Source organism: Neodiprion virginianus, chromosome 3 (assembly GCF_021901495.1).
Source record: "Neodiprion virginianus isolate iyNeoVirg1 chromosome 3, iyNeoVirg1.1, whole genome shotgun sequence".
NCBI lineage: Eukaryota > Metazoa > Arthropoda > Insecta > Hymenoptera > Diprionidae > Neodiprion > Neodiprion virginianus.
Genome location: NC_060879.1, coordinates 36100083 through 36541845, shown reverse-complemented (window position 1 = coordinate 36541845; position 441763 = coordinate 36100083). Strand labels below are relative to the sequence as shown.

At 41.0% G+C, this 441763-nt stretch overlaps 20 protein-coding genes across 54 annotated transcripts in view; 7 read left to right on the top strand and 13 right to left on the bottom strand.

Annotated features, from left to right (window-relative positions):
- Nucleotides 1-111041: 111041 nt before the first annotated feature.
- Nucleotides 111042-115777, bottom strand: LOC124300186 (engulfment and cell motility protein 1-like). The gene is made up of 3 exons (XM_046753955.1): nt 113497-115777; nt 112281-112566; nt 111042-111845 (listed from the first exon to the last, which is right to left on the bottom strand). Exons 1-3 carry the CDS (start codon nt 115240-115242, stop codon nt 111673-111675), a joined length of 2205 nt encoding a protein of 734 aa, XP_046609911.1. The 5' UTR covers nt 115243-115777; the 3' UTR covers nt 111042-111672.
- A 346-nt stretch (nt 115778-116123) lies between these two features.
- On the bottom strand, nt 116124-117591 carry LOC124300187 (protein dpy-30 homolog). The gene is made up of 3 exons (XM_046753956.1): nt 117502-117591; nt 117319-117392; nt 116124-116861 (listed from the first exon to the last, which is right to left on the bottom strand). The coding sequence occupies exons 1-3, from the start codon at nt 117515-117517 to the stop codon at nt 116619-116621; spliced, it is 333 nt and encodes a 110-aa protein (XP_046609912.1). The 5' UTR covers nt 117518-117591; the 3' UTR covers nt 116124-116618.
- Nucleotides 117592-130765: 13174 nt separating this feature from the next.
- On the bottom strand, nt 130766-200674 carry LOC124301015 (Down syndrome cell adhesion molecule-like protein Dscam2). Of its 16 annotated transcripts, XM_046755620.1 has the most exons (34): nt 200460-200674; nt 198673-198781; nt 178533-178714; nt 178251-178389; nt 172180-172344; nt 171921-172082; nt 170144-170293; nt 160495-160542; nt 160253-160379; nt 158343-158779; nt 157965-158221; nt 157429-157741; nt 147253-147543; nt 146442-146732; nt 145827-146114; nt 142992-143111; nt 142730-142903; nt 142340-142636; nt 141863-142224; nt 141310-141681; nt 140962-141148; nt 140549-140836; nt 140170-140439; nt 139847-140078; nt 139589-139765; nt 139271-139437; nt 138816-138998; nt 137765-137932; nt 137073-137210; nt 135719-135909; nt 135128-135479; nt 134420-134477; nt 133836-133841; nt 130766-133211 (listed from the first exon to the last, which is right to left on the bottom strand). In XM_046755620.1, the coding sequence occupies exons 2-34, from the start codon at nt 198746-198748 to the stop codon at nt 133127-133129; spliced, it is 6753 nt and encodes a 2250-aa protein (XP_046611576.1). In that variant the 5' UTR covers nt 198749-198781; nt 200460-200674; the 3' UTR covers nt 130766-133126. The 16 variants fall into 16 exon arrangements, with proteins under 16 accessions (XP_046611576.1, XP_046611577.1, XP_046611580.1 ...); XM_046755621.1 differs by lacking the exons at nt 138816-138998; nt 145827-146114; nt 146442-146732; ... (1 more) ...; nt 160253-160379; nt 160495-160542 and adding exons at nt 138541-138780; nt 154387-154677; nt 160581-160710 and having other exon boundaries at nt 200460-200605; XM_046755624.1 differs by lacking the exons at nt 138816-138998; nt 145827-146114; nt 146442-146732; ... (3 more) ...; nt 171921-172082; nt 172180-172344 and adding exons at nt 138541-138780; nt 154387-154677; nt 167989-168112; nt 175804-175965 and having other exon boundaries at nt 200460-200605.
- Nucleotides 200675-203627: 2953 nt separating this feature from the next.
- On the bottom strand, nt 203628-205867 carry LOC124301016 (uncharacterized). Of its 2 annotated transcripts, XM_046755639.1 has the most exons (3): nt 205569-205867; nt 204543-205187; nt 203628-204324 (listed from the first exon to the last, which is right to left on the bottom strand). In XM_046755639.1, exons 1-3 carry the CDS (start codon nt 205671-205673, stop codon nt 204322-204324), a joined length of 753 nt encoding a protein of 250 aa, XP_046611595.1. In that variant the 5' UTR covers nt 205674-205867; the 3' UTR covers nt 203628-204321. The 2 variants fall into 2 exon arrangements, with proteins under 2 accessions (XP_046611595.1, XP_046611594.1); XM_046755638.1 differs by having other exon boundaries at nt 203628-205187; nt 205569-205861.
- A 45-nt stretch (nt 205868-205912) lies between these two features.
- On the top strand, nt 205913-208687 carry LOC124301018 (5'-AMP-activated protein kinase subunit beta-1). Of its 6 annotated transcripts, none has more exons than XM_046755650.1 (5): nt 205913-206002; nt 206623-206833; nt 207220-207495; nt 207767-207997; nt 208096-208687. In XM_046755650.1, the coding sequence occupies exons 2-5, from the start codon at nt 206639-206641 to the stop codon at nt 208240-208242; spliced, it is 849 nt and encodes a 282-aa protein (XP_046611606.1). In that variant the 5' UTR covers nt 205913-206002; nt 206623-206638; the 3' UTR covers nt 208243-208687. The 6 variants fall into 6 exon arrangements, with proteins under 6 accessions (XP_046611606.1, XP_046611605.1, XP_046611603.1 ...); XM_046755649.1 differs by lacking the exon at nt 205913-206002 and adding an exon at nt 206009-206195; XM_046755647.1 differs by lacking the exon at nt 205913-206002 and adding an exon at nt 206009-206268.
- On the bottom strand, nt 208352-212217 carry LOC124301017 (pancreatic triacylglycerol lipase-like). 5 transcript variants are annotated; one of them, XM_046755645.1, is made up of 7 exons: nt 211356-211600; nt 211093-211269; nt 210280-210466; nt 210002-210150; nt 209578-209754; nt 209230-209505; nt 208352-209155 (listed from the first exon to the last, which is right to left on the bottom strand). In XM_046755645.1, the coding sequence occupies exons 3-7, from the start codon at nt 210384-210386 to the stop codon at nt 208917-208919; spliced, it is 948 nt and encodes a 315-aa protein (XP_046611601.1). In that variant the 5' UTR covers nt 210387-210466; nt 211093-211269; nt 211356-211600; the 3' UTR covers nt 208352-208916. The 5 variants fall into 5 exon arrangements, with proteins under 5 accessions (XP_046611601.1, XP_046611597.1, XP_046611599.1 ...); XM_046755641.1 differs by lacking the exons at nt 211093-211269; nt 211356-211600 and adding an exon at nt 212137-212217; XM_046755643.1 differs by having other exon boundaries at nt 211093-211600.
- A 382-nt stretch (nt 212218-212599) lies between these two features.
- On the bottom strand, nt 212600-213000 carry LOC124301022 (histone H4). The gene has a single exon (XM_046755654.1). The coding sequence runs from the start codon at nt 212962-212964 to the stop codon at nt 212653-212655; it is 312 nt and encodes a 103-aa protein (XP_046611610.1). The 5' UTR covers nt 212965-213000; the 3' UTR covers nt 212600-212652.
- A 166-nt stretch (nt 213001-213166) lies between these two features.
- On the top strand, nt 213167-213694 carry LOC124301019 (histone H3). Its single transcript, XM_046755652.1, has one exon. The coding sequence runs from the start codon at nt 213226-213228 to the stop codon at nt 213634-213636; it is 411 nt and encodes a 136-aa protein (XP_046611608.1). The 5' UTR covers nt 213167-213225; the 3' UTR covers nt 213637-213694.
- A 3024-nt stretch (nt 213695-216718) lies between these two features.
- Nucleotides 216719-217193, bottom strand: LOC124301020 (histone H2A). Its single transcript, XM_046755653.1, has one exon. It carries the CDS (start codon nt 217137-217139, stop codon nt 216765-216767), a length of 375 nt encoding a protein of 124 aa, XP_046611609.1. The 5' UTR covers nt 217140-217193; the 3' UTR covers nt 216719-216764.
- A 169-nt stretch (nt 217194-217362) lies between these two features.
- Nucleotides 217363-218216, top strand: LOC124300468 (histone H2B-like). Its single transcript, XM_046754615.1, has one exon. The coding sequence runs from the start codon at nt 217426-217428 to the stop codon at nt 217795-217797; it is 372 nt and encodes a 123-aa protein (XP_046610571.1). The 5' UTR covers nt 217363-217425; the 3' UTR covers nt 217798-218216.
- A 1343-nt stretch (nt 218217-219559) lies between these two features.
- Nucleotides 219560-221427, bottom strand: LOC124300467 (40S ribosomal protein S12). Its single transcript, XM_046754613.1, has 4 exons — nt 221268-221427; nt 220872-221006; nt 220245-220449; nt 219560-219659 (listed from the first exon to the last, which is right to left on the bottom strand). The coding sequence occupies exons 1-4, from the start codon at nt 221282-221284 to the stop codon at nt 219591-219593; spliced, it is 426 nt and encodes a 141-aa protein (XP_046610569.1). The 5' UTR covers nt 221285-221427; the 3' UTR covers nt 219560-219590.
- Nucleotides 221428-223429: 2002 nt separating this feature from the next.
- Nucleotides 223430-237727, bottom strand: LOC124300035 (uncharacterized). Its single transcript, XM_046753652.1, has 5 exons — nt 237496-237727; nt 235794-237341; nt 234284-234541; nt 224639-224897; nt 223430-223827 (listed from the first exon to the last, which is right to left on the bottom strand). Exons 2-5 carry the CDS (start codon nt 236935-236937, stop codon nt 223599-223601), a joined length of 1890 nt encoding a protein of 629 aa, XP_046609608.1. The 5' UTR covers nt 236938-237341; nt 237496-237727; the 3' UTR covers nt 223430-223598.
- A 2522-nt stretch (nt 237728-240249) lies between these two features.
- LOC124300038 (trafficking protein particle complex subunit 4) lies at nt 240250-242010 on the bottom strand. The gene is made up of 2 exons (XM_046753655.1): nt 241737-242010; nt 240250-241040 (listed from the first exon to the last, which is right to left on the bottom strand). Exons 1-2 carry the CDS (start codon nt 241909-241911, stop codon nt 240562-240564), a joined length of 654 nt encoding a protein of 217 aa, XP_046609611.1. The 5' UTR covers nt 241912-242010; the 3' UTR covers nt 240250-240561.
- Nucleotides 242011-242268: 258 nt separating this feature from the next.
- Nucleotides 242269-246224, top strand: LOC124300037 (etoposide-induced protein 2.4 homolog). Its single transcript, XM_046753654.1, has 6 exons — nt 242269-242412; nt 243250-243416; nt 243592-243847; nt 244049-244392; nt 244525-244599; nt 244782-246224. Exons 1-6 carry the CDS (start codon nt 242398-242400, stop codon nt 244867-244869), a joined length of 945 nt encoding a protein of 314 aa, XP_046609610.1. The 5' UTR covers nt 242269-242397; the 3' UTR covers nt 244870-246224.
- A 40-nt stretch (nt 246225-246264) lies between these two features.
- Nucleotides 246265-249562, bottom strand: LOC124300036 (transforming growth factor beta regulator 1). Its single transcript, XM_046753653.1, has 5 exons — nt 249081-249562; nt 248666-248891; nt 248309-248585; nt 247944-248163; nt 246265-247804 (listed from the first exon to the last, which is right to left on the bottom strand). The coding sequence occupies exons 1-5, from the start codon at nt 249198-249200 to the stop codon at nt 247631-247633; spliced, it is 1017 nt and encodes a 338-aa protein (XP_046609609.1). The 5' UTR covers nt 249201-249562; the 3' UTR covers nt 246265-247630.
- Nucleotides 249563-252585: 3023 nt separating this feature from the next.
- On the top strand, nt 252586-390288 carry LOC124301690 (nesprin-1). 6 transcript variants are annotated; one of them, XM_046757059.1, is made up of 56 exons: nt 252586-252813; nt 260329-260792; nt 261947-262175; nt 298088-298149; nt 299646-299741; nt 300082-300165; nt 300303-300395; nt 300781-300804; nt 300984-301162; nt 301246-301648; nt 301807-301953; nt 302068-302608; nt 303164-304847; nt 304971-305079; nt 305164-305178; nt 305299-306340; nt 306419-311956; nt 312049-312337; nt 312421-312940; nt 313007-313455; nt 313548-313743; nt 314187-314261; nt 315761-315913; nt 316003-318250; nt 318437-319748; nt 319835-320198; nt 320310-320918; nt 321021-321806; nt 321891-323051; nt 323520-323612; nt 323877-324662; nt 325190-325840; nt 325919-327163; nt 327282-327620; nt 328094-328399; nt 329592-329743; nt 337903-338713; nt 338809-338967; nt 339047-339409; nt 339511-339621; nt 342098-358519; nt 359093-359203; nt 359343-359648; nt 359754-359888; nt 361917-369200; nt 369280-369579; nt 369939-370895; nt 375710-376012; nt 382047-382304; nt 383335-386073; nt 386222-386406; nt 386724-386762; nt 386938-387444; nt 387551-387794; nt 388224-388279; nt 388615-390288. In XM_046757059.1, exons 2-56 carry the CDS (start codon nt 260385-260387, stop codon nt 388832-388834), a joined length of 53898 nt encoding a protein of 17965 aa, XP_046613015.1. In that variant the 5' UTR covers nt 252586-252813; nt 260329-260384; the 3' UTR covers nt 388835-390288. The 6 variants fall into 6 exon arrangements, with proteins under 6 accessions (XP_046613015.1, XP_046613019.1, XP_046613016.1 ...); XM_046757060.1 differs by lacking the exons at nt 252586-252813; nt 260329-260792; nt 261947-262175 and adding an exon at nt 279051-279750 and having other exon boundaries at nt 361917-363243; nt 363334-369200; XM_046757057.1 differs by lacking the exons at nt 252586-252813; nt 260329-260792; nt 261947-262175; nt 300781-300804 and adding an exon at nt 279051-279750.
- A 153-nt stretch (nt 390289-390441) lies between these two features.
- Nucleotides 390442-395537, bottom strand: LOC124301692 (protein HIRA homolog). 3 transcript variants are annotated; one of them, XM_046757064.1, is made up of 11 exons: nt 395208-395537; nt 395065-395127; nt 394554-394664; nt 393425-394023; nt 393056-393337; nt 392438-392817; nt 391763-392315; nt 391491-391680; nt 391051-391335; nt 390842-390936; nt 390442-390755 (listed from the first exon to the last, which is right to left on the bottom strand). In XM_046757064.1, exons 1-11 carry the CDS (start codon nt 395242-395244, stop codon nt 390639-390641), a joined length of 2712 nt encoding a protein of 903 aa, XP_046613020.1. In that variant the 5' UTR covers nt 395245-395537; the 3' UTR covers nt 390442-390638. The 3 variants fall into 3 exon arrangements, with proteins under 3 accessions (XP_046613020.1, XP_046613022.1, XP_046613021.1); XM_046757065.1 differs by having other exon boundaries at nt 390444-390755; nt 392438-392703; nt 395208-395535; XM_046757066.1 differs by lacking the exons at nt 395065-395127; nt 395208-395537 and having other exon boundaries at nt 390443-390755; nt 393425-393995; nt 394554-394641.
- A 12179-nt stretch (nt 395538-407716) lies between these two features.
- On the bottom strand, nt 407717-416861 carry LOC124300311 (fatty acid-binding protein, muscle). 2 transcript variants are annotated; one of them, XM_046754261.1, is made up of 3 exons: nt 416697-416861; nt 408592-408863; nt 407717-408131 (listed from the first exon to the last, which is right to left on the bottom strand). In XM_046754261.1, exons 1-3 carry the CDS (start codon nt 416767-416769, stop codon nt 408078-408080), a joined length of 399 nt encoding a protein of 132 aa, XP_046610217.1. In that variant the 5' UTR covers nt 416770-416861; the 3' UTR covers nt 407717-408077. The 2 variants fall into 2 exon arrangements, with proteins under 2 accessions (XP_046610217.1, XP_046610216.1); XM_046754260.1 differs by lacking the exon at nt 416697-416861 and adding an exon at nt 410345-410508.
- A 5637-nt stretch (nt 416862-422498) lies between these two features.
- LOC124300567 (uncharacterized) lies at nt 422499-424728 on the top strand. Its single transcript, XM_046754793.1, has 3 exons — nt 422499-422921; nt 423647-423806; nt 423904-424728. The coding sequence occupies exons 1-3, from the start codon at nt 422750-422752 to the stop codon at nt 424289-424291; spliced, it is 720 nt and encodes a 239-aa protein (XP_046610749.1). The 5' UTR covers nt 422499-422749; the 3' UTR covers nt 424292-424728.
- Nucleotides 424729-427871: 3143 nt separating this feature from the next.
- Nucleotides 427872-441763, top strand: part of LOC124300529 (neo-calmodulin-like) — an 81108-nt gene continuing 67216 nt past the window's right edge. The window contains exons 1-2 of one of the 2 annotated variants that reach the window (XM_046754739.1): nt 435593-435699; nt 436795-437203. In XM_046754739.1, coding sequence (XP_046610695.1) covers nt 437201-437203 — 3 coding nt within the window. In that variant the 5' untranslated portion in view covers nt 435593-435699; nt 436795-437200. Of the gene's footprint in view, nt 428282-435592; nt 435700-436794; nt 437204-441763 lie in introns of those variants that run through there. The other variant, XM_046754740.1, reaches the window with a different exon arrangement.

Below are 441763 nucleotides of genomic sequence, written 5' to 3'. Positions count from 1 at the left end.
ACAAACAACAAAATGGAAGTGACGTTGTATTATTCACCGTGTGAATCAATGGTTTACAACACACTAAGAAGATCAAAACCCTTTTCAACGGTTTTTTGCCAAGTTCTCGGAAAGAGACTTTTCAAGGGCAAATGTTGTTCAATAATAACCGTTTGAAGAGTTTTGTACAACCTTTATCGCAAGGTAGATAAAAAGGCCGATGTTATGCCCGGAGAGAGAGTTCCCGAAGCACGGACATTCGGAAAGAGAATAATTCGTAGCGGGAAGTTGGGAAGGTGTTGTCACGATGAGAATATTGGAAAATTGGAACCGCTGGAACTGATATTCCGCAAGGGGGTATATATTACATAGGTGAATTCGACCTCCAACCCCGAAGCAAGGTTCCAATATCCGGTTTGCGAGCACAACTCGCCAATATACTCCTCTCAGGGGTGCCTACCCCCGAATTTCCATATTTATTCTCTCCCTAGGCATAAAAAGGGTAGGTGTACGCCTCTCGCCTCTCGCTTCCCGCCACGTGAACCGCGCGGAGTTGCCCTTCGGGGATAAAAAGTTCTAGCTGCTTTGCTACCAGGTGCGCAGAGCCAAAGGCGAGAGGATTTTCCTCGAAGAAACCACAGCCACGAACCAATCGGCCAACCTTGTTAAATATTAACCTGAATTCCGTCGAGGTGATTTCTTCACCGCGGCCAAAATTCCACCGCCCTTGCAGTAAAGTTTCGCCCAGTCGGAAATTAGTCACGTTTCAGGAGGGTAACGATAAAACGAAACAATACGAACTTTGTATCTGCCAATACAACGTAAGTACAACGATATCTGAGGATTTAATTATGGGTATTGTTATTGGATACTTGGGTATTACGATTTGCCAGTCTGCGATGACGTAATCGATAGACTCGCTTCTGATCGGCAGATTTACCTTCAATACATACCGTTCAAATAGATGTTCAAAAACCTGCCCCATTAGCTTAATATCAACCTTTGTGAGATTATTTTGGGTAGCATGATATCATAATATTATTCACATTGTTACTGCTGTCATTGTTTTCCTAATACCTTCAATTCATTGGAAGCTTACAAAAGCAGAACTTGAGTAAATTGTAATTACGTAAATCACTTCGACAAAGTAGAACATTTACGCTCTCCACTCGGTGGAGAGATTTTCATTACTGTTTTCTACGAAGCGTGTATTCATGCGGACTGAAAATTAATCTACATCCAGCAACGCGTATGAAACTGTAATTCATTGACTTACCTGTGTTAATGAAGACAAATAATTACTAATAAAATAAAATTTCCTGAATATTCGAAGCTTTCCATCCCAAAGGAACCTCTGTTAACGATAATTAAATTCAGCGCTTGTATCTTGAATTTGGATTTAAAGCAATTGTTGTCTAAAGAATTATAACTACAATATGTTTTTCGGAAGAATTTATGTTATTCTTAATTTCTCGTCCATATATTCCTTTATTTTTAGTATCAGAGTTACCACTTTCTTCTTTTCTGTTTCGAAATATAGTCCCGTTCGAATATATTATTCGTTCAAATCCTTCCGCCGCTCAGAAAGCTCAGGAAAGACGAAATTCGAAATTATTTAATACTTCAGTTTCATCGCGTAAGGCGATAAAATTTTCATTTACTTATTTATTTTTTTTTTTTTTGCTAACCCCTAACCTTGAAACTATATCAAAAGTTTCCGTACACTTATTCCCGGAACAAACATCGGCGCGCGATTCGTCCATTACCGACGTTTCGAAACTCGAGCTTTCCGACCCTGAAACGTTGTCCGCGAGAACGCGGATCGAATTCACCCCTCCATTGCCGGCACCGTCTTTGTATCGGCACGTGAGGGTGGCTTTTGGATAGAAAACGCTACCTGCACAAGCGCAGCTTCAGGAGCAGCCACAGCTAATTCCGAATTTCGCAGATGCTATCAACGCGGTAACCGTTATAATCGTTTCGTACAATTGCGGAGGTAAGAGGAGGTGAAGGAGAGTCCTCGCGGGTGCAGGGAAAGGAACTTTCGAGTTCGTTGCCAAGTAATTTAATCCGTCGGAAACTCGCTGCGGTGCGGCATAATACAATGCAAATCACGGCCGCAGGCTGACGTCGTCGCCGCGTGCGGTCTGAGCGTGGAAACCCGCTGGATTTTCACCTCACGTTTCCAATTTGTGTCCACGGTCCCGCAGTCAGAGTGAGTGCGAAGGTGATCGGCGGCTCTCCCGGCCGAGACGCCGGCTGTCTCAGGCGCTATTCTCCGTTCCTTTCCCTGCTTCGGGTCGGCAGGGCGCCGGCGTCGCTCCCCTTCGACCCGGACGTCCCACCGAGTCCCGGACGTACCGAAAAGGAGGAACGATGCCAACAGGTATCCCGTTCGGGAAACCATCCTGCAGCGTGGATACCTTCGCTGTTGACCTTTGCGCGACCTTGCCAACTACGCTCGCTCCTTCGGCCCGATTTCCGAAGGTCAGAATTAAGAGCGGAGGTTCAAATTGCCTGCGATGGGTAGAAATTCGATATCGTTGCGTTGCGTTGCGTTGCGTTGCTCCAGAATTCGTACCAGATATTATAACCGTTGAGGAATTCGGACCGTTGCGAGTTTTGACCAGTGGTAATGATGGAATTCGGTTCCACGATATCGATTTGAGGTTTCGTTGGTGAGGCTTTCAATCGACACCTAATCACTCTGCAAGCTGAGTGACCACCTTATCAGGATCAACGTCCATGAAATCCGGTCGTTCGTAATGGTTTCGTTGTGAAATAGGGTGTATAAAATTGTTTCGAAGGCACTTTATTTTTCGACCCAATTAGGTTGACTTTAGACTACGTTAGTGAGTCGGCTCCAGATCGATGCGATTCATTATTCTCGTTCTCGAAAGCTCAACAATCACTTTCCTCCAGGCTCTTCGACTTGTCTTTCTTGCTACGTTTCTTTCTTCATTTCCATCTTATTAATTATTCAAAGACTACGCAAAGACTCCTCACGTGTTTTGGGACCGTTGCTGGTTCGACCGCGTTTCCTGAAAAGAGATGGCATTTTATACGGCCCACGATAGCAATTACACACGGTGCTTTGGCCCAAACTTCTAAACAAGCGGAACGTGACTTTTTTAGCACCTTCTTATTTTCTTACTTAACTGAATCAATAACAGGTCATAATCTAAATCGATACAATCGGAATTCACAGCAAATGTTAAATGTTAGGTAAAGTTATACCTGCCAAGTTCGTGGATCGACGGATTAAAATTTTTCATTCATGGCCGGCGTGGGAAGGAGGATTACTCTTCTTATTTCGTTATCAATCATCTTTAATTCTGGCGACTTTTCACTTCACTGCGTGTAAATTTTTGTTCCCTGGGTTGTTCGTACGTCCCATCTAACCGTGGGCCAAAGCACCGTACGTCATTTCTACAGTGTCCCTTCGAACCCATTTTTAAATAATAAAACGAAATATAAGCTGGCTCAATTGATCGCTCCGATAGCACCTCGATAATAGCACAGACACCTGCTTTAAGCGCTCATTGTCACACAATAAAGATGGCGGAGACAGAAAGGGAGTTAGCATTTTAACCAAATAATTGTGTTGTAGCTGTATTTTTACTTTCAGAACTCACTTTCACTCTCTCCGAAAACTTGCTGAGAAGATCCTGGCTGGACCGATAGTTCACTCATTAAAAAAAATATACAAAGTGTACAATACAAATAAATAGAAAAAATAAAAAATGTAACATATAATTCATACCTCGTCATCCACATTTTCAATCTATTTTCATATATCTAGTTTCACAATCGACATTTTTTATTAAAGAAAGTCTAGTCACCAACAAAAAAAATCAGCTTTTTGACAATCGCAAAGAAAAATAAAGCTGAGTAAAAAAAAAAGGGGGGGAGGGGGGAGAGCTGTTATTATTTTGAGAAATACTAATCACAAAAAAATTGTATTAAAATTGTAAAATTAACACTTATATATGTAATAAGGCGTACTTTAATCATGTGAACGTATCCTCATAAAAATAATTAATATTCACAATTTTATCTTCACAAATATGTACACCTCTGATTCGTTTATTTATTTGAACCGAAAAAAGAAAATACACACAGTTCATTGAAAAAGAAGGAATTTCACTCGAACTATCAATAAAACAAAATTTGATTAAGGTTACATGTATGGTTTTCTTTCTGGTTAGAACCCTATAAGTTTTCTTTTTTTACTTGTGTTAACCGAATATTTCTTCTAATAGATAACAACCGTTACACTACCTCTCCAATTTTTGTTAATTCTGCGATGTATTGTGGTGCATTAAAAAACGTGAAACAAGTATTTTTTCAAACCACTTTTTCGGGTATCCGGATTATCCAAGCGACCTGGATCCACCGGATCCAACGTTTCCAATTCGGATATCTGGACTATCAAGATAGTTTGAGTACTCGAGTACCCGGGTATCCGTACTATCCGAAATATCCAAACTATTCGAATAGTTAGAGCACTTGATTTATTTAGATTCCGTGTGAATTTCACTGCTAACTCACAATCTTATCAAATTTTGTTGCAAAAAAACATCATTGTTTTTCAAATTTCTCAAACTTATGGTGCGAACGCAATTTATTTTCGCATCCTGTACACATTGTTCTAGATGTACTAACTGTACGGATACTCACTCTATCCGGTTATCCAAATTACCCGGATACTCGAACTATCCGTATTTGAAGTTTCACAACTGACGGATCCGAGTAATTTGGATGTCCGAATATCTGAATAGCTCGAATCCGCGTGTAAGCATTAATACATTCTTAAATTTTTCCCCAGGAATCGTTTTTCTTTTTTTTCTTTTGGATTTATCGCAGATCCCAGTTTTTCGATAGTACCAATTGAGATTATTCACTATCAAAGTGCGAAAATATGCGCGGTGTTTCTAACTTCAGGGGTTACATCCCTTATTCTTGTAGGTTAAACGTTATGGTGGTCTTTACCCCAGAAATACTGGAACGTAGGTAAAAAAAAATATATGTGCCATGTACAACGGATCACGGAGTGAACAAAATCGACGAGGTCCACCTGCCTCGTCAGTGCTTGGGATGGGATTTTGAAAAGCGCGAATTAAACACAGCTGGAAAACGTCGCTCTGGCTAAAACCACGGCGAATCTCTGATCTGTTTGGCGACTCGTTCGGGCAGAGAGATCAGCTGATTGGTATTCCGGCTCTGGAGACCAGAACAAACAGGCGAGATTCGAAATACCGAATGTAAATCGGCGATCCCGATCCCTTTGTTATTGGAAGTGCATGGGTTTCGCGGGAGAAATAAGAGCGCGGGAAGTGGAAAGAATTATAAAGGGACAGACTTGACCATGCAATACCGGGGGCGAACGAACACCCCTTAGTACCATAACAATAACGACCCACAGTAGTAGAAACGAGCCGAAGTCTGCGGCAGGACGATGCCGCGAACGTCGATGGGGTTGAACGAGGGTGCAGGTTCTTTGGCCGGTTTAATCACCCACCTTTACCCCCTTTCAAACCTCCCTCCCATTGTTCCAGCTCGCTATCTGGCTTGCGAACAATGCGATGCGCGCCCAGATGGAAACCGAGCCCCCGAAACCCCGTCGGCTAACAATCCCCATGGCTCCATACCGCTCTGCTAGGTATGTGTCCTTCTGCCGTCTCTCTCCCCCTATATCCTCGCCTATCCGGTTAGCCTCCGTTCCGCTCGGCATGCGTGTATAACACAGGTGTGTTGGCTTCATGGAGAGCTGATCTGGCTGCCCGTGGATATGGAGACTCGATATCGCGACACGCGGCTGGGGTTTCGGATACCTAGAAGCCTTACCCCGGTCATGGTGTACAATGGTATCAACTCCGTCTCCTTCGAATTATTGGTGGATATAGGGAAATTTACGTCGACTTGAACGGAACCTCATCGTCGTCGTCGTCGTGCGTCACTAGCAATTTGCTTGTATGATGTCAACCGCACGACGATAGCTTGCCGTTAATTATTGCGGATGTTCATTTTATAGACTCTGTTGCAGAGGTGATGCATTTCCACGTCAAATTTTGCAATCGATAATATGGAAGAATTATGTTACCTGTACCAAAGATGATCAAACTTTCAGTTCGATACAATGATGTCTGTTGTATGTAACCTGAAATTTCGATCGATCAAGCTTTATCGAAAACTTTCACAGTACCTTGGTTCGTTAACTATTTAAAACTACAAAATGACGAAGTTCAGGATAAGCATCGCACCGATTGATATTCTTTAGTTACCAAGGCTCATTGTCAGAATGAGGTAAAATTGAGCTTTCATTAGAGCTTGATCGATGGAAGCTTCGAATATTATTTTTAGATTAGCGAATGACACGAATTCCAAACCAACAAACAAACCGTGTTCGACGAAGACTTGAACTTCGGAATTTATTTCGCTACCTTAAAGGGGTGTCACAGCTTGGACGGTCTAAAATTATACCAATTTTTAAGGATTTTTTTTCAAAGAAAATGTAAACACTTGGAGCAATTTTAGTTCGAGTGCTTTATTATTTATAGTTCCAAGAACATTTATAAATTCTATCATACAAATTAATTAGAAAATGACGGTATCGCGCATGTGAGTAGCGAACGACTCCGAACTCGAAGCCTTTTGCGGTGGCTCATCTCCTGAGGTCACTGTTCAACTTGTAATGGATAGAAAAGATTTTGATATTGAAGTTCAAAAATCCAGCCACAAACTTGAATCGATAAACAAGTTTTACAGGTTGTGTTAAAATTTCAATTCAGTCGAATAAAAATTGACCGAGGTATGATTTTAGACCGTCCAAGCCGTACTCCCCTCAATTGTTGCAGAATTTTGCGCGGAAAGTTTCGAAATGAAAATTCAGGCCTAGACGGAAAAGCTGAAATAATTGACAGAAGCTCTTTCGAGTCGAGGGGTGCACCATAATTATGCATGAGCCTACAATGGTGTATCCTGTATAAATTCAGAGCCAAGACACGCGGCGTAAGGGTTACGAGGATCGCGGACGCAATATCTGAGTCAAAAACCTCGCTGAGATGGCTTTTAAGCTCTCGACGCACGCGGCGGAAGGTACCTTCCCCCTTTATCTTCTCCTCGGTGTTCTTCCTGCTTTGATTCCCTCTCACTTTCTTTCTATCTTCATCTCTTCCTCTTACTAGGCCAGCCCTTCACTACGGAGGGGGGAGTTTTCGGGGACCACTTTCCAAGTTGGCTACGCTGAATAATTCGTTGCATTATCTGCGAGTACTATACCTATACCCGCAGAACTTGAACGTACTCTTAAGACTTACTTCATTCCAGCACGATTCTTTCTTCCATTCTACTATTTGTTTTATTCTTCTTCTTTCCGTTTCCGCTTCTCGCCACTTTGGAATCTCATGCAATCGAAACCCTCATCGACGCCTCCTCGTTTTCAATACCCTCGTCAAAGCCGTGCGTCAAAGATGCGCGATTCAATCGACTGACAGTGCTTTACACCGATATCATACATTCGCAACGATACTTTGATCCCTCGTTAAAAGATTATAATTCACGCTTACCTCGGATAAATCCATATTAATTTTCATCCGATAACTCGACGTTTTAGAGCTTTAGATACCTTTTACTATGCAGGTTATCCAAGAAATTGTCCAAGTAATGGTTCCCGAAGAGTTACTGTGGCAAGGGACATGAAATAACTTTCGCTTATGTAATACTGGCGATATTAGTATGAAGTCTGCGGGAAGTACCAGTATCAGTATTTTGTTTATCTAACAGGCTTCTGGATTTGAGTTTGCTTCTCTTTAACAATCCATTACGTCATCAATGATGGATAGACAACGAGTTTGTACATGGACGTACTTTCCCGGCATGTTCATTTATCGAACACCCGATCGACCAAAGCTGTAAAATTTTCTGCTAATTGTTAACAATCTAAACCGAATATCAAATAGCTTAAGATCTCGTGTTTCACGAGCTTATCACAAGAGTACGATCTGTTATTCGTACTTTGTAAGAACTATTTTTCGCTTCATAACGGGGCTGAGGCACAACCTCCTACAAAACTGAACGTACCTACAGGTGTATCCGAGATGAACTTCAAAGATTACAGGAAACAGTTCGTTTAATGCTTTTTAAACATTGTTATTACGACTCTAACATTCATAAACGGACAAAGGAAAACATTGAGCCACGCTCTGAAATGTATATTATAATATGAATTTCCAACGGTGCTAAAATTCTCGCAGTATTTTTTAACGAGATCTCGGTTGAATTAATTATTGAACAGAAAAAGAGCACGAATTTTTTTGAGCTTACTGGTTCTGCGTGTAAAAATATACGTGAGGTGAGCACACTGGATTATAATAAATTTAAGACCACATTGTACTAATTAGTATTTATAATCGACAGATATTTTACTACTTACACAACTGCGATGGGTTCTTAATGTTTCGATGTTTATTGAGTATTTGAATTCAATAGAAAATTTCATGGAAAATATGTAAAGTATATAATTCGTGATACCTTTGCTGTGGACAATTGATGTCGACCTGATACTAGTTTTGTTGTAACTATCTCTACATTTTTTCAAACAAGTGGCATGCTTGTTTTCGAACATAAAGAAGCAAGACGGGGGGTAATTTTGGCTCCTATTGGTTCGGCTTTTTCTGGGGGAGAGAAAATCCTGAAATCACAACGACAGCTGAAAAAAAAAGCTGCGGGCTTCGCGCTCAGGTCTAGCTGCATAAATGGCGTGACCACTTTCAAATCCAAGGAATCAATAAAGCTCATGCGCATCGATCGCGTGAAAGATCGTTTTAAAATAATTGTACGATCTCGGACAGTTAGGTGACCGTTTCCATTAGGTAATTAATGGGTCAACGTTGCGAGCACGAAGAGGGAGGATAAAAAAAATGGTTAAAGATCGATAAACGGGGCGCTCGGATGTTACCGTCGTAATAACGCCACGTGTTCGGCAACGTTTAAAGAGGCTTACAAATGAAACGCGTCACGCATTTGCATTACACCTAATCTCCATTTCCATTGAGGCTAGAATCCGAGCTTTAAAGGGGTGGACGGCGGTTCCGATTCTGATAATAATGGTCCTAAGATGGAGCCCGGAGACGGGCGCCTATCCTTACGGTCGCGGGTCTTGGCTGATTGTGCGAGCCATGGATGTATGTGTACCATGGGCGCAGGGTGGAACCTAGAACAACAAGCACGGTCACCCCGTACATCGAGCTTACCCAGCACCCCTAATTGAATTCTGGCTGTAATGGTCCGCAAGCCATCGCCTTCCGCTTTCAACCCCTTCACCCCTACCTTACCCTCCAGGGCAAATAAACATTCGTTTGTTTCTGATTAAAAGGTGGAATAATACCGCGCTACATCTGGTAGGTATAAGCAATTGCGCATTCAGGGCACGGTGCCTCTGTCTGATAGATATTTGTTGTTGTATTACAGTTATTATCGTCTTACTTTTAATGGCGGAAATCGCATTTTCTATGAAACGAGATGTCAGCTGTAAGACACGTGACGATGTTTCGTAAATGCGCTAAGCCCCAACCCCCTGGAACTATACTTCTCGAATGCAAAACCACACCCCATTAATTCGTCGATTGTTTTACGTAATGAACCCTCCCGAATACACGTGGCCTCGTGATACCGGCTCATTCAATTTGCAAGAACACGTCTACACGTAAAAGTTAAGTGACACAGACCTGAACATTCTGCTTCTTGGACCAAGTAATAGACTGCGGATACCGTTCACAAGCTTTCCCGATGGAAGCTGCTCCAAACTTTAAGAGAATAATCTAAAATTTTTTTTTCCACGATTCAAAATTTGACCACATAGGTACTCGATATATTTCCGTTGAATGAAACATTTTCACGACCGTAAGAAGAATATAATTTTTCGAAAGTATCCATGTTAGTTTTTTTTTTTTAACATGACGTTTCGAGTTAACACTGCAGATCAGACTATAATGCAACAGTTCCGATAACACATGACGTGTGCGCAACCTATCAAAGAAATATAGCAATGTCACGTTATCCTCATATTCTAGATGCTCCATTTTCCTATTAAACTGATCGGACCTCATTTATCAATGTCTCAATTGTGTAACTTGACACGCATGTGACTGTGCAATAGCAGAAATAGCTCATCGTGGATTCGGAATTCAAAATATCTGAATCTAATATCATCAGAAGATTAAATTCGAACCTACAATCTCGACGTTACATGGACGTCCTGAACTCGGAGCGGACAAATTCTCCGGGACACCCGGAGAAATATATACGGAGGGTGAAATTTTAACCCGTGACGTTCATCCCTCGGCCATAACACTTTAAGTTGGACTTTATCCTTCCTACGCCGGGGCATACGGTAGTTTTTCGACAGGTTTTCCACTTTTTCAAATCGACCCCTCCCTCCCTCCCGCCCCCTCAGCCCCGCTCGTCTATTTTTCATGGCCCCTGACGAATCCATCCACCCGGAGGCTGTACTTCGGCCGCCAACCGGCTTTTATCTTCGAATGTCTCGACCACCGCTGACCGCCGCCGGACGGCAGAGGAGGACGCATAGCCGTGTCCAGAGATTGATGAGCCCGGGTCTGGACCCGCATCGGGTCGCCTGATGAGACGATCTCTGCCTGCCGACCATAAAAGGATTCTCACTTTGGTCCTCGTTCGAGGACCGCTTTCCTCCCTTGCGTTCTTCGATCCTAGTCTTCAATCGTAACCGCTCGGAAGTTCACCGCGATTACCGTCGAATGTCTTTCACCACGCGATAGTCATTCTGCCAATTTTTAACCAAGGGGGAGAATAGCGACCGAACAAATGAACTGCCTAGAACCATAAAATATTCGATTTATCTCACTTGCGATGAAATATTTTATATTCATCGATTCGAAACAGTCAGATTTTGCTGGAATATCGTAATTTCTACATGTTCATTGTATAAAATAAATACAAATGCAAAAGTATGAAATTCGTTGTCTCCATTCGTAGCTTAATTCCGTACAATCATTTCCAATAACGAAAGTATACCCATGGCTTCTGGTGAAACGGGTAATAATACCTGGCTCCCAATACCTCAATAACAACAAATCATCTCCCTTCGTCTGAGCAATTCCGTTAGAATGTTCTTATATCAAACAAAAAGCTGCGCAACGTCTTCAGAACGAGAGCGAAGCCATCCTGACGATATTGACGTAAGAAAGTAAGTCGCGTTTCAATCGGAAACTGTTCGACCGAAGGGAGGCTCTGCACGCATTTCTTAATCATCAAAGTTTGCGCTCCAAGCAATCCGGCCACGCAGCTGTTCATCGGTTCACGAGCCCGTTATCGAATCCCATCCGCAGATTGTCGCTAAACTTCAATAACCCCGGGCTCCGGCCCAGGTTGCATTGACACGTGACTACGAACCCTCTCAAGATCGGGGGATCGAATCGAGGAGAATGACTTCTATTCTCTTTCGCGAGGGGATATAACGTGTCAGTGCCGAAATGAAACTTTTCATTACTCGGAAAACCTGACAGGTAAATATGGAACTTGTTTCCCGTATCGATAAATATATTTCGATGCTTGACGATCCGGGCGGTAAAAATAATTTTCCAAACCACGCTCAACGCCTGTTCGATTGTTTTTCCGGAGAATAAAAAAAAAAAAAAACAGTTATCTCCACATGCAGCTCGTTTAAAATTTTTACTATTTTCGACGGAATTTTCTGCCACAGAAACAACACCCGAAAGGTTTTGCAAAGTCTACACGAATTACTTCATTTTGGGGTGCAGTTGTACACAGGGATTTAGGCTACTTTGCAACAAGGCTTCATCTTACGAGGCATGGAAAGCGAAACAGAAGAGTAGCCGTTAATTTTTGTTATATAAATTGTTCAAATTTTGAGCCGAATATTTTCTCATACAAACTTAACGGATATTTCAGCTCGACCCTCATGCGTAGGAGTATAATTCCGTAATTCGAAAATCGTTTTCTTTTTCTGCCCCGTAAACTACTTTAGATTTTATTCAAACACCAGATTCGATCCTGTCATCAACGACGCAGACCACTATGAAGATATTGAAGAAGCTAAAATTTTGTGAGTCACGATTTGTTGCATCTCTTCACTAGAAGCACGGTAATGCAATTTATTTTCATCGAAAAAACGTTCCGCTATTCAAACACTTGTATACACTGTCCCTGCGTGATTTCTTCACCTTTTTACCTAATTCACATCCACAACCAACCGAATTAAAATTCTCCCGTCACCGGTTCTCCCAACCCTGATTCGTCCCTAATTTGAACAGTCAGCTTCAGCTTCATTCCGGAAGCTCTGCCCTGTCACTGTAGCTGATGTGTAGAATTTCGATGTAAATATATGTAATGTATAACAAAGAAGCTGCCTTCTTGCATGCGTGAACTTCACGCTTCCAACAATGAAGAGGGACGTGGAGAATCAGCGATGGTGTGCAGCTTGCAGCATCCCGCTACCTGAGCTTCTTCGACCACTGGCAGAACCATTTCCGGAAACGCCAACGACAGCGAGACTACAGCCTTTCAGTACTCTTCCATGCCAGGCCGAGTATCCGGGTCCACCGGGGAGAAACTTAATCAGCAAAGTGGGTAGGAATGTCGCTTCTTGTTTGTCCCTCTCGTTTTCTAACTCACCTTGCATCGCTCCTACAGGAGCCAGAGACGAACTCTGTCGCCCCGTGTCGCATGGGCAAATTGGACTTCCTTCGATGTACGGTAATTGATAAACTTCAATTTTAACGGAATCAGATACTGCGAGGCTTGAAGATATTTTGTCGCACAATCAGCCGTCTTCAACCTCATTTGGACCACCATTCTTGCGGACCTCTGGCAGCTTTAACTCACCTTCGATACGTGTATAATCGAAAATTGGATTTTCGTGTCTTCTGGGATCAGAAAAATCAAACCTGTGGTCTAAAAAATCTAAAGCACTGTGAATAATGCTCTTTTTGCACACTCTACTCCGTACTTAAAAGTTTTTTAAATCGCCGATGGTAAGGCTTAGACGTGGGTCGATTTGGAGTGAAATGCCTGTCCTGTACTCTGTTGTTAATACGTCTAATAGATATTTTTGTTTTCTTAAGCTGTAACATTCAACTGACAAGATAAGCTGATACTGTTTTGTACGTTGTCCAATTCTTTTTCCTGATCAAGTTCACCGAGATGAACAAAGGTGGAAAAGAAAATAAGTAAAAGCAACGTTGAATTCAGCGCTATACGTTTCTGTCAGCTCTGGAAGGGGAGAGGAAAAAAGTGCTATCACATTTTGCCTGAATGACCAATTGTTACGACGGTATTATCCGACGCAGTTTTATCCCGACAGTCCTGTGGAAAATACCTGGCTCTGCTTTCGTATACTTCGAGCTTTTATGTATACATGTCTGTGCATATACCCTGCGTATATACCGCATGACAACAGACGGCAACCTATATGTGCAACACTGTTCTATCCATGTTCAGAAAGCAGGGACCATTCAGAGTCTGTGCATGACCTACCTACGCATCTGTACCTAGAGGATGTCCTACTTTCCTAGAAATGCTCCGTCATATTCAACATCGACTTCATTGTTACATGCAGGCATCGCAGCGTTTGTTTTATACCTTCTTTTAGTTTTTCTCTTTCAGTTTTCCAACCCATTTATTCTCAACTCTGCACCCTTCTCTCGAATCATTTTTTAAAACAGTAATATCTATTTCGAAAGCGTTAGAAGTTCGAGGAATCCAAGCGACCAATTCCAATCACGATTTGAAGTGAAAAAAATTGGTGGCTGAAAGAACAAGAATTAAATTCCGACTGTTTGAACAGCCGGACTCTGTTTAAAATAATACAACCTGACCCACGATACGCAGGGAAAATTTGAATTACATGCTTGACAGCAAAAAGAAAACAAAAAATAAAAATAAATAAAAACCCCGTTGGTCCACCGAATAAAATTATTATTCAAATTTGAATATTGTTTGTGCTTCGGAGAGAAATTTTTTTACCCCCCATTCTACCTCACGTTCCGATATTTGGTTCCCGAAATTCTTGGTACAATATTGGAAGAAATTAAAACGCGAGACTGTAATTTTTTATTTCCCAATTTAGCTCCGGGAGGTGATTAACCGCGTTTCAACAAAACTTGAAATATATACCGGCCTGTGTTACAACCGCGAGAATCAATGAAGGGTGGTTATTTTCCCGCGACACCCTGTTTTTGTTCCGATATTATCACATCTCTCGGTTCGTGCGTAGGCGTAGGCTGAAATGCCTATCTATATCCAGTCGTGTGTTTTTCGGGGGTAGGGGAGAAACGCGCTTGGAGGTAGCAAAAAGTCCGGGTAAAACAACTTAGCCAAGGCCACCGCCGCAAATGAAACGCGTGGTGTAAAAATACTGATATAAAAGTGGTTCGAAGCACCGTCTACTCAACCACCGGGTTACGGTTCCCTTTCACCCTCCCTTCGCATCAGCCGAAATTGTGCACCTGACCCCACTGCGGTCTCACCGCGCCATTTTGTGACATGTCCTATACATATGCCTACGTCTGTTGTCATGTACATACGGAACTTGCAAATTACATTACATTTACATGGGATTCGGGCTCGACATCGTTTAAAGTTTTCCCTTTCGTTGAGAGGAGAATATCCAATTTTGGTTACGTGTACTAGATTACAGTTCTTCGCTGCTTTGATTTTTCACAGTTGTAAGAAGTCATGATTTTTAGTAGGAATTGAAAATTATAATATTGAACTCTTTGTACCACAGGATAATTAGTTGTTGATATTTATTGCGTAACCATACTTGCATATAGTCATTTGTATCATATTTTCAAGTATTTCTGATCGTATGTTGATTTTCGGATCATATTTTTTTATTTATAAACCTTGCAGAGGTGATGAAAATTGTCTCCGTGTATTTGGGTATAAATATTGAAGTTTGATTGAGTTTTCAAAAAAAAAAAAAAAAAGAAAGAAGAAAAACATTCTCGTTTAACAAATGCTTGAAATCGATGTTCGAAAAATGTAATAGTATCGAAACAACTGAATTTCTTTCGGATGAAAATAACGTCAAAAAAGAATGGTGGCGAATGACGTGATTGACGCGCGCAGGTGCGAAAAGAGGTTTTTATTATTTACTAAAATGTGATAAAAAGTAGGGAAAAACAGACATCGTGAACAAGGTAGGTATAAAGATAGCGTGCTGCCGACGATAACGACTCTAACGGTGATCCGGTCGCCACATGCAACGGAAAGCTGCATGGTGGATAAATGACAGATAGGCTGCACAGGAATTGCCTCGAAACCCTCGTAAAATCCAAACTTCTGACACACCGTGCACCGTTTAGCGGACAGCGTTTCTCAAATTAACGATACGTCTGCGTTTTACGAGCATGAAAAGCCAGGAGGCCAGGTTTAGAACGCCATTCACGAGTGCCTCGTAATAAAAAAAAGACCAAGATAAGCAAAAAGAAAAAAAAAAAAAAATCGAGATCAACGCGGAGGAGTTCAAAATGAAAAACGTTCGTTAACTTAAGTAGAAGGATAAAACGAACGGGCCGTTTGTTCCTTTTCTGCTATTACTAAATACTTTGATAATTGTCAAGATTATACGAGATAATTAAATTTTCGAAATTATGAACCGAGCTTAATCGTCACTATTGAAAATGAGCAATATTTGACGGGTTGCAGAAATTACCGATCTGGCCAAAACATGTCAATCGAGGGAATTTAATGGTACATAATATAGTAAGGAGGAAGTATCCGCCACAAAGGTAAAATGCGAATAATCGGAACGCGAAATTCTCGATGATTCAAAGACTTGTCTTAATTTGGGAAGCCAGGTTAACGGGAGTGGAGAATGACTGCTCGTGTTATAGGAGCGAATAGGCAGATGAGCCCCTGATAACAAGGAGCCGAGCACCCCATTCGCTCAAGTTACCAGGAATCACGTGAATTCGCTCATGCGATTCAATTTCTGTTCGCCACCGCATCGTTTCCCGGAGGTACCAAGAGTCAGAATCCATATCAAGAGATATATATACCTACATTATATGCGTATATATAATATCACGCTTGCCAAAGGATTCGCGTCTTCTTATAAATTGAAAAGGATGTATAAAAATTTCCTTTTCTAATATTCACGCGAAATAATCAGGGAATATTTTGTCTCAAAAATCGTGTCATTTGATGACTGTTTCTCCGGTGTAAGAAGAAGCCACGTTTAGAATTCACCATCGCCGATATGCACTCTTTTTATATGAAAAATTTTACCTTTTTTCACCATTGGCTGTCTAGTTACACTGCCATTTAGATCTCAAAAACAATTAATTCGATTACTTTCGGAGGTTTAAAACCTGCACATGTATTTGACCAGATTAGCTTTACTAGTTATTTTCAGCTACAAGTTTCTAAATATTAGCCGCAACATTTTCTTTTTCATCCAACCAAAATTTCGTCCACAATCTCATATATAACCTATAAATAACGTCTCACAATGCTGCCTGAATCCATCGTAAAAATTCTCAATACGAGTTCTCTTCTACAACAAATTGGAGTAAACGGATTTCCGAAAAAAAAAGACGGAGGGTCCGGATGTTGGAATAACCGCGGCGTTTCGGGTTCAAAAAAAAAAAAAAAACGTCACCACGGCGTCGATCACCCAGTGTGCATAGTCGGTTGAGATAAGGTGCAAGTGAGCTCCCCTCCCCCCCCCCCCCTCCGCCCTCCGCCACCACCGCCGCTCCCTCTGGTAAGGGTGGCTTTTATAGTCGGAGTAAGGAAGCGGGGAGGTGTCGCGATTCAACCGATGAATAACAGAGGTCGACGGGGTCTGCGGGGGAGAAAAGTGGATACGAAGATGGTGGAAAGAGGGGGGGAGGGGGAGGGGGAGGGGGAGGAACACGCGAAAAGAGGGACATAGAAGAGGAGAGAAAGAGAGAGAGAGGTCGCGTGCGGTGTGCATTGATCGCGAACCTCCAACGCCTGGGGCGACGCACCACGACTTGTTGAGCGCCATCTGTCGCGATGTCTCCACCTTCTCGACCCGTTTCCCGTTTCGTGTAAAAAGTCACCCCCTCGCCCTCGAAACGTACGAATAGAGGGCCAAGAATGGAACGCGGAGAGGAAGGGTGAGAACGGAAGGATGTGAGCGAGCAGATGAGATGCAGGGGTCAGTCGAAGGGCTGAAAGACTTCCACTTTTGGTCTATTTATACATGACTCGGACAGACTCGACGGCAGCAACTCTAGAGTGGAGATCAGGCTGCGCTAATTGACGCCAATCGTGAATTCGTGACGTTTATTATCTCTCAAGCATCGCACACAACCTACGCGAATTATAGGAAAGCTCTGTATACCGGGTGACTTTTCTTTACAGCGCATCCACCTTTAAACACTCACGATTTGTAGTTACCAATTTTTGCTACGGAGTTTCTTGAGCCGTCTGCAGCATGGTCTCAGATCATTTGATAAGACCGGAACTAATTATTTCCTATTACCGAGTGTTACCAACCTTGTTTAGTCGCATTATCAAAAACACCGAATGAGATCTTGACACGCCTGTTAAACTTTCGGAAACTCGATACGTCGTTACGCGTTCGTGTAAACATGCAGACTCGTGTGAATCAGTGGGTGAAAAAACAGCGTTTCTTAGATACGAGCTAAGAAAGAAAACATCAATAATGGAATTCTTTTCGATGTATATTACGGTCACCGATCAAACGTTTTTTCCAAGAACCTTTCACTTCAAATCGGAAATAGAAAAACAAATCGATAGCTGATCAGAAGATGCGCGAACTTTCGTGTTGAAGCAGTACATAACGAAAAAGCTCAATAATCAGTAGCTTCAAATGCGTACAGATTTCACAAGAGTAAGCGGCTGGAAGACAGAATTATTACGAAGAAAAGAATTGTCTCTAAGATGTCTTCTAACGTGAGAAAGTTTCGTTGTGACAGGTATCTAAATCGTCTCTGGAAGTACTTTTCGCACCGTGCGTCAGGATCGATAAGTGAAGGTCTGTTCGGTACTCGGGCGCAATAATCGAAGGCGAGCAGAAGTCGCGAGAATAATTGTTTGGTTCATAATTGTTGGGAAAATTGGCTCTGCCTGATGAATACAAAACTTTCTACAGCGTCTGCTTTCGGTATGGCAAACAGGTAAATGAGCAATTTAAATATCCGAGCTTTCATTAAAATTCGGAAAACGGGGAGTATTTAAACTTCAAGCTCCGAAACGCTGACTCTCTCGGCGTGGTTTTGAACGACCAGAAATACTAGTTCATCGGGTTAATGGAACTCGGTCGAATATAGAGGAATTCTTTTCACGCGTCCCAGTTCTTCACGATACGAGCCCACGTTTTAAAGCGACTGAATGGATGTACCGCGGTAAAGGGATCGGGATAGGAGACGAACCGTCTCTGTCTGTTTTCGTTTAATCAAAGACAAACAATGAAAGCTTGCCGTGCGAAGGGGACGACGACTCCCGGAAACTCGTCGACCGAATTCACATCCACGGATTCCGAATTCCAAGGGCTGTCCCGATTGCTGCGGGCGAAAGTCGAAATTGTCGAGGATCCAAGGGACGCGAAGCGACGTCAGCGAAGAAACTCATCTCTTCGCTTTCTCCGCTTTGCTCTACTCTTTATTTTGCCATTTTTTCCCCCGTCGATTTTCTACCCGTTATACTTTCTCGCGGCTGTGATATTATTCGCATAAGGAATGTGTCAATTTTTTCTCCTAGTTCTTTCCGCGCTCTCTTCAGGCTCTCTTCCTAGAAGAATGAATGTCGAATACTTTTTACACTCGAGTCACATAAAACGCGTCTCTCTTCACGTGTCGGCTCTTCCACAGCCACGCTCTGATAACTCGAGTCTTCTTGCGTACAGAACTCGGTTCCAGAACTTGCTCTGAGCGCATTGCCACACAACATTACCACGCATCTCGATACCTCTGTGAAGGGTGTAATATTTCATGTGGATACACCACGCAACGTGTGATCCAGAAAGGCGGATATTGCGTGGCAAGCTAGATGCTGGCTTAACTGAAATGTTCCACTATGCGTATCGGTGTATATACGCGATGTATTCTTACACTGTACGTGATGGGAACACCGAGAGAAATTTTTAGTTCCGGTTACCGCTCAGTCCTTAACTATATTCATTTTTTACCACAATCGAAAAATATAGTTTTAGGTACAAAATGAAAATTAGATTTGTAGCTGTTACCAGAAAGTCTAGTACCTATTACTATTCTTTCTCATTATGATCACTGTTGCTATATTTTCTTGTTACTGTTGCGAAAATTTAATAATGCTTATCGAACAATAAATTGACGTTAAAGCCTTATTTAACTAAAAAAGTAGAGTAAACCGAACAAACTGATTTTGCATTGCAATTACCAAAAAATGATCGACAATAGTGCAAAATGGTTACACGTACCCCGTTTTTCGTAATTCCAACGATATCCAAACAGTTTTTTTAACGATACCTGTTTTACTGAATTTTTCTAGTTACCGTAACAAAGGAAATTTTTCTCAGTGAAGGGCAAAGTTTTTTGCTTTTCTTCGTATTTTGATTCTTGCTAACCACTTCGTTGAACTACTTTGAAGAATGTGGACACGTTTTGTTCACAGAGTATTTTGTAAATTTAATAAAAGTTTTTGTTTTTTTTTTTGCCTTTGCACAAGGCATAAATTCTATTAATTATTATTCCGCCTGTGCCTATAAGTCACCGTGCGCTCATTATCAGTCTTCCGATAATTAAATCACGAACTAAACATCATCGAAAATTCTCTGCCGCAATCTACAGTCTATTCGCAGAATTTCACAAGTAAACTATATCGAGCACGATATAATTACTGTAAAATAACTATCGAAGTACCGAACCGACTGAACAACGGGCTTACACCGAGCATCGCGTAATGATCACCGAGTACAGATGAGCCAAGTCGGCAAAACTTTAGTCGGTATAATTTATTCCATTAGACACCCCACGTAATAACAACCCATGGGATGAGTATAGGTGTCTCAATTTTATCAGTGCAGGCGGGAGGAAAACCTGAGAAGGAAATTGAGCTCGATTATAACAGTGATCATATTGCGTATAATTTTTCGAGCGAATTAGTCGATGATTTTAACGATCGTGAACACAGCTGCAGTTCTGTAAAATTCTACGACTGCACGCGAAGTGAAGTTTCGCAAGAACGGAGAGAAGGAGAGAAACAGAGAGAGAGAGAGAGAGAGGAGCACAGAGTTAGGAGTCCCATGCCTAACCTGGAACTAAACTAACTTTATTAGACGGTTTGCCGGGCTGTCGCCTCCTGCAGCTTCGCCCCTTTTTTCCCCGCTCCCGCTCCCCAGCGTCCGAGTTGTCTTCCTGGGCGTGAAGCGATTAACTCACCCCATAGATATATACGGCTATCCGAGCTCGGGGGGTCGGATTACTTTACGAGCGCTGACCACCGCTGAGATTCGCGAACGCTATCATTTCGCCGGGGGTAGCCGCACGAAGCTACCGGCGAAACGGTCTCAGTTTCAGACCTCGGTGACTCTTTTCCTCCTAAATCAGTTCGCCTGCACGCGCGAGGAGAGGATCTCGGGTTTCATCCCGAATGGCGGGAGCAACGAGAAGAGAGGCGGGTGGAAAGTCCGGAGAACTTGAGGAGGCTCTCGTCCTCTGCCCAATTATGGTAACACGTAAACCCGACCCGGAAGATATGTATCTTGCGTAAGGTATCTTGCCCTCTTCCTCATTTTATCGTCAATTTCTTAGCGCGGACAGGAGAACTTGACGAGTCGAGTGGCGACGCGGTCGCAAAAGTGCTAAGAAAAGATTTCACCCTGGGATCTCTGGGGGACAAGTGTTTTCTCTGATCGGGTTATCTCGGATCCCAGAGGGAATTTGACTGACACGTGATGAATTTTTATTCTGCCGAATTACCTTCGTGATTCGATCATTTTTCAAATAAGTTATATCAATTCTTAATAATACGAATGAAAATATTACGTGTTGTTCAACGATTCCAAGTACATGCAGGCGATTCGCCGAAACCACAGGTGCAGCGAAAATGTGTTTGTATAAAATGACATGGGATTTAAAATACTACGAAAAATAGTGAATATTTCGAGGTGAAGAAATAAAAAACAAAATACCGTACGCAGTGAGTTGAGAAAGTGGCACTTTTTTAGCGATCCTCTGCGGTTGCTTTTTTTTCAAAATTCATCGACATACGAGAAGTTCAATTGACGTTATATCCAAATGTGATTTACTCGGAAACAAACCAAAGATAAATTTTTCTCTGACATTATCATACTTCTCAAGAATATAAAATAATTAGTACTACAAATACACAAGCTCGAATAATTGAAACAGCATGTACATGTTCTAAAATGAGTCATGAAATTTGAGTAATTACCAATAGTGATGATTAAAATATTACAATTTTATTCCAAATTCTTCTCAATAAATTTATTAATAAACAACCTCGAATAATATTTTCTGTTAAACACACCGCTATACTTCGTAAAAACGGTTTATTATAATTGTAAAGCGAGTCAGAAAAATCGAGCTCAACTGAATCGCTTCGTAAAAACTCCTTATATAAATAAAAAATTCTTAAGTCTGCAGAGTCGTTCTAGGTATAGACTTTCAGCTGATGATCCTTACGCATGTGTATCAGGTACATCGATCCGTATACGTATACGCACACCATAGAGGCTAACACGTGTTTATTACCGGGGAAACTTATGCGCGAGCAACAAAGGCGTCTACCCGAATTAATCAACCTTATTTATATTAATGAACGGTTGAGCTCATCCCAGAACGGAAATGTATGGGGCGCGTTGGGCCGGGCCATCCCACCCTTACCAGGCATGCCGCACGGAGTCCCGGAGTCCTGCAGGCGTCCCTTCGCTTTGCTTCCCCCCCTTCCCCCCCCCAGCCGAAGGCCCGCCTGTCTCGTGTGATTAAACTTAATGATGATTAATTGCCGCGTGTCCTGCGGCTGACCAAACACCACTCTGACATATTAGCTCATCTCCCGCCCCTCCTCAGCCCGTCTTCCTGTAGCTGTGTCACGTGACCGTGAGCTGGATTCAACTGAAAAAATTCACCCCGCACCTTCTCCTAATTCTGACCTTCGCCAGCGAGACTCGACGCCTTCGTATTCGTTCTTATCATCCCTGTCTTCCAGGAGTTTTTCTCCTCCGGGATATCTGCTCGCCTGGCGCACAGCGCGGGCTGCCGGTTAATTGAAGAAACCTGCGGTGAAAGCCAATCACCGGGTAGCCATTTTGCTGCCTTTTTATTCGGAGCTAGAGACCCGGTCATTTTTCTCTGAGGAAAAATATTATACCTGCGACTATTTACTTGAGAAAATGGACATACTGGGTAGATTAGAAATGGGTACAAAGTGCGATAGTCAACGTGTAATTATGAACAACCTTTTAATTCGTTTCGGAATTCCGTCAATTATTTTTCATAAAAATTCATTCTAATATGGTATTTCACTGTGTGTTTGAAGTGAATTTCTTCAATTTCTGTTTCAAGTTGAGTACGTTTGTAACAGGGAAGAAGGAACGTACATCTTTCTATTACAGCAGTAAACAAATTTGCAATCGCAGGACTCAGGGACACCAGTATAATCATTCCATAGATCATCACTCTAAATGGCTGAAAATTGTAAACGTATAACTGATCTATTGAGACAATACTTAGTCAATATCCAAAATGTCAATTGCATGTAGGATTGAAATTTCTCGATGATACCAGTATTTACTAATACCAGACTTTAGTCTATTGCTGGACATTTTGTAATTAGTATCTGAAAAATATTTTACTTGTCAATGAAACGGAGAGACAATGAATGCCACTAAAGTGTTGATGCATGTGTGTGCCGGCTGTGTACGTACATAATCGTATATAAAATCGAGAGCAATTTGTTGTGAAAATAATATTAGCATTGAAACAACTGTTGACCGCGTCGATGCGATGGGATTCGACTGTACATGTACAAACAAACAGTTCGGCTGTGTTTCATAGCAGAGCTCAATTTTCAAAGCTGCGATTTATCCGTTGAATATCACCTCGTGACCCGAAAACGAAATACGTATAATGACCCCCACGTATGCCGGTGTATTATATGTACTGTAGATAATTACAGTGACTGATACAGAATAGTAGAATGATAAAATGACCGTAGGCACTGCGAATGCTGCAGGCCGCCTGTGGCAGCCGTGACCAGAGGCTTCAATTTCAATGTTTAATTACTTGCCAGATCAAATACTTCATTTGATACGATTTATTAACCGAAAGAGGAAGAACGGGAATATTGCACGGGAATATTTTGGCACTCAAAAAAAAAAGCCGTCTGTACCAAAGAATGGACCCAGGAATTCTTGTGTATTTTGACGTGCTGAATCCGAATCCAGAGTCAGAAATGCTCCAACACACACCGTTTTTTCTTTCTTTTTAATATTAAAAAAAGGGGTCACTGATTACGAATTTGGAGGCAGATTTGAAAAATTCAAGATCGTGAACCCAATATGGTGAATAAAAATTACAAATTTGATCGAATACGGTCAACAAACTCTATGCAGGGGTTTTCGGGAATGCTGATTGGATTTGCCATACTCAATCTTAAAAATAGAATTCAGATTCGTGACCAACGACCCCAAAAAGCACAGAATACCAATTCGTTGTAAAAGACGACTCGGCACAAAAATTTCTGCAACAACGGGTTAGGGGTGTTATTTGGCAATTGAAAAACGGCGGTAATGGAGCGATTCTGGGCCCTGGATTCAGCGTCAGTGCATCAAAATACATATAGATTAGATCTTGCAGTCATTTTCAGTCGGTTTGCTAACGCTGATCCCCTTTGTAATGAATTTCCTGTTTTCAAGGGTGGTTTTTTAATGTATATATAAAAAAAATGGCGCGTGTTCGAGCATTTTTGATCCCGGATTCGGATTCAGCACGTCAAAATACATGAAAATTCATAGGTCTAGTCTTTCGTATAGACCACTTTTTTATTGATTCTCGTATTGCTAAGGGTTTGTATTGCTAAAGCTGTAAATTTTCCATGTTTGATACATTAAAATAGAATTTATTTACGCTCTAAGTTTTAATCGGTGAAACTTCACTGATTCCCCCTGAATGACTTTTCACTGATTTTTACTGCAAGTACTATCACTGACTATTTTCCAATTGTATTCTTGTAATTGATTCATATTTGGAGAGCATCCGTTTCGGTTGATTCTGCCAATATTACTGCTCATTCGATCAAAGTCACAAGTTACAATGATTCTGTTCCGAAATTATTTTTCTCAGCCGAGGACGCTGCTCTTGAAAAACATCTCGTTGCGAACTTTCAACGCATCGCGGCTGAAGAGCGATAAAACGTTGAAAAATGTTTGAAATTCTATATACCGTAGGTATATACAGGCTTAGCTTACTTTCAAACTTGAGACAAAGTTGTCTGCACGAGGGTCTCTAAACTTCCACCGTGATAAATGCTCGTCTATACGTAAAGATGTGTGTTACATGTACTAAGTTTGTATATAGAGGAAGGCGTATAAACTACACTGCAGCGCTAGACGACTGAAACTGTGAAGAAACTTGGGCTTAAGAGACTCGCCATACATCGGATTGATTTGACAGCGTATTGCAAAAACGCCCAGCGGATAATCTACAGCTGATCGAAATATTGAATCCCGTAGGGCCTTTCGAAAAATTCCTTAGCGGTAGAACGAACGGTATTTCAACCCACTCGATGCGGCTTCCATCGTGTCTGTATGGAAAAACTTTCTACCCAGAATCCCTTGCCGATACACAGAAAAATTATTACTCAATATTATCGTACCCACGTAAGAAAATCAAATCGATTCTCGAACGCTGCTCTTTGGCCTCCGTTGCCTCCAAGAACCCAGCGCCTTTTCCAACCTGTTTTCGGCAATATCCTTGAGGAATATATTTCAGCTCCTGGCAGAGGGAGGCTCTCCGTTAATTGACCTGCTCCCCTGAATACGAGTAGCAGAGTTTCGTTTCGATGTGACTTACGTTCGGCTGCAGTAATTACGAGGAGAGCTGACAAAATTCCGGTCACTAATCGACGGGTGTAACGAAAAAAATAACAAAGGAAAAGATAGTTATGGCTTTTTTGTAACTATGGTTTCAAGGACGCAGATTTCGCGATATGTACCGATTCAGAAACGAAGAACTTAATTACGAATTCGTTTCGCGTGAAATAATGATTACTCGTCTAAAAATACGTAATTAGTATCTTCGCGTGCAGGATAATGAGGCGGAGGAAGTTGTTTGATCCGTTATCATGTACGGGAATCGATTGGTAATTTGAACCCTCGAGTAAATCACGCGCGAAGAGGATGGACAAGCGTAAAAATAGGGATAGTCAGGTTAAACTCGTGAGAAAAGTGTCACGAGGACGGCGAGAAAAACGAAAGGCGCGGCAACGTGTCAGTTGCGATAGTTATTGTCATTTCGTCATTTTTCACACACAGCATGAAATCGAGGGGAGTGGAAAAGGATGTGAAAAATTGTCTGTAAAATAAACGCGAGTCCGTCGTTGTGTATAATATTTTCGAGGAATATACTACAAAAGTCGATCCATAATGCAAAAAACGGGAAGATGCGAAAATCGAAATAACGGTCAACCGCAGAGCTCACGGGTATAAAGCTGGCGAGAAAAGTGATAACCTGAATAACGAAGAAGAAGAAGAAGAAGAAGAAGTCGGCGTGAACGAGCGGCCATTTATCAGGATCCCCGCAAAATCCGGCGCGGATTCTTTGGGTCCGATCGAAATCGTCCATGAATACCGAAACGAGGGTCGTTACCGGACCTCGTCGCCTGGCGCGATTTTTCCCATTACAGAGTTTATCGCGCCGCAGGCAGCAGCGAGTTTAGGAAAAATGCGAAACGAGACTGCAGGAGGAAAAGTGAAAAATTCTGAGGTACTCCTGTTCAGGCATCAGCCTCGCTCGTTGGTTCGTTTGTAAAAACAGGAGCGCCATTTTTGAGGGTGAATCGGATATATCCGACACACGTCGCGATACGTGAGGCGTCCCCAAACGAGCGATTTACGCCGGACGGTACGAGGCGTCGTCGACTGATGACGACATCAGGACAAGCCGGTGCGTGAAAAATCACAGGCACAAAACGGAAACGAAAAAGGAGCTGCGCGAATCCCGCACCCTTGTTCAAGCTCCTGGACCCCGCGAGGAGCTTTCCAAGTGCACCAAACTGCCGTTCCATATTAATGCCCGAGTGGTACTCGCCGATAAAGCATACCTCCTCTTCCCCTCCCATCACCACCATGAAATATCGAAGGTGTCCAGTCGCAGGAAGCTAAGCTAAGTCTGTGCGACAAATTTTCGCTTCTAGTAACTCGCCGCTCCTCTCCGTCATTCTCTGCTTCGGTTTTGCTGTTTCAATTTGTCCGTCTTCGCCTCTGTTTTCAACCCCGTCGAAGAACGGTGCTTCTTTTTTCTCTCACCCCTAGTTTCCGCAACTTTCTCCCGCCGAACCTCTTTGTAGCGGAAAGTGCACCTCCTGGGAGATTTTCTGTGAACTAACGAATTCGCGGGGCGAAAGCCGCGTCGAGTACATCGTTTCGCGACACTCCGGATAATTGGATTAACGATTGCCCTCGAATTGTCCTTGTTTGCTTCGAGATGTTCGGAAAAAGACGGCGAGAAATGGAAGTTACGTGTAATATTGTAAGACGTCAGTTTCAAGTTCGGGAAACAAAAAATGATTTCAACAAACCGAGGAATAACTGATCTCTGTTTGAACGGTGGTATCAGAAGCTTTTGTTTTCAGCTGTCCGTTATCTAACGCTAGGACGTTTATAAAATGCAAAATTATTCCAATACCCCGATAAATAGCCGATATAAATGCGCTCGACGAACCAAAAGTGGCGCGACATGTTACCCAGTCACCTCTACATATATCCATGTATAACATGTACGAGTGAGACGGAGGCAGTTCGAGTTCTCGAAATGAAAACGTGCCTCGGAATCGAAAATTTCTCCGAAGAATTCACACCGAGCTAGAATTTATAGTCAAACGATCTGATCGATTGCGTTGAATCTCACCAACTACACCCATCATTCTGTACAAACGTTGGAGTGTTCGGTTAAGAAACTTCGTCAACTGTTACATCCGTGCCGCCTCACGTACTTATGCCCAAACTCTAAAGAACGAAAGAAGAAAGAGGAAAAGTAAAAAAAAAAAAAAAAAGATATGAAAATGGAAACGTTGCTTTAGCCCCATATGTAAAATGAATCGTCGGCCATAGAAGCATAAAATCGTGAGGGAGGAATATGATTATTTATACGGCTATTTATTACACAGAGTGAGAAAACCAATTTCAGCGTGACAAATGGTGCGCAGCGGCGGGGAAACTTTCGAATAAAAGTAACTCCCCGGAGGTTCAAAAATTTGCATGAACAGTTGTTATAGCTGACGCGGTCGTCCTCCCGCAGTGTACTTCTGGTGACAAAATTACTCCGCAGCATTGTCATTTCGTGGGGGTTGAAACCCCCGCCCGCCTCTCCGCGCACATTAATCAGCCCGCGAAACGCGAGCTCGAAAAACTATTTTCCACTCTCAATTCTCATCCCTCGTATTAACCGGAGCAGGTATTAACCGAGCATATTTACCATCGTGGAATCGTCAGACCAGGAGGACTCGCTGAATGCCGAATAACGTCAAGCATGTGAAGTGGAACCGCACGCGTCATGCAGTGGTTCGATAATCCTGCGCAAACATTGCCGTGTCGATGCTTGTGCAAACTTTGGCAATCATGTCGCGTCGCTTCGCGCTTCTTTGACGAAGTTTTTACTTCGGTTCGGAACTTACGTCAATTATCATAAGAAGCTGGAGTTATGAATTTGTTTGGAGTTATAAATGGATTTTTAATACTCTGTTCTTATACGACTCGATGGCGAATATTTAATTATTTCATCAACACTTCGCTCTTAATTTGCGAATTGTTTATTTTATTTATTTTTTTTTTGGAATTTGCGCCTCTGGGATTACCAGCGAACGAAGTATTATACTTTATACCCGTCGACAAATGGTAATGCAAATTAATTACGAATGCACATGGTGGTAAAGCTTACACAGTGCTCAGTTTATTTTTTAAATCGTTCCTTTGAGCTCGCTTTGGACATGGGACGAAATTCGTCAAATCATGAATTAATTAAAACGAACTCGTTAGCGCGGATCGAGTGCACGAGCTGTGCATATAATAAAATGAAATGGCGAATACCGTGTAAACTCATCCAATCAACGAATCGTGTCAACAAGCTTAAGGCTTTCCGCGAACTTCGGTAATTGTAAGTAATTGCGTGCATTCGCACATACGTAGACAGACGATGCACACTGTCCAGGGGCCATTAGCGGATTGATTGCAGAACGGTTCTTCGTCCCTGCGGGTTCGATCTCCGATCGGAAATGATCGATACTCGGTTCGGCGTACGGATTACAGAGAAATAGATTTCCCGATCTCGCAAACCTTTCGAACCTCACCGAACGGAGCTTCTCCCCTATAAAATACAAAGAAATTGCTCGAGCAACTCCATTCTATGACGATTGTTGCGTAGCAACCGACCACCGGAGCGAGAACTCCGTAACACTCGGGCCGATGTTTCGAAATTCACATGCGCGTCACTCGGTGGCAACTATTGTGCAGTTCCAGAGATCGCGGATGCCCGGAGCGCAGAACGCAGAACGCAGAACGCAGAACGCAGAATGCAGAATGCAGAATGTGGCGTCCATAGAATGCAGAATACATTCTCCCCCCCCCCGCCTCGCATGCCATCCTGCAGGCCGCCTCCACAGGCATGGCATTACCGCACTCCTGCATCCATCCACCTTCTGAATTAGTAATAGCCTGTTGACAACGACTATCGCATATCACTCCACGTCTCTATGAATGCTTTGGCAATGTTACGCACACGTGACTAGTAGGTACATGCGTGTATTATGTCTACATAACACAGATACGCGTATACCACTGTACGGATATATCTTTTCCCGGATAATTTGGCTAGAGTCATTTTACGACGCTGAGAAGTACTGTTTTTTTTTTTTTTTTTTCATATTCTAGCAAGGCCGACGGTTGTCTATACCGTTCAAATATTTCATCGGTTTTGGCAAAATTTTTTATTTAACCAGATTCATAAATCAAATTATTCTTCGATTTCAATAATTATTTTGTCGGTGTACAACTTTGTTGGGATTTGGAAGCAAACTCAGTCCACGTCACGGCCTTTGTTTCTGAATCTATGTATCAAAGACCAGCTGACCGCCCGACCGTAACAACGCTCTAACGATCACCAACATCGATCGCACCGACAACAATCGGTAATCCGGCTTTTGAACGACGAAACATGGCTCAGATCTCATTCTGTATTCGGTGGTCGCCGAGTGCGGTTGTACGATCTGGAGCTACACTCGAATTGCTATCGGTGTTTACCATTATATTCAATCCCGGTTATCTTTTTTTTTTTTTCTTTTTTGGTTACCCCTTTTTTCAAATACGAGGTTTTCGTTCCCTTTCGACCGTGAGTTCAACCCAGATAATTTATGTTATTTTCATTTGTTTACTTTATTTATTATTCTGTCCACTTTCATTCGGTTTGAGAGCCCAGTGTGCTCTCTTTTAGAGACCAGTTCTCTCTTTGGTAGTTGAGAGCTCAGTGCTTTCATTGAGAGATCTGTGCTCTCTGTCAGTGTCAAGAGATCGGTTCACTTGATCCGTGTTATTACGTACACTAAATCATATCTCGCTATTATTATAATGAGTAGTAGATTCACCCTTCGATACAATGTACCTCCGGTCTCAATCGTTGCCATACCAAAACCAGAATTAAAGTTTATTTTCTATTCCAAACAGACAAACTTATTCGTTCATTTTACAATTAGTCGTTACTATAGCTAGATTTTACAGATCTAAAAAATCCACTAATTATGTCTTGATATTTGGAAATCACGCGAATTTTCAATTTTTCACTATCCAAAGAAGAGTTGAATATGAATATTTGAAACTTTGTGAATAAATGAGAAAAATGTACAAAAATTTTGATGCTAAAGAAATCAAACTATTACAGAAAAAAATCAATCTCGAAAGTTGTATAAAATTTTATTCACGGCAAAACACTATCCGAGAGAACTTTAACGATCAAACGATGGAGCTGAAACCTAGATACGCATTTAATTATCTTCAGAATAATAAAAATTCAAGTAGTTGAACTACGGCGGGAGATCGGGAAGCTTGACGCGAACGGCAAATAATAGATGATCGAAGCTCGCGCAGTATAAAATAATTATACAGTGAAATGGAAAGGAGGGCGGAGATAGGAGGCGGGAGAAACGACGGAAAATTCAATTTCGTCACAGTATTAGCGCGGTGAGCAGACGCGGGTGAAAATAACTCGATTTCTATCAAATACGTACCGGATAGAAGGTGATTCGGAGACGGAGCACAAGGGCAGGAGGGAGGATGAAAATCTGGTAAAATAGTTTCAGAGATGCGAGACTCGCTGTTGAAATGAATCTTTTCGGAATTCGGGTTGTCGCGTTGACTTATACAGGCTGGCACTGAATTAATAAAGCTTGCGAAAGCTCCGGATGAAAAATAGCACCTCTAATTTATGAGATTTTAATGTGGTTTAACGAGGAAAAAATCTGTAAATGATTGTCCTCCTGTCGCTCGCCCTCGAATAGGGGGAAATTGACTTAGTAGGGTGTGTTTTTATTAGGGGCTGCTGCGCTCCACGGATAAAACCGAACGGTAAGATAAACGGGCAGGGGTTTGCCGGAACGAAATTCAACGAAACTGCGATCGATTCGATCAGATTTTTCTACTGCATGGACAATTGATCTTTATTTCTCGCAGTAAATCGAGATTATCATGCGAAATTATGATGAAACGATTTGCACTAGTGTGGAATAAAGTCCAATGGTAATTATACGCCCAGGACTAATGTGAACAGTCGTTGTGTATAAGTAAGGCGACAGAAAATTTCGGAAACTAAGAAGGTGATAGGTGCAGCAAATCCGAGTGAGTGCTTTGCACTCTGGTTGTTTTGAAAGCTGACTGAAACATAAATCCTGCCGCGTGACCCCAAAAGGCGCATGGAGTTCAGCGAGACTGGAGTGAATAACAATTTTAAGAAAATGAGATGGAGTGCACTTTTTACTTAGCAGACAGAAAATCCTCCGTACCTACCAGCATACGTGCGGATTCATAAAATTTTTCCTAAGATTACGTTACCAAATTTCAGCCCCTAATTCTGAAGCGGTCTTATATATTTTAATCAACTTCCATGATCTACGAGTTTCGCGGAATTTTTGAGAATCTTTAAATTCATACTGTTTTAACGGTCAAAAATATTCCAGGGTCGTGTTTGAAACGTGAACTTTCATATTTACAACCCTGCCAATCCTTGGCAACGTATCGATTTGATCAAGATATCAAATGATAGTTAACTTACACGGTAATTACAAACGTGTAACACCTTTCGTGTCTTGAGTAAAAATATAACCGATGTGCAGAGGCGGTAACTCTTGAAAAACAAGAAAAAAGAAATGCCCTGCAGCTAAGGGTTGAGCAAATTTTTTTCCTGCATGCGACACGTGACGTATGACTTGCTTAATTGCCAAACTCATTAACCCTCGACTTTCACTGTACGAATGGATGTCTCTGTAAAAAATTTTGATCATGGTGACGACGGTAAGGCCACGCTTGCTGGATTATCCAACCTCGTAATACTATTTGAAAAATGTTTGCAAAGATGCGATGTGTGTGTGTATATGAGACCCTCATCGCCCTCAAAAACGGAGAAGAAATCTTCGTCATCACGAAGTGAAAACGGTAAATCTGACAGGATTTGAGCTGATCGTCGGTACTAAGCAAAAGCAAATACGTGGTAGGTATTTTGAAAGTGTTACGCATATATATGTAAGTGCTATTCGTATCCGATTTTACTTCACCCTTCTTTGCACACATTATCTATTTCAGTGCAAACTCGTTACTTATTCAAGGCTCGAAACGTCGCGCAGAGATACAGAGAAAAATTGTATTTGCTCAACTTCATGCATCGCGGCGAATTGTTTCGCCCCATTTCAACCAAAGTAAACTTGACGGGCGTGACTTTCGATTCTTTGCATATCATCTCCGAGGTTTATCTTTCGTGGCAGATATTGGAATGATTTTTCCTTACACGGTACGTGTTTCGCTGCAGAAGCAAGCTCGGATGATACGCCACGTCCACGTTATTTTCGTTTAGAATTCATTAATAACCGAACTTAAATAGGGTGGAAAGCTTTTCTTGGAGAAAGAAATTCCGCGTGTCCGATAACATATCGTACGTTTCTTGATCTGGCGATCAGCTATCGCGGAGTGTATTATTAGCCCCAAGCTACGGTCTCAATAAATCCGCCTTCCACCCAACGAAACGCGGTGTGTCAAATACAGACAGCGATGGTGCGGAAGAAAAGATATGAATCGGTCGAGACTTTCGTTGGAGAATGGATTACACGTCCTACGTGAGATCGTTGAAGGCGATTGACTGTCGATGGTATGAATGCAGTCTAGTCGAAACAATAATTGCTCACGCAAAGTGGATCGCGGTAGAACAACACGATAACTGACCAATCGTAATCGTCGAGAAAATTGAGGATCATTTCGGCTGAGAAAAATTACTCCTAAGCAACTTCAATGGTTGCTATTTTGTGAGAGCCAAGCGGTGAGTATTGAGTGCCTAAAAAACGGTTATTAAAGACTTTTAACGGCAGCAGTGCGATTAATCAAAACTACCAACTCTCCAGTACGGTTATTTCTACACGGACATAAGTACTAGATTCACAAATTGACGCTATTCTTCTGCGGATCGTTACCCGAAACGGCCTGCACAGTTGTCATGAACACTGGTTACCGCACTGGTAACGAAGCTACCATTAGCAGCCATAACTGTTCCTAACAATTTTCTCGCTGGAGAACCATCACCGTAAAAGATAATTGCGCACCAACAATGCGTGTTTCACCGTTGCGAAAAGTCAGGGCGTCAAACAGTCGGGTTATTTGAAATTTGGAGAGGATTTTAGGACTTCCAGAGTCAAAACCGTGTTTTCTTATCGCTTTCACTCGATCTTTGTACTGGCCAAATTTAAACGATATACATTAATCAAATGTGAAAGAACCTTGGCAATGAACGTTGATTATTACAGAGTGCGTTGATTATACAAATTAATTTAATTGCGAGTTAAAGAATTGAACTCTAACGTAGGTATGATCTGGGGAATGATACTGATGATACCCAGTGTTCAATATCACCGAAAAATTCGTTACCGTTTTTCATCCATGTTGCTTTAGTGCGAGTAAATATTAGAAAATACTTTTCTAACGAAAAATTTTCACAGATACAAACAAAGTTCCCCTGAGATAACTGTAAATCCGTAAGCAACAACACTAGGGCATAATTTTTCCAAGTAGATCAGTCACCGTCGCGTCGGTTCCGATTATCGGTACGAAATGGTGTTCTCAAAGCAGAGGAGTGATCCCAACTGGAAGCATAGTGAGACGTACGAGTAACGCGGTACAACAACGAACTAACGACGAAGTAATCTAATAACCCTCGACCGACGAACAGCCGCGAACAACCTTTTCCTTCCGGCAATCTGGGCGCCGACGGTCGGCGGTCGGCGTGTCCGCGAGGTGATGCGAGGGTTGCTTCAACCCCGTCGACTCGCCGATTCCCGAGCCCCGAGAGCCCTGCTCCTATTTCCGCGAGGAAGCAAAGCCGAGGAGGCCGCCGCTAACAAGGCTCAGGATTGAATCAGAAGCGCTCCGTTCCTTTCCTTTCGCCTCCGGTGGTCCGGAGGTCCGTTCTTCGCGGCGTAGGTAGAACCTCGGCTCACAGACGAAGCACCGGCGCTGATTGAGGGAGCGCCCGTCGACTAATTATCAAGATCGCTACGTGACTCGGCGAATCGCGCGTGATTATGCTCAGCTATACCCACGCCAAATCTCGCCTCGTCCTCCACCCCTGTCCTCTTTCGCCCTTTTCTTCCCCCCTTCTCGCCCTCTCACTCTCTACTCCCTATTTCAACAATTGCTATTCCTGCGCGTGTGTGTCTCCGACGTCGAGGAGGGAGGGTGCTGGATTACACGGATACCGCGTTACAACCGAGTTAACTTTGATTAGAGTGACAGCTGCGGGTGAATCCGCTAACAAGCAGTTGGGGGATATTTTAGAACCCCGTCTGCGGCGCTACGAGGACCAATCAACTACTATTCTTCACAAATTGGAGGAACTCGAGGTTCCAGGTGCCACCATATCCACTCAAAACCCATGCGCATATTTTCGTCCAGACGTCTTCACCGGGAATTCGATATTTTTCTCACGTTGCCCTCCGTCTCTGTCTACCATTTTTTTAAGATCCCGCTTTTCTTAGACGGAAGCTTGTTCTAATCACCCAGAGAATTAGAACTCTTTACGTTTCAAACTCTAGAGAATCACCTGCGACCATTTCCGCAACGACGTTCGGATGATACCAAGTTTCTTGTCTCCAAACGAATAAACGGGTTTTCATTATCTTGATCTGATTACGTGCCGTTTTTCGTAGCTTATAACTGATGATATTTTGAGAAAATTCGGTCGATCTATTCTCTGTGTTATTTGCTTTGCTAAAAATTTATCGCTCTAGATCTTCGATAATTGGTTCGCTTTCTGATCCGTTGAGATCCAAGCATTATCTACGGAATGATGGCCAGATTCGAGATACGCGGTGAGATAGCAAGAAAATTTAGTGCGGAATTTCAGTAGCGGTTGTTTGAAATTTTGTTGAAGCGACGTCGAAATCGTGGGCAAGGCGGATGATAAATAAAAGAACCGAAGCTCTGCACTTGCGTCACGACGTGTCAATATTTCATTTTCAAAAACGGGGAACTCTGAGCGCAGAAGTCGCTTATTCTGGGGGTGGAAAAATACGATGATATTAGTTGAAGAAGTCGGGCAGCTGCAGGGGGAGGACGTATGTGCCAGACAAACGACTTGGCTCGAAGAGGTCCTTGGTCGAGGACGGCTGCCGCTTTCCCATCTCAATTCACCTCTTGACTCCTGCCACTTTCAGCCGAATATCATCCCCGCGATATCTTACAATTCTCTAATCGGCACGAAGAATAAGGCCCGTGATCCACCAGTCGCGTGGTTTGTCTAGAGTCGAGTCGTTACCATAATCACGTTTGTCCGGATGAGGCCAAAGATGGCTGCAACGGCGGGACCAGGCCGAGGGTTTGTATTATTAATAACCCACGAAATTCCCCTTCGCCCCAGGCGAGGCACTATTTTATTACCGAGGGGTGCAGACGCAGACGCGCCGGGGAACGGTAATTATTATAACAATTATTGTTCGCGGGGCGAGAGAGAAAGCGGAGGGCAGCCGGGAACAATGAACAACATCCGATGTGAGATTATGAGAGAGACTAGAAGGATTTCTTTCTTCGTTTTATCTTCGCTGGTCGGGGCACGTCTTCAGAAACGAAAAACGGAAACGGGTCAGGCGCTCGCAGGCCGGTCGAGTAAGGTTCGGGCTTCTACGTCCTCCCGACCTTATCGTGAACGACTCGAAGAAAGGGCGAACCAACCCCGCCACCTTCGACAATTCCATGAGCTTTTGACCTCTCGTTATCAGCCGAGGGCAGCATAGCGAAAATACAAGCAACCCCCGCGGTCGTCCTTTGATGCGTGTCAATCCTGGTGAAAAACAACCTCGATACGTGTCTTATGGATAAATCACACTGCGCCAGCAGAATGACAGGGTCGAACCTCACCGAGTTTTCTATAATTAATTCAATTGAAGAGTCCAGGGGAAGAAACCACTGCGGAAAACGAGCCAGCGGTACCATTGTTGAGGAATTAGAGAGTACTTTGAGAAAATACCAGTGTTGAATGGGGAAACCAGCATCAGTCGATGAAAGACCTGCCAGAAGAATTGCTTTTGTACGTACTCCCGCGAGAAAGCAAACACTAATTAGCAATTTTCTTAGAATCAGTCCGAGTAGACTAAAGTGGTTTTTCCCCTAGACTCTTCAATTGCGATTTTATTTACAGTGATGTAAGATCCTGCGGCTGCGGAATACAACACTTACCAAGAAATTGAGAAACAGCCGGTGGAAAGTGGAAACATTTTTCGTGATTCGTGATTCGATTTCGTGATTCGATTTAACGCGTTAATTTTACCTTGATCACAGGTATCAGTTATAATTGACTAGTGCCATAAACATGACAGGTATCGAACTACAGGTTTCTAGTTTAAGCCTTCTGTTCTTCGGTAATATTCAATTCATAACGCGAGAAGTCATACCCCTGATCGACAATCACTTGACTAATTGATTACGGGTATTCATTTTATCCAAAATCGATGACTCGTAATTCCACCCGGGAAGCATCGAAGAGCGTCGATCAAAGACGGAGTGAGGGGTGCAGGTCTGTGTAGTTTTATCGCTGAATTTCGTTAAATCTTATCACTAAATTTGATGTAGATTTAAAAGCTCCTCGCAGAGATTGTCCACGACCAGAGACCGGGTGAGTCTGCGCAAAAAATTGTACTTTATAGGATATCTTGTAAGAAATAGCTGCGTGTGTCTGACCTCGTTAAGCTTCGCACCGAGAATTTCCGACGCTGGTGTTGGAGCCTCGATAAATTCGTATCGATCGTAGATTAATAGATAACTGGTGTATGATGGATGAGAAGAGGCGACAGGATTGAAGATTCAATTATACGCCTTCCATTCTACATTTTGTTTGACGAAATTAAAGTAACCGATCGATCGGCGCGAAAAAATTAACGTATCTCAAGAAGTACGTTGAACCCGCGATTCCATGGAGCATGAAACGATTGCGTGCGGAAATTTTTGCTACCTATTTTCGCAAGACTAAGATGAGAGACAACGGAACACGTCGATACGAAATTGCGCCGCAGATGGTTGGAGCAGATAAGAGTCGGGTAATAATTAGACTTGTACCACGTATGCGTGTCGGTTGAAATGTGGATGCTACATATACCCGAAGCGTGTATTAAACTGGCAATTATCTTCAGTTTCTACTTTTCCTCGTGCATATTCAACGTACCAAATGACAGTATAGACCGGGCCAAACGCGTTGCGTGCATTAGAGTATTGTTGAGGGTTTGTTGTTCCCCTGCAAACCGTGACTGTTTGAAATGACTTTTCCTGAAATTCCAATCAGCGGTAAAATTTTAATATTTCACGTTCGCTGGGATCGGCCGTGTCCGCGCAGAAGGACGGTGAACGAGAATTTTGCACAGGCTTGTTAATTTGCGAAAATTCGATAACGAACCACCGCAGGAAAAATTCCGGGAATTTTCACACTTTTTTCACCGCCTAATTCCCCATGGTTTGACAAACCCGCGCCAAGTCTAGCTTGGCGCATAATTCCACATGAGATAATTACGAAAAGGCTGAAATACACGAGTCCATAACTTGATTGATGAATAATACAAGGCGATCCCTCGATTCCCCGGGATTCTGAACTGAGAATAAAACCGGGACCAAATCACACCCCGCTCCTAGATACACACCCGCGCATTGCCACTCGCAGAAACGCCTCCCTTATATAACGGGGGATCAACGCCGTTAGGTTACACTCCGAGAAGTACTTTGCCATGTACATGTCCACGCAATTCCATACAGCAACCCAAGCCACTGGGTGTCTCCTTTCGACGGCGGATATTTACGCCAGTTCTCTGCTTACCCATAAACGGTCATCAAACTGTACGAATAGACCACGGTCTTATAGACAGGTCTTGGCACTCCAAGCCCCTTCCTATATAACGCAGCGTGACCGTCTTGAAGCGTGTGTTTCTCAATTTGTGCACCAAAGACCGGAGCGCTGCAATCTCCGAGGCCGGTGTATGCGTACTAAGTAGGCCTCTCCCTCACTAGCGCTAGCGGCGAAAACTCACAACATCGGCTTCATTTTCGAGCACGGTTTTACAGCCGGAGTGCCCAGACCTGTCTGTAAGACCGTGGAATAGACCAACCATGCCGTGATGGAAACTCCGGTGAAACAGCCTTTTTCTCGTTTCTCTGTCGACTTCGGTATTTGAAGGGGATCAATTTTTCCGTCCGGAAAATCTCGCCGCAGGACACCCTGTGTATTACCATTACACGTGCGTGGCGGTTTCACACATACACACACGACATGATACCGGTATATCGGTGAAGGGGACGACGCGATTCTCACCGTCGCGCGTCGCCGTCCAGCCTGCCCCGAAATGTCGTCAATTCCGGACATCCAATTCGGTGCCTCAAAATAATTTGTGGGTAATGAGGGCACTACGTCGCCGTTGGAAACCTTCGCGGTCCAGCGATGCGTGGAATATACATCTGTCTGTATACGTACGTCGCGTATTACACTCATTCGATTCAGCCGTGTGGTGTGAGAATTGGAATGCGGAAACATGTCGATTCCACTCGGTATCAGTCATGTATACCGTCATTTACTCCACGAAGCGAACGAAGCTTCGATTATTGACGACACCATAATGTCTATGATCGGTAAGTCGCACATTAAACTGACCCGGTACTAAAAGATCGTGGATAATGTTAACTATTAGTTACAAAGACAAAACAAAAAAAAAAAAAAAATCGCAAGTTGCGCTTTCCGACGTGGAAAAAAATTTGAAAAAACGAGATAACTGTTTCCAATCTGAAATAATGTAAGTTACTGAACAATCTGAAATTTAGAATATTTCTTAACGGTATAAAACTTGACCAGTAGGAACATTTTACCGCATATAGTATGCAAAACACTTGAAATCACACAGGAGTGAATGAAGAAGCTTTTCGTTGGCAGAGAGTGTGGAAAAGTCTGATGAAACTTTGAAAACGAAAGTTTGTAAGAACCGAGATCTGAATAAGTACTGACCTTGTTTCTTTGGCCCTCTCTTCGACGTTACCTCACCGTGAACCTCCGCAGATTAGAGTTTGCCCTCCTGTTTTCTCCACTCAAATTCCACGCGTTAATTCAAAGCCTCGACAAAAACGACTCGACTGTAGATTTTGCACCCTTCGGTCAAGTGGATACAATCCCTGTGTGCTTCTCGCTTCTCTGCTTCCTCTTTCTCTTCTCTCGTTCCCTCTCATCTGGTACCTGCCCACATCCGAGCATACACGTGCATCGTGAGACCTCGCAAGTTCAAAAGAACTCCGAAAATCTTTCCAAGAATTACTCAGAAAGAGAGAGAGAGAGAGAGCTTCTCCATTTGCCGCTGTGTCAAGATCTGGATGGCACTCTTTCCCCTTCACTTATTCTTCTTTTTTTTCTGCGTGAAAAAATTTCTCATGGACGCGAGATTGTGAGTTTTCTACGCCGGTAATCCACCTTTGGAGTCAACCGTAATCGATATCGTATCCGATCTCATGCCTATGCAACATCACGGACCTCGAATCTAAAGTAAGTCCGTCCATTCGTCTATCCAGCATCTAGCTGGCAGTTGAACAGAGGCGAGAAGTGTAATTCACCCTTTTCAGAATTGATTGTAAGCCCGCAAGATCGAACCAAATCCGTAGGAGGAAAAAAAATCGCAAGAGTCACAACCCTTAATACAAAAATGATTGATTACAAATGACGATAAGATCGCGAGGCTGTTATTCACGTTGAATTCGTCGTACAGCTCTGAACGGAAATAAAATTGAACCAGTGATCGTTAGACATTTGAAAAATCAGAGTAAATCTAGTTAGGAACTAGAAGCCAATACACATTTAAGTGGACGTTTTTGAAATTGGTTCAGTGCACATTACACGTACTGAATCAGGCATTCGAACAGCGAGTGAAACGGTCATCCTTGATTCGGAGGGTGTGTCATTTGGCAGGGAATACCTCCTTATCAATTGTACATACATGTTATATTTTCTCTCCGTTTCATCGTACCGGGCAAAATTCCAACCCACTTGCATGTTCCCGCAGCAGTTGAGCACCTAGGCAGGCACATACGTTACAGAGAGAATAATCTCAGTGCAGGTTTGTGATTGTGGTGAATAGGGACAGAGAATACTAGGGCAACTTTCACCCTTGACACGAGAAGCGCAAGTTTGCGTACGACTTTCTGTATGCATACCGGTGAAAGTATAATCCGTCTCCCAAAGTTCCCTTCCATACTTTCAATAAATGTCTGAGCAGAATTTTCACGTGTAAATAGCGAAACAAAACGACGTGTAGGACTGGAAAATAGCTAGAAGCGGAACAAGGTGTACACCTAGAGAAGATCGCGCTTTTTCCGATGGTTTCATCGGACGATAGACGTGCGAGGAAATCCAGAAGGTGTAATAAAATTCTTCGCGTAGAATGAGGAGAGGTGTTTGAATGATGTCATCCGCGCAGGCAACGAACGAGGAAGCGAGGCGACTCGGGCTTAAGGAGGGTGAGACGGGATCGGGATGTGCTCTTTGAATAGAACAATACCCCCGAGCTACGGGGGCAATCTTATTACAAACTCGAGCTAGCTTAGTATCAATTCCGCATCAGTTCCCATTGTTCCCAAGCTATTGGATTGAGAAACTATTCCGGAAACTGATTTCGGAGCCAAAACTGTTGGATAAAGAACGCGGGGCGAATGAATCCTAAATTATCGACATAGAATTCAGTGCCCTCACTTTGTGCCGGGTTGAATTTCCACCGAATCGAGGAATGTTTTACGTATTCAATATCGTAGGGCGGTAGGTGCACGTGTGTGGGTCAAACTCGAACGAGCTGGCTCTTGGTTCTCAGACGGATACGCAATTTTATTAATTCTTTATTTTCTCGTTTTTACTCGAAATTTAGGCAGCGTGAAGAAATAAAAAAAATTTCCAGTCGACCCTACTTTCAAATGAACGTTACTCGAGATTTAGAACGAAATCCAGGGGCGAAATACGTGCGATAATGTCACTCCTGGCGCGCTCTGTGAACTGCCGAATAATGGGGAAATACTGGCTTAAGGGGGGGGTACACCATGCAAGCAAAAAAAAATACTGCAACTTTGCGATTTTTTTTTGAAAAAACGGATTTATTTATGAACATGCGGTCTTGAATACATTAATATATAAGTCTTTGAGAACTTTAAAAAATTTTTTTATTGTCGAAAAATTTCAAAATGGCGTCGTGACAGTTGGATCCCCAAAGCCGCTCGGAAAAATGGGGTGCGAGATTTGGTGGAGTCGTGGATAGTCCTAGAACACACAAATTACAAAAAATTAGTTGTATATTATGTTTTCTTGTCCACTACGTACCACTTTTTTGATATCTAGTCTGAAAAATTTTTTTTGACCGTTTGAAGTCGCAGAAACGTGGTCGAAAAATTGAAAAAAAAAAAATCGTCACTTAAACAATCATAAAAAATTTTTGAGACTAGATATCAAAAAAGTGGTACGTAGTGGACAAGAAAACATAATATACAACTAATTTTTTGTAATTTGTGTGTTCTAGGACTATCCACGACTCCACCAAATCTCGCACCCCATTTTTCCGAGCGGCTTTGGGGATCCAACTGTCACGACGCCATTTTGAAATTTTTCGACAATAAAAAAATTTTTTAAAGTTCTCAAAGACTTATATATTAATGTATTCAAGACCGCATGTTCATAAATAAATCCGTTTTTTCAAAAAAAAATCGCAAAGTTGCAGTATTTTTTTTTGCTTGCATGGTGTACCCCCCCCCTTAACTACACGAGAAACGGTTTCACTTTCCAGCTCAATATCGGGGTTACGAGTCGCACTGAAACCTCGCCGCACACCTTCTGCGCCGAGTCGTTTACCGAGGCACGTTCTCTTCTGACGTCTGCAGATTTCTGCAAAGAACCACTTCCACCGCATGCGAAGATACCAGGTGTAATCTGAGCCGGATCATAACTCGGCTATCATCGTCTCTTGGATGTTACGCAAGCATTGCAGAAGCAATGCATACGTTAAGGTGTAACATTTCGTATTCATCACAACCGTCCAAGGTATCTGCTCGCCTTGACATAGACTTCTCTTTGAATTCGTCATAACGTAACTGTTCTTGTGTACGTTAACGCCAGTGGAATAATTATTTCCATCAGATATTTGCCACCATCTCGATCGTCAGTGACGAAAGAAGCAGGATTCACGGGTTTCAAACTTGAATGACAGTTACACAGCTCCGTCTTTTAAAACATTCTTCATCGTGGAGGGAAATAAGAATTGAAGTTTCGTGCTGAATGGACCAGACCTAACCAGATGAATTTTTTTTTTTTTTTTTTAAACTCCATATCGTGAGACGAAAAGGACTGATGGAACATCAGGGTCCAACTACGAGGAAAATACATGCAGAAAAATGAATCGTATGTTATTTAAACAGGATCTTACATAACTATTAGACCAAAAGGTTAAACTCGGTGATCAGATTTTACGAGAATAGTTGCATATTTTACCATAATTAGTGCAAACTATACGGCAAAATACTACTGGTACCATATATGCTGTTCTTTTTTTGCGCAAAATTTTTTGCATACTCACTTTGCTGTTGGTATCGCTGAATCTCGATACGCTTTCTCTTGTATCGTGAAATATAGAAATCCTACAACAATAATTCTTTTCAAACCAGAATAGTCTACATTTATACCGGAAAACATCCTTGGGGGGTGAATTTAAATAAACAAGACCAGGAGTGAATGCGTGAAATAAAAAAACGACATGAAATCTCGGAGAATATCAAATTTTAAAAAGAGCCGGATTCTTTCATCGCATAATTTTTCATTACCGTCGACTTGCTATTCCGCGAGGCATCACCCGTGGTTTCCCCCTTCCCCCCCCCCCCCCCCTCTCTCTCTCTCTTTTCAACGCACGACACGCCGTGAAACCGCAGGGTGGATTTTTGTGTACATTAAATTTCGGTATACATGCACGTCCGCGTTGAATATGGGACAAACCCGGCGTCGGACGTCATATTTGATGGATGTCAGTCCTGCAGGACGGGCGGCGTCGTGCCCAGGGTGCGAGTTAGCGTATATTTTTAAGCCTTGAGAATAGTTGACGGGGTCGTTATGGCGGGGAATGGCAGGGCAAGGAGTAAAGTGAAAAGGTGTAAAAGTGCGAGGGGGGAATTCGGCGACGCGTCACTCAATCTTTTCTTTCCCTCCATATCTCGTTGTTCATTTCTTTCACCTCTCTGTTTCGTTTTTCCATCTTCTGCCTCACATTTTATTATTATATTCTTTTTTTCCCACACACTCTCTTTTTGACTCGGGAAAATTGAAATATTGAAATATAGTGCCGACGGATAAATCTTTCTATTCATTGCTGTCACGTTTTCTCTGTATACGCGATTCCACACCGCCTACAACAAAAGACCCGCGCTCGCCAAAATGCTAAAGGGTATTACGAGGGTTCAAGACGCCCGATGTTCTGACCCTTGCATTGCCCTTTTATATCTTTCAGCGGATCGCCAGTCGGCGTTGGTCTCTTATTTATTTACTGTTTTAATCAACCCAATCGGGATATTTGCTACGAATCGTATGTAATGGAAGGGAACACGGAAGAATGATTTTCACAAATCAACAACAACAGGTGCTTTGCGAGCGCCATTTCAATTTTCCAAAAGAACCGCGCAATTATTTATTGAATCACCCCTGACTGAAGGCATTTCCGTGAAAACACAATTCCGTGCACAATAATTGCAAACCGGATGATGGGATTGGGCATAATTAACCCAGGCAACGTGTGTGCGTGGGGTTTAATTTGCCGAGACTACGGAGCGAGCAGATTGTTTATAAGGGACTCATTAGCAGTGGGATATAGAATTTGGAGAAAATCTTTCATCCCAGCAAGCAGTATTTGCAATCTAAGTGGTAATATTTCGCCGCATAACTTATCACGTATAAACACGAATTTAATCAAGGAACGGATTAAAAGCTTCGCGAAGCCCCGTGGGAGGAGCTTAAAAATTTTCTGCTTATTTACTCATTACATATATATGTGAGTGTGTGCGTGTATGTATATTATATTTTTATTCCACGACTGCAGATCAGTGTCAGACAGAGGGCGCGTAATTTAAATACTCGAGCTTTGTTTTCTTTTAAAAACAGAAAGAGAGAGTTGATTTTTTTCCTTACATGCACGATGATCCGAACCCGAAAAACAATTGTGATAAAGCTGCCGGAAATGACGTCACGACGAACCTCCGCAGTGCCGGCTATATCGAATAGGCGACAAATCGTAATATACAGACTTTATGAAGGGTAGAACTGACTGCCGATCCCCTTGAAAACCCTCAGCTGGAGTCCAGAGGGCGTGTAGCTTCCGTCTTTATCAAATTTAACTGCTAAATGATCCTTCTCATTGGTAATTTCTCCCACCGAATTTATAGATAACGTCCAACTGGGCAGGCAATAAAATCGACCCTGCCGGGTTTGTTACGAGGTGAGGATCATTGATTCCATGCTGCTTCCCGGCAAAGGCCCCATTTTCCGGGATTCACCCCACACGCAGGACGGTGTAATCTTTACTTCCCGCTTCGGGAAAAGCGTGCTGACGAAAAAGCTAAAGATCAGCCATGTGGATGTTGCGTCTCTTCGACGGAATATTTTTATAATTTTTTCTTTCGAAATCGCGCCTGATCTCGCCTGCAAGCGCAGCTCCAGATAATTGCGTCGTTGGAGATGAAAAAAAAAAATAATAAAAAAACGGGGGAAAAATCGACTTTGAACTTCTTGTTGAAAGCGAACGTGTTCGTGCAGCCCGTTTCTTTGTGCGAACGGACGGAAGGAGCATTACAGGATGTTGTACGATACGTACGTACAGGAAATGGAAAAAAAATATGAAACAGCAAAACGCAGAAATGAAAAGAGCCGGGAGATTACTTTTTCCCGATTTTTCAACCTCCTCGTTTCCACACCCGGCATGCTAATAACAACGCCGTTCCTGGAATTACAATGTTTCCTCCGTTTCCCTCTTTTCTTCTTTCCGCAATATATGTCCACGCGTTTTAAAGCCCCGCTTCAAACCGCAGCCGCGACGTTCCTGCAACAATTATAATTCCTAGATAAAACTTACCGATTTACAGAGAAAAAGCGTAAATTTCATTCCCCGTCCCGAATCCGCACAGCATCGTACTTTTCGCCGGAGAATAAGAATTACGTTCGGATGCTACCCGGTCCGATTTTATCTCGACATTAATTGCCGCCACGAGCCCCGAGAGCTTTTTCGCACTCCGCCTTGCGCTGCAGTTTTTACTGCAACCGGTTGCCCGTGTGTTCGCGAATAAAATAAAACCACGGAAACGGCCAATTGCTACGTCTTTGCGGATCGAAGAAGCCTATGTGCGGAAGCGAAAGGGCCGTTACTCCAGGCAGTAACACCGGAAGCAATATTAATAAAGATCCTGCAGGCTTGCGCGCCCATGCAGCGATACGCCGACTTTATACTTTTATCCTTCCTCAATGCATTGGTATAAGGTATAATCTTACGGAGCTTTGAGAGGAGCGCGGTTTCTTTGCGGTGCGGGATTGGATTAGTTTAGATTGATATTTCTCATTGATTTTCTTTCATCTTTTTTCTTCCCCCCTTCTTATGTCTACCCGCCCACTCTTTGCCGACTAAGGTGCAATTTTAAATTCAAATTAAACCTCATAGTGCCCACGTCAAACTTTGTTAATAAATAATAAATAAAGATAACAGCTGCCGGGAGATTTTTTTTCTCGGAGTAAGGGGATGAATGAAACTCCGCTCGGCAGGCCTGACTCGGGAAGGCAAACTCAACTTTCTCTCTCAAAGTGAAAGAAAAAAAAGAAAAAGAAAAGAAGGAAAAATGGAAAGAAAATTTATAGCCGGACCCGTAGAGCCACCGAATCGGCGGCGCCTAATTTCTGAGCTTATATATACGCGTTTTTCTCCCAATGGAAGAAATTCAAAACTCGCGTATATTTGTATATTTTCACAGCAAGCGACCGGATATTAATTTAATTTTTCACAAGCGTCTCGCAGGAGTACACGTATATTGAAAAAAGTTATTGGACGGCCATAAATTGTTATTCTTTAACCGGAAATTGTCATCTGTGTGGGCGGTTATATTGTGTAGATACCTCAGGCGGGGTATAAATATCATCGAGATTACCGAACGCGTGGGACATACAACACGAAACGCGATATAAGCGAGAGTGAAAGGCGCGCGCGACCGACGATGAATGAAATAATTTCAATCAATCATTTCTTCAACAAAAGAAAAATTCCGGCACAATGCTAACCCGACCCGCGACAAAGTCCGACCGAAACGGTTACACCCTCACCTATAGATATGCGATATAACGTACATCGACTGCTTCGCATTTTCCAATCAAACGATGAAAGGACTCTGCATAAATTTATGCAAGTGATTTATTGTTGCGTAGATGCGTGCGTAAAACATTCGGGTAAGGTGCCGGTAAGTTTTTGAAATTCTAATCCGTCTTTTGCGCCGAGGGTAAATAGAGAAAAATAAATTCGCGATTCGCGAAACGTTGAGTCAGGTGTGCGAACCCAAATGCGTGTAAGTCGCGTAGACTTTTGAGATCAGATTCGGCAGGATAGATCTAGAAGGATTCGCCTGTGAGATGAAATTTGTTTCGTTGTTGTTTTCGTCGTATTTTCGCATTTTTGGCAAACTATGCAGGATGTATTCGATGGGCACGAGATGTTGCGGAAAAACATCACAAGCAGCACTGCGGATCGGCGGCTAGCTGCGAAGTCCTCGACGAAGTTCGGGCTCCTTAATTTCCGGTTTGTGTCGGAAAATTTGTGTACAAACGACTCTCAGCTTCGCGAGTCTATCCGATGGTGCCTCATCTAAATTGGAATCTCCAGCTCGCAATCTTGGCACGACTCTATTCTGCGGGCGACGACCGTCCGTCGCTTCATCCGTCCTTCAATCGTCCCTATAAACGAGGGCAAAAGCTGCTAGCGATCCAGAAAACCGTCAGGAACGCGAAACGGAGTCAAACAACATCGGACGAGATACGAATCGCGAGTTTGCGAATTCCGTCTTGAACAGCGGACGACGTTCTCAGTTATTTCGTTGATACTGACGACGTAACTGCCCGTTTGTCTGGCCCAAATTGGGACTCGACATCTCTCCCCCTGCGTGGGAACGATTAGGCACACAAGCCACAATCCGAGGACGACTTCCGGTCACCGGAAACTCTTCGAGAGACCCGCGATGCGGGAATCGCGTCGAGTCAGCGGCCCCGTTCTTGCACTGAGAAAAGAATTTATTTACCGTTAACAAACGTATATTTGGATTCGGTGAAATAAATGTTTCGTTATTATTATCACATTCCAACTGAGCCAAATATGATTTGTTAACCCTGGATCACGGTAACGTTATTTTTGTGAAAAAACGGTGAAAACACGGCACAAACATTTAAATTCCATCTCTCGGGCAGATCGTATCGTTAAGGATCCTATATGTTCTCATTTTCATTGTTTTTTAATAAAGAATCACGTGGTCAAAAATGCTTTTCGTATAAGTGCCAAAAAATTGAATTACGGTCGGCTTCTTTTGCGGTGGGAAATTTGAATTCGTGTAGGATATTTTTTCACTACTGTGTTACCGTTCTAGGGTTAACTATTAACAAAATTCTATCCGTCATTATTCGACTGAAGTAAAATTTGATCATCATGACGAAACATCTATTCCGCCGTATCCGAATGTACGTTTTTTAACAGTAAATAAACTCTTTTCCTAATGTGCCCCTCATTCAGCTGCGCCCCCACCGCGAAATTTTATGCAATATTTTTCCCACCCTTCTCACCCTTATTCGCATGCATAACGATGCACTCGTGGAACGAACGAAGGTAGGTACTCGATCGGTGGATCACGTGACGGGACAGTTTAGCCTCGGGGTGATTGCACCGACGTCTACCAATGACAGGTTCAACTGATCCGAGTGAAATCGAATCGCTCGATAGCAGAAGCAAGGAACTCCACACGCGCATGCAATCCAAACCCCGGTGGTATTCAAACGTCAGTGGCAAGATATTCGCTATACCTAGGCGAAGAGTAAGTGGAAATTTACAGCATCGAATTCACCAAGCAGGACAGAAATTCAAATACCTTGAAAGTCAAAAACAAGCCACGTATGATGCTGAAACATCGTGAAGTAAACGTTGTGAAAGTGAATCTTACGTTCGGTGAATTGAATTTATTGCGATTAGAAAACTCGCCGGTTCAAATAAGACGAAATTTCATTTTGTAAATACAATTTTCGAGAGTTCGCGATCATCGTTCTATGATTTTCTCTCCATTTTTATTCTTAAAATGAAGAACCTTACAACGGTTCTGTAACGAACTGATGGGTAAAAAACTTCTTTTTCAATAAATTCAAGAGAATTGATTTGCGAACAGATGGAACTAATTTGTAGAGAATTACTAATATATATTCGGCAGGCATTACGTGAAATGAATTCAACTCTTGGAGTCACTTTAGTCGTACAGCTTTCGGATTAAAATCGTGCGTTCCAGGTGGCGTATATTGAATAAATGTAGTACCCGCTGAAGAATGGAACTTGGATTTCCCGTGTCCGTTTGTCGACAGAGCCATGACGAGGACCCTTATAATCGTTTCAGGAGAGATACCGGATCACACGGCAATTCTCTCGAGTATTACGTACAGGTACAAGTTTTCCCGTGGGACTCTCCTCTACTCTCGAAAAGTCCCAAGTCTTGCGATGATGGATTTGGATCGCAGTTTATTGCGGGAATCTCTCAATTCGATGAAAAAGCAAAAATACGATATTCATTCGAGTTTCCCTGCTTCGGTTAATTTTTCGCATTTGCAGCGTATAACGTATATATACTCGTAAGTCTTGACAAATTTTTGCACAAATTGTGAGTTTTTAATAAAATCCCTTTGTTCACCGGTCGGTACAAAGTATAAGAGAGAAAACGGTTTTCCATGTACATAGCGAAATTGATTATATCAGCGAATGAAAAAGTATCCAGACAGTATTTCTACCTCTGGATAATATCGGGTGTCTGAAAAGTGTGGTGAAAAAAAAAGTAAGATGTATATTCCTCGTTGGAGAGAAGGCGCAGCTTGAATTAATCGGAAAAATGTTAATACCCACTGTGATTATTTTCCTCTCCGGTATTATAATGCGAGACGGGCAAGTCGAGTGTGCACGGGCAGATGGTGAGAATATAAGAAATAATCCTACAGGATAACCCCGAAGTCCATTATAATTTATGAGAAATTTACAAGCAAATCAATGTCTGGGTAAGAAAAACCCTTTCCCCTTCCTCGGGGCGAGCCGCCTCTCAGAAGCTACGGGGAGACCAATCTCGTCCACCACATAAAAGATTCAAAAAAGATTGAAAAAGATTTGCTCGCCTCGCCTCGCCTCGCTTTTCTCGGGCATAAAGCTTCGGGTCGAGATTCTCCTTTGCGAGTCGATAAAATAATATTAAAACCACGAGCATAGCGGCGGGAAAGTCTCGCTCTGGAACCCCCGAGAAGCAGGTCTAATTTTTCAACCCAAATACAAACAAAAAATGACTCGAGATCATGCAGGCTTCGGGGGTCGTAAAAGTCGCCCGGATGACGGAGAAGTCGCGTGGGTTTCGACGTCGGCCATCTACAACGTATACATCTACGTACAGGTATGAATGTGTGTACCTATATATACTATACACGTACATACACCATACCCACCACGGCTGGCAGTCGGGGAGCTTTCTTGGGGGAAAACGTTGGTACGCCAGCTGTGCTTGAGATATAAATATGGGGGACATTTTTATGCAAATTGTTCTTCTTCTATAATACCGTTTTACCGCGCGCAGTTCGCTCCGCTCCACCTTTGGGTCTTACGGCCCCGCATCCGCCCTCCACCCCCTCCTTTGGGCCCCGAGAAAATTTCTTGAAAATTCCTTGGATATGTCCACACGAATTGCGGGCTTGCTCCCGAGCTAGATTGTGTTTCTACATTCCACACTCTGTACCGGGACGTCATAACGCTTCGGGAACAGGTCGCTCCGTCCCGAAGGTACGCCGCATATTGTTCCCCGGAGCATTTCTGCCCCCGGGTTTTCCTGCACTCCCCTCGGGATACTCGTAAATATTTCACTTCGAGCTAGGGGACGATTCCGTATCGTCGCGAATTATTCTATACTGCGAATTCACTGCAAGTTTTCACCGAGGGTTCGTGCTTGCTTTCTTACTCTATTTACGCTTACCTTGCTACGCAAGAATTCATCGACGTGAGTTACGGAATTGCGGTACGTGGAGGCAATCACCGGAAAATTTACGAAGAACATCTGTTCTGTGAATATATTTTTGCATAAAAACATTTAAATTTATGATTTCTTCAATAATGTACGACCCGACGAAGCGTTGAAACAAAAACGTGACAGAACGAAGCTTCGACGAGTGCCACTGACGTTAATCTAGTTACAGTCGTGTGAAAAAAGCTCTGCGATACGGGTGAAAATTTTGAAACACCATTTTCAAAATTGGTACCCCTGATTAAATTAGCATAGAATAGTGATTCGTTATTTTTACCATGGGAATATAATTAACAAAGAGTGTCAGCAAGCAATACAGAAAGCAATGTTACCGAATGTGTGATTACATAAACAACGCATCACAGAAATCTGATCGTCCGAGTAGTTAGGTTTTGATTAACAAAAAACACGTATTTTTTCCTCGATTCTATTAGATCATCATCTATGAATGATAACGATTAAACGCAACAAGTGTCAGTTGCTGTTGTAGATGTTGTTTTTTTTTTTTTTTTACCTATTTACGAACTAAAGAAAAGAATAAAATTAGACAGTACAATTTGTCGTATCGAACTACGTTCATTTTTTGTGGTAAAATATAAGACTAGTATAATTAATTTCTCTAGAGATGTTGATAACAAAGTGATGACAGTTGAATATCAGTGTATTCACATTAATTTTCAAGATTTCGGAAACTTTTTTAATCAGGTTTAATTGGATTAGTTTCAATAGCGACCTCCAAAACCTCGTTAGAGCCACATTTCTGTCTCGACACATTTTCGACCCGACTGTTCGAGTATATTGAAATAACTTCACAACACGACTAACAACCAAAAGTGTAAATTGAAAACCCTTCGTACGAGATAAGTGAAAACACGTTCGCCTATACAGGCAGTAGGTACGCGAATTTCACCGACAGTGATCTACGGTAATTTTTTTCTCGTTCATCAGTAACATTCTCCTGGGCAGCAGCGTTTCGCTTTCAACGATATCCGAGGGTTGTTAAAGCAAGGAAAGGGTCGGGGTCAAGCCTAAAGTGAATTATTTGTCGGTATAATTAAAAGTTTCAGGCGTTTTGTCCTCATTTTTCCTCCGCTTACCTCCTTCGGTATCGGTATACCTACAGGGTATCCTCATACCTATCTATGGAGGTAGCGTTTAATCTCCTTATGCTACATAAATCCGCGGGTACCTTGACGACATCGTTAAAAAGTCGAGTTTATGTCAGAGAGTGCCGCGGTCTCAAACTGTGTGGATATAAGCTGCAACGTCACAACGCAACGTGCAGCGGGAGGAACCCGACGAAAGTCGTGGACGTACCGCAGGACTTGTGGAATGACGGGACGGACGGGAAGAGGAGAAGAGAGGGTTGCCCGGAAATACGTTGCGTTAAATTACGCCATTTTATTGCCTCGTAAAGTGCGGCCAGACGTTGAAACTTATATTTTCTCCAACGTCATTATTATACAATGCGTGTAAATCGTATTCGCGCCCTATACCTACACATGCTCACCTATCTATCTGTACACAAAATTCTCGGTTCGAACTTTATTTGTCTATTGGCCCCCCCTTTTTTCCCCGATCTTGCAAATATTTTATTTTATTTTTACAGTTGTTTCGTCTTAACATTGATTGACAAGTTTTATAACCACATGTTTTTTTTTTTGTTTTCTCTCTTCAATCTTGGAACTTGAATGTGAGTGAAACTCGGGTGTGGATTGACGAATATATGAATACAATGTATACGTTAGAGTGTTTCAGAAAAAAATTATTTGCGATTTTCCACTATGACACCGGCTGCAAAGTTTTGTTCAGGCTGAATAGGTTCTGTCAAAAGATTAATGTTCTGCGTTATGTGGAAGATCGCGCTCAATTAATTTTTTACTTTTATACATTCTTTCTAATTTATGGTGTATCGTGAACAAACATATTTTTATTGCTTACAATAAGAAGATGCGCACTTGTGATATCGAGTCTCCAGTTGATGCTTGAGCAGTGTGTCTGACGACTTTTTCATTACTAATTTAACCTCATCTTTGGATTGAACGTAAACATCAGGAGACAAATAATAATTAAAGTGCAACAGCGAGTTTCTTTGCAAATTTAAAAAAATGTGTAAAAACAATGAAAAATCAAATGAACGCAATTTTCCACGTAACGTAGATCGCTCATCTTTGCACAGAATCTTTTTTTCAACCTCGACAAACTTTTTAGGAGATGCTACGGTGGAAAATGGTAAATTATTTTTTTCTTAATCACTCTAATGTACGTATAGTATATCTATACAGAGGCGACGAAGTTCGAGAAGGTTCGGCAGATTTGTTATCTCGCCTGCACGGGCGATTTCCCGTCCCCTCTCTAATTCGGGAAGAAATCGAGATACCAGGACCATCGAGATAGCCTTCCTAGAGGTTAGGTACAGTGCGGGGCCGTAGCTTTTCGCGACAATCGAATTAATTCCCGTCGCTTAGGTTTTAGTTCGCCACGTCTAAATCGGCCGGTGCGGGTTGTCTGCCGGATCTACAAATTAGAGGAGGAACAGAAGAAGGAGTAGAATCGGAAGGGCGCGAAGAAACTCAGCGGCCAGTTTTTAGGGTCACGGTGGCGACAAACTTCCGGTCGCTTGGATCCGATTTCGCGCAAAATTCGTATTTATTTATTTATTTATTTTTCGTTTATTCATCTTCCGTTCCGGTCGGGATATTAAAAACAGGATCTTTCACAGCAGCGCTGCAGCGGATGAGTTTTGCACGCAGTAAGAAAATTTCCGACGTTGAGGTGAGTAATGAGTGTGTGCAAAAAAAATCGGAACGGAAAAGGGGGTTGAAATTTTGTAAAAAGCTTTATACATAGACGGCGAAAACGAATGTTGTTAACGACGAGGATAGCCGAGCAGATTTTCGGGCAATATAAGAATCCATCTATCTGCCTTGCAGCGTCTTAAGTGGAGCTGCCTCTTTGAGCTGAATAAATGCCAAGGAAATAAAAGCTCTCGGCTACACACAAATGCAATTACAAGGCGAACGCTCGTCCAAACAGCCGTCCGAACTGAAGACACATGGCGGCCGTCCCGTCACTTTGTACCCATTCCCGTTGCCCCCATTGCTTACGTCCCAATCTTATATTGTTGGTATTAGTACGTACCTACCTACAAAGCTTGCGATCGCTTCCCCCGCTCGCCTTCTATGGGCGGAATTAATCGCTGCAGGGGTCGGAACAAATGGATTGACGTGATTTAAAGGTGCTCCAGAATCGGGTTTACTTCCCATTATATTCTTCCGACGAACTCTGCCGATGATTTGATGGAACTTTGTCGAGAGTGCAAAGGTATGAGTAGTCGAGTTTGACGTGTGAGGAACTGTAATAATTATTAAGGTTCAGTCATATTGGATCTCGATTGATCTCGTTAGTCATCGGCAATTTATAATCATCGAGTTACTTGGCTGTAAGAAACGTTGTTATTTTGAAAAAAGTTACTCGTTTCATCGTGCCAGAAAGATTTTATGTGGTAAATTCTCAGCATTGAATGTTCGGTAATCATACATAGTATTAAAGTTCGAAACCAAAGTTCGGATGTTCCGAAAGTGACGTCCCCAAAATTTTTTTTCTCTTGACGTCATCGAACTATAGTAATCAGCTAGCCGAATTCCTCAGTCTGGAAACAACCGCGCAGTAGAGCGGACGGATGAGAGTCGCGCTCCGCAAATTTCGAGTACCGGGTTCTCTACCTCCTAGATCCTGCGCTACCGATCCGCTTCCTGGTGCAACTCGAGTTCCAGGACAAGCGCTCTGTAATTCTGGCTGTCCAGGTCCTTGATCTGGTGAGTTTTTACCTTCAGGATTAATTTTTCGTAGTTCTGGCTGTCCAGGTTCTTGACCTGGTGACTTTTGACCAAGCGCTGCGTAGTTTCTGCGCTCCAGGTCCGCTTCCTGATGTAACTCGACATCCGGAACAAGCGCTCCGTAATTCTGGCTGTCCAGGTCCTTGATCTGGTGAGTTTTTACCTTCAGGATTAATTTTTCGTAGTTCTGGCTGTCCAGGTTCTTGACCTGGTGACTTTTGACCAAGCGCTGCGTAGTTTCTGCGCTCCAGGTCCGCTTCCTGATGTAACTCGACATCCAGAACAAGCGCTCCGTAGTTCTGGCTGTCCAGGTGCTTGACCTGATGACTTTCGACCTTCAGGACTAATTTTCCGTATATTTGGCTGTCAAGGTCCTCCACCCGGTGGATCTCGACCTCCTGAACAAGCGCTCCGTAGTTTTGGCTGTCCAGGTCCTTGACCTGGTGACTTTTGACTTTCAGGACTAATTTTCAAGTTTACAAGTTTGATTATTGAAAACGTCATGTTTTATACAATCAAACCAATATGCATGTTTCAGACAACATTGTGAATCAGAAAAAAAATCGAACCACCAGGATCAACAAATTGCAATTGGTGAGTAGTTGGCATATTATAAATAGGAATACATGACAATAACGTCGTTTAATCAGAGTTAAAATTGCTGTGCGTCGTGTTGCAAATCTGTTAGTACCTTGTTGATTTTTCTGTGGTGTTTTTGATGAAATTTATAGTCATAAAATCACAATACGTGTAAACGTGATTTGTAGCATTGTATACAGAAAAAATATTACGAGCAGATTCGGTTTCCGTCACATGCACAAAGACAGTGTTCATTCTGTATACTGTGAAGGAAATACCAGAATTTCTTGGGGAGTCATCGTGCCCCAGTCTCCTCTACAACTACATCGTCTGGTAAAACACTGACAACGAGTAAGGAAGCAAAGCACACGAGCAGAAAAACCAGTTACCGTTAAACCAGGCATCCGACCTAGTAATTTTATAAAGAAGAAGTCTGAATATTATATACCTGCAAAGAAGAAGGTGGGGTGGTGAAAGAGGTGAAACGTGGATCGATAAATCAAACATGTATTCAAAAAATTCATTTAATTGCCAATCACGAAATTTTTCACGTGTCAGTCGCAAACGAATTGGTCGCATGCAGTGTATGAGAATGATGAAAAATTCAAAGCTCGTCACGGAGATCGGGAGTTCATAAAATGACAAAAAATCTGATTGCAACACGTGTTTCGGTATTTCGTTGATCAACGGCTATTCACCAAAATTTTTTTGTTCGAGCCGTCGCAGAGAGTCATGATATCCAACCGCACCGCCGCCGCGCGGTAAAAAACTTTTCCCTTCAAATTTAAAAACCGACATATTTTGACGAGACAAAAAATCGCGGTGTCAACGCCAGAACCGATTGTCAAAACACCCTAATTTCAAGACCATCCGCGTTTTCAGCAAATCAGGAATAAATTGACGTCATTCACACGACGAGTGACGATCAGCAAAAAGGATCACTTTACACTTTTTCCGCCGCCCACGCGGAGCGCTGCGGGATGCGATTGAAACCGCACCGCAGCTTTCCTCTACCCAACCCAAAATTGCGGAAGCAAGGAGGCGCAAACCGAGCTTGCGAAATGAATTTGGTGAAAATTTTCGCGCGCGAAATAGTCAGGGAATAATTTTGTGACACGAAACAGGCTCGACATCGTCACGTGGTGTGTGTCTCGCGTGAAAAACGGAGGCCCGAAGGGTGACAATATCTCATCAGGCAACCACCCACGCGATTCACGCTCGCTATTCTAAAAACGCTGTTAATTTTTTATTCGCATTTCGTCTGGCGCAGGTGAAATACGAAAAACGTGGAGAGGGGGAAAAATCCGAGAATGGCCATGGCCAAAGGGTGAAAATGCGTGCCGAGGCGCGAGCTGTATTCATATGTGTAACACAGATGTATCAGGTCCTCGGTGCGGGTTCAAAAATGGCGAGTGTTCGGGCGGCTCAAGCTCAAATTATGAAATATAACATTCGGAATTATTTCAGTCTAGGATGTGTTACGCTGCTCTTGCGCCCTTCGATCACACGCGTTAGAATTGCGATCAAAAAGTAGTTGAACAATCAAAAACACATTTTTGCAGACAATGAGAGCTGATTGATGGTATTTCGAATTTTAGAATCTTAAGAGACAAAAAAGTCGAAATATGGGAAGGAAACTATACAAAATTGTTACGATAAATACGAATATGTGGAGAAATATAAGAATTTTGACGATTCTACAATATTTTGGTTTAATTCACGGTCTTATTATTCTGTCTAATTTCGACAATTAACATATTAAGTTTCGAACATTAGCCGAGTCAACGCCCAGCTATATATGTGGACACAATCATTAATTCATTATTTGAACCGTTCAATAATAACGAATACTGAAATTGATTGATATCAGAATTTCCAATTAAATCGAACTCTAAAACTTTTATACAAATATATTATTAATAATTGAAAACCCCTATTTGAATCCAAATAAAAATTTCCAGGGAATTAAGTAAATGAGGTTACTTGTCTTAATGGAAAATTGAGTGATATATAATTGCGTAAGGAATGTCATTGGCGCTAGTTTCACGGTTGCACAAATGCAGTGATTATGGCATTGATTACACTTTCCGTGATTTCAGTGACGCGAAAAATTCTTTACAACACAGTGGTTGAATAAAACTTGCAAAGTGTTGCAGACGTAGCTGTGCGAAGAGCTTAAATATTTTCACGGAGGCGGGAACTTACCGAGAAAGCGGGAAACTTGCCGTCGAAAGGCTTTCAGCGCAATTCTTACCGTTTAATTGTCAGAAGCCATTAGAGGTTTGGGCCGCAGTTACGGTGTTATACCTTCGTCAACCAATGGCATTGTTTTCCGCCTGCCTTTCGAAGAAATGCCCGAAGAACGCGGAAGTCTAGCCGATTAATTTCATCGCTGTGTTGAATTTCCGAGGACGGCTCACACTCTTGAACGACACAATCGCGTCTAAACAACAATCAATATTAATAATTTTCGGTGCGATGGAATAACAGCAACAATGTAAAATATCGCCTCTGAAATTTAGCGTCAAAGCGCTACGTCATTACTTCGAAATACTTTCAGGAATACCGAATTGTTTGTTTTCAAACAGAAATGGGGAAATGAATGGATTTATTGAATCGTTTAGAGCCAGGCTGACCTGAAACTTCGCGTGACTGGAAGTAGAACGATTCTAAAATCGTCATGATTTCACTCGGCTTAATAGTTTCACATAATTCGTTCCATAAATCTGGCACCATCTAATTCTAGTAATTTTCAACCCCTGTGACTGCACAACCTTTGGGCAAAAATAACAGCTAGCGGTGGGTTGAGCGGGCTAAAAAAACTACTTTCGTTGCTCTTTACCTCGTTGTAAAATATTTGGAGTGTCCGTGCGGTAACGAAATCCGGGCCATTCGCAGGAGAAAAAATTTCGTCACACGTGTGAAAATTCCCTGAAGCTTTGCTGTAATCGGGGATTAATTCTACAGTCAATTAACTGTCGACAATTGTTTGCGAAAATTCGTACTTCTCGGTAAGATTTTGAAGCTACATAATTGACGCAAAGACTAGCTCATCCACAAAAAAACTAAACATGTTGGCATTTTCGCTGTGAGCTTAAGATTTCAATCAAATACCTAAGTATTAAGAAAAATTCATGACAATGAACTTTTATGGTAACATATACTTGGTGAACGAGAAAGTCCGCACCATCGCTAAAATGAAAGTAAACTTGAACATGATATCTGCTCCAAAAAGGTCGGTCTGGTTGAAAGTGTCCGTCCAGAATTGAGCGGAAGAAAATTATTAGTTTCGCCCCGTTTAGGCCAGAAAGGCTCTGCAATGGGTGCAACGTATCTCCGAACACGATCATTAAGGACGATCAATCGACGCGTCGACGAAGGTGAACATGCACCCCATGCAGACACGTCGAAAGAGTCAGGAACGAGTATCGTGACTGCGGGCAGTTTACTCGAGGCTTCGAAAACCCTTCTCGGATCGCTATCCCGAGCTCAGTTGTATATATTCGATGAAATGGCGTTTGAACCCAGTTGAAAACCGCGAGATCCATGCGGCGGAATAACTGCGATCCAATCACCCGTCAACGAGTCGAAATGGAATTTCGAAAGTCAACCCCGGCGATAGATGCAGCGTTTCTAAGGGTGAACAATAATAATTCACAGTAACGAAAACGGTTCTCTAGAACGCGGGGTGAAATGATTCAGGCGATAAGTTCAGCCGACGACTTCGAGTCGGGGCAGACAGAGGCGATAGCAGGAAAAGACCGTAAATTTTCAACTGCGAGACCGGACTTTTACAGGTATGCATTGTCGGCATAAATACATGTACATACGCGTGCAATTTCCTGCCGATAAATTTGCATAAGTAGTACAGTTTGAGTTTCCCAAGTTAGGAGGGGTGGGTCGGGCGAGAGGCGAAATAAATAGCGAGACTGCGCTATTGAATTTCGATATTTAAAGTGTCGTTTGCAAGCCGAATGGTTCGCACCGTGTACTTATCTCTCCAGGCATTCATTACCTCCGCATATTACTCTGCACCCTGCAGCCGCTGGTTAACCAGCTCATGTACTTCTACGTATATAATATGAAAAGTCGAGTGAATACCGTAAATCATGGTGAGCAAAGTGCGGTAGTAGCTGGAATTAAGAGAGAGAGAGAGAGAGAGAGAGAGAAAGGGGGGGAGGGGGGGGGGGGGGAATGGACTAATTTCGAACACCCCTTTTTATCCCGAAAGCTCATACCGGGAAACGCGACGCAGCCGCGAAAAAGTGATCTCGTTTATTTTCAGGTTAGTTTATATTCGAGGGTAACTCGACCCTGTCTGCAGCTTTTTCATCAACCATCTCTAATTCGCTTCCACAGTTTTTGTATTCTTTTGCCAAGAATTTAAACGCTTCGAGAGTCGTCCGTACAGCTCCGTTATTTATTATTTTTTATTTTTTTTATTTTTCTATTGTTTGGCAACAACGGCTTTCAGTAAGGTTTCGCATTTTTTTTTTTTCTCTCTTTTCGTTTTCTTCTTACTCGTTTTTCCAAATTCTTTAACCACTACGAACAAATGCCCCCATTCATACTCAGCATTTTGCCACACGATCGATTGCTAGCTAAAAGTACAAAAAACAAAGTATAACTTACACGAATTGCCTAATTTTTTTTTTTTAAAACGTTTGAAATTAAGGTGATGCTGGACCGATTGTTTTTCACTCTCGCTGTTGGGCCTGATTCGAAAGCGAAAGCGATTGACCAGGATACCGTAGATTTGAACGAATCGAGAACGACGCGAAATTCGGAAAGCAAACAGGGGACATCGGCTGTACGTGTTGTCTTTCCCAGGGGGAAAAAGTTCTGAAAAAAAAAAATGGTAAAATCCGTTTGAGACTCTACGGGAGCAGAAAGTGGAAGTAAAAATAAGAAAACTGGGAGTGGAAAACCGCCTTTTGAAGAAGAGGAAATATTTTTCAAAGCAGCGCTTGTACCATACGTATTACAATAATATTACATATACGTATACATTGTACAAAAGTTTATTTTCATAGATTATTTGTTCTTTCGAAAGGTGGAGAAACGAATAAAATGAATTTCCCCGTTACGGATTATCCGAGAAATTCACGCCCACGTATCCACCACTTGCATCTAATCGGTAAATATAACATCGATTCCTCGGAAATAAGTATATAAATACGTAATAAGCTCGGTAAACGGAAATAAAGCGATAATGTTTTAGGTATACGTTTCAAGTACTGTTTCGCGAGCTTTTTCCTCTTCCTTCTCCTCCTATTTTTTCAAACAATTTTTACTTCTGTTTGAACAAAAGGGGTGTATTACGGCGGTGATGTTAGCCGGATAAAACGTTTGTACCGAAGAAAAATGTTTGCCCGTAGGACCGAAGCAAATATCAGATGGGCACTACGCTGCACGGTTCGGCATGAATACATAGCCGTATATTCATATAATACACCGGCAAGGTACGTATGTGTAAATATTGAACAGCTTGTAAAACTATATATACGTAACCTCTTCCGCCCTCTTTTTACCACGGCCACTTATTATTTTACCATGCACATGACCGAGAGCTATAATCAACTTATCAAACTGTCACATCGCTGAATATATCCCCTACATACAAATACATGCACAATATATTACACATACACCTATATTGCCGTAGCTATAAGCTGTTGAATTCGAATATTTGAGTATGGCAAATTATTAATAAATATTGGTAAACAGTGCATTGAATTCATTATTCAAGGATCACATGTGGGGAAAAAGCCAACTTGCTTGTCTCGTACTTCCTAATATATACTTGTAGTTTTTAAACTAAGAATCGCTGAATTTTAATTGCGAAAAAAATGATTAACGTATCGAGAAGAACATCCAAATGTTCGTTTAAGGATTTCCGTTGTTTAAAGTCTCATTTTGGGTCCCACTAATCGAGTTGTGGGAACCGATGCTCGAACCAGTCGCAGACGAGATGAGTCGAGCTGCTATCCGATTTATACTACATTAAAATTTAGGATTACCTGCGCTACAAATCGAATATCCAGCGTACACACAAAGGATATTTGTGAAAATCAAACTTGACAAAAGACCTCGCGAATTGCCTTGCTATCGTCTCTTCATCGAAAGTGAATATAATCGTTGGACTGCGGTAAATCAGTTGTTATTGCCAATCAAAGAAATATCTTTTGGTAGTTGTTCGGTATTAGAAAAAGTTGTGCCCATCCGTTGTGTAGGAATAGATTGAAATTACAATTAGAAAATATTTCATTTTTTACTGTTACCAGAAAATTCTAGTAAAATAGTGCAAGTAACTGTTTAGTGCGATTGTAAAATCTTGCGAGTTTCAAATTTTTTCATCGAACCGTTTTCAAGATCATCGCGAGAGTTTGTCGAACAGACCAAAATTTTTCTACAAACCTATCTTTTGGATTCTAGAGGTTCGAGAATGTAAAAATTCGTTTAAATGAAAAACAGTGTTTTCCGACCGAAACCAATACTTTCCTTACATCACCAAAGGTGATGAAAAGCAATACAACATAATTATATACATTTTAATGCAGACCACGATGAAAAGGAATAAATTTTCAGTTACAAAACCGATTTTCATCCTGTACTCAGGTCTGTGCTTTTCGTAGCATTTTCACCTACGACGTAGCCTCGGCTCGGCTCGGAAGTTGAACGAAACTCACGTCATCGATAACGCGGCGTACCGTTCGCGGACTTTGAAAGCCACAGAAGGTGGTTCGAAGCCCTGGGACCCAGGGGCGTAATTGGCAGGTGGGCAGCCGAGCTTGGCGGCGGCATCTAACGCACCAGACCTGGAAGCTGGCCCGCTAACACCCACTTCCGGTGATTTAATAGCGCTTCCGCGGTGCTGGCGCGGCAGCACCAACGACCACTCAATATTTCACAAAACCCCAGCATGTACGCCCGGTGTAATTTCGTCCTATATGCCCGCCTGTAACACGTGACAAATTCACGATGGAATCCATACTCCTGCGCGAGGAGATCGAAGTCCAGCGGGCCCTTTACCGCGGCCAATGGGCCCCAATGCGAGCCATCCTACGGGACTCGGCGATCTTCTCCCGCGGTCCAGTGGCCGAGGGGAATGCTGGAAGGGCTCGTATTATACAGATTAGAATACCGGGGGTGCATGGCGACCGATATAACCGCGCACGCGTCTGCCGATATATATTATGCATGAGGGTATATTCGACGCTTCACGCCCCTCTGCGTTCACCTGTCTCCGTCCCGGCGACCCGCGTACGGCTCTGTAATTAAAGCTGAAGCTTTTGTTAACGCGACGCCCCGACCCTTGCATCACGGTCATTATACTGTAACTCTCGGCTGGGACATTTTTGCAATCCGAGCACACCGCCGAAGGCGCGGTGTTACGCGATGGGTGGAAATTTCGTGAGGAGAATACTTCGGCTCGAGTGCTCGTCGATTCGAGTAACGGATTGTAAAGCTTTCGCTAATTTTCCTCGAAATTTTTTTTATTTGTTTGTTTGTTTTCGGTTTTCTTGTTGTTTTATCTCTTTTCCGGGGAAAAAAGGAATTCGAAGTTAGAACGTCGAGTGCGGGGAACCGGGGATGATCGAAAGAGGAGTTGGAACGGCGGGGTTCGGCTTAATTGTAACACAATTTCACGCTCCTCGGAAGTAATTGCAAAAAGCTCGGACCGTGGCCTTGAGCCGAAGGGCCGGAAGCGCGCGCAAAAGAGCTCGTATTGCCGAGGAGGGTTCGTAGTATAAACTCGTGTGTAGAACCGGCTAATAACAGGGCGGGAAAGCGTATGGTTAAGGAAAATAACTGGCCGCGTCCTGCCAACAGCAATAATTCAGGGCTTCTGGTGCGGTATTTTTCAAAATACGTAACGAGGAAAGCGTAGCGACTCCCGCATGCGTCGAGCTGCTACGGTGAAATAACAAATTCGAGTCTCTTCGCTCGCCGGGCGAAAAACCCGCTGTCCAAGCTCATTTTCACATCGTAAAGGGTCAGCTTCAAGCTCGGACTTACACGCCTAATGCCCGCGTAAACGAGCTGTATGGAGGAGTATGTAGGCTCATACAGGGATGTACCTACGTACCTTGGCGTAAAATTTTGCCCTGGCTACAGCAATAAAATGATAAATAAAATGAGCAGAATTTATATACCAGTGCAGCCAGCTCGCTGCTGTATAGCGAGTTGTAAAAGCTGCGAAGTTTGCCTCCGAGTAATTTAAGAGCACGTTATAAACTCGAGCTGCGACTACGTAGATGAAGGTGATAGATGGGCAAAGGCAGAAGCTTTTTCTACCCTTATTTCAGGCTTCAACATTTTTATTACTCAAAATTCAAAAAGTTTCAACGAACGGTGATTTTGCTCCAGATAATATCGAGTTTTTCATTCGCCGGAGAATTACAATCGTGAAAAACATTTTCGAAGATATCCGAAGACGTTTTGGTGCGATGGATTTTATCCGGTTGATTAAGAATTCCTCGCCTCGAAATCGCGGACGATTTTTTTATATCATCGACGGACCGCGTCGCGTTATCTAACGAGAAAGAACAGAGAAACGAAATCTCGATACTCCGACGCTCGAAGCTACATTTCTCGATTATTTGGCCCACTGCAGGACTAAAACGAAAGCCATTATGATAATTTGGTTCGATACTTCAAAAGCTTCGGCTGAAACCCATGCATACCGGTTTGTATACATGGGCCAGTTTTGGATTCAACCTCTCTCAAAACTTTCACCCCTTGATGATTGGACCATCTCAAATCTCAACGGACCATCCCTTCGCCCTCTCTCCTCGTTTTTCTGTAATTTCCCATGCTTGTAACATCGTCCTTAAAAGATACCGATGGATTGGTTCACGTGTAATATATGTACGTATCAAACCTCATGCATAAACAATCCCGCAATTAACAAATTTAAGAGGCAATGACTTCATCCCTACTTCGACCTATACTTCAGTTTTCATCATCGTTCAAGCTTAACTTCCGAATTTTATGGATAAAGGATAATGTGCGACGACCCTTACGAGTAGAGACCAGATACAGTAAGCTGGAGACAAAATTTTCAGGTCAGCAACCGACAGAGTGCTCCATTTTTAGTGCAAAATAGTCAAGTGATTTTCATCGAGAATATTTTCACTTTCGTAAAACGCGACATAACTGATCACGCGGTAATTAAAATTATCTCATTATGCATATATGCACGGGTTTAATTATTTCGCACATTACTTCACGAAGTGAGTGTCACAATCCTGAAAAGGATAAACTTTTCTTAAAATAACATTCGTAACTTTTTATAGCTTTATCTCATAAAACCCTGAAACACTCTCACTCTCATTATTGTAAGTAAAATCTCTAAACAGTAAACTGAGTTTTCTCAGAAATGCAAGTCCATGTGCAAAATTAGCAAATGGCGAATGGTCCACTGATCGGACAGTATCCGTTCTTGTACTATGAAGAAACGCGCTGCTCCGTACTTCCAGATCTGACGTACCGAACTGCCTATATTATACACGTATATACGTAGGTGTACGGACATTATGGCGGGTGCGGAAGAGAAGAGACTCTGGTTATAGAGTTGTTTTACGGTTCCAGGGTCGGGTATAACCTCGCTTCATAACGTAACCAAATGAAGCGGGTCGGCGCCCTCAGGAGCCGACAGGATCGCCAGGTACGCCATAGCTGAGCTCTCATTACAAGGGGCAGGATAACTCCGTACGGGGATATCCGAGGAAATTGGGTTCCCAGATTGGTGAGGAGACCTGGGATAAACCGTGATCTTCTTATCAATGATTATTCATTAATGCGCGACAGTTTGTTACCATCGTCTCTGATCGGTATTGCGATTGCACGCTTTGAAGAACGAACAAAAAAAAAAAAAAAAAAAAACAAACAGCAATGAAAATTGTAATCGAACGTTCCAAGAGTTAAACACGAAAGTTTATCTTCTGTAGCAAATCCAATAAATAACAACTTCTCGTTGAAGGCCTGACGCGTGACGGTCTTGATTGATTGCGTTGTAACCACAATTCAGAAATCCGACTTTCCCGCGTGTTTGTACGTGCAGAAAGAGACGGGATGATAAGGTGAGAAGACAAAGTGTTGGGAGTACAAATGATGAGGAACGAAAAAGAATTAATACCCTAAGCAACAAGGAAATAAAAAAGTAAAAAGAAAAAGAGGGAAGAAAAGAACATTTAAAGAAGATTCCTGGAGGGCAGGTGGGTAGGTAGACGTACTACACGCAACGGTGCTGGTGCAATTAAATCCAACACAGGGTTGGTGTCCAGTTTTTTCATCTCCTCATTTACTAAAAGTACGTTTCTGTTGCTATTTTTTTTTTTTTTTCTTCTAATTTTCATTTCCCTTCTTTTTTATTTTTCTCTCCCCGTAATTCTCAGCACGGGGGTTCCAGCGTTATTATTTTTCTCTTTCTCCCTTTGAGAGTTTTTCTTTTTTTTTCTTTCTTTTCCCCTCGAAGCAATATACTGGGTGGTAAAAGTAACGTTCATTTTTTTTTTTTTTTTCCTTTATTTTTTCGTCATTTTTACGCTTTTCAACATCAAATTCGTAGTGCTCGAGTTTTGATAAATCTCTAAAGGAGAGCGAGCACATTTTCATCAGGCCGAAACTATGCTGGCGCCCGTGTAACGCTTCCTCCCCCTCTTTATCTCATCTCCGAGAGTCACAGCTATAAACCAGCTGTGACGAGTGACGCATACGCGAATTCGCGCCTTGATCAGCCTGTCACTGCGAGGCTTGCAAAGAGATGAAAAAGCAAAAAGATGAAAAAAAAAATAAAATAAAAAAAAAATAATGAAAGAGAAAGGAAATTCGCTTTTGATGTTATAACGTATACGATATACATGCGTATTAAATATACATATATATATATCATATATAATGTCATGCCGCGCAACGATGATACAGAGGTGCGAATGTGTGATGCATAATATTTTTTCCAAAAAATGAAGTAAAAATGTATGTATACGAGACGGATTCACGCCTCCCTCGAATCATCCCGTCCGACACGTGCCTTCAGTTTCTGAGTGAGGAGGGCCTCTGTCGGATAACCCTCATCGTGATATCCACCTCCTAAACACGACCCCATTATCCCAAAGCAATTAACCAAATTGAAGGAGTTGCCCGAGCGATCTTCTCCGGACGTCAAAAGTCAACAAGTTTGGTCAGCCGAGCTCACGATCAAGCGAACCGGTCTTGATACCCACTCTGTTCTCAAAATTCTACAAGATATCTGCCTGGACTATTTATTTTTCAAGAAACTATCTTTGTTTTTGTTTTTACTTTTTTCGGGTTCCGTACCTCAAAAGGTGAAAACGGAATCCTTAAGGATTACTTCGTCATCCGTCCGTCTGTCCAGACCATTTTTCTCAGGAACGGGTAGAGGTATCAGGTTGAAATTGATATCAAATACTAAGGTTTGCGGTCTCTTGGAGGTGTAAAAAATTCAAGCTTCTAAGTCGACGCAATCAAAATACACGACCATTTATATGACATATTTTGATACTCGCAAACTCACTCATGAAAACCTATAGTGTTTTCTCTCCGTTGACCTAGAATCATGAAATTTGGAGATAAGCCAGGTCTCGTGATACAAGTAAAGGAAAAAGTCTGAAAATAGTTATTTTTTTGTTATATCACACAAAAAAAAAATAGTTAAGTTTGTGGGGAACCCTCAGAGCGCGAGTCCTACTCGCACTTGTCCAGTTTTTTTTATGCATCATCCCAGTTCTTTAACCGATAGACAAAAGAGACTGGAGAGAATTAATCATTGAAAGCGGGTGAAAGAATACACTCAATAATAAATCAAAAATCTCTGACGTCACACCGTTGCCCGTTATCATATCTATTAATTACTCCGTGCAGTGCATCAAATAAGCCGCTTGACACGCTAACTTCCAGGTTGGCTGTACAGTATATCTATACGATTGCAGGTAGTTTGGTCGAGATATCGAGAGGCGCCGAGGTAATACAAGGTGTGATTAAAAATTCACCATCCTCTCAACCATTCGGGATGAATTTAATAACCACCATTTGCCCTGGCGCAACGGTGTAAAACCATTGTTAAACGTTGAACCCATGCGAACCCGAGCGATCCCGGTATCACGCCGCAAACGTGTTTGCGAGTTTGTATTACGGTAAATACAAAGGCGCCTGTAGGTGCCTGACATATATATGTATATATACATATAGGTATAAGGCATGGGTGTAGCTTATGCGCCAGTATATTTCGCAGTTTCTCCGCAGCGCAAACTAGAGTGGTCTTAATTAATAATTTTGCAGTCGTGTTCCTTGTTTGCTAGGTATTTCCTACGAGGTGGCGGAGGGGCGAGGAGGGGAGGGGATATAATATTCAGAAAGAGAACGGGTCGGTATTATACGGCTGTGCAGTGTGAGAAATGCGCGGGAAATACGGTGCAAACGTACACTTTGGAATTTTTAATTAAGGAAAGAAAAGAGTGTATCTCTCAACGCGCCAGCATCGTCCCACCTCCGCCTGCAGGTTATTGTTCCATAATTATAAGATACGAATCCCATCGCCTTAGCTTGGGGTCGCGCTGCAGGGTCTCGTGTACTTTTCATTAGGTTTCTTGATGGGTGAAAGCTAATCCCATACATTTCTTTTCACCTTTTATGCCCGGCTCAAAGACCCTAAAGACGATATTGAGAAGAAAATTTTCATCATTTTTTTTTATTCTTATTTTATGAGTAAAAATTATACGAGCTGTACGAGATGCGCTCGTACGCAAAGACGCGAAACTACAGCGGTGAGGAGAGAACAAATTTGCCGAAGTTCAAAAGGCGGAAATCGAGGTGGAAGGGATATGAATTTTAGAGAAATTTCACGGCGTCTCCGTGTGTTCGGATATGCGGACATGTTAACGATGAATATGAATGTAAATTTTAGAATTCAAGAATGAAAGGCGCGTTGCTTCGTCACGTACGAAACTGGACCTGCTACACGACTCGCTCTATGCGGCAACGAAAGACGCGAAGTTTCCATGAATAGCCGAGTAACTCGTACAGTCCGCACGTTACGCGTTTCACGTTCCAGTAAAGTTCCAACAAATCTCTGGAAAGTTTTGGTACGGCAAAAAACAAAAAACGTAAAATAAAGAGCGAAAAATTATACGCTTAAAAAATAAGACCGTGAGAACCCGTATATTACACGTAACATGATCTCGTCAGCGGGCGTCGAGTCGCCTAATTCGCGAAATTAAAACTACAATTTTGAAACTCTGGAACTCGTTACTCCTTTTGTAACCTGCGCTGTGAAAAGCTGCGTATAAGATTGGAGTGTAACAGGCTTGGAAAGTATTTTTTAATTGAAATACACGTGCGCATAAATTGCAGCTGCACACGGACACGCGAATTAGCACCGGCTTTTTTCCCTTTGCTAATAAAATATCGTCCTCGCGATTTTTGTAGTTTTCAACCTTTCTCACACGACTGTGTAAATAATCGTCAGCCTTCTCATCACCGTCTCTGACACGCGATAAAACCAGTGGAAATTCGTTGTTCAGAGAGTCTATGGTGCAGGCTATTACAAAATACGTTTGTGTGACAAACTCGGCACTCTACATATATTCTTGTGTAGCTGCTTGAGGGCAACAAAGATGCGGCACGCCTGCATTGGTAGCGGGACCGACGGTCCGGGCGGACGACAAAAACATACTGCAACAGGCAAAGCCGCCGGAATAGCGACCAAGTTTAGTTTAGTATTTATGCACCGAGGCCGCAACGTTGCTGTGCATGCGATAAATTCAACCAGCCTTTGTTGCGCCGTGTTGCCAGCGCATTTGAACCGGTAATCATAATGCATTCAGCCTTATCTGGCACAGTGGGTACGCAAAATCGTCAATTTCTCGTTCCGCGATCATTTTTCACACTTTCCTCCGTGAACGTTACCCGCTTCTCCTGCTTACGCAACTACCTTGTAAAGGGTTTTTGAAAATCGGCGCGAGATTCTTGAGACCAACACTTTCGCCTCGGATCAGCGCTTCGCAGGATCGTCTTACTAACTCTGAACTCCTGCAGCGCCTGATGTTGATTAAGCTCATGTCAAACTCTGTAATAAATCGAGCCGCTCTCTCTAAATAACACATTGCGTACACAGTTTTAAGCATATTATCACCGCAGTGCCGTTCTCCCAGTGGCAAAGATTTGCTTTCGAGTCCAAACTATTCCACATGCAGGTCCAACCAAGAGTATGAATTATACGTAACTGGAAGTCAAGTAAGCGGGCTGACTTGTCTGCTCATTTCTTGGTCTGTTCTCCTTCTTCCTTGGACGGCTCAGAATAGAAACTCAGCAATTAGTCCTGCATGGAGGAAAGAAATTTTTCCCAGGTGAAACAGTCTGTAGCATGAATCCAGTTGTAAACTATTGACTCGATTTATTAGACTACCGAGAAGTTTAATTAATCATCCTGAAAGGATTGAGTGAATCAATTCTCGAAACAAATATTTTGGTGGACGTTTCTGAGAATTGTGTCTCGACGCAACTGAGACCCATACGTCGTTTCTCGAATTACATTTTTGCCTCGAGCGAGAAGAGAAGCCTCGACTCTGACATGCTGCTGCATAATTTGAAACTTTCATCCACTGCGCAATATTCTGTTCGTATCAACGGTCAAATGCGATTTTTAGAGCCGGTAAACGTATTTTCGACATTTTTTTTAAACGCAGGGAAAAAATCAAATCCATAGATGATAAATATCAAATTACTTTCCTCGAGGAGAAATAGGGGGAAACGTGATAATGTCAGACCTGCGGACTGTTCGACGCTCGGTCGTCGTGACGAAGAGTGAAAAAAAGTAATGGTAGTAGATCCGTAGACATATCACTCAGGTATGAATGTATCGTGTTCCGAGGCATTAGAGGGTGAAAATACATTAAAACATTTTAGCAACTCCGCATCAATTTCCATCCGTTCATCGCGATAATGTTGGTCATTACAGCGTCACTGAGTGGCGGTGGTGATGGTGGTGGTGGCTAAAAGTTGAAAAGTCCTAATGGTGCAAAACAGTAACCATGGTAACCCGGGTCGTACAACATTAGACCTATCGTGTGCTAAATTAACGCTCAGTGGTATTCGCAATATTTATTACCGACCCATTAACGGAGACAGGGTATTTCAATCCAGACGACGTATCACGGTTATTAAACGTGTGGAACGAATGGCTTCACTCCGGCGGAAGATACCATCTACCATGTACGCCGTCTATTCAAAGTGTTGAAATTCTCGTCCTGAAAGTAGAAACGTTTTTAACTGATTTCACGTATACCTATATTCGTGCCAATTCGCTGATATACATCGTGTACGTCAAAGGGTACAACTGACATTCGCAAATTTCAACACAAATACGAAAGTGTATTGAAATAACACGGTCAAATGTTGAAATTCGATCTCTCGGGCGCACATTGGACAAATGAAAAAAAATCCTGAAGTGCAAACGTGATGAACATATCTTCTACAAATTGAGGTACAATATTTGATAATCGACTGAGCATAAATTAGTGCACCACTAAAATATCAGAGGAGCCCATGTAAACATGAATCTTCGAAGCTTCCATGATCATGGAATTAGATATTTACAAATTATGTAGAGTAATGTTCATTGATAGGTTACCAGTGGCTCGCTATTTTTTTTTTTTTTTATTTTTTTTTGGGGGGGATTCAGAAGTGAAACGAGCACCGTTACCAAGCAAATTTTATGTTCCAATGACTAGCGACGCAAGTGACAAATGAAACAAACGATACGTTGATCGATACGATAAGAAGTTTTAATTTCAAAAAATAACAAGCCATTGAAAGCCCATTAATTAACATTACTATACAATGTTTGAACGATGTAATTCCTACCAATTAGTTACCGACTAATTGGTTCTATTTCTTGAAACTAAAGATCGGTTGAGTAAATTTTAAAAATGACTCACCGCCTCGAAGAGTATATTCGCGTCAGGGAACTGCATAGATTTAATTATAATCAATAATCAGAGATCGTAACCGTTCTACTATTGCTAGGAAATCTGGGTGCGGGACTTTCACCCAGCAAACTTGAAACTATTTCAATATTTTTTCGCACGTATCACCGCAAGGAACACTACGAGTTTGTCCTCTAATGGCCTGAAGGTTTCCTTTCCTGTCAGTTGACCCAACGCTCTTTACTCCAAGTAAAGTAAATTTTGCAGCAGAAACAGGGTGGTTGTTCGTACTTCCAATAAAATTGCAGTCCTTACATTTCTACGTCACGTACCTACTCGTAAAACTCACTTTGGAGAAAGTTAAATCCTCGAATGAAGTATCTACTACATCGTGGTTTCCACCGAGGCTATAATATACACCCCTTCGCATTTGATTGCCGCTGCAGGATTTTAAAATAATGGCCGTAGTGGGAAAATCGAATTGAATCTCGTTCAAAATGTATCTTCTAAGAATCACGAAGCTTTTCGATGGTATCTAATTGACGGTGGCTTTTTGATGCACGTTTAAAAGCTACATCAAACATGAGGTACACGAATTTGAGATAGTCGTTAGAAATTGCGAAAATGGGACGTTTTTGGATTCGTAGAATTGATTGAACTCGTATCAGGAGTCGAATTTGAGCGCTGATACATGTATAATTATACAAATACAGTGGATAATAAGTATGCCGATTGGAATTGAAATTTCCACCACTCGTTTCTTTGTAAATTCTCATCTCGCGTGTAAACACAAGATGATGCTCTGTACAATAACAATTACCGAAAAACAAGCTTATACCTGCTCTCAGTGAGGTCCATACACTAAACATTAATAATTTTACTCTCTGTGGTAAATAAAAGAGGTAAAACCTTCGGACGGAAAATATAAGCGATAGAAGTTCTGCGGTACACCTATGCATAGATATAATGAGAACGCTGTTCATACTTGGAGTAAAATTCCAGCAAAACTGGATCTCGCGTCAGGAACGCAGTTTTAATTTAAAAGATAGGAGTCCACGTGTATTTGCTAAGGCGACAGACGCAACACCGCCGGCTGCACTTTCATCCCCCTCTCTCTCTCTCTCTCCCTTTCACCCCGCTTTTGCAAACTGCACTACAGAGACGAGCATAGCCCATATTCCCAAGGTATCGCATAAGCCATAAGGCAGAATTATAGCGTATCTTCTTCGTGCGCCTCTACTAACCAGTAAATATGAGTTTTCACTTAGAACGCAGAGAAAATGCCTTGTCGCTTTTCCACCCGCAGGAAGCACAGAGCCTGCGCTTTGGCTCACGATGCGGATGTCACGTGCCTCCTCCTCTCCTTTCCATTCCATTCACGTCCTTTCGCTCTTCTCTCGTCCCATCGAGGCCCCTGCGGCTCGGTTTTACTTTTTCCACAGTAATTACACGCGCATAATGCAATCCTTAAAAATGACGCGGACGCACATGTCAGAGTTAGCAAAGATTTGTTCTATGTATTATACACCTACGTGTAGCTCCGATAATAGATCACGTGATTCCGTCGACGTCATCGCGTTAGCATATAATGCGTCCTTTTTTTTTTTATTTTTTTTATTTTTTTGGTGCTTTGGTTTTTTGCCCTCTCTCTCTCTCTCTCTCTCTCTCTCTCTCTCTGTTTTTTAATACCTGGATCAAAGGCACAGTCACGCGATGAACTGCGATGCATGATATACCTATATATCCACTTAGCGTGATATATTACGTACCCAACGTCAACTTGATAACGGGGCTACACGCTGTGAAAAGGGACATCCTGCAGCGACGTTGTAGATTCCCCGTTGAACATTTTAATCCATTTTCACTCCCTCGTTTCGGTGTTATTTTTTCATTTCATTTTTTTTTTTTTTTTTTTTTTTTTTTTAGTTTTAGTTTCAGTTTTTGACTTGTTTTTATGTTGAACTACTTTTCTCTCGGATCCAGATTTTCCTTCGCCGATTTCTACGAGTAAACAATACAAGATAAGTTAAAATTGTCGAATACTTTCACGTTCGATGCCAATATCACGTGCGGACAGTTTTAGAGGTATAAGTATAATTTAAATTCAAAATTAATCTTTTGGGACATGAGCAGCAACAGTGTACAGTTGTCGACGAAGTATTACAATTGGTGTAATTACGCGTGGCGGGTTTACCAGAAACGGTATATGTAATGAATTTCAAACGAGCAATTCCGTTCGTTTCGAATTCAAATTTCGCACGAATTATGTTGAAACAAGCAGCTAGAATACATGCGAATAATAGGTATATAGAATGTATACAACAGTGCGCGTATGATAATGCGAAAGATTGAATGCAGATAATTATTAGATAATCTTTCGATCGCACGTTATTCGTATGACGACAGACATCGCAATACAACAAATATTCATACAAGTATGGAGTTTTTAACGTTCAACTCCGTGACACCGACGCGAATTCGACTCAACGAAACCCCGTCGAAACTCTGCGGTGTCGCGATAATTCATGAATTAAAGGGTCGGGCGTCATATCTCTTTCAGTACCCGAAGTTGCCACGTCGGAAATATTCCCGCCCGCAGTTCGGCTCCACTTACGTGCACGAGGAGCCGGCTTTCAGATGGCGGAAGTAATGTTTCCGCGAGACTTCCGGTCAGCGAGGGTCCCCGAGCAATTAGGCAGGAAGTGGCTGTCACCCTCTCGCGCTCTGAAACGAGCACGCAGGTCCCCGCGACCCGGCGAGACGCCAAACTGCCAGATCCAACGGAGAGAGCGCGAAGCCACGACGACGACGTCGTCGTCGCGACGCCACCGCGGAACGTCGATCCGGAAATTTTTACGAGACGATGACTCGGGAAATCATCGGAAATCCACCTGAGGAAACAGGGGAAAAAGTTGGAAAATCAAGTTTCTAAGAATGTAGTTTATTTTTCACAACATCGTTTTTCATCAGGCAGTTTAGGCACGCAAACTGATGACTATGTAGAAAGCAAATATCATCTTCGTCTTGAGTATCATAAATTCTCGAGGTGTTGAAAACTTCGTGCTTGATATAAAGATTTACTGTTTGACCATGAACAACCAAATTTTACATAACCAATTCATGAGCAGTACATTGTAGGTCAACACATATTTATAGGTTAATTTTTCAGCAAGATCAGTTGGTTTTGTAATGTTGAAGATTAGTCAAATTTAACGCGTAGAGAAAAATTTATTCTATGAACCAGACGTAGCGATAGAAGTGTTTGCTTGATTAAATGAACGTGTTTTCAGTAAATAATGCTAATCATCGTTCTGTCCTGAACTGGTTGCTTCGATAAAAAAAGAACGCTGTTCCACCCCTTGATTATTAGAATCCTCAAACTCTTTCTCCGCATTGTGCACTATACGTAAGAATGATCCAAAATCATCAATTTTCGATTAAATAGATCGTTTTTCCCGATAAATCGAGTATAATCGATTATTTATCAAACGCGATCAATCCACCGACTCGATTATTTTTCCTCGGAATCGGTTTTTGTTTTTTAACCCCATGAAGAATAAAATGGATGCAATACAATATAAATTTGTGTGATTATAGTATCAATTATTATCATTTTCTTACTTATTAAGTACGTACTTGGTGTAACAAGTGAAAGATATATGAATATTTTTACCTGAAATTGAAAAATATTTCGAATGAAACTGTAAACTATGAAACAACTTTTTCGCCGTTGAGACTACGTATTGAAATTAACGAAATGTTGGTTTCAGATGCACCGTTTCAAAAAAATACGAAATAAGCGACGAATCGATTAATTTTTATCTATTTAATCGAGTCAGGTTCGATCACTTTTTGGACTCGATTAATCGATGCATCGATTATTCTTAGCTCAGTCACCGACTCTGTAGTATCCGACAATTTCTATCATCCGAAACGTAAAACACGGCGAATCAGCTACGAGCATCTCTTACACCGACAACTGTACATATTCTAGCTCCGACGATGGTGCGCTGATGATAGCGGGAGGAGCGTCAGCCGGGCACCGCGAATATCACGAGGCAATAATACAACAATCAAACCCCGTTAATTATGACAATTCCGGAATATCCAGAGCCGGCGATGCATTTCTCATCCCAGTCGGCGCTCCCACGAGTACATATCGACACTTCTGCAGGCGCAGGGTCGGCATTGTCCGCGTACATACATAGCGTGACTCGTTATCAGTGGCAGTCGAGCTCAGGACCCATCCTGCGCCCGCAGGACGAGGAGGACGACCCCCGGGACCCCCGGAATGTACTCGCGGTTGATTCGAACGCTTCGCGAGCTGTTTAATTAACCGGGCGCATCTGCTCGTTGGCCTGAAGGTGCGACGCAAGCCGTGTGGAAACATGCAGCGTTATGAATAATTGGAAGGGGGTGAGAAATTAAAAAAAGGACGAATCGCGAGTGCATTTTTCTGCGTGTGGAAAATATCGACCGAGTTCTGTTGTTGTACGAATACACCTTACACGCTGCGCGAATAATACACCAAGAAAAGAGGGATGTCCGGGTAGGGAAGAGATGAAAAAAACTGCGCAAGGACGGTCGGTGCGATATTTATAAGCCTGAAGAAAAGGCTAAGAGAATTCCACCTGGGATCAACTGGGGTTGGGGGAGAAGAGCTCAGGTGGCTGACTTATATTATGTGTAAAAATACAGCCCTAAATTTTGACTTCTTTAAGACTCCGCCAGTCGGTTCGTCCCTCAGGAACTTGGATATGGATTTCCGTGGGCGTTGGGCGAAATTCTCCCTTAGGGCCCATTACCAATGATGGAAGCTGGTGCTGCTGGGTGAAGTCTCAAGTGTGCAGGTATGTGTGGTCGTAGAGTGTGAAGGGAGGGCGTATATTCTGATTCAAGGATTCCAAGCCACCAGAAATAGACCGGAGTAAAAAGAGTCTCTCGAGTAATCAGTACAAATCTTCGGGATTCACCGGTTGGATGAAGTGAAAAAAGTTGCCGAAGAGAGGATCGCAGACTGGCAACTTACTTTCCTGACCAGGTCTCAGTGATTCTTTGATACCTACGTTAGTGAAAGTTAAGCACGAAAATAACAAACAGTTCCACAAGTCAATAGCGATAAGAATCTATACCTACTCGTAAAGAGGCACTCAACGAACCAACGTAGTGATAAAGTCGAGCAATTAGAAGCCCGCCAATCGAAATGCGGAATCTTTGGTCCGGGGTATTTTACGAGAAAATTGGCGAAATAACAAAGACTTGATACGATATCAGCAGCAGTATACGCCAAGTTTCTCTCGAGAATCCCAGGCCGCAGTTTATCTCCCTGGATAAAAGTCGTGCTCTTGGCTTCTCCGATGCGATATAAACTATCGAATTTGAACGATCGATTAATGGGATGGGAAAGAATTGAAATGCACTTCTTTATTGCGATTCAGAATCCATCGGAGAGCCGTAATTGCACAGGTGCGAGTGGTTTTTAATGATACGTATTCACAATTCTTCGCCACTCGAATTATTCCGCACAGATTGAATCCGCGTGTAAATTCTGCAGGTTCGCTCTCTCATTATGCATGGATCTGCAGCGGCAGAGCGATCTTGTTAGGACCGTGAATGGATAAAACATACAGTCGATAAATCGATACAGGCGATTCTAAGTAGAAGGGGGTCGTGGGCGTTGCGTTAAACGAAAATTCATCAGAGTAATAGTTTACCAATTACGAACGCTTTCCGAAACCTTGATCCCAATATTTTCGACGTTAAAATTATCTGCGAATTTCTCGACGATTGACAGATTCCGAGTGCCGAACGTTTTTAGAAACTTCGTCGAAACATTTTCTCTATTTGAATTTTCAACGAATTATTTTCACGCCGAAAGCTCGGTCACGTTATTCGCGAATAAACTGAAACAAATCTTCGACGAAACTGTCACTGCAGGCAAAACGTTCACCCTTTCCGTAGGTGTTCCAGGTCCGTGCGACTTCACACGCCTCTGCTGTATTCGCATTATGTACATGTTTATAGGATCAGCAGAATTACGATTAGCCTGAGGCGTCGCGACGCTTATCTAGCTCCTGCCCGGGCGACGACGGGGGCTTAACGACGCCGAGGACACGCGACAACCCTCCTCGGGGACCTGCAGCGCAACAAATGTCTTCGTACACCCTTTGTGCAGAGAAATATTTACATCTGACCGGCTTATTTTCACCTCGCGACGAATTATTTTCCTGCCATTACAATTTTTTTCTTGTCTCGCGCGGGAATAAATGCGAGGCTTAAAACGAGACCTAGTTGTTGAGGGGTGTAAAACTTTATAAGAATCAGAAAACAGACGGGTAACAATATCGGATCATTAAAATTGCGAAAATCAATCTTAAAGATTTTTTCAATGTAGAGATTATTTCTGTATTTTGAATTTGCTACAATCCAACTTTCTAGATTTTTACATATTCTGTGAAACATATTTTCGCGTCATTGAAAATTCGATATTCCGATCCTGTATTTAAAATGCCACCCGAATTGAGATATTTGAATTCGTTGAACCCAAAACCCGCGTCTAATCCGCAACGTCGAAGCTTTCGGTAATTCGAAAAAACATATTTTCGCCGTGTGGGTTTTCGTTTTGATTCGTTCGTTCTCTTACCGGCAACTTATTACGCCCATTAACTCACGCAACTTTCGATAACTCCACTGCCGCTGCCAGCGACAAGGGTTACTATTTACGATCGGGGAAAAAACACTGGCCAATTCTAGCACAAGTTAACGGCCCGCGAGGACTCCGAGGGTTTGCAAGCGATCGAAGAACTTATTGTGAGGCGGTTGATTGAAAACTCCTGCGAGCTTTGTTTTCCAAGTGGAGGTGCGTCCTGTGTCTCGTCTTGTGTGGTACGAATTTCCTGATAGCGAATCGCAATGCCGGAGTCCAACATTTTTCACTTCATCCAGCTGCACCGTCTAATTTCTGCTCTTCTTCCTCCTTTGATTTTATATTTATTTATTCATTTATTTTTTTTTTCCTACTCGGATGTGTAAGTGCTCGTTACAGCGTTTGACTGACAGCAAACGATCGGGCGTCATGGCATCCAGCAGGTGATAAACTTGACGTTATTACTTAACGAGGATCGACGCTGTTAAACTGACAGTGAATACGCCCAGTACTGGATAGACGTCAAACTGACAGGCACGCGATGATCCGTTATGTCTCAATTGATTTCACCTAAGTGACGTTGATATTTAGACCACTGTTCGCTCTAGACACTGAATTTATCATCCATTTATAGTTTGGAGCTGTTTTATACGCAGTTTAATTGTCACGATGGAGTGCAATTTTACGAGCCGACGTTTTGGCGATCCAAATTTACAACGAAATCGAGGTAACAATTGTTTTTATGCGATCGTATAGTCAGCAAAAGTTGAATATCTTGTCATTCGTCACGGGTAAATTTAATGTTCGAATATTCGCAGTTGATTAGAGGTAAAAAATAATTTTATTTCGCACCGCAAGGTAAAAATTAATTTGCTCAAGTCCGTTTCGGAATCCGCGAAACGTGGGTATTGCAGAGTTTGGCTGGAGGAAATACGCGGGGGATGAAAAATATGCAATTTTTATGAAATATGGAAAGAAGAGCGAAAAAAGGCTGAGTTTCCCGGTGCCCTGGACTGGCTGCAGCTCTTTAAGCCCTGTGGTAAAGTTCGCTCCTTATTATCACCGCCGCCACTAGCAGCCGGAGGCTTCTTCGCGGGCAAACTTTTTAACTAGTTGCAAATTAAAATTTAACTTGAGCAACCCGTCCGAAGAGAAGCGAGTCCACCAGCTCTGTAAATTTCCACATCGTCACAGGGCTCCGGAGTAGATACACATTATACCGACGTAAATTCTGTAAGTAAGTACATAAAATTTCCAATGCAAGTTTCTCGATGTGGAGAAAGTTGGTTACAGGTTAAATATACATACACACATGCATACATTTCGTGTCTTCGTTACTCAACTCCCGAAGTATATTGCAGATGTGTGAAGACGAAGCGAATCGCTCGATGCAGATTTTTCAAACCGCATTCTACTGGTGAAATTTCTATCAAGCTACGACTATCTCCAAATAATACCCTAGCTTTTTTATCGATAAATTTTAATTACTGTTAATTGCCGTCAACTTTTCAGGCAATACGTACACAGTAATTTATCAATAATACCAATTAATGCACCAACATCGGCACGATATATTGACACGTGAATCCGTCGAGTTGTTCACAGCTCAGAGGTTTTAACGCTTATAATTATGTATAAATCAAACATGAGTCGAACATAATCCATATTGTAGAAAGCCCTGCGATCTCCATCCGGATCCGTCGGTTCGTCCAGGCCGAACAAATCGGAGGGTTTTATCCTCCTCGTTAAAACAATGTCGCTCCCTGTTGTCGAGGACGACGGTGGGTGTTGTTGGCTACACTCGCGCCCTTGCCGAGGAGGCGGGATTCACGGGGAAAAGAGAGCTTCGCGACAAGGAGAAAGCGGGGAAGCGGTTCCGAGCTCTTCGCTTGTTAGCATTTAATTGAGAACTTTGCGAAGAGACGTCGCTTCGTAACGACCAGCAGACGGCCTCGTTTAAATATTTTAATAATCTCTTGTATTTGGTCGCCGTTATTCGAAACCGACATTTCAATACCCGGCGTATACGATTTACCCACAAATAAGCCCTGAAATTATACCCTTTATCCATGGCTGCTAGGAGCGACAATAACGGGGCATATCTTCCAGAGGCGAAACGACAATCTTTTTCATCTGAATTACCTGCAGAAACATTGGAGAAGTTGAGATTCAAGAGTGTCAGGTAATGGCGATGATCAAGTGTCTGCCCCATGAATCGGGGCTCGAGCAGTTTCAAGATTTTTTGAATGTCTTGTCCAGATGAGCGCGGGGCTTTCGACCAATTGAAACTCCCGTTTTCTCCTTCAAATTGTAGCTTCAGTATTCAGCTAATTGAACAAAGATCGATATCTATACTTGTGCGTGCTCTCATTTAGAATGAGTAGCGTCTTGAAGACCTCTCACCTTTCACGAAGATCGGGGATTGGAAGGGCTTCTTATACCCTTGTAATAATTATCGTAAATCAAATAAGAATGTATCGAGCGTATAGTCTCGTCGAAAATGTGTCCAATCACAGGAATGCCAAAGCGATGGTTTGAAAGGTGCGATTAAAATCGATCGAGTTCGTTGCACTGAAACAATAACACAGGATCGCAGCGAAGAAACTGTACAGGATTTTTATACTCTTGCTTGCAGATTTTTGCTCACTGAAACCGGGAGAAGTACTCAAAAAGTTCCATCACGTCAGGGTTTTTTTTTACTCGTGTTTGTAGTTTCACTTATTGTTAGAGTGAAACTCCCGTTTAATTCGAAATCTGGTATCCAATTCTTGATTCTAAAAATTCTATAGAAAAGTGATTCCTTGCTTCCGTTTAATACGCATTACAGTGAAACTCTACAATCAATGCTAATAGCGAAACGGAAAATGGAATGCAGAAGCGTGGTCGGAGAAGTATCAAAAAGAAGAAGAAAAGGTTTCATAGCCGAAAAGAATGAACACGGAATGCTAAATACATTTCATAAAAAATTGTTTGTTTCATTTTATGAGAAATATTGTTTAAGTTCATTGCAATAAAATGGTGGTTCTTTCATTATTGATATGGTTTTTTTATGCAAACAACTTGTATTTTGCACAAATACTGTACGTGATGAAGGAAAAGTCATTTCTGGATTCAGCGCACTCGAAGACATAATATTTACCAAAAACATCCAGTACAGTTGAATAAAAATATTTCTCATGTGTAATAATCCCTGACATTTGGAAAAAAATTGAAACACCATGAATATAAAACTCCATCAAGCCCAATTATTAACTTCGCTTCGGATGGATGTCTTCAACTTTATACTTCATCAATACATATTTATCCTATGCATATTTGATGAGTGAAACAAGAATACTAAAACGGGCCTGTCAACAGTGAAATTGTTAAGCAGAGTGTGAGAGAGATTTTTTCGCTTCATAAAGTAAGGCGACCATCATAAAAATATAAACGGAATACAGAGTAAATTGAGTTGATGAATAATTCGCAATAATATTAATAAAAATTTTACGACGAATCTGCACGACGAGTTGTTTGTATAATAATTTGACAAAGGATAAACATTGAATCTGTCGAAACGAATATATCCTTACGTTTTCCCAACGGTTCTCAAAAGACTTTTGAAACTTGGCGCTCTTATACAAGCACCTGTACCTATATTACTTCTACCCACCTGCCCATATCATTAAACGAATACTTGACCGACCGGAATTTCTTTATATAAAGCATAATATCGGAGGCGACGAGACGAAAGCGACATGATAAAGGTGCGGGTGCTTCGAGGCACGAGTCAACGATATCAAAAGCTAACCGGCGAATAATACCGTTCGTTAAACATCAGAGACTCTCCGCGGCTTTGAGGCAAACGTCGAATGGAACCGTAAAGCAAAACCCTGACAAGAAACTTGACGCACTGTTGAGAATCTCTGATACCGTCTCAATTTCTTGCGGCTGGATTCAGGTGAATCGGAGAAGCCAACCAATTCGGCAATTGCGCGACGACCTAAAAAACCGCTTAGAGGAGACGGTCGAGGTACATTGCCAGGGTGAATCAGAAACAAATATCACTAGTCGAGGAGACCTCGGAATTAGAAATACGTCGAGGGTACGGGAGAGCACGCGATAAGAAAATACGACGATGCACGGTAGACTCCGGGGAACCCGAAGGACCACCGCTGTGATGCCAATTACCGTAACTCGAGAGAGGCTATTGTGCAACAGTATTTGTGGACTCCGTTGGTGTAGAGGCGTGGGTTGTACGTGGTTAATAACCCCTCAATTGAACCCCAGCCGCATTGCGCTGTGAAGTCTGGCGTTGAAAGATAGAAATTGAATCAGCCACACACCGAAAGACGCTTCGCAGCTCTCGAGGATACGGTCGAAGGAATTTTTATTCGTGTTGTAAAAGTGACTGTTTTACTTTGCTTGAAAATTGCAATATCTGTCCGACTCGCCGACCTCTCGAGTTAGTTGTTCCATGCGATCGTCTGGTTCGCGAAACACCGTTAGACGGCATAAACGCCGCGTTCTCCCCGCGTGTCGAAGGCAACTCGATCGCAAGTTCCATCAATTTATAATTAAACTAGATTGCTTCCTTAGCGAACCGCAGAAGTGGAGTCGGGTAGTCAACCGGCGGTAGCTTAGCGTGAAGCGCAGTCTCTATCCACCTTCACTGCCAATTTCTATTTGCTATTCCAGGCTCCTGTAAACATCTCCCTAACGTGCCTAGCTCCGCGAAACAGCTGCAATGCGACTGCGGTAAGCAGGGAACTGGGCTCCGAGTGGAACTGGGTGGGTGCAGGATAACTGGTCGCCACTTAAACTCCTCCTTGGATGCAGTTTGTTGGCCGGCTCTACTCGGTGCAGCGACAGTTGATCTTCTGGCTATTTACAGTTGAGTCAGCTTTTGGCCAACCCCTTGATAAACGCGCGAGAAACGTTGTCGCGAGGATCAACATGCGATGTACGGTTATAGGTATGTCTGCGACTTTCACACGATTCCATTCAGCATCGCTGATCAATCTCTATCCTCGTTTTATGGACTGTACGTACTTACAGCGAGTTATAAGCTTCTTCGTAAGCTGTCTGCCCGCAGATATCACTGTCTGAATCTCCACAAACGGACGGCTTTCCGCGCCGTGACTTATACCTCCAGATTTTTTTGCAACGATTGCATGTATCTGTGGATAATGGTTCTGGGATTTAATGCCCACGGTCAGATTTTCAATATCGCTTTTTAACTTCGAGTACGTAGACTCGTTTCAAATTCGAAAGCCATATTTGTAAGCTCATTGCGTTTCATCGGAACATTGAAACGAGGTGAAACTGAGGTACCAATTTCATAAAATGACGATGTTTCGAATACATTTTCAAGCGATTTAGCCGACATTGATTAATCTCGTATACTATAATATGATTGGAACAAACGGTTCGGAGCTCGAAGTTTGAACAGCGCATAACGAGAAGCAATTATCACAATAAATTTCAGCGGATTGTTATCGGTTACACGTAACGAACGGTTCCGTGTCGTTCCCTCGCCGGGTCGTACGAAATTTATGCACTCTGCCCTGACTGCAGGTACCGTACAGGTGAACAGGCGCACAAGGTCCCCGTGCAGGCCCGCAAAGACTAGATACGAGAAGCCAAAGGGCCAAAGGTCGCAGCTTCACCTCGTCCCTGATACGCGAGTGGAGGTCTGGCGGTACGGGAAGTGACACGGTTTCCCCATTATCGGGTGTTTACGAGGGAGGACCTTGGGGCGAAGGGCGCATCATCCTGCGCGAAACGCGAGCAAGCTCGGAAGGATCGAAGGACGAAGGACGGCGAAACCAGTGGTCGAAGAGGGGGGGTGGGGAGGAGGAGTCAAGGAGCGCCACCCTAGGCGCCGCATAATAACTAGCTACCCACGCATTTACATTTTAATACACTTTCGACGCGACCCCCTTGAGTGAGCGGATGGCCGCACCTCTTGTGTGTACGCAGCAGGGCCAAGGACCCCGGAGCATTGACGGTCAGCGTGCGGAGCGTCTGGAAGAGGGTGACCTGGCCGAGGTGCCCCGCAGATCCTTGCTCCTTGACAATTTTCCACGCCCTGGGACCACCCCAGGGAAATCCCGTTACCGGATCTTTAGGGGGACGGAATTAGGGGTCAATTCGACGCGAAACTGCACACGTAGTCTAACTGGGGGGGGATTGCGGACGGGCAATTGAAAAATTGCATGTGAAACGCTGCGCGCGGTTTTTCACATCGCCGAAAATATGTACCGCGCAACTGTAGCGAAAATTCCGAAAGCCACGCGGTGATTTTGTATTCCCACGATGCTCCCTCAGGGCGTCGACGTAGATCGGATAAAAAAGGCGGGCAGCACGCAACGTTTGTTTCGAAGAAGCGCCGAACACTTTTCGCGAACGCAAATATTCACTCCTACCTCGCTTTTAGCACTTATAAATACGGTCGTCACGACTATGCTAACCTCGCGAAAGTCTGACTAAAATTTTTTACATACGTAATTTCACTGTCTCCCTCTATCTCCTCCCGTTTCTTACATTCTGCATATCAAGTTCGCGGTCCTAAATGGTAAGCGATCATTACTGGCGGCCTCTGTGCAAAATCGTGACCGTTCGATGAAAAAATGTGCCACGGGTGTAATGAAATTTTCATGTAATTGAACCAAAGTTGGAAGGAACGCGATGTCAACGGTGACTTTGGTTCCAGCGTCGTACTGAGGCGGATTGAGATTCTCACTATTCTTCCTGACCACAAGATTATCGAATCGAGAAGCATATTTTTATAAAGAAAAAGTAGCGCTTATTCTGGCCGTTTTCAGGAAGAGAACATGAAAAATGAGGAAGTGTACAAATGGGGGGAAAAAGTAACGTCGGAATCTGAGACCTCTGCACTTGACATTAATCCGGTTTTTTACCATCCCTAATGAAGTTGGTGTGATATATCGCGTATAGAACGTTGAATAATCCTCAGATTACCGTCGGAGCTCAACCGAGCGATAACTGAGTTAATTTATTCTCACATTTACTTAAAACATGAGGAGGGCAACGGCGTTACTTCTGCGATACAGAAATTCTCGCCTGTGCCTGCAGAATAAACAGCGAGTCAATGACCGTCTAAATATCCGATGCGACATCATCGATATTGCATTTTGATGACGCGTCACGTTAGTTTATCAGCCGAGACACGCACTCTGCATCTATGACTGGATAGATTCTCGCATTACCTCGCTATTTACGCACAACGATGTACTAGCGTGAAGATATTTTCGCTCGGGTGTAAAGTTGTTCTCTCGTGAAGAAAATCGAATCAGAAACTAGTCAGAAAACATCTTGAATTTTCTGATCGAATTGTTTTCAATCGCAGACTAGATCAGATTACGAGTTTTAAGGGGACCGCTATGTCCCAATAGGATGCAAAGATCAACTTTTTTATCGATTACTATTAATTCTAGAGTCCCAAAAAAATATCACTGTTCATGTTCACTGTTTGAACATCGAACTTCACGTTTCAGGTAATTAATTCGTAGGCGATGCATAGATCAGAACGTATGCAGGTTCATGTTTCAGCAAAATCATTTGGTTGTCGTGAGATTGAAGCTGCACAATTACTCGAATTTGACGTCGCAAGAATTTCGTCGTCTCTTCAGACGAAATGCCATTTTTGTTTGAACACAGGGATTTTCTTGATTTTCATTTTCAACTGACGATGAGTCATGTGCAAAGTAGCGACGCGATTTTTTCAGTTCTCCATATTGCCATATTTCATCTTTTTTCACAGACTGCAGTGCCTTGTGAAGTGAAAATGGATTAACGGTGTACCTTCACCGTTGCGACAACCAACTGATTTTGCTGAAAAATGAAACTATGCGTTGACCTGCGTGCCGCGCATGAATTAACTCTGTGAAATATAGTTCTAATACATAAACAGCAAACATAAATCATGTATTTTTTGAAGCCGTCAGAGATTATGGTACTGGAAGACAAACCAGACAGCAGTATCCTGTCGTCATCAGTTTCCATGACATACCGGTTCCCGCAAGTGAGAAACGAATATCGTGTTTGAGTGTTACATCCTCGATCTCCTCTGCCCCTACCCACTAGTTTTATCTTTTTTATTACCTCTTAATTTAATACATTTATATTTTATATTTTTATCTTTTACTTTTATTTTTGCGTCTCCGTATGCATTGCATGCATACGACTCTCTTTATCACCTTTTTATAACTTCTGGAAATGAACACGTGCAACGGATAGATCCGTATGGGTCTATCTCAAGTGTCTGTCTGGGCAATATTGGCCCGAACATTAAAATAAGGATATCTTTATTATATACAAACATAAAACGGAAATTCCTACCCGCACGTGTGGTAAAGGCGGGATAGTTAATGATAAAGTCTCATGCTACACCGTACCCGATGGGCGGGGGTAGTCTTGACGAATAGAAAAACTCAAAATTTTATCAGGCCCTCCTGATTGGTCCAGCATCCCTTAAGGATACTGGTAACCAATCAGGAAGTAGTTCAGACAAGACCACCCGAATCTTTTAAAAGAGAGTAGTCAATGAGTAGTCAATGGGTAGTCAAAAAACAGTAGTCGATCAGTAGTCAGTCAGCTTTTAAGAAGAAGTCTTTCTCTCAGTTTTCATTACAAAATCCAATCACGTCAAGCGCTGAGCGAACTCCGCGTTATTTTACTCAAACACAAATTTCCTTTCTACCATAGTACATAACTAACCTCATTTTTTATCGAATAAACGTATAATTGTAATTAAACCCATATCGAGTGTAAACCAGTCATTTAATACCGTATACCTCCTCGCCGAGCACGCAGAGCCGCCCCACAGAGCCCGAAAATCAACTGCTAACAACAAAGGTAAGTGACCATTTTTACATCAAAGCCAGTTTAATTAAGGGGGGAACGGTGTCAACAAATTCAAATAATATATCCGGAAAATTTAGTCTCAACTAAGCGTTATACGCATCGAGTGGTTTGGTCTTCAGCCAACCCAGCTCATAACAGTGGTAACAGCGGTGCGGATCGAATTTAGCTAAAAATCGGAATTTTTTTTTATTATTACGATTTCAATTTTTCTTTTCATGAGTATTGAAACTCATTGGTGACAGCAAAGCCTATTTATTTTAAAATCATGCCGATAACGCGAAGTAAGGACAATGAAACCGGAAAGCCTACTCCACTTACGGAAACAGAATTATTAGCTTACACGGAACAAGTGAATAAAGAAAAACGGCTATTAGATTTAGAGCGTGAAAAAATTGCTAGTACATCACAACAGTTTAAGGCAACAGAAGCTGCATACAATGATCAAATTAACGCCTTGCAAAATAGGTTACGAAAAGCTGAAGAAGTGGTAGAATTACGGTCAGCAGATTTAGCTAAAAAACAAGAAGAACAAATTAAGAAACGAGAGAATGAGCTGCAAGAAAAATTAGAACGGGAATTTTTAGTCAAACAATTAGAAATACAAAAACATTTAGATAAGGAACGCGAAGAACGCGTTCAAGTACAGAGACAATTAGAGGAAGCGCGGTCAAATCAAAAATCATTAGATAAACAAACTGAATCAGAAATTAGGATAGAGACAGTGTCCGAAAAAACCGAACAGACGGTCATAAATACTAATAAAACATTATCTCAAACTCCCGAATCAAGAGAAGAAACAACAAATATGCAAATAGACGTAAACGATAGTTCGCATTGTAGCAATCCTATTCAAGATTTGGAAACAGTTGAAGATCCTCAGATATTATTAGAAAAATGCGAAAAAGAATTTTTAAGAGAACAGGCTGAAATTCAGAAACAAATCGAAGAACTTAAAGACAGAAAATTAAAACGGAAAACTATGAATCCTCAAATGTTGCTATTAGCTGAGCGGAAAAAGGAATACCAAAGGAAGAAAACAGAAATGCAAAAATTATTAGAAGATTTACAAAAGGAGGAAGAACGCGAAATTGCGAAATTAGAAGTAAAATCAATAAAACCCAAGGAAAGCGTTCCAAATTCAGATGTCAGTATAAAGGAAGAATTAGCAAATTTAAAGGAAATATTAAAAACAGTCAATACGGGTGCAATGGAACATCCGCAAAATTATATAGAACCTATTACGGCAGAACAATCAATTCCGATGAGTGCAATTTTGGCAGGAGTACCATCTTTTGACGGAGAAAATGTAGCTTTCCCACTGTTTGTCCGAGCATGTAGACGAGCAAAAGGTGTGATTGCACCCAGGTTAGAAAAACAGTTGGTTAGGAACATTAAAGCAAAGCTAAAAGATAAAGCGTACATTGTAGTAGAGGATCAAACCTTTGACACGCTCGAATCATTCCTAGACAAATTATCGTCAGTTTTCACACCTTCTCGATCAGTAAATTTCTACCGCGGAGAACTAGCTAGAATATTTAAGGGACCGAGTGAACATATCATTGAATACATTGGCCGAATTAAAGATCTCAAAACTTCAATTCTCGAATGTGAACGACGTGCAAACGGTAGCATAGATGAGGAAACAGAGAAATCCATAGAATCTGAAACATTAAAAGGCTTCATAGAGGGTCTGCCAACAGAATTTAGCACAGGGCTATATTTGAAGGGATACACTTCCCTTCCCGAAGCATTTGACGGAGCTATAGATTTGGGTAAACGATTCGATATGGAAAAAATAAGAGAAAGCGCGCTACAAACTAACTTTCTAGCATCACTGAAATGCCGTATATGTGGGCGAAATAATCATAACACAATAAATTGTCGTTTTAAACGGGAAAACCAACCCCTAAACGAAAGGGAGAATAACGGAAACAATGGCAACAACAGATTTGACAACAGGCGCGAAGTCCCGATACAAAATCAGCCTCGAAATACCCAGAGATTTGACAATGACAATAATAGATTTGAAAATAGGCGTGAAATTCCGATACAAAACCTACCTCAAAATAGCCAGAACAATGAACGGGAAAGCAACTCCACTAATGGGAGCTTACCATCTTGCAGGTACTGTAAAAAAACAGGTCATACAATAGAAGTATGTCGTAAACTGCAGTATCGCCGAAATGTTGAGGGAAATACCAGTAATCAAAACTCGGGAAACGGCCAGGGACCCTCGGTAACACAAAGCGGACCCCGGGGGGTCAACCAAACCCAAACAGCCATGATTACTCAGGAGGTACAAGAGTCCGCGTCGCAACAATAAAATTAAAAATCACTGATCAAGTACCTACAATAAAAATAAAATCTAAGGACTTGATAGACGAAATAAACGTAATGATAGATACGGGATCGGAGCCGAATCTTTTAAAAGTAGGAAATCTTTCATCATTGAATAATATTGATACGAATAATGTGTTGCAATTGAGAGGAATAACAAATAATTACGTTCACACCTTAGGATGTGTCAAAATTGAAATATCTGGAATGCCCGTTTACTTTCATGTCGTCAGTAATAATTTCCCAATTCCTCAAGCCGGCATACTGGGAACAAATTTCTTTCAATCCCAAAAAGCAACAATTAATTATGCTCAGGAATTAGTCGAAATAAACGACTTAGTATTTTATTTCATTACGCGAGAGGTAGTTACAATTCCCGCGCGTTCAAATGCTCCATTCTATATAAAAATAAAAAATAAGGACGTAAACGAAGGTTACGTACCAAGATTTACTGTAAAAGAGGGAGTATTCTTAGGAGAAGCGTTAGTTAGAAACGATAACGGAAAAGCGCATATTCGAATAATTAATTCTACGGATGAGGAGATAGAATTGCTTGTACCGACCATAAGTTTGCTACCTAGCGAGGGCGCGATACCGCTGCACGATTCAACCTTAGGGCTTGACTTGCAGGAAAATTGCGTGAGTGATTTAGCAAATCCTCTAGTGAGAAATGGAATTTCTGAATCAAACCTTTCCTTAGGGCAGGGAAATGACGATAGAATAGGTCAACAAGGTTTGTTTTCAAATCCAGAATTAATTTCAAAAAGAAATAACCGAAATAATAAGAGCATCCAAAATGATCATCGCATTCAAAATAATAAGAGCATCCAAAATGATCATTGCATTCAAAACTTTCAAAGAATTCGAAAAATTAATAAAATCGACGTAAAAACACGTTATAACGAAATATTAGAGTTATTAAGACTCGAACACTTGAACGATGAAGAAAAAGAAAGTATACATCGTTTAATATATGAAAACCAAGACAGGTTTCATATTCCCGGTGAGCTATTAGGAGCCACAAATGTTATAGAACACGAAATAAATACAATTGACGAACAACCAATAAATATTAAACAATATAGATTCCCGCCAATTCATAAAGATGAAATAAATAGGCAGGTAAAAGATTTATTAAATAATGACATTATTAAACCGTCATTATCTCCATATAATTCCCCATTATGGATTGTACCGAAGAAGGACGATTCCAAGGGTAATAAACGCTGGAGAATGGTTATAGATTACCGAAATTTAAATGAGAAGACAGTAGGAGACGCCTACCCGCTACCGAATATAACAGAAATTTTAGATCAATTGGGCAGTGCAAAATACTTTTCAATATTCGATTTGGCCTCGGGTTTTCACCAAATCAAAATGAAAGAAATCGATGCAACTAAAACAGCATTTTCAACGCCGTATGGTCATTTCGAGTTTCAAAGAATGCCGTTTGGTCTGAAGAACGCTCCAGCAACGTTTCAAAGGTTGATGGATCATGTTTTACGGGGTTTACAGGGTATAGAACTATTTGTTTACCTCGATGACATAGTAATATACTCAAGCTCTCTCAAGGAACAGTCGGAAAAGATTTGCCGATAGCTTATACATCTAGATTATTAAACCAAGCAGAAAGAAATTACTCAACGATTGAAAAAGAATTATTGGCAATAGTCTACGCGGTAAATTATTTCAGACCATATTTATATGGAAAGAAATTCAAATTGGTCACAGATCATAGACCTTTAATTTGGTTGCACTCAGTCAAAGATCCAATGTCGAGACTCGTACGGTGGAGATTAAAACTCGCGGAATATGAATATAGCTGGGAATACAAACCTGGAAAAATAAACGCGAATGCCGACGCATTATCTAGAAATCCAGTGCTAAGCGAGACACAAGTATTAGCAATCAAACAACAGCTCGTGGATAAGATGCAAAAGCCGAGGGAGAACACTAAACTAATTTCAGGGGATTTATTTACAGTAGATGAAAGTTACTCGTTAGTTCATTGCGTAGCAGAAGATCTTTGTATGAACGCAGGTATAGCTCGCGAATTCAAAACACGTTTCGGAAATATTGGTCGTTTGAAGTCTCAGAAAAAATCTGTTGGTGACGTAGCTTTTCTAAAAGATGGTAATAGATACATATTTTATTTAATAACGAAAAAGGAAAGTAACGAAAAACCAACATTAAAATCATTAGAACAAAGTCTGATATCACTAAGAAGTTTATGTGAAAATTTGAACTGTTATAAAATCGCTATGCCTAAGATAGGCAGTGGTTTAGATAAATTGCCATGGGAAAAGATAAAAGAAAAAATCGATATCCTTTTCGCAGAACCATTTGAAGTACTTATATATGCCAATAAGAAAACTGAAACATCCAAAATATATAGGCTACAGGGTCAAGGACCTTCAGGTAATAAATCATACCACGAGGGCAGTCCATCGCGAGAAGATAGTGTAACAGCTGGCCCAGGCGTAGAAAAGGATAGAAAATCAGAAGACCCAAGTATTCAGAATACAGAAAATGCAGGTCGTAAACTTCGAGACAGACAGACCATAAGAGCACCAGACAGATACACAGACAATTTTAAAACGCGCAAACTAAGAACTAAAACACATATCAATGCAGAAGATATTTTAAACGATTTTAATCTTTTTTACAATGAAAACCAAGAGCAATCTAAAAGTACAATAAATGATGAAATCCTAGAAACTATCAATACGAATAATAATATACAAGACGCAAAAGTTCACAAATCTATCGAAAACGAAAGGGCGGAAATCATGAATAGCCCTATTGAATATTCTGATGGTGAATCTGATAAGGATACAGGATCATCCGCAGACAGCGAAATAGAAATGGTAGAACTTGAATCAGATCAGGAAGAACCACAAAATAACCTAAAATTTATTGAGACTAGGGACAGACTTTCCATGCGTAGCGATAATTGTGTCATTTTTGTAACTACTCGAGGGATCCCGTTAGATGAGGGATCTAGAGATTTACAAAATACAAATAAATTACCAAAAATCACCGAAGCTATGTTGGGAAGGGCACGAGTAACTCCAATAGGAAGCAAAAAGTGTATTGCGCTACCAATCAAAGAATCAGTAAATACACCTTTAGACCGTGATATTTTTATAGAATCACTGAAATCTCTATTGGATGTCGTTCGAGAATTAAATTTGAATAGTTTATCAATTGCAAAAACTAGGAAAATAGATGAGATGGATTGGAAGGAAATTCAAATTTTGTTGGAATCCATCTTTAATGATAATGAATGTAAAATAACAATCTGCAAAAATTTAATTAGAGTCCCATCGCTTAATGAACGTACAGAGATAATTCGAGAATATCATGCACTGCCAATAGGAGGACATAAGGGAGTTACAAAGACATACAACAGAATCAGACAGAATTTCTTTTGGCCAAATATGAAATCACAAATCCAACAATATGTTACAGGATGTATGGAATGTCAACTCAAAAAACTAACTAGAGTAAAAACTAAGCAACCTATGGTATTAACCGATACACCAGGTTCAAGCTTTGACAAAATATCTATGGACATTGTAGGTCCTTTACCTATCACTCCTTCAAACAATGAATATATTTTAACAATTCAAGATCAATTAACGAAATATTCTGTAGCAGTACCCCTAAATTCAACAACCTCAATTGATGTGGCAGAAGCTCTAATCAATAACTTTATTTGTAAATTTGGAGCTCCTAAGCAAATTCTTACTGATCAAGGTGCTAATCTTACAAGTTCATTAATGAAAACAATAGCAAAGAAATTTAAAATCAAACAATGTAAAACAACCGCTTTTCATCCCCAATCAAATGGGTCTATAGAAAGATCACATCACGTCCTAGCCGAATATTTAAAGCAATATGTTACAAAAAATAATAATTGGGATAAATGGTTAGATCTTGCAATGTTCTCTTATAATACAAGTGTCCATGAGGGAACAAAACATACACCTTATGAACTAGTTTTCGGCAAATTAGCAAGATTACCATCTGAGCATGAAATAATAGAGGAATTGAATGATCGAACTTACGAAGAATACCTAATCGAACTTTTCACCAAGATTAAAAATATTCAAAATCAGGCTAAAGAAAATCTGATACATTCAAAAGAAAAATCCAAATATTATTATGATAAAAAATTAAATTCGTTAAACTTGGTGAAAGGAGACCTAGTTTTTCTTCTAAAAGAACCAAAAAAAGGGAAATTTTCTGATCAATATTCAGGACCGTATGAGATACAGGAATTATTAGAGAACCAAGATGTCAAAATTCAAGTTGGAAATAAGATTAAAATAGTTCATATGAATAAACTGAAAATGCTAAAAGGATAATTCATTATTATAACTAATTATAACTAAATAGAAATAGCCTAATGAAAGCGCAGGACTAGATATAAATAAATTCTATAACACACACATTTAAACGTAAATAAGTATAACTCGATTTCATTTCAAATAATGAAAAGACTATTAATATAAGCAAATATTCCCTCATTATTAAATGAACGGAACACTTTGTTCTAGCAAAGGGGAACAATGAGTAAAATCATTCTTATGATCATGTTATGGTTGCCCGCCGTAACTTGGGCACTGGTGGGATACGACTGTGGAGGAACATCAAGAAACACATCAATCATCGATACGGCCAGTATCGGAAAATGCGACATACCGGAGAGGGAACCCAGTTCTGAAAATATTCACGTCCAACTACTTCAATTAGCCGAATTTCATCACATAGACATCATTCAATGTAAAATTGAGATAGACAGAACGGTTTACCATTGTGGTATGCATTCACACAATTCTGTGGTGAGAAAGGGACGACGCGTTTACATACACGAAGTTAACAGAGAAGCATGTATGGGTCTTTATAATTTCGGAATCATAAGACTGGGAAATAACGTCGTCTTATCGGGACTTCTTCAAAATAGAACCAACATCCGAGACGCAATTTTCGCGGGAAAAATAACCGACACCGGAAGCTGTGTTGGCGCTAGTTACGACGATGGCTATGGTCAATGGGAAGATGTCATCGCTCAGGGGATAGCAAAAGTAACAGTCGAAAAATATTCAGCGACGGTCAAATTCGATGGAAATAAGCTCTTTTTGAAGGATGGGACCAGGTGTACGTTGTCTAATACTGATTGCTTTGGGAATGATGGATCGTATGCCTATTGGACAAACTCGCCGTCGAACGATTGTAAACTTGATCGTTATAATGCCTTGTATACCGGACCAGCGACGAAAATTAGGGAACCCCAAGAAGAAGGATTTACACCAGATGTTTACACTTACTCAAGTGAAAAGACGACTTTTGCCTTAATGAAGACCACCGAATTCAAAATCTGCGGTTATAAGATCTCACGAACAGAACATCCCAAATTATTCATTGTGGAAATTGACCCTGCAAACCCAATTAAAGCTGAAAGTAAAATTGACGCCGAGAATGTTGACATCCTTTCATACATGAACTCAAAAATCGTATATTTGGAAAAACACCTTAGTAAACAAATAACTCAAGTTTATAAGGATCTTATTAAACAAAAATGTACCCTGGAAGAACAAGTTTTACGCAACACCCTTACACTTGCAATTCACACACCAGATGAATTCGCATACAACGTCATGAAGGGACCAGGTTACATGGCTATACGAGCAGGAGAAGTTGTGCAACTAATCAAATGTGTACCTGTGACAGTAACCGTCAGGAAATCAGAGACATGTCATCAAGAAATTCCAATAACGTTTCAAAATCAGTCGCTCTTTTTAACGCCGAAATCACGTATTATAGTGAGAAAATCAAGTGAACGAGAATGCAGCGAATTGCAACCAAGTACATTCAATATCGATGGAACATGGATTACATTTTCACCGCTACCCAAGGTTATCATAGAAGCACCGAAGAAACTTACACCGATGACCAGATTATCTTGGCAGTATACCAAACCGCCACCTCTCTCTGTCAGTGGAATCTACACGGAAGAGGACTTAGAAAGCTACCGCGACAGAGTGATGTTCCCGATCGAGAAACCAGCCGTTCTAAACGCAGTTGCAAGGGGTGCAACTGGACATTCTGTATCTGATACGAAAATTTCTTTATCCGGCCTACTGGACGAAAATTCTTTGAACAAAATCGCAGAATCTACATCCCGAAAAATATGGAACGGGTTCATGATGTTGGGTACCGCTAGTTCTGGAGTAATAGGAGTTTATTTCATAATTCAATTAATAAAAACTATAATCAACGTCGGAATCCATGGATATACCCTGCACACCATTTATGGCTGGAGCATACTTTTGCTGGGGGCACTACTCAGCTCATTAACGACCCTGCTAACGCATTTGGGAAAACCCCAATCGCACAACAAGAACAACGAAGAAACTTCGACAAAGGAACAAGACATGGAAAACCCACCGGTCGTACCTCATTCGCAAGCAATAAAAGTTATTCCCACCAGTGTGCTTGAAGATCATCTACGTGAACGTCAAATGTTAAACACACGTTTAACATTTGAAACGGAGGGGGGAGGTGTTACATCCTCGATCTCCTCTGCCCCTACCCACTAGTTTTATCTTTTTTATTACCTCTTAATTTAATACATTTATATTTTATATTTTTATCTTTTACTTTTATTTTTGCGTCTCCGTATGCATTGCATGCATACGACTCTCTTTATCACCTTTTTATAACTTCTGGAAATGAACACGTGCAACGGATAGATCCGTATGGGTCTATCTCAAGTGTCTGTCTGGGCAATATTGGCCCGAACATTAAAATAAGGATATCTTTATTATATACAAACATAAAACGGAAATTCCTACCCGCACGTGTGGTAAAGGCGGGATAGTTAATGATAAAGTCTCATGCTACACCGTACCCGATGGGCGGGGGTAGTCTTGACGAATAGAAAAACTCAAAATTTTATCAGGCCCTCCTGATTGGTCCAGCATCCCTTAAGGATACTGGTAACCAATCAGGAAGTAGTTCAGACAAGACCACCCGAATCTTTTAAAAGAGAGTAGTCAATGAGTAGTCAATGGGTAGTCAAAAAACAGTAGTCGATCAGTAGTCAGTCAGCTTTTAAGAAGAAGTCTTTCTCTCAGTTTTCATTACAAAATCCAATCACGTCAAGCGCTGAGCGAACTCCGCGTTATTTTACTCAAACACAAACTTCCTTTCTACCATAGTACATAACTAACCTCATTTTTTATCGAATAAACGTATAATTGTAATTAAACCCATATCGAGTGTAAACCAGTCATTTAATACCGTATACCTCCTCGCCGAGCACGCAGAGCCGCCCCACAGAGCCCGAAAATCAACTGCTAACAACAAAGGTAAGTGACCATTTTTACATCAAAGCCAGTTTAATTAAGGGGGGAACGGTGTCAACAAATTCAAATAATATATCCGGAAAATTTAGTCTCAACTAAGCGTTATACGCATCGAGTGGTTTGGTCTTCAGCCAACCCAGCTCATAACATGAGTATCAAAAAGGGCAAAGGCGACACTATTTTTGCACGCGTCTCTCCGATACGTTTAAAGAAAATTGGCATGAGCGCGTGAGAATGTTGTTAAACGACGATACAATCGGAGGGTTACGATCCGCGGATTGATGAAGCTAAGAAATGAGCGGGAAGCCCTTGCAGGAACCCTCGAGTATCCCAGGGGAGTCCCTCGTCACTCGCAGCCGCAGCGACCCGACCAAAACAATCGTCCCGACCCGTCAGCCGTTCCCTGATATATCACGTCATTATAGTAAATCGTTGAGAAACAAATAGAGGCCTTCAGTTTTCCCCGCGCCGCGAACCACCCCGGTTCCTTTCACTCCGTCCTCCCGAGGGAGCGAAAGAGAGCCGGAGAAACGGTGAGCCGGGGTTGAAGAAGAGGGCGGCGAAAGCGGGGAAGAGAAGGAAGGACTCCATGCTCCTGGATCGGGGACCGGGGTAGATGTCCATTAAGATAGGGCGGCGTGTTTAACGGGGAATTCAAATGTCGGCAACACCGGTCCCCGTGGGCTGCACGCGGTATAAGGTACCTACGGGAGACGGGGAAGAGAGGACAAGCCGAAGAGAGGGAACGGGAACCGGGATGGCAAGGCGCAGGTAGGCGGGGTCGTGCGCGAAAAAATATTGCAATTGTTTCGCCTCGTGGTTTATGGGGGTTTGTCAGCAAATAAAATGCCTACGAGGACGGGGCCCCGCGACGCATCGTTCTGCTCTCGAAATCTCTCGAATCCCGGGTTGCCGGCCAAGCCTCGGCTTCGCTGGGCTCGAATCGTTGTCGTTGTCGCACCAGCCCGGCTATAACGTACCCTGTACACGAGGGGGTGAGCGAGGCAGGAAAAAATATGAAAATAATACTTGTCCCTCGGCCCTTTACCGAGCCCTTTGTATCACACGCAACCACGAACCCGAAACGTCGCGATCCGCTGACCGGTGAGCGATTCTCCATCCGGTCCAGACGTCCCTGATCGTTCATCGAAATCACGAGACAAATGCAAACTCTTTATTTCTTCCATCGAGACCTGACGTACGACGAATATATCGAAATGGGATTAGGGGTAAAGAATGGACCGACTTACATCGTGTTCTATGCGCTGGCTTTTGGTACCGATAACTCGATTCGTGACACGCGCAAACGGTCCGACGGTGTGGAACAGGTTGCACGGTTTCTGGAGCAAGGCATTAACTGTGTATGTATCGGGGCACGTGGAAAGTTGGCGTGTTGGTAGATTTAGCCGCCGGAGAAGATGCGGGGCGCAAGTTGGTTTATACAATGGTGATTTATTGGGTGGAGAATTCCAATTCGCTATTGATTTATGATGCGGTGAATCGCGTAAGTATCTTCAATTTCCCAACTGCTAAAGTTAAATGGAATTTTGTGTTATTGCGGAACTGTTTATGAGCTGGTTTCCGACTGACCTGACCACTCTCTCAATCTCTCTCTCTCTCTCTCTCTCTCTCTCTCTCTCTCTCTCTCTCTCTCTCTCTCTCTCACACACCTTACCGAGTACGAGACCAAAGCTCCGTGCAGGTGTCTTTAGCAGCTCTGTTTTCTACGTCGATGGTAATGGTAAAGGAAAACATTTATCAGACGATGTCAAGCTCTGCGTGCGGTTTGTAATCGATGGCCTTTAACTCCGAGCAAACTCGCGGGTGTCTAGAAACTTGAGATTTGTCGCTCGAAAGAATATCCGTTACGCGCCAACGACCAATCCGATCGTACCCCCCTGCAGCTGAGGAAAACACCAAACAAATATCGAGTATCGATGTTTATGTGTATAAGACGTATAAAAGTCGGGAGGAAATATCCTGGATACACGAAAAGTTGTACGGATGGTGAGGCGGACCGATCGTGAGCCGAGTAGGAGAGGAGAGGAGAGGAGACGAAAGGGATGAAGGATGAGGGATCAACGGCTTGGGAAAACGCCGTTGCTAATTTCCTCGAGAAACGTTAGCCTCGTCTAGTGCTAGCTCTGATACAAACCACTGCAAATATTTACCAAGTTGGGTAATGCACTGCGGGGACGACTAGCCTAGACTATATGTATACGGCGTTGAGTGGATCTACAGTGTGTACGATTCGCAAACTGCTGCAATGTACCGTCTAAAATCTACAATCTGTGCGGCACGGACAGAGCTGCGAGCTACTGTGCCAATGGAAAACAGTGCCGAGGATGTATCAATAGGCAAGTTGTGGATCCGCACTGTGATCTACGTTCACTCGGTGCAGGTAATTATCCGTTTCGTAAAGTGCCTCGGCGTCGCGTCACATGCTCCATCCCCATCGCAGGTATACCTATACTACCTGTCTGTCTGCGAAAGCCAAACCAGAATATCGGTAAGCTATTTCGAATTAAGTCAAGTCCCAAAATACGAGACTACAGTATTATAAATCGTGACAGAATCGGGGGAATAACAGTCTAGCCCTGCACGTACTCCTAACTGTCTTAAAAGGTAATCAGCGAAGATTGAGGGTATCGTAAGACGCTGTCTGGTTTCGCACCTTTTTATGGTGATTTATCGTTACTTACCGTTTTTCTTTCTCTCGTCTCGACTGGGCGTATAATCCATTAAGTTTGTTTCAAGAACCAAGCTGCAGGTCAGGATGAAACCTGAACTACTTGACTACGAAATTATACCACTCGGACTCCAATGATGAACACCTTCGAACGAAGATTATTATCCTTCGAAGCGTTTGAAGAAATAGAGGTGCCGAAGTAGCCTCGTTTGGCGGCGTGTACGGAGGGCAGGTTATACGTATGGCGATACCCATCGTGGCCCGGCGTTCGGCGTATTACCTTAACAAGGGAGTAGCGAGGGTGAGTTTTGAAAGATGGAAGCGACGTTGCCCGAGCCGATAAGGGGCCTCCTCCTTCGGGCACTAGAGTCGATTCTGATACCCAGGTTCCGGAATTTGAATTTCACCGTCCCGACGGTTCATATTTATGGATCAAAGAGCATAAATGCATAATTTATAGGAAGTGGCCATTCGGTTAAAACAACCTCCGCAACGCGAAGGAGGAAGTCTCGTCTAGATACGCAGAGACACTCACACACACACACGCACGCTGGAACATAAACTGTACGCGGTTCGAACGGGAACGCGGCCTGGCCTCAAAAATTCCTCGGGTAACGTCAATAAAAAAGATGTAGGATAAGCGAACTGGCTCTCCTAGATACCTACCCTATTATTTCGCGGCAGAGCCAAGGATAGCATACGGCTTCGCGAGATAACAGAATCAGATAGCGGTGTACGGTATGCCCATCCTTTACTGGGAATAATACCTTACGGGGGCATAACTCACCCGGCCAGACTAATATTTTCATGAGAGCTACACGAGCCGAGAGCTCGTAACCTCCTCCAAGAGTCCTTCTCCTTTTCCGCGAGTTCAGCTCCGCGGGACGGTCAGAAATATCGGTGGGTGGATATTAAATAATAATAGGCAGCCGGCGGTGGAGCTGCTTATTTATTTCCCACCATCAGCCCTCCAGGGCACACTTCCGGGACTTCCGGCCCGAGGAGGCGGCCTACGGCGGGTGGAATTTGAATATTTCCGGGCACCCGCCCCACCTCGCGAAACGAGAAGACCTCATTATCGAACAAGATTACAATTAGACTCGGGGCTAAGGGGGTTACAATTAGCCTGGAACTTTCGGCAATTGTAGTAATTAGGATCAAGCGCTTGCAGGGGTGCGCAGACAGCCCGTTTTACGCTTTCCTATTTCGTCGCGAATATAAGCTGCGATAAGGGGAAAGCGAGAAGAATTGGAAAACGTGCAATCGAGATTCTGCCTAATATATTCAATACACTTCTGGCATGGTTACAACGTCGCTCTTTCCATTACCATAGTCGTTCCAGTATCCCGATACGATATGGCAAACAGAGTTTGCTCGAACGTCGGTATGTATTTCATTTGCATGCTGATGCCGCATGCGCGGTACAAAGAATATGGAAACTTCTATTATTTGGCCGAAATTTTTTACACTCTGTTAAGGTGCGAAGATTTTTTTTATTTTTTATTTTATAGGGTTTCAACTAGTCGACCCGACCCAACGAACCTTGTACCGTGATGTCGGTGAAATATCTTACACGAGAGAAAATCACGCGCGAAATAGATATAGCTGATATATTTCAATGATAACGAGGGGACCGAAACGGCGCGTTGCGTTCAGCTGCGGTCGGGATGAATTGTCACTGCCGCTATTCTGTTCGAGTATTCCAAAGCCATAATTTACGGTAAATTGTCGTTGCGAAGACGGGACGAAACGAGGTGGAGAGCAGGAGAGACGGGAAGGACTCGGAAGCCTCGTTTAATACCCGCAAATTATAAATAATGCCGCGACTAGCAACCGCACGGCCACAAATCAACGTTTGCTTTAATTCCTCGGCTCCTACCTCCTACACCTTGGGATTAAGCGCGCCATCAAACTCCGTCCCCAGAGAAGCTGACACGGCCGTGTTTAAGGAATCCAACAAATATAAATTAACTTGGTGCGGTGCTTTTATTTGACCACGTATATAAATTCATCCTCGGGTAGATTTTTAATTTCGGAATTGCGCGTGGATCGAGGCAAGAAAGTTGACGGTAATAAAAGACAAAAGGTTCCTCGAAATCGGAAAAACATCATCTCCACGAATGAAACGACAGTCGTGATACTTCTATCAAAACTGAGCCCAAACTGATGATTCAGGGAGTCAATTTTCTCGTGTATGTTGTGTGTGTGTGTATACATATAATATACTCAACGGCGTAGAAACAGTTGGCAATGAAACAGTATACAAGCGTTGAACCTTACGGTGCCTCTAAGTCAAAGCGATTCTCTGCCTTGCTGCTCGTATATACAGATGAGAGATGCTGATTAAGATTACTCAGACGAGAAGCTGCTCCTCAGGCTATGAGCTTACTGCTTGCGAACAAAAACATTTGTAAGCACGTAGAAGATTTTGCAGAAAGCGTAGTTCAAAATACCTTGTGACTGAATGTGTGATTCGTCTGCTGTAATAATCGACTGCCGTCTAAAGACTTCTCGCACAATATGGCCTCTCAGGAATCACGAGACTCGAGGGCCAAAGCTGATTGGTCTGTCACAGGTAGGAAGATTTGAGAACCAACGTCCCGTGGGGCTAAAGACTCTTCAATTTGAACAGGCAATCAGAGTACACACTCCTTGTACGATCCAAGATGACGCAATCGCGGTTGGACTACATTCGTTCAGACAACTCTGAAATTGGGCTTGTAGCATAAAGATACTCGACTGGCAGTAGAGCTTTTCACTGAGTACTTGCCCGTGATTATATTTTGGGGAAAACAGAGAAGAGAAGATAAGAAAAATATGAAAGTAGTATTAAAAGCTGCTGGGTCTGTTTTTACTTGCCGAAATAGCGGGTAAGAGGCGACCGACGTCTGCGATTAGGTAGAAAACAAATCCGAGCTTTCGCGGAGAATTCCTTCGTTTTCCCGAAAATAAGGAAAAGTCAAACGGAAGAGAGGAGGACGGATGGATCTCATTCCTCCAGATAGCAGCCTGTCTGATTGCTCTATTGGAGAATAGTGGTGGATGGGAAGTCCGAAAATGACTCGCAATAGAGGCATTGGGATGTGCCCCGCGATGTCGGGGAGCGATAGGACATGTCGAGCCGCGACTCGCTAACTTCGCGAATGTAGAGAACAAGGCCATCAAACAGATTGAAATCAACGGACGAGGCGAGCAACTTCTTCCCCAGCGCGGACGAGCCAGATCTGAAATGAAAATCTGCGGCGTTCCCGGGTGCGGCTGTGAGGTCGGTGCGGGAGAATGGGGAAAAGATACCTATTAGGAGCCAGCGTTTTGATCTATCGCCGCCCAAGTCGTGGGCCTTTTTTTGCGGAACAGAGATTAATTTAAAGAGGGTCGCGGTTGTCACCGCGCCACGGTCTGGATACCACGGGCTTGCTTTTTGTCCGACGATTTTTGATAGCAAATTTTGCATCGCGTTACCCTAAACCCCCGTGAAATCGATTTCCTTTCCCGAGCTGTTACGTTTGTCGGAGTCGCTGAGTGGTTTCAACAGTTCCGTTAAATTCGTTGTACCTCGTACAGCGCAGAATTAAATTTCGCGAAAAGCATCTGGCAATCTTGTTTGTAAGGATAAAGGACGTGTGACGATACGTGCCGAAGCTCGTTCAAGGATTGCGAATTCAGAAACAGCTTCAAGTCGTACACGATGTCCTCTAAATCGCGCAGGGCTCTTTTCGCGGCTAATATCATAATCTCGCGAGTGTAAATCGTGAGGGAGTATTGAACTCGATTCTAACTTTGAAAACGTAGATATTCTCTGAGTATTTCTAAGCTATAAAACTGAGCTAGAAACACGTGAGCTAGTGAGTTAAGGAAGAGATACGTAGAGGATAGGGTTGAGAGAGACCGCGTTTGTTTCTGTCGACTTGTCGTCAAAGGTAGCTTTTGAACTTGGTCTAACGAATTCTCGGAGCCCTTGCGATACGGAGTTCTAATAGGAATTTCCGTTAATTAATGAGATACGTGCAGGGTAACGGCAAACATCGCTGTTAACTCACGAGATCACTTGGTAATTGATTAGATATAGGACAAACGTCGCTGCTTGTACAACTCGCAATACACGCATAATGAGACACCTATAAATAAACAGTGTGGAATTTCCCTAGCCGTAGACTGCCTGATACAATTTGTCTCTTCACCCGCCAACATTCCCAAATTTGACGCGATTTGAAGTTCCGATCGGCACGGGAAAATTTCATCGCTTCAACTCGTTAATAATTCAAGCCAACCCGACATTCGACAGTTCGCGGGACCATTATCAGAAAATTTTTTGACACTTAGATCGGAAGTGATGCATGCGTATTCTGGCTTTGAACGCTTATTTCTTTACTATCATAGATACCCCGAATTCTGGAACTGACCACTGTCAAAACGGTTGGTAAAAATGCTGGGAAAGCAATAACTAGAAAAGTGACGAAAGAGCGAAGAGGTGAGGAACAGGAACAGGCCGGGGTTGAGGTCGAGGATCGACTGGTCTGCACGCGTCCCCAGGTGAGGGTGCGTCCTTGCGAATGCATCGGGGCAACAGATGGCAAAAGAGGGAATCTGGACGGACATGGAATCGCCATTACCGCGATGCCTTCCGATCGCCCAGAGCCTGGTGTAAGCCGACTCCAGCTGAGCGTTCGGGGTTTTGGGGAACCCCCGGGGCCCGGGGCCCCGCGCAGATACGCCCCTGAGCCCTCGGTTTGACATGCTTTTAGCATTATCGGCTGTTTATAGTATTACGTGTATATGTTATGTTGGTGAGACGTGCGACCGGGCGAGGAGTAAAAGAGGGAGAGGCGATGCGATCGTTGCCTTGAATTTCCGGGAAACGTGTCGTAGATCGTATCGTATATAGGTATATGAGGTTTTTCCCAGGGAAATCCGCGAGACTCGATTACCACCCGGGATCGTGTGAATCCGAACGTGTCGCCAACTACAGGTAGCCAGTGATGGGGAAAAAAGAAAGATAAAAAAAAGAATAAGACACGAAGCATTGGAACAAAAATGTCAGCAAAATGAACATTTCATCCGGTGATAAAGCAATTGTTTCTCAACAATGAGTTAATTTCAATTTATTTCATTCGTACAAAATAAAAATAGATTTTCCACATACCCGTATCAGATATCTAGGTACTAAGCTCTACTTACTAAATCTCTTCACTAAGTTTGTACGCGAGTAAACGTGACGCTGGGGGTTGATAAACTTTTAAAAATTTTACGCTTTACACTTTGTCGAGGGGTTAAGGATACCTGAAAAATAATCTTGCACTATTTATCAACTACCTCTAACAATGGCTCCAAACGAACAACGGGATCACTGGCCATGAGCTTCTCTCTCTTTTTCTCCCTTACCCCGATCGCATATACATATATGTATAGAAGGACAACGCGTTACGCGGTCATACCCCGTTTTCCCTTTACTTCCCCGTTACGCTCTGTATACAGGGTAATTTGGGTACACCCGATGTATTTGGGATTCAATTATGAATGAAGCAACTCCGACTCGCTGACTTTATTTCCTTTATGTATTTTTCTTTCATTAGTCACTATGCAATGTTTGCTGAATAATTTTGATCCATTGTAACGCGTTGCGTAGATCGTGTGTTTAAAATATAGGATACAGTCAAATGTGAATCAACAGCTTTGTCACATTTAATTTCCATTTGTAACTAATAACTGTAATCACACTCCGGGGAGGTGGGTGGATACATGTGCACAGTTTATTTGTCGTTAAATTATAAGTAATATTTATTGTTGTTGTGTGACGTATAGGCTGATACGATACACGAGAATATGACGCTAATGTGTTTTTCCAATCATGACCAACAATTTTTGCGTTTACTTATTTACCTACTTTCATTATGTGTATTTTTTATCGTATTTATCTACACGCTTTCAATGCAGAGAAATAGCATGACAATTGTTATTTATGTACATTCGTTAAACATACAGTTTTCTTGACAGGCACGTGAATAAATTTATTCGCGGAGAATTTTCTCTGCGTACCATTGCCAACGAATGAATGTTGATCCAGGAAAAGATTTCGAGTAGGTACCTTATATACTTTAATTAACCACGCGACGTAATTTGAAGAAAATATTTTCGCGCAGTTAAGGAATTGCTAATTCTCATCATGATTACTGTAATATATGAATTTAATCTAAATTTATGTAAAATTGTACTATTTCTATACTATCGCATATGCCTCAGTGCGATACACGAACCTGTTGTAGAAAGAAGTATTGCCAACGATTTGATAAATATTTCAGTATCATGTTATTATTCGCGAGACTTGCAAGTGCGGCCCATTGGTATATTTCAGGTGCGACATTAAAATTTACGGATTTCCGGAATCGAGCAAAGTGAAGAAAGAAAAGAGAAAATTGATTTTCTACGCAGTGAGGTAACGCATAATCGACCAAATGTACAAAAATGGAGCATGACGCACTTCTTCGACATTTTGTTCCGTGTGATATAGATTACGGACGATACCTATGTACATATATTAGGGTGTTTCCGAAAAAAATAATTTGCGTTTTCCACTCTTGCACCCCTAAAAAGTTTGTTTACGTTGAAAGAAAGGTTCTGTCAAAAAATGAGCGTTCTGCGTTATGTGAAAGATTGTGCTCAGTTGATTTTTCACTTTTGTACATTTTTTTTCTCCTGCTTACATCAAACACAATATCAATTTACGTCACAAAGAAGATCCCCACTTGCAATATTAAGCATCCAGTTGATGTTTAAGAAGTGAATCTGCCGACTTTTTCATTATTAATACAATCTCATAAATTAGTTTTAATTTAATATGATCTTGCAATTTAAGAGAATAAGATTCCCGGTTGGTATATCGTTATATTATGGATCGTGATCTTGGGGTTGAATATAAATATCAGGAGAGAAATAATAATTGAAATGCTACAACGTATTTCTTTAAAAATCCAAAGTAATTTGTAACAAAAAATCAAATATCAAATGAGCGCGATCTTCCACATAACGTAGAACGCCCATCTTTTCGCAAAATCTTTCATTTAACCTAAACAAACTTTTTAGGGGTTGCAAATGCGGAAAATCGTAAATTATATTTTTTCGCAACACCCTAGTATATATATATATTATATATGCATTTTACCCACGGGACTGGAAATAGACATGATAATAAAATATGGCATATCTCGCGAGGCTAGTCCTGAGATTTAGCATAATTGAATGAAGGAGCGCGCATCTGCTGCAAGCGACTTCCCGGATCTCGCCCCTCATCCTCCGGTTTCGTCATCCCGCTTCCCTCCCTCCACTCTTCTTACACCTTACACCATTCCCACCCCTTTATGAGAATTCGCGGAAAAACGTAACGCCGCTAAGTGGAAACCGCCGAGGCATGTGAAAGTGCAGCGGGAAATTGGCACGGAATAAATTTATTTCCCATACGCGATTCGTTGGGTATTAAACGTGCCCGAGATCCGTAAAGCACGGAGGCGGAAGTCTGTAAATCTGATACGCGAAGGGCTTTATGGCCTCGTGGAATATAAAAATTTACGCATTGCCACGCAAAAACGGACCGCCATTTTGGTACTTCTTACACAGTGGTGAATTAGGCTTAACAGTTTTTTTTTCTTTCTATTTACGTTTGTCAAGAACGTAAACAATTACCTGATGTCTGGATTCTCTTTGACTTGATGTACGTACCTGTAGAGACGGTTTCATTTTCGTTTACTCAAAATTATCCAAGATTAAATATGACCAAGTAGATCCCTCCTCCCAATATGCGTATAATACGCACACCGATGTATTCACACGAACATCCGGCAGCGTGTAGACGGTGACGATGGTACACAAGCAGTTTAAGGTGGCGCCGAAAATTAATTTCACTGAAATGAAACGCCGAGAGCTTTTGCTCTAACTTAAACTTAAGATCGTCTCCGAGCCAAGTGGCGTCTAAAGCCTTGGTTTCGCGGAACCCGGAGAAACTACAGCAGCGTGTTTGCTTCGTGACATGGTACAATATATTGTATACATACTACATATACATGTTCATTTACACCTTTGGCGCTCACTGAAATATAATAATGCCTATACGTTTTGAGGTCCGCAAGCACGTAATTTCCCGCGTAAGAGTTTTAAGAAACTTTTCAAGCCATTAAAATTAGCGGTAATACCGATAAGACTGCGAGGTCGCGGTCTCAAGTTTGTTAAACACTTGAAAGAGGAGTGGAAGATAGCTGCGGAAAAAGAAGGAAATAAACGGCATTAAAGAGAGATGAAAAAAAAAAAGTAGATTTTAAAAAAAAGAATTAGTTCTCACGGCGCGGGTCGCTGTGCGTTAATAATACCCGCCTTATACCATATTCTACCCAGAATCTCGCCCTCGCCCGGCAACCCAGTCGAGATAAAGCTCCGTGTAGTAGGCTAGAACTTTGATACGATGATTAGATTAAATGGCGCGAGATAACTCCTCGTTAGACATTCATAGAAACTCTTGGCCCTCTAGCCACCGGGGCCAATTCGTTCTTGCGCAGATTAGTCTCCGCGGAAGTTTCGCTACCGTACACTTGGCACAATTGCAGGTCACGCCAAACTATCCGGCATCCCGTGAATACCTTCGATTAACTACTCGATCTTGGGGTGACGTCTTTCTTTCTTTGTCTTTTTTCGTTCGACGAATCAAACTGACTCAAATGGGACATTTTTTCACCCATTTATTAGGGAAATCGATGGAGCCGTTTTTCCGAAATTCAGGTTACAACATTTTTTACAAACACACGCGGACGCGTGTTGAAAAATTTTCGAAGCGGGTCGTGCAAGTAATGAAACGTGTTTCAAAGTGGAATATTTTATTTTTTTTTCTCAGGATGACATTTCTTGCGATGACAAATAGTAGGTACAACAAACGCTCCGTTTTACGATCGTGCCTATAAAAATAATGGGAATTCAGACTCTGCCGTGACCGTGATGAATAACGAGCGAGCAAAGGAAAGCTGCGGGGAGTTATAAAGGGGGAGAAAACGATGCTCCTGAAGGTAATCGGCTTACGATGAAAGTAAAGCGTAATCGAAAAGTACCCGAGGGCAGATAATATACGGGATTCGCACATACATAGATATACCTAAACGTGGGGCAACGCACGTCTCGGGGGCGTCGGTAGAAAAATGTTTAAAAAATTGGTCTCCCATACAAGCTCGCAAGGGTGTTTAACGTGCAGCTACGAAGTGCAAGTACCTGTAATAAAATTCATACAACACTTGTATGAGACATACCCGCGCGTGTGGGAGTGACTACGTCACCCGAGGGACGAGAAGAGGACAGAGGGATGAAGGGTGGAGGTCGCACCGCGTCCCGTTAATTGAACGGAGGGTGCGATCTCGTGAACGACCAAGGGATTCCGCTCTGAGCCCGGCGCGTATAGGCGAGGGGCTAAAATGAACGCTAGTAGTCCGCCGCAGAATTGTCCCAATCTCGCCGCGCCGACCTGAAATGTTGGGCTTGCGAGGCTGACGTGCTCCTCGAAGACCTCCGAGGTCCGAAAGGACGTCCCGCGCTCTGTCTCCTGGACCGTTATCCTCGACGCTTTGTCTCGCTTGGAAACTATGCCGCTACTACTGCGAAACTTGCCGCCTATCCACCCCCGCGACCTGAACCCACATTTTCCAGCCCTGGAAGCTGCCAGCAGCTGGATACGTAATGTCGGAAGATTAATTCCGCGATATGTAGCGCCAGTTGCGTAAAATAGGGCAAGTTTTTTTTCGTTCAGATGTCAAGAATTCAATGAATCTATTTGCTGAATTTGGAAAGCTCTAGCAAGCTTTTAAGCGTGGAAAATATGAATGTATACTCAGCGTTGAATGAGGAGTTTTGCCATACCATATTTACCCGATTGTGCCTATATATGACAAAAGGTTTTTTGAAATGAAAATTATCGAATCTCGCACCGTTTCGCAGGAAATTTTCTTATATGCAGCGTCAACAAAATGCAGTGACGCAGCTCGAGGTGGCAGCCTTGCTACGAGGCGGAAGTAGTTTTGGAGCTTTCGTAGCTAAGCAAACATTTTCCCCTTGATGACTCAAAGCATCGTGATAACGCGTTGTAATTAACATGTCAACTCAAGTTTACCCGTAGCATTTGGAAGTGTCGACTTCAAAGCAGAATCACGTAGTTTGTAGCATTTTGCTACAAATTTGAAAACGTGAAGCTAGTGTTGGCTGATTTTCGAAATTCGGTTTAGCGCCACTCTCTCGACTTTTGAATACGTGATATATATATTGAATTGGAAAAGCATCCGTTATACCTTTCAGAAACGGTTTCCCTAAAGTTTCCTCAAGCCACTCCATTTCTTGAACAACCAAAAAAAAAGTGCGTGGCGTGTCTTCATCGCTGAAAGTCAAATATCGACTTAGAACCAATAACCGCATGCTCCGAGGGAGAAGATTTTTTTCTCCCCAAGTCGCGTGACGTAATTACCTGTCTGAACTCTCGGTGTTCATTGTCAATCGCGCAGAAAGGCTGCAGAGGGTAGTGCTCGGATAGCAATTTACATCTTTGCAGACACCGTGCTATAGACGGGATCTGAAGTGGGGAAAATTGATGCGAAACTTTTTCAATTTTATTACGCACACTCTGCTTTCTCTTGCAAAAAGCAGAGGGGGCCGTTCGATGTCTTCTGTACAACCGAACCCGGCGCCCGTTTTAACGCTCGATTTCGCGAGTCGATTCTCAAATCGGCATCTGCGAAATATTTCACCGCAAATGTACCTGTTCCATTAGCAAAATGACCACGGACAATTTCACACCGCGAATTTCAGCCTTATACAATCTGATACCAATAATGAAAAAACACCCCACAGGTTCGATAATCATTCGGAATTACGTGTTTCCGGGAAAGCCTGAGCAGTAAACGTAAATACAGCAGTTAGGGGGTTCGGTTTTAACCAGGACTTGTTTCGCTGTACTTATAAAGGACAAAAATTGCCGGAGGGGTGAAAATCCTGAGCTCCTCTTTGACCTTTGACGCTCGAGCAAAATCACGCCTCTGGGTTGTTCAAACAATATGAAACAACGAATCCCGCGTACCACTTAAGCACCTGATCGATGCTCAAGCTCAGTTGTTAAACTCCATTACAGTATACAACCCAAAATTTAATCGGTATTATTATCATGATTGTTGTTACATATTGCAACTATAATATTTTAGGGGAATTTCGAAAGAATCTCATCTTGGAACGATTATCTTACCTTCGATAAATAACTTCGTAAACCAAAATGAAACCCCGAATATCAACAGACCAAATTGTATTATATAATGAGGTTTCTTCTTATTACTTTTTTGTGTTTTCGTATGTCTGCGTGGTGGTTGAGATATTAGACAATAACAAGCAATTGGAGACAAGAAGATCTTCGCAAGGATAAGTCCAGGTAAATTAGGGTTATTTCACGTAAGCAGCGGCCTTCCCAGACTTTGCAGGATCTCCGCCACGCGCGCAAAGTGCTTTTCGAGGAAAATCCGAAACCCGAACCTTGCCGAGGGCGAATCAGGGGGTGGAGAATAAAAGGTGAAGATAAGAACGGAAGGGAAGGTTTATTTCATAGATTCCAATTATTGTTGGAGAAACCGCTCAAATTGAAGGGCGCACTCTGTGCAGCAGGGTACGCAATAATCTTAAACGATCATGTTGAATAACGGCGAGGAGACGAGGAAAAGGAGGGACTGAGTTTCAGCCGCCTCCGTTTCAGACAATGACAATTGCTTTCGTTATTATCCGTCGTTTTGAATGGAAATTTTCGAGCGGGAGGGAAATGGAAAGCAAACCACTGCTACAGTGACGGAGCCTGGAAGCGATAAAAATAAACGCCATCGCAATGGGGAGAAAATATTGTATTATTTATGTGTGAAAGAAAGAAATTCTCTCATCCGACGGACAATGAAATTTCATATTCTACCAACCCCCGAAATAAATCGATCAAGTTTGCATGTCGCTGCATTTTTTTGTCCAGCCGTTCGTATTTAAACTCCTCGACTGACGCAGTGTGGCGCAGATTCCGTCCGTGTTGTACGCATATGAAACCAACCCACGCATTCTACATTCCTACGTCCGATCAAGATTAACGATCCGATCCCTGAAACATTCAGTTCGATTACGCTTAATTACTTGCAATTGAACTGTTCCTTCAATTAAAATCACTGCTATACGCCCAGCTAATCGAACCAATTTGCCATTCAACTCGGTGGCGCGAAAAACACTGCAGTGACTAGCAGGTGATTCGAATCTGTCGATGAACCGGACATTTTTTAATCATCCTCTGTCACGGTTTGTTCCGGTGAACCAGAGCAACCGAAATTTTCCACGAAAGAACGTGAAGCTTCCCGTTTCATACGAAAAAACGTAACGATTTCTCGGCAATTCATTATTCCGTCGATTGGAGTTACAAAGTAAAATTACCATTGTAATTTGTTTCATTGTTTTTACTTTTACTCGATACCTTGAACGGACATAAATTTTAAAACGTACAAAGCGTCAAGAAGAATCACTTTACCCCGTGACCTCTTCTGTAGGTACTCGACTGATAAATAGTCTCTTACCGTGTAACATGAAGATATATTTTAGGAACGTTTAAATTCAAAGCAAATCCCGCTAGAACGCGCGATGCAAGTTTCAAGAACACCAGTATTATTAGCCAATTTAGCATATTCCTGTTATAGTTACACTTTTATATTAAATACGGCCGTGTGCATGTGGTAGTATTGTATATATGTGCTATCCGAAAGTGCAGAGGGGAGAAGTTTCGCGAGCTCTGCATACATCTGAATACAAATTCGCACGCGTTATTCGACACCTGGCACCTCTACAATTTCACACCACGAGCCGCAGAACAAGAGTAAGGATTTGTTCTTTCTTTCCTTCTTATTCCACCTTCCGCCCTCTCTAACCCGTTGCAAATTTGAACCCAATTCGGAGTACCACGTCTCGACATGTGCTTTATTGGAAGCGATCCACGGCCCTGGATATGGCTATGTATACATGCACGGGGTTCTTCCTTTTACGGTTTCCACAGCTCTCGATCCTCAGTCGCGATCGGCTTCACACCAGGGATTCGTCGCAGAACTCGTAGTTCGCCGGAGGAGATGGCAGAGGCGGTGGATCCATGGGTACAGGCGTCGGGGCGTCGCCGAGATCCAGAAGTCTCAATCTCACCTCCATGTCAACGATCATGTCGACGTCTTCGTGAAACGCGGCGCTCAGCACGGGCCGTCCTGAAACAAGGGGAATCCGTCTCTGCGTCAGGAAAAAATCAAATATAAACCTGTGACGTGCCCCGGGAATTCCAGGCATCTTTTTTCTGCGGGGCGGAAAAAAAAACGCCTGATAAATCCGCCGCAGACTAATATTCCAAAACTGCATCGGCACGGTAAAAGAGATTGGTTTTTCTCCGAATGTCAAATTCTTTCAGACAGTAGATATCTGCCACCAGTTTATTCGAGTAGTAAAAGAAAATTTATTTTAGTACGACTAACACGTCTTGCTGGATTATTTTTTGGGTAAGTGAAAGATATAATATTTCGTCATCTCCGGCTCTCGCAGATTTTCGAAACTTGGTAAACTTGTGCGTCGGTAATTGTTGTAATTCTTGATTCTTGTAAAATTGACGAGGAGTTGAATAAACAGAGTTAGATAAAGTGAAAGATTACCCAGCAGCGCGGTGAGCCCGTCGGTCCACAAGTTATAGATTTCTTTGTTAGGAGCGATAAAGTCGAGGGAACCGCCCTCGTGCAGTAGCGAAAAAAATGTCTTATCGGTAGGATATTTCCGACCCTTGGCATGCGGGCATCTCTTGCCAGTCGCCAACCCCGTAGCAGAAGCCACGCTGATCCTCTTGTGCAAGTTTGAGTACGGTTGACTTTCCGAGTCCCAGTCTCCGTAAATGAGAACCCGTTCGTCATCCGACAGATGAACGAACCACCAATTCTTGGCCTTCTGCTCGGAAATATAAATTGAAATGAAATTAAATTTAGGTTTGAAACTACAAAATTAGGTAAAAATAAATAGTTTTCTGTCACTTTCGCGTTAGCAGAAGATACAGCGTCTCTGACATATAGGGTTTCTGGTCGAGACTTCACGAAGCGAGAATTCCCGGGAAATCTTTTTCGAGACGAGAAATAAGTGTCGCGAAATTCAAAAATTGCGCCTTAATTGTGCTTGTGCCCTGTCCTCCGCTTATTTACTTCATCCTACGTTTTTAAGACTAATAAGCTAGTCTGTTTTGGAGATTCTCATGGTTTCTTTTTGTACCTAATTAAAAGACTGTGTAGTCAAAAATTTTATCAGCAGATACTCAAAGTAGATTCTTCAGTTGATTGTGTTATTAAAAATTGAAATTTTTGTTCAATTAGAACACTGTGATTAAAAGTTATACATATTTATAGGAAGAAAGATACGGTACATAACTTTAATTTAAAAATTATTTTTATAAAGATACTTCAGGTATCTACTATTTGTTTAAGTGAAAGACTGCGAAGTTAATGTTTTTACTTACGTCAGGAAGGAAGCTAAGATACATATTCAAAGTACCTACTTTACTTAATAAAAAGATAAATTAAAAGTTTTATAGGAAGATACTCATCAAAGTTTAATTTAGTTAGTTTTGTTAATAAAATGTATAAGTAATTAAAATTCAAATGTAAACAAGACTATAAAACATAAATTTTGATGATTATTAATTAGCGTAATTTATTTCGCATTCAATTAACAATTTTGTGATTTTTTTAAAAGTTTTATAAATTTCTCGAAAATCCAAGAATCCACGGGAAGTCCTAGTCAAGAATTCTCGAGTCCCGAGAAAAAAAGTATGTCAAGAAGTCAGAAACCCTACTGACAAACAAGGGTATCCGAATCAGTGCTGCTCACCTGTGCCTTGAGGGTATCAAAGTGTTTTGAGAACTTGTGACCCGCTTTCAGCGCGTTCAATCTCTGAAGGGTGACGAGCCTCGCAGCTTTCGGCCTGATATCATTCCTCAGATCATCAATCGCTGGATGCCTTTGAAGAAGATTTTCAAACTTGGCCTGCCGCTCAGCGGCCCACAATTCTTGAACATGAGCAGCGGATGTTTCCTTGAGGTTTTCGGCCAATGCGGACAAAGTCGTCGGCCTGGCGTCCAGGGCGTCCTTCAGCTGGCGATGGAGAACTCGGAGTGCAATCAAGTGATCCTCGGGCTCTCGGGTCCTCAAATCCCTCATGGTCTTTCCCAGAGTCCATATAGCGTGGCAGAATAGTTCCTCGAAGAAGGCGTCCCTAGCGCTGAAGAAGAGAGGACAGTACCTGGTCGAAGTTCGTTCGTGACTCGTTCCCACCCGAAGGACGGTGCACAGAACATCTACGACGTTCTGAGCGACATGATTCAGGTCAGAGAGAAGCTCAGCCTCCTCCTTGGCGAGGACGAAACTGTCGTGATACTTCTGAGAGAAGTATTCGAGACAGTTTGGGGTCAGATGGCTGATCGTGTCGTTGCTCGAGTCGGACATGTAAGAGAAATATCTCTTGAGGGTTGGGGGTGGTTTCGGCGAAGGCAACGGCATGGAGGGCATGTAGGTCTGGGTCGCCTCGTCCAAAGTGATGGTGGAACCCTGCCTGCTGAGTTCCGGGGTGCTGGGCATTGATTCGACGGACTCAAGGATGGTCTCGGTGCTGACTCTCCGCCAGAAAGAGGGTATTTTCCCGTTCTCGTCGTCGTTTTCGACTAGCGTTTCCTGGCTCTGTCCAAGAATGGAATTCAGGAGCATCGTTTGAAGGACGTGGAGCTGGTGAGCCAACTCGTCGCCCGCATTCCGCTGCCCGGAACCAAGAACATGACGGAAGATGAGCTGCCTCCACTGCGAATCCGCCAAAGCTTTCAAGTCTTCTTCGCGTCGCGGGGACTCCGATGAGAGCAGAATCGCATTGACCAGGCCCAGAACGGCCAGTTGAACACCGGGCGACCTGCCCTTGACCAAGGTCAAAATCTCCGTAGTCGTCAACGCAGCTCGCAGCCTCTCCCCGTGCTCAGGCTCGCTTCTGGCGATGACCAGGCACGCGATCAGCAAAGCTTCTCTCAGGGCTTCGCTCTCCCCGGGACCGGCGATTTCGGCAACGACTCTGTCGATACCGACGTGACAAAGCTGGTCCAGGTATCCGTGCTGCATCGACAGTCTGAGACACGCCAATGCGGCGGTGATTTCACCGGCCGCTGCAACTTTCAGCTTCTCAACGATCAGCGACGGGCCTTCGACCTCGACGAAACACCTCGCGAATTCCGGGTCTTCGCAAGCATTGGCGAGCTTTTGCAGGGCGCTTTTACGCTTGGATCCCCGCTCGTCTGTGATCACTTCAAAGAGAAGGCGGACGGTCGTTGCGGCCGAGAATACCAATCGCAATTCTGTACCGTCTAGAACTTGGGATATTAATTCTGGTGTTACGTAACGGTTCGATATCGTCTGGTCTTCGGCCTTCGGCGACGGTCGTGCTATTTGCAACGCATACTTGTGGCACTCTCCTATCAGACCGTGATTCACGCAGAGATCGGCTATAATCTCATCCAGTGGGAGACTGCGGTCCATCTTCACCAGAGTTTGGTCGTTACCGATGGCCACCGCAACCGAGACTATTGAATCCGGCATTCTCACGATTATTCGAAGGCCTGGAATGTATTTCTCTAGGCCAGTGTTACGATAGAGAATTAACCGAATTGTTCAGTCCTCTACGCACCGTGTGACGCGTGAAGAAGCGAGAAAATTGGACGTTTAATAGAGATTACGCAACGGGACTACCGCTCGTTGTCAACTAGTTGATTATAGTAACACGTGCTAGTAATAACCACAGAAATAGTTATAGCAGTCACTAATCTAGTTCTGCAACCACCCGTTGCAGCTCTTCAATAATAATACAACGAATAGTCAGTCAAGCAGTCGAACAACGCCGGTTATTTTCGACCATGTTTGAATTATTTTACGTATGGTTCTAAATTTACACAGTTCGAATGCACAACTCATTGGTATGATAATTGAACACCACCGCGAGAAACCGAATTAACATCATGAATAATGAAGCGGGATTTTCGAACGAACCATTCACAGCCTCGGTCACAATCAGATTTATTTTCGTTATATTCACACGCAACGAATGGCCACACCTGAGCCCTCGTCGAAGGCCGATTACTGCCTGTTATCGTTACGCTGATAACTCAACACGGATGAGCAATGAGTCAAGCAATAATGCTGCGTAGTGGGGGACGCATAAGTGACAACAACCCACAGTATTTCGTTCCTGCAATGAGGCTTCCCCCTTTGCATCCCAACTCACTGTACAAACACACATACACAGGCTAAATATCCGGTGTAATATTATTATTATCATTACTATTACTGGTATTGATATTATTTTTCTTCACACTGTATAGGGATAAAATACAATATGGGCATAGCTACGTAATATGACGAAGATCAGATTGTGGTCCGCTTATCCCTGTTGGTAGTTCTACAAATATGAAATAGGAGTTGAAAACTGTCCATCAAGATTTTATTTTGTCATATTGAAGTAATACAGAATAAAATTTAAGATAAAACGCGTACTTCAGATATAGTATGAAACTCTTGGATTAGCATTATATTTTTCACCATCAGATGACACTTGTTCCAATTTTTGCGACAGGGACCCCCTATTTTGGATCCATATGATCAGCCGATATTTATAAAGAAATTATTATAATACGTAAAAATCATGTTTAAACAATATAAATTCTTTTCTCTAAATCTGCACACGGATTTCATTCTAATGGACACAATTATTATAAATATAAAAATGACGTGCTTAGTTTTGGTATTGACAAACTTCATTGAACATTGAAAAACTATTGAACATTTAATCCATATTAAAAAATCATCCCAGCATACAAGAATTCTGGTAATACACATATAAAACACCTCCAAATAAATGATAATTATTAAACAATACGTCCTTATTTGAATTGTTGATTTAGTTAATATAGAATCTATTGTTATTGACTAGTCGGTGGTGACCCACTGTTGTCATATTGGCTCTTATTTTTCAATAGATAAGCAGCTAAAAAATTAATAGGATCTGGCGGTCTTTCTTTGGCAAGACTTGATAATGCTTGGAGTAATATTGGCACAACGGTCTGATCCAAGTACTGTCTTGTCGGCAGCGACTGGACCTCTACTCTAGATTTCTTCTGCGGTGCAGCAGTCAAGTCTGCTTCCTTCTCCATCGATATTATTTTCTAAAACCATGGATACGTTAAATGAGGTGAGTGTTCGGGATGTTTGAGTAGGCAATTCACAAAATGTGTAACCATTTAAAAAGGCTTAGGCAAAATTGTCAACACTAATGAACTATGTGGAATTAAGGTAAACTCAAAGTCCAACTTATTTTCAGACTGACCATGATTTATTGAATTTTAATAATACACGGGTTGTTGTTTGTTATTGCAAAAGAATTAGTAGGGCAGAGACTGAGAAAAAGCTAATTTTGTCGAACCTAGACAGTTATATTGCCAAAGCATGCTCCACAATTATACTATTATTTTTTATTTAAGAGTTGACGTTGAATTTGAATATCGATTGATTTTCTGCTGCGTCTGGGCCGCAAGAAAGTAAATAAGATTTTTAAATCTAAAATCAATTCAACCACAGTCAATTACAAAGACCGGTAGTTTGTAAATTTAAGGTTATTCTTACGTTCGCTGCGTCTGACACTACATTAGTGCTGGGTTGAGCTGGCGCTGGCTCAGTCCGCTCTTCGGTTGTGGTTTCTACATTAAAAAAGAGTACAAATTTTTAGATTTGGAACTCTATAATACAGGCTACCAACAAGCATTGGTAATTAATAGTAAAAAACCGAAATATGTAGTACATACGTACCCCCGGTGGACGCCATGATATAAACAAATTGTTGTCAAATCCGTTATACGAAATGTAGCTGCGGATTCGGAACGGCTTGACTGTCGAGCCGTAGCAGTTGGTAATCTACCAAATCGATACCAGATGGCGCCACATCCTTGGAGAATCGACAGTGCTATCTTACAGAATTCACCGTAAATAAAAGATGTAGCTACAGTTACATAACATTAGGCGTATTCGAAAAATATTGCTATGCTTTCAAAATCATAATGTACAACTTAAGTTTGGAGAATTGTAGAACGAATGAACAAAGAGTCTACGCGACTTTTAATTATTTAGAAATGACAAAAGTTATGAGCTTCAGGGACATTTATTGTTGGACTTATTACTATGACAAGATGAGGTGAATAGAAAATTTCGTTTGTAATGATTTGTGGGCTCGACGCGAATCGCAGAGGGAAGTTCTGTTGACTGAGAAATATAAAGACAGTTGCCCTAATGGGCTTTGGTGTGACAACCGAAAATCATCGTGCGCTTGCGCTCCCTGAGATGTTCCAACGGTAGATTGAAAACATATTGCAGAACATCAAAGAGTTACCGATTTCTACATGATGCTGGCTGCATTCACCTTCCGAGTAACACAGTCTTCACAACGGTAAGCCCGAGCCAGTACTTAGCCTGTGTGTACTTACCGACTTGTCGGCGATACAAGAAATTAATAATGAGAATGAATTTCTTCCAAAATTCGTAGCAAAACAGTGATTTAATTAAAGTATAGGTACCCGAGAGAAGAATGTCTACATAAATAATAAATGATAATGGATCAGATGTGATAATGATGCGGAGACCAAGAATCCATCCGAAAAGACAAAGTGCGTATCTCTTGTCTGAAACGTAAAAACTAAAATCATTATACATCATATCATATCATCATACATCTTCATACATCATACATCATACATAGTAGTTCGAAACAAACGTTCGGATGTTTTGAAAGTGACGTCATCCAAAATTTTTTTTCTCTTGACGTCATCGATGTATAGTAATCAGCTAGCCGAATTCCTTAGTTTGGAAACAACCGTGCAGTAGAGCGGACGGATGAGAATCACGCTCCGCAGATTTCGAATACCGGGTTCTCTACCTCTTAGATCCTGCGCTCTGGGTCCGTTTCCTGGTGCAACTCGAGTTCCAGGACGAGCGCTCCGTAGTTCTGTCTGTCCAGGTCCTTCACCTGGTGACTTTAAACATTCAGGACTAATTTTCCGTAGTTCTGGTTAAGCTTGTCATGTTAACAAGAGATTATTTCAATTCATTTTTTGCGCAAGCACAAATTCAGTAGCTAATAAAATTCTATAATTTTTTATAATCTCATAATCTTCTCGGTAAAATGCGTCAATATAAAAATTGTATTAATCCTTACACAAGACTTTTGTTGTGTTCTAATACTGAAAATATTTATTAATATTCGAAGTATAACCCGCGGTCGGCTCCCGGACTAGTAAGACCGTGGTCAAAACTGTGTGGTTGAGTCAGTGGTACTGTTGCGTTTTATCCTAAGAATTGAAAAATCTAGGATTGTTAATGCGAAATTTGAACAAACGGAGATAATGAAGAAGCAAAAAGGAAATCGATTTAAACGTTAGCAGTTTTTTGAGGTGAGAAAATAATCCAATTTATTCTCATTATTCCACTCGTGCACTCGTGCATAATTATCATGCCTTTTCATACGTTTATTACCGCATGGACTACACTGAAAACATTGCGGTGTGTCCAGGGCCTTTCTTCTGAACAATAAACAAAAATAAAAAAGATATTAACACTTTATTCATTTCACTGCATTACATGTTGTAACGATATTCTGAATTCGAAGTGCCCGCGAAGTTTTGCTGGACACAGCCATCCCGATCCAGGCGTCAGGCGGGAGAAACGGTTGAACGTTTCGAAGACTCTGCAGAAAGACACCAACCCGTACGGCCCGACAATCATAATACTCCACAGAAGTCGAAAACCAAGTCAATTTTAAGATTTTCCAAAGTTCCACATATACCGTACCAGTTCACTGAATTTTCGATGTCGTTACGATCCCTGCTGTTCTCATCTCCCATCTCAACGTGAATAAACGACGCAACCTGAAGGTAAACACAAGATTTCTAAGCATCCATCAAACGAGAGTGGAGAAAAGTATAATACCCGGATTGGCAAGTGATTCATCTGGTGCAACGGTATTCGACGACGAAGACAAGGGACCAGTTAATTTTAACGTCTTGTGTATTGAAGGCGTATTTTTAAATTGTGTCAATGTTTGGATGTGTGAATGAATAACTTTTGATCTTTTTTTTTATGTGTACGCTTTTGTTTTTACCATTTATCAATCTGTTTATTCGAACTATTTTATGTATACTATTTTATCTTTACAACTTTGTCGACTATTTTACATATACTTTATTTATATTTCATTTATATGTTATTTATCTTTAATTTATTCAACAGAGAGTCAAACTCGTTTTTATTATCGTTCTCTTAATATTGTCTTGTAAGCCTGTCCATCGAATTCACGTCTTTTTTTTTTCTTTTATTTTCACAAAAAAAACGAGTAATTGCAATGTATGACGATTCTAGAATAATAAGAATGAATGAGATTTTTTTTCTTATATCTCTAACAGCTACTCATGGAACTTATAGAAAAGTTTTGTGGAATACGCTGCGAGCGAAGTATCAAAAGTACAGCCGAAAACGTAAGATTTTGTTCGTAATTGCTCTGCTGTTGGTCCTATATACGCTTTATGAAATGTCTTTTCGGCATTTTTGAGGGTTAGAATTATCTGATTTAAAAAGAGTCCTGCAAAACGATTTTACGACGAAAAGTTTCCAAACTTCGAGAGTCGCAAATTTTTGGCTGATTTTGGAATATGCTGACATCGATTTATTCACACCCAGTATCAACGTAAGTTTGCGACGAATCAAAACTTACGGCTAAAAAACATCAAATTTACACTGGATTTTCAACCAGGTGGGAAAGAAAAATCACAAACTCGTAGGGACAAAGTTTCAGTTCCAGTTTATTCAATGGAGTACAAGTGTTCAGGTGTCAGTGCATACTACTTTACCAAGTTTCCAAATACTATAAATCTATTATGTGACACCAGTACATTATACTAATGATTTTATATCAATAATTACTATAATAATATTCTCATTGATATAACTGTTATTTTATTTCTATATAGAATAGATACTGCGACATATATTGCATTGAGTAGAATATGAACAATGTTGGATAAAATAGTTATTAATGTTGTTTGTAAGCGCAGTTTGGGTTCCAGTCTGAGTACCTACAATGCTAAAAGCTACAATGCACCTCTGCAGGATTCGAGATGTGTAATCTTGTATTACTATTATACGTAACATTGAATAAATTAATTAACACCTACTGGAATTTCTCCGTAATTTTTTCGCATCTTCTCAGGTATTGGTCCCAGGACGCTCCAAATACCTTTTTGTAATACTAGAGTTCCAATAAGTCTGAAAAGGGGTCGTTCGAAGTGATTCTATGACAAAAATTTATCCGCTCAAAAAAAAGGAAGGTAGACCTCGTCAGTTTTTTTCTATCCGGTGTTTGTGAATTTTGGACAATGTTGAATTTAATCTCTTCATATAGTACATCGACGGAGTTTACTGAGAAAAGTCGATTCGACGCAGTTCCAATGCGCTGCGAGGAACGCACCAAGAGTAGCGGACAACAATTAGAAGATTCCGTTGGTAGTTCCCCTGCTGCTGATCCTACGCTCTTTTTTTAGCTATTTTTGCGTTCCTGTAGGTCCAATTAGTGTAACGGCCATACTAATCGAATCTGAAACTAATATCTTTCGGTCAAAAAATGAAGAAAAAAGTAAGGCTATTCCCTTTGCATTATTGGCGAAAGTTTTCGCGCTTTTAAAAAGTGCTGGAATAAATTCTTTCATGCACTATTCCGACGTAATTATGCTGGAGAAATCGATTGAGCGCAGTCCCAATACGCTGCGATCAACGCATCAAAAGTTACAGCCGAAAAACGAGAACCTGTGTCTTCGACTTTTTTCAGCAGGTGCATTTTCCTTCGTAATTTCTCTTCTGTCGATCCCAAGCTCTTTTCGCTGCCATTTCTGAGTTCCTGGTGGTCCAATTAGTCAGGAAGGGATCATTTAAATCGAATCTGAGACCAAAAATTTTTTGGTCGAAAAATGAAAAAAAAGTAAGGCTAACCCCTTTGCATTTTTGGCGAAAATTTTCGCGATTTTGAAAAGTGCTGGAACAAATTCTTTCCAGCTCTATTCGGACGTAATTTTGCGAGAGAAATCGATTGGGCGCAGTCCCAATACGCTGCGATCAACGCATCAAAAGTTACAGCCGAAAAACGAGAACCTGTGTCTTCGACTTTTTTCAGCAGGTGCATTTTCCTTCGTAATTTCTCTTCTGTCGATCCCACGCTCTTTTCACTGCGTTTTCTGAGTTCCTGGTGGTCCAATTAGTCAGGAAAGGATCATTGAAATCGAATCTGAGACCAAAAATTTTGTGGTCGAAAAATGAAAAAAAAGTAAGGCTAACCCCTCTGCATTTTTGTCGAAAATTTTCGCGATTTTGAAAAGAGCTGGAAGAAATTCTTTCTGGCACTATTCGGACGTAATTTTGCGAGAGAAATCGATTGGGCGCAGTCACAATACGCTGCGATCAACGCATCAAAAGTTACAGCCGAAAAACGAGAACCTGTGTTTTCGACTTTTTTCAGCAGGTGCATTTTCCTTCGTAATTTCTCTTCTGTCGATCCCACGCTCTTTTCGCTGCCATATCTGAGTTCCTGGTGGTCCAATTAGTCAGGAAAGGATCATTGAAATCGAATCTGAGACCAAAAATTTTTTGGTCGAAAAATGAAAAAAAAGTAAGGCTAACCCCTTTGCATTTTTGGCGAAAATTTTCGCGATTTTGAAAAGTGCTGGAACAATTTCTTTCTGGCACTATTCGGACGTAATTTTGCGAGAGAAATCGATTGGGCGCAGTCCCAATACGCTGCGATCAACGCATCAAAAGTAACAGCCGAAAAACGAGAACCTGTGTTTTCAACTTTTTTCAGCAGGTGCATTTTCCTTCGTAATTTCTCTTCTGTCGATCCCACGCTCTTTTCGCTGCCATATCTGAGTTCCTGGTGGTCCAATTAGTCAGGAAAGGATCATTGAAATCGAATCTGAGACCAAAAATTTTTTGGTCGAAAAATGAAAAAAAAGTAAGGCTAACCCCTTTGCATTTTTGGCGAAAATTTTCGCGATTTTGAAAAGTGCTGGAACAATTTCTTTCTGGCACTATTCGGACGTAATTTTGCGAGAGAAATCGATTGGGCGCAGTCTCAATACGCTGCGATCAACGCATCAAAAGTTACAGCCGAAAAACGAGAACCTGTGTTTTCGTCTTTTTTCAGCAGGTGCATTTTCCTTCGTAATTTCTCTTCTGTCGATCCGACGCTCTTTTCGCTGCGTTTTCTGAGTTCCTGGTGGTCCAATTAGTCAGGAAAGGATCATTGAAATCGAATCTGAGACCAAAAATTTTTTGGTCGAAAAATGAAAAAAAAGTAAGGCTAACCCCTTTGCATTTTTGGCGAAAATTTTCGCGATTTTGAAAAGTGCTGGAATAAATTCTTTCCGGCACTATTCGGACGTAATTTTGCGAGAGAAATCGATTGGGCGCAGTCACAATACGCTGCGATCAACGCATCAAAAGTTACAGCCGAAAAACGAGAACCTGTGTTTTCGACTTTTTTCAGCAGGTGCATTTTCCTTCGTAATTTCTCTTCTGTCGATCCCACGCTCTTTTCGCTGCCATATCTGAGTTCCTGGTGGTCCAATTAGTCAGGAAAGGATCATTTAAATCGAATCTGAGACCAAAAATTTTTTGGTCGAAAAATGAAAAAAAAGTAAGGCTAACCCCTTTGCATTTTTGGCGAAAATTTTCGCGATTTTGAAAAGTGCTGGAATAAATTCTTTCCGGCACTATTCGGACGTAATTTTGCGAGAGAAATCGATTGGGCGCAGTCCCAATACGCTGCGATCAACGCATCAAAAGTTACAGCCGAAAAACGAGAACCTGTGTTTTCGACTTTTTTCAGCAGGTGCATTTTCCTTCGTAATTTCTCTTCTGTCGATCCCACGCTCTTTTCGCTGCCATATCTGAGTTCCTGGTGGTCCAATTAGTCAGGAAAGGATCATTGAAATCGAATCTGAGACCAAAAATTTTTTGGTCGAAAAATGAAAAAAAAGTAAGGCTAACCCCTTTGCATTTTTGGCGAAAATTTTCGCGATTTTGAAAAGTGCTGGAACAATTTCTTTCTGGCACTATTCGGACGTAATTTTGCGAGAGAAATCGATTGGGCGCAGTCACAATACGCTGCGATCAACGCATCAAAAGTTACAGCCGAAAAACGAGAACCTGTGTTTTCGACTTTTTTCAGCAGGTGCATTTTCCTTCGTAATTTCTCTTTTGTCGATCCCACGCTCTTTTCGCTGCCATATCTGAGTTCCTGGTGGTCCAATTAGTCAGGAAAGGATCATTGAAATCGAATCTGAGACCAAAAATTTTTTGGTCGAAAAATGAAAAAAAAGTAAGGCTAACCCCTTTGCATTTTTGGCGAAAATTTTCGCGATTTTGAAAAGTGCTGGAACAATTTCTTTCTGGCACTATTCGGACGTAATTTTGCGAGAGAAATCGATTGGGCGCAGTCCCAATACGCTGCGATCAACGCATCAAAAGTTACAGCCGAAAAACGAGAACCTGTGTTTTCGACTTTTTTCAGCAGGTGCATTTTCCTTCGTAATTTCTCTTCTGTCGATCCCACGCTCTTTTCGCTGCCATATCTGAGTTCCTGGTGGTCCAATTAGTCAGGAAAGGATCATTTAAATCGAATCTGAGCCCAAAAATTTTTTGGTCGAAAAATGAAAAAAAAGTAAGGCTAACCCCTTTGCATTTTTGGCGAAAATTTTCGCGATTTTGAAAAGAGCTGGAATAAATTCTTTCTGGCACTATTCGGACGTAATTTTGCGAGAGAAATCGATTGGGCGCAGTCTCAATACGCTGCGATCAACGCATCAAAAGTTACAGCCGAAAAACGAGAACCTGTGTTTTCGTCTTTTTTCAGCAGGTGCATTTTCCTTCGTAATTTCTCTTCTGTCGATCCGACGCTCTTTTCGCTGCGTTTTCTGAGTTCCTGGTGGTCCAATTAGTCAGGAAAGGATCATTGAAATCGAATCTGAGACCAAAAATTTTTTGGTCGAAAAATGAAAAAAAAGTAAGGCTAACCCCTTTGCATTTTTGGCGAAAATTTTCGCGATTTTGAAAAGTGCTGGAATAAATTCTTTCTGGCACTATTCGGACGTAATTTTGCGAGAGAAATCGATTGGGCGCAGTCACAATACGCTGCGATCAACGCATCAAAAGTTACAGCCGAAAAACGAGAACCTGTGTTTTCGACTTTTTTCAGCAGGTGCATTTTCCTTCGTAATTTCTCTTCTGTCGATCCCACGCTCTTTTTGCTGCGTTTTCTGAGTTCCTGGTGGTTCAATTAGTCAGGAGAGGGTCATACAAATTGAGTCCGAGACGAAGAATTATCGGCTCCAAAAATGAAGAAAAAAACAACGCTAAATATTGCCACAGAATTTTGCAGCGAGTGAAAATCTAGCCTTGGGATGCTACCGTTATGTCTACAAGCTCGATGGTACCGAGCTGGATGGGAAACAAATTCTTCTGGCATGCTGCCTGTCCACCAGGTGAATTACCCACAAATCCTCGATATCTTTACAATCCTGTAGAAGCACTTGCTGCCTTTTAAACTTGTCTTGTGTACTATAAATTGTTTGAATTCATTTTGTGCGCAAGCACAAGTAGCTGTTAATGCACTAATAAAATGTCTATAATCTTTCATAATTTTCTCATAAAAAATAAAAATTCTGGTAATGATGTACCATGCACTTTTTGGAAGTGTAGCTCACTACGGTATAATAGCATGGGGTGGAGCATACGGAAATGTAATGGACTCTCTTGAGAGGGTCCAGCACAGACTATGGAAGATAATTGCGCGAAATAATGCTGATTTGATGGAACCTCTAAACATCCGCGAGACTTACACATTGGAGTCACTGCTATATCATTATGACGACTTGAAAACCAAATACACCCAATCGGGAAGCAATACTAGAAACAAAACCATTGCTATACCAAAGACCTCCAAAACCATAGGCTTTAAAAATCATGTGATTCAGGGAATAAAGAGCTATAACAGACTCACGGATGAGCTGAAAATATTAGAATGTAGTAAAAAAAATATAAAGAGGCAAATAAAGAGCTACCAAATAGCACAGAGAAACTACTCAAGCACCGAAAAACTACAACAAAAATGATCATTTTATTTGATATTCACATTACATTTTATTATATTATTATTGATAAACTTTTTTAGTTATATCTTAAATAACTATTTTGTTATTTTTTTCTCCATCTACTTTCGCCAGTCCTGCGCACAGACATGCCAAATGTCTCTGCAGGGTATATATTATTGTCCTTGGGACTATTAGTCTTAAGTCAAGTATGTATATGATGTAAATTGCTGGTTTAAATATACAAATATACAAATATACAAATATCTTCTTGCTAAAATATGTCGATAAAAAAATTATATTAATTCTTACACAATATTTTTGATGTGTTCTAATACTGAAAATATTTATTAGTATTCGAGGTATAAACCATGGTGTTTAGCGGTGATCATCAGAGGTGGTTGGTGAACGAGGAGGAGGACGAGAAAGACGAGGAGAATGAGGATTTGTGCACGGTGAGTAAAACATTTTTATAATATTTAATGGCAATTGTAATTATATTTTATCTTAAATTTTTTTAACTTGTCATGCTTACAATTAATTATTTCAATTCATTCATCGCGCAAGCCCAAGTTCGGTATCTATCAATGCGCTAATAAGATTCCTGTAATTTTTTATAATTTTCTTGAAGTCTTCTTGGTCAAACCTGTCAACAGAAAAGTTATATTAATCCTTACACAATATTTTTGATGTGTTCTAATTTTTACTGAAAATGTTTATCAGTATTCGGGGAATAACCCGAGGTGGTTAGAGGTGGTCGTTGGAGGTGATTAGTAGTGGTTGGAGGTAGCTGAAGGTGATTTGAGCTGGTTCGAGGTCGTTGGAGGTAGTTGGCGTGGTAAGAGGTAAACGGAGGTGGTCGAGAACGAGAAGGAGCACAATGGAGAAAGAGGAGAAGGATGAGGTGGACAATAAGGACGGGGGTCGTCGCAGGTGATTGAAGGTGGTAAGATAGTCTGGGGTGTTGAGGAGGCGGGGTAGTGGGGCCTACACTACCCTACCCTACCCCACATCCGTTCAAAGTGGAAACCGTGTTCTTTAAATGCTGCCATATGAAAGATCGGGAAAAGTACACATATTTCTTTGTGTTCAAATGAATCAAATACGATGATTGTTAAGCCAAACGTTGATTGTCGGTTATTTTTTTTAATGGGAGACAACTACCGAGGCTTCTTAAAATTTCGAGTGTATTTTAACTCACATTTGGACAGTAGAAAAAAAATTTACTTATCATCAATCGTCCCAAAATGGCGAAGTTATTAGTTAGCCATTGAAGCGCCTTGCCACTGGAATCTCGAATTGGCAGGAAAGATGGAGTGCGTGATTTTTTTCTGAAATGTAAAACCTAAAATTACTTTGAATTGACGTATATTTTTATCATCGGTGGATTGAAAAAATCAGAAAAAAACGATGAATCACATTCATTTTCGTTCAAAATTTTCTTGCTAAAAATCGTTACTTTTTACGTTTGAGCTCGACAATTGATATGATATCACGGTTTTTGGGTTATTTTGGTACATCGATAATAGAATGGTGCGCGAATTAAAAATTACTAGTTTTAAAACACTCGCTCGCTCAAGCTCGATCGGGGTCGGATGCCTAGTGTAACTGGCTTTTGTGCTTGTGCGCTCGCTTACTCGTTGTCGTGTTTTACCAGATGACATAGTTGTAGGGGAGACTGGAGCACGATGACTCCCCAAAATATTCTGGTATTTCCTTCACAGTATACAGAATGAACACTGTCTTTGAGCATGTGACGCAAACCGAATCTGCCCGTAAGATTTTTTCTATATAATGTTACAAATCACGTTTATGCATGCATGTAAGTATAACGTATTGTGATTGTGTGACAGTAAATTTCGTCAAAAAATACCACAGAACAATCAGCTAAGTGCTGACAGATTTGAAACACTACGCACGTCAATTAGAGCTCTAATCGAACAACGTTATTGTCATGTAGTCCTATGCATACAGTGCCAACCACTTATTAATTGCACTTTCTCGATCCTGGTCGGCCGGTTTTTTTTCCGATTCCAAATGTTATCTGAAGCATGCATATTGGTAGGATATTACAAAAAATGACGTTTTCAACAGTCAATCTTGTAAATTTGAAAATTAGGCCGGAAGATCGAAAGTCATCAGGTCAAGGACCTGGACAGACAGAACTACGGAACATTAGTCCTGAAGGTCAAAAGTCACCAGGTAGCGGACCTGGTGGGCCGGAACCACGGAGCGCTTGTCCTGGAAGTCGAGTTTCACCAGGTATCGTACGTGCTCCGCAGGAACCACGGAGCGCTTGTCCCGGAAGTCGAGTTCCTGCAGGTAGTGGACCTTCAGCGCAGAAACTACAGAGTGCTTTTTCCGGATGTCAAAATCCACCAGTTGGAGGACCTGGACAGCCAGAATTAAGGAAAATTACACCTGAAGGTCAAATGTCACCAGGTCAAGGACCTGGAGCGCAGGAACCACGGAGCGCTTGTCGTAGAAGTCGAGTTCCTGCAGGTAGTGGACCTAGAGCGCCGAAGCCACGGAGCGCTTGTCCTGGAAGTCAAGTTTCATCAGGTATCGGACCTTGAGCGGAGAAACTACGGAGCACTTGTCCTGGAAGTCGAGTTTCACCAGGTAGCGGACTTGGAGCATAGAAACTACGGAGCGCTTGTCCTGAAAGTCGAGTTTCACCAGGTAGCGGACCTGCAGCATAGAAACTACGGAGCGCTTGTCGTGGAACTCGAGTTGCACCAGGAAGCGGATCCGAAGTTCAGGAACTACGGAGCGCTTGTCCTGAAAGTCGAGTTTCACCAGGTAGCGGACTTGGAGCATAGAAACTACGGAGCGCTTGTCCTGAAAGTCGAGTTTCACCAGGTAGCGGACCTGCAGCATAGAAACTACGGAGCGCTTGTCGTGGAACTCGAGTTGCACCAGGAAGCGGATCCGAAGTTCAGGAACTACGGAGCGCTTGTCCTGAAAGTCGAGTTGCACCAGGAAGCGGACCCGGAGTGCAGGAACCACGGAGGTAGAGAACCCGGTACTCGAAATCTGCGGAGCGCGATTCTCATCCGTCCGCTCTACTGCGCGGTTGTTTCCAGACTGAGGAATTCGGCTAGCTGATTACTATAGATCGATGAGGTCAAGAGAAAAAAAATTCTGAGTGACGTCACTTTCTGAACATCCGAACATCCAAACTTTGGTTTCGAACTTTAATACTCTGTATGATGTATGATGTATAACGTATGATGTATGATGATATGATATGATGTATAATGATTTTAGTTTTTACATTTCAGACAAGAAGTACGCACTTTGTCTTTCCTACCGATTCCAAACTCAAGCGGCTAGGCTCTTCGATGGTCAGCCGTTGACTAAAGATATATTCTTCATTTCGGGTCAGCTAGTAACGCTGCCGTTCTGCGACAGTTGGATGACAAAAATCTTTGGCCCTACCTTTCAAATGTGTGTTAAAATACACTCGAAGTTATAAGAAGCTTCGTTCTATCTCTCGCTATCATAAAAAAAAAAAATTGCCGACAATCACCTTTTTAGGTCTTCAAATCAGGACACTGCGTTAAATACTGCCTCATATACGGAGCATCCATTTCATCTCGATGAAAATTAGCGCATCCGTGATGTATTACAGTTACTCTGAATATTTTTCCATACGAACATTGTTCGAAAAACAATTCTGCTTCTCTACCCAACGTAGATTCTTCACTTGCGACTAGGTAAAACAGCGTTTCGAATAGAATCCCATTTCGAAATGAATAATTCTTCTCTTTTCATATTATAACCGTATTATTGCAGATGATCTAGTTTGTCTCCGGGAAAATTATAAAATTTATAGTATGCATCACGTAATAATCCTAAATGGATCATATAGGTATATCAATATCGTACATAGGCGGCATATGGTAGATGGGAGATGGTAGGAGGTGTTTGGTGGTGGTTGATGGTGATCGGCGGTGGTCGAGGACGACGAGGAAGACGAGTATGACGAGGGGCGCGAGGAGAAGGAGGACGGGCACGAAGTGGTCGTGGAGGATTAACGTGGTCGGAGGTGGGAGGAGGTGGTTGACGGTGGTTGGAGGTGCTCGAAGGTAGTTGGGGTGTTTGGCGGTAGACGCGGTTACGCGTCCTCTCACGGGGATGATCGAGCTGATCGATATTTCTAAGTCGCAGTCGACTTACAGTCTTACGTACTCACTTTGTACTGACTTAATGTCAAGCTTCCATACCGACACTACTTTGGCTGCCGCCAATGTCGGTGCAAGCTCGTTAGGTAGAGTCGATAGAGCTGAACCCTCCCACGCTCCCAGGCCCACCTGGGCCCACTTGCCCGCCGAAAACTGGTCACAAAAATTCACCCAGGGGTATCCGTCTTTATATTCTTCAGTCAATGGAAGTTCTTATGCTCACAGACCTCAGGCATTCTTCATCAAAGTCAGCCAAATGAAACACTCTTTGTTTACCATTATTTTCGGGTGTCTCTTGATCCGCTAAGCGCCGGGACTAGAAACTCCAGTGCGTAATCATTTTCGGTCACACAATTACGTAGAAACAGGGCATAATTAAATTGATTCTAGTGTTTTTAAAAAACAAATGAAATCTCTAGTAAAAAAACTCGGAGGGATAACCCTTTCCGTTTTTCTGCGATTCTGGGAACGTAAAACGTTTTTTGTCAGGATCGATCTGTATGTATATGGGCCTTTCTGAAGTACTTAATTGTACCTCCGAAAATCAAAAGAGACATCTTAAACAACGTCAGACCAATGACTGAGGAAATACGAAGAAAAGACGTTGAAAATTTTCGATTTTCGGCTGTCAATAGTAATCAGTTGTTCATAGCGGCTTAAGATATAAAGAAATCAATGTGATAATATACAGATATGCTCAATCAGTTGTTTTCATGTATTATTTATTCAACGTAAAATTAGATACTACAACTTTGGTACAAAAACATAAAAGAGTGGCACTGGAGAGACGGTAATTGTTCTGATCGGAGTTTCGAATAACTAGAAATGTGAAAAACATCAGTACCTCAGTTTTGCTGTGTATTAAATCCTATAGGAAATTGTGTAATAATTATATGAGGATTGAAAAAGAGCATAGAATATATGTAACTGGCGATAACGAAAGTCTCCAATATGCAAGCACATACAAAACCTCTGCGCAAATCAAAGTCGTAGCTGTTAATAATCATTATATTACACAAAAAATTCAACATTCAAAATCGTACACCAGTTTTTACCTCTCGGAAAATGTGCACCGAAGCACTAAGCAGCTTAAACTAAGCTATATGAGTGACTGTATCTTAATATTATAATTTTAATCCATAGGCTTATAATATCGACAACTAAACAAAACTTATCCAGTAACACAGCTAGACGTTATGTAATATACGTATTTATATTTTTGTAACATTTCCATATCTAAAATGTTACTTCGTTACCATTGTATCATAGTATTGTGGTTATTCATATTTAGGATTAAACTTTTAAATGTGATAAGCGACAAGCTTTTGCATGTTAGTTAGTATATCATATTATAGTTTAAGTATTAACACTATTCGGTTGTGCAATATCCAACACATACACGATACACAAAAATTTGCGCAGCGATTAAATCACATCAATGAGTAAAGCATTGTTAGACTCAGCCAAATTGAGAATTTCTACTATTGGTGAGTGGGAAAACTTCTCATACAAAGTGGCGCGCTAGATTATAATGCTTTATTATGTAAAAGTCTTCCCCTCACCTTTTATGAAAACTCGCATTGGACAAGTCCTACACCAACGTAAACAAGACACCTACAATACCTAGGGATAGTAGTATGATAAAAACCAGTATTATATACTATGAGATTCGTACCATTCTTACTGATAATAGTACCACCTCGCGACCATCTGTCCTACTTAAAACCTATCTATTATAAGTTTAATCATTAATTAATCACGTACGCTTTTAATATCATCAATCATTGAAGTGAAATTAATTATAGCATTATGTTATAATAGTTATGGGTTGTAGATTAAATAGGATGGTTACCAATATAATAGTAGGTTCTTCAGCGATCAAATAGATTTCTTTTCAATTGTAATTAATCAGTTTGAAAATATATGCAATCATTAGGAAAATTAGGTAATGCAATGATAATAATTACAATAGTTGATGCGTACAGATACATCGCCCCTGCTTTGTCTGTCGTTAAAATTATCATCAATCATTGGAGACACAACCTTCGTTACGAAATTATAAATTGTTTGCCAACATGCGGCAGTGTGGCACAACCTTGACTCAAAACGAGAAACTAGATTTCCCTGTCAACTTTAAAACTTGCAGGCTTTCAAATATTGAAGAAATGACATGTTATTTCTTCGTCTTTTGCCGTTTGGTGATTATCGACTTCTGTCAGGATCCCCTTTACCATCAATGACATGTTAGATTCGATAGAGTAGTTGATTCATAAAATGTTCAAGACTTTACGAACTTTTGATCGAACATAAGTTTCATTCTTTGTTGCCAAATTATTTTCCTGTTAGATCATAATTTTCTGAACTTGCCTCTTAATTCTTGTCATCAAACTTTAACAAAATTTTGGTATTTCTACTCCGATGTACACAGATGTGACAACAGGTATGAAAATCTGGCAGTTTTTACGAAAGACCATTTTAAAAACATGGTATAATTCCAAATCAAAACTTTTGTCAATAAATAATACTCAAGTAATCAATAAAATTAAGATGCAAACAATTATCCCATGTTTCTTCAAGTTCAATGATTTACCTGAATGTCAGGAAAACTATGCATATCATTGATTACCTTCCTTTTATGCATTTTCCAGCAGATGGATAGTTTGCACCGCACATGATTTAACACGTCTTTTCTTCGCTACTCATAAAATAGTTCGAAAGTTTATAATCGAAAATTCAGCATTGCTATTAAATCGCTTAATACAATAATTTGGCGTAATTTTGATAATTATCATGTATGTAATATTCCACATTATAATATATTCGAAAGAGAATTTCCAAGATATTTGCCATCATTTTCTACATTAGATTATAGTAATTTAATCCTTATGTGATAATCAAATCTAGCTAACCGCAATGGCAATAATTTAAAGTCGTTGCAATTGGACTGACAACACTGGGGAAGTAGTATGTTTGGTATTTGCTTACATACTCATGAACATGCCGCATACATGGCATATAGGCTGTCAACTCTTCTATGGTCGTAGGTGTGGGTAGGAGATTTACAAGTTACACTGCCACAGTATCGTAGGGTGTGAGGAGTCCGCCGTGACTGCCGGGGGGGCCGCTGGTTTGCCTGCCGGTAGCTTCGTTTCTGAAAATCAAATATCGTCAAAAATGACAGTTAGGAAGTTTTTGGGGCGCAGTATTATATCTGCCATTTGCATGATTGCATCCATGTTATAAAAAACATTAAAATGCTATTTGAGAAGCAAATGCGGTAGCAGCTTTCGTGGGCATGTAGTTTTGAATTGCGAGAGTTAAACAATCTGTTTCAAAATAGTGGAAGATGGATTATGATTATTCTAATGACGTAAATACGGATGGATTCTGATTTTCTGGAGCGCTAAGAACAAAAGCACATGTATATGAAAAACGTCTCAAATTCTTTATGCATTATTCTTACTGTGAACAATGGTAAGTGTTATTGGAAAATGGGAAGACGCATAACGAAATTGGGATGACAATTTATTTTAAGCCTGAAAAATGTATTACTATGAGTTACTACAAGCATTAACAAACAATTACATGCAAAAAATAGGTGTTGAATAGCATGTTAATGAAGTGTACTAGCGTCATGTTTAGTTACACGCAGGAAGTATATTCTGACATCAATTTAGATGATTTTTGACTATATTTCAAGAACCTCTAACAATTTGTACACTGATTTTTACTATTGATTATCAGAATACACCCATCGAAGAGGTAAAACACTTACGGTTTCCTGCACAAAGAGTCATGAAACAAGAGAAGGTCAGGATATGTTAGACATGATAGAGCTCCTGGGGTCATCCATGACAGATCTATTTTATTCACTCACACGTAGCAAAATCATAACAAAATTTTGGATCTATTTTTCCCCGATTTCTAGACTATTTGACGGGGTAATTTCGCTGAGGTCAAGATTGAAAAAATAATATTTCACATCAACAATTATTGTGCATGACTTCACAAGACGTAAAATAAAACGTGTAACTAGAGAATTCAGTCAAGGACGTGATTTCATGCTACCATGACCATCGTTTGGAATACTTTTTAAAATTCTACCATAATTATCAAAGAACATAAAGGCACTTATATGCAAACTTCCGATGAAATTCAAGTTCATTAAGTGGTCAGTAATAATGTCGACAGTTAAAAATTTATTTAGTTTCGCACTGTAGATGAGACGAATTTTTTCTTAAATGTGTATTAAAGGGATAATTTGATGAACTGTTTTCAGATTAAAGGAATATCGCATTGTTCATTCGCTAGTTAGCTAAAAAAGATTCATTCGTATCTCCAATCATCCACGCTACTAACCTCTCTATGAGTTTTCGCATCTCCTCGGTGGTCATGCCATCCTTGCTGCGAGCATTCACTGAAATAGAGAAACACACAGACCAATTGACACAACGGTTACTACGACACATAACATGCTCGGGAACGGGAAACTGGGCTTTGCGTAACTCTGCTAAATCTGCGGAAGAGAAACGCCTCGGCCCCTCCTGTAACATGCAAACCGAACCAAGTACCCCTGTAAGATTCAGAGCTTACTTTATAATTGTTAATGACATTGACACAAAATTGTTGTAAAATGTTTGGTGTTTTCAAGATGTGCAATTAATATATAAATCGCATGTGTTGGAATTGTTAACAAGTATAACTTCCTTGTAAATAACAATAACTTTGCAGAGACTTTCTCATCACGTGACAAGTAGTTGCAGAAACAAGCTAAAGTCATTGAATTAAAATTTTTTAAAACAAAACGAAAATTATTTATGTACCTGTTAGACGAGTAATTACGTATAACTAGAAAGAAAGACCGATTTTGTTAATCACATAACATATTAGAATACAGACCAGGCCATGAATCTAGTAGTAGAAACAAAAAAGTATATGTCATTATCATATGTTTAAATATTTTGTTGCAGTGGGCAAAAACTGACTTCCTCTGAATCTTACGAGGTTCCGGTTGTTTGGGCCTAGTGGTCATGTCTCGTGATGTCCTTTCAATTTAGTAGTACTGACCACCGTAGTTGCGGTTGATTATTTGATCACGGTCGCATTCTGCTTCGCTAATCTCGTTGCTTTCTTTGCTGTCATTGAAACTCGAGTTGTTTGGATCATGATTTCTTGGTGGTGGTGGTGGGGGTTCGGGGGAACCAGACATTGGTAGGTTTCGGGCTGATCCAACACTGCGACGGCCAACAGAACCACGAGATCCGTAGTGATCGTAAGGAGCGCCGTATTGACCGTATTGTGAACCGTACTGATCTTCTTCAGGAGCGCAATTGGCTGGGTCATCATATTCAGGAGAAAACATGTTGTGGGGACCACCACCTTGAGATGGGACGCGCGAATAGCGGCCATTTTGACGAGGCTGTTGAAAGTGAAAAAAGTATTTTATTAAATAAAGTATAGCTTCAAGATATTGATTCATTAATATATATAGTTATTAATCAAAGACTCAAAGATGCCGAAAAAGAGTACAATTCGATTTAATTCCCACGTTATCATCCTGTACACAATTTCAACTGTAAAAAAATAATTGCATTATATTCAATTTCAGTTACATTTACTTTCTTAGTTAATCGTTTGAAATGGCTGTATAATATTTACCATAGATTGTGATCCAGATCTGCTGTGGGCAGATGCATTAGTAGGATGACTAGAAGGCGGTCCCATGGTTCCAGAGTGTCCATTGGCTGGATGAGGGAATGTTTGGAATTGCATGGCTTTGTTCGGATCCATTTCTTCACGGAAACCTAATAGGTGAAAGGTGGCATACGGGCAGATCTCATCCTCCATGCCTGGAAATATTTTTAGAGGGTAGATGCTGCATTTAATATAATTGAAGAGGCAGATTTGAGAGACTCGCTTTCTTTTTTAAGCACACGTTAAAATTTTTTAGATATTATACGTTTTTTGCATTCATTTTATGACAAATCCTGGATAGAAGACTCGTGATACGTTACTTACATTATCCAAGACAAGACCAAATATTTTAGAGAAAAGTTTGCGCATTCAACAATTATTATTAGAAAGTATTTGCGAACGCCACAAAAGGATAATTAAGATGTATTTCTGCATTGAGTCATTTATGATTGACTTTCCTTGGCACAAGACAAAACTTAGTTCAGTGGTATTATTTGTTAATTAGTCAACACTAATTTCCATTACGTGAAGCCAAGTCTTTTTTTCAACATTTTTCATAACGCCATTAAATGCATTCTAGTCCATGCTATGAAATGCATTAAATTAACTGAATTATCATAATCAAATGGAGCGATGGAAAATACGAACGGTTGGTTCTTTAAATAATTAATATAAGTAAGAAAATAATTAACGTAACAAAAACTACCCCTATCATGCAAACGTGCGACATTGAAACTTCGTGAAAAGTAACTAACACTGAACATGGAGAACTTACATTATGACGCTGTATTACCTCCAACGTTTGTTCATATTTGGTTCAAGTTGTTTTGCGGTGATTTTATCATGTTTTTATGAGAAGAGTAATTGATGTGTGAGTCAAAAACATAATAGTAAATTTTAAAATCGACTCTATAGTTAAATTTTATGAATGCAAGAAATATTGTGCAGGAGTGTATTATTTTTTGAGTTCCCAGTTACTATGATTCAATGATGAAATTATCTTAACGAATTGCAAATGGATGGAATCTACAATTTGATTAGAAGAAAAATTGTGTTACAATAAATAATGAATACGAAACTTGGCTGAATTGTTCGTTCCGAAGGCATGAATCAGCAATATACCAACTCATATGAGGTCATCACTATTAAATTGGGTTTACATTACGAATATAAAATCTTTTTCATACATGATCAAGACAAATGAAGAATTTTGAAATAAATGTGAAAATTACGAATCAGTACAAAACGTAATGTGCATTGTATTGTAAATGAATGAATGAATGATGACAGGCGAAGTGTATGTTTCATAATTACCAACCTCTATGCGAGAGCCCTTCAGCACTGCCCATATGGGGAGGTGGTGGGCATCTTCTATTTGGCGCACAATGAGTCAATTCTTCGTACATATTTCTTCTCGGATCCCAAGTCGAATGACTCCTTAAAGAGCCTGTCCCACCTGTCAAACAAATGCTACAAAGATGTTCTACCACTTTTGCCTACCAAGCACTTTGATAAAACTTATTTTCGATGTCTGTATGCTTTGCTCATACGTACAGAGCTTTCATCATTCATAAGTAATAATTATTTATCACATTAAGATATTTCCATTTCGAATCAGAATTTCACAACTATAAACGCATTATATACTCTGCGATACAAATTAATCGTAAGAGTGTATAATGCCAGAAAGAAAGGGTAAGGTAGTTTTCTGTCAACTTATTTTGATCATTTCCGAAAGTAGCTTTTTTTCAACATATTGATCATACTTGGTACACAGAGTGCTTGAAGCTTGAAATTAAATTAAATTAGAGTGTGCTTTGAAGTAGCGATAATAACTTTGGGATAAAGCAAATGATAAAAAGCATTAATCAATAATTATAGAAATATGACGATACATGCGCTGTTTAACAGGTGACACCCAATAGTCGTGTTTTAAAAACCGAATTGTCGTGCCAACGCAACAACACCTAGATGAAGTTATTAGTCAAAGTGTTGGCAGTTCTGGCTTACTTATCACTGTACCTCGCTTGATACGGTCACAAGTGTTATAATTCGAGCCAGGAACAGGTGGAAGTTTGCGGTTCGGTGGAGCAATGTAACCAAGTTCATCTCGAAGGTCTGGCCTGCGTTTATCCAAAGTAGCTCCAACAACTCCAGTTTGTTGATACACAACGTCATCTAAAAAATCATATCAATTTACGAAAATGAAAAATAATTCTAAAAATGATCTCTAGACACACGCAACACTTGAAAATTTTACTGTTTTTATGCTTTTCCTTATTTACTATTTCTAAGTCTTTCTTCGCTTGACAGAACTATTTTACAAATTTAAGAAAGCTGGAAGAATCAATGAATTCGAAGTATTGGCCGACTGTTTTGCAGTCCTGAAGATGTTATATGATACATGAAACATTAATAATTTGATGCAGTTTGTTCAGTTTACTTATAATCCAGATCAGCAGGAATAATTTTTCGTTTAATCTTTCATTATAAATTCAAAAATTATGATAAACGTGATTATTGCATGATTTGAGTGTGCAAGTATATGATAATGGCCCCCTTTTGAATGATATGTTTCACGTATGTAAAGCATAAAAAATATAGGTATTTGAAATTAGCAAAATAGCTGTCCCTCGCTATATATGAGATAAATAAGTCACAATATTGTTATAGCAGATTGCCATAAATTGATTAGATGTTGCAGGCATAAGCCACGAGGGACAGCAATCAAATTTCTAATTTTAAATGTATAGTGTGTGTGAATAATAATAAATAAAATTGTATACATTGTCCCTCGTAATATTTCTCGTCGGCTGATGAGATACCTCGGAGCCGTGTTTGTTCAGGCCCACGAGTTCTTCTGGACAGTGCAACACAAATGACAACTATTCCAACAATAATGACGACAACAGTTGCTGCGACAGGAACAACAACGTTGACATCCAGCCAGCTAGGCAGCCATGGGAAATACCTCCTAACATCCGTATTCTCTGTTCCAGTCTCTCGAACAGGTGGTGCAATTGTGCCTGTTTTAAGATAAGATAATAAATTCTTCACTAACCCTTGTCATTGCCATGCCCCTTGCCTTTAAGCACACAAATCACGATAACGGCAACAATTATGACCAGAATAGCAGCAACAACCGGTACAACGAGGTTTAAGTTTGCCATTAGTATTTTCATTGGATCCTCATCACTAACACCACCATTAACATCGGGAAGTTCGCGGGCCGGGGCAATGGTGCCTGGAACAAAAAATAATTTCTTTTTTTCTCGCTATTTCAAATTAAATCCAGCCACCAGAGCACCGACCCATAACAGAATCGACTGAGGGATATAAAACCAACAAAAATACAAAATGAAAGATACGTTATATTGTATCATATTCCCGTAAGAAAATGAACATGAACGTAATCAGAGAGAAAGTGATTTGTAGCTCATTGGTAAGGATCTGGGTCTTTCTTTGTCCATAGAATTATATGTATGCTTATAATCGTGAAGAAAGATATTGACGCACCACCAGTCACAGTGAGAGTAGCAAACTCGTATTCAGCAACAGCAAATCCAGCATCGTTGTGTGCAGTTACACGCAGATGATACCAGCTTGCAGGATCTAGGTCCAAGACAACGAAATTACCGCCTGGTTTCACGTTGTTAGAAACTTGATTCCATTCCTGCTGAAGCCTATAGGAAATGCAAAATATTTTATGTGTAAAACAATTGATTATAATCACTACAAAATACTTGGTTACATTCATAACGTGACAGGGTTCGAATATGGTATCTGTCTATCTATTCTTGAGAGACTACTAAGGGAATCGATTGATCATCTTACTTCTTCTTGTGTTCAACAACAAAGTACAACATAGGACACCCTCCATCGGACCAAGCACTCAAATGCAGCGTGATACTGTTCGTCGACACTTCAATAAATCTTGCAGCCTCAGGTATTATTGGCTTTGAACCCTTAGTTCGTGTGTTCAAAATATCTGACCGATCTCCAGTTCCAATACTGAAAATGAGAAACTTGTAAATATCGCAAATATACAATAACAGTATGAAAGATATTAGTATTTAAATGAGACGAACTAACCCGTTATAAGCTGTGACATAGATTTGATATCTCGAACCACACCATAGATTTTCTAGAGTATATTTTTGTGCAGTTGAGCTCACTTGGACCGTTTTCAACTCTCCGAATTCTGGTTTGTAGTGAATAGTGTATCCCTGAAGGGGAGCATTATCTGTGGGATGAGGTCTGAGCTTCATTGTCAATGAGTTTGTAGTGGTTGCTGTTAGCGTGACTTGTGGAGAATGAGGAGGAGCTGAAAAATACAAAAATTAATAGTATCATATATATCTTACTCTGGAGTGCAGTATTGGCCTATTAAATGTATTATTGTTAGCTTTTTATACCATGAACAACTAGCTGATGAGTTACAGTGTCATGACCGAATGAATTTTCAACGTAACAAGCGTATTCTCCAGCATCGGCTCTATCCACTTCTTTTATAAAAAGAAATCCTTCTGGTAATTGTCTCAATCTGTCGCTGGGCTCCAAGGTAGCTCCACGTACTTTCCATGTTACTTCAGGAGCAGGGACACCAACGGCGAGGCAGGGCAGTTTAACATCTTCCTTGTACGTTGCAGTAAACTTATCATCGAACGAAGCGATTTTTGCAGGTACTTGAACCGAATAAAAAAGGATGTTTATTCAACTTATTTCAGATTACGAATAATATTTCTGAATTTGCGAATGATAGATCATACTGATTTATTTTGAAACAAGACTCACCACGGGTGCTAGGAGACAGTGTAACAATCTTAGATGCTTGACCTTCGCCTATATTCGTACTTGCAGTAACCCAAAAATCGTATCTATATTGTTTGTCTAAACCAGTTGCTTCATGAGTTAATTGATTCGGCAAAACTTTCTGGGTGGTTGGTTCCTCACGATTTTCAGCTTTAGCATAGACAGTGTATTGAGAGATTACGCCATTTGGCTGGCTTGGTGGGCGCCATGAAATGAGAATTGACTCGGCAGACATTACCAGGGCTTTGATGGCAACTGGGGCTTCCGGAACTATTGACCAAAAAAAAATTAATATTTCGATTAAAATATAGTATTTTACATGTTATACTTTTGCTACGAATATTTCCATTGTTCGTTTCACAAAGATGGTTATTGAAGTTCAAAAATCTACTCACCGTCTTGTTCAGTTTGGCAGTGAATGGGTGCAGATTTAACACCATCTCCTCCAGACGTGAAAGCGAGAACATGCATGCTGTAGTTTGTATATTTCTTTAATCCGTGCAAGATAGTTTCACTAGACGATGTTATTTTAGTATCCTTGGAGTTTTCATCATACCAGGAGTCAGAGGGTCCATAGATTACCTATAGAAAGACAAAATGGTTTGAAATATCCATTTGAAGAATATTGACACACACCTTGGTTACCTCTGCAATACTAGATTAAAATTTAGTTCAATGCTCTATATTTTGTAATATACATTATAACATTTGCAAATATATTCATCATAATAATAATAGCATACCTTGTATCCAGTGATTACGCCATTAGCTGCACTCAGAGGAGGAGATACCCATGAAACTCTTACAGTTTGAGCAGTCAATGTGGTGCAAGTGGTGTCATGGGGTGGTTGCTCAGGGACTCCTTCAGCTGTGTGCTGTCTGCGTTCTTCACTCATAGGTCCAGCTCCAACTTTGTTGAATGCTTGTACAACCACGCTGTATTGAGTATACGTTTTTAAATTCATTATCTGTAAATGGTGCTCCTTGCCATCTTCCTTCGAAAATTCAACAGTTTCAAACATGAAGGGTTTGTCAGCTGACGAAAGCTTGTAGCCAACATAGTAGCCAAGAATTTCACCGTTCCAATCTTCACGTGGAGGTGGTTTCCATGTCACCTGGAAAAAAAATAAAAAATTGAAACATCTAGAGTTTCCTATTCTATTCAACATCCCTTAATACTGTATTGTGTACATTATTAGTATCTAGTGTATATATTTTACAATGATATCCACCGTGACAGTTTAAGGATAGACATTTAGACTAATACTGTTTGAAATAAGAGCGAAAAATATCTACCTTCAAGGTGTGTTGGTCAAGGGCATCAACTCTGACTGAGCTTGGTGGACCCGAGGGAGCTTCTTCGGCAGTAATAATAGTGACAGTATCAGAAGGATCTGAAGCACCGATTTCATTTTCAGCAACGATACGTAAATGGTAAGTTGTAGCAGGTCTCAAATTAAAGACACCAGCAACATTTTGTTGAGAGCCAGGTACCAAGACTTTATCGATATCATTCTCCCAGGATCCCTTGCTAATTTTGTATTCAATAAGATAACGTTTAATAGGACTATTGCCATCGTAAGGTGCTGCCCATGAGAGCTGAACTGAACGGCCAGACTTATCCAATACTTTCAATCCATATGGAACTTCGGGGACCTCTGAAAACGTGAAATACAACTTTCAAATACACCTACTTTAAAAAACAAACACTGTATTTGAAAATAGATGACTTATTCATTTTGAAGAATAATTAAAAATCATCATACTGCCCACCTTGTACAATCATGTTGATGCTAGTATCATCACTTCCAAAAGCATTTGTTGCAACGCATGTAAATAGTGCAGAATCAGTTCGTTCAGTCCTCTTAATACTCAAGTCAGACAAAACTCCATTGGCCAAAATTTCTTCACGAATTGTGTATCGAGCATCGCTTTTCGGGTCTAGTCTCTTGTTATTCATATTCCATAAAATTCCAATTGGTTTTTCACCTTGAGCTTCACATTGTAGTACAGCAGGTTCTCCTCGACGAGCTGTCTGATTGCGTAACTTAATCTCGAATTGGGGTGGGGCTGCAATTTGAAAATATCAATTGGATGACGTAAAACTGTCTTGCCTAGTCACTAAAGCAAATACTGTCGGAAAATATTAAGATGAATTCGTACCTTGGACTGAGATCAAAATGACGGCAGACAATCCAGCTCCAATACCATTAACGGCTTCGCATAAGTAATAACCTTCATTCGTTTTCTGAATATTATTTATTGACAAAGTGCCATCCTCAATGCTAATATCAGGATTGCTCAATTTCAAATCCTTATAATCACCAGGTGTTTCTCCTGTAATGTTTGTAATAAAAATGATTCTGCTAGGATGTAACGCTTTGAATGTTGTTGAAACAATGTAACAATTAAAACAATTTCATACCAGCTGCCCGCTTCCATGTCACTTGGGGCCTGGGAAAACCATCGGCTTTGCACTCAACTCTTGCATCTGAACCTTGAGCGAATGCTTTATCAGTTGGTTCAAGAATCCAACGAGGAGGCACTGAAGAATATATTCGGTTAATTGCAATGTTCTTTTAGCTACTATCAACTATAGAGCGAGTTACCTCGTGCCTTCACAAATAAATTACAAATGTATATAATATTATTGAATTTAAATGACTGCTAGTATCTCAAAGAAATGGATATCATATAGAAGATGACAAATTTCATTTGATATATTCATTGGTTTATAAAAGTGATGTTATATGTATAGGCATATTATATAGATGGATTGAACTGGATGTCTTTTACCTGCTTGACTTGTGTCTGATTAGTATGAATTGTTTAATTTTACGGTACAATAATAATAGCAAATGACTCGATGGACAAGGCACGAGATATAATTGAAACCATGCATTTAATAAAACTCGCTCTCTACACATTAACTATAAGCTACTGAATATAAATGATGTCTGCTCAGAAGGAGCCTAGTAAAAAAAGTTGAACCAAAGACAGTTGCATGCTAAACTGCGATGTCAGTAGTAGGAAACATGCATTATGATACAAAATGAAAAGGTGAGAGGCCTGGGTAGGTTGAGGAAATAGGATTCTTGACAGAACGATAAGAAGCGCAACCCGAAAGCCTATCCTGAAACAAACGGCAGCACAATCATGGATTACTAGGGTTTAGGATAGAATTCAGGAAGAGTGCTGCCTCCTCAGATACCGCTACGACGGATTTAACGATGCATCGAAGAATACGCCCTTACTCAACCATTCTTTTCAAATGACATACACACAGGCAAGTAACAAGCCATTGAGTCTGAAGCATAACAGAGCGCATGATGGCAATTAGTACATATACAATCATGAATGTGCGTTTAAAAATGCTTTGAAATTTGAGTAGTCTTTGAAATATTACTAAAAACCAATTCTGCATAGAAAGAACAATCAACAAGTTAATACGATAAGTACATATGTTTTTTTGAATTAACAACTAGTATAGATGAACGTATATGATCTTGACACCATGACATTACCATTATAAGGACAGTTAGTTTATTTTGATGTGATCATTATTCGCTTTTGGCTTACACACCCTCTATTAAGCAACAGAATGCCTGTTTATTAACGATTATTCCGACAACGATAACTCAACTGTTTCAAAACAAACATAAAAAGAATAACAGCAGAATCATCCTCAAGAGAAAGCAACGTCAACGTCAATTCATTCAAAAGCGACATCTTTAAAGAGCAGCTCATTTCAATTTGATCCTCATTCGTGGTATTTTTTTCCTTTCTCCTAACCATGGACTTGTAGTATGGCTTCATGAATAGCCTTTCCTGATGGATTATTTGCAATACATGCGTACGTTCCACCATGTTTTGAAGTTACAGTTTCAATTAATAAAACACTTGTTCTTGGTCCTAGTATTCCTGTTGTATATCCCATGAATTGAGATAATGGTTCTCCATTAAATGTCCATGTCATATTTATTGGTGTGTCTCCAACCATCACCATGCAAGCTACTTGAGCTGCTTGTCCAGTATAAATTGGTTGATCGCCAAAATCAAATGGGCTGATGCGAGGTAATACTGGAATATATCGTTGAATATTGACAAGTTGCACCATTTCATTGAAATTTCAGTTTTCTTTTAATCTGGTTAGCGTCTGCAAGTCACGGGCCATCAAATCCGCATTCTTGACACCAATAAGTTGTTGATTCTCGATTAAATATTCAACTTCGAAGAGCAATTATATCGTAATTCCTTTCACTAGTACACGATCTTAAAAAAGCAACACCTAGAAGATATTGGATCTATCGCAACATAATTTATGTAGGTATGTATAACAAAAACTTAATATTCGCCTGATTAAATATCTGGAGTAAAATATTGAGAACAGAAAATCCAACTAGACGACATTGGCCATATCATTTGAAATATTTCCATTTATTTTTCATAAGAGGACATTACTGGAAGGATTGGAGAAAGGGCATCCCAAGCTACAAATATTTACTTTATACGATATTAATTCAATGAACGATTATTCAATCTACACATTAATCCAAGCATCTATCAATGCTCCGAACCAAATCTGGGCAGTCAGCTTTGGTACATATTACTAAATACGCGAACAGATAGTTCAGAGTTGCTGTACTATGGATTGTAGACAAGAATTTTAACACTGATCAAAACTACACTATCAGAGGCCGTGTACCATTGACTTTGAGATGAGCGCTATGCTTTGCTTGACCAGCAGGATTGTCGGCAACACAAGCATACTCTCCAGAATGCTCTCCTCTTACGGCTGGGATAGTTAAAGCCGATACTCTGTCACCCATTGGAGTTATATGCACGCCATCCCCTATCTCTAAGTGGCGACCCTCAAAAAACCATCTCACAGAGATTGGTGAATCGCCCTTTACCACGGCACAATGAACTATTATAAGATCTCCGGTATTCATCTCATCAAATGAGAACGGTTGAACATGGGGAGCAACTGCAGAAAATACAAGATTTCACTAATTTAAGAAATTAAATATGAACTGCCGGTTTCAATTAATAAACCGTTTCCTAATGTACTGCGCCCAATGCTTCGAGTTACACTGTCCCCTCAGCAGCAATGCACATTGTGTAGTATTTTTGGAAAAGGATGACGACGGTTGGATTCGGGATTGATATGAACTAAAAGAAAAACAAATCAGCAATAAAAAATGCGATACTCTACAAAACAGAAAGAATATTCGAAGGCTTTGAAATAATTTTCTTAAACCATTGACAATGAGATCTGCTGATAATTCATGTCGTCCAGCAAAATTTTCTGCTATGCACGTGTATGACCCGGCGTGTGTTGCTTGGACAGATCCTATGCTTAATATAGCACCTCGTCCACCAAGATCCAAAATCGAAACTCCAGAATGCGGTGAAATAGAATGCCCATTTAACGTCCAACGAAGTTTCAAAGGCTGATCGCCTTCTATTACTGCACAAGGTACTGTCACTACTTGACCAGAGTTGAGCGGTTTGTCACCAAACGTAAACGGTAACAGTCTTGGGATTACTGTAAAACAAATATAATCTGCTAAAAAAATTATCGACCAGACCCACTCATTTGCAAAACCTAACGAGACGCCCAGCTACAAGTCAAATTTGATGGATGGAATTCCTAACTCTCCTAACAAATCCCAGGAACTCTAAAACGGAGAAGAATCGATTAATTACATGAACTTAATTAGTTGTAGGACAGCATTCATCCCCCTTTGTCTGAGGCAAGATTAGCCGTATGAAACAAAAACCCTCGGTATGAGTTTTTTTTTAGTTGAACTTATCGAATAATGTTAGTACTTTTTAGTCAAGTGTCAGTTCCACTTTTCTGTGCTTGCTCTACCGTTGACTTTCAATGTCGTTGTGTAGCTCACTGTGCCAGCTGGATTCGATACTGTACACGTATAATTCCCAGCATGCATTGCTTTAGCAGATTCAATCGTCAATAGGCTGGCACTTCCACTGCTAATCTTCATCGTTGATATTCCACTTGCTGAACTGGACAACTGCTCTCCATGAAAATTCCAAGAAATTGACAAGGGACGATCACCCTTAGCCACGTTGCAAATTAGTTGGACATTATCTCCAGCGTTTATATCCTCCGAAGCCGTGAAAGGTGCAATGTGAGGTGCAACTGGGAAGCAGGAATGTATAGGATGATCCAGAAAACATCGTAAATTTTTGAAACGATTGGAAAGAGCTATTGCAAATCTAATATCAGTTAACGAGAGTGTAAGATGATGCATTTGGATAAAATGTACAGCCATAGATACGTTTACATATGTATAATTTTAGTCCACGAAGCCTAAAGAACTGATAAATATAGAAGTTTGTATATCATGAAAGTAAATGAGAACAAAACTGATTATGTAATATAATAAATAATGATACAGGACAGGTATTGATGCTTGCGAAATTTGTTCAAGCAGAGTTTACATAGTCGGATCATCCTATGATTTTAAGGAGAACAGCAAGATACAGTACGATAATAAAAATACCATACAAGATGTCTTCTGAGCCTGTTGCAAATTTTATGCGAAGTTGTTAAACTACACCGAACAGAAATAAATTCGAAACTTATCAGAATGCGTGAAGATATCGTAAAGAGAGCAAAAATACTGTGGCGGTAGCTGTACACAAATTTGATTTTGTACCATTTACTGCCAAGTTAGCAAAACGTTGCGCAGATCCTGCTTTATTAGATGCGTGACAGGCATATTTGCCAGCATGTCGTCCACTGGCTGTTTCAACAGTAAGTATTCCAGTTCTACTGTTGAACATTGTTGCAGTTATCATGGAATCGGTTGGATCCAATGGTAAATCGTTCAAAGTCCAAATTATTTGTATAGGAAGATCGCCTTTAGCTACGCTGCATTGAATTATCACCATATCGCCAGCATTTACAAAATCTTCAGCAAACATGAGTGGCTGAATCTGTGGAGCAACTGCAGACAACGTATGCTACCATGTTAAAAGTCGCGCTGAATAATAGAGGGATTGTATGACATGGGGTTGGGAAAAATGTAAAGTTTTAAAATGACCCATAACAACAAATTTCGAACAATGAGCATTGTAGTCACAATATACTATGACAACTACATACACCTAAACCAACTGTCCTACTAATATTAACCAAGTACCATTGACATCTAATGTCGCCGAGTGTGATGTCGAGCCTGCTTTATTTGATGCAATACAAGTATACTCTCCCGCATGCCTTGCCGCAACTGACTCGATGGTCAGTTGCTTTAGTCGCTTTCCTGAACTAGATACTGCGATGTCTAACTGGTCAGGTCTTATTGGTTGGCCCTTGAATGCCCAAGAAATTTCTAACGGAAGGTCACCCTTGATGACGGCACATTGGACAGATGCCATATCACCGGCGTTTATGGATTCATCACCAAATGAAAATGGACCTATCTGTGGAGCAACTTAGGAAGATTTTTAATCATATGAAAATTTACTCAGTTGGATAATTTTCTGGTTGTTTTATAAGTGGAACGACACTCAAACTGGAAATTAACGAGTATTTGCATACCGGTTTACAAGCTCAATGTATATGGTATTGTGTAATGAAGACGTATCACTGTAGGAGGGATGAGCTGATTTTCACAAACAGCATTCGAGACAAGGAATATCGGGCAGTGAAAAAATGCATGAACAGTAAAAAAAATGTATTGCCGATAACTCTATAGCACTACTTTTCGATACACCAAGGCATTGAAAAAAAAATAGTAAACGATACCACTATACCATTGACTGCCAAAGTGGCCGAATGACTTGTAGATCCCACGATATTACTTGCAATACAAGTATATTCGCCAGCGTGATGCGCAGCAACGGAATCAATACTAAGTAGTGAAATTTTTTTGCTAGTTTTCATAATTGAAATGTCCGGATGATTTTGGTGATTTATGGGTTCTCCATTCAAAGTCCACTGCATTTCAATAGGATAATCGCCTTTGAGAATACTACACATTGCCGATACTTGTTCACCCCAATTTGCAGGCTCCTCTCCAATTGTAAATGAGGCTATCTGCGGAGCAACTAAAAAACCCAATTGCGAATGAAAAGCCGTAGATAATATTTCATACCAAAACAATCATCAACCTTCCACTTTCATACCATCATTTTCCTGCAAAGTCTCACAACGTATTTTGAAATCGAATTAATAATGTACCATCTCTGCATACCAAATGAGGAATGTTACGGATCAAAAAATAGAAATGGAACAGAGGTGGCAGAATTGATTAATCGAAATATTAAAAAAATTGTTATAAAAATAATAAAGGTGGATCATCTTCATAATATGGGCAGGGGTGGTCGAGTGTACAGGAGTGAGGATTATCTAGATGTGATGTGTCAATCAATACCATTCACAGCCAACGTCGACGAATGACTAATTGCTCCAGCTTTATTTGAAGCAATGCAAGTATATTCTCCAGCATGTCCAGCATTTACAGCGTCAATGGTCAGTAGACTAACTCGTTTGCTAGAGCTAGATATGACAATATCTGGTTTATTATTTCTAATACGCTCTCCATTGAATGCCCAACTTATTTCAATGGGATAATCTCCTTTAACAATCGTGCAAACAGCTGATACTGCTTCGCCCCAGTTAGCTGGTTCATCGCTGATTGTAAATGGTGCTATCTGTGGTGCAACTAAGATATTTTATTTTTTAGAGGATTTTATTTTTAAATCTATTCCCAACATACAAAATAATCATCTTGTGAATGAACTCAATTAGGGTTTGAAAACTTTGTCCAATGTATTCTGTTTATGCGCCTCGTCTATATAAACACTGACATCGAACAACGAACTGCACGTAGGGAGAATCAAGGAAAGAGGTAGGATTGAAGAAAATTTGAAGCTGAAATCCAACTATTGTGGCAATCAGAAAATGCTTCGTTTTCAGTGTAAATCTACCGTTGACTGCTAGAAGTGCAGAGTGGCTTGTAGCTCCTGCTTTATTTGAGGCAGTGCAAGTATATTCCCCAGCATGTCTTGCAGCTACAGCATCAATCGCCAACAAACTAACACGTTTGCTATTTGAAATGGTTATGTCCGATTGTTCAGCAGTTATAGGTTCTCCGTTTAGTGCCCATGAGATATCCATAGGAAAGTCTCCTTTCATAATAGAGCATGTAACTGACATCGCTTCTCCTGAGTTTGTTGGTTCGTCCCCAAAAGAAAATGGAAATATCTGGGGAGCAACTGAAGTGTCCAGTTTTTATGAGAGACGAATTTAAGCCAGATACCTCAGATACGTGAATACCATTGTTACGTTGACAAAGTGGTGAAATTAAACACGTCAACAACAACAAAAGTACTCATACAATGCTCACGATGAATTAATAACAATCGCTGTCAAATATGCAGCAATAATAATTTCTATCAAAATAAAAATGGGTCTTATAATCAATAAGGGAAGCGAAAAAGCTTTGATGTTACTGAATTGTGCATTAGTATGATATTGTGCTCACAAAGCAATAGAAAATTCAATGCGTTTTAGATTATGGATACCATTAACAGCCAGGGTAGTTGAATGACTGACGTTTCCAGCTCTGTTCATAGCAGTACAAGTATATTCTCCTGCATGTCTGGCTGCAACTGACTCTATGCTGACAGCGCTCATGTGTCTGTTGATTCTTGTTATTACAATATCATCATCGCCAAAATTAATAGGATTCCCATTAAATTGCCAAACAATTTCTACTGGAAAATCACCCTTCACTATGGAACAAGTAGCTGATACCATATCACCCCAATTTGCTGGACCATCACTGATTGAAAATGGGCCTATTTGCGGAGCAACTAAAATGAGATCAATATACCAATTTCAATTCAATGAAAACCCCTGAGTGTAAAGTACTAAATATATCGCCCTGAATTCATCTTGGAAATATTAATAAAGTTCAAACCCGCGACGAAGACTGGAACCTATCGAAAATAAAAACATTGATAAGAGAATATCAGAGAATAGTAAATCCAGCGTCAAGTAAATGTGGGATAGGAAAATGAATTTCAATACAACAATCAAATAAGAATGTGGTACAATCTACCATTGACGACTAATAATGCAGTGTAGCTTGTCCCCCCTGCAGCATTACTTGCGGTACAAGTATATTCTCCTGAATGACTTGCTGATACGGCTTCAATTGTGAGCACACTAACACGCTTGCTAGTGTTAATAATTGATATGTCCGGGTAATTGTAATTAATTGGTTCTCCCTTGAGATTCCATTCAATCGTAACAGGATGATCTCCCTTTATCACAGTGCAGGTTGCCGTTACAGTTTCACCCCAATTAGCTGGTTCTTCACTAATAACGAATGGTGCTATCTGTGGAGCGACTGACGAAGAGAAATATGTAATCAAGTCGATATAGAATCAATATATACGCATACTTGTAGATACTTTTTTATTCTTGTAGTTGATGAAGTGCCCTGTGCTATCTGTGAACTGACCTAAGCCCCCTGCTAACTCAGCTCAAATTGTAGGATTTCATACACTATAAGCAATCATGAGAAAGGGACTGTGAGCGTTGGTAGGATTTTCACTTTTTCGAGTAGAAGGAAATTAAAATGAATGTGCGTTCATTTCTTTCATGAAATACCGTTTACAGCAAGTGTAGCAGATTGACTTGTCGCTCCAGCTTTATTCGACGCAGTACACGTATATTCTCCGGCGTGTCGTGCGGCGATGGAATCTATACTCATAATACTATTCCTTTTTGTTGTAGCCAGAATATTGATATCTGGATGATTCTGTCCAATAGGTTCACCATTCAAAGCCCATGATATATCAATTGGTAAATCGCCTTTTAGGATAACGCAAACTACAGAGATGGATTCACCCCAGTTAACTGGTTCATCTGCTATTGTGATTGGTGCGATCTGTGGAGCAACTGAAATTTTTCTTGGATAGTAACATTATGTACTGATTAGAATCGAGTAATTCACTGAAGTTAGCACACAAGACATTAATATTCAATATCCTTCATCCAACAGATCTCAGAATTCCTATGTGTGTGGATAGGTTCATGTCACGGAATGTGTGGTAAAGAAGGATGGGATGATTTTCATAACAACTAGAATTATGTGAAATGGAATACCATTCACTGCTAATACAGATGTGTGACTTGTCGCCCCAGCTCTGTTAGAAGCAGTACAGGTATATTCACCGGCATGTCTGGCAGATACAGAGTCGATACTTAAGAGACTGTTTCTTTTATTCGTCGTTATAGATACGTCGCGATAATTTTCTCCAATAGGTTCTCCATTTATAGCCCAATAAATATCAACTGGTGAATCTCCTTTAACTATTGTACAAACTGCAGAAACAGAGTCGCCCCAATTTACAGCCTCTTCGGCAATTTCAAAGGGACCTATCTGTGGAGAAACTAACAACCGGGAAGAAATATCAATTGCCTATTCAAAACATGTGCATCTTGAACTCTGTCGATTGAGCTGCACTCTAGTATGCGCAGATGTGCTTAGGGATTAGTGTCGGGATGTAGGTTCGAATGGGTACAAGGTGGTAGTATATTTTTCATTCGGTTGACATTTGGGTCGGAAGTACCATTCACAGCTAGTGTTGCTGAATGACTTGCAGCTCCTGCTCTATTCCATGCTGTACAAGTATATTCTCCAGCATGTTTTGCTTTTACAGGGTCAATGCTAAGTAGACTGTTCTTCTTATTTGTTGTAATAGTAATGTCAGGATAGTTATTTCCAATTACATCACCATTGAGTGCCCATGAAATTTCAATTGGAGCATCCCCCTTTACAATAGAACAAACGACAGATATCGAATCACCCCAATTTGAAGGTTCGTCTGATATTTCGAATGGAACTATCTGAGGAGGAACTGAAATGTATAAAACTGAAGATCAGGTCAAGTAAATTACCACTTGAAATATGGTGGTTAATTTCGTTTGTAAATTGTCAAAGGGATCAATCACGTTAGCCGTTTTTAAAGTAAGGTGCGGCAGGATTTTGACATGGAAATGGTTTATGTAAGCACTTTACTTGAAGCCATATGAGTAAAATAATTTTTTTTTATCTCGTTAAGTATCAATCGTTCAAAAATGATCATTAAGACTGAACTTATAAGAAAAGGTTGCCGATATAGGTATATAGCTTCAAGTAAAAAGCATTATACACACTAATGTAAGCTAGTGCATGATATGTATTGTGCATAATCCTTTAGTGTACCATTAACGGTAAGAGTCGCTGAATGTGTAACAAATCCAGCAGCATTGCTTGCCGAACAGGTATATTCGCCTGCATGTCTTGCCGCCACTGAATCGATTGTTAATGTACTAGCCCTCTTACTACTTCTACTAACAATGATATCCAAGTAATCATTTCCAATAGACTGGCCATTTAAAGACCATGTAATATCTATTGGTAAATCCCCTTTTGTCACGGCACATTGAACAGTGGCCATATCTCCTGCGTTTGCAGCTTCGTTGTCAAATGAGAAATACCCTATCTGTGGTGCCACTAGAAGTTTGAAAAAAACCTTAAACAATAGGAGGAATGGAACTAACTATAGGAAATGGGTGGTGCGAGGAAATTTTTTAAGTCTAATAGATCACATCAAGCACTTGGTAGCCGCATAAATTTCAATTTTTCAGCAATATAATTTGGATCGATTTTTTCATTTGAGTATACTGATCAATAATAATGCACTTGAAATAGGATCATATTCTATGCTACATATATGAAACATGTAATATAGAAACGAAAAATATTGAAAACTGCAGTAAATTAACTACAATTACGGTAACCTCTATATGCATAATTAAAAGACATGTAAGCAAAATAAATATAATCTACAAACGTGTCATCCCATTTCAATGATGATAAAATTTGGTTTATAGAGCATCTCAATCAGGTGAATAAATTTGCAAGGCTATTACTGAAATCTATGCTGAAATGTGCTACTTTCATGTGCAAACAAGTTACAAAAGTGCTGGGATTTATATGCTACCATTAACGGACAAGACGGCTGTGTGACTGTCAGATCCAGCTGCATTCGCTGCAGTACACTTATATTCTCCAGCATGCCTTGCTGCTACGCTGTCAATGCTTAGAAAGCTGACCCTTTTATTGTTGACAATATTTACATCAGGTTGATGATAATTTAACGGTTTGTCATTGAAAGTCCATGTTAAATTTACTGGGAAATCGCCCTTCAAAATTGTGCAGGAAACAGAGAGCATTTCACCAGAGTTCAGAGGACCATCGCCAAAAGAAAATTGCATGATTTGCGGTGCGACTATAAAAATTAAATGGGAATTTAGCAGCTTTGGCTACGCTCTTCTTTCAAATTTTATACAGCAAAATGTACAGGTTTGTAAAATACAATTCCATGTATGTAAATTTTCCAACCTTTGTAGGAGAATGAAATACAGTAGAAGAAGTACAAAATTATAGAATCCTTACAAATGTTCAACAGTATGTTGTAGAATAATACATAGTGAAATATTTTCAATAAGCTAATAGTCATCTAATGCTTCAACTTGCAGAATATTTGAAGAATAAGATAATTAATTTTTGAGAATTGCACCAATTTTTTTGTTTTCCGCTAAGACCTTGCTTGAATACATTGCGGATGACAGCAATGAATTCATTCTACGCATCCGGAACTGAAGACCAGAATGAGTATTTTAGCATTCAGCTTATCGCATTTGGAAAGGGGTAAATACAGGAGATAAAGGTGTGAATGAATGGGTTCTACGAAAATACTATGAAGGATGACCAGCGAAAATCTAGTACCATTGACAAATAATGCCGCAGAGTGACTTGTAGCACCAGCCTTATTAGATGCTGAACAAGTGTATTCTCCAGCATGTCGAGCAGCTACTGCTTCTATGCTCAGAACACTATTTTTTTTATTTGTGCTTCCGATAGTTACATCTGTTTGATCGTTTTCAATTGGTTCTCCATTGAAAGCCCACGATATAACAATGGGAACATCTCCTTTGATGACCGAACAAGTAACTGACACTAGCTCACCCCAATTGGCTGGTTCTTCACCAAAAGTGAATGGAAGAATCTGTGGAGCGACTAAGAAACCCCAGTGAAGGAATTATAAGTATAGTAATCTAGAGAATGTAAGTAAAGTAATGAACATTCCGATTGCGTTAAATAAAGATAATGTTTGATAGTTTATAGGTGAACGAAATTGAAAATCTATTGGAGAAATGAAAGAGAAAACTAAGCATAATGAGCACGTAATCATTAACGTGAAATTCGTAGGATAGGAGAGGATAAGTAATTCTATGAACGTGACTCACAGCTACAAATTCGAATTCAAATCTAAGATTTAACACATTCAATGTGTTTTTATTGTTAATGTTGCATCCATATACCGTTCACAGCTAAATATGTAGAATGACTGACGGTTCCAGCGAGATTTGAAGCGGAGCATGTATATTCCCCAGAATGTTTTGCTGTAACTCCATCTATACTTATTGCGCTCATATGTTTGTTGATTCTAGTTATTGCTATTTCTGGATATTTGGAATTTATTATTTCACCATTGAATGCCCAGGTAATGTCCATTGGCATATCACCTTTTAGCACCGAACAGGCTGCAGAGACAGAGTCTCCCCAATTCGCAGTTTCAGCGTTGAAGGAAATTGGACCTAACTGTGGACCAACTAAATTCGATGCATGTGATTAACTCCACCGTAATCCTTCAATACCTTATGAATATCGCTGATCTTTTCCGACATTATTAACCGATTGGAAAGGAGTATGGACAGTTTTTACAAAAATAAAAACAAAGATACGAGTCTAAGAGAACTACATCATTGCCGTGAAAAATCTACACATTTTCACTATAAATGGAGTCAAATATTTATTTATATACCATTGACCGCAAGTCTTTCGGTATGACTAGCACCACCCGCTCTATTGGAGGCAGAACAAGTATATTCTCCAGCATGTCTTGCTGCGACAGCCTCAATATTTAATGTAGTAACTCTTTTATCAACTCTGTATGTAATTCCATCGGCAGCATCAATATGCGTAATAACGTGATCACCATGACTCCATTCAAATTTTAAAGGTAAATCTCCTTTGCGGACTGAACATTGCACGCTGATACTCTCTCCAGCACTAGCTGGCTCATCTCCGAATGAGAATGGCATTATCTGGGGAGCAACTAAAATGTTGTTCTTTATACATATACAAAATGAAAACTATTCTCAATTTCAAAGAACTATAATGACGCTAGAGTAAGCCAATTATTATTTCACAATTAGTCAGCAAGTAATATTATACTCCAATGCTTGCACTCGAAATCTCCCTGTTATCATTACTGTTCTGTGTTAAAGGAGCTATGCCAATCATACCTTTGTTAATTCATGAAACATGAAAGTCATGAAACTGAGTGGCCTAATAAGATGCAAATAAAAATAAGACGCACAATGTGCTCGTTGAGGGACACAAGAACCGATGATGTTGAAAAACACAAATTTCTCCCATGTGTTCTGATTTTGCTAGACTTTTTCTAGCTTCTAGGTACTATATGATCAATCTATTTTATAACAAGATAATAAATTCGTGAAGTTGTTATCACGGAATTAAATATATGGATGCTAATGTTGATTATCAAATTCTCTCTGATTTTCCTAGTTACTGTAATGATGTCAAGCAGTATCTAATTTAATCTGTAATATATGATAAAACTGATTCTAACAAACACCGTACGAGTATAGAAAAAATTTTTAACAACACAATTTTCATCTATTGACCATTTGGAAAGTTTGAGTCATTCAAGTGAGGGGCAGCTACTAAACCTATTGCTAAGAATTGAAATTGAACGTATGTGTGAGGAATGTGCAGGAATGTGCGCTTGTAGCAAAAATTGATCAAAATCAATACGGGCTATGCAAAACATATTATCAATTGCGAACCATTGACTATTAGGAATGTCGAATGAGATACTATTCCAGCTGCATTTTGTGCGGTACAAGTATATTCTCCTGCATGTCTCGCAGCAATAACAGGGATCATGAGCATGCTAACTCGATCTGCCACTTTCTTAGTGAGTACGCCTGAAGCACCACCCATTTCTTCTCCAGGATAATTCCAACGTACACTCAGAGGAAAATCCCCAGTAGGAACGATACATTGTAGATTTGCAAATTCATAAGCATTCATGGGGAGTTTTGTAAATGCAAATGGATCTATCGTGGGTGGCACTAGGAGCAGAAATAATTATCGCAGTAACTCAATGGTCAACGATGACGCTATACGAATTCCTACAGAAGTTTACCTCCTTCCTATATCAGAAAGTATTCTGCTAATGAGTTACTGCACCTATCATTGTCGTACTGTGATTTCTTATAAAAATCTATGACACGTGTAATTATGTATATATATGTATATATACGGATCAAGCAATGTATAAAACTCACTTTGTAAGACCTAAAAAATATCTGAAATACATAAACGCACAAAAAATATTTACGAGATCTTATTAAAGAATACTTTGAATATTTATTAACTTGCTTCGAAAATGGGCAAGACGTAGGCTTTAATTTAAACTTCGAATCCATCCTTCAATCATTACGAAAGTACTTCAATTCAAAACAATATGGTATATTTAACTCGAAGTAATGAAATTAATTGTATAATATTAGAGTTCATCAAAATTCAATCAAGATTTTCAACAATTTATTATTTTTGGTATCGAAATATCATATTTAAAAATGTGAAACCGGTAAACCTATTGTCCAAAACGGATTTCATCAAATACTCTTCAAATTTGTATGATTAGATTAAAGAGAATCTGAGATTGAAACTTACCCATAACTTGTACTTCTAGAGTTCCTCTTGCACTGTATCCCTGAGCATTTCTTGCCACGCAAGTATATGTCGCCTGGTCGCTCATTCGTTCGACATTTTCGATGATCAATGTACCATTGGCGAAGACCTTCTGCTTCCTATTTATTGGTAGAACTCTGCTATCTCGTTCCCAAACTATGGTTTCGATAGGGTAGCCAGCAACAGGACATGTCACACGCAGCGTCTCTCCGGCTACGATAGCTTTCTTATCCATGTGACGAATGAAGGGTAGACCATAGACATTCAAACGTGCAGAGTGTTCTGCTGAACCGACCTATAGGGAAAAAACATCAAGTTTAGATCAAGATTCAATAGTCTGATGTGTAAACATAATGTTCGTGGTTGTTGATGTGACCTTATAAGACATCCAATAGGAATAGTTGAAGGGCATGACTTATTATTAAGATTTACAATTTTTGAAAATAATTGCAACAAATGGTTACACACAAAAATATATATATATATATGTATTTGAAATTTCTGTACAACTGCAATACCTTAGAAGCAGCGATACACTTGTACATTCCTCCATCGTTCGTATGAATGCTCGAAATATTCAGCTGTGAGAAGACATCTCCATTAACAGTGACGTATTGTCCAACTTGGAGTCTGTCAGTGTTGGATAATCGTTTTCCGTCAAGTTCCCATGTAATTTCTGGTGTGGGATTACCACTAGCAACACATTTCAAAAAGACGCTGGGTCCAGGCTGTAGAGTTTCTTCAGGAAAGGTTTGTCGAATTTGTGGTGGTTCAACTGGACAAGAGAGTGAAGAGAGTTATCTTTACTGATGTAATAATGGTTAAATGATTTTTTTCATTTGATTTCACATTTATCAGTTAATTTCATAGGAAATATGATCAGACTTTATACTTACAGCGACCTCCAAGTTTCAATTCAGCAGTGGCCTGAGCACTTTCCTGGTCATTTCTAACAAAACATTGGTACATTCCTTTGTCCTCTTTCTTTACTGCGTCAATTGTGAGAATGGATTCTTCAAATTGAAGTGGTTTTCCATCTTTCAGCCAAGAGATAGTTTTGATTGGATTTCCCTCAAAGTTACATACAAATTTAGCTGGTCTTCCAAAATCAATAGTTTGCGTTCGAGGTTCAATTTCAGCTGCCAAAGGTGCAGTTACAGTAAGGACAGTTTCAACACTCTCTCCTCCAACAGAGTTGTTCACGACGCATAGATATTTTCCAGAGTCATCAACACGAGCTTCGCGAATTATCAAAGTACCGCTTACTTGGCGAACACGTTCGTTCAACTGAACTGGATGCCTGCGGCTGGTTCCATCAATAAATTTGTACCATCTGAAACAAAATTCAAATTTAGATATCGCAGTCTACCGATTTGGCAGTTGCCTGCCTTCAAATTTAAGATGACTAAAATACGCTGACTGAAGCGGGGATTCAAGGTTTACAACGGGTATTGGGCGTCTCGGCACTTTGAATCACTTTTTTCTGGTACTTGATCACTGTTTCCTTCAGTGTTTAACTCGATGAAATATGAGTGAAAATGATTTATCTTGATAATAGATTGAGCTCAAATTACTATCAGAACAACAAATTTACAATATCAAAAATTTTCAGCTTAAATCAATATGCTATCTCTAACGGTGACAGAATATAAATGATTAGGATGAATATTATTGTACTAAATATATCCTCATATGCAAAATATCCTTATAAATTAACTGCAAAGAAGCACGGTATTATAGGAAGGGGCAGGAGAACAGAGCAACTGATTTGGAAAATTGGTGATGTTCGGATGATTGGAAGTAAGTGGTGATGATAAATTTTGTGGTGAGCGGGGCGGCGGTGCACTAGACATACTAAATTTAATCCGATAACGAGGCAGGCGAGATGCTGGATACAATGTGTGAGATTGATGGTTGAAATACAAAGATATGGATTGGGCACTGAGGACTGACGACTGACGACGACGGGACTTACCAGCCAGTCTTTGGGACTGTGTAGGTAGGTAGCCCACCTGAAGCCGAACCCAGAGAAGGCCTGGGCGTCGCAGAGCAGACCCCTCATCAACCCCACTTCAGGCCTTATTCAAGCGATCACCGCTCACTTTGAGAACGACGTGTCCAGTCGGGTCTGAAACCAACACGCCTGATTGGCCCCGAGAGGATCTAAGGAAGTTTTCTTGTCAAGGAACTTCTTAGAGGAAAATTCTTTAATGCTTCTCGAGGAAAGTAAAAAACTAAATCTGGTGCCGCCGCCCACGCGGGGTAGAGGGTAAGGGTAAGTCTAAAGAGAAAATAGGAAAACCAGGAAAAAGGAGCTAGTGTACCTAGTTATAGGGGCAGGAAACCCCTGAGCCGCGCATGCCAGCGCCAGAGACTCGCCCTCTACCCCACGGTACTTAAGACCGTCTCCGGTCGCTTTTGGGGCGGTGCGACCTGATGGTTCTGAAAGGATAATTTATCTAAATTTATAGTGTGAGCTATGAACCAACCTTTTTTGTTACTGATCCATCAGTCCGTGATATACGACACCAGCCAAATGCCCAAAGTAATTTTAATTTTCAAAAAATATTACCTACCTTTAGCGTCGGATGATGAATGCAGAACGATTCATTGCATACAAAACAATAAACTTTAATTCATTCCTGATTCTATCAGTCTCTATTAACGCCCAAGTTAAGCAAGATCGAGTTTCCAGTTAGGAGAAAAGTATGGAAAGCAACATGCCCACCTTGGTTTGGACAAAATTACTGGTTTTCAAGATTTCCATGAGAGAATTTATGTGGAAAATTGAAAGAATAATTTATACCTCGTTACAGGAACAGGGAATCCTTGAAGAGCACAACCTAATGCCACAGTTTGTTTCATTGATGCGGAAAGTAATTCTCTTTCGAATTTCTTTCCTGGAGATTTCGGAACAACATTAGATGTTGGTTCTGAAAAGTGAATAAGATATTTTCAACGTCTACCTTGTTATGGGAACAGGGAACCCCTGAAGAGCACATCCTAATGCCCCTGTTTTATTTATGAAGACTGTAACTAATTTTCCACCTTCGTAACGTTCACCAGCTACGCGTGGAGCAACATTGCTCGTTGGTTCTGTAAAGGAGATGAAAAGAAAAATAAGAAGGCGGTACCTTGTTATAGGGACAGGAAACGCCTGTACAGCACAGCTCAAGGCAGCAACATTCCTTAATAAAACATTCGCTAGCTCTCCACCTTCGTATTTTTTACCAGCGATTTGAGGAGCAATGTTGCTTGTAGGCTCTGTAAGATAGTTTTTCAATCTTACAAGATGAAAGATAGGGATACTAGTTCAAGAATACCACTGAAGCACTGCCACCGAATCTTTTCTAAAATTATGCATGAGATTTTACACAAATCTTTTCACTACCTGAATATGGGAGCTGGGAATCCTTGTGCGGGACAGAGTAACCCAGTTGTTTGCTTTGCTTTTATCAATTTCCTCATACCGTTATAGTCTTTGTCGCGTACATTTGGAGGCACACTGGCCTCAGGCTCTGTAATTTTGCAATTACGAAAAATGCTTAAGCTCGATCCTAGACAAAGTGTCTAAATGCTGGAGACTGGGTATCTCGGTTACACAGTGGAGAAATTTGGGAAAAAGTAATTACCTTATTTTTGCTGGATATCGGTATCGCAAAACTAGCATATTTTTAATTATTCAGAGTGAACAGTCGATACTACTAATGGTTTTTGTTATAAGCTCTAGAACTTCATGCCTCACCTAAACAATGGTGGTGGACTAGACTGTGCCTCGCAAAGTAGTGAAACAGATTCGGTTTGACATTTAGTCATTCCATCAAACTTGGATCTACGTGGCAAACGTGGAGGGCTACTTCCCACCGGCTCTAGAAACAAGAATGCCAATATTTATGATAAAAGTGAATTTTCAATACCTGAACAAAGGTGGCGGACTAGACTGTGCGTCGCACAGCAATGTCAGGGATGTTGCTACATGCCCAAAAATAGCATCTAACCTTGATCGAGGTGGAAGACGAGGTGGGCTACTTCCGACAGGCTCTATAATGTGAGAAGTTATCAACATAAGACGTTGAACCAAAACTGCAGATGCAACAAAGAACAGACACTTTTCCTTGGAAACTGAAGGAGCCTATTCGAAAATAATTTCCACTACGTATTCAGAAAAATTAAAAAACCCATTTGCTGACACTGAAACGACAAATTTCTCGGACAGTATCGTATGAGGTCCACCAACAAACTTTCAATACCAATCAATGTATAAAAAACAAATTCGAGTCCTACCTAAAAATTGGAAGCGGATTTCCCTGAGCCTCGCATAGCATTGTGATGGCTTGCCCAATACCACTCATCTGCACGCTATACTTTGCCGTTGGTGGTACTCTAGGTGCTGCACCATTTACGGGTTCTACGAACAATTTTATGATTTGTTTACAGCTGTCGAACTGACCTAAACATGGGAGGAGGTAACGCCTGGGCATCGCAAAGTAAGCTAAGATCCGTACCACCCGCCACGTCAAAGGAATCAGACTTTGCCGACTTGGGAAATTTGGGAGACACTCGTCCTGCTGGGTCTGAGATGGTATTAGAAAAATGTTAAATTTACAACTTTTAATACATAATGTTACCTGAATACTGGGATCTTGGCAATAGTACAATAATTTGACCCTTAATCGTAGGAAATTTGGAATCAATTAATTTTATATTCAACTGAAAGAACGTTTCATTTACCTAGAAATTGGAACAGGTGATCCCTGTGCGGAGCATAACAGACTAATTGGTAACCCTGCTTCGCGCAAATATGTACTACTCTTTGCGTCACTTTCAAAAGATGGTGCCTTTGACCCCATAGGTTCTGAAGAGAATAGAAATTCAAATTTTCATACAATCCAGTGGAATATATTAAAAGCAAGCCAATGATTTAATCGAACTTGTATTTCAATTGCCATTCATTGTAGTATTACGTGAAATATACTATAAGATATAACAATACTTATCGCATTACCTGAGGAATTTGATTCTGAAAAGTGAAAAACTGCCCTCGATAAAACCCTAAAGGCTACAATTAACATGCGAGAATAATAAAATTCTAATAGTTACCTAAAGAGCGGTACTGGAAACCCTTGAGCAGAGCATAGCAAAGTAAGGATTCCCCCGACGGGGCGAAAAAACGAGTTGACTCGATTATCAGTTGAAAATTTAGGAGCTTTTACTCCCATCGGTTCTAGATAGCGATATTTGAAAATTAATTTACAATAACTCTTCAGTTAGAGAGAAGAGAGGAACGGTAAACTTGGACCGATACAGTTGGATGTAAATAATTTTTAATACCAAAAATATGAAAGCAAGTAAAAGTGAGGTAAAATAATTAAGACAATGCTGGTTCTACCTGAATGCTGGAACTGGATGTCCTTGAGCTTGGCAAGGAATTTCAGAAATTTTCGTTGCTTGAGTCTTTAACCAACGTTTGGCGTCACCAATAATAGCTGGTGCCTTACTACCAACTGGTTCTTGTTTGAAAGAAGAAAAGAAGAAGTGGAATCATTGGCAATGAAGTAAGAAAGAATTATTACCTAAATGTTGGGACAGGATGACTCTGCCCCTGGCAGAGAATTACAATATTTGTTGCAGCCCGCCTCTCCATCAGACTCCCTTTTTCTCCCAAAATCGACGGAGCTTTACTCCCTACTGGTTCTATTGATATAATTAACAGCTCGTCAAACAGAATATAAGAAATTACCTAAACATGGGGACAGGGTGCCCTTGAGCCGGACACAACATCACAATGCTAAACTTTACTCTCTTCTCCAACCATCCACCTTTCAAATCACCCGTCAATGCTGGTGCCTTGCTTCCAACAGGTTCTATTTTAAGGACAGTATGTTATATGAAATTCCAAATTACCTATACATTGGAACAGGGAACCCTTGGGCAGGACAAAGTACCGTCAGATCTTGACCGGTAAGTCTTTCGTACCAAGCTTTCTTTGCATCGTTAGAAAACTTTGGCGCTTTGGACCCGACTGGCTCTGGTTCGAGGTTTTCAATATAAATTTATAATTATTAATCATTGTAAATGCTGCACACACCTGAATGTTGGGACAGGCACACCTTGTGCCGGACAAAACAGAGCAAACTCTTGTTTGGACTTTTGTTCAAACCAAGATAGTTTGTTACTGCTCGAAAACTTTGGAGCCTTACTGCCAACTGGTTCTGTTTTAAAACAGTAATTTGGAATTAGCTGTCTATTCAGTTATTTCTACATGGAAACACATCTACCTATCCCGAAGATGCAGAAATAATTATTCATTATCCAGTCTGCACTAGTATTAGATACCAAGACAACAAGATGAAAGTATACTGAGAACGTAAAAAAGAAATAACTCTACTCAACGACAAAACACACAATACCTAGTAACTGGAACAGGATGACCCTGAGCGTTACAAGGAAGACTTATTCCTAAACCAGCCCTTCGAACCAACAAGGACAACTTGACATCCCCCGAAAACGCAGGTGCTTTGCTGCCGACTGGTTCTAAGTGAAGAAAGGTCTTATGTAATTCCCAAGATGTATAAGTTTACCTAGTTTTTGGGACAGGGCTTCCCTGTGCAGTACAAAACAACGCAACGCCTTGTCCGGTGTGTCTTCGAATTGTTCTACTCAAATCATCGGAGGATAATTTGGGAGATTTTGCACCGATGGGTTCTGAAAATATTTTAGACTGAAGTATTTATGTTACCTTGTCTTTGGGACAGGGTGCCCTTGAGCGTTGCACGTTAGTGCGATATTCGTATCTTTACGCCTCACAAATGCACTAAGCGAATCGTCTGTAGAGAAGGTTGGAGATTTTTGTCCAACAGGTTCTACAGAAAGTGAAAAAGAGAAACTTGACCAAACGTTGTAAGAAAAATTAAACCCTTTTTGTTTCACCTGTAGGATCGGCTAGGGTACCCCGACATTCTATATCAAAATAATCCCTGATAATCTAAATTTCAGTACAGTTTAGTACCTAATGATAAGATAAATTTACCTAGTAGATGGAGGAGGGTGACCTTGTGCATTACACATTATAGAGACGCTTAAGCCTTTGTAACGGTTAAAAGCCCTTGATGTATCATCAGATGAAAATTTTGGTGATTTTAAGCCGACTGGTTCTAAAAATATAATAAGATAAAACAACAAATCGAGTAAAAACCCGAAGGCTAGGACAGGAAACCCCAGTTTTTTGGGCAAAAAATCAATGCTTTAGGCTATGCTTTACTTCTACCGAAATGACAATTTTCGTAGAATTTGAGCAAAGTATTCCTAGTACAATAGTGAAAATTGTCCCAGTAGAGAATTTTACTTACCATTTGATTGTATGGAATGGATAGCGGCGAACTGTTAAGACTAATAATATTTTGATAATTAAAATACCGTCTCACCTCGAAATAGGAACGGGATATCCCTGAGCAGGGCACAACAAAGCTGCTGAATTTTTCAACATGACTTCAGCCCATTCAACTTTGTTAATGGTCGGGAATTTTGGTTTTGCGCTCGAAGTGGGTTCTAATGAAAATACAAATACTTAGTCGGTATAAGTATGCAATGACGGAGAAATCACTAACCGTGTGACAGGGACAGGGAAACCTTGAGCAGAACATATCAAAGATACTGCGTCAGAGTGCATTGTAGGCGTCACATTCGAAAATCAATCGACTGATTGCTAAGACTAGCTAATGGGTGTAACATTTAATCAACGAAAGGAGTCGTCTCACCTTGAAATAGGAACAGGGTATCCCTGAGCAGAGCACAACAAGGCTGCTGATTTATTTAATACGACTTCAGCCCACTCAACTTTGTCAATAGTTGGAAATTTCGGTTTTGCACTTGAGGTAGGTTCTAACAAAAGTATAAATTCTTAGTCGACGTAAGTGTGCAACAATGGAAAAATTACTAACCGTGTAATGGGGACAGGGAAACCTTGAGCAGGACATATCAAAGATACAGCGGTAGAGTGTATCGTAGGCTTCACAACTTTTATATCTGAATTTGTAAATTTTGGTTTCGTACTGGATACGGGTTCTGGGAAAGAGGATATGAAACATCAAGTTTTTAAATGAGTTCACGACATAATATTTGGCATAAAATTTTTGAAAAATCAACATAAAAATGGGAATTTATATTCACACTTTGAATCGTCAAGTATATATTTTTTTTTTCTTTTTAATGTACCTAAATGCTGGGACAGGAAATCCTTGAGCGGGGCAAAGTAACGTTGCTGGCTTCTCTTTACTAACAATCACTTCCAAAGTCTTTACAGCTACCCCAGCAAACTTCGGCTTAGAACTTGATACTGGCTCTATACGAGGAACGAAGAAATGTCTATAAATTTCTGTTGGCCAAAAAAATGTTGAATGCTGGAATCTAGGTAACCCTTTCGCCAAGCAAATAAATCAATCTTTGAATCGAAATATTTTCATTTTTCAATAAACAAAAGATCATATCCGGTACAGTGTTGAATTACCAAACACAAATATTATGTGTTACAAATATTACATGTTTATAATTGTACCTGAACATTGGTACAGGATATGCTTGAGCAGGACAAAGGAGCGTAATATGATTTCGTTCAGGGACACTTGGTTCCAATGCCTTGACAGCTACGGTTGTGAACTTCGGCTTGGAACTTGAAACTGGCTCTACCAAAAAATATCATAACATGAAGGGATGGCTGGAATATTTACCTCATTGCAGGGACAGGGAATCCTTGTACAGGACAGAGCAAGGTCACGGCTCCCTTAGACGATATACTAGGATTTATAGCCTTTACATCTAGCGCTGTTAATTTTGGTTTTGTACTCGACACTGGCTCTATATTAGATTGAAATAAATCCCTTAATACCGTCATAATGTTTAAACAAATTGATTTACAACCAACTGATTGAAACTCACTTAAAAACTGGGACAGGATGGGCCTGTGCCGGACAGACCAGCGGAACACCTTGGCCTTTCTGAATTTCAAACGTGCGACTCTTGTCGATGGTTGAAAATTTTGGTTTAGCAAAACCGACGGGTTCTAAAAATTAAACTGAATACTAACGTTTGCTGAATAGTTTCAGTGCTAGTCTGCTGGGACAGGAAACGTCTGAGGTGTAGCGAAGAAAAAGTTGCAAGAATTTTACTTTATCTAACTTATTTAGCAAAAAAGCAAATGAAATAGTGATCATACCTAAACATGGGAACTGGAAACGCTTGTGCTGGACACAACAAAGTAAAGTTTGATCCTTGTATAGCTCTCAAGCCGATGTCATTTACAGATGGAAACTGTGGCTTAGAACTTGTCACTGGCTCTATAAAGTTAGGGAACAAATCATATTCAATTCAGTTACCTTCCATCGTTAACTGTTGTAGTCACATAGACTATTGAAAGTCAAAAAGTATTTGACAACACTTAAGTGCTACAAAATTTCCGAGTACTATTAATTACCTACACCCTTGCCTATGCTACAATTCCGATTCTTGACACAGAATTTATTTTACTCTAAGCAATAAAAATCTGTAATTTTCCTACCTATATGATGGAACTGGGAACCCTTGGGCAGGACATAGAAGTGTTGTTTGTTTATTTAAACTGACAGTAAATCTCTGAAGATCACTTGTACCGGATAATTTTGGCCGAGAACTAGAGACTGGTTCTGAGAATAATAAGTAGATCGTTTTCTTTTAGTACGAATTTACCTGTACGATGGAACGGGGAACCCTTGGGCAGGACATAATAGAGTCATCGCGCCACCAAGCAAGACCTTGAAAGTCTGAGAATCAGCCAACGATGGAAATTTCGGGCGAGAGCTTGCGACTGGCTCTATATGCAAAAAGTACATCCGATAACAGCGACGTCAAGTCACTCAGGCAACATTGATGTATACCTACACTCAGCTGACAGGTGTCAACAATAAAATAAACATTCCAAATAAATGTAATCACCTGAACGATGGAACAGGGAATCCCTGAGCCGGACAAGTAATTGTCAACGAACCAATGATGGGTACAATGTATCCCCTCGTATGTTCCGTGGTTGAAAATTTTGGACGAGAGCTAGCGACTGGTTCTGAATATAGAAGAGGTACGTTGTTCGATATTTGACATACCAGTTATAATTTACCATAATTGACGAATAACAGTGAATGGCAATTGTGAGTTAATACAAGAAAGAGAAAAATCACCTGTAATTTGGAACGGGAAACCCCTGCGCAGGACATAACAAGGTCATTGGTCTCTTGAGGAAAACTGTATAAGTTCTTGAATTTTCCATCATTGGAAATTTCGGCCTGGCGCTCGACACTGGCTCTACATGAGGAAATAACGATGTTTTGAAAGGATCCTACCTATGCATAGGAACGGGAAACCCCTGCGCCGGACACAGCAGCGTTAAAGCACCTCCGATTATCGAGGTGAAACCACGGGAGTTGTCCATTGTCGGAAATTTGGGCCTGGCACTACCTACTGGCTCTGTGGTTTACGGAATTGAAATTGAACCTTTAGTTTCAAGCTTCGACTTACTTGTACATTGGAACAGGGAACCCTTGAGCGGGACACATTAACGTTACAGAACCACCGTTCATTGTTCTGAAGCTTCTAGAGTCGTCGACGGTCGGAAACTTTGGTCTAACACTGCCGACGGGTTCTGTATTATAAAATATACTATTTCTTATTCTCATTCTACCTGCGCACTGGAACAGGAAACCCCTGAGCAGGGCATAACAAAGTAATCGATCCTCCGATAATTGATTTAAATCCACGAACATCGTCCATTGTCGGAAACTTTGGTCTAGCACTTCCCACTGGTTCTATAAAAACGAAATATATTTTCCAAAGTGAATGCTACAGTACCCAAGTACGCGATTGTTCGAAAGTCGAAAAGAAGGTCCGTCTCTCATTGACGTATCAGCGAGAAGTTGTACCGAAGTACGTATTAAACACTCGTATACCGAGTGATCGAAAGGAATAAAGAAAAGATACCTAGCTGTTAGCAAACTGAGTAAACATGAAAAATATGCGTACACAAACTTTTACAGAAGCCAGGAAATTGGATCTCCTACCTATATGATGGAACCGGGAACCCCTGTGCAGGACAGAGGAGCGGTAGACTCCAGCCGAAATGGGTGGAAAGTCCGTTCAAGTTGTCCAAACTTGGAAATTTAGGTCTCGCACTTCCCATAGGTTCTGCGTATTGACAAAAGAAAAGAAAAGAAAAAAAAAATGTCTCGAGCTTGCTTAGGCCCCCTGCTAGGCCAACCTTAATACTACGTATTAACTTGCGGCTAAATCCTTGCTCTTTTACTAGCTTATTTAAGAAACTTACCTTTCATTTGTAAGAAGAACAATAGCGAAGTGACAATAATTTGGTGAATTTGAGAGCGGGAATTCATGGGATCGAGGGCGGACGGTGGCGCGTGCCCGCAGGGGTACCCTGTCCCAGCATTCAGGCGATCAACGAGCTTGGTCTTTGCTTTATTAATCTCGTTATTACATTATTTACCGAAGAATGTTCGACCTCGTTATGCGAGACCGATGAGGCGTGACGAGTGCTTGACGACTCACATTCATCTCGGATCACAGCTGTGTCGATTATCAGCGCAATTGCGGATGTTTAATTTTTCGCGATACTTTAGCGTAACTCGAGGTTTTTGCTTTAAAAAATTAAACCTTGTTTTACACGATTACTGATCGGGAAATAGGCATAAATTAACAATTTTATGCATGAGACCAAGCACGCTGGCATAAATAGACATAGCATGCCGTTACAAAATTTGCTGAACCAATTCTCTGCTACGCTGAATCCAAATATACAATTCAATAAATGTTATCCGGATTTCATAGGCTTATTCAATTTGTGCGTGTAGCTAACACGCGTAGTTTATTATATATGCCAATTGTATACAGATAATTAAATTGAAAATCAGAGAATTGATTGCATACAGTAAGAGAACTGAAATGTAGGTGTGCAAGTTCGATTCTATGACGAAATTACTGAATATTGAAATTCAGGTTCATAAAATGTTGCATGAAATTTGTTATGTAGGCAGATTTGATAAACAAATTAGAACCACTCTCTGATGCGATATGAATCGAGTTTCAATCTTACAAATTCGCTAGTTTTACCATAACAAGCAATAGTACAGAAAAAATTGTAAACTCATTTTAGTACTGCGATCATTTTATGGGGTACGTGTGAATATGCTATCAGTTTGCATTTCTTATGTTTTAATTTATTGTTTTACCAACGAAATTTAAGATCTGAGGAGGAAGTAACTTTTATTATTACCGTCTACAAGCCAGCCCAATATCTTGCACACTTACATTTTTTGTATAAAATCTTGACTCTCCTGGTTTACTATTTGAAATCCGTTATGATTGCAAGATAAGACATATAAGCTTGAAGTTTATTGCTTCCAACTATTAATCGATAAAGTAAAATTACACGAATTCTGAACGAAAAATATTTTACGAAAAAAGTCTGGCGTTTCACAAAAATATTTTTGTACCCACTGAATTAAAAATCATATTTCAAAATTATCGTGATATTTAATTTTCCGAAAATATTTGCCGAACTTGAAAATTCTGTAAAAATATTTCAATGCTTCGAGAACCGATGTACCAGGATTGTCATGAGATTTAGATTTGAATGTATGAAATGAAGAGGGGAAAAACTTACCAGTAATGACCAAACGTCCTTTGGTAGCCGAAAGTCTAGTTTCGCCGGTCAATCTATGCTTTGTTCTGCATTGGTAAGTTTTGTAACCATCTTCTGGCCCGACATCTTTGATATGTAATTCTCCCGAGGGTAACACCAGGTATTTTCCATCTGTTGTCAATAAGATATGGAGATTAATATAAACAAATCAAGTTTCTAGATTTATTTCTAGTTCTATTACGTATTCCTAATTCATCACAATCACCATTGCTACGATAAGAAAAAAACTACGCGATAAAGTTCTTTCACGAAATCATGTAACGTGGAACAATTACGAAGATGAATTATCTTGCCAATAATTAATTCACCTATTTCCTCACTATCGAGCTAATGAAATCGGTGATAAGTATAGAATGCAATACGTAATAGAACTCTAACCAGCATGCATAGCTAAAAACCCTACGTCCACTCAAATATCGGACCCTAACTTAAATTCAAAACCGCTCAGAGAAGAGCTGAACATTGTTTAAATATTCGATTGACAACTAAGGATTTTTTTTCCAAGTATTAGAGTAATTAGTTAAAATTGACAAGAATTAAGTAATTGATTTTCAGAAATTTCCAATTAGTCGATCGACCACGATACGAGGAAAGAAAAGAAGCTGATTAATACGATAATACGATTATTCTCAACAGGTGCATAAAGAACGAAAGTTTGATATACGTATGCATACAATCGTACGAAATTCGAATGTCGTCCACAATGGTGCACATCCGGTATCACCGCGCACAAAGACTTCGTGACCAATAATGCATCTAGCGTTATAATTCGCATATAATGCGGGACCGTTTCGCATTCGTAAAACCCGTCCGCGTTCTAAATACAAAAGAATTTTTTCTCCCCTCGTAACAGGCGACCCCAAGTGCTCTTTCAAGCCTTTGACATTTACTAGCTAACTAAGCTACTTCGCTCGCTACAACTACTGTTACAATTGCTACATGACAAGTACAGGAATAAGGGTCCAGGCTTTAGGATAGGTCTGAGGTACCGAGGAAAGGGTCTGGGGGCAGCGCGAGCAGCGGCGGTCAACGTCATATAAATCAATTCAAACAGAACACGTCTAACATTAATGTAAATCGATTTTTCTTTAAAATTTTTTATCTTTTTTACGGCTTTACATTCAAAGCTCATTGTCAGTATATAATATGTTGAATTTCTTTTCGTTAGCAAAGACAGCAGACAATGGGCTCGATTCTTATAGACTCAAGATCAATGTTTGTTTCATATTGCAATGGATCAATTTATTCCAGAACTTCAACAAGATTACCCCTTTCAAATGTCACTTGTTACAGTTGCAGAGGTATAACGTGGATACTATTATACATGTTACCAAAATTATGCGAAACCCAAGTATTATCACTTTTACTACGCAACGGAAGACACCAAATCCGCTATTCAACCGGCACGGATTTATATGTATACAGGCAGAAAATTACACGCAAATACGTACATTATTAAAGGTAATAGATAACTATGAGCGGATTTATCGTACATGGCGGACGTACTGACATTAACTAGCACGGATTCACTCGATTGTTAATTTAGATTCCAAGATTTATAGTAGACATAACGTTTACAAGAGAACAGTGCTGTTCTATAACTGTGTACAGTAGTAGTAATTCCCTTTTTCAATTTTTTAAGTGATTGGCGAACTTTTGAGCTTGACGATATGGAAAAAAAAAATTCGCTAAACCAATTAACAATATTGAGATGAGGAAAAATGATTTATGTATGTACCATAATCTGGCCTAGCGTATATGTTAGTAGATTCATCTTGTACCCAAGAGTCGACCTCGACGAATTCAGCAACAAAGCTTGGAATATGGCACTTGAGAATAGCCGCATTCCCCCGAAGGACATGTTCGTCCATCACATTCACTGCGTACCGCTGCCCGACCACTGCAACCAGACACGATTTCCGGTTCATAGATTAACTACGTGGAAACGATTTTTGAGAGGACTTGAAGAAAAAAACAAAAATTCTGCACTCTTGTACCGTCGGATTCTTTCTCGGCAACGTAACTTCCGCCATTCGAATCAATCCAACCAACAACGTCAACGTGATCGCCCACAAACGAGGGAATCTGACATTTGAATATAGCTGCGTTTCCACGGATAGCAAACACGTCGTAAACTTGTGCTTCGAAATACTGAGATACCACTGCAAACGACACAACATGTTTTTCCTGTCAAACAATTTAATCTTCGTCATTAGTGACTTTTTTCAATAATTGGACGATAAAATTCAGTTACACCACATGGCTATGACTGTTTTTACACTCGCTACAAATGCACACGTCCATCGCTGTGCTCTGACCCCAGATCCGTTCAATTGGGAGTTAGTATAAGAGATGTCTGGTAGTTGTGTAGAATACGGAACAGTACCGTGATACTGTTCAAACGACACATAAAAGTGAGAGAAAAAGATATCAGTGCTAAGCATCGTGAATGTACGGTCAGGTTTTTGTCACGTGGTGTACAACAGTTACGTTGGAATAGCTTTTTGATAATACAGTAGCGTGGAACACAGTGTAAGGTATCATGATTTCCCAGTTATACCCATTTTGTCGGTATTGTCTGGAGTGTAACTTGACCCATCGTCTGCCTTCCATTCGATAACGTCTACAAACTCGGCCACAAAGCTTGGCACAATGCACTTCAGAGTCGCCGTATTCCCTCGCAGGACAAACTCGTCCGTGATTCTTGTTTCATAAAATTGATGAACCACTGCAACGCGCAAACCCCAATATTTCAGGTTACTTTTAAAACGTGCATAAAATTGATTTTCACAAGGCAGCATCTGCGAGGTTGCGGGTAGAAAGAAATCGTTGTTGGGAATTTCTCTTGTGATGTTATTTATCAGGACGGCTGTTGGGGAATTTAGTCGGTTATCAAATCTACGAAATATCGTCTCTCAAAGTCCCATAGTGTACCATATTCCGTGCCAGTTGTATAGATGCTCCCATCGTCGGCCGTCCATTGATCCACAAAAAGAAACTCGGAAACAAAACTGGGAATTTTGCATTTCATAATAGCACTGTTCCCACGTATTACATACTCGTTTTCAGCCTCTGTGACGTAGTACTGCGACACAACTGCCCCCGCAAACATAACATTAGTTAACGAAATTCGTACAAAGATTTATTAGCAAGGAATTCACATGACGGACATTTACAGGATATCAGCAGTTGGATCAATAACGAATTTCTAAATTCTCTTTATACGTATACCCCGCTCTGGAACAGGACCAGGAAGATAAGTTTCTCCGTCCTCGCGAATCCAGGCCTCGACGGTAACAAATTCTGCTATATAACTTGGAATGCTACATTTCAAAATTGCACTGTTTCCTCGGATCACGTATTCCGTCATTATTTCAGGCTGATAGAGTTGAGTGACCACTAAAAAGCGATTTGGAACCAAAAAAAAGAAAGAAACAGAGAAAAGACCCATTATTCACAAAGTATTATTGCTCTCGAATTACGTTGAATACCACGTCGCACAACGGCGTATTAATAAAATATCCTCGGAAGATTAGCACGTCGAATATCAATTGCAAAATAAATTTAGCCGCTACTCGCGTTCACCAGGAAAATTGGATACCTTAATTTGACTCAAAGTGTTTTTTCCAATATGAATACCAGTGTCGTTAGACGGTCTATAGCTTGAGCCGTCGCTCCCTTGCCAAGACTCGACGGAGACAAATTCAGCGACGAAACTGGGAATGGTGCATTTGACAATCGCAGCATTACCGCGAATCACATACTCCGAAACGACCTCAGCCTCGTAGTACTGGGTGACGACTAAACAGTGCGGTGAAAATAGTATCAACATGACGATGATGCATCAACGATTCGCTTTTGCGATGTTTCATCTACCTAATGATACATTATTTTTTTTTTTTTATTATTTTCTCTTTTTTCATACACAGTTACACGACGCAAAGTGAAACGCCGACGCCGCTGCTTGCTACTAAAGTGGAACGACAAATGATTCAGTAATATTTTGTTTTCACATAGTAGACTTTGAAAATGTCATGGTTCTACCGTTATTTTCTTCGGGGCCAAAATCATTGCCTTGGTCATCTTGCCATCCGACGACCTGAACGAACTCCGCCACAAAACTTGGGATACTACATTTTAGAATAGCCGCGTTTCCTCGAATAACGTACTCGTTATTTACCTCGGATTGATAGTACTGATGAACGACTACAAATGGAATTGAAGTAATTTTATATCAACTGACCGTGTAACAACGCGGGATTCAAGTACTTGGGTATATGAGGAGACATCTGTCTTTCAATGAAAGTTTGTTTCCTATGTCCTGCGCAATCTCGAGTCGCAGTTTAGGGTGCAAAACGATTCAGCTGAATAAAAGATGCAGCTGAAGTATGACCGCCAAGTCAATATATCGTCGTACAAATCCAATTCGGCGAATGGTGTTCAATATTTATAAGGCAATAGACGTTGGACCGTCTTCCTTTAGTACACTTCAACAACGAAGCAGGGTCTTATCGAATCGACTAGTTAGACGACATTTGGCCAGGAGTTTCATTCAAGTCACGTGATTCGTCTGAATCTACCATTTCGACAGTGAGAACATATTATGTTTACATGTAAAAATGACCGGTGAAATACAGAGAAAAATATTCGACGACGTTGACAGCAGCATATCGCGTAGGTACGCTAACAAATTTAATTCCGTCACGGGCAGTCGGATGTATTTAGTTTAGAAAATCATTCGGCGGTTCCACGATATGCCCTTCAAATTTCCGCCAATTTTCTACAGTGGGTAATTTGTCTGGCGACAACATGCAAGTATTGTTAATACGGTAATCGCAATGTTTATCTTCCGACCGATGCCTGCGCGCATACAGTGCCACAAATTGCTGCTCTAGGGCTAAAACGCGGCATGTATGTACGTACATGTGTACAAGTGGGAGCACCGCTGGCAATATTCGCCAATTATTAGCGAGCGTAGATAACGAGTTAAAAACGAATTGGACTAGATACGTTAAGTCCTGGACCAATCACGGTGCTTGGTAGTTAACTATGTATATTCGTGTGCCCCCATGTACCTACGCATAGGTACAACGTCATATATAAATATGTATATGTATGTACGCGCGTGTGTTTGCGAAGGGTAAACGTAAGTGTGTGATTGAAAAATCGATCCGCCATATCGTCGTTTTTATCACTGAGAGATTCTCGCTTCTGCGGTAAATTTGTAAAACGAAAATCGTCCACCAGGCGTGTAAAATTTGATTATCACAGAGGTCTAGCAGGTGGATAAGCCTCCCCCATACATGAGAGCACTTCGCGTATAACGTTTGCGTTTTAGCGTTAAAAGACACCCTCAAAGAATCGGCACCCTAGTAATCCCCCCGTGGTTTACAAAGGGCCCTCAACAACCGAGCCTTTATTTTCCCCTAAAAACAGCCTGAAATAACCGAGCAACGAACCCCATCCTTCTCAACTCGAAACACGAGGCGTTATGGGTTATAGTATGCTGGAATTTGCGAGCGCGATCTGCCCGTGACCGAGAATTATGATTTTTCGAGTGTATTCAAGGCGATGGGTTTTTATTCTCTGACATGTAACGTAATATCCGTTTGACATTCTACCGTAATCATCCCCTGCTACGAATTCCTCGTTCTGGTCAGTGTGCCAAGAGACAACTTTAACAAAGTCACCAACGAACGATGGGACGACGCATTTCATTATCGCGCTGTTACCTCTGATAGCATATTCCTTGTTCACATCGACGTCGTAATACTGCGCCACCACTGTCATTAGTGGGAATAAAAATAAATAAAAACATTTAAAAATATACCGCTGCAGACAAGTAATAATCAATTCTTCGACACGTCGATCGAACGATAAATTTTTATCGATCGTTCGCGTGGCGAAACTTTGAATGACACCCGGTCGTTGACGACAAGCTGAAAGAAATTTCAGAAATTCATTACGCTGTCACGAACCGCACATTCCCCGATACCCGGGAAACTGTTTAAATACAAGCCATCCGTAAGAAGATTATTTTTGCGGTGAAAAAAAGAAAACATCACAAGATAGACATATTGTTAACAATATGTAAATTAATTCATTGCACTATCTTAATATCTGCAGACTTCTGCATTCCATTAAGAAATATACTACAATCAAGACAAACCAAGTAGGAATTTTATGAAATATCGAATTTCTCATATCGTACCGTGCTCCAAATTCCAACTCCTCGAAAATGTTATAATTTCGTTATTTATATTTTGTATTGAACACATAATGTTCCGTTAATTATTTTGAATGCATATGTGTGCGTCTACGCCTTGAGGAAATAATGACTAGCGAAGTTTAGCACTGACAATGAATGTAAATTCGCATACATAGATGATCAGCCTTTACTACGAAGTGCGAATCATTCGTAAAAATAGCAAATATATAAACGAAAGGATTTTTTTTTTTTTATAGTAAAGCGTATTCCCGTATCTCATTATCTGCAGACGATTAACGGTAACTTGTTTCATTTTTATTTCGCATTTTTGCATCCCGAATGCTTTAGTGCCGATGCTCGAAATGTTGGGACGTTTGAGTCTCGGTTTCACTTCACCAGACCGTAATACGTTTATTAACCCCTTAAATGGCAGAGCGGCAAACTTTATACATATACGTACTTATTACGCTCCGTCTGAACGGAAGTCGGCGAGTTATTAGATCAACTCGTATATGTAATTTAGGGTTGGAGAATGTGCGGTTTCAGGCTGAAAACACATGGAAATTTACGGATCAAATAACAGTGTGACATACAGATGTACGATATATGGGCTGCGGTCTATAGCATGTAATATCGCATACGTATTGTGTAGATATTATATATACTCGAAGTAAACGTCGCTGCTTCCTTTCTGAAAGTTCCTGAAATATTAGAAATAAATACGAGACAAGATTGAAAACTCCTCGAGTGAAACGAAACGATCGTAAATTCCCTGTATTATCTAGGTTCATTGACACGATTTGTCTCTTGTCAATCTAGGGAATCTGATTATCTGTTTTAAGTTTTGTGCATACAAACGAATCTTTATACAAAACTCTGTCATATATACGACAGTTTAATACACTATATAACGAGAATGAAAAAAGCGCTTCCATTGACTATATTGGTTTTATCCATGGAGCAGAAAATCAAAAGTTCGTTTTCAGAGTGGCCACAAATTATTGGGAAAGAAATTCCATGACATTTCCAGGTTTTCCAGGACTTAAAGCCTAGTTTTTCCTGACATTTTCCCAGTTCTAGTATTCGATTCAAATTCAAATGAGATTGAAGAAAAATGTAATGTAGAAAAAAGTCAGTCTGAGCCAATTTCTTTTCTCAACGACAAAAAAGTAAACTTGATACCTAAGAAAATCATTTTCAATTCCCATGATAGAAAATTCATGTTTCCAGTTCATTCCATGACAAAATTAAAAATCCCCTGACATTTCCAGGTTTTCCATGGGTGTGGCCACCCTGGTTTACGTTCGCAAATAATATTCAGTTACGGAATCCGTTTGCAGTTACATGATTTCAACACGCAACGAGTAGTGACAATAACTCGGAGATCAAGGATCGTAGTTGACATCTGCGAAGATAGTTTAAATAAAGCAAATACCAGAAGACTGAAGGCATTCGTACGCGGCAGGCGTCATGTGGCCAATTTACAATTATAATCAAGATTTTAAACAATGACCCTAAATACTCAATCTTCAGTATTTAAGTCATTTGTACACGAAACATGGATAAACGGATATTTTACGATCATCTTTTTTCATCGTCCGCATCCAGCGATTATTCCAAAAACTTTGTACATAATCAAGCAAATGAAGACTGTTAGTAATTTCACCCGAAATGTAAGAAAAAGTATATACGTCTGATATAGTTATCCATAACGATTCTCAAGAATATTCCTCCGAACGTATCTTGATTTTCTGTAAAAACTCATTAAGCAATAAATACTTGAAAGTGTGTCAGCTCGCTGGATGCGCTATCTGGAGTAAATGCAGCACAGGGTGTAAAAATGAAATTAACGAAACTTACCGGCCCTGACATTAACGTCGCGACTGTGAACCGATCCTGCCGGAGATCGAGCAAGGCAACTGTAAACCTGAGCGTGTACTTCTTGACGATAATCTTCGGCTCTGAACGGCGGAAAGACCAAATTTCCATTGGGAAGTACCTGAAAATTAATGCGGAATCAAACCAGTTTTATTCTCGTCGCAAAACGCGCGCATTAATCTATATATACGTACGTTTAAATATACCTATATGTATAATATTGATTAAACATTGATGCTAAATGTGTTATGATATAATACTCACTTGTCTAAGTCCAGGGACATCGCCGACAGCTGTTCCATCAGAAGTTCGTACCCAAATAATATCCGGTTGGGGGTTTCCTCTAGCCTGACATTCGACCACAGCTCCAGTGCCGTTGGAAAAGTCAATTCGGTTCGGTGGTTCCTTGATAAAAACCGGCCCCATAGATTCGTCATCAGCGAATACTGAAGCAGAGAAAAATAATATCCGGTTTAATCAACGCAGCAAATAAGTTGTATCAAAATTTCAAGAAGATTAAAACCGGCATCTCTCGCACGAATCGGTGGACGAAAGAAATGGAAGTAAAGAAATGAAAAAACAAAAAAAACATAGAAGAGAAATCTAATCAGCTGTTTTCACTCTCAGTTTCGAGGCGAATAAATTGACTCGCAACACGCTCGCCCTGGCAAAACCTCAAGTCCGCAACCAAGCGGTTGTCCAGCTTAAAGCGACAATCAGGACATTCCTTTGTGCAAACGATGAGCGTCTGTCTACAGAACGTGCAGAAACCGGACACTGCTAAAACAAGTCTCGGATTATAGTTTATAGCCTGGTGGGTGATAGACGTATACCTATAAGGACGACACGTGACTCTGCTCCAGAAATATCAAGCTTATCGTTTCGCATACCTGACACGTAATTACACGCCTCGAATGAGCCGAAGAAGCGATGGAATCGAGGCAGAGAAGAAGGAACGATATAAGAGGGAAAAGAAAATGACAAAACTATCCGCAGGCGTTTTCTACGCGTACGCAAGATCAAATTGGAAGAAGCGCGGCAGTGATCTCTGCATAAAAAAAAGAGTACAACTTTGCGGATATATTGGATTGAACAGACAGAGTCTCTCGATAGGTACTCGGCGCAGATGCCAGCGAGGCGCATCTATCGATTCGACTCCGCAACGTCTGCGGCTCGTCGCGACAAGAATTGGGGAAAGTAAAAATAAATTCCTGTAAAATCAACAAGGGGAGTGGTTACGAAGCTTTCGTTGGTTAAGAGTCTCTCAAAAATTTCACACACCCTTGTATACTCGTTACACCATGTCGCAAATCATGAAGGATCACGTTCACGGGCCTCTTCGCAGCAGCATCTGGCCACCACGTGCCTGTTTTTCTCTCACCCTGACATACGTGCACGAAGTGTAGATACACTTTTGCTACGAGTAATGGTCAAGTGAGAACTACGTACGAAAAGCTTTCTCTCCTCAACCCCCGATGTTTTCCGAAACCATTAATTGCGAGTGAAGAAAAACTTATCGTTAGGGATGCTTGCGCCGACAGACGTTATTTCTATTCCATTCAAGGACTATTTTCGTCCTTTACACAAGGATCCATTAGCGGGCACATCGTCGATGATGATACTGCGATAGGACACTATTTCATCAATGTCGCGTGTCAATTTCTCTGACGACACTCCCACATTCTTGAAAAGAGGAATATGGAACCCGTTTCACCAAGTATCAAACTTTTGAGTGAGTCGAAGAAAATACACCTCACCGATCCACTCCGCAACTAAAGGCTGCCAGCCTGAATTCGCGACGATGCTGCAGAATCTCAATTAAGCATAGAAACCGGTTCAGCAATGTGGAGCAAGCGAGGAACACACGAGAGGGCGTTTGAAAATCGTAGGAATTTTCAAACTAGAGTAAGAACTACGTGACCCCGTTCTGCGAAAAAGTACTCAGAGCACCACGTACCAGAAGCGATTAAATTATTCATTTTTTCGTGTTTCTATTTTCTCATTAGCGAAATGTCTGCACTGAATGCGGTTTACTCGTGACATAGCTGCACGTCTAATCTGCGCTCTGCATGCAGTAATTATAAGTATTGAGTGTATCTCTCGCCGGGTTAATCCTTAATTTCCGTAACCTGATTTTCCCTTACTCAATTTAACAGCGTTAATTATGTACACGTGATTGCTTGACCTGAAAAAACTAATTCCGATTGATTCGGGGCTCGGAAATTAGCAGCGTTGATTACTGTTGGGATAAAAAAAAAAGTTTCCTCGTCCAGTCGCACCGTGCCATGGACAGTTGGACACGTATCGATAGGCTGATATGTACAACGTCTCGTCCGACGGAAGTCAATATTAATTTGACACCTGCGGGATGCATTTCCTGCTTCTGTATACGGTGTCACATACGACGAATGCGGATGCACGCCAACCTGTCGGTCGGTTGTTGCTAATAAACAAACGTGTGGCCATGTAGCAGCACTCTGCACGCGATCGGACTCGACTGGAGAACCTTAAGTAAAGAAACCGGCTGTTTTCCCGTTGTCTGTCTCTTCGTTTTAACCACGAGAAACGGGTTAGTGTAGCCAGATTTTCTACACGGAGCTATTAGTAACTAGACTTGTCCTTTTTTCGTCTTTGGAGTGTTTTTTTTTTTTTTTCTCTCTTCAATCCTAAATCTGGTTTAGCTAGCCAGCAGCCACGACGTTACAGTTCGCTGCTGAAAACGGTGTTTTAAAAACATTTTTAAAATAAAATCCGTGATCGAAAAGAGGAGATAAAATTTAGGGTAGTGGTTTATATCGACTCTGAGTGCTTTCAACTTTACCTGCAGCTTACTTATTGTAAGATGATACTCAAGTGTTACTATGTATCAGCTTACACTGCACGTTTACCGTTCGTACAACTCATTGTTAGCTTTGGAAAATACCCGTCGAACAGGTCGATATTCTTCGCAAACAAACACGCTCGCGTCGGAATTAAAGCATAACTTCAACTAGGTACTCAGAAATCGCGAGGTGAGAATGTTCAGCGCATTTATAAATGCCGCGAGGTTCATTGTACTTTTATTATCACCGTGAAAGGGTGGAATCTATATCTTATCCGTAACGCCTTTATGTTCTAACGTGTTTCCACGCGATCGTAGTAACCACCAGTAATTCGATTAGTTTCGTTCAAATTTCGTTCCTTCCAGCATATAACATGAAATTACTCATTTTCCCATACATACTTCCTCAATTACAATGGGTAGTAATTAATCATTGGGTTAGACCCAATGGTAGAAATATTCAGGCTTAAGTCCAATAACGCTCGGAAGAGTCCAGCTGCAGTTTAACTACGGTGCTAATTAAACATCGTGATCTTGCACTTGAATTAGAACCGTTCTATGACGTCATCGTATTACTACTCGTTATTCCTTTTCAGAGTAAAATTTCGCCGCATGATCAAACCAGAATCACAGAACGGTTCCGTTCTTATATTGTTTTCATATATTTATGCAAAGTTTAACACAGGAGAAAATTTCTCGACCCGGAATTGCATAAATAAAATATAATCCAATACCGCCCATAAACAGAGGTGTCAAATACCGTTGAAGTATTTAGCTTCGTAAGTTAATTACGCATTTTTAACATCGTTTGCATTTCGTATGACGTGCTATATTTTTTTTTTTCAAATGGCACACCAAAACGTGTACCGCAAAATATGCGACAGGAATTTTCGTTATAGATGTTACAATAATGGCTTAGAATTCAACCCGTTTCCGGCTCGCTTTTAGCTCTGCAGTTTATTTTCTCCTTCTTTGCTTCTGATTGTCGATTTCCTCTACTTTTGTTTCTCAAGAGGTATAACTTGCATAATCAACTGTTATTAATGATAGTACTGTTAGTGCTGATTTATGCTCGAGTGTTTTCTTGCACTTTGCTTTCTACACTCGAACGAATGAACTATGCAACCGTTTGAAACGATGTCTTTTAATCTTTTTTTTTTCTTCGTTTTTTTCTTCATCTCGACCGACTAGAAAATTTTTGCACCCATTACGTCATATCATCCGGAGATTCTTTTCACTGGCCGGATGGAGGACAAAGCTTTCAACTTTATCAGCAAGCGTCAACGATACTCTTTGGACGAGTACAAACGAAATATTCACAGTTGTAGAGGAAACGATACGGATACCATTTAAGATTTTATCTCCTTTCCGTTCTACATCTTGTTTCATATCTATTTCACGATTTCCTCTCGTTGCGGCAACTCTTCTCTTTCTCTGCAGTGTAAATCTCAAAGTGACAACGAGACAAAAGCTTTTTATCTTTCAGTGAGGCAATTACATATATACATATATATTCTTCTTCGTTGTAACATTTAAGTACCGCCGCCAACTTACGCGGTGAATTTCGATTCTTCATTTTGCTCCTTCTGTGCTCTTCTATACGCCTCGTCATATGCAATCGCTGCTCGGTTGTTAAAAACTTATCGCGTGAGTTGGAAGATGTTTTTTAAGCCGAACAAGCTAGGATTAGATTAAAATCGAAGGCCGGAAACTTGGAAAAACGTCGCAAGGGATCTTCTTTATGGTTTTGTCCAAGATTCTGTACAACACACGAATACCCAGGACGACAAGAACACATTTGTCGAAGATATTAGTATTTTTATCACCTTACATTATGTATCGTTCCACGGCTAGCTACGCAGAAGAGGGACACTCCAGCTATCGAGAAAATACACACATTTTTTCCCATCAAATTTCTATTTTTACCATCATATTGCGGTCGGCGTTGTTGATTCCCGTTTTTTTCTTTCTTTTTTATTTTCAAGTGAATCTTTGTTAACAACGCAGACTACATTTGTACCGTCGATGTATAACACACTGTCCATAAGACCCCCATTAATTCTGAGTAAATAAATCGTCGGGTCTATTAATACATCGCACCATTACTTTATACATACCAGATAGCTGCACGCTTTTATATATTTCAAGACAAGCACTGAAAGTATACAGTATATATAAATATATAAACTGGATGCAATAGGATACGTATTCGTCCACGAGGGGTTAAATTCGTGCTCATTTTTTTTTTTTTTTTTTTTTTTTTGTCTAATACCGAAATATAAATTGGTATTTTTTTAGATTTTACAACAATACCTCATTATCTAGGTTTCAAACTTAAACTCGCCTGCAGACGCGACAGATTAAGAAAATCGATTCTAGTCACACGTCTTTTCCACGTGATAAGAAATAATCGCCTGAAATTTTACCCCTTTTGATATTCAGGCACTAAACAATAGCGTGTCTAAAACGCGCGGAGAGCAAACCTTGGATATATAACGATGTCGAATTAGGTCACTTGTACTTTCAAAGGGCCGTTCAGAGCTTTAATAAACGCGCTTACGCTCATGCAATGATGAAAGGCACGGAAGTAACCGGTTGTTGGAATACGTTTACCATTACTCCGGTAAAATAACGCGAATTCCTCGGCAGTCTGGTGTAAATTTCATCTGGTGTAATTAGCACGTGGGAGACGGTACAGTTCGTATGACAAAGTGCCCAACTTATTTATAACTATTAAAACGTCGTAGAATTTCCGTGGAGCGCAAACCCTTTTGCGTGGGTTGAAAACAGTGGTAATCAGATATAGCAGCACCTCTCCTATAACGCGTGTCGGCGGGTATCGAGCTCGTTGGTGTTTGTTTATCGTAATCTTTTATGAGGATGTTAACACCCACGTTCAATTGACCATTTGTAGTACCAAATGCTTATAGGAGCGCGGTGTAAGAAGGGCCCAGCAAAAGCCGCGACGTCTCGACAGCTGATTGTAAACGAGAAGCCCTAATTTCTTTTTCCACGACCTTTTCACGCTGCGTTTGCAACGCGACGGCTGGCAGATTGTGTAAGAAATTGAAGAAAAAGAAATTTACAAGAACCGCCCGAAACTGTCGGCGTTTCACAAAAGCCACGACGAATCATTATAGCTGGGCAGCATGGGTGGGTATTCCACTACCGAGGAGGAGCGAGCTCGGAGAGTAGCCAGAAAATAGATGAAGAAAACTGTTATACACGTGACACAAGAATGCGACTCGAGTCAAACTCGACTACGGTCCAGCGACTAATTTATCTTGGAAAAATAAAAACTATACAGATCATGACGAAAGAGTCTGTGCGTCGTTCCAAAGATCATGTGAATCCTAACGACCCTGCGCGGCTGGTGCCTTTTTACTCGCTGTTCCGGGGGCCGGTAAATTAGAGCAATGATTAGTAATTATATAAAACCGTGGGGGGGACCGCTAAAGAGAAATAAACAAGGAAAGTGAACGAAAGAGGATGTTGAGAGAAACTCCAAAGCCTCCCAAAGTTCACGAGGTTCAATTACACGCCACAATCGCACAAACGCAAAGAAGAACACGTGATATTTATATTTTATTCTTTGTTTATTGTGTGAACGTGGAGTCCAAAATCCTTAAGCCTTTCTCTCGACGCGAAAGTCTTTTCAATTTGTCGGGGCTTGTTGGTCAAACTACGCTCTCGACAAGAATTGTACATTGATGCATAACCCAATGTCTCGGTGTCGTCGTCATGGTATCAATCATGGAATATTGTCGGCCTCTCAAATACCGCAAGCTCATGTTTACGGGGTTGCAGTTGGTTTAGACCCATCAATTTCTAGGTTTAATTACTTTTCCAGAGTCCTACGAGCCAAAGAAGGCCGGTTTCATACCAAATAAATATCATACCGTTTAAACGACTTAAAATAGAAATTATTTAATTTGAAATGGTTGAAGGATAAAACGTTATATTCTGCTTTAAATTTGCAATATTTTAACCTTTTTTCTGCACAGTTAACCTGCAACATACTTCGAATGTAGCCCAAACTTTCCTCAAACATCACCGCTTAAACATTCGCCCCGAATGTTGCGAAAGCCCAAAAATTGGTTGAGGATAGTAAGATAAAAAAAAAAAAAACGAAATCGTTAGAATCGACAATTTTACCGAATCCCACGTGTAGGATGTGACTGTAATATTTGCTTCGGTCGTATACATCAGAATATAACTGTTTTCTCTTTTAACGCCCATGCAGACTGCTGCACCTCTATATAAAAAAAATATACACAATACGTAATCTTCTTGAAAATGCTATAAGATTGATCACAAGCCCATCGTACACGTTAAATATTCCTCTACGTCCATAGAATATGCAAAATGTTTGATTAAATATAAAATCATGCAAGTATTTCTGAGCAGAAGATCGTACCTGACTTCCTCGAACTTTCAATCAGGGAAATGAAAAACCAATAAGACAATAACGGGAATTAAATTTTCGCGCGCGTATCTCGCCACGTTTTTTACTCGAATGCAATTTGCGGCGCTCCAGTCTCGGGAGAACGGCAGGTGTACGATATTCTGCCTTGTATGTGTTTAGCAGGTAGGTTGCCCGACCGAGTAGTGAGTAAGTGGTGGGATGACCGGTTTTCAGCAAGTATTTTACTACTTTAACAGATAACTATGTAGGCACATAAAGAGAACGTTGCACAAGTATTATATACCTTGCAAAACACTTTGGTGTGTAGTTCCACTTCTGAGCACGTTGTAACTTCGATGAAGACAGACGCCTAACGATATTGGTATCAAATTTCTACACCTGGCACATTTGGGTATCAATTGAAAATACGAGTTAGGACCATAGTCGCTTCAGTTAATGATTTACAAACACCGAAGCGTTAATGCGCGTGAATCGTATCGATAATCGGGATTTGAGTGCTTCCATTAATCGCATTTTCATGACTATTGGAATGATGGTTGAATTTTGCGCAAAAAGAAGCTAGACAAGTATCTTGTATATCAGAACTAGATGCGAAATTTTAGACATGCCTGAGGTTATCGAGTATCCGCAACGATGTTACATTTACTTTGAAAAAAATAAAAATTCCAGTTCGTGCCACGACTTGAAACTTAGGATGGGCAAGCGAGTTGTTGTACATGATAATTTATCGAGGTCATCGATTCGGTAGTCTGCAGACTCTTCGGTTTTATACCACGTGTTCAGACATTGTGGCCAATTAAGGTTGCTGGTAGCTGATTACTAATCGGTAAACGATAAAGTAAGCGACCCTTAGAACAATGAACGGATGTTCTCCGTGCATGTATATTTATTAAGTTTCCGTAATAGGAGTGCAGGAACGTCCATGCGCCAAGTGTATCATGTGTATAATACGTGTGCAAATGCATCAAACGATGTGGCAATCGTCGAATATATCGTATATTAAAGGTTCATGGTTCAGATAAGTTGTGAAAAATATAAAACGCGTTGAATTACGAAGGCAAAATATTAGACGCTCGAACGGGAAACAAATTTTGACAGATTTTAATAAATTACGGTGGAAAAAAAAATTATACAAAGATACATGACGTCAACTTCTAACTCCTGACGCGATGAGTTACGTCAGCACACAAACCTAATGAAGCTTTTTGGTTCGGCTGATCTTGCAGCAAGCGAGTTTCCGTCTAGTTAGTTGCATTTTGGGCTTGAATAAACGCTTCGATCTGAAAGCTGAAAGGAGGTCTTTGTTGATTTTAGTTATCGGGGTAAATTGAAGTGCCGTTTTATTTTAAACATTTTCTTAAAGCTATATATATACAACATACTAGACGCGACTCAACGTTCCGTGGCAAACTGCAAACTGCCTGCTGGGCGTCGCCGAGTGGAAAGGATCGATATTTACGGCGAGGATGAAGAAAACGGTTGAAAAGAAGCTGGTTCAGAGAGTCTCGTATCGTCGACGTCGTCACCGTATCGCTTATAAAGCCGGTGTACATATAATCCTAGGATGTACAGCAGCTGGGTTTTCCTTGCATATAGATGGATCATTCATACATGCCTCACTTCCGTATAAGAACATCCCTTTTTTCCTTCACACCTTTTTTTCACACCAAACTATGGAGAGAGGCATCGAGAACAACAAGTTCCAAATATTTCTCTTACGACGCGACAAAACAACTAAGCTTTTCGGCTTCACCGAGAGGAGGATATGAGCTTCGTAAGCGCGACCCTTTTTTCCCTGACATGACATTAATAAACAGATGCACCGGCGTGCAGTCAACCGATGCAGTCTTGTTCTGTGTTCATACCAGCGCCTTCGAAAACTAATGTTTTATACGATATTTCCACTAACACTTGCGCCAAATATGCGGAAAATTAAATCATCGCAATCATACTTCTGCTGCAATTTCGTGGTGATACAGTTTGGAGATTTTTCTACTATTTCGAGGTACTGCATAAAGTTGGATAAAAGCCGAATGCTCGATATCCGCTCCGGAGGACGAAGAGTAAAGATGATGTAAAGTGCATTCTACCTACCTACCTATCACGGAGTCTCGAGTCTTGAGAACTCGTAACTCGTTCGCACTCGGAGGCTTGTTATTAAGGTTACCCTTTTCACACCCTCGCAGTTGGGCGCAGGGCCGTTAGCAAGGGACCCTTTTTCACACCCTTACACGCACACTTATGAATACGAAGAAAGCGTTCGTACAGAAGTAGAATTAAATGAATCACGTGACGGTGTGTCGGTATCTCGAAATGTATGTATATACACATAAGGTCGAAATGCACGGGGACATGGACACTTGAAAATTTTCTTCAAATGAATTACTGACTCTGCTCGTATTGAAAATTACTCCACCGGTGTATGTTAAATAATACACAACTGTATCAGCGTGAATTGCGTTACAAGCAATGCATAAGCCTGAACAAAAGATGCAACGGTGCATGCGCATAATTTTTTATTTTTTTTATTGCCTCATTAAAGTAACGAGGATTAAAATTTAATGAAAGTGCAAAAGAGGAATACCGAGGTGTGGAAGCTTTTCACGCGCATACTTTTCTTACAATCTTACCACGGGATAATTATAATTCATGATTCGACGAGATATAACTTGAGACAAGACTTAAAGTACGAGGAAAAATACCAAAGCATAGATATATACAGCAAAATTCGTTTCAAAATTTATCGAAAAAATTCTTTGTAGTTATTCCAGAGTTTAGGATAGGTACGTGAAAAACTTTCCTTATTCTATTAAAATCGATGACAATAATAAAAACTGAAACTAATGACTTGAAAAATAAAAATTCTGTGTCGTTATTGACGCAAGTATTAAAAGATAATTACAACAATCAATCGAAATATCCATAAATTCAATAAAGAAAGGGCTATTGCTGGTATGAAATTTGTCACATTTGACCGTAAAGATAAAAAAAAAAAAAAAAACGACAAAAACAAAATAGAGATAAAAATCAAAGAAACGCGACCATCGTCGCCTTGAGGATCGAGTAGCCCGATCATCCTCGTCTACTATATATACACTTACGCACACACACAAACATGTATGTACGTACAAGTGTGCACAAATACGTGTATGCATATAAGATTCAGAACCGTATTACATGGACGCCGAGCGTCGGTGCATTATTTTCAGCGATTTCTGGGAGGCGCGCGACAGTGTTTGTTTTAACGGGTATACATGAACGCATACATCAACGTTGCGTTCAACGTACGTATGTGAATACACACACACGCGAGGTTCAAAGCGTGTGGGGGTGCGCATTAAAATGCTAGGTCACGTGCAATTCCACATCCCAATCCTCTCGCGCCAAGCCGTCGTCGTCGAGGGCAAACCGGCGCTGCATACGAGGAGGAAGAAGAACGCCGAGCCATCCGCCACGGAGGCTAAACCCTCCCCCTCACCCCCCTCATCCCCCTCATCCCCCTCATCCCCCTCATCCTCGACATCATCCTCATCCTCCCCCCGCGACGCATCCGCGCGCACCAGGGAGCAGAGAAAACCTCTCGGTAAATCCTAGCTGATCGTGCGTGAGGCGTGAGAATATGTTTAACGTTGTACGTTATGCGTTGTTAAATAGGCACGAGTGTGGGAGGGGGGGGAGGGTCGGTGTGGAATGATAAAAAAATTAAAGGGTCGCGGTATAGAGAATGATCAAACACGCGAGAATCTATTTCGTAGGATTTCGAAAGGTAGAAGATTGGTTCGTAGTCAAAAGTCGAGGTGTAGAAAAGATTGAGTTAAAGTATTGCAGAGGGTTAAAATGATTGCATGGAATCGTTGGAATTAATGTAAGGAATGATTGTAGAAAGCCAAAGATTAAGACAGAATTCCGATGATTGTGTATTTTGATTTTCCACATACTTTCTGAACTTTTTAGATATATTTTGAACTTTTGTATGTTTGCGGTTTCTAGATTTTTCAACTTTTTCAGACATGTTTTCACGTGCTTGAGAAAATTTCGATATTTATTCCTAACCTTTCTACATCCCTCAGGCTGGCCAATCATTTTAAAGTCATTTATGAAAATTTTCGAAATTTCCCCGGTTTTGCTGACTAAATCAATCTTTTTTTTTCTCATCTTCGTGCTTCAATCGTAATCGCATTACGCAATACTTTCTGCATATTTCTAGAAACGTTGAAATTGTTCTTTCATTCATTTCATGTTTCATATTAGTTCATTCATAAAAAACAGAAGGTCATCAATGCTATTACGAACGTATTTTAGACATCAAGTATTTATGTATTCACGTTGTAATGGAGATCATTACTATCATCTGTATTCTGTATAAATAAATATTAACGATCTAACGAAGTTAGAGAGGAAAATAAGAATTTAAAAAAAAACATCCGAGGAATTAAAATTATGGACAGCGATTCGAATTATTACATAATAATAGATGAAAATATTTATAGATTACATAGAAATACCAATTTTCACGCGATTTTTAAGAACAACTGCAAGTATGTTCTAAAATTCCTCGACATTTCCCGACTTTATAGATTTTCCGAACGAGTAGCCACCCTGCACAGGCATGAGCAACGGGCTTCCTTTCCTACCTCTCCGACAACCGAAAGACACTGAAATTGATACGATCCTACCTCATGCACGGGCAGTTCAACCCTGATTTAACACTGATACATGCAGCAGAAAACAGCGAACTAATCGCAAGTCTTGGGGAAAAAAAGATTTCTTCTTATTTCTACAGTAAAACTTGAGTAACCCATTTGAAATATAGCTGGACAATCGAATTTACGATCGGTATGAAAAGTTCTACTATGAAAATTAATTTCAAACTGCTAGGAATTCTGACCAAAGACCGAAAGATTATTTAGTTGTTTTTGGCTATCGCTTTGGCTATTGCACTCGGATATAATATTTTTCCACCAAAATAGGAAGATGCCATGCAATTTTTCGATGTTATCAACCAAATTTTGCTCAGAACGTCTCTGTTCGTTCGTCTCCGTAATCAAGCAGAATTGGAAAGTATATAAACGACTTCCAATTAGCGCTCAATTGTTGAATATATAGATGTGTATACGATGAGAAATTGTAAAGGAGACGCAGTTGAACTCTGTACAGGTCTGCAGACAAAAACTACCAACGTTTTCATTCATTATATACCATTCATTGTTTTTTATTATTATTTTTCCCATTGTTAATGGATATTGAAACAATTGTTGAATGGAAAAATAGTGTTTCAAAAGCCTTTTTCTACTTGTCAGTAATATATGATATATGTATATGGGATGAAAAATGGATGTAATAATTCATTGAAAATTTCAGCACTGACGAACCCGACATCCTTACATTGAAGCCAGAATGAGTTTTTACCCCTTGATAATAGATCATACAATCAGAATACGCGGATCAATATCGCGGTTACCCATTTATTTTTTTTTTTTTGGTCGCACATTGTGTAAGCCTATGAAGTCAAATCATGTATAATTCGTAGAGCTTGAAGTTAGTAATGTTAAAGTAACGAAACATCAGGAAAAAATTCATCAATGTGCAGTATTAGAATGATTCTCATGGAGTTGTCTTTGCAAAATACAAGTATGTTTTTTTTTTTGTTAATGTATATTAAATTTTATACAATCTGAAAGTTGCATATTAACGATTTTTTATAATTATTCGATAATCAGACGATAATAAAATCTGAGAACCACCAAAAAAATGGTCAGAGAAAATAAAAATAAAAACCTTCTGAAAAACATTTCGCAAATAAATTACGAAATCTCTGGAATATAAATCGCGTGGCTCGAGTAAAATTTATGGCTGTCAGCACGAAGAGTGTATAAGGTACAAAACAAGCAATCATCGCATTACTCCATCAAACTAGGAAGAAATTCTCGATCATGGGGCTTCGGTATGTCATCTCGTCATTCGCAAAGCTGGACTCTGCAAGTAGGTCTAACTGCTGGACCGTGAAAAACTGTGGTTCAATCTGTGCAAAAGAAAACGACCAACGGCCAGCAGGCTTCCAGGATAAAGCGTGGAGAAAAGGGATTCCTCGGGATTCGAACACCTGGCTGATGGGACCAACGTCTCCTTCTTTCTTAAAAACGACAGGTGTTCGTCCTTCTCCTTCATCTCTCTCTCTCTCTCTCCTTTTCTCTCTTCTCCTCGCCGTTTCTAGGAGTCGCCTGGGCTCTTCTCTTCATCGTCTCGTCGATTCTTCGAGCTCCGCAGCTTCTTATATTCTACGCCTTTGGCAGAGCGCAGCTGCCGATGATGCCGACTACCTTACATATTTCCCTCCCTAACTCTGCGGTCGCCCTCCACATCCTCGGCAGAGGTCTTCTCAGAGTCTTCACGAGAAATAATCTCTGGCGAAAGAATTCTTTCTTACGAGCAGACGATATGCTATGGCTATAATATATATATATATATATATATATATAATATAATATAAAACCACTGCAATGCGGTATCAACTCCCGTAAATCATTTATATCACGCTTTTTTCACAAATAATTCCAACTCATTACAGCGATTATACTGTGCCGGTATAAAAATGTAATACATATTCGCATTGCCGGACCGACGAGCGAGGTTGTCGAACTTCGATATGGGTATTCATTCAGGTGTATGTGACCCCTGTATATAAAACCTCAAGACTAAATCAATAAATGTATACGACTGCGGTACATCTACTCGAGTATATCAGAGAAAGTCCGAACAAAGCAGACGATTATCAAGTCAACTCTTACTTACTTGTTAAGTTTAGACAATAATTGCCGATTATAGACGCGATTCTGTCATTAGTCCTTGACCTTTAGCTGACACCTTTATCTGGTATATAAGCGATTTAATATTTTTACTTGAATTGTTTTTTTTTTTATTTGTTCTACCTAAGTGTCTTTTACAAGATAAAAAAGGTCGCAACACTAATTTTTAATTTTAAGGTAGTAAAAAATTTGTTAAAAGGCAGAAACTTTCAACTTACGAAAATCTGGATTAAAAAACCATTACGTCAGAAACAACTACAAGGAGTCAGCTAAATGTTAATGATTTACGTACTCACCTACCTGCATACTATACTATATGTATATTCGAATACACGGTGACAAACTATGACTAACTAATAGTAAGCTACAGCCAATCTTTCGAATCACGAGATTCTCTTCGACCGTATTCTAGGCACACGAGACCGCACCTCGCGATTTTCCTTTCCGCCTCTATACGCCAATTTTACACTCCGTAAGGATATATTTAGATTTTAAGGTCCTAGGTAGGGCAACATACCGCAGTGCACGTATTCCTGGGGGAATATAATGCATGCGTAGTTGCAACGAGCCTGTAAGAAGGAGCGAAGTGTACGAGACCGTAAAAGTGTTGGTGAAATTTCTGCAAGATGAGAAAGACTATAATAAGCCATTCCTTTGTGACGACTATACATAGATAGCTGGTATCCTGCCTTGTGCAGTGACGTATGTACATTATAAATACAATATTCGTACCGACGATTGTGTGAGATATATATTTGTACGATATAATAACAATCTCCATTAATTTGAGGATAAAATCTCGCGCTGATTATTCATTTCTAGAATAATCATAAGACACGTACATACCGTTGTCCAGTCATTCCTGAGTCATCTTTATGCGGCGCAAATGTCCTTTACCTTGAAACGCAAGAGCGAATGACTCTTACGAGAATTAGAGACGACCGAGTTTACCGGATGAGCTAGAGTTACGATAATTGAACGCGAAGCGAGAGCCCCGGTAAATCTCGACTTCCGGTCAAGCCCGCGTCTGCACGAAGTAACGAAATTACTCATTTTGTACGCTCTTCTCGTGCATTTTGAGAATTTTCGTCCGAGGTGACGAAAAATTAATTAACATTGTAACGAAAGCGGAAGAACCAAGTTGTTTATTTATTTGTTTTTTTTTTTTTTTTTTACTATTGCGAGCCTCGACCACGAGTGTGCATGCATCGTTTCAGAATCCATCCTCCAACGGCCAAAACCGAGGCAAACCAGCCTGTCCAACCAGCGTCAGCTGGCAAAAGATGATCTCATCCTACGGACACGTAAAATATGCGATCCTGAGCTAACGAGTGTAAAATTTGACATGAAAACTCGCACGAAGGATGAAAATATGTAGCTGCGTTCAGGTATATATGTACTATTATCTCATTTCATTTTATACGTGACTTTATTCGCAGGAAAGTCTTTTCGCTAAGAAAATAATTTCAGGAATCAATCGTGAATATGATCACCTTTTCAACGTGGAGTTGAATTAAAAAGAGGTGAGAAAAAAAAATTCAATATATGTTTATAATTATTCGGTGATGAAGTCATGATAATACAGACAAAAAAATAACATCACTTTACATGTATTATGCCGTTGTGTAACCACACGTGTGCAATTTTTTCTATTTTTTTTTTGTTCTCGTCAACGAGTTTGTAAACTTTTTTCTGTACATACGGATAGATTGGAGGTGTTGAATATTCGAAATAGTTATTCGTTATTTGCCCGGACCGATTAGACCTAAGTACATACGAGGCATTCCACCCCAAACTGAAGTACGTCTAATACTCACCAACAGCGATTTTTTATATTTTTAAGTACGGTGTACAGTGTACAATAATAACATCTTTCATCGAGTTGTAGATTTTTTGGATCACGGGTCACGTTTTTATTCCTCCCAAAAACATTTTCCTTAAAAATAAAAATAAAAAACCGCCGATAGCGGAAGTCAGGCGTAGATCGGTTTGGGCTCGAATGCCTCATATACCAAACAGGAATTCAATCCTGTCCAATTCGAAGATTCGACCAAAGAACCGTCACCTAAACCGTATAATGCTTCTCTTATTTTCACAACTCGTCAAGCGAATATCCGAAGCTGTCCAAACAAAGGATCACGGTAGAGAGAATAACTGTGGTAGGAAAAAAGAAGAGATTACTACTCCTCGACTTGCTGCAGGGTCGCAGCAAGTATTTACGTATATGTGCCTTAGGTGGATGAGGGTGGCGTTCCGAATTGAGCGACGACGCCGTTTCAAGCGCATGCCATGGATGTGCCGGAGTGCTGCAGGAATCGCGTCCTTATAACTGTTAACTCCGGAACTTCCGGGCTAGGACGAGCAGCGCCGGGAGCAGCCTGCATGGCGAACGCTGCTCGAAGACGGGCGGCTGCACATGTGTCCCATGAATCGTGTACTTCCGACAGGAACTTACGGGTCGGGAGCAATTCGAGGTTCGTTGAAATAACAAGCCGAGAACCAAAAATTGATTTTCGACCATTATTACAGGGGAAAGGGTGCGAGCTCTCACGTAATTTTACTAGCGTGTATATCAGGGTGTTGAAGAAAAAAACAATTTACAATTTTCCACCGTGGTAACCCCCAAAAAAGTTTGTTCGGGTTAAAGGAAAGTTTCTGTGCAAAGGTGAGCGTTTTACTTTACGTGGAAGATCACGCTCAGTAGATCTTTCACTTTTTTTACACATTTTTTTGAATAAGCAAATAAACACGTTGTAGCACTTCGATTATTATTTCTTTCCTGGCATTTATAATCAACCCAAAGATCACGATCCGTAACATAAATTAAAGGTTCATATTAAATTATAACTATTTTATGAGATTGAATTAATAATGAAAAAGTCGTCAGATACGCTTCCCAAACATCAAATGGAGTCTTAATTGTAAACGTAAATTGGTATTATATTGGTGTAAGCAATAAAAAACCATTTATTCATTATACTTTATGGATTTAAAAAAATTGATCAAAGTGAACAATCAACTGCGTGCGATCTGGCACATAACATAAAACGCTCATCTTTTGAGGGAACCTTTCTTTCAACGTGAACAAACTTTTTCGGGGATGCCATGGTGGCAAATCGCAAACTATTTTTTTCTTAAACACCCTAATATACATGCTAGTATAATTATGGGAGCGCTTGCGCCCTTTCCTCTAATGCTAATGAGATGCCACATTGAACATCATTGTGCTCGACTTTGTTCGAAAATACAAGAGAGACAAAAAACTTCATGGCGAACTCTTTTGATTTTTGCCAGTATTTTTATGAACTTTAAAAAACGTTACGATCAATTTTTTCCCAAGTTATATATCAACATATTTTTGCAAGACAAGAATATCACGACTATCTAGTACCAATTGGTCGATGAAACAACGCGTTCAAAAGATACAACTAAAAATCCAAGTCAGCCTCATCCTTTATCGAGGAAATAATGCTGTACAAAGGAACGGAAGACGAATAATTTATGTAAAAATAATTAAGTGTCTCACAAAGTACCGTTCGGTGAGCCTGATTAATTAGTACCCAACACCGCAGAATCAGAGAAAATGAAGCAGAATTAATTCCCAATCCTTTCAGAAATATAAAAGACACCGAATTAAGAATTGATCGAACGCCACGACGTAAAGTGAAATGGTATCTTTCGAAAGCTGTAATATTTTCGGCGAATCGCCGCTACGTTGCGGTAAGGGATAAAAATAATAATGAAATTAATTAGTGGTATAATAACGACGTCACCGAGGCCCTTGACGAATCAATGTTTCCTCGTTGTCATGGAGTTAGTCATCTATATACCTTATACTTGCAGCCCTATTTCTCCCCCTCGGCATAATATAAAGGCTTGGAAGAGTCAGAATTTGTACACGTAAATGTATGCATGATGCATAATAATAATAATAAATGTGAATCACAACGAAATTAACTTTTTTTGGATTCATGTGGTAGGATTGAGTCGCCGAAAAATGATAATATTCAAAGTCCAATTTCACCGTCACTGCAGTCTGCAGTATGAAAGAACAAGTCAAAGACACCGAATCTTTTGCAACCGAAATGGAACGGTGGAATTACAAACAGTCTCTGCATGCAGCTGGGCCCGTTACATATTCATAAATGACAATTGTAGCCTAAATCTCGACTATAATGACGGCCTCGGAATAAATTCGTCGTATGAAACGTGATTGGCATCGTCATGAGAATTGTTATAGGTGTAAGTAGATGATAGGATGTTCAATAAAAGTTCCGCCTTTGTACCGGTACGTCATATTCTATTAAGATAACACGGATGAAAATTCTCTAGGCTTGATTCTGACTTGCACTAGTTGAGCAGTTTTAACGAAATTGAAGTTAGTAACGTTATCGTAACTAAACATCGGGACAATATCACTATTTTCATAATTTTACAATGATTTTCAAGCAACTAAGATTTCGCAACTAAGATTTCGCAACATTATTGTGTTTTGTTTTATCATACGATCTACTGAATTTTAAACAATTCCAAAATTGCGAAATGACAGTTTTTTATCAACACGATTCGTTAAGATAACGTTACTAAATTCAATATGATGTAGTTTAGGCAGGAGCGGATAGATTACAAACCGCAACGTTCACGTGTGTGTTTCACAGTTTAACTAATTGCACCACGGATGAGCGATTGTCATTAATCTGTTGCGACTGTCTCTGACGACTCGCGTGTCACACGTGTAATAAACGCACAATATCGCATGTAAAAGCCGTAGTTAGAGGTGCCAGCTATCTTTTTCATGTCCTAATTATACGGTAAAAGAGAAACTTTTGGTGAGTTTTCGTGAAAAGCGAATAACAAAAAGCAAAAGCATCTCTTTCTGAAATTTTTACCGCAACAGGAGCTTTCGTTCCATGCTTATTTTTGCTGTTAAAAAAATCCTTTATTTAGGCCGTGTATACACGACATTCGTTTAGCTGACTCGTCAATTATCTTTCTTTATTTCGGCACGAGATACAAAATTTCACCGTACATGTGTATAATTATGACAAATGTGCTAGAAACGGTCAATTCCCATTCAATCTGCAATCCCTCTCGCCTTTATCGCGTAGGAGAGAAACACGTCAAGGTTATAGAGACGCGGTTTCTCAATGTTCTATACACCTACTATATGCATAAATATGAAGTCATCGTAAAACCACTGCTAGTATAATACGTACGTATTTGATACATGCATAGTTGGAAAAAGATACTTGAAATTGTTTTTACGGTCAAGCATGATACGATGAAGTCGTTGCAGGGTAAGATAAAACTTTAACTGCAGTATATCATTCATGAAAGACCTCACTGTGACTTCTTTGCAGTTTCATACATGTATGTAAATATGCTCGAGGAATATCGAGCCGATTCTCGTCGTTCATTATCACTTATGATAGACATAATACAACAACACGCGTGAACTTGTAACGCCCGGCGCCTAAAGTTCTTCGGAGACTTTCTACTGCTTTAATTACTGTAATGTATCGTTGTATAGACGGAAGGTGTAGAGGAGCCACACTGCCTGTTATACCGTGAAGATCTTTATTCGTCTGAACCTTGAATAGAAAGAAGAGTTCGAGTGCGCAGCCTATATAGCCCGGAACAATAAACGCGTGGAATTTGATTGGTGCGTTCTATATTTAGCATTAGGAAGAAGAAGTTCCTCGACCCGGTTCAACGGTGTTAATTTTTCTCGTACATTATACATTCCCGTGTGTGCTTAGGCACAACAAAACCAGCCACCAAGTTACCTCACACGTGCACTGATAGATAAGCAGCGATTAGGTAGGAGAGATTCATTTCTCCTCGGGAAAGAAACATCCGCGTACCGAAAATGTATCAGGTTCCTAATAAGTATTTAATGCTCGAGTTTAAACGAGCCTTGGAAAAATGCGTCGGATGTAGGAGTCTCGGGTTTCTTTTTATACCACGGCATGTTCGGCGATCTGGACAAGAGACGTACGGTCGTTCTCACCGAGGGATTTGACCCCCGTATTCTCACCTTGAGTCGCTGCGAAAAATCTCAAGCGCTGTAGGTATTAGAAGACAGAGCGATGTATTCGTCAATAGGCGTTTTATTGACTCCATGCACGTTCGCATCATTTCGTGGTAAGCAAGTTCTCACCGAACCCTGCCTGCAGGAACCTCGCCGTGGGAGTGAAAACAGCTTCTTGGATTTCATATATAACATAGCGGTTGAATCACGTCTGTGATGAGCATATTCCAAATTTTGTACGGGTTTCGGAATCATCTCGTTTCAAACTTTGCACTACTGTTCGATACCAGAAATTTAACAGATATGTTTTGCCAACTTACCATTCGTAAACGCCATCATCGCTGTTATTAGCAGGGCTAACGGGGCCCTGCGCCCGCCAGGCGGATCACACCACATCCTGAAGAGAACGTTGAACAGGATCAACACCACCTGATCGCACATAATTAAACAAGTACCTATCAGCACCAGTACGATTTTCAACCTGCGAGTAGTTATACATATATGTATATATATACTACGATCCGATCTGATTTTAAATTTCAACTCATTTTTGACAAGTGATAAATATTGCGAGGAATACCCATTACGCTAAGTGCAGTTTTGTACCTGAAATACAATTTCGCTCGGGGAACATCCTTTTGTCTATGGTTTACTCTCGAGGTTTAAAAATCTCTATATCTATATATAACACAGACCATCGACGTCTGGTCGAACGTGAAAAGGCCGCATCTGCGTTTTCATTTAAGACTTGCCCCTGGCGCCCCTTCCCGCCCTTCGCCGCCCATCCAGCAGAGTGAAAATGAATCCTATATACGCGGATACGGGTATAACCATATAGACATTGAAAGATAGGCAGGATGGACAGATGCGTGAAGAGCGCGAGGGTGAGATGCAGTTCTCGCATTGGCGTGTGAGCGGAGGTCTGATAGAGCCGCTTGCCTCGGAAACGAGAGCAAAGTTGTAATGATTATCATGATGCATTGATGCTTGGTCCGTCGCACCGCCGCACCGTCGAGTTCATCCTGGAAATTATTATTGCGGATCGCGTCAGCCGCGGACTTCGGCCTCTCTGACTCTGGTAGAAGTTGGACGATCGCGTGCAGCGCAGAACGCGCGCCAACGGTTGGCGAATAATTTCAATTTCGTTTTCCATTTCAACTCCCAGCTTTCGGCTTCGTGCATGCACGTGTGCGGTTGATTACAATCGGCAGAAAATACTAACGCGAGCCTCGGCTCGGGCTGGAGGCAGGGTTTATTGATCGCGTGCGCCGCTGCGCCGAACGCACCCCTTGCCAAGGCGTTCCGCCCTCAAAGTCTAGATCCAAGAGCGACGCCTCGCTTCACTTCGCCTCGCCCTCGTTTCGTCTCGTCTTCTCTTCTCTTGTCTTGTCTCTCGTCTCGTCTCGTCCCGATTCGGTGCTACATTTATGACTCATATCCTGCTTTAAAAAATCACTTCTTTCAGAGGAAGATACAGCAATTATATCCCTCCCCCGCTCGGCTTTGCAACGGACAGCGAGCACAAACGCTTCCATAGCTTGTTTATATACCACGTAAAATGAGTGTCAACGACGCTCGATAAACTGGTCGAAGAAACGCAATTTACAACTGGGATTATTTGTCATAAAAGATACCAACTCTACTAGATTTAATCCGAGGATTTAGAATCGCTGGAATAGCTCCGGTAGCTACATGAAGTTATAACGACCCGGCTGAGGTCGGACCTCCATACTTAATCACGTTGTGAATTAATTGATCAACAGGAAATAACTGATTTTACTGTAATTCAATTTAACTGAAAGAATTTGAGAAAAAATGAACCTACGCGAATGTCTGCCACAAAGAGTTCAGACATGATATTTATAGATATTGGAGATGCGTTTGCCTTCGAAGAGAAAAAATCGTAAGACATATGTAATATCAAAATGAAAACCTGCATGGATATTCCTGGCAATAATTCCTTGTCGATTATCTTTTGTCTTTATTTGTTTCTTTCATTAAATTCTTCTCAACTTTTTTGTATCTATATTTCTACGAAACTTGACGACGACACGCTACGAGTTATCACAATAGATTCACATAAATTTACATATAAACACCAACGCACCTCTTTAATCAAATTGGCAAGTTTGATCACGATCGGTATTTGTGATGCACCTGGAAATGACACTTGAGACACGATAAGCAATCGGTGCTAATCCCACGCACGAAACGATCCGTCCGCTAGCTCAGCGGCGAGTAACGTCGCTTTCAGATTTCAAGCCGCTCGGCCCTGGACCCGTATGGAGAATGCGCAGTTGCCCTAAATCGATCCTTCGCGCAGTTACGTCACGCCGCTCTGTCCGATGTCGTTGAATTCCACGATACGCTGTCTAGGACGTTCAAGAATTGATGCCGGTTCACTGACACTCGGTGATGATGGAATCTATATACTTCCAATTGGTTCGAAACATCGTTTAGAAGTACATATTAAAAAACGGAAATAAATATTATGCAAGGGGAAAAAAGACGTTCATTCAATCCCCGAATTATTCCGGCATCTAATTTATAGTCACTGGGACTCAAGGTACCGTCTTTTAGTCATACTTGAAGCCGGATCTTATAACCTAAAAGGAACAGGGTTTGCACAATTGCACCATGGTGAAAAATATTGCCATACCATTATCGATCCATAAATATAACTGAAAAGTTATTCATTTATTTGCATCAATTGAATCGGTTTTGAAAATTAAATCAAATTGAGAAAGTAAAGTTACATATCAAGTTGGAAAATATCAAACATATATGTTAAAAATAAACGAACTTATTTATCAGCTATCAAACCAAGCGTATATTAAAATGATACTAAATTAAATGTCTCCAATTACTAAATTAAATTTAGATTACAATATAAACACGTGACGTTATTGGTTCGTAATCTCTTCTATCTGGTACATGATGAGGATTCAAGAAGAGGATATTTAAATAAGGTTAAACTTCGTCACATTGATGTAATACATTTTTGAGGAACCAAGTTCTTGCAGCTTTGAACTTATTTAGTAAAACTAACATTGTCAAGTTGCAAAATAGTGACCAGTTTCCACTGTGTATTTTCAAATATACGTTGATGCAGCATTTCTTCAAAGCAGTATTAACATTTGACATCACAATTCTAAATTTTTAAAGGTCAATAGTTACAAAATTTAGAATTTATGACACCACCGACACACTACTATGAAATTACATATCAAAAAATCAGAAAAATAATCAACTCCTATGGTATTGATCGCCTTTTGAAATCATATTTTACACTCAAATCGATTTCCCAAAACATCTCAAAGCACATACTAATGATAATATTAGGTCGCATGGAGATGGATCTCTGAGTGCATATATGTATAGATTATACATTTCTCAATCATGATTATTCGGATGATGACCTTGCGCCAGCGCTTTATCTAGTTCTTGCAACTTAATCCTGGCAGATTTAGCCCATTTCAACGATGGCTGAGCAAAAACATTTCCAGTTTTCAAACTTTCATGCTCAAATATAGAAGGATTTTTCTCAATTTGAAGCGCAGCAAACTTCGAACAAAGAGACAAGTTTCTACGAATATTCATATAAATGAAATCACCAGGGGAGAATATTCTCGCCCATTTCCATGAGTACTGCTTTTTGCCTTGCTGGAAAGATGTATCCAAGAATTTCATCAGAATTTTGCTGCTTTTAGTATCCCTTTTATTCTCAGGTATCAATGAAAGCAATTGTCTCTCCTCAACATTACTGTAAATTTTCTTAACACCTTGGAACATCTGCAATAGTCCCATTCCGTTTTCTTCCAGAATGTTAAGACATCCTTCCTCTAAAATTCGTCTGGTACGTTGAGCTGATTTTTCATCTTTATTTGAGGATTTTATGTATTGAATCATTAATAAATACATAACATTAACAGCCTTTGCCCTGGTAGGAGAATCATGTGACACAGTGGCTGATACCAATTCCATGCACTTTGGCGAAGGTGCTACAATAGCAACTGTGAGCCCAACCTTAGGAAACAAACTATGAAAAGTTTTTGTCACATAGTTAGGAAAACACTTTCCTATTTGTGAATCCTTCTTAACCATTAATCGCATCAGTATCAGAGCACAAAAGCCAAAAACGGTTCTGAGTCTTTCACTGGCCACTTTATATTCAAAGTTATAGCCTGCAGTCTTAAGGGTCTCCTTATCAGCTGCATTTAAACGGAGTAAATGTTGTTTTATCCAATTATGGAAAGAGAGAACAGCTGCTTTGTCTTTAGGACCAAGACGATGAACAGTGGGTTCTTTAAGTATAATCTTCCCAGTCTCCACAGCTGGCGGGGTCTTCGCTTTTTCAACTGCCAAATCAAGCACATCTTGAAGTAGTAATTTATTTGTTTTTCCAACTGGAATCAACAGTAGAACGTTTCTGATTACGGTAAGAATTTCTTTTGGTCTAATACTCTCTGTCGTAAACCAAAAATTTGCAAAGTTTACCAAGTGTCCTCTGACATCACTCTCTGGAATTTTTAACCAAACACACCGTCTCTGCCCTTTAGTCATACAGATTTCGTCTGACCATTTAAACTCTATTTCCAGTTCTTCCGGCAAGTCTACCGTTTCCTCTTCTGACATTTTAAATGTAGATTTTGCACCAGCAGACATGGTTTAACAAGTAGACACTCGAGATATGAACACAAAATGAAAGAAGCTGTGGCGATTATACTGACGAACTTGTAAAGACAGCTAAACAAGTAGAAAAAAGGCGTGCGGACAGGTGATTCCCTGACTAACGTTTGGCGCGATTTTAGAAGCATTCGAATATATATGATTCACTACTCTACCCCCAGTCCGAAACATATACCTGTAATTTGTACATTTTGTTCACATGTTTCCACCAGATGTCTCGCCGACAGAAGTCGATAAGAAAGAACGTATAGTATGTACATCACGTGAGGAAGCAACGCAAACGCCAACATACAGTACCCAGCAGCGTCTCGATCGTACGACAGTTGATCTGGATTTACAAAAAGTATTAACCAATCGCAACAGTATTACAGAAGAATCGGCCAATACGATCATCGATCTGGGAGACTGCGAAGGATACGGTCAGTTTCCATGCAGTTTCCTAACTTCCTAGTGGATGTTGCATTATCGACTGCAAGCATTGTCGGCAGTTCTCTTTCTTATCTTACGCTTCCAAAACCTCGGTTGGGTTTATCCTTAGTCTACATGTTAGTTTAAACACGGTTATTTAGATTTACTGTACTCCAGATTAGTTCAGTGGCTCCTGCAAAGGAAGCAGCCTTGTTTATTAAATTAGAGATGTGAAGTTAATTATTTCTCTGGCAAATTTTTTTACAATGACAGTATCACAAAGGGTTAAAATTTACAAATATCACAGAGGAGCACCAATATTATTTAAAATAGTAAATTTTACATATCAAGAAAGGATAGACTGTTTCGAACCTTGCAATTTCTGGAATTTCTGTAAAAGTTGGATGTCCTAATTTGTCTTTTTATAAAATTTCGTTCGTCATTAAACAAACAAAATGTTTGATAACAGACTTGGTCGAAAGTTCTCTACATAGGGATATATTCATCAATTTCAGTACATTTGATTTTGAATTTGTTCTGCTTTCAATGAGTTGATGATCATGCTACCTCAAGTTTGCGAATATTGATTATTTAGTTTTATCAACTTTCTAGTAGCGTATTTTGCCCACTTGACCGATGAACTGGCGTAAGGGTTATCAGTTTTCAGATCTTTATGTTGAAATATACCAGGTCTTTTCTTGATGAGTAATGATGCAAGCTTAGAACAAAAAGATTGATTCTCACGAATGTTCAAATGACGAAAAATATCTTCAAACAATATTCTCGCCCATTTCCACGAGTACTGAGGTTTCTCTTGCTGCATGTAGATATCCAAAAAATTAATCAGCCGCTCGCAACTCTCCGTATCCTGTTCACTGTTGGCGATAAATGAAAGCAATTGTTTTTCCTCAATATTTTTGTATAGTAACTTGACATCAAGAAACATGGTCACTAATCCAATTCCATTGCCTTCCATGAATTTAAGACACCCATTATGAAGAATTTGTTTGGCAAATAGAGCAGATTCAGATTCACCACCTTCAATCATAGTTTTTGTGTACTCAAATATTAATAAATGAAATAGATTACGAGCCTTATTCTTGCGATTCTTATTCAGAGCATCTGACGCCAATTTTAGGCAATTTGCCGAAGGTGCGACTAAAGCAACAGTAAGGTTGATGTCGGGAAACAAGCAATCAAATATTTTCCAAGCTTTATAGGGAAAGTATTCTTTGACGTGCGACTCTTTCCTGACTATCAGTTGCATCAGTATTAGAGCAAAGAATCCAAGTACAGTCCTGAGCTTGTAACTGGCAGAACTATGCATATCGTTATCAGTGGCTTTTAAAAGAATTAAATTCTCTTTCAGCCAGTTGTGAAAAGCAAAAACATTGGCTTTGACGTCGCAATCAAGATCATCCACAACAGGATCTTTAATTACGTGTTTGTCAGCCTCAACGGCCGTAGGAATCTGTGCTGTTTCGATCGCTGAATCGAACACATTTTTGAGCAGTAATTCATTACATGTGCCAAGTGGAAACATGAGAAGTACATTTCTGATAATAATGTTAATTTCTTCTGGTTCAATCTTGTCATCTGAGAACCAAAGATTTACAAATCTTACCAAGTGTCCTTCAATATCATTTTCTGGAATTTCTTTCCATACACACAAACTCAACGCCTCGGAGATGCAAAATTCATCAGTCCACCCAACCACTGGATCTGGGAACCAACTATTCTAAAAAAAAAAGAAGAAAACATTGTTATCTTAGTGCAACGCATAAACCGATGTTGTTGAGTTAAATAATACATTGAATAAAGATCCTTGGAGGTATTTGATTGCATGGATTCTTTCTTTCTTTTCCAGAATTTTTCTGCTGTTATTCAAATTACGTCATTACCGGTGTCCAATAATGAAAAAAAAAAAAACACAAGAATTCACATTATAAGCCAATGAGCAAGTCAGTGAATACAGAACACTGTGTTGACCTAGGCCACGGTCTGTGACCTAGGCTAACCATGCTTTTCTACACACTTCAAAATGATCCACATGTCTTGTCGTCTTCAACAATTCTTTGGTCGATGTATCTTTTCAGACCCATAAGATTGCGCAACTTACATATTCCGCAACGATGGTTTCGATATCAATATGGTTCTTGAATATTCTCCAAAGATCGTCATCAGAACCAGCCTTGCGCAGTTCAGCTTTCGAAAAATCGTCCATGGTTTCAACGATTCTGATCACGGTCTTCAATCATGCAGGCAATTGTCGGCATAAAATTAGTTTTGTTTACAAAATTACGGATGATCCGACTTTGAAGGCTACGTCAACTGGGGGTGAAATCCCAGCGCCGATGGTGATTTTTGACAAAATTTTTTACCGGTAAGCGACCGACCCCCTCCCAAAGACTGTTAAGCACTGCTAATAATAAATGTTCTCGGGAGTTCACTCATCCTTTTCACGACTAAGATGTGAATAGTTCCAAAATATTCTGCCAGATGACCTAGACGTCTAGTTTCCTGCAAACAGAGATGGCTCTCTACTTATTCACGGCAAGTAGATAGACGTTAAAGAAAAAGGCAATTGCCTGAATTCACAATTTTAAAGTTTCATACTGACGCAAAACCTTATGAAACAGAACTTTTCTACAAACTGCAAAATGACGGTAGAAGTGTTGAATGTTTCGAAGCAAATTACAACGACGTCAGTCGAGGTAACCAATCAGGCGCCATTGGTCTGATCGAGGTAACCTCATCACCAAGTATATCAATCTTGCTCAAGGGCTGCTTTTTTGTCACGCAACAGCTGATATCCTCAAATAATTAAAACCTAATTTTGGTAATTTTTGCTGCTGTAACGTTTATTCTACCTGTGATAAAATAAAATAAAATAAAAAAACTAAAGCATGTATCAAGTTCGATGAAATTTTGTTAGCCGAAACGCTATTATCTAAGGTATGTAATGAATAAGCAGATAACGATTTCGTTGGTAAACAAACGTGACAAATTTTCATATCGTTAGAAACTACATCCATCTCGATGTTATGATTAATTCTTCGTAATTCCTTGATTGCTAATGACATCATTGTACTTTTAGGTCTTTTAGCCAACCTAAACAGTTAGCTTATGTACTAATTAGATATTCCATGAATCTGAATTAACCTTTTATCTAGGGATCAAAGCTCAAGGATGGGTAACGCAGGCAGCCATGTTCCTGGACATCATAGTAGTAGCGTAGTACGAGAAAGTCATCACAGACATGGCAAGGATCATCCACCTTCCTCCCCTGGAAAAGATGGACAAGCTTTTATTTTTGACAAAAAGCCAAGTCAAAAGCTAGTCTTTCAATCGTCTCACGACGAGGAAGAGCCTTATTACACAAAGGTGTGATTAATAATTTTATCATTTGACAAATAGTTACTTGAAAACTACACTTATTACTGCGCACGGATCTTTGATTTTGATTAAATTTTATGATTATGAACAGCTTTTTTTGAATATGATAGTTATGAACTTTAATAACAAAGTAAAACTCAAATAGATTCCACTTTCACGGCCTCACCTCAGTGTTAAATTCCTTCTAGCAAATTAACTACGTTTATTCTGCTTCTATGTAATACTTGCTTTTCAGTCTGTAAAAGAATATAAAATTAGTATTTCTTTGTGTCCTGACCAAACATAAAACTCAACAAGTTGAATAAAGATACACATGCCATGTATAATCGTGATACCAATTTGGTATGGGCAATGAACCGCTAAGTATTGAACAGGCTGGTCCAGGAGATGGGGACAACTTTGGACCTGGGCGTCCTCGTTCAAATACAGTATCTGAGGGAACCAAAGTTTCCGATAGCAAAGTATTACCGACTGTGTTCAAATGGGAAGGAGGTGGTAAACAAGTATATATCAGTGGTACTTTCACGGAATGGAAAACATTACCAATGGTTAAAAGCCACGGAGATTTTGTGACGATCATCGATTTGCCCGAGGGTGAACATCAATACAAATTCTATGTAGATGGGGAATGGAGACATGATCCAGGATTGGTGAGTTGGAAGACAAATCAATTTTAATATCAATATATATCAAGAGCTGATAGTTGGAATAAAAATTACTACTTTCATAACACGAAGGCTACAAATTATCCTCAACTAAGGCCAGTTTGTCGATGGAATAGATATTAGGAGAGTTGTTTGGAAACAGCTGTGAATTGATTTATATGTATTGACTCTTCCTAATATTGCAAAATAGCCTTGTTGATATTATATAATACCTGTTTCATTCTTGTGTTCTATTCTGTTAATTTAAAAATTACAGAAAATCGTTGACAACGGTTTGGGATCAAAGAATAACCTTGTCTCAGTGAAACAATCAGATTTCGAGGTCTTCCAAGCGCTGGCAAAAGACAGCGAAGGAATAATTAGCAGTGCTCAGACAGAATACAGTCAAGAGATTCCGCCAAATAAGCCTTGGGAAAAAGTTGCTGGCCCTCCAGTCTTGCCACCACACTTATTGCAAGTTATTTTGAACAAGGACACTCCCATGTCTGTCAGTATTAACATCTAGCCTTTAATACGCATAAAATTTTAGTAAGTTTTCTTTTTTCACTTACGCATATTTATTCTTTCCTAAATTATACCTTTCAGTGTGAACCAACGCTTCTACCTGAGCCAAATCACGTTATGTTGAATCACCTTTATGCCTTGAGCATCAAAGACAGTGTGATGGTTCTTTCGGCCACCCATCGTTATCGCAAAAAATACGTTACAACTCTACTCTACAAGCCTATATAATATTTCTTTTCTTCCTCATTCCTCTGTAAAAAAGTTGCTATAGTTTCGTTTCATTAAAGTATGTTAGTTTCTGTCAAGAAATACTTACAAAAGATTTTTCGCTTACATGTCAAATAACAGAACATTAGTGATTGTCTATAACGACATTTGATTAAAGTGATTACCCTCGATCCTCTTTAGCTTGTAATATATTGTACCTTACGTATCTGTTGAGTATTGTAACTATTATTTATTAAAATCAAAAATTTCTTGAATTGTTCACGTCGATAATGTAATCCGTAAGTCGATCTTGTGAATTTTGTGAATTAATATTGAAGCATGAAAAATGGTGCATTCGTTTATTGTACAGTAATGTAAGAATATTGTGGGAAATGTATCGATTATTGATAAACAAAAAAGAAACGCGAGAGAAAAATAATGATAAAAAATTATAAGAAAACGTTAATTTACATAGTGACGAAGTTTTCATTAATAATTTTCTCTGATCACCTTATAGTTTAGCGATATTTATTGATTACAATCACATTACACACGCGCATGAAATTTCCAGCAAAAAAATGCATTACGTGAAATAGGTATAACATTTAAAACGATGCATTTGCTACTGTGTTACATGTTATACTCCGTCCAGACTAGACAAACATTAGTTTTGGGATGCTTCGCGCAACTATGGATCAAACTTCATTTTGAGTGACCTCCGCAGCATAACCATAAGGCTTTTCGTGTCTAGTTTGCAAAAAGTAAGAGCCATTCGTAGAAGGATCGGTGTGAGCTCCCATGTACGCGACATCAGAATCAGAGCATTTTTTCCCCATGTAATGGTCCCAGTCGGAACATCTTGTGGCCGGAAACCCGTTTTTTATAATTATACTCTCGATAAAATATTCGTAAGATCTTCCGTGGCTGCAGGCCTCTGAAATCCATAATTTTTACATCGTCAGTTTTATTCCGGAAATTTTCCATCTAAATCACTACTAATTGCCTCACCCAACAGCTCTGGAATGCAGCAACATCCGGGCTGCACCGCAGTTCCTCCATTTGGATAGAAGTCTGCATGACCTAAGGGCTGGAAGTAGCCCAAAACTCCACCGCAGGAATGAATGATGTCAACAAACTTAGCATCAGACGGGTCCAATCGAGTTTCTAAAGTTGAGAATATGTGAATACCCGGCAATGCGGGATCCAATCCTGTTATGCGACCGAGAAGACCAGAAGTTGTTTGATGTCCTGTGTTTCCGGCAACGTGCGCTCCCAGGGAATGTCCTTACATTTGTCAATATTTCATCAACGCCAAAAATCTTAAATTGCTTGAAATTTTTCACACCGTCAACTTACCAATGAAATGAACGTCCTCTGTTTTCATCCCAGTCGCGTGGACCAAGAAGTCAATAAACGTGGCCGCGTCTTTTCCCACTCTTCCGGTGTTCGCCATCGGTCCTAGATAAAACGTGCTAGCAGCCAGGGGCTCCCAATCAACCAGGAAGACGTTGTACTCACCCTGAGCCAACCACGCTTTAGAAATTATGTCCAAATATTACGTTAGAAATCTACCAGTGATTATATTAACGAAAATAGTTCTTATAGCTTTTCTGTAATTCTGTCTTGTCGTTTAGCAAACACTGGAAAGCGAACGTAAAAGATGAGAGTAATTTAGGGAATGGAATACCAAACGGAAGATGAAAATGTTGAAATGTGGCCAATTTGCGACACCAGTCTCAAAAGTAAATGTTTTGGTGGAAAAAAAGTGTACATAACTTACCGTCTTTCATATCTCGAAAACCAGCACTAAACGCACTAGATTTCCAACCATGAGTGATGAACTTTGTTGGACGCGACGGAGAAAATCCTGACTTGTTTAACGCTTCCTTATCATTTATTTTAATTTTCGTACCGTTTTTGGGACCCTCTCTGAAAATGATGATATTACGTATTTCAGATATTTCGTATTAAACCTGTACTGGCCTATTGCTTTCGGTTCAAAAGTAAAAATTCTCCAGATCACTGCTGTGCGACTCTATCTCATTGGTTCTCGAATACCGTGTATGCAGGAAGTAGGTAATTCGATCCTCGTCGAAAAAACCACGAGTCTCTGGCACATATCCCTTTAGAACGGCAACTTGTGGTTGACCATTTCCATCTGGCATGAAGATCCAATCATCTCCGTATCCATCATATTTTTTGCGAAGTTCCTTGATCGCTGAATTTGGCAAGGATGCGAAATATCCTGGGACAACAAGAAGCAGAATGATTGATGATGTGAACAGACCTTTCATTTGCATTTCCGTAAGCTTCTTTGAATAAAAAACTACGTTGCGAATTTCTTCGACATATACTGCACAGCAAAATAATACAAATCTATGACACTGTGCGGGGCGTTTTAAATTATAAATGCTGTGGTTTGAGTTACACGGCGTGTATTTAAGGCGATCGCGAGTACCTTCGGACAAACGTGTCCTTATAAATCTTCGTAGTATCAAAAAGGCAAGGTTTACCTTTTGGCGTGTCCCACTTATTTGGTATTCTATCTAAAATTCTTATCGTAAATGCGGATATACTGTCAAGTAGTTACCTAGTAATGCTTCAACGGTTGTAATTTATTCCTACTGTCACAGATTGGTGCCTTAACGCGTACCTATGGTCAAACCTGATGTGCGCATATCATTTACACCGTAATTTTTCACTAGGGCTACTTATAAGTTATACAGGTGATACGATTTAATTAACACACTGTACCGAATGATTAACATTTCCTACTGCAACAAGTTTAACCGGGAAAATAATGAGAAACAGAATATGCAGTATCTAGTAAAATACTGAATGAAGATTTAACTTAAATGTGCTAATACTTACTTGTAACAATTATCTCTTTCCTTTTAATTTGACCAGTAGGTTTCTAATCAAGTAACATTTCGCTTTCAATACGATGTTTTCACTTTCACAAAAATAATACTCCATGGTAAAATGACTTCAGGATGATTAACCCGGTGGATTAATTGCCGGGATGCTTTGTTACCTCACAGTAGAGAACTTCGTTGAAACAGAACGAACATGTGCGACTTGTGACTGAACTGTTGGCCGTTGCTAATAAATTTTGGTGGAATTATGCACTTTACTTTCCGAGTCCGGCATTTATTTGAATTCATAATGCAGCGCCACGTAGCGTCTATCATCAGGCCGTGCGGCGCTATCTGCATCATATGCACTTTTATCATATACGCCACTGTTGTTCCTTCCTGGTACGTGCAATGCAACACTAGTCTTATTTACGTATACATATAGTTCTTATGCATATACATATATGCGTATCTCATATGCATACGTATATCGATGTATGTAAACTTTGTTTCGCTTCCTCAAGCAGTTCAAAATGGTGGAAAATCCCAACGTGCACAAAACAATTAACTTTTTGGCGAACGTGTTCCTCTAAAAATTTTTACGCAATATCTTATCATAGGCGAATTAAGTATTTCTCATTGAGAAAAGGGCATGAGAAACTCGATCGGACTGGTCAGGTAGGCACGGACAGACTGTAGAAGCCTGCACAATACAGGTTTAGTACACGGCTCCACTTTTTTTTCTCAATCGATTCGTTCTGGATATAACGAAGTCTACGTCCCTGGAGGGTTTCTAGCCTTGATTTGGCTGAGTTTGTAAATAACTAACACGTCTCTGATAAATTTAATAAATCTAATTCAACGTATTATTTATTGCACCTACTCAATAAATCTAATTGAGTGTATTATTTATTGCAGCTATTCAATTGCACAGTACAATTGAATATGTATTCCGGTCAGCGAATTAATGGGTTCAAGACAATCTAGTGTTTTCCTGTAACCGAGCACCATAATTCGTCACAAATGAAATACCATTTAAATTCGTTGGGTAATGCCTTACCGTGTACATACATATACGTCCTTATATGTGTACGGTGCATGAGAACGGCACTGTAGTGTGAGGACTTGTTTGGTAGCAACAGCCGGCATGCCACGAAAGATCTGGAACTTTCATATCTAATTACTCGGCATGTTCGATTATACTTACACATCTGCAAAAGCAATGCAAACTGAATTTGTGGAATTAAAATAACTGGACATCTCTGCCAGTGTTTGTCCACAATTTCATTCATTTATTATCGCATAATATTCAATATTTGCACTCCATTAGGATATATGTATGGTATAATATTCCGCTATACTATCGGAACGGTCAAACGGTTACGTTCACGATTTGAATCCGAATTGTACGAAGTGTCTGTCACACGATGAAGTCAGTTACATATTTACAAGTACATCATAAAATGTATTTTAAAACTACTGTTTACATTTTCGTACGAAATTCGTTTGCTTTGAAAATTTTGGTGGCCCTGAAAAGGGCCGGTTGTGGTGCCGACACGGGCAAGCGCTTGTAGATTTAACCTCCAAATCCGTAAAGAGTGCGACCTTGTCGTTTCAGAGCGTATACAACGTCCATCGCGGTCACAGTTTTCCTCTTGGCGTGCTCGGTGTAAGTCACAGCATCACGAATGACGTTCTCAAGAAACACCTTCAGGACACCACGAGTCTCTTCATAGATCAGCCCGGAGATTCTTTTCACTCCACCACGGCGGGCCAGACGACGAATAGCGGGCTTGGTTATTCCCTGGATGTTATCACGAAGCACCTTCCTGTGCCGCTTCGCTCCTCCTTTTCCCAATCCCTTTCCTCCCTTTCCTCGACCAGTCATCTTGAAACCTTGTATAGACTTGTTAACGTCGGAGAGTCTATGCACGAATGCTGTCTAGGGCCAGGCACAGCCGATATATATATACCTTTCAGACGGTTCCCCCACTCTGCGGCACGGACCTATCAACGGTCCCGCTGCGGTTCGCCTTGGGGTTATATACTTCGGGTGGGGCTCGCAGCCGTTACTATCGTACAGAGTTCATTTGATTACGGACCTACGACGCTAAAGTGACTTTGGTTTAAGCTACTGAGTAACCTAGACATGGCACGTACGAAGCAAACTGCCCGCAAATCGACCGGTGGCAAAGCTCCGCGGAAACAGCTGGCCACAAAAGCAGCAAGGAAAAGTGCCCCGGCCACAGGTGGAGTGAAAAAGCCTCATCGTTACCGTCCTGGAACTGTTGCTCTTCGTGAAATTCGTAGATACCAGAAGAGCACGGAACTTCTGATTCGCAAGCTTCCATTCCAGCGGTTGGTACGTGAAATTGCACAAGATTTCAAGACTGATCTTCGGTTCCAGAGTTCTGCAGTTATGGCTCTTCAGGAAGCTAGCGAGGCTTACTTGGTTGGACTATTTGAGGACACGAATCTGTGCGCTATTCACGCCAAACGTGTCACTATCATGCCCAAGGACATACAGTTGGCACGTCGTATTCGTGGCGAGCGAGCGTAATTGATTCACGAGACATATGTCGAGAGAAAAACCAACCGGCCCTTATCAGGGCCACCAATTTTAGTCAAAGCAAAGAACTGATCCAAACACAGACGCATTTTTACCTTACATATGATTTTACGATTCGTAGTTTATCGTGTTGTGACACTATCTTTGAAAATTGACATATAGAATGCTCTTTACTTTTAGATGATTAGATTTTCCGCACAAACCAACACCGTATGCCAAAGACAAGAATCAAAAAAATTAGCATCGCTAGGAAAATTTCCAATTTATCAGACAAATGTACCTAAAATAGTTGAATTATGTATACTCCCGAGATTTCCACTTGCATTTTTGCAACGTTAAAGATACTCTCCAGTAAATAAATAATACACAGCGAAATGAAAATTAGTATTGATAACTTTGCCAGTGTTAGAGATTTGAAAAATAAATTTTAGTATGAAAATTCTGAATATTTACGAAAAAAAATCTAATGAGCTTACACAAATGCATATGCCGTCCAAAGCAGTAATACGTATGAATACCGTTTGTATCGAAATTTCGGGAAGTAAAAAACAAAAAAAAACAAAAAATCAATTTTATTCGTGCTAATGGCACTGAACACGAATAAAATAATTTTCCGACTTTGTGGTAAAATAAATCTGAGAAAACTCGAATAAAACAAACCAAAGGGTACGACAGATGTTCGTGGCCAAATTTAAGACAATTTATACGAATATGGTCTGTAAGTGAAATGAACAAAAGACCCCATTAAAATTTGATCACATCAATAACGGCAGTTTTATCATATCAAACGTTATGATCATGAAACCTTGTTGATACCTTTGCTTGTGTTATTCAAATTTACTCGGCTTGTTCTGACAATATTTTAGGAATGTTATTTTGTTCATTTTCACTATCGTTGATGCAAAGAACAAAACGAGATTTTTCCAACGGTTTTCCCTACGTGTTACATGCTCTGTCATAATCTCGTCAAGATGTATGAAACCCATTGCAAAATTTCACACACATATGATGGAAAAGCAGAAAATAATTATTTAAATATAAAAATTTTAAATTACTACGTTTTTAAAACGGACTAAAAAATACAAAATAATTTCCCCTAGCCCCACACAGATTTAAAACGAAAAATGTGGTGCGCATCCAATAGATAATTAATGCACAAATAGTTCACCCCGGTCACTGAAAATTTTATTGCGCTGTAAACGATACGAATTGTTTGAATTTTCTCGACGACAGCTACTTTCTGCCCTCGTTACAATTATCTAATACATGCACCCTACTTTTTTCGTGTTAAATCTGTATGGGGCTAGAACAAATTGTCTCATATTTTTTAATTTGTTTTAAAAACGTGATAAATTAAATATTTTATCTTGATTTAAATAATTATCCGTTACTCTTGACGCAGACGATACGGCCCATACATCCTTCATACATCAGATATTCACTGGTAGCGGCAAATATTGCTATGGAAAAATTTCACTGGATTCTTGAGCCAGCTGTATACGCAAGCCAGGTGGTTGGATACCCTTCGCTAACCATTGTAACTGCTCGAGGGGTCGCAGTCTACCTGGCCAAAAAAATGTTGGGACGCCACGCCGCGTTCCGGATTAGGCTCACCTGGCGTATCGCTGTTACGGTTACAGCTTAAGGACTAGAAATCGAATTTCAAACTACGCTTAGTCCGATGTTTATCCATATACTGTAAGAAAAATAATGGAGAAGTTATTGCGACGCAAACGACCAGTCATATATCTTGTTCTGAGACAAGCTTGATTCACAAGTATTGACCATTCGCTGCAGTCCGACGCAACGTAAACCTTACAAATGCCCAATACCTGTTGCAGAAAAAAAATAAACCAGACAAATTCTTATAGTATGAATTTGAGGAGTACATATTCTCTTAATTCGAAATGTAGGTATGAGTGAAACATTCCTACTGGAGCGCCAGTAATAATTTTGTTGGCGATACGTATCGTGCCATATACTGTGAATCGACCTTTATTCTTGCCAATTTTTAAACCGCCATTTGACCTTTTCTTCGTCCTGTTGTACAGGGTGTAAAAAAATTATGTGTCACCGTTTTACCAGATGATTTTCCATGTTGAGATCAGCACAGATCCTGAAAAAAATTGTCGCCACAAAATTGATCTTCATTTTGATGGTAAAGGTCACGTAGAGTTAAAAAATTTTATGATTCTATAAGATTCTACTTGTGAGAGGAACAAGTCTCTAAGAAACGATGAATCGTGAGAACTTCGTTCTTACAGAAAACAATTTTCGAACTGTATAAAAAAAAACAGATATTAGGATAAATTACAAATCGATATTCTACCGAATTGATTATTCAGTGAATTCTCGTATCTGTCAGTTCGATAAACGAATTTCAGTCGCTGATCCAGGAGTTATGACCCAACTGATGAAAGAGTTTCTAAGACTTGATAGAAAAAAGAAACATAGAAACTCGATGAATATCAGTATCTACATCGCTGACGAGCACGAGTATTCAAACGATGTTGACATTTTTCAAATTTCGTATTTTTCGGAAATGGCTATCCATGTGGAGTTTCCTAAAAAAAATACGTATCGGATATTTATGTACATTGCCTCGTTACTGAGCTGAAAAATTCAGAAATAGATAATTTATTTTTTCATGTTCATCAAATGTTTCATTGCGCTCAGGAACGCTAAACATTAATATTAAGTGTTCGTATTGTAGCAGGCGTTTACTTTCTCTTCTGACAACTATTAAACATGTGACTGAAAAAGAAAACGATTGATTTGTAATCAATCTATTGTATACGTATGTATATTTCTCGGCAATCCGTAGTTCTGGACGTTGAAATTCACAGTATATTGAAAAGATTTTCGAGGACATTTTATCTTGAGCTGAATTGCTTTCTATTGAAACAGGACTTTCCTGCATCAATAGGAATAGTTAACCATCAACGACAAAATCAATAATTTTATATGGAGGCGAATACGTGTATTAAAGAAATTCAAAAAATTGCGGAACAATGAAATGCTCCGTAACGTGCATAGTAGAATATTCATTCGCTTGCTATTTCCGAATAATTTGGTGGCCCTGAAAAGGGCCGGTTGTTTATGTTCTCAGCATCGTTGCTTTACGCCTTCTTTTCGGTTTTCTTAGGTAACAGCACTGCTTGAATGTTGGGCAAAACGCCACCTTGAGCGATCGTTACACCAGACAGCAGTTTGTTCAACTCTTCATCATTGCGTATGGCCAACTGCAAATGACGAGGAATAATCCTGGTCTTCTTATTGTCACGAGCAGCATTTCCAGCCAACTCCAATACTTCGGCAGCCAGATACTCCATCACAGCAGCCAAATAGACCGGAGCTCCAGCACCAACGCGCTCGGCGTAATTTCCTTTGCGCAACAATCGATGAATTCGTCCAACTGGGAACTGAAGTCCGGCTCGACTAGAGCGAGACTTTGCCTTTCCCTTTACTTTACCGCCCTTGCCGCGTCCAGACATTATGACACTGTGAGTCGGGTAACTTCGATCGAACTGATACGTACTGCACACTGCAGCTGACGAGTCGTGAGTGCCGAGCTTGGCTTCAGCTAAGGTTATATACTCTTGGCGCTCCCAGCCGCGGACCAATGAGAGTGCGGCACCGCTCGCCGCGCTCCCTGATTGGGCCGGCCAGCGAGGCGTAGAGTGTGATAAATACGCAGGGAGACCCTTGACCGAGTACAGTCGTCATTTGAGACCCATCGGATTTAAGTCAGAATATACGCAGTGGAAGTTTGATTAAACCATGGCACCGAAGACTAGTGGCAAGGCGGCCAAAAAAGCTGGAAAGGCCCAGAAAAACATCTCGAAGGGCGATAAGAAAAAAAAGAAGAAGAGGAAGGAGAGCTATGCCATTTACATCTATAAAGTGCTGAAGCAAGTCCACCCTGACACTGGAATTTCCAGCAAGGCAATGAGCATCATGAACAGCTTTGTTAATGACATCTTCGAGCGTATTGCTGCAGAGGCATCTCGACTCGCTCATTATAACAAGCGGTCCACCATCACTTCTCGGGAAATTCAGACAGCTGTTCGGCTTTTGCTACCGGGTGAATTGGCGAAGCACGCTGTGAGTGAGGGTACCAAAGCCGTCACCAAATACACTAGTTCCAAGTGAGCTCGTCAGCGACATAATACAAATACCGGCCCTTTTCAGGGCCACCACAAAAATCTTTGCAAAATGTTCGACAATCGAAACATACCTCGTAAATAAGCTACTGAATCCATTTGTTATAAGTTTTATTGGGCGTATTGAATTATGCTTAGGTTATAAATATTAAATAGGTACTACGAACGACCCATCCTTTTCACATGCGTCATTCTATAACGTCAATAAAGTTGATCCTTCGGGATAGCATTCGTAGCTTCAATACAGTTTATAATACTAGCATTGCGACGAACTCCATAATCAAGAAAATTTAAAGTACTCGAAAAATACGCTCTTTCTATGTCGAACTCTGATGTCCTTTATGATTATGAAAGAAATAATACTGCAACCATGCTACAAAAGAATGATGAAATATTATTTGAAGTAAAGCATTTTTGAACATCAATTCTATTGGCTCCTTATTTATATTAAATGTTGGTATAGCTACCTTTTTTTTACTAAACGCGACGATTTCTGTTACATTCATTTTCCATTTGCGGAATTGACTCGTGATTTATTCGACATGTTGCATATGACTTCTAATTTATTGCTCTAGGAGGTGTGGTATCATCTCATAATAGTACTAGATGCGTTTCGTCTAATGCTGAAATGTCATTTATGTAATGGAGAAATAATACTAGACCTAAAATTAACTCCTGGAGTATTCGAGCTATTATTTTTTGATTCCCTAAGGATTCACAGTTTACTGAGACCGCGAATATTCTCTCTTAGGTACATCTATAAGATTTTTATAATCTAAAAAGGGATGTTGAACTCGTAAAGTTTGTAACTTATTCCCTTGTGCTAGACAGCATCAAAGACCTTTTCAATGTCTAGGCAGATTAATTTATTAAAGATTAAATTTGTACTGAAATGGTAAATTAATCGTATCAGTTGTACAGTGTTATGGCTTTTTTAGAAGCCGAATTGTGGGATTGGTTGTTTCGTCCGGTTGAGAATTATTTTGTCAAGGCTTTGCCAAGAGTTTGCAGAAGGCTATATAATTATACCTATTTATTATGTGCGTTATATTGGACGTTCCGAATTATGCTTAGGTCGTAGCTATAAACTTCGGTGTTGCCCTACCCTTTACTTCTGCGGCATTCTGCAACATCAATACATTTAATGCTCCATGATAACGTTCATTCAATTCAATACGGTATATTATACCAGTAGAGCGACGACATACACAATCAGGGCAATTGAAAACATTTGAGAAATACGCTAAATCTTTATTGAATTGTAATATCGTCTTTTACAATTCGGAGCTAATACTGCAATCATGCTATGATTTCACACTGGCACATTTATAAAACTTTCGAAAAGGATCACGACAAATCGAATGTTTCTGTAGGCAGAGATTCAGTTTAGATAATTTAGAAATTTCACATCATTACTGATGTCTGAAGGAATTTTAATTAATTGCGGAACCACGCATTTTCTGAGCTTTTAGCTCGCTATCAGGGCTATGATAACTTATTTTATATGTTCCTCTCATACGTCTAGCAGATGCATTAAATTATTAATAGAATATTTGCTTAAGGATCGGTAAAATATAAAATTATTTAGGAATCTCAGTGTTATTCAATTAGAACGTTAACGGAAGGGACAAAATTTAAGGATGTGTTTTCATGCAGAGAAGTCACGGATTTCAGGATGGCCAGATAAAAGATTGAATTAGGTATATGTATAATAACTACTTCAATAAAAAGTAAGATAGCGTCGAGCGAGATTACAGTTTAGGAAGTTTTATTAAAACGAGCTTATAGTACAGAGCTTTGTTTGAGGTACTCCATAAGAACATCCCTGGCAGGCGTCTCTTCTCCAAAATCCTGAAAAATTTAATTACATGAATTTGAGAAAAAGATTTCATTCAGAATAGAATAAGGAAAATAAATTCAATACTGGGTGGAATAGTCAGAAAGGCTTTTCTCAGCAGGATTTACGTTTTTGGGTTCACCTCAGAAGAGGGAGCCTGCCTTGGAAAGTATCATCATATAAACCATGAATATAAGCATGTCTGCATTAGATGAACAAGCAGCAGTCACGCAAGGGCTTTTTTTGCATAAGGCAATGAGAACGTTAATGCATTTCATTTATGAGATACCAGCTTTCTTGAATAAAAATACTAAGCAATGTACGAAACTGGAATGTTCTAGTATTTTTTAGATGTCAGGTGACTATAATAGTTTGCTCAATTTGTGGATTAATTGTGTAAATGTGGCTTCTACTATAAACAAGATCTTTCATAAACTACTTTAAATTTCATCATGAGTACAAAACTGTGGTACAAAAACTAACAAAAATGACTATAAGATCATTTAATGTTGATTTTCGAAACAATTCTTCGGTTACCACATAATCATTTTTATTGAATCTATTGGAATGGAACTTTAAACATCAATGCCTATATATACCTTGATGACAACGCAGGAGCACCCAACAACTTTGCGCGCTTTACCAGCATTATCGATTTTGCAGAGTCCAGCCCATTCACCCAGTTTCTTGTTATTGTCAACTTTGATCAGAGGAATCTGATGCTCGTTACACAATGCCTGTACTAGCTTTTTGTACATCGGCTCGTTGCAGTTTTCTGCCAGAATGCAGAGCATCGCCTGCCTCCTGTTGACAATAATTATAGAAGAAAATTAAAGCTTTTACCGCATCAATGAGTTTTTGTCAAAATGGATATACATTTTGTATTCAGTAAGGCTTTACACAGCACTGTTTTTTAAAATTTGGGTTCATCTCAGCAGAGGGAGCCTGCCTTTGTGTCTCATCATATATAGTGTCGTTACAACTCAGATACCCAAAATTTTACCATAATAAAATTAAATACGGTTCTTGAATATCTAATCTTATAAAGCAAAACATATCCAAAAGATCTTCAAGTATATACTAAAAATCTAACAATAATATTTGGATTTATAAATCAACATCAGATTGACTCAAGGTTGAAGATAGCTTCAGTAAATATTATAGAAAATTATAAGTGATAGAATAGTAAACTGATACAATGTCAAGAAATAAAATCCAACACATACTTGTCAAGTGCTTTTGCCGCTTCATGGAGTCCGTGAACAACTCCGTCGTGAATAAGAGCATTCTTCAAAACTTCTTGAAGGGCTGTATTTACGTCCATGGGTCCCCCAGCCGCCACACCGGAGGGAATATCATCGCTGTGAGAAGAGAAATGGATAAAAAAATAATTAGCATCAGGTATGGTGCAAGTAGGAAGTAAGGTTATGTGGTCGGCGGACTGTCAGAAGGCTTTACACAGCATATTTAAATGAAATTTTAGGGTTCGTCTCAGAAGAGGGAGCCTGCCTAAATGTATCATCACATAAATAACATTTACAACTTGATTATGGTTTCTGGAGTATCAGAATATCTAGCGTGTAAACAGTTGTTAGAGGTTAGACGTGTTGCAAGACACTTACGTTTCCACATCAGACATTGTTGGAGCTCGCTGGAGACCTGAAATATACACACAAGATTATTACAAAATGATTCTAGTTTGCTCAAAACGATTTATTTTCACAAGTGGAACACTGATTATCGTAAATTCGCTCGATTCGATCACCAGTTACACGACGTGCGCTACATTTACCTTTTCTTAACCGGAAAGGGAAATAGCTGTAGTTGCTACTTGGAGCTTGTTGAAACTTCAACTGATTGGATGAGCGTCATTGGTGCGTTCTCAAATCAGATGTCAGCGGTCGATGTCCATATTCCGACTACTTACCGCGGGCCAGTTTGAATAAATTTCATATTTTTTTTCGGAAGTGCATCATTCTCGAGATTTTCATTTATGGAATAGGAAAGTTTGCATAATATTTATGTCTTTTACTAAATCCATTAGGAATTTGCTTACCTATATATTTTACGCGCACAGTAAAAATTTATAATTAATTTTTTGCAGGGTGAAATTTATAAAAAGATTTCATAATAAGATCGATGAATAATTATTTTAATACCATATGGTATTCGTTCTAGTCACGATTGTTTATTGGATTTTTTATTTGAAATAAAAACGTTACTGTGACAGCCTGAATATTAGCATTGTACCACAGGTTCAGTTAACTCCCGGCGGAGGGCCTTCAAGAGGTTCAGTATACGACTGCCAGTCAAGGTAACGTTTTTCTTACCAACAAACAAAAGTTCAGGCCTCTTAAGATATTTACAGCTGTATAGCCCGTACAGCCCCATGAGGTTAAATAGTTCGATGGTAAGCTGGCAACCGCTTATACAATTGCACGGAGATGAGTTAAAAAATTAAATTACCGAACTGTAATACTTTTTTGTCAGTCATTGAAGAAAGGATTGACTATTGAACAAATACGAACCTATTCATACCTACCTGATAGGAATAAATACTCAAGTAATCGTCCAATATATTCAAAGGTTACGCATGTTCTCCATTTGGTTGTCAATCAACCTTGGCCTGTAACAATACACTCTGTCAAATTAAAAATTCGGTATTCTACGATATTTTTGCAGAAGAGAATATTTAATATTGGTCTTAAAAAATTTGTCAACATCTCAGAACTCGTAAAACAAACCTACCTATCTACCCAGTCAAATAGATGAAACACTTCAAACAAAACGGATGCGTTGTTAATATTGTGAAATTTGTTCTATTCGTAATAAATATATGTATACATATTTCTCAATATATAAATTTAGAACCTAACACGTCTACAGTGCGTCATCAATTTATTTTTCTAAGCTACAATGCGTTCTTGCACCATCGATTTCACTTGCAGACTCACTCAGGCTGACTAAATGTATAATTTAATACTATTTGGTTCAATTTAATATACAAGATATGATGTAGTTCTACGCACATCTTGGCACACTGTTATCTGCGCTTGAGTTGACTTGAACTGAACATATTTTAGATACGTATTATAAATTTTCTTTACATTTCACCGCACACTTATTCCAGTCTATTAGTAGAAACAGAGGCAGAAAATTTTAGGATGAACCGCTGAGAAAATACGACAAGATATCTTCGTTTTCCTGCAGTTATATTTTTTTTAACCAGTCATCGCAGCAGATGAAGAGTATTTTTAATGAGCTTACCAGTAACAACGCAGATTTCTTGAAATAGTTTCAAGCTGCTTCCGATTCACGTAGCATAAAAAAAAACGGTTAACCGATAATTTTTGAAATTAACATAGTTAAAAAATTACTTTGCAAACCTTACAAAAAGAATTTACTGTGTAAGTCTGATTTCATCTTTCCAACGGAATATTTCCAATTGCTGTATTGAACTTTTTTCGGTGAGAATAGCTAAAATATTTTGATTCCTTATGCAAAAAAAATTCGAGTAATTTTGCGATTGTATCAACACATCGTTCAGTGGATTATACGTATATCAACCGTAAAATTTGTCGACGTTCAAATAATTTTTATTTTCTTCTGCCAGTGGATTAGACACAAACTCGAGGAATATTATGTCTTCTTTTCGTCGAACGAGGCACACTACCGGAATCATTCTGAAGTCGATGTAAAATATAGGTAAATTCGGGAATAAGGACATTTATTGTTTTTATTATAAATTATACAATGTTATTACAATAATTAATAACAGTTATCATATATACTATTGCGACTGTTCTATAAATTTCAAGATTTATCTACACAGAATGTTTTTTTTTTTTTATGGTAATTTTCAAGTATTTCCCGTACGTCCTTGCGAGATTAAGGAATCCAAGGAACTGCATCGGGATCCTGAGTCATCGAAGGTTAGTGGTTTTGGTTGACTTTTAAATCGTCGGACTGTAGCGCGCGTTGTAGGGCCAACAATAGTGTGGAGGCGGCGGGGGCGGTGGTGGTGGAGGCGGTGGGCCCGATGGGTAAATATGATGGGGATGCGGCTGGTCCACCGTCACACCTGCTTGGGCCTGACATGCCGCCATTAACCCATGGTAGTCAAATTTATAGGCGTATCTTTTGCCGTGGACTTTCGTCATTATGTTCTTGTCGTAGTAATACCTGCACAGAAAATATAGAACTGCGTTATATAACGGTTTAAATATTCAATGATAATGGATGCATCTCCTGTAACAACTTACGTCACGTTTATAATCGTCATGTAATTCAGTCACGAATCTAAAATTAAATTAGTTTTTGACAGTGTTTAGTATTATAGCAAAAGTTTTTCAGCAATTTAACATACAAATTCTTCTAATTCTGATTGAATACAACAGTTTCGTACAATATGTGAGATCAAATGTTCGATTTTACTTGAAGCATGAATAAAATGATTGCTTCGAAACCAGTATAAGTCCTCCATGTAAGGTATCGATTGATAAAGACTGCAAGACGTATGAACACCTGTGAGGCAGATTCGTTAGAGGTGTCTAGTACAGTACGAGAGGCCCTTTTACTTCTAAGTCAAACGAATGGCTTCGATTCGTTAACATTGATTTAGAATGAAGTCTATAAGCGTTGTATCTGACAACTTTCGGTGATTTTCGTATTAGATAGAATTTCAGGAAAAACACCTTACAGAACGCTGAAAAATCACTGAAAATCACTGGAAATCACAATTATCAATCAAAGTACACGACAAGACGGAAATCGAGGAAACGTTAATTGATCGAAACGATTTGTGGGTTTACCGCAAGACTTACAACGATCGTTACCATTATTCCAAATAATACTTGCAGCGGGATTTCTCCAGTCATTCGAAGTGATTCGCTTCGATATGTTTCCTCAGATTTCAGTAATTAAAGTTCCTCTGATTAAAAATCTGACGCAGGGTACTCTTGGACACTTTCGGATCGATACCAATATTACGCACCTGAGGGCTCTCGAAAGTTTGTCGTAGTTCATGTTGGGTTTGCTCTTGCGTTCGCCCCATCTCCGCGCCACCTCGTCCGGGTCGGTGAGCTTGAACTCTCCGTTTGAGCCCTCCCACGCAATGCAGGAGGCGTTCGACGAATCGGAGAGTAGCTCTAGGAGGAACTGCCACAGCTGGACCTGACCTCCCCCGACCGATCCGGGGCCACCGCTTCCTGAGCCAATCAGCGAACAAGTTCTCTGCAGGAGGCTGATCCGTTCTGAAAATGTGGAGAGAGAGGAAATTTATGCCGAGAGTCACTCGAGGGGCGGCTATATCTGCCTTCTGCTTTATACGTGTATAGGAAGTCTGCGTATATAGCTCACCTCGGCACCTGCGCCTGGCGCCATGAGTTTCGCCGCTATGCGGACAATGAGCAAAGGAAAATATGTACGAAGGAGTGAAATAATGATAAAAATATAATGCGGCGAGTTTTTTACATTTTTGGAAACTAAACAGAGGCAATAAGAGAGAGAGAGAGAGAGAGAGAGAGAGAGAGAGAGAAAGAGTGAGCGCGAAATTATATGGGTATTTCAGTCCAAAGATAGAGAATTGAGGATTGCTGGATTACTGTTTTAGATCGTACTTTTATATAGCTCATTGCGTAAGCACAGAGAGTTATCGTAATGTTATGAATAACGCGTCGTGTATAAATGAAGAAATGATATTGGCTGGATCGTGCCATGGGAAAAAGAGGGTGTCGAATAGACGTAAACTGTAATATCTGTAATCAGATCAATTGATTTCTCCAAACAGTAATCTGTAAATCCGACACACTTTATACTCATGATCTCTACGTATATACTTAATACCTTGTTCCGGTGGTTCAATTGATGGAAAAACGTTTCAAAATTTTTCCAAACTGCCTAAGAGACCGCTTTTATTGACGAAACCGAAGGATATGTTTGAAAATTACAAAATTCGGTATAAGTTGTAGAAAGTATTGAATATTATGCAAAAAGTAAGAACGACAACAAAATTTTTTATCAACGCAGTAGAATAACTGTAGCGAATTTCCAATTCCTTCGTTATGTGTTAATTATTATAATCCCGAAGTGTCTTAAAAGCATATCCATGTTCACCAAAATGGTGGCAGAGGCGTAACAGGCGTAGGCGTGATGCGGCCGTATGTTTGTGTCGAAGAGCCAAACAGATGTATAAAAATGACGGTAAACGTTAAGGAGGCGGGAAAAGCGGGACCGAAGAGAAGGTATAAAGCTGGAGCTGGTACGGCGGGAGAGAAACCAGATACTCATACGTATAGATATATGAAAGGTTGAGTAAAAAAAATAGCTGTCGGGAATGAAATAACAGGACGTGTCGGCCTCGATAGATTTTATACTATTATAGATACACAAGCGAGACGGCGATACTAAGAACTGGCAATTAAGTCCGTGGTTTGCTTTTCTAGGAGATACCTTATACCTGGGTGGGACTTTTGCAGTCTACCGGATCGAGACGACCGCCATGCGGTACAAACGCGAATGGCCGCGATCAAGCCGCGTAACTTAATCGCCGATTAGTAATAGGATTTTGGAAGACCTTGCCGATTGCGGTCGCAGATTCAACAATCTTCAAATTACGCTTATTCGAGCTGTTGTCATGATATAGCTTATACACATTATACTTACATCTGTGTAATTCGTGTGATTGGACAAGTTTCATTGCGGTATTTCTAAACTTCCTGAAATCTGTCAGGATCGTATATTTAACATCGGAAATTGGCCGGTAGTTTTCTTGAAAAGAATTATTTTCGTCAAATAAACGCGCTAGCCGGAATATGGTGCAGTTACTTAGAAAAATAGCCGTTGTAAATAATTACATGTACCATAAGTAAGGTAAAAATCTTGGGATTATTTTACAGGAGATGTAGTTTTGGGATCTGGGCCAGATTTGTAATCGAAAATATTCAACTCTTCAAACTTTTCATTCAAGATTTCAATACGCAGATTTACTGTTTTCGAAGCTTCATTGATAGAAAATTAGCTTCAACGCATAATGCACAAACTGCAATTTTGAATTATATGTATTGCAGATTATCATCGAATCATTTCATCGAGAAATTCAGTCTGGATACCGCAGAAAAGTCGATACGCTTGCAGCGTCGTGAAATTTGTTATAGCAAGAGGATGATCTATAAAGCAAAAAATATTTACTTCGCAATCTTTGTATACAATGTTAAGTATACATAGACGATTAAACTTGAAACAGAGCTATTAGCACGAATCTAAGTGTTTGCCATAATACGCGTCGCTGTGTGTTATTAGATCAGTGATTTGTCGCTTAAACTAACCACCCATGTACTTAATTATGGGTTGAGCCTCTGCCGGGATATTCGGGGAATATCCACGCGACTTATAAGCCTGTCATTACCATGGCGAAGGGGGAGATCACACCCTTCAAGACAGACACCCTGATGCATGCATCGATGTCCGGTAACATTATAAATTTATAAAAAAAAAGCAACTAGCTTATAAGAAGCTGGGTAATAATTATTTCTGAATACTGTACGATCCGTGAGTGTAAATGATCGCTACAATTGATACTTTCGACAATGTTATACGATAAATACTATTTGAAAATGATGACTTCACGGCAAACAAAGACTTGAAACCGATGAACGAAACGAAGAATTAAATCCAATCAAAAGTTTGGCGGTGAATCATGCAAGAGAATAGGATATAGATGGTGGTGTTCGTGCGGTTATAATTAGCTATTACCAATGATTGCGAGTGAACTGCAAACTTGCTGACAGTAATATTCTCAGCCAGAATTTTCAAACGACAAATAATAACCGCATCGTCGATCTTTTGTTCGCTTGACTTACAGAATGGCTTTTTATACAGATTATCATGCAAAGTACCATTGTAGAAAATGGCAGCTGTGGATGGATGAAGTCTGGAGTCCTGCTGAATGTGCAGCGGGTGCGTTTGTAACCTCCACATTACTCCGGTTCAACAGAGGCATGGGGTACATCGGTTTAGAACTCCGGAACCACGCACTGTTTCACTGATTATTTTGTAACTTAGTACCATCGTCAGTTTCAGCATTTTGTTTGATTTACTTCGCATTTCACCTCGCATTTTCTTCCTTTGCACCAATTCTCGCACAATTTGAATATAAGCTATCGTACATCGCGTTCACACCCGCGCTGATATATATTTTTATTAACAACAATCTAATACAATCGTCATTTCACACATGTAACCTATAAATGAGGTCTAGAGAATTCTATGATGTTTCTTTCCAATTTTAATTACATACAGTATCAAATGCAGGGTTTAATCGGTATTTTAGTCAGGAAAGTAAAAGGTTTCTACATGTTTCAAGGTACTTTTTTTATTGGTTGACGCCGACGTTGAACCTTGCGGAAATGTTGTTATTACTTGGAATGTCCGTTTAAAAGCTTGGTCGTAAAGAAAGTGACTAACAGTAAGGGTAAGAATTATCCGTTTGTGAGACTATCACATATCGCACTACGCACAAAGAGGCAAATAATCTTAAATCCCCGGAAAGATTGACCTTTGAGTAGCACTTAAAAGTTGGGTTGACGACGGCCCAGCTTGAGAATACCAGATTGCAAAGAACCGCAGACACATAAATCTTCGATTATTTGGCTAAGAAAAACGAATACGAATTAACGTATCCCAGCAAAAAGGATGTCTTATTTGGTACCGATTCAGCGTGACCTCGACGCGATTTGAGCTAAATACGCCATATCATGACAGTATCGGAGTCCACATGTGAAAATCAGAAACAAAAATTCGCAGAATACTGGAGAAGTGAGATTTCGTTCATATTTTACATTGTTCATATACTCCAGGTTGTTTAAGAAAAAAAAAAAAAAACACTTTGATGTAACCAACGACGAGCTACGAGCTTTTAATAACTTAATTGGCTTTCAAATGAACGGTTAGCTTCTAGCTTCACATTTCACCATAAAATCATATTCATCCATTTTCTTTTCCACAATCGTAACGAAATATTGTTTATTAATTGGTTGAGCAATAAATGCCTGTCGCTGTAGATGAAGCCGCAACTTTACTCCGAGACAAAGACCCGGCAGTTGATGGTAAATAAAATAAAGCTCACCAGCTGGTGGACAACGAGAAACTGAGCGACCTTTGCCCTCTCTGGTTTCAACCCCTGACGCCCCCGCTTCGCCATCCGAGTTGGCGACGAGGCGCGATGAGGAGCTTTCCACCCCCTACGCGGAGGACAGATCCGGAAGTCGGAAATCCAAGAAATTATTCCATATTTTACCGAAACCTGGGAAGGGGGCCGCCTAAAATGCATCCCTTACGTACTTAGCGAAAAATCGAAGTATCAATAAATATTTTGCAGTTTCGGTAAAAATTGATGGGTCATTAAAGCTGGCTAATTCGTAACTAAATTCATGACTGTTACACTGCGAGATTATTGATCGTAAATCAGGAAAAAATTTGGTGAAAATTTTGTAAAAGAGAATTTTATGTCTCAAGTGCAAATCATGCACTGCATAAAAAGCAATATATTATGTGCACAAGGAGAAGAGCTAAATTTTGGGATTTTCTGATATCGTTTGTGATTAGGAGAGCCGGCTTCGCCACCGGATGTGTAATGAAATTTTCTTCTTACATGTAACCGGTTCCAGCGGGGGTGCGAATGCTCTTCGTCTAATCCCCCGCTCATAACCACCTCACCGTCATCTTGTAAACCAAACATCGCGAGGTACCAAATCGTTAATACCCACCAACGATAAACGATGGGCACTTAAACGAGTGGTGACACAAATTTTCATCTGCAAGGGTCGAGACGAGTGGATTATTGATTTTAAATCGGTGCCATTGAATCGGTTCTCCGATTTCGTCTCATTCAAATTAAGAGACAGAGAAAACTGTTCGGTTTCCCCGTTTCGAAAGCTCAAGGAATTTATCCTACGGTCGATGGTAAAATCTTACCGGCATACGTACCTTACACAGGGATATGGCTTATAGATATGTTTAATACAATACAGAACAATCGAATGGGCGCAAACTGCACGGAGCATCTATATCTTCTATGATCCAAGGGGGATGTTTCAAGCTCATCAAGAAAACAATATAGCAGCACCCCGTGGCGAGCTTACCTCCACCCTGGAACCGCCCGGTCGTCCTCCCGCCAAAACCCACCACCTATCAACCCGCGAAGCCTCCTCCGGGGGTGTTTCGCCCCCGGCAACCCCCCCTCAACCCCCGCCGGGCGTCCCCTTCTCTAAACACTCTTGATGGTTTATTCATGAGGAGACTCTTACCGCGATAACACTGATTCATTTAATAAACGGCAAAGGGCGCCACCGAGTACAACATTATTTAAACGTCTATATATCTCGGGGAGGGCTTACCGTGTCAAGAGCCGCTATACTGCAGTACCGGGGCGGCCCTTTATCAGGGAGCTAAGGTCGAAACTTTGAATTTTCCTGCTTCGATACATTGTGCCCGGTGTCAAGCTTTCGAAGTTGTAGACCAGGTACTCGAGAATCGATATTTTTTCACCACTTTTGTGTTACACGTTGAAACAGGTTATCCCTCGTGAGCTTCTCAACTCTATCCCCGTCAAATATAAAAAAAATTATTCCGCGCGAGGACATTCGGTTTCTTGTATAAATAAACTTTACCCCTGCAGAGCTATTACTTGGAAAAATTTCATTTTTTGTAGTTGAATTCTAGCAAAGTGGCCTGCATATCGCCGCAAGAATGGTATAAATATTGGTGGAATTAAAAGGAAATATGTTGCGCGGGTAAATATTTTATAGTGTTATTAATAGTTGATAATATTAAATTTTCTGTTTACTAAAATATTAAATCTGTTCCTTTAATTCAACATATTTTTCCTGCCGAACAAGGCCTTAAAATCGATTTATTGTTGTATCGACATCACATTATTGAAATAGTTATAGTAAAATATACTACGAGTTATTATACGTAAATAAAAAATTGAAAAATATATTAACACAACATACAAATTTTCTTGTTGCAGCAACAAGACTCATGATTATTTCGTCTCCATAACTATATTTTTCGACGAGGATCAAAAAAATGACAACAGTTGAGAAGGTGAGAAGTATACAATAATCACGATATAACGTCAACGCCTTTTACACAATGAAAACCTGATTCTGCGATTGCTCGCGATTGCATGAACGTAAGATAAACCAAACGCAAATTGAGCTAATTACAATATTTAATTTAAATGTAAAAAATCAATTAATCGACACGACGATGCGTCTAGATAAAAAAGTCAACGCTTTCTCTTGCACTGCAGGCTAATCCGAAGGTATTCGATGGTCGATATTCCGATCTCAATACTGCAGTAGGACGTTTAATGGCGGTAAATTAATTAATTTGAAATTACACGGAGGGGAAATCCCTTGAGCTTCGTGAGGGTTGGCCGCTTCATGCCGAACGAAATAGCCACTGCTATCTAAAAGTATAATGTGGGGGGTGTTATATCGTCGAGCGAAGGGGTGGCGAATGTTCTCGAATACCTACCCAGTCCACGTACACGGACGTGTGTATCCGCTACGTCTGGAGACACCTATGCGTGCCTCGGGAGGCGGGGGTGGATTTGAGGAAACCAAGGAAAGCTTCGCTTCTTGGATTTATACAGGGCATTTCATGTGAATTCGATATTCCTTCACTGGTGAAAGTTTATCATTGGATTTCCTCATTTTATAATACGTTACAGTACATCGAAAACATTAGACGCTTATTTTTTGTACTTGCTCGATCGACATTTTAAGGGTTAGAAATCACCCCTAAAGTTTACTCGCAAAAATAGATTTTTTAATATCTCTTGATACTAAAGAAATCTTTTTTGATGGTCACAAATGAACACTTTTCACTATTAACAAACGATAATATGCGCGGTGTGTTTGCGTCTACAAGTCGCATCGGTTATTTTTTCAAGGTCAAATCGGGGGTTCTTCTCATCCCTTCAATGGCCGAAATACGAGGTAAAAAATTCCTGTCGAATGGTTTATGACGTATTACGACATATCATGGAATTAAGAAAATCGGTGACGTATATCTCGAATACTTTTCCAGTGAGAGCTTATTGCCGAGTTATATATTTTCATTTGATTTTCTTTGACAGAGATGACAAATTGCCTTTTTCGGCTACACAGCTATATCGTAAGAGTTAATTTTGAGATGGAGAAACGTCGTCATGTTTTCTAATCATTCCACCACTGAAATCTCCGCGCCAAACGTGACCATGTGTGAAATTGACTTTCGAATTTTACTTTCTTTTTTTGAAAGTCGACAGTTGGGTTGAAAATTCGCAACTCTGGTCAAGACGTTGAAAAAAGGCAGATCCTGAAAGATCGAAATCGAACCTGCTGTGCGGTATAAAAAGGATTGAAGCGAATCGAAAATGATAATTATCGATCGATGATCAATGGTGGTTGAGTTTACGTGGAATTCCCGACACAGCACGCGTCTAGCTGTAACTGCTAGGCGTTGAATTGCGTATTACTTGTTCGTCGGGGGTGCAGAGGGGCCTCCTCCTCCTGGGCCCTTTCCTCCCGAGGAGGTTGCGCCTCGCCGAGAACGCGAACGTGACCGGGCGGAGTTTGCGACACTTGATCCTCTAATCCCGGGGATTCGAGCCATGCGCCGCGACGCCAGAGCTGAAATCCTCGACTCGACCTATCGCCCACAAAACACTTCCCATCGCCTTCAGCAGGCTTACGAGAGTCCGACCTACGACTGTCCTTCGCTCACACTTATTCGTCCTTCGCGGTTACCGCAAGGACTCCTGCGACGCGGATGACTGCACCCGGCAAAAAGCCTTCCCCAAGGACTTGACACATTCTGATTCATGCGCTCCAAGTACATTTGTTATACGCGGTTCCTTTCTATTTCGTCAAGGAGACGCTGTATTGACTAATTGAAGGGGCGAGGAACATGAGAGAATTTTATTCCTGGTGTTGATATGTTTTTGCACAGTTTATTGCACGCATTTTGCGCAATTTCTATGTTCATGGTGTCCTTGAATAATTAAACCAGTAAACATCCAGTTTGAATCACCGCTTAAAAAAAGCATCCCGTAGGATTTCGATGATTTTAAATACTTTTAAAGCACCTTGCAGCGTTCTTCCAGCTTAACTTGAAACCATCACATTCGACTCATCTCTGCACTTTTTCATCCGTCACCTGTATCAGTCCGCAAGATTTTTATAGCGAGGTAAATAAGTGAACACAGATTTCCGCAAAACGTTCACGTCATGATTCATGCGAAGATGATGAAGAGGAGAAGAACAAATTCTGATCGAAATTGTGAACCTAAAACCACTGATGTTTGGAGATAAAAATCCAAAGCGTGGCTAAAGTTCCAGCCTCAATAACCGAACCCTTCTAAAAACGTGAGAAACAACCGTTACATAAAAACACAGTAATGAGAATTGAAAAATCTATTATTCTGACAGTCGGTAAACTTTAAGCTCTCATTCCGTTCCGAGGCGATAATGGGCGATCCAGAATCGATTTAGCCGCAAGCCTCTGGAAGTCCAGCTTGATAAGTTACAGTGGTATAAATGCCAGAGGTTGATAGAAGGAGGGGATAGTTGCACTGACCGGTAGCTGAAAGAGGCTATTATCAGCCCGATATTTACTTTTCGGACTGGCCTTATCGCTGATAGATCGCTCCCTCGTTAGAGATAAGATGAAAGGTCTCGCCGCCCTTGGGAGCGGTTAGTCGTTTCCGGTAATTCCAGACTGGGAGAAACGGGAGACCCGTATTAACCCCCGTGCTGGCCGTGCAGCTCGGACTCCATAAGATTTATGGCGCGAATTGACCGATAAGGATAAATTACGTCCTTGCTTATTCAATCGCGACATTTTCTTTTTTTAGATTTTGAACGAAGCTATAATATGCTTTGACTATAGTGCTTTCAAAAAATTTTCACACATTTCTTTCAGGCTGTATGAATAATTCTCTAATAAAATTGTGAAACGCGGCGCAGCTGGGACTTCGTTTCACGTAAGGCTGGTGCTTTTTATGGGAAAGAGTTACGAGTGTGAAAAGACCCGCCCATTTGGATCTGAGATCTAGGATTCGAGATTTATAGACTCTGTTTCAACCGAATTTCTACCTACGAGTCAGCCACCCCTTTCAAAAGGAATCCGCGTTCCCTGAAGCGGCTATTAATTCATTGATCTTTCAAAGAGAGGGTCGTGAATAAAGATTGCATCGATTTTAACATTTGATACCGCGGGAGTAAAAATAAGATAACTTCATGTGCATATGTTTTTTAGTTTCTTCGAAATTCAACCACTTTTTGACCTGAAGTGGAATCCGGATTGAACGATAGACGCGAGAATTCGCTTTCCATTACATTGACCTGTACTTCGGAGAATATGTTTCGTACAAGCATCAACTTGCACAACACCCGTTGGCGGAGAGAGTTGCAAATACTACATACATCATGACCAAATGGAAGGCTGCATGCACGCAAGTGATGCAATCGTGTTCTTTTTTTGTGAATCATGCGTCCGTGAAGCGTTGGCATACGTTCAAGCTACAGAGAGCATTAAAAAAGCACGGAAGAGTGCATCGCAAATTTATCACCCAATTTGAATAACTCACCGATTTCGTTGCAAGGAAGCTTGTTCATTTCCTGGAGGATTGGGCTAGATACTCCTGTCGCTTGGAAACGACGGTGTGCCAGGTGAACTGCCAGAATATTTCCTCCAGGTAAGCTTTTCCAACGCTCCGCTGTCAGGTCCAACAGCTCCTTTCCTGTTGGTGGCAAATCCGTGGTAGATGGTGCCGATTTCATAGAGAATGTCCGCGTACACCAGGCCACCCATGAAGCCACGTGGCTTTCGTTCCATTCCGAAGGGTCTGTAGTCAGCAATTAAAACGACAATGTACGAGCGTTGATTGCTTTATGATAATAACCGAGAGAGAGAGAGAGAGAGATAAAATAAGAATTGTCTCGTAGTATTTAAAACATGGTTTGTTAGGAATATTTAAGATTGGATACGTATATCAATTGCAGGTCATCGTTGTGTTGCATCGCGTAATTTTATCGTTTCGACTAATTGTAACCGCCGGATTTTTGAAACTATTTGAAATACGGTTCAGAGGAATTTAATGATCACGATCGATTTACTGTGTTCAGAGAAACCGGGCGATTAATAAACACCGTTTAAAGTGGATAGCGACTTGAAAAAACGGAAAAATAATCGTGAGTGATAGGTGGCCCCCAGTTCCTAGTACGATCCGATCAAACGGGACCCGAAAAAAACAAAGTCAAATGATCAAGTGGGCTGGAGTAAATTATCGACTGAAGGCACAGAATGAACGTCGTAAGAATTCACGTATTCCTCAATTCTTGGTAAGACCTTCTCACTTGATCTGCTTCAATTGTGCAATATGCAAATTACGCGTGACAGCACCATCAATTTTTGGGACAGATTCACGGAATAAATAACAGCTATTCCCTAAAACCCCGTTTCACTCTGCCAAGTCACCTCCAAAAACATGTTTGCACTTAGGATTGAACTTTTTTTTATTTATGCTTCTCACGTCTGACAATGATGTGTGTATTATGATTCAGATTTAATCAGTCACCGTTGCTGTAAATACCGTATAACAATGAGCACTGTTAAGCCACGACGATGCCTCGTTACGTAATTATACTTTAGTACCGCAAAGTCCTTATTATTTTTATACTGCACTCCATCAGCAGTTACGTTTACGTCGTAACTCATCGCGCGGCGTTCAACACAAACGACACTTGTAGTTACTTGCCAATAGCACAATCGACGCACGTCCGTCGGACGACGCCGATCCGTGAAAATATAATAAGAGTAACGCGTAGGCTATTTCCCAGAAACAATCTACGACTCGAACTGAATTGCATACGCAAACTTCGAGACACGTCATAATAATTCCACTCCGTCATTCCCGTCACCTTGACCTTCGTTGTTTATTATTGCTATTATGGTCGTCGATTAGTTTCGAACAACATCCACACAGTGTAAGATGTTCAGCTCTCGAGTCGAGCATGCGTCGCTAGTTTGCAACTCAACGAATACCGCAGAACAAGCAAACAAACAAACAAACAAACAAATAAACAAACGTTACTCACCGAAAGGCACCAGGACCAGTTCATCGGTCTGTTCAGCGTCCGGGGGTTTCTTCGGTTTTTCCGGTTTCACCTTACATCCGCCTCCTTTTCTAACGGCACTTCCGTCTCCTGCACGCTGCATATCTCTGCAGAAGCCTTCGCGGAACTCCGACGTTTGCAAAGATCCCGGCAGAAGGCCTTTCGATAGACGCGAAGAGTCCTCGAGTGGATCTTCATCGTCAGCCGTTCCACGTTCTCCGGACTGCGATAGCTGGGCGGCCCCAGCAGGGAAAGGATCTCGGGGTCCGTCGCTGTTCTCCGGAGCCGCGTGTTTTCCAGGTCGGATGCAGGACTGCCCTGCCACACGTTGCGACGCACTGGCACTAGATCCACACTCGACGTCGCGACGCTCCTTGGTCGGAAAAGCGGCGGCAGGTTCGGTAATCCTGGGGTTATTCCTGAAGAAGGTCCCTTCCCCGGAGCGTGACGGACTTCCTCTAGTTCCGGTGATCCTCGCAGGAGCCGACGACTCTCGAGACTTGCCGTGAAAGATGAAAGCCCAGGATTCCTCGACACCTTCCCTTGATCCCGTGTCGAGGAGCTCCAACTCCCGGCGGAGCTCCAAGTCTGCCTCGCACATCTCTCCATGCCTGCAAACTTGTCCGCAGTTCCTGGTCCCAACTAGAGCGCGTACGTTTTTATTCGATTCCTGACTCACCGAGGACCGCGATTCTCCGGCACCACCAATCTCCGATCTTCCCTCTGAATCACCACCTTCCTCACCGGAAGCATCCGTCAACGGTTTCCCTCCAAAAACCCGCGTCGACGACGACTCATCGAGCTCCGTGTATTCGATGTAAGACAATGGCTTGGCCCTGATCGATCTGCGCGGATTTCGCCGCGGATTGCAGTTTATCCTCCCCTGATCGAAGGGCTCTTCCCTCGAACCGCGTATTACCGATGCTCCGCTTTTCCCCGCGAGGTGTTCCTCGATGTCGTCGAGTGACCAGGACACCCGGCTCGGACTTGTCCGCACCTCTGCAACGAGTTCATCTTCACCTGTCGACGACTCGGGACTGTCTTGAGGCCCGCGGAGCGTCTCGGTAAGACGGCGGGCGCCGCGATGCAGCTCGTCTGAGTGACTGCGTTGCTGATTCATGGACATCGATGACTCCTCAAAGGCCGCATCCGGTTTCGCGCGTCAATAGTAGCCAGGATTTCTCGGTAATCGGAATCATCCACCTTCTGGGATTCACATCGAGTTTTGATTATTCAGAGCGCGTGAGTGAGCGGACTTCTCGGCGCGGCTGGACCCGCTTGCGGCGCCGTCGGCAATCGACAGACTAGTAAGTATCTCGTTACTTTTGGTAGTTACGACTGCGGTGTCGGTACCACACCGCACGATTAATCAAATTCCCCGGGAGAGATCGAGGGGTATCGATCCTTCGTCTTACGGACAAGACGGCCGTTTCGATCTCGATTTTTTTGGAACAATCCGCAAGCCCAACGTTTACCCGTCGTTTACCTTGTATTTTCGCCGCGGAATATCAAGCTGCTCCATCGGGCGGCCTGCAGGTGAAACAGGAATTGCAGTCAGTCGGTCGTCGAATGGATTCCTGGAACTTGTTGGGGGAAAATAACAGCAGCAGATCCTATTCAAGAATGGTCAAAATATTGCGTAAATCGTGCGACTTGGGATGCGATATATCGTCGAGTTACGAACCGTGTCCTTGACGGCTGCAGCAGTCTATATTACGCCACTGGTGCTCGAAATTCCGTTTTGCGGATTACCGAATGATTCCTCCTAAAGCCTAGATATTCGCGCCGCGATTCAGAGGCTGCATAAAGCGACTATTAGTTCTAAGAATTCCTCTGCAGTTTGCTCCGCAAGCAACAGCAGCAGCAGCACCATTATGCCACCACTTGGCCCAGCGTATTTCCCAGGTCTGACGTCACGCGGTTCCGTGGCATGGTTCTCAGGCGTGAATGGACCGAAATCTCGTCGTCCTATTGGCGGAGGCGAATCGCCCGCGGATTCTGGGAACCAGCAAAGCTGCGCCCGGAGGGGCGAGCGCGGCGAGGTTCGTCGCTGAATCACGTCGACCGAAGAGAAAAAAGCTGCGCACGGTGCCGACCGGCTGCACTCCTCCGCATAATGTACACGCCGAAAGTTTCTCCCGGCTAATCACTGGCTTCTGCAATGTTACAAAAATAAACACCTACCTTCCGGTCCATTGATTTGGGTACACGCGTATGGCGGGGGCGGATGTGGTTTTACGTTTTACCGTTTCGACGTAGCGGCCGGTTTCCGCTGCGTCCCGCCGCAACGACGGGCGGACGATATCGCCCGATACTCGTGCGTACGCGACGAGCAGTCGTCCGAAAACCATGTTGAATGCAAGCCTCGGACAGTGTCTGCGTTCGTCGTATTCGTGGGAGAGTTAGTCATCTTACAATTAATGAAATATGGGCGACAGGCGTCGCGACGCGGCCTTCGTTACGTCGAGACTGCCCCACGCTACTAGGCGACGATGAATTTTGAACCACGATCCCTGCTGACGAGTCGAGTTACAGGAAAATTTTATGACGCGGCAAAGAGATCGCGTAGCGTATGTCAATTGAATGGATCGTCCAACTAGAATCTTAAAAACTGTGCCAACGAATTGTCGGGCTTCCTGGAAAGCAGGAAGGACGCCCGCGCCAAATCGTAAAAACGTTACATTACAGCTGGTCGTGTTTTCGGTTGAATGGAGTAGTCGTACCCAAAAACGTCGCGTTTTATTTTTTATCTTAGAAATAACTCTCGCTGAACAACAAGTATCGTCGCATAGGTTTCAATTCGACACCGGCGTAAAGCTGCGGTGTCGATAAAATTAGAATTGTTTTTACTAATCGGGTTCGCTAAAAAAATATTTTATTTTCGTATGTCTAGTTGTTGTTACGTCATTAGCTCAAGATAAACGAAAGTAGCCAGTTGCGAGGAATGTGGATTTTCGTGTCGAGTGATCCTCGTTAAGGGAATGATTTGTGGAACAAATTGCTGTAGGGGGGGGGGGGGGGGGGGCGACTAACCGCGGATAAATGTGACGCGGCGCCTGCGGTCAGGCAACCGAGGCGACACATTAACTAACCGTTACAGCGTGAGAATCATCTTTTAGGCGCCGAGTGACTCACCGCACGATACTCGTCGTCGATAATTATCAATCGATGAGTCAACCCCCGCAACGATAATATTAGTAATCATTAACCAGAAAAATTGTGATGCGGACATAGATCCTGTGTCCTCGCAAATACTACAATCGCATGCGTAATTTATTCCTGTTAATAGTCGGGCGAAATTTTGTACGAATTTGACCTTGAGACCTATAAACCGCGAAGGAATTTTTCATCCGCCAGGCCGTTACGAGCGTTTAAATTAGACCTCGATCGTGCAATTCACATTCCTCTTAAGACGCCGATGCTTGTTAAGAGTATTCTCTTTTTTTTTCGCACATTTACACGACCCGTTTAATTAAGTCATCTCCTGAAGACTCTATTCCCGTAAGCCCAGCTAGTGTTCTGAAACGGTACGAATTACAGCGACTGGTTAAAGCGAGTGCCACGGTACGGACCTAACAAATAGCTGAACAGATTCCTCGGAATCTGTTGAAGAAAACGGCGCGCCTGCTGAGTGACGTCACGTACCTGCTCGCATCCTGACTATGAAATAAAAGGCGAAGAGGTGGTGGGTAGGCATATAGGAAGCTAACGCAGGTTCCGATGTATAATGTGTCTCACATACCTGCACCGTTTATTATACCTACAGCGTTTTCGTCGCGGTTCATATCTCATGTTTCGTAATCCGTTTACAGCCCTGCGAATCTCGGACCTTTTTTACACCGTTACGTGTGAACGATCATGAATCTGTGATTACTCTATGACTGGACCAGGTACTTCTAGAATTAAAAATCGCAGAACTGATTTAAAATTCGTCCTTTGATCGACGCTTTTCACATTAATAATCACAGAGCGGTTCACCTCGTTTCAGGGGTGTACGCGCTATGGAATGCGGGGAGCATCGGGTGGATTTCGATCGTCCCGAATATTTTGGAATTTCGGGTCAGTGACCCCAAAATTAGACCTGGTTGTCTGCGCGGTGTATATGCATGGTCTCAACGGCGTCGCATCTCTCCGTTCACCTGCATAGCTGCCGCATACCTTGCCCATGAGTGGGCAACCGGTAACCGCCGATACTCATTGGCCACTGAACCGATCTTCATTCTCTCTCAAGCTTATAAATTCCAGAGGATCGCACTCCAGCAAATCGTTTCGACGCCGTTTAACGGCTCGACACGTGTGCGAGATACACTCGGCTTCTAACGAACTGTTACAGTCTCGGTGCAGCAGACTTTAAATCTAGATAATTTTACTTGTATTTAATATATCAAACTTGCATTCTGTGGAATTCTGATTAAATCAGTGAGATGTAAAATCTCTATAAGTTACCATATTAATGTACGTCAATTTATTACAAGTAAGGGCTTATTCCATTTGTACATGATACTATGTCTTATTTATACATATAGTTTATTATAAATACTTTTTACTGTACAATAACGTCGGATGAATGATAAACGTTTGTTCTGTTTTTTTCTTTACCTCCAAGGCAGATCTTAGCTTATTCGCTATGGTGTGTTGCATGTACCAAATTAACCTGAAGTTTGAGGAATACTATTGCTCAACAGGATCATGTTCACTGCACTTGATATCTTAATTGATAAATCTTTAAGAAATTTTTTCAATAATGATTTTACACGTTGCTTATGCCTGATTTTTCTACCGTCTCTAATAAAGTTTGAAGATGTGTTTCAAAGAGTTCGCATCTTATCGGCATTTCTAGAGAATAGAATGGATTCTTGAGTGCATAATCGGCGTAAAGTTCGTAGACTCGTTTCAGCAAAATATCCATTCCAGCCTGAGTGGGTTCAGCTACTACCATGAATTTCACTCCGGTTAACGTTTGATAACAGTATAAACGGAAGGTGTCAGCTTCCAAGACTTCTATTCCAGAACACTTTGGTTCCGGACTGAGCTGACTTGCAATGGCAAACAACGGGTAGAACATGGAGGCCAGGAAGATTTTCTCGTTCGTCGTCATTTTTGATCTACTAAATTTTAGCAGTATAGGAAAATTCTCGGCATTGGACAACATGTCCAAAACGTCTCTTCCATCATCCAACTCCCGGCCGTTCACTGGATTTTTATTCACCGAAGTCAATACGTGACCCACTGCAATTGTAAGGGATAAAATTTAGTGAAAAATATTCATACGAAATAGGACAGCCGGATAATGCAAATCAATGTTTAGTGAACATTATGTTTTTCTTAGCAACTGAATATTATTTAAATTAATATCAGGTCATTTCATTATTGACATAAATCAGTACTTATAGTCCTGATTTTATTTACACCTTGATAGCCGTATATAAAATCAAACAGACAAACTAGCCAGATCAATGGATTATTGATAGCGGAAAATTCCTGTGATTTTTTCCTGTAATCGACAACGTTATCAGTAACTCAATAACAGGCTACACTCCTTACTTGACCGACTGAGTTTATTCTCATACCACGCTTCATACAGATAGCTGTAAAATCGACTTTATTTTCCATACTGGATAGGTTATAAATAGTAAAATTACAGAAACCAAATATGTTCTGTGAAATCAAGAAGATAATTAATTTCATTCGATAAATACTGCGTGTACACTGCAGAATATAGGTATGTATAACGAAAGAATATAACTTTGCCTTCAACAGGTGCATTGTGATAAAAATTCTCACTTTAGTAAACATTACAAGAATTTAGAACACAGCAACAGCGCGAGCTCAGTGTATAAAATTGTTAGCGAGAAAGTGCGAAATGATTCGAAAATCAAAGAGAAAACATGGAGACTTTGGAGATAATAAATATTAGAATCCCACCTTTAATACCATCCTTTTGACCGAAGGCAACAACAATCTTTTTATTTTCATAATTTAACTGAATATCCAACGGATATGTAAACGTCCTTTCAGTTTCTACTTTGGGAACGTTGTGGTCATGGTTGAATATCAATCCCCCGGATTTGGAAACAATATACACGCCGTATATTACCATGATAAACGTGAAAGCTTGACTGAACTCGACTCGAATAGGTTATGTTGCCTGTTTCACCTGTCAAACACAGCTGACGGCGGCTTCTCTTCTTCGTCGAGTCGATACTCGATGTCAGTATCGACTCCTTTAAATGTCGTTATCTCGCACTGCGTCATAAGGTTAATAGGAAGCGGAATATTCGAACACGTTGTTTTCTAAATTATCTATTTCGGCACCACCACCACCGTCGATAAATTTTTGAAACATTATATTTCAGCGTTAAATTGCAGGAAGAAACGAAAAATAAAAAAATACTGTAACCTGTTTCACACGTGTAAAACTAACCAACTCAGGTCGAGTTCAAAATGAAATGATCGTTCCGTTGTACTTTGAACTATCGATCTCCCCGCACAGATGTCGTATCGAAAATGTCTACTGGCTAGACGTGATCAAAAATATTAGCGTTATTTATTATTTTATTAAAGGTGGACAACAGTGTGATGAGACATGGACAACATGACGGTAATTACACATAATCTTCCCGCGTTTATCCATGCATTTTTCATTGGAAAATGATACTTCGTTTATCCGTAATTACACGTTTACCGCTACACTAACCTTATATCGTTTTCTATTAATACCTAGCTATCTAACAATTACCTCATTGCAAGAATATTTTACGCATATGTTTTATGTAATTTCCCTTCCTCTTATTATCGGGCCAAAATTCTTTACTAACCTCTGTTCCTTGCCTTTACCTTTACACATTCCTCACACATTTAGTCAACGAATGTAGCCCATTCCTTTGTTGTCAAACATTTTTATACCTTCTATTTCCTTACTTTGATTAGCCGTTTATTCGTCACTCTTTGCCCAGCTTAAATTTCCACCAAATACAGCTGAAGCATTCGCTATTCATTATAATGCACGCATGAATCGAAATTGAATTTTAAGTCTGGAGGCATGAATTGCATTATCCTGAAAAGGACAAAAAATTGTTTTGTTGTTTTCTTTCTCTTCTTCATAGTTGCAAAATATTGAACAAAAAGAAATACCCGTGAAATTTGCAAAATATTTACCTGCTTGTTCATGTTACGGTTTACAGTTAAAAGATTTGCTAAAATGGTAAAGCCGGATCCAAGATATTATGTACCCATTACCCGAAATGGCTGGTTTTATTTTAAATTAGATTTTTGAAAGTTGACTGTAAATAATAATAATAATTTTTAAAATATGCGAATTCCTCTGTTAGTTGCAACTGAAGCTGTGATGAAAAGTAGTTTGGTTACTATTTTACAAATAACATTCATTGTCATAGCTCACATTTTTTTGTCATGGATAATTATTTTTTTCTCACAGGGTATAGTACGAGCGATGTGCCGAGGTTTTATGGACAGTTTGAAAGGTGCTCTGGTTTTATTTTACATGGACAAACAGATCAATGAAAGGGCACTCAGAAATCCTCCGCTGAGGAGAGATTCCGGACTACAGAAACGAGAATCGAGCAAGCAGCCGAAACACCAACAGTACGTTGGTCAATGAATTAAAGTCACATTGTTTGAACCTTGAATTCAATTTATCAGCCAAAGTACCTTGAAAATTCTGTAAAACAGATTACTAACACAGTAAATATCGCAAATAATATGTTTCGAGATAATACAATTATAGGTTTTACTTTAATTCGTACGATCATTGTTTCAGGGAATCAAAGGTCCTCAAAAGAACAATACAGTGTTGCGCACTTAACGGCGGAGTCTTTTGGGCCAGTATTTTCATTTTTGAATGCGGAGTGCTGCCGTCCCTCAAATATCTACTAACTATTATGTTCGGTGACTCTTCTGGAATGGGCATCATGATTTGGTCTTGGATGAAGCCTTTTCTTTCCCTAACATTCGGCACTATATGGGTGCTACCACTTTTTTTACTCAGTAGGATAGTGAATAGCTTATGGTTTCAGGTATGTGTAATGCATTTTGCAATTTCTGTTATGAAACTATATCATTCTCAGTCACTTGTTGTGAAAAGGTTAGATTGAAGCTGAAATTTAACTCACGAAACAAATCTCGGTGCAGAATGATGATTTTCAAAATAAGTGACACAATAAACGAATTTTTGAAATGTACTGGCAAATGAGTGACAGATTTTACTTTCATTTCAGGATATAGCCGATAGTGCGTACAGATACAGGCAGGGCAGGCCCCACTTGTTATCAAGTGTAAGTAAGCTGGTGGCTGACATGCTGTTCAGCGTTTTGGTTCAGGCACTTTTCCTGGGGCAAGGAATGCTGGTGTCGCGAGTGCCTCTTCCGCCTGTAGGCGATCTTCTAGCTCTTGTGCATATGTGCCTCCTCTACGCCTTGTATGCCTTTGAGTACAAGTGGTTTAACATGGGCTGGGAACTGCACAGGCGACTGACCTTCATTGAAGGAAATTGGCCTTATTTTATTGGATTTGGACTTCCACTAGCCGTTTTGACACAGCTTCCAAACTCATATGTTATAAGGTACGATTGACTGTCCATGAAGAATTGTTGAAGGCTTTTTGTTTTTCTTACGTTTATTGGATTTATCTTGAATCAAATCTATTCATGTTACAAATTTCGTCATTTAAATGCATTTGATATAATTGTTTTTAGCGGGTGCGTCTTCTCCATTTTATTTCCACTGTTCATAATCAGTGGAAACGAAGCAGATCCAGTGACTGGAGTCTGGTAAATATAATACAAATGTTACTACTTCATTGATGTTTGTTACTCTTGGTTTGATGGTATTTTTTTAAGCTTGGGTAAACGTAGCAGTAAACTATTCCAGACTGCACATCTGAAGTTATGTTAAGACGAAATTTTGTATGTTTTGCTAGTTTACCTAGTCACATGTTTTTTGATTGTTGCAGTGATTATCCGCTCAAGCTCTTTTCACCAGTCATTGCCATTGCGAATACTCTATTCAATAAAACTATCCGGCCTGCGACCAGACGGTGACAATTGCACGGTACTCCAAATGCTGCTATTTCAAGTATGCACGAGTGAAATACGGAAGCAACAACATCGTAAAGCTTATTGCTATTTACTGCACTGTCGCATTGAAAAGCAGCTATCTATTAGATGAGCACTAATTATCACTGTACGACATCAACCAGCAATTACAATGGTAAAAATTCAATTTTTTTAGGATATTTCAGCTTCAGTTAACGTCTTACAATTATAAGACTTTTAATTTAGAGCATAGATTCAGAATTTTATTTCACATTATCATATAATGTACCAACATTGAAGATAATTTAAATACCCATTACTTCTGTTTAATTAGTTAAACGAGTCGAAAATTTTAGCATCCACCAACCCTGTCACAAATTATATTTTATTTTTCAAGGGCATGGTAAGCTTTTACACGATTAACGATTCATTTTGATGAACATTGAAAACTATATTTGAAATATGATAATTGAGTGAGTTTGAACAAAAAATCGATAGGATGTAAGAAAGTTTATCCATGGTATACCCTCTGTAAGTATGCATGGTGGAAGATCAATATACTGAATGACGACACTCAACGTGACGTACATATATATACTGGTGACTTGCAAAAGCATTGATAATTAGTGTTCATTCTACGGTGTCTAAATAACAACTGTAAGTATAGACACTTAGATTGATTCTGATTTCTTCGATATCCCAAGTAATTTTGCGACTCTCTATTCGAAAAAGACTTGAGACGCGCGGTCGGCAGTGTCAACAGTGTTCATCGAAAACCGTGGGTCGTAAAATTACTAGGGATATCGGAGGGGTCTGAATCATTCTAACTATATGCCCTAAGCTGTACATACAACGAATACTTATCGCAACTGTTATTATACAACAAACAATTAATAACACTGAATATATACATACATGTATGAATAAGTTATAAGTGCACGTAATTGTAATTTACTTACTAAATATAACCTAACTAGTTGTATTTTTCGAGGATATTTAAAGAAAATCGACATTAGTCAGTAAAAATTAGGTAATGTATGTATGTACACATGTAGACATTGATTCAGAGACGGCTAGTTTATCGGACGAATCAATTACTTTGGTAAACGCAGATTCGGTCTATTTGTATACACATAAGATTTTTATAACAATTTTTACGTATCAAAACGCAAAGCACGTATTTCCTAAAACAGAACTGAGTGCTATATTATTTTGTATGCCTGCTACATTCAGTATATGTGTGTGTATATGTGCGCGGAAAAAAATGTTAGTGAAAAAAAAAACAACCAGCAATCAGATAGTGCTTTACAGTTTAAGGCAAGGTATAATTATCGTATAATCTACCAAGATTTCGGTTTCACGTTACTTAAAGTATAACCTAAGCTTAATTTTTCATCAGAATTTACTTGAGAATATCTGATACTCAAAAATGGCTTAACGCAAACGATGCTTTGTGAGTTAGGTAATCAATATGAGACGAGAAATCAGCACTTACGCCGCAGATATTTAGGCAAAAACTTTTGCAACAATACATATCCCGTAAAATAACATAATATGTATATATATTTCAGAATGTAATTTCTTACTGTGTTGTTCTTCCGATTGCATGCTGATACAATAGTCAACGCTAAGAATAGGAACACAACTAGACAACTCCACAGATTTAATTAGTGACTTTGAGATCTCTTGTTCCTTAATACAAAAATATCAGATCTCGCTCCTGATTAGACTGATCAATAATTGTTGGACATGAAGAGGTTTTAAATCATATTGTAGACTATAGCCTATTCGGCAGCTGTGTTCTTGTTATTGGCTATAATAGGTTCTGTTTGCATATACCTAGATAATAGTAACGCCTTCTGAGACAGAATTCTATATATACAATATAGAAATTGTGAAATGAATTTTGACCTTAAAAAAATTAATCTACTTTATATTCAACATTACTTTGAATCGTACAAAAGCAGTCAAGTGACAAACTGTTCGACACAGCTTTAACAGATCAACCTAGATAACTTGCTCGTGATTTTTAAAAATGATCATCTGTATTGAGTACGAAAATTTAATCTACTTCATTCGACATAAATATAGTTATAAATAATTGACTATTATAAATAGAAATGCTTCAATATTCGTCAGACTATCTAATGAAACAATTTAGCCTAATTGGATGTAGATTGATTTTTACCTCAAATCTAAATATGCCCAACGTTTATTGACATCATGCACAAAGAATTAATTTTTGTTTTTGGCAGGTATAGTGAAGTACGTTTTAATATTAACTTAATAAAATCCAGGGATTTCATTTTATAGCTAAATAACTCAAATGAAACTATTATTATCGTTTTGTTTATCAACTTGTGATAAATACCTTTTTATGTTATCTTTATCAAATGTGAGACAGGGCCCATCGTACGTGTTATGAATCTGATGTACAATAAATCTTTTTGTATACAACGTTAAAAACATTTTTTGTTTATACTTACACGCATTACAATGCATTATAAATTTTTGTGACAATTATTTCCGCCGCATTTAATTTTTTACTACGTAGCTTTTAATATGTCAAGCAGGCTCTTCTCATTGCCGTTTATCACTTTTTACAATTAATTGAATCTCAATTTGGTTGAAAAATTATTCAAACACGTGGTTTCAACAAGTAACACTAGCATTTGTAGATTTGTTCAATTTGATTAAATCGAGTAACTAGAATTAACATGGAATACACTATTAGTCTCGCATACACTGTTAATACTGAGCGTAAACATCACATAAGGAAATCTTGGAACGTAAGTAAGTTGGGATCTGGTGGTTCCTCTTTAATTCTGTAACCATTAGGAATTGCAAAAGTCCTGTGTAAGGCAGAAAACCCAAGACCAGGGTCTGTTTCTTCCTCGGCAATGGGACTCGATGCTCGATCGGAATTTTGATTCTTGTAAACCTGTATAATTGAAACCCTCGTTTGTATTTGTTCAAAAAAAGTAAGCGCTTTTGTTGAATTTGCGGTTCATAAAACGAAGGTTCATAACAACTTAACAATCAAATACCTAAAATAAATTACATATTCTGTTAATACATACCTCAAAACGTACTGATTTGTAGTTTGCAAGTTTTCGTGTTCCAGGTGAACTCTGTATCAAATTCTGAATGGTTGGATGAGAAATACCGAAGAAATCTGCTCCTCTTGGAGGAATGGAACAAAGGGTAGGAGAAATCGCAGCTAAGAGTCTGGAATGGCATTCGTCGGGTGACAAGCCAACTAAAGGCTGATCAGGATCACTGTCCGAAACTATTTCAAACCTGTTTATTGGAAAGAAATGAGTGAAGAAATAGTTGAGCTTATCCTGCAAGTAATATAAGCTTTCTGATCAAATCTACAGAAAAATTGAGAAACCTTTGGTTTTTGGAAAGAAATCTTCTAAAGAACAAAACAGTGCTATTGTACCTTGGATTTGAACCGCCATCTAAAATCTTACAAGTGTATAAACTCTTAGTATGAGCATCTCTCAAGCTCGCAAACATTCTCGTGCTGCAATAACCAACAGGATAGATAAGATCTTCTGTATGGTATGCAATGCGATCTGAAACAACTTCTCCGAGCGAATAGACTGTCAGATCACCTAAAGAAATTGGAAAAACGGGGCGACCGTGAATATCTAGCGGTATGAGCTGCACCACCCTTCGCATTGCCTTGCAGTACCTCTTTGGTTTGCTCTTAGTTTCTGAAAAGTAAGTTTCGTAAAATTTGAGAAACTGAGGTCTGCTAGAGCGGCGAAATATAAGCCTGATCATCGCTATTTACCCAGTGCTTCGGTAGAGTTCCTCTTTTTTACACTTTTCTTTGGGGCCACTCCTTCATGGTTTGGAGATGGTGATCCAAAGCTGTTCGTCTGTGATTTTGTCAGCATTGTAGGATCGACTTCACCCTGTTGTTGGTAAAGTTTACGCAGCAAAAAATGTCTCTCTTCCTTGACAACCAAAAGATTCTCCTGCATTTGTGCAACTTGATCACAAAGTGCGGCATTCTCCTAAAAACGCAAAAGATACATTTGTAGATTTTAATTTGAACATAAATCTATTCCCAGAGATGACTTCCAACGTTTTTCATTATTGGAGGAATCGACTGCAAACCTAATATTAACTATTTGAATTCTATCCAGAGACAATGTTTGGAACATGTCGAAGCGATGGTTCGGTAAAACCTGATGCGTACTTACGAGGACTGTGTCTTTGACGATCCTTTTCAGCTTTCTATACTTTTTCTTATACTTTATATTCTGTTGCAGTTCCAAGTTTTGATGATATTCATTGTAGTAAGGATTATAAGACTGAGCCATGACTGTGGCTTGGGATTTTACGAACCGCTTCTAACCGCTGACTCAACCACAAAACATGTGAATTTATGTTACAGAAATTCGATTCAATCATTTATCCATTGTAGAGTAGCTTTTATTATTTGTATTCACAATCAGAATGAAAGCGCACTGTAGTAAATCATAACCTCGAAAAACGAGCGGTAAACAACTGTATCGATAATGCAGATTCTGCCCAAATTCTACCTCTCGTTGCTGTGGACAACTAACTCAACTGATTCGACAGAGCTGTGGAATTTATGATGAGACCAAGAGATGAACTTCTATATCTATCTTTTTTTCGTCTATCTGTTGGCGTCGTCTGTGGCTGCGTGACTTTGAGAACTTCCGGTCGCGAAACAAATCAAAAGAATACCCGACTGCACTGCAATAAAATATAAGACAATTTTTTGGTGGTATATTAATCTCACGTATGCATCTACAGTAATGTTCATTAATAGGTTTCCAGTGGCACACTATTTTTCGGAATCAAAAGAGGAATAAGTTTCCTTTAATTTCGTACATCGTGTTTCCGGTTCACTTGGTTCACCAATTGGTGGAAGTAGAAGCAGATAATGTGATTCCCAGAATTGCTTCTCCGCCGATTTGAGGAACAAGGGTAATCCCCCCCCGTGCTCTGTTCAATCTTTTGCGCACTTCTTAAGAAATATAAAAGGCTGCCGATCCTCGGGAGGGCACAGACTTCAGTCAACAGTCACAGCGAATCGTACGACGAAATCTCCGAAGTTTTCTACAGTTTTCAACAGTAATAAATCCAGGTACGTTCCATAATCATCCTACTTGAAGCTCAACACTTTCGTAATGTCTTGTTTAACCAAGTGCTGAACGTGTTCAACATTTTACCATTTACCCATAAAAAATAATTTTTGCACCATTTCCTGCGTGATAGAATTTATAACGTGTTCGTCAAAATATTCTCCAACCGTGGCCTTTCATGCGACGCGACGATCATATTTCTAAGACTACATTTAGTGAATTGGTATCTTTCGGATGCGCAAATTCAAGGGGGAAATAAGTTGTTAAATTAACCTGTCGATAGATCGTGAATTAATTTTAAACCCTGAAGTATTGGGAATTAACTGAGAAATAACTGAAATAATAAGATTTGAGTGGGGAAAAATCTGAATAATAATGAGGAGTTAGGTTAAAAAAAATTTATATGAATTAGGTGGATTACTTTAAAGTAACAGGAACTCTGTACATTGAATTGAAATAATCGAGAATCATCTTGAATTGAAACGAATTACTAGTTTCCATAATTGAATGTTTGAAACATTTTTCGAATCGTGTACGAATGCTTGATATTTTTGAAAATCAACCGAGAATTTTGAAGTGAGTGAATTTGATGTGCGCATCCAGAATGTTCACTGCATCTCGTAACCTGTCTCGGGAAAAAAAACTTGGAAGTTAATTGCTAATTAAATTTTGTTTCCGGCATGAAATTTACTAATATGCAAATGGATCGGCTTTAGGTCAAGAAAAGTTTTTCTTAATGTTGGGATCTTAAAGTACACTTCATATGTTTTCGGTGATCAGTTTCTTGCATATTCAAGTACAATTAAGTCACATTAGAAGGACTATGCATGTGATGTCGATAGCTATATTATTAACATATAAAATGATAACTGTATGTAACTATCTGACTTTCTTCAAATCGTTATAGAAAAATGGACAGGGATGCACGCGATAACCGTTCTCGCCAGCAGAACCCACAGCATCAACCCTCTGGCCCCGGTCGCGACGCTGGGTATCACGGTGCAGGGACCAAAGCGGATTTGAATAATCATGCAAACCAAGGAAATCCCAACCATGCAAAATCTGGACCAGTCGCAAAGAAATAATTAATACCATCTTGCTATCCGTTCCTATTATAAAGATCAGGAAATTAATAAAGTAAACTTTTTTTACATGTATATCAATGTTTCACAAAGTGTACTTATTTAGCATTTGTGCAAAATTCAAAGACCCCGCGTTATTCCAGGAATGGAATGAAAAAAAAGCTGCAATAGTGATAACTGGTTTTCAACGATGTATAAGTGAAAAATAACGCTTTGTTTTGAATTTTGCTCGATGCTCCAATTAACGTTCCACTCCCATCATCCTGTCATCCATATTATAAGCTATAGTATATGAGCGCATCTTTAATTCAATTATAATATTATATTCAAGTTTATATCTTATGATTAGTATGTAATATCATCGTGTACAGGTATGTATGGCTAAAAGTTTCTGACTTAACAGTGTAGTTGAATCGGCAATTGGTAAATTCCACAATATTGTTCCGGGCTTTTATTGGAGTAAAATGACGGGTTGGATTCTGTTGTTACAAGACTTGCCATTAAAATTCTACCAGTATTTCAATTCACTGTTTATCTTTAAATGAATACGCGGTCGAGGATATACGTTGTGTTCTTTATCAATTAGGTATAATAATGCACGTCAGAATTTAATCAAATCATCCTATTTCGTCGTGTTGTACTTACTTTTACGTGTGCGCAGCAAGCGTGGAAATCTATATGGTCACGAAAACAATACAAGTAAAGTAATAATTATTTGCCAAACAAAAATTGTTCTTTCTTCCAGTTTTTTCGAAATCAGATCACGGAAAACACGATAAAAGATTAATTCTTATCACATGGTCTTGTAATTGTTTTTTGGCATTGTCAAAATGCCTTCATAAAGCATTATTTGACCACTGTTAAGTTACACGAAAGTGAATGAGAACAGACGGTATTCTTGACGCCTTAAATTTTTGCGGGATAAAAATTTCTGTTTAATTTTGAAAGGCATACAGCTACTGGAAAAGTTTCGATACATTACTGGAAATGAATTTTTCTAACATCGTCACCGTCACAATTATACTGCACTCCCGGTTGCCCCGGGAACTGCAACGGTTTCCCGTTTTAAGATCAAAGCGAATTTTTCATTATTTTTCATCAATAACTTGTCAAGCATCTTTCGCAACCCACGCGTACTCTCAAGTCACCTTGAAAGCCACGTCGAACAACGTTATTCGTATCAATCGTAACGCAAGATTCAACCACGGACGAAGCCGAGGTGGTGAGAGAATGGAAGGGCTAATTCGGTTGGTTCGTAAGTTGCATTTTGTAATCCACTCTGCACGCAGATACTTAATTTATCGATGATCCGAAGCCGTAATGTCTCATACGCAACGTCGCGGGCTCATCGAAGATAATAGCAGCGTCGCGACGCCGGGTGTCGTTGGTGGGGGAGGTGCTGGATCTTCTTCGTCGAGTGATGCCAAAGTTAAATATAAATGTGGCGGCAAGCGTCTCGACGCCCGCGCCCCGACGCTCATCCTGGACCAATCTGGCCAGTCTCGTCGTGATCTCTGCGTCGGCCGTTCGCGGGAGACTTCGATAATCAGAACCGGGGTGGTAAAACAGAAACAGGGATTACAACCAGCGATAATAATACGATTATATACACTTTACGGCTTACCTCTGAAGACGAATCACGAACGGACTGTGACGCGTTTTCACAAACAGTGCTTCTCGATACAAGCTGTTCGCTAACCGGTAGACGGTGACTTCTTTTCCGGAGTACATGCTTATAGGTGAGCCAAGGTTGTTCCGTGAATCCTGTGCAGAGTCACTCGTAACGATCCTCGAGGCCGTCGATATAGGAAGATATCCGATCCATGCCGAGTTTCCGGATCTCGACTCTAAACTCACCCCTAATTCCCCGCCTCCTTCTTTCTCTCCCTTTTCTTCGTCAAATTTTCAATTCAGCAAAAACGGATTTTTTCCTACTATCCTATTATATGTATTTCCTCTTCAAAATGCTCCCGATCGATTTATCGATCAACGTGTACGGACACGTTGTTTAAAGTACACGGAGGAACGTTTTCTTACACGAGTTTCCTAGCGTAGTTGAGAAATTTTTCTCCGCATCGAGAAATTGTTGTGACTTCTCATTGCGACGCCGATTGTACAGTGAGCGGAAAAGACCCGGAGGACGTTGCGGAATTTTCGATCTATTAGGAACATGACTTCCGCTTAGAGCGGAACTATTTCTGATCGGCAATTCACGATTGATTTTATTTTTGGACTCAGCATTCGGGATCCAGGATTCAGCCTTCGCGCGGTCCATTGCCCTGTGCGTTTTGTGAATACATTTTAAAGTATTCAATCGTTATAGCCGAAAGTGAATTATAAAATTAATTCGAAATGGGTGCACGCTGCCCAAAATATGGCGGATATGATTGCGGTTTACTCTTGGCAGAAAGTGCCGCCGCGCAATTATTTACGTCCTAATCCTGTCTCACGGATGAATTTTTCCGATCAACAGGATATCTGTTACAGCCGTTAAAAATTGACATTATTTTCCATCGAAGTTCATGATTTTCCGATTCGAATGTTTTATTCAATGCGCTCATGCCTGTCAGTTTTGTCACGTTAAGAGTAAATTTTTACCGAAATATTAAGGATTCCGTATTAAGTCGTTGCTGATTATGTTAAATTTTTTATTGTATATCGAAGTGGTACGTGAAACTGAATTGAAACGGCCTTTTGCGTCGCAATTAACTGTCGTTGATTTGGCTTCCTATTTCTTTCAAACGATTGTTTTAAAATCGTCGATCGATCAAGAAGGATTTTATCAAAAGATTTTTTTCATTGTAATTGATTACACATCAATGTCTAGTTTGTGTTCAAACGATTAGAATAGAACGTTTCAGAGACGAGCAGCCAGTTAACGAGTAGAATGAAATACTCGAGCACAATTGTTTTCGCGCAAATGTAATAGATCGCAATTTTGAAAAGTACTCGATGGAAATATCTGCTCAACGGCTTGAAGAAACTTATTGAAATTCGGTGAACAACTAATTTTCAGCATCACAGCAGACTCTACTTTGTGAATGGTACGATAAAAATGTAATTCAATTTTTAGAAAATTGTGTTCTCAATTCAGGCTCTGCATCTAAAGTTAGTTCTTGCCATTCATCAACGTAAAATTACTGTCACACAGTAGTAGAAAAATGCATTGGGAAGGATATACAGAAAGAGTGTCAACTGCAGGTACACAGTTGGAAAAAAAATGTCCCAACAGGTCCGCTAAGATTTTTTGGTTGATTAAACCATTTTCTAGTGTATCACTAAGTGAAAAAGAAAGTACAAATTACAAATGACATGTCGATATTACAATTAAAATGTTAAAATTACAATAATTTGTGTCATATTTACTAGCAGAAATGTAACAAATAACTCGAACATAAAGTGGACCTGCTGAAACATTATCTTTAGTAAAATTTTTCCAACAGTGTAGTAATTTGCGAATGAAAATTCTACGAACGCATTTTCAATCGTGTCGTTGTTAAAATCGAAATAAACTTTTTGGTAATCAACAGCGTCGCATCGAAACGTTAAAATTAATTCATTCTTTTAGCCGTCGTCGCGTGTTATTAGGCCACACGCTCAGCGCTCGGCACAAGCGTCATCGCGAAGGGCGTTGCGAATTTAAATATTTGTGTCAGATTCTGAAATATCCACGGTAGACACCAAGAATATAGTGTGCATCCAATCCATGTCGCTTCCAACTCAAAAATAGAATTAGATTTATATTTAGTTAGACTCGGATTCGCTCATACTTACAGACGCGTACTCTCACGTGTAGAAACACACGCATACCTGTAACACATGTTTCAACTTGAAACGTGGCTACGTGCACTGCGCGAAAAATTCAAATTTTTATACCGGGTCAGTCATCAGGCCGCCGTTGGGCTGTGGTTAATTTAAGGATTGGCGATTCACTTTTAATAGGCCTCCGAAACTGCGGCTGACCGATTTCATGCCGCGGTGTATTCGGATCTGAAAATATCTTGCCGCAGGATTCGTATTTATATGAATATGTGCAACCGTTTGATAGAGAATGATAATGTCGAAGGGTAGATTTTTTCCAAGGACCTGGTCTGTCTCAAACGAATCGCAAAAAAAAACGTACAATCTTATTTCAACATATTGCGCGTTTTCAGAGTTGACGTGACTCATGAGATAAATTATAGATAGCTATTCTTATAACTTCCTACGGATCGCATTGAAATTGCGTTCAGAAACGTGGAAAATATTGCATTGATGAATTTTATCGTACTTCGTGTACTATTTTCAAGGCCCGTTTTTAAGTCCTTTTAAATAACGTGAATTTATAACATATGCCATACATTCATACTTTTTGGCTGGCTTTTATATTTTACTACCATATTTCAGAGGACTTCTGTTGTTACCGAAACTGTCTATACTTTACGACAATCGCTCCGACTTTGATGTCTATATTGCCGTGCTTTGAACTGGTTTAAAAAATGAAATGCCTCGAATTTCTTACATAGGAGATGACCAGGTGCCCAAATTTTTTATCCACCAACCGTTTTCACAATGTACCGGAAATTATCGCTACTAATTAATCCATCGGGCAAAACGTTGTGCCTTTGATCGGTGTTTTTCCGATTCAAGAACTTTCTGAGTGGTCAAGCTTCAAGTTTTGGACTGCCAGATTATGAAATTTTGTAATCTTCAAATTTTGCATAAGCGTCAGGCTTTTGGTTTTGGATTATTTAATTTTTGAATTGCTGCCAAGTGTTTTATAGAAGTTCGACTAGCTTTCACCGAAAAACAGATAAAACGTCTCCGGGGAATTATTTCATATTTAGCGAAATTTCGTTTGCGGCGCAGAAAAATTTAGCCCAAAGTGTATGTAGGAAATTTTTTCACACATGCCAGTCAAGAAGAACCTTCAAGAAATCGTTTTTGTGTTCATTAAATACTTTTCCAAGGGGGAAAGAACTATTTTTCAAGAAAACAATTTCCCCCGCGAATATAACGTCATTTTCGGAATAATTCAGTCACGGAATATAAAAATAATCTAAAAATTATTTGTTTTCCGTACACATTATGTAGTAAGTTTTCATAAAAATTCGTAGCGAAAAAAGTGCATGGGCGTCCTTGATTTAATTAATTTTACTCGAGTAGCAAGGCCCGCGATTCGTTTCGCCACTCATTCGTTACTTAATGGAAGTAGATAAGGTTTCTCCCTGCGATCTTGTAACCAGCAAAACACACGCATGACTGATGGGATTGTGATTGTAACGAGAACGCACAGAAATAAAATGCGCAGTTGGTCAAACCAAAGCATCGCTGAGCTAAAATTTTGTCAACTGAATATTGCACAGTGCGGGTGTCAATATATCATAGCAAAAATGGTCCATGAATACGCCACGGTAAATTCACAGCAATTAGCGAACATAACAAAAACCCGTAACCGATGCTCAATTAGCCGCACGAAATTAATTATAACGGAATAATTTGTTTCATCCGTCCACATCAAAATTCAAGTAAAAATTAACATTTTGCACAAAATTCTGCGGTGATGTGAAATCGATATTTTCTGGCTTTTAATTCGTCATGAAAAATAGGTGATCTCCGGTAGACGTCGGGCGACTGTTAAAAACCAAGGCTCGTGCGATGCCTGCGAAAAATATTACAGACTGTAGCATGTATAAGCGGGGAATGAACTCTTTGGTTGATCTCGGTACATGGCCTTTCTATAGCGCGAACGTGCAGACGACGCACTATTTCGGGAGGGATTGGCGTAGCGCCATACAAACTGCTCACTCAACGCTCACTCGGTTCCATTATGCGACCTCTGGCTAAAAGTTCGAGCACAGGATTTTCCTTATTGCCCGGATCACAGCGGCAGCTTTCACGACTGATATTCTGGTTCGTTTAGATAAAAATCTCTCCTACTCATCCCAATTTATTACCCGGAATTTAAGAAGGCTCGTGCGAAGAATTCGACGAGATTACAAGACCGTTATTGATCGTAATTAATCACTGTGTCGCGAATGATGCCGCAGTAATTAATCACGGGTCAATGAAAATCTGCAGATGACAAGCGGCACGTTATTTTCAGATTCTGGAATCGCAAACACGGTTTTAAGCGAAATTTGACAAATTGTGAAAACCAACAATTGCTGGATCTTTAATAAAAATGTATGCATAGAGAAACCAAATAATAGAGAAACCAAAATTAATAACGCTATTTTTACTTTTTTCGACTGAAAAAAAAAATCAAGGAAATATAGCAGATTGAAAAGTACAGCGTGACGTCACTCATGTATTACAAAATCAGCGAAATTGAACTGCTCGTCATAACATAGGAAATTTTCTTTTTCGGTGAAAAAAATATCACCTGATTATTTTATGTTTCTCTGCTTTATACACGTGTGAATAATGGCTGTTTATTAATGCAAAGACCCAATTCGCCGAACGATCTCCGCGATCGCAGTGTAACGGGGAATTTTTAGACGCACGCGTAGTTTTCGCACCCGATAATATACAACGACGAGAAATACGGGAAAAGACCGAAGTCACAAGTCAACCTGAAGAGCAGATGACCACCTTCGAGATTCGTCTGCATAGTGGGCGAAGTTTCCCACTGTATAACCATCCCGCAATCGCTGTAAAAATTATTTTTATTCCCGCTAGTGATCGTTGCGCAACCGTGAAGTTAAATCAAGCGATGATGCATTGAAAGGGAAGTAAATTAATGGTCACATGGATTTTAATTGATCGAAATTGAGATCAAAGCACTTCGTCGATAATTCGAAATAATATTTTATGACATTTAACAAATCAACAGCTCACTCGAAATTCGCCCTCAATTCGTTTTATTATTAGCTAAAGACAATTGAATTATATCAACGAATAATAAAGCGCGATCAATTACGTGGATTATTTAATTTAGTCAATAGAGAATCGAAAACCTTTGATAGCGGTTGATCAGTATTAATGCGAGGCGCGTGAGTAGAGCGGCAGCAGCTGACTATCATCAAATGATCGATTTTCGATTAAATTGATAAATTTTTCCCGATTAATCGAGTATATACGATTATTTTTTCTCACAATCAGTTTTTGTTTTTTACTTCCATGAAAGACGCAATACAATATTAATTTCTGTGATTAAAGTATCAATTATTATCATTGTCTTTCTTTGCTGAGTAACTATTTGACATAAAAAGTGAAAGATAATTGAATATTTTTACCTGAAGTTCAAAAATATTAAGTATATTAATATTATAATAATCAAGACTATATACTGAAATTTACGTAATTTTGGTTTCAAACACATCGTTTCAAAAAAATACGATATAATCGATTAATGTTTGCCGATTCATTCGAGTTGTGTTCGATTGTTTTTTTGTCCTAGATCAAACGTGTGATGCATCGATTATTTTTAGCTTAATGGCCATCGATATATTGAACAATGAAACGCGGTTGTCGTTCTCTTCGGGCAAAAACGTTCTTTTTTTACAGCGGGATGAATTTCGTTCCCATCGAAAGCCTGGCACCTGGTACCCTGAATATTTCAAAGCATGTCGAGCTTCGACGACAAGCAATTTTCCATAACATGAGATAAACTTGCGGGCGGATAACGAATGCATTCCTCGAAGAATCCTTGGTCAAGCGATCATGTTCACCGAATGATGTTTTATACGTGTCGTGGCCGGTACCACGAATTTATTTTATCGCGTAACTAACCGCACGATACTCGTACCGTCCGGGAAAAAAGTTATGCCATATTAACTGGGTTGAAAATCTGTCGACGGACGGTTGACGGGTGAAACTTGATTGATAGATCGCCGTTTACGTAATCGATCGATTTTTTCTAATTTAAAAATTTTTTACTCTTCACTATGAATTAGAAGCTTCGAATTCTTTCCGTCTTTTCTTCTTTTGGTGTCGAACTTTTGAATCTTTACGTCATATCATTAGTTCTTTGTTAAGAAACTTTGAATATAACAAATTGAATATACAAATTTTCAATATCACTCGATCTTTCCCGCTCACAATCAGTTGCAGTAATATGTCTCATCGTTAGTATTACGTTAAATTACGTCATACCTGATCTGCGCTTTGTTAAACAAACCAGGACGGTGACAATAGTTTATTTCTTTGCCTGGCTTCTGTCTGTCAACGTCTGACATAAATTTTACAACGTGAAAAAAATTATTTTGGCTATACGATATCCGATTACGAAATCCAGATAATTTTACATATCTCTGTGGAAATTTCTCTAAGCGGATTTCAATAGTTCACGAATTTTAGAAATTTTCAGAAATAGACTGTTGCATAATTCACATCTGATAATGTAAAATAAATTGCAACTATTTTAGCCAATATTTTTTTTATCGTAACCAACAGCGGGTTAGTAAGAAAAGAGCAGTTCCATCTAATTTACTTTACTGAAGTGTTAATCAAGAAAGCGCATGATGCTGAAAATAATTTTATCATCATAATACCTATTATCGTATTGGTAGGTATGGAGGATTCTTGCGGAAATGTAAACAGGATACTTAAGCATGTAACAACTGTACAGTCCAGTCAAAAAGCTGTAAAGACAGAAATATCATATAACGAAGGCTTGAAAACGGAACCAAAGTTCATCGATTTGAATTTAGTTGAAGCAATATTTGTTTAACACTGAACACAATTTAAAACCGTAAATTTCAGCTACAATGGGACAATTATTGTTGAGTGAAGATATCCCGTTATTAAATAGTTTCCACAATGAAAAAAATCGCATTGTTTGAACGTTTAAAATGAACTAGAGCTCGTTTAAACCGTAAATGAACTGTCTGCAAATAACCAAGACACATTTTCGATTCGTTTTCTCAATTGATCGAAAAAATATGATTAGTAAAACTAGTATAAGTGATGCAGGGTAAACAAATGCCCCAACAAATAAAAAAGCTCGACAGTTATCCAAAATCTGATTTTTTCGATTTGTAGAGAATTCGTTGACGAAGAAAATAAGCACTAGTTCATTAACGTGTGATTTTTTCATCGTAGAATTAATTTGATGACAGGATCTTTCCAAAGTCGTCAGTAATTATTCAATTGTATCTGAAAATTATCGTTCTCAATTTCTTTTCTCCTACTTGAGAAATTCAGTTTCAAATAATTGTAAACTCAACTCGATGAACTTCAGTTGCACTTTCAAACCTGAAAATCTCCCATTTCCGTATCGGCCATACCAATGTAGACGACAATAACGTGATTGTTTATAAATCTATTTACAGCGATGCTGATCAGCGAAGGGAGGGCCAGTTTCAGCAGTATAAAAAAGTAGTGCGACATGTCGCAGCACCCGACGCGTCCGCCGGGCACGCCTGGGCCTCCCGGTGTTCCTCCGGGAAGCTGGGCGAACCGGCCAGGCGCTCCAAGTCCGTTCCGACCGGCGTCTCCCTACAGTCCCTCACCCCCACCCCACCACCATCCCCATAACCACCCCCACTCCTTACCCCACCCCCATAACCGCTCTCGCGGGCCAACCACCCCCATGCACCCGCACCCCATGTCGCCGCTCAGCTATCCCCCCATGATGCACCCGATGAGTCCGGTGCCCATGGGCATGCCCATTTCCCCGGGAATGTCACCCATTTTCGGCTGTCCACCACCGCCGGGATACATCCAATGCCCGAGACCTCGATGGCCGTCGCCTTTGCCGCCGGGGTCGGTTCCTCGACCTTATTTACCACCGCAGGTGAGAAAAACGTTCGTCTTCATCGAATGAACATCCTGTCGTCAGCATGTTGAGTATTCAGCGAATCGACAGACGGTCTGTTTGCGAGAAATGATATTTTCTTCAAAAATACGGAAACAAGAAATAGTGAGATTATGAACAAAAGCTCAGATATCGATGTTTAGATCGCTTACAAATTATGGAAAATCTGGTAGATTCTTACGATTTTTTACGCTGCGATTGCTCATTTTATTCACAAGAATAATTTCTACGATCCTCATGAAACACTTTTGGTTTCAACATGCTTATCTCGTTTAGATTTTAATTACACAACGTCATTGTGCACATTATCAATAAATGGCAATATCGAACCGGCGAATAGGAAAAAGTTTTATTCGGTGAATTTGTAAGAAATATAGACTTCTGAATCAAATCAGTCATCGATATCCAAGCTTCTGTGTATAATTTCAATATGTTTGGTTATGTCAATTTTTAAGACATTATCGCGGTTTGCAAGTAGGTTAATTTTATTAATCCTCAATTCACGACTATCTCGTTGTAAAATTAATAAAAAGTATCGATTCTTGGCCCTCCAACCTCCTTGGATGCAATTTTCACCGAAAACTCGTATCGTTTACCGCGATTTTTAAATAATTATTCTGCAGTGATTAATTTTTTTATACATGTACACCAGATTTCGTGCTCTGAGGATTATGAAGATATCGTTTATTGCACTGAAATTTCAGTGGTTTGTTGCTACACATCAAAATTTAAATGTGGCAACCCTGCAATTGAAATTATAGTTTGGGGTTCAATAAACTGATAGAGTTTTTCAAAAAAATTAGTGGTCGGTTCAAAATATTACCCTAATACTGTTGAGTTGAGTTGAGTTAAGTTGGTTGAAAACTTGAAACTAATCATTTCCCTTGAAGGTGTTCAATTAATTGAACCCACACGTCTTGCTCTCTGTGTACGAACAGTTATTTTTACGTCATTTATTGCACAATTTAAATATGTCCCAAGCGGGAATACCCATTTTTCATCCGAAAAATTCTGTTTCGAGATCTAAATCACTCTGCGAGAATTCAGGGGCCATCGATTTTTGACAAGGATAAATCGATGTCGCAAAATTCGACTTGACAGTCAAGCGAGATAATTATTTTCGGCCTACGCAGAGTCCGGTAGGAAGCGGAAGCGGTTCGCCGATTCCCTGTGGTCCACCGGAATACCTGATCGCACCGTACAGACCCGGTGATTACGAGTACGTCGGTGTGCCGTTGGAGCCGAGTCAGGGCGACGAAGAAGCGACGGGTCCGAGTACGGCGGAAATCATCGCGAGTCAGAGCCAGGATTACGTTGACGAGAAGCTAGCCGAGTACCAAGCGACCATCCAACAACTTCAGGGTGAGTTTCACGCTCGATCTGCTCGATCCCCTTGGGATTTTATTTATAAAGAGGATAGAAAATCTGCCTGATAATCTAGCCGCGTTGAGCAGCGAACTTCAAACAAGATTCACCGGACGATTAACGATCGTGTAAAACGCGTAAAACATTCCAAAACTATTCATTCTCGGACATTCACTCTTCCCATTACTTTCTCAAAACTTTAGAGATCGTTCTTAGGTACTGCGTTCCATGACTTTTTTTTCTGCCTATATTTATATTCTCACCTTGTAAAAATAGACCGCAACAAGGTATTAATCAGCTAGTTGAACCGTACGCCTGAATTCAGATTACACGGTACGCGGTGCGGCGTTCAAGGTGACAAAAGGTAGGCGCTTTCGGCTGATAATTACTGACCGTAACTACTGACTCCGGCTGCTCACTTACAAGCCGTTGACTCTGTTATAACTAACATTAGAAAAGTGTCAACATGCTGTTGCCGCAGGCGTGTAAACTCCGATAACGTGAACAGTAATTAGCCCTTCCGATCCTGAAAATTCAAGACAATGTTCAAATAAACGGAAAATCATTATTTATACCGCGTTCTCGTCAACTTGCTGTAGACAAAGTTCGTTTCTCAATCGATCAAAATATGAAACGATATTGCTTTCTGTTTCGCAGTTGAAGGATATACATCTAAGGCTTTTAAACGAAAAGCCTAGTTGAGGCTTAATGACTTCTCGGTATAAGGAGTAAAGTATTTTCGTTGATCGAATATGCGATTGTTATATTTCTTTGATTTCCCCCGCTGATTCGAAATGTTATGTATCCACTTATTTAGTGTGGAAAAATCTGTATTTTATCTTAGCTAAAACAAATATTATTCATTCGACAGAATTTGAAAATTAGTCGAGATAGCGTTTTTCTCTTTGCACGTCTTCTCACCTCGATATTATATCCAGACGTGTATACACAGCCAGTCCTCGGCTATCCGACTAGATGCTATTACGGGCTGACGATGAAGCTTGAGCCGTTGCACGTGTCAGATGCGCAGTTAAATGTTTCACGAAATGTTCAACGCCGATAGGTGGTCGACCCAACTATCCCGGACAAATGACGGAGACGTCATTGGGTCACGATCAATTAGTATATGGTGACAGCTGTTATTACGCTATGAATTATTTCAACGACCCAATTCACGCGCGCCGGTAACATGCATAAGCTGTGTTTTTGTTTTCCTTCGTGTATAATAAGTTTAATTAATGGACGTTAACGCCTCTCTCAGACGTGATGCCGAAATATCGTAAATTCTGTGTCAGCTTTTCAACAGCTATATTTTTCCTCCCATTTCATCGCTTCGCATCTCGAAAACTTCGATCCGAGTCTCATCTCACTTCAAGATTAGTTTTTTTTTTTTCGAAATCATCTGTTGATAAGAAAATCGGAGGAAGAAAAAAAAAAAAAAAATCGTCGCAGCGCGGACAACGACCGTATAAATCGTAATCATGGTAGAGCGCTGGGTCGTTTAAATAGTTTTTCTAGTATTTCTTTTACCTTGCTTACCTTTGTCATCGACCAAATTGATTATGGCAGAGTCACGTAATCGTTAGGTAATGTGCGTGTCTGGCAGCGTGTAGGTATCCTATTCTGTAAAGTTCACCCACACCAATCGAATGAACACGTGTCATGGATTTAAAGTGAAGGTAATTCTATTTTACCTACATCTCGTAGGATTTATTTTTGTACCCAAGGCCGGGAATGAAGTCAGTCATTTCTATGCAAAACTCTGAAAGGTTCTTGACACGAGCTTTATTTGCAACTACCATACGTATTCACATGCTGTAATAGATATCCATATCAATGCCAAAAGAGATGCTATACGACCTGACAGTTTGTATTTAACGTTCCACTGTACGTAGCGTAGCTTTTTTTCGTTTCCGATACCGATTGATTGAAGTGTACAGGATCTTGTTGGGGATGACTATGTATTTTATAATGTAGACCCAAATGCGAAATTAGTCTTATCTTAGAGTATCGTTATCGTCGAAGTAGCAATTAAAAATTTACAACACTAATGACGCAATCGGTCGAATTGAAAGATGAAAAAGGAAAAGGAAAAAGAAAAATTGATGCTTATTAAAATCTTTGGATTATTACTACGAAGTTCAAGGTTTCTAAAAGGCAGATCCAAGACCCCGGCAATGAATGAAGTGTTTGCCAAGTGTTTCATGAAAGCGATTAGGTGCTATACTCATGAGAATAATTGAAAAAGCTGCAGCGCCAGAAGCGATGATTGTTAAACACAGATTCGACTGCACGCCTGCTTGATTCTTATTCTCTGTCTCGTTATATACATATATACGTAAACAAAGAGCGCCTGTTTTCATATAACACGTGGGTGGTGCACGGATGTTAAGCAATTTATTCTGACCGTATAGCGCGGCGCTTTTTATTTCCCTTGTATTGCGCAAGGTGGCTATATCAACACCTGGCCGCTGTCAGTCAAATTTCATTCACCGTTACCCACTGGCACTGGATGGGTTTGTGAATGAGTTTACGAGTCCGAGCCCTGTTCCTACGCGATAGTAGGACGTGAGGTATAACAAGCGGCTGATGGTCTCTTAAGAGTTAAAATCCGGTGGTGAACTCGCGGTGGGCTTTGTATATTATTCTCCAGCCTCCGGTTACGGCAGTGAATGAAAAAAATAATTGCCCACATTTTATCTCGGATGAATAACAAAACGGAAAAAGCTCCGAAAGCTTGGGTGAACTATCTAAGCGAAGAGGCGTCTTCGTTGCGATAACCGTGCAAAAACTGACCGATTTGTGGTTAGTGAGAGTTGTTTGCTTATTGATTTTCTGGTACACGATCAGCGTCGGATAAGCTGAAATAAAATTACGTTGGATTTCGGCGTCTCTGAAAGTAACGCAGAGTATTCAAGCCGACTGCAGTGAGTAAGCAAGTGGGCAAGTTTGGCACGTTGAATCTAAATGAAAAAGGCTGTGCCAAAATGTATACAGTACATATAAGAGGTGATCCTCTTGTCACGAGTCGACTTGGGTGTTAATTCATGTCGCAAATATTTACGCGTAGTCTTTAGGCGTCACTTCGCGATTCGTTAATTTTACAAATTGCATCATCGACACCTATATGCGGCGGATCTTTAATCTTGCGTAAATCTTTCATCCCACGATTTGGCTTTCGGGTCAGTATACCAAAATAATCAAACATTGTTGTATTCTTCCATCAAAGCTGTTGCCCATTTGATTGGGTTTATTTCCCATGTGTCTGGAAAAAAAAAAATAAAGAAGAATAAAAACGAGCAATACTTTTGATCAGACTTTGATTGGATATTCGACAGCCAAGTGCCTGTTTCATCACGGTACAGAGAAATTTACCGGACCTTGTGAATTAGCGTACAGGATGTAAGTATTTTCTGTAGCAATAATCTTCAATTAGATCATGCATAAAGCTCACTTACTGCAAGCATCATACGAGTGGGCTTCAACCTCTCTGTTCGGCTTTATTCTTACACCGACGTAGGGTTTCATGGCGGGGTGTGTCGGGTGTTGGGTGAAAAGTACAGTCCAAGCATACTTATCCCAGGAAATCTAGAACCAAGAAAGGCGTCCGAAGGAGTCGGTTTGACGTGACTGTATGCTTCCGGCGTCAGTCCGCGTCGCTAAGCCGGCAAAGCTTAGCTGGCTGACTGGAAAATTTTTGCCACGTGAAACGTTGACGAAGGTTGAGGGTCAAGGTGATTTTTCTATAAACACATGAACCGCTAGTTGTTATTACTTTTCTCCTGCATCTTTTACGTCGCTGGCACGGGTCGAAGTTACCGCGAAACAGTTCGGTTCGGGTCAACTTTGACAAATGGAAAAAGTCGAGGCTCGAACATGTTGCAATTAATTTTTTTCCTTTTGAAAAGCTGAATATTTTTGGAATATAGAAAAACTTTGGCCACGTGACTCGAGTCTCAACCTCTACGAAATTCTTCGGGTTCATGCGGCATTAGAAACTGATTATTATTGTAATCGGGTAAAAATGACTTTAATCGTCTGCAGGGTCTTTGACTTTTCGGAAAAGAAACCACTCTCATATTTATCGAATGACAACTGTGACAACGAGGCGCGGAATTGGGAGCGTTTTATATTTCTGCCACAAGAAAAGCGGAAATAGAACACTATTCCTGACCAATTTCAAGTCGATTCCAAGCTCCAGGTTTTTTCTTTGATATTTCTCTCGAGTGTTGAAAAATATGCACAGTTTCTAGGAAATTGGCTCTAAGATTTCAGTTTTTTCCCCGTCATCCAGTGCATGAATATTTTATGCCCGACCGTATATTTAGTCGTAAATGGAAGCAGTTAATTTTTTCTCTCTCGCAAATTCCTTGCTTCAGAAAGGATCATTTCCTCTTCGTATAAATGACAATTAGTCATATTCTTAAGTGATTCGTGGTCCATCCACACGCCGCTGTACTTCCGTCAGGTGTTCTGCCCGTCGCCAATCGTAATAAGCGACTATTCTAAAACCGTGCTTTGAATCAGAACCGCGTTCATTCGAGTTCTCTGATCGAGTAGGGCTCGAGAAAACCATCGGAATAGCTTTACAACATGATTACGAATAAAATTAGAATGCGAAGCGTCCCCGGTCCGAAATCCAAATTGGGTTACATTACTCCAGTGTTATCGTCGAGCGATATTTTTTTCTCCAATTCCTGAGGTACATGGAATTGTTGACTGGTGCATAGCAGGCATTCCGAAGCCATGGCGTGCCCACCAATTACCCTCTCCATGAATCGCGGGGTTATTGATAAAACTTTGCCCGAGATATTTTCTCGAAAATATAACCCCAGACCGCCGGTTACGAGTCTGAATCTAGTGGAACCATAACTTGGGAGTCAACACGCGCATCATTCATGCCTGGGAATTTGCGTCCATCAAATGATACTCACGGTCCTTCGAACTAAGGGTGCAATTCTCAAGCCCGCGGCTCCGTTTCTTATCACCTCGATTTTCACCGCGTTTCATATTGCGCAAGGGGACGCGTGCCGCAAGCTTTGTAACGCGCGAAGCCGCGGTATTCTCCTCTTTTCGGAGAAACACAATAAATATTCGTTAACGCCGCTCCACCGTGAGTACAGTAGGACACCGTTCTATAAATAGAAGTGACGAATACCTGCCCGCGAACCATTCACATTCACTGGTGGGGATCGTGCTGAAGGCTTAACATGTAACGATGTTACGTCGGCTGAAATCGTAACGCTACGCCAGAGTTAATGCCGGTCAGAAGGCTTGTGCCGATGAATTGCACTTTTGGTGTTCAATTCAGGGAAGTCCAGGAAGTGGAATGCACCTCTGTCAGCTCGGCTGACTTCTAACTCTACTCACCACTTTCTATTTTTCGATTTTTTGCATCATTCCAATTTTTCGGTGACCGTTTGATCGACTCCGACAATGTTTAGCAGGTTCAATCTCAAGTTGATTCAAAGTATGCGGAACTGAATACGAGATTTCAATCAGCCTCCTTCAGTCTCTTTCATACCGGAAGTGATCGGTGGTGCCAGTTTGCTTCAGAGGTTTCTTAGAGCGCAGCTGTTTCGCTGTTATAATTTCATGTAGAAGAGACAACTGGGATCAAAAAAGCTCTTTCCTTGTGTTTAAGCTCTTTCTTTAACTTCTCAAATTTGAATGATTGTATCTGCAAACGGAAATACTTGGATTAACGAGGAGTAGAAATCGTAAGATGGATGAAGGAAAGCCTGCCTTGCATGAAAAGTTGCAGAAGAAAGTCGAGACTCGGTTCAGAATACAAGTTTCGTTACCTCGAAAGCGGATCGTGAAATGAAATTACGGTACGGAAAAAATTTCCTAGTATAACAGACGCAAATTCTGCTTCATCATATTTGTTGAATTGTAAAGAAATTTTTTGGCAAAGGTCAATAAACGAGTGCACAAACAGATCTTTCGAAGGTCCCGAGTGAAAGGTCCGTGTACTTGTGATTTCACGTAGTTGTGGAAATCTCGGCTGTCTCGGAAGAAATTTTCCGCCACCGAACCGCGAAGTTTTCATTTAACGGCGAATATCGTCGGGCTAATTTACGACGACGAGCTTCGACTTCGAACCGATACGAACCGCATCGACAGAACTCGGGGCTATTTTACCGTGGGCGCGAAAGGCAGAACGGTCCGATTTATGGCTTCGCAGTTGTGCCGCTCTCGCTTGGCCAATGGGGCCTCTTGTCTCTTATGTATTTTTATTCGACGACAGACACATCTGGGACATATAAACCGGCTCGAAGTATTTTTCAACGCACTTGAAACGCCGCCCGGCTATGCAGACTTCGATCCGCGCGACTTTGTCGCAGGCACGTGGAGGAAACCGATTTCTGCCGATCGGCGAGTGATTTGCGGCTTTGGAAGCGGGTGAACGCTTACGAAATGAAACTGATCCAACGATCGTTAATAATCACGAGGTTTCCACAGTTTGGCAGAGATTTGCCTGTCGGAGAGACGGGCGTAATTCGAGTAGCTCGTCTTTTACCGCTTCCCCATGCCACATGGTGCAGGTCGATAGTTTATAACTACGAAGGTGGGCACAAGAAACGCCGCGATCGTGGTCTCGCGGTGTAAAACTCTTCGTGGTCTCTTTGTCGGTGACAAAAATAAAACTGATCTTTCTATTTTCACTCGTGACGGCAAAATCTTTATACCTATATACCCAAGTCTCAGCGGTAGCGGTAGCAAGCAGCAGAGCACGCGCGCTGCAAACTGTGTTTAAAGCTGCAAGGTTCAGGGCGACTTGAAACCCTACACTGTGTGTACGCAAAGATAAGTTGACACGTGTAAACGGGGTCTACAAGTTTATTTATCGCTGATTGAATCGAGCTTTCTTAAGCTGCGCATGACCGCAGAGAAAGTCGTAATTATTACGAGGAGAACATGAGCTCCAGGGTGTGGACTCTTGATACTTCCCTCCACACGTCATTCGTAAGGTTTGGACCACCAAAGCGATGCCGCAACGGTGGGACAAAAGTTTAGAACATAGAAATTTTTTTCGTTGTATTCTTGATTTCGAGTGGCGCTTTCTCGTGCTTTCTTTTAAGACAAAATTATTAAAATTTGCGAATGACAATATAAAAGCGATTCATGAATCGTTATAAGCGGCTTGGGTAAAACTGTTATTAATCGGCACATGGCATAAATACAGATTTACCAACTACTTCAGTAATAATATAAAATATTCTGTAATATCTTTAGTGGAAATCTCATTATTATGTTGACTGCAGTTTGGTCCAAGTCGACGAATAATTCGTCCGTGAAATGGTAGTGTCCGCACCCTGATGAGCTAGGTACGGACAAAAAGACCGATGATCGCGTTCATTTCGCTCATAAGATTCGTGCGGCTTCTGTAAATATTTACAATGATGTACATTCACGACACCCAGAGTGCCTAGACGAAGCAGGTATACAGTCGGGTTTAATAACGCCTCAAACTCATCGGGGAAGCTCGTTAAAAATCCTGGTAAACATCACGAGGTGTGAACCTGCCAAAACAAATACTGCAGCTATATTCGCCCGATTTTTTCAAGGTTTTTCTTCTCATTTTCAATTCTCAAATTCCAACCGTTTTCGAATGCAGCTCAGTTTTATCCGAGCGTATAGATGTGCAGTTGTTGCGAATGAGCTTTCTGCACCGACTTACGGTCTCGTCCAATCGCCGGGGAGAAATCGGGGTCGCTATAGTCACGTCTCTGAATCACGCAGCGTTTGATGCTTCTCGGTAAGAAGTCCAGGATATATTTATGCCCTGGTCATGTTCTGGCTACTATCGAGTCGCGATGTGGCGATACGTACTCACATGGATCCCAGTAGCCGGTTCGAGACCCAAGACTAACGGTTCCGTCCTCGATGGATGCCAAGATCTGAGGCCAATTTCAAGACCGAGAACCGATGATCGTGCCTCGAATCGCGCGAAATTTAATTTTCAATAAGGTCCTACTCAAGTTTCTCGACCCTTGCACCTTCGGCTGGAAACTTTGTTACCTTGACATCGTTACACTTGTGTAAAATAGACGCTTGAGCGAGACTAAATGTGGTTCACGCTACAAGGTGGTCCCCGCTGATTTTCCGGAATTGCTCCGTACATTTAGGGCTAGATATTCCGGGAATCGACCAGTCGTAAAGGCTACCAAACAGCCTCCGAACGTCCGTTGTTATGGCATATTAAAGAGGGGGATTTTCGAAGCAGTCGTTATCTTGAGCGCGTTTTTCAAGCTTTAACATGACAGTTTGATGCTGAAGTCTCTAAACACAATCTGGTGAAAGTCGGAATAGCCGTGTCGCTTGTTGTAGCGAACCTTATAAATGCACTCGGATTAAAGGGTTCCTTAAGAGTCAAGAGTCGAACAGCTCGCATTGCAACGAGTGCTGTGAAGCGTTGCGCAATGAATCGAAGCCTCAATTGGAAATGTCAATACATTGATTACCTGGACAAGAATCCAGCAGCCAGTTATTTAGAAAGCAGTATAATTTAACAAGGTAGGGTTTAATCAATCGTCTCGATAGAAGCTATTAATTATTTCCCTGTGGCACAATGTTTCACTGCGAACTAAGCCATGTCTTTGGACGATACGAGGGTGATTGCAAATGCGAATCATTTGTTGCGCTCGAAATTCATGCATCTGTAGCAAATCAAGGCTGTGCAAAGTTGGCAGATGTAGAGTTGCACGTTTCAATTTACACGGAACGTTTATTTCCGGCGATTTCGTCGCCGCTAAACTCTCATACTGTTTGCGTATTTTTTTTTCTGCACCGACTGCACCGCCTCGTCATAACCGAGTCCACGTAGCGTGCAATCCTATTTTTCTTGCACCCACGTAATCGAGTTTTTACTTTCGCGACGTGTTTATTCTCGGCTCTGACGTGTGGCGCAAAATTTTTCTTCATCGATCGTGTAACGGTGAAAAAGTTTGATAGCAGTCGCTGCTTTTAGGAGAGTGAGAATGATTATTGGCTTTCAGTTTACGGTGTGTCAAAGATTTTGTCGACGGAGGATCGCCTTCAGATTTTCTCCTAAAATCGTAGACCGAACGTAATAACCCTCGTTCAATGTGTCTCTCACTCGTGCACGTAATATACTCAGGTTATAAATATGCATCTTCCCTCTGCATCTAATATACGTATATCGGCATGCGGAAACTCGTAACTTGTTTATGACGTGAATTTAGATGCGGTGACACGAACTTCCATCTAGAACTCATTGTCGTTTTCCTAGTCACAGAATGTTTGTTCGATAGACGATAGCTGCAGGCATAAGCTGCCCCTTTTCGTTTCTCCGGTATCCAACGGCGGAGGTATCAACGCGTATTTACCCATTGAACCAGATTTCGAAAGATAAACACATCCGTATCAATAGCCTGTATTAGCACACTTTTATTCCGAGTCGGTGATATGGACTTCCGTAGCGGCGAACTACCGTCAAATTAAGCATTACACAAAATATACAAGTGCTAACACCATGTACAATCACTCATGCCGAAGAACCGTTCTACAAAGAATAACCACCAAGAAAAAAAATTTCCGTTTATTTGTTCGCTCGCAGAGAGTCGGTATATTACACCCGTATTTTTACGTACACGTACCTATGTCGTACCGAATAATGGAGCAGCGTCGACACGTCGCTTTGCATATTAGCTCGTGTTACACGAAAATCGTTGAGGGTGAAGAGCGAACCGTTTCCATCCCAGGCAAAAATGCGAATAAATTACTCTGGACGAATTCTCGGTAATAGAGAGATACTTTCGAACCAGATTAATGATGCCTTAGGTCCAAATAATGCTCAGGCTGATCGTCAGATCGCGTGAATATGTGGACGCAACTATAGGATAGGAAACAAGGAAACTCTACTACGGAACCAACATGGCCGCCAATCTGCACGCCTGTGGTTTAATTTTAGCTACAAATCCATTTATGGAGTTTAATTTTGATCCAGAATTATTCGACGTTGTAAAATAATGGCAAGAATGGCTTAGTCGTGAATTTGTCTTCGATGGAAGCTCGAGAGGTGAGAATTCAACTTGCGCTTATGTCGCACCCGAGTCTGCACGCGTTGCTTGTGCTTCGCCGGATATTCACAAGATTGTACGCTTGAGAAACCCGTTTAGCATAGTCTGACCGAGGTAGTTTTGCCCACGCAATTGTGCCCATCCTGTTGTCTCATCGCTCTTCCAGACTTGCACGTTACTTATGCTCGACCTGAAAGGATGTTTATACTCCTGGTTCGTGAGCTTGGATTGAGCTGATCCATTTCCTGAAATCGATACAGCTTTTGTCGAATCAATCGATTCATTTCGCCTAGAGCGAGGAACCACGCCGTTATTCCTAACCGTTTTTTTTTTTTTTAATTCCTTGAGGATTTTAACTGGAATGGACTTCGACTCGTCCTCCGATTTGCGCGAGGTTTCGTGATGTATTTAATTGGGTTCATATTTCGTTTCGGAAAAAGGCAAATTCACTCTGATACTAAACATGGAGTTCCGATCTGTGTAAATTGTATCAGTATCGTTCGGAAGACTGAGCAATAAAAATAAATCACCTCGATTCGTCGACTGTCAGAAATACAATGTATACCACTGCAGGAGGAAGACTTCGATTCTACTCAAATATTTATACGACGATTTGGGAAATAATGGATTCCCTTTTATCATAGTCCCCGCTATCGCTCCCTCGAGTTTCTTAAGGTGCAGCTCAGCTGTCTATACGATTTTTGATAAACAATTCATCGTACCGTGAAAGTTGTTTAGACCCCTTAATCGGTTTTATCTTTACATATATGTATACAGCTGTAAAAACTGGGTTACATAGTTTGTAAGTTTACATGCTTCGATGTAGCATCGTTAAGGTTCTTTTGTTCATTATCAGCTCCAATAATTTTCGCCGATGTCGTTTTTCCAATTGGCATTGCTGTACACTTTTCCAGGCACCATGCATCGATTAGCTTCACAGTATCGCTCGGCAAATCAACCGATGATGTAGTTATTCGTCTTCTACCTATCGATCACCTGAGCGTTGCAGCTGGCTAACAAGAATTTTTCCACATTGACTAGCTCAACGGAGCGAACGAATTAACTGGTGCGATCAAGTAAAACTATAAGTCGTGAAATAAGGTAGAAGAGCTCCCGAACTTTTTATAGCTACGCAACATCAGCTGATCGGGCAAAAGTTACCAAAAACAAACACCCGCTAGAATTTTACGAACTCGGTTTATCGTTACAAGTTCGAATAACTGAAAATTATTAAGACGATTTGTACGTACACTTGTTATTCTTTAGCAATCCCTAGGGAGAATGATTTTATATTTATAAAGTTCAAGGGTTACACTTATTATACGTTACGTAACGGTTTATTGACCAGCACCACTTTCAGAGCCAAGATTTTACGTATAGGTATAACATCGATCTGGCGTTACAAGAAATTAAAGAAAATTTCACCACGAATATAAAATTTTTTTGGAAATTTTGATAATTTGAGTAAGAAGAAAGTTTGGAACAAGGAAAGCGGGAAGAAAAATTAAAACTGTCTGTAGGATTATGCAGTTCACAGAAGTGGAAATTTTCGCGTAAATAACCAGATCGCATTACCGAGGCGAAACGAGCAACGCATAATATCAAGAGTGAATTTAATCCCGGGAATGCAAGGAATGCCGAAGCAGGCCGTTCAAGGTGTACAAATTCATAGCTGCGCACTTGAGTAATTACGTTTGGTGGCAAGTTTACAACTTAATAAGTCGGCAGGGAAATTCATGCAGTCGGGGTGGATGAAATTATGCAGCAGGGTAACGCATCGATGTTGCGACTGCGGGACAACGATAAAACAAAAAGCGATGCGAGACACGCGTGTCTCGTTCACGTATCGATGATTTCCGATCGAATTATTAACGGATCGATGCGGTGAACGATCACGGGGCTATGCGGCTTTAATACTCGACGATCGGTCAGCTGTTACGTCGATTATAATACCCACTTACTCAGTGTACCGTCGGTCATCGCGTGATTACGGTGTAACTTTTAGCCGAGGCCGTTTTTTCTCATACCCTGCACAAAAAAATGCCCTTTTGCGTTAAACGTCGAGCCGACGAAATTGAGAGTGTTCTCGGTAATTGTTCGGCCGGTGCTCATGAACTGAATACGCGACACGTGGTTTATAAACGGCGGATTTCTTGTCACCGATAAAAGTGCTGTGTAACACCCTGTAAAGTGGTTTACTTTCTTGTTTACAGATCTCGTAAAAATTCAATAAAACTTCCTCTACTTTCGTTTCATCTAGATATCGTTGTAGCGAGGAGTTGATTAAATTTTTCAAATTCCGGAAAGCTTGTTTTCAGAGAAGCTCGTTCTCCGTAAGAATGCTGAATTTTAAAAGTTCCACCGTTTCATTATCGGACCAACCTCCCGAAGTGTTTGAAATCTTTACGGTAACTTATTCGTTAATTCGGTCATTACACTCGATGTGATTTGTCGGAGAATTCGATGGCCATTTCTTGGCGTTAAATGAAATATGTCGAAGGAAATATACCGTTTGCTTTTAGATCGAATGAAGTTTCCTTTCAAACCGCTACCTCTCGTTGGTACTGATTGCGGAAAATAACAAAAAAGCTGTTCAAACCCTGGCAAGCGGTGTTCGACCGGAGGGTCGATGTCAGCGGAAAGCAACGGTCGCCATATTGATCGGAAAGCTTAGGTTCCTCGTAACGAATTGGACACGCGGGATTACGAGTGGTGAACCTGGTCATCAACTTGTTTGCTCGTTTTCTGCCTCGGACATAATTCATCGCCGTGGCAAAACCACGCAGTTCTCGGTTCGATTGCTGGATGAAATAAGAAAATGCCCAAAGTTCTATCTCCTTGACGCGCCTCACGGAATGACCTTCGCTCGCCGACACGGTCATTTGGCACCAACTGCGACCGCCGGGATGCAAACCGGCTTTTCGAAGAGACGTGTGTACGACGAAAACGCGAATGTTGGTACCGAAGACACATCCGCCCAATTCGCGTGTGCGAGGCCATCTCACCGATGAATTGTATTCATTTTTACCCGTCGCATGCGGACCGTATTACGTTTGTGTATTCCTGCCCTGCACACAGTGTAGTCCGTTTTAATTTTTACGCTTGCTCGATTAATTGCGGCACAGTTTGACCAGGAAATCAGGGTCTGATTCATATTTTCAAAGTTGAACTTACCGAGCATCAATTGGCACTGTGGAATATTCTTCTTGTATCATAGAAAATTACGGAAGTATCGAGTCATTGTGTCGTGGATGTTGGAATCTTGAAATTTAGGACTGAATGGGACGCAGAGTCAGAATTGCATTTTGGTAAAGATGAGAAACCGTTTAAAAAATATTCAGCAATGTTGTTTACGCTAATGACTGTTAGTCTCGTATTTGGTAGCTGACAGCGGTCATAGGAGATAAATGCAGTTCGAAAAATAACAAATTTTTCAACAATCTCTTCCGCCGTAATTAGTCGTTCCGAATTGTTGTATCCACTTTCTCAACGTAAGTTAGAGAATCGATTCGAATGGGACACCCGGTGTATCAAATTACATGTGTATAAGCAACCGCCACTTACCGATTACTGCGCTGAATGCTTTACGGCGCAGCAAGGACAGAGCGGCTGCTCGAGAAAGTGCCAACGAAAAGTATGGGTCAATATCATGCAGGCGTTTCTCGTGAACTATACTATGCGATTCGTGAACAATAACGAAGTTCCGAGGACTTTCGTCGATCTTGCGGTCATTTGGCTGATAGTAACCGATGTCCACGTGCCGTGCGACTCGTTGCATCAGCGTGAGAGTGATAGAGAAAAAAATCCGTTCCACATGCCGTTGTACCGTATCTGGCGATGGTTTAATTTGATCGTTGAGAGTTATAACACGAGACTCTGGCGCTGTTATCAATGTAATCGGCTAATTCTGCCGTAAATTTATAATACAGATTAGATTAGTGAGTTGACCGTTGTTTGCGCAGCAAAACACAAGATCAACACGGCAGTAATGATATTAAATTATTTAATTTTGTATGCTTATATATTATATATGTATATATAGTGTGCGAGATAATTTTATCTTCTTTTTTTTATGTAAAAAAAAAAAAGAAACAAAGAAAAGTTCAATACCTAACAGCGGGGGAAGTCAAACTGGTTTCTCGCAGCAACGCTACGTCGATGCTATTTCTACACGTACATATATTACACATATATAATGTATTCGAAGCAAAGAAAGTCAAGATTATTAATCACACGAGCCTGCTTAGTCTCGCGCTTCATCGAATGTCCGGGGCCATTCATAAATTACGTAAGACATTTTTATCCAATTTTCGACCCCTCCCCTCCCCCCTGTAAGGAATCGTAAGATTTTTCACAACCCCTCCCCTCCCCCCCCCCCCTATATTACGTAATTTTTATTAAAAAGAAAATATCGCACGTTTTTCGAATGTTATTTATATGTTTATTTAAATATAAATATAAATAAACAATACAACATAATATTAATCAATCAGTTGACCAATACAAATGTTTGATTTCTAGAACATGAAATATGAGAAAAAAAACCTTACGTAATACAACATTCGACCACCCCCTCCCCCTTAATAAGAATGTGTAAGAAAACATCAAACCCCTCCCCCCCCTAAGATGTCTTACGTAATTTATGGATGGCCCCTCGCGTTGAACTCGAAAGTCAGTGTATAAAAATAATCCGAACTTTTTTTTCATTCTTATAATCCATGATAAACTATTTACGTAGCGCATAACCGACTGTCTAAATATTATATATTTTTTAGACACGTGGAACTAATATCTCCAAATATTGTATTTTTTAAACACGCTGAACAAGTGTTTATCTTAGCGTTTTTTCACTCATTGTATAAGACATCGAGGCTCGAAATACAATTAGGAAGACGAGTCGAATGGATTTATAATTACTTCAAACAAGCGTCAACTTGAGTCTTCGTCCTATCATCACTCCGTCTGTTTTCTTCTTGATTATAATTTTAATATTACAGGTCAGACCTGACGTATTGACGGTGAACAAACAACTAAATTTTAACGAATCAAAGGTGACGAATTACTAGCTTACTATGGATGATATACCAAAAATCGTATTTCCTCGATACAGTCTTGTTGATGTAATTATGCAATTGCAGCGGTCAATTCGTCCACGTGCGCGATTGGACCGAACATTGTGAAAACGATCGTTTGGATTCTTTAGGATACGGGTCCAAGTGCAGTGGCGGCTAATTAAAGGCGTGTAGGCTGCCACTGGAACTAATTAACCAAAGCTTTGGATCGCTGAATTCGGTCGAATTGCGTAAGCTTCTGTTAGTCGTATTTCGGAAGCGATAAAAGTTTCCCCGTTGCGGTGACCGGGGATGCAATTAACTCGGGTATCGGAGCAAAACGCGCCGGTGTTCATGACTCGAATTTTGATGTGTCCATACCTGCGCTGAACGCGAGGTGAAAATTCCGATGTTGGCTTGTTTCTTTGAAACAAGAAATTTTGAAAAACCGCATACTTGACCGTATTCAAACATGTTATGAACCAGCTTTCATTATACCATTTGATTAACTTATCGGAATGTTTTTCTTAGAAAGATCCGCAAACGAGAGGAACGATAAGCAAAAAATAAAGTTGTTGAGATAACTTTCATTACGTTGGTTCTCTCACTTACGTAAACTGTAAGCAGCGATTTAGAGAGTAACATATCATCAAAATATTCATAAAACTGAATTCTGTGATGATTAAAGTTGCTTAAATTGTGATATTGTTCCAATTCCAAATTATTGGAAGTATTGCATAATTGGGGGAGGTATAATTTGCGAATGGTATCTCTTTTGTACACTACAAGTATAGTAATCTGTAAGTCAACATTTTATTTCTGCAAAATTGATTTCCCGACTATGAATTTCTTCAAGAACTTAATCGACGCGAGACGAAAAAAAAAGAGTATCAATTAAGTATTTGTTGTAACAATTTTCAAGCCGATAGTTACATTCTGAACCAACTTTCAGATACACAAATTGCCGTGAACTAATTCAAGGCCGAGTCTATAATTTATACACAGAAGAGACTTTAAAAATGAATTTGGCGGCAGAATCCGTGACTCTATAATCTCCTGAAAGTACCGCTCGTTAGAGGCGATAAACCTTCGGACCTTTGCCGCTGGTGGGATGTTGCATTTGCATTTCCTCGTTCACCATTTGCGTGGCGAGTGCGTGTGTGGGCGGTGTTCCGAAAAGAAGCGGACACCGAGTGGTTTCCTTTGCGGAGTCCTGGACCGAGTCGCCGTAGGTACGATATTCCGCAAGAGGTTATGCCGGCCGGCCGGCGAAGGACCAGACAAGATAAAGGATTGATCGAAGGTTCACGGAGGTGGCGGAGGCGGTGGAAGCGGCTCCGTTGGGGGAACTGCGGCGGTGGCATGGGGGCGGGTAGAGGACGTTCGACTCGACGGCGGCGCCTCGTCGGTCGTCAGTATCGAACCGGCGCCAGCCGAGTCTAGATGCGTACATTCCATATACGGCATTCCATTTTATACCGCGTTTAGTGATACGCCTCGTAGTCGGGGGCGATTGTGCGTCGAGAATTGGAGGAGTAGAGGAAGCCGGCTTTTCCCAGGAACCGTAGCAAGAGAGTCGACACCGAGTCGAAGGGTTCGCCAGAGGGTGAGGAGGGTAGAAAAGCGTTCGGAGCACGCGCGCCTTCGGCCGGACAAGGAGAAACAGAGTCGAGGGGCGGCTAGGCGACCCGTAGAACCACCTTGGCTCGCGAAGTGCAGTGCGGCAGGTTTAACCTCGGAAGTGGTACCGGACCGGGATGGTCTCCGGGATCTCGCCCGTCTAGAATAAGATGTCACAGCCTCCGCCGGGGGGCGGCAGCCCCGGGGGCGCCGGAAGTCCCCGGACGCCACGCGGCACCCGGCTTCGCGATCGCGTGAGCTTCTTCGAGCAGGTGTGGGCCTCCGGAGGACGGACCTCCAGCACCGAGGACCTCGTTGACGAGGTAGACCACGCGGTACACCCGCGTTCCCCGATGACGATGAGGCCCTCCTCCAGGACGAGCAACTCCTCCTTCGAGGAGAGCTTTGAGCGACTCGTCGAAGAGGGCGAGCTCAACGGCGCCAAGGTGGTCAAGTTCGAGAAGATCACCGTTCGGAAAAGCGTCAGAGAGCTCGATAACACGACCTCTACAACCACGACCCTCCGGGGCCCAGGCACCCTGGGGACCGCCAGTCGGACCCCGAGCGAGGAGCAGGCCCTTGAGGATTCGGCCTACCAGAGCCACGGGGTCCACGGCAGTAAGTCCAGCTCGGTCACCTCCTTCACGAGGTTTCCCTCCGAGGAGAGTCTGTCCAGGAGCAAAGGGGCCAGCCCCCACAGGACCGGGACCCCCGATTTTGAGGGATTCGGCGCTGAGCGACCTTCCGCCGAGTGGTACGCTGAGTACCGGAATCAGAGCTTCCAGAACATCGCTGTCAGGATGGAGTACCAGCGAAGCCGCAGCGAGTACGACGCTCACATTGCTGAGATAAGAGGTATCTACCTTGAGATGATGTACCTATAAGTTGCAGGTCGTTACCAGGTGCATAGCCCACTTGTCGAGGCGTCGCGCCGACGACTATCATTTGGCTAGTGTAACAAATGGCATGCTTGGTGTCAATGGATTAGAAAAACGACGGTGACCATCATAATTTCCCATGAGATGTGGTGAAATGACTGTCAATAAGCCTAGAGTCAAAGTTGTGCCAACTCTATGTTCACGAATGTCTTCAGAACGTCGACATCGAGAAAAATCGAAACAAAATCTAGATGAAAACAAGTTTCACTATTCTCTGATCGCGTTAATAAGTGAATTTACATCGAACTTGCCCCCTAGATTGATCGCAAGCCGCAAACCAAGCGGATATTCGTGAACGTCTGGTCGATGTCAAAGTCAACCGTTGGCTTTGAAAACGCCCTTTAAATTTCATCAGCTGTCTTAATTTTCTACCGTCGATTGGTTGAATATTAGTCGCTTGCAGTGTGCTACTAGCAGCAAGAATTCTTGAGCTTTGTGTTTTACGATTGCGTTCTATTCAACCTGTTGAGAAGGTGTTCAAAGATGAGTTCGGTCGGTACTGTCATGGCGGTCGCGACGGTTCGACCGATGCAAAATCGCCGGCTAATTGGTCTTACATGGCTGCGGATCGTTCGCGCCTAATTTAAAAAGCCACCTGGCTCCGTGAAATGCCAGAAGACACCGGACTTCGATGGCCTCTGATAAATAATCGTTGGACCGTTGCGCGTGTACTTTCACTTTTTAAAGATGATCGGGATGCCGCGCCTAGCTAGCCAAGGTCAACGGACACCTTCGAAGTCGGTTCGTAACGCGCCGTAGCAACCGATGAAAGCGATATCGTATCATCACGGTCAGTGGTCGGTACCCGTCATTAGCCTCGAAATTGGCAGGATAATGGGGTAAATTTGAAGCATGGGAAACGCGCTACGCCCACTGATCACATCGAGTGCCGGCCGGCATTTCTAGCCTCGTGCGACGCCGCGAAACGCTTACAGTCGACGCTGTATGCCGGTTCAAGGTTGTAGCTTGTGTACAACTACACGTACAACAGACATCCACCGGCGTGACAAACCGCTGCATGAAGCTTACTTTTGCCGACTGATAAATTACACACTCGTCACCGACGCAAGAAATCTACACGATTCTCATGCCACTGAAAAGAGGATCGCGTTTAATAAACCGAGGCGTGTCACAGATTTTCGTTAAAATTTGCTTTTCGAACGATTCGGAACATTTTCAAACGACTTTCCCGGGGCTTTGACCATTGTTTTCTCACCTGTACGTCTTGCGATGAAATCAGCCGCAAGTCAACAAGGAATATCGAGTTGTTTGTCTTATTTATCGATGTTGACCGACTTCCATTGCGTGGCGCAAGCTGCACAGTACCTACTGTGACGATATGGCTGTGGATATGCTGTATACTTTACTGAAACACAATATTTCGTACTTGTATAACAGTATTTGAGGTAAATGTACCAGTTACTGGCACGTTCAGACCCAATTACGGACCCATTTATTTACCAAACTTACGAATTGACGGTATAAGTTGCGAATTTCTCGATGACTAAAACCAATTGCTGGAGAATTAGAGACTACAAATGTATTTCTCGGTAATTAGAGAACTAAGGATCGAACAGATACAACCAAAAAAGGTCAAAAATTGGGACAGGGTCAGTAACTGGTACTGATAATTGCTAGCGTGAAATTGGAGCAGCGAAGCGACTCTCACGCAGATTTTATCCCTGCTTATTATACAGTCCCGACATTTTTCATGACAACTAATCACGCGTGCCGAATAGGTACACACGCGTCAAATGACAAGGCTGAACCGCGTTAAACGGTTGATTATATGTATTACGGGCATCACGAGTCGGAGTGATGGAATGAGTTCATTACATACGACATGAAGAAAATGATCCGCAAAAGACTGGAGAGAATCTACGCTGCCCACAAGATACAAACACGAGGCTTGTTAACCGTGACGTAGAAGTTAGAATCGGTATTATCCTAGTTTCAGTTTGCCTCGCATGCACCACGAGTTTACCAAAATCACTGTCAGACTCTACGTGCTCTCGGCATGCGATTTTAACCCTGTATACCTATTACCTGTACACGTCGGAAACACACCAATTATCAAGTAATTATGAAACAATTTTGTTCGCCAAACGGCGATGAGATTGACTTCACCAACTGTCAGAAATCAATTCGAACCCACACGTTAAAATAGTCGTAATCTGTTTCGGAGGATTTCACTCGCCTCCACCTTCAGATCCTTGTATTTCTCATCCTAATCCCTCGCACAGGTATTTCAATTTTAAATGACGTCTTTTCGCGCGTTGCTTGGATTTAAAACCTTTTTTTACCGCTCGTAAAAATTTAGGTTCTAGCCTTTGGTCCGTTTCGGAATTGAGAAGGCGAACATCTTTGGCGTTTTGTGCTCTTGAACCGAGGACGCAATTTGACATTTAGCTTAAAAACTTGATGGGCAGAAACCCGCAACTCTTCGCTCTTTGGTGAGAGAAATTTTTGGTTATTGTTACAGTACAGTCATCGTCTATTCTCGTTTTTACCACAACCGTAAAATGCAGTTCTGGGTACAAGATAGAAATAAGTTTTGCAGCTATGATCGGAAAATCTAGCGAGCGTTACTATTCTCTTTGTTTATCGTCACTCGTGTCGTACTTTCTCGTAATTCTACCTAGGTATATGTGCAATATTTGATATTGGGAAAACAATGATTTAATCTAAGGCCCTATTCTAACTGAAGAAATGTAGTAATAACTAGACAAACGGATAGAATTTTGAATCAGCAAAAAATTTATTGCCGACAACTGTAATCATATTGAATAGTTACTAGTACGTATCACGCTTTCTTGTAGGTAATTATAAGAATATTTAAACCATTATTTTAACTGTTCCCATTTCACTAAAATTTTCTAAATACTACAATCGATCATACATATATTTCGAGTTACTAAATTGCGATTGCAGTCACCACAATCTTCGACGTTTCTTATGTGACCAGGAATACAACGAGCTTACAAAATCGTTACCGAAACCGGATCCTCCGAATTGGGTCGTACCAATTTTGATAAAAATCACATTACACTCGATCGTCAAAGAAACGCGTCCAGTTAACTTTCTCTCTCTCATACTGACTTGCAATGTATAACAGGTCGAAAAACAGTAACCGATGTAGAGAAAAAGAATTCAAGGTGAATCGGGTAACCACGCAAGTGCCGTGCAAGCATACCTAGAGCATGGGAAAGTGTTCAACCCTCACCTGGACACACCGGTCAGTATTGATTCTCTAGCCACCCGGTTGTCGGTCTTGTAATAGTGAATACTAAGGCGTACGCACCGTCAATTTATCGCACTGGGGCGATTGCTCCCTTGGCTGGGGTGAGAAACGTGGTCTGGTTTTCTATCGGGGTGTACAGGCAGAGAGACTCACGCGACGCGTAGTAAATATGGACGGAAAAGTGTCCGAAGCAGCGGCAGCTTCGCAGCAAGCTTGGTAAGATAATATTTTTACCGGATATCGTATGTCTTGGTAGAATACCGTAAGTCGATGTATAATGTACGTATATTTTTAACGATCTCGTATTTGCTTCACTCGTCAAATCACTGCCAACATGAACTCGATATTTCTGCAGGCTCGCTCTTTCGCGGGATTACAACGACGATTCTCACCTTATAGGAAATCGATGTGGAATTATTGTACACTCTCTTCAAAGGAGCATGTTTAGTTATCGAAATGAGATGGTTTTGAATAATATGTACAGATATCGGGGAGTTTTTACACTTGCAAAATGCAAAAAAAATTTCCGAGTCTTGTGTTGTAAAATAAAATTCGAACGAGACACTTCGAAGCTGCTCTTAAATATTTTATGGTGTACTGTACATGATCTGCGAGGAGGATGAATGGTGCCTTATACAGTCAGAATCAAAAGCTAGGAAAAGAGAGAAAAACTCCCGAAATGTTATTCGCGTATATCTTGACGAAGATTCGTTTGTGTTCATTATCATTGGCGCAAATAACATTGTTGGAGATTCTTTAAACAGTTTTTTCTCCTTTTCTAAGTTTCGATCCATACTGCGGGTCCCATTCGTACCTAATAAAAATATGAGTACTACACTATGTGTGCGATAGTCAGGCTAATGGGATTGAGAATCAATGATCGTTTTATCCGCTTCGTCACCGTAGCGCCCAACAGACACGATGAGAAACGGTATATTAATTAATTTTGTCGCGTCGATGATAGTAATAATACCTAATACCAAAGAATCAAAGGCTGCTCGGTGAAAATTAGGATTTATTTCAATTATGTGTAACACCCTTTATTGTAATTGATAACATACCATTCATGATTCACTCATCGTCATTCCTATTTATAACATTCGCCGAGGGTTACTCTGCTTCTGTGACCTCTAACCTCCGTCGTAAATCGATTCGACTAGCAGCTTTAAATTATGTTATGAACGACGTCTCGTAGCTCTGAACACAAGCCGAATGCTCGTTGTTAGTCTGAACTGTTAATTATTTGACAACATCGTTGACGAACTTTACCGCGTCAAACGTAACTCCGGTATTTTACTCGAATCGAATTTCTTCGCGCGTTATCAAGAAAACGATGCCATTGAGAGATTTTATTACACATCACGGAACGGATTGATCTCATTTTAAATGGATTATCTCTGATTGGCCGTTGGGTTTTTGCAAGATTATTAGGCATGCCTTTCGGCGTAAGACGTTACGTCATCGTCACGAGAAGTCAACGTCTTTAACTCGCTGCACGTTGATGGATTATGAAATTCCTCGTGGCTTTGACCTCCGGGCTATTTTCGAAGGATTGTTTCTCGTTTGTTGTAATACGCGATCGGCGGCTGCAACCGAGATACCGATACTTTCAATAATTATTCATGTATACGTAGGAATAACTAGCAAAAGTTGTCAGCTATAGTTTCACTCCTCTATTAAGCTCAGACTCGGACGATTCGACTTGTCTACGTTCACGGAAAACCTGTTTTTACTTTTTATTTGTCAGAATAACATCTCAGCGAGTCTGAGAAAATATTTTGACGACAACGCAGAGTCATAAATTAACCGGTTGAATGACACGTACTCAGTTTCTACAAGTTATAATGCATTGTATGAACAAGTTGCGTCTTTCATAAAACATATAGTTGGACACGTAATTATACGGCTGGTACTTTGTCACTTTGTCACGAAATATGGTTCAGGCCTCCAAGAAATGGTCGGCGTTCTGGAATTCTGAAATTTAAATGAACGACTCTCGAAGAATCGTATCCATGACTGTTTTTACGAAAAACACGCACGGTCTTTAAGGCTTCCGATTACTTAAAGTATGTTCGTTTTAAGTGCCACGATATTCACCTCAAGCACCCCCATTTTGTTAAATAACTTTTAAATCTTTCAAAATATCACCTGGACGATGAATTGGTGACTTTGGGGTAGAGAATTCAATTACGTTTTATTTCTGCACCGTCAGGTTTAGATTATCCGATTGACGAAGCAGAAAAGGCAGATCAAAAACTGTAAGTGTTGGACAGAAATTAATAATTTATCTTTGACTTGATTCTTCATTAAAAGCGCTCCTAGATTTTTTAGCACACCTGCCGCGGAAACGCTCCCGATATAATTTAAATTGGTAATAAAATTGAAAAAGCTAGCACTTGACAAATTCAAGGTGTCTACCAGGACACCTGTCTGTACTCCTTTTCACCCAATTATACCGGCAAATTAGGAACGCCTGTACGATTTCTATAAATTGCACCTCGAGCAGTTCTTTCATTTGAATTGAATATACCTGTGTAGACGATAGGCGCAATCAGTGTAAAAGCGCTATGCCATGGACGAGGCCTTCGCTGACACGATTATGTAATTGGGAGTGAAGCGAAGGAGAGGTACGAAAGAGATAGAGAGAGAGAATGAGAGAGAGAGAGAATGAGAGAGAGAGAGAGAGAGAGAGAGAGACTCGATTCCAGTGTCTGACCTCATCGCTGAGAACCTGTCCCACTTAACCGGTGAACCTTCTGCATTAGAATAGCTGCCACAAGAGGCGAAGAGTGAACATCGCACTGTGAAAGCGACAAACTGTGACGATTTTATCACGACTTTGTTATTGTACCGTCACGACTGAATCCATTGGGTTATGCGAAAGTAAGTCGACGGGTTATATTATATTATATCGCACGTATACGTTGAGCATATATTCATATCGTTGGATAGCATTTTTCGATAGCTTGTTGTTGAGAACCTCGAATGGTGGGAAAGTGTTGAGAGATTTGATAAAAAATTTATCCGAATTTGACAATCGTAGTACGACAGACCTCTTTTAAGAATAATAACGCAATTAATTACGAGGTCTCATAGAAAATCATTTTATATTTCATATTAGGACGTGGATATTAAATTTGAAAATTGATACGGGTATGGAATTGATAGGAAACACGACGAACGAATTTTTACAACTTTGTGATCATAACATCGTTGAAATATTAAGTAGATCAGGTTTATCTATAGGTGAAAATTTATTTTTAACTGTTCACATTGCACAAGAAGACGCTCTATTTTTAATCTAGATTATTAACTCATAGAACAACGTACGGTGTGTTTATAAATGGTAAAATTGTATAGGTCATTTTAATACAGCAAGCTTTCGTAGCTGCTGCTGAGATAATTAGTGCACGGGATAATAAAACGTGTTATAAAATTAGAATGAAAAGCAACGACGAACTCGTAATACGCAATGCCTGCAGCGCATTCGGACTCTCGTCGAAATCTAAAAAAAAAAAACCATCATCGCCGGCACAAAACAAGGTAATATACATTGAACGTATAAGCGACTAGGTCACGGTCGCCATGCGTGTAGGTTTCGTCTTTCGTTCAAGTACATATCCTGTCTCTCACTTGCTAAATTGTATTATGCTTGCACGAATCTGTCAGCCGAGGTTCGCGTATTATTTGCAGCCAAACAAATATTGCGAAAAGAATCGGCACGTGCGGCAAGCGATTATATCGATGCCGTAACATTATACGGAATTATCAATGTCGTGGGTATGGCAAGCCTGCAACTCGCATGAACTTGAAAGTTGATTAAAAGTTTAATCGTTTACCTAGGTGAAAAAATTCTCCCAAGGTCCATTTTTTTTATTCTCTGATTTCGAGCTCCAGAGGAAATAGAAAGTTCGATTTATACAAAGGCAAGCATCAATAAATTGTGAATTATTCATACGTAGTAACTTTTAACCCTGATTGTGTTGTGAGGCAATTTATAATTATTACCGCTTGTCGTCGTAAGATCTCTAATAATTTTCAGCAAACAACACGATTTAATCCTCGCAGCAGGATTAAGCGACCGAGAATTTATTGCTGATCAATTACCCCTGATTACAAGTAATAATAGCAATATTATAAGACTAATAATAATTAATGCAATAGAATTAATTGCGTGCTAGAACTTGGTCATACTTTAATTCTGTCAAATACGGAATACTTTGTCCACGTGTGCTTGGTGAATTCCTCATTTATTCGTTAGAAATGAATATAGAAACATCACTCATAATTCAAAGGACTCACTTCATTAAGGAATTACAGAAGTCCATGGCAAACTAGTACAGAAAGACTGAATACTCGCAGGAATTGCAGATGTAACGAGTATCTCTCAACGAAACGTGAAGTATCCGCGCTCAATCAACGCCTCATTATTTTAGCCAAATATTTACCGTCAGGACGAAAAGGATTCTGAGATCAAGTAAATTTGTTATATTTGTAAATTGAACAAACAGAGAACGTATGGTGAATTCTCTGTCCTGTATGAGAATAAAACTTCTAACACAGTGTAAGAAGTTCCATACGGAAATTTTTAACAGTGTAGATTATTACATTCTGTTTTCCTTTTTACTCTCATTTGACCAGACTTTGGGTGTGGCCGCGAGGATAAGCGATCTCTTACATATCTTTGATGCAAGCCTTCTCCGCATCTGTAGAATGTATATACATACGTGTAATGCGAAGGTGTAATTCAGCCCGAATCGCGTTGCTCAAAGCCTATACTTCTGATAATACGTATCGTACGAAGAGGGATTCTAAATTTATGACATTGCCAAGTGTTGCGTCATTCGGCGAATAAAAGCAATGTTAAAAATTTTTGTATGGGACTTCCTCCACTGTATTGGAAGTTTTATTCGGATACAGAACAGTGAATTGACCATACGTTCATTGATAATTCAATTTAATACAATAAATTTACTACACAATTTGGTAAATTCCAATTGCCTTTATGTATTTTTCTTATAAAGTTTCGTAAAATTAACCATTTTTATCGTAACTCCTTTGTACAGTAAATACGTAGTGAATTTATAAACATTTTTAACGGTGTGCGCTATTCAGGATTCGATCTCGGTGTTTAATTTCGCGTGAGCAGTTAAAAATTATAAGTGTATTAGTTCTCGAAACCACGTTTATGGAAAATTGAAAGCTTGACCAACAAGGTGGAACCACTAGTTTCATAATTAATTTTATCCTGTTTCCTAATAAGATGACGAATTCCCCTTCGGAAGTTGGAAATCGAACGACTTTGCGAGCGAACCCCAACTATGCACTACTTGTGCATAATTTATCGTGCATCATCTATCATACGAAGAAGAATATGGGACCGGAAGTATAATACGTAACCAGATAGTTCCTTCTTAGTTCGGCGTGGGGTATAAAATTGCGAAAGGTCGAAAAGTCGATAGGACAAAATCCCGAAAGTCAAACTACCAATAGTTAAAAGCGTAGGAAGACCATAAATATGAAAATACGACTTGTAGAAAAGTAAAAATTGAGAATGCAAAAATGTGTAAATAAATTTATACCGACATTTTTTTTTTAAATGGCCAAGATTTCGAAAGACGAAATATTGAATTGCGATAAAACGACAGTCAAAAAGTCAACTTTTCAAATGGCAGACTCGTGCCTGTGTCGAAAATCGACAAATCCGAATTTATCAATGACGACTGTCCAAAGCCTCGAAAGATCGAAATCCCGAAACCTGTGAAAGACAGAATGGCCAAAATGCTGAATGGTTGGATGACGTCAGAAACCCATATATTATTCGCTGCGGTGCCACATGTATCCAATGGTCTGTGTCTAGTGCCATGTAGCATAAGTCTACATAACTATGACAACCGTATTGTGGCCTTTCGGCTTTCTGGCCATTCTGCATTTTCTTCTCCTGAACTGAAAGATTCATTTCATTCTTTGCTTTGATTGTCGACAGCTAATTTCATCGATTTTGTGGCTGTTCGAAGCATTAGCCACTCGCAATTTTTAATTTCGGAACTCTCATTTTTCTGTACCTTCACATTCTGTGCTCTGGTCATTCGGAATGCCGACTGTTCTGAAAATACTGTTTCGAATAAGAGAGTGTTCGGTTAAACGAACTTTCGGGAAAACAGTTGCTCTACTGGGTGATTTTTCAAAAATCCCAGCTTCGGTACGCTGGTCATTTTTTGTTTTAAAATTCGTCGGTAGAAAATTTCGGGTTTTCAACCAGTTGACTTATTGGTCTTTTGGGATTTTATCCCCCTCTCGTTGGTCCGTTCCACGCGATTCCAACCTTCGCATTCCTTTCCTCATTCTTTTACTCTTCTCCCTTGTTCTTTCTTCTTCCTCGCCGAATTATTCTTTCCCTTCATTGTCTAACGGCACGATATCGTCACGCGAACTCTTACAAGTCTACATATTAGAGAGAAATCCTTTATATAGATCATTGACAAATTATCTTTCGAGTTGGAAAAATTTCACCTCGATCAAACAAGACCGAGGCCAATTCTGGCACGTGTGTCGAAGCTGTAGCGGTCGGTCCGATTCACATTCGGTTTCCAATAATGAGATGAAAATTTATGAACTTCCGATTTTATTCCCTATCGACGTTTCGGCGGCCTCGAAATTTTCTAGTTAAATTGTATTCAACCAGTTTCACATTCGCAATTATCATACACATTTCGAGGCCAATTTTCCATATCTTGGCTGAGATGTAAGCCGGAAGTGTCGAGTTTGTGTCTGGTCGACTCTAAGAGACGTGTTCTTGGCCAGCGATGAAGTTCCGAAAAAATTTTGATCAAACGCGGTGCCAGTCTTCCACCGTTAGATCTTCACCTTCAGCAGAAAAGCAAATAGGTCTCGAGATTCTTGAGCTTTTCAAGCTTGTCTTACACTCGACATATTCGGTCCAGGAACGCGATGTAAAGCGATCCGGAAATAGACACCGCGTTTCGCAGGGCAGAGATTATTTGTCTCTGACATGATCTGACTGAAACAAAGGCCGAGCATGACGGACCTTTTAATCAGTTTTAGCGATTTTATGAAAAAAAAAACAAGGAAGAAAATCATAAAAATATAGACAGCGAACACGCTACGTAGCGATTACAACCAAACTGGCGATGATCGGTTTTTCCGGTAGCGAATAATGATTGGATGAGCCGTTGGTATTGATTCCATCGATTCGACATCGGGCTTGGCTCTAGCTCCATTTTATCTATTCATACCGGCATGCACTTTGTTTTTTATTTACCATCCGTCGTCCGCGATGTCAGCCGAGACTGTATCCAAGGGTAGGAAATCGATCCCGCCCTGGATTAATTCAACATTGGATTACCGTAACGCGAGATACTTCATACATAATATGAAGGAGGAGAATAACGCGGCGACATCCGATACGCTCTGAATTGAAACGTCGATACGTCAAACTTACTTTGAGGGTTAAAATTAACCAAAGAAACTGATTATGCTCATCGCTGATCAACCCTCTGAACGATCAGTTTTTGGAGCAATCGGCTTCGCGCGAAAACTTCTACACGAAATTGTGGTTCGTAATTCTTTGGAGAAGCTTTCAGAGATGCGTGCATTTCCTTGAATCGAATTTTCAAGATGCTGTAAGGGGAGTGTAAGGCACGTGTTCTCATATCTCAGGTGCTCTTCTTTTGTGCGAGGTATAGAAATGCAGGCGTAGTGTCGAAGAAAAGAAAAAAATAGTGAGTGTCTTACTCAAGTGCCGTTGCAGCAAGCTCGCAAGCTTGCAAGAGATATGCGAAAGCACCCGGCTCTGCTTCGTTGCTACGTGAGTAATTTCTTTCTCCTGTACACGGCTATAACATCCGGAATTTTTATTATTTCCACGTCTACGTGACGCACGTCACGATTTATCAGATAAGAATAAAATTCACGACGCATTGTTCCACGTGAGACGAAAACGGCCACGCATTCTATGTCTCTGATAAAACTCTTTATATTTTAATACAGAGGACGAAACGTGCAGGTACATCAAGTCAAAGTTGAGCAAATTTTTGGGAAATTTTTGAATTTATAATTTCAGTAACTGTGGTTTGTGAAGGGTCTGTTCGTACTGGAATTAAATTTTCAGAAGACACGGCAAAGGCAGGAAATCTATTCGAACGTTTCTCTGCTGCCAAGAGTTTAAAAATCTGTGTTTTACGTAGCCACGATCTCAGAAAAGCGTTAAAAAAAGTGTAAAGTAAAAAAAAAAAAATAAAAAAAAATAATTTCACTGCTTGTGCAGTATTAAAGACGTCTGACAAGCGGAAAGAACCGGAAACCACGAGCTTTAAATTCCCCCGGAAAGTGACTCGGAGCTTTTGGCTCGGCGTTTAACAAGTTGTGGTACCTGAGACCGGTAGAGGTATGAGTTTTTTTTTCGTTTCCTTTTCTTGTCGGAGATAGTCGGTGGCTCTCGAGCCACTCGCGCGATGGGTTCTTTCTATTTAAAGTTTTTAATGTCACGAACTTAACCAGAAGTATAATATTATTATTATTTACGATGACAGCCGGAATTGCCTTGCGTAATATCGTACCTCTTTCTGGCAGGCAAGTAAGTTTCATTCCTCCTCGGAAACATTCCCTGTGCAATAGGGACTGGCATCTCAGTTCCCTCGTGCCAGCCTCGGCTTGGGGATTCTCGGGTGCTTTCGAGACGTTTCAAAACTCGCCCCTGTACGCAAAACATCATGCGATCCCGAACTCGGCTGGGCATAACTCCATATTACTCACGAATATTGTCGATAGATCATCACGACCACAGGTTGAATTTCAAAGTTGACATTTTTTCCACAACCTCCTCAATATCACCGAATATCAATTGCGTTGAAATTGCCAAAAATTCGGACTTCCGGAACGATCATCGAGTAATAATAAAACAATTTTATTGCATGCACGCGTAGCGGAAAATTGGAAGTTGTAGCAGTCTGATTTTTTTTTTACTGTAACCTTGTCCAAATTCTTGGCTGAAAGACATCTGTTCCTCTGTAGGAGACTGACCCAATTTTTGCGTAAAACGTGCCCGGTGCAGGTCGTAAAAACTGGAATTCTAAAATTTTGGTTCTTTCACAACCGCTCTGATATTCCTTCCTTTGGTAATTAATTGTGGCAAGGTAGTCAATTCGAGAGTGACTATATCAAGAACCATTCGAACACGTCTGCATTGTGCAGGGTTCGGGTATTTTAGTGGAAAAAATTGATGAAAAAATATCGTTTTACACCAAGATCCGATCGATTTGTAATATGGATCAACTGGAAGAAGGTGTTTGTACCTAATTGACGAACGTCTTTGCGGTTCTGTTCATATTGCGAGTCCTGCGGTACACGGTAAACCGCAAAATTGTAAGACTTCGCGTCGCAAGCTGTGTTACACAGATACATTAAATGCGTACGAGGCTAGATGCTGCCTTTTTATTAGCTTACACCTATAAGCCTGACAACCAGTAGGTACCAGGCTCTGCAACTAGAAACGCAATGTAAATTTTACCTTCACATATCGCGAATGGATTTTATGTCGACAGCGCTTCGAGTGCACTCCAGAGAGCGTGCAAAGAAGTTCTCCCGATAATTCACTCCAAGTTTCTGATTTATTTCGACATAAATTTTCCCCTCCGTCAGACGGAAAGGAATGGTCTTTTTCTTACGCCGAGAATCGCGATACTTTAGCATCTGTCCAGAGGAGAGCCTTTGGCGATTCTTTCTCGCGCATGGAGAATATAAGAAGAGTTTAAATTTGCAAAAGATAAATAAAAAGGGCACAGTACGAACTTATATCGTCGTTGACGAGTCCGCAGTGCGATGTAAGAGGTCGTCATGGAATTACGCGACGACTCCGCCGTTTCGGAGAATAATATCGTGTGTGCTTTTACTACCATCGTTCCGAGTCTTTAAATAAAATAATACCTTTGGTACCAGCTGCCGTGCGTCCTCTGATCACGGTTCCCGGGTCTTGTGCATATGTGTTGCACCTTGTGCACTTCGGGGTGATTTGCAACGGTACTTGATCGAGCTGCAGCTGGCGAGCGCTGGAGGAACTTACTTACAGCGAACAAATCGTCGTGGTTAGAATCGGTGGATTAACGAGTCGAGGACGCAATATCCTCCTCGAAACTGCGTGTAACGTTGAAAATTTCACCGTGGTTGATTGTAGCGTAAGTGTTGAAGCGACGGAGCTTCGATTCGGTAAGATTATGCGAAGCTGCGGTGCGTGATCGAGCGGATGAGTGAAAAACGGTGGTCCGGGTGTGAAATCGGAGATCTCCACACTGCGGAGGGAACGAAAATAATTACGACATGTGTGTCCTACTTCGGGCTTAATCCTCCGCATGTGTGACCCACACGTTACTCATATACATCCATACACTGTAGGTACTGCTATGTGTATACCGATGCTGACGGTGATGCTGATGCTGATGCACTGGATTATTTTCGTCGTCGCGTTGCTCGAATACATATGCGTTCGTTTCTATCCCGAGAAGCTCGACTGGTTTCCATACCTCGATACGAGTTTCGCAGACGCACACGTACAATGACAAAGCTGAAACTGCGCAACCGGGAATTAGCGATCTACCAAAGAGATGCGATGCTGTTCGGACAATCCGCTTGTTTACACTTGCGCAGCGAAATTACCGCGCAAAAGTATATCGCGAGGATTTTCGCGATTTTCGAATAGGCATCGTCAAGGTCACTCAAGGGCAAGGCGTTCGATTCGCAAACAGCACGCGTCTTTTTACACCTGCACGGATAGTCTCGGCAACTTTTCGTCCAAATTGGACGAATTATGCGTGACTGGCATGTATCAACGACGATTTGACGTGCTGCGGTCTGCCCGGGGTTGAATAGCCGTGGATTAACGTTTTGTAAGGGTGAAAAATAGACGGGGGAAATTTGTGTACGTGATTCGACATTTTTCAACGCGTTCGGTGACCGACTGATTGGAGGTATTGATCCATGGTTCTTAAAGCTAATACTCTCGACGAAAAAGGACCGTCGGACGTGCCTCGCTGGCTTTAACAAAACCCGCAGCCATTTCCTCCACGGATGTATCAGAATAAAGAATTTTTACGATTCCGTTTCCATCGCGAAGAATTGCAGCAGATTTCGCGCGTAATTCGTCCGCTTCTGAAAAGTACGGTTGTCTTACAGGTACATTTAAAAACCTTGAGTTAGGTGTGCAAAACGTGTATTTGTTCTTTTTACGCTATATTATATAAGGTTTGTCGTTCCACCTTGTTTGTTGTGCAGCCTTGTTTATTCCGTACATCTAGATTTTCGATTCATGTGAAACCATGAAAGAGTCTGACAGTCTCATCGCGATATTACGCGCCTTGCCGATCTTGAGAAATTCGTTCTGTACGTACAAGTTCTGCGTGGTCGTCAGTCTCTCCTTCAGAAATGGAGCTTCGCAAGCTGAGCTCGATCCGCAGTCGAGATCCTTGCTAAAGTGACCTTAGAGTATAACAAAATGAGGTTTTTAGTCGCGTGCAGACTTTGTATATCCAGCAGTGATTAATTGGCTCATGATATACGGTCAGTTACACAAGAACGTACGGGCTGTAACTTCAAAATTAGGGCTGGGGGGCAGCGGGGGGTGGTATTTTTGAAATCAGGAGACACAACTCTATCATGCATCGATGTTAACTCCTGAGCCGTTACGCTCGACCTATCAGAGTGCAGTAGCTGCTGCACAAGTTGCACCGTAACGCCTACATCTGCACGTCGGTCCGATGCACATTCAATGCACATGCAGCCTGCTAGCGGACCGATCGAGACCTAAGCTCATCCAAGTATATTCGTGAGTTGGGATACGTACTAGACGCGGTGCGGCATCAGCTTATACTATGTCAGTGATATCAAGAAGTAATGCATAATATAATTTTTAAACTTCGTACAAGCAGATTAACTTGCACGCCATATCGGCTGCTTCGTACTTGCTTGGCCGCACCATCGAGCTACCGATAAGATCGTACCGCACGTGACTATCCAACGCCGCATGGAACTCCTGGTCACACAATAGATTGAGATGCAGCGACTGTGCTATCTTTGAATAAAAAACCATGTATTTCTACTCAGGCGTATCAACAGTGGCTTCAGCCTGTTACAGAGCGCGTCGCAACATACAAAAAGTTGAGCTCGCAACGGATTTCGCAACTTTGTATAATGCAAGCCTGAAAGCCCGTTGCACATAGCAACGCGCGTGTAGACATTACTTTTAATTAATTAATCACACATGCCGCAGACGCTTTGAACTTCCGTGAAATTCTCAATAATATTATTATGAACAACCACTAACATTAATACCGAGCGATACGGTTATCGTTATTCTCATTCTGCATCGGACCGATATTATATTTATAAAATTCCCGTTAATATCATACTGGAAAACCACTAAGGTTGATACCGAGCGATACGGTTACCGTTATCCTCATTTTGCAACAGAACTATATTTTTACATTTACCTTATCGTCCGGCTAGAAGGTTAATTCCACCGGGACTTACAAAATCACATGGCAACTACCCCGTGTAGTTATTGTAATATCCTGAGATAAGATATTTGGAATAGTTTGGTTGCTATGGTCACAGAATAAGAAAACGTGTTATGATTTCAGTAAATGTCAGGAACGTTTTAAGATAAAGTAATGTGTGTAACAGAGGTCTGAGAGCAGGCGAGCCTGGCTCAGGTATGGTAGATTGTTGACGTTGACACTAGCCTTAGGATCGACGTTACGTTACTAGAAGTCAAAGTTTTGCGCCAAGGTGTTCGTTAGCTCTGCAGCGTTCATCTTCTTATCTTTCTGCAACACCTGAGAGTCTTATTTTGCAAAGATTCATGCATAGACCTCATTCAGAAGCGAGCCAGGAGGCTGGCGATCATCGTTTGTGGTGAAAAAATTCAACTGCATTCTGAGCCAAATTCATCTCAATGCACCAGGTTGATATTGCAATGTCAAAGTTCCTATTCTCACCTGATGCTGCATCTAGGAATTATGCACCGTACGATATTGTGTTCCAGACTGTAATTAAAGATCCCAGTCCATTTAACAGACCCGCGACTACCTCCTCAAACTGGCAATGATATTGCGATCAACAGAAACGGTGGGATCGCGATCTCGTCTGCATGGCTTACAGGTATATTCTAAGACGAAAATTACCGGTCTATATTTACCTTGTAAAGACCTGCCGCCGGTGCAGCAATAGTAATTATTCCGCAGGTGCGGTACGGCGATTGAAATTCTAAGCTTACGCAATCGGATCGGAGTTTGGTCTCGGGATATTGTACAAAAGCGTTGCTGAACCCGAATCGCCGAGACCGCGACGAATATCGCAACGAAGTATTTGTGCAATTTGCTATCGAACCGAGGTGATAATTTAGGCGGTAATACAACGTACAAGTTGTCGCTTTGAAATCAAGTTCGAGATATAACCCATATCCATATAATATACATCGTGTAATATAATTATTTCTTTTATTTTCTCATTTTGTTTCTCTCTCTCTCTCTCTCTCTCTCTCTCTTTCTCTCTCTTTTTCTTCATCTCTCCCCCTCAACGAAACTGTGTCTGTAAACAGGATGACATAATCGCTCGCGAGGTCGCCTCGTCCTGAATATAATTCTGGGGAATCGCTCAAGGCGTTTCATTTTGCCGTCGCAAAACGGGTTGCACAAAACGACCGTTACAGAAGTAAATCTTATTACAAATGCAAAGGCGGACGAGCTGTTGCAGACCTGCATTGTACCGTGCAGAATTGCGGTGTAAGTCTGTCTGGAAATTTTTACAACTGTCTTACGCATCACGTAGGTATACCTGCACACTGTGTCGATTTGACAGGGAATTTAATAACCACAGTTATAATCACTGGGCGGAACGATGAATGAATTCAACGTTAACTCGGCGTTCTTTAATTACAAGATTAATCGGGAACTACTCATACATTTCCCTTCGCGCAATATTCGGCGAGTCGCTCTTCGTGATTTTGGAGAAATAACGAGAGGAGCGTAAATCCTATAGAACTCGATAAGACGTGTCTGATTACTTACTGCAGGTGCACGAAGGATCAAGCCGATTTCCATCTTACGACCGGAGATTGCAGTCGATCCATAAATTGCGTGCACCTAAATTACGTCACTCACCGCCTTATGGACGTATCAAGGCTTCGGGTTGAGGCTGAGGTAACGTCGCATTTTTAGCCTTATTTCAACGGCACTGCAGATCCAGTTGACGAGCTTTTAGTTTCCAGCCAGATTGACGGGCTTATGCGATGAAAAATATATCGTCAAAGCCGTACCAGCTAACAGTCTTCAACGGCGCACGTGATGCAGGGTATAATAATTTAGGCTTGTGATCTTTTCTTCTCTTTGAAAACAATAAAGCAATATTATTACAGGGAAAAGATTTCTTTTTTTTTTAAAGCGTAAGTCTGCTATCCGCTGTCCATCACGTATTGCGACACTTCATTTAGGACGGGTTTTTATTTTTGGCTCAACTGATTATGTTCTCGTAACATCTCTCGTCGCCGGCGAAACGTTTCGTCGTTTCTTATAGGTCAAGTTTAACTAAAGATACGAACAAACCCGTCTCGCGTCATTTTATCGACAGATAACTTCGTATCATCTTACAATTTACAATTATTCACGCATACTACTGAAATCAAGAAACATCGAACGCCGTCGATTTTCATCGCAGATGAATTTTTATTATACGGCAGGGGACAGAAAAATAAATAGAAAGAAAATTAATGATCAAAATGCATTTTACCAATGCATTAACAGAATATGATTTACTCGTGTAAATAACACAGCTGCAACCGAATGTTGATGTAATGCTTTATTTTTTCAGCTGTGAATTCAAAGTTTACTAGCACTAAAAATATATCAAGTGTTACAAAGTTTGAGTAGTTGCGAAATTTCTGGCAACCAGAGAGTGGATGGAAAACCAACGACTCTAATGAAGATAATTTAATTTTTTGTTTCAGATGAACAGGAGCGCGTGCAAAAGAAGACTTTTGTAAATTGGATTAATTCCTACCTCTCGAAGGTAAGCGGCTTTCCTTCTATTACCGTCCTTGAATTACGAGGGCTGATCGATCGGTGATAGATTGGAAAAATACTATAGATTTCGTTACTCGTGTCCTGGTGTTAGGGGAAAATAAACGTCAAACAAGAGAATGTGGATTTTTTTAAATACTTCATAAGCGAGGAGAATATTATGAAAGGCCAAAGTGAAATCGACGATTCGTTTCGGACTCGGAAATGACGAACGATCTACAGAATAAAAGCTGTGCGATGTAAGCTCACCTCCGATTTTCTGTAGGTACAACGGTTGATTGAAGTAAGGATAAAAAAAAAATTCGCCAACCGAGAATAAATCCTGATTGCTTTTCCCATGCGAGAGCCGTACAACGTCATTCGGTAGACGATAACAACTTGTTATGACAATTTCTTTGGCGAGTTGACGTCGACGGATAAGAGTGAAATTCGCACACTCCGTTAAGACGCTGCCCATCAACGGAGGACAGCTTGACAGCTGCAACATAACGCAGTTATATTGAAAGATAATTATAACTTACTCACAACTTTCTCAGTACTCGGTGCATTTCAACCTGCAGCTCCTCTCTCGCGAGCTTTGAGCACCATGCTTGCAAGCTGCAACCTCCGGCACGATTCCTCGAGTTCAAAACTTGAAAATTAACGGTGTAGGCCGTACCTGGCTCGTATTTCACCCCGCAAACTACTCGACATATCCGCTCGTCTACCGCGATACGACTTCTCAGGTCGGTAAACGAGCTTTTTGGGCTTTCCGTGAACTGGTTGATTTAATTTCGAGATTTTCGGACAGCAAATTTCTATCGGTTTTACAATCGTTTGGAACCATTTGCTGACTCGTATTTCGGACACGTCGAAGATGGAATTAATCATCTGGGAAAAATGCTTTCTCGGTATGCAGCCGGCAAAATAGTGGCGCCTAGCTGATACAGCCAGTCAACGACTCGGTCTAAAATGCGAGACGCATTGGCCTGCGGCCAGACTGAAAAGCTTGGCCTACAGAATTGCCGGGGAGGTGTTGCAGGCCGGAAAAAATTTTGCCAATTTTTCTTATGCATTAACAATCATGTTTTTGCGCGACATCAAAGCACCAGTTGAAAGTGATGTACATAGCCTCTGCGAAAGTGCTCTACGGCATGAAAGAGTTCCGTCGTTTTTTTTTTCTCTCCTCTTTTTTTTTTTTGGGCTTACCCGTGGCTCTAAAAGGCAGTAGAGTATATCGTAGAATTGGCCCGCGGCTCACGAGAGGATTGCGTGGATATTTTGTCACTTATTTGTTTATCATTATTCACAACCACTTGCCAGGTATCTTGTCTGATTGATTATATTCCGTGTGATTTGAGGCAGTTTTTGCCCGAAGGATCAATCGCGGCATCATTATTCTCTGTTGAAAGTCATGTAGACACTTTAGTTACACGATCGGATATGCTGATTTTCAGGTTAATTTGAATTTTTTAATACATGTGTATACATATTCATTGATTACAGCGAGTTCCACCGCTTCGAGTAGAGGAACTGATCGAGGATTTGAAAGATGGAACGCGCCTTCTTGCCCTACTTGAAGTTTTGTCTGGGGAGAAACTGGTGAGAATTAATCCTGACGTAAATAGAAACGGCATTACCGTATTTGGTCGCGGGTAATCAATCTGGAGCGACTGGTTCTTGCTAATCATTAATCCCGTATCGATGCTGTACTTAGTTAGTTTTTTTTTTTTTTACGTGAAGAATTCCGGAGTAAATGGATTGTCGCGTGATGTCATTCGGACTTCATACTGACTATATGAGACTACAAAATATCGTTTGACAAAAATTAAGACGTATTCTGTCAACGGTTTTTCGTATATTCCTTCTTCTTTTTGTTTAATTAGCATAGCATGAAAAATTCTGATTGTCTGTGAATTTGAATGTTGAAATGCAATTTCAGCCGGTTGAAAGAGGACGTAACTTAAAGAGACCTCATTTCCTCAGCAATGCAAATACGGCACTTCAATTTTTACAGAGCAAAAAAGTGAGTATAGATTGCTTAGCGTACATAATAATAATAAATCCGAATAACTGGATTAATTTGTGAATATGCACAACAGATCTTACCCTAGCAATTTACAACACACTGGCTATACCGTGGACGTCGTATTTTCTTTTCAGATCAAATTAGTGAACATTAATTCATCCGATCTAGTGGATGGACGACCTCCGGTAGTATTGGGACTTATTTGGACCATCATCCTGTATTTCCAGGTATTTTAGATCAACCAGCTATTTTCGTTACAGTATACACGTCATTAGTATGCGATAGCTGCTTCTAAATAGCGCATAACACATCCTGAGTATGTTGAGCACAGTATTATGATCGGGTTGATTTGGGGTTGTCCGGTGAAGACGTATGAAACCGAAAGTTATGATCAAGTCAGGTACCTAATTGATTCAAAATTCTGACTGTACTTGAAGAGATTCACGCATTTTCCTCACCTTTTACGATTTCTCGTAAAGTCACCTTCGTTTCACGAAGAAAAAGATATTGACCGGGCGAATCGTGAATTTATTCAATTTTTATCCGAGTTAGCCCGATCGAGCTAGGTCGAAAAATGCAACGTTGCTAACTTTATCTATTCTAACTAACAAGCTACGATCAAAGGATCGAAGGCGGGTGAGTAGCCAACAAAGCGTAACAAACAGAGTAAAGAGATATATTAAAAATGGGCTTGCGAGCGCCCGTGCACACTGCATCATTCTTGCATGCCTTGCGCGACACATTTTAGAACGCACGCTAGATGTCGAAAATGCAGTAAGACCCGCGCAATCACAAGACCTCTCCTTCTTCTCTAGATCGAAGAGAACACCAGAGCCCTCGAGTACTTGGGCCAGACGTGGGGTAGCCAGAGCAGCCTTGACAGCCTTGGCACTCAGGGTTCGGCGGCAAACGAACGCCGCCGACAGAGCAGCGAGAAGTGGAAGCAGGGCGCCAGGAAGACGTTGTTGCAGTGGGTGACCAACGCCTTGCCGAAGTAAGGATTGGACCTCGATGACAGCCCGCATCGCGAAGGAAAGGCGCGTTCAAGGCGACTCAACGCACGTTTTCTGTTCACAGGGACGCCGGAATCCAGGTACGAGACTTCGGGGAGAGTTGGAGGGATGGAAACGCGTTCTTGGCCATAATCGACGCCATCAGAGCCAACCTGGTCAACATCGCCGCCATGCGAGAGGCCTCCAACAAGTCTCGTCTTGAGACGGCATTCCAGGTCGCTGAAACAGAGCTGGGAATCGCCCGACTTCTCGACCCCGAGGACGTTGACGTGCCGCGTCCCGACGAGAAATCCATCATGACTTACGTCGCTCAGTTTCTGCACAAGTACCCCGAGCCCAGAAGCACGGGGCCTGACTCGTTTGCCGCTGTGCAACAGGAGTACGACTCACTTTTGGCCTGGCTCAACGACAGGACTAGACAACTTGAACAGCTCGATAGAACCAACGCCTTCCCGATGAGCTATCCGGTGAGATGAAACATCTAATGTTCGCGAAGTGTTCTACTCCATTCGTTTGTTACAGGCTAATTTCATTCATTTTCGTTTTCCAATCAAGTTTTCCATTCGTTTAAATATTGAAGATACTTCGATTACTTAGCGTTTATTTTGAGAAATTTTGCATTCAGGAATACATGCTGTTCAGAAGTGAAACTGACGACAAATCAGTCAGTTACCGGAAACTTCAGAATCTTGTCGATACTCCGAGCATGATCAGCATAACTCGAGACTCTTGGAGACAGATTGAAACCTTATGGAATAAAATGGAAATCCTGGTAAGTCACGCAAGCATGCAATTGTCACTTATGGTCTTTAGTTTTTTTTATTTTCATGATGCTGATGATCGAAACAATGATTTTATAATCTTCGTATACAATTTCTTACGACAGATGCTACGCTGGCTTTGGCTTCTGGATTCATCGCTCCCCGGTGAATTTGGAGAAGTGGGAAGATGGCTGGCTGGAGCCGAGCAAATCCTCAAATCGGACGGTGACATCCCAGATGAAATGACGGAGGAGACCGCAAGTATAATTTCAAACAAGCTCGAAGAGCACAAGAAATACTTTTTGGACTTGCCGGAGGTTACGGAGAAATTCCAAGGCATTAGAGGATCTCCTGTCGCTCAGCAAATCTCTCTGGAACAACTGGAAAGCATAGCTTCGAGACTGGCGACTTTACCGACTCGCGCTGCTAAGCGCAGAATCCGTCTTAAGTTCCTAGAACACAAATGTTGTCTGATCGCGTTCCTATTCTTAGTCGAGACGAAATTGAAGGGCTGGAGTGTGAAGTACGGAACAGAGGATAAAGTTCATCAGATGCTCGAACAGTACAGGAACTTTGTCTCGAGAAATAGAATATTCCAGGAATTTCAGAAGGCGTATTTGGACATGCAACAAGTCGTTGAGGAGTACAAGAGGGAGGGAGACGTTGGTGAGTTGACGAGATAACTCTACGTATTAACGTTAGAATCACATAATCATCGTCACAGATATGCGGTAATTACGTGATCTATGACTTTTTTCTGGTGAAGAAAAAAAAAACAAGTAAAATTCTCGTACATACATCTTTAGTCGAGAGGTCACGCGGCACGTTTATAGTTATCTAAGCAAGTGTGATAATGGCTTGGCGTTCATCGGTATTTTTATTCCACTGACGCGTTGGACATCAATTCTTGAGTTACGACGTATCGAGTGTTAGATCGGTAACACTGCTTTTTAATAGATAGAAGATAGATTACAACTACTTAGGAAGTTTATTACTCTTGTGTTCAGCTTCTTTCGATTTAGCGCCGATAAGGCCATTATGGTATAAGAATTATTCGCAAGTGTGTCGGAGGCACTCCTTACAATATAAAGCATTATAAGCTATAAGTCCATTTCAGAATACTGCCTCACCTTCATACATACACAAAATTGAGTAACGTTTAAGCTTTGTCACGGATTTATTTATACCCAATGAACTTATGAATTGGCATTTTTTTTACAGACCGGCAGGAATCCATCAGTGCCGATCGATTTATGCGAGAGACCGGTGAAAAGTGGAAAAACGTATCAATGGATTTGCGCTGTGTGCAAAGTATGCTTGAAGAAGTTGTTGCATATTGGCGTCGCTGGGCCACGGTGGCCGACGATTTTGAATCTTGGCTATCCAAGGCTGAACCGGCACTAGAATTACCGGATGAGGAACGAATGGAGTTCTTCCAGGACATCAGCGTGCGGAAAGATAAATACCAGCAGCTATCAGACACTGTTAGCTTCCTCATAGCAACCTCCGACGAACAGGTTGCTCTTCAATTGAAGGACCGGTACACCCGAATGACATCGAGATGGGAGAACCTCTTCTCCGAAGCGAAGCAATACATGCACGCCGGAGATTTACTTAGAAATAGAAAGGACTACAGAGCGGGAGTTGAGACCTTGCAGAAATGGTTGAGAAACGCAGAATCAGTACTATCCACGACGCAGCTAACTTCGACCGAAAGAATCAAGGCCTACGGAGAACAGCTTCAACTTTTGCACAACGAAGTCGAAGGAATAGAGGAGTTGTTTAGGAACATTAGTAAAAAGTTCCAATGTCTTATTCAAGACATGTCACGGGAGGAAGTCGATAAGATGATGAACACCTTGAAGAAAGAGAAAGAGGCTCTCGTCAAGGTCCGCGCTTTGATACCGATGCAGCTGCACTTGTATCACCAGCTTCTCGTTCAGCAAGAATCCTTGGAAGCTGGGCAGAAGGAAATCTCCAACTGGTTAGACGAGGCGGAACGTTTGTTGACCTCAATTAATCTTGCGGGAGGCAGAGACGCGGCTTTGGCTCACCTCGATCGTCACAAAGCATTTTTCTCACGGACATTGTACTACAAGTCCATGTTGGAATCTAAGAACAAAGTTTTCTCCAGTATGGTGAAGTCAGTGGACTGTCAGGCGAGTACAGAGGTTGCCGAAGGAGGAGCTGCTCTTCGTGATTTGAACGACCGATTTGCTCACGTTTCGCAATCAGCACAGATATGGGAGCAGCGACTTCAAGAAGCCGTGCGCTGTTGGACGAAATTCCGTGAGTGTGAAAGACAGATTTCGGAATGGCTTTCTGCTGCGGAAACCTTGATAAACGACAAACACATCGACAGTCGTCAATCCGTGGAATACCACAAGAACTTCTTTGGGAAGGTTAACGAAAAATGGATCCAGGACTTGATCAACGCGGGTCAAGATCTCAGGAACGCTCTACCGGCAGAACAACAGGCTCCGATCGTCGAGGCTTTAAACAATCTGCAAAAACGTTGGAAGGAAGTCTTAACATTTGCACCGCTTCATCTGATGCGACTTGAGTTCCGCCTTGACGAGGCTGCCTTTTTACAGTACTTGAAAGAAATTGAGATGGAGATTAACTCGGAACAACAGGCACTTATTAAAAACGACGATGTTGGAGGGATCGTCCAACGAAATACGGAGTTCTTCGTGAGTCGCGGTGTCGTTTTAGAAGTAGAACGCTGCCTGCAAACCTTGAAAAAGATCAGCACGGCTTATCATCTCCTTAAGCCAGACGACTCAAGTCTTAATGAAGCAACTCAGAGAGCAGAGAATCAATGGGAAGACACGGCACAACGCGTTGAAACCCTGAGGGAACAACTGCGCAAAGTGCCTGAACAATGGGCTGCTTACAGACAAAAGTGAGATTCTGTTCATCATTTCTAGTCATAATATATTTCGGGATAATGTTTCATAATATGAACCGCGATATTAAGAACGCCTTTGTTAAATTTCATTAAATTTTGCTCTTCCTTTGATCACAGGTTTAACGAGATGGTGCACTGGATGGACCACGTTGACAGCACTCTGAGAACTATTTTACAGGAAGTGAGCTCCTTGGAGGAATTCGAAAAAGAGAAGACGGTATTCCAAGTAAGTGGAGTTATCGCTGATTTATTTATGTTTCGTCGACGATTTACTGAGTAGATTGTATTTCTGTCCTGCTAACCTGGATAGCTTCACACGGTGACGGTAAATATGGAGATTAGATGAGTTTACGATTAGTTACTAATTACATCTACTTTTTTTCGCGATAATGCCGGTTATTCACATTACACATTTTTGACGTCCAATTTGTTTGTTTTCCAATAGCAAATATGCCGCGAGGCTGACAGCAAACGAGAGGAGATGAAGTGGTTGGTACAGACTTTGGATAGCCTCGCCTCGAATCGTTCGGATCACGAAGCAATATCTGAGCAAAATCAACTGGAACAACTTATCACGCGTTACAAGAACTTGATACCAACAATTGAGATCACGATGACAAAGACGGATATCTACTCGAAGAGTTATACCTACCGGAAAGAGGTCCGTGAGGTTTGTACTTTACTCGAAAAGGTCCGCGAGCAATCTACTGTTCCTGTTAAACCCGAAAGTATCGAGATCTTGCGCAAAGCACTTTCGCACCAAGAGACGCGCCTCACTCAGCTGGAACAACAGAGAGCCAATATTGTCAGTATGCTGCAACGTGGAAAAGACATACTGAAAGATCAGCACGCACCGACCTTCGTGTCCTCAGAAGTCCAGCAACTGGAATCAAGCTGGAATAACACCTATGGGCAGAGTATCGAGGCTTTGAAGACCTTAAAGAGCACTCAGAAACTCTGGAGCAACTATCAGCAACAAAAGGAGGAGGTCTTGAATTTGATAGAGCAGGCAGAAGGCGAACTCAGGGGCGTCGAGACGGGCTGTCATGATTCTAACCAAATGTCTGCCGACCTTCAGAGTAAACACGAGCTGAGTATCACGTTGCGCAAGGCTGCCGAAGAGATGTTGAAGAAGCTGAGAGATGTTTACAGCAACCTTTCAGAGGTTACCGCACCCGAGAAGAGACCCGTTTTGGAAAAAGAAATCACTGATGTAGAAAAAAGGCTTCACGTCACCCTTGAGACTGTTCAGGAACGGGTCGTTTTTCTACAACAATTTAATGCGAAGTGGACCAAGTTCCAGGCCAGACTCGGTGAATTACAGTCTTGGACACAACAGAGTGCACCGCAACTTCTCGCTCAGATACAAGAAATATCAACATCTCCGGAGGAACGTGTACGCAAAACCGAGAGCCTGCAAAAACAGATATACGAAAAAATAACCGTGTTGAAGGTTCTCGACGAAGAGTCTTTGCAGTTGGTAAAGGGTAAGTGTGATTCTCTAGTGTAGCAATTGTTATGAAACAAGTATATACACGGTAACTGATTCTCTTTTACATTTACAGATGACAAGGACAATCTTGAGGCGAAGAAATTACGTGCGGAAATTATAGAACTTCAAGAAGCTGCGAATTCTTTGAACAAAAGTATAGTGTACCAAAAGGAAATGGCTGGTCGCAATTTGGCTACATGGAAAGAATATGAAGTTGGTATTCAGCAGCTCAAGCCTTGGGTAGAACAGGCCGAGATCAAAGCAGCTACGATCGGCTCGAAACCGTCCACGCTTGCACAGGCAACCGAAATGCTGTCAACGGCAAAGGCCTTCGAAAAACAATGCGAGGAGCAGCTTCCACAGGTCCAAGAACTGTGGGTACTTAGCCAACAGATCGCGGGTAGAACAGTCGCACCTGACGAGGTGGATGCTGTCCATACTCGGTGGAACTCCGTCCACGATGTAGCCATCCAAACAGCAACTAAACTGGACAAACTAGTATCGTCCTGGAACACGTTTGAATCAGAGGCAAAGGAATTTGACTCTTGGCTGCAGGTTAGCGAGAAGGGATCTCTGGAGGAGCCGAACGTAAAGACGCCGGAGACGGTGAAATTAGAACGAGAACTTGCTCGTTTGAAGGAATTCAACAAGGACATATCCGACAGGCAAGCCCAATTGATATCTCTGACGCAGGTCTCAGATCACATCAGTCATGGCCTGGCGTTGGAAGGTGCAACTAATTTGAAGGGACGGGTGGTCGAGATGAAGGCTCGCGTGAATAAGCTAGCTGACATTGTCAGAGGCCAGATAAACCAAGTATCAGACGCTTTACTTGCCCGACAAGAGTTCCAGATTAAACTGACAGACTTTGACAACTGGATGTCAAGACTGCGAGCAAACATAGCTGAGATCAGCGATGTGAACGCTGATAATGTCGACACGAACCTGCAAGCGGTACACGCGTATTTGCAGGAACATTCTGACAAGCAGCCCAGCTTTGCTGGCATTTACGAAGAGGTAAAGCATCTTTCGGAACAAAGCTCACCGGAAGAAGTGGCAGCGCTGAATGAACTTTATTGCTCTCTAGCTACGAAGTACCAGGCTCTTGAGGACGATCTGAATCAGAAAAAGAAAGGACTCGAAAAATGGGCGGAACTTTTGAGCTGGCACGCAGACACGAGTGCCCAGTTGAGTCACAGTAAGTATCAAGTCGATGCCCATAAACCAACTGTGTCTGACTTGGAAAGGTTGACATCAGAATTGCAGACGATGTCGACTAAGATTAACACTTGGAAGGTACAAGTACCCCAGGTGGACACTTCGATGGGTGTGCAAGTGCGCGATAAATTGGAGAAACCACTGACAGCTTCCGCTTTGGTGCATGAACTTGAAGCCAAGGCTGTCACTCTGCAGACTGAACTCGCTACGAAGCGTGACAAACTGGAAAATTTAAGTGCCCGTTGGGATAACTTCAGAAAAACGCAGCAAATTTTAACAGAAGAAATTACCAGAACACAAACCACGCTCCAGGATATCACCATGAAGGTTGATACCTGCGAAAAGTTGGCTCCAGCGGTTGAGCAGATTGAGCAACTAATCGCTGATCATCAGCAACGTGAACCGGACAAGGAAACTCTGCATCGTGAGGGAAATACCCTGATGAAAGAGGATCAGAGAGCTGTGACTAATATCCAGGTTGTCTTATCTTCGACAGATGCCAACTGGGAGAAAGTTAATGAGCTATTGAGAGAGCAGAAGAATAAATATGCCGATATGGATGGTGGTTGGAAGCAATTTTTAGAAGCTAAAAAGAAGCTATCCAGCCATCTTAAACAATCAAAAACATTGTGCCAATCTATACAGGAAGTGCCAAATGATATAACGCAAGCAAGCGCTGCTCTTGACAAGCATAAGAAAGCCGCTGATATGCTGAAGAAGGGAAAGCAATCCTTGGAGAAAATGGACAACAAAGCGCAGCAGTTAATCAAGGAAGCGTCACTAATGCCAAACTTTAAGTCTGAGCTTATAGAAAAAGACCTCGCAAAAATGCGCAAGCAGTATCAGGACGCGTATACAAACGTCGTGGAGAAGACTCAGATTTACGAAACTCAGGTGATCATATGGAAGCAAATTGATGAAGCAAAGTACGAATTATCGAGGTGGTTGAGTGACACAAATGAAGCATTGATGAGTGCCTGCAAAAATTTATCTGATGCTGAAAATGGGCAACTGAAGCTTGCCAGGTATCGCGACGAATTGCCGGCTCACCAATTACTCCGACAAGGCATTGCAGCGAAGACTGCCCAATTATCGAAAATGAATAACAATGCAAGTATACCCACACTGAAGTCCCTCAGTGATTTGTTGGACGATCAATTCAGGGTCGTCAAGGAGTCAGCAGATAAACTGGAGTCCGTGACTTCGTCATTCCATGAAAAAGAGAAGAATATTCGAGAAGAACTGAAGCGATCTGGAGAGGCGATTTCGAAAATTCGTGAAGACATTATTAAGTGCGATGATCTAACGGGTGAAAACACGAAGATTCTTGCAAGGATCAACAAATGCCAAGCGCTAAAAGGCGAATTGGAACAAGCCAACAATGCTCTTTCTGCCGTAGAGAAAAAGGTAACAGACATGTCCTCGGAATATCCAGCTATTTCCAAGTCTACGTTACCTAAGGAACTTCAAGCACTACAGCAACGTCATGACGGCGTGGCCAGTCATGCTGATAAGGTAAGCGCCACTCTGGTAGCCTTCTTGACAAAGTTGTATCACGAGAAATTTGGAGCCCTGCAACGCATGGTGGCCACACATAAAGAAAAGGTAGCTTGGTGTGAACCGGAGCAAAGTAGTGATCGGTATAATCTTGAGGTGAAGATGGCTTCGCTCATTGATGTAGAGACGGGAATATCTGATTGCGAATCCCGTAAAGCTGACGTGGATAATTCACTAAAGTTGTTGGAGTCAGTGGAGAGTAAGGAAACAATGGTTGGATTAAAGGCAGAACGCGACAAGGTTGCTGCGGATTTGAAATCGCTGAAGAAAAGTTATTCGAAGATAAAACAACTCTTAGATCGCAATATTGCTCTGTGGCAACGATACGAGCTGATGTCGGAAAATGTTTCGAGTTGGTTGAAGGAAACTGAGAATAAAATTAGAATAGAAAGTAGTGTTCAGGTAACTCTCACTGATGTTGAAAATAAAATCAAGGAAATAGTTGAGTTCCAGACAATTGTCTCGAAGTATGAAGCGGAAATTAAAGAATTGAGTAGCTTGGGCGAAGACATTCTTAAAGTGAGCCCAGAGTCCCGTGTTGGCCAGTACGTAGGTCACTTGAACACTCGCTATCAAGCTATTGTGAAATTTTTATCATCGCATTTGGAGCGCCTTGAAGAAGTTGCAAGAGGTCGCGACCAATACCATGTTAATGTTAAGGAACTCGAAGCTTGGATTAAAGGTGCTGAACAGAAATTGAACAAGTTTGGTGAGATCTCTGGACCAAAGGCTATAACCTTCTATCAATCGCGATTGAAAGAACTGAAAGGATTCGCTGAAGAACGTGAGAAAGGTCAAGTAATTTTGAATCGTACTGCAGAAGCTGGTGAAGCTCTGTATTCCAGAATCACGCCAGAGAATCGAGAAACCATTAGAACGGAGTTACGTAATCTCAGAAATCAAGTGGAGTCATTGACGGACCGAGCTAACGTTATTTACAAGCGAATTGAAAGCGATATGATGCACAGGTCATCTTTCGAGGACAAATACTCTCAAGTCAAGCAATGGGTATTTGATGCTCAGACCAAACTCGCAGAAAAGTGCCACCTCTTGCCTAACCTTCAAGAAAAGAAATTGGAACTCCACTTTTTCCGAACAATCGCTCAGGATGTGAACGTGCATAGAAATATCTTGCAACAACTTCAGGACAGACTTCCGACCATGTCAGATGACGACGCAGCTGAGATGTTGAAAAACGTGATCGACGCATACGATCAGCTTTCGGAGAATGTTGAAAACAAGATTAGTACGTCAGAAAAGTATGTGGCCAACCATGAATCTTACTTGCAATCGATTGAAAAGATGCGAGACTGGATCAATACTCTGGTAAATGAGGCATCGCCTGTCACAGATGATTTAACTATCGACAGAGACACTGCAAAGGCAAAAATAGCCCTCATAGAAAATATACTTCAACAAAAGCCTGAAGGAGATCGAATTATGAAAGAGGTTACCGACCAGTTGAACGTCGTACTGGAACAAACTTCGTTGCAAGGACAGCAGCCTCTTCTGAAGCTACACAGCGAATTGAAGTGGGACGAGTTTATCCAGAAATGTCTCGAATCTCGAGACAAGTTGAATCAACTTTTCGACAAGTGGGCAGAGTTTGAAAAGGTCGTCGAATCGCTGGAAACGTGGATAAAGCAGATGGAACCACAAGTTAAAGATCAGAGTTTGAAGAGTACGGAAGACACTAAGCGAATTCACCTGCAGAAATTGAAAGGACTGGAGGAAGATATAAATGCGAAAAGTGGAGATTTTAACGCCGCTGTTGAAAAAAGCCAGGCAATCGAAGGTGAGTCAGAATTGGCCACGAAAATATCACGACAAGCAACGAGATATCAAGCTATAAAAAATCAAGCAAAGGAAGCAGTCGCGCGATACGAACAATTCGTCAAGGAGCACAAAATCTTCAATGAGAAGTACAACCAATTCTTAGAATGGGTTCGTGACGTTGATAGGGAATTGAAAAAACACAGTCAAATCGTCGGTGACTTATCGGTGTTGCAGACCAGGCAGAAGAACATACGTGACTTGGCCGACACTCGAACCAAAGAAAATGCTAAATTTGAATCGGTCATAGACCTTGGAGAAAAATTGTACGCTCATACATCACCGGATGGTAGAGAAATTGTTCGTCAGCAGTTGCGTAACTTGAGAACCGTGTGGGACGGTTTCTCAGAGGACTTGCAATCCGCGATGCAAAAGTTAGATCAATGCCTGATGCAATTTGCTGAATTTTCACTTTCTCAAGAGCAACTTACCACGTGGCTCCGTGATGTGGAACGTGCCATGCACCAACATACAGAGTTAAAGTCATCTTTACAGGAAAAACGAGCTCAGCTGCAAAACCACAAGATAATGCATCAAGAAATAATGTCTCATCAGGCCTTGGTGGAATCTGTTTGTGACAAAGCTCAGCAACTCGTTGATCAAACAAAAGATTCGTCGCTCAATGTCTACCTGCAATCCATCAAGCAGCTGTTCCAGAATATTGTGGGTAAGTCACAGGATCTGTTGGAGAATCTGGAAGACTGCGTCGACAAGCACAATCAGTTTAATGCACAGTGTAAGAGTTTCACTGATTGGTTGAGCGGTGAACACGAAAAACTGCTGGAGTGCAATGATGTCACGGGAGAAAAGGGTGATATCACTCGCCGACTTGCGACTCTTGCTGTTCTGAAGGACGGACAAACTCAGGGAGCTAATCGTCTTGCTGGTCTGAAGGAGCTAGGCGCAACTGTTTCGAAGAGTACCGCACTAAAAGGACAAGAAGTCATCAATAAAGAAATTGCAAGTCTGGAAGCCGATTTGCACCAACATCTGAGTGAGATCGGTAAGTTTGGAAGTCAATACTGTCAACGCAACCAATTGTGTGTGAAAGGCTAAAGCAATTCAATGAATATGTATCTGTGTCTGTGATTCTAGAATCGGTGGAGAACAAGCAAATTGGTGCGCTCCAAAAGTGGCAAGATTTCGAGGACCAGTTGGAGTCACACACTCGATGGTTCCGTGCAATGGAAGCTGCGTTCCGAGATCAACAGCTTCAAGCCACTCTGAAAGACAAGGAAAGTCAACTGAGTATCTTTAAAGATAAACGTGAATCTATTGCGAAACAGGAGCGAGAAATTGACGAATTTGTCGATAAATCTCACGGTCTTCTTCACGCCAGTGGTGTAGATCGTATTAAACCATTGATTTCTCAGATTAGTAACAGGTAAGCAAGTGGTTTGAAAAAATAATAAGTAATGTACCTGATATAAACTGTTTTTCAATAACTTGTAACTGATTTTATCGAAGGTATCAATTACTTCATGTGCTGAGTAAAGAAGTGATCCATCGATGCCAAACCCTCGTCGACGATCACCGAGCTTTCCAGGACAAGCTGGAGGCCGTTAACGCCTGGCTTGGTCCATTGGAGCAAAATTTGGCTGGTTTAAAAAAAGAGGAGGTCGGTGGTAACCTCGAAGCAAAGGGGTCTCGCCTACAGGTTCTTCTTGCAGAGCGGGAACAAGCTGAACATCGTCTAGCTGGATTGACAGCCGCAGGTGAAAGAATTCTTCCGGACACATCGGCTCAAGGTCGAGAGGTTATCAGACACGAACTTCGCCACGCACGTGAACGATGGGACAAATTGGCTGAGGGCATTAAGGAACAACAGAAGAAACAAGATGCACATTCGCTCCAATGGTCCAGTTACCAGGACACGCTTCAACAAACGCTGGCCTGGCTGGACAGTATGGAAAGAACTTTGAAGCAGGACTCAATGGCTGTCTGGTCGTCGCTACAAGAAATCCGATCCAAGCTGCTGAAGAACAAGGTAAGCAATTTTCGATGCTGGCGAGTAGTGGCTAGAATGACATATGTTTGTTTTTTACTACTTCAGACAATCCATCAAGAGATCCTTGCCCACAAACGCATCATCGAAGCCATATCTGAAAAGGCAAATGCTTTGGCTCAGAGTGCCCAAACACCAGCTGACATTCAAGAGAAAGCAAAGTCGATTTCTCAGAGGTACGAAAAACTCGGAGAAGCCTCTCAGAAAGGAATTTCCAACCTCGAGGCGCTCTTAGAGATATTCCAACAATTCCATGATCTTCAGAAGGCCTACCAAGATTATCAGAAGCAGCAATGGGAGAGACTTGCTAATTACACTGACTACACCGGAAACAAGGCGGTCTTACAGACTAGATTAGCCAAAGTGATTGAGATACAGGATAGTCAAGGCGAAGGTGAACTTAAACTCCGTGTCCTCAGTGATCATGTAGCCCAAAGCGCTGGCAACCTTCCGCCAAGGTCTCAGGAATCCATGGAAAGAGATTTGACAAATCTTAGGTCAGTTATAAAAGTCTCAGAACCTATTGATCTGAGTTCATTCTCCCAGTACGTGGCATTTTGATTTGACGTCGGCTGACGTTTGATTTCAGATTTGAAAACAAAAAGTTTACCACAGCTGTGAGTGATGTTATTCGCGGAATCGAAGAACGAATTCAACAGTGGAGCGAGTACGAAAACTCTTTGGACAGATTATTGGCTTGGCTCTCCGAAGCCGAAGCTTCTCTGAAGAATTACACTCTGCGTAATACAATCGAAGAAAAGCAGGAACAACTAGAAAAATATCAGGTGAGACAAACACTGTTGCAGCTTTTGCTGTCGGTTCGAAATGTCCAAGGCCCATGATAATGAATTCCGCGAGTCGTTATTCGACATTATTACACATAGTGATTTGCCAAAAAGAACCCTACGCAAGTTAGTCACATACCACTCAACGTAGACAAAAAATTGGAAGTTGCAAGACGTTTCCATTTCAACATCTTTTTCTCACGCTTAGTCAACACTAAGATTAGAACACGAAAAAAAAGTGAATGAAGAAGTGCTTGCTTCGAATAGATTTTTTCGCACGATAATTACTCACGCGCACTTATTCGTCGTTTAAGAATATTTACGTCAACGTACAGATTTTCTTCGCATGAATCTCGATTATAACTAAGTGTTATTGTCGTGTATACCCTTTTAATGGCTTATGCACGAAGAATCCTTCACACGTACCTAATGAAATGTCTTAGGATCTGCAAAAAATAACGGAGTCTCGAGGTTCAGATGTGACGGAACTGGTAGCGCTGGGTGACCACCTCGATCAAGTAAGAGATCACACTCTCTGGCTCCATCTGTAGGGCCCGAAGCTTGGTTGGGCTTGAATCGGCACTCTAGGGGCTGGGGCTCGTTGCAGTATTTTATCAATTACTACTCACTTACACGTTGCATTGCTTTCAGGGAACCATTGAGTAGGCTACTTTCTTCTCGTATAATAAAGCTTCCAGCTTTCATCGGTGGCAGTTGTCGGCGGGAATGCTTCGAAATTTTTCTTTTGTGTAGTACAACAAGTTTACTTGTATCGCTAAAAGTGGAATAGTATCTGTATCCACTTGACTTGGTAATTTATCTTGCTAAAAAATAAACATGACTGTTGTACTGCACAGCAAAATTCACGGAATCGGCGTCTCGTTAAAGTGGGATCTTCGGCATTCATTGAATACACTTTAAGACTCTTTTTACAGTACGGATATATCCACAGATTCAATCTTCAACAACGCGCTGATTCCGATATTGCTTGATGTATAAGTCATAGGCATAGTATACTTAGGCCCTGCATAGACAATAGTCTTTACTCAACAGAGACTGATGATCACTTTTCACCTTGATGACAAGGGATAGGCAAACGTCGATTTGTTGCACTTCTGAATGTGGGTCCTATTTGTTATTATGCCCGTGTCGTTGAAAAGCTTCCAGGCTTGATCACTGTGTCTTTCTGTTTTGTCTTGTAGGAGGATCGCACTGTGGCGTGACTGGAGCATCTATGCCTCTTTTTCTCGCTACCTTTGTTTCTGGCTATTTATCTCTATGTTAACGCATATGAAAATTAGTCTAACCAGAAAGTAGGCAGGCTTACATTCATTCATTCAATGATTGGTATACACCAGAAATATGTCACGTACACAGTAAAACCAAATAGATACCTACATGAGTTTTACCAAATTTTATCCAAGCATATTTTCTTAAATTTTTGGTATATTATTATACAATGTCAGTTAGTATTAAACACGGGTACCTTCCTTTTTTAAGATACTGGTTTCACTTTTAAAGAAATCTACACGTTGATTTTCATAGTTCTACCTCCCTATACTCGTGACACATTGTTACTTCGTAAATAAGTCTTGCATTCACAGGATGTACCTCGTAACTCTTGACATGTGACATGACATGGTTCACTATAAAGAAAATACTGATGGTGAAAATGGTCCCTATTACAAAGTGAAGAATACTCTTCCGAAATCTATACTCTGAATTTTTCTTTCTTTGATTAATCGACCCGATTTACCTGCAGAATTTTCTGTCATTCATTAGAGAATAAAGCATTTGTTTTAATTCGACTTGATTTCCAGCTGCTATCAATAGACGACTGCTATGTTCACGACATTTATCAATTCACTTCACTCGTTTAGATGGCATTGGCATGTGGGTTTAATGGTAGAAATTTAACATTTGCAAAGAAATTCTTCTTTTCGTGACACTATGATTATACAGAAAGTATAAATAACCCGGAAGTAAACGCGCCCTAATATCATTATGTTTTCTGCAGTCATTGATCGTGAATTTGCGCCACAATGAAGCCGAGTTTGACAAAATGAGCGATGACTCTTCGGAACTTATACAAATTAGTGGGGAAACAAGATTCTCCGCAAGCGTTCAGCAGGTCACGTCTCGTTTCCAATCCATTCAAACAACTGCCAAGGTACGTAACTACCGTTCTTCATGATTCGCGTATTCATTGTATCAATTCAACTTTGTTCCGCTCTAAATACTTGTTGTCTCGTTGTATAGGAACTGATAAAGAAGTGCGAACAAGCAGCAGCTGATCACCAGGCCTACTTGGAGCACTACAAGCATTGTTCAGAATGGCTGGCAACCGCACAGTCGAAGTTCCAAACTTCTCGAGATGGAATTTCGGGAACTCGTCAGGAGTTAATTTCACACAGTAATGCATTGAAGGAGCTTTTGGCGCAGCAGGCTTCAGCCAACCTTCTGGTAAACAGTACAGTTGAAGCTGGCGAGCGCCTTTATCCTACCACTGGAGTGGAGGGCAGAGAAATTATCCGGCAGCAGCTTCTGGAGCTCCAACAAGCCATGGAAACGCTCTACGATGGCGTTGCGTCCACAGATCGTGAAATACAAACGAAACTCTCACGCTGGTCAGGCTTTGATGAATGCAGTGACGGATTCAAAAAGTGGCTGGAGGAAGTCGAAGCACAGCTACCCTCAGAAATCGAGCTGAAGACAACCTTGGATGAAAAACGTGCGCAGCTTCAAGTCTATCGCACTTTTCTGCACGAGACTCAGTCTCATCAACAAGACCTGTTCAATTTACGCGACAAAGCGGACAGCCTTCCAGATCGCACAGACAAAATTGACCATGTCCTCGATGAACTTTCCAAAAAACATGCCTTCATCCTAAAGCGTGCTCAAGGTTTCGTTGAAAGATATGAAGCAATAGTGAGCGATCATCAGCAGTACAGTAAGGCTGTTCTCGACACCCACGAATGGCTAGATGCCACTCATAACGCAGTGAATCTTTGGGGAGATGCGGAACTGGAACGTGTTTCTTTGCACACGAATCTCGACCGCCTGCAGAACCTACTGCAAAGTCTTCCCGAGGATGAGCCACGCGTTCAGCAGATACGAGCGCTGGGCGAAAAGGTAATACCTGGAACATTGGAATCGGGACAAGTGAATATCCGTTCGCAGATCGACTCCTCTCAGCAGGAATGGGAAGGGTTGGTATCCGCTGTAAAGTCAACTATCGAAGCGTTGGAAAACAAGCTTCAACAGTGGAACGAATTTGAGTCATCGAAGGAAGCATGTTTTGCTTGGCTACGTGAAACCGACACCAAACTGCACGCGGTGGATCTGAAGTCAACTCTGCAAGAAAAGAAAGATCAGTCAGAGAAACTTCGCGCTCTTCAGGGTGAGGTCAGGGCTAAGGAACTTGAAATAGACGCAGTCACAGAGCGAGCTCAACAGTTGCACAAGAACATCACATCACGGACCTCGCAAATATCTGAACTTGGAATAAAGTATCAGCAAATATCGAGCAAGGTTAAGGATCTCAACAATCGTTGGCAACAGTATTTCACCAGTCATCAAGAATTTGACCATCACTTGTCCGAGTGTATGCAGTGGCTTGAAGACATCAGAAATAAATTGGCTTATTGCTCCGACCTTAGCGCTTCGTCGCAGAAAGACTTGGAGAGTAAAATGGAAATCATCCAAGACCTGCTCTTATACAAGGAAGATGGATTCTCAAAGGTTCAAGGCATCGTTGAATTGGCCCAGACGGTACTCGCGAATACCGCACCGCCTGGACATCAGGCGATAAACGACGCTCTGGCCAAGCTTCAAGAGCAATGGAGTGCCTTAGCTTCGAAAATGCTGGAAACCAAGACAAACCTGGACGATTCTATAAATAATTGGGCTGGTTTACTCGAACAAATTCAATCGATTAATAAAACCGTAGAGTACATGCAGACTTCGGTTAACGAAATATCACAGTTTCAGTCTACAATGTCTGAGAAGCGATCCCAATTAGAGCGAATCAAGACCTTGGAGGAACGCGTCCGTTGCGAAAATATCGAAGTCGATAGTCTCAAGGCCAAGGTCGCCGAGATGATAGCTAGCGGACAACAAAGCCTAGCTGCCTCACAAGCACAGGACATTCTAAACAAGTTTGACTCCCTATTTGAGAAAATCAAATCGCTTCTTTCTGAACGCGAGGATCAATACAAAGACCACCGTCTTTACAAAGAGGCACACGACGATCTTATCGGCTGGCTCAGCCGTGCTCGCGAAAAAATACCATCGATGAAGCAACGATCGCTCAGTGATAAACTTGCAATTGAAAACGCTGTTGCTCCACTTGAAAGTCTATTGAATAAAAAGGCTCAGGGTGAATTGCTGGTCGAACACCTTCAGCACACTGGTGAAGTGGTCTGCGCAAGTACCAGTGATCAAGGACAGGAAGTAATTCGAAACGACATTCGTGCACTCACTGAGAGTTTTGAAGGGCTATTTAAAGGTACACTATTTTTTTTTTTTGAAAACTATTTTATCTCGAAGCACATTGAATAATAACGTCTGAAAAATTTTAATTTCTGTTTAAATATTATTCAAAGTTGAATATAGGTTTCGATAATTGCCATTCACGAGTGAATCCTATTTTTATCGGTTTTCTAAATCATTCTCTTATTATTTCCATTTCTAGACATCAAGCAACAGAAAGATCAACTGGAAGCCACCGTTAGTCAGTGGCGAGATTATAAGGACGAATACGAGAGACTCAGTGACTGGCTGCAACAATTCGATATCTTAATAAAGGCACAGAAGAACGCTCTCTTACCAAACGTGAAAGAGAAAGAAAAGCAGGTGAAGGAAGTCAAGGAAATACTGGAAAACTTGCTCAAGGGACAAGAGCAAATAGACAAATTCAATAAGACTGCATCGGGGTTGTTATCTTCACATCTTGACACATACGTGAACAACCAACTAAGGCATTTGAACTCCAGATACCAAGTACAAGTGAATCTTGCCAAGGATGTCGTTAAGAAGGTGGAAACGAACTTTGCTCAACACCAAGAGTACGAAACAAATCTCGGCAAGGCTCACGCATGGATTGAGAATGCTAAACAAATTATTCGCCAAGGTACCGAAGCTGCCTCTACAAGCAGCCGGGATGAATTACAATCCAGACTGAACAAAATACAAGAACTCCTCAGAAAACGGGAAGATGGACAAAATTTGGTACATCTTACCGTAAATTGTGGCGAAAAAGTGATGCGTAACACGAGATCTGACGGCCGTGAAGAGATCAACTCACAATTGAAGGAAATCCAAAATGATTGGGAGAGATTGGTGAAGAAGATATCGACGACTAAGGTCCACTTGGAGACCAGCCTTCTTCAGTGGGCCGATTATAGCTCTTCATACTCGCAGTTACAGCAATGGATTAACGACCGTGAGGCAAAACTACAGCAAGTTTGCGAACAGAAGGTATCGAAGGCCAGGAAAGGTCTGGCTGGTCTCAGTTCACTGGCCATCGGTGAAAGGAAGGCCAATCTGCGCCAGACGAACAGCATCGTTCAAGATATCGTTGCATTCGAGCCTATGATTCAATCTGTAACGACAAAAGCTGAGGATCTTCAGCAGGCAACGCCGGCAACAGAAATATCAATCAAATACGAAACGCTTAGTAAACAAGCCCAGGAATTGTATGCTAAACAGAAGGAAACCGTCGAACAGCATCAAGCATTCATTGATAGTGGTAATGAGTTCATTCAATGGATCCGTGTTGCGAAGGAACGGTTAGGAAAATGTTCGGAACCTACTGGAGATAAAGAGTCCCTTTCTAGCAAGATCACGCAGCTGAAAGTGCTGGAGAGTGAACTTCCAGAAGGCCAACAGAAGCTCGAGAAAGCTCTACAACAAGGTAACGCTGCGTGTCAAGTGGCTGATGCCGAAGATAAAGAAATTATCGAGGAAGAAGTTGCTCTTCTCCAAGAAGAGTACGATAATTACGTGTAAGTATTAGACTTGGAAATTTGATCGACGTTTAGCGTAAATTGTAAATTGAATATAATCGAACTAATCAATTTTTTTTTCACAGCGATTCCTTGAACAGCACCAAATCTCTGCTTGAGATTGGTATAGTCAAGTGGACTGAATATGAAGATCAGTTTTCTGAAGCCTCTGATTGGTTAACGCAAACTGAACAGCTGGTGCGACCATACAACAAGCTACAGGATAGCCTTGAAGAAAAGAAAACTGTACTAGAAGAATTTCAGGTTCATTTGCAGACGTTGTTCGATTGGCAGAAAGAATTGGATCGTCTTAATATGAAGGCACAGATGCTTCTCGAAACTTGTGCTGATACCAGAATCTCAAATGCTGTTACTCAGCTGACCACAAAATACAATGCGTTATTGTCACTGGCAAAGGAAATTATGCGAAGATTGGAATTACATTATCAGGTAAGTTTGATACCAAGTTGAGCAGTTTAAACATTAGAATTCGAAATTATTTTATTCTAATTTAAGGCGTCAGTCCATTTTCTGATGGTACGGTTTTTTAAATGTAAATAGGAGCATCAGCAACACAATACCCTCTACCAAGAATGTGAAGATTGGATTGAACGAACACGCGATAAGCTGGGAGAGTGTAAAGAGATACCAAACACGTTAGCAGAAGTGAACAACAAGTTGCATGCCTGCAAAACTATTCGTCAGACTTTAGAACAAGGTCAGAACAAGCTTCGCTATGTGCTTGAGTTGAAAGAAAAGGTCATTATGAACACGGAGCAGAACGGTGCGGCAAAGATTCAGGAGGATACTGAAAATCTGAAAACTGAATTCGACAAGCTATTGGCAGACGTCGAAGAAGCGAAGCAGAAACTCGCTACAAGAGCTGGTGTCTTAGAAGAGCTTAACAAAATGCATAGGTTGATCGCTGACTGGATTGAAGAGGTCGAACACAAAGTACAGCCCGAAGAAGGATTCCGAAATGACCTCAGTGAGAAGCGAGCTCTCCTCGAGAAGTATAAAACGGTGCAACGTGACATAAATGGTCATGCGGAGACAGTAGATCGCCTTAAAGCTCGTCTGATCGAAGATTCAAGCATCCCAAAAGACGCTTACGAAGCGACGATTGCAAAGTACGAGGAGTTGAAGACCCTTGTGGTCGCTAGAATCAGTGTAAGTAAACTATGGTCTTACCTTGCAGCATTCAAATACTTGGCATATTTTAGATTCTATCCACAGAACATCCCATATTTTATTTTTCATCTTTTCATTCAGGACTTAGAAGAACAAGTGAAGGAACATGACCGCCTACGCCAAGCTCAAAATGAAGCCGTAGAATGGGTTCGTCGCGCCAAGGTTGAACTGCAGCGATACGGTGACACTCACGGCGAGAAGGCGAAGGTCATTGAACGAGAGCAGAAGGTGAACCAGATCATAGCATCCATGCCAGAAGGTGAATCTTTGATCAAAAAGGCAGTGGAACTGAGCGATTCTGTCATTTTGACTACTGGCTCTGAAGGACAAGATTCTATTAAGCAAGACGTTAAGCAACTAAACGCTGACTGGGAATCACTGAAGACTCAGTCACGTGACAGCCAATGTACTTTGGCAAGCTGCATCGTGACTTGGACCCAATTCACAACTGCGTTTGATAGCATGAAGGATTGGCTTGATCAGTTCAGGAAGAAGGTCAGCAACGAGTCTGCCAAGGACAACAAAACCCCGGAAGACCTGGAACGATGCAAACGTATCGTTGAAGAGGCAGTTCGTCAGAAACCAGTACTCGAAGACCTAAACGATAAATGTGAAGCTCTTTTGGAAGTAAGCGCGTGTAGTTGGGCCAGGGATAAAACAGTACAGCTTCAATCAGCATACACGACCCTGCTGACAGAAGCACAAAGTCTCGTATCCAAAGTTGAGAAGAATCTGTCCGACCATACGGAGTTCCTCAAGGCTAAAAAGGAACTCGAAGAATGGCTTCATACTGCTCATGGTTCTGTCCAAGACTGTATTGGAGTTGGCGATATCGAGTGGGCTAAAGATAAGCTGGAAACTACACGTGTAAGTACCAAAAATGTTGAATTCAGAAGTATAGTAGGTATTAAAGGAGGGGTTCATTGCGAATACTTTTGTTGAAAATTTCAGGTCGTTGCAACACGAATAACCGAGGGCCAACATTTGCTATCAACGTTGCAAGACGCGTTTGCAAAAGCGATAAATACCGCTCTTCCGGAACAACAAGAGCAGCTACGAACTGACATGGCAGATCTACGTTCAAGCTGGGAGCAGCTCAGCATGGACCTCAACAGCATTCAGGCGCAAGTGAAATCGGTTCTAAGTCGGTGGGAGGACTATGCAGAATCTCGAACACGGTTTGAGAGTTGGCTGAGCGAAGCTGAAGAATCCGTCAAGGTGCTTCCCGAGACGAAAGGTGAGCTTGGAGAAATGAAAAGACTTCTGGAGAGGACCAAGCATGCCCAAGACGAAGTGAAGGGCAAACGATCTGACCTTGACCACCTGCTGAACGAGGCTGACGAATTATCCAGCTGGGCCAAGAACAATACCACCAAGGAACAGACTAAGCTGTTGCTGAATCGGTGGGAGAAACTGGGTAGTCACGTTCAGGAGCGGAAACGACTCCTTGAGGAGGAGCTCCAGGAGTACAACGGTTATCACGCAGCTCTTCAGGAGACTGAAAAATGGTTACTGCAAATCTCATTCCAGCTTATGGCTCATAACTCATTATACATCACCAACAAGGATCAGACGATTGAGCAGATAAAACAGCACGAGATTCTGCTCGAAGAGATTCAAAAGTATCAGTCTACACTCGATGACCTCAGAGGGAAAGGATCCGGTCAGATAAAACGCTACGTTTCAGCCGCTCCGGGGATCGAATCAACCATCGAAACGCAGCTCCAAAATGTGCAGGAAAGCTACAATGCTCTCCTGGGCACTGCACTTCAGATAAAGAACCGATTGGCCGAGTCTTTAGCGAAGTTCCAAGAGTATGAAAACACCCTTGAAAGCATAATGAAGAACCTGGACACTTACGAGCCGGAAATTGCTCAAGAGTTGGAAGCGCCGATTGACAATCTGGAAGATGCACAGCGCAGTTTGGAGAGTGCGAGAATACTTCACAATAAATTGCAATCAGAAAAGGCGCGCCTTGCTTTAGCTGTAGAAGCCTGCGAAGCCGCTGCTGCGTGCGTTTCTCGACCCGGAAGTCCGCTCGACGCACCACCTGTACAAATTCCAGCTAGAGAAGTCGAAGTGCGAACTCGGCTCGAAGACCTCATAGACCAGGTATGACTTCCGAAAGTTTTGTAGAGTTTCCGTAGCTGTAATATGCACCGTATTTGTTATCGCTGTTTTGATTAGGTCAACCCGCTTAGAAGTACAGTTCTTATCAGCTAATTTTCTCCTGAATGATGACTAATTTTTATTCTGCTACAATTTGTTATTCATCGTTTTTCAATTGATCGAAAAAAACAGTTACATGGAATTATAATTCGTGACCTATTTGCACGTTACCGATAATTTTGTGGTTGATTTTGTGTTTTTAATTTTTTCGTCGCATGAAGTGTTATAGAAGCTAGGATCTCTGTATTGTATCCTAGTAAATAAAATTTTTTTCTAATTCAGTGCAGCATTAAGTATGAGATAGCAAGAACAAAGTTACTCGGATCTTGCACTTTTGTTGCTAATCTATTTCTGATTATTTTTGCATGATGTTTGATGTGAATTTTTGTTTTTGTTCACCCTTCAAAACAGAAAAATAACGAGGATTCAGGAAGACTGAAAGCTCTGCTAGATATTATTGAGCACAGCGGCTTCTTAGCGAAACTTAATTACATGTATGACAAGGTTTGCATCACTTTTATTTTTATTTCGCTATGTGTAAGAACATATTCTCATGAGTACCGCATTTTTGTAAATTATTTTATTTTCATAATGTTCGTTCGTATTTAACACGGCTTGATTCTACACTAACAGTTCTGATTGAAATCCCATAGCTATAGTGATGTATCGGTCTCATTGAAAATTATTTCAACTCATATGAACCAATCAATTCGTTCATGCTGACGCAAAGCATTAATTTTTTAATACCAACGTATTCCGTGACCACAGATGCAAACGCACTTGACTACAGTCACTGAGGCGGTTGGTTCTCTTGAAGAACGTGCCCATCAGCGGAACGCCCTGAACGTTTGGGTGAACCAGCAGCGGGCTCTTTGCGCCGAGTGGAAGTCGAGACCAGCAAAATTGCGGCCAGAAGCTGCACACACCGAGCTTCAAGCGATGAACGAATTACTGGCTGGGGTTGGAGAGCGTCGAACTCGCGCCCTCACAGAACTTTCCTCGGCTCAGGGCGGTCAAACCGATGACCTTGAATCAGGCCTCAACAAGTTAGAGGGAGAATTGATCGAGGCGATAGCCGGGAAGCAGGCAACCCAAGACCTGATCGAGAGGTACAGATCTCACGTTCAGGACATTCAGACTTGGTTCGATAATTTGTCGAAAAGAGCAGACGTTGTGGACAAGGGCAGTGGTCTGACAATTGCTCAAAAGATCTCCACCGTTCAAGAAATCACCGCCGAATTCGAATCTCAGGGTCCAGGTAAGCTGGATGAAGTCAAGAAGCTTGGTGACCTGGTTATGGACTCGGTCAGCAATCTTGACTCCCAGCAAATTGAGGAGCAGATAAAATCCGTCGAAAGGAGGTACGGTGACATCGGTAAGAAGCTTCAACGCAAGAGCCAAGTACTGGACATGACCGCTCAAGGTATTGAAGCCACGAGACGCGAGATTGAAGAAAACAGAAAATGGGTCGCTGAGAAAAAGCAAGTTGCCAGAACATCTGAGCCCATTGGTTACGAAAGCAGAATGGCCGATGAGAAGCTTCTGTCTCTCAAGGCAAGTATATCAAATTTCTATTAGTAATACCAACCTTTTTTCGAACATCCTGAAGGTTCCTGCAGGGATACTTTTCAGCGCCACTTTCTGTTTGTAATCATTTTTTTCACCACTTGATAATGTTTATATGATGTATGATAGTGTATCCATCGATTGATCATCCCCAGCTTAATTACAGAATGTTATTATCAGTTTGAATTTAAATGTGTGGCATTGATAGTAACGCCCGAAAATCTCTCTCGCTTTCTCTCACGACGTTTGATCAAAAGAACATATTATTTAGAGCAGGAATAGATATTAATCAGAGCGTAGAAAGCCGGCTTATCTGTGAATTCTGGTGCTTAAGCCGCTTATCGCCGACTGGCTGAAGATGATAAATCGTTCGATTCCTTGAATAATTTCGTGCAAGCAAACTTACATTATTTATGGTTCGCGGTTGATTGCAGAGCTGCACAATCGACAGCGTCTTTACATTGCTACCTACAGTTCCGCAATTCCTTCTGACATTTGAGACAATTAAATTACAGGCACTGCTCAAGGAGGCTGAGGGAAAACAGGTCCTTATTGGAACACTGGAAAAAAGGGTCAGCAACATGCAAAATGAGTTGGAAACCAGTGAACAACAACAACTCGAGTCAGACTCGCGAGCACTGCGGGGTGAGCAGGCGGAGCTGTGCTCCATTCTGAGGGAAGAAATTTCGGGTACCACAGCGGCTGCGGATGCTCGACGAAAGCTCGAGACGGACTTAGAGCGCGCTCGACTGTGGATAAAAGCGAAGAGCAGCGACCTGAAGAAGCTCAGCGGCTATTTACCGTTGAAGGCGAAAAAAGTGGAGCAAGATATCAGCCAGCACCATGGTTTTGAATCCGACATTGCAAACTTCAACGAGACCGAACTCAACGATGTCCTTAAGCAAGGTAACGCGCTGCTCAAGGATTGCACCGACGAGGATCGCGGTCGGCTTCAAGCAGTATTGAATACCGTTAACGAAGAGTACGACGCGCTGAAGAAAGAAGCTCAAGAAAAACAGGCGGCCCTTGCTGACCTTCTCCAAGGACGAAAGGCCTTCGAAAATGACTTGGACAGGTGCCAACGATGGATCAACGAAGCTGAGGTCGCAACGTCTGTGGAACTCCGTACCACCAGCGTCGATGTCCTTCGCGAACAACTGGCCAAGGTAAGCGACGTTTTACTCGTTTAAGTTACGCAATCATTTTTGCTACGATAAGCATGTTTTTTATGATATTATTTTCAGTACGATCGACTAAAGAAAGAAGCGAACGAGTACGCTGACGAAATTGAGAACATAACGCAGCAAGGAAAATCGATCCTTCCGACAATTAGTGACGCCGATAAGCTAGAGCTTAGTGAGCAACTGAAGAACTTGAAAGACTCGCATCGCAGAGTAGCTGGCATAATCAATGAGAGAGCCTTGGCCCTCCAGGCGAGCATAGCCGAAGCTGAAGAGGCAGCTGCGAGAGTCGCGGAAGCGGTGCAATTCATGACTGACATACAACGAGAGCTCCAAGAACTGAACAAGCCGATAGGGTCTCGCGCCGAAGATGTAGAAGGCATGTTGGCGACTTACGAACGAATCTTAGGAGACCTGAAGGCCAATAAAGCAAAGCTGGCTGACCTGCAGTCTGGAAACGTCGGTGATCTTCACGGCGTTGTGAGCCAGCAGGATGACCTGATCAGAGCGCTTGAGTCCCAGATAGCGAAATTACGCCAACTCCTTCTGCTCAGACAACAGTTCATTGCTCTGGTAACAGAGATTATGACCTTCATTACGAAATACACTGGGGTAGTTAGAGATATTGAAAAGTCCGGCCAGACGACTGAAGAAAAAATCAAACGCTATGACGACGTGATTTTAAAGATCCAGGAGTGCGAAGCGACTCTGGCTAGCGCTACTGACAAGGGGCAGCAAATCGCAGCCGAAGGATCAGCGGCCGACCGAAACAATGTGACCGAACAACTTCAGTCCCTCAAGCAGCAACTCCAGTCACTGAGACGCGCCGTCGAGTCTCAACGCGAAGAACACGAGTTGGCCGCTGCCGAACACAGACGATTGGCGAACGAATTGGCAGATATTCTCGACTGGCTTCAAAGCAAGGAAAAGGACGTTAAATCTCGTCCGCTTCTCGAACGCGACTCGGCGAACGTTGATGCGGAACTGAAGAAGCACAAGGAACTCTGCGACAGTGTCAATGAAAATCTGGAGAGAATACGCGTCCTGAAGGAATCCGTCCGCCACGATGAGGGCATGCCTGGTTCGCTGAAGGAGATGCTCAGCGAGGCTGCCTCTCTGATGACATCGCTTCCTCGGGAAATGGACGATCGTGGTACCTACCTTGAAACTAACAGACTGATGCGTCTTGACTACGCGGCTTTGACAGATAAACTGCACGCTTGGGTCAGGGAAGCTGATATCCGATTACAGAGCGATAAGGACGGCCTTGACTTTGAAAATATACTGGCCGACTTGGAGGAGCACAAGGTATTTATCTGCAAACTTTTATTTGTCAATAATAGGCTGTCGGAGAGTTACATTATTGTGTATCTTATTTTCCTTGACACCAATGTTGAACCTCCATCGAATCTGTTGAATGTTGTAGATCTACTTCAGCACGGAATCATCGATACGGGAGTTGGTTTCACAGCAGATACAGCAGGCAGCGGACAAAATCTGGCCGTCGTTGAACAGTTCGGAACAGGAAGAGCTGAGTAGGGAACAACAGCAGCACACTCAGCTGCTTAAGAATACCTTGAATACTGCGAAATCGCAACGCGCTCGTCTTGAACAAGGTGCTGAGACTTGGCGTGATTATTCGCAGACTTTAGAACGCGTTCGAGCTGTAATTGCCAGGACCAGGTTCTCCGATGATCCCGTCAGCACTCTGGCCGGTCTGCAATTCAACATTCAGAAAATTACTCACGCCCTCAACGACATTCAGGTGAGACACAGCACCTGGATTATTACTAACAGTATGATGTTCAGGTTCATTCCGACTTTTGTACGTGAAATACGAATATTATTAAGCTGTATGTGTCACCTGATTATTCATCTAATCGTGAACAGTAATTTCGATTCCGGAATTTACTTATCAAAGATAAGTAGAACCTTATCTGTCGCCAATTGCACTCTCGGTATTTATGTAACGTGAATATTACTTTGCAACAAATTATGCAACCTTGACCCGAATCGTCGATGGTGGTGAATGTTTTCTCAATCGCCGAGTATTTTTACAACTTTAAACGTGTCAGTTTAAAATTATAGGACGAAAATCTCGGTGATATCACTACCGGTTGCGATGAATGACGGATGAGGCTTCTGCAGGCAGCTGACCATTTCCGTTATTTATTATTACTACTTTTTGTAGAGAGTACTATATGCTAAAATAGATCTTCCAACGTTCGTGGTTCACAGAATCAACAGTTCGAGCTAGATCTCCTGAACGAACGTGGAAGGGAGGTTCTAGACCAGGCCGACTCTGCAAACAAATCTATTATTGAGACACAATTGTCAGCTACGACTCTTGAATGGCGTGATCTGGTTTCCGGACTCGAAGGTCGCCGCAACACTCTTGAGGCTCTTTCTCGGCACTGGGAGGAACTCGAGGCGCAATGGTCCCAGGTCGAAGCACGACTCAACGCCAACGACGAACGAAATAAACTTATCGATAACATCGTCCGATCGAAACAGCATCTCATAGACACAACCAAGTCTTTGGATGTGAGTATAATATTTCGATTCAATTATTATAATTACATCGCCATTATTCACCTCCGCATCGTGAGGATCAAAACCACTAAAGTAAGCCCGCTGATCACGATAATCAAAGAACATGTGTTCAGATCGGAAGATTTATAAGATTGAAGGTCCAAGGGAGAATGTTATATTTATAAAAATTACGCCTAGTCTTTCAACCGCACACACTTTTAACAAAGATGCTTTCCTCGTTCGTATATGAGAGAATAGTCATTTTTGAGCAATAATTTTACCATATTCTATTCCGTTTCTGATCAAATCTCCCTTTCAGTCATTATTTGAAATGAGTATTTTTATCGTTTATGGTCAGTACGATGTTTTGGTATACACAATCGAAAGAATCGTTAATATTCGCACATAAATCAGAGGTTGACAGCTATGCTGCTGATGACGTCACCGTCGGGAAATGTTATACCAACAAAGTAAAAACTCGATGTGCAGTATAACTGAGGGTTACGTCATCGCGAGTATTCTTAGAAATTAACCGTATACATAAGTTATGATAAAACTGTTCAGCATTTTATTGTGACGCGGAATTAATTCAGTCGTCTGTATAGTGACAAGTTCTTTACATAATCATGTCCTCAAAGTTTCGTCAGTCTTTTATCGAAGCTTACATATTTTTTTTCTTCAATTTTCACTCCTAAGCGCCTGTGCCTGCTAATTGTCAAATTATTCACAATCATGTTTGTAATTCCAAAATGAGTTTCACATTATTATTTTTTACTATAATCATGAATGAATCAAGGGCGAGAAATTTCAATGCGAAAATGAAACAATTTTGAATGTGTATAAGTTGAAGACCGACTTGAAGATCGAACGGAAAAATATTTCGAAAAGTAATTCCAGCCGAGGAATTTTTCGCCAATTCGCGATAATTCTTTCGGCTCTTAGACGAGGCTGATATTTAATTTTTCCATCCCCGAAACGGTTGAAAAGAGGGCAAAGCTGCCAGACTTGCACAGCCAGGTACCGCAGGTGCGTGACCCCACCTCGGCCCCCGTCCCCAACCCCCAAATTAACGTTCAACTGGGGCACAATACGATTATACACGAAATCTAGTCGATTTCTAGTGTAAGCAGTGAGGAGTGCTGATCGTGTGTGCAGTTTCACCGGATCCTTGATCATTAAATTTCGCCGTTTTTTATTATCGCAGGAGCTTCTGGCCGAGGGTGAACGACTGAAACCGGCAACCGACGAGGTGCGAACGCTCGCTGGTCCCGTCCTTGCCTATCTCGCTGCCTTCACCGAAGAGCCGGCACGCATCCTTGAAGAACGTCTGAAGAAACTTTCACAGTCGGTGCAGTCGTGAGTGAAAAATCAATTCTTTTCCTTATTTCGTCGACTCGAAACTCAGGCCAGCCAAAATACCCCCCCACAACCCCCGTAGGCGCGTTTCATCCCCACCAAGCCTCCCTTGGGGGCTTATCTGTAACTGTAGGTGAAGATATGCGCGCAAAATCGAAAGAGTATTCGTGCGACGCTGGAAGGAATCCCGAGAAACCCCTGTAGGGTTGAGACCTTGACTCTGAAGATATCGGTTATCGATATCGTTCATTTCATTATTGTGCCTTATTCCAGCCGCGATACTTTAGACGTAATGTGTGCGCTGTTCAATCTAATCGGTTTCTGATAAATGCCTAATTTTGTTATTCGAAAGGTTCCCTGGCGTTTTGGCACCGTGTAGATTATATGCTCTAATTATAGGGACCGTTAGAAATAGCTGGGATTAAATCCGTTTCTTGACTATTTATATATATTTGCGAATGTTTCCCTTCGATATGTATAATTCACGATTGTGTTCTTTAGCAATTGTAACCCTGGTGAATTCAAAACATTTCCTGAATCTGTAAACTTCTATAACTTTATAAAAACTTGGAATTTTTCATGCAAAGCTTGAGATCAATTTTCGCGACAACGATTCGCGATTATTTGAATTCATGATAAAACGGGATCCCCTCGCCCATATTTTGGCGGCCGCTGTATACTCGAGCACATTTGCATGAGTATGCGTGTGTGTGTTTGCAGTGGGCTTATATGCTTTTTTTTCACTATATGTATAAGTCGTAAATTTCTTCTCTCTTTATTTCTCTTCACAGGTATCTTGAACAAAAAAATAATATAAAAATGTCGTTCGTTATTATTATACAATCTTTGCATAAATCTGTTTAACATCTCTTTCAGTTTTCAGGACGTTGTATAACTTCAGATTAAGTTGACTGTGTATAATGTTGTCAAACGGTTGTAAATTTTCATAGATCTCAAGGTGAAAACAATCAAAACGAATCAGAAACGTGTTCAACGTTATACCCGAAAAAACTTGTGACTGCACTCTGTGACAATTCAGGCAAACGCCAAACCTTAATCTTCACGATGGCTCATTCACTTGTGATTCACACCCCAATAACCAACGTTATTTCACATTTTATTTATATCGACAATACATTTATGACGTCGACTGTCCAAATTATCATACCTACGAGTAAATCTAGTTTACATATCTGACTATTTGCCATTCCAGCATAAGCAGTGACTGATTTTTTATTACCGCCAGCATAAGATCAGCCACTGCGAACTGGCTCAATGGCAACATAACTTGTACGATAAAGGCATTAGTAGAATTGAAATCACGATGCTGCACTGAGTAATTGCCGACATGTGTTTGCGCAGTGCATTGCTCAGTAGGAGAAAGCCATTCGGCTTACACTGAGAGAGATTATTATCGTACACAAAATTCATTAACGTACTACGTACATTAGGGAGTTCTGGAATGAGCCGATACGCACCAGATTGCAGTCATATTCAGGCGCGATATAACACAAATATAATGTATAATTGCACAAAATCTGATTATATTTGTATCTCGTCCTGCTCTAGCCCATAGCTTCCCAGGAGAGATCGAATAACTAATTGAATATTATGCAAATTTACGAGTCCCAGGCGGGAGGAGGAAGTCGAGCCAATAAACCAGTTAATTAAATGAATTTCCGGAACAAAACTAGCGAGTGTTTAACGAACTGCGTAAAATGTGCTTCAAATTGTATTCTACATTTTTATAGATGTTTGCAATCATCACAATCACGTGCAAGGTTTCAATGTTAGTAGACTTCCGGTCCCGGAAGTAACGATATGATATCCACTGCTATGCCGGCCGTTTTCTGAATCAGTTGAGAGAGGGGACGGGATAAAGTGAAAACATAAAGTAAAAGGATAAAGTAAATGAATGAGAGAGTACCTATACATGTGGCCAGTCGCAGATGTGTACAATGGTCGCAAACCGCCAGAGGTTTCCGGTTACGACTGACGAGCTGCGGCCCCAGTGATTTATCCGCGACGATTTGTTACGTTTGTCGAATATACATTGTTAGGAGAGAATAAAAATTACATTAAAGTTCACACAGTATTTTGGTGTCGATATTAACATCATTTGGTATGAAAAAAGCACAATTTACACCGATGGTGTTGAATTTTGCATCGAACGATGTGGACTTATATTAAAATTGTAAATTTTCTAAAAGTATAAGTAATGTAAAAGGTTTCAGATCTAGGTGTACAGAATAACTTTAACAGAGAGGGTGCGGCAATTCTCCAACATATATGATAGTCATTCTTTTATCGGTGAAACTCTGTATCAGCAGATAACTTGATCGCGAGAGTTGCTGGATATCGCGAACATGCAGCCTGTTTTGACATTTGCACAAAAATTATCTGCAGGATACTGACTTCAGCTCAGCTGCAATGCCGATAAAAATATTTTATCATCAACGAATTTGTGTCGAAGCATACCTTCCGGTACAGTATTACACAAAATCGAGCCAGCGTATAATTCGTCTTCGAAAGTTTTGCACGCTCGATTTTTCAAAGAATGTAAGATTTTTAGACCGACTCCGTAACATGTTAAATCGAATTTCCGTCGAAGGCTTTTTCCGCCCCTAAAAGCTCCGTCCGACCCCTTAACCATTCAAGTTACGGTCTAAAAATTGAGGGTGGTAAAAATTTCTCGAATCAATCTTCCGTTTCAACCGAACGTGGGTTTGATCGTTACAGAGTAAAAGTAGAGGAAAAGGCGGCCTCTGGGGAGGAACGCATACTGCACAGCGGTATTGAATTTTACACTCAATCCCGAGTCTGATGCAATATAGGCGTATGTCCGCGACTTAGTTCCGAATGCATTGAGGATCAATAAAATTGTAAGAATAATTCATCTCGGTTGACCACCTGCAGCGTAAACGCATAATCGATACGTACGCATACACGGTGTGTACGATAGATCAGATGGCGTAATTAACAAAAAAAACTTTTGAATGCCAATAATCCTTGCTTTTGGCATAAAATGAGATTTGAATTGGCGTCCAGCAATGTCACTGGTGAATTAATTTTCTCTCCTTACTTATATGCAATTACAGCTAACTTGCGGATTGTAGTTTTGTCCAAACGGACACACTAGGATCGTATAATCTCGAAAAACTTAGTTAGCAACAAGGGCGCCCAAGTCGGACGCAGCACGTGTTCGAACTGACGTATAACGTTACAGGTCACCCACACAAGTTCAAGGTAAAACGCGACCATTAATCGCAGCGGCTTCGCCGCACGGAGTTAAAGCGAACGATGCGCAAGCGCCGAGTAGCTGGATATTCCGTAGAGCGATAACGCAAAGCCCTGTCATGTCGTAAAAGCTTGCTTGGCCGGCGAGCGATACACCGCGTATAGACAGTTCTAGCGTGCGAAGGATAGACGTATGTCAAGTGTCGACACAGAGCGCTAAAAGATGCCTCTTGAGGAACTTGCATCACGTATGTACCTGTGACGTCATAACCAAATTTGTGCCGTGACACAATGGTAAACAGCCGGAAGGTCGCAGCTCCTCACCATTCCACTCCATTCCATTCCATTTTATCGCCTGGCTGTCCGAGCAGAGCGCAAGTTTGTACGGAGGCGGACGGAACGCCGGTAGCATAATTCGCGGACTCGACGCACGATTCATATAGTCAGAGGCGTTTAGTCAACCTGTTGCCGTCGAGCTGGTGTCTAGTTCGTTCGAGGCTTTCCAAACGGTGCGCGGCTGCATATTAGATCGGAAGTAAAATAATCTAACTGCATTGGATGAACGACTTTTTAGTACTATATACGAACAGTTTATCCGTTTCGATTTTACTTTCATTCGCGGTAGTAAATTCACGCATCCGTTCGCTCGATCGGGCGGACCGCCAGTGATTTGAAAAGGAAAGTGTGTTCGGTTAACGATAGAGTGCCGTGTTCCTCACGTGTATGAGTGTTCTATTAATAAATCGTGACAACGCAACGCTTGTGTAAAAACCACAGTATAAAACTTTTTTAATTAACGTGATATCGCGCTCTGTATATACCGACAATATTTTGACACAGTTCATACGTGTATATACATATACTTTTTATCGTTTTCGTATATTTTCAAAACTCTTAACGACATAATGTTTTTGGCACAGTGAGCTTGCAGCCTTGCGAGCACAATGTTCCTTCAAGGTAAGCTTGTTCGTTTTTTCATTGACAGGTTCGCTGATTATAGAAAACACGTGGTTTTTATGCGAATCTACGTATAAGCGAATTTTAAATGCCAACTCGCGTTAGTACTAATTTTTGGGGCTCTGCAAGCACAGAATTACGCGATCGTACCGCATTTTATTTTCTGCGAAGTTTTTGTAGCTCGTTTTGGTACTTCTTCGATTTATAACTTTTTTCTTTTTACCTAATTTTCGCGCAAAATTACGTCGATAGGTGTTAGAATCGTTACTTGTGGATATAGCGTGATATTCACGAGGTGAAACCGGCATTCTACCGAAGACAACTAACGAACGAGACTAAATAATTCATCTCGATTGATTTCAGCGCATGATTCATGATTAAAGCAAATTCACCGCGAGTTCTTGCTCCTCGACATGTTTCAATTATTGAATTGTTTTTCACTCATTTACGCTTTGCCGCTATTGATCTTTTCAGCTAGGATAGTTAAGGTTATGCGGAGGCATCATAGCGAAGCGAAAGTCTGTTTGGCATTGGAAAAACTGCCCGCAGTTCTTGATCCTTCGAAAAGCAAAGAAGGTTGTTGAAAAGCCAATATCAGAAGGTCATTCTCTGTAAATTTGTGTCAGAAAATGTGTTTCATAAATCACAATTTATACAGTGGAGCCAGTGAAAGTAGTCTTAAGTTGGACAAAGTTCGAGTAGAACTCCATTAGCTGAATAAAAAAATTTTGCAGCCTGGCTATTTTTGCACTTAAACGTGGAGCTGAGCTTAAATTGATTTCGCCTCACTCAGTGGCAGTAACATACATTTGGGTACAATCCATAGGTATACATCAAATATGTACACGTTAAACGGTCCACTCAAAGGATAATGTAATCAATGAAACGTCCGCGGACTTTACCTATGTATACGTGCCATCCGAAATAGAATGGAACGATATCTCCGAAGCATAAGTGTGATTGTTTTCTTTACAACCTTACGATATCTCCAGAGAAACAGCATTTTTGAAACGCACTTTTTTAGAGATGACGATACTTCTGAGCTCTAATTATATGTACATCGCATTTTATTCTCCAGTTCACTGCGAATCATCGATATGCTATTTTCTTGCCCACTTTTCTAGTTTTTTCGATAATTTGTTTCATCGTGCCCTTATTTCTTCTATGTTGTTTTGTGAGGATAAAAGTTAGAAGATTTTGAGTAAATGGCAATCGCCCAAAAATTAATGGAGCTATTCCACCTCAAAGAACTCCTATACGGCTGAAGTCTGCAGGCTGAAAACGTGCTGCTCTGTGTTTATACTCGCACTTGGTGAAGCATTCAACAATTGAAATCTATTTTTGATTACGAATCTCACCGGGCGATGAGCTAACGTGATACTAAGGTGCAGAAAAAAGGCAACTCGAGAGAGATGATCTTGCGCAGAAATAGAACGACGATAGAATGGTATTCGATTTTGGCAACGATATCACAGGGGCCATGTATCACTCAAGTGTAATAGTAGTCATGTGTGCCATTTGAGTATTCGCTGGTTGTCTGGTACGTCTCTAAAAATACTTTGTCTCTCTCTTTCTCTCTCTCTTTACAATCGCGTATTTCGATTTGCAGAACCCGGAAGATTATGTCGAATACTCGAATCTTTTAATCTTTTTCTTCTCGTGTATAAGTAGATCGATCGGTATGCCGTTGAAAAGAAAAATAGAACCAACGAATCTCGATTGGTCGTAGCGAGCATCCCGAGACCTCTTATTTCAATTTTGCGCTCGCACGTGCTCGTTGTTTTGTGCATACTGTAAACAGATCATGGCAACTCACAATATTTTTTTCTCCTCAGTTCAAAGGTTTAAACTAAGTGTCTTCATAAGGCACAGTCATAGAATCGTTGCTTATGGGTTCACCGAATTAAATTAACAATTAGCTTTTTAGTCTCTTTTGGTCAGCGAGTTAACGGAAAATCGAAGAAATCAATAAGCAGACCATTGGTGTGTTTGTCAGCATTTCTCATTTGAATATGTGTTAAGAGATGACGCAGTGGTTTAAATTAATTTTGATTCGTCATTACCTCACCTCTAAATCCAGCCAGGGTCATTTCGGAATTGGCTTACTCGGCGTAAAACAATTCCGAAGGAAAATCTTCGAGCGTAATAAGTACTTGATCCGTGCAACTTTCGAAGCGAAATATTTAAGCGAATAAAGAGTCCCAAGTCGAGGTCACCGAGCGCCCTTGAATACTTATAAATTACCCTAGTACCGCATAGTCGTCGGAGAGTCGAGAATACTGCCAACGGCAACAACAAGGCAAAGATCACGAAGAGTTCCGTGCCCAGCGTTCGGATAGTTGGCAAAGAATACGAAATCACGCGAATTCGGGACCGCAAATAGAACCCACCCAAACGGAATAAAGATAAGCCTTCGATCAAAGGACGTTGATCTTTGATGTGAAATGCTTCATCTCGCCCCTGTATCTAATATCTTTGCATCCTTATTAGGCGGTTGTAGCCTTACTCCCCGATATCAGAATCAGTTCGTTTGTCCTCTAGTGTCTCAAGGCGTCTCTCGGCGACGTAAATAAGTCTTCCTGCTTGTCGCCGCGATATGCGTGCCCGTATTCTTAGGGAGACTGCACATTCGGCATTTTATATCCGGCGTCGAAAGCTTCGCTCGCCTCGAAACAGGGAGGGTTGCGCATGCGCCCCGGCGTTTTGCCAGCTAGCCCGTTCTGCCCATCGCTCGCTCGCGTCGGAGCTCATCCGCCGGCAGGCAATACGTTTCGAACCGCGACCGACGCTGTTTGGCTTGATAGTGCCGCGCCACATACTGTACTCCGAACTGTACCGAGTTTTTTGTTTTTTACTTTTATTTAGTTACTTATTTGTTTATTTATTTATATTTTCGTTGCCTTACTACCAAACCTCACTTGACAATAATCGTGATACAACGTCAAGCAGTACTATAGGTGGGCTTGAAATACCAAATATAAATTAACCGGAGGCCAAATATTGCACACCTCTAAACGTCGTGACCGCGAAACAATAATGCGTAGTTTGTTTTCCAGTTCAGCGTTGCAAAGAAAATTTATGAACACGTTATAGTTATTAGTTTTCAAATATCTTAGACAATTTACAATACGTCACTTGTGACTGTTTAACGTACAACTAGATGTAGGTTAACCGGTGTCACGTGGGCATTGACGGTGTTGGAATTTTTGCCACAAAAGTATACATTCAAATACCAGTTTCGGTGGGAAATAATTTTCACATGCGTGTATAATCGCACGCGTACGCAATCCGTGTGCAGATTCTATACGGGTTAACTTAGCCGTGATGTCATCGCTCCAAAAGATTCAGGACTATGTAGAGATTTTATTTTATTAGGTTCGGTTATAGCGCGGATGTGCGTATAGCGACCACGGTTATATTTATCGGTCAGGATACGCGTATACGTGCCGAGGGATGCGTAGCCTGAAGCGATGTCACGCCAAGCCGCAGCTGCGCTTGCGTTTCAAGCCTAATTATGCGTACAAGTAAAAGTTGAATGTATAAACCTAGAAAGCTTCGTAGTGAAAATTTTTTCCGAGGAGCAAAAACTCCTCGCGCCTCTTCGGCCTAACGCCGGATTTCAACCGTCTACTTTTAGCCAAGGCTGCTAACCGCCTGCCACCCACCTTGGCTTGGCCGTGCGTGCAACTGGCTCGCGACTGCTTTTCTGCCTGCCTGGGAATCTCGCGGTTTAAACCGTCAACAATATTGTTGAACAAGATCGTTTTCTCCTCTCCAATATTTGTCGCTGTATTTTTTTTTTTTTTTTATTCTCCAAATTTTCTAACACGCGTATCATTTCGTGCGAGTTTTTTCCGAACACAAATATCTGACGTACTGATCACGTAATCACGAGGAGGCAAATAGTATAATTAGGATCATCATTTTTACTTCAGTGTTCAATGTGTTGATATTTATCCAAACAGGCTTGTCGATTCACTACGCAATAAGTCCAAGAAGGCAAGTGAGGACTTGGAAACACTCGAAACGATCGAACACGAGGTACAGGAGTTGAAGAAGCGATTGGAAGAGGTCCATCACCAGACGACCTCTTTATACGTTTTCGGGGCGAACCAGGACGCGACTGAGACCGAACTCGGGGCGCTCCGTTCGTACCTCGAAGGGCTTGTCGAGACGGGCAAGAAGCTTTCGGGAGACACTAAGGCGCGGTACCAAGCTAGCCAGCAGTTGGTTCCAACCGATATCGGCCAGCAGCTGACTGCTCTCGAACTAGCGGCCGAGAGCGCAGCTTCAGCGATGGAGGAGAAGCAACGCGAACAAAAGCGAGCAAGAACTACGCGCTCTGACTACATCGCCGACGTCGATGAAGTCCAGACGTGGATTCGTGCCGCTGAGCTCAAGGTGCAGGATCGTTCCATGGAGCCTTTGAAGCTCAAGGAACACCTTCAGCAGATACAAAACGAGATTGGACTGATTACCGATAAACTGGAAAGGCTGACTAGAAACGGACAGGTGATAATTGACAATACGAAGGATGGAAACGAGAGGGAACTCATAAAAAGCACAGTCAACAACTTGACCGAGCAACTAGCTCAGGTACGATCATGGCTCGAGGAGAAGAAGCAACAAGTTGGCGACACGTTGGACGCGTGGCAGAGATTCCTTACACTTCACGAAGCGGTCATGGCATGGATTAAGGAGAAACGGGTCTTCCTTGTTGAGCCTCTGCAGCTTAGTACTTTGATACAAGCCAGACAGAGACTCCACGATTATTCCGTAGGTGTTTCACTCGGTTGACAGACTTTTTTTTTCTACTCTACCCTACGGCGCCTGCGCGTTGACCGTCTTACGATTTTTCTGCATCCTTTCAGACCGCGGTAAAGAGCTGCAAGCAAGTAAACAAGAATTTGAGTGAAATGAGCAAGGAGTTGGAAGGTATAGGTCAGGTGACGAACGTCGGAAATCTTCCAGAGAAACTGACCGAAGCCGAAGACGCCAAGGTTGAGGTCGAAGGTCAACTACTCGAAAGGGTGGGTCGTCGGGCATTGATTGTAACACGTCGTCGCCAGTCGTTCACGGCAATACTACAGGTTCCAATAATTATTTCAGAATTCTCTTCTCCAAGAGACGAGCGAAGAATGGGAACAGTGCGAGAAGAAGATGAAAGACGTTAGGAGTTGGCTAGACAAAGCTAGACAAACTTTAGAGTCGCCTCAAAGCAAGAAAAAACCGCTAAGGGATCAGCACGCGACGAGGGAGAAGATGCTCAGCGACATTACCATCCAGAAAACGAAGATATCCATCTCGGTGGAAAAACTGCAGGTTCATTTCAGGTCCGGAGTCGGTGGTGACACACGGATTAGCGAAGCTGCCAACGAACTGATCAAGGAGTTGGATGTCCTTCACGAATCTGTCAAGGATCAAACCGCTTCTTTGGAGACCTGCCTCGCCCAGATTGACCAGTACCAACAGGTACAAACGCGTCTCGCGGTTCATCTGCGAAAGTTAAGGGGGTTCCATCCTTGCCGAAAGCTTGAAATATCTAAAACTGTTCTCTTCAAATTTGATTACAGGAGATTCAGCAGCTTCGTCAACAGATTGTCCAGGTTGAACAGCAGCTTCGAACAGTGCTCAGTCCGACGTATCTACCCAACGATCGGGAAAGAGCGCTACAAGAGCAACAGGTAGGTTTTATTACGTAATATATACTCACCAAGCACTGTGCTCTGCGCATAAATTAATTTATTATATGATTATTATATCGATACCAACTGAAAACCACCACCACCAATTTACATGTATGAAACATTGAGAGTTGAGCTACTAGCCACCAAATTGCACTTAATACTATAACTGTGTTTGTAGTAAATTTGTAAATAATACGCAAGACTACATACTAAAAGTTATATATTAGAAGTTATTTCATCCCCTGCAGTAATTAGCCGCGGCGAGTACCTAAAAGTCTTTTTTTTTTTTGATAATTTTTTTTATTTCCTTCTATCGTTCCGAGATTTACCTGGTACCGTTACGTTATCATTACGTATTATACGATTGAATTGAATCAATGGCACTTCTTTAACTATCTACAAATAATTGACCTGCAAATCTGTAGTTTAATACATGATTTAAGTGGAAACATTTTGATGCCAGAGAACGTTTGGCTGCGTGTCTTGTCCGCGTTCGCGCGACGGAGATTGAGGAAGGATGAGGTAAAGATCTAATCAGCTATCATCAAGGTGTTTCCATTACAGTACATCATCACCTCCCAACTAAGCACCCATTCCATCCCTTACGCCAATTTAATATGTCACACCTCAACCGTTGCTGTATACGTTATAATTCACTCACAACTAATTTCCCTCATGTCACATCTCGCTCTTCACCCTCACTTCACTTCCGTCGAACACACATCTCATTCGTAATTTTGCTTATGCTTTTAACGTCTTATTCTGGAAGAACACGCGTAACAAAAGCTCGCACCATACGCTGCAGTCACTGTCACACCCGCATATTTATTATACTGACGTAAACTAATACACACGATAACATCGTCTAACAGTAGCTGTACTAATACTATGTGTAACAAATATACACAATGTAGGCTGTTCTGTGGGATCGAGTCACAGCTGGCGCGTGACGATGTCCGGCAGGACAGTTTTTCATTGTAAAAGCCTTATGGTGGTATTTCATGTACAGGGTATTGGTTGGTATCTTGTTTTTTTTTTTGTTCTTGGTTGTGTTTTCTTTTTTAGTTTCTTAGTTTTAAGATTGTTTGTTGTTACTATTATTGATACATTATTATACTGTTATTTTAAATAAGGAAAAGGGGAATACTTGATTTTGTTGTTTGTGTTTAATTCATTTTCACTTTACGCTGAGTTTGATTTGTTTTTTACTTATAATTTATTGTATCATAATTGACAAATATTTTGGTATTATACTTTGGTGTATTACGCACACATACATGTGATGGTGTTGGTAGCTTCTGTCACACATGTAAGCCCTTGACAATCATTATACGGGGGCTTAACATTCGCTGTATATTGCACAGCATCTAATCATTGACCTTTTATTATTTCGATCATCTATATTATATTCAGACTCAACATTGACTCGTGTCAAGGGTATCATCGACAAAAATCGCACAATCAAGTGACTTCCCTGAAATGCATTATTATTTCAACAATTCTTCAGAAAGAGAAAAACAAAGAAACAGAACTTTGACTAATGCAAAAGTACTTACATACTTTTTTTTAAAACAGGATGTATAAAAACAAACCTTTTTTTTTCGTCGACTAGCATTTCACTCATAACTTTTGTTTGCTGCATCCTCTCCTTCCAACTGAACCCCCCGTCACTTGGTCATCTCTTCATTCTCGTCATCTTGAAATCGTGTAATTTTACCTTCTCGTATCATACTATATACTCGCCATGATAACCTCATTCTCTCTCCATCTCTCTCTGCTCTATTCTTTGCGCTGTCGATTAGTCGTATCGAGAGAAGATTAAATCGCTTCAAACGAAGATAGCTGCGCGTACCGAGCGATCGAAGCTCTTGATTCAACGCGGATCTCCCGATGTCGAACCGTTGGACGTTTAGATCGGTATATCGCATGAACGTGGAACGAGTCAACGGATCATTAATTTTATTTTAATCTATCGAAACGTGATTTACTTAAATAAATTTTTCCATTTAAGAACCTGTAAGTTCTTCTTTTCTTTTTTGGCCTCGTCGTTGTTGTTGTTATTGTTGTAAAGTCTCGTTATTTTACATTAAATGGCATAAAATCTCGTCGTGTATAAAACTGTTATGAATGAGTGGAATAGTTGATAATCACAAGATACGCAGCCTTCGTATTTCGTACCTTTAGATATTATGCTATTTATTAGGATTTGTCGATTTAACCGATTTACCGATTTACCGATTGAACAACGTGTATCAAGTCCAGTTTCTGAATCATGTGCCTTAGTATGTTTTGTAATTTTTATGAGAAACGCTTAAAGAGTAACGACATATAATATTGTATGTATTGGAAACGCAAAATACAATAAATGATTTTAAGAAAATGAAAAATAAGTAAGAACTAAAAACCATATTATCACTCTGGTATAAATATCAATTGACAATACCATATTCTTTGGCTGTTGCAATGGTAACAGGCCTTGCAGACACAGATGGACGGTTGGAGGCAACGCTCGAGAATTCTGGTGGATCAGATTCATGCAGTGGACCCTTACTATATTCTCGGGGGTGATGCGAATCCCCGCCAACCCGGGCTCATTTCTTACGCAGATATCGCTGCGGGCCGCATGAGTCCAAATTCTAGAGGCGGTAGTCCTCAGAGGGCCCAACGCGATGAGCCTCCTCCTCAGGTGCTTGTGCACGTTCTGCATCCGACGCCGGCTAGGCAAACCGTTGTAGAAACCGTTAGTATCTCGGAGCCACAAGTGCCCGTTCAGCCCGTTCAGTATCAGCAGCAACCCGAACCAGCTGCGGTCGAACAAGTATCGACACAGCAGGTAACAGCCGTCGAGTATAAACGAGAGAAACAAAGCCGAACGATATCGGCGAGTAAAGTTAGCGCCACTGAAAGGTCGACCGGAAATTCGTCGATGCAAAGAAACGTCGAACGTCCATCGAGACGCGGGCGTTCTCCGACTCGGAAGGAAGCGTTCAAACGAAAGGAGAAGGACTCCAGAGAGCCCCAAGCGGCGAAGGAGGTCAAGGAAGTACCTTCGATACATGTAGAGACACAGCACTACGTTCATAATGTCCGCGAGGTGTCCGAGGAGCCTCAAACGCGTCAGTCTAACACTCTTGCGCCGCGTGAAATCAGGGGACGTTCTCCAAGTCCGATATGGATTCCGGGTTCAACGTCTTACGCGGACATTCTCAGAGGAAGAATGCAGGCCGAACTTCGGGCGTCTTCCGAAGCAGCGTCTGACTCTCGAGACATGGTGCAACTTTCGAAGGAAACTCGTCATCATGCGCCTCGAGAAGATGTTGTCAATCTAAATCAGAGCGCGGAAATGGTCGTCAGCCACGTTGAAGAGTCTGTGGCTCAACCCACTCACACAATGGAAGAAGGCAAGCTACCAATCGAAGCTCATAATATTCCCGCTGGCCCTCAAGCTCCCAACGTTGTTACAGACTCGTATCAAAACATAAGTCAGTTGGACGGTTCAAAAAATGTTGAGGAAATAAGCAGAGAACAGATAACCCGTTACACCAAAGAGACGACAAATTGGGCCGACGAACCGGTGGAAGGTTACAACGTAATCGAAAATAAGCACTACGAAACTATCAATAGACCTCCCGCAGAGATTTACGACTACATTCATCCTATGCCGGAACTCGTCGGTTACATAAACTCACAACTTGGTGCCTATCCGGTAACTTCTTACGTCTACGCACCGGACTCGCAGCAGGTCCAACAGTTGGACGCGATTCCATTGAATCCTTACGAAAGTCACATGGTCGGTTACACAAGCGAGCATTACGTTACGCAGGGATCTTACTTGCCGACGACTGCAGAATTGTATCATCAACATCAGCAAACAATTGTACAGCAAACACCTTCTAGTAATGTAATTGAGATGGAGCAACAACATGTGCCGGATGATTTCTCTTTCAATCAAAATATCCCTCAAAATAATGTGCCAGTATTAACTGAACCAGCCGAACAAATAAGCGAGCACGTCGAGCACATCGAGCACAAAGAACAAGTTGTTACACAAACTAGTTCAGTTATTTCTACCAGTGAAATGACTTTACGACACGAACAGAGAGAAGGTTCTTTACCTGCTTCTGATTCTCGTGGAAAATCCTTCTCTTATGCACAAATATTATCGCAAGGACTTAGTCCGAAAGCCACGACGCCTCCTAGGGAAAAAAGTGATAGTGAACAACAGCCACGCAGATCCTTATCGCCAAAAGAATCTTCCCCTCCACAATATGCTAAACCTCAGCAGACGGGCAATTTGGAAAAGACCCAGTTCTCGCAAGTGAAGAAAGATAATGAGTGGGACGTTATGAAGAAGAAAGAGATAAAGAAAAAACAGTATCAGGAAGACAGACCCCAACGTGAGGATGATAGGAAGGGATGGAAATCCAATCGGCGAACTGAGAGAAATACTCCTCCGAGACAATCGAGCGGAAGTACAACTACTATAACGGTGATGAAAGAACTAACCGAGCTGAAGAAAAATGTTGATAATATTCAAAGGCAGAGCCCAAGTGCCGTCGTTGAGCAGAGTGCCCACGATGCGCAGCAAGCAAAGAAACGCAAACCAAAAAAGAAGAAGATAGAGAAGTCTCAAGACGATGAGATTGAAAAGGCGCTCAAAGAAATCGAAGATATGAATAAACATAAGCCGAAAACAGGGAAGGAGAAATCCAAAGGTTCAAATAAACCGAAAGAGAACATTATCCTCACTGAAGAGGTCAAGATTGATAACGACTCTGCAACGCAGAATATTCAGAGACCAACAAATGAAGAAAAATTCAAAGAGGCAAAGAAGCCTGTGAACGGTATAGAATCAAAGGAGAAATCCAAGCCTAGAAATGAACCAAAGCCTAAAGAACAAACTAAGGTAAAGCAAGAAACTCAGCTGCCGGAAAAATCCGAGGCACAGGTTATTTCAGAAAATAGAGATAAGAAAGGTGGTAAATCCAAATCTAATAAGGATGCTAAGAAAAATAAGGACAATGTCGCACCAACGGATAAAGTCAATACTACTAAGGAAATCATTACGCAAGATGTAGTCATTGCAAAGAAAGAGCAGCCCGAAGAAGACAAAATTGCAGGGGATGATACCAAGGTAATAGACAAAAAGAAAAATAAAAACGAAACGAATGTTCAGGGAAAAGTTGCCACGAAAGATGAGAGCAAACTAGATAAACAAATTTCCAATAAGGAAACGATCAAGCATAAAGAATCGGCGTCATTGTCTCTCTCATCTGTCACTGATGACGTTTTGAAAAATCAAGCTCATTCGAAGGAGAAAACGAAATCTGAGAAACACATTAATTTGCCAAAAGAAGCTAAATCTGCGGAACAAGTATCAACGACTGTAAAAACTTCTACTACAAAACAGGCTATTAAGAAAGAGGAGTCCAAATCGAAAGATCAGGCATCTTCCAAGTCCAAAAATAAGCCAGAAAAACAAGATACTCCCAAAAAGGAGATCAAACCAAAAGAACAGCTTGTACGTTGTCAAGTTGAAGTCGACGCGAAGGGAACAACTCCCAGCAAAGGCCAGGAAAAAACTAAGGAACAAATTTCAACTAAGACGAAATCAAAGTCCGAAAAGCAAACTGTTTCCCCGCAAAAAGCTCAGTCAGATGCGGAAAAAGTTCTCTCAGTTGAGACTGCTATCAAACAGGATGTTTCGATGAAGGGTGAAGCAAAATCTGAGCAGCCAAAAACTACTCCTTCTATCGAACCCAAGCCCGAGGAAGTGAAGAAACTTGAAACTCAAGTGACTTCCAAGGAGACAGTCCAATCTAAGAGTAAGAAATCTCAGAAACAAGCTCAGTCAAAGAAAACTACTAAAGTTGAAGCCCAATCTAAGGTAGACACACCTGCGAGTGAACCAATCGTACCAAAAGAAAAAAGCAAATCTCCTACGATTGAAGGGACACAAAAATCAACAGATGTAACGAAAGAGGAGAAACAGGTGTCGAATAAAAGCAAATCTAAGGCTGAAGCAAAATCTAAGAAGGAAGTACAGCCCAAGGAACAAATCATTCAAAAGAAGCCGGAAGGACCTGGAAAAGAAATGATATCTCAGAAACAGGGTAAACAAGAGGAAGTTTCTACTTCAGCAGAAACATTCACGACAACGATTCATACCAAAGAAACTCTGAAGACCACATTTATTTCCAAGGAACAAACAGTTTTAGCAGGTAAAAGCGATCTACAGGTAATGACTGCTGCAAATCAGGTTAAGATGGAGCAGCAGCCAATAGATAAACCTGTTTTCAAAGGAGAAATTGTGCCAATCAATGAAACTGAAGGCAAGGCAAAAACCGTCAGTACTTCTCAGCCCCTTTTAGAAGAACATCAAACTCCTGGCGAAACTGGTGTTCAAATTGACACAAAAACTAAGATCAAAGTTACTCGACAATCTAGTCACAAGGAAAATAAGTCGAAGACGGACGGCAAACCAGAGGAATCAGTTCCGATAACTACAGTAAGTCTCACCCAAGAGATCTCTTCAACAGAAAAAATTGAGTCAGAAAAAGGAAAAGTTGTTCAAGAAGATAAGCCTAAGGAACAAACTCTCATCGAAACTAAATCTATCCAAAAAGACCAAAGTGTCATTAAGGATACTGACATCTCTCCTGTGGGAATCATCGGCACATCTGAGTCTAAAATAGAAGTAATGAAAACCTCGACACCTTCACTGGCTGTTGAGACAAAAGTTGAACCACTCAAGCAAATACCTTCGAAACCAGAGGATCCTTCTGAGCTTTCGTCAAATGCTGGCAAGAAAACCAAGCTCATGGAACAACTTACCCCAATTGCTGGCAAGAACAAAACTGTCTCTCAAATAAGTTCCCAAGAAACAATCACTGTTGTAGACACGATATCCACTAAAACAGAAAAAGTTCGTTCAGATCAAAACGACTCGAAAGACGATTCGAAGCCCATAAGTCCTATTGTGTTGAAGGACGAGCCTAAGTTTGAAGACAAAAGTATCCTCGATAAGAAAACCAAGCCTATAGAAAAAGCTGACTCTAAAGAAAATGATACACCAAAGATAGCAACTAATTTGAAGTCAAAGCAGGAGATCAAAGATCAAACTCCCACCAAAACCAAAGGCAAGACCACAAAACAAATTTGTCCTGAGCAACCAACAAGGTCTGAGGAACAATCTATTTCCAAAGTCGAAGTCATTCCGAAAGAAGAGATTATTACAAAGAACGTGGTCGAAACGACGGTAAAAACTGTTACCAGTGTTCAACTTCAGCCAGAACAGGATAAGATTGTTGCTGAAAAAAACGTACCTGAAAAGGTAAAAGTTACTTCTGAAAAAGACAAAATTGCTCCTATAATGGAAGCCGTTGTTTCGGGGAAGGGAAAAGTTACTTCTGAAAAGGAACAAGTTCTTCCTACAAAGGAAGAAGCTGCTCCTCAAAAGGAAAAGATTATTCCTAAAAAGGAACAGGTTAATCCTGACAAAGAAACAACTGCTCCACGAAAAGAGAAAGTTGTTCCTGAAAAGAAACAGGCTGCTCCTCAACAGGAAAATGTTACACCTGAAAAGAAACATGCTGTTCCTGAAAAGGAAAAGGTTGCTCCTAAAAAGGAAACAGTTGCTCCTCAAAAAGAAACAGTTGCTCCTCAACAAGAAAAAGTTGTTCCCGAAAAAGAACAGGTAGTTCCTGACAAAGAAACAGTTCCTCCTCGAAAAGAGAAAGTTATTTCTGAAAAGAAGCCGGTTGTCCCTGAAAAGGAAAAGCTTGCTCCTAAAAAGGAAACAATTGCTCTTCAACAGGAAAAAGTTGTTCCCGGAAAGAAACAGGTTATTTCAGAAAAGGAAACGGTTGCTCCTGAAAAAGAAACAGTTATTCCTCAAAAAGAAAAGCTTATTCCTGATAAGAAACAGATTATACCAGAAAAGGAAAAGATTGCTCCTAAAACGGAAAAAGTTCCTCCTAAAAAGGAGCAGTCTGAGCAACAAACTCCATTTGAAACAAAAGGCAAATCTGTGGAGCATGTAGCTGATGCAAAGAGTAAAACTGATTCAAATGATGGTGCAAAACCAAAAGATGAAAAACCTGTTAAGGACCAAGTTAATCCTGAAGGTGAAATCGTCCCAACAAAGGGAGATCAACACCAGACCCAAGAAGTGACGGACGTTCAAATCACGACCGCATCGAAAACAGTCATAGCTAAACAAACAGTGGAATCTTCGGTAGGAATTTCTTCTGGTTTCATACGTGAAGAAGTAATTACTTCCGAAAAAGAAAAATCTGACGCACCGCCATCTTTCATCGTTGAATCTTCACCAGAGGAACGTACCTCATCAAAGGGCAAACCGAAGTCGAATAAGCAAAAGGCTCCCAAAGACAAAGACGTAAAATCTACTTTGAAGAACGAACCTTCCATAGGAAAGTTTGCGCAAAAAGTTGAAATTGTACCAGAAAAACCAATTACTTCAACAACCCCTGTAATTGAAGCTCCAAAAACTGACTTGCCCATCAAATCCGAAACTCAACTTAAAGTTTCTACCGAGGTTAAAATCGAACCCACAAAGGAGATATTTTCTAAGAATGAACAAATCTCTGAGAAACAAATCGTCGTCACAGAAGATGAAAATATCTTGGAAAAATCCACCTCGAAGGTCACGGTTGAAATTAAAAAAGCAGGTGTCGCGGAAATTGAGGAAAGGCTTGCTGAACCACAGTCTTCCAAAGTTAAATCTACCCCTGTAGAGCAGGCTACTCCTAAAGAGACTAAAATCGAAGAACAAACGTCGACAAAGAGCAAATCTAAATCTAACAAACAAAATAAATCTGTAACGGAAGTGAAAAGTGAGGAACAAGTAATCGTCACTGCTGAGAAAACTTCCGACGCAACAAGTAAAATTGAAAATAAGCTGCAATCTCCCGAGATTCGCGAAACACCCAAGCAACTTGTTAACAAGGTTTCATTTGAACAAACTATTAGTGCTGTTGATAAATCTGAGAAAAAAATCGATGTCAAAGTTGAAGTTTTATCCAACATAGATGCTGAACCTAAGAAACAACACAGCTCTCCCGCGACTGTACTTGCTGACAAGAACAAAAGAAAACATAGCGAACAAACGGGCGAGTCTAAGAAAGAGACGACTAAAATTGAAGAAACTAAACCTGCCACACAAGTTGTTTCTACAGTTGTTGAGACTACAAGCGCAACAACCAACAAGCCAGTTGATTGTAAGGACAAATCTGTATCTGTGGAAAAAGTGACGGTTGTATCGGAATCCCACAGTACATCTGTGTCCACCTCTGTAAAAGAGGATGTGCAGTTTGAAACTAAACGGGCCGAAATTACGACATCGATAAAACCGAGCGGACATCAGGATAAGCCTAAACAGGAGAACATACCAGAGAAATCGGGTGCTGGTACTGAAATACAGACAAAGCTGAACGAGAAACTTGGAAATAGCCAAAAATCAGAGGTTAAAAAATCATCAGCAGTAGAAAATCCGAGTACTAAGTCCACTAGTAAGCTAGATGAGAAAGCTAAATCCAAAGAACAATGGAAATCTAAGACAGAAAAATTGTCTGAACCTACGGAGGAGGCTGAAATAACAGAGCCAGTTCGGCCTGTGAGCGATGCTGCGTTAAAACCAAAAGATGAAGCCGATTCTGAGGGTGTCCTTTCTCATTTGAAGACCGATACAATGCTAGTAATTGACGAAGGTCCTAGAGAGAAAATCCAGACTGGAAAAGCTCTCATCATTGAGAAAACAGTTACCACCGTAACAACCACAACTGCTGGATCAGAGGAAATAAAACCTCCCGCTATTAAGTCTGTCAAGTCCGTCGAAATTTTAGAAAACGTTCCACTTCCGGTTACAGTAGGTACAAAAGAAACGGAATTAATATCTTTGCGACCGGAAAATGTAGAGGCTACGTTAACGACAACTTATGCTAGGGTCGGAGACGTCGATTCCGCGCCAATAGATCAAGTAGCTCAGTCGATAGGTGAAACTGTTACGGATTCGCAGTCGGATGTCCAAAGTCTTTCCGCGTATTCTGCTATCGTTTCGTTGCAGGAAGAGGCTCCTTTGTTTGGTAGCGTTAAGGACAGGAGTAGAAGTTATCTCTTAGCTTCAGATGAAGTTTCCCAGGTTCCAAGTGCTGTAGGTGAATCTAACAAAATCATTACCGACAAGAAAGAAATTTCGCAGCATTCGGATGTAGTTTTAACCGAGGAAGATCAATTGTTCATGAAGAGTATTGAGAACAATTTAAAAAAGAAGACTAAGAAGCGCCCCACCCTACCTGAAGAGTTTATTCAAAAAGAATCGCAACAAATTGTAAAAGAAAGCTTCGATTCTACCAGCGTTAGCAACACCAAAGTAGTTATGGCAATTGATTCTGAACAGACCGTGATATTTGATGAAACTACCAAACCTGTTGTCAAGGTAAGTGACGCAAATAAGCCCCAGGAGAAGCTCACATTGCAACCAATGGCATCTAATAAACCTGAAAAAATTAAACATGAGGAGAACAGTGAAATGAAACTTCAAGAAGTATTACCTGAGGAAGAACCAAGCGACACTAGCAGTCCTACTGAAAATCTCAAGAATTCAGCAGAAATTATTAAACCATACTGGATAGACTATCACCACTATGCGGATGCAGAGAGACAATTCCATCAGCACTACACTGTCGTCAAAACGATAGAAAAACAAGTCTTACCAGCTGCTCCTGAAAAACTTAGTCCATCAGATATTGAAAAAATAATCCAAGAATCGAAGATGCGTGATCCAAAGAATGCCTCCCTTCCGGCCCAACAGGAGTCAGAGGAAGAGCTAAGACTGCTTGCACTTTCCAATGAAGCTCCCAAATATTTGGAAACGAACTTTTACGATATTGAGTCTAGATGGGTCGAGAATAAAACGCGGCGAGAACTGATAAGTGCAACAAGTGCAGAAGAAGCAGAGATCAAACCTTCTACAGACACTCAGGCCGATTTGCAATCGAAGTACGATGTTTCTGAGGTGAATAAACCAGCTCCGAAAGAGTATTCTAAAACTACTCAACATGAAATAGATGAGCAAACAACATCGAAAATAATCATTGACTTGCCAGTTCCAGAGCAGAAAGCAAAATCCGATAACGACAAACCCACAAACGTGTTGCAAGATACAAAAGTAACAAAGTCTGAACGTTCCACGGTACATGAGTCTCAAGTAGCTACCGTACATATTGTAAAAACGACTAAGGAAGAACATACCAGTGAAGGTGAGCTACTTACCTCTACAAGCGGCAAGGATGTTGCTGTTAAAGGAAAAGTGGAAGAGAAAGAAGCTTCGAAAAAGACCAATCCAACGGCTAAGCCTATAGAAAAGCCAATTGAAGAAAATGCTCAAAAACCAGTAGAGCAAATAGATGCGAGAGACCAGAAAAGTAAAATTGTTTATACGGCAGAAAAGACGACTGATTCCAAAATCAAAGTCCAAACTGATGCTAAGCAGGATACTACCATCATTAAGAAAGATTCTGAACCAAGTAAGGAAGAAGAGAAACATGTGAAACCAGTCAAAATTGAAGAGACCATTAAAATGGAACAAATTTCAGCGGATAAAAAATCACAGGATGAAATTAAACCAATAGGAGTAAATAAACATAAAACTGCAGTCAGTGAAAAGAAACCAGAAACGGAGCAGTTGACGGTGATACAGAAAACTGAAGCCAGTGAAAAGAAGCCAGAAACGAAGCAATCGACGGTGGTACAGAAAACTGAAGCCAGCGAAAAGAAACCGGAAACGGAGCAATCGACGGTGATACAGAAAACTGAAGCTGTATGTAAGATTGGTGGCAAGGAAATCGAACCTCAAGAAATACAAGGAAAAGTTCAGCCAGAAGACCCCCATCCACAAAGTAATATACGAATTGTCACAAAAGATCAACCAAAATCTAACAAAATTAGTAAGCAGCCCAAAGATGGTAAAATGACCGATAAAAAAGAACCTACGAAAGAAGCAATGGAAAATGAGTTACCAACTGAATCTACGTTTATTCCAACACCACAGGCCGTTAATGTTGAACAGGGTCCAGTTCCTAAAGACCAGGAATCTAACGAGGCGCCCAAGAAGAAAATTCAAAGTCACGAAGCACTTAAAGTAAAGGATACGGTTCAAGATGTTGAAGTGGTCGCAACGGATACAAAGATAAAAGTGGAAGTCGAGGTTAACACCGAAGAAAAGCTAAGTGTAGATCAGAAGAGTAAGAAGAAATCTCAAGATAAGAAACAACCTGCTTCAAAGTCCGAGGTCAAACCGAAGAAACCACCGGCTACCAAGGACATTCCAATACCTACTACAATAACTGTGACGAAAGAGGAAGTTATTATTAAATCAGAAACTGCTGTTAGTACACCTATTGTGACCGAGGAAAAACTTGGAAGTCAGCCGACATTTGAGCACGAAAATTCGCAACAAGATCTGTCACTCAGTGTGTGCTCGAAACAGCCGATAGAAGAGACAAAAAAGAAGGCTGATGATATGCAGAAGCCAGAGGAGAAGGCAAAAGAACCATCCAAACCTGCAGATAAAATTACACCGAAGCCGAATATCGAAACGGCAACAGTCGTCAAGGATAAAAAGGAGCACGCCATACAGATCAAAGAAAAAACTCAGGAAAAAACTAATACATCGAAAAAACTAGAAGCTGTCAAATCAGAAGATGAGTCCAAAAAGTCTCCGGACTTGACAGTTAAAGTTGAACCGAAAACGAGTACTAAAAAAGCAACTGTCGATAGCGAGGAAAAGCTAAAGAATGAATCAGTGTCTGCAGTTCAATATAAACAAAAGGAGGAAGTCCCAGCGATTTTCGGACAGAAGGAAGAGAAGAAACCAGATGTCCCTGCTAAGCCAAAGCCCGATGAACCAAGTCAAGTTAAATCCGAAGAAAGAAGTAAATCTATTCACCTTGTCTCTGATGACTCATGGATGGACCTCCTGGACGAAGATGTGGTAATCGAAGACGATGGCTTTGAGGAGTGGGAGGAATCCAAGGTCAAGGTCGATCAGAAAATTAAATCTGAAGAAAAGATCGCTGTACAGCCGAAGACCAGTGAAAAACAAGCACAAAGTGCAGAAATTAAAATCAAGCGGACAACTGTGGACGAGAAGGTTACTGATAAATCCAAACCAAAAGAAGCTGTTGAGTCGAAAGCTCCAGTTGGAAAAGACGAAAGTGAAACGAAAGAAGTAATCCAGAGTGAAGTGGAGGTTCAAACTATCGTTCCGATCAAACCAGTCGAAGAACCTAAATCCGTTCATTTGGTGTCTCGTGATTCGTGGATGGACACGATTATACTGGACGAGGAAATGACTGTTTGCGACGATGGTTTTGACGAGACTGAAGTTTCAGAACCCCAGGAAAAATCGAAACATACTATCAAACCGTCACCCAAGAAACAAACGAAAGTCGAGGAGCACAAAAAGTCAGAAGCTGTTGTAGTAGAAAAATCAGTCAAGCAAAGTGAGCAAATCAAGCAAGAAATTTCAGTGAACGTTAAGGAACCGAAAACTCACGACATGGTTACAGAGCAAGAAAAATCAACTAAACCAACAAAAAAACAGGCAGCTCATATTGATTCCGAGCCAGAAGTGAATACCACGGAAATTACGAAAGGGAAGAAAGAAGGAAAGTCTAAAGTTGCCACATCGGTTTCCGAAGACGTGAACGTTGTCTCTAAGAAATCCATTACTCAAGAAAATGTACTAAAGTCTGTTCTCAAAACAGAAGAAACAGTCTCGCCTGATTTAAAGGAAGAACCCGCCAAGTTCGACAATCGACTAAATCCAAATGCCAAATCATGGGCATCCGTCGTTGGAAAGAAGAGCGTGACTGACAGCCCTAAATCTGACCCAAATACCTTGCAAAAAGTAGAAACTACCGAACAGTCGCTGGGCAGGTCTGAAGCAACGCCAAAGGTTGCAGCTGTCGAAATTATATCAGCTGTACAGCCTGAAACATCTGACTTGCCGAAAATAACAACTCAAGAAGATATATCAAAGACTGCAACAGTTGAGCAACAGAAAGAAAAGACTCAAGAACCAGCAGCGCCAGTTATATCAGCGAAGAAAAATAAGAAGAAGGGCAAACATGTCGAAGTCAAACAGGCCGAGGTTCTTGAAAAAGATGAGCCTGTAATATCCATCGATTCACTTACGACTAGTGCTCCGGTTATCGAATTCACCATTTCCGAGACTGATATCACAAAAGATGCTAATGGTAAATCGTGGGCTTCTATCGTGGCAAGCTCGACAAAAGTCTCTTCCCAAACTCATTCCGAGGAATCAGCTACTCTGACATCTCAAGCAATCGCTACAGTTTCGGATAATGACGTTGATATCAAGACCGCGATATCTACCAAAGATACTGACCAATCACTTCTGGAAAAACCAACAGAAACTAGGACACAAATAAATAAATCACCGACGCACGCACGCCCGCGCAAAGATAAACCTCATGGTAGAGATAAACTAAGCGTGGAAGTTGTGGAGGCTCCGACGGTACGTGACACTGAAGCCTTGGGAGAAAATAAAGAACCCGATATTTTGGCCTTGGTGATGTCGCACGAAGAAAACAAACCGGCAGAAGTTGATACGAGATCGCATACGGAGCCGCAATCTTCACTTTGGGCTGACGAAATTGAAGATTTCAGTCTCTCATCTGCACCAGAAGAAGTTTCCTCTTCGGATAACACCGTGAAAGTTGATTCGAAATCGTGGGCCGCCATCGTTGGGACTAAAACTACTGAAACATCCACGTCGATTGAGTCGGCTGTAATTACACGCGAACGCAGTCCAGTTCACAAGTCTGTACCACCTGTTTCACATGTACAAATTCTTGTGGAAGAAGTTCCGGAAGTTGAACCCATTGAAAATATTGTTAAAGTTGACGATCAGGGATTCATGGAATTTTTGAACAAGAAAGAACTGCGTTCCAGAAGGTCTAGATCACGTTCTAGGAGTGCTAGGCGAGAACGGAATGTTCCATTGCAAGCCCATGAAATGACTGACCAAGAATTTGGTAAACAAGGTAATGCTGATGCAAGATCTCAAGATAGAAGTGATACGAAGGTCGAGGTTAAACAAGAAAGTCTAGCCAAAACGGTTGACAGAAGTCATCCAGATACAGGTGCTAAGGTAAAAGATATTTTGACACAAGAACCTGATGTGAAGCATAAGAAGGACTCTAAAATCAAGGATCAAACAAAGCCGAAACAACCAAATCAAAAAGAAGAACCTACCAAGCAGCAGCGTGAAAGCAGATCAAAAACTAAAGACGTTCCAGATAAAGCTACATCTGAGAAGGAAGTTAAAGCTACCAAAGGTCAAACAAAGGGAAAGAATAAGGCTAAACCGAAAGACCAAATTGTTTCTGCAGATGAAGTACAGGCACCTAATGAGCAGAAACCAATTCCTCAAGCAAAAACAGAGGAAGGCATTCATAAATCTGATATTACACGGGCAGCAAGTGAAATTAAAGTCGAAAAAATTGAAACGAAGATTGAAGTTTCAAAACAAAAATCAGATGCGTTAGACAAAGCAAAAGCAATTGAATCCACTGAGACTGAAGAAATTGCGAAGCCCACTGGTGATGTCAAGGCCCACGAACCAAAAGTAAAAGAACCGAAAGAGAAACCAAAGGCGAAAGAACAAAAAACTTCTGCAGACTCAAAAACTAAAAAAGCATCGAAATCAAGTGACCAGGATAAGTCTAACGAAAAGCTAGAAACGAAAGATGTCGTGACATCCGCAATTGATTCAAGAGTGCAGGAACCCACTTTGGATGCGAAAACGGAAAAACTGAAGGTTGATAAAACTAAGGTCAAAGATGAAAAGGCTCAGGAAGATAAAAAGTTAAAGAAACTACCAAGTGAAGAAGAAAAAACTGTCGAAAAAAATGAGCCAACGAATAAAGGAAAGACAAGTGCTGAGGTGAAGTTATCGGAATCTTCCGTGCTTGCTAAGGCAGAAAAAATAAAGGAAACGGATAAAACAAACAAAGAAAAAGTTCCAGAAGACAAAAAATCGAAGAAAGCTCGCAAGTTGAGCGACCAAGAAAAAGCGAAAGAACAGTCTGAGGTGAAAGATAAAGCAAAGACCTCCCCTGACGCTAAATCGCAAGAATCTGAAGCATCCTCTACTCTTGAGAAAGCTGAAGAAGTGACTACCACAATAGATCAAAAGCAGAAGGAAGTAATATCGATCGAATCTGTTGAGACTATTCAGCAGCGGAAATTGAAGGAAAAATTGGAGTCAAAGCAAAAATACGAGTCAGATCAGACGCCTATGAAACCACAACCGCAAGAAATACAGGTTACACCCAATATAAGTAACAAAACCGAGACTAAAGCAAAGGAGGATATAATCTCTGAAGAAGTAAAATCTAAAAATTCCGCTAAGGTGGCTGAGCCACAAAAAATCAAGGAACAGCCTGAGGAGAAAGACAAAACTGCAGAAATGGCGTCGAAACAAGAAAAGCCTATGCCAGCTGAAGTTAAAAAACCTGAAACACCGGCTTTGAGCGGAGAAACCAAAGTGACGGATAAATGCAAAGCGCCAGCAACGTCGGAGAAGAGCAAATCAAAGAAATCCACAAAATCCAGTGATCAGGCAAAGGTGAAGGAAAATCTCGAAATTAAAGAAGGATCAATTCCCATCGTTGATTCAAAAGCAGAAATAATTCAAACAACTGTTGAACCTAAAAAGTCCAAAGAGAAATCTGAAATACAAGAGCATGAGACCCAGAAAACAACAAAGTCAGCCACGAAATCAAGTGATCAGAAAAAGACGGTAATTGATTCAAAAACTCTAATTCCTGAATTACCAACGAAAGTTGAAGACTTGAAGGACATAGCTGCAGTAGTACTGCAAAACCTAGGAGCTACGATAGAGAAGCCTAAAGATCCAGTTACAGTAAGTAAGGAAAAGAAAGTCAAACAGGAAACTAAACGTGAAGAAGTAAAACCAAAAGTGGAAGCTAAGACAGAAGACCAGAAATTAATCGTTGAGGAGAAGAAAGTAAGTGAAGTCACTCAGACGAAATCTGAACTAGATACTGGCGCTATTAAAACACCAGATAATCTCCAAAACAAAAAAGAAAAAAAAGATAAGAAAAAGCAGCCAGAAATTGTAGATAAGGACAAAAGTGAGGCTCCGAGTTCATCTATGAAATCTGATGAATCCAAAGAACAGTCGACTACGCGAAAGGAATCAAAATCACCTGAAACGGCACAGCCTAAAGAAGAGAAGAAACCCCAGACTGTGACCAAAGTGGAAAAAGATGTTGCAACACCTCCAAAAGACGTGGCAGCAGAATCCAAACCGAAAAATTCAAAGCCAATTCAGACTCAAGTCAAGCTTGAAGAAACAGTAAAGATTGCAGTGGAATCAAGTATCAAAACAGAGAAACAGGCGGCAAGTAAATCGAAGAAAGGTAAAGAGTCTGAGGAAATTACCGCTGCTCAAAATGATCAAGTACCGAAGAGGACGGAAACAGTGGAAACAAAGTATGATGTATCTCTGAAGCAACAAGTTGTCGATGGTCAATCGAAGCACGCTGTCCACGAAAAAGTTGAGACCGATGATAAGATTTCGATCGTTGCAAAGAATGAGCTCAGCGATCGAAGTGTTGAAGGTGAAGGAGTGTTAAAAGACGATCAAAAAGTACGTGAGGCAAAGGAGAAACCTAAAGAAGATAAGAATTTGGACATAGATAAACATCTATCAAAAGCAAAACTCGAGAGTCAAACATCAGACCCACTCAAAGACACTGTAAAAACTAGCGTCGAGACAACACTTGAGACAAAAACGAAGGACAAAAAAGCGGTTTCAAAGCCAGAGGAACCTACGGATAAGAATAAAAAAGCTGCAGATACGGAACCTGAGAAACTCCAGCAAGTTGCTACTAAAATTCCATCAACCGGATTACCGACACCTTCTACAACATCAGCAGACGAAATCGACAAACCAGGAGAAAAAGTTTCTTCCGCAATCGTCACAGAGCTTAAATTTGAACAAAAGCCGTTGAAAGAAGTGAAAGAAAAACTTGTCATTGAAAAGAACATCCAGGAGGAGGTCCCAGAGTCCCCTGAAGAAACGATCATAGAAACACAGCACCTTGAATCTGACACAGCACCGAAACAGAAAGTGCAATTTTACATCGATGACGAAGTACTTGACCTTAGTAAACACGATGAGAAAATCATTTTGCCGAAAGAAGAGTCGGGCTTGACAGCTTTGTCGAAATTCATACCATTAGACAGTGGTTTTTGGTTCGAAAAGTGGGACTACCACGAAGCAGAACGTCTTCTGTTCGAAAACTTAGCAATCGTTGAGAAGCCAGAAGTAACAAATGAAGACGAGCCCAGTGATAAGGGTCCACATGACAAAGATGATGACAACGACGACGATAATAATTCTCATCGTAACGGCCCGCAAGGTCTTTCCAATGGCCTGAGTTCGCAAACATCCGCGAGCGCGCCGCAGACGGAACGTTTAGTCGCAGATCTTCCGGGCGGTATCGGTAGTTGGACTGATTATAGCACTTACTTAGCTAACGAACCGTTAGATAATCATCAAGACCTTCCGCCAGACCATACATCCGAGCTAGTTCGTAGAATGGCAGAAGAGATTATAACCGATTTAGATGTTCCCGATAGTCCGTTCTCCGAAACCTTGACCTTATCTTCAACCCCTTCCCATGCCATACCGCCACCCTCTTCATCTTTAGGTAGACAGACAGAAACATCCAAGCAGCACTGGAGTTCACTCCGGGAGGTGGAGAGAGATACCATGGCAACGGCCGTGACCGTGGCCGAGAGAACCCGAAGGCTCAAGGTGCGACACAGTCTGCCATTGATCAATTTTCTTTCCATTTTCAATGGACAAATGTTTTACAAGATTTTTTTACAACTTGTTACTATTATTTTAACTGACATTTTTTGTTGTCAACATGATGTATTGTGCAGTAGGTGTTCGCTTCCGGCTCGCCCTCAACCTGCATGTCATACCGCACATCGTTCAATCCTCATCTCGCTTGCGTTGCTTCAATCGTCCCGCAATTTTGTACATAAATCCTCGTTGCTCAGGAACCCATATCATCTTCGTCGTTATCGTTGTGTTATCGTCTTTGAATCGAGCTGAATTTCGTCATGCATATCAATCGTTCGAGATTTTTTTACTCATTATATGAAGCAGTTTTATCCAATGCTAAAATCGTGCTTCAGCTCGGTTCATGCGACCGTCCTTAACTCATTAATTGTGTTTATTCAATTGACAGGTTTGCTGATTTCCTTGAAGCTAATATATTAATTCATCGCTGGAGTAAGATTGGCGTTCGTCGAATGCACGGCATGAATTAAGTGATTCGCGATATTCGTAATCTGCGTATTAATTGATTGATCGTTTTAGGAATCGATTTCGGATGACCTTGCATCCCTGAAGTTGGCAGTGACACGACTTGAGCTATCATTAGATTGTTTGCCCGGAGATAGCATACAGTCTATGCTTTCGGCACTTGTGGTGAGATTTTAGATTCAAAATCCTCCTATAACTCGTCTTGAGACCCTCAATGTTCCTCTATTTACAAAATCGTAATCTAAAACCCGCGCAAGACGCTGATATGAAATTGCTATCAAGAGACATGACAATAAACTTTCAGACAATACTAGCGGATCTTCAGGTGTACGACCGACAGGCAGTCGACATAAACACGTCATTGGCAACGATCCCCAGAGATTCCGAAACTCAGCAATTGTCATCGACTCTCAAGGAAATTCGTGCGCGAATCGCAACCCTTTCATCGCAAGCAGAGCAGGGAACTGTTGCGTTGGAGAATGCACGAAGTGCACAAGAACGTCGTCAGCGAGAAGTCCAAATCTACATGTCATTCCTGGATGAAACTGAAATATGGATTAGGCAGATCATCGCGACCATACACGAAAAACAATCAGTGACGGCGTGCAAGGTTTGTAAAGCGGCTTGAATTGGATGCTGTAGGTCATTTCTGGTGTCCACTAGATAGAAACCACTTTCGTAACAATGATGATAAAATACGTTTCGGCCCTGATAGGTGCTTCTCGAGGAAATAGAAACTCGGGAGAAGCGAGTTGCGGAAATGGAGTCACTTCCCGAGGTGAGTGCCCTGGCGAAAACTATGAGGGAGGCTCTGACGGACGTCGCGACGCGTCTACGATACAAGCAGCAGGTACTCAACGCTTACAACATCTCGGGGCTTTCGCACTGTTCGCAACACTCCACGCTAAGGTGGCGGGGTTCGCTTCTAGCTGAACTCTCGGGCGGCCTGCTCGCGCAAGCAAGCCTGTAGAGTGTAATTATTCATTTCTTCTCACGCTCCTTCATCGTGCCCTATTTTTTTTTCCATCGCTTCAATCATATCCTTGCAATTCTCACCCCCAATTTACACCCAAGTGTAAGTCACATTACGCACTGTGGTATAACCTGGTTTCGCATTTGGAGCAGACGATGTCAAATTTTTTTTTAATTTCGTCTGCTTCAAGAGAGAATGACAAATAATCACAATTTATAGGTATGTAGGAATCATCCTATAGTTTTCATGTACCTAATCATGGTGTCAAATGGTATTACTTAAAACACACAGCATGTTCCAGGAATATTCTTCAATGCAATAAAACCTTAATTAAGTCGTCGGTAATTGGTTCTACTTCTCATCTATCTATCTCTATTTGCGTCGACCATCAAGCTTTTCAGCGTCTATACGCTCGTCTAAGCTGTACGCAAACAATCAGAAGAAGCTTTACTATCGTTTTCAGAACCGATGTTTAATTCAGTACAGTAGAATCAAATTTGCATATTTAAGTACTGCTTGCTATTGTCTGCGTAGATTGTATATTCTTGCTTATATTATCGTTTATTCATCCCATCACTGATATACGTATATTATTTTGTATCTTTCTGCATATCATTTATCATAGCTCATATTTACTATACATATTTGTTAATGTAAAAAGATAGATGTAATTGTAGGAGTTGCATGTACTTAAGGAATGTTAATTCATCATTGTATTTTGACATAATTAAACTTTTCTGATTAATTCCCTATCGTTATTTTAATCTCTGCTGTATACTCTGTTAAATGTTGCATTATTACCGATCTGCAAATATTATGCGTCCTTAATTGAAAAATCAGACGAAAACTGATTTTATCAATATTTAAAGAGCACAATTCATAATCAAACTAAGTGAACGATGACTCCGGAAAATTTGTTACTCGAATCTCGCAAAATACTTTTGTGATAGATTCAAGAAAAACTACCACAACGTACTCGTAAATTTTATTTTCTCGTAAATCTGTTTGATATCAAAATAAAATAATGTTCGCTTCAGAACAGATTATCTCTAAATATGTAATCCATGACTACAGAAACATAATTTCTCGGTAGATTAGACGACAATTTGTCATTTTCAGTGAGTCATTACTAATCGTTTTCGCTAACTTGTCACTTAGTCAACTCTTATACAATATTCGGTGCTCTCGATATTTTTATGAATATGTAATATCCTCGTTTAAAAGTAGCCGCATGTGGCAAATTTTTAGAATAAAACCAAATGATTTTATGGCACGGAATTTTTTTCCAAAAAAAGATAGAAATTTTAAATGTAAATTACATTCATAAATTGCGCTTGATAACCCTCATGTAAAAATTAATATACCTGGTTCAGTATCTGCCAAGTATGTTATGCAATGATGATCTAATTTGATCGGTAATTTTGTCAACCAGCGTCATTGACCTTGCACAGTGTTCGTCTAGGCCAATCACGTTCCCTGCACGTATGTAATTTGTTTTGTATGCTAATCCAAATAAAGTCTTGGCTAATTCCTCGCTTCTGGTACGTCGCTAAGTATAACTCACTACCTAAGTGTCAGTCTGTATCAGTCTGCACCGGATGTGCGGGACTGGATATTTTTTCCTTTTAATCAACGAATAAATTCCTGTACTCGAGATCACTGAGCCAGTAATAGTTCGAGAAATAAAACAATTGAAGGATCTCTTAGGTCAATGCTTTCGAGTGGTTTGAACACATTTCTTTTCCGATAGAATATTGAAACTTTGAAAATGCACGCAATCTGTCTGCAAATTCAATTCTATTATTTCTCGCTACATACATAACTGCTGACTAAAAAAAAATAACAAGTGATAAACGTTCATCGTTAAGTGAAATTTCCAATCACAATCTTCTTCCCAAATTATAGGAGATTGAGGACTTAGAGGAAATGGCAGAGGCAGAAGATGACGCGTCCGAGCGTGGGGAAGGTACTTTAGACTCAGCGCCTTCGATTCACTCCTCTTTAGAGCACGAGCCCCATTCTCTGCCATCGCAAGCTGATGTTTCCTTGCAAACCGGTCAGAGCTTGTTACTCAATGCGATCACGATTGAAAAACCAGCCCAGCTGACAAAACAAACGTCAACGACAACAACAACTGTTCAAAAACCAGCTCAGCTCACGAAACAAACGTCCACCACTCAGATACCGGTCTCTACCGCGTCTCAAACGATGCCAACGGAATCGAGCACACTCGTGAAGAGAGACGAGGACAACGCCCAAACTCAGGAGACGATCAAAATCGTAAAATCTTCGGACGGCAATCACGATGTGATCGAAATAGCGACGAAAAATGTGCCTTCCAGTACGAGCTCAGAATTCATCAGACGCGAACAATTTGGGTCAATGCCAGATGACATAGTGGTCGACATGAAGTACCAAGACGCGCAGAAAACCGAGAGCGCGACGTCGGAGTTGAACATATCGCACGCTGCTCCGCAGGCCTTCGAAACTTTCCTGACAGAACCTGACGATACGACAACTGAAGTAGTGGTCGACGCCGATGGCACGAAGAGAATCATCGTTCGAAAGCTCCGGCGCACTTTGGTAACAAGCCAACAAACAACTCAACAACATTTGACCACCTTGTCGACAGCAGTGGACGGTAACCCGCCGGTTACGCAAGCCTTTTCAGAGGCCACCATGAGAGGCCAACAAGTTACCGTCACGCGATCGAAACCCGATGGAACTGTTGAACTGTCGACGACTCAGTCCTACGGGGGACGCGTTACCACTGGTGCACCGGGCGGCGAAATCAACGTTGAAGAGTTCGAGACGGGACCTCAGCATTCGCACCAAATAATCCAAGGCAACATTCAGGATTTGCAGTTTAAACCGATAGAAGGTGAACCGTCGGCAGTAGAATCTGGGGAGTATCAAACTACCACTTCGAGCGTTCACGCCGTAGTCCAGCAAGTTACTCGCCGAGTGATCAGAAGAACCAGGCGCACCATTCGGAAGATCACCATAATTGACGGCAAAGAAACAACGACTGAGGAAGTTATCGAAGAACCGGAAGAAGTGGAAATCGACGAGCAAGATATACCGCACATTAGTATCAACGTAACCAGAAATGACAATGAGAGAATCATCGATAACAGTATTGCATTTGCTCCTGAAGGTACCACTGGAGTTGAAAGACATATCTTTGATGCCCAGGCCAGTGCGCAGGTACCTCAGCCTCTACTTCCGGAAGGTACGGTGCCACTTACACCGGGAAGTCCGATGCAAGGACCGTTCTTTGGACCATTTGCCAAAGATATGACATCAAAATCTTCTTTTACAGAGACAATTCAAGCTCCTACTTCCATCGAGTCGAAGCCGGAAGAAGTTCTGAAGAAATCGGAGAAAGGTAGTGACGAAGAAAGCCCCTTAGCCGCAGAAAACAAGATGATAGATCAAGCTTTTGAGGAGCCGTCGAAAGACGATGAAGGAATTGTTGAATCGAACATTCAAACTTCGTTTGATGTTAAATCTGTGACTATGGAATCGGAACGTACCGAAACCCCTGTTGTGGTAGATGTAATTCCAAAGATCACAGTTGTCGAGAAACATGCTATGGAATATTTGCCCATTGAGGTAAATGATGCACACGACCATCAGCCAGCAGCTGGTCTAAGTCAATTGTTAATCAACACTGAAAAATGTCAAATTTTGCAGACTCCTATCGATGACGTGTCGATTGGTGATTCAAAAACCGAACCATCCGTAGAAACTGCTACTGCTGAGGATGATGTCGTAGCTCGCGCTAAGTGTAAGTCCGATGCACCTAGTAAAGGTGACTCACAAATCACGAAACTAGTATCCGGCACGGTAGAAATAGTAGAGCATGCAGGTAGCAGCACAGTAGAAGATTTTAATAAACAAAGTATCCCTGTGCCAGAAGAAATGAACCGTGATGAGCTCGTCAGAATTCAGGAGAAAGAAGCAACACCTGAAAAACAGCCTTCAAAAGAACTAAGTCCAACAGCTGAACAAAAATTAATAATAAAATTGATGGAGACTGAAAGCGTGGTAATAGAACCGATCGAGGCAGTTCACCAAATACCTGATTCACCTAAAGCTCTTGAATCCACGACACCATTAGTACTTGAAACTCAGCCGGTGCAAGATACTTTAAAACTTATAGCTGACGATGATAAAAATAAGGTTCAACAATCTACAAAAGAGAATATTGTCATTCCAGAGCAACCAGATAATAAAAGAGAAACGTTCACCTACCAAATTGTAACTCATCATAAATCAAACGATGACTTCATTGAACACGAACGTGCGAATGCATTGACAGACCCACAATTGAGTTCAGTCTCTTGCGGATCCGAGTACAAACCAGTGATGGAAAAGGTTGAAATATCTTTATCGGTACAGAAGAAAGACGAAGAGGCAGGTTCATCTGTATTCGTAAGAACTGAGGTTGAACGTCCTGAGGTAGCTCCGTATCACATAGTGAAGGAAGACGTAGACATTAATCTCCCTGCAGAGAAACAAACAGTGCACGTAATCCACAACAAAATAGTTCAAACAAGCACCCTTCCGACAACTGAAAAAGAAACCGAGACGTACCCTGAGCCTTCTGAAAAAAGTGAATCCGACGGTACAACGAGTAGGAAAATTCGAAAAAAGAAAAAACATAAAAATAAACCTGAAACCCCTGAAAAATCCGTTACAGAAGACTCCAGCGCCTCCATTACTACCACGATTGCTGATTCTACCGATATTAACGTACCGATGACAGATTCTTCGAAACATGAATCTGAACAGCCGCAACCGGACTTGAAAGATATTACAGAACCATTGTCTTTGATTTCAACTTTCCGCGATGATAACTCGGAACCGGATCATGGTTACGAACCTGATGACAAAACAACGGTAGATGAAATTTCTACCGCTGAGGATGACGAAGGTGGGAAGAAAAAGAACAAGAAGAAAAAGAAGAAGAAGCAGAAGGTGAAAACTAAGCATGACGAAAACTCAGAAGTACCTAAAACAACTACCGACGAAGCAGACTTCACGGATGAAATTATTCCTGTTGATTCTGAAGCGAGTCAAGTGGATGCGAAGGATAAGAAGCGTAGGCAGAAGAGCGAGGCTTTATCGAATGTTGAGAACATAGAAATCGAAATAAAACCTAAAGAACCGGAACCGATACGTACTGAGATTGAAACGCAAACTGTCGTTGAAACTTGTGACATAGGAGCCGGAGTCATGTCACCCGAAATACCACAAATCATCACAAGCTCAGCACAAACTTCACCTGAACCTGTAGTAGCGGACAACGAGGAACAAGAAGTTCAGACAGAAAAATTGAGCGAAATTAATATCGAGGTGCAAACTTCTCCAAAACCCGTCGTTGACGTGTCCAATCAAACTAGTAAGCCTGAAACACCAGATATAGAACACTTGGCTATGCAAACGGTCACGCCTATTCCTACACCGACCGCAGATGATGAGGTGCAAACAAGTCCTGTACAGGAAGAGAAACCCAAGATTGACGAAACTTTTGTACAAACGAGTCCAATTCAAGTCGAAAAGCCGGTTATCGAAGAAACGTATGTTCAAACTAGCCCAGTCGAACCTGAAAAACCGCGTGCTGAGGAAACCTCCGTTCAAACGAGTCCTTTCGAATCTGAGAAGGTAATCCTGGAGGAAAACTTTGTCCAGACAAGTCCTATTCACCCTGAAAAGCCGGTTGTTGGAGAAATGCAGTGTCAAACCAGCCCGATTGAGCCAGAGAAGCCAGCAATTGAGGAGCATTTCATGCAGACAAGTCCAGTGCAACCTGACAAACCAGAAATTAATGAAATCTACGTTCAAACGAGCCCAATCGAACTCGAGAGGGTGGCTGTTGATGTGGCTTTTATGCAAACGAGTCCAATTCCAGTGGAGGTACCAGAAATTGGAGAAACGTATGTTCAAACCAGCCCGATTGAACCTGAAAAAACAGAGATCGACGATGCGCAAGTACAAACGAGCCCTGTCGATTTAGAGAAGACAAAGGTTGACGACATTCAAGTGCAGACCACTCCAGTTGAAGGAATCACCATAGAATCTCAAACCTCTCCAATCCAAAGAGAGCCCACCAATGAAATAGAGATACAAACAATTTCACCAGAGCCCAAAGCAGTGCTCGAAGACGCAGTTCAGCAAACAACTCCATTGCCCAATGAGACAAAGGTGGTATCACAGGAAGCTACGATGCAGACTATCACACCAGAACCTGTCGTCACGACGGAAGTGGACATACAAACCAGTGTAACACCCACGCCTGCAATGCCTGTATTAGAAGACTCCACCATACAGACTGACGTAGTCGATCATATACAAATCGATACCTCCGAGACGCAGACAACCCCTAAAGAAAGCCCGCGTCCGGCAGTTACTTCCGATATGGAAATACAGACCAAGACACCAGAACCAACCACTGAAAGTGCTGCGCAAACAAGCACCATTCAAAGTCCAGAGCCTACCGAAGCCCCTGAATTACTAGCCATGACAACTGTCGAAAAAACCACGATAACTGTCGAAGAAGAGTCGCAAACTGTTGTCCCCGAAAAATTGACAGCTGTAGATTCGTCGATACAAACTAAGGTGCATGAACTTGTTCCAACTTCTGAAGAAAGCACTCAAGCTGTTCCAACTACGCTTGATATTAGTGCTCAAACTATAGTGCCAGAAAAAACTGTTGATCGTACACCTGAAAAGAAAGATTTAGCCACAAAGGAACTGGGAGTGACAAGAATCGTTGCTAAAAAAGAAGAGCCTGTTCAACAGCAATCGGAGACGGACTCGTTTACGGATACTTCGTACGAAATTCACGTCCAAGCCACCATCGAAATACCTGATAGCGCCAGTCAAAGTTTCCTAGATTTTGAACGCGCTTCAGCGATAGAAACGTCGCAAGACACGAGTATTACCGAAGAACTTTCGGAGAACGTTACGAGCTTGGAAGATGATACAGCCAGGCTAGGGAGAAGACAGCGGAGGAAAAGAAAACACAAGACAAATGAGGCACAAGAGTCGGCTCCATTTACCAAAGAAAAAGAAAAAACTGATCTTGAAACAATATTTGGTCAGCCTACAACGGCTCTTGAGTCACGACCAAAATTGTCTTATTCCGACGTAGCCAGAAAAAATTCCGATCAAACGAGATCTGGGTCGCCACCAGATTCTTCTGAAGAATATGCCACGAATAAACAACCGGGCAACATCGTTGTAGGAAAAGTATTGACCGATATTGACCTAAGCTCCATCAGAGCGCAAGGTAAAGTTTCGCAGAAATATGAAACCGAGGCAGAAATCATCACGTCCAAAGTTACCATTGCGAAATTGAAGTCTTCTGATCCGAATACAGCCCAAGTGCAGGTAGTGTCAGTTTCTCAAGAAATTTCGCCACACCAAGAACGCCTTACGGAAAAAATGCCTAAAGATGAGGTAAAGCTGATAATATCAACGGATCAATCTCAAGGCCCAACTTTCCACTCAACTTATTCTGATGTATCAGCTAAGCCAGCGAAAACTCCAGATTCGAGCCAAGTAGGTATAGATTCTCGTCAATCTATCAGAGAGGCTATAAGCATTGTAACAGCTCCTGAACCAATGGATACGACAGAGGAACCCCTTTCTCCAACGGAATCTGTGCTTTCCGCAAAAACTAAACCATCATCAAAAGTGGAAGTGAAATCTTATACCGACACGATTGACGACCAAAAAACATCCAAAGTTCCTGTGCCTTTGAGTACAGAGTATGAAAAACGTGATACCAGTCCCAACTCCAGCTGGGAAGACAGACTCTTAGTATCGCACAGTCCTGTTCGAAAAACACCTAGCCCAACATCCTTGCTCCTTGCGGAGGCGTTGGAATACGGTGTTCCGCAAAATCAAGTCTCACAGCGTACAAGAGCCACAAAAGTCATAGCAGACCGTGTAAGGAACTCGCAAAATGCGAAACAGACCACTCATTTATCCAACATACTTTACATAGCAACTCTGGATCAGGTGATTACGACCGAATCCATCGAAGAACTAAGTGGAACTGTTCAACGCGGTTTGGGCCAGCTGCGAGCTGCTGTCGAAGAAGAAAGTGATACAGTCATTATAAAACATACTCTGATCACAGTAGTTGAGACCATATCAACCTGGCTCGAGTCTGTGGAGTACAGAATTTTTCTGAGTAGGGAAAGTCCCCACGGACCTTCACACGACGACCTGCGAACGTTCATTGAACTGAAAGAAGAAATCAATCATGTCGAAGAAAGTGTCAGGGAGTTGGACTCTATTTGGAATAACGTCGAAGTGCACTTCGTAGAAGAAGATCGTGAAAGAATAATGGAGTGTCTGGATGCTCTACAGTCTCAGGTTCAGGCAATCGAAAACGTCACCGATGACGGAGAGAAGTACGCTACTACGGAACTTATCCGTTGGGACGAGTTCCTGAATGGTGTTAACAACGTCTCTCGACTAGTTGACGAACATCGAAAGCAACTGGATATCATCATAGCGAGTGATGCATCGACGCAGTGGAAGCTTCAAGAGCTAGAAAAAATTGATAACACTAACCGCTGTCACATGTGGAAGACTGGAAAGTTGGTTTCTGCCGCGAGACGAATTTTGAAGGATTATCCCGGGAAGATTGTCCCCGAGGACACTTACGCCGCTCACGAAATGACCCGAGTCATCGAGTACACCATCTGCATTGAGAGAGACCGACTGCTACAACTTCTTTCCCTCGCCGAAGAGTACGAGCAAACGTTGCAGGAATTTGCACAGATCACCGAGATAGCGGAGAACTTATTGGACAGTCCAATATCAGTCGCGAGCTTAGAAGACCTGCAGGAGGAAATGCAGAAGCATCGGAAATTCTTCGTCAACTTGAACCACTGTCGCGCCATTCTCGAATCTCTAGAGGGCAACCTTGATAAAGAGACAAGAGCAAAGTATTCCGATCTCCACGAGGAACTTCACAGGAAAGCAACCACGCTGCTTGACCAGGCTGCTTCTCGCGCTCAGCAGATGTCTCTGGCAGCTTCAAGATGGATTATACTTGAACAAGGACTTAAGGAGGAAAGGGGATGGCTGGGAGTTGCTCACCAACGGGTTCCGGACCTACAAACAGTCACGTCGTCTGACTATGAACAGTATATTTCGCTTTATCAGGTAAGAATTATTATATAATTTTTTTCGATTACAGTACTTAACCTTTTGGTGATGTGACTCATTGCAATATGGTTTTCAGTCATTATCCTCCGACATCGCGACCCACCATGCACGTCTAATTCAGCTATTAGGAGTAGCTCGTAGCTTGGAAGAATTGGTGCAAATTGAAGACCCCGAAGATCGATATGGAGAGGCACTGGATGTTATCATCAAGCTTCAAGATGAAGTGGAATCTTCTTTGAGGCGTCTCATAGCATTTAAGGATCGCTGGACAACCCAGGAAGCGTTAGTTGGTCGATTGGAAAATTGGATGAACTCCGCGGAACGTGATCTTGCATTTGTCCACGATCCATCGGGCGGTAACATGCGACAATTCTGGGTAAGTTTTCACGAATTTATGTTATATTTGTAAATACTTAAAGCTTTCTCTCGGTGTCCAAATCTCTCGAACTTTCTTTCATGTAGCTACGGGTTAAGAGCTTGCTCATAGATTCAGGTCAAGTTTGAAAATAGACTTGGCTCACCGCCACAGGCGAGTACACCATCAACTTTGGTATTTTTAGAGTAAATATACCCCCTCAGACAAGATGCGGCAGTGACATATGAGCCCAACGAATTCGGTTAAAGATCCGGATACACGGAGTCCTTCTTTCGAGTAGTTGAATTCCCCGCCAAAAGAGGGTTTTTGAGATGAAAAAATAAATAAATAAATAAATCAAGGTCTCTCCTTTCTTCCAGGAAATAAAAGCGCAGTACGAGGTGCACAATAATATCCGTAACGAGGCTGAGAACAACTTCGAGCAGGCACTTAGAATCGTTCCATTGTCAGACGAGATGCTTCAGAGGCAGTTCCACGGTGAGCTCCAAGACCGTTGGCAAGGCGTTACCGAAAAGATAAACACGATCCAAGCTTCCGTTGCCGAAAATATATCGTCGAGCGACGTCCCGGTTAACGACAAGCTGAAGCTCTTGGAGCGAGAACTGAACGAACTTCGTGTCACCATCGACGATTTCCATGGAGTTCTGAAGACCGAAGAAGAGCTTGACCTGTACGTTGAACGGTTATCTGTTCTCTTCGATAGAGTTGTCATCATACAGGAGGAACTCGGCCGGCTAGGACTACTTCCGGCTGCAGAAAGCGAGCGGGTCGGAGTCCTGCTGTCATCGGCACGCCGCATCGAAGGATTGATCGGCGAGGAGCTAGACGCTGCGCAACTTCTCAGAGAGCGCTTGCAAGCCTTGCAACGAGGTCTCGCGCGGGTTCGTAGATCTCATCAGAGACAGTCATCCGTTCTTGACCAATGCGAAGGCAACGAGGGTCAAGGTAGTGAAATCGTGGCGGCGTGCGTGGATCGGTGCCACGGCGTCGCCGAGGAGTTGACCAACTTGTGGCAAGATCTGATGGGACTACGCCAGGTTCTTCACACCCTACCGATGCGGACCAGGGTGTCGGTGTCACCACTCGCCGTTGAAAGAAAAATCTCCAACCTTCAGGATGTACACACTGAACTGGAATCCCGGTGCGCAAGACTCCTTACTCTTCTTCGGAACAGACTCGGGCTCTGGCGCAGATTTGAAAGGCAGTTGGAGCTCGTTCAGCAGTCCGTTCAGGAGGCGGATTACATGATGGAACTTCTTACCGTCCAGGGATCCGTCGACTACGAAAGACTGCTGAAGGCGACCGAACGGCTGGAGGTAAGATATCGGTATAAATTAATCGTCTTTTTATCAGTTGAAGAACATCACTTTAAAGGTGTCGCTCGTAAGACAATGAGCTCGGTGGATAGTAGAGTTCGGTGTAATGACTATTGTTACTATGTATTATTTGCCGTTTAATAATTTATGAAAATTCATCCAATCGAATCCGTGGATAAATCCAATTATAATACCCCGTTAAATTCTTGCTCTACACCTTAAAAAGAGGGTAAATAAATTGTCGATCAGTAACTACGTTTTTTTTTACCAATTTGCCAGTTTCAACTTTATAATCGTTGTATTGCTTAACGAACCCTTTCAAATTCTGTAACGACAGAGAACTGTTACTGCAGACGCAGCTTATCGTCAGCGAAGCATTCTTGGGCTTCGGTGCAGCAGGTTTCAATGACCCTTGTGAAATATATATAGACGTTGAAACTGGATTAAAAATACATCTCGATTCTCCTCGCCCCTTGCATTTGAAAAAGAATTCTGATACCATTTTCCTGTTGCATAGTACGTTATATTCGCGTATAGATTTCAAATAAAAAACTATCATGTGCCACATTGACACATCAATATCGCGGAGTCGTAGGTACTATGAACAGTTCATTATAATTGACGCCGACCTCATATCTCAAGGCGTTTCTGACTTGCGAGCGTGTAGGTGTTAATCGACGAGTGAAATAGTTGGCCAATAATATAATAACCTGTTTCAAATTCTCTCATAAAACACGATGTAGTCGCACTTTGAAATGTCGTTAGCGCTTTTCGAACATTTTATTCCGAGTCTACACCATACTCATAACCATGGAGTCTGAGATAACCAAGCTCTAAGAAACAGCATTCAATAGCCGGGTACATAATACCTCCACAAAATGCCGGTAAAGTAGAAAATAGGCTACCGTAATGTTTTATCTTATCCGAAAACGGTCTATGTACAGTTCCATCATAAACAAGGAACCTTTTGACTTATGACCGTATTCAGACGCCTTATACGCCGTATCTACCCTAATGCTGCTCCGAACAGTTTCAAATTTTTAGAGTATCTTTATTTCGGCATAAGAAATATGTGTGACAACTTAGTTTACACGTACATTCTTATTTAATGTGTTTCGAATCTGAGCGACTCAAACCCTCAGAATATAATGAAATTCTCGGCGTCATAGTTTGGACGAGAAAGCCGAGGCGTTAGACTTGCATGGAGCCGTGGAGATAAGACTCTTTGACTCGATCCACGCCCTCGCCGGGCTGCACACACCAACGACTCACCTATCCATCCAACTTCCGACCGTTTCACGGACGTTAAAACTCGCCGGCTACGCACGCGCACCGACCAATCGGACGGGCGGCTTGATTCGTATTATGTATTTGTTTCGGAATGCTATCAGTAGCGGCCACGGTGCTATCAACGGTCTTCTCGCCAGTCGGCGCCCAATCGTGGGCCAGTAAAGATCGCGCGCTCTAACACACCGGTGATCGAGTGTCGGAACCTCCACGTCGTTTAAACAAATTCTTAATGTTTGTACATCGTTTTGCATGTTACGTTTCATCGTTGGTGTTGTTCCTCGTGGTATTACAAGATAGTGTTATATACGTAATTGTGAATCCGTTTAAAAAATACGTTAATGCAGTTTATTGCATATTTTCCGTGTGTGGAACGCCTATCTCTCGTGTTCACGTGGTCGCCAAGGTTCTTACTCGTGCATATTATCGCAGTTTTCTTCGATGACTGCATAGCTGAGACGCCTTGAGATCTGCAGTCTCGGTTTCATAATTTCTCTGCATTGTTCTAAACTGTTTATCTCGAACTCTCTGCGCTATTCTTGCTATCGAACAGCGGATATTTAGGTGAGAACGAACATTCATTCTCTTTCGTTTAAACTTATTGTAGAATTATATGCAATGTATTTTCGTAGTCGCTACCCGCATATTTGATGGTCTTTGGATACAAAAAATTGCAGGTAAAAAATTAGCTAACGTATTCCGCGCATTATGCAAATTATTCGTTGACGTTGACGTTTGCAATCAGCTGGTGTCCGCAGATTTTATACCTCCGGTTAGCGAACCGGCATCGCGTCCTGCTGCACAGGCACTGAACCGTAAAACATTGGCTGAGTCGTGATGCGAGCTGTGAATGTCTTCCTAGTTTCCCAGGTAATCTCGTCATTGTTCCATGGGAATCACGCTGCAATGAACGTTGACGTTGCAAAATGGATAGCCAGAATTATATACCGCCGAGTAAAATTTTAGATCCGTATTCGACTGCAAGCCAACGTTTTGTACCGTGATTTGATGTATAAAGTACAAAAAATATGCGACTTGCAACTTCGCTCCTTGCCGCGAAATGCAACGCGTTTATACATATAGAGGTGGTTATTTATAGTTAAGCCGTTACTTTGCTTTAGTTTCGGTTAACTTTAGCACTAGCTCCACTAACGGAAGTCTCCGTAGCTATAGTTCATCGTGAATTGCTGCTGACGATAAGAAACTCGAGTCACGTATACATTGACTCACGTTCAAAAATTTCCAACTAGCAAACAAGAAAAAAAAATCTTCGTAGATGAAAAAAAAAGTAACGAACGATTGTTAATTCACGTCCTTTAAAAGTCAAAACCCGACGCACTTGTCCTTATTGTATCGTTGTTGGTTACGTAATAGTAAGAATTTTTTTCCAATACTACGCACTGAAAAGAAAATATTTGGGTCAAATCCCGGGTAATTTGGCTAAGCGAAAAATAAATCCTCTTAAGACTTTGCGTCGTGAGTCCTTCATTGATACGTTTCTCGTATTCTATTATATTATATTATATGGACACGGTTGATTGCTTGGGAATGAATGTTTGTGTAAATTTGTGTAGGTGCCTAACGCGCGTGTCTCTCTTTCATAGTTGGTATTATATCTTGTGAATATATCCTGCAACGTGCCGTTTGTTAATCCAGTTAATAATAATTATACTTGGAATGACATAATCGCTAAAGTTGTTACGCGCTGACCGAACGGTGTCACTAAATGTCGCCACGTGGACCTTCCTATTCATGTAAAAAAGCATCACGTGCACCTCTGCAATATGTTTGGTATACCCGCACGAGTATTTACCTTAGAACGGCAGTTTCACCTACGTTTACTTTATACCGTACTATGCAAATTTTTCAAAACCAAAGAGTCCTCGGTCTCCGGTAAGAAAAATTAGAGATAAAGAAAGAAGAAGAAAACACCGTTTCAAATGAAAAATTGGAAGTCCGTGATGGATGATGTTAGTTCTTGAATAAATCATGCTGCGTATTATTGTTGTGATTTATGAGATTTTAGTTTCACGGCAGATAAGAATTAGCATCGTGATTATTATTATTATCATTACAGAGGTGGTTTTTAATCAGGAAAGTTTAAATTACTGTTCATAATTTAGTGGAGGAAAAAATTAACGTTGAATTATTGGTACGCTTTTCCACTTTTAGGACTGTTCAATGCTTATAAGTATACAAGTATATGTTGTACGATTGTTTGCAATATTTTTACGGCAGCCAAATCGAACTTGTTACTTTAGTATAATCCTTATTGATACTTCAATTCGTGAATCATCCATCGTCGGCAGAATCGTACGTGCGTCGATTCCCTGGCTGTACGTGAAAAAATCTTACGTCATTCCACCAGTACGAATGAAGGAATAAAATTAACTTTAATATACTTGGGCCAGAGCCGGGAGGAATCTTTTTGCATACACGCAGAGACTCGCGTGTGTGGCTACTTAGCCTTAAACCGAATGCAAACTTCGATACGTGCCTTTTGTACGGCGATACAGGGACTCGTTTCGAGCGTAGAAACGTTGAGGATACGAAAGTACGTATTGATTCAACCGATATCTGAAGAAATGGTTTTAGGAGTGGCCGGCTCACTTAGAATTAGTAAGTGAAGGGTAATACGTCAAGAACTGATTCGCTCGGCATCTAATAATTGTTGTAAAACATTTTCTGAGCGGTGCGATAGCGTGCCACTGAGAATCGGTATTACAACGACATTACATAGCGGGGAAGTTTATTTGTAGAAGGAATCGAGGACAGAAAGCTATGCGAAAGAAAATTGACTGCAAAATTAGATATTTTATTTTTTGCATAATTATAAGAATAAATTCCGTTTTGTGCCTTAGTGCATCACGTACTCGTATATGTATAATAGGGATATTTTATTACCCACGCATGGTGTATTTAAAATTTTTTATCACTCTCTCCTCGAAAGACTAATCTTCATATGCATATTACATGTATATATGTATAGGTGTATAGATTATACTTCCAATCGCGTGAACCTCTCTCGACTGAAGACGAGCGAATACAAGACGTGCAGATAAGCGAATGCAGACCATAAAGCTGTACCGTCTGTTAGTTGAAATCGACATTGCTTCGACGCGTCTATGTATAGCCACAAGTGAACTCCGGTCTGTTGAATATCTCTGTTTGAAACGAGAGCAAAACCAGATGCGATTTTACGATCAAGCAGTGCACAGGAATTGTATATAACATAACGTAGGTACCCGGTCTAGCCGCCTGGAAAACCACTGTTTTGATCTTCGGTTGTATTTATCGCCTACAGAGACGCGAATATAAGCCGGAAACCGACTTCCAGCCACAGATTTCTATACATACATAGACTTCCGAGTCCAACATCGATGTAGAAATATCAGCGACCTTGTTTATTTTAAAGGCTAGAACGGTTGGCCGGAGTGAAGCATTAGTCGGAGAACATAATCCAGTGATGGTAAAAACCGTCTGACCAATCCGAAAAATTGACCAACATTTTCTTAACAAATTTTCAGGGTCTAAGCGGAGATTTGGGCGCTCGCGAGGTCCTTGTTGGAGAACTTCGGGCCGCAGCCGAACCTCTACGGGAGTCCTGTACGGCGGAGGTCGGGGAACGCGTCGAAGCCGCCGTCCAGGAGGCGGTCCAGGCCTGGGAAGATACGAGGGCGGAACTAGACGCCCTTTGCAACAAGTATAATCACGCCGTTAGACTTTGGCAGCAATATCGGGACGCAAGCGCCGCTGTCAAGGCTTGGGTCGACACGCAAATGGGCAGCGTGTCCAACTTGCCACCCGAAGAAGCAAGGAAGCAAGTCAAGGTATGTGGAAATTAAGATAGGCAGAGATAAGAAGAAAATTAAATTCTGACACGATACGTGGCGATTAATCGGCAATCGGTTGCATAATCGACGAACTAGCTTTATTCATTGATCGGTAACTTTCGCTGAACCGCTTAAGGGGGAAAACGAGTGTAAGACTTGGAAAAAAGTAGGTGAATTCCAGAAATTCATACCGCGATAACCGCAATTAATTTTGAGCATGAAGTTAGTAACGTTACTGTAACGATGCATATTTAGGAAAAATTGTTACTTCGCATTTTCGGGAATATATGCAATTTTGTAAACCATGATAAACGAAACATACTCTTCGTTCGAAATGCCAAGTTCTTGAAAGTCATTCTAAAGTTGCGAATTTATTATTTTATCACCTGATGGTTCGTTACGTTAACGTTACTAACTTCAGCCCCGTAACAAATTATTGATTTCAATTGGGGTGTATTTTTATAGATCAAGCTTCGTCGAGATATTTTTTTCAATTGGAATCAATTAGTAGGAAGCATTGTTATTGTAAAGCGTGAAAAAAAAGAAATGTAAATAATACACCACGGTCTTTTACTTTTCAATAAAACAAACCCCAATCGAATCGAGTCGAGTGATTGCTTGGCGGGATATACAAATTTCTAAAATTCACCCACATTGTTAGCCGTCTACTGGCATCCCCTCTTTAAGGTCACGGAGTAACCTATGCGAATGACTTTGACATTGCGATCAGCGTCCGATTACAGCGAAACTGAACCTTGAGTCGGTACCGAACACAGATCGACCGCACGCATTAGTGTTCGTCAATTGTGTATATGCACAAACACATTGGAAACGTGAGTCATCGATAGTCAGAATGATTCCAAAATTACCACCGTATGACGCACTTTTATAACACTGGCCTATTCAGAGGTATATTAGATACATACACAGCGGTGGTCCGATGCCGAAATGTATGCAAATAAGAATTGTTTGTTTTTTACCTTAATCACGTCTTGCCAGTTGGCACTGGTGAATAAGGTTGAGGGCATCGGTGAACGGTTTCCGGTCCTAATCGAGTACATGACTCAATGGCTCAAAGGTTGTCGCAGGCATAAATCGTGCGATTTAGGGAAGGTCAGACGACGCTTCAACTATTTCCATTTTACGTCGTGCTCTAACATACTTACTTCAGGGAAAACTTGATATTATGAATTTTTCTTGATTTTTATAAAATTAATTTTCACGCCTAATCTATGACGTACGATAATTCTCGTAAATTCCGATCCGCTCGAAGTATAGCAGTGTAATAAATTGAAACCGTACAAATCCCTGTTGCGCTCACTGCTTTTTTGGCGTATTAACCCTAATATTGTCACACCTTGGTAGAATCGTCTAACGCTCACGCGAGGTGAAATTCACCCCAGCTCTTAAAAAGTGATATCCTGCTTCAACAATGAGTTCTAAAAATCTAAAAAAGGTATCCAGTTATTATTTAAAGATCGTTGAAAAAATTCTCCAAATTTTCTTAACCAAAATTGATTGTTTAAATAGTGTAAAACGTCGGCACAATTTGAGTAAAACGGAATAAAAAACTTTTACAAAATTGATTTCGAGCAAACAAACTATGAAAGTCTATTTTTGAACTCTACGAGGAGTTTGAAAAATGTCGTGGGGCGGGGGGGGTTCACACTCAGTGACCGATTAGGGTTAATCCGGAAGTTACTAGAAGCGGAAGGCTTTGCTAATAGATCATGCGTAGCTTAATTAGCTTACACTTACGCGTGACGCACGCTGATTTCAAGGTGCATACATATAATAGTTGTCAATTCAGTTGCAGCTTTAAGTTACCGTCAGCGCGTTGGACGCAAGTTCTTATCTGCAGCGTGCAACCTCTTCGGGAGAGATTATCTTAATAACGTGGCCTCTAGAGATCAGGCAGTGTTTCTTGAACCTCATTAAAAATAAAACGTAGAGATTTCAACCGTAATAAACCGGCTTTGACCAATCACTCGTTTACCTCTATTCACAATATCTCGCAATAGGTTTCTTACTTTGGGGATATATTTTTAAATTATTTTTTATTTAATTCTTCGTGAGAAATGGTCAGTTTGAATAGACGTTAATTGAACGATTTTACAACGAAACGAATACAGGTGTAGAAAATAAATCTCGCGGGTAAGAAACCCCTGTAAATGAATCGTCTCAGGGTGTATTATTTCTACGGAACGACTTGGTACATCCGCCCCTCGGCTCGCCTTCATGGCCGGTTTTTGTTCCTAACCCACGACACCCCAAGAGTCTGACATATGGTCGGAAAATGAACAGTTGTCGCTGCTGCAGGGCACACGTGATGTCATCGGGCATTGACAAATCGAACGCCACTGCGTCGCGGGTAGAAATTATAATTTTAGGAATTGTTTAATTCCATTTCCGATTAATAGTTTTAAAAAATGTACGCAGTTTGCTTTATTTTAGCGATACTGAATTGACTTCAAAGCGAAAAAAAAATCCGTCTCTTTGAATCAGTGGGAAATAATTTTCCCAAAGAAAATAAGTCAGTTTAGTTTTTAGTTTATAATTTTGTTCTTCCTTCCTTTCTACATTTCTATAAAATAATCGCTGTTAACTTACGACTGTAGTATTTAGATAAACACTCGACCACTTAGCGATATAATAAAGTTACTAAAACAAAGTATTCAATTTTAACTGCCCAGCGTAGGTATTTTTGTCTCTTACTAGGAATAAAATTCCACTAATTTATTTTTGAATTTTCATCGAGGTCTAGTCTCTAAATATATTGATTATAAAATTGAAATAGACCATTATCTTTCCTCGGGCGATCTCCACCCTCCCGGTCTTTCGGACCCCTTCAATGACTGATTATCCCGCATGGTTTTGGGGGGATCGTCGTATGACGCACGCGCGATCATCATCTCGAAAAGTGCGTCAGGCACGTGCAGAGTTCCGGCCGGTTATTTGAAAAAGCGTAGCCATTGTCATCCGCAGTGAGATCGCTCCGACGGCTCCCCTGTTTCTAAACGAGAAATCCCTGCAGGGTCGGGAAAAATGGCCGAAGATTTTTGGAAGGGTGCTCGGCGAGTCGGTCGGAGGGGTCGTCGACAGTCGACAGGGGAAGTATTGTGCGAGGGAGTCGGCGCATCGATCCTCCCAGACGCCAGTCTGGACCAGGGCGTCGCGACGCCTGCTTCACAGATACACATCCGCGTTCAGCCTTCGTTCGTGTGTATTCGCGCCTGCCGATCGGTGTTTCCGGATTTTTCGAATATTTGAAAAAATTTTTGGTCTCCTCCGAGCCTGAACTCGACGATGAGTTCATCTCGGCGGGCTGTCGAGTGTTGATTTTTTGCATCCATATCCTAACACAGTGTTCCATTATACGCTACAGTGATTTCGTCCCCGTTGTTGTTGCCCACGCTAATAAAACTCAGCTAAAATTAATACACTCGGGTCCGGGGTTTTTAAATGGATATAATCAGTCGGATCTATCTTATATTTTACGCCCACTTTCTCGGTATGTTGCTTGCGCAGACATGACGTTCCTTCCGAGTATCTCTACACACGTGTTTCGCTATCTCTATCTCTCTCTTTCTCTCACTTTCGTTTCAGTGGCTTAGGGCCACGTGATGTCAATTAGTGAAACGTCAAAGTGCAGTCGACGGCACGTGAAGATTATTTTACCGCTTGGGTACAAATGAGCGAACTATGTGCACTCCGGAAGAACTAAAGGTATAATAGCGTTAAGAAGCACGTATCGTGTAACTTTCGTTTTTTCTTCACTTTTCTGCAATTTTCCTTACTTGCAGTTCATCGGAGTTCAATCGTTTTAATCGCAGTAAGTCTGCAGCTTCAATTTATCGAAAACATGAACCAATTACTGTAAGATCACTTCAGAGATTAGTACAAATAAGAAAGAAGAAGAAACATGTTTGATAAAGGCACGTTGTATAATTAGTTCTGCTATCTTGGAATGTTAAACAATTTCTCTAGCTAAGTCAGCACTAAACTTATCTCGCATGTCATATCTCAGATATATGAAATGAACTAAGCTTCTTAACTTGCACACATCTGAAAAACTGCGCTTGCTACATAATAAAAATTGAACTATTTGAAAGTCTGTTTTGTACGAGAAGGTTTCTAAAAACTGTGGTATTCAGACGAGAGACGGACCACCGATAATAACCCACGTACTTCAACGTAATTTAGTTGGTTCGGAATAGAGCTTATAGACGGGGACTAAAAATGTCAATGACTCAACATTTATTTTCGGTTCGTTATACCGTCGCTTTCTTTTTATTAAAAAATTTGTACAGACATGTACAAGAAATTGGTGCGGAAAAGCATTTAATATTCTAAAAATTTGTCTCTCAGTTTTTATCACATAAACGTAAATGGCAGCGGTTATTTACGATTATAAAGACTTCAAACTTTACTTGCAAAGAATTTTTGTACCTGCATTTGGATATAATATAAAAATTGAGTCCTCAGTTGTTGCAGCGAGCATTTTAATTAAATTGATTAACTTCGTAGACAGTACCTACCTACAATACTGTGTTATTGCAAGCAAAAGGGCATTAGACCGATTGACTAAAGTACCGATTAATTACCCGATCTCATTACTTGAGTATCAAGAGCTAACTGTATACTCGATCGTTGTTTAATTAAATATAGTCTAATTAAGCGAACACGAATAACACACTTGGTAACTTGGCGATTACGTCAAATGCTTCCGAATCATCACGATTCCGTTGAGCGTAATTCGCCATCTGGTCGCTGTTGCTGGTTTCTACGGCCTGCTTAAACATCTGTTGACATATATGCACGAATGTAGCTCGAATTTATTTTATTTTCTCAATTAACCGCGGGAGATGAGACGCATTCGATGTATCGCTAAATTTGATCGATTTTAAGAATATAAAATTTATCCACACTGTAACGAAATACGGATAGTAATGACACGGCAAAGATCCTTGGATTGTCGATGAAATTCTATGTATATACGCTGCCAACCGCGGTTGAAATTCGTTTCAAAATTATAACACTCCTGTAGCCTGGTGGAGAGCGACGGAGGAGACTGAAACCTCGTGGTGATATCTATAAATATCCTCAAAGTCACAATAAACACACGCTCGCGCACAAGAGTTGGTTTGTTCCGGGGCAAATACCAGCAAATATATAAAATACCGGCAGCTGCCGTCGTTCCCGCGTATTACATACGAAATGGAAATTCCTACGGCCGATATAGTGAAAGTTTTAATACATTTTTTGCTTCGTTCTCAGGAAAGAATATGAATATAGGTATGAATTATCGGCATCATTTTGTGCTGCTGTGGAATTTTTGTATAATATACAAATAATGCTTGACGGTTATAGAAGTTGTTGATCTCGGAATCGTTCGGTTGCGTCAGTATTGATATTAGAATATCATGTAGCTTTTGAAACGAGAATCCTTAACGTTTGGAGAAAAGAATTTCTCAAACACGTTTAAAGCTGCACCGATAATACAGATGGCTAAAAAAAGAACAGCGTCTATCGGCACTCTCGTTCGGGTAATAATATTATATATCCGTTATTGTTACGTACTTTCATACAGCAAGTAACATTAATACGTAACGATAACTCGTCGAATCGTAATTGGACCTTGAGAAACGATAATTATTACGCATTTGTAAACAACATTAAGATATTCTTTGGATATATGTGAATTAGTTTTATTACAAGTAGCAAGTTCAGACACGTTTTCTCGAAACTCCTCTTTTGCGACAATTTATCACAAAATTACGAAAAACGAATTCGTAAAGTTTATATAAACAGGGTTTCCCTCAGTTTAAATTAAGGGCATTAAACTGTTAACAAATCTAGTCCAAAGTTAATTCTATTTGAAATTTAACTATAAAGATCTGCAGATCGTCGATTGTGTCACTGAATTAATGCCGTTGAAATCTTGCAATGAATTTCAGAAAAAAATGTTTATTTCAATTCTCCTCGTTCAATTTTTAACGTCTTTTCTTTTCTCATCAATTGTAAAATGCAGGTTTGCGAGGAAACACTGGCCGAACACAAGGAGAGATTGGCCGAACTTCGTGGACTTGTGGCACAGATCGCCTCGGACGTTGGCCTTGACGCAGGCGGCCCTTTACAGACAGAGGTCGAGGCCCTGGGTCGCCGTCTTGAGGATGTAAGGGAAGCCCTGTCGACTCTGGCCGACACAGCAGACGCCAGAGCGCTGAACCAGGAGTTGGCGATCGGTGATCTTAACCATACGAAGATCTTCCTCGACTCTGTCCAGCAGGTGTGTACGCAATTTTCAGCGACGTAAACTTTAAATGATACCGGCACCAACCCCCGTGTCTGTAATCTGGAACGGAAGTACGTGATTTGTGTAACAATTTGCATTGTTTTGCAGTGCCGGAAGAAGCGAGCTTGTACGTTAAGTAGATATATGTTTTAGATCGTTGTCTTCCCGTTACGTTCTTGTCAGAGTAGTCTTCGGGAGTGGGCAGAAATCTTGCTTATCGTATCCTCGGACGCTCTCTTGAATATATCCAGATACGGTGTCACCGGCACAAGTGCCGCTCTTGACACAGTCTACTACGTGTGGCTCTTGGGATATTGTGAAGTCAAGTGGAGCGTTTTGGGATGGTTTTGTACGTGTAAACAAAAATAAGTTCAATCGGAAAGTGGACCGACTAATAAAGAGAATATAGCGCAACTTTGCTTGAAAAAAAACAAAATGAAGAAACAATTATTCATCGGTACCTCAGAAACAGACGGGGTGTGGATTTTTAGCTTAATTGGTGATTTCGAGGTGTAGATTGAATAAACGTGTATACGTGGCGTGGATTTACGATATTGCGAGTTATTAGTCACGGCGCCTTTCCCGTTGATGTTAGCGCGGGCATTTGGCGCGATTCTGGTGCTTGGCACAACTCAATCATACCCCCCGGCACACGCTTATATTTTAATTGTAGTTTCGAAACAATTTGTTATGTCAAGGTCAGTAGGCTCACTGAGTGGCAATTACATTGGTCACGGAATCCGCAACAGCTGAGTGGCTGTGGTTCCTATAACTTAACGTACACTGGAGTTTCGAAGGCGGCGTGAATTTCCCGGTAGAATTTCCATTGCAGTTGCAATCGCCCGATTCAAGATCAAACAGCGATTACCGACATGCTATATCCCCCACAGTTTAAGATGAATCTTTTTTCTTCCGCTCCGTATGAAAACATTTACCAAACAGTGTTTCACTTTTACTCCGTTACCATGTGTAAATACGTCTTTCGTTAAAATAATTACGCAACACAACCTTATCTCGATTCCAGAGTCTCGCGGCCGTAGGTCATGGAGATTCAAAGGAGCAACTGAAATTACTCAGAAATCATCTCCTAGCGTTAACGCGAACGGAGCCTCATTTGCAGTCGATAAAAGACCGAGCCCTGGAGACTGCACCTCAAGAAACCTCCGTGGTCGAAGTACTGCAACTATGGCAGAGGGTCTTCCGAGAGACTTTCCAGCAGTATCATCGGCTGTCGGCTCGATTGGTTCGTTCGCAGGACGGCGCGGCTGCTTTGCGTCTCTGGCAGGAGTATCTCGCTCATGTTCAAGACTTCCTGTCGATGGGAGTCCCCGGGGATTACAGCGGTCTCTCAGAGCACAGACACCTGTGCGAGGTTCACAAGAACCTGCTAACTGATCAGCAGAATCTCTTGCTGACCGTGAATTCCGAGGAGGGTCGCGAACTCTCCGTGGCCGAGCAGTTTAACGCCTTGACGAATCTCCACAATGAGACTCTCGCAAAGATCATGGAACGACATGCCGCGGTGCGAGACCGTCTCGCTGCTTGGGAAAAGTACAGACATGACCAGAACAGGCTTTTGGCCTGGCTCAAGGAGACGGAGAGGGAAAGGAGCAGACTCCAGCTCCGGTTCATCCATCTGCGAAGACTGGACAAGGTCCTCGCGAGAATCCATTCCCTCTTGGAGAAATTACCCGCTGGCGAGATGCAGGCCGAGTCTCTTTCCGGCCTGCAAGAATCTCTGCTGGTCAACTGCGACGAGGCCCTTGCCGCTTCGGTGCGCATGGAACACGCCGCGAATACGCAACGTATAGCAAACATTCGGGCTGGACTTGAAACTTGGAAAGACTTCGTCGTCCGGATACAGGAGCTCAGTGAACAGCACGAAAAACAAAGCACCAAAATCACATCTGCCTTCCAAGAAGTCAGCCAATCGCTGAACAACGCCTTCCTCCTTGGACCCAGCAGTCTAACGCGAACTCGTCAAGAGCTCGACTCGCTTCAGGATGTCAAGGCCAAACTGGCTGCTACCACCTCCGATCTTGAAGCGCTTGGTATAACGGCCGAACAATTGAAGGAGTGCCTGAGTCCTTCCGAAATGAAGTCCCTGAACCAGCACGGTTCTCTTCTGTGGCAGCAGCACGGGGACCTCGAACATCAGTTGGCTCTTCTTGCTCACAGACTAGGAGAACGATGCGGCCTTTATAACCGCTGGGAAACTAGACGATCTCGATTGATCACTTGGACAGTAGATGCCGAGGATAGAATACAGAACTGTGACTCTATGGCTGTGGATGAACCTGAAGAGGCTCTGAAGAGGGTAGAGTCCGAACTTCAAGCCGAAATGGCTCTTAAGCAGAGGGAATTGGACTGGCTTCAGAACACTGGTAAAGAGTTGATTGAGGTTGCAGAGGACAGCACGGAGAGAGAGAAACTGGAGAGATCGTTAGACGAGCTCAACGAGAGATGGTCGAAGTTGTTGAATGCCAGTAAAGCTCGGACAAGCAAGATAGAAGACCTGGTTCACACGACTAATAACTTGGAAAGACGAATAGCCGAGATAAGACAGTGGCTCGGAGGAATCGAAGTGCAGTTGAATGAGCCGTTCATCCTTGAAGCAAGGAGTCAGAATGCCGTCGACAAGAAGATCCAAGATCACGACGTCCTGCAGAAGATGATCGAAGCCGAAAGCGGCAACATCGGAGAGGTTCTGAACCTGTGTGAAATACTGCTCAGTGATTGTGACTCTTGGAAGGCATCCTTCAACACGGATGCCATCAAGTCTGGGATGGACGGTTTGGAACGACGGTGGAAAGCGGCTTGCGTTGGTTCCGCAGAACGCAAACGGAAGATCATGATTGCGTGGAAGCTGCTCCAGCAGTTGGAGAAGCTAAAAACGGAACACGAAGAGTGGCTCATAAAAACCGAATCGGAATTGCAGAAGCTCGAAAGTCATGTCGATGACCTGTCGAAAAAGGAGACTGCGAAGACTGTGCAGAAGGCCAAGAAGATGTTGAAAGACGTCGAAGCTCACAGTCCCGCTCGTCAGACACTCGAACAGAACTACAGCCGCCTCGCTAAGGGTGGTTTGGAGCCTGACAATTTGAGATCTTTGACCGCTGATGTTCGTGGAGTAATCGATAGGTGGAACGCGCTTCGACCCAGAATTGATGCGGTGTTGACTGCGCTGCAAAGCGAGCAGAAGAGTTATCGCGAATTCATCACTATTCACGGCACAGCTGTCGTTGCGCTGACGCAAATCGACGTTCGGTTGACGCAGCTTCAGCACTTGGCTACTCCAGAGCAAAAAGCCTCTCCGCGAAAAAGGATGCAGCAACTTGCAGAGATAGCAAAAGAATTGGTAGCGCTGGACGCGACCCTAGAACGGGCTGACAAATTAGCGTTGAAAGTGATGGAGGAGAGTCACGCCGACGATGTCGGTACTATTCAGGAACTTGTTGACGAATATCAACTTTTGTGGAAGGACATTAAATCCCGTCTCGCCGATCTCCCCGCTCAAGTTGAATCGCAAGAGAAAATGGAAGTCGACGCAGCCATACAGGTGGAAACACTTAAATTTGAACAAGATTCGGCTGTGCAGGTTGACACCTTGCCAAGAATTGTTAGGATGACCTCGTGCGACGCTTATCTCATGGAATTGGAAGGTGCGATTAGAGAGTGTCGAGCCGCGCTTGATGCTCTAGAGGTTGCCGTCACACCGGATCCCGTTGCTGGACCGGGTCTTCCTGCCGCTGCGAAAATCATGGTTAGTATTAATGCTGAATCATTATTACCGAAGTGATGGAAACTCCTCACAGAATGTGATGAAATTCAAATTACATTCTGTGCACTTTTGGCTTCCACCATTATGTCTCTTCCGCCGTATTACTATTCCTTTGTACTTGTTCACCCAGGCCAAATTAATTGGAAGCTGTCAATCCTCCGTGGAATTGGTCAGACATTTACACGGTTTGCTGGTCGGAGACGAGAAGCTGAGTGAAGAAGCTGCGAAGAGTTCTGAAGTCGCAGTACTGACAGCTCGATATGAGGAACTTTTGATTCGAGCACGAGCTCGAGAACAGCAAATAAGAGAAATCAGGTACTTTACCATACGGCGTGATATTTGCTTCTGAAATTTTCAGATAGTCTTCATCGTGGAATTTATTTTAACGCATTAACAACGGAGAATAACGCTTTCATTTCAGCCTAATTATGATCACACTATAAAGTCTGGCTATAATTTTTTACAAACGGTGATTGCTCTAACTACAATTAATATTATACACTTCGAGAATTCGATGATACAGATTTTTTCCAGCTTTTAATAGTTTTAAGCAATATTAATCAACCAACTGATCAAAAATAATATATTCAACGCCACTGCAATACTAACTAAAATTTATTCTTCGTATCCAGGTCTCCTCTCTCAGACGATTACTCTTTTCCATGCGAACAGTGAGTCCTTTAACTTACCAGCTTACAATATTAACAGTGCATGATATGTATTATAATCCGCAGTTTCAAACGAAACACCACAATCTCCGTGCAAATACACAACAAACATGCAAATGATTAATTAATACTACCGCATAGGAACTCTTGTTAAAACATTTCTCTTCTCCGTATACAGTGACGGCGGAAGATTGACATGCCCGCTTTGCTCGCGGCGAAATTGGGCTCAGCTTGATAATGATCTATGGAGATTAGAGAAGTGGCTACAGCTGGCAGAGGGTACACAAAGCGAGCAGCAATCGCCGCCGAGTGATATAGAACAACTCGAAGACGTGATACAAGACCACCGTGAATTCCTACTCGATCTTGACAGTCATAAGAGCATAGTCGTCAGTCTGAATATAGTGGGAACTCATCTCGCTGATCACACGGAAGATATAGAACGTGCAAACGAACTGCGGGAAAGATTGGCAACGGCGAATATGCGCTGGGACAGAGTTTGCCAAGCAGCAGGCTCGTGGCAATCGGCGCTGCAAACAGCCCTCATGGGCAATCAGCAGTTCCACCGTATTATCGAGGAACTCGTAACTTGGCTCGAAAGAACCGAGGTTTCGATAAGAGCCAGCGAACCCATCGACCTAACGGAAAATAACAACATCATCCAGGCAAAGTACAACAAGTTCAGGTGAGTTCGCCCAATTCTTTGCGGATAAAGACGATCAGCGATGATATAAGATTGGACTGGAGAAATACCCGTGGACCACTGTCCTACTAACTATGTTATGTTTTAGGGAGCTGCGCAGTGATCTCGAACGATGCGAACCTCGCGTATTGTCTCTGCAAGAGTCTGCTAACCAGTTGCTGGAAGAACGCGGCGAAGCTCGTAAACGACTTTTGGAACTTCGTCTTCGGTTGCAGTCGCTTCGTCGACTGACCGGAATTTACGCCTTAAAATTGGGCGCAGCTCTTGGACTAGATCCACGAGAAGTGGGCCTCGCTGCAACATCTTCGTCGCTTGCGTCCCTTTCTCAAGATGTAAGTATTTACTCGATCACAAGAAAGTATTAACTCTGTAACGTAAAATTTCGCAACACTAACGGATCGTTTTTTTTTTTTGTGGTCAGCGATGAATATATTTTATTCTGTGTGATTAACATTGTAGTAATGAGAAACTTTTTAAGAACGATAAATTGCATAATGCGAAAAATGACTTCTGACGTTGTTCATATTTAGTCAAAATTATAACGTTTTCTTTGGTATTATTGGATTAAGGTAACCCAGGTAATTGCACCAAAGTAGAGCCACATCTAGGTAAAAAGAATAATAATAATGTAGTTTGATGGGATTGAGAAAAACGATGTAATGTATATTCGCCTATCTAAATTTCGCTCTTACGTATTGAAGTAGAAACCACACAGTGCACCGTATCTATAGTTTTCGTTTTCTTTTTTTGTTTAATTTTAGTTACTCGACGAAGCTACCTCAGGAACTGTTCAACCCCACGACACGGCTGCTGGAGAGTATGTTTCACTATTTCCTTGTATACAATCATTAAGAAATAAAAGTATGACACTCGTTTTAAGCCCGTCAAGTGTTCGTTGTTGAATACGGACGTAAGTCCAGTCGGAGACTAACGAATTTGATTTAAATACGTGATATCGAAAACACTCATTTTCTTCAGAAGAATTATAGACCAAAGCAATATATTTTGCTCAAACGTATTTTAAAAATAGCGTTTTATAGTTTTCACTCGTAGAGCACCTGTATATCTGTAATTTTATTAGTTGGAGTTTGTCATTTCAGCGACGGGAAAAAATTGACCTGTTCATTACATTGCCGTTTACCTGTGTTTCAGTGGTGACAACGAAGATCGAACCGTGTTAGCGCGAGGATATCGGTTCTTGGGACGTGTTTTACGAGCCTCGCTTCCGATCCAAGCGTTAATGCTGTTGTTGCTTGGCGTTGCAACTCTGGTACCTTCGGCGGAAGAAGATTACAGTTGCACGCTATCTAACAATTTGGCGAAAAGCCTCAGTCCATCGTTTGAATATACTAACGGACCTCCTCCCCTGTAACAGTGTCAAAGACATTAATACTTCTTCTCAAATGCCAGTCAGTATAGACTTTACAGCATGATGTAATCTGTGCTGGAGTAAAAGTGGTCAAGTGCAAAGAGTTAATTATTCGGTGGAGGCGACTACGCGCGTTATTCGTACATTTTCATCTCTCATTACCTAGCACAGTTTATACTGCTGTAATGTTAGATTATAGTTAGTTTTACAAGAAGATTTTGTAAATAAAGAAAACATATATAGCGGACCAAGCGGTTGAATATTCGTAATGGCTGGCAGAGAATAATTGTTATAATTTATTTTACGTTCTTTTGTATATTATGATGTAATATTGCGTGTACGGATCGCTCGGAAGAAGTCTTGATATATGGATGTGTAATTACCAAATCTTGACGTCTGAAATTGATATATATTATTACGACTGTTGCATTTATGATTTTGAAAGAAACAAAAGTATGTACATCAAGCGAGAAAAGTACATACGACGCCGAGATAAAACGATTGATAAAAAAGAAAAGGCTGACATCCTTTGATGGTAATGTATACTTATATTCTACTTAATCAAACACGCGTGCCGTATGAAATTTAATACCGCTACTACGTAATATCTATACACTATAATTTGCGATAACCGACACATGTTATTATTATACGTAAATTAATATCGGATATGATCACAATTTTATTTATATCATTTTTTGTTGTTGAAATGCGTCTTATTTATTATTACAATGTTCGTGTCCAAATTGTGATCTTATCCAAATATATGATAAAACAAAAATCAATCCCGCAATATACCCTGATTAACCTCTCGTATAATATATTATAAAGTACTTTTATTTAACATTATAATACATGTATTCCTACTGTACGCAACATTCATACTATAGAGGGGAACAAAGGATACTTGCCTAACTTTATTTTTCTATATTGTTTTAGTTTTATTGCGATTTAGTTATAAGTCTGATTTTGAAGAGTGGAACATTCAAAGTCAGACTTAGAACAATATCCATGGTCCGATGGTGCTATTCCAGTTGCGGTTTTCTCGACAGAAGGAACTTAGATTTGTACAATATAATTGATTTAATTGTATAATCAATTGTTATTATATTACTGCCGTGCGTGTATCTGAATTAGAATGCGAAAGTTTATCGAATGATGGTACGAACAATGTGTGTATACCATGTTGAAAGTGTAACAAGAATCGAAAGAAATTGTTCCGAAAACGAACGAGAAATTATTGAACGCACAGATTAACCATAAGTTAATTGGCGAAATAAAATACGAATACTTACCGGGCCTAAAGCCAAATAGTTACGCTTGATAATTTACATGTTTTTTGCTTATTGCACATTGAGCTTTGTTACGTATTTTTATAAAGAAAGAGCTTAACGGTGGTGTACATCTATCGATATTATAATATATTGCTATAAACACTATTAAATACAATGCAGTTATTTCGCGTGTATTTTTTCTATATCCTTCCCTTTCCCTCGGATTACGGTTTCAAAAAATTTATAACGATCTGTGTATTCGTCAGCAAAGTTTTAATCGTGCTGATACAAGTTTCCAACATAAAAAGTAGTGACAACTTCACCAAACTCATTTCATAATAATTTATTTTCACTATCATACAACGTAAAATATAAAAATCTGTACAGTCTTCATTGATAAATGTTGCAATAAATATACATTTTGTATAGTAGTTAGGTATACCTATGTATATATGTATATATATGTATATATATATATATATAAATATCATTGTTGCAATGAAAATTCAGTCTACCGTGTCGTCGTACCGTTATCATGTCTGTTTCATCGCTGCTAACTGTTCAGCATATTCCAGATACAGCCTTTGCCAGCGCAGATGCCCCCCAACAACAGCCAATACGTCGCTCAGCAACTTGTGTTTGTTCATCCCCTGACCCGAGTAAGTAAAATTTTATTACTTTCGAATTATCAATTAAAATTAAAGAAAAATGTATTTAGTGCTGGTTTGTTACATACCAGCATTGTAGGTTCCCAGGCACTTTTTGCAGCCGATCCATGACTCGGTCCCAATAAATCGTCGAGTATTATCCTTAAACGTTTCTCTAATCCATCTGTAATAAAGATTCAACTTCAAAATGTTAAACTTTGTATCATTAAATAGTGAGCATATTAGATACGAGCCAAACAATATTACAAAGCCAACATGACCGTCCTTCACAACTTGCCTTGAGTTAACAAAAAAGATACTAATGCCATAAGCCAGTGGACGTATTCTTGCGAACTCCCGAGCGCTTTCGAAGCGAGAAGTTGTTGCTCCAAATAAGCAACAACACTTGGCGCACTGTGAGGTGGTCTCGGGTGTGGTGGCGCACTTCCCGCTGTACGCTGAAGAGCTTCCTGCAACGATGATAGTGGGCCTCGCGGCGCTCTGCCACCAGACGTGCTGGAAGCCACTTGAGACGACCAACGCCATACCGGATCCTGGTTATCACCAATCAACAGCCAAGTACCTGATGTATCGTTTGGAAAAAAATAATTGAATTACGGATTTACAGGTGGATAAGAAATGTTACAGCCAAATATGCAATAAACGACTTATTTCGCAACTATGAAATAAGTGAAGTGACCGTCAAATTAGGGAAAATTATCAAGAACTTAGTCTTACCCATTTCTTTGTGATATATGTAAGCTCGGGCGTTCGTAAATGATAAATGTGGCATCCCGTTGTGTATGGTACAGGACAAGAGTGATGCTCCAGGTGAGACTAAATGAACTGCTGAAGTTGAGACGATGAGACGAGGAGATGGACCGAATTCCCATACTCTGACGGCACCGCAGCTTGATATGACCATTACCTTGCAGAAGAAATAGGTATGTAAGCTATTTCTAAGTGCTTCGCAGAATCGTCAACTCTTAGAATAAAAACAATCAACTGACCATGTTTCCAATGGCATATAATTTGGCCAGTGGTGCTGGAGGAGCCAGTGGAGGAGCAGGTCTCGATCCTTTAGCTGGATGAAAAGTGTGAATACTGCCGTCTTCTAGTGCTAACACTATAACTGCCGGGGAAGCGGCCAAGGCCACCGCATTATAACCGAGGTACAGTTCCCAAATAGGTTCGGAATCGGTGCCCCTGAATACTTGCAGGTGAGCCAATCCTTGACTACTTGTGATGGTCACTGCATAGTGTCCGGCTTGTTGAGACAAAGAGCTGGATGGCTTTATCGCAGGGAAAACAATGTGATTTGCACTTCTTTCTGCAACTAATTTCAGTCTTTTGCTAAGGGTAGAATGATGCGGTTTCGAGGCAGTCTGTTCACGACGTTTTAACGTCAGTGTCGGCACTGGTGTTGCAGGCAGTGTGGCATTCAATGCTGAACTGACATTGGGAGTAACAACATCGTCTCGTTTCTCTATGATAATAGAACTCTTCGTTTGTGATGTGCTTGTAAACGTCGGGGGCCCTACACCTCCACCTATCGATGTGTCCCTGTAGAAAATACAAAAATTTCGTCTCCATAGCTTGATGAACTTAGCTTAAGAAATCAAGTGCAATATCTAAAGATTTCAGTGCAATCATGATCAAAACTTCGTTATTATTTTTCAGCTCACATTGTGTCTGGTGGTGGCGGTATGAACATGGGTGTAATTCTTCTCCTTCCATCCGAGGTCCTCGTCTCAATTTGTTTATTGATAGGGCCTTTAGCTGGTGTCGAAGTTATAGAAGGAGGAGGTGTATTGTTAGCCGGTACTGGCCGCGGTGGACAAGGCTGAGAGGGTGGCGCTGGAGGTTTCAAATTGAGCAGCTCAGGGGCCTCCATGACCATACAACCCCCTTGAACCAGTGGTTTACCATACATACGTTCGTGGAGAGTGCTCTGTAAAATGACATCCGATTGCTTACTTCTCTGCTGTACGCATTCTATCTTTTTATTCAAATTAATCTCGTTGCTGTTTACTAGAGAGTATCTCGCTGCAGCAGGCTCTAAATTCTGTTGGCAAAGAACTGGGTATTCGATTTATACTTCAAATCTTCAATTGTTGTCAATACTTTAGATTTTAGAAACTCCTTATTCACTTTATTTTATTTCAATCCGTTACTATCGAATCGTTTGATGGTTGTGCAGTATGCGAGGAGTTACTTGTTAAAAGTCGAAGCATAAACATACACTGGACGACCCACTATGACTTGAAAAATGATTACATTAAAGATAACACATGTAAACATACCTGCTCTGTGTGGTCTAGTGGCTGGCCAAGCTCCTGCTGCGTAAATTCGATGAAAACGACTGACCCGTCCCAAGAGCAGGCAGCCAATCTTAGGCCACATGGAGACCAACTGGCATCCAGTACTGAATGAGTAAACAATTCGTGCACCACAACCAGAGGCCTCTTGAGTGACGTCAACCACACCGAAAGTGAACGATCTCGAGATCCGATCGCAACGCAACAATACTGTTGAGGTTTCGTGCTACCTGGAGGTTTTTTTTGTAGAATATTACCATTGAATCTCTGAAAATTACAGAAGCAGACATGAATTTTGTGGCAATATGTAACAGTATAATCGTGGTATCAAAAATATCAAATATTTTCACGTACAACGCAAGTGACAGCCTTTCTGTGTCCAACAAAGTCTTTGTCTTGTGTCCAGCCATCTCTTTCGATAATCTGTGCAGTCGGACCTCCACCATTCATTGCATGGGCTGAAACCAGGTACTGTCCATCAGGGCTCCAGGATAATCGAAGAACGTGAGTCGTGCCACCACACTCTTCGAATGGCTCTGAAATTAAAGCTTCTTCAGCCCAGTCTGTAGTCCGCCAAACTCGTAATGTTTTATCATCGGACTGCGACGCCAAGTACTTTCCGACCGGGTCCCAAGTGACACCTTTTACTAGCCCGGTATGTCCTTTCAGTACAGCGACCACGGCTGGGAATTTAGATGCATCCCATATGATGACACTGTTATCAACAGATGCTGAGGCCAGCCAAGGGCTATGAGGTGCCCACGCTAAGTCTAGGACGTCTCCTTCGTGGGATCTGAGTGTCGCTATACATCGCCAAGTCTCGACTCCGGCTTTGCTACCAAAGATAGAACTTCCACCACTACCTCCCGATAGTCTCCATATCATTATGAGCTTGTCATCTCCTCCCGAGGCCAACAAGCCACCACTGCTCCAACGAACACAATTTACACATGCTGTAAGAATGTGTCACACGAGAAAATATACATTACTTATACATAGGCAAATGGAATGTAGTCAGCGAGTTTTATCAACCCAGGATTTTGGCAAGTCAAATACTTAAGAGACTGGATGGAATGAGGGCTAAACGAGTATCAATTTTGATTTACTGTTTCTTCAATATGACTCAGTGTAAAGAACTGGACTGATTGTATTAAATCAGTTTGTTCGGTAACAAATAATAGTTTGTATTTCTAATAGAACCTGAACCTGAAAGTATATCGTATACTCTTCGTTCAATTCCAATTGTTTGTTGTTTCTTTCTCTGAGTTTCTGAATAAGTAGTTGCAGGTAGCATAAGCATTTTCAAAAACATTGCAATACCTGACCTGTTGTAGTATCAGATACCAAACAGCGTTATGGTAAAGGTATGGTAAAAAATTCAAATAATTGTCCAAATAAATATTATTTCCTGATTTAAATTTTCTCCTTCAAACCAGTCTCTGGATTACTATGATTGACAACATCGACATAAATAATTGGTTACCAAGATGATTATCTAGTTGACACAGCATTCTAGGAACATTTTGATTAATCTCCGCAGACTCATCAATTATTGGTTGCATATTCCATATTACCACTCTGCCGGAATCACCTCCTATTGAAACAACAAAAAACAGATGATTGTAAAGCATAGTATACAATCTTAGATTTTAATAATATTAGCACATCTTCCTAATTCAACGACAAACAGTTAATAATCCATGCTTGCTTTGATTATCCAACACGCTCAAATTGAGACAAACTTTAACCCGATTGACACGAAGAACTTGATACGAAGCCAGTAACGAATTATTGAGATTCATAGTTTTAGGATAAAACATGTTTCCCTACTCTGAACATCGGTAGCAAAGTGTGGACAGATTAAAAATGGGCGGGTTTTTAAATCCTAACCTATCGGACATTGCCCTTCGCGCAGGGGCCGATGGACCGAACGCTGACAAAAATGTTTGTTTTTTAAAATCCATCCTCCGAAATAATAACAAAAAGTAACTCACCTTGTCCACCAGTCGCGAATCTTTTGCCATCGGGATGTATATCAACAGAAAATATGGGAAATTCTAGAAATGTATAAAATATGAATAAAGATTTTCGAGTCGGATTTGAGGTTAGGTATCGGTTAAGAGATTGCGGTACAAACCATCGTGAGTAACCCAGTTAGGTTTCAGCAGTTTCATTTTAACAAAATGTGCAAGATATTTCACACCGTGTCACAATTATCAAAGAAATTCTATAACTAAAACTGAATTCATAACCTTTTTTTTTCGAGAAAAAATATGTGTATGCATGTATACGTGTATGTACGTTCAATCGTGCAACCGCGAAAGCTTCATGGCACCGCAACTAAAGTACCTAGCCGCGGCGAATATCGCGCTAGCGACGCCAAAACTTCTCATTCGTTCAAACGATCCTGCGGATGGACCGACGGACCGACGTGAACCTCGAGAGCAAACGTGAGAAAGCCGGCATCACGCGTGGCCCTTGATAGCGCCAGGGTGGTGGCACCATCGGTGACCATTTGAGGAACCACCCGACCAGTGAATCCCCTGTACCCATGCCGCTTTGGCGTCAGATTAGTGAGAACGGCTGGGGAAGGAACATCGCCGCGTAGAAGAGCGATCGGATTGACTGATTGAGGACGCGGGTGTGCAGCTTCCTTCCGATTGCTCCCTCAAAAGAGGGGGGGTAAAAATATAGAAAGATGAGTAGACCGAAACGCCGCAATATCGAATTTTTAAAAAAGCGAAAACTTGACGTATAGAATTCAAAAGTGTTGGCAATCGAAGGATGGAAAAGTAAAAGATTGAAAAGATCAGAACATAGAATGCCAAACGGTCGAATACTCAGAATTCCTCTCGGTAATATAGAATCGTACACGGATTTTCGATTTTACTGTACCATATTTTGACCTTCCTATATTTTTCTGTATTTCGACTTGCTATGTTTTCAATTTTCCGGACTTGAACTTTCCACATTTTTAAAGTCTACGAATAAGATTTTCGCGACGGTGAAATATCGACATTCTGGTCCTTCTGTCCACCAGCGATTCTAGTTTCATATTCCTATCCCTTCGAAATAGATCTTAATGTCAATGTATTGTAATCACTATTAGTTTGTCGACTTGGTCCATACTGATGTACTTGACGAATTGAAATTAGTAATTGTATGAGGAAATAGTTGTAGATACATAACCGTAAGTGGAAGAAATCAGAATAAAACCCTTTGCTTCTAATTTGCATGGCGAATAATGTTAAATTTGATGATCAATTCCGATAATTTCAGGTGAGTTTGATATATTTTAACCTTGTACCGTATGTATTAGATCTATAATACTTCGTACGAAATATCTGTTTTTTGTGGCAAAAAATAGTCGTACTGTAGCTGATTTCCAAAACTGTCCAACGATAACATCGTCAGAGCGACTTTTGAAATTTCAAATTCTCGAAACACAGGAGTAATACTCCGATGCCTACCTCAGTGAATGAAAAATGTAGTCAAACGAAACAGGTTCCAGTATTCGATTTCATAATATCTCCGACTTTCAATCGAACGAAGGATTTGTGAATTCAGACTGAAAATAGTATAGTAATTCTTGGAATATCGTAAGAACCAGTAAAACAATCCCGATGTCTGATATCAGAGGAAAGGTATTTCGACTGCGGATATGAACTTGGGTAATAATCCTTATTTTTTTTTTTTTGAACACCCGCAACGATATGAATGCCATGTTTGATTGAGATTAAAATAATACGATATTGTATTATTACTGCTATTTTATGTAACCTGGATTGAAATGAATAATGATTGAATTATTCCGTATTTTAAAAGGTTTTTATTAACTTGCTTTCTTGTCTGTTTGTTTATCTGTTCGGTATAGATTTTACAGATACCTGAAACGTTACACACAGCTCAGAACTGGATGACTATGCAATATTATTTGATTGATTACAGAGTGAGATCATTCGATTATATTTCGAGAGTTCCGTCCAGTTAAGCTATACGCCCGTTTCTCAATTAATCTATAAACTCTCATTGAAAAGGTTCCTTCCTATTCCTTCTTTCATCCGATACTTGGTTCTATCCAAAATTAATTGCAAAATTTCAAACACGCAAGGGTAAACAGCGAGAAATAATTATGTGTTGAAATTATTTTTTAATATACAATGCTTATACGTTTTTACGAGTAACTGTAATACATCACAAATGCGCTGATTTTGATCAAGATGAAATGGATGCTCCGTATATGAGACAGTATTTAACGCAGTGTGCTGATTTAAAGACCTGAAAAGGTGATTGTCGGCGATATTTTTTTTTTTTTTTTTATACGGAGAGATAGAACGAAGCTTCTTAAAACTTCAAGTGTAATTTAACACACATTTGAAAGGTGCAAGCAAAAGCTTTTATCATCCAACTGTTGCAAAACGGCAGCGTTATTAGCTAATCCGTTAACTGAAGAATATATCTTTAGTCAATGACTGACCATCGAAGGGCCTAGTCGCTTCAGTCTGGAATCGGCAGGAAAGATAAAGTGCGTATTTCTTGTCTGAAATGTAAACACTAAAATCATTATACATCATATCATATCATCATACATCATACATCATACATCGTACAGAGTATTAAAGTTCGAAACCAAAGTTTGGATGTTCGGATGTTCAGAAAGTGACGTCACTCAGAATTTTTTTCTCTTGACGTTATCGATCTGTAGTAATCAGCTAGCCGAATTCCTTAGATTGGAAACAACCGCGCAGTAGAGCGGACGGATGAGAATCGCGCTCCGCAGATTTCGAGTACCGCGAAACTCGACTTCCAGGACAAGTGCTCCGTAGTTTCTGCGTTCCAGGTCCGCTACCTGGTAAGATTCGACTTTCAGGACAAGTGCTCCGTAGTTCTGGCTGTCCAGGTCCTTGATCTGATGACTTTTGACCTTCCGGACTAATTTTCAAGTTTACAAGTTTGATTATTGAAAACGTCATGTTTTGTACTATCCAACCAATATGCATGCTTCAGATAACATTTTGAATTGGAAAAAAAACCGAACGATCGGGATCAACAAATTGCAATTGGTGAATGGCTGGCATTGTATAGATAGGAATACATGACAACAACATCGTTCAATTAGAGCTAAAATTGCTGTGCGTAGTGTTTCAAATCTTTCAGCACTTAGCTGATTCTTCTGTAGTATTTTTTGAGGAAATTTACTGTCATAAATTCACAATCCGTTATACTTACATGCATGTGTAAAGGTGATTTGTAGCATTATATAGAAAAAATCTTACGGGCAGATTCGGTTTGCCTCACATGCACAAAGACAATGTTCATTCTGTATACTGTGAAGTAAATACCAGAATTACTTGGGGAGTCCCCAGTGCCCCAGTCTCCCCTACAAATATGTCATGTGGTAAAATACTGACAACGAGTAAGCGAGCGCACGAGCACAAAACCCAGTTACACTAGGCATCCGACCCCGAGCGAGCTTTAGCGAGAAGGTCTTTGAAAACTAGTCATTTGTAATTCGCGCACCATTTTATTATCGATGTATCAAAATAACCCAGAAAACCGTGATATCATACTAATTGTCGAGCTCAAACGTAAAAAGTAACGATTTTAACTAAGAAAATTCGGAACAAAAATGAATGTGATTTGACGTTTCTTCAGAATTTTTCAGTTCATCGATTCTAAAAATATATGTCAATGCAAAGTAAATTTAGTTTTTACATTTCAGACAAAAATGACGCACTCCATCATTCCTGCCAATTCGAGATTCCAGCAGCGAGCCGCTTCAATTGCTAACTAATAACTTCGCCATTTTGCGACAATTGATGATAAGTAAATTTTTCTTGTACTGTCCAAATGTGAGTTAAAATACACTCAAAATTTAGAAAAGCATCGTTACCTATCTCTCATTAAAAAAAAAAATAGCCGACAGTCAACGTTTCGCTTAATAATTATCATATTTGATTGATTTAAAAAAATAAAAATATGTGCACTTTTCCCGATCTTTCATGTGGCAGCATTTAAAGAACCCGGTTTCCACTTGGAACCGTCATGGAAGATATTTTTTCTGCATTATCTGATTTTATTATTGACCTTTTTTCGGTGTTACTTGAATATTTACCTATATAATTTGTAACGAACAATGATCGCGAGGATCAACATCGAGTATCCCGCATCGATTTCTCGAAGTAAGTTCGTCGAATCGATATTTCGACACGCCAATCCCCACCCTCCAAATTATTAGCGAGATTGACACGTGAGACCGGAGCTCTGTCTCTTTCGTTCCGGGGTCGTCAACTGAGCAGGATCTAATGAACAGCGTGTTCGGGGGTCATCCGTGAAGTCCCAACTCGTCCTGGCCAGGCAAATTCAATGACTCGAATCTCCTCCTTGTTCAAGGGCAAGGAACGTGACGAAATCGCCCAACCCGCCGATCAGCAGACCTCAGAACAAGGGAAAGAGCCAACGTGGGAAAGGCCGCCGATATCAGATAAGGGATCCTCATTATTGGCCTGTATGAACGAAACTGTCCCTGAGTGTTTGAATGCGAACGGGAAGGTTCACTTATATCTTATATGAAAATCTTCGGTGTGTGAAGGAGTGTGGATGACGTGAGGAAATGCATGCGTGAATATCCTCATTATTGGCCTGTATGAACGAAACTTTCCCTGAGTGTTTGAATGTGAACGGGAAGGTTCACTTATATCCTGTATAGAAATCTTCGGTGTGTGAAGGAGTGTGTGTGACGTGAGGGAATGCATGCGTGAATGGTTTATGTGTAAAAAAGATCTATGTTAATCATTCCAAAATAAATATCAAAAACTTATAAATTATTGACTGCTTTCAGTTTTTAACCATTTGTATACGATAATAGTAAAAAATGAATAATTTTAATCAACTATGTTCATGTAAATCAATGACAAAAATTATAGTTACATTATAGTATTTATAATATTAAATTACATTGTAATTAACTATCATCTAAAATTTTTTGAGCTTGTCATGTTTACAATAAAGTATTTCGATTCATTTTTCGCGCAAGCCCTAATTCGGTAGCTATCAATGCGCTAATACATTTTGTATAGTTTTGTAGAATTTTCTCGTAATCTTCTTGGTCAAATCTGTAATTTATCGCCATATTGAAAAGTGCTGGAATAAATTCTTTCATGCACTATTCCGACGTAATTTTGCGAGAGAAATGGATTGGGCGCAATTACAATACGCTGCGATCAACGCATCAAAAGTTACAGCCAATAAACGAGATCCTGTGTTTTCGACATTTTTCAGCAGGTGTTTTTTTGCTCGCCGTTTCTCTCCTGTTGGTCCTACGCTCTTTTCGCTGCGTTTTCTGAGTTCCTGGGGGTCCAATTGGGCAGGTAAGGGTCATTCAAATCGAATCTGAGACCAAAAGTTTTTTGCTCAAAAAAAAAGTAAGGCTAACCCCTTTGTGTTTTTGGCGAAAATTTTCGCGATTTTGAAAAGTGCTGGAATCAAATCTTTGGCGCACTGAATCGACGTAATTTTGCGAGAGAAATGGATTGGGCGCAATTCCAATACGCTGCGATCAACGCATCAAAAGTTACAGCCAATAAACGAGATCCTGTGTTTTCGACATTTTTCAGCAGGTGCTTTTTTGCTCGCCGTTTCTCTCCTGTTGGCCCTACGCTCTTTTCGCTGCGTTTTCTGAGTTCCTGAGGGTCCAATTAGTCGAATAAGGGTCATTCAAATCGAATCTGAGACCAAAAGTTTTTTGCCCAAAAAAAAAGTAAGGCTAACCCCTTTGTGTTTTTGGCGAAAATTTTCGCGATTTTGAAAAGAGCTGGAACCAATTCTTTGGCGCACTAAATCGACGTAATTTTGCGAGAGAAATGGATTGGGCGCAATTCCAATACGCTGCGATCAACGCATCAAAAGTTACAGCCAATAAACGAGATCCTGTGTTTTCGACATTTTTCAGCAGGTGTTTTTTTGCTCGCCGTTTCTCTCCTGTTGGTCCTACGCTCTTTTCGCTGCGTTTTCTGAGTTCCTGAGGGTCCAATTGGGCAGGTAAGGGTCATTCAAATCGAATCTGAGACCAAAAGTTTTTTGCTCAAAAAAAAAGTAAGGCTAACCCCTTTGTGTTTTTGGCGAAAATTTTCGCGATTTTGAAAAGTGCTGCAATCAAATCTTTGGCGCACTAAATCGACGTAATTTTGCGAGAGAAATGGATTGGGCGCAATCACAATACGCTGCGATCAACGCATCAAAAGTTACAGCCAATAAACGAGATCCTGTGTTTTCGACATATTTCAGCAGGTGCTTTTTTGCTCGCCGTTTCTCTCCTGTTGGTCCTACGCTCTTTTCGCTGCGTTTTCTGAGTTCCTGAGGGTCCAATTGGGCAGGTAAGGGTCATTCAAATCGAATCTGAGACCAAAAGTTTTTTGCTCAAAAAAAAAGTAAGGCTAACCCCTCTGTGTTTTTGGCGAAAATTTTCGCGATTTTGAAAAGAGCTGGAATCATTTCTTTCGCGCACTATATCGACGTAATTTTGCGAGAGAAATGGATTGGGCGCAATTCCAATACGCTGCGATCAACGCATCAAAAGTTACAGCCAATAAACGAGATCCTGTGTTTTCGACATTTTTCAGCAGGTGCTTTTTTGCTCGCCGTTTCTCTTCTGTTGGTCCTACGCTCTTTTCGCTGCGTTTTCTGAGTTCCTCAGGGTCCAATTAGTCGAATAAGGGTCATTCAAATCGAATCTGAGACCAAAAGTTTTTTGCCCAAAAAAAAAGTAAGGCTAACCCCTTTGTGTTTTTGGCGAAAATTTTCGCGATTTTGAAAAGAGCTGGAACCAATTCTTTGGCGCACTAAATCGACGTAATTTTGCGAGAGAAATGGATTGGGCGCAATTCCAATACGCTGCGATCAACGCATCAAAAGTTACAGCCAATAAACGAGATCCTGTGTTTTCGACATTTTTCAGCAGGTGTTTTTTTGCTCGCCGTTTCTCTCCTGTTGGTCCTACGCTCTTTTCGCTGCGTTTTCTGAGTTCCTGAGGGTCCAATTGGGCAGGTAAGGGTCATTCAAATCGAATCTGAGACCAAAAGTTTTTTGCCCAAAAAAAAAAGTAAGGCTAACCCCTTTGTGTTTTTGGCGAAAATTTTCGCGATTTTGAAAAGAGCTGGAACCAATTCTTTGGCGAACTAAATCGACAAAATTTTGCGAGAGAAATGGATTGGGCGCAATTCCAATACGCTGCGATCAACGCATCAAAAGTTACAGCCAATAAACGAGATCCTGTGTTTTCGACATTTTTCAGCAGGTGTTTTTTTGCTCGCCGTTTCTCTCCTGTTGGTCCTACGCTCTTTTCGCTGCGTTTTCTGAGTTCCTGAGGGTCCAATTGGGCAGGTGAGGGTCATTCAAATCGAATCTGAGACCAAAAGTTTTTTGCTCAAAAAAAAAGTAAGGCTAACCCTTCTGTGTTTTTGGCGAAAATTTTCGCGATTTTGAAAAGAGCTGGAATCATTTCTTTGGCGCACTATATCGACGTAATTTTGCGAGAGAAATGGATTGGGCGCAATTCCAATACGCTGCGATCAACGCATCAAAAGTTACAGCCAATAAACGAGATCCCGTGTTTTCGACATTTTTCAGCAGGTGCTTTTTTGCTCGCCGTTTCTCTCCTGTTGGTCCTACGCTCTTTTCGCTGCGTTTTCTGAGTTCCTCAGGGTCCAATTAGTCGGATAAGGGTCATTCAAATCGAATCTGAGACCAAAAGTTTTTTGCTCAAAAAAAAAGTAAGGCTAACCCCTCTGTGTCTTTGCCGAAAATTTTCGCGATTTTGAAAAGAGCTGGAATCAATTCTTTGGCGCACTATATCGACGTAATTTTGCGAGAGAAATGGATTGGGCGCAATTCCAATACGCTGCGATCAACGCATCAAAAGTTACAGCCAATAAACGAGATCCCGTGTTTTCGACATTTTTCAGCAGGTGCTTTTTTGCTCGCCGTTTCTCTCCTGTTGGTCCTACGCTCTTTTCGCTGCGTTTTCTGAGTTCCTCAGGGTCCAATTAGTCGGATAAGGGTCATTCAAATCGAATCTGAGACCAAAAGTTTTTTGCTCAAAAAAAAAGTAAGGCTAACCCCTTTGTGTTTTTGGCGAAAATTTTCGCGATTTTGAAAAGTGCTGGAATCAAATCTTTGGCGCACTAAATCGACGTAATTTTGCGAGAGAAATGGATTGGGCGCAATTACAATACGCTGCGATCAACGCATCAAAAGTTACAGCCAATAAACGAGATCCTGTGTTTTCGACATTTTTCAGCAGGTGCTTTTTTGCTCGCCGTTTCTCTCCTGTTGGCCCTACGCTCTTTTCGCTGCGTTTTCTGAGTTCCTGAGGGTCCAATTAGTCGAATAAGGGTCATTCAAATCGAATCTGAGACCAAAAGTTTTTTGCCCAAAAAAAAAGTAAGGCTAACCCCTTTGTGTTTTTGGCGAAAATTTTCGCGATTTTGAAACGAGCTGGAACCAATTCTTTGGCGAACTAAATCGACAAAATTTTGCGAGAGAAATGGATTGGGCGCAATTCCAATACGCTGCGATCAACGCATCAAAAGTTACAGCCAATAAACGAGATCCTGTGTTTTCGACATTTTTCAGCAGGTGCTTTTTTGCTCGCCGTTTCTCTCCTGTTGGCCCTACGCTCTTTTCGCTGCGTTTTCTGAGTTCCTGAGGGTCCAATTAGTCGAATAAGGGTCATTCAAATCGAATCTGAGACCAAAAGTTTTTTGCCCAAAAAAAAAGTAAGGCTAACCCCTTTGTGTTTTTGGCGAAAATTTTCGCGATTTTGAAACGAGCTGGAACCAATTCTTTGGCGAACTAAATCGACAAAATTTTGCGAGAGAAATGGATTGGGCGCAATTCCAATACGCTGCGATCAACGCATCAAAAGTTACAGCCAATAAACGAGATCCTGTGTTTTCGACATTTTTCAGCAGGTGTTTTTTTGCTCGCCGTTTCTCTCCTGTTGGTCCTACGCTCTTTTCGCTGCGTTTTCTGAGTTCCTGAGGGTCCAATTGGGCAGGTGAGGGTCATTCAAATCGAATCTGAGACCAAAAGTTTTTTGCTCAAAAAAAAAGTAAGGCTAATCCTTCTGTGTTTTTGGCGAAAATTTTCGCGATTTTGAAAAGAGCTGGAATCATTTCTTTGGCGCACTATATCGACGTAATTTTGCGAGAGAAATGGATTGGGCGCAATTCCAATACGCTGCGATCAACGCATCAAAAGTTACAGCCAATAAACGAGATCCTGTGTTTTCGACATTTTTCAGCAGGTGCTTTTTTGCTCGCCGTTTCTCTTCTGTTGGTCCTACGCTCTTTTCGCTGCGTTTTCTGAGTTCCTGAGGGTCCAATTGGGCAGGTAAGGGTCATTCAAATCGAATCTGAGACCAAAAGTTTTTTGCTCAAAAAAAAAGTAAGGCTAACCCCTCTGTGTCTTTGCCGAAAATTTTCGCGATTTTGAAAAGAGCTGGAATCAATTCTTTGGCGCACTATATCGACGTAATTTTGCGAGAGAAATGGATTGGGCGCAATTCCAATACGCTGCGATCAACGCATCAAAAGTTACAGCCAATAAACGAGATCCCGTGTTTTCGACATTTTTCAGCAGGTGCTTTTTTGCTCGCCGTTTCTCTCCTGTTGGTCCTACGCTCTTTTCGCTGCGTTTTCTGAGTTCCTCAGGGTCCAATTTGTCGGATAAGGGTCATTCAAATCGAATCTGAGACCAAAAGTTTTTTGCTCAAAAAAAAAGTAAGGCTAACCCCTTTGTGTTTTTGGCGAAAATTTTCGCGATTTTGAAAAGTGCTGGAATCAATTCTTTGGCGCACTAAATCGACGTAATTTTGCGGGAGAAATGGATTGGGCGCAATTCCAATACGCTGCGATCAACGCATCAAAAGTTACAGCCAATAAACGAGATCCCGTGTTTTCGACATTTTTCAGCAGGTGCTTTTTTGCTCGCCGTTTCTCTCCTGTTGGTCCTACGCTCTTTTCGCTGCGTTTTCTGAGTTCCTGAGGGTCCAATTGGGCAGGTAAGGGTCATTCAAATCGAATCTGAGACCAAAAGTTTTTTGCTCAAAAAAAAAGTAAGGCTAATCCTTCTGTGTTTTTGGCGAAAATTTTCGCGATTTTGAAAAGAGCTGGAATCAAATCTTTGGCGCACTATATCGACGTAATTTTGCGAGAGAAATGGATTGGGCGCAATTCCAATACGCTGCGATCAACGCATCAAAAGTTACAGCCAATAAACGAGATCCTGTGTTTTCGACATTTTTCAGCAGGTGCTTTTTTGCTCGCCGTTTCTCTTCTGTTGGTCCTACGCTCTTTTCGCTGCGTTATCCGAGTTCCTGAGGGTCCAATTGGGCAGGTAAGGGTCATTCAAATCGAATCTGAGACCAAAAGTTTTTTGCTCAAAAAAAAAGTAAGGCTAACCCCTCTGTGTCTTTGGCGAAAATTTTCGCGATTTTGAAAAGAGCTGGAATCAATTCTTTGGCGCACTATATCGACGTAATTTTGCGAGAGAAATGGATTGAGCGCAATTCCAATACGCTGCGATCAACGCATCAAAAGTTACAGCCAATAAACGAGATCCCGTGTTTTCGACATTTTTCAGCAGGTGCTTTTTTGCTCGCCGTTTCTCTCCTGTTGGTCCTACGCTCTTTTCGCTGCGTTTTCTGAGTTCCTGAGGGTCCAATTGGGCAGGTGAGGGTCATCCAAGTCGAATCGGAGACCAAAAACTTTTGGCTCCAAGATGAAGAAAAAGTAAGGCAAATGCTTCGCATTTCGTCTGAAAATATTAACGTTTTTGAACAGCGCTAAAATCCATACTTTTGTCAACCGCGTCGCCGCAACTTTGCAAGCGAGATTGATTGCGCACTGTCCGAATATCCAGCGCGCAACGGATCAAGAGTTGTAGCCAAATGCAGAATGATTCTGCGGAAGAAGTTTCCGAGCTCTGAAAATCGCAAGAAAGCAAGGCACTCTTGATTCTTTTAGTTCATTAATGATTGACTTTGGGAAATGCTGAAACTGATTCATTCTTACCCTATATTGCCGCAATGTTGCAAAAAGAATTCATTGCGCATAATCTTGACACGCTGCGAGCAATGAATCAAAACATACGACTGAAAGACATCAAATTTCCTTTAGGTTTTCAATATATTTTTCATCATTCGTTGAGATTGTTTTTCGTGAAATCTACTGTCCCCGCCCACCTTTATTTCTTTATCTGAGTATAATTCTTGTCCATGTTCATACTACGAATCGATACAAACGTCACACTTATTTATTCCTTTTAAAATCCGAATTGTATAAATAATAATCGCTAAATTTCAGAGAGCATTTGAGGATTTTCACAACAATTCATGTACTCACCGATCTCATCACCATCTCAAATGTTATATTGCGTTATGTTAAGAACTTTAATTTTGATTTTTTGTATAGAAATGCTCCCTCAAAGCTTTGTAGAATAGCTTACATAGAGCGTCTGCAGAGTTTTTCAGAAGTTTTGGTTGGTAACTTATTAGAAGCTTTCGAGGAGCTACAGCAGAGCTCGTTATTTGGGACATAGGCTCCACGGTGGGGCACCTCAGGGAGCTTCCCATGCGGTTTTTGCTGAGCTCACGAGGACTCGAGGGAAATCTTTTTCTGCCGTCTGGGAGAGTAACGGAAGAATCTCGATATGCTAGCCATTTTTATACAGCTGTAAGATTTAAATCTTATTTTCGTGCAATGTAAGAATTAGTACTAGGAACGCCTTCTTCGTGGCATGTGTTTTAACGTTTCACCATTTTAACGTGTAAACTGTAAAACAGGTCAAGGCGGAAAAAATCCGCCTAATATGGAATGCAAAAATCTAAAGGGCCTAGACTTCTTTCTGATAATTTTGGAACCCAAAACATTTCGTCGTACAATCAGAAGCGATTCAGTTGGACCTATCTGGACTACTTGAATCCCACGAAATTCAAAAATGGCATGTAATATAGAACATAGTGTGATCAACAGCTGAGAAAATACACAAAAACTTTTCGACTTTCGACTGTAACTCTTGATCCGCTTATCGCAGCGACATTAGACTATGCGCGGAAGATTTCTGTTGCAAAATAACGATCACACGGAGTATCAGTTGAGAAAATACGAAGTACGTTCGTTTTTTCAATATCTACATATATCAGCTAGACGGTTTCAAAATTTGTACGTCACCAACCGTTATATTACAAAATTCCCCATTCTACCAGCTGATCTTTCACCTGAGTCATATTTGTCACGTTTATAATCCCAATAACAATCCTAGTAACGCCCAATTCAAATTATTGCTTCCGCTAAGCTACTGGATATTTATAACGAAGTTTGCGTACGGACACGCCTCATTTCGTGGCAACCTTGAACTTCCTCTGCTCTTCGGGAGTTTGTACTAAGATAAAGAGAATCACACTTTGCACTAAAAGAATTATTTCATAATTTTTTAAATATGCGTCATGTATTATGTTAGATACCGTATTTGTACAATCTTTGAAAATACAGTTGAATGTCGTAAGTTAAAAAGAAATGTTATATACAACAATAAACGGGGTCAAGAGGTTGTTGCATACATAGGAATAATAATTATACGCAAACATTTTTAAATAATAAACTTTATTTGATAAAGTTCGCTTTGGAACGTTTCGATTAGTACGATAGGAAAATTAGAAAAATATCAAACTCTCGAAATCAACATATACAAACGGGAATTCATAATTATGTATCGAATGTGTACGATTGCTGTATCACAATTTCGGTGACGATAGTTTTGAATTACATTCTTTCGTTAATGACTAAGACGTCGTGACGATAAACTTATATGATGATGCCTTGAGATGTATCTTGTAGTATTTTTCAAATACTATGTAAACGCGTATCGATGATTAGTTTTTGTGAAAACGAAGAAATGGGCAAACTCTCGGCACTTTTTGGAAATTATATCCACCGGATGATTCATCTTATTCTTGAACTTTGTACACTCTTGTACAGACGATGTCGCCCAGCTTCATGACCTGAAACAATAAAAAGTTCCTATAAGCAAAAAGTCTCACGCAATTGTAAATAATAAAGACTCGCCCAGAATTTTACAATGAAACTAATAAATCGAGTCTTGAGTACGGCAGATTAATTGCAACGAACCTTGCCGGACGGTTCGCGTTATACCGTTTAAAAATAGCATCACTGACGATTGAGTCAGCGGTTACGTTAACAAGCAATAGTTTATTTCGTACTTAGTTTATGCCCGTAAAGTGACTCTGTCACGCAAGAGTAACATCACAGTGCGCAGCATGTCAAAGTCCGTACAAGACTTGATCCGGACTAACAATGCAACGAATTTACTCTCCGCTGCGTTATTGTGCAAGCTTATTGCGGCTACCGTAGAAAAAAAAATGTCCCTTGATGTGGAAACAATTACTGATACAGATAACACTTAGGCGAATGCAATAACAGCGTTATAGGTATGACACTTACAGCCTTCATCTCCGTCGGCGTGAATTCTCGCTCGATTATGGTCTCCTTGTCTCCCTTCTGAACTTGAATGAATTTATTTCCTTCGCGGGTCATAACAGTCTTCACTTGACGACCGTCCAATGTCTCCTCGTCGAATTCTTCACCCAGCTTGAATTTGATCTCAGAGTTCTTGAAGGTGCTGGTCGTCTTCAAGACGAACTCGCCGTTGTTTTCGGTCAACTCGACCGTCGGGCTGATGCTGTTTCCCATCTTCCGGGTCACAAGACCGACTCCTGTTAAATCAGAATACAAAACGTGTATTGGTATTAGCGCAGTACCGCTTCTTTCCTTTTTTCCTTATCATACGAAAGCGATCGTGATTCCTGTTCTAATATGATTTCGTATACTACAAAATTAATTGTTTTTTTTTTTTACAATATGTCTGGAAACTGAACGAGTTGTAATGAAATGTGGAAATTCTGAAACGAAATGCACTGCAATTATATGATCCGCACGATGAATTTCATGCAAGCTGTTCATTTTGATAATACGTCAAAACTTGTGATAAAATTGCTCCTGAAAAGAGGTTCAGACGAAATAAAAAAATGTTTGTTTAGGCGAATGCGGCTGCCAGTTGGTAATTTGCCCGCATAAAAAAAGACGAGACGTATCAAATATCGTCGAGACCAACATTCGTTGATAAAAACCGCAGGCGGCCGACGCAGTCGAACGAGTTGAACAGACGTGAAACACGTACACAGTGATAATGAAGCATTTACAACTTGTCACAAACTTTGCGTGGCATAAATTGACCCGGTCCAGGAACAATATTGACAGAATGATTCTTGGTTGTAGTTTTTTTTTTTTTTGGTATCTCCTATAATCCGCAACCGGAGTTCAAGAGGTCTGTTTGCTCGATCGCATCCAAGTTTAGAATGGGTATTAACGCAGATAAACAAGTATTTCAATCACTTTGAGCTCATTCAGTCCAAGCTTCGATGCCTGACAAACACAATTCATAGCTATACACTCGTAAGCTCTGAATGTAAATGCCAATGAGAATCTAGGGCGTGATTATTGCGAATATAACCGATGATTGTATGTAGATGACATAACAACGCTTCGAATCATATCGTATGCGAAACAACGTCCGTCTATATTTATCATATTTAACCGATTGTAATTCAGGACGACCCCGGCAATCTATACTAATATAGTGATCGAAGAAGAAAAACTGGTCCAACCATTATTTATATCTGGTTGTCGGTTCTTTACTCCATTCTCTTTACTTTGACAACAACCATTAACTCCGTTTAATGGAACGTAAATCCAGCCCCCTACACGCTTCACGTTCTCCCGGTAGAACAATTTGCAATAATTATAAAAATAAAATTAAATTTTTGTACCTCTGAATCATCCGGATACCGAAGGCTTCACATAATTTCTGCATTACACGTAGATAACTCATGCGATACGCGTACGAACTAACGAGTGATTGAACATTTTTCACAAGTCTATGCTTCCAAGAGAATGACTGATAAGTTTTGCAAAACAATTGCAAAGCATAGGTAGAGGTCAGAGATCACACGAGAGCTCATAATACGATTTTCTAGTCTCTACCAACTACAACAAATAGTTGGATGCTAAATTGTGCAAATCAGAGCACCAAATAGCCGAATAATTTATTACAGATTCGACACCGGATGAATCGTAATAATTTAGTTCTGAATTTACATATCCTTAACCGACGAAGTTCGAAAAAAATGAGACTTACCGATAGCCTTCATGTACTCGTCAAAATTTTCGGACTTGTCGAGCTTGTATTTCTTTCCTATGAATGCGTCTGCCATTTCGGATTTGTAAGATTCGACTTGATCTGAGGTAGGACTCTGAAAATTTTCACAGCTGCAAAGCTTGAGTAAGACTGACTTCTGACGAGCCGGTCAACCGAGCTTTATAGGACTCCTCTATTCGACAAAATATTTTTCTCCTGACACCGATAGAGATGCTCTCACCATTCATTGGTCCGCAAGGATTCGGTCGAGCCAATCAGAGACTGATCGATAGAGGCTAGAGGAGGAGGAATAATGGTATCGATGAAGTTTGACCCTCTGCTGTACACGCGCCTCGGCTTGTGTACCTATACATATTCAATAACACTTTACGCCTGTAAGGTGTACGTATGTACATTATCCGTGATCAAGCTGGTATACAACTGAAACCTCTTCAGTGCAAGGTACAACAATTATTTTATTGAATTTCGAGTAACTGCGAATAGTTCAACGAACAGTATCAAATCTAACTTTCAACGAATGCAGACACTCAGCGTCAAACGACAAAGTAGATTAGCGAGCACGTTATGTTTCCAACAATTCACAAAACCGTCAAACTTGTAACGTTTACATTTTTTGAAAATGACGTGCAGTATTATCGACGAATCGAATTGGAATTCCTCATTCATTTGAAACCCCTGGTATTTCAGTCAGTCTGCAATTACAGGCGTGTGTTTAAATTAAACGCACAGAAACGATATTGTGCAAAATACGTTAGTTGCATGCTTTAATTATATCCATTACGATTACAAGCTGACGGGTTAACTCTCTCGAGTTCTTCGAACGAACTAATGCACGCGTTTATAATAAACGAACCGATGCTTTTGTCAGAGCTCATACATACTGGGGCATTTACACATCCACAGTATAAACTTGGAACGTTGCGACTGCGGCAACGCGAGGCGATAAATTGTAAAACAGAATCGTTTTCCCTGCGACTATAGAAGAAAACAATTATAACGGAAATTGATTACAGGTTCCGATCGTTCGTAGAATCGCAGTGGGAAATTATTCGTGAATAGGCTTAATTTTTAATTGAAAAGACTAAACGTCGCATCCGATACCAAAGATTATATTTTATGCCGAGCTTGTCACATAAATGAGGTACAACGCGTCAGACGGGTTAGTCAAAATTGTACAAAAACGTATTTACAAAAGCTATTCGTTTTTCTTACCGAACAAGTTCTACAGGACAATGAGTTAACAAACTTGTTTAACTATGGAGTATAGTTTGCTCACAGACGACGTGGGCGGTAAGTAGGTTGGAATTTTTGTTTATTTAAAGGGTTGAAGGGTCGGATGGCCTCAGACATTCATCGTGAAGCCATGCGCATAAACCGGTTACACTTGCCTCAGGCTAACAGGGTGAAATGAGTCTTTAAAAAAAAATATACAAATCATTCTGACAGATATTTCGGTATAATATAGAAGAAAGAAAAAAGAAATGTATAATACAGAGATTATACACATCCGACAAAAATTGTAAGTATTCGCGTGCTGATAAATTTGTGATGAAAATTTTTGTAAGCATCTACGTGTCACCATGACGGTAAGATATATTGCGCTGGATACAAAAATCATAATAAGTATATAGTAATTTTAGAATTCATGGGGGTCATAAATAAGGTCGATAAGATATCAGAGCAAATTCATTTTCACTAAAGTATCTCAGTCAAGATCGAACCTGTTTGAGCGATCGGCTTACTGACCTGCGAGGAAGTGGTTTTGTAAAAAATTAATAACAGTACGATGGATCGGTTCGTTAGCTAAAATGTAAAACAGTGTGACGAACATACATTATCAGTAAAAACGAACTCCATCATATCAATGCCTGAATCCGAAGCATTAATCTTTATCCGAATCCGCTGTAACATTTTCTTCTCGGATTATAAATATAGAAAGATAAATTCTGCTATCAAAGTTCTTAATTTGTATCTTTTGGACTCATTATCTCTCAAAAGTTGTCGCCATTTGAGATAAGACCGTGCAGTGCAATGCACAAACAGAATTTGGTATCCAAACTTTGATCGGATTGACAATGATTTATGTCATCTTGCCTAATGGGTTCTAATTAGAATACAATTCTAGTATCTATAAGATATAATTTATGAAAAGTAATATAAGTATACGGATCTGACGGATTTCGGACCTTTGCAAATAAGAGTTGACAATAATTGATGAGGATTACTGTAAACGAATCCCACTGCAGTATTTCATCTTACCGCACCAACGAAATGAACTACAGACCCTAAATAAAGTCTTCCGGCAAAGTCCGATCTTGGATATTTTATCTAAACGGAACTCGGTGATTAGTTGAAAAAGAGAAAAAAAAAGAAAATAGATATAAAAAAAGTAAGTAAAGCCGACTGATTAGAGAAATCCGATAAACACCATTGCGCAAGAATGATAATTATATCATCGCGATGGGGAACGAAGCTCATTGTGCTTAACAAGCTTTGGTTCTCTTATCCGAAATGAAAAATTGATTACTATAACCTACCCCAGGGAAATAAAAGCGACAAACTTCTCTAATTCTAAGCTCTAATAACGACACACTACTCTACTTCAAATTCTTCATATTTCGCCGATTGCTCATTCACATGAATGACAAGTTCCGCACGAAAGGCACTAACTAGCTACAAACGTTCTACAACCACAGCTAATAATCAGCAATTCAGAGATTACGCTAATTCGACTACGGTCTGCATTGTAAAAATAAAGCTATACAAAGCAATTAAAAGTATAAGTATAAGTAAATGAATGTGCTTGTTTCTATGGTCAGCAGATGTAAAACTTTACACGAAATTCCTTTCCATTGATGCAAATAATAACTTATACCATCAAAATTACAGGTCTGACTACTTTTATTAATTTATACATAACTTTTTTTCATTCGAATACCGTTTGACTCGCAGCTGTCTACGTAATGCATAAAAGTTGATGACGGTATGACCAAGAGAGTGGCTAAATATAGAAAGAAATCGTGTGTAGTCGCACACATTGTTCAACTCATTTTTGACATATTTATATTTAAAGCCATGTACCAGCAACAAGATAGAACCCCATTGATTTGCGTCGGGACCTTGCGATCCGATACGTGACAGATTTATGGTAATAGGTACAACAGGCTGCGGAGGTGAGAACAGCTAAAGAAGCGATACCCTGGTCTTAGGTCGTTCTGAGGTTCTCAAGTTACGAGCACCCAGCTCCTTCGGTTACATTGTTCCAGATACCGGTTTGCGGTTTTTCTCATTTCTTTACCATTTTTAACGATTTCCTGAAATACTCGTCCTTGGCATTTCTCAACGTTTTTACCGAGAATTATGCTTATCGCGTTATCGTTTCAAGAGCTTTTACCGACCAGAAATTGACAAGATCCGAAATTCGATAAAGATAACACAAGAATCCCTACAGACGCGTTGTTCTTTTTCTCGGATCTGTTGCACCACGCACCAGCTAACTTCATTCAGCTATTAGCTGAAAAAAATCACCGAGTCAAAGTCTAAGGCGTTAACGAATTCACATCGACCTATGAACGGCTCGTGATAACTATTCTAAACTGCGAAAGATTTACAATCAAATGCACATTATAGTTATAACGGTGGATATACGCGAGTAAAAAAGGATTGTATAAAATAAACAAACAAATTTTGTATAACAATTATTCAAACGCGTCAAACAATTCTTTACCACTTTTTTTGTTGAGAATATCGAATTTTTTTACCACACAAGCTACTCAACAATTGATCCTCTTCGTTCATTGCCGTTCACGTATGTAACGAAGCGGAATGGGACACCGTGCAAGCGATGCTTGCATTAATAAGGCCCAGGATATCTGAGTAGGTAGGTAAAAGCCACAGCTCTACATACTGCCGTGTAACATGAAAGAGATGGTATTCTCCGGTATCATGATGCTTGATACCATACCACAGGGGGGATATGCTGCGAGCATCGCGACGAGACGACGGGCCCGCATTTAGTCCCACTGGATGTGCACTCGCCACACGATTGCCGCTTATTAGTCTACATTGGAATATAAATTCAGGGACTAAATTGGGCCTCAATTGGTCTGTCTGTCGGGCGGTCGGGCGATCGACGAACGTCGAAGAGTCGGATGCACGTCTTCACGGTCGGTGCTAAGTCAATGCATCCATCCCGATTAATCTAAACGAATGAAAATTGATTATTTCATTGGATATTCGGGGCGCGGTCTTGGGCTTGCGATACTTTCTCGTACATTCCATTATCGCATTCCCCGCGGTGTTAGCTTCACGCGGATTGTACATTTATTGGAAGAAAAGAATTGGAACTTTGAAATTGGAACCTGGTTGGAAATATTGTCGATTTATTAATTAATTCAACTGCCGTTAATGGCAGCCTTTTCATGAGAGGTGAAAATTTACGGCAAAATTTGTTTGTATCTTCTGAATTGACTCGCGGTGACAACGTTCAGAGTTTTTATCATACGCGTTATCTCGCATGTCTGTCTCGAATTGAAACATACACCAGCAGAAGAGGTGTACCAATAATTGATATAAATCGTCACGGAAGCGTAAAAATTCGATATAGCAGCCATTCAGGTGAACGCCAGTAAGTCTCGTTGACATTGTGGTGTACGAAAAGAAAAATTAACATGTGAACAAGCGTTGGAGTTCGCATGGTCGAAAAATGTCGAAACTGTAGGAAGTCACGCGAACATTGAACTTATATTTTGTAGCAACCGTACGTACAACGCGACGCAATGTTCTTATTGCACCCAAATTAGGTTTTCTGATAACTGGTCCGAAGTTTACAGAATGCAAAATAATATAAAACTGAAAATCTGGAGACTTCGAAAAAGCCGAGACGATCTGATTATTTGGTCGACGATGAGACAAGCCGTTAACTGACCGGCAAGCCTGATTGTCTTCATTACGTATTCCGTGAGTCAAGGTTGAGAAGTTGGGAATCGACTACAGTAGCGTCATCTAGAACGGAGGCGTAGAACCGTAACACCGAATCTTGAGATATCTGATACGACGACAGATTTTCGATGACAATGTGGGCGATAGTGGGAAACGGGTTCCTCGACATTCCGAAAGAAAAATCAGTATACGCAGCTTCATATCGGCGTCTCTAATGATCAGAACAAGGTTCCGTTAGAAGATGGACCGTTTGACCCCTGGCGCAAGTATTCCGACGATGCGTTGGAAACACGTTCGTCCATAAATCATAATGATTTTAAACTGCAGCCACTGTGGTCACAAACACCTGTTACGCTGTTATCCCATTTCGTTTTGTCTCGGGTATTCACAGAAGGTCTTCCTCGCGATTTATCTTCACCTCTATCTATCGCTCTTCCGCAGTAGACCATTAGGGCGCGGAGAAGTTATTCTCGTCGTAAAGAAAGAATGTCCGAGTCACGTTGTGGCGGTGGGCAGAGAAGCAGAGATTGAGAAAATAAAAATAAAAAATGGTAAGACGTTGGGAATGCTTCGTGTTTCATACTTTACAGCGTAACGGAAACATGTCATTTTTTCATGCTTCAAACGCGCATTATCGCAAGTACTGTGCACGCATGTACCAGGCATACATTGTCACGATCGAATGATCAATGTTCCCTCGACCAATTACCGTGCGGGAATCGCCGCATTTTTCATCGCGATAACGAGTTTCGATTATTATCTAGATCCGCGAGTGTGAATCACGATCTCAGAACACGTGACTTCTCACGATGGATTAATTATCGTCCAAGTACCCCGATTTTGATACCGGTGGTTTATGAGATAACATAAAAGCCGTCAGTCGTTATTATATGACCAATTGAACCGGAGTCCACAGGTGATTGATATTTTGAAGGAGCGTTTTATCTATATGTATAGACACGTAGGTACTTCGCTCGATACGATTGTATGGCAGCTACGATACCCGGCCAATTTTCTTTGCAAGGAGAGAAATGAATCTACCCGGTACATGCAGTGTGAAACACGCCTTAACCGTAGTATACAATATTATCTCGAATTTAAAGAGGTTTCTCAAGCATAAAAAAGGGTGTAATGGAAATTTTTTTTTTTTTTCTTTTGTTGCATTCCCATTGGGCTGCCCAACTGCCGGAGTATACCGGGGGAAAAAAACTGATCCCGCAAATATTTGACAAATAAACGTTGATGCTACAACCAGGATATTTGGTTATTAGTCGCAGTTTCATGATGTTTCGAAGGACCAATTCCGCTACTCCGCATCGAATATTAAACTATACGTATGTATAAATATAAGAAGGAGATACGATCGCGATAAATTTAATCATATACATACCCAAACCCTTCATAAATTCCTCAAAGTTTTCGCTGCTGCTGAGCTTGTACTTCTTGCCGTAAAAATCAGCCATTGTATCGTTTGTACGTATTAACGAAGCTTCTTGAACCTTGTCAGAGAATATAAACACGAGCTGTACTGGTTTCTCGCCGGCGAGCAACTGATCGAGGAAAATGTCCCGCAACCTTTCGAGAGAGAGAATATAGAGCCGGCTTTATCCCCGCCAACTTCCGCGCACAATGGGCATCGCGCAACACGAGAGGCGCTTTCCCATTGGTTAAAAAATATCCCGCGTTCAAGAGCAGCCAATTAAGTGATAGTTCGGTTTTTAAATTGGTTCAAATCCGTTTGCCTCTGCGACTGTACGTAACCGAAGCAAATTTTCGAGTCAATTAGAAAACAATATGACGATGCAACGGCACAGAGCTTTCGTCGCCTCTCCCAGACTGAAACTCTGAAATCGTCAGACGTATTCTTTGTGGTCACGGCTGATCTTCCTGATTAGTTCTTAGAATAGTAAGAATAGTCTGCTATCGGACAAAGACCGATAATTGGTATAATACAATCCGTCCGAGTACGTCCGCCAAAGACCGTAATGAATCATAGTTCGACTATTAGGTATGCGGGCACTCAGAAACGACGTTTCTTTTTACTGACGAAAGTAGCACTTTGTATAATTCTTTACATCCTGAATAAAGTTGGCGAGTTTGATTTCAGATCGACGTTACGATCAGTTAAGCGGTAAGAAAAAAGGTATAGAAGGAAAAAAGAAAAAGTCTCAATTCCACTTCGAGGAACGAATACGATTCTCGACCGAGAAAAAAGGATTTTGATATCGACATCGACGCGCAGTAGGCCGAGAGGTTTCCCGAAGTAATTACGATCGTGTAAACGGCGTGAATCGCAAGCATCCGAAGCCAGGTTTGGGTCTGATTGTAATACAGGAAGTCGCAGGAGACGAGGGGAAATCTCGCGTTCTGCGCGAGTTTGCGCTTTTAACGGTACTCATTCTCAGGCAGACGTGGGGGGAAAAATGTGTCGGGAGATGGACCTGCAGCATCCCGAGCACAGAGCGTAGGACGAATAGAGGAAGAAACCGAGGGGCGAAGGCGAAGGAGGGGAATCCGCCCGTGGCTGCAATTCACGTGGATCCCAGCCGCGGCGAGACGACCGACCGTCGGGTAAAGAGATCAATATAGAAGAGACGCAGGATCGCTGATCACGCCACACTCCCGCACACGCGCATTGCATGGGTTCCTCCTTGCTCCTGACATCCCGCTCTTTATTGGGTGAGGAAATGGTGGGCCGACTGCTTCTCGATCGGAGAAAATTAAGAGACCTGAAGTTAGTGACGTTAAAGTAAGGAAACATCGGGGAAAGAGTCATGAGTTTGCAATTTCGGAATGATTATCAATGAGTTGCATTTACAAAATATGAGCATGTTTTGTTTGTTAATGTTTACTAAATTTTAGACAATCTGAAAGTTGTGACGCTAACGATTTTTCGTAATCATTCGTCGTTACGGTAACGTTACTACCTTCAACCTCGTAGAAAATTCGTTCATGTGTTATACACGTATGCCTATCTTTGAGAGTGTAATGATAAAACGAAGTAAACGTAAATGATTCAAATTCCAAACTATGTGTGTACGTATTTTAGGGCGGTTCAGAAAACGGTATCTTCTAGATTTCGCATTTCTCCGAGATCCTTACACTCTTTTAACTAAAAAATAGCTTACGCGAAAGGGTTGGGCTGAAAATTTGTTTTTACTACTGCCTCAACGAAGTTGAAATTTCGAAAAAAGGCTACTTTCGGGAATTTCAAAATTGAGATATCCTCACATCCTTCGATGGCTACGTTTTGTATCTCGAAACAAAAGTTTTTGTAAAATCTGAGATGCGTTCGTTTTTTTTGTTTTTAGTATCGAAAACTTCATCTTGAAATTCGTAAAAACAAATTTTATCAACTATCAAATATTAAAAATTTCAACAGATTTTTCAGTACTGAACAAAAAATCGCATGCATTCCAGTTTTGTAGGATATGTAAATTTTTCCGAAATTTCAACGTCGTTGAGGCAGCAGTAAAAGAAAATTTTCAACCCAACCCTTTCCTCCAAGTTATGGAGGAGAAGTTGTACAATTATAGCGGTTGCTACGCGTGTCAAGCAAAATGAGTAAGTTTAAATGAGTAAGTGACCAACCCTAAATTCTGGTGATATCTAAATTTGTGTATTACCTCTGAATCGTATATTATGTATGATTAACGAAAGTCACAGCTCTGTGAATAATTCCTGATTCATTTGGCAACAAATTCGTGAAATTGCGCAGCTCAGAAAGATACGCTCGGCTAAACTTGCGTCGAACTACAACAATCCGGAGGTGGATTTGCTCGCGGAGTCTGTCCGTGCGGAGTAAAAACTTTGTACAAGAGACAGAAAACTCCTGCCGCATGAGCGCGAAAAAACTTGCTCACTAAACTTTTTACAGACAATCCTCGAGTCGATGCTGTAATATACGTGTACGATATTATACGAGCATACTGTAGAATTTTCATATTTTTGATCCCGATTCATCCCACGAATAGTGAACCAAATCTAAAAACAAAAATTTTTCAGACACATGAACTGGAATGATAATCTGAAATTTCTCGGAATTTTGAAATAACTTTTAAATTTTGGCCAATCGCGGAATATTCTTTCGCACACACAAGTACCTTGTTGGAGTTCGATTCTGAATAAGAAGCTTTCAATACGTGCCTGAGGATAAATGCCAGACTGTGCATGAATATGGAATTTCAGAATACGAGGTCGGTTCAAGTTTTCCGGTTCGTTGATCCGCAAGGGTTCGTTGATCGAGAATTAACCAGACGTCCAGAAAGGTTCATCCTAATATATCGCAATAATTAGAACCCACACAAACGTTATTCGTAATTGAATTTGTACAGCGGAACTGCGGCGTATTCCGACGTATTATAATTAATACGCCGACTTCCGCCTCTGCGGCCAAGAGTCTGTAGTGTCGAGGATAAAGAACTTCTGACAGCATATGATCTCGACCCCCCCCCCCCCTCATCCCTCCCACACCCTCGTTTTGCTTACATGTGTTACACTACCCAGCCCTAAGATATTATTGAATTTTTTTGAACACTTCGGAATCCGTTACACCCCATATAGTATTCTTGATTAATAACTTACGCTTTAGTTGTATTTTCTGCAACAACAAATTTTAGTACTTGACCGGTAAGCGCGATTCTTCTGATGATAATGATTATTTTTGTGAAGTTTAAGGAGGTTGGCGCGAATCAAAAATAAGCAATTAGATTTATTACTCATCTAATTATCATATATTCCATATAAGCTGTGATAACTTTTCTAAAAAGACAAGAAAATAAAATATGAAAATTATATGCAAGAACTTGAATACCTATAGATTTTTTAGTTCAAGTTTAGAATGGTAAAGAATGTGGTACAATTGCTCGTTTTCACTCTGTAGTGACTTATTCGAGAAACTCTTATCTATAATATCGCCAAGACTCTTTCTCTTATCACAATGGTTCGGTAAAATATAATTTTTTTAAGATTGCATTAATATCGATTTTGATCAACGTGTTTGAATATCGAATTGAATAACGTCAAAAGGTAGAATCGATTTCAGGGAGTTTATAAACCACTAGGCATCTGATCAAAATCAGTCATCTTAGATAGAGTGAAATCGAACGAATTTGGTGGAGTTTTAACAATTTCAAAGTTATTTGTAATGAAGTTAGTTTATAATTTAAATATATTTTTTCTCGTATACTTTCACGAAAATCATCGTATATATCTAGCTTGCGAATATATTAATTTGGTGAATACCGAGCATGCGAAAATATCGCGATCTGCAAATAACGAAAAAGTATCGAATCTTCGACCCATGCACCAGTCTGTCTAAGTTAAACGGAAATAAGATTAGATTATCAAAATTACTCAAAGATACGATAATCGTTTGGGGTCTGTCAGTTCCGGCCGCGCCGCGGCCCTTGCGGATGGAAAACGGGGCAAGCCGGCTGAACACCCGGTATGCCCGCCCCGAAGGAAGGCCACAGGTACAACTTGGCCGGCGGTTAAAATTGGCTCCGAGAACGTGCGTCCGACGTTTCCGGTAGGCCACCGTCGGCTACAAGCGCGGACATCTGGGAGGCTCGCCGCGTCGCGACGCCTGCCGTAACCGCCGAGTAACTCTGCCACACTCGGCTTTGATCGAGTAGTCCAGTCGGAATATGCTTACATTTCAAATTGGAATTTTTACATGTCACAATTTTCTTTTTTCAATAGTTGGAAGGGATCGCTGATAGTCCGGTTCCAGAATTTCGTCGAGATTCTGCTATAGCTTTGGCCGCCATCTTGAATTTACGGGGGAATTTGTTTTTGTCAAATAACTCGGCTATTTTCAACTATTCACTAAAAATGATCGAAACTAAACTTGTAGATTCGACAATCTGCATCTCGACAATGTCGTGACAATTTTTTTTTTTTTTTTATCATCGATATTTGACTAGTTGAATTATAGATTCAAAATGGCGGCCGAAGGTATTGCGGAATCTGGTCGGAATTCTGGATTCAGACTACCAGCGACACCAATTGTACCATCGAAAAATTGCTGTTTCAGATTCTTTTTTGTACGCAGGGACTGAGCTTGAGGTTCGAACCGTCCGGTCCGTCCAGCCGACTTATCGCGAACGGAATATCTCCGCGAGGAATGCCGCTGGCAAATATTGGTTCGCCGCTACGGTGTCGCAGCCTTTTCTTTGGTGTGCGTATATTTCGCCGCCGCGGTAGGTGTGTATTCGCCGGATTGGCCATGCTTGTCTGCCTGCCTCATTCCGCGCTGAACCGGACCGATCCCGACCCGTCGATTTCCTCGGGACAGGTATGAGTCCACGGGTTCTCATAGCGGTGCTAAAAAAAACCCATTCCCAACACTGCACCCGGTATTTCCCTAATACTGCCAAGGAAATTGACAAAGTCATTCCCGATATTAATTGACTACTGCGTCGAGACCGTTTTCAACGGGTCTTCGATGCTCACTTTCCTAAAAATTTCGTTACTTTTCGAGCAGCCCCGAGACCCGCACCGACATTTCTGCAGGTTCCGTCAAACCGGGCGAGTGTCGCGTTCGCGGAAGCGATTCAGAGTGGATTTGACCCTCGTCTCAGTTTTGTTCGATTCCGCGCCATCAGGGATCCGCGATCATTTTCTCTATCCTCCGCAGGGCTGCCGCGCGACCTCCACGTGCAGCGGAACACATGCTTACACGGTATTATTATCAAGGCCGTAACGACTCGAGGTGATTTCCGGAAACGAGTAGATACACCCGCTCTCGATCGATACGTTGTATCAATATTAACAAAAATTGTCCAAACTAGCCGTGGTTAAACGTAGTGAGCAAAGGTGAAAGGGGGCGAGATTTCGATAGAATACGTAACAACTTGGACGCGTGCGAGTAACCTACGAAGCAATGCGTCGAAAGGAAATCCGCCAGGCACTGCAGCTCCGACGTGGCCGACGGACGCGAGGCGCACGATTCTTTCCCTTTTTCTCCTCTCGCAGCCGGGCGAATAGCGCAGGTGAAAAGGCGAGTCAGCCGACATAATCGGCGCGAGGACGGCGCGCGTCTTCCGCGGAATGAAGGCGTCGGGGCGGAAGCGGCCGGGCGGCGGGGCTGACGGGTTGTAGATGTGGCAACGCCGCTGCGTAGGTTCCGCCGCGTCACGACTCGCAACGCTGAACACGCGCCGCGGGCGGCCGAGTCAAGGCGAGGCGGTTTGTCCGCCGTCCGCAGTCCGCATCGGTGCGCGGAGAGCCGCAGACCCCGTTCAAGCTGCCGATCAGGGGACGAATGCCGGTGCAGGTGCAGTCGTCTCGGGTGTTTTTCTCGCCGCGTGAATCCCGCCAGCCGCGAGCGTAATTGCAGAGAGAGGGAGAGAGCGAGAGAGAGAGAGAGAGAGAGAGAGAGAGAGAGAGGGGAAGGGCGCAAGGCGTAAACAAAATACAGACGAGAGGTACGGAGAGACAATGTTCGACACTGAAAAGTTTATCATTGAGATACAGAAGCGGCCGGCTATTTACGACGTTAACTGCGACGAGTATAACGACAGGAATGCTAAGATGGACGCTTGGGACGAAATGTGCCAGGTGATGGTGCCCAATTGGGACGGCTTGACGAACGAGGAGAGAAACACTGAAGGTAGGGTATAAGTATGCAGTATATCCTCCTCGCACCGCACCGTTCGTTCCTTCATCGATCACGCTGCCCGGCCGGCCACTCTGATTATCGTCGTACGGATAATACCGTCTCGCATCAACCACGTGCGTTTCCGGCATAGCTGGTCGTTACGAGCGGAGGAATATTCCGAGATTCCCTCCGATATGTACCCCTTGTTCCGAAAACGACTTATCTATAGAGATGTCACGAGTGTAATGCGGACGAAGAATCGAATTTTAACAATCACGCGATCGTTTTATCAAGCCTGTAAAACCCCGCGACCGCAGCCTGCGTCCGGAGAAAGACGCAGCCTGCCTTCGCCGTGGCCGAATGGCCGTGAATCGATAGAAATCAAGGCGCTTTGCTCCACGCCCTCCCCGTTTACCAATCCTCCATTCGCGCCTCGCCATCGACGCTTATAAAACGGACTCCGTGCCCGCTTTGCGGGTAAAATCACCCACCGACCACCGACGGCTTACCGTTGAAAATTGTTCTCGTTCTTGTGTACGCATCCTCGCAGATGGGCACGGCTGCGGTCTGCGCATGCGCAGCGAACCCCTCGAGCCGATAATTAAGCCGTTTGGCTGGAGAAAGACTGCGAGCTTCGAAGCTGCGACTTGAATTTACACCAATATTTCAATAATTTTCTTGCTACTGGTCTTTACGATGCGGTGGCTGATGAGACATGGGCTGTATTTGTGTTTCAGAGAAGAATTTACGCGGGAAATGGAGGAACATCAGGGATTACTTCATGAAGGAGCTGAAGATGCAACGCTCGCAAAAAGCTGGTCCGGCCGCACGAAAAAGAAAGAAATATATTTACTTCGACCAGTTGTACTTTCTTCTGCCGACCGTCGAGAACAAAAGGTATTTTAATTCCGTGCCGACTTGGCGGTTCTCGTCGTTGAGAGGAATTAGGAGTTGAGATCTTTATACAAAATGGTTGACTAGTTCGAATTTTCAGAAATCTGGTCAAAAAGGCTTCGCCCCATCACCCGGACAGCGATAGCGAAATGGACAACCCCGTGATCGAGGAATATGATTTTCCGGCCGTGCAACCGAGCACCTCGAGGGAATACAACAACGTGTCGATGAGCATGGGCCAGCCGAAAATGCGGGGTCGATACTCGACGCAGATTTGCGAAACGTCGTTGAACTCGTTCGACAACGATATCCACGACATTTTGTCTTCCCACAGTCAGCCGATGATCCAGGACGAGGATTACGACCGGATGTTTCTCCTCTCGCTTTTGCCGATGATGAAACAAGTCCCCGACGTCAAGAAGCTCGACGTCAGAATACAAATGCAACAAATATTGGCCGCTGCGCTGTACGCGTCTGAGTCAAAATGATACAAGCATTAGGTACCTCTGTGTACGCGCATCGCGGTGGTCGACGAATTGCTCGAATATTTTCATAAGCTGCAGTTTCTGCACCTGAGCAAAGAAATAACTGTTTACGTTCTTAATACGAACGACGTTAAATTACGATCCGTGTTGAGGCGATGTCGTGCTCGGCGACGAAGTCGATTTCAAATTGAAAACAGAGATACCCCGAATTTATTTTTGTTCTCTCATTTGTTGTATGTACAAAGAAATACGAAGCGGGAATGAAAACTAATTTATAATTTTTCTTAAGACTGATTTCAAGTCAGTTACAAAGTATGCACCGTTGCATTACAATTCCGCGATAATTCGCATTGAGATTAATGACGTCAGTTGTATGACGTCAAACGGTTGTTCAAATTCGACTCTTGTAAATAAAGTTCTTTTTAATTTTATTTCTAACACCCATGATGATATTTACTTACGTCTCGCTGTGTCATTTGTACGTCTTTATCTTTTTCTGACATATTGTGTTCGCTTTATTGTAATATGAATCAAGCGGATTTGCCACCATGTGATTAATCATCATCAAGAAACAACTGTTTATACCGATCGCGTAGGATTCCCAAGTATCTGCTCTTTTAACGAGACATTCGATGGAGCTTGAGGTATCCATAGAATAATACGCCCGTAAGAAGTCCTCCGAAACTCTTATGAGAATTCTACATTCGATTAGTATAAGATGTAAATCTAAAGTTGACATTGATGATATCGTCAATCGTTGAATATATGTATAATGTTAGGTGTACCAATACTGCATGTTACCTGTATATCAGAACGAAGACAATTTGTTAGACACAATTCCGACGAGAAGAGACAATTCCTATCTCAAATATATATTTTTTGATTACTAAACATCAATTTTTAATTAATTTTCCTACCCGAAATTGATATTAGCGTATAATCTTCATCCCCAACAAAGATTTTAATAACAGAAGTATTTTAACTGTTAACACTTTCACAGTCATTACAAATTTCAACAGATGAAGAACATTTTGAATTGCCTTTACACAATTAATTCAATCTTGTCGTCGGTATCACAGGTTTACTTTAGTACACTTACGGTAGATACCTTTTTTATCATGGCAAGGTAATATGGAAATTGTGGTTGTCGATTGAGGTCGAAATTCTCTTACCATTTGTGGGCGTTTCCCGTCACCGCAAAGATGAAGCTATCTATCTAGTATCTGCGGTAGGCAGATCTGTCGATAAGACAGGAAAAAAATTTTAACATATTTACGGCCTGTTTGAAATTTGACCACAGATTATCGAGATCTGACAGTAAGGATTTGACGAAACTAACTATAAATTGTCAAATTTCGTAGGCATAAATTGATTTTTTCATTTTATGCGAGAAAAGTTTGGATAAACATATCTCGAAGGAGGTTTCGACACGTTTTCGAAAGAGCATTAATTGTTTTTCATACGTCATGACATTTGAATTTTAATCTTTGGATAAATCTATCCTTGCTTGTAAAATAAACCAGAAACAGCAAACGGAAATAGCGATATGACTCTGGGTTTTTATTGCACGACTAGCAGGCAATTTTATTAAAATCCCACTCTGAAATTGATTCTACACCTGAACGAAGTTTCTCGTAAGACTTGGCCGACTTTTAGATCCAAACCGATATTTCACGATCTACGATTGGCAGGTAAGTAGGTATCACATCAGTTATTACTTTGGATCGTGTATTATTTACAAATCGAATAGAATGTGTAATATTTTGTAAATCTATTTTCAAAACTTCGTGCATGAGTGTTATTTATTGTGGAAAATCGTAGAAATTGAAATAATCATCATCCTCTGCAATTGCTATAGTTGATATTCAATGCTTCTACCGACGCTACAAAAATTTGCACGAAGAAAGAACGATGAATCTTAAAATATGAAAATCGAGAAAGCCGTCCCGTTTAATTCGGCGCAACTTATGCGATTCATCTTCTACACCAATCGTTGGACGCAATTTCACCGGGAGAAATGAATGCCCATCGATCAGTCGACTCACTCGTTCGTTAACAAGCTTTTGGGAATCAGATGATACACCGAGATAGGCACTGCTGCAGACTGCCGACGTATTACTGCCGCGAGTCGAGTCGCTTGATTGGAATTGAACACAGCCTGTCGGTTATCACAGGTTGTGTAATATGTGTACAGGGGAAGGACGTGCACCGCGTATTACGTGGAGTATAGGCCGAGGCATAAGCGTCGTTGGGTAAAGTCGTCGCTGTTCGTTCGGAAACTGTAATTACGTTTTTACGGAAATCGTTTCTAGGCTCCGCGAACCAATTTCCAACCGAGCTTGCAAGGGAGCAGTGACGCGTGCGGACGAAAAGGCGAGGCAAAGCGACGGGAATGAAGGGACGAAAAGAGAGGGAGAAAACGATCAAAAATAGAAATCCAAAAAGAAAGCCAAATAAAAACCTGGCACGAGTCATAAGACCCGGCGAGTCTCGACTCGGGACGGATTTGAAAGGTACATTAACATCAAAAGAGAATATTTGAAAACTTAATTTCTCCGTCCACGACGTAATCTCTGTTTGTGTTTTTCAATTATATACATGTATACTTTATATACTGCGTCGAAACACGGGCACTTGGCAAATCCTTTGGATTGCACGAATCCACGTATTATATACGAGAAGTTGCCGACCTCCTTTCGGGAAAATTTTCTCTTTACTCGGAGTAAAGAAAAACTTACGTAGAATACTGTACGCGATTTGTTGCAGACCTTGGGATATTAGTTTCTGAAAGAAAACTGCTAATTGGATTTCATGACACTTTCCAGAAAGCAACGATTGCGGTTATATACGTGATATTTTCTGAAATCGCCGTACAGCAAACAAAATGCCCAATTCCATCAGTGTTTAAATTTCCTCATCCTGTATATACTGCAGTTGGGTCGCAACTCTGGCGTATGGAATTGACCATTCAGATAACGATTCGTTCCCAAGAGATACAGGAGAAAAAACAGAAAAGAAAAATAGGCTGTTCGTCAACCCTTCTCACTTCATCTGATATCCGCGGAGACAGACGTCGAGTTCGGTTACCAGACAAATTGTACTTCCCCCATAGAATTCTGTGTAACCGTACAACTTTGGATGTAATACATACCGTAGCTGGATATGTATCTACACTGATCTACAAACCGGAGTTCTAAATGCTGCGAGGTGTTTCAATCGGTCTTTAAGAGCATCTAGAAATGCCACGATTGTCAATTGGCACGAATTAGCTAACGGCATATTTGCGACAGCAGCCGGTTGTTGCGGACATCGTTTGCGGAATTCGGTGGCAAATGTTCCTGAGAATTCCGCACCAACTGGAACGCATTTGCCTACAATTGACTAATAATTGTCAGGTGCAACGGTACCCGCGGTAATGAGCAATTAAAAAACTGTTGTGCCCGTCACGTAACGCCTGATAATACTAGAAAAGTTTCCTTTGTCTCCGTTGAAAAATGCCAGTATAATATATCCTTTAACAAATGGGTTATAACGGTACGACACTCCGAGTTACCTCTCGTCATTAACATTTTATCTCATTTTACATAAGTCGCGAAGAATGAAATTACCTTTTCACATTCAGGCGCAAGAGTCTGCAGGCTTCTTATTATATTATACGTGTGGTTACATTACACTTTGCAAGATGGTAAAAAAGCTGGCAAAACACCTCGAGTAATGTGTTTCACGCTTGTGTTATTCGGGTACAGTTTCCGTGCGGTGCAGTTTGGTTTTCTGAAAATCATACCTGGCTTAATTCTGCCTTGTGTCTTGCTGTCGTCTAAGTTCCAAAATTCTAAACTTCCACGGTACAATATTAGAACGTTTAGTGGAAAGCAGCCCAGTTTGGCTGGATCACCGTACTTGAAACGAAACATAATTTACGCGATAATTTATTCTCGAAACGTACTTCGGGATTATGACAGCCTACTTGGAGTTAGGTTGACACGCTGAAAGGTAAGGCTTGTCACCTTAGCTTGAGCACGATTCCACGCTTGCACCTCGAAAATAAATAAACCTTCTTCATTACACGCAGGCAGCACCTATAAGACATGCGTTACACCTCCACCTGCCGGTTTGATCATCGCACCCTGAAAAAAATTACACTGTGCAAAAAAAGGAACGCACAAAGTCCGTTCCATTACTGCCGATAGAATTCATCGACGAGAATCTTGACCGAGAAAGAGGTTAAGGGTTTCATGCAGAAAGTATGACATGATCAGGGTTATCCGTCTGTGAATCTATGGCGCTCTGCGTCAACATAGGTTACTAATAACCGCGTGTCACTGTGGCAATAAAAATGCTTTCCAATTTATTTGCAAAGCTGTGAACGACAGCTGGATGAAAATTAACAGACGTGGAATTGGGCCGTTCGTTAGTGTCGGAGACGATAAAAGAAATTCATTGATTTTCATTTCCCTGCGTCTACACCGACGCTTCAGATCGATTCACAACTGAAGTATTTATCCGGAAATTAATATTCATTGATATATGTGTATTTCCAGCTTATCAAGGGGCAAAAAAAAATTTTGATGCATGAAAGATTGAATGTTCTCTCCGGAATAAAGGGAACCGATTAATTGTAGCAATCCATTTTCACGGTGAAAAATCCTCTTAATCAAAGTTAGCGCCCAGGTGTATTGATTACATTTTATACCCTTCTCACGGACTCTACTTTTCTTCCTCTGGTTTTCGAACAGACGCAACGGTTCCGTATGAACTCCATCTCCAAATTCATTTTCAAGAAAAGTTCAAGCAAACACAAGATGTTTTAAAGATTTACTGTATGAGGGGGGGGGGGGGGGGGGGTACAGCTTGGACCGTCTAAAATCATATAACCACTTAGCAATTTCAGTGTCAGGGCTTTATGATTTATAGTTTCAAGGACATTTTAGAATTGTTCATTGAACTTAATAACAAAATCGCGACATGGCGCATAGGAGTAGTTAACGACTACGTTTTCAAAATTTTGACACAATCTATAAGACTTGCTTATCGATTCGAACTCATGGCTAGATTTTTGAATTTCAATCCTAAAATTTTATTGTAACAATTTTTCTATCTGTTACAAGCTGAACAGTGACGTCAGGAGATACGCCATCGCAAAGAGCCTCGAGTTCGAAGTTGTTCGCTACTTATATGCGCCATGGCGCCGTTTTGTAATTAATTTAACCCGAAAAAATTAGAAAATGTTTTTGAAACTATAAATAATAAAGTCCTAAAACTCAAAGTGCTTTAAGTATTTTCATTTTCTTTGAAAAAAAAATCCTAAAATAATAGACATTATTTTAGACGGTTCAAACTATCCCCCCCATCTTAACGGGACGTAAGCTTACATACTAAAATATGTCCGTAAGAATAATGATAATAATAAGAATAACAATATATGAAAAACAGTGTAATTCAACTGCGACATTTTCTTCCGACAAAACTTCTCCACTGTGATTGTTACTTTGGCCCGATTTCTTCTGGGGTTCTTTCGCCAGCAATTTTCAGCACGCAACGTAAGTCTGTCCGTTTGAAATATAGCTGGAAACATCGGGACTCGCCGAATGCCACGGTTACGACCAAAGATAAGAATAAACAGAGAGAGGGAGAGCTAAGAGGAGAGAAAGAGAGATGCCGTCGAAGCATTGTTCTGGTCAAAAACCTCCGACAAGACCGCGTCACCAAAGTGGCAATCAACTCGAGCGGAAGCTTTTCCTTCGTCCTTTGTTGGGCCGAACTGCAGGATTCGTCATTTGTGTATTTAAGTTTATATTCGAGTTCCCGCTGAGGTTTACGACGAAGGGCAAATTAAATTCGAGAAATGATAAGAACGTTCGTTTGTTCGCATTGCGTATCTCGGAATGCCGAACGCCCGTTGCGATTTTTTGAAAATAAGAATTCGTCGCATAAATCCACGATATCAATTAAGATTCCAGGTATATAACAGCGCAGATTATGCCGGCAGACCAGCTGTGCGTAGCTCAGTTATAATCCTGGATTTGTTGAGCCTGAAACACGGCTTATCAAAGTCCGAATCGCCGTCGGTGATGTGACCTGGTTCGGCAAATAGCGTTCCCCAAAACTTTTCCAACCGCTCGCCTTGTTTCTAGACGAATTTTCATCGATGAAAACATTACGGAGCTTTTTATATTATACTATACAGCTTTTTATTCTCCAATTTTATCATCGTAGTAATCTGCGGAAAATCGGGTTCCGTTTCCGTAATGAAATTCTAACTTCTCGCCTTAAAGCTACGGAACTGAGAAGTACCTACAAATTAAAAAGAATTCTTGGCAGCGAAATATACCGCACTGTAAATGGTATGACAATTACCTCAGATTGTATCGAAATTTGTTACAGTTATACAATTCAGTCTAACTCGTTACAAGCCAAGTTAAGAATTTTTACTTTTCTGCATCTGTAACATTCACTCTTGTACTCATGTACCAGATTAGTACTCCTGCACTAAAATCTTAACGCCTGTCAAATTTTTGGAATATCAGAATCTAAGTTTAAAAAAAAATTCAGTTTTTTCATCGAATTTGAGTTGTTTTCTTCGATACAATAGTCACACTACATATTCAACCTGTTTTCCATTGAAAGACTAAAATTCACTTACAAGTTTATTGACTTTCACTAAGGTCTTCGTAACGAATTTCTGATCTCTCATTATCAGATAAAAACGTCGAAACGATATCAAAACTTGCTGATAAAACTGCAGAGAAGAGAAGAAATTGTTTTCAAAGACGATGTTCCAGCACTATTCCGCACGACGAATAATTGATTTCTAAACGTGGAAATTTTTTTTCCCACAAGAAGAGAACGCGATGATTAAACTACGAATTTAAAGCTCACCCTGCAAAATCGGTCGAAATTCATTACATCGCTCTTTTCAACTATGCGCGAAAAAAGAAAAGAAAAATCCTTAAGATCTGAAAAACTCGGCAGACCGTTAGATCTCGATAAAAGTCTGTAGCCAGCAAACGATAATCCCACGGTGCGGGATATTTTTGCAAGAGAATAAACGGAGATTCCCGTGGATAGATAAAGAGCGAGGTGGCGGGTGAGTTTCCTATCGAAAATATGCACTCGACGTAATCTCAGTGTAACTCAACGGGGAAGGGTAGATACGGCGTATGAAAGGGTGGTTTAACCTCGATTACCCGGCGACGCTCCCAGCGTTACATGTAACACCTGGTCACGCGTGCCGCAGAGTCCCAGTGATTCATGGTAGGTACGCTCGCCTTCCTATTTTCTGGGTGATAAACTCCGAGGCCATAATCGAAAGCACGGAAGCTCGAAAGAGTAACAGGACTAACATGGCGTGACGGATGTGTAACCAGGACAATAACATGTACGTAGCGCCTCACCGTTTTCCCGGCAAACTATACCCTGCCAGGTTTGAGTTACCAGAGCCAAGTTTCCCAGCTGCAAGTTTGCGCGTCGTACGCGTTGATATTGCAGCCGTAAGAGTACTTTGAAATCTCGGTTGGTGCAGAGTCTAGCCAGGCAGCGTATCAATGAGGATAGAACGGACGTACGAACGAGTATCTCCGTATCCAATCAACCGCCACGCCAGCACCACTTCGCCCTGGGTTACCAAAGGTATAGAGTTCCGGAAATAAAAGCTCTTTCACGGGGGCGGCGAGCGTGCGCTTTTTTATGGTCCGACGGTGGAGAAAGAGCCGGGGGACGGAGAGGGGGGCATTCGAGCTTTCAAGTGTACCCGATGTGGAAGTAGGTATCGCTTGTTTTAACATTTCTTATTATTTTCTTTTCTTGTCGGCGGTCAGTTTCATCCCAGTTACCTCGTTTGTTTTTCTTTTTCTTCTCTTCCTCACTTGTTATGGTTTTTACGATTCGGAATTTTCACCCGCATTGCACGGCGAAACAACTCAAACGTCTTGCTGTGTAACTCGTGATGATCGACTCGAGTAGAACTACCGAGTTGTTCCGCTCTTCTCTCGGACGTTTTCTCGTCAAGATACATCATCCTGGTCCGCAATTGCAGAACCACCGCGTCTCCTTCGATTCGAACAAACTTATCTCGAAACTGGTTCATCGGATAACGCAAATTTGCATTTCAAGGATTTCGCAGTCTTCCCCACGCTCATGCTCGACACGTTCTTCCCCTGCGATCTTCACACAAGAAATTGAGAAAATTAGGTCAAAGGAAATCCCGCAGGGAGTTGACTAAAAATGCAGTTTCAATCCAATCACTAAAAACTCTTCGCGTAAAATCTGGTAGGTACATCGGTTTCTAGGGAATAGTTATACGGTAAAATAGTTATCTGACAGGATTAATTTTCGCAAAACTAACTTCCACATTTCCCGCCCTCTACCACGGCTCAAGTTCTTGAAAAACGATTACGCGTATCTAGTCCACAGCGAAAAGTTTACACTGCAAGTCACATCTTTGCACGACTACTGACTATTGACTATTTCGTAATGACAAGCTTTAACTTTTTTCTTTCATTCACCGAACACACGTTCTATTTTCGTATTTAAACGCTCGTAAACACTGTTACGCGACTGCCATACGTCTCTTTCCATTTTGAGTCGTCGGTCGGTGAGACGAGATAAGAAATTTTTGGTTTGGGGCTCTGATCCTGATTCGTTTCAGAAAGCGAAATGCTTCCGCGCCATCGTGTCCGTACACCATACCCGTAATAATCAGACTGCCATGAAAGTCATACGTTTCGTGACAAGGCTATATTGAAAGCGTATACATACATAGCTCCTATACTTTGGCAAAAATTTGAATAAAAAAGCAACGTACACATGCGAGTATTCCTCATTGAATATAAAATTTATTATAGACTCCGGCGAATCGGGCTCGGAATCATAAAAGTATTGGAATTTTCACGTGCATACCTTCGCCAGGTGAATGCGTCATTAGTCCAGGGCAGTAAAAGAAAAAGATATAAAAAAAAAAAATTAAACGAAACGAAACAAATTCGGTCGACGAGAAAATAGAAAAATAAATAACTCGGTCACCGTACCGTAGTTTAGCTGCTATCAGTCCATACAGGAGTTACCTGTACACAGAATTCTGCACTAGCTGTACCGATTTTGACCGATTGAATGAGTCGTGTTTCTCAAATTAGTCACTGAATGGGCGTAATTGCATCGAGTCTACTATACATATAGGTGCAGCAATAATGTCACGGGAGCGGCTTCAGCTTCGTCCATGCAACAAAGGCCGAATTATTGCCACGCGCGAAACTGATACTCGGCTCTTCCGTAATAGATCCGTAGACTAATTAAGTGTACCGGTAATCGGGGAAACGGAAGAGACCGAAAGTAAAAAAGGTGCCGAGAAACGCGCGTCAGCCACTTTTCATTCTCGGTGAGTTATTTTGGTCTTGTAAACGACAGAAAAAAATAATAAATAATAAAATCACAAAAATATGCCGGGATGCGAGATTACCGATCGTCAAGGGTAATAAATCACTTCGCCAAATTGGACGCTGCATCTCGACATTGAGTCGTCATCATTGCAGTGACAATCGAGTCAACATCGTTCGTCATTCTGCTGTATGTAGTTTGAAAGGCCGAACGTGGATGTTAGCGAGGTAAAATAGGGAAAAAAATTTCAGGATGTGAAAACGAGAAACAGAAGCAAGGTTCGCCTGTAGTTGAGGAATTTTATAAACACTCCGCTTCGCTTTGCAATATTATTTACTTTATCTAAATTTTATTTCTGATCACTCGAGTGTCCTATTTACGTGTATATAGTTTCCGACGTGTAACGAGTTTCACCGACCTTACATCCCTGCAGGTACAGGTTTACTTTCCATCACGTATTATATTATACCAGTGGCGTATTTTTCCAGAAAATATTAAAGATATTGCAACGGCATCAGGATATGAGATCACCGATGTGATATCCGGGGTCCTGCACACGACTTATTCGGAAGCTGCTCGCAAAATAGAAAATTGAACCCACGTTCCGTTGCGTTTGTTGTGCAACATTAATTGAAAGCTTGATTCACGCTTCTCTGAGGTAGTTTAACTTTCATGTTGCGTCATTATTAACAATCATGCTATCAAAGTTTCATCGGATGCATCAAAGGAAAGTTATTCCTGTAATCAGTCATCGACGTTTCAAAGCATACATTTTGTCTAATGCATGGTTAATTTCTTGAATCTCGAAACTTTGAGGCTACTTATTTGCGGTTTCGATTGTAAAATTTTGAGCTCTTCGAAATTTCAACATCGCAGAACTGGGTCGAGTCTGATTGGTATTATAAAACGCAGACAGATAAGAAAATTGTAAAGTTTGTTTCCATGCAGCTTGACAAAAACAATAGTTTCCGAGTTCGAAATAATAACGAAGAAAAAATCTACTGTACAAGAATTATGGGAAAAAAAACTGCATCACTGACGCGAGATTCAAAGAGTTTAAAACTAAAAGTGCCAAATAATAATGAAAATAAGGTATGCAATCGTCTTTCACTGAAAGATGAAAAGGATACTGATTGTGAGACTGCAGCGGGGCGGAGTCAAAGTTCTGAAAGTACCTAATTCTGAATTATTTGATGGCGAAACTTGAAGAAATGAAACCAAACTCCGGAAAGTAAAGTTCCGATAGAGCAAAATTCCGAGAAATAAAATTTCTATAGAGTAGAACTCCGAAAATTAAAATATACTCCCACAGCGTAGTTTACTCAACGAGTGAGTGTAATAAATGATAAAAACCGAAAATCAGAATGACCAGGAATCCCAACGTAAAAATATCGAAAATCCAAAACAAAGAAAGATCAAAGTGGTGAAGTTTCAGCAAGCCAGAAATTCACAGAACTAAAAATCTTCGGTCATTCGGAATTTCGATGTTTCAGATAATTAAATCTTCTCATTTTCGCATTTTCGAAACTTTGACTTGTATTACGCCCTTTCGGCATTTTATCCTTTCGGAAGTTTGAGCATCGATTTTCGGACCATTCAAAACATCAATGCTTAACGTAAAATATTGGTTTCTTTACTTGAGGAATTTGACGCATTCGGAGCCATTCAAATTCGGAATGCAGCGATTCGAGGCAGAGGAGCCAGAGTCCTCCAGCACCAAGAGCTGCAGTCGGGTAGTTTTTATACAAGCCATAAAGATGCGAATGAGAAGTAAAGAGAGGCGACGAGACCTCGACTACACCACGGCAGAGGCTCAACTAGTGGCGGCTGGCCGGCGCAAAAGCAGAGCAAACCCCGTGCGTCGCGACGCCGCAGCGTCTGGTGAACTCGGACTGGTTTCGGGATGACTGTGGAGCCGCGACTCGCAGCATCCAGTCGCCTCTAAGACCGCGACGTCGCGTTACTCTGGAGCCAGGATCCTGACGCGGTGCGCCCGTAGCTCCAAGAAACTCGTTGGAAGACCCACCGAATTCTTAATTGTACAGTGACACGATTTACAGATTAGCAAAAAAGTATTTTCGCTCGTCTCACGATCAGCCTAGATCCCGTTCTGTTTTGATAGACCATTCATTTTACCAGATATTTGGTATAAGATCGATGAATTTTCACCCTTTCTCCTCTTTATCGATCACCGAGAAAAAATCGACGGAATTTTCATTTCCCCAAGTGGCGGGGTGACGTCAGTTCAGAGAGAACTAAACCCGAAAGCAGCTTGTATCATTGGCCGATCGTAATTTCAAATTACTAACCAGCTCTCAAAAATCTTTGATAACCAAGTAAGGGCTCGATTTTTTATTCAGAAGCGGCGTGATTTTATGACGTAGTGTATCATGCTCGCTAACTCCTATCAATCATTGATGAATTTACAAAGAGGGGGCTGAGAGTGTTTCAAACTTGGAAGTAAAAGGCTGAAAGTAGACGTTGAACCGCACGTTCGTGGCTCGGGTGAGATAAAGTACTACACGTAGCTACTTGAAACTAAAGTTACTCTTGCCATGAATTTTCCATCACGTGTTAAGCTCACTTTTCAATCTCGACTCTCGGTGAACTCGGAACTGTTTATTAAATTAGCAAACCCTGGGTTAATAATTAGGGCATCGTATCGCCCGGAAAAGCGAACCATGTAACAGAGCAAATCTGTCAATCAAGATGCGGCGGTAATTATTTCTGGGCCTACGCAAGCTCTCGGCTGAGTTCTATAAGTTGTTTCGAACAAAAACCGGTACGCGACAAATTACGGTACGCGGCATTCGCCTGCCCAAGCTTAAAGTTTTTATCCAATTTAACAATTTGGAACAAAACGGTCGGCACCTCGGGACGCCGCAGACCCTGCTCCTAAAACTAAAGGTAATCAACGCGATTTGCAGACTTTGCCGAATTTTCGAACGATTTTACTCGGGCCAACTGCTCGTGTTTCTCTCCTTGTTGACCGGTCACCTTGCCACGATGTAAAAACTGTTCTCAGATACGCGAATACTTGAATTTGATCACCAACGATCGTCGTTTCAAATCCATAGGTACAAAAACTGAGCCCCTCGTTTGTTATTCTGCACGAAAAATTCAACCCTTTTCAGAGTAAACTCAAGACTCGATCGAAGAATTTGTCCCAGGAACTACGCCGCTAGTAATATTCAGTTGCAACTGTACTTGAAAAGTTTCGGTATAAGCTTTGTTCGACGAGAGAAAAAAATACGAACTTGCACTCTGCGGTGGGAAATATCGCTCCAAGTAATCGAGGTTTCAAAAGTATATTTGAAAAAACGCGCGGATCCGATGACCGCGTAGCGTCTCGTTCTGTTCACGGATCTGAGCGGTAAACAACAAGTGAAATAGAACTTCCGGGCCGAAGGCGCGGCAAGAATCGGGGACAGAGTTGAAACCGGATGCGAACCACACGCCGACACATTGGAAGGGAAAATATTGACAGCTGTCAACAAATTTTTCACGACATCCCCTTTGGTTAACAAAGTCAAACTTCTGATGGTGAGTGCAAAAAGGGCAATTCATTTATCTCTGTGTCTTTGGTGTTTTACTCGAATTCAGATCAACGCTACGTTTTCCGCGTGAAATTATATGCGGTTTTTCGTAAAACAAACGGCACTCTGAGAGTGTCTGCGCATATTTTTTCACTCGTTCTCGTGTCGATTGAATAACGAAATTTTATCCTGACCGTGGGGCTCGTTCATTCAGGGGTGGCTAAATTGAAGTGGGTATGCCTTACAATTCGCAAAGAGCTGCGCACGCGAAACTGTCTGCTCGTATTTGTCAACTGTTGAACACGGTTTGTTTCTCATTAAGAATAATTTCTCTACGAGTTGAAAAAAATGACTTGGCTGTAAAACATTCTTCCATCTACTTGAATCGGCTGTGAAAAACGCGCGAAAATTTCTGACAATTACGGGAGGAATGATGATAACATTCGTGTAACAGTTTATAACTTTTATTACGCTTCTCTTTGCGAACAGGAAGTGAACCCATAATTTATCTTGGCCGTAACTTGACAGTGTGACAAATAGTTATTACGTGCGGATACAAAGGCTTGTTAATTCTCATTCTGCAGTTTATTGATCATCGCGACCTGATCCGATGGTCTAAGCCTAACAGCAATATGAGCAAATGACAAAGTTTCAGCGAAATGCTTTCGGTTGTCAGTCTCTCCGAAAACTCTAATAATTCGAGTCCGACTAACTTGTTAATTTCGAACTTCGCGACAGTAAAGTCATTTCTACTCGGCTGTCACGAATTCCCGACGATCAATGACTGAGAATGAGTTTCAGAAAACTTGAATATCTGCCAATATCACCGATTGTTTGTTGCACTCCTGAAAAATCCTCTCGAGAAATAAATTCGAAAACGTTGTCTGGAAGTATCATGATAAAAATATCTTGGTTGACAAGGAATATGAGCTTCTCTGGGCACGTGTAAATTCAACCGAAACAACGGCCGAATGAAGGGACGACGTGACTCGAGCCGATCACTCTCTGTCGTTCATTTCGGAGGCTGAAACTATCGCGATCCGACTCGAGCGCGTAAGGTGGCCATAAAACACAGGAGAACTAAGTACGAGCACCGTTTTGAGTAAATTTGAAGTTCCTAATCTCTCGGAGTGGATACCTGCGGTCTGTAATTGGCTCGCATTTACATTGTAGATGTAAACCTGCAGGCAACGTAGAATCGTAACTCGAACTTAGCCAGCCTACCCTATTCAAATTTCCCATGTTAACAATATTTTAATGGGACCAATTTACATCTCAGTTTTGCGTCTTGGGGATAGTACCCGGTGTGCTTGTTTAATTCCCCGCTTAATTTTCACAGGCTTCGTGTCAAGTAAAGAATTACCTTCCCCCCCCCCTTCCCTCCGCCATCCCTCTTTTTACTCTCTGATCCTCTTCGTCGACACTATGTATTCTTTATTCATTGTCGTAGCTTTTGATTTAAAATCTCACCGGCTTGACTATCCTCGTTATTATGCTGAAAATTTGAATATTCAGGGCCTTTATTACCTTACGGACAACGCAATTTTCGAAACTCATAAATATGTGTACGTGTTGCGTGCTGATCGAGGTTTCCAACCGCATCGGCAATTGTTCGTTGTTTCAATTTCACTTGACTTGAGCTTAGCCAGATTCTACGTAATTTTATGATCAGAAAATCTCTCGAGTCGGCGACTTTTTGGAAGTTAAGAAAACCGATTCTATCGGTGAAAGAAAAAATGTAGACTTTTATGTATACGTGCATAAATCGAAATAAAATGGATATGTATTTTTATTTAGGTACGAAGCCGCGATGCAATTCATTGAAAGCTGATGCAATGTGCACATTTATTTGGCTTAAGGTGGTTCAAAAAGAAGATCGAACACGTATCCCCCCGAAAGTTCTTCACGCCTTCCAAGGCGAGGCGATATTAGACCTACGTCAGTGTCGTTCGCTAAGTGAAAATAGATCGGTTGGGTATTGCAAGGGAGGAGGGAAAAATAAAATTAAAGAAAAAAGCAGCTTGAGGAAAGAACCATAATCCGCCTACCTTCCCGAAGGATTTCGGAGCCTGGAGCGATCCTTTGAGCACGTGTCCGTGGTTATAAAGGATAAATTTCGTAGTTACATTACGTTTGACTAAGACGGAGTAGCCGGCCTTCTTGAATTTTTTTTCTCCTATCTACGACGCGTTTCTCGCCTAAATATTACCGACTCGGAGAAAGCGGTTCCAGCTGGCTATTCCGTTTTGCACACAGCAGCGATTGATACGGGTATGAATTATACAGTCGAAGCGGCGGGAAAATTAAAGCCCTTTTAAAGTGGAGAAGAAGAGGAAGAGCGTTCGGAGAAAGAGAGAAAAGATACGCCAATCCATGATCAGGAACTCCGGCAGCTCCGTGGGGATATTTTTTGTTCATAGACATGCGATTAAAAATTCCTCATACCTTCTGTTTGATCGGCAAAAACTCCGGAACTCGATTGAGGGGTGAGATGACAAATGTTATCGAGAATGCTAAACGACCGTCGATCTTTTTCCATCCCCGCGACGTCGTCATCCACAGGGAAATTGGCGCTGAATCGAGTAGGAGTTTATTATCCACCGGTAATTCTCGTGATTTATTTCATTTGACTGATTCAATTTTGCTTTTTTCTTCATTCGAAAGAAGAGATAAGAGAAGTAGAATGTCATTTTTCGCAAATAGTAGCTGTTGCGATGTCGATAAATCTCGTTCACATTTAAAGGGTGCATAAAAGCTCGGCTGATTTGATAACCTCTCATCTCTCTCGCACGTCCGTAGAGATACATATATACATGTATTATGTACATTATCTCATACATAGATACATGCGGGTGAATATTTACAGCTTAGCGAATATAGGAAGAGATTCGAAGCACAACTCAACTCTCGTTTACACCGCGAAGTAGAATGGAACTGATTGATGGTAGGTGGTCCAGATATTCGACGCAGGCACCCTGAATCAATCAGCCGAATGCAACAAACCGAAGAAGACGTTACGTCTTTCGTTTAGCGAGAGAAATCCCTCGGTCAAATGTTATACCTGCTCGAATCTAGACAAACTCCGCTGCGTGGTCAGCAGGATTATTATATCCATGAAGGACGCTAGGAAGGAAATGAGGTCGCAAATGTTCGTTCATAACGTTTGCATCGACCTTTTTTCTCTTACTTTTGATCAATCAGTTGCTATGATTTCGAGGTGTAATTTCTATCGAAACGCATGGCCGAACATTGCCGAGAGAAAAAATTGTACTCTTAGCCTTTTTACTTCTCCTCTTCAATGGTTATCATAATTAATGAGCGAGTTGTTGTTTCCAAAAATTTTGCAACGTTGTCCGACTCTTGTTGTTTTACATTTTATTAGAGGGACTGGATCCCCCCCGAGAGAGAGAGAGAGAGAGAGAGAGAGAGAGAGAGAGAGAGAGAATGCGGTAAATTAACAAGGGGATGTATTTTCACGAAGAAAATAGCCGTTTCTCCCCATCACATGAAACAAAGATCCTGTTTCTCTTCCGTCCTCTTGGTACGTTTTCCTATTTTTCATTTTCCAAGAAGAAATGGAAGAGAAAGGTGTTATTAAAAATTCAACCGTATCCATAAATCGTTTGACTTATTCAAGAACGAACGTTATTTTATACGCGCATGTGCATACATACGTATACTATGTACCTGCCACCATGTTTAAAAATAAAACATCCGAGTTGCTTTACGTTATTCTTATATATCACGAAGCGCAAGAAAAAGCAGAGCGGAAACAAAGAAAAGAATCCAACTCTCGAGACGTATCACTTCCGATTCGCCATATATTACATCTCGAGGGTGGCATTCAATAATTCAAGTGCAGTTCAAGTTCGGCTCGAAAACTAAGACATTTTCTTCAAAATTTTTACCGAATAAAACTTAACTTTCAACGACCCTATGCCTGAGGTATAATTATATAAACAAATGATTGACCGTTATTTCGTTTCGTTTCAAGTCTCTGTCTGTCAGTCTGGATTCAGAGTTTCACGGATCATTTGCGATTATTGAAAAATGAATTCTCGAAAGTAATGTATTTTAAACCTCCCTTTCGAGGGTTCATATAAAGTTCGTATAATCCCCAGTCACGTGGAACGAAACGGTTTCATCATCTCAGCCAATTCTGCCACCGAGCCGAGAGACTTTTTTGATAAATCTGAAAGCTTGACTCCTTTATGCGACAAACTTGCAATGAATTATTCAGTATTAAAATGTTGTTTCTCGGAAAGAAAAATTAATGAATATTTAAGATTTCAACCCACCAAGCACGAAAAATAAATCTATTTATACATCACGCTCGGAATCGAAGTAGATATTTTATTTTCTTTGCAAAATAAATCAGATCTCATTTACATACCTGCGACTTTTCATTCGTATCACGCGTCGATTATCCAATCCACTAATTGTAATCCACGTGAGATTTGACCAGCGAAAATATATGCTATATATAAAGACATCGGTACCCTCGTACGTAAATTACACGTTCCTCGAACCGGATGGTGAATCCCTCGGGATTCCGAGCACGTCGATG

Bases quoted from the DNA above. Each gene is read 5' to 3' on its own strand.
- LOC124300186 (XM_046753955.1), bottom strand. From the start codon at position 115,242: ATGCCGGATTCAATAGTCTCGGTTGCGGTGGCCATCGGTAACGACCAA. The intron at 112,567-113,496 runs GTGAGCAGCACT...ATTTCCGAGCAG, and splicing joins TTGATACCCTCAAGGCACAG to AAGGCCAAGAATTGGTGGTT. The intron at 111,846-112,280 runs GTAATCTTTCAC...CCCTTGTTTCAG, and splicing joins CGGGCTCACCGCGCTGCTGG to GACGGCCCGTGCTGAGCGCC.
- LOC124300187 (XM_046753956.1), bottom strand. The intron at 116,862-117,318 runs GTAAGAATAACC...CCATGGTTTTAG, and splicing joins TAGTGTCAGACGCAGCGAAC to AAAATAATATCGATGGAGAA.
- LOC124301015 (XM_046755620.1), bottom strand. From the start codon at position 198,748: ATGTGGTGTGATCCGCCTGGCGGGCGCAGGGCCCCGTTAGCCCTGCTA. The intron at 142,637-142,729 runs GTACGAATTCAT...TTCAAATTGCAG, and splicing joins CATTTTGATCTCAGTCCAAG to CCCCACCCCAATTCGAGATT. The intron at 140,837-140,961 runs GTGAGTAGATTT...TTTGGTCAATAG, and splicing joins CTGCCAAACTGAACAAGACG to TTCCGGAAGCCCCAGTTGCC.
- LOC124301016 (XM_046755638.1), bottom strand. From the start codon at position 205,673: ATGGACGATTTTTCGAAAGCTGAACTGCGCAAGGCTGGTTCTGATGAC. The intron at 205,188-205,568 runs GTAAGTTGCGCA...TTTTTTTTTTAG, and splicing joins AAACCATCGTTGCGGAATAT to AATAGTTGGTTCCCAGATCC.
- LOC124301018 (XM_046755650.1), top strand. From the start codon at position 206,639: ATGGGTAACGCAGGCAGCCATGTTCCTGGACATCATAGTAGTAGCGTA. The intron at 206,834-207,219 runs GTGTGATTAATA...AGTATTGAACAG, and splicing joins AAGAGCCTTATTACACAAAG to GCTGGTCCAGGAGATGGGGA. The intron at 207,496-207,766 runs GTGAGTTGGAAG...TAAAAATTACAG, and splicing joins GGAGACATGATCCAGGATTG to AAAATCGTTGACAACGGTTT.
- LOC124301017 (XM_046755640.1), bottom strand. From the start codon at position 210,521: ATGCAAATGAAAGGTCTGTTCACATCATCAATCATTCTGCTTCTTGTT. The intron at 209,755-210,001 runs GTAAGTTATGTA...TAATTTCTAAAG, and splicing joins TTTTCGAGATATGAAAGACG to CGTGGTTGGCTCAGGGTGAG. The intron at 209,156-209,229 runs GTGAGGCAATTA...TATGGATTTCAG, and splicing joins CTGCATTCCAGAGCTGTTGG to AGGCCTGCAGCCACGGAAGA.
- LOC124301022 (XM_046755654.1), bottom strand. From the start codon at position 212,964: ATGACTGGTCGAGGAAAGGGAGGAAAGGGATTGGGAAAAGGAGGAGCG.
- LOC124301019 (XM_046755652.1), top strand. From the start codon at position 213,226: ATGGCACGTACGAAGCAAACTGCCCGCAAATCGACCGGTGGCAAAGCT.
- LOC124301020 (XM_046755653.1), bottom strand. From the start codon at position 217,139: ATGTCTGGACGCGGCAAGGGCGGTAAAGTAAAGGGAAAGGCAAAGTCT.
- LOC124300468 (XM_046754615.1), top strand. From the start codon at position 217,426: ATGGCACCGAAGACTAGTGGCAAGGCGGCCAAAAAAGCTGGAAAGGCC.
- LOC124300467 (XM_046754613.1), bottom strand. The intron at 220,450-220,871 runs GTATGTGTTGGA...TATTGTCAACAG, and splicing joins GCGGCAAAAGCACTTGACAA to GAGGCAGGCGATGCTCTGCA. The intron at 219,660-220,244 runs GTATATATAGGC...TAAATTTTTCAG, and splicing joins GCTCCTGCGTTGTCATCAAG to GATTTTGGAGAAGAGACGCC.
- LOC124300035 (XM_046753652.1), bottom strand. From the start codon at position 236,937: ATGTCCATGAATCAGCAACGCAGTCACTCAGACGAGCTGCATCGCGGC. The intron at 234,542-235,793 runs GTGAGTAACGTT...TGCTGACTACAG, and splicing joins ACTGGTCCTGGTGCCTTTCG to ACCCTTCGGAATGGAACGAA. The intron at 223,828-224,638 runs GTGCGTAATATT...TTTTCTGTGCAG, and splicing joins AAACTTTCGAGAGCCCTCAG to GTATTACTACGACAAGAACA.
- LOC124300038 (XM_046753655.1), bottom strand. From the start codon at position 241,911: ATGGTAATATACGGCGTGTATATTGTTTCCAAATCCGGGGGATTGATA. The intron at 241,041-241,736 runs GTGGGATTCTAA...TTACAATTGCAG, and splicing joins TCAAAAGGATGGTATTAAAG to TGGGTCACGTATTGACTTCG.
- LOC124300037 (XM_046753654.1), top strand. The intron at 243,417-243,591 runs GTACGTTGGTCA...TCATTGTTTCAG, and splicing joins AAGCAGCCGAAACACCAACA to GGAATCAAAGGTCCTCAAAA. The intron at 244,393-244,524 runs GTACGATTGACT...AATTGTTTTTAG, and splicing joins CCAAACTCATATGTTATAAG to CGGGTGCGTCTTCTCCATTT.
- LOC124300036 (XM_046753653.1), bottom strand. From the start codon at position 249,200: ATGGCTCAGTCTTATAATCCTTACTACAATGAATATCATCAAAACTTG. The intron at 248,586-248,665 runs GTAAATAGCGAT...CTTACTTTTCAG, and splicing joins GAACTCTACCGAAGCACTGG to AAACTAAGAGCAAACCAAAG. The intron at 248,164-248,308 runs GTACAATAGCAC...TCCAATAAACAG, and splicing joins GATGGCGGTTCAAATCCAAG to GTTTGAAATAGTTTCGGACA.
- LOC124301690 (XM_046757057.1), top strand. From the start codon at position 279,066: ATGTCACAGCCTCCGCCGGGGGGCGGCAGCCCCGGGGGCGCCGGAAGT. The intron at 312,338-312,420 runs GTAAGCAAGTGG...ATTTTATCGAAG, and splicing joins ATTTCTCAGATTAGTAACAG to GTATCAATTACTTCATGTGC. The intron at 328,400-329,591 runs GTGAGTATAATA...TTATTATCGCAG, and splicing joins ACACAACCAAGTCTTTGGAT to GAGCTTCTGGCCGAGGGTGA.
- LOC124301692 (XM_046757064.1), bottom strand. From the start codon at position 395,244: ATGAAACTGCTGAAACCTAACTGGGTTACTCACGATG. The intron at 393,338-393,424 runs GTACGTGAAAAT...TGTAATTTTCAG, and splicing joins GAAAGGCTGTCACTTGCGTT to AGATTCAATGGTAATATTCT. The intron at 392,316-392,437 runs GTGAGCTGAAAA...TATTTTCTACAG, and splicing joins CCGCCACCACCAGACACAAT to GGACACATCGATAGGTGGAG.
- LOC124300311 (XM_046754260.1), bottom strand. From the start codon at position 410,420: ATGGCAGACGCATTCATAGGAAAGAAATACAAGCTCGACAAGTCCGAA. The intron at 408,864-410,344 runs GTAAGTCTCATT...CTGATTTAACAG, and splicing joins CGAGTACATGAAGGCTATCG to GAGTCGGTCTTGTGACCCGG. The intron at 408,132-408,591 runs GTAAGTGTCATA...TTATTGTTTCAG, and splicing joins CGCCGACGGAGATGAAGGCT to GTCATGAAGCTGGGCGACAT.
- LOC124300567 (XM_046754793.1), top strand. From the start codon at position 422,750: ATGTTCGACACTGAAAAGTTTATCATTGAGATACAGAAGCGGCCGGCT. The intron at 422,922-423,646 runs GTAGGGTATAAG...TTTGTGTTTCAG, and splicing joins CGAGGAGAGAAACACTGAAG to AGAAGAATTTACGCGGGAAA. The intron at 423,807-423,903 runs GTATTTTAATTC...TCGAATTTTCAG, and splicing joins CCGACCGTCGAGAACAAAAG to AAATCTGGTCAAAAAGGCTT.